The sequence below is a fragment of the Larus michahellis genome, chromosome 10 (assembly GCF_964199755.1).
Source record: "Larus michahellis chromosome 10, bLarMic1.1, whole genome shotgun sequence".
In the NCBI taxonomy this organism is placed as follows: Eukaryota; Metazoa; Chordata; class Aves; order Charadriiformes; family Laridae; genus Larus; species Larus michahellis.
In genome coordinates this window covers 5,048,705-5,536,291 of record NC_133905.1, presented here as the reverse complement: position 1 = coordinate 5,536,291, position 487,587 = coordinate 5,048,705, and the positions used below count along the sequence as shown (strand labels likewise).

General features: G+C 46.0%; 4 protein-coding genes and 1 long non-coding RNA gene across 16 annotated transcripts; 3 read left to right on the top strand and 2 right to left on the bottom strand.

The window, feature by feature from the left end:
* Positions 1-2,500: 2,500 nt before the first annotated feature.
* GRIP2 (glutamate receptor interacting protein 2) lies at positions 2,501-298,120 on the top strand. 3 transcript variants are annotated; one of them, XR_012589345.1, is made up of 24 exons: positions 2,501-2,660; positions 236,676-236,756; positions 240,005-240,140; positions 240,978-241,123; positions 243,967-244,053; positions 244,348-244,423; positions 245,017-245,162; positions 250,874-251,021; positions 251,741-251,910; positions 255,929-256,054; positions 256,950-257,102; positions 257,333-257,519; positions 263,235-263,380; positions 264,044-264,124; positions 272,521-272,587; positions 273,398-273,543; positions 273,837-273,981; positions 278,462-278,601; positions 280,951-281,127; positions 284,251-284,404; positions 287,358-287,478; positions 291,088-291,324; positions 293,082-294,467; positions 295,698-295,815. XR_012589345.1 is itself a non-coding variant. In XM_074602775.1 (24 exons), the coding sequence occupies exons 1-24, from the start codon at positions 2,606-2,608 to the stop codon at positions 295,893-295,895; spliced, it is 3,270 nt and encodes a 1,089-aa protein (XP_074458876.1). In that variant the 5' UTR covers positions 2,501-2,605; the 3' UTR covers positions 295,896-298,120. The 3 variants fall into 3 exon arrangements, 2 of the variants coding, with proteins under 2 accessions (XP_074458876.1, XP_074458877.1); XM_074602775.1 differs by having other exon boundaries at positions 293,082-293,228; positions 295,698-298,120; XM_074602776.1 differs by lacking the exon at positions 2,501-2,660 and adding an exon at positions 211,180-212,145 and having other exon boundaries at positions 293,082-293,228; positions 295,698-298,120.
* LOC141749451 (tubulin polymerization-promoting protein family member 2-like) lies at positions 71,105-71,927 on the bottom strand. The gene is made up of 3 exons (XM_074602930.1): positions 71,749-71,927; positions 71,445-71,598; positions 71,105-71,287 (listed from the first exon to the last, which is right to left on the bottom strand). The coding sequence occupies exons 1-3, from the start codon at positions 71,916-71,918 to the stop codon at positions 71,105-71,107; spliced, it is 507 nt and encodes a 168-aa protein (XP_074459031.1). The 5' UTR covers positions 71,919-71,927.
* Positions 298,121-300,902: 2,782 nt separating the features above from the next.
* On the bottom strand, positions 300,903-418,944 carry SLC6A6 (solute carrier family 6 member 6). 9 transcript variants are annotated; one of them, XM_074602896.1, is made up of 18 exons: positions 414,155-418,944; positions 403,956-404,039; positions 355,213-355,248; positions 352,505-352,570; positions 348,044-348,100; positions 335,351-335,590; positions 334,611-334,745; positions 332,092-332,326; positions 326,158-326,290; positions 322,618-322,752; positions 320,567-320,670; positions 320,329-320,453; positions 315,421-315,533; positions 312,613-312,750; positions 311,466-311,568; positions 310,433-310,533; positions 309,615-309,785; positions 300,903-308,111 (listed from the first exon to the last, which is right to left on the bottom strand). In XM_074602896.1, exons 4-18 carry the CDS (start codon positions 352,557-352,559, stop codon positions 307,971-307,973), a joined length of 1,986 nt encoding a protein of 661 aa, XP_074458997.1. In that variant the 5' UTR covers positions 352,560-352,570; positions 355,213-355,248; positions 403,956-404,039; positions 414,155-418,944; the 3' UTR covers positions 300,903-307,970. The 9 variants fall into 9 exon arrangements, with proteins under 9 accessions (XP_074458997.1, XP_074458990.1, XP_074458996.1 ...); XM_074602889.1 differs by lacking the exon at positions 403,956-404,039 and having other exon boundaries at positions 300,903-303,978; positions 307,975-308,111; XM_074602895.1 differs by lacking the exon at positions 414,155-418,944 and adding an exon at positions 406,178-406,244.
* LOC141749489 (uncharacterized) lies at positions 359,343-369,179 on the top strand. The gene is made up of 4 exons (XM_074603056.1): positions 359,343-359,365; positions 359,646-360,527; positions 361,484-362,910; positions 364,053-369,179. The coding sequence occupies exons 1-3, from the start codon at positions 359,343-359,345 to the stop codon at positions 361,509-361,511; spliced, it is 933 nt and encodes a 310-aa protein (XP_074459157.1). The 3' UTR covers positions 361,512-362,910; positions 364,053-369,179.
* On the top strand, positions 418,944-436,148 carry LOC141749438 (uncharacterized). Of its 2 annotated transcripts, none has more exons than XR_012589352.1 (3): positions 418,944-419,501; positions 425,134-425,401; positions 430,060-436,148. It is a non-coding gene; the product is annotated as an uncharacterized LOC141749438 (long non-coding RNA). The 2 variants fall into 2 exon arrangements; XR_012589353.1 differs by lacking the exon at positions 418,944-419,501 and adding an exon at positions 423,577-424,288.
* The last annotated feature ends 51,439 nt before the right edge of the window (positions 436,149-487,587 follow it).

Genomic DNA, 487,587 nt, shown 5'->3' with positions numbered 1-487,587 from the left:
GAGATCAGCCACTGTAAATGGCAAAAAGAGATGAGTTTTTAGATACAAAAAGTGTGCATTTGATCTTACTTTAAAAGACCCTTCCCATGTCATGTTTTCCTCAGAATCTCATTACTTTTCCTGAGAGCAATTTTAGATCAATAATGATCACTTTTCTGGGAATCCTTTTCTAATACCCAGAATCTGAATATCATCAAGCAATTATAAATTACAGCTGAGGAAACTAAGGCACAGAAAGGGCAGGTGATTTGCCTGTGTGGGTGGTTGAGTCAGTCATAACTCAACAGCACTTGTCTCCGTGAGCTGGGTTTTAACTACGAACAAGCATCATCTCCTTCCACCAGGATGTATGCTGGCTTCAATTTAGTCCTTCTCTAAAAAGATTCTGAGTCTTGCTGTCAGCTAGAATATTTGGTGCGTATCACAAACTTCCTATAAGTTAGCGTGACATGTCCTGATCCAGTCCAGCTATGGAGTTGTGGTTTGTTGTGAGTCCCAAAGGTACCAGGTTTGCAATGAGATTGTGGAGGGCTGTGTTTTCCCCTGAGGAGCAAGCTGCAGAAATGTGCCATATTTAGTGTAAAGAAAGGAGCTCTTCAGGAAGCTGTAGTTGGGCGGGGAGTCAATCCTTACTTATGTTTCTACTCTGACGGCAAAAGTGGGAAAAAATACCTTTTTGTTTCTGTGATTTTTTTCTGTGCAAGTGACTTCTTGTTTCTGTGCTGGTAGTAGGGGATCGCAGGGTCTGAGCCGCAGCACTGACAGTCCTCAGGGAATCTCTCTTAGAAACAATAGCTCCAGCTGGCTGGAATAAGTCTTCGGGTGCCATCACTCCAATCGCTGTCCCTTAAACTGATGGTTAACAGCCTGGTTAGAAAGATGGAAGGGAGTCAGCTGTATGGCGCTGCTCTGCTTTGATGGGAACCTCTCACGCAGTTCTCACTGCAGGCACTGTCTGTCCTCTGCAGTTGTTGCAAATGCTTAGTCTTAAATGAAGAGGGCTGTTCTCATGGGTTTGTGACTATCCCAGCCAAACGCCCTGGGAAAACACGCTGCTGATTGTAACTTCAGAACAGCCCCTCTCCAGCCCAGCACACACATTGCTCTTTGGGAACTTGTGAGTAGGGAATAAAAAAAAATATTTAGCTAATTCAACCATAGGTATTTAACTCAAGTACCTCATTTAGGATCCTCATCCCTTCAGACTCCCCCAAAGTAAAGGACTTTGAGAGGTTTCTGCTTTCATCCCCTTTCTGCAGAAAATGATTTTTCCCTGGACATGCACAGAGTTGTAGGAGGTTGTTTTAAGCAGACACTCTCCAAAGGGCCTTTGGGTTGAGCTACTTCAGTTTTCACCAGGCAGTGGAGAGGTTTCCAGACTCCCGCTGCCCAGCTTGGCACATGCCGTATCACACTTGGCTGCCCTGTAAACCTGGCTGCCAGCACCCAAAATGGCAAATGCCTCTCAGGCGTGAGCTGCGGGCAGAGTATGGAGGGTGAGGTGAGGCTGCTGTCCCTTAGCAACTGCTTTTTAACTGCTTTTCATTCACACGGGGACAGAAAAGTTGGTCTGAAAATTAAGCTGAAGTCCATATGAATGTATCTAGATGGATGCATTCCTTTGGCATTGCAGCTGCCCTGTGCAAGCCAGGTGGTGTCAGACTCCAGCCTTCTGAAACTGGAATTAGCTCATGCTATCCCAAGGAGAGCTCGGTCCATAATATTTTAGATTATAGCAGACGTTGCACATAATATTATCACTCTCACAAAGGGAGGCAGAGATGTGGAGTGAGGCCGACCAGCCAGCTAATAAAAGGCCTAATGAAGAACAAAAAAAGCTGCTCATCATTACAGAGATATGTTGCCCCCAGGAAATTAAAACCATGAATACCCTGGCATATGCAATAAACATCTCCTTTGTGTCCACGTAAAAGCACTGAAACCTCTGGGATATTAAGAAAGGACAAAGATGCTTTTTAGTTCCCCCTGCACTTCAGCTGCTTGCAAGTGGTTGAGAAAAACCTGAACGAGATCCACCTGATTGTTGTGCAACTTTATTTACTGAGAACCCAACTTCAGAATAAATACATGCCTCAGTGAGCACACCTGTGTTAGGACTGCGAGGCAGCTGCTGCTCATTAAAGGGAAGAGGTGCCAGGTTCAAGCTGTAAAGGGAATGTAGAATAGGGATCGGGTGTTTTCCATACCTTTTCTGTGTATGCGTTTGTTCAGCATCAGCTGGTGCTTTGGGGCCCGCAGAAACGCCAGGGTCAGACCCCGCTGCTTAAGAGCAGGCGGGGGGGCCGCGCTATCTAAGCAGACCCCTCCAGGGGGAAAATTTATGAGGTATATATGAACGTAGCTAATTTTTTTTCCGAACGCCCCCCCACCCCCGGTTTGGGCTGGCTCCCTCCACCGGCGGCTGGGCGGGCGGGCGCCCCGCGGGGCTGTGCGCAGGCGGGGGCGGGCAGCGCCGCTCCCCCCGCCCGGCCCCGCCGCCGCCGCATGCACCGCCCGGCAATAAAGCGCCGGGGAGCCCGGCCCCGCTCGGCAGCGCCGCTCCCGCCGGCCCCCCCGGGCCCCTTAGAGCCCTGCCCCTGCCGCGATGCCGGGCTGGAGGAAGAGCCTCGCCCTGTGCCTGCAGCGGATGCAAGAGGACGGTGAGCACGGCCGGGGTGGAAAGGAGAGATGGAGATGCTCGGATTTACCCTCCACCTCGGTTTTTCCTTTTGTTTGAGGTGGGGGGGGGGGGGGTCTCCTTGGGAGGGGGGCAGTTCTCTGCCGGCATGGAGCTCCGCGAATAAAGGGGCTGGAGCAGGGATGCTCTTCGTGCTGGTAAACTTTGCTGCAGCAAATCTGTCCTTCCATCGCTGGGCTTGCTTGGTCTCTACCTTTTTTTTTTTTTTTTTTAATTCTTCTTTAAGTGGTGGGGGCAAGCCTGAGCGAGAGCTGGTTGCGCGGTCCTCTCTGGATATTTAGAGGGGCTTGCAGCATCTGAGCTCTAACTTTGTAAAGCTACTGGTGCTGCTGTTTTCAACTGGTAATTCTTCCCAGTGCCCAACTCCAATTGGGGATTAAAGGGTTTGTGAATTGCACGGAGGATGTGTCGCGGTAATCTGATTCCTATTGTTCTGCTTACTGTTGCTCACAGTGACTGTGAATTATTTTGTTTACATGCTCAAGAATGTGGTGTTAAATAAATGCTGGACCTGCAGCTCATAAAAGTCGGGAGAAGACATCCACAAGGTGGCACAGCATAAGGGAGGTTTAAGTCTTGCACTCTGTCTCCTGGGTTTATAGATGAACAGGGGTGAAAGTGGTGGGGAAAGTTTATGTCTCAGAAATGAAATGTAGGTCTCGTGTGCTCTCATAAGACTCAGGTGGAGAACTTGATCTGGGATGGGCAGAAGCAAGCAGGAATGTGTCTTGTTAACCTCAGCTGCACCACTCAGGTGCAAGTGGTTAAGGGCAGGTTTTTCTTTTACATCCCTTCCCCTGACTGCCTCTCTAGATCACGCACTGGAAAGCAGACTTACCAAATGCTTGAAGCGGCACTGTTGCATCATTTGGTGTGAACGATGCAAAAATTAGGGAATTCTCTGGTTCTGATGGTTAATAAGCATGGAAAGAAATTGTGCTGTTAGATGCCCTGTAAGGTGTTAAGGCAGGGTTGTTAAGCTGCTGAGTCTTTCTGATGCTGCTTCCTTGCTCCCACTGCTTTGGGTGAACCCCATATATTTCTGGTATTTGACCCCTGTGGGACCATGGCTTCCACTCAGAGACTCCAGCCACCTGAGACAGCGCTGTGAAAAATCTTGTCCTGTAGAAGAGTAAATCAATCCTCTGTTAGACACACTGAGACCTGTCAGCGTGAATTCAGCCCTGCTATGGTGCAGTGCTCTGTAACGCTGCCCTGCTGCAGCTGACGGGGATGCTCTTGCACTGCTGGACCAGGGACAGCTTTAGGGGCCTTACAAAACGCTTACAGCAGTAAGCTCTTGATGTACAGCTGTACTGGGTTAGTGTGTTTGCCAGGTTACTTTCTCTGTGACTTCATATGTATGTAGTGGCTCTTGTCTCTGGGGTCTATGTAATGCCTTTGCTCCTCATCTTTGCTCCCTCTGACTTCACTCCAAGCACTGCAGTGAGCCCGTGACTGGTGTGCATCCCTTCAAGTATGTTGGGCATTTTCCCTAGTGGCATTGCATTTATTTCTATGGGTGGCTCAAAGTAGTTGGTCTTCGGAAGTTACCATTTAGTTAATCACAGAATGGTTTATCTGGAGGAATAAATCTTGCAGGCTCGAGCTGATGTGCTGTGCAGAGGAGGAGGTATCTGACTGCTAAAGAATGTGCTGAGTTTGTAGGGAACTTCTTTTCCCGTTCCCCAAGGCGACCAGTTTGATGGTTGTATTACAGTATGTAACTCTGCAGGGGTAGCAGAGAAGGTATTAGGTAATGTTTTTGTAGCACTGTAGTCTTAATAGGTATAGTATGGGATTTAGCTGGATGCTAGGGAAGGTTTCATGTCACATAGTGTATAACTGCCAGGAAATCTCTGCAGGTTTCAGTTCAGATTTCAATTTTGCTAACCAGCCTCCAACCAGTGTATGAAGAAATATGGACTTCTGGTTTTTCTTATTCAAAACAAGTTAGGTCTGCCTTGTTGGCATATCCATGGCTATGCAGATGTGGTAGTTTAGTTTCAAATACCTAAGCTGGGGAGCTTCTCCCCAGTCATGTGTGCTCTGGCCCATCGGCATGTTAACTTCCTTTGAGGACCGCAGTACTCAAGTTTCCAGAGGAAATGTCCTGGCATTCAGCAGGAGCACATTTGTGATTAGAAGAGTGGTATATTTTGGTTACTGAATATTAATGTGATGAGCATCTCTTGCAATTTGCCGCCATTCAGTGCTGGGTTGGAAGCTTCATCAATCGCGGTTGATATTCAAAAGGTCAGCCGTGGTAAGTCACATAGGAAAATACAAGATGTACGTGAACTCTGATGAAGTATGATTGCCATTTCAAAACACCACCCACAATGATTTTCCTTGTGCATGTTTTGCCTTAAAATTTTTCTCCCTTGGAGGATGAAGTGACTCCTGACCAGTGTGCAGAAATGCTCCATTCTTAATGTATTGTTGTTCCCCACCACAAGAGGGTTGTACACGGGATGTGCTACTCCTGTTTCCTGCAGGAAAAAAAGAATTGATGTTAATGACTTGGAAATTCTTGATGGAAAATGTGTTCGCTCCAGCCTGTATTGATAACAGCCCTGTTGCTCCCAAGTGAGGGGGTTGATTTGCTTCTCTCTGTGTAACTGTGGGGTTGTCTCTGACCTGGGAGCTGAGATTAGAGCGTACGGCCTGGCCGTTCTGTCCAGAGCTGTGTGGCCAGATCCTATGCTGATTTATCTCCCTGATAGCTGGTCCTCTCTTGGGGCAGTGGAGAGAACTATTTGGCCATGCCATACCCTTTCCCACCCTGATTTTTTTCCCCCTCGTGCTGCCGTCCATTGTGAGGACGGCAGGATTTGGACTGTATCCTTGCTGCTCACAGGCTTTCAGTAGCAAAAGAAGCAAAGGCTAATTTCTGCTTTGGGAGCATAAATGTATGTGGGCAGGTGGGAAAGTCTCTGGGGATTTTCGCATATCTGAGTGGATGTGGAAACTGGATGCCTAGAAAGGATAAACTGTATCTACAGACAGAGCAGTGGAGATGCTTTTATCCTATGAAAATAAATGTTATCTAGAGGCATATGACTTGTATAACATGGGTCGCAGCAGTGGGCAGACACCCTTTGCGAAACCCGAGATGTTTTTCTGCTTCTACTGGGAGGGAATACAGGGTTTGAGTGTAAATTTAGGTTGTTGATGTAATTCCCCTTCATCCCCCAGATGGTTTTCCTTCAATAAAACCAGAAAACTTGACTCTCACCTTACGACTCCAATAAGATGCCTTAAAAAAAAAAAAACAAACCCAAAAAACAAAACAAACAAAAAAAAGAATAACAGCAACCAGAACCCAAAAAACAATGCCTGAACCTTAAGAAAGACTGATGTAATGGGATTATAAAATGTGAAGTGAGTTACCTACCCCTTGCATGAATCACGGGGCAGCTGGAAAGGAGGGGAGGTGGGAAAGGGGCAACTCCGATCTGCTCCAAAAAGTGACAATATTGCAGGATCGCATTGCTGCTGTTTGCTTCCTTCCCTTGTATACAGCTCCGTGCTGGTTACCTTGGAAACAGCTGTAGGAGCATATAGGGGCATTTGGCTGCTGTGCAGCCATGGGCAGAGGTGTCCTGTGGTGTGTGGGGAAAGGGGAATCTGTCGTGGCGTAGGTTGATTTGCAGGATGAGGGCAACAAAGTGAAAATCCCATGGCGAGATCTCCCTTTCTTGCCTGCCTGCCTTTGCTGTGGGTGCAATTTGGCAGTAGTCGGGATCCTGGGGAAAATTTAGCGGGAGGATGGTTTTTTCATGGTTTTGGCAGAGCTATTTAAATTTTTATAATGGGAAGGTGAAAATATGACAGCAGTCTATCTTGAGGGGGTTTATAACGGCTGGGCTACAAACATCAGCTTTTTATTCTGTCCTCAGAACAGTGTGCCGGGATGTTTTGCTCCAGAGCTATGTAACTATGATTGACTGGAAATGGGATTCTTCTTTACTTAATCACACACATCAAGGAGAAATATCCCAATAAGGTGGAAATTTGCCGGTTTTGCATGATTAGCAGGAAATTAGAAAATCTTTAATTGAGTTCCATGTTTGTGATATGCACATGTAATGTGTAGAATAACTAAAATAGAGTAACTGTAAAAAAAAAAGTGAATTATCTTTTGTTCACTTATCCATAAACGTTTTGATTTTGCAAACTGTGCGGTGAGCAGTTTGAAATCAGTTGAACTATTCTGCTGCCTAAAATTAAGTCTTTGCTCTTGTGCTTGCCGCATCAGAAATAATGCAGTCATTCAGAAAGGAGGTTTTTGTATTTATCAAGTTGTCTTGGAACCATCTTTCGGTGTCAGGTTGAGTCTGTTCAGTTTTAATACGTTGCCTTACAGAGTCATTTTGTCCAAACCTACAGTAACATGATCTATTGTGCTGGCACTTTCTTTCAGTAAAGAAATTCAACTGGATAGCTGTCACTTAAATACTGTGCAACTGAACTGCTCTGGAGTTATGTCTGCCTGCTGAATGCAGTGTATTAATGTATTCCTGCATGTGATGCCCTTACTTTACAGTGCATCCAAGCTTTGGTGGAGATGAGGACTTGCACACGCAGTGCTCAGGAATTTATGGGCTGCTGTTTGTCGATAATAATCATTATACAGGCCACTGCTTTTAAACAAAATGTAAAAATAGAGGTTCTGACCCTCCAGTGAAGTGTGGTGGGGAATTAGGATTGCTTGAAGGCTGTGGTGCTAATGCTTAAGGGATAATGTTCATTCATCAAACTGATGGGACCGCCAGAGCAAATCCTGCTAGACTTTGATGGGGTCTTTTTCGTTCATTAATATGTTGATGTGGATTTGGCACCCATCAAGTGAGGGAGTAATAGCTGCACCCGAGCGGTGCTTGCCGGCTCCCCTTCTCGCTGGCTGTCACACTGTCATGCTGCGCTGAGTTTGAGCTGCTGCTTTTGATCCTCTGCTTCTCAATCAGAGCTAAATTTTACGATTGCCAAAGACCTTCACAACTTAGGGATGAAGCCACAAGGGTTTTACAGAATGACTTTAAAGTTTTGTTGGAATTTGATTAAAGACAGAGATTGATCATTGTTTTGATTTTGGAAGTGGTCTGCCAGATTTTACATCCTGAATGTGATCCTGTGTTCACAGAACTTGACTGTATGGAACTGTACAGACATCGCGCAGTTCTGCTTTCTCTCTTAAGCTGTTACACTCTGTAGGACTTCTTGCAATGGAATTTTTATTAGCAGTACTGAGTGATGATGCTCAGTGCTGAGTAAATGTATCAGCTGCAGTGGTTTGGCATGTTTTCCCTTTAGAGGTGCCAAGGCTGGAAAGCATGGGGGGAACCTTTAAGGAAGCTGAAGACCTTGGTGGAAACCATGAATTGTGGGAGCCAGGAGAATTTCAGAATGAGAAGAATTGCCAGATCTGTCTGGATTCAGGCCATGCCTCTTGTTCTCCAAACCTGTTGGTGTTGCTATAGGCTCATGCCAAGTGTAGTGGAAAAACATGTGGGCAATTCCCAGGAAGTGGACACGATATTTGAAACTGTTCCAGTCTTGAGATGTAATTGCAGCTGCTGACCCAGAGGTCCTCTGATACTCTGCGTTGCAGAAAAATGAAGATTGCTCAGGTTAAACCAAGCTGTGTGGCAAGTCTAAGAGGTGGATGACTTGCTCTGCCTTTTTTTGTTTGCTGTTTGGATCTTTTAAGCAGACACAAGTGCAGGGGAGCTGTTTAGTTATACCCACAGCCAGACCCTTGCTGGGGGGATAGCCAAAGGAGGCCGCTCCACCAGGGCATGTGCTCTATGCTAGATAATCTCCTTCTGTGGTTAAAACTGTGTAGAACTTCCTATGGGTGTCCCGTTTTTGAATAAAAATTACTATTTTGTTGATTACTTGACTTCTATATATAATAGAATAAAATCAGTTATTTTGAAACAAAAGTGAATGTACAGAGGTGTGATTAGAGTAGAATAACTATCAGCATATAGGTCTGAAATTATCGCTTTGTAGATGAGCCCTAAGACTGCATTGGGCATTTTTGGAGCTCTACATCATGTAAATGGAGCAATCTCTTTTAAAAGCCAGTCCTAGCTCTTGAAGTTCAGAGCAGTGATCTATGCCTGAACAGCTTGTGTAATGTCTAGAGCAAGCTGAAAACTTGCTGTGTTTTTCCTGCAATTTTCCCAGGGGAGCCGCATGTCTCCTGCTCCAGGGGATACTGGTGACGACCCCACGTGTACGGGCACTGCTCTTGAATGCCTGTCTTAGCCCGAATGCAGTTATGCTTTTAAATGTCTCTTTGTGTTCCTGAAACCAGTATAGTTACTGTGGATTGACGCTGGTGTGACTGCGGTTGGAGCATGGGCAGTGTTTGGGCTAGAAAATAAATGATGGCCTCCATTGGAAGCGGTAGCTTCTCTTCTGCAGTGCTTGGCCTGAGTGAACCACGCACTGGGATAAAACATTTCCTCTTGGAAGGGTCTGCTTTTTGTCCAGTTATACTTGATCTTCCTGTGGACTCCTTCCAGTGAGAAGAAAAGTAATGAAGCTTTCCATTTTAAAACTCAACTAGGATTGTTTTTTGGTTTTTTTAGCCCTCTTGTTTTGCCAAGAGAACAGATTACCTTTTTTTCCTCCATTTTTCCTTCCTCTCTTTGTCTTTGAAAGATGAAGGAATTCAAATAAGATAACTAAAACAAATAAATTCTACAATTATGGTGATTTCCCCGTTTCTGACTTTCCCCCTCATTAATGTTAGATGAACTTGGCATCTAGTAATTACAGCCTTTAGTTTTTGAGCCAGAACTGTTTTCTGGCTCCAGCAAAATTTGCTGATTCCACTGATAGCATTGGGAGAGCAGTTTTCCACTGGGAAATTAATTCAATCAAACATATTTTCCTCTGACAGCTTCAGGTGTTTTGCATCAGGACCACTCTGCATTTAAGGAGAAGGGGGCTACCATGTGCTGTTTGGGAACAAGGAAATGCTGTGCATGGAGATGTGGCTAGATCCATCTCTTTTCTGTGTGTTTAAGTAGAGGTGGCAGTGACCCTGCCAGCTAAACTGCTGCGTCTTGATGAGTAGAAGCCTCTTGCTGAGGCTGCAAAATAAATTCAATTCTAAACTCTTCAAGTTGTCTAAAAGAAACATGCTTTTTTGCTTAACAACTTTATTTCCACTGTGAACAAGGCATTACAGAGCTTTCGTTTTAGCAGTTATATCAACCTTGGCTTCTGCTTTGTTGCCAGAGTCAGAGGCTATTCCAAGTATTTATTTGGATTATAGGTATTGTCACCTTTTCTTGTATGGGTGATGCTGTTAGTCATCTTGGTGGCACTTCACTCATCTGTGCAGAGAAATAAAGTTCCTGGTTCACATTTGACTATTGCCTTACACAGCCTGAGAGGGTAGCTGCTACTAAAGGCATGGATTACATCAAGCTTGAGATCTCCCTTGGGTCCTGTGGGATGGAGCTGAGATTGGCCTCTGGATATTTTTTTTTCCTCCTGTCTTCCATTTAAAAAAATAAAAATAAAAACCTTTTCCTCTCTGTTCTTAGGGCAAAGTTTAGGTGATCCTACAGTGTTCAGGCACAGAGGGACTCTGTCGTACCTCTGGTCCCAGTGTGACAAGAGCAGTCTCCACAGACGCAGTGTGTAGACTTGTGGAAGGGTGGTGGGGGGTGTCTTCATTTGCATCCCCTTGCAGCAGAGGCCTTGAAACTTTAGCAGTAAATGAGATGCAAAGAAACAAGGAGAAAAATAAGAGAATAAGGCGAACTGTCAGGCAGCGTGACAGTCTTACAGAAATTAACGATGCTAACTTGCTCTTTTCTTGCTTGGTACCAGTGTGCTTTCCTGATGGTGCTTCTGTCTTTTCTATGTGTGTTCCAGGAAATGATGATGGTTCCAGGAGTGGGGGCTCCCTCATTAAAGCCGTCTTTCCCAGATCCGTTGCTTCTGACTAACTGGAATCTGGGAAAATTCCCTGGGGCTGTCACAATGGGATGAGCTTAGCAAAGAGCTGGGAGAATGGGTTAGTAAATACTCATAGCAGCTTGTCTTTGGGCTATGTGTTAATCCTGAGCAGAGGGCACTATTGGGAATGAACGTTTTGTTTCTAAAGTAAATGTTCTTTTACTTAATTTCATCTTGGAATAGGAGGCAGTCAGTTTCTTTATTGTACATGCAGCCATGCCCATAAAAAAAGAGCAAACAAACAATAAAACAGCCTTGTGAACCTTCTTTTTGTGATGGGAGGGCTGATAGATCTGTGTGAGGCAGGGAGCAGCGCTGTGCTGCTGCCTCTCAGTCTTCCTCCCCTTTGGGAGCATCATCTCTTTATCCTTCTTACACCCCTAGTTTTCCCCTTCAAGCTGGGCATGTATGTGGTCTCTTTGGCTGTCAGTCTTCAGTGGCTTAGAAAAAACCCTCTTGCGGCTAGCATGCTGTGAGGTCTTGTTTCCTGCAGCACGCATCCCTCCAGGTCTCGGGAGACGAGCAGCTCTCAGTGTTTGGTGAAGGACATGGCTGCTCAGAGCTGGTATGTGGCTGACCTGCACACCTTATATGTAGGATCTGGACATAATCAACAGCTCCTTGCCTCTTCCTTACTGCATTATCCGGAGATGATGTGCTCTTGTGGGTACTGTCACTGCAATTGTCAGTGCTTTCTTTTGCCTCCTTAGTCCCGTTGGTGGCTGAGGCCCTTTAAACTGCCTATTTTTTTTTTTCCTTAAATAAGGAAGTCTTTCTAGACCAGTAAGAAGGAATGGGGAGTGGAGGAACAAATATTAAAGCTAATGCTCAGTCCCAGGAAAAGTGAGTGAATGACCAGAGGCAGAACTGTTAGTGGCACCAGAGGAGATGAAAGACGAGAGCTGCTTTAACTCTGTAGTGCAGAAATCAATACAAGTTGCTGGAAAGTGAATGAAGATGAAAGAGAAATAACTTGGTGTTCCTGGCCTTTTTTTATATTTTCTTAACTAACATTTACAAACAGCTTTTGGCTAACTGGGTTAAATTGATATTTAACACAGAAGCCACAAGTTGTGGAGGCTCCTTCTCAGTGGGTTGGAAGGTAGCTGCAGATGGCATGTTTGGGCTCTGTCCCCAGTTGGAGCTGGAGGCGGGTGTGTTGCCTCTAGGTTGTTTCAAACAAAAGTAAAGTTCAGGCATGCCGCAAATCCCGTAGCATGCGTTTAGATGTGATGTTGTTGTGGTTTCGGTTGGGATAGAGTTACCTATTTTACAAGCAGCTGGTATAGTGCTATGGATTTGGGATGAGAGATACTTTTGATAGTGCGCTGGTGTTTTTAGTTGTTTCTAGGCAGTCAAAGCCTCTTCTGCTTTTCATACTGCCCTGCTGGCAAGCAGGCTGGGGGCGCACAAGAAGTTGGGAGGGGGGAATACAGCTGGGACAGCTGACCCCAACTGGCCAAAGGACTGTGCCATACCATGTAATGTCATACTCAGTATATAAAGCTGGGGGAAGAAGGAGGAAGGGGCAGGAATGTTTGGAGTGATGGTGTTTGTCTTCCCAAGCAACTGTTACGTGTGGTGGAGCCCTGCTTTCCTGGAGATGGCTGAATGCCTGCCTGACAATAGGAAGCAGTGAATGAATTTCTTGTTTTGCTCTGCTTGCGTGCGTGCCTTTTGCTCTACTTATTAAACTGTCTTTTTATCATCCCACAAGTCTTTTCTCACTTTTACTCTTCTGATTCTCTCCCCCATCCACACTGGGGGGAGTGAGTGAACAGCTGCATGGTTGTAGCTGCTGGCTGGAGTTAAACCATGACAGATATTGATGCTGGGAGCATGCTCCAACTTACTAGTCATATTTTGCTACTCTAACATATTTCCATGGGCTTTGTGTTGTCCTTCTTTACATCCTATCCAAACGCCTTGTGCAGTAGTACCTAGTTGTGTTAAATTGCTGCTCCAACAGGTCAGGTTGTAGTCCAGTGATAACTGCAGCACTTCCAGTGTGGTTGGCACTTAGTAATTAGTCAGTATTGGGGCTTGAGCCGCGGGCCTCTTGGTCCTGTGCCTAGCTCTGTTCCTGACTGAGCGTAGGGCTTTGAACAAAATAAAATTATCGTTTAGTTTCTCAGAGTGGTGGCGAATTCTCTTTGTCAGTTGAAATTAACAGGACTGAAGAGTTCTGTGCCTCTCAGAAAACCAGCCTGCAGACCTCTGTGTGCCTCAGTCTTCACATCGGCAGAACGTGGGTAATGACTGCACTTTAAAAGGTCTTGATGCTCAGATCAAAACGTACATGAAAGTGCAGTTATTGAGCACTTTCATGACTCTGCTTAACGTTTTCATACTCAGAATTATGCCAACTGTGCCAAATACTTGGAAAAAATGACCAAAATGTGGTAGAAAATATCTTTGTGGCACAGGGTTGCAAATTTATTGCAGTACGCAGCTAGGCAGAACAAAAAGTTCTGTTTAAGTGGGTAAAAATTTCCCTCTGCGGTAATGATCTGTGTTGCGAGTTTACCAGCTATCTAATCTAGTTTCCATCCCTTACATCAAGTGATAATCCTCTAGCAAATTAGGTGCTGTTAGCAGCGTTTCTGTCAGCCTGGGTCTGGCTGCACATCTAGGCAACTTGCCTTTGAGGAATTTCAAAATTCACCCTAGTCAGTCATGCTGCTTCCTCAGCCTCTGGAGACTGCATTTCAAATGTAACATAAAGCTGAGCTGTCTGTCTTGCTTGTTTAATTGTGTTTATTCTGCTTTCCCTCTCCCCCCACCACCTGCCAAGGGTGTTTGGCTGTGCATAGGATGGCTCCTGGGTTGTTTTTTTGGAATAGCCATTGTAATTGGCTTTTTGGCATATCCTGTCCTATTTTAATATAACTTCTTCATTGTCACTGTGCTTACGCAGGGGCTTGTAAGTGGGCTGGGGATCAGAAAGCAAAAAAAAAAAATAAAATTGCAAACCAGGCTGTGATGCTCCATTTCTCCGGGGCTTGCTCTAAGGTGAGGCTTGCTGGCTGCAATGTGTGGTCGCCTGGGGGTGGGCTGTGCAGCCACCGTGTGCCTCCAGCTTGCAGAGCCAGACTCGCTCTGTGATGGACCCTGTGCTGGTCTGGCAGCCAGCACTACCTCTGCACTTTGGGGCTGCCCCTTGCCAAGGGTCATGCACCGCCCGGGAGTAATTCAGTGACAGGCAACGCTGCAATGAATGCCATCCAGTTTCTGCCTCCGAATAATTAGGAGGGAGTGTGGCTTTTGGCCAGGGAGTTTTGTCCTCTGTCACCCATCTGCTTCCCTGACTGTTGTTCGAAGCAGCTGCTCCTCTCCAGGGGCTTCCCAGCAGGGCACGGGGGCACCGATTCCTGTCCACCCTTTATTGCTTTGCCACTGACTTATCCAGTGAGTTTAAAGTCCTCAGGGTGGCATTTTTCTGTGCTGCTTTTCTCTCCTGCAAAATCATGTCATGATGTTCAATTGCAAGCTGCAACGTTGGTGCTTGGTTTCCTTGCAGTGGTGGAGAGCGTGGGGGTGGCAGCGAGGATTGGGAGCTGGAGAAGTGCAGAGCGAGGGGTCTTGTTTCCCTGTTATCTCCTGCCACAGCTGTGAGTTTCTTATGGAAATCCTGGTCTTACTCTCCTGGCTATAGGCTCGGGATGCCATTCAGTAGTGTGCAGGGAGAGCAGTGTTTAATTATACCCCAGGGAGATCCCTTGCACTCAGATCTTGGTGTGATGGGCATCCTGTCAAAGCCTCTGCATAGAAGTGGGGGATCCTTTCAGCAGAGTGTAAGGAAAAACCACTAACAAAGTAGCCCTGGTGTTCCAGGGGCAGGTGGTGATGGCCGCCTCTGCAGTGTTTCAAAACAGTTGAGGAAATTCCTCTGCATGTGAACACACACAGGTTTTTTCTGTGTGAATCTAACTCTAGGGTGAGTTGGCTCTCGAGGCTTTTCATAGCCCCTCAGTAGTGCAATATCACTTTTAGCTGTGCCCCTGTGCAGTGGGGTTGTCCAGCGTTTGAGCTGTTGAACCTGGACACCAAGTCACTGAAAGGCAGGAAAACACCCTAGAGTTGTGATGGCTTCCAGGTTTGCAAACTCATCTCTGGATGCTGTGCCCCACTGTAAATGCTGCTTCTTCCCTATCTGCAGCTTTCCTTGTTCAGAGTTTCCTGCTGGAGCCCAGCAGATTCCCTGTGATGAACCACCACTCTGAGCCAATGTGACAGTCAGTGTGCGAGTCCTGTTTCCCATCTACCTGTCACATCCTCAGCCTGCTGCTAACCGGCCAGGTTGGTTAGCCATTGGCAAGCTATTAAACTCTTAAACAGTATTGACACAGTGAGTTAGTCAGGCTCGCGAGTCAGGGGTGAAACAGACCCTGTCATACAACAGAAGTACTTTGATCTGTGCTGTCAGAGGAGAGTGGTGTTTATGGTGTTTTAGGGAACATCACGTGAGTAAAGCTGCAGAACTCTTTGAAGAGATATTTTTTTGGAGATATTTCCCTCTATTTTTCCTGCATAGGAACTTGGAGTAGAGTGGAGAATATAAATTTGGGGGGAGGGGGGAGGTGTAAGAAAAACTTATTTATGCAGCCAAGTTAAGTGAGAGAATGGAGGTGATGTGTTGGACTGTGCCATGGCTGGATGGGTTTATTAGACAGTGCAGCTCTCTTCTAGAGTACAGCATTCCCATTTCACTGCAAGAGAAGACAGGCACAGGTCTGCCCAACATCCACAAAAACTCCTTTGTGGAAAGGTGTCCTCTTCCTAGGAGCTGGTTGCTTCCCACCAAGAGAGCAAGTCCATCTTCGTGACCGACTGTGGTGACCCAGCTTTGGAAGGGGCCTCTGGGGTCTACTTTCCCTGTAAGTGAGACGTTAAAACACCAATCATCCAGGATAATACTGTTTCAGGAGCTCATTGATTTTTAGCGGAGGGAAGTGAGTTAAAATGATGAGGTACTGACCTATTCGAAAATGAACAACCTCCTCAGTGTCGTTAGGAGCTGGTAATAGATCATCCTGGACAAGAGCTGGTGAAAGGGGATTAAGGGGTCCCCTCATGCCTGGCATTGCTCTATGTTGTGTGTGACTGCTGTTGCACTTACAATTTTCTTTACGTGTGAAGAAGCAGCACGCGTTATATATAAAAAGCCAACAATTTCTTGTGAGTGTAATTGAAACTGTAAGAGTCTAATCCTTGCTGGTCCAGCTATCATTGTTACAGAAAAAGAAGGAATAATAATGCAGTTGAAACTGTTATACATGTATGTTACTCACCATGGGGGTTATGATGTTCATATTGATGATTTCTTCTTCCCCAGTTGGGACCTGCTTGGGGTCATTTTTGTGTGCTAAGATGCTTTTCCACCTTTGCTCATCATTCTGCAGCTCCAGGTTACGTTACAGTTTGTGTGCTGGATGCTATTTGTTCTCTTTGTTATCCCTACAAAACAGCTTAGTCTGCTTCCACGTGTGCATTTCTTTTAAGTGATCACGGGCAAGTTGTTTATAGCTGTGGGTTCTCCAGTGCCAAGTCTGTGCCCCATCGCTTGCCATCTTGTGCTAGTGTTTCCCTCTGGTGCATTGTATATATCTGCTTCTTGAGCGCACTGTTTCTCTGCACTGTGGCATCGTGTTGGTCATAAATACCTAATTTTTCACAGAATAACTGCTTATGAATGCCCATACAAAACTATGGTTGTACCATACAGAGCTGTACAACAAAGCCATAGATAGCTGGTCAATTTGAGAAACTGCTGCCACAGATGAATCGAGTAGAACAAAGCTGTGGGCAGGTCAAGAAAAGCTCAGACAGAGCAAGCCTGGTGGGCCTTAGCGCTGAGGCCTTGCAAACTCAATACAGAGCTTATGACCAGTTACTGGCCACGGCAATGCCATATAACAGGGATGCATGATTACACTGCTGTAAGGAGAGAAGATGCACTGAGGAGTCATCGGCAATAAGGAAAGAGGCTGACACTGTTTTGTGCTGGGAGGCAAAAATCAGGGGTACGTGCTCGGTGTTTAGGGGCAGCTGGGGTCTTTCTATTGACCTGCTGGTCTTGGATGTTGTGCCCTTGCTGAGGAGATGTGACAGTGATGAACGTCTGGTGGCTGGAGCTGGTGTAAAGCACCTCTCCTGTTACAGAGCTCCTATGTGGGGGCGTCTGATTTATCTTGCAGGCAAATTCCCTGCAGCTTTTCTCTGCAAAGTTGTACCTGCCCTCTTCGCTCCTCCCTTCCTGGACTGAGGAGCTGCTTGCTTGTGTTGGGCTTTAGGTAGCCCCGGGAGGCATGGAGAAATGAGTGACTGCAGGTCTGCCCTCCTTATTAATTTGTAAAATACGCTGGGATCCTTCTTTATAAGAGGTGATGAACAAACGTAAAACTTTGATTTTTTAAAATTGAATAATACTGCAATGATTCTTTTGCTGCTTGTAATTAACATTGAGCCCATGCTTATTTGCTCTTTTGATATTAAAATTTCAGTCCCTGAGTCTTGATTGCTTCTTCTCTGTCTCTGGTACCTGCACAGGACTTTGGGATAATAGAGTGGAAGTCTGCTACTGAAGTATCTCTTATAGGTTTTATGCCAAGCCATGACTTTGGGAGTTCAGTCAGTGTTGTATGCAGATATGATCGATAAAGCTCCTAGTTATGTACTTTGCTATTAAGTCTTAGTTCATTGATTTAAGGAGTTACCAGGAACTAGGGAAATAACATGGTTAATTAAGTTAATTGGATTGTAAGGTCTACAGGGATTGTACCTTCCTGTCTGCTCTCTGAAGCACCTCAGACACCTCTGATCACTACAAAATAATGACTTTTTCGTTCAACACACTGGCAGTTTAAACTATTTAGTTGCTTTAAAACTATTTGCATTTCAAGGTAACTAATTTCTCCATGAGCCATGGAGTTACGGCTTTGTAGTCCTTGGCTTTAGAGGTCCAGGTGGAGACGGAGAAGGGGATTCTTAATAGGGCCCAGCTAAACTATCACCAGGAATCTGGATCATTGTATTTGCCAAGATGTCTTGCTAGAGTGGTTACCTGTGCTCTTAGCAAAAAGACTGTGGGACGCCTTCTAGTGTGTTGGTGTTTCATATCTTGGCCTTGGAGTTAATTTTAATGACATTCCTCTTGCCATCCAGCAAGACACAAAAAGAAATAATATATCAGGCTCTACTTAGGTCTATTCTGTGGCATCCATTTTTCAGGGAAATAAGTAAACAGATCTCCCCCTGTCTAAAATGGAAATTTATTCTGGGTATATAAAGTGAAATCTAGCACAGAGGTATTCATCTGGAGCTTGTATTTCTTCTAATTTATAGCTCTTCTTCTTTTCCAAGTGAATTGGAGACTTAAACCTCCCGTTATGGGTCTGTAATTCACGTTTTCAAAATTTTACGATTGTTATCTTTCAGTGTTTTTATGAAGCTCTGCTGTTGAGGTGCTCAGATAAGGTTGTATATTAAGTATTGGCCAATTCACTGGGAGCAAAACTGGGATTATAAATTACCAGAAACATTATCCCTCTGTGTGAGTTTGTTCTCATGTTAGTTTCTTTGTCCTCTTTTGAAGAATCAGGGAAGACAAACTATGGCAAGATGGACTGGATGAAGCTATTATGCAGCAGCTGGAAAACTGTGCTGGGGCTTACCTGCACAGTGATTTGTTGTCACTGTGAGCAAACAGATTGAGTGAGGTTCCCCTGGCATCTTTGAGGGTCTGGTAAAAGTCAACCCTTTAATGACCTATTGAAGGAAAAGAGAAAATGCTCGTTCCATTTTTGAGATGCCACCAAGTTGTAAGCTGTCACAAAAATATTAGTGAGGAAAGCATGGACTTGGTCATCTTTTTTGACGCCTTCAGGCATGTTTTCTGATTCCTGTGACTTTATGGGAAAAGCAGGGAGTAAATGATACTGAAGATGCTCGAGTACTGCATTTGGCCCTTGTATGAATTCGGGCTTCTTGTTTTCTCCCTAGTACTCACTTACAAAAAAAGGGGGAAAAGGGAGAAAGCACTTCTGTGCTGCTTGGCAATGCATCAATCAAGCGAAGAAAAGTCTTGAAATTTGTATTTATCTAGTAATTTATCTTGAACCTATCCTTAAAGTTTTAAATTTAGACCTGAGCAATCTGTGCCTCCTGTGTCACCCTTTCTGGGTGTCCTGGGACTCCAGGACTTCCTGTGTTTCCAGTCCCACGGGAACCAAGGAATAATCCAAATCTGGAAGTTAAACAAGTTGGGTTTTTCTTGGCCAAAAGCTCAATACGTTTTAATTTAGGAACATATCTGCTGCTGCAAATCCAGATGTGGGGGCAACTTGGCATTTTTCTTTTTGGCTGGACTGCTGTGTTTTTCCTACTGTTGCTTTTAAAAGTGAAACAAATATTTGTAGAAAACTTTACTATTTCTGTAGTTCTGTCTGTGATGGTATAAACGATGTATTCCCCCTCTTGCCCCACCAATTATTTTGTCAGGAAAATACTTAATCCTAAAGCTTTCTAGCCAAACTTCTGCATACTATTCTGTTGCATGTTGATATGAAGCGGTGCTTTTAAAATTAATTTCTCTGGGAGGAACTTTGGTTTTCAGTTTTGTTTTTTTTTTTTTTTTTAAATTACCAAATAGAGAGCAAAGATTGTTTTGTGTGTAGCTGCCCCCCCCCCCCCGCCCCCTCCAGGAGAGGAGATATTTATTTACAAAAACGCTTTCCTTGGAAAAAGTGAACTTGCTTCGTCCTGGGAGGATGCAGTAACTGCTGCACGTGGTACAAAATCAGAGGTATGGAAGAAATGCCTACCTGAACAGTAACCGAACTGCATGGGGACAGGTTTCCTGAAGCATCTAAGTACTGCACGGTTGGAATTAGGAACTGGGGTGGGATGTTTTTTGTGTTGTGTGCAGTTTGTTGCTTTTTGTCATTGTTGTTACCCCCCCCCCATTCCCCAAGCGGATGTGTATTTTAAAATCTTGCCAGCATTTGTGGAAGCTGGCTGTCACTTGAATGAAAGACTGTCTCCTTGTCCGTCATGCCTGATGTTTGTGTAATCTTACTGTGGTCAGTGGCAAGTTTATTTGCTGCACTGTGATTAGGTGGAGGGCAATGGAGTTGTGGAAGCAGTACAGTGTACCTTGCTCTCTGTTGCGTTGCCATCCCCATGGACAGGAGGAGAAGGAGAGAAGAGAGTGTTGAGGCAATCTGCCACTGGTTCATTGTGGTTTTTGGCAGCAAGCATCTGTTGCTCTTCACCAGTCTCATGCAAAGCTGCTATGAGAGATGCAAGACCAGATATATAAGGCTTGCCCTCCTCAGTATTTAAAGCCTCCTAGGTGTTTCTGCAAATGCCTCTCCAGTTTCTCCCCCAACTCACCCCTAAGTCCCATTATGCAGGGTTATTCCAGCTGCTGCAAGAAGCTCCTCTAACAAGCTAGGACAGCCTGTCTGCTTTGTCGGCTTTTCCCAATGTTAGCAAAACCCTTTTTCTCTCTAGTTTCCACTGCCTGAATATTACAGGGTCATCTCAAATAAATTATGAGAGCTTGCGGTTATGTTTGGAGCTGAAGCAGGGCAGGGGCAGCGATGCTCCTGGAGGGTAGGGTGAGGGCTTGCCCAGAGCTCCTCTGTTTTGCCTGCCTCCACTAGAAAGCTGTGGACAACGTTAGTTTCCACTGCTGTATAAACCCAGTGGAATACAAATCTCTATGGTATGGAACAAGGAGCTTTTAGCTTAGTCTTTCAGCATAAGTATTTTAGATCTAAAAAATTGCGTTATTCAGGCTACAGTCTTGCAAATCATGTGCAGCGCTGAGTAGGTCTGTCCCTTCTTCCCAGGATACTTGAGTCATCTGGGAAGCTGCTGCTTTTTTGTCTCTCAGTAACTGATAGGGGGGTACAAACTGTTTGGTCACGTTAAAGTACTGCTGTGGGCAGCATAAGGGTTCTGCCAGCTTTATTCCAATGGTGCAGTGCTGGTGTGGGCACCGCATTACCTGTTTGGGTACAAGCAGCTTTCAAATGGCAATCCTGAAATCCTCTCTTCTGGCAACAGTGATGGCTGTCACCGCAATCTTTATCCCAAGGGACATAGCAAGCATAAATCTATCTCTGTTTTAATCCCCTGTGCACGCAGAAATGCCTTTGCTCCTAGATATCTCTCTGCATGGAACTGCTGCTTAAACTACAGCTGCATCTTGGGCTGTGAGATGTCCTGGACTTCCCCAGTCTGCAGGAGGAGGGGTCACTGGTAACCTCACAGTGGGATTCCTGTAGGGATGACAGTGCTTGCTTGGGTGTTGAAAATGTTTGTGAGAAGGATAAACACCAGTGCTGGAGAAGGGGAAGAGGCCACAGGAAAGGAGATGAGCAGAAGAGCTCTCATTGATCCTCTTGCCCAGAACAGGGAGCTGCACTAAGCAAAATGCCGTTGTTGGTGAGCTGTGATGGAAATCCCATGACATCTGGAGGAGGAATGCTAAAATGCTTCTGGAGGAGAAAGATTGCTGTTCAGAACTGAGAGCTCTTGCAAGTGCATTGCTCTTGAGCAAAGAGGAACTCAAAACTTGAACCCAGTGAAGGGATGTGAGGTCAGGTAGGTGCATTTGTTCTGTGAGCACCCAACTCCCCTTACCTCTATCCTGAACACCTACAGCAGGGAGCCTTTTGAAGCAGTCATTTTACTTTATCTATATGCGTAGGCTGTCTCAGGCAAAACACCAGAAATCCCTCCAAAAAGACAAGAAGAAAGAGAATAGTAAAGCACCTCCAGACTACTCCCCAGTGCTGCCTCTGCAGTGGATACAGCTTCCAGCAGCACAAATCACTGCATTGCAAACAAGCAAGACAAACAGAGGAGCTTGCACCTGAGTACTGAAATAAGCTCCGGAACTCAAAATAAATCCTTGCAAGCAGCTCAGCAACAGCTTGTTTAGTTCTCAGGGTTGTTTTTTTGGGGGGGAGATTCAAACAAGATTTAAGCACTAAAAAAACCTTCAAGTAGTCTTTCCCCACTGTGAGAGTTAGCTTGCAGCAAACTGCTTATGTCTGGTAGTAAGATTTGGGCGTAGAGAGAGGGAATAACAGTTTGAGGCTGTTTTGAATTGGTTTGGGAAACTGAGCCGTGCAACGTGTCTCTCCTCACTTGGAGCTTCAAATAGATCTCAGGGTCCCTCTTGTGCCCTCGCACCACCTTGGTCGAACCTTCCAGTGGCTGTTTCAATCCTCCACGTCCACAGAGTCTCCTTTGCAGTAGCATTTGTCATCTCTCTGTGGTGAGCACCAGAGACACTATTGCTGCACAGTAGCCCCCTCTGCCTGTCCAGGGCCACTGTGACTCGAGCAACTTGTCAGCCAGATTGTCTCGCTGCTCTGCCTGTGCACTTACACAAGGTACTTTGCAGTCCATGATGGATTTGAGAGACAGGTAAGCTTTTGATACTGATGATGCTAAAGTGTCTGATGTGGCTCACTCCACGTTACCAAGGTTGTTATGAACCTCTTCTGCGCAGTTTTCCCATTTTTATGGCTTCTTGTCTGCTAAGACCTTAAGTCATCTTTATCAGTGTCCCAAACCCCTGAAGGACTGGAAGGAAGAGGCTATCTAGCTTTCTCAAGAGCTTCAAGGTTGGGACTTGAAGAATTAAGGCAATAGAAGACACAAAGGCTGGGAAGAATGCAAGAAGGTACACAAGTGTTTAAATACAAGCTGCTGGCTTTATCTCATGATGGAAAGATGGTGGGGTTTTAGAAGTCTTTGTTACAGCTTGATAAAGTTTAATTTTGTAAAAGTGATGATTCAGTTATTCAGTCCTCCAAGATGGACTGCCCTTTCCTGCTTCCTTGCCCAAATAAGAATTGTAAAATTCTTAAGCCAATGTTGAGAACTACAATTATAGCTCAGATCAGAGGCAAAGAGATGGGAATGTGTGAGGATTGCTTGCCCCCTTCCTTCCCAGTGTGCTACCTGCTGGATCCTAGTCCTCTGCTAGGCCTCCAGTAACACTTTCCATCTTTGTGGGTTTTTTTTGTGCAAGGTTTTGAGGCATTACACACACCAACATCCTTTTGGCTTATCAGATGCATGATAGCTACAGCACTGGCAGTTTTCATTCACTGTCAGCAACACTTACTCCTCGGGTTCCTTTTTTTATTTTTCCCCAACACTTCGTTTTAAGCAGATGGTTGGAGGTGCTCCCTGTTGGCAACCTCCAAATGAAGATGCTGTAGGACGGGATTTGTTTGCTCAACTTAGCCTGTCTGCCTCCCTGTCTTCCTTCCCTCATTGCAGGAGGGAAACGAGTGGTTTGACTCTTTTCACCCCAATTTGGATACCCAACATAACCATATGAAGCACATCTGCGGGGGCTGCTTCTCCCTTTGGCTGTAAAGGGGAGATGAGGTGACTGCCTGGAGTGGAGACACCCATGCTGCAGAGTCTAGCTCTCTGGCCAGGCGTGGTGGGTAGTAAGCGATTGGTGTAATAAATAGGGCCCAAAGCTTCTGTTAAGACTAGGGGTGTTTTTAATGAGGCAGGTGTAGACATCTGGGTAGGCTGGGTGTCCCTGGCCAGGAAGCCCCTTTTGCTGACTTCGAGGAGGAGGAAACAGAAGTGGAGATTCAATAAAAGCGAAATTTGAGTTATTCTTCAGTGGAGGCTGTGGTTAGTGATATAGACGTGCCAGTCAGTCCATTAAATCCTAACCTCACCAAGTCCTCAGAGACCTCAGTTTCAAAGCAGAAGGCCTGTGAAGGTGACTAAGAGCAGGAAGAAATGAATGAGGGAAAGATTTGGTGTCCCAAGTTGAAGTGGTGTCTTGGCTGCCTGGCAGATTGCCCCTTTCATCCTGTTGGCCCACCCAAAAGACCAACCACTTGGTGTAAATCCCCCACCCTGCTCCCTCCTAAAGATCTTCGTTTAGGGTAGTCCCTTTTGCCCATGTTTCCTCCAGCATACTGCAGGCAACAGTTTAATTAGAAATAGAAATTGATTACTGTGGTCCCTAGTGGATCTTTCAGAGGTTTGGCAGCAACTGCAAATAATGTGTGTGCAGCTGTTCAGTGAGGGGGTGAGGTGGCCATTATTCCTCTTAAAAATTGATCAGTGCTATTCGTGGATATTGATCTGAGCCTTCTGGACAGAAGATGGCTCATGAGCCAGCCCTGTCCAAGGGCAGATCTGTGGCAACTTCTTGAGGAGACTGGGAGAACAGCCCACTATCCGGGAGAAGGAAGTTTACTCTTCTTGGTCCTGTTTTGTATTTTAACCCTTTTTTTTTTTCCTCTAAGAACTTCCTGTACAGTTGTGCTTACAATTTTTGGATATGGAAGTCACCAGTGTTTAGCACCTAGTGGAAGCTGTAAATGGCACTCCAGCTGTACAGATCTAGCACATGTCAATGTTATCTATTTGCTTGGGGAAAATATACATTGCATCTCCCAGGCATAACTCACCATTGTGGATGCAGGCAGGATGCCACCACACCAAGAAGCTTTGCTTTAGCTCATTCCGGTATTGTATTTATTGGTTTGTGACAGTAAATTAATTGATCTAAATCTGTATCGGCACAGTGGGAAAAGCAGTCTTGTCTGCTGGTGACTCCAGTGCTTGTTGTCCTTTCCTATTGCTCTTCATTCACAAAAGTCCGTGTGCTTTGCTGGGCTCCCCCCAGAGATACCTGTGTATCTTGGCTCTGTTAAAAGGGAAGGGCAGGCAAGGTATGGTGAGGCGAGGACCTTGCCTAAAGAAGAAACATGCCTGCAAACCAGAACTGGGAGTCCCTCTGCACTGCTAGATGGGATTAAATGCTGCTGTACAGCTCATCTTGTCAGCAGGAGGTCAGAAGTGATGTCTAGTAAACAACCACCCCTGTGACATGTATTCCCCTTCCTCGTCACCCCTGTCCCCTCCTGAAAGCTGAGCTTGGCTTTTCCTTTGTAATAAAAGCTGATTAAGGGAACACGATATCAGGGAGAGTTTTCAAGTCCAGATGGCTTGATATCTGGCTAGGTACCCACAGGTTAGTGTTTGCTATGTGGTACATCCCTTTTGCTGAGCCTGCGCTGGCTGTGGAGTTTCTTTGTTCAGGTGATGCTGGTTTTGCAGGAGCTGTTAGCTGAATGCTTTACCCAGGCAGTGCTTGGCTCAGTCAGAGCTGTGCCAGGGCCTGACCCTAAACCACTGCATACAACAACAGCTTGATCTCTATGTTGTTGGAAATCCCCATCCAAGCCCTGGAAGCTAGCAGGGTGGGTTTTCTTAGCTTGTGATCCACCTTGAAATGAAGATTGAATACGTTTCCGTTGTCTCTATGCCCCAGGGAAGTCTGTGTGTGAAAAGAGAAGGTTAGAGAGAGTTCAGGAGTTCATTGCATGGGATTAGCTGGGAGGCAGACGGGGACCTTTTTTATTCTATTGGTAGTATACTGAGTCTCTATAAGGGTAGTAGATTTGATTGTGTTAGTATCTTTTCATGGAAATCTATCTGAAAGTGGACCCATCCATCAAGCGAAACAAGTGCTGTTGTGCACTTGGCTGCTCCTGTGTGGTCAGTAGGAACTGAGCAGCTCAGGCGCGTCAGTAGGAGGAGGACCATAATGTTTGCTTCTGCACCAGCTTTAACAAAGTTCACAGTGTCTCTTCTGTAGAGGGATGCCATCATCAGACTCCCAGGCTGCTGTGGGGCTGGATGAGTTGCCTAATTTAGTGCTGCTCCTGAATCCTATGAAGTGAGGTTACAAATGGACTGGGTTGTAGTGTTTCTAAGCATGGGTGTCACTGGTGGAGGTGTCCAGCTCAGCGTGAGTGGTGGGCGATGCTGTGGGGCAGTGCCTAGAGCCTGGGTTTGAGCATGCAGAGTGCCAGCACCTGCACCCAGCCCTGGGGCTAGCTTGCCCTGCTCTGTGCTTGGTGCAGTGTGTTCATGCCTGACTCTTACTATGTGCTTGTTCTCCAGCCCTGTGCTCCTGAAGCCCCCTTGAAGGCATTAATGGACGGTGGGGCGGCGGGGGGAAGGGGTGCCTTAGGGCTTGCTGTTTGAGATTTGCTGTTGCTCTGAGCCAACAGCAAAAACCTCATTGGACTTGGAAGAAGCAGGACTGGGTGAGAACTTGTGTCCCCAGAGCGTTCACTTTACAGCCAACATTAGCCACTGAGGGCAGGAAAGTGCAAGCCAAATGTTCCAGGATAAATTTCCCAGTAATGGAGGTTGCCGGAGGGGCAGCAGCCTTGCAGGGGCAGTCAGCGCTGGTGCCTCCCATCCTCAGCACAGCATGAGAGCAGCACAGGGAACTGTTTTCCATTGCGGCTTGGTACCTTCTGCAGGAGACTGCAGCAAACTCTTCCTTGCCTCCCTCTTGTGGGCTGTTAATGATTCATTTCCCTCTTCTCAGGATTTTTGGGTGTATGGGTCGCTGTGTGTGCAAATCTCAGTTTCTCACCACCTTCACATCCTGTCTAATATTATTTAATAACTTACAAATATCTGTGTAGAGCAGGGCTGCTGGCTTTTGGGTGATGACTGTGTTAGCAGTGCTACTGACAGCTCCTTACATTTCCTGCTAGAGGGTTGCTTAAAGAATGAAATTAGCCCCTGGGGATAGAGGTAGGAAGGCCACGCGTTGATATTTAACACTTGACTGCACAAGGAGGGCATGGAGGAAATCAAGCCCCTTGGGAAGGTGCCAGGCATGAGGCCCATGCAGAAAAGGGTGTTGGAGCTGCCTGGGTCATGGTGGGTCATGGCCTGGCCACCCCCATCGCTCTGTCAGGCAGCTTTGCCGTGACGGTGAGCACAACCCCCGGGCAATGCTGTGGGAGTGCAATAGCTATTAATCGCAGCAGTCTGGTGCTCTGGTTCTGACTTGCCAGGGTTTCCTGAGGGATTTGCTTTACCAGATCAGGCTTCTGGGGGGTGAAGCACGACATCCCACGGTGGGCAGTATCTGAAATGGCTAATCTTGTTATTGTTACGGTGTAATCTGTTAGACAACTTCTGTGGACAGTGGGTGGTTGTTAACTCCATGCTAGAAAATATTGCAGAATTAAGGAGTACCCGGAGCGTAGGAGAAGAATAATTAATGAAATGGAAAAACTTTCTTGGGAGTAAAGACTGTGAGTCTACCCCAAAAAGGAGGTATCTAAGAAAGGATATCAATAAAATGTATACTGTAATGACCAGTCTAGGGAAGGCCAAATGGGAGTGTTCACTCTTTCTGTTTTGGCACCAGAGGAACAGCAAAAGGGCTGTAAAATGTAACAGAAAAGTGATGTTTGAGGCTGGTGAAGGGAAATATGTTATTAGCCACGCTACCCTGTGAAATGACATCAAAGGCAAGACTTTTTTTAAAGATTCAAAGAGGGGCTGGCTGTTGTATGAGTAGTGAGAGCTCCTTCTAGTTTGTCATGTAAATCAATCAGTTGAAGGGGGGAGAGGGAAACCCCCCGAGAAACCCTCTGCAAGGTTTTAGTCTAGAAAATGCCTCAGTCTAGAAGCACTGAAGCATCTCTTAAGGATTAGGACAAGACCTCCCAGGTGGCAGAGTATCTCAAAATGGAGTCTTTTCCCTACAAGCTAGATTTGCCTAAATTTCCCTAAATGCTAGATTTGCCTGATTTCTGTGGTGGTGTGCTAAGGAGTCAGTGGCTTCTCTTCCCAAGTGATATCAGCTTGCATCCTGAAGTGAGAGACATGCCCTGAACGTGTACCGCAAACACAGGATACCTACTGAGAGTACCTGAGTTGCATGGGGAAATGCAATCCCATGGAGCCAACCAGCCTGAATTTCTTAATGGCAGTGGGTCCAACACAAGGATACGTATTTCTGCACCATCTACTGGCGTGCTTTCTGTTAATGACTAACCTGGAAGCAGAGCTGATGTGCCCTCCTGCAGGTTTGTTGGGTTGGCTACTAGGTACCTAAAAACCTGGAGGGGTGCTCTGAAGTGGTGTTGTTATCTGGGATTTTTGAAGTTGTGTACTTGGTTCCTTGTTCCAGTTTTTGGTGCCCGTGAGCTGAGGTGTGACACCACACAGAGCTGCCACCGGCCCGTTTGGTTCAGTGCATTGTCCCCTGCTACTTTGGGGGTGGAGCTGTTTGCAGTGACAGGGATGCTAAGAAATGGCATTGCTATATATGGCAACAGGGCATTTCTGTCTACGGCATCTTGTCTGTTTGTTGGTTGTTTTTTTCCCCTCCTTTTTATGATGTCTGTGATAAGGAAGGAGGATAGAACTTTTTGCTTCAAATAGAGAAGAAAGCCTGGATGGGCCCCTCCATTAGCAGCATGAAAGACACGATGGCTTTCATCCTTCAGAGCCTGGTAAATCTCCCATGAAAATCAACAAAGTGGCTTCAGGTGATGGACACGCAGCAGCAGGTCAAACCTGATATGGCTGAGAGGTTCACAACAGTGTTCAGTCCATTAGCTGATCCATGCCTGGGTCCATGTTTTGTAGATCCCTTGTATCACCCGCTGGCAGAAAGCAACTGCTGTGCTCTTTGCTTTCCCTGCTTACCTAGTTCTCTTTCAGCATTGTGGTAAATGAATCTCTTTCTAGAATAGGAAAAGAGCCTAGACATCAGGAAAGTGAGGAGGGCGCTGCAAACCAAGCAATGCTACTGGAACTACCTTCATTAAGGTCAGAGCAGCCAGCTATTGAGCTGTGCTGTGTGTGGTTAAAAAGTGCAGAGCTGCTGCTGTCTTTCTGCACACCTGATCTTACCTACTGTTGGGCAGAGTCAGAAATTACATTTTTATGGTAAACTCATGTCAAAATTTCCAGGTATTTGTTTTACTTTAATTATAAATTTAAAAACTCCTGTGAAAGTAAATACGGAAGCATTTGGAAATAGGACTTCAATGTAAATGTGTGTGTAGGTATGAAAGAATTCAGGCATTCATCATGTTTAAACCGAATTAAATCTAACCAGCATGCTGAGTCTAATTCTAACATTGCTTGCTTCCCAGCATTTCTGCTGTGCCCTGTTACCAACAAATTTTACAAAGTGGTGGGATGCTTCTCACAGGTAGGGTGTGGAGAGCTGGAGAGGTTTGTTCAGGGTGCAGAGCTGTAACAGGACCTGGTTTCTGATGGTTTAGCAGACCATAGAGCCTACCTTGCAGGGATGGCAGACAAACACACACACACACCCCCCGTTTTTGCAGCCTCTGGGGTTTTAGTGCAAGGAGGTTTTGTGGCTCTTATGATCTGGTGGCAGGTTTTGGCTGGAGCAGTAGGAGGTGGTGTAGAAACCCGTTCTTTCCCAGACTACTGTTGTCAGGCTGTGGGGTTTCTCTCCTTTCTTCCCTTTTACAGCGCTTTGACTTCGAAATGACTCCTCACTGAAATAAAAGGTGATCTTGAAACTTCATGGCATCCACATCGTTGCTTAGAGTACTACTATAATGGTCACTCTAGCACTGAGGAAACTGTGGCAGCTTTACTCTTGCTAGTCACCAAACTGTAAACCTAATTTATAGCAGTATAAAACGTGGCATTAAACTAGTCATAAATAACTTGGTTTGCTGGGAAAGCTGTTAGGACCATCCCTGTCCCCCAGAAGAGGTGCTTGGTTTGTGAGACCAAGTCTAATGCAGCTATAGGGGGGGAAAAAAAAAAAAATCCGGTTGTGTAGCGCAAGCAAAAGGTTGGTGTTGTCTGGAAGGGGTTAGTACTAGCAAATCTAGAGCTGAAATAAGCTTTGCCAGAGCATCTCTGGGTTGGAGGCTGGGATGGCTTCTGCCAGGAGCGGTGTAACCCACCCAGTGCTGCCTGCACAGTGCAGAGTGCTCCTGTAGCCACTTGATCTTCTGCATACAAACCTGGAACTGTGTTTCTACCCTCCTATCGCTCTTAGTACAGAATAAGATGTTTCAGACACGTGCTGAAGGCGTCGTATGAGTTCACTGCGTCTGCTGGAGCTGCTGCTGCACGAAGGAGCAGCGCAGTGCGACCTGCCTACAACAATTCCCTGCAAAAGGCCGGTCTTGTTATCTGCCACCTGTCTGTGTCCTATTTTGTACTGAAAATTTCAGTGCTAAAAGCTTCCAATTAGACTAACGTGTGCATTCAGAGCTGGGAGTTAATTTGAGGTAGACTATTTAATGTTCACAAATCCACAGCCTTTTTTAATCGTCCTAACAAACACCAGTGCTCTTCCCATTCATGCTGCAGCTGTACAACGTATGCCTTGTGACCTCCAGCTCACATGCCTGGGCCGGGAACTGGCAACTACTTGCCGAGTACTGTTGGACAAACGTTTCTGAAGACTATGAATAACATAAATTATACGTGGATAAAAACAAAATGGAGAAAAAGGAGGGGGCTTATCTTACAGCTCAGGCCTACTAGACAGGGCTGCTGAAATGCTAGACGCTTTTATTTCATTCCAAAAGTTCATCTTTCTCTGTGCCTGGGTTACTCTGCTTCATTTAAAATGGGTCTTCAAATCGGTTTTGTTAAATTGCTGCAAAATCTTGTGTGGATGCTCTTCAGTTGATTTAATCTTGGTTTATGTTGATTTAGTTTCTTGCCAACTTTTGCTAAATCCATTTGAGACAGAGTTAAATCAACTTATGAGTGTCCTTGCAATTTAATTAAATCGACTGATGTAGCTAATGTAACTGATTGTAATTAAACGCAAGCAGCTTTTATATAAAGACAAGCCCTGAGGGTGTTCAGGAAATCCCAGCTCATGTTCCCATTAGCCCCTAAAAGGAGTTTGCTCACAATTTACCACCTCTGCCTCTGATCCTTGTCCGAGAGCAGAGCTCTGCAATGTTGGGCCATGCTTTGCATTTATGATAAACCTGGTGCCTCTGCCCCACTCCTCACCATCCCTTCCACAAACGTGCTTGTGTGGCCACATGTCAACAGCCCCGTGGGGGACGGCACTGGGTTACTTGCTGCCCTAGATAAATAATAAGCATGCCCAGAGGAAAAAAAGGTGGTGGTTGGTTTGTTGTTTTTTTTTTTTTCTTCCCTACAATGCCTGTGGCATCCGGAGTCACCCTGTGAAAAGCAGTGATGTGCAGGGACTGGGAGTATGTGTATAGGGGCTGGAACAAGGTACCTTATGAAGGATGCTCATATTCAGTGTGAGTTCACACAGGTTCACTGACAGAGGATTTTGCTGTCATGTTACTTATTTCCAGGTGTTTAAAACATCACGTTTCGTATTAGGTCAGTCGTTCTGAATATTGGCTTTTGCTTAGAAGAATGTTGCTTTTTCTTGTTCTAACTCTCAAAGCGGAGGCAGAGGTCTGTAATGATGTAATCTTCCCTACAACAGCCAGATCCCACACCCCAAAGGCTGCTTTTTGATGTCCAGCAGGTAGCCTTGCTATTTGAGAGAGCAAAGATCCTATGTTAACATGAATTTCCATGGCTCTGAGTGATAGGAGAAGAGAGGATCAGATGGGAGAGCAGCCGAAGCAGGCTGTAGCATCCTGCTCTTTTTTTTTTTCCAGCATTGCATGGACTCTCTGCAGTGATAGCATCAAAGGGAAAGCCAAGGAGGATCCTCCTTCTCCCACCCCATGCTACAAATGTCCCTGAAAGTCTGGGTAGCAGGGGATGGGCAGGGTAGGCACCATCCGCATCCATGCAAGCTTTTAATTTTCTTTCTCCTGCTCTCTGTTTCCAGCTCACTTCACACATTAAGAAAACATTAATAGCCTCTGATGATAGTTTCACGCTCTGTTTGCATCCCTCATAATAAGACCCTCTCACATCTGTGGGCGCGCTCCCTCTGTGAGTGGAGATGCCGTGTGTGGATGGGCCACAAAGTGACAGCCCCGTGGACAAAGAGAAACCCACAGGGATTTGGTGGGGCCATTTGTGCCTGTGTGCTCAAGGCTGCTCCTTCTTAGGGTCTTCAAAGGTCAGTGTTGGGCCCTGGGGTTCTGCGTCAGGCTCTTGTGCTGCCTCTGCTGCTAGATATTTGGATGGAGGTGACTCTTTTCCAGGGGCATCAGCCCCCTATGCGTCCACCTGGGCCAAGGGGTGCTAGGTTCTCTTTTCCCTCTCATCCATCCACTGCTTCCAGCCTGGGGCAGCTATGAATTGCTCTTGTGTCCTATTATCTCTCTTTCCAGTTGTGCCATGCCTGCAGGAGCACTGGGAGAGTAGCAGTTGGGGCTTAGTGAGCTGAGCAAAGTCATTAGCTCAAGAGAGGGTGCCTGTAGGGAAATGAAAGGGGGAAAGTGGCTGAGGAGAAAGTGTGTACGAGGGATGCTAAGGTGCATCTGCGGCTGAGGGATATGAGTGCTGCTAATCAGGAGGTGAGGTGGGAGCTAACAGAGCTTGAAGAGCATCAACTGGAAGGGATTTGTGGACAGAAGGGGAAGTAACGGGCTTCAAAAAGCAAACAAAATAAAAAAAAAAAAACCCAAACCAAAATCAAATGGTTTCTTTGCATGATTATTCATAGAGGGGAGTGGGGGACATGCCAGAAACAGCTTTTCTAGGATGGAGTTACTGGTGGAAATTAGGGTCATCTTAGAACAGCTGATTGTGAAACCCAACTGTTTGAAGGCTGGTAAGTCCTAGATCTCAGAGCAGTGTGTCAAAAGAGATAGGGCAGCCTTCGACAGATGTATTTCAAGAGAGTGTTGGAAATGGGCCAGGCTGGATGGCTGAAGTGAAGCTGACATCTTGCAGAATAGCTGAGGAAAGCTGAGCAAGGAAGAGGTGAATCTTCTGAACCAGCTGGCACGAGGCTATTGAAAGCCTTGATGGACAGACAAAGCGTGCTCTGGAAGGCACTGAGCACAAAAACGAACATGATGTAACTTTTCTCCATCTGTGGAAGTTGAGAGGGGGAAAAAACCTTAAAGAAGGGACAGCACAGACATTTGTTTGGATGTTAAGCAGAGCAGATCAAACCATTTACACCTAAAAATAGCGTTTTCAAAAAGAAAAATCTATCTCAAAGCGTGAGTTCAAAACACTTTATTTTGTTCCTTTATTCAAAATCCTTTTTGGCATGTTCTGCTCACCCATAAAGGTGCATTTAGGTTTTTAATGAGTGGAAAAAGTGTGGAAAGTGATTTTGGCTATTTTTGATGTTGTTGAAAGAGAAGTACTTGAGGAAAAGTTAATGAAGGAGGGGGGAAAAAAGGGTTTACAACATTTCTCATCCTTCTCTAGTACTCTTGTACAGCAGGATCACAACTGTCCTGCTAACCAACATCAAGGTGGAGAAAAGAAGCTGTTGGCAGAGGTGCTGCGGAGCAGAGATGGTGGGGCACAAGATGTGCAGTATGTATCTGTGTGATGTGTGTGTAGCACTTAGACAGCAAGTCAAGAGTACAGTTAAATGATGAAAGTAGCACGTAAATGCTGTGAACATCAAAAAAGCCACGGGGCTACCGGTGCAGGGATGTGCCAGGAGAGTTTTGGAGCGTTTAGGGCAAAACCCCCCCATAAGAATTTCATTCTGGAGAAAGACTGGAGGGGGAAGGGGATTAAAACCCTCCTGCAGCAAGTGCAGAGCCTGTCGAGTGACAGCATAACACATTTGAGGGTTATCTTAAATAATTTTTATTGAAACTCTTTTCCCTTGTTTTGAAGATTTTCCTCCCTGAATGTTTTGAATTTACTTTTTTTTTGTAGCAAAAATCTACAAAACCCTATAAAACCAATAGGATGAATTTGCCAGAAAAAACCCAAACCAGTTTCCTTGGAGTGTTGGGCCAAGATGTTCCAATTGAAGGAAAAAAAAAAAAGAAATTTTATAATTTGATGCAAAAAAACCCCCTATGATCTTGCACGAGAAAGCAATCATTTGGGGGTTTATTTAGTTTAAAAAAAACCAAAAAACCAGACCAACAACGACAAAACTCACCCTCTTGTCACTGTGAGTGTACCTTTAATTATCTGAAAAACATGGCCCCATCCTGTGGAGGAAAAGATCAGGGAAATCAGTGATTGCATTTTAAGGAGTGCACTCAATAGATATTTCCTATTTTAGCTGTGGAGATGTGGAGCAGGAGGGAGAAAAGGATAGAGAAGGACTGAAGAAAAAAAAAAAGAAATAAAGGGGAAAAATAAGGCATAAAGTAATCTCTGCTGGTGTGCTGGTAGATAGTATTTCATTTATTTATTTTTCTTATTCTATTGTATTTAGCAGCAGGAGTTCTCTGATGCTAGAATGGTTTTGAGGCGAGGGATAGGATGTGAGCTCTGAATACTGATATTAATGTAGCTAGCAACTTCAGTTTTCATAAAGAAATGACTGAATAAAAGAAGTGGATAAAATCACTAACGTTGTCCTGGCTGTGTATGAACCCCTCATCTGCTGCCTGGTAACAAATATTTAGCGTGAACCTGAGCTTATTTGTAAAAATTGTCCCTTGGGGTATTTTTTCAGAGGTTCAATATGGTGTTTGAGAACAGTTTCCGTTTCAGCAGATGTGGCTGATAATGTTGGGGAGTCTCCGCTTTTTATGTATTTATTTATTTTTTTTTTAATTGTGGATGAATCTGCTTGGTTTGGGGAGGAGAGAGGCTGCTCGGTAGTCTGGAGATGGGATCCTGAGAGGGATGAGGCCCATCCCCCTGTTGTAATGTGCGGGTTGCTAATGGCAGGAAGGAAGGGGAATGTCAAGTGTTAATAAGTATGTTATTCAGGGATCTGCAAAACAATACAAAGGAGTCTCAAAATGGGAAGGAGATGGAAAACAAATCACGTACATGTACAAAGCAAGCGTACCCTGCACAAGAAGGGAGCACGCAGTCATGCAAGAGCAACTGGGTAGGCTTTGAAATGTCGTTTTATTCCATTAAACTTAAGCGTTTTCCAGGATACCTTCCTCAGCCACGCAGAGCCTGTGTGACAGGCGTCTTCATGTTTTGCTGCTTGGTAGACTATGAAATGTACTTAGTCACACTGCTCTGTCCCTGATCACAGAATAACTCTGATCTCCCACTAATAATATTTTTCTATTTTTTTTTTTAGCGTGACATCTTCATTCCCTGTGGAACAGGAGCAAATACATATTCCCAGCACAATTCTGACATTCCTGGGCAGTAATTTCTTTCCTCTCTCTGTGCTCCTAAGACTCATAAGACTGGTTTTAAAACTGAACCAAAAGGGAAGGCAGATTTGTGCAGAGTGTCTTTACGGGGAAGGTCCTGCTCCTCCCTGGAGTGCTCGCTGCAGGATGCTGTCACGTTTGGTGGGGAATGAGTGCTATAGAAAATGAGGCACAGGCACTGTGTGACTGCTGGTGGGTGGCTGTTTTGTGTGTTCTCCACTGCCAGGGCTGAGTTTGTGGGATTTCTTCTCAGAACATGCTTAGAGTAAGGCTGGTAAGTACAAGATGATTTGTTACGCTGTCTTTGCCTTGGGTCCTCCTAGAGCTGTGGAAGTCCCATCTGCTCTATGCACAGAGCCTGCTCTTTAAAGCTGTCTTTTTGTGTTCAGCGTAGACCGTGTTTTTATAATATTCAGGTAGTTTTTCTTCTAGATTTCCAAGCAGGGAGATTTTTCCCTGACTCGGAGAACCCGTATTACCCTGATGTTATACTAGGGTGTCTTGCAGAGCAGGTCTGATTAATGCAGTCCACTGATACAGCCTTAGTAAGGACAAGGTTTATTTTATGAAGCTGTCCAGAATCCCCCTCCCAGACTGTGCAGTTCAAGAGGGAAACTGGTTTGACTTAGCCATTGCAGAATGACTGCAGTATATCTCTGGAGAGATACAGGTTTCTTGCAGCAGTACTGCTATAGCAATATGATTTGGCCAAATCCAGAGCCTTATGTATTGTGCTCACTCTGGTATCCAGACCTGCATTGGGGAAATCATGGTATAGCATGAAAACGCTGCTGGGAAAAAGGTGTTCCCGTGGTCTTGGAGTCGTTTGATTACATTACATTTGCAAAACCAAGAGGACTGAGAGGTTTGAATATCTTACGGACTCTGGCGCTGGAGCTGGACTGCAGCCTGGCCCTGGGGGAGTGTGTCTGTTGTTAGGAGCTGGGGAGTGGTCCCTTGGCAAGGCGTGTGGTGGACTCGTCTGGAGTGGCTTGCCCTGTGGCAGGATGCTGTGAGGATCCCGCTGCCTGCATTAACCAGAGTCTCCTGCCTCCTTGGCCCTGGGGTGGGAGGTGGGTGGCTGTGGCAGCCTTTCTCACCTCCCTCTTGGAATATGAATCGCCAGCAGCTGCAGCAGCAGCTGCTTAACCTTCAGTCCCGAAGCTCAGCCATGAAGGATGGCTTCCCCTGACTGGGGCTGATGCCAAGGGCTTGTAATTTAGCATCCCACGGGGGTCATGGAACTGGTGAGATCGTATCAGTGGGGATGCAATTGCTTTGGGGAGAGGTGACCGGGTGGGAGAGGAAATGCAGCAAAGCAGCAGGCAGAGGTGCCGTGTTGGCTTTAAAGCAGAGGTGAGGGCTGCCAGGGTTGTATTCCTCCCCAGGGTATCAGTCTGTGTTGGTGATGGGCAGCCTCGCTCAGCCGCATGCCTGAGCACCAGGTAACATTGGGGAGTCGGTAGGTGCTTTATGTCGTCTGGCTTCTTATTTTGCAAAGTAGGTGTTTTCCATGTCAATCACCAGCTGCTGGTGTAAAGTAAAAATGAAGCACCGTACTTTTTTGTTGCTAGTGTTACCTCTTAGAAAAAAAGAGCAAAAAGTGATTCGGTAGCACTGGACGTTTTATATTTACATGCCAGTAACGGGAGGAAAGTGAACCCAGGGCAGTGCTGTCCCTGAGTCTTTCCCTCTGTGATGGCAGGTCCCTGCTGTGCTGACCCACGGAGAAAACAAAACCACTGAGTTGCTTCAGGGGCTGCTGCATTTGGCTTGTGGGGTGGTTTTTTAGGCACCTGACATACCTGGGTTTAGCAGCTGTTTTGGGAATGTGCTTCTACTTCTCCCCACCCTTCAAACACTGCTGTTGCATGGAATTTTATATCAGTTCTCCAAAAGGCTGAAACAAAGCAAAGCTAAGCAGGAATATGCATGGGAATTAGCTGTGGTAACCTAATAGCTGTTTGGTGAAATAGGAACCCCCTTGTGCCCTCAAATTAGAAATTAAATAAAACCGACTTTACAGGTGTGCTTTCTTTCCACTTTCCTCTGCTCCTCTGGTAGTTGAAATCAGAGAGGATATGACAAAATATTGAGCCTCCAGCCTGTTTTCCTGCTGAGTCTGGCCCTGCTGTAATCCTAACTGCTTGTGACTGAGCAGTATTTGAAGGATCATAGGCAAGGGGTTTTTTGATGTGCTCTCCAAAGAGATTCACGTGTGAATGAAGCCTCCCTGGCTGTATGACTCTCAGCTGCTCTTTTGTGAAACTCTGATTTGGCTGTGTGGTGTCTCCTGCTGTATGTATAAACTGTAGCTCAGCCTGCAGCTTTCCAATATGGATAACTTAATGAAGCTGCCTGGATTTTCTACCACCTCTGTGCAAATTTCTACTTGGAGCTGTTGTACACTGGTGTGTTATCCATTGCTGTGGCCAAGAATACCTAAGCCTCTAACTAGCACAGCTGTGTTTCCCTGTACAACCGCATTTGTCCTACCTGCACAAATGAGGAGAAGGGAGCTGAGGTCAGGATAAAACTGAACTAACAGCTAGGGGAAGATCTGAATAAACCTGTCTGATGGAAGGAGACCGGAGGAATGAGTGATGCGGAAACCTTATAGATGCTCGTGCAGGGGTGAATGCTCCCTCCTGCATCTACATATCATTGAGGAGCATTGAACTGTTGCCCCAGGCCCATGAACTCACTCTGGTTGTCTCTCCTTGTCTCTTGGTACCAGCCATACAGCAGTGGCTTGTCTGCAGCGGGGCTGTGTAATTGCCTGTGTGTGTGTTAGCCCCTGTGCTGCTAGGAGAAAGGGGGGTTGCCAGCTCCAGTAGTACACTCAGAATATATGGGCATACAGTATCCTAAAGCTCTGCAGAGAAATAACAGGTAGCTGTGAAATCCTCCACAGCTGTAGAGATCTTCCTTAAAACTTTCCTGGTCAGTCATGGAACAGTTCTGTGAACAACCTGATGATACCATCTTTGCTATGGTTTATCTTAAAGTTTGGTTCTGCTGTACCCCCTCAGGGGCTTGTTCTTCTGCAGCCTTGTCCGTGCAAAGGCACAGGATGTCTCGTCTCTGTTCTGCGTCTTGTTGGACCTGTTCATCTCTCTCCTCTATCCAGTGTGTCTGGAGCTGGCCATGGCTAAGAGGTTATGGGGGTGGTGGTGTAGGAGGCACTGATACAGATGTACAACCTTTGTAAAAAGGGAGACAAGTAGGAGCTGTTGGCATTTGGTTCATGGCCCACTTCCTATCTGCCAGTGTTTGTGCAGACATTTGCTCATTTGATTTAATAGTGGCTGCTCAGCTGGACATCCTCTCCTGCCATTTATACTGGAGCTGTGTCTGTCTGGCCATGCCCATGCTATAAAACTTGGTTTCCTTAGGAAAAGAGGCCAAAAATTGCCTTTTGTTACCTGGTAGACAACAGCACTGAGAGTTTTGTTTGGAGCAGACCCACAGTACCTTTGTAAACACTGTGTTTTCCTGATTCCTTTCCATCACACCCATGCAAGATGGATATGCTCTGCAGAGTATGCTCCAGCAGCCTTTTTATAACAAGTTAAAAATACTTCCAACTCTCCATCTCACTGAAAGCATTTGAATGGTATCAACCAGTGGGCCAGTAGTCCTGGGAGCCCATCTTTTCTGTGCTGATTCATAAGCTCTATCAGGGTTTTTCTTAATCTTTGGGCAGCACCTTCCAATGACTTTTTTGCGGACTCAGAATGTTACTAAAGAGATTAGTATTGAGACCCAAATTGTCATCAAGTTATTTTCATCATCTCTGAGAATTCATTTTCAGCCAAATGCCGAATCCCCAAGATGCGTTAAAAAATTTAGTACTTTGTCATATGAAGTATTACAGTTTGTCAAAACTGTCCTTGCTTCAGGCACAACATGTGTTTCCTATCTACTGTGAGAATGAATTGTGAAGGCACAAAACTCCTCGCTACCCAAATATTCAGTGCACTGTTTTTCCTTGTAACTCGGAACAATGTCTGTCTTGGGTCTGTACTGCAGGGGGGTTTAAAAGACAAAAAACTCCCAAAACCTAAACAGAAACCCCAAATACTCAGGGAAATAAGCTTTGTGAACTTTCCTCATGGATTTTGAGCAGGATTCTCATATTCCTAGTCCATTCTTGGATCCAAAAATCCTTTTTTTTTTTTTTCTGAATTAACAGACAGATCTTTTTGGCATGACTGGGTTTTGCTGCGTGAGCAGTTCTTAAAGTCCTTGCCTGCAAAAGGCCTTTAGCCATCATGGCTCTGACACGGGGTGGCATCTTGGGTCTGGGTTGCATGTAGCCACCAGAGATGGTGACGAACCCTCCAAATAAAACACTTGTCTGCTTATAGTTGGAAGATTTCTTCAAAGCACCCTCTCCTTTTTTGAGGGTAATGAGCTTCAGCCCTTGCTGACTAACAAGTTGTTTCTAAGCCCCCTTGGGGATGTCTTATGCAAGGACTTATCCCTCTTGAGATATACAGTGAAATGGAGGATGTTCCCAGGCAACACCATCCTCTGGAGAAGGCTTCCAAGGACCAGCCTCGCTAGTTCATTGGACACTGCTTTTCTCCTAAGGTGGGCCTTGCAACATGCTCTATCACACAGGCAGTGTTCTGATTTTAATTTTATTACTATTTTATTGACCCCAGAGACGAGCAAATGGAACTTCTGCAGGTCATTAGGAAGAGTGGAGGTGGTTTGGCCACAAAAAGTTCTCAATGTGGTGTGGAGAAGTTACTGCACAGAACCACCTGTTTTTAATTAATCTTTTGAACCATTTTGGGCCTAGCAAACCAATTCCATTAATGAGCTAAGCAGAATAATGACAGGCACAGCTGCTATAATTCCTTGTTATGCTTCTAGTTAAAACAAAATCCTTTTTGCATCGGGAAACACTAATCTAATGTCATGACTGTGTTCATTATGAAATCTTTGGTAGCTGAGCGCATCCAAATGCTTCACATGTGTTTTCATAATTTTTCTCCTCCCTACTTGTATGACCAAAATATGTAAATTATACGGTGACTTCTCCCCAGAGAAACAGAGCTAATCCGTGTATTAATGTTCCTGAGATAAATCAAATTGAAGTTCCCTCCTATGCTTAGCTTAGCTATAGGGTAGACTCGCATACTAGCTCTAATGTTCTTTGCGATGATTTAAATTTGATTTCAGTGAGTCTTGTAGCTGACTTAGCAACCAGATGTGGGTTCAAATGTTCAGTTGCTGTCTTCAGTTCAGAGAACTGGAGTGTGCTGGGTTAGGCTTGAATTAGCAAATGGTCTGACCTGATACAAAAAAGATACTTGCCAGGGCTAGCTCAGACCGTCTATCCCAGTTATCCCATCCCTGATGGTATTAAAGGATGCCCAGAGAAGAGGGACAGGGTCAGTGTGCGCACTGGGTGCTTGTTCCCTGCATGCAGCCTTCCCCCTGCTCTTGCCTCCCAGTCCTGGCTGGGTGTCCAGCTCCTTGAGAACTGGCTGCAAGTTGGGTGATGTCCTTCTGAAACCCACCTGTGCTTTTGGCCTCTCTCCCATCCTTCAGCTGGGAGTTTCCCAGGGCAGCTGTAAACTGTGCAGGAACAACAGCCCCCCTTTATTTGGTTTAAATGACATGTCTTTGTGTGCCCTGAATCACTAGGGTACCTGTGTCTCCAGCTAAAAGGTCAAACTCCTCAAGGAGGAGGGAAATATTGTAATAATGGGGCATGAATGATCAGGTTCTGGAGTAGGCAAAATGTGAAACCCAAGGAGGCAAGAGGGGAATGTGGGTTTAAATCTGACTTGTGATCCAACACCCAGCTTCTTGAATGAATGCTTGCTGCTTGTTATACTTACCGTGTGCCTGCGCGTGTATGCAATGCGTGCTGCTGCCCTTCGGAGACCTACAGCTTACCCTCAAGATCTGACGTTGCTAATTTCTAAAGTGCTAGTTTTCCAAACCAGATTTATCGGTAACAAACAGATGAGGTTTTGGGGATTAGAGTCAAACCATCCACCCTGAGAGACAGTGCGGAAAGTGGGGTCCTGGCACGGGCTGCATTTCCTCCTTCCCTGGAGCAAGTGTGAAGCAGGAGCCGGGAGGGAGCCCAGGTCCTTGCCTGTGCCTGAGGCTGGGCACTGCCTCTTATCCATGCTGCAGTGTTACTGCCCAGCTCCTCGCCTGTAAGTGGCCTTCTCCTGGGAGATGGTATCTCGCTGCATCACTGCAAGGAACTTGTGTAAAGCTTTCTGATCTTGTTAGCAGCTGCAGCATCTCTTGGTGCACTGAATTCAGGTCTAGCTGGTGAAACATCCTGGCTGCTAGCTGTGAGGGTTTGCTGGCTGAAGGCAAGCAGTGAGGGTTTCGTGTTTGAAAGCTGTAATTTAACATCAGATGGGATACTCTTTTAAACTGCTGCAGTTCCCCTGTGTATTTTTACAATGCATACCCCATTAGAGCCCTGTGCATCTGGGGTCTCTTACCCTACAAACGTGTAGTAAGAAGGGCATTGTTGAACCCTTTGGAGAGGTGCTGGTTTGCTGTGCTGGGCTTACAACTCCTTGTATGCCCTTAGGGACGTGATACAGCTCTGCATATATGGCTGCTATTCCCTGCTGCTGCGTGTGTGGGGTAGTTTTTGCAGCCAGTGGCCAGGCTGGCATTCCTGTTCGGCTTGCATTGTGCATGAACTGGAGAAATGTGCTCTCGATTTTTGTGCAAATGATGTTTTCAATGAAACCATACAAGGGAAGGGAAGAGGAAAATCTAAGTCAGTGAGATAATTTTGAAACTGTCTTGCTCCACTGTTGAGACTTTGCTGAGTGATTTGAGAAGTGATGTTCAGCACAGCTTATCAGCTTAGCTTAGTTAGCAGGAATGAGAAATTAAAGGAGTGATGGAGGCCAACCTTCAGAGACCAGCTTTGCCAGAGAAGGCAGCTGCCAAGTAGAGCTTTACATGACTTGTGTGCAATAGAGCAAGACTGTGGAAATCCTTATGGCTCCAACGTTAAGTAGCTTGCTGCAGATCAACAAATACAGAACCCTCTGCTGACTATGTCCATCCTCTCGCATAGGTGCAGGCACGTGTCTGCAGACACGTACGCGCACCCTCTTGGTAAGCACGTCCATATCTCAGCTTTCCCACCTGAGGTAGCTCCAAACCTGCTCCAGAAAGATAAATGCAGGAGGGTGATTGCTCCCCATCCAGGCTTTGTCTCTGCTGTGTTGACTGGGGAGATGCAGGCGTCTGAGCAGAAAGCTGCCAGGCATGTGCGATGGCAGCATCAGGAGGTGAGTACAAGCAGCCGCAGCACCCCTGCGAAGGGAATATGTCCAGCTTGATGAGTCCTCAAGTTACAGGACTGTGTTGTTTCCACAGGACGTGCCTGTCGCCCTTTCCCACTGCTCTCATTCTATCCGTGTGGCTTGTGAAACATGTGGGTGTTCAACAGGTATCGCAGATGATAATGAATTTGCTTTTTTTATGGTGAAAAATCTATGGCCACTCTCCTCTAGAAAAAATCCGGGGTAGCCAACGTAGTTATGCGTGCAGGCCAATTGTAAAATCTGTTTGCTTCTCTGTGAATAAACGCTTGACACCTCATTTCACCGAAACCTCTGGAGGGTGATGAGCAGCTTCTTCTGATAAATACTAGCTGATCAACAAGGATGCTAAAAACAGCGAGGCCATCCATTGCTAATTATACAGCTGTTTCAGCTGGGCCAGTAAAACATGGTTTATCCACTCTTTGCTATCAAAATTCACTGTATCTGATTGAATTAAAAACAGTTTCTGTCTTCTAGGCGTTTACATTGAATGTGATGGCATTTGAACTACAGCTCCCAAAGTATCCATCGTAACCATTGCTCACAAAATTAAAAAAGGGAAAAAAGAAAACACCAATAAAAAACCCACCCTAACCCTGCAGTAGCAAAGTAATAATCACTTAACATTTGGAGGCTTAATGCTTCTGCCATGGTACTTAATCGATAATTGAAATAGCAAGAGAAGTGTAATGCTTGAAATTCATGCAGTTAATTTTATTGCTAGCACTTGTAATTTGAAAGTAATTCTGAAATCAATATCAATGTGACTTTGCGTGGAACGGGAAAGCTTGGAGTTAGGTTCAACTGCAAACAGTTCAGTATTTAAGTGGGAGCCACTGTTCCGTTGAGAGATCAGGATTAATTCTACACAATTTTTTTTCCCTAGTTATAAATAAGGTCTTCCCTATACCATTTGGGTACATCTAGTGTTTCTAAATTGCATAAGGATGTATTTCTGAAAGGTTTTGGATGCTTCTTCAGATGTCCTGCGGGCTGCTCTGCGTGCCAGTGGGGCTGTGATAGAGGGGACAAGACAGGAGAAGGTTACAAAACTCCCTGCCTAAATCCTGTTCTTTCCAAGTGAAACATGCCCCTTCACAGCTTCTCGAGCTGTAGCTCCCCACGGCCGTGGGCTCCAAAGGAGGCATTAATCAAGGCAGGAGCATGCTGGGGTGATTTGTACCTCTGTGTCTTCTTGATGAGCTCATTGCAACGGGCTTCTCCTGGGCTTGACGGGGGCTGCAGTGAAGGTAAAGTACAGTTTATGCCGGAAAAGCATTGCGGTGCTCTGGCTTTGCCTCAGGTCATTAAAGCTTCTGTAATTCTGTAACCCTCTGCAGAAAAGCAAAGAGGCTGGCTGGGGTGGTCGAATCATAGAATGGTTCAAGTTGGAAGGGACCTTAAAGATCATCTAGTTCCAGCCTCCCTGCCCTGGGCAGGGACACCTCCCGCCAGACCAGGTTGCTCCAAGCCCCATCCAGCCTGGCCTTGAACGCTTCCATGGATGGGGCAACCACAGGTTCTCTGGGCAACCTGTTCCAGTGTCTCACCACCCTCACAGTAAAGAATTTCTTCCCAATATCTAGTATAAGTTTACCCTCTTTTGGTTTAAAACTGTTACCCCTTGTCCTATCACTACAATCCCTGATCAAGAGTCCCTCCCCATCCTTCCTGTAGGACCCCTTTAGGTACTGGAAGGCTGCTATAAGGTCTCCCCAGAGCCTTTTGTTCTCCAGGCTGAATAACCCCAACTCTCTCTAGCCCTCTGATCATCTCTGTGGCCTTTCTCTGGATCTGTTCCAGCAGGTCCATGTCCTTATGTTGGGGGCTCCAGAGCTGGATGCAGTACTCCAGGTGGGGTCTCACCAGAGTAGAGGGGCAGAATCACCTCCTTCGACCTGCTGGCCACACTTCTTTTGACGCAGCCCAGGATGAGGCTGGCTTTCTGGGCTGTGAGTGCACATTGTCCAACTCTTCATCCACCAGTACCCCCAAGGGCTGCTCTCAATCCCTTCGTCCCTCAGCCTATATTGATACTGGGGGTTGCCCCAACCCAGGTGCAGGACCTTGCACTTGGCCTTGTTGAACCTCATGAGGCCCACTTCTCAAGCCTGTCCAGGTCCTTCTGGATGTCATCCCTTCCCTCCAGCGTGTTGACTGTTCCACATAGCTTGGTGTCATCAACAAACTTGCTGATGGTGCACTCAATCCCAACATCCATGTCACCAACAAAGATGTTAAATAGTCCTGGTAATCATTCAGATATGTCTGTGCTTCAGGTGTCACTGTGCCCCAGAAAACTTGGCCTGAATTAATGGCTTGGGCCTCAGTGGGGTTGTGGAGGCTCGGTGAGCGGTTCTGGAGGGCTTCTGTGAAGAGACACAGGAGACCTGAAAAGGCAGCCAAGGTGCAGAGGGTGAATGGGCTGTTTTCTGTGTCTTGCACATACATATTGCTGATGTCAGTGGGATAGTGGCCTGACTCTGGCCTTAGAACTTCTCCTTTGGCAGAGTCCAGCCAATTTGATAACATCCCGTCTTCTTCTTCCCAAACTGCTGCAGCGTGGCAAAAAGGAAAAAAAAAAAAAAGCATAGGCTCCAAAGATGAGTCTTAGTGTTGCCACTGTAAATCTTGGTTTCTGTCTTATTGGCTGGAGGACCCTCAGCCCTTCCTGAAAGCAGGTCAGATGTGGTTTTGAGCCAGCTCTTGCTAGATATCATGGTGCAAGAGCTGGCAGCTTGAATACTCTCCATGGTTTGTCTGTGCTTCTCCTGTTCTAATACAACTGCATTTATGGGCGCAGCAATAGACATCACTTATTTTGCAGACTGTCTTAGTGGTACTGAGGCTCAAAAGCCTTTTGACACAAAAATCTAAAATGACGTGTGTCCTGTTCAAGAGCTCGAACCTGGTTTGTGCGCCTGCAGTGTAAGCAGACAGCAGCACGGGCCCTTTGTCTTCCTGGAGCAGGGATTGGGACCAAGCGCTGCCATCCAGGCTGTCTGGCTGCTTATTCAAACCAGCATCCTCTTGATCTCCGTGGGAGTGCTGACAAATTTAAGAGGAATGATTTCTTTATATGTAAAACAAGCAAGCAGGCTAAGTTTAGAAATAACAATGCTCTGATTGTTTTCCAAAATAGCTTTGGTGTGTAACTTCCAGTGGCTGACAGAATTTGTAGGGGGGTTATTTAAATAAGAAAATTCTTTTTTTTTTTTTTTTTTACCTTCAGTCTCATCCTTTAACTTATCAAGCTAATTAACTGATCTTACCCCGGGATTCTTTGTTCCTATGCAATGCCCTCCCCCATCCGAGTCAAGCGAAGACATCTGCACGCACAGGGTGTGTTATTCCCATCCTGTAAATTGTATGCAAGTACGCTAGCGCTTTCTCATTCATTTCGCTTCGTTTTAATCTTTCTCTCTTCACCCCGAGCTCAGCTGAAGTACATCACAGGTTCTGTAGCTAATTAGCACGATTACAGCTGTCCGCATCAGGTTGGGAGATTGAGTTAGAAGCAGTCAGGATCCCAATGTACTGGAGTCTCATTACTGAGTCTCCAGTGCAGCCCCATCTAATGAAATTCAAACAGATCAGGTTAAATTAGATTAGCTAATGGAATTCTCATCTTCTCAGTTTAATGTAATTCTGAACAGTGAATCTTTAGTTTACCTAGAAAATAAATGTTTCTTTGAGTTGGACTTGACCTAACTCTGCAGGCCTGAGCTCTCTGAGCCTCACAGAAGTTAATGTCCAGGATCTGAGCTCTGTGGGCTCAGTTTGTTGGTGGCTTTGGGGACCTTGTGTTAGGGGATATGGGAGTAACTTGGTGCTGGGAGAGAAGAGGAGACTCTGCAGTGCTCTTTCTTGGTGGCCCTGAGGGCCTTGTGTGGTGGGTCCCTCCTCCCCTAGGTGACCGTAGCTGGGACAGAAGCGCAGAGCAACTGCCTGTGCCACAGCTACTGTACCCTAATGCAAAAGCCCCGGAGTGGCCAGAAGAAACAGCCTGTGTTGCAGCACCCTTTGAAATGTTGGCTTGTGCTATTAGCAACTCAAACTTTTTGTCCTAATACTGCAGAAAGATGGAAGGATGGAGCAGGCACCTGACAGGCAACTCCAGTGGTTGCCCCACTGGGTTGGTGCTCTTGTTCCAAAGTAAGGCAGATTTCTGTAAGTATGGTAGGACCTGTTTCTTTCACAAGACTAGAGGGAAGAGGATATTGTAAAATATTCCTTTTTTTTTTTATAGAGATAGTGTCTTGCACAGTCCCTTGGCAGTCCCCAGCACAAGCAGCAAAAATAGCAGTGCCAAAGTGAGCTAGAGCAGCCTTCAAAGCTTGATGGGGGAGCTGCAGAATTGTGCAGGTCTCACCAAAGCTGCTGAAGTGTCTTCTTGCTGTGACCCCTTTTGTCATCAGCAAGGAAACAGGCAAGATATAATGAAAGGTCCCTGCCTGCCCATCTCTGTCTTGGTGACGGCCTGTGCTGGTGGAAGATGCAGAGACTTGAGACTCACTGGGGATGGCAGGGTACCGATGGCTGCTGGGCGCTGGCTGTGCTGAGTCAGGGTCCCTGGTGCGGCCGCTGCTAATCCCGGAGCGACATGTGTGCTGGTGGAGGGTCACTGTTATCTTATTCCTGGTGGAAATGGCAAAAGCTGCCTCTCTCTTTCTTTTTAAAGAGCAAATGGTGTAGTAGGAAAGGATTTGTATCCTCGTACCCTCTTGCCAGTGGAGGGCCAGAGAGGCATGCAACTGGTAGGGGCTTGGATGGAGAAAAAAGAAGAGATACTTGTTGCTTTTTTCTCTCCTTAAGCAAGCCGCTTCAATTCTTGAAGGTTGTCAGTGTGGCACCTTTTGCAAATACTAAATTCACTTAATTTGTGATGCTGTTGAGTATGGTTACTTGGTGCCACTGGCTGACAGCGTGAGGGCTTTTGAAAGGCCATTAGGGCTGCCTGCTGTGTTCGATTCGGATCCCCTTCATTTGCCTTCTTGAACACCAGGCACTTTTCCTGACTGCGTGGTGCCTGCAGCCAGCACACCATGCAGGCATCTGTACTGCACCGTCGTGATCCTGGGATTAGACGAAGCATTTGATTCTCTTCCCCATCTTCCAGCAAACTGAACAAGTTTTGGTTAGAAGAAAAGTAACCTTAGGACATCCAGGGACACTCTAAGGGCTTTGAGCTTGTGGTTTTGTTGTCGTAGTGTTGCTTTTGGTAGCATCTGCTGGTAAAAATGGAAGGTCTTGGAGCAAAGGCAGGTGGTGTCATGCCGATTTCCTTTTGTAAGGCTCTCCTTGCGGTGACATCTACGCTCTGGGGGTTTTGTGGTTTGGCAGATGTATTGTCCCTGTGTGTGTCCACCTGACTACCCAGGCTGAAGTGCCTTGTTTAAGGTACAATATATTCGTGCTGGTTATAGGGCACTGCCAGGACTGGAAGCAGTTGTTCATAGCGGCACTCCTCACTCCTTCCTTAATACACGTTTCTTCTGAGCTGCAAATCCTATTGCCAGCATGATAATTGTTTTCATTGCTTCATTGGGAGTCGTGAGGTTAACATCTTGAGCAGCAGCTAAAATAGACAAAAGCAAATAACACAATAGCTTAATCCCCTGGAAATTACTCTTTTCAGTATGGAGTTATGTTTCCTTTTTATCTCCCCCCTTTTTCTTTTAAAGGGCAGAATTACATTTTATTTACAGCTGAGCCCAGGACCTGTAGTCTGCTGCTTCTGCATACAAAGTCACTGAGTATTCCTCTGCGTATCCTTTTCCCAAAGGGAATTTCCTGGCTAGAGGGTTGTGAGACCTCAGCGATGTCGGGAGGAGCAGTTCAACCACATGGTCTCGCCTTCCCTGAACGTGGCCCATTGCAAAAGGCAAATGAGGTCCCTTGGTGGAGCAGTAGCTCTCTGGTCCCGCCTGCAGCGGAGCTGGGAGTGAGTTCAAGTTGTCATTGCAGAGATGAGCAGCTTCCAGTGTACATAAATATCCAACCCTTCTCTGTTGACTCTATTGCTTTCCTTATAAACAGACGCGCAGTCATTTTCCAAGTGAGCCATCTGGGTTTGACAGATGTCTCTGGCTTTTTCTGGGACCATTGTTAAAGGGGAAAAAGGGAGGGAATATTCTGAATTGGAGGAAATAGCTTCTGATGGCAGTTTGCAATTTCATGGGCTGGGAGATGAACTGCCCCTCTTCCCCTCAATTGCCATCAGCTCCATTGATTGTAATCTGTATTTGAAGCCTGGGAAGCATCACTTCTTGTGGGAAGTGTTGGAATTGTCACTTTCTGGGGAAGGAAGTTCAGGTGTACTTTTACCCTTGACAGAGCCAGTGGGCTTTTCGTGCTGCTGAGAGAGATGTAAGGTTGGTTTCTGAAGCCGTAGGAGTGAGGTCTTTACAGCCCTTATCTGGGACTTAATTACCACACTTTGCATGCCTTTTATCCATTCTGATCCCAAAGCTTTGCAGACGCTGGTATGAGGTAAAGTCCCCCCTCCTCTCAGTCTTAGAGAGCCGTGTGTATTTGTACACTCTTAAAGTCTATTTTGAATCATGTTATTTACTTCTTCCTAATGTAGAAAGATCCCTGTGTCTGATCATTGCTGACAAATTGCGAAGTTAGCAAAGTTGACATTATGGCTAAATACCAGCATCAAATGTCAACATTATGCTATCTATATTTTTTCACTTTTTCCTTTTGGATTTTTATTGTTGTTTTTGATGAAAGCACGTGAAATACATCAGCTTCCTGAAAGTGATGATATTAAAAATAGGAGAGGTGCGTGTGAAGTGTGCTATGCTAAAGGTCATGCATCAGAAGTGAATTTCAAAGAATATATTCAGAGGAGAGGCTGTGATGAGGCTCTTTGCTTCTCCGTTCTAATGTGCGTGGGGGGTGAAGTTTCAAGCTCTCACTTCATTGACACGCACGTACAAGTCTTGCTCTGCTTGAAGTTTTTTGCCGTCCTCACGGTGCTGCTCTTGGTGGTTGTGAAGTGTCTAGCACAGAAGACTGAATGTTTGGAATTGCCGTGCTGCAGGCGTGCTCTCATGTACTGAATGTGAACATGCACTTTATCATAATGCTTCAGTGAGAGCAAAGTCCAAAAGGCACATTTAGGACAACTTTGCTAAAAATGCAGATTTCATGTTTGCTTTTAGAGCTTATGTGATTCGCTGAAGAGGGGAGGAGAGAAGTGGGGGGGGGGCACTGTAACTATTCAATACTGCATTTGTGGCAGCGTACCAAATGGGAAATTGTCAAAGACAGACGTTCGTGTTTAAAAAAAAAAAAAAAAAAAAAGTCAATACTGGAAGCCTCACTTCCTCCTCTCCATTATCTTCCCCAAGGGAGGTAATAAAGGGTGATATTTCAAAACCCTTGTGTTTATTTGCTGTAACAACTTCCCATAGACCAGTGGTTACCAAATTCTGTTCTACAGACCATTGGTGGTCCAGAAGGTGATGGAAAATAATCCATGTGACAATGCTGCCGTTCTTAAATTTTCATTTATGAGATGGACGTTGAGATGCCTGCTCCTTGAGAAATGTGTGGTTGGACATGAGAAACATTGAGGTACCAGTCATTTGATGGTGTGGGAATCTTGGAAGCACCCCATTGCCCTAGAGGGGGGATGTCTGCTGAGATCTCCTGTAGCCCTTTGGCAACAGCACAGCTTGCCTTTGGAGCCCTCTGTGAAGTCCGTGGTTTTGGGTCGCTTTTTGAAAGCAACAAAAATGACATATCTCATGAGGTCTGCGTGTCCTCTGGATGCTTAGATGCATGTTGGAGGATGTGTGTGATAAGTCTTTGACATCTGGATTTATCTAAGGACTGCTGCCCTGTCCTTTGATCTAAGCCATCAAACCACATGTTTCTGTTCCGTATTTACGCCATGGAAGTGTTTTTCCGCTTTGTCAGCTTTATATGTGCTTTTAACACAAAGGTGCCTGCCCTGCATTGTTAACATTTCTGAAAAGATTTTGTCCCTACTGTGTATCACACAGTTCAATGTTTTCTTGCAAATTGTTCTGGAAGAGAGCTTAGGTTTATGCTTTTATGTGACTCTAGGTGAAAAATGGTAACATCTCCAGAAGGGTCTGGCTGTACAATAATAGGTAAGGGATACATGGGCAAGAAGGAATACAAATAGAAATTAAGCGGCCAGCATTTTGGATCAATGGAAGTTTTCTCGCGTTAAAAAACTGTTCAAACATCATCATTTGTGTTTAAGTAAGGTGGGATTCAGGGCATGCGCAGAGCTTCAAGTGCCCTTCCCCATCCATCTCGCAGTTCTGTGGTGTGTGGCACCAGTGGGCCTTTCTGGAGGAGCAGCAGAAACATCAGCTCACCGTGTGTGGCCACCTGGGTGAGGTAGCACAGCTCTGTTTAGCGTAGGAAAGCTCTGGCTTTTTTTTTCCCCTCCCCTCTCCCTGCTGGGCTCTGTCCTGGGACTGTGCTATCAGCAATGGGCTCTTCCTATGGTTTCTTTGCTCCTCTCGTACAGCTCCTTGTATCTAGCCCCACTGCTGTGCTGCTTTTCTATAGCTTGCTGTGGTGCATTTTCTTTGACGGTTGATGGCATGGGGATAATACTTTGTCCTACTAAGTGTTGGAGGAGACAGCTTGTAAGCCTGGGACATTTGCAGAACTGGAAGTGATGAGGAATTGATTGGATGGTCCATCCAGAGAGTAGCAGTCAACAGCTCAATGTCCAGACGGAGATTGGTGACAAGTGGTGTCCCTCAGGGGTGTGTATTGTGATGAGTACTGTTTAATATCTTTATTAATGAGAGACAGAGGGATCGAGTGCACCCTCAGCAAATTTAAAGACAACACCAAGCTGAGTGATGTGGCTGACACACCTAAGGGATGGGATGCCATCCAGAGGGACCTGGACAAGCTCAAGAAGTGGGCCCATGTGAACCTCATGAGTTTCAATAAGGCCAAGTGCAGGGTCCTGCATCTGGGTTGGGGCAACCCCGGGTATCAATACAGGCTGGGGGATGAAGGGATTGAGAGCAGCCCTGCCAAGAAGGACTTGGGGGTACTGGTGGATGATAAGCTGGATGTGAGCTGACAATGTACGCTTGCAGCCTAGAAAGCCAACTATATCCTGGGCATGAAAAGAAGCATGGTCAGCAGGACGAGAGAGGGGTGAGAATTTCCGCTGTGGTGAGAATCCCGCTGAAGTACTGCGTCCAGCTCTGGAGCCCTCAGAGCAGGAAAGACACGGACTTGTTGGAGTAGGTTCAGAGGAGGGCCACAAAAATGATCAGAGGGATGGAACACCTCTGCTATGAGGACAAGCTGAGAGAGTTGGCGTTGTTCAGCCTGGAGAAGAGAAGGCTCAGGGGAGACCTTATTGTGGCCTTTCAGTACTTAAAGGGGGCTTATAAGAAAGATGGGGGCAAACTTTTTAGCAGGGCCTGTTGCAATAAGGCAAGGGGTGTAGGTTTAGGCTAGATACAGGGAAAACACTTTTTATTATGAGAGTGGTGAGATACTGGAACAGGTTGCCCAGAGAGGTGGTAGATGCCCCATCCCTGGAAACATTCAAGGTCAGGTTGGACAGGGCTCTGAGCAACCTGATTTAGTTGAAGATGTCCCTGCTCATTGCAGGAGGGTTGGACTAGATGACCTTTAAAGACCCCTTCCAACCCAAGCTATTCTGTGATTCAAAAGGCACAGGTACTCTTCAGTACCCAAACTGGAAGGTATAGAGTCTGTAATGCTGGATAGTGTGAGTGGTTTCTTCTGCTTGATGCATTTATTTTGCCCATCAAGATCAGCTTGCTCGTGGTCCTGAAGGTCCTTCACTGGCCGTGCTGAAGACGTGAATGTTAACGCAAAGTTCGGGCTTTCCAGTGGGCTCCATGGAAATTACATATCTAAATCAGGAGTAAATGGTAGCGTTTAGCTCCCTCAGGGCATTTGGAAAACCCTATCCCACAAATGCAAATTGATCGTAGCTTTGTGAAGGGAAGTGCGATAAAGGGGTTTGAAAACCTCAGTGAGAGATGGGAGGTAGCATGAGGCCTCTGCGGAAAGGGATCTGTGTATTTAGGAGCTGAAATGCTGTCTGAATCAGCAACCGGATGAATTGGATTTGTTTCAGGGGTCAGTGCCCAAATAAATATTTGCAGTGAGACATTCACCAGCCTTCATTAAACCTAGACTGAGGCTAGCCTGTACTCGGAGGCGGTAAAGGAAAGAGACATGAGATAAAAGGTTTGCATTAGTATTGATAGTGGTGTTTGTCCAAGGATTTTTTTTTTTGTCTTACTTAAAGGGAAGACAGGTCTAAGAGGTGTTTGTGAGATGACAAAAGAGGTGCTTTGGGACATAATTTTTCCTTTTGGATGAATTTTTAGAACAACTGAAGCTAGAAAAGCTTTGCCCTCAATAGTGTCCCGTGAAACTCAGAATTTGCTTTCAAGGGAAAAGACAGCTGCAAACACACACGTGGGAAGGCATAGGGCAAAACACTGCTTTGAAGGAGTTAACAAGCGTGTGGAGTGGAGCGCTCCGTTGATAAAGCCTGTTTGGATTTTTCGAAGGCATTTATCGAGGTTCCTCACAGAAGATGTTTAAGGAAACAAAGCTGCATGGAAAAAGGAGAGGGTCTTTTACTTTAAAAAGTTGGTTAAAAGATGAGGAACAGAGTGGAAGTAAATAACAAGTTTTCCTGGTGGAGGGAAGTCACCAGCACAATACTGCAAGGTCTCATGCTGAGAACTTGGATCCTCCAAATATGTGTTAGGGACTTGAAAAAGGAACAAAAAATAAAAGAAATTAGTTTTTGGCAATGCAGCAAACTATTTGGGGTAGTAAAGATAGAGGCAACTTGTGAAGACGTGCAGAAGAATGTTCTGAAACAGAGTGGTGGGATGCTAAAATGACAGATGAATTTCAGGGTAGGAAAATGTGAAGTGATGCACATAAAAATAATTCTGCGCGTACACAAGATGATGAGCTGTGAAATGCCAACAGGCTCTGGGGGCTTGAGGTCTTGGGTTATAATGTAGAACTCTGTGGTAGTATTGGCTCAGTGCTCAGCAGTGATCAAAACCAAATTGAACATTAGGAGTTATTAGGAAAGGCAGTGGGAAGAAAACGCAATCCAGCTGTGTGAGCCTGTGGTTGCACTGCCTGCTGCTCTCTTATCTCCTGGCTCTGGAACAAACCAGGGAAACTGGAAAGATGTTCAGAGCAGGGTTAAAAATCAGAGATAAGGGGTAGGTTTTGTACCAGGAATTCTCAAGACCAGGATTCCTTAGACTGAGAAGGAGACGGCTACGAGGAAATATTGCAGAGGTCTGTAAAAACACTGAGAGACAGTGAAGGTAAATAAGAAGTTATTTCTGGTGACCCACCCCCATCCTAGTGCTGAGGGGCATCAGATGAAGGGTGAGGCTGCAAGTTGTGTTTCCAAAGGGGAGCGTAGACCATGATGTGTAGCTGTAGCAATGCATGTGAAATAAAGTGCTAATCATGGGTACTATGGCCTTTTTGTAAATGTCTAGGAAGCCTTTAATGAAAGGTTAATTGGGCAGTGGATCAGCAGAGAGGTGCCCGGGGAGAATGGGGAGTGTTGCTGAGAGAAAAGGGCGAGTGCGCAAGTGGAGACAAATTGATTTTATTTCTGTGTACCGCAGTAGGATGGTAATTCATGCTGTTGCCTAGCTGGTGTTTATTGAAACTGGAAGGCCACCATTCAGCCTGTGGCTGTCCTACCATTGTGGTGTAGGTGCAAATTGGTCTTTTGCCAGCATGTGCCATTCCTTTGGCTTGGTTCAAGGCTGACAGGGCTTCAGCCCCATGGAACACCTAGGTCTTGGGAGAAGCATGCCCTGGGAGACCTGAGTGTCCCACAGACCTGCCTTATTGTGAGAGCATGTGTGATGCTGAGCTCTGTCCCCATTAACCTTGTTGAGACCTCTTCAGAGCAGGGCTGGGAAGTTGCGGACTCCACTGGCTTTACTTCTCATCACCACCCACGTCACGGCATGCTGGTACTGAAGAAGCAAAGCTGATGAGATCCTCTTCTTGGAAGCGTATCTGGGTTTTATCTCTGCTAATAAAAAGATAAAGGTTAAAGGAAGCTCCAGAAGGGGGAACAATCTTCAAATTAATTTCATTTTCTAACTGGACAGATATCTTGAAGATTTTTGTGGTTGACCCAGCTGGGATCTTTCCCCTTGCTCAGGGGAAAGCAAGCATTACCTTGTCAGAATGAAATGTTTCTGGGATCTGAGTGCCTGCCAGCAACAGGGCTGTAGACCATGTCAGCTTTGGTTTTTTTTTTTTTTGGAGTCTCTTATTTCTAATATAATTGGCTGCATTTCATGAATTATCTCTGAGGTTGCTACTGTAGTTTTGTGTTAGTAGGCTACACCCCATGCACACTGCTATTTTCTCTGCTGCTCAATCTCTGACCTCCTAACTCCATGGGATTACTATGGAAATCTTCCTTTCACCTGACTGTGTAATTATTAATGTGACCATATGCTGTCCTGTCTGTTGGTGCCACCGACCATCTGTGTGGGTAGGTTGAGGGTCCCCTTACTGGAAGGTTGGCTTTGGCATGAGCGGCGCGCACTGTGAGGCCACGGCCAACATGATGCTTTTCATTAGGTGCCCCAGGAGCAGTTCATGGTTTGGTGTCTTGACAGTGAGGATCAAGTAGAGTTGGGTTGGGTCAAAACTGTCCAGGTAGATCCCAGGTCTTATTTAGAAAATCCTGCCTCGTGTTTTGTTGGTATTCAGGCATGGTAGAGACATATGCATTGATTCTTTTATATGCTTAGGGCATATGACTGCCCCCAAAAGAAATGAGTATCTCAATGAGCAGAGTTTGTTTGCTCACCTAAGCTTCAGACTGAATGGATGTTCAGTGCATCTGGCTTTGTACAAGGCTGAGACTGACACTGCTCTCCTATTAGGCTTACATTCCTTGGATTTACCCTTTTATTGCTGTTAACTTTCCTTCCTTCCAGAATTACTTTAGTAATGTGGAAGGGGAGGGCAAGAGGACTTGAATGGTGCTTTCGTGACACTTTTTTCAAAACATCAGCCCTTTGTTTAGATCCTAAATCACTTTTAAACGTGTGGCCTGTATTCCGACTTGGATCTACCACTTTTGCTTGTTTGGTTGCTGACGCTTTTCTGGTCTTGAAATTTTGGGTAAGCTTGAATATTGCTGCCCATTAGAAATGCACACTACACTCTCCCTATTCTTCTTGTTTATTAGCTCCTGAGAGCTGCTGCTGTTAGCTGCAGGCCTAAAAATGCCCTTTCAGTCTTGGCCAGACAGAAGAGCTTTCCCAAAGAGGAGCTGGGGTAGACAGCGGGAGCAGTGGCTACAGTACTCCCAAGGAAGGTTGAATTCTGAGAAAACCACGATATAAGCTTCCTTACCAGCCCAAATTTGTAAAACAAAAGACATTTCCCTTTACGTGTTCAAAGGCTTGTCTGCTATTGGCTTTTTCTGAATTGTGCTAGTTAAAAAAAAAAGTCAAAAAATGGAGAAAAAAAAAAAAAGCTGATGGAGAGAACTTTACTGACCAGTAACTAAATCTGAGAATGAATAAAATCCAGGATAAAAGAGTTCAGGAACATAAGATTTGCAATAGCATATGATGACCTGCTGGCCTGGTGATGTGTATGGGATACTGCAGAAGGCAGCATTTAACAATATGCTCTTGCATGCTTGATGGGGCATCTGCAGAACCAAAGTCATGTTCTCTCTGCTGTGCAGCTTGTGGACCAGCAATATTTCCTAATCCAAACCTACACACCTTAGAAAAGGTCAGAGGAATATCCTGGATTGTCTTACGTTCTGTGCTTTGAAGGAAAAGCCTTGGAAAGTTGTAAGACATCCGAAATTGTGCCTCTTATTCAGGATGCTCCACTAATTCCCTGATGAGCAACTAAGCTCAAGTCCTCCTGGCGCAGGCAGGTGGAATTGAGTGTGAAGAACCCTGATAAATGTTAACAAGGGGTTTGGGCCACCTTGTTCCTGAGGGGAACCCCATGCCCTGGGTCCTCCTGTGGCTCCTGGATTGCAGACTGGAGGGGCTCCCCCAAGCATGCGGGTGGGACTGAGTGCTGTTGTACTGGCTGCAGCGGGCCCCTCTGTGTTTTTAAAAGCATGTTTTTCTCACTGTCGACACCAGCACAGTCTCATGAGCTGGCACTATTAGCATGTGTGTTTTCCCCTCACACTGTGCAAGAATAATTACCCTCTCTCAGCAGCGCGAGTGTTTCTGTTCCCTCTGATTTATGGAGGCAAAGAACTCGTTTGGAAGGATGAGTCAGAAGTAATTGAGCTCCAGGGGGGCTGTATTTCACGGCTTTTCCTCTCTTTATTTTTGCCCTGTACTGTACCTCACAGTTACCAGTGCTTTGGCCTTCCAGGGAAACGTGCATTAAAGCTTACAAGTGAGCTTGGGCTGTGTACTCTCTTCGTGCACACTTAAAACCAACCTGATTCTGTAACTCAAGAATGTGACACAGAGATAATCTTTTAAGCTTTGTAATGTTATCATAAATATAATATGATTCGTTGTAGGCTATTCCCAAACGCTTGGCACCTTGTACAAAATGCAGGATGGGTGCGAGCGCTGCTCTGCAAGGAGCATTCACATGCAGCTGCTGCTGGGGAGGGGGTTCAGCAGCTGTCGAGTTGCCGGGAGCTGTGCTGGGTCGAGGTGCAGAGCATGAAATAAAAAGGATTGCTAGGTGTAACTGAAGTTCCTCCGAAAGACACAGAGTCATTTAGAGGCTGGGGAAAGCTTTAAGGAAGGGCTGGTGCTTGCGCAGAGAGGAAGCCAAAGGCGTGCGCGTCTGAGGAGGGGGAGATCTGCAGCAGTTTGTGCGTGAGTACGGTGCTGTTCGACGCTGCTGTTGCCAAGTGAGTCATGAAGACAGACCCCAAGCGAGCGGGGAATTGATGGCGTGGGCTAGGGCAAAGGTGACATACAGAGCCATCATTTGCTGAACTGACATACATGATAGACAGGCAGCAGATATATTTTGCACCTTGCTGGATAAGGTCTGTGGGGTTGACCTCCCCATGATGTTTTGAGAAGACATTTGAGTCCCACAGTGGCTGGGTGATCATCAGGGCAATGTGAAAGACCTGTGGTGGGGTGAGCTGCTGACTGGCTGGCAACCAGGAAAGGAGTCTTTATTATCCTCTAGAAATAATTCCTGTCCTGGCGTGATGGTGAGCCAGGCACTGGCACTCACAGGGGCCTCAATCTCCCAGGCAAGGTTTGAATTGAGGAGTACTCAGAGGGAACTGAGTAATTCCCTCTGCCTTTCTAGAAGGGCACAGCAGAAAATCAGTGTCAGCGGGCTAAGCTGGGAGCCGTGGGCAATGCAATTCAAGTTGGGATGTCTGCCTTTTTGGCTGGTGTTGGTTTCTCCTCCTTGTCCCTTGTTTGAGTTTAAAACTTTTCCTGCTGAAGCTCTCTGGTGATAGGAAACCGTGTGAGAACTCGTGTGGTGCCCTGTTCCCCTGCCGTTTTGCACGACATCTTTGCCATTAGCTGAAACGGTCGCCTGATCCAGCTGCTGGCTTCTCCCAACTTGGGGTTGACCGATAAACCTCTGTACGAGCCGCAGTGACTGATGACTCTGCTCTCGCATTTCCATTTCTATTTACAGTTTGATTTATCTCTCCCTCTGTCGAGTGCTTCTTGAGAACACTTCAGTGGCTTTTTCCTTCAAGTGTAGCAAAACTAAACAAGAGTTTGATGTTTCTTTGCTGGGCTGAATAACTCACTGTTATGATTGATAATGGTGAAACCGGTTTATAATCGGTCTGAACAGTGATGCACATCATTAAAAACCAAGCAAACTCCAAGTCCTCTACAAATCTGATTGCTTTGAACAGCAGATGATCTCTGGGGAGCTTGGAGTGGGAGCTCTAGCTCTGAGGGCGCTTTGAAGCAAGAAGCTCAATGCATTGTAAGAAGTAGTTGTGAAAACTAAGGTGATGGATCAACAGTTCATTAATTTACATGTGCCTTTGACAGGTAGAATTGTCTGTTGTAAATGGTTTTTGCTAGCTTCTAGCCAGTAATCTCTTGGTTGTCCCCCCACCTTCTTTCTTCTGAAGAGACTGCACTGTCACAGAATTAATCTTATTAGTTAATTAGAGTCTTGTTTTCTCTGTGGCTTCTTTAGTCTGTGGATCCAAACTGTGAATCGTGGCACGGATGGCATAGTATCTCTTTTCTGTGTTGTGGCCAGCTCAATTCGAGGTGTGGATGCTCGTGGGGATTAAACTGAAAACACCAGTGTTGTGGACTCTTAAACTAGATTTTCCTTGGGTGCATCCACTCATACTGTTTGTCTGCAAGAAGGGCTTTAGGAAACAAATAAAAACACAACGCAAATCTGGTTAGAGCAAAAACCTAAGAAATGTGCAAACCATCACTTGCGGAAAGTTCTCTGGTGAAGCTGCCAGCCTTCCTTGGACACGTTTTGCAAACTGAATTTTCCTAGAAAGGTACCCAAGGCTTGCCATGTACACAGGTTTCTGGCTCTGATCTGCCATTCAGGCGATGTAATGCATCCAGGTGCTTGTTGCTTAAGCCATTCTTATGAGTGAAGGTGGTGCCTGGTGCTCTTACCCCTGAGCAATCAAATGATTGATCTATCTGTCCATCTACCTGATGGCCTCCATCACTGTCTAGTCTGACCTTTAAAACTGTGCAATGTCCTGCCACGTAGAGCTTTCAGGGATGGAAGTTGTTTCTCTTTTGCAGTTAAAGGCCAGCGGTTATTTACCTCCAGACCTGTTAAATGTTGGGGAGAGACTTAAACCCAGATTCTCTGACTATTGGGCTATCCTTAATCTCTGAGCTGAATTCCTCCATGGACAATTTTGTAAATGCACTCGTTGCCCGCTCTGAAGCACCACCTCCCCCACAGGTGGAAATACATTCCCATTTCTCTCTGTCACTTTGGGAGCAGCTGGTATGCTTGAGACACCAGGATCATCCAACTATTACTGTGTTAACCAGAGGTTATTTTGTACTTTGCTACTTTGAACACAAATATCCCAAAATGGCCTGAAGATGCATGGTTGAGTAGCCATGTGAAACAACTCCAGCTTTCCAACAAATCCAAAATACAGGTGGCTGCTAAAAATTACGTTGTCTTGGAACAGCCTTGAGACCATTTGATTTACCAAGAACAGTTACTGCTGTCGGACATCTCTGTGGCTTATGTCAAGGGACTTTGAAGGTTACTAGTAGACGGCAAGTAAGAGGTTAGTTTCCTATTACAGGGCAGTAAAGTTGGTACTAAGATACGGCTAAATCATGTTGGTTACCAAGAGGAGTAGAGGAGCTGCAACAGTAGGTGTGTAAGAGGTGTTTGCTGAGTCTCAGCCTGGGAGACAATGTTGTAATTCAGATAGCAGGGCGTAAGATACCAGATTGCTTTAAATGTGTTGCAACCCTGTGGTGTCAAGAGTTTGATGCATCCCCAGGGGCTTAGCGAGGAACAGCCTCATCTTTGTGATAGACTTTGGAAACACAAGGTATGCAGAAGCCTCTCCTCCGCAAATCCCCAGAGGCAGGCTGGGTCCTTAAAGAAAATGGATTGCTGACAGCTTTCGGGGAAAGCCTTGTGCTGGTTTTGATGGTACTGCTGGATAGAAATGTTCTCACTGCTGCTGGCGCTGCCTTGTTAATATTGCGTTGCTCCCCTGGACCAGGGATTTGAGGATGACTTAAGTGTCTTGGTGTTGTTTGGAGGAGGTGTGAGGATTACAGGGGAAGCAGCGTCAGACATACAGGACCAGTGCAGGACAGGCCGGACGCCTGCTGCCCAGGGAAGGCAGGGTGGTACGGTAGGGGTCTTGCAGAGGTGGAGGGGAGTAATGAGGGACAGGTAGCATGGCCAGGGACAATCAACTGAAAGGGCTGAAGGCGGGACAGGCAGCTTCATTGCATTTGAGGTGGGTTGCTGTAGGAGATGCTGCTGGACTACGGAGAAACCCTAGTGCAAGACATCAGGTTTTGTTGACACTGAGTGGAATTTGGCTTGTCCAAATTCAGGCATCAGTGCTGGGATTGAAAAGCTGGGGTCCTTCCCCCCAGGGACGAGCAGATGTAAAGCTCAGATCTCTTTGTCCCAAGGTAGGGATAAAAGATAAGCTAAAGGGGCCTCCTTCTAGCCCGTGGAGTGAAAGTCTGCGGAAATATTTCCTCCTGTCAGGGAGGACTGCTGAGCCCTGTCGCTTTCTTAGCGGTGGAGGTGTACCCTTGTGCTTTCCCAAGAGCTGCTTTAGTCTGGACCTCCAAAAAGCACAAAAAGAATTCCCTTGTGCCTGTTGAATCGCAGTGGCTGTGAGGAAATCGAGGTTTTGTTAAGGAGGTATAGGATGAGTCAGAGGCGAGCCTGATTCCTCATTCTGCTGCCAATCTACTGCATTATGCCTCTGCCTCTCCTGTAAAATGAGGCCGATGCTGCCTGCTGCTGAAGCAGGAGAGGCAGTGAGATGCTGTCAAGGCTTATGTGCTACCAGAGACTGTCCCTAGGTGAGGCAGGTCCTAAAGAAAACAAACCTTGTTCTTTGCAATCCCATGTGAGAGTCATTTTCTCTTTGGAAAAGCTTCTTCTGAAATGAGAGTGGCCCTGTCTCTAATGAGTGCATTAAAGAACATCGGGGGGGCACACGAAACAGCGCAGTACCTCTGCTATGGTAGGGCAAAAGGTCTTTTTAATTTGATGTAAGGTCCTTTTGCTTGATAAAGATACAGAATATGGATGCAAAAAAATCTTTTGGCTGATGACATTTGGAGATGAGTGTGTTTCTTCTAGATTTTACCCGGAGGGTATGTTGTTGTGTGTTTTGATTTGTTATGCTAAGTAATTTCAAAATATCTCTGTGCCGGGCAAAGGTTTGGTGCAGTGCCACCGTGTGCATGATTACACTTCTTTCTTCTTGCTTTCCTGCCATCCTTCATCTTCCTTTCTCTCTTCTCAGTATTGTCCACGCAAAACAAATTTAAATAGGCAAGTGGGCAGCTGCTAAACCCAGGAGGCTTTGAATGCTCTCCTTCCTGGGAAGGACCTGAAAGCCACAAGTGGGGTTTTGTTTATCTCAGAATTTTAGCTGGAAAAACAAGGTTGGAAGATACAGTTGTTGCAGCTGTAGCATGAAATTATACATCCTTTGGATTAAGAATTTTCCTCTTTATGATTTATATCTTTATCTTGATATTTTATACAAAGAATGGTGGAATTTTTTTTTCTTCTATGGCTTGAAAACAGACTTTCTGTGGGCTGGGAAGAAGGGGTTTAGGACTGTTCATTCCAGTGCAACCTGAAATTGGGAGCCTTCACAGCATGTTAGGACTTGAACCGCTAAGACAGGAGATACGTGCTTCCCTCTGGGAAAGGGGGCATGGGAGCTGGGTTGGAGTGTCCCTTCTGCTGGTTCCCTCCTGCCAGCTCCAGGCCAGGCACAGAGAGGACCTGACCCTGCTCATGCCCCATCTCCAGCAAAGGTCCGACCTGTCGAATTGTAGAGGCTCTCAATTATTTTGATGAGCGGTTGCCTTTTGACCTGGGAAAATGTTCTGCAAACTTAGCAAACCTTATCAGCTTGACATGAATTGGCAGCTCCATTGGGGATCGCCGGGCAGTGTTTTGCAGCCCTGCGTTGCTTTGTGAGGACGTTGATGGTGATTTTAATGAGTCTAGCCCTGAATGAGAGGAGCACTTCTTGCAGTTGACGGGGCCCCCGCGGCTGACCTCACTGGCTACCCTGCCCCAAACCCTGCCTCAGCCTGGCCCCCCCACCAGCTTTGGAGTGGCCAGATTTCCACCCCCCGAGGCTGCTCACGTCCTCCGGGATCCACTCACCTGTCTTTCCTGCTCGCTTTCCTGCCAACCGTACCTGTTCAGAGTGGCTTTCCAGGGGGGTGCCTGTGTCTGTCCCCCGACACCCTGCTTCAAGCAGGATTGCGTTGGGTTTAGTTATTCAGCAGAGCTGATGTTTCCTGAGAAGGGTTACCCGTGGCCTGCTTCCAGCCCCCCATCTGTGCCCTTTTTATTATTCAAACTGAAATAAATAAATACATGAAAAATGTGTTCCTTTAATTGTTATTAGAATACATTTGCTTTTCTCTTAGGAATGGAAATAAACAACCAAAATGTCATCTGTATTTTTTCCATACTTTTCAGTATCTTGAGACCTAGAACAATCTTGCAGACCACCCCCCCCCACCCTCCAGCTCTTTCCAGTTGTATCAAATGAGATTTCCTCCCCCCCTTTTTTTTTTCTTCTCCTGAGGACAGTGGCTAACCTTATCTCTATATTCCAAACCAGCAGCTACTCTGGGGTAGGCCATGATGGGATATTATAGACCAGCAGTGTACGTGGACTATTGGGTGTTCTTTCATAGATAAGGCGGTGGGAAGGCAAGGTTTTCTCTGTTTTGTTGTCTATCCACTTCACTAACTATTTATCAGCCCTATCACAGCAGCGTCCAGAGGCCTCTGATCAGGTTTCCACTGTTGCTGGGCATGGTTCAGAGAATCCCTTTGGGATGTTAAATCGCAAGTTTGGGGAAGAAGAGGGTGGCTGTGGCTCTAGATGAGGATGAAGGGTCAGGCAGATGAAGTGCATGGTACCAGAGTATGGAGCTACTAAACACAGTGTTCCTGGTGGCATCAGCTTCTTTTTTGGCAGGTTTATGATAAAGATCTCTTGCTAAAAGGATCACTAAAGAGAGACTCCCAAAGTTTAATGTGATGCTGGCATCCCGATTACCTAGACTTGCACGGCTTTATTTGCAGACCAGCGTGTTCATGGCAGCGTGCACCATCTCCATGGCTGTGCGGATACCTTATCTCTGCAAAACTGTACTGCAGACTACAGCGGGTGGGTCGGGACGGCCGTCCTGCTGTTATCTATAGGCTTGGAAGGATTGGCGCAGAGGAAGAGGGGAAGATGCTTTGCTTGAATTCATATCTCAGCATCTACAGCACTTAATTTTATTTTTGCAATGTCAATTAAGTGGTGTTTTTTTGTTGTATTGCCATAACTCCCTCTGGTGGCTAATTTGACGGTTTAACCACCTGTTTTGATTGATTTATATATCTAGATACAGCATAGTTATGTCTTGGAGACTGCCTTGGATGGAGAAGGTGAGGAGCTTGTGCCCTGTTGGGGTGATGTATTTGCTGCCTGTTCTTGCCGTGCGGGTTTGCCTTTCTCTGTGGCTGAGTAAACTCATTCCCCTGATTAATTCTCCTCTGCCTCGCAGCTACAGAGTGCATCTGTAACATTTGAAATCCTCATCAGAAGGGTTTGAGTCTCTGCTGTGCTGCCAGGCTGCAGACAGTAGAGCTGTGGGCAGAGATGCCAGCTGAGGCTGGGCCTGGGAGTGAGCTGTTTCCTCCTCCGCAAGCCCCACTGCAAAAGGAAACCCCAGGTATGACAGGAGCTCTGTGCTGCTGAGATTCCCAGGAGTTATCTGACATAGCTAGCGGTTATTAGCACCACGCTGAAGCTGAGACAGGCAGCTCTGCTGTGCAGAAATCTCTCTCCCAGCTGGAAAACTCAGAGGCAGCTCAGAGTTTTGGTCTCTGCGCCGCTGGGTCACAGCTGTGCATCCTGCACCGGGAGCATCACCTGCCTGCGTTGGGCATCACTGCTCCCCGCTCAGACGGACACCTCTGCCCGCTGGCTCCTGGCCCCCCTTCCCCATGGGGGAAAGAGTTTGTCTCTTCCACAAGCTGCTCATGTCCCCAGCCATGGAGCATTTTAACACACTGGCCTTTCTGTGCTGCAGATATAAAAATACAGAATCACAGAATTGTAGGGGTTGGAAGGGACCTTTGGAGATCATCTAGTCCACCCCTCCTGCCAAAGCAGCTCACCTAGAGCAGGCTGGACAGGAACACGTCCAGGCGGGTGTGGAATATCTCCAAGTCGCCTTTACCTATGCCATACAGAAACAACAGAATAGTTGTTTAATAAATAAGTACTATTTTCTTGCAGAGGCATCAGTTGTTTTTATATATGCGCACCTTTGCAGGAATTTTGCACCAAAAAGCGTAACTAACAGGTTTCCCTTTCCCCAGCATAACAGAAAGAAAAGACAGATGCTATCTCTTTGTTCCCTGGGTATTATTCCTTGCTGCTTGGTATTGAGTTTAATTAAATTCTTGACATTTAACCCTTAAAGTTGATGGATTACGTTTAAAACTACATGCTAGCTGGAAGTATTGTGGGTGTAGTGCTGAAATGCTCAGGAGCTGTTGTGGCAGGAAAGCAGTCTTCTCCCTCTGGTTCCTATGGGCTCATCTTGATCAGTGCAGAAGCGCTGCAGTGCAATGTCCCGAACCTACGGCTGGGAAGCTGAAGAGACATGGGTGGTTTGGATCAGGTGGAAAGTCTGACCCATATCCTGATGTATTTTGCCTGTTTAAAACTAGAATTTGGTGTTTGCTTCCCTTTCCTTCTGCTTTTCTGTGTGCTGATGTAACTGCTGAACTCGGGGAACTTGTGTGTATGCCAAGCCAATATAAGGAACTGGGAAAAAAATCAGCCTTTTTGGCACTCATGAGTTACCCCAGGTTTGTTTTGGTGCAAGAAGAGAACGATGTTGGCCGTTTTCTTGCGTAACCAGTAGCTGTATCGGGCTGAACTCTGCGTTTCCTTATGTGCATTCAATACACAAGTGCAAGAAGTCTAACCCAGGAATGTGTCTGTCCCTGGGGCTAGAGGGGAGCGTGGGGATCCCCTGCCACCCCCGGACTGGGAAGCGGTGGGGTCATGTCTGGGGATGCTGAGAGCAACTTCTCTATGGACAGTTGGGACTTATTACCGTTTTTTCTGTCTAACTTTGGGCTGTTGAGGAGGCTTTTGCAAGGTGGCCAGCGTGGGAAGTAGGGGGAGCCAAGAAACGGAGATGAGGAGCAAAGTCTGAGCTGGGAAAAAGTAGGCAGTAACTGTTTTTTCTGGGCAGCGCTGAGTTTAAATCCTCCTTGAAAGATCACCGTTCCCTGGTGGGTCACATAAGGGCTAAGTTACAGGCAAGAGGTTAGGCAATGCAATTCCCTTTTAACATCTGTAAGAACGCTAAACCTGCTGGCTAAAGCTGGATCCATAAAATTACAAGAAATACCTGAATGAATCGGTGTGATCCATTACTTCTTGCAGGTCTGAGATGGCATAAGGGTACTGCAGGGGACAGCAGTGGTGAATCCTGCTGGGAGGGCTAATCCTCCCTGGAGCCTGCCGCACACAGACCCAATTTGTCAGTTCTGAGACCTGGGAAGCCAGCACGAAGCTGGGCCAGAGGAGATAAAATGCTGCAGTAGCAGCAAATCCGTGCTGCCTGTCAGGCTCCCTTCTCCGGGGGGTTACAACCACAGACGCACTGCGTCGAATGCAGGGGCTTGGGCAGCAGAGCCAGGTGCCGGAGGTGCTGCAGACCCAGCCAGAGTGCTCATGTCCCTCTGTGCTCAAGCGCTTGTCAGTGTGAGTGCCAAGAGGATGAAAATTCATCATGACCTGAGGGTGCTTCTGCCGGTGGTAGGAAAATGGTGGGCTCCTCATCTAGCCCTTGCTAGACGTGTGTCCCATGTTCCCAGCTGTGCCTGCCTCTCGCCTATGCTTTATCTGCCAGGGAGTTTCTGACTCTGGGAAAACTAGTGATGGAGGAGCTGCAGCTTCTTTGGAGAGAGCGGGAGATTTTTTTGAGGTAATGCCCCCAGTTCCATGCTTGGAGACTTTCCCAGAGGGTTTTGACGCATCTGAAAAGCTGCTGCTTAAGAACTGGACCTGGGGGAGCTGCCTGCATTGCACTTGCTGTGATTTATTTTTTTTTTTGTGACTGGAAAAAAAAAAAAATCAAACCTGTGAAACTTGGGAATGTATTACAGTAACTAATTGTGGGGTAAAGAAAATGAGGGACGTCCTGGACACAGAGGAAATTAAATGGAAAGTGGTATCGAGCTTATGTGGGATGGAATTGCAAAGAGCTCTGCTTTCAGGGTGGAAATTAATTATTGGATTTTGTCTAAAGCTGAGCTTGTGTAAGGGGCATGTCTCAGTCTTCCAAACATTGCCACCTCAACTCTTTGCTTCTCTGTTCGTTAGAGGCACAGGCAACATCACCAGGTATGGTGACAGCTCAAGCCAGCTCAGTGGGGCTGGGTTGCTAAGACTGCTGATGTTTACATTCCGGGATGTTTTAATTTCAGATTAAAATTTTAGTTAACTAAGGGCAAATCAAATCTATCTGTCACAAAAAATGCAAACCCCTGCAAGCCCTCCATGTGCTGCTTGGTAGCATGTTGCCTTGGACAGGGACGTGGCGCATCCCAACAGAAGCAGTGTGAGGAGGACAATTAGCTGACTGAGATCCCCTAGTTTCTCTAGGGATATGGAATTGCCTGTGCCCTTCTCTGGCAGCAGAGAAAAGCCGTTGCTTTGGCCAACGCTGCGCACGCATTGGCTTCTCTGACACTGCCGGACTTGAGTATGTTCAGGATGGGACATCTTGGTGGGAAGCACAGGGCATTTGTTGGTGGCAATTGACTCTTTCCACTGGTGACTTTTCATCTGTAAGAGAGATTCATAAGTAAAAGATTTTGACTGTTAGGGGAGGGATGTTATTACTTGCTGTATATTTTTGTGGGTATCCCACAGGGGCCTAGATCTTAGACCAGGACTGGTAGGCGCTTGTCAGACACAGAACAGTGTTTAATTCATTGATTGTTCTGCCAGAACCTTGACAGCTGTTGCGCTTTTTTCCTTTTTAATTTTCCCACATGCAGAGAGCAGCTCTAGTATTTTTCTCTATATGTTGACCTTTGTTTGAAATGAAAGCAAAAGAAAATCGTAGAAAGCCCCAGTGAGAAAGCCAGGAGTCGGTCTCCTTTAACGTATTGCATGGCTTGTATCTCACAGAAAGGCCATTTGTCTGGTTAAAATGTTTTCATCAAAATTCTTTTTCTAGGAGAAATGGGTTTTCAAAGGAAGCAAAACATTACTGAGAATTCTTGCTATTTCAGTTTTTCATATTTTACCAAAAGACACATTTGTTGCTGATTCTTTTTTTTTTTAGCAAATCGATGGAAAATGTCAAGCATTCGTATTTATCACAAAATCAAAAGTCTCGTCCTTCCTAGTTTTCTAATTATTCCTTATCAGTGCACAGAGAAACTCTCTCTGTGTATGACCTAGCAAAATATTAAAAAAGATGTCTTTTTTCATAGCCAATTCTCATGAAAAGCAAATCAAAGCAAGAGGAAGGAAGTGATGCTCTGCCTCAGTGCAGTATACAACGGTGCGGGTCCTACCTGTGAGCTTACTCTGTCCTCAGAAGAATATAGGAGAGAAGAAAACTAGAGCTGCCCTGAAGCTCTGCAAGAATGTATTTAAGTAGAAATAATAATGATGCAATTATTTTTTCCATAAAAATATCATTTAGTTGAAAACTTAATCCTTCCAAAAAGAAAACAATAATGACTAAAAAAAAACAAACGAACCAACCCATAAAAAAATCTTTATTACAAAATTACCTTAGGGATAATACGGTTAGTGGTGGGAGATTCCTTTAGTGCTGCCGTTCTTGTAGAAGCTTATTGTGTTTTATTTTTAACGATGAGAATATTCAAAATGTATCAGTGACAAAGACCATATTCTCCTAAAATTGTGTCTTCCGTTGGATGTGCGTAGGTCTTCTGCGGGTTTGGAGGGTGGCTGGGGTAGCTGTACAAGTAGTGTGCTGCCGACTCAGTGATCTGCTTTTACCAGTGTTTTGATTTTTTTTTTGTTGTTGTTTGTTTTGTGCCTCTAGTATTTATGGGATTATATGTTTATATCTATCTGTGGTTGATGAGACCACTGGGCTGTTCTGACAGTGTGTTTGAATATGGGGTTGTGCTGATTTTTATTCCCCCTGTGCCTCTTTTCCCCTGTACGGGAGCAACCCTGCTGCAATCTTCCTTCTCTGGACAGAGGAGTGGAACAGGACTATGTTACAGCTGTTTGGGGGATGTTATGCTCCAAGTCCCTCAGACCTATTCCACATAGAATTCAGCGGGGAGCTGAAACGTGACTTGCCGTGTAACACGCTTTCTCGGTGTCTCTGGCCCCTTGCGTTGGTTATCCCTGTACAACCTCTCACAGCCTTTTCACAGGGAGAAGTAAACAACTGGGAATAGGATGTCGGTACCTAAAAAAAGGGTTATCTTCTGTAAGATACAGACCATAGAGGCAAGTCACTTATTTAACCTTGCACTGGGTACAGCGAAGATTCAGCAGACCTCAGATAAACTGTTGGAACTGGTGGCCAGATCGTGAACTAAAATCCAACCCTGTCATTTATGAATAAATGTGCTCTGAATACAGCCTGCTTTTAAGATGCAGGTGACGGGCATTAAGAGGAGCTCCTGTGGAAGTGCAGTTGCAGTTCCCAGCTCAGCTTACTGCTTTCTGATCAAAGGGCTCTGCGCTCAGACCGCTCAAGTGCAATGTGCGAGGGAGGCAAAGCCTCACAAGCGTCACTTCAGGCTCAGCATAATTAACGATAAAGTACGGCACTCCTTAACATATTTGGAGGGAGTGGAGGAGAGGCTTGTGTCAGAATTTGACAACACCTTAATGAAACCTGTGAGCTTTCTTAATGTGCAGCATGTGCTTGTTGAGCCAGTGAGCCCTGCCACAATCTACACCAGACCGTTGCTGCCCCGCAGCAGGGTGAGAAGCCGCAGAGGTGAGAGATACCCCGGGCAGGCAGCTGGTGTCTGGCATCACCTACGGTGCTGTTCCCAAGCCACCGGGCTCTGGTGTTTGGGAGAGACCTGACAGGACTCCCCTGCGCTGCTTTGTCTCAGACCGTTTTGTTTTGGTCGTTTAAAGTGAATGATGGATGAGCTTCCCGTGTGGATTTTGAAGGGTCTGAAAAATGTGACAGGATTGCTTCCATTTCTCACTTTATTTTTCTGACATAGGAAGGGAAGATGAAGAATGTGAGGCACCTTCCTTTAAATTTGCAAGACTTCTGCCTGATGTGGTTAATAATTAGCGTTTCTGATAGAAATGGAATAAAGACCTGGGAGCACGGACCCAAGGGAGGAGTGCTGGATAGACCGCAAGTGGGAGGGGGGTGCGCAGCCGGTACAGTTGTTGTCCCATGATGGGCAGGTAGGAAGATTTACATGGAATAGTAGGGTGGGCTGACCACCCAGAGCAGAGACCCTGGTGCAGCTGAGACAGCTTATGAGCTTCCCTAAAGGTAGAACGTACATGCAGATGCTCTTCTCTTTTCCCTTTGTTAAATCAAAAGAGCGAGCCACTAATTATTTTAAATGTTTCCTTTCATTTTACTGTGTGTTTTGGTTGACCTGAGAAGTATCAAGTGGCACATCTGACCACCTTTGACTTTGCCTGAGCACTTACTAGGTTTTTCAGTCCAATCTGATGCCATCCCTCACACCACTTGATTGAAGGCCTGGGGGGATACAGAGTCGTTAAGCAAAATGATTTTTTTCATCTAATTGTGTGCCGTGCCACTGAGATAGAGGTAAACAAAGAAAAGCAGAAACTCTCTTCCGCTCTCTGGTGCGTAGAAATCCTTTTCTTCTCTCAGAAACTTCTTTCCGCCAGCATATCAGAGACTGCAGTCAGAACATGTGTGTTTTCTGCTTCTCTTCTATTAAATGGGATGTATTTCCTTACAATACGATAATCATGAAATTGGTAAGTCCTAACAATTTCCTGTAAGTCCGTAGATTTTGAAATGGTGAAGCTTTACATGAGCGAGCTGTGATACAGAAAAGTGGCCATGGCCACACTTCTTAGTTTCCCTGTTGGTTATTTGCCCTGAATGCTCAAGTTGGTGTCTTTTTGTGTGAGTAGTTGAACGTTTTATTGAAGTCTGGGGGGCAGTGGGAAGATCAGTAGCAGCTCAAAAAGAGAAAATAAGGTTCAAAGCCAGCCTGCATCTCAGTTTTATTTCTTTCATTGCCTTCTGCAGTCCATGGGAAGTCTTTATTTCAGTTTGCATGAAGCTGCCTTTTCTGTTCGCTCTTTGCATCTCTCAGTTTCTGGGTGTTTTACATTATTTTCTGACTGCTGGATATTTTTTTTTTTTCCCTAATGTAATGTCTGCTTGGACTTGATATCTTTTATGGTTGCTTTTGTCTGTTGCTGCGGCTCCTAAAATCAAGACACCAAGACTCAATAACAAACTTCATTAATCACCTCTGCACAGTGTAGGCACTGTAGTGTGTGCAGCAGGGTCGCGTGTGCGTCTAGCGAAGGAGGGTTCTATATTTGCTTTCCTCAGGCTCACAAACTCTTTCCCGGCTGCCAGCATCCTGGAGCCTGGGGAAATAGTAATGAGCGACCATGCCATGTGCTAGGATTTGGTGAGAGGGTTTAACCCTGGGGGAAGGGGAAAGCAAAAAGCAGGAAACGGTGTTAATGGTACCCCCTTCCCTCTCCGCTGCGTGGTGCATGGTGCATCCCATGCCTTGGAAGAGGCCTGGCCACTTCAAGGTGTGGTCAGGCGCTACTGGTGGTCTGTCTGCCACCAGAAACCATCAACTCCAATGTAACCTAGTCTAGATATACGGAAACGTGCACATGCTGATCCCCAAGCCAAAAATCACAGCAAAAAGTATAGTGTATTGGGAGAGGAGAATAAAAATAATGACTATTCAGAGACTAACCTACTGTTCACTTGATTGGAAATGCAAAGTAGCGTGATGGCAGTGAACTAGCTGGCCCACAGAATTTCCTCCAAAAGGTGAACTTGGACTTGGATTTAACCCTACCACACAGTAATCAAAGCATGGTCGGATGGGGAACCCGCACTGCTCCTTGGAGTCATCCATTGCCCACCCCATGCCTTCCCACACTGTTAGATTTGAGGTGCACAGACACAGAGGACTGGTTGCATGAGATGTTTATTTGCCTCTCCTCCCATGTTATAGGGGAGAAGTCCTTGTTTCCTTAAGCAGTTTTAGTCCTAGTGCGTCTGGTCATATGTGCCAGCTCCCTTGTAGGCTCCAACGTAGCCGCTGTTGTCCGTCAGATCCTGGCGGCCAGCGAGACCTTTCCCTTTGCCACTCTCATCGAAACGCTCTTTGTGGCTGCCAGTGTATTTGCTAGTGTCTGTCAGCCTCTCGACCCCACCAACCTTGGTGGCTTTCTGCAAGAAAGGAGGCCAGCAAGAGGCAGCCAGCGTTAGAAAACAGCTCAGAAACAAGCTCTTCCCTACATGTGAGGACAGCACACGTCCCTACAGCGGGGATGAATGGCCCTGTGGCAGCTCAAGGTGCACAGTGGGTGAGGAAACTCATACTCACTGTGGTGCCCACGCTGCCGGGCTCCTTCCCCTCGATGAGGCTATACACAGCCTGCAGTGCCTCCTCGGGCGATTTGCCCTTGAAGCGCTTGCTGCAGAGCTCCTTCATGGCCTGCTGGAACTCAGCGAAGGTGATGGTGCGGGCACCCTTGGTCCTATGGCGAGGGGAGACCAAGAGAAAAGTTACTGCTGGGTGACAGTGGTGTAGGAACAGGGCTGCCTCTCGCACTAGAACCTGCCGGCCTTCTGCCGTTCTCTCCTCCCGCCCGGCTGAGCTGCCCACCGTGCCTCCCTGCAACACTCACTTGACTTTGTTGAATACGATATCAACGTCAGTGCTGGTCACGGCTTTGCCATCCATCACCCCACACTCTTTGCACATCTTGGAGAAGTTTTTCCCCGTCATGTCGTTGCCACTGGCAGATGTGTCACCGTATATCGCAAACTTACGGAAAGCTTGTTCTACCTCTGACATTTTGCTGCTGTGGAGAAAATAAGTTGGCAAGGAAGGAGCTGAGGACCATCTGCAGATGCTGGGCACACACTCGTGTCCTATGCACCTTGTCTCCAGCAGAGCAAGGGGCACCAGCCATGGATACCTTTCCACCATGGAACAACCATGATGACCACACAGGTATTGACAAGAGAACACCCGGGATCCAGGCAGGATCAGGGCAGGGGCAGGTTGGGATCTGAGGCAAGGCAAAGGAGGGATGGCCGTGGGGCTCTGGAGTGAATTAATGACTGCTGCATGTGAAAGAATGTGGCATCCAAAGCTTCTGAACCTTTTTGAAACGCAAGTTTCAGTTAGACTGTCTCAATAACAAATGCCTGCATTTGTAAGCTGATTTATGCTTTGTCTGTTATTTGATGATAGGGTCCATATTTGTCTTCCAGGCCCCAGATAGGTACCTAAATCTCACAGACCTTCTTGCAAGTAGTCACCAAGGAATTTTCCCCGTCTTTCCCTATCACACTTCATCCCCTGAATTGCTCCCTGAATTAGGTTGTCCTTCTCCTGACACCAGTAAATTTTCTGCTACTGATCAACTTAGACCCTGGCAGCCAGGGATCGGGGATCTCTGAGAACATAAAAGCCATTGCTCAGGTTGTAAATCAGTCCTCCACAACTTGAGCAGCTGATTCCTGCTGCTTGTGAGACACTCTCGAACCCTTTTTAACTACCCAGCCTCTCTTACAGCCTTGTGCTTCACCCAAGGGCTCTGGGTCTCAAGGTTGTTTGCTGGCTGCCATTTAACAGAAATCTTGTGTGGGTCTGCACCTCTCTGGAGCAAAAATCAGGCAGGTTTGTACTAGGGAGGCTGTGTGCTGGAGCATGAGGAGTGCAGCAGGGAGCTCTGGGTGGTCTTGCTGGGGGCTTCCCAGGACCCTTCCCTCCCTCCCTCCCTCCTTGGGAGGTGTGGACCCAGCTCACCTGCGTGAGCCAGCAGTGATGGCGATGGCACCTTCCCTGTTGTCCTGCAGGCAGTGGGCACTCGGAGCCACTGGCTCGTGCTGGTTGTCACCTAGCACCCATGTATGTCACAGAGCTCAGAGGGCCCACCACAAAGCAGGGGGGGGTGTATGAAGGGTGGAAGAGAAGAGGAGGGGACCACCCTGTGCCACCAGAGATGTGGTGGTCCAAACCCCTGCATGTTCTGGAGTGGGCAGTGGCAAACACTGCCAGAAGCACAGGACGGTGAGGCTGGAGGAGATGCCTAGGCACTGTGTGGCCATTGATGCAGCAACGGGAGGGCAAATGTGCCCACATCTGTGCTCTGTGGTAGACATGGAGACAAGGTTTACCTGGCCCAAAGTGGAAGAGGGTTGAACTTTAATTGCTTGCATTTGCCCTTGACTAAGGCCCTGTGGTGGGTCCAGCTCATGGCTGTCCCATGGGAGCAAATGCTTTTGCACCCGGAGTGTTTCAAAGCCAAGGATTTTGATTTCCAGTCTAATCACGTCAAAAGCTATTGCCTGCTTTTTCTAATTCTTTATGCAATTTATCTTATCTCTTTTCAATATCCGTGTCTGAAGTCTGCTCCGTTCTGGCTGTGTGTGCATGGGGACAGGGTGGGTCCGGATGGCAGCAGAGAAGCGAGGTGGGAACAAATGCTTTTTTGTTAGGGCTGCAGTTTAACGTAATGAGAATAACAAACTGAGTTGGAGGTGCTGCCATGTGTCCTGGAGACCGCATGAAAGGAAAATGAGAAGGGGAATTGTGGTGTCCTGGAAAAGATTTTTAAATCCTTGTTTAAACTTCACAAAGTCGATTGAATTAACGTCAACAGCATTTGGATTCTCATCTTCTTGGTGTAATGTCCCTCAGTGAAAGATGTAAAGTTTCTGGCATGAGAACATCATTAGCAGAACACCTCCACGCTTTCAGGCATAATTGCATGTCAAATTGGACCCTTTCCCAAAGAATTGTGAACATGATCAGACTCCCGGTGGGGATCCTCCTGTGACTTGTGTGAGATGGCTATGGAAGTAATTGCTTTCCTCTTCCCAGCCTGCAAAAAGACCAAACTGTTAGATGAATGTGCACCTTGGGTCAATGATTGATAGTGTGGAAGAGAGAGTTGCTTTGATTCCACCAGTTATAATGATGATTTTTTGGGAAGCAATTATTTACGTTTTTTCAGATTCCTCACTGTTGAGAAGTTTCATTATATCTGCCTCTCCACACACCCCCTTCTCACCCCCACCAGCCATTTATTTCTAAATGGCAGTAATTTCCTGTTATTGAGCAGCAATTGAATAGTGTTCCTGTAGCAGCGGAGAGGTGCTGATGGTGCTGTCGATGGGGGCATGTGGCCGGTCGAGCTGGAAGGAAGCAGAACTTGACTCCATTATTAGCTCCTTCACAGGAGAGGACGAGACTGTGGGTTCTTTCATCTCCTTTGAGATCTCCTTGTGTGTCCCAGACTACCCTAACACATGGAAGCTCAAATGATGTTTTACAAAGTATTTTATACCTCTGCGCTGTCCTTCCTTCCCATCTTTTACAAGGATCTGTGATCTGTCACCATTATCATGCCCCAACTGTAATAGTTTCACGTTTCGGCTGGGTCATAGGGAATGACATCCGGATCCAGAGACTTTTTTTCTGCTTTCAGCTGCTGATCGAAATTAAGATCTCAATTGCACCACAAAATTTATGGCTAGGCAATAAATTATTGGGATAGGGAGAATGCTCTGCATGGACAGCATACAAAATGCAGCACTGCAGTATGTGACAGTTGGAGCCCGAAGTGACCCACAGTAAGTTGGTGCAAAATTGAAGTTGGGGATGTGTCAGAACGGGAGGCTGGAGCTGTTTGGGGCAGGAAGGACGTATGTAGGAAGTGGCTGGACTCAGCCCTCCCATCGCTAGCCTCAGAAACAGCTGAACCTGCTTCCTATGAAATCTCATCCTTCTTCCAAACTTTATATATATATATATATATATATATATATATACACACAGATATGTATGTGTAAGTGTATGTATAGCCTGAGGCAAACACCTGACATGAAAAACATCATCCCAATCCATTCAAATTTGGTGGAGATTTAAGCAACAAAAGACAGTGTCGTATAATGGAAAATAGAGCGCTCCCAGCACAGCTTACAGAGTCCAGTGAGCTGAGAAAAATGCGTCTTGAGCTGTATTGAAGGGATCGCGTATTGAACAGGTCGGGTATTGAGCCGTGCCCAATGGGTCACCGAGGGCATTGTTTCCAGGTGATGGGCATGACCAGTTGGTCCTTTCAGAGAGGCTGAGGAGGTGTAATTGTGTGGACAGGTATGTAAGCACCCGTGGCTGGATTTTACCTGGCGTAAATCAGCTTAGTTCTGGGGACTTCGGAGTGGCGTTGGTGATTTATCTGGGCTTAGGCTGCAGTCTGTGCTAATGGAGTGAACGAGGAGTGCCAGGCTCCTGCCCTTCTCGGTCTCTCTGTCCGTCATCATCCCCTGGGCTGCCAGCTCAAAACTCATGGCTGAAGCATTAAAAACTCAAGAGGCAGGATTAAAAATGAAGGGATTTAAAGAAAAAAAAAAAGTTTCTCTATCTTTTTATTTTAGAAGTCGTTTTGCAACTCTTCTATGCACTTGGGTCACGTTTTCAAGATTTTCTGTTGTTTGTTTTGCAAAACTGGAGGCTATCTTGTGTTCACATGAATTTAGGACCACAGAGAAAATGTAAATATGGTGAGACTTGGGATAAAATTAGGCTGACAATGCTGAGCTGCTGGAGTCCAGAAAAGGCTTAGCTCATGTTTTGAGCAAAGCCAGCAGTCACATCCTGCTTTCTTAATTGGTGTTTGATATGAACCATGATAATTTCCATTATGAAGCCAATTTTAATTAAGCAAACAAAACCCCTCTGCTCTTTTTTCTGGCTAGGTTTTGATGGCTTCTTCTGAGTTGTGACAGACAGGTTTCAATGTGCTCTTCAAACTCAGCAAGGTTTAGAAGCTGTAATAAAGCAGAGAACCATGTGCATGGCCTTAAGCAGTAGCCTCGCGCAGGACAGAGGCCATCAGTGCTTGCCACTGGCTAGCGAGTAGGATTTGAGCCCTCAGTAGGCAGTATGTGCTGCGTTGCTTGGGAGTCTGTAAGGTGGTATGTAGTGGAATGCAATAATTTAGGGGATCAAGGGAGCTTAAACTAGCAGGGAGGTGCTTTGTCCTGGGTGCCGCAGCTTCTGGACAAGACTGCAACCCCAATTGCATTGGAGGGAGTGCCATAAATCCCTAATTATTGTTATATTCCCTCTGATGGAGGGAGAGTCAGTCCTGGCCCTTGTTGCAGAGGAACAGTTACAAAACACCAGGCTGTGGCCAGAGTGAAGGCCAAGATTGGCAGATGTTTGAACCATTTTTGCAGGGTGTGTACACGGGTTTCTATGCTCGGAGTAGGACTCCTCGGCGTCTTCCATGGGCTTTGAACAAAAGATGTGGGGAAGCAAAGGACAGCCTGCCTCGAGGTATCTGAGTGGGCTCGTGGTGCTGCTCGTGCCGTGTGTGACCTGCACCTTCCTGAGAAAGCCCCAAAAGATGACTCCAGGAAAAGCAGGAGCCCCATCCAGGTGTCGCTTATCAGGGTGTGTAGGGAACGTGGGCTGAGAAAGTCACTGGGGGGCTGATGAATTGCAGTGGCAGCGAGGGAAAATCACTCACTGCCAAAGGGCAAAGGGATGGTTTAACATAGGCAGATAGATGTAGACAGCAGGTCATTTATTTCTCCCCACCACTAGTAAATATTAATGGTACATAAATAATGCATAACAGATAACCTGATACCTGAATAAATAATGGCCAAGGTAGAGTTTGAGCAGGGATGTGACTTGTTTCGCTTTTTGCTTCCCTTTGGACTAGCAAGAGAGTTAATGATGCACTTACTCAGACTTATTTATGCAAGTCCCTGAGCATGGCCACAGGAATCTCAAGATTTAAAAATCTTTTAGGCCTTCAGGTTGTGCCAGTGTTTTTTGGAGGGTGGATGGTGCTTTCATGAGTACAGCCTGGGGGGGACAAGGCTGGACAGGTACAAGTGGGGGAAGATTGGATCCATTTATGTTCCCCTGTTATGGTCTCACCGCATCTGTGCGAGGAGGAGGAAGATAAATGAGTGTTTGCCAAATGCTAATTCTCCTTGCGCCGACAACTAAAGCAGTATTTGATTGTTCATTTCAGATTGCGGGGCTGCTTTTCCCCCACGGTTCCCTATGAAAAATTTGAGCTAAAGACAAACTTCTAGAGATAATCCCAATTTAACCAGTTAGGATAATTTACAACTAATTATAATACTCCGCTGCTTGAGTCCTCCTCCGTCCTTTGTGTTGTCTGGTGATATTTAGCCACGAGTAGCGTTTTCCCGAATTGCTTTTACAATCCTTATAATATTAACTGGGTTCCTCCCCACGCTGGTGGTGCTAATGGCCACTTTAAATATTAATACCCATTTACTAATCATATTGGTAATACAGCTGGGGCTGCTTAGTCGTGGTCCAACTGTCCTAGTGGAATGAAACACATTAAGTACCATTCCCCAGTGAGACCGTAATTCATACAAGCATGGTGGACAGTATGTTGTGCCTGTCTGATGTGTTTTAGAGAACATCTCTGCTGATGACTATACTTTGGGAAATTGGAAGAACATTTCCCCAGGACATATAAAGTGGCTGTCTATTAGGGACACGTAGAGGATGTGTCAGGCTTTTCAGAAATGTGTACTAGAAGGAGAAATTAGGTTTGAAAAAGCTGATGCACTGAGGAAGGCAGGCAACCCCTTTTCTTTTTGTTCCAGAGGTGGACAAATCTAAATTCTGTTTAGGCACGTGTGCAATTTTAAAGCTGCATGTACAGGCTCAGGAAGGGATCAAAATAACATTTCCAAGAGGCTGGCAGAACTTGTCTGGAACAATGGTACCTCATTAGCAGATACTGATCCTATCAGAAAAAAAAGTAAATAGCATCTCTTGCTTCACTGAAGAAAATGCTGCCTTAACCCTCTCTGCCCCAGCAGGAAGAGAGGGAGTCTCTAGGCAGCTGTGGTTGAGGGTTCGAGCAGAGCAATCCTGGGAGGGGGACCAAGGGTTCAGACAAGCCTGGGAGACACTGCAGGACTGTTAATCCTGTTTGCTTCATTAGCGGGACACGTTTCAGGAAGGGGATGTGTTTGGAGTCCGTGTACCCTCAGCGCTCTGCTTGGGGAGCAAGCTGGACGTGCCTGGTACCACATGTGAAGTCTTGCTTTTAAATAGTAGTTGGGCGGCTGTGAGGGCATTCCCATGGAAGAGGGACAGCGGAGCCACTGATGCTGAGAGGGGGGTATGAAGTGCATTGGACGCAGCTTGTAAAATCATGGAGAGAAGGATCAGGCTGCAGTTTTACACCCTAAACCTTGCAGTGAAGAAACTAGCGCTGGGACTGGGAAGTTACTTTGAATTTTAATTTTCCTTTTTGCTATATGTTTAATGCAGCTTTTGGCACAGTGAAGGCAGTCAGGCAGATGGAGGAGGAAAAGAAAGACAATCAAGGTGGAAGTCAGGGTCCTGGAGTTGATCTTTTGTTCTTCAGGTGTGTGGATCAATTCAGGTCCAGGTGGTGCAAGTTGGCCTTGCTAATAATCCTTCTAGTCAGGTTTTTTTTAAAAAACAAAAAAGGCAGTGAACGTCCTTAGCTGTAAGGGTTGTGGCTCTGATTTGCAATGTTGAAGGGCTCAAGGGTGAAAATTCAGTGTAATGAAAAATTGTCTGAGCTCTGCCTGGGCTACAGAGGAATCTTTTAGCCAATCTTCCCACCACCAGCAGCCAGAAAGTGGAGAGGGAGGAGTAATAGAAAAAGCCATTATATCTAAGGAGGTTGTATTCATGATTGCCTGTTGTGTGGTATGTACCTGTGAGGGGATTCTGCTTCCATTTTCATTCCATCTCGTCTTAAAGGGTTTCATTAACATCTAATTGCTGCTTGTTTTCCTCATTCAGAGCATCCAGGTGCTGTATAATGCTCTTAATCAAGTGTGAAAAGACCATTTGTCAAGAAAGATCCTGCTCCTTCAGCAAGGTTCTTCTGAAAACTTTGGCCTTTGTCTGTGGTTGTCTAGGGGGAAAAATAAGTGGCAAGAGTCTCGAACTTGACTGAGATCTTGGCTTGATCTTACCAGCCTTGTCTCTGTGCTGACACGTCACAGTAGTGTAGCAATGAAGGCCTCACTTGAGAGAACTGGAACTAATTCAGTGGGATGATACCGATGTTGGCCGCTGTTGGTGGCTTGCTGAGCTACTCTTGGGGCAAGCAGGTTACTCATACGGGAAGGCGAGAGACAAGCAATGCGAGGTGTTACTAGAAGCCTAAATCCTTTGCACTGTAGGACTGGGAGACTGGCTGGGGCAATGCATGGTTTTGAGCCCAGGCGGGAGGTGGTAATTAGAACAAAAGCTATGTGGGTTCCCCTTGGCCTGATGCATTTTGTTTCAGTCAAAAAGGGTAAAGCGTGAAAGATGTTCTTGAACTGGCACAGCAAGGGAATAGCTCTCATCGATGCCAGGAGTCTTAGGTTCAGATCTCCCCTTTATCTTGCACCCTGTTGGTCCTGTTCAGCTGTACCTGAGATGATCAGAGTGATTATGGTGGTGGTGGACTGCTCTGCCCCTGGCAACACGCAAGGCTTGAGGAGCCAGATATGTTTGCCCACACCATAACCAGTGACACCGGGGAGCTCGAAGGGTTAGTAAGGCTATGAGAATACCATCCTTAGTGAGAAGGGACACGTGTTCTTCCCTGCCTGATTGAAACTGACTATAGAAAACACTAAAAGCATTTTTTTTCCCCCTTCCACCTTACAGAATTGATCCAGTGGAAACGGTCTGTATTTAAGCTAGCATAGATGGAATCAGAATAAATACCTTATTTTTCTGGGCTGTTAGGATATTTGCTGGCTATTGGCCAAAATCTCTGCTGATATGACTTCACTAGATTCAGTGGATCAAGGTCTCCATTGGCATATTTTTCATCCAGTTCATTAAGCAGCAAGCAGTTGGATTGGATAGGTAACAGAAAGCACAAAACACTTGCTGAGAATGTAATATCCTTCATTAGTCAACTGGGCTTGCAAAAGAGCAGGGAGAGAGTTGTACCCACATCATCAAAGTCATGTCAGCCCTCGGTGGGTGTCTCAGCGTGCATCTCCAGCCCCTGTGTGAGAGGGACTGCGGAAGAGCTGTGCAGATGCAGCTGTATCGATCAGTGGTCGGAGATGGTACGCAGCCTGCTGAACTGAAATGGCATATTGAGGAAAAACTTCTGGTGGAACAAGCAGCAAGGGAGGAAAAGAATAAAAAGAGATGAGAAAAATATATCTGTCTCCACAGAAATCCGGTTGATGCCATGTAGCTCCCAGGCGTTGCTGACGGCAAAGGGGAGCAGCTGGAATGGCTTCTGCAGAGCGGCAGCCGCAGCACCCGGCACTCAGTCTGGGACCATAACGAAATGGTTATGGTGCTTTTAAAAATTAAGACCTTTTTCTTTTTTGTTTGGTGGTTTGTTTTTTTTTTTTTTTTTGTGAGCCAATGCAGTTTATAGGGAGCTTAGCTTTCTTTGGGAGAGGTTGACAGCGAATTTAGCATGAGCTAAACATATCTGTGGGCTTGCAGTGAAGGGTTGCAAGCGTGCTGGAAAGGGTAGACATCCCATGTGCCCATCGGAGAGTGGTGTGCCAGTCTCTCCGAGCCCTTCAGCATGAGCATCTGTGACTGTGGGAGGAGCGGAAAAGGCAGGGGTGCGGGAGGGAGATTGTAGTTCCTTAGAAATGTGGAAAGGAGGATTACACGCACAGCGTTTGATACCGGAGAGCAAGGATTACTGCCTGTGTGTGACACCGTGTGGGAGAGATTCAAGTCACCCCAGGCAGGCAAGAAGTGGGTGTGAAGCAGGGGAAGAAAGACTGATTAGGCTGGGAGGGGTGTGATGCGGTTGGATGGAGAACTGAAACACAGATAGTATAAAACAACAAAACTTGGATGATGTGGGTAGCAGGTGAGATTGCAGCAGAGGTACAAGGACTGAAGGATCTGCAGGATGGACTTAGTGTCACTTCCAGACCTTGAACAACTCCTGGAGATTCCTCTCCTGCCAGCTCTCTGAAGCAGGTGGTACAAGGCTTACCAGAACAAGGCTTTTGATGTTCGTTTTAAGATTGGGGTGATGCAGGATTCTTCAGAGTTAGGGTGAAGTGCAGAATATCAGGACTCTCTTATTCTTCAGGAACTGGTGGTTGCCCTCAGCTGAGACATTAGACTTTCTGCTTTTGGGGTGAGTTCCTGGGTTTGCTGGGTGTCACTTCTTATCAGCTCTGTGGAGAGCCTGCTGCCACTGTGAAGGAATCTCTAGCCCATTCTCCGTATAGTTGAGATGTCCAGAAACTACAAACAAATTAAGTCTCCATTGTGTCAAGTGCTACATTAAATTGCAGTAAGGGATAGTTTTTGCCCTCAGGAGACTTTCTGCTGTGCCTGGAAAAGAAAAATATATGGTATGAACCAGCCCCAAAACAGAGGGATTGTTGGGCTTGTAAGTGCATCATCGCATGGATATGAACATCAGCACGTTTGGTACAAGGGACGGCTCTGGAGGTGAGCCTGGTGGGATTTAGACCTGCTTGGAGTGCTTTGCAGCTGGTGTTTATTAAGTGCAAAAGTACAGAGAAGACAATCTGCTGGGTGTCTAAGGCTGATGCTCCAGTTATGTTGCATGTAGGGGGTCTACATTTTTTACTTATGTTTAAAATCCAACCATAAAAATGTATTTGGAGCGGCTGTTACACATTTCCTGCTCCAGGAGCAGACTTTCAAAGCCCACAAGAAATACTCACTTACAATTATGTCTGATTTAAAGGGAAAAGCTCTGTAGCTTTGTAGCCTTAATAATTTGCTCAAACAGTTGTAGATTAATGAAAGTGTTGCTCAAGGCATGTTTCCACGAATAGCATCTAGCTCGGCCCTCTGAAGTCACATTGGGTTAGGAAATGTGTGTTTTTAGTGCTGGGAGTGTGCACAGGGGGTGATAAACCAGAGCACTGAGGACTCATGGTCTATCTGGTCGAGCAGTGTCTGGAAGAGCTTGAAAACAGATTCTTCATGGAGCTTTTCAGTCTATAGTGTTGGATGCTATTGAGTTCCACAGATTGAGTCTGTATTGTCTTTACTGGAAAAGAGCTCTTTGCTGTGTGGTTTTTTTTTGAGTCCATTATCTTTTAATTTCGTTGAGGACAGAATGACTAGGGACAAGAGGCTATTTGATAAGAAAACGGCAGTCATCAAGCGGAACCAATTCTCATTCCCATCATCATCCCGCTCACATGCGGAGCCACAGGGACCTCACTCCGTAATGAGCAGTGTCCTTTCCATAGAGAGAGGTACAGTCCATTAAGAGTTGCTTCAGCCTGCTATATCCCAGTCTGTGATGGAGTAATTGCAGGGATTGCTCAGGTGTGGTGGTGGCCAATGTACTGCTGTTGTTGCTCTACGTCATGGTAGTCCCTGGTGGCCTCTGTTGGGTCAGAGTCATATTGTTGGTATTGGATGTTCATATGGGTACCCGCTGGGATGGCCTTGTGGTGTGTTAGGGAAGTGCTGTGGGACCACACAGCCCTCCTGTGCAACTTGTAGTGTTATCCTTGTTTTGCTGAAGGAGAGCTGGAACACAGAGGGAGTAAACGTCCTCCTTGCTCTTGCTGAGATCTCTAGTCTTGAAGGTGCGGAGTGTTCCTCTCCTGTGAGCCATGAAAATTTCCAAGAGCTCTGGCCATACCTGGTTCAGCTGTGGATATGCTTTAGTGTGGGAGGGTGTCGTGGTTTGGCCTCAGATGGCAACAAAGAACCACATGCTGCTCTCTTGAGCTTCCCCAATACGGGAAGAACCGGAAGAAAAAAAGGCAAAACTCGTGGGTTGAGGTGAAGGCAGTTTAACAGAACAGCAAAGGGAACAAGAAAACAACAGCAATAACAGGGATAGAGGAATGTACAAACATGATTACGGAACCGCCATTCACTGACGGGACCCGGGACGCCCCTGCCCGCTCAAGCGGTGACTTCCTGCCCCCTCCCCGGCAGCTCAGAGTGGGCATGGCTCCCATGGGATGGAACACCTGTGTCCCTGCTGGAGCCTGGGGAGAACTAACCCTATCCCCGCTGGAACCAGGACAGAAGGTAAAGGTGGATTTTGTGTTGCTAGCCTGCGTGGCTGTAGATGGATGATCTCTAGTGCCTTTTGGAGGACTTCTGTTGGGACTGACCAGCTTCCCCTAGTTCAGTCAAGGGTTAGTGTAAAAGCAGAGTTAGTGTCTTGCAACAACGTGTTGCTTAAGGTCATATAATGCCCTGTTGATCAGACTCCTGTACTGGAGATAGCTGAAGTCAAGTACCTGTTTTGGTGTGCTGCCACCATTATCCCTTGGGATTGTTTCTGGCTCTGTAGAGAAGCATACAGTGACTGGTATAAATGCTGGGCTCTGCCAGGAGGGTTGGGACTGCACTGGTCCTTGCTCTGATCATGGGTTATGGACTCCAAGGTGTCCTGTAAGGTTCAGGAGCAGCACAGAATCGTCCCAAGTGGTATGAGAACAGGGCTAAATAGGATCTGATCCCCTGTAAAGATGATGATTCACTGAGTTGTGTGCAGCAGTGGGGCTGGCGAACTGTTTCTGCATTTGCGGCTGCTCATCACTGCCATGGTGGAGAGCTGAAGATCTCTCCCCACTGAGGCTGATAAGACGCCCCACTGCTCCCACTTCAATAAAGAAATGTCCACTGCTCTGCGTAAGAAGGAAGAAACCTGATAATCTGTTCAAACACTGCTGCCTTGCAATAACATACACTTATCTTCTTAGACGCTCACTTGATTGGGATTTTTCCATTGATGTCTGGCCTGATTTATCTGTTTCAAACATGACTGCAAATAAAAGTGGCGCTCATTGAGCTGATCCAATTTGACCTGACAGGGACAAAATGACTAGAGCTGGATGGAAATTCTGTTTTCCAACAGAAAATGACAGTGGAAGATGGGGGAGAGATGGGGGGAGATATGGCTTGGTTGGTATTTTCTACAGAAATGGTCCACTCTTTTTTTTTTTTTTTCATTTCTTTCATGAGCCTGAATATAAGTTTGATATCTTGTTTTTCTTTCCAATGAAAACAAATTTTTGCTCATGCGTGGTGGATATCTTTTTTTTTTGAAAACAATTTGCTTTATTTAGGGAAAAAAAAAACCCTCAATGCTGCTGGAAAATTTTTGACCAGCCTTAAAAAGGTCTAACTTTGTGATATGTGTCTGTGCTGAGTGCATTGGCTCGTGGTTGTGTATGCCTCAGAGCAGCAGGCTTCATTCCTCCAGCGTGGAAGTTTGAAAATGTCATCTGCTATAAACCGCTGGACCCAAATGCAAGAGGATCTGTGGGGGGGTGGGTGGTGGAGCTCATGCACGTTGCATTATTGTCTGTGTAAAGCAAAGTGAAGGTGACCCTTGACCCCAGAGGTGCTGAGTTGCCTCCAGATTGGATGATGTGAGAAAACCCTTGGTGATGGGGAAGAAGGGGTGCCGGGGTCAGAGAAGCAAAATGCATTCGAGCGCAGGGAAGAATTGTCTCCTGAGAAGCAGGGAGATTGTTTCATTTCTCTGCCTGCCCCTCCATTTCACTGGGATTTATTGCTATGAAGATTGCAACTGTTCTCATTAACATCCCTCTCTTCTGCGCTGCCATGGGTCACTATTAACCCCTTCACTGGTGTGTGCACGGGGAGATATGGCAGCTGTTCACACCATCTCAGCTATACTCAGTCTTCAGAAACACCAAAAGGAAAATCTCCCAAACTGCACTAAATCCACCACGTTTCTTGGAAAATGCCCTTGTTCCCCAAGGATGCTGAAGATCATGGTGTGGGGCTGCAGATGCTGGAAGGAGTGTGTCCAAGCGGCGTGTGGCTGAGCAATGGGAAGACAAAAGGCTGATGGCTTTGGGTCTGATCAAAATTGCCGTCCCGTACTTTGTGTTGGAGTAACAAAGTGATGAGACTTTTATGGGGCTGACCATTGTTCTTGGGGAAAAAAAAGCCAGTGGACTTAAATTTTTTTTTTTTAATTAAAAAAGACCCAGCCAAACAGTAGCTTCAGTCTTTCTGTTGAGAAATTGTCAACAAAATGAATTCTGGAACTTTTTCAAGAAAAGAGGGTGTTTTCCTTAGAACAAGTAGCTTTTCTGTGCTGCTGTCTGAGAGAAGACTTGTCTCCTGGGGAAGAGGAGAGGCTCCTGCTACCCACAGTCACTGCTGCCTCTGAGGATATTGCCTTTTGTAGCAGTTACCTTCTGGTGCCAGTGCTCATCTCGCAGCCCTCCCTGATCTGTCATCAGGCCTCCAGGTCACCCTTTGCAGATGTTGTGTTCTATGTGTTTGCCTCCTTTTTTTTTTTTTTTTTTTGTTTAAACGGTTTGGTGGTTAAAGCACATTGAGGACAAGTGAAGTTGTACCTTTTGGTTGGAGTCCCCTGTGCTCGGTCTCTCACGCTGAAATGAAGCTGATGGAAATCTCCTGCATCCCAGCAGGCTGGCTGCAGTTGGCAGGAACAAACACTGTAAATCAGCAAGTCTTTGGGGTTGCGTGGCAGGATCACAGCTCCTCATGTATTAATGCAATTTAGGGCCCAGAGGTACTGAGCTACCTTGTGTCCTGTGGATGTTCAGGTGCTTGGCGTCTTCTCCAGCAACTTCACATCAGCGTTGCTTTACTCCAGGCAGCCCTGCTATAACCACGGCTCTGACCGACAGTAAAAAAGCAGGGAGAGGTTACTAAGAGCCATTCAAAAATCAGATAGCCTCTTCCTTTCAGACAGCTTCATAATTTCTTGCTTGTGTCTGCAGAGAGCTCATCAGCTCTAAGGTAGCTTGGCTGCGGTGTGCAGCCACTGGGTGCCCTTGCTCTCAAATCCGTCCTCATCCCATGCCGAAAGGTCTCTGAGCACCCAGTTTTATTTCGGTGATCACAAATCATAGAAAATAACGCCTCTCTTGAAGGTGCTCCCATCCCCTCCTTCCCCTGTGCTGGCAGCACATTTTGCAAGCCCTCTCCTTGGTGGGTCTGACAGGGTGGGTGGTGTCGCTCCTGTGATATCACCTCTGTGGTACAGAGAGATGAAACCTCTCTGCTACGAAGGCATTGAAAGGAGCCTTTGACAGTGTAGGGCCTTGGTGCTTTTCTCTGTGGGGTCAGCTCGCACCGTGCTCCAGTGGAGCTGCCTGCTCTGGCAGTTCCGCTGATTTTGACTGCGGGGAGTCTGATGGCATCATTTGTCTTCCGAGGTTTTTCCCACTGTATTCTCAGGCCTGGTCCTCCCCCTTCCTGCCACGTGCCAGAGCTAGGAGATCTCTGCGCTATTAGACCTGCTCCTGGGTCTCACTGCACTCTGGAGCTTGCAAGTTGGGTTTTTTTGTTTGTTTTTTTAAAAACAATAAAAAAAATCAGTTGTATGATATCCTGAAATGTGCTTCTCTCCATTCCTAGCACTTGCTGACTCCTGATGTTATAAATATAACCACCATGTGACCTGGAAGGGTAGGGGGGATGATTTTGGGGGTGCTTCTAGGCATATCTGACTATATAAAATAGGAGAGGACACTGAACTGTATCTTCTTGTACTTAAGGTAGAGATAATTTGCCAGTTCCAGGGACTGGAAATAGTGACACGGAGTTACTTCTAATAAAATATCCTCTCGGAGAAGTCCTAGGGAACACGAAGTCTGGCAGCCACTAAAGCAGCTAGTGCAAATTTGGGAGCACTGAGGCTTGTAAGTGAGCACTAAAGGCAAGTAAGGAGTTGTTACTGCGCTAAGGTGCAGCACCAGACACTGATTTAATGACTTGAGTAATGCCTGTAGGGTGAGCAGGAGTTGGAATGAGGAAAAAATTTCCAATTTCCTCCCTTCATTTAGGCTGTTTTGCAAATAATTGAGCTAGGATGCTTGTACTGGATGGGACGGTTTGTGCCTCCACAGAGGGGACCATTCAGTACAACTTAAAGCTGTGTGTGGCAACTGTCCGTTTCCGAGGGGAGACCTGCAGGATAGCATCTCTGCTTGTTCCCAGCCAAAGGAGAAACGCCTCGGTTCCAAGGACGTTGACAACCTTGGAGAGGAGTCTACATTTTCAAGACCAGGTAGTACTTCGTTGTAGAAGTAATGCCAAAAGGACTTGCTGTTTTTTCCCACGCACAAGTCACCAGGGAGAGGAGGGGTGTGGGGATGGCAAAAAGCTTGCGGAGCTTTACGGTGTTGGACGGTTGGTTTTGCTTAATGAGAGATTTAATTGCAGGCTTCCTGCTTGCCGCTAGATGACAGCCTTACTCTGTGCACCAGGGACTTGGTTATCATTATTAGGGGGCAGGGAAATGACACTCTTAAAGGACACGTCCTACCTGTCTTGCTTCTAAATGCCTCCTCGCAAGGCAGGGAGCTGGGCGCAGAGGACCAGATGATGCAGATACAGCCACTGAATGGAGAACGTGGTACTTGAATTTTGGCCATGCTCCAAATGTGGGCAAATCAAAAGGTAAAAGCAAGAAACTACATCTCTTTCAAGAAGGGAAGAATGCATTTGTTCTTAGGAGCAGGGCCACGCTCTTTGGATTGCTTCCGCCAGCCTGACCCAGTGTGGTCTTCAGGCTGGCAAGCTCTGGGCTCTAGGCTGGCTCTCATGGGTGTTCGTGGTGAGTTTCCCTGTGCAGGGACCTGGCAGAGCCTGCTCCTTCCACTGAACAGAGGAAATGACACCAAAGACTCTTCTCTTCAAGCATATCACTAAGGAAAAGTCACGTAATCTCCTGTTGCAGTCCTTGATTGTTTCTTCTCTGCATTTTTCATGTCTTTGGTTTAAGCCATAAAGCTTGCTGACCCCTTTCCTCTTCTCCGTCTTATACACGTGCAGATGCAGGAATCCAGTTGCATAGTGTTATTTTTGGGCAGAGTGTCCCCTCCCCTTCCTTCTGCAGGCTCTTGAGAGCTGGATGCTGCACAAGTGCTGAGGAGGGGAAATGCGAATTACCCAGCTAACGTGACTTTGCATCCTTTTGTTAGGGTGGCTGTAGTATATAAAGTGATAAAGAGATCAGCAGGGCAGGTTTAATTGCATGAAAGCTTTCATACTGCCACTGTAATAGTATCAAACCTGAATGTATGCGTTGTGTCTGAATGGAATGCAAAGTGGAGGAGGTAAAAGAGAGAGTAATCAGGGAGATTTTAATGTTGGCAATATGTGACTCAGCCCTTCTCAAGGGGGGACTTTTGGAGAGGGACTGTCTCAGAGGTTTTGATTCTTTGGTCAGCCATTAAATCATATTCATGCTATACCATGCCTTGCCTCAATGGGTTTGCTTTCACTGCAGTCCCGAGAGCCTTGAGCCCACCTTGCTTGGTGGCCGGTGACACTCCTATCTGAATGTGGCTTTCTGCCTCTGCAAGACTGAAGATGTCCTGTTGGCCTGCTCCTTCTGGCCCTGCTTGAGTACAGCAGGACTGTGCTTTGGCCTATGTTTTGTCTAATGCGTTGTCTGTCCCAGGGGCCTTGTCTTCAGCCAGGGGACCTTGTCTGTCCCAGGGACCTTGTCTTCAGCTAAAGGGAATGTAGGTACCTGCTGGGAGGGATGTCTCAGTGACCAGGAGTGTGTTGCTGTCAGGCTGGTGTTGAAGAAGCTGAGGCGTGAGATCATTATTGATCAGGATCTTCTGAAAGCTCAAACCACTGAACTTATGTCTCATTGAATTCTCTTTCTCTCCCTCTCCTTTCATTTAATCTTTCCCCATTATGCCATTTGCATATGAATTTATTGCTTGTGAAAGGTGCCAGATTATGGATGTTGTAATAGGAGCTGTGATTAGAAATTTCCTTCAGGAGTGTACGGTGTGCTCTGACCTCTGGGCAGGTCACAGTGTGTGTCTGTACTTGCGGTAGGTATATGGGAGAGAATAAATATGTCTAAATTTGAATTCATTCCTTAATAGCTGGAATTTTGCTGTTAGTTTTTCATTAGCAGGGTGTGAATATTCATGTATCTTAGATCTTGTTAAGGTACCTTGCAAACATGTCAAATACCTCTTCTAATTTTTGTGCCTTGTACCAAAGTTTGTGTATTTGCATTTTTGCAAACATTCAGCACAACTTCTTGACCTGAAAATTAAGAGATTGGTGGCACTGCGCCCAGGGGGTGGTCTCCTCTAATGGAAATGTTTCTGTGTAGGTTTAATGGTTTGTGCCATTGGGAAGCTGAGGCAGCAAGCATGCAGCAGTGTTTGCAGAGCCAAGAAGAGATCCCAGGCTTCTGGGGAATTCTTCCCATGCTCCTCAGCATTTCTTGTGTGGATGCAGGATGGTTTTGTGATTAAGGCAATGAGCTGGACCTCAGGAAGCATGGGGATGTACTATGCAGAGGTTGGGTTTGCTGTTTCCTTTTGGGTAACATCCTTCCTGATCTCCGGGAACGCCTGCCTGGGAGTTGGAGCCAATGCAGACTGCAGGACTGAATTCCTATCTCTCTCTTAGGTGCCATCTCTTTATCCAACACTGTGCTGGTTGGAAAGTCTCTATTTCCTCCAGGTGGCCCTGGAAGGCTTGTGCCCAACAGTATCGCTGGCGCTACTGAGTTACTGCCTCCAGGCTGATCCTGGGCACTGGGATGTGAGCACGTGCTGATGAGGAGCAGATTTACGGGTGCTCAGTTCTGCTCTGGAAAGCCTGGTAACAGCTGGGTGCTGCTTCAGTGCACTGAAGTAGGGTTTGACGTATTAAAGCTGTGAACTAATTGAAGTAGGAGCTTAATTTAGGAGACTGGGTGCTTTAAGGCTGTAAAAAGAGCAGATGCAACAGTTGTAGTACTAAATGTCAGAACTTATCTCCTATTTTTTAAGAAAGAATGCTTTGGGACAATATAACCTTGTAGTAGAAGCTTCTCTCTCAAAACAAGGGCCCCAGGATTACTGAGGAATGCAGAGACTAGTCAAAGCTAACACTTCTGATGCACCAGCAAGAATAAAGGAGTAGGGGCCTGCAGTTCACCCAGATGGCACAATGATGAAGAGGAGTGAAGGAAGTAAACGACCACCAGATGTCTCTGAAGACCACCGAGAGACTCTAGTGCGCATGTGGGAGTGGGCAGTAACCTGTAATAATTAATGAACAAGTAATCACTTCTTGGAAAACTAGTGAATATGCGTACATGGTATGTATTTAAAGTGTACATCTAAATCAGTCGGTGCGCGTGTTAGGTGGACCAATGCCCTGTGTGTCCGGCGCTGCAATAAAGAATACCTGCTTAATAGTCACCAAGGCTATTGCATCTTAACTTCAGCGTTTCACTGCATCAGTTCTGGCACCCCAGATGGGACTCGAACCCACAATCCCTGGTTTAGGAACCCACAATCCCTGGCTCAGCCTGGAAGGAGGGTCGGAGGGATGCAGCAGAGCACAGGGAGGGAAGGACGGGCAGATACTGAGCCAGCCCATGAGGGCAGGAGCCTGGAGGTAACGCCAAGAGGCACCAACTCACTGCCGCGTCTCACTGCAGGCTCGGATGCAGCCTCTTGCCTGCAGCGCGGAGCCTGCCCCAGGCAAGACGTGCAAGGAAGAGACACAGAATAATGTAGAGTTCCTGCGTACAGTACGTTACACATGCATACAACAGCAGTGATCTTGTGGTTCCTACAGCTGCCGGATAACCCCTCTCAATCGGTCTTTTCCTGGGTGCGAGCATCGCTATTGTCTGTGTTTTGATTAGGGTGCTAATACATATTTATATTTTACTGCTTTCCACCTATCAGCTGAAGAAGGGATGTGCTTTACAAGTGCTTAGTTAGCTGGTTTTAATGGGCATAACGTATAAATAATAATAATAATGAGAGGGGAAGGAGGTAATACATGGAGTGGAACTCATTAATTACTATTTATTAGTCATTAAGGAGTGAACAAAGTGCTAATTGAAGTGTATGAGCTTGACTAGCCTAGCCATGAGTGTTTTCATACAGTTGTAAGAAAGTCACTGCTTTTCAAAACGCCATTAGAGCATTTTGAATTCTATTAAATATTTTTTCCATCCTTGATTTTTGCTGAAGGCTTGCAAGCTATGATGCACGAAGATATCGGCTAGTAATTTTCAGCAGAACTTCTAGCCTCCTAAGATTTTTTTTTTCTTTTTTGGAGACTCATCCTTACATTTGAAATACTGTTTTGTTTTGTATTTTTTTTTCACTAGATAGAACATGCCTGTCTCCACAAAACCCCCCCACCTTTTGTGTTCCCCTGAGTGTCATGTCCTTTCTGGGCCAGATTCTGATTTTGCTCCCACCTTTCTGTATTTGCAAATATACTTTATATTTATGGACAGAGCTGGGTGATGTCCCTAGGTGTTCCTGTGTGCTGCTGCCTTCATGTGTGTGCACAGGCTTGTGTGCAAACGTCTGTCTCTTCATTATGAACGGCTGTTGTAGGTGGCATGTTTTGCTGTTTATTTACAGTTTGTTACCCGTCCTCATTCTGTTTGAGGGAATTGCTCGGTAATGCTGATCACTGCTCTGCTTTGTTCTTTACAGCTGCCTTTTCTTCTCCTTCTCCTGTGTCTTTTTTTTTTCATCCTTTCCATTATTTGGATGCTGAATTGGGATTCTCCTTGCTTGTGAGAATGACTTTCTAGGCATGAGATATGTGGCAGCGCATCTTGGAGCGTAGCAGACCCGTAGGCTCGCCTGCCAGGGCTGCGCTCCCCGCCCCAAGGGGCACATTGCGAGATGCCCCTGGCCTCGATGCCCTCCTGCTCTGATGCTGCTTGACAGCTGCGATCGTGTCCAGGAGGAGCGCATCTCATCCCTTTGCTCTCGTTTCTGGGTCTGTTGTGAAGAACGAAGCTTTCCAGCACATTAAATACGCTCTCGGGAAACACGAACAGAAAGCGCTGTCTCCCAGCTGCGCATCGGATTGCAGCGGCTGAGCCTAGGGCAAGCCTTCGCCTTGTGCCGAGGGCTGCTGTGGGGCAGTCGCTCGTGGGTGCCCTTGAGGGAAGTTGTGAGTGCTGTGGGAAATGGTTTTGTTAGTCCCAGCAGTGGCTTTCCAGCTCTCTGTGCTGGTGATGCAGTGTCTCCACAGGCTGTCTCCCGGCTCCCACTGAGCCAAAGGATGGTGGCTGTTTGTCCTGGCTTTTCAAGACCTCGTCTTGTAACTGGGCTTGGAGATACACGGAGCTTTTGGCTGGGGAACCCAAAGGTGACACTGGCTGCAGCGCAAGGGAGACAGACACCGGGGACTTACTCTTCGTTTTCCAATGGAGAAGTAAGGGATTGGATGAAAAATCCTGACTATGCTAAAACAGAAGGCCTCAAATCTATGTGCTCTTCTCTTCCCCATCCTCTGGTCCCTTGCAGATGTCTAAGGGAGGAGGATGAACCTGTCTATCAGTGAAGAGCAGGGCAGGGGTGCTGTACAGACTGTAACCTTACTAGGACTGGACCATCTACTCTAGTCCATTTTACACCATTTGTAGAGTGCATGATTCTGTCGAGGACTAGGGCCCCTGGACACACTGTCAAAGTCTTATGTTGTTGTGTTTGTTGCACGCATGTTCCTCCCCTCTGGCAGAGAAGCAGGAGAACGCAGCTGGCAGGGGTGGGCACAGGTTTCACCATGTCCAGCGATGCTCCAAGCCCAGCTGGCTGCAGGCAATGAGCATGGTCATTCCCGCACTGCACCCACGGTGTGGATTCAGCAGCTCCTGTCTTTCCTTCCAGATGAACAGCATTGCCAGGATTTCTGAGCATGCACAGCCCCTCTTGGAGGAACATCTCCATCTGTATTGAAGTTTGCAGCTGGACTTTGGTTGTTCCTTTTGTTTGTTTGTTTTAATATTAGCTTGTTAATTATCCTAAAAAAGAAATCTGTGTTTGTTCTTCTAAAAATAACAAATCCTTAAATGCTTTTGTGCCTGAATAATCTCAATTTGGCGACCCACAAACCATAGGCAGAAGCATAAAAGAAATAATTTTCTTTTTCTCTTAGGAGCCAGATGGCTCAGTTCAGTCTCCGTGACATTCTCCAAATGAAATTGTGTCGTAGAGGTTCAGCGAGAAACTCATTTCAGGAGTTTGGGAGAACTCTGGAAGGGTGGAGGGACCAAAACCACAAATTATGTATCTCAACAGGGGAGAGGAGAGAAGATGTGGGAGGGAGAAAGAAAATAATTATAACACAGGATTTATTCTAAGCCTTTCTTTCCTTTTTTCCTTTGCAAAGAAATTGCAAAATTCAGCACCCACATTTAATAGCAAACTTGTCAGTCTGTAATTCTTGGCCTGAAGTTGTTAATTGAACAACTCCTTAAAGCTGTTTGCAATTCATGTTGTGGCAACCCACTACATACATCAGCTGGTGATGCTGCGCTTCCCCATATGTGACCACGGCAGCGTGAATTTGGAACAGCGCATTTGAACATAACGTTTGCAGATGGATAGCTGTATGGCTGGGAATTTGTAGCCCGCAAATATTTGAGTGGCTGAGTGTAAAATTTGCTTTTGCCTGAGTGTTCGCACCTGTAAAGCTGAAGCATTAGAACTGGTACTGTGAGAAAGACTTAAGTTTGAAGAAAGGAGAGGAAGGAGGAAGAGGATGGTTCAGTTCAGTCACTGGGAACATCTGTAGCTGAGAGCATCGCTGTACTTGAAGGCAAGAGGGGCAGAGCGAGGATTTTGTAGAGGAACTGAGAGTGTAGGAAGGGGAGAATGGACTTCAGCCTGATCAGCTGTTGCTGAGGGCTGATGGGGCAGAAGGAAATGGCTGACCCCGCGACGTAGGTAGAGGATCTGGATGTGATGGAGAGGCATGGGGTTCCTGCAGCCCTCTGGCTGGCCGGGTTATTGCGCACTACCCAAGCTGGGAGGTGGTTTTGGTGGGTGAGAAAGGTGTGTGAGATCATCAGCAGAGCCATGGGAAATTCTGGTAGCTCTAAACTATGGTAACTCTCTTACTTTTAGTCATGTGCATCGTATTTTAGCAGAGAATAAAATTGCTGTCTGGAGTAGATGAGTGCCATGGGAACAGCTTGGTTTTATCTGCTCCAGTAGTGCAGGGCTGGAAAGCAGAAGATGGAAGGAAAAGGCTGGAAAGGCCTCAAGGACTGATACATTTTAAAATGTACAAAGCCACGGAGTGGGATCTCTGGCGCTTATATCCACTCATCAGTGATAATTTCCATCCTATTTGTAAGGATGATTTCAAGCTCACTGTGATGTCTATGCTACTGCGTCATGAAAGCAGGGGCTGCCTCTGGTGTCTTGGGCATTCTTGGACGGGTCTGTTAACCATCCCATGCCTCAGTTTCCTCATGATGGACAGGAACGTTGGTTCTTCTTTTAGGATGTGTTTTGGCATCATCTACTACAATACTTGTGAAGGTAATAAATATTGTCCTGCTGCTATGGGGTCTCTGGGGGTAAAGGGGGTATATGGAGCAGGAGATGTCACTGCAGGAGGACGTCTGCTCAGAGGATACAACACGTGGCAGAACAGAAAGCTGAAGAGTAAAAGAAGGAAACGAAAGTGTGTTCTTGTTTATTCTCTAAACAAATCACTTCCCCCCCCCCCCCCCCCCCCCCCAGGGCAAAATAAAGTACAATTAATGTAACAAAGTCTGACACATTAACAGAGAGGTGCAAAGGTTTGTGAAGCTGTGGAAGTAATTGCTTTGGCTCTTGCACTGGAGCTTTAGGATAGCTGAAGAGCTGGATGATATTTTTTTTTTTTTTTCCCCTGCCTCTGTCATTGTCTCCTTGTTCTGTGCATCACCTAACACAAAACATCATCCCTGCAGGCTTTGGAAACTGCGATGAATTGTCATCTCGCCATTACTGGCTTTTCCTGTAACAGCCACTTTGCGTTTCCATGGCCTGCAGCTGCCATCACTGACTTCCCAAAGAAAGGAAGGAGTGTTCTGTCCTTTTGCCACTCAGTGCCTAGATTATTTTATGCCCTTTTCTCTGGGAGGGTGGTGGTGGTGCATTTGCTTCCATGCCAGGAGAAAGAGTTTATTGAGAGCTTTGTCACTGTCGTTACTTTGCCGTGTGCTGGAATCGGTGCTGTGCTTTATGAATTTCCCCCTTTCCCTCCTCCACTATGGGCTGTCCTTCCAGGTCACTTAGTTGGGCGGCCTCTGGAGGAGCCCCCGAGTCTTTGGCAGCACAGGGTTGAACTCCTCTGGTCTGTCTTCCCAAGTCCGTCTTCCTAAAAGTAACAAAAGCAAAAAGTTGTTATCCTCTTTTTGCCGGGGAGGGTGTCGAGGCAAGGAGGGGTTCAGTGGCATAGTGGAGGTTGAGGCAAAGAATGTATTTTAGGCTGAGGAAGGAAAATTCTTGCTATTGGCTGCCCTTTGTCATGTGGCCTTTCCTCCCTTCTGTGATGAAAGATCACAAAATGTGACCTCCTTCAGTTAAAGTTGACTCTCTTGGGAATTTTTGGATGGTAAAATGATCACAGTCCTGGAATCCCCCTGCTCACAGCTGGGAAAAAGGCACCCATGAAGGTGGTCTGTGATTAGGTATGAAAATGTAGCTCTGTGGTTAGGCCTGTTAAGCCTCGCCTGAAATGCGCCTAAAAAAAGCTGGGCTGAGGGAGTAGTATTCAAACTTGGATAGTTTTGTTAGGTGCTGTGATCAATGACACCAAAATACTGCAAGCTCTGCCGAAAGTCACAAATTTCCTAGATTTAGCTGTCCCTGTGCAACATGCAGCACACCAAGTTGAGAATTGCTATGAGATGAATCTTAACTTGAAGAGAAAGGTTTCTTTGGATTTTAAATAAAGCTTTCCACTGGGATACTAGGGCTGACCTGGAGATTTAAATCCAGCCTTTACCCCTTGAATATTGAAGTGGTTCAGATATAAAGTTATTTTTTTATGTGTGGCCACTAGAGTCATGTGTGCCAGCAGCTTCCATGACAAGAGCTGTGCCCTTGAGAAACTGCGATAATGTCCTGTAGGCCCACGACATACCGTCTTACAACCTGCTGTGACTTACGAAGAGTCATTGCTGTTTGCTCCTAGGCAGTGTTGGATTTTAACCTGCTCCAGAGGTGAGGGACCTTGCGTCTCCTTGTCCCTTCTCTGAGTGTCCTATCATCCTCAGAGAGGAGTGAAAGATGGCTTTGCTCTAATAGCCGCTGTGTTCTTTGAAGGTAGGTGAAGTATGTGAGGTCTAATTTGTTATTTTATTTAGCTCTGCCAGGAGGATTTGGACAGTTTGGTTCAATGTTATTGATTTTTTTGTGTCTGATATTTAACCTATGGCCATGGAACCTCTCTCCTTGATGACCTCTCTGAACCAGCTCTGCAGTGCCATGTGGTGGAGCTGTCTTTGGACGGATGATTGGTTTTGAGTCTTGGTGGCCAGGGAGGAAAAGTATAGTGGAAAACCGATGCTGATGAGCAGTGAAGGATTAGCTAGGGAGATTGCACGCTGTAAATTTGCATTTCTTTTCCTTGATAGTCCCAGGAAATGCAGAGAAAGAGGAAGCATAGACATCAACAATAAAACCAATAGTATAAGCTGATTTTGAACTTCAAAGAAACATCCAGCTAGTGTTTAAGGCAAAATTACAGGCCTTGTTATCCAAGCTCATCAGTGCCGTGGGTCTGGTGTCTTTGGAGCTGTGCAAGAATAGGTTAGCTTCTGTTTGCTGTATATATCATTAATGCCAAAGCCAGTGTGGTTCTGACTTTTTCAAACATAATGTTTGGCAATGACGCACGAAGCAGAAAGGAAGTTGTTTGATTTCCCCTTCCACCATCCACCCCAATAACCAGCCTTGGCTTTTTTTTTTTTTCGTGTTGTCAGCTCAGGAAAAATCATGTTGAGACTTTAAATGGAGCAAATAGGATGAGACAGTCATTAGGAGGGAAAGAATTTAGGAATGTTAAAGCTGTTTGAGTTTGTTTTTAGAGTTGTACAGTGGTGACATCTTATCAGATGTGGTCAGTACTGGATGGGAGACACTGTAGAAGCTGGAAGTGGCAACTGTAGTGATGCTGGTGGGGTTACCAGTCTCTTCAAGGTGGGACTGAACTGTTGCGGGCAGGAGCAAGGAGTCTTTTCTCCTTGGCGTAAATATCTGAGGGAGCCAATTGCAGGATAAAGACCACTTGCTGGCACTGTTCTGTCTCCGAGTGCCCCCTAAACTGGTTAAGGGGGTAGTCAGATCTCACACTGGTCTTGAGAGCTCTGTTATTATCCAAGAGAAGTAGTTCCTGAGTAGCAAGGACCCAAGCTCTTAAGGGTTTGAGGCTCATACCTAGAGCCTCTGATTGGGGAAACAGCTGGCAAAGCTCACTCAGAGCTGAAGCATCTAGAATCAGGAGTCCTGGAAGATGTCCTGGGGGATCAGTTAAACGCTTGACATATGAGATGCCATGGCTAGCAATTTTTTGCAATCTTTCCCACAGCTTTCTTGCTGCTGTGAGCAGGAGTATGCAGAAACCAGCTGGTCCTCATCCAAACTGGTAGCTCGCAGGAACACAGGGTGGCTGGTAGCATGCTAGAAGCCACAAATCCAAATAAGTCGAATTCTCATCTGTTATTTGATGATCAGTCACTGAAATGAAAGTGGCTTCTGTCCCAGCCCTACTTTACACTGTGTGTCCATTTGAAACTTGTAAGAGATGTTCAGAGTTTCTTTACTTAGTTTTTTCATGGAGGTCATACCTGTGACTGAACTGAACCTTCATTATTCAGTGCTCTATTGAAAGCCCACAGAGATCGGTGGAGAAACTCCTGCTGACTTTGAGTTGTGGCTCTTGCTCCAGTCTGTGGTCTCCGTTGCATCTTCATTTGGGATGTTTGTGCCCCAGATGCCGTGCTCGTTGCTGTGTTCTCTGGATGGCCTCACTTGCAACGTGCAGGGCACTTGCGTTGTTCATCAGACATCAAAGAGATTATGAATTTGATGAGTTCAGTCAAGTTTTTGACTTGGGAGCCTTTTTTTTTTTTAAAATGTAAAAGGATATAGGCAGCAGAGATATCAGTTCATTCTTCTACCAGTTCATTAACTTGGTTTAATTCACTATCGCTTTACTTGGCAAAGCACGTTTTGGCAGCTGAAAGGCCTAACCTATTGGAACAGTGCTTCCTGCTCCTCACCTGCATCGATTGCCCTTTCGACATTGTCACTGGGAATGGGGAATAGGGTGGTAATGCCACGTGAAATGTCAAGCACACAAATGCTCTATTAGTTTGTACAAGCAAAGCGCGGGTTGTACAGAGCACCTTTGCTTAAAGGCTACACTTGAAAGCAAAATCCACAATGAAATAACGGCAGGGCTGTGGTGTCAGCCTACGCTGGGCAAGAAGTTCAAAGCTGTTGCTGCAGTGGGTATCTCCTTTGTAGAGTGTCCAGCTTTCAGTGGCTGGACATTCAGGCTCTCCTCTCAGGAGTGAATGAGGGGTTAGGTTTTCCTTTTGAACAAGGGCTTAGCTCCTTCCCAGCTGACACCAACCTGTTTGGACATGGGGCAGTGCCAGGCAGTGGGCAGGCTGCAGGCCAGGTGGCTTCCTGGGGTGATGGAAGTCCAACCCAAGCTATTGTCTCTTACGATAGTGCTTTTACCTTCTCCTGGGGCATCTTATCCATCATGTGATGTCCAGGAGAGGTGACACGGAGACATGGGCTGCCAACACAGCATGGTCCATTAGGGAAATAGTCTCATTTTCCCAGGGACCTTTGGGGAAGATGGCAACTGACCACGGTCTGTGTTTTAGTGGGAATGGAAACAGTTATCCTCTTGTTTTGTAGGGATGCTTGACCCAAGAAGAGCCCTGCATTTTCTGATCCTCCTCTAAAATCAGTGATGGTCACTTTCTTGAGCTTTTGTAAGCTCTTTTGAGCTTTCATATGCAGCCTTATTTTTGCTCGTGTAATGCTAGTCTGGTTTTGTTTAACCAAACCTGGTTACCACAAAGGGAAAGCACAAAACTTAGTAAACTTTAAAATGTGCCTAATAATCATGTAAAATAAACTGAAAAGGCTTATTATTTTATTGAGGAGCAGTGGACCTTGTTAATTGAAGGCACTAGTAATGAGATACAAAGTCTTTCCTTCACAGGCTTTACACATTGCCAGGCTGAATTTAGTCAGACTGTGTGACAAGCGTGTCCCAAGTAACAGTTCATCTTCTCTCATTCTCACCTGAAGCCAAAATAAATCCTCTGTTGACGTCCCAGTTGTTCTGACAATAATCAGGATGCTACCGACAGTCAAGGAGGCTATCAAGAAGAATCAGCAGTAGGGGAAGAGCCCGTGACTGCTTCTGCAACGGAGACTATTTACGTAGGAACCCCTCAGGAATAAGTGAAAGGTGAAGCACTTGAGCTGATGGTGTGATGCGCCAGGGGAATTGTAGGGGCGTAGCAATGTGTAGGGGCCTCCGGTGACCTTTGGAGTTCAAAACAGTAGTGAGGGAATATGCTTTCTCTGCCTGCAGTCTTCTCTGGAAGTGATGGATGAACACCTGTGTGTAAGTTTAGATCCACGTTTCCTAGACCACGCTTAGGACTGATGCATTTATTCATGGTGGTGGAACCCCGGAGGAGCTTATGCATTTAACATTAGCCAGAATCTAATCTCCACAGACTCCACTGAAGGTCTGACCCATTTTTAACATCAGTCAGGTGGTTGTGATGCCTTCTACAAAGGTTCTTACAATTTTGCTTGAAACTAGCAATAGTTTCAGGGAAAAAGTCACTGTAAGATGAACTTTTATTTAATTTCTTTGCCATTTTAACATTCCAGCTATCGGAGCTTGAGAGTGACGACTGAGCATTTCTAAGTGTTAGGACTGGGTGCTTGTGGCTTCTGACCTGGCTGTTTTGGGCATGAATGTGAAAAGAGACTCCTTAAAGAGAGCGCAATCCCTTTGCACTGGGTAAAGACACTGCAGGAAAATTGTCTCTGCTGGAATATTCTGGCATTTGCACCTTCGTTCCTGAAGTAAAACACTTAGCGGGGGGAGAAAAGCAAAACTGAATAACCATTTCTGAACCTTTTGGAAGGACGTGCTCTGTTTTCAGCCTCAAGTTGGGCAAATACCTTATTCTCTGGCATAAATTGGAGGGCACTGGTTGAAGCTGTTACATTTTGTGAAGATATGATGAAGTTGTTGGGTTGGTTAGCTGGCTTTTTGTTTTAGCTTTTTAATTTATGGTGAAATATGGTGAAATGAAGCCATGACCACTTTGCCCTTTTAATAATTGGACACTTTAGTCACTTTATATCTCTTTCTTATATCACAGATGAGATTCCATCTTCTCCAGAAAAACAAGCATGTGTTGTTTGAGCTAAAATAGGGGAGGATATATGGCAAAGGAGCAATCCTGAATCGCTCCACTGGAGGGAAGTGTTTGACATGCAGTGTCGAAAGTATCAGCCTAATTTTTTTCCTTAAATCTAGATTTTTATTTTTTTTTCTCTCAAGTGCATATGATGGGAAACTGGGAAACTGTGCAGCAGAAAAGCAAGCACTAGCCTTGTCTGCAGACTCTTTCAGCAAATCCTGTGCCCCTGCTTTCATCTCAAAATAGATGCTCTAGTTTTCCAAGACCACTTTTGTTTGAGATGCTTAAACTTAGGGGTGAGGAAAAAGAAGTCCAAATAACAGGTTTGGGGGAACTGTTGCTTTTCAGAGCTGATTGAATTACTGTCGTTATCTCTTTTGACCTACACCTTTGACATTTGAGTGAGTCTATGATATTTTCTTTCAAGAGATGGTGAAAACATCGGTTATGTCTTCCTAATGACAGACTAATGACTTCTAGAGACTGAAAGGACATGTTTCAGCTCTTACTTGTAATTGTTCTCTGCCTGCCAATGAAGTCCTGTTCCCAAATGTTTTCTCAAGCTGTGTTAGCTGGTACTAGCATTTCTGTTACTAAAAAGCTTGAATCAGGAGAACAAAAAAATGTAGAAAGTAGCCCTGGAAAGTGTGTGTGTACTTAATGACAAATTGCAGAGTGTGGCTCAGTGGTCGTGACGGTGCTGACTGTGATTTTGGCTGAACCCTCTCAGGAATGAAACCTGTGACGGATGAACGTTGCCAATTTGACACAGGTTTTCTCAGGCAAGTGGGGCTTGAGGTGCTCTGCTCCCCATCTCCTTTGCAGGCAGGACTAAGCCCTCAGCAAAACTAACATCGCCTGACACTATAAAAACATTTCCAGGAGATCCCAGTCCCGGTACAGCTGTATCCAGTGGTGAAACAGATGTTTTCCACCAGAAGGTGTTTGATTTCTGAGTGGTAATAGACGATCAAGCCGGGCCCAGCCTCTGTTAGCACATCCTGTGGTGTCAGGAGACACGAGTACGCTAGTGGTCACTGTTACGTTAAAGCAGCATCAACTGTATGAAATATAATAAGATGGGTCGATTAGAGAGGATGCTTTGTTGGTATTTGAGAAACGTTGATTTAATTCTCTGCTTTTTCAGAAGTTCCCTCTGACCTTGGATAAATCGCCAAGGGAAGCCCCAGCCCCATCTGAGATTTTGCACCCAGAGGCGGTTCCTGGCTGGGTCTATGTCTTTGGGGATGTACAGCCCACAGAAAATCAAGATGCGGGAACGTCTAGGGCTGAATCCAGGTGTTAGCCTCTGTGTTTCAATTACCTGTTTGCAACATAAGGACGGCAGCTAATGGCACTCCCTTGGGAAGACTGTGAGGATAAATTAATTTAAGGTGGTGAGTGGAGAGAGGTGATGCTGCGGAGAATAGAGAGTTAATAGGAGTGAGCTAGAGTAATGCCTGAAACCCAGTTTTAGAATTAAGACACAGGTTAAAAATTTGGGATACATGTTAATGCAGACGTTTGGTTGTAGATTATCTCTTCTCTCTTCTGTGAGCTGACAGTCTAGCTCCCTCTTGCTCATAACTGCAGAATTATCTCCTCCAGTCACCGCACACAGAGTGTTTCAGTGGTAACTTCTGATTCTGAGGCAGGAAAGTGACTGCAGGAAAGTACTGGAGATACTTCTAGCACTGTCTGAGCAATCGGCACCGTGCGGGCTGGTGTGGCGGGTAGGGCTGGGAGCGTGGAAACCCTGGCCTGAGCATCCCATCTCTTCTTGTGTTTGAGCTCCACCAGACTTTTCTCCTTCATGCCCTCCTTTTTGTCGCTTTAAAATTCTAGTCAAGAGTACGGAGGACATAAATGCACCCAATCTGTTTGAACAGCCATCCCTTTCCACCTAGGCCGTGACTAGATGCTTTACGCCCATGGGTGTGCTTTGCATGGCTTTGTAGGGTGCTTTTAAATCACACAAGCAGAGGGCACTGTGATGGATCATGATAGTTTTCTGCTCTCGGCAGTGTCTTCTAAATGACTGCCAGTCTCTTCTGTGCTGTGGTATGAATTTGTGCCTTAGTCTTCTGTCTGAAGTGAGACCGACATTGCTTCTCTTTAGTGGGCGACTGCAGGTTTAGTAATTAAGGTGCTGTTAAGTTCCTTCCTGTAGTGAAAAGTGGTGGATCTGGGAAAATTCTTTTCTAAGTCTTACGATCTATAAATGCTTTTTTTTTTTGTTTTGCTTTTTCTTTTTAAAGAAAGAGCAATAGTTTAGGTAAATCTGGACTCTTTGCAGAGGGCAAACAGTCAAAAAGCCTGGCTGAGATTGTGCTTGTTGGGGTAGGAGGCTTTTCCGGCGAGCAGTCTGTGTTTGGCTGCGGGGCGCTGAGCTCCCCTGGGCATCGGTGAGCTTTTGAGGCGATGGAGGAGGAAGAGGCTGCAGCTTGGGTGACTTTTTCTGGCCATCCGGGCTATGTGCCACATGGGGTAGAGAGCCCAGAGGTTGTTCAATGCGTGGTTGATGCCCACGGGTGTGCCTTGCTATTGGTGCCAGTATTGCTTGGGGTAGGTTATTCTGAGTTTTCGATTTTGGTAACTGGGGAGCTCTGAGTAACAAAAAGCCCTGGGAAAGCTTCTCTAAGGGAAACTTGGTTGCCATTGTGTTGGCAACCACAGAGTATTACCATGTAGGAAATGTGCTTGTTCAGCCAGTGGGCAAGAGGCAATGTGGCCTTTCCTCTCTGAACGGTGAGGTTTTCAAGGCAGAGCTGATCCAAAAAAAAAAACCCCAAACAAACCCAGGAGAAAAACCTTGCTTTCATTTTTACCCTCCTGATGCAGCAAGGATAAAATTCTGCGCTATAATGAGCTCTGTAAGCCTGAGTGAATCTCAGATGTTACTTTAGCACCATGATGGTCCCAGATCCTTGGGATGCCGGGAGTTACCTCGGGAGTGATGTGAGTGTGCCTGAGCAGCACTTCAGCTCCCAGCCGGCTCATAGATGTTGCCTGTGCCCTGGGAACCAGCAGAAACATTTTGTGTGCTCTGCTCTTCACAAGGGGATGATTTTTTTTTCTCATTTTTGTCTCACAAAGTGGGAAGGCTTTCATCTTTCCATCAGTGACTCAAAGCTTGAGTCACTGGGAGAGAAGTCTTTACCATCTGATAGCTCCTCTGTAATCTGGGAGGAATAATTTGGTGAGTGTTGATTTAGTCCCTACTGGGACAGACGTCTGCATCACAAAAAATCAATTTGCCGTTTGAATAGAGAGGTTAAACGGACTGTGAAGACTGCTCTCTTGTCAGCTCTAGAGGCGGTGATGTCTTGTGATTTCATGATATCAAATGTAAGGCACCTTGATAGGACAGAGAGGGAAAAGATTGCATTGCCAGGGCATGGGCTGCAGCTACTTTGGGGCCAAAATGCTCTTTTTTTTTTTTTTTTTTCAGCTTGGAATAGCTGTGGAGTATGCCAAGAATACATTATACATTTGTGTAGACGTGTGCTTTGGCACACGCACCTATGCACACGCATATACACATGAAAGTGTATATAATGCATATGGGAAGAAGACAAAGAAGAGTGAGTCAGATCCAAATGTTAACAGATGACAAGAAAATTCCTATTTAGTTGAAACATCTAAGGAACCTCTGGGAAACCGACAGCTTGACTCTCAGCCTTGAAATGTTCATTGGTGACCTGAATAAAATCATTATGCAGACCTGTCTCTCTCTTTATCCCCCTTTTTTTGCAGGCTTTTATTTGCCTGCCTCATTTTCATGCCCACATCACAGTTCAAATCATTTTAGCGAGACGGCCGTGCTTAATCTGACTCCCTGTGCCATGTGTATCTCGTTGATTACAGACCCTCTTAAGATGCCATTATGAGTGACTCTTTGCGTGCCCTCCTGTCAGCAGCTTTTTCCTTCCTTAAGCCTCTTGAATGTCTTTGCTCACGGGATTATAAGCCTTTCAATAAATATGGTGTGATTACTGAATTAGTGTAAACTTTGCTCTGGTCTTGCCAGTCACTTAGTATTTGGAAAGCAACAGCAATCGGAGGCACCTGTAGATGATCTGTGCCAATGTCTGATGGAAACCAGAAAAGCAGCACAAAGATGCCTCTTTATTTCCATGCAGATCATGTCAGGAGTTGGTGTTAAAGGAGATTTTGGTCTTGGTTGATGTCCAGCTTCATACCCAAGGTAATCTGGGAATAGGTGGAGCAACACAGGTGTACAGGGGTCGCTCCTGCTCTCCAGTGCAAGCCAAGCTGGGGTGTGACGGGAGGAGCTGGGGAAGGGGGGAGCTGGGCTGGTGGACAAGAGAGGCAAATAATTCATTAAGGTCTGCTCGTTTCTGCCTCTCTTGTCGAGAGCTCAAATGTTGCAAAGCACGGCCTGCAGCAGCAGCAGGTATCAGGATATACAGAGATGTACGTAGTTTACAAAAAAAAAAAAGTGGTGGTGGAAAAAAAACGCTTTGAACATACCGAGGTACATGGTGTGACCGCTGCTTTGTCAGTAGGTACCACAGAAAAGCAGATGAGGTGCATCTGAGTGGGCATTTATCCTGTTCATTTCAGACCATGCCGAAGAAATCTCTTAATTTTTCCCTGCCTCAATTTCTTGGTTTTGGCACAGTGATGTGAGAGGACGTATTCCAGAGTTCCCTCTCTGATTTGCGCTCTAAGGCGACAGGGTTGTTTTGAAAGGCTGTACTTAGATAAATCCTATGCTGAGGTGCTTGAGCAGCTCGGTGGTTCTTCAACACCAAAGCCCAGTCTTGCTTGGTCTCTGTCTCATTTTATCTGCGGGCTGTTACTAGAGGACGTTGTATTAATTGCTAGTTCAGATCTAATGTGTTACACGTTTTGGATGATGTTTTAAAAAATACTGGTGGGTTAGGAAACAGGTCCTACTGATTCTTTGTGCCCTGTATTCCTAGGCTAGTTGGCGGCTTTTGAGAATTCTCCTAGGAGCACTAGGAGAAAAAGAAGAAAGAAGCAGGAAATTGCAAAGCAAGCACCCAGCGCGTCTGAATGAGTTGCTGCTCTCAGTCTTCCTTTTGCAGAGTACCCACAGGTAACAGCTAATGGCACGAGAGGCACGGCCTGGGGAATGTGCTTTTTTTCCCTGCTGGAAATGAAAAGTTGATTGCCTCCCTCTGCCACAAACCGTCTCGAAAATGAGTTTGATTTGATTCGAGTCAACCTTCTGAAACCAGCCTTGGCTTCAGGTTGCAGGGGGGAGGTGTTTATGGACTTGGACTAGCTCTGTGCACCCAGAAAGCGGTTGTCGAGGGTGAGGCCGTGGCACGTGTGACCCAGCTCGACGCTGTGTGTGTGTGCGTGGACTGGGGGTTGTCCCTGTGCTACAGGAGCGTGTCCTGGAGGCTTATTAGGAAGCCCCAAAGGCTCATTATCTTTGCAGACCCAAATTCCAGTGGTGCTTTGAAGGACTCGTGTTCACATCTGTTCTGGCCCAAGCATTTTGTGGACGAGGCAGGCTGCAGCAGATCGGGTTAAACCCTAGAGGAGAGGCCAAGGTTGAGTAACCCAGGAACGGTGTGGATGGAAGGCACTGGAGGCACTGAAACTGCAGATGGAAGTACTGGCGTTTGCTTTCCTTTTCATGTCAGTGATCCTGGTACGGACGAGTCTTCAGGCGCGTTGTATTTTTGACTATTACCTTGAAGTTAGTAGTATTCTGCTTGGAGCCTATACAGAGAGAAGTGTTTGCTTGGGGATGACGGTTGGTTTTATGCCTCAGGCACTGATATGATCAAAGCAACCAGTGCAACAAGAAGTGCGCTATTTTGATAGATACTAGTTTTTTGGGAAAGATAATATCATGATTTTTTTTAGAGTGGGATTCCTTAGTTTTTTGGAGTTTAATAATATTTTTTCAAAATTTGAATGGAAATTAAGTGTTTCAAAGAACTATTTTGCCCCCCCCTCCCCCCATTAATTTGTCAGAAAATTGTGAAACTTGGGGGGATTATTACTGCTTTCGTTCCACAACAGAGCAAGCACAAACTCTTGAAGCTTCCATGTGTGTGGGTAATGAGGAAAAGTGGCCATGGATGAAGCTATCTCTGTTTGAATGCTCTGACTTTGAGCAAATTTCTTACTGCTCCTTAGCCAAGTAGTAGCATGGTGCCATTCCACTTTGGTAACTTTTGGTGGTGTTAAATCACGTGTCTCCACCAATTATGAATTGGGCTTAGCCTCTTTTTTCCCCCCCCCTTCTCTTCTTTTGCTGGCTGGCTTTTGGGATGATCATGGGAGGTCAGGCCAGACAGTAGGACAGCTGAGCGGATGGAGGGTGTCAGGGAGATGTTTCCTGCAGGGCGGACAAGTGAGGTGTTCCAGAACCCGCAGGAGACACTGGCTTGATTTTGGAAATGGCAATTATCAGACATTTGACTATGTCTGATGAAATCCTTCAGCTGTGTTATATGCGCTTGTACGTGTGATGTGAGTGAAGTTGTCCAGGCATGCTCCCCGAGTGTTGTAATGATTTTGTCAACGTAGCAAATACTTTCTTTTAAGTGGTGTTTTTCACTTCTTGTTCTATATCTTACGGCATTTCACTGCTCCGTTAAATTGCCTGTGTACCTCTCCGGGTACACGCTAATGGCAGATGAATGGGTGTCCAAAGCTGCAGAGAGCAACTGAGATGAGCAGAACCCCATTTACCTGCACAATGCCTGCACATCGGCAGTGGCTACAGCTGTGCCCGTATCGTCTACATGTGAAAATATACTCTCATTTTTAGATGAAAATATGGGGGAGGTAAAAACTCTAGCGTTATGCAGTCTGATTTAGTGCAATGTGTCCATTGAGGTCCCTGCCTGCTGTAGAGAAGAAAGGGCTTGTATCTCCCCTGTGATGTTGCGGGATGCGGCTGGTGCTTCTCTCTGCAGAATCCTTCAGAGGGATTTTTCCCTGGTGCCGCAGGTTGGGTCCTGTACTTAAAGGAGACTGGTTTGGGGTCAAATGCCAGCAGTCGAGTCTGTTCTTGGGTTTTTTATCCTCTCCTTCCAGGCAGAGGAGGCTGTTCACAAGCTATATATAACCTGCCTGGTCCCTCCTTCCTGTGTCTCGCCCAGCCCCTTTGCTCTTGGTTTCCTTCAAGGCTTCCGCCAAGCCTGGGCTAACTCGATTGACTGATGTCTCTCCTGAAGTTGAAGGGAACAGCAGCACGCCTTTGCAGAGGAAAAAGCAACCCTGCTGTGGCAGTAAGAGAGGAGGTTTGAGAAAACTCCTCTTGATAGTTCTTTTTCAAGATCATCTAATGAAACAGTATACTTCAAGTGCTCCTGTGAAGCAGAGCTCAGTGGCATCCAGCTTGGTCTGAGCACAGAGCAGGAATGAGATTGAATGCACGGCTGAGCCATACTTGATTTATTTTCTCAATTATTGTTTAAGGTCAATATTGCAACAAAATAAGCTGCAGCATAACTAAGCTAGACACGGAGGAACCTGGGAGGTAGAATTTATGGTCTAGCTCTACACTCCTACACGTGGAGCAGACTTTAATGGGAACCGTGCGTGCTTAGCACCTGGAAAAAATCGAAAGCCATCTGCTAAGTGTTTATGGGAGCGGATTTTTCCTTCTGTCTAGGCAACTTGGAGTTGGACTAGGAGCCTGGAAAATGGAGCCCGTTCAGAAGCTAACCACAAATCAACTCAAGGACAACTCTGTTTCACTAACGCTTTTTTTTTTTTTTTGGTCGTCTTTGGTTAAAAGAGCCCTCTTTGGCTGGGGGGCTGATCAGGCACCTGGCACTGCTTTTTCGTTCTGTCGCTTGTTTGTTAGCTCAGCGGTAAGAGAAATAAGTTGAAAGATCTGGGCTCTGTGTTCCCTGCTTGGCCCTTCAGTTTCTCAGAGCTTCGATTCAGCTAACGGGCTGATGGTTTTGTAATTGTTGCTTGCGGGGAACGAGGCAGAAATCGTAGAACATGGACTGGGAGAATTGCAGATAATACATTTCAGTGTGGAAGGGAATAGGACAACATTGATTTTTGTTTTCTTATTGCCAACAAACTGATTACAGCATTTTTGCTTTTATCCTCCCATGATATCTGTCTCCTGGGTGTAACAGGGACACCACTTACTATCTGTGGGAACTGTACGTGGCACTTGGCAGCGGAAAAGCAACTCCTGCCTTGTAAATTACAAAGCGGTACAGCCCGGCACTGGGATGCTCAAGGGGCATCGTGCAGCTTTAAATTGTGGGCTGCGGCATCCTGGCGTAACAGACCTGCTCGTTCACACGCTCCGAAGTTGTTCCTTGAGTTCCTTGCCTACCTGTTAGTTTTCAGTGTAATTTATTCTCAAGTGCTCCCATTTCAGTGTGTGGTTTGCAAAGTCAGCGCGCAGTTAACGTGTTTCAGTCTTTGCGGGGAATTAAAGAGGTGAAAGTAGGCTGAGTTCATGGAAGGACGTGAGTAGCAGTGGACTGCCTGACTTGAAAGGCTGCTTATTTTTTCAGTGCTGCTGGTTTTTGGATAATGATAGATGTTTTCTACTTCAAGGTGAGAAGGAACAGGAGAAAAGAGATTATTAGCTGTGCAGGGGGCCAGTGTGCTTCTGCAAGGAGTTTGAGACCAAGGCATTGGGGTTCAGCTGTCTGAAATGAAAGATCTGGAACAGAAAAGAAGAAAATCCAAGCCGAACCGGCACCGGGATTTACGCAGAGCCTAGCGAGTGCTTTTGTACTGTGGCAGTTGAATTCTTTCTCTTTTCTTTAAAACTTGAAGGTAATTGCTTTCCCAATTCTTCTTGCTGTCCAACAAGCTGAAATGCTTTAAAGACACTGTTGAAGAAACACTAAGCGTCACCAGCCAGAAATTGGGAGAGATTTAAGAGGGAAACAGTATGTGCAGCTCAGCAGAGCAGTGAGCAGTTAAGGCTGTTTCCTCTCCAGAGCTGCTGGACCTCCACTGCCTGCGTGGGCAATCTTTTTGAGAATGAAGGATTTGAGCATTACAAGTTCCAGATTTTACATCCATAATAAATAAGGATTAAATGAAAGGCTCCTCATGTTTTATTCTGTCCTGTGTTAATGAGCAAGATGGTATTTATAAAGGTGCAGGTTTATGAATGTTCCCCTGGCGATGTTCGTGTTTGCTGGCATGGTTGGGGCAGGCGCTCTCGCTGACTGGGAGAGAGTCCTCATTACAGTTTGAAGGGAGCAGATATTATATTTGCTTTTCTCGGTGTATGCTTTGATGTTTTTACTTAGTAACGGATAAGACGTCTGTATTCAGTAGATGATGACGTATGCCTTTATATGCATTCTTAGAGTGGAACAGTGCTGTTATAAGCACATACAAAATTAAATTTTCCAGTTAAATTTTGAAGTTGCCTCCGCTTTGTGTCCGCATAATCTCTCAGACACATCAGGTCTGGTTTGCAGATAGCAAATGAGAGGCTCTGGACAGCCCCCGTGTCCATAGTGAATAGGTCAAGAAGGAACAGGCTTAAAATAGCAGGTGGGGAGGTGCAGGTTAGGATGAAGCTTTAGGGTTAGGAAAAAAGCCAAAGCTTTATCAATAGAGGTAGCTGGTTCTCTTTACCCCTGTGGCAGCGAGGGCAGGTTCACAAACGGCTGGGCATCCAACCTCCAGCAAGACAGGCAAAGGACAGATCCTTATTTCTGGTGTTCCTGATTAAGGTGGTGTCCCCACACCCCCCGCACACTCGCTCCTGAAAGTGCCCCACATGGCGTGAGGTTAGAGCAGGAGGAGAGTAAACATGTGCCAGCTTCCAACATCAATTATTCTGGGATTCAGCCTGCACAGAGCCAAGCAACTGTCCCTGCCAACTTCTGAGAGGTCCCTTTTCACCTAGAGACAGCTAAGGGCTAATTAAAATCGTGCCCTCCAAGACTTGGATTTAATGAGCTGTTTAGTGACAGGGAAGAATAAATAAATTAAAAAGGAAAAAAACCACAAACAACAAAACAAAACCCAAACCCTTCAGTAGGAGGACAATTAACATAATTTTCCAATGGTTTTAAGATGCATGCAAGTAGCAAGAGTTAGGATACCATCCTTCTGGGCTCGGGTGTGAAGGCGTCTCTCAGGATTCCCCCCTGCTGTTCCCCCCCCGGATGGAGGAACAGAGCGCTGGGATGAGGATGGGCTTTGCCATGGTCTTATATGCTCTGTGACAGCAATTCTAGTAAAGATGCATTCCAAATGCTGGCAGCAGCACCAGGACCCCAAGTGCTCTCATCTCCATCCCCTGTTTTCACGGTTACCTGTGTGCAGATTAGATGGTCCAACCCCTAGGTCGGAGGCTTTGCTTTGCCGTCCCTGGGTTTCAGCAGTGTGAACGGGAGAAAACACTGCATGTGGCCCAAAAGTACCTGTATTCTGTGCCTGTTCCCCTTAATGTCAAAAATGAAGGTGTTCCTCAGACTTTTCTAAGGTCAGAAGAAAGTAGAATGGCACTGCTGGGGATTGTTGATTTTGATTGAGATGCCCAAACTTTACCTTGGCAGACAAAGCTCCCTGGGGCTGCTCTCCTTTCCATGCCCTTCAGTCCTTTCCCTGTGCAATAACTAAAAACATGCATGTGTGAATTCCCCTTCTGCCTCCATCCTCTGACGCGTTAATGTCTTGCTGGGGCAAAGTTCCATTGCTTCTGGTTTTACATATAAACCAGAGCAGTTTCAGGGGTACATTTTGCTGCCGATCAAGTGAGCAATGCAGCATGTCGGTGTTGCAGTTTTGTCCAGGTCCCTCTATTGCACCCTTACTGCAGCAAGGTGCCCTGTTTTTCTTAGCAAAGACTATATTCTGTGACGTGTGGAGGGCCGTCTACTCATCCAATATGAAATGACCAAGGGCAAGGTCAAAACAGTGGTTTTTGGGAGGTGAGGGTCCGGCCTCTTGGCTTCTGGAAGGAAGGAGGTGTGGAGCAGCACCATCTGTACGGAAGAACTGCATGGGAGCCATGGGCACAATGCCACCCGCTTTGGACTAAGTCCAGGCTATTTTCCCCCAAAGAACTCCCTTTGCAGTATATATATTGCATTATGTTTATGTGATACGATTGCTTGGAGGGATGTGAGTTAAACCTTAATGAGTTTTTGTCCAAGAGGCATTGTGAAAATAAATGCAATTCTGCCTCCTTGCTCTCCTCCCCGGGCTCCAGCCCCCCCCCACCCCTCGCGTCAGCGCGATCACAGAATCGGATGTTGCTGAATAAACAAAATGGCTTGATGTTCTGAATGTGGTCTAAGCAGAGCAGTATGGCAATGACACAGGCAAATGACACAGACTTTAATTTCTTTGATAAGCAAATGTGCTCAGGGAGTTGGTTTCACACACCAAAGGGACACGGTGGCACTCTTGTCCCCATTCTGCGCCGGTAGTGGTGCGGATGGGAAGGACCAAAGCAATGGGATCAGAGGGGCTCAGCTGGCCACACAGCTCTTGTGCCAGCCGGGTTTTTGCGTTAGCATTGCTGTCCAGTTTCCTTGGGATTGTGTTTGCCATGGGCTCCTTCCCAGCTGTGCAAAGTCTCTCTCAGCAGCCGTTAATTTCCAGGATGCTGCTTTAATGTTTGTTGCCAGAAGGACGAAGAGGAGCCTGGAAAGCAGCAGCTGTCACGTGAGAGCTGTGGTAGATCAGATAGAAAGGTATTTATTTCATCATTCTCTCTGCAATTTTTTTCACAATTTCATGGTCCTGGATGGGGCAGGAGGAAAGCTGAAGTGTACCTGTCAGTCACAGCGTTTGCTGAAGGGCAATCAGGAGTGACAGAGAAAGTGAAAAAGAAGATAAAGCAACATAATCATCTGGCTTTCAGTGGGATTTTTCATGCCTCCCAGGCTTCCTTGCCCTGTTCCTGCCATTATTGCAGCCAGTGTGATCAATGGCTGGCCAAGGACCATGTGAGACCTGACCAAATTCCCACCTGGGGGCAGCTCATCTCTCTGGGCAAGTTTTTGCAGCTCAGGAGATGGTGGCTGTGCTCCCAACCACTGCTCTCACCCTGTTGTAGGGAACCTTTTACTAATTTATTAGCCTTAATTTACTTTACTCTTGGCAACCGACTCTAACATTCAGATCGGTGAGTATTGTTCCAAACACCTGCCTGGGAAAGCTGGCCCTGGAGGTCATGGAAACTCTTGGGATTTTGGGCCCTAGGGAAGCCGAAGTGCCCTCTGACTGTATTGTAGATGTTCATGTTACCACCTCGGGCTCCCTGTAAGCTCGCAGTGTGAAATGGGGGCTCGCAGGTAGAAAATGTGCTAATTATTATAGCTGGATCGAGTGTGGAAGGGCCTCAGATCTGAATGAGACTCGATACCTTAATTTTGCCCTTGACTTCTCACCTTGAAAAGTAACTAATGAAGCAGTTTTACTTCTACTAGTTTGTTCGCCTGTGTGCATTTTGAATTCTTCAGGGGAGAAAGGAGCCGGGGAGACTAAACTTTTTTTTTTTTTTTGTGACAAGTAAGCGGGCCCGGGTAATGGCTAAATGTTATGTGTGTTGAATGAACAATAAAGAAATACAGAACTTGCTTAACTACATAGAGATATAAACCCCTCAGCACCCCACTGTAAAATGGCTATCACTTGCACGGGTGCCTGCATGCATTGCATAGCTGTGGGGAACCCATATATTACGCTGTCAGGATGAGTGATACCCTGTTTTGGTAGGAACAACAGGAGTCATTCATTACTTGGAGAGCTCTTTTCAAGCTGACAAGGTGGCAGCCTGCGCTCGCAATAGCATCTCTTAAAGCTGAAAATACCCTCCTTGTGCCATCAGAAGAGGTTGGACACTTAAAGAGCTTCTTCCCTCTGATCTGGCATCGGCACTGTCTGTGGGGCGAGCGCCTTGCTGGCTCTCCCACAGGCGGCTGCAGGAGGCGGAGAAGAAATGGATGGTTTTCAGGGTTATGGCTGTGTTTGCAACCTCACCACAAATCCTGATTTAAAGGTAATATTTGCAGAAGCGACTTATGAACTTAGGTGGCGTGGAGTGGTAAAGGGCTGCAGGCACCAAAGTTAGTTTAGAGTTTTTGACATGTTTTATCCTCTGGCTTTAAGTGAAAACGTACCTGAAGATCTCAGCTGCGGCACCGTGAGCAATACTTAGGGAAGGGATGAGGACTTTTGGATGTTTAGCTTGGCAGATGCTTTTCAAAAAGTTCCGAATTGCAGGAATTGGGTCTTTGGCCTGTTGAACTGGGGATCCAGAAATAACGATGTCCAAGGTCAGTGGTGACTCTTGAAGGCTCTCCCATGCTACAGACCCGTAAGCAGGATGGAGCCATCTGCCAACCAAGAAGTGAAGCTGTTTGAGAGGCAGTGATTGAAGCTGTGTGCTCAAAAGTGAGAAAGCACCTCGTCCTCAGTCAGTGCTAATTAATCCCTTGCTTGCAAGAAGACCAAAGTAATAAATAATGAATTAGATCCCATAAATATTCTGAACGTGTAGTTGCTGAAGCCCCCAGGTAGCTTCTTCTGACTCTGGTAGCTCTTGTGTGAATGCACAAATGCTTTACAAACATATTTGCATGTTCACCTTTTCCTGGAACAACAATCCTTGTAGGTTGCGTAGTCCTGAATTAGAGTAAGAGGGATGTGGTGTGTCTCGATGTCTCTCCACTGCCTTCACTGACGTTCTGCACCGCCTCGTGTCTCCCTAATATTTGTCTGTGTTTATTATTACCTTTAGAGCTGGGGAATTGCTTTGAATTATGCTTTTTGAGGCTGTTCGCTTACGTGCAGAATTGAGTTGTCTTTGACTCTTTTTCCACCTTTCATTTTCTAGTACTGAAACGTTCTCCTGAATTAATATCTTCAGACAGATTTGCTGTCCCTAACACCTCAAAATGTGAGTTTAGATGTTGAATTATTATTTTTCTTTATAAATAATACATTTGGAGTCCTTGATGCGCATTATGGTTCCTTAGCCTTTAAGCCACAGTCAGTTTATGTTTTCAGAGCTTTTTCATTTGGTAATTGTGAAGTTTAAAAGCATGGCTTTTTCGAAAATGAAAACTGAGATTCTCCCATAATTACTTGCCTTCAGTAGTTGCAGATTTAAAAGAAACACCAAATGTTGTGAGACTTCCAGTAAAATCATAAGGCCTGGCCGCATTGGGAATACCCTCAGATTTTTAATTTGACAGGTTAAGCGCTTACAGTCTTCAGAGTGGTGCGTTTCATCCGACAGGAATGAATTTTAAGAGGCTTGTAGGGATTTTCTTTCAAAAGTGATCACTGAGGCTTGCAAATATAAACTCTCACGTGGGAAAAGCATGTCCAGTCAGCAGCAGAGAGAGAAACAAAGCCAAGCTGGGAAGCAACCTGTGAATTCACTCAGAGCTGGCCTGCAGCGTTTGAATATTGAGAAGTTCCTTGCAATAATTTTTACTTCTGGGGGCAACGGTCGTTCCATCTTAGTCAAAGTGAGAATCCCTTCGGGCATCGCGGGAGCGCAGCTGTCAGCCTTGTTTGCCTTCTCCGTGTTTCTTATGTAAGAGCGTTCAAGTTCTGCGGTCAGGAGCTGTTTTCCTTGCTGTTGAACAAAAATCAAACAAAGCCCCCTTTTCACTGGCTTCTTAAAATCACTTTGTTTAGTTCCCCCCCGCCCCGATAACAAGATTAAATCACCAGGTTTCAATAGGAAGGACCTTATTGCGGAGGCTGTGTTGATAGCTTCCCCTGTGCTTGCTTATTTTCGGTTGCCTGATGTTAGGTCATCTGTCAGCATCTGCTGCCTTCATCGCATGTGACATCACATTTCTCACTCTGTCGTGTACTATCAGAGGTGGCAGTGGCTGCACCAGGAGTGAACCAACAGCCTTGGTGCGTTTGAACTGAACATTTAGTGTGTGACCGAACTGCTGTGGTTTTGTGGTTTAAGTGAGAATCTCTTCACCACCTCTGGGAGCTCTGTGTGCTTTGGGATTTGTCCAGGACTTCTGTCCCATCCACAAAAGATGACCTTCGTGCTGCAGAGCTTGGCCCACGCTGTCACTTGAACGCATGTCAGGGCCCTTGGACCTCCATCATGGGAGCCTCATTTCGTATGAGCCATATTTTCATTCTCCTAGGCTTGAGAAGCTTTTATGACGCTCCTGTTTTTGCTCCTTAAAAGCAGTCCTTCTGTTTCATAAACGATGGTATATAGAAAATAAATCTCATTGTGTTATATTTGTGATCATTAATCCTATTGCCTGAAGTGTTGAACCATGCTGTGATAGTTTGGATCTGGAAATTTGAAAGTGAAATCTCCCCGATGCTCCAGAGAAACCCTATACCCAATGACCAGTTTTATCCCATCACTAGCATTACAACAGAGAAAAAGCATCAGCGTTAATTACTTCTTATCATCACAGTAGGAGGCAGATTGCCCAGGAGTAGAAAAACAGCTGACAGCTCATGGACAATAGAATAAAATTGCCCTAACAATTGCCATAAGTTGGGGTAGGATTTTGGGTTGCTCTTTTTTCCCCGTGTCAGCTCCCCAGTGCGACTTAAATTGAGCTGAATTGAAGGGGAAATACTGAAGAACAGAGGAAGAAATAAGAAAACTGGTATGGCAATGTAAACAAGATGAGAGGACACAAAGAAAATTGCTCTTAAACGTGTCTAGTGTGTTTGTATTATGTGCTACAATTCATGTTTCTCGTATGTGCAGCTTAACAAGAGAGAGACGTGGATTTGGGCTGAAGCTGACAGAAGATGCGTATAAACCTGAGAAACCTATGCGGGCCAGCCCACGTTAGAGCTGCACACCTGGCCAGGCTTGGGTAGCAGCAGAAGCGCCCAGAATAATTACAGAGGGGAAAAATGACCTGTAGCAAGCCAATTTCTTTCTCTTTCTAATGGGGCACGTGCAACATCTATAACAAGTTACTACAATCAGAATCAGGTTGCGTTATCACCTACTTCAAATTGCATCCAAATCTCCTCAAAGCCTATTGCTATCCAGCCAGATGGAAAGAGATCTTCTCCCCTCTTCTCTCTTCGCCCCCCTGGTCCAATTTTGCTAACTCTGCTCTCCCAGTGTCTCACTCCATGACATTTAACATCTTTGCCCAATTCAATTTGTGCAAAATCGGCCACTTAGCAGGACTGCACTCAGCACAAGTGATTTTAGCAGCGTGTGGGCACCACGGTGATTGACACTGCAAGAGGCATCCCTGGGGCGCCCGGGAGAGACTTACCGATCCTGCGTTGCGCTCTGCTGTGCTGGGCTTACGGAGCAGACCTTGCTGCGTGGCCAGAAAGGTTAAATTCTCTGTTGGCAGATAAGCATGTTTAACTGGTCAGCTGAGGGGGCTGCAGCTATTTTTCTATGGCCTGGCAGGCTGTAGGTTTTTGGTGTGTGTAGGTAGGAAGGGTACGTGACTTACATTGTGGATGGGTGTAATTGTTTTTGTCATATTTGCTGGTGCAAGTAGCAAAGAGCAGATGTGAGCTGGAGAGGGAGGAACCTGTGGTTGGCCTGAAGTTTCATACTCAATTTGCGATACCCGACTCTTCTGTGGATGATGCAAAATCATCTACTCGCCCAAAACCTGGCGGTTGAAATGCTCACTGATCTGTTGTCCTCTACCAGCCGTGCTCAACCTTTGTGCACAGCAGGGAGACTTTGTCACCTCCCTTCCCAAATGGGATGCGGAGGTGGGCACAAACTATTCTGTGCTCTTTGTGCATCTCACCGTCAGCCCATCTGTAGAAAGAGCTTCTGATGCTGCAGATCCATTGTGCTCTAATCCCTTGCCGCTTAGCCGGCCCAATGTGGTGATGCATGGCTGTTAAGTGGTTGGATAAATCAGAATGGGGAGACTCTGTAAGGAGAGCACAGACCTGAAGTGCAGCTCATTTTCAGATCTGCATATTTGCATCTGTATGTGTGCTGCCAGCTCAGATTGCGCAGAGGATGGTGATGAGCTGGAGGAGCTTACGCTGCTAACCTGGCTCATAGCTCAACCTGGGATACAGGGGTGGGCTACTGAAGTACACAGATTTCAACTGTACCCATTAGGAAAATGTATTCTATCTCCTAATTAGCATAATTATTATCTACTTTGATTCCCCTAAATAGTTGTTCTCCAGGAGAATGCTGTGGGGGATGGTGTCAAAGGCCTTACCGAAGTCCAGATAGACAACGTCCACAGCCTTCCCCGCATCCAGAAGGCGGGTCACATGGTCATAGCAAGAGATCAGGTTGGGCTTGTACCAGAAAATGGTACAAGCTATTTTTTTTTTGTCTTTTGGTACTTAAGCATGTCCTTGCAGTATCATTTGAAGTAATCTAGAGGTCTGGAGAACTTTTTTAATAATAAAAGATACATAAGTTCAATATTTTTTTTTTAAATATCTGGTCCTGCAAACATAGAAACCCAAGAAAACTATTATAGATGCATAATATGTTCTACCCATCTACAGGTGTTTTGGTATCTGGGGCTTAATCTTTGAAGTATGGCTTGAAGCTAAATATATAAACTAGGAAGGAAACTTGAAGCACATATTTTACAAAGGCCATTGAACAAGTTTTGGCTGTGAAGTCCATTGATGTATTCTATGCCTCGAAGATCAAACTAGCATTTAATACCAAAGTTCTGGTCAGTCCCTGTATTCATCGTGCCTCAAATATACAGTGAATATTTTCTGTCCTGAAGGTCATGCGTCTAGTGATTCATCAAATTGTTTAAGTGATTACCTCTGTGAGCTGCGTTGCCTTGTAAGGACAGAGACCTGGGAGAACAGTGTCTCTCAATTGCTACCGTAGCTTTTAGGCATAAGGTTGTTTTCTAAAATATACGTATTTTTTTTTCCATAATGAAGTCTTTGATTTTTGTAAGATATACAGAGAGACTGATCCAGCTGTTTACCTAAGCATCACAAGATCTATAGGCATAAAAAGCATTTATCTGATTTTTAAGATGGATGTGATCTAACATATTCGGGCAACATTCAGTTTGCGTCCCAAGGGTATTAGTCTAATGGGTCCTCTTGACAGGACAAGAGAATGTCATGTATGCCTCTGTGAAAGAAGAGAAGGTCACTTTGTATGAAGGATTCAGGACTATCTAACTCTTCGTCATATAGAGATAAATCTCTAACGTGGCCATTTGTCATGAACATGTAAGAGAGAGGAGAGATTTTAGATGGGTCATATTAGCCAGTAGCTTAGCCTGCAGCAGATGGACAAGAAGAGTCCTTCTCCCCACCCCCTGAAGATGCCTGAGCTTCAAACTTTGTTTTACCAAAGGCAGAAAAGCATCTAAACGCTTGGGTACACCTTCAAGTATTTATCTGAGTCCTTTTGTGGTTTGCTTATCAAAATGATTTTGCGGTGGCTTAGTTACAGGATATAAATAAGTACTCTTACTATGGGGAAATACTGGATATTAAAAAGCTCTGGAATTTAGCAGAGAAATGCATCACAGGAACTAATGGCTGAAAGATGGAGCCGGATGAATCTACGGCAATGAATGTTTTAAAGAGTAATTTTAAATAATCATTGAGACTAAGGAGGTAAAGAATAGAGTGGAGTTACCATCTCTCAATACCTTCAGATCATGATTGAATGCCTTTCTGAAAGATATCTTTCAGGAAATTACATGCTGCTGAGCTCAGTATAAAGATAACCCAGCAAAAAGTAACGGTCTGTGTTAGAAGAGACTTTTCACCAGTTACCAAATGGTGCCTCCTGGCCTTGGCTGTTATGAACTGAAGCAGCTGAAGAGTTGGGACAGGGTGGCTGCAGTTCAGTTTGCTGTGAAAGGCATTTCCTTGTAATGTTTCCAGGGCTTCTGTATGGGCTGAAAGTAGAGGTATAAGTTAGCTCCGAAGAGGGGGTGACTTTTTACACAGTATGTGTGTGGGGGGGAAAAAGTGGATGGAATTTCCATGCACCTTTTTCTTCTTTTTAGCTCTAACTCCTTAGTCAAATTTTGGGGTTACAGCGTTGACAGGTGAAGAGGAATACTTCAGCTGCTCCTTAAGACTTAGATACGTCTTTTCTGCCAATAACACAGTAAAACCCTGTGTTTAGTGCTTAAAATTAAATATTGGAGCTAGAGCTAACCTGAGTTGTGAATTAAACCTGATAAGCCTGGACTAATCACTTATGCTGATGTCTCACTCAAATATAAAGTATATCGTAACTTTTGACTACTTTGTAATTTGATGATGTTTTTGTGAGATGCTCTATTTTATAAAGACGTAATTTTACAATTTTATTTAATATTATAAAGGTTTGTCGCTTTGATTTGAGATCCTCTAATAGAAAATCTCATACAGGCAGAAGGTATAAGAAAGGGGAAATCCTGTGTGGTAAAAAAAAGTTAAAAATCTCATCTACTGCAGTGTGTAGTATCTGTTCCTGGGGATGTTTCAATGGAAAGATGCTGTGAAACTAGAAGAAAGAGAGTATTATATGTTTGACTAGTACCTGAATTTTACAGTTGTACCTAAGTGGTGGGATATTTTTTTTTCTCCCGTCACTGTTTGAAGGAGGATTCTTATTTCACCCTTGCGTGGGAGGGTTACAAATACTCCTCCCTGGTGCTAAGTACCCCACTGGTGGCATCACCAGGGTGCAGGTGAACCCTTTTGTAGGCTGATAGAGAGTCTCTTCCTACTTCTGCTCCAAGGGTGTCACCTCCAAACTGTTTCACATGTAAATTTTTAAGTGAACGTTGAAGTCTCTCTTTCTTCTGAGAGCTATCACATTGAACCGTATTTTTTTCACTCAGATGCTCCCTTGAGGAGCTTCCCTGTCAAACCATCAAACCTCTGCAGAGATACTGGCTTTGCTTGCTGTAGTAATCCCTTCTGCCAATTCTTGGGGCACACGTGGACCTGAACATTGTCAGAAAGGACAGTGATATGTATTAGTGGAAAACGCTTCTGACAGAGCAGCAGGTGTTCAATATAATCTTCCCCATGGAAGTCAAGAAGAGCTTGGTGCCTGTAGAAAATAATGAGATAACAGTTGCTGGTGGAGTCCAGCGCTGTCCTCCTATCCCAGACATCTATGCAAGTACAGCTCCCTCCTACAGCCTTGCAAAGAGGACGTTAATTGGGGCGGATATATGAATATATGCTGGGGAGGAGTGACTGGGACTGAAGGCAGAGATGGAGAGGACTAGTTTGTCCAGTTTTCATCTTTTTTCTCATGTAATGACGTGTGGTTGCTGTATAAAAATGGATGATGAGCTCGGTGGACCTTTGATGTATCTGCTGTGTGTTAACCTGTGACATCAACATAATCGTAATGTCTGCTGGTGAATTGTTAGTGCAGTAGCAGTGAAACTCCTCATGCGTCAGGATGGTAGCGTTGGCTGGCTGTCACACCATACCTCGTGGCCTCTAGCTAGGCCTGTGTTTGAGCGGATTTTGTCTTACGAGACCTGGCATTGAGATGGTGCAGTGATGGAAATAGTACAAGTCCTTTAGGCAGGTACCGCAGTTCACGTGGAAATTTTGTGTCTGGAAAATGAAACTTTGAGAAATTTGGAGCTCTAAAGCCAACACATCTCTTGTGGAGGTGCACGCAGAGGGTCCGGTTTTCTGCCGTCTCCCGTTTCTGCGCTGTGCTTTACTCTGCTGTAGGAGCTGTGCGATCGAGAGCCACCTTCCCACCCATTATTTATACACAGAGCAATGTAACCCAGCCTCTGCGTGAGGCCGTTATACCAGTGGGATCCTAGTGCTGTGTAAATAATTGCAGCCTTGCAAGCGTCGCCTGCTGACTGTATGCCATAACCGCGCTATTTATATGAGTCTGACAATGTAACTATAGTTGTGGAAGACGATTTAAATACAGCCGGCGAAGTAAGTATACCCTTAGGAAGGTATAACTAACTACACAGATAATAGTATCAGGTAACTATACCCACAGGAAAGCATAAACATACAAATAATAGCTACAATGTAAGTATAATATAGAAGCCAGAGGGCCTCAATATTGATATAATAACTGTAGGGTAACTTAGAGGAATGTAATTGTCTGAATAAGCGCAGCGGTGGGAGAGGGTAGCTCGGAGAGCTATAGCTGTGATACCGAACTCTCCCAGTAACAGGAGGACATCTGCACGTGCCCAGAGCAGCGCCTGAATTGGAAACTTTATGGAAGGCGGACTTGAAGGACGGGCAGTGAACTGCAGGAGGGGGTCTGTTCCCGGGAAGCCGAGTGCTGGGGAGGAGCCGTGATCTAGCAGGGGAGGATGAAGGATGGAGGAGTGTAGAGGAATTGAGCACACGAGTTGCTGCTCTTCTGGTCACTTCCCCAGGAATTCAATTGGAGAACAGTTTTTAAGGTGAAATCAGACATCCTCGAAGAGAAAAGGTTTTCCCAACGTGTGAAGTGGCGATGGGCCCATCCAGCTGCAGAGCAGCGGCATCACGTGGCGTATGCAGGGTATGGGATTAGTAACTTTTGCCAGAAAGAGGGGATGGGAGAGCAGAGAGACTCGAAAAAAGCAATTTTTGCAGTGACAAACAGCAAACATAAAGGGAAACTGTCAAAAATAATGTCTCAATTTGATATTTTTTCTTTTTCTTTCCAAGTTGATTTGACCTCCTAAATAGATGACACTATCTTTTTACTCTTGTGCCTCCTAAAGCTAAAAAGAGAAATCAAAATCATTGCTAATTACCCTTTATTTGTATACCGCTCTGCAGCAACAAACTCGTCTGAAGAGACAGCCAAAGCAATACTCTTTCCCGCTGCCTGCCATGTTAGATTGAGCCTGGTGCTGTGTTCTCCAAGCTGTGTTCAGGTGGAAATTGGATTGAGAAAAATAATATGACTGCTGTCTCCTCTAGACCTTCGCATGGGCTTTATATATTTCATAAGATGCGCGTTTGACAGCGGAAGGGGAATGACTTCATTTTAAAAATAGAATCAGTTTAACGTTTCGATGCAGTGCTGGTCTGCGTATTGTGTAAGAGAAGAAACTGGGTTTCGGAGTGGGTTTGTGTTTGGTTTTTTTTTTTTTTTTTGAGTTAATTTCTCAATGAATTGTTTGGAAGATGCTGATTATCAAAACCCAGAATTGAGTACATGGGGAGCTGTGTTGAGGACGAGCGCTGAAACACCCTCAAGTGCAGGGCGCTCTCTCTCTGAGGTTGGCAAATCACCTGGTTTTTGAAAGTTGCTCTGATCAGTTCTGGTTTTTAGAAACAGGGAGCAAAATAAATTCTTTGATATCTCTTCAGAAATGCAGTATAAATACATAATGATTAGGCTGGTTTTCCTTTGTCCTTGGTGCAATGACAGCTGTTTGAATGCTAAGACAGCGCCGTAGGAATTGCTGCCTGGAACAGACCAGTGGTCATCCAAGGGAGCGCTGTGTCTTACAAATGGCTCATTGGAAATCTAAGAATAATCTCTATTATATAGGTGAGCTGAAGTGTTTGGCCACTTTACCTCAATGTGCCAAGAATATCCTTTACTCTGCAAGCAAGATGATTAGGAAACCCTTGAGGATCAGTATGGAATTCCTACAGGGCGCAGGGATACAGGCGCAAAGTGCAAAGACCAGATGAGATAAGAGCTAGATATTCTGGTTGAAGCTTTCCACCTGCAGGAAGAAGGACGTGCACTAGTTCCTGAAGGAAGCTTCTTTGGGAGGGTGTCTCATTAACAACATGTATTACCCTTTTTAAAGTTCAGCCTGGGAGCCTTTTCTGATTTGAAGTGACTGAAAGTGATGGGGGAGCAATGCTGGTGGGCTGGGCACGTGTAGCAAGAAGCCCTACAGGTAGAAGGAAAGGCCATCGAAGAAGGGGAGGAGGGAGAAGTGATGCTGAGCACGGAGAGATGTCAGCTACATTATTCACTGATTTCCTTCAGGCTGGCTGCAAGACTCACGTTCTGCTCTGCTGCATTCAAAAATCCCCGTGGCCAGTGCTCTGCGCAATCTCCCAGACGATTTAACACCACCAATGTATAGATTTACCAGATAGCATCACACACGAGTAGCAATGTCTGATAGACCCTCATAATCACAGTTTATATTGATTGAAACCAAGGTTTCTGGAATGACACAAAGTGCTTATATATTGGTTGCACGATCTAGCTGGGTCTCGTCCTAATCAGAGTCCTAACCAGGTCAGTAGCTGCAGAAATGAGGCAGGCCTGAGGACACATCTGTTGTCAGAGCTAATAAAGGACTTTTAGGGGTCCTCTTCCTCCATCGGTGATGCAGGCATCTTAATCTCATTCTCAGTTTTGGCCCTTCCTCCAAAAGGTACCTATCTAGCTCTTGCGTTTTTGAAAGGAATAATTATCAATGATGGACAAAAGAGACTTTTCGAGAAAGGACTGATTGTTCCAAATCTCTGCGAGAATAGCAAACAATCAAACCAAAGCAAAACCAGACTGCTCCTGATAAGTAGAGACACAATTGCCATCCTGTTGGAGGGTCTCCCAGCATAGGCAACGTTCATATCATCCAGCCTCTCTTGTTTGCGTAAGCAACTTGGTGCCTTGTCCCTCTGGAATTGCTCTCAGGTTAATGAAGAGGAGTGTGATCCTCTGGAGACTGATTTAAGGCATGTGAGCAAATGCCTGATTCTGGTGTTTTGAACCTTCTGCCACTTGTTCTATTGGTTCTCGATTGGTGAAAGCATGGGAAGATTGGCCCATAATGAACACAGAACTGAGGCTGAAGAAAGTGTGAACACAAAAGGGGAATAAGTGGTGGACAGATGCTTCTTTTAGCAAGTTACCCTCTATAACTAAACCTTGCTAGGCCCGGGAACCTCTTTTTCGTTACAGACCAAACGCATCCCATTTGCCAATGAACCTTATGGTGTCACTGGGTCACTGATGACGCGCAGCTGATGGCATTGGTAAGGCTGTTCATCATGACTTGTGTTGGGACGAGTGCCTTCACCTGTAGCTCACAGGTTCCTGTCAAATGGTGGTGTCTTGGCAGCTTATCTGACAATCTCAACTCAGTAATAAGTGGATTGGGACAGTCACTAGAGCTCTTACTGACAGTCCTAGCAGGCTGAGCATGAGCGACTCGACGTAGAGTGTAAACTCCCTTCTTGTACTTAGATAAGGCTCTTCCAGGCCAGGCAGAGGTACAAAGGCAAGCTGGTGCCATGCTGCTGGGGAAATTATGCTGGCACTGCTGTGATCAGTAGATGGACTTGTCAGCTTTTCCTTGAGCACAGGTAGAAAATTAATAAAACAGTTGCTTGTCTTTCACAGGTTCTGGCACTCATGAGGAGAGTGCTCCTCTGTGTTTTTGTGGCATGAAAATAGTGCAGGGCATTGATACACGCTGGTGGTTCTTCCCATCTGGAAAGGCTGATGTGCTCAACTGCCCAGCAGTCTGCTGCTGCTAAAGATGTCCACTAACCTCGTTCACTGTAGTGGGGCTGTGCATGTGCTTCATATTCCACTTCAGTGGTTGCTACAGTCCTGAAAAAGGAAAGGAACAACATATTTTCTTTTTACTGATTTTTGAAAAGTTACTGTTCTGAGAAACTGAGATATTTTTTGTTACGGTGCTTCAGCCTTGGCCACACAACAGTGAAGTGCATTACTCTTGCCGTGATGCTGCTAAGTTGCTGGTTTCCCTTTGAATCGCAAGGTATCACAGAGGAAAACTAAAACTTCACTTGTATATTCATCGTCGCAAACGAACAGTGTACCAAAAAGATCTAGGTACCTGTGAATAGGAGTAAGCAGGTTGTGGTTTCTCTGTCTGGAGTGCTTGTTAGAAAATACATGGTTAAGATTAGGGTAGAGATGATGTAAGGAAGTTCTGAGAACGTGCTTTTTTAAAAAAAAAAATAATATTTTTTTAATAGCTTCTTTCTATGCCTGTTAAAGCGAGTGGAAGTTCTTAGCATGACCTGTGGCTCCAAGCCTTTTGCTATTCTAATATTATTTGTTTAGTTCCCCATAGTAGCTGCCACTGCAGACTTACTAGGTTCGGTTTATTGTATTTTGTTTGGATCCAACTGACAAGATCTGTTGCAATTTGTTGTCTTTATCGCACTTATTCTTAGTGATTAAGGGTTTCAATATGCTTCCATTTAGCTAATGACCTGAAATTGTGCATTATAAGGTTTCAGTCCCAAAATTCCATCATATGGTACTTTTTTCCGCAGCAGTCAGCTGCTTTGTGTCAGCCTAGCTTTCAAAGAAATGTAATAACAATTTAATGGTAATAGTAAAACAGTTGTACTTCATTAAATGCAGTCATCTTTTCCTTTAGAACTTCAGCATTGCAAATTTTACTTGACTCTAACTACTGTTTCATAACTCCTCTTGCTTAAGGCCATTTCAGAATATCCCACCTCAACCCATATCTGCTTTATGATGGTAATAGGCAAAATTCTACAAACAAAAGGAGGTGGTTCACAGTAAACCTGTAGAATTCCTTTCCAAAGGATGCTGTAAATGCAGGAGGCTTGTACAGACCTCCACAGGCTTCCTCTCCATAGACGTAGAAGTGCCTGGTAGAGAGATGTGCTGGTAAAGGTCAGGCTCAGAAGAACCCAGAGCAGAAGACATTTGAAGCCTGCTCGGGGGTGACACATACGCCTGCTCTGTTGGACTTTGCTGGATGTTCTCTTGTGCCCATTGCTGAAGACAGCATGTCAAGCTAGATGGAGCCTTAGTCTGGGTCAGTGTGGCTGACACTACATCACCTTTGTTGGCCACTGTGAAGCATGAGTTGTTTTTGGAATAGGTGACTGAGTTGAGTATTTCTTGAAACAGTTTTTTGTGTTTTGTTACTTTTGCCACTGAATAGCAATGACCCTTTCCACCGCAGCCGGCCTCCTGGCCGTGCTTCCCTCTCTCTGGTGGTGAGAGGCAATGGTAAAGTTCAGTTAATCTCAACGTGTTGAAGATTTGCTGAATTACTCAGTAGAGGATTAAGGTTAGTGTAAAGCCGTAGTTTGAATGTCAAGTCCTTCTTAGTTGATGGCTGTTCTGAGGAGGAACTGGGGAAAAGGGGGAATTTGTGTCAAGTCAATAGCAGTTTTCATCAGCACCTTAAAGAGAAAAACCTAGGCTAAGACTATCTGGAAAAAAAGCAGATGTATTTTTTCCCATATAAATTCTCTTCAACCAGTATTGTCTCTCCTTTCTGTTACAGGGTTTTCTTTCTGTTACGAGGTTTTCCAGACGGTACAAATACATCAGTGATCAGCGCAGCAGCCTTTTTTTGACTGAGACATTTCTAGCATTAATTCCCCTGTATTCTTTTCACTGGAAAGACTGCTGTTGCTATACAAAATTGCTCTAAAAATTATCTTGTGACCCAGAGGTTGTCCTTTGTGAAGGCAAACTGAAATGCTATGGATGTATCTACGCAAGGAGGGGAAATCTACATCATAAATTGGCAATGGTCTAACATGTGAAAATAATTAGATACGGTAATCGCTGTTTCAACAGATTTTCTAGGTCATTAGCTTATTTGCAGGTAAAGGTCCTCACCATTAACGTGGCTGTTGGGTGGTTTATGGGAGGTGACATGGTGGTCTCCATTTAGTCCCTTATGGACAAATCCATATGTGATGACTGGACGTACTGATAGGAGAGGAAAAGGGTGGAGTGAGAGCAGGATTTTGGTGCTGGAGACCGGTGTTGGCTATGCCAGGTGAGGCACCAAGGCTTTGTCTTGCTGCTGCCTCCGCCGCGTGTGCTGTAGAGTAAAATTTATCTGTTCGTGCTGCCAGCCCAGTAGAGTTCTCGCATGCTGAAGTTTAGTTCAGTGTTAAGAGGAAGAAAAAACAGGGTGGTTTTTGTGTAACTTAGCATGCTGTGTATGAAGGGAAAACACCACCCTCTGCACTTTGGCTTTGAGAAGCGCCAGGGGGAGCTTAGCACTACTAGGGAAGAGGAAAACTTAGCGAAGGAAAGAGGTGGGATTTAACTCACTGGTTGGTCTCCTTTTTCAGTACTTCCATGGCCTTTCAAATCCTTTGTCCTGAAGCCCTCTGCCAGGCAAGAGGCAGAAAGTTATCTTGAAACCCAGGAGGGGTGTCTTGCCTGGGCCCCTCTGGAGAAGTAGCTCACTAATAATGAACACGTCCATTACCACTTGTCACCTTAGTGGATCTCCGTGAAGTCAAAGCACTTGTCCTTCCCTCGCTGATGCTCAGTGATCTACGTGCTGCACTGTGTCCCTGCCTGAAGCCAAGGTGGGTTTTGCTGCATGCAATTTATATAATATTTTTGAGCTGCTGGGAGACAGTTCTCCAACCCAGTTTTCCTTCTAATGTTCATTTCTGCATGAAGATAAAAAGTGTTTTCAAGGATTCCCTTGAGGACCAATTTAGAGTTCAGTTTTGATTGAATTAGTTGGATGTATGTAAATAGAATCACGCATTTAACAGAAACCCAGATGAAAGACGCTTTCAGGAGGGCTTGGGGCAGACGTTGTCACTTAGCCTGCAGCAAGCACCTCAGAGCAAATCCTGCACTTCTCCCTTTTATTGTGGTTTACTCCTTTCTCCTTCACATCTCAGTCACTGGTGAATACTGTTGTTGTGAGATGCATCTCTGTTTTGGGCACTTTGTGCCTCAGATCTACCTTGGGTACGTGGCTGGCCCCTTTTATGTATTTGTGGGCCACAGAAAAATGCTTTTGTGCCGCTCCTCAAGTCCTGGTGTTTGTGGATAACTGGAATCATAAATATGGATGGCACAATTTGTTGGCGTGAGCAGGGGAGGGAGGCGAAGATTAAGGAAAACTGCTTTAATTAGCTGTCTCCATGGTGAGGGACATGCACCCCATGCGTCGGCAGCCCGGAAAGGGGGATGTGGGATGCCTCATTACCTCCCTGCTGTGGGCATGTGGCTGATGGGGAACAGCTGCCTGCAAAGCTGGCGGCCCAGGCAGGGCACAGGCAGCAGATGCAGCGAATGGAGCAAGGGCTGTGAGTACGGCTGAGGTTGTACAGGGCTGTGTGGTCCGGCATCTCCATCGCACAAGTGAGGAGCACAGGGGCTGGCAGACAACCTGCACCTTGGCTCAGTAAGCCTGGGGCACTGGGCTCTGCTCCGGACACGTCTCCTGTGAATCGCTAAGGAAGGTGACTTCCAAGGGCTCACCTCTATTCCTCATGCCAAGAGCCTTAATTGCAATCTTCTTGACTGGTAGTTATTCTTCATCTGGGTACTTCATGAGGTCATAACATGACTGTATCACTGCTTTTGCACCCAAAACCACCACGCATTCATCTTCCTGTGGGAAGCCACAATCTCTGCAAGAAGTACCTGCTGGGCTGTAGCTGGGAGAGGTTTGGGACCATTCCAGCAAACTGGCAGTGCTTGCTGCTGATGCAGCAGGGTCGGGTCCACCTGCCGAACTGAGAACATGGGGAAGGTCATGAGTTATGGAGGGGGGCAACACTCATGCTTTCCTAGGTGCCTTGGAAGCAACCAGCTTGCTTCCTTTCCATCACAGGCATGGAAGGGTCCTTAATTTGTGTTTCCATGGGTTTGCAAAGCTCAGTGCTAGATGCTGGAAAAGGTTGGGCTTTCCAGGGCAAAGAGTACTCTGCGCTTCAATATAGATGTATATAATCAGCTGTGGGACCAATTCTTTAATTTCAACCATGTCATAGAAGCACAAACATCCCCAGTAACAGAGAAAGCCTTTTTGAGCCTTTAATGTGGAATGATATTGTCAGCACTGCGTGCCCTCGTAGCCGTGCTATTTAGTCAGGGCCTAATCCAGTCCAGCTGTGGCAATACCGCGTCTCTGGTACGTCTGTACGGCACATGGTGCAATGCAACCGGATACCCTGCGTCACTTTTAAAAGCGAAGTAAATAAGATGCTGTCCATCTCCTCCCTCTCACCCCTAAACCTCCCCGCCTGCCTCCCCGAATTTGGGCTCTTGTGAGTTATTTAGCCAAAGGCTAAATCCCGTTATGTCGTACATATTCACTGGAAACAAAGCAAGTCTCAGCAGACACCTGAGCAGATGCCAAATGTCAAGTTTGATGGAAAATGCTTAATTACTTCTCCCAAACTTACTTTTTTTTTTCCCCTCCTCCCTGTGTTTCCTGAAAATTCTCTCTTGCAGTGTGAAGTGTCCTCTCAGTTTAGCTCTCCAGACTAGGGCTTCTTGTTCCCTCTGAGAAGCTGGGAAACTTGGATGAGGGAGCTTGGAAGAATGCGATCATTTCAACATGGTCTTCATAGCTTATTTTTATTTTCAGTTTCCTGATCAGTTTTCTTCTGTAGCATCTTTTCGGGTTTTGAGGTTTTCTTTCTGCTTTCTGTCCCTCAGCTCTTCTTTCCAGTGGATTTTTGCACCGTATCTCCTTGGCTGCGTTTTTACTGCTCGCTGTGTTCCACGAGAGTGAATCACAGAGTGCACGGTGGTGATGTGGTAAAACCTGGGAATGGAGCTGCTCGGATGTGTCTCTCGATCCTGGGTGAAATTACTGGTCAAAGTGAGATGGTGTGAGTCTGGAATGCTTGAAAACTTGTCATAGGAGCTGTGTATTAAGTGCATGAAATCCGCGTTCAGTTCACTGTAATAAAGCTGGTCAGGATGCAGGCTTAAAACTCACTTTCCCACAGCCAAGGTGAGTGCCCTGTCCGCAAGGCTCTTCTGGAAGGACCTCTGTTTTCTCCCCAACTATTTTATGCTGTTGGTCTAACAATGAATTCAGATAGGTTTTGTCCCTAGGGTGGGACAAATGTATGTTTATTAAATTCTAGTTGCTCTTCTAGGATAGAAAATCCCCCAATACAAGGCACAGCAGGTGGGTGAATAACCATTCAGAAAGACAGTGCTGAGGATTTGGACACGCAGCCTTGATTTGAGTACGTGGTCCTAGGCTGGTGCAGTTTCCAGGATTGCCGAATTGTAGCTATCGGAGCTTTGAGCACAAAGAGGTCGAGCAGCGCCTCACCACAGAAGCTTTGCGGATCCCAAATGTGGTGGAAGGTGAACTGCGAAAACCAGGAGGGATTTTGGGAACACTGACAGTCTTGGGGATGCTGAATAGAGCTCACGCGGTCCCGCTCCCTACGAGCGGGGCGACTGCTGTGCCTGTAACGCAGGTTCAACGCTGGGCAGCCACGGCTTTGGGCTGGCACCAGCCGTAGCAAAGACTCTCGCGCGACACAGGCAATGTGGGTGCGGTTCCTCCCTCGTGCAGACAAGAAGAAAGTTACGACTCTCCTGGAGGAAATGGGGTTTTCTCTCTTTCTAAGCAGTTGCCCTGTTTTCAGGTCTTTTTCACCCTTTCCTGATTCTTGTCCTATCCAAGCACCGAGCAGCGCAGGCGCTGCAGAGCACGGACAAGGACGTATAGCATGTACAAGGAGCCTGTTGATGATACACAGGTGTGATGAGTTGCTTTTTTCTTTCTTTTTTTTTTAATATATTTGAAATGCTTTCTGTGATAGACGAGTCTCCTGTGCTTGGATTTCACTTCTTTCCAGATCTGCCTGTGTGTCTTCCCTTAATATTTTAATCTGCTGAGTCTCCCCTGTCGCTCTGGGCCCAGCCCAGCAGCAGTAGAGCTCTTCCTTGACAGAATCCCTCAGCACACAGGGAGCCATGATTTGGGAGGAGGGGAAGGGATAGTGAGGTGTGCACTTACTCTTGCAGTATGTCTACAGAGATGGGAAACTAGACAGCATCATGGACATCTACAGGACCTGACAGATACTCTTTCACTGTATGGTAGGGCACAAGCAGCCTGTAGCGCGTGTCATTACTTGACATTATCATAAAAAAATGAACCATAAAAAGGAGAAGAGAATGAAATGGACTTATATTTGCTCTCTTTTTAATGGGTGGCTCCCAAAATGTCCCCTCTGCTCAGGATGCCCAAGAGGTTGATCTGCACCTAAGCAGCCTTTACCATCTTCAGGCGGTCATTGTCCACGTGGGTGTTCGGACTCACACCGGGGCTCAGATGCCCTGTCCCACTGGGCTCTGGCGTTTGGAGCATCTTCAGTCCCATCCAGAAACAAACCCAGAGCAATTCACTTTGATGTGTAAAGTCTGAATTAATGAAATGACTGAATTAATGTTTTGTGCCTCTTGGGGAAGAGAGCAAGGGGAACGTGTTGGCCTATATTTCATCGGAGAAAAAAACCCAACTTGTTTAGTTGCATGCGCTGAGCCAAGATTCCTTAGATCGTCTGGTCTCCGTGTTGCTCGAGTGCAAGGTCTCCAAACCCGCTCTGTTCCCCATGTGGCAGCTCTTTGCTGATTTCCAAGCTTCTGGCCAGGAGAAGGGCGAGGTTAAACTTTATTTCTTTCCTCGAATGTTGAAATGGGATGTTAAAAAGAAGCACCTCAGGCTGTTGGTGGGTTTGTGCTCTCCTCTTGGAGGAGAGCAGAAACTCCGTCCTCACTTCTGAGGCGGACTGTGAAGATCAGTTCCTTAGTAGTTGTGAAGCACTTGGATGCTGCGGTCATTAATCTTATAGAGAAGGCATGGCCATGGAGAACGTGGGACCCCGGATTTGGAGCGGGCTTTGATGGGGTAAGGAGAGCTGGGTGCTGAGAGGCCCCTGGCTGTGTGGTCTCACATCAGGCTGTGTGGAGGGGGCTGCCTGGTTGGTTATCACCATTAAACCACTGAAGGGAAAGAAGAAGAGACTCTCAGTTAAAAATAGTGCATATGCTATAATTAAAAATGTGTGCCTTCATATTTACGCACTCAGGGCCTGAATTAAGGTAATAAAACCGCTCTGAAATGTGCACTTCATAAGGCTTTCATCATGCAGTTTATAGTTTTAATATTCTCGCACTCGGTTCTGTTTTTCTATCTGGTTTTTATGTGCAGTCTGTCTGGAGTGGTCGGGGACGGGGTACAGGCAGTATTTGCCCATGGTTTTCTGAGCACAGAGAAGCGGTAGCCGGCAGCCCCGGAGCTGCTGGGGGCCAGCCTGTCTGCCGGCAGATCGGGTTCCCTGTGTCCTGGCACGGTGGTGCCTCGCTCGATTACGATCCCAGCCTGCTCCACGCAAGGCATGTTTTTCCAGCAAGTTGAGCGTATCAGTTGTTCAGCTGGATTCTCTTCACTTCGTTGGAGAGGACAGAGCACTTTACTGTCCTAATTAACCATTAATTAGGGGTGCAAGGTCTTAACATGAAACGCTTGGTGTGTCGCAGGAGCTGCTCAGCATCTTGCAGGATTGGCCCCCAACTTGTTTGCTCCACCTTAGCACTGAGCAAACTGCAAATGTGGGGTGGAGAAAAGAAGGTTTTACCTTTTTTCTTTTTTTTTTTTTTTTTTGAGAAACCGGGTCATCTTACGCCTTTCCTATACAAAATAGCTTTAAGAGAGAGAACACTTCTCTGCAATAACATTGATTATTTTTCTGTGGTGCTTTCTCACAAAAAAACTGGGATGCTGCGGTTCCTGCTCATTGTTTTGGCGGGGTATTTTTTTAATTATTATTCTCTGTGCAAAATGCTCTTGAATGGATCCAGAAATAAGTGTAAAGGAACAGGGCGGACCTGAGAGGGACAAAGCCAGAAGATGTTTTGTCCGTCTGCAAGATTTCCTGGATTCTGCATGGTCTCTTGCATTAGCTTGCTTTATTTAGCTAGAAACCCACTGAGATTAGAATCTTGTCTTCTAGGATGACTTGTCCCAGTCTCTTGGTTTTGAAAAACAATATTACGGTCTCCGAACCATCTCAGAGGTGACACTCCGGCTGTTCTCTTTTGCTGCTTGCGATCTGTTATGCTGCTATAGGAAGCCATAAACGGTTGGTTTGTTTGCTTTTTTTCTACACAGCTCCTGTAAATCTTTCCTCCCCTGCTCAGAGTGTGACTTACGACTCGTCAGAGGGTTGGTGAAAATCACCCTGAAAGGGATGGGAACTACCAATTTGCTGGTCAAACAGCCAGTAAGTCATTTATTTATAGGGGCAGGGAGAAACAGTCCTGGAAATCACAGCTCTGATCCTCTTAACAGTTGTCCCCACTGCTCGTGGCATAGCAATGGTGTTGATCATATTGCTCTCCTCTGGCATGGGATGGCCGATTGTGCGCCTGCAAAGACCTGGGCTAGCAAAAGGAGGAGCAGAGGGTACATTGCCACCCCGTGTGCAGACCCTTTCCCTCCAGATCCACTGTGAACACGGGCATGGCAAGGCTTTGACATCAGTACTGGCGTTGGTGCTCTTCCCTTGCATCTAAATAAGCCTCCTCCATGGCGCAGCTTGGTCGCAGTCCTAAAAAGGGAAATATTTTTCCAGTAGTCCACTGCACTGGCAAACCTGCACATGGGTGATGTCTTCTGGTGTTTTTCCACATGCAGCCCTGGTGAGACCTGGGGCCTGCAAGGTAGGACTTTGCCACACCAGGAGTTTCAAGGGAGATGTTTGCCCTAGCAACAAATTCTATTTAGGTTTTGCAGTGAGAAAGCTTTTAAAAGAGCAGGAGGCTGGGTCCGACCGTGCTGATGTCAGTCTGGATTTAGCTGCGTTGAAGGGAATGAGGTTAGTCTAGATAGACACCAGCACAAAAGGAGGGCAGAATTAGGTTTACAGTATCTAAAAAATGTCTTAGGTCCTGATTCATCAAAGTACTTAAGCATGGCTGAATTCTTCCTAAAGCCCATATGTTAGCATTTTGCTGACAGGGGACATTTATTTTTATTCAGAAATATCAGAAAGGACTAAAAGGAACACTTTTGAAATGGCTTCCTTCTGACTGGAAGTATAATTGGCTATAAATTTGGGGGCAAACATGAGAAAACATGTTTTAGGCTGACAATTTCTTGTATGTTAAATAGTGTATTTAACTGCAAAAAGCAGCTTCTAATGAAAATATTGTGTCAGTTGCAACTGACACGCTGACAACTTTGCTAGTACAGTGATGTAATTATTATTTTTGATAATGAAGGAACATACTATTATTTTGAGCCAAGAAACCTACGGGGAGTGGTCATCACGTCGGGAAATTTTTACTGGCAATAACCTATTTCTGTGTGATGTTATAATCATGACATAATCACAATCTCGAGATAATACAAGCACTTGTCTGCCCTTTGTGCATCAAAACCCCCCAGAGAGGCAATTATCTCATGGCTACTACATTTTCTGACAAGTCTTATTGCTTAAATACTGCAAGCCCTGAACATTGATACGTACAGAAAACATTAAATATTCATTTGCTGATACACGTATTTATAAAAACCCCATTTCTCTATTGAGTGAGCGGTGGTTTTCAGGTCACCCGATTGAATAGCTGTGAAGATATTTGAGGACTCGGGGATTCTTGCTCATTTGAAGTTCCGTAGTTTTCTTTTTCTTGGGCAAAATAAATGCGGTAACTGCTTTGCTAGGAAACAGGAATACGTTTCTTCCACAGTTTGTTCTGCTAATAGTGCCCGTGCACTGCATGTGCAACTGCCCCGGCCCGATTCATATACATCCGTATAAATTTATAGCGCTCTGTGCAAAGCTGCAGCTCCTCCCGTCTTTGGCAAGGCGCAGACCGACCTTCCACCCGCCCTGTGGTTCATAGCAGAGAGACATAGAACATAGAATCATTTAGGTTGGAAAAGACCCTTGGGATCATCGAGTCCAACCATCAACTCTGCTCTACAAAGTTCGCCCTTACACCGTATCCCTTAACACCACATCTAAACGAGTCTTAAACACATTCGGGGATGGTGGCTCCACCACCTCCCTGGGCAGCCTATTCCAGTGTCTGACCACAGACAGCCTTGGTCGGGCAGTGCAAGGGGAGTGAGGTTTCCATTTCATCTCTTCGTCTTCTCCCTGAGCTTGGTCAACAAAACTTCTTTTTTTCTGAATCATTACAAAGTGCTTGTCTTTTCTCCGGGATGAACAAATCCACCACTCCCCCTGCTAAAAGCATCTGTTATCTGTGATGAAGCAGTGTGTACCACCCCCCGTCATTTTTGGCCAAGGCAACCCCTTGCCTTGAACCTGGTTTTGGCCAGCCGCTGTCTGGGCGGCCTCAGATTCAGAAAGAAAAATGACCAATGCTAGTAGCAAGTGTTAGAAGATGCCTCAGCTTTAAAAAAAGCAAACCAGTTTGTTCCCGGTCTGTATCAGCAGAGAGTGGTCCCGTTTGTATTTCAGAGAGTGGCTATTAGTTATGTCTATACGTGGTGTCCATATTGTATACGTACGAAGGCCGTGTGTGCCCGGGACCTCTTTGGAGTCTGTATCTGTGTTGCGGTGGCTGCTGGACGTGCCAGGTTTTATCCTTTCAAGCTGCTCAGGATAAGGAAGGAACCGGGGATCTCTCCGATGAGTTGTGCTCTCAAGTTGCGCTATCAAGAGCAGTGCATTAGTGTCACCTCTGGTATCAGTAAACGACCTAGGAAAATTAGACCCAGAGAGCCAGGAGCTCTCACCAGTGATTACATGGCAGCGCAGAAATGGGTAACGAAGCTGTAAGAGCCTCCTGCGCTATTCTTACTGGAAAAAAGCAAGCAAAGCCCTGCATTTCCAGATGTTGCTGTGGCTTCAGGATGGGGTAACCTGGCTGCGGTGACTGAGAACTGTGTGGGTTTGCAGGACCAGTCCTCAGTGATGCTCTTGGGATTTCTTGTTTTATTGCAATCCTTCTGCATCCTGTCATCCTGCTGTTAGATTAACTAAAAAAGAGAAAAAAATTAAAAAAGGGTCAAAATGCCTTTTATTGTGTGTTTTTAGTTTTTTGTGTCCCCCCCCCCCCCCAGTCTGTTCAGCCGTGAGGAAGCCTTTCTGCTATCACATAGCTACATAGCTATTTACCTGTTATTTGAAGAAGGGTTTCACTTTCATGCTTCATGTACTTGAAAAGAAGTTAAATAAATAACTCCTTTTAGTTTGTCTTGGCCTCTTCATCCCTAAGAAAATGTGAAGCCAAGTGGAATCATGGAAAGCCTGTTATAGCAAGCAGTTTGTCCATGAAATGCATTTGTTTTTAATTGCCTCATTAAGTCAGGTTATGATGGATTATATGACCTTACCCAATGCGATCTGACATAATGGGATGCTGTTGGAAGTTCTGGAATAACAGAGTGATATTCACTTGACCGGGGTTTACTTGCTTGTGTTTATAGCCGTGTCGATCACTTGCAGTGGTTATATGCATTAAGAACGCCTTGGTGTGAGGGAAGGCAAGAGGTCGTTAATGCTTTTTGTCATGATTACTTGATAGGTTTGTTGTTCCACCAGGAATTAGTGCCTTGCTGGTAGCACAGGGAAGGAGGCGTGGGGCTGTTATGCCGTGGTACAACAGGGCGGGTGTCAGGCTCACAGATTGCTGATGGTGCCTTCCAGGGCTCCGTCCATCACCTTGTTAACGGGGATCGCAGCTGATAACAGCACAGCCCTTCCCTGCAACCCACGGATTAATTTTCAGCTGAGGACACCGAAGGTGTATTAAACTTTTTGACTTCTGTTTAATAAACCTGGTTTGAATAGGTTCCTCCACGCCACACATCTGTTTCAGAGAGGGCTATAGCAAATGGAGGTGCCATGTCCAAGGCAAAGCAAGCTTGCTTGGCAGCTGGGGCTGGCTCGGCTACTCCAGCCATGAGGGAACAGGAGCCCTATCTTATTTCCTGGCTTGTGTAATGGAAAGATATGAGAGTATCTTCCTTTTTCTGCAATAGATCAGTTTTCTAGGTCTCAAACTGTTTAAATAAGACTTTTGGCCACCCAGGAGCTCAAAATGTCTCCTCCAAAAAAGGAGGAGAAAAAACCCACACCCTCAGGTAAATCATTGTTATATTTGTTTTCCAAACCCTATAAAAAGAAAATAGCAATTTTGAATACAATTCCTTTTGCCTTTTCCATTTCTCCCTTAGATTCTCCCAGTTGTTAAAGTAATGTTTGGATTCAGCCCAAACCTATGAATATTTATTTGTCCCTCTTCATTTATCCCTCTCTTCCCCATCCTTTTCCAGAATAATTTCCAGTTGATGAAGTTTTTGGAAACAGTATTTCCATATTATACGTCTGACTTACCCAGCACATCTTTCCTTAAATAAGATGATACTGGTAGGGCTTTTTTTTTTTCTTTTTAACATCACAGGTGATTCTATTTAATTATGACGAGCTGGACCGTTGACTTGGATGAAGCCCCACTATGTGTAAATGCTTTTACAAACATTGATTAGGATGGCAGGTTTTGACAGCTGAGTCAGCCAGACACCTTGAAATACGCCATTTGGGGCTGTTTGTTGGTGATAATGAGTCTCAACTGACACAGGCTTTATTCTTTTTTTCAAAAGTTTAGAGCTTTCTTCTTCATCAGGACGAGGGTATTCATCAGATTCCCTTGAAATGGATGTGGCGCCGTCTCTCCTCCTGCAGCGGTCAGCGCTGTGGATATTTGTGAAAGAAATAAGTGAGATTTAGGAAGTGTTGGAGATAAGCTTATTTGCATTAAAGCTCACTGGAAAGTTGATTTCCATAATCATTTTTGAGGTTTGGGGGACAAAAATGAGTTCTGAATCGGAACACATCTAAACTTAAAAATTTTCCAAAGAAGTGAAATTTCACAGTATTCCTCATGAAAACACTGAAACGTGTTTCCAGGAGAGTAGGTTGCTGTCTGGCATTTCCGTGGGCCTTTGGCTGAACTTGCCGTTACTGTCGTCAGCTGCATTCGAGCTCCTCAGTGGGAGGCGGTGGGAGACGGGGAAAACTCCTGTCAAGTCCAGTTTGTGGTTGTTGGGGCTTGCAGCCTCAGTGGCTCCGTAGATCCCTGTGCTTCCAGGCCAGGAATGAACTCGCAAGTGTCAGACTGGGCTGAGCAGGTTGTTTAGCCCCACAATAAGTTTGGCCACCGTGGCATGTGCTTTGTAGCATACGAAGTAAAAACACAACTGCACACCCTTCTTGTTCGGCCTCCAGCATCCATCTGATCCACACTCCCTGCACAGCCTGGTCCACGAGGCAGCTGACTCCATCCCTCCTCTTCTCTCTTTTGCCTGTTGAGATCCTCCTGAAAGGCCCCAAACCCCAAATATGTTTCTGAGCATTGTCTATGTTGTGGTTATTGTGGACTTGGAAAACTTGGAGAAATGCTGCAGAGCCAGGCAGTGGCAGGGCTCCTTGGATGTCCATGAAAATGGAGCTGCTTCTATCAAAAGTGCTCTTAGAAACTGTTAGTCCTTTGGAAAAGCATGTATTTCGTCAGAAACCTCCTTTATTTCTGTTCCTCCTCTCTCTTCTCATCCATCTCCTCATTCCCATTCTTCCCACTCCCGTTCCTTTACTTCCATCCTGAAATTCTGGTACCAAGTGCTGGCATTGGGCTGCCAGCCCCTCGCAAGCAGCCAGACTTGGCATGTTTTGGGAAAATATGTGAGCCCGTGAAACAGCATGGAAACGTGAGTGCTTCTCTGGGGGCACAGAGGAAGCCACGGAGCTGAAACGTAGTCCTGATAAAATCCAGGGAGCTTCTGCTGTAATGAAGTTCTTTAGCGAGAACTGTTGTTTGTTTGGAGCTGCTGTGTGGTGATTATTTTTTCAGTAAGAGCTTCAACTTCACCTGGGTATATCTGTAGTGATTACAGGACTGAACCTAAATGTCTGGGGAGAATATGCTAAACTTCACTGCCATTGGTGACAGGCTTCAGTAATACCTACCTCTGCAAGCCTAGGGGTTTAGACATCTGCTTTATTTGGGCTTCCTGCAAATTACACCCCCAAGGAGCTTTAGGGAATGAAATAATCTGTACTGACAGTGCATGGTGTGGAAATGTCCTTCCTTAACCATCCTGCTGATGGATGACTTGAGTGTGGAAGCACAGGCAGATTGATGGCAGAGAGCGACTGGAAATCACACTGAGGTTTGAGTTTGACCTGGGGTAGACACTGGAGAAAGAAGTAAATGGAAAAGGGAAATTTGGTCCGGAAATGTCATTCTGTTTCTTAACTATCCAAGATGCTGGTGCGGTAACTCAGCTTCTTGTACCAGAAGCACTGCTGTGTATTGCTTTCCTTTGCAGTGCCATCTTTTCAGAGTATTTTGTTTCAATTCCCTTAGTACCCGACTGGGAGAGCTGAGTCTCTGAACAGCTGTAGTAAGCCCATGACTTCATTTCCAGATGGTGTCTCTTGAGAACGTTAAGAAAGCTGGTGTGGTTTAGAGCAGCGAGCTGGCTGCTTCTTACTGGGGATGGCAGCTTCAGGGGTCAGGAGACCCTGTAATTAATAGGGAGTGATGAGCCAGCTGGGAAGTTCTGGCACACAAGCTGAGATCCTGGGTGGAAGCTAAGGGAAGAGGGGCAAGGCAGTGAGAAACTTGGGAACAGCCTTCCTCTTGTAGTCCTCATCAGAGCTGAGCCCTGGCTGCAGGAATCCTTAATTTGAATCATTGAAGGAGCAAAGGAAATTGTTTTTCCTACAAAATAAGCTTAGATCCCTGTGTTGCAGCCCTGATCGCTGTGCCACCTGGGCGCTTTGAGGCCTTGAATGTATTTGCGTTCTCAGAATTATCTTGATGATGGTGGAATGTGCTCTTATCCCTGTTTTTAGCTGGGTGGATGAGGCAGAAATCCTGCTGACTGCAAGGGGTTGGCTTGGCGCCATGTGGCATGGCCTTGCACAGGTCCAGAAGCGATGCTGTTCACCTCTCACCTCACTTGGTAAGTCATGGGCTTCCTTGGAAAGAAAAGGAAGAGTGTTTTGGGGCCAGTTGGCAGCTCTGAGGTCTCTCCATGATGTGTCCAGAGGTCCTTACAGCCTGAGCCACCTGCTGCTTGCAAGACTCTGCCTCTGGCTTCCGTTTCATGCTTACAGCAAGGCAGCGAGAGCTATTTCAACTTGAAATGCTTGGGAGTAGGCTTTGAGAGGATGATTATTCATGGTCATGCCCGACACTATGGGAGAATAGGGTAGGGTTTGTTCCTCTTCAGCTTTTTGATCTGCGAAATAACAACAACGTTTGTCGGTGTGGATCCCCTGCGAGGCGGCGAGCTCGGAGCCCGTGTGTGAGGTATGGGGGTGGTAGTCTGTTTGCCTGCAGAACAGATGCAGTTCAGGAGGTGGGAGAGCAAACTGTGCCCACCTTCATCTCACTGAAACACACGGCTTTGTTAATGTCTTAAGTAAATCTCTTCCTGGTTCTCACAAAAAGCAGAATGCCCTGTCTCCATCTGAACTATCAACTGAAATGTGCGCCGTTTGAGAGAAGGGCCCTGTTTCACCAGGGTTTGGGCTGAGCCCAACACCTTGTAGTCAAACTTCTCCAGCGGGTAATGCCTCTTCTGCACGGCGTCCTCAGGCTGCGTTCAGACTGGCAGGGCAGCTTCCAGATTCATTCCGCCGATGGTTCTCCAGCCATCCTGTCTTAAAAGCCCTGCGTGTAGCTTGGCTCTGTCTGCTGTTTCTTACGGAGTGATCTCTCTCAGTACTGTTTCTTCTTTCTAGTCCTTCACTTACAAGCCTCAGGGATTCAAGCGAAAGCAGAATTTTGGACCCGTGTGTTTGTATACCTTCTGCCTCTATGAAGGGGTAGAGATCATCCTTCACTAAGAAACTCGTTACGGGATTAGTCCCTTTAGACTCAGGTACTACTGTGCCACTTGTGATACTTTATACTATTGAAAAACTCCATGTTTCTCTGAACTCGCTTCCTCCTGCAGCTGTCTGCCAGGCAGCATTTGGCACAGGATCAGAGTCATCACCTTTCCAGACTTCTTTATTGAATCAGAACAAAATTTCAGAGAGGCTATAGCATGGGAGTGCTGAGAAACGATACATGAAAGCCCGTTGTGGCATTGCGGAGCTGAAATTAAATGAGCAGTGTCTTGACACGCAGTGCTCAAACTCTCACAAAAACAAGACTTGGAGTTTCGCTTTAACAAATTTATGTTGGTCTCTCCATTCCCCCTTCCAATAGAAAAGCGTCTACCTCCGTGTTTCCGCTCTTGGCAGCGTACATTGGGGTCTCTGCTAGTCCCAGGGACGCCTAGGACGTGTGTCAGTCACCAAATGTCACTTTACCCCACTTTTCTCGGGCTGCAGCTCTCTCCCTACCCAGTGAGGCCTGACAAAGACTATTTAACAGCGCTGTTCTGATCTCGTAGCAGTTGTCAGAGGCCACTGCAGCTGCTGGAAGATCTTGTGAACTACTATCAAACAAGTGAAGGAAACTAAGGTAACTGCAGGAAAGGCCCTGGGAAAGAAAACGTGCAAGTCAGATAAGTTCATATTTTACCCAGTCCTGTTTAATCATTTCCCACGATAAATGGCTACCATCTGTTTCCTGGTCTCAGCATAGTTATTGTTACAGTGAAAATAACCGTGGCCACTGTCAGGCGCTGAAATTTATTTATGTGGCTGGTACGTTTTTTGTTGTCTCTACAGCAATTACAGACCTTTATTCATGCACAGGCATTTTTGAACAGATACGCGTTTTCTTGCCCCACAAAAACAAAGAAACGAAAAGCTAAATTTGCGGCTAGTGCTTTCAAAATTGGGAAGACTTTTAAAGCTGTTTGAGCCTTTTGGCGATTTTCATTCGGAGACCGCATTCCCTTGAAATAAGCATGAGCTTAGCGTGAGTGGTCGGAAGTGGCTGTGTGAATCCTTAATTGCTCTGCCAGGCCCGCGCTTTTCCATTGCTCGAAGATTTTTGAAATCCCCAACTTTCATTTCTGTAGCTGCAGTCAAGCTGGTAAGATGCTGCACACAGGTGGCAACCCTCCAACGTTATCCTCTTTCTCCGTTGCCTTGATTTATTGTCATGTTTATTATTTTGTAATGAAGCCGAAAGACCAAACTAATTTGCTTGAAACGCAGCAGTTGCAAGACACCGAGCTGGTTGTCTTCACAAAAGCTTCTCACGATCTTTGAAACAGCTAGAAAATATCTAAAGGAAGGGAGTAAAATGGCAGGGAGTCAGAAGAAACTTGCAGAGGGGGGTCAGTGCCACAGATTGGTGTTAAAACAGTTGAAGACTTTCATGACATGAAGCCTAACAACAGTGCTGCATGGTGTGATTAATAACTGCAGCAAGGGAGATGGTGTTTTGTGCTGTCTGTAGCCTCGCTAAGCCTGCCAGAAACTTGGACTTATGCAACAAGCAGAATATATTGTGGTAGAGGAGAATCAGTCAAGGGATTAGTGGTGAAGTAGTGCCTGGAGTAGGACGCGTCCCCTTGCTTTGGTCTCTCTGCGCTGCAGCAGCCCCCACGTGTTGCGTGGGATTACCGAGAACTGTGCTGCAGCGGCCCGTGATGCGTGGGTCGACCTATTGGCTTTGGGGACTAACTCGCAAGCACCACCTCTGGAGAACGATGCCTTCAGTTTTGGCGGAGGGCTGCCCGCGGAAAAACAGGCCAGAGTTTTGGGTATGCTTAAATCTCTCAGCTGTGACTAGGGCGCTGCAGCACAGGCAGGTGGGGATGTGTTTCTGCATCCCTTGCTCCTTAGGGTCTTCCTGCTGAAGACTTACCACCCCTTTGTGTTTGGGGCAGATGCGCCGCACCTATGTTTTATAAAAATTAAGGGCAATAGCGTTGGCTGCTTTCCTATTTGAAATCACCTGGGGTGCTCCAGTGCTGAGAAATAGCTAAAAATATTGCTGTTTTGGGAGCAGCCTCTTCCGTGGGGCGCAGGATGGCTCTGCTGTCAGGGGTGGGATTAGAGAGGAGCATGAGGGAGAGGAGGGTTACCCTGGCTGAAGCAGAGCAGGAGGCTGTTCTCAGTCTTGTTGGGCAGGAGGCAGCCGCTGCGTGCTGCTGACTCACGTAATGACCCTTGTGCTAACGCCGCTCCCTATCATTTAACGCAAAAATAAAACTGCTAAATCGAGACCAATTTGAAACATGCGTGGTTTGCTTTGGAAAACACTTAATAGCTGCTATACTTTAAGACTGTTATTGGAAAAGGAAGGAGAAGTAAATAGTTTGGATTGACTTAATATTGCTGTATTAAACTGTTATTATTGAACTTTCCTAAATTCTACCCAAATCTTGGCTCAAATTGAACAGCTTCAGATAATTTGTGAGAAATGGAAGGTGAAGCTAAGTGGGAAGAGGGCATGAAAGAGCGTGTGATTACCTGAACGGAAACCAAAGTGTTTCCGATTCTCCCAGCAGTTAGTGAGTTGCATTGAAGGATTTTCACCCCTTAAGTCCTTAGTGCTTTGAGGCAGCAGTTTTGGCCTTCAAATGAGTAGAGAGCAACTTGCTGCCCTGACTGCAGAATACATTTTGAAAGCAGTGTGAGCGCAATCTACAGGATTAGCAGCCAGGCTGGCCATAAAGCAGAAATCTTTCCAAAACATCTTATTAGGAGATGGGGGCTGACCTCTTCTCCCTGGTGACAAGTGATAGGACGAGGGGAAACGGGTTCAAGTTACGTCAGGGGAGGTTTAGGTTAGATATTAGGAGACATTTTTTCACTGAAAGGGTTATTAAACATTGGAATAGGCTGCCCAGGGAGGTGGTGGATTCACCATCCCTGGAGGTGTTTAAAAAAAGGGTAGATGGGGCACTGAGGGACATGGTTTAGAAGTGGCTCTTGTCAGGGTAGGCTAAAGGTTGGACTCGATGATCTTAAAGGTCCCTTCCAACCTCAACAATTCTATGATTCTATGATTCTATGTCATGATTATTTAATCATGAAAAAGTAGCCTACAGGGCCTGGCTGGTGGTTCACGGTGGCTTGTTGCCTTTTATAGTGCCCAGCCAGACCCTGTTTTAAGAACAGGGACACCAACCTCTCTGCTGCAGACAGCTGGAGCCGTATAGGTGTTTGCACACAAAGGCAGACAGTGACATCGCATCAAAGACTACTTCTCCTTCTCCGTTTGTACGACGGGCCACATGGTGCTGTGGCAGGTGGGAAAGTGCAGAATGGGCTGAGTGCAAGTAGCATCTGCAGTCCTGGGAGACGTGCAAGTTGTAGCTTTGGGCCCTGAGAGCTCATCTCAGCAAAATGCTTTACATTGCTCCATGCTGTCTTGCTTTCCTGCTGCTCACTGTATTGCTGCAGCTCTCTTAAAATATTAATTAGATGAGAAGGGGATCGCCCTCAGATGACCCTCTAGAGCACTGCTTGCTGGATTGAGAGCATGGGCTGCATTACAGCCCCGAATTCATGTTTTTTTTATAGAAGTGGTAATGGTGACTCAGTACGGACGGCAACTTGAATTGGTTATGTCAGCTCTAACTAATGACAATGAAGACCAATAAAGTGACTCTTGCATTGGTTTGGCGTTATTAGTCTCATTATTAATTATGTAGACATGACAGCAGCATTAGTGCTAGCATTAACCATCAAAATAAAATGGAATTGTACTCCTAAATCTCACTGATGAGGAATATGTAAGGGATTACAGACGTTCTCCATAGGATAGGAGAGGAAAATAGAGTGAGTCTGGGGTGAGAGTGCGATGGCGATTGGGGAGAGTTTGGGGAAGGATACCAGTGTGCTGATGATTGTGCAAAGAAGGAGCCTGAGCAGAAGGGAGCAGGGCTAGGGAAGTCTGGCCCTACCCTGGGTGGATAAGGTTGGGTTCTCCTGCATGTTACCAGGAGTTATGGACCCCATCACCTTTGAGCCCGGCTGCCTGCATAGCGCTTCCCGCTTCCCTTTGGGATGCTGCTGCCGGCTTGAATATCTAATCTGGGAATCACTGCAAAGGGTTTCTTTGTCGTGCGAGGCTGGGATGAGCACCCTGCCCATCTCCTAGGGTGCTTACGAAAATCCTGACGCTTGTGAAGAGCACAGGGATCGCAAATGGCAGAGACCAATGCAAACTGGGATGAGCGCTCGTCAGGAGCAGGCTCCGATTTGGGTGCTGCCCATGGACAGGAGCATGGGGAAGCAGGCACATCCATCCTGCCCTGGAGGGGAGGCAGGGAGATCCTTGCTCAGCAGAAGAGCTGCTTTTGCTCCTGGGTAGCGGAACCAGCTCTGACCATGGTAAACTGCTGAGATGAGGCAGCACAAATTACCTCCTGCCCTGCAGAAAGGCGGAAGAAGAAAAATTACGCCCCAGAGGGATGTGTAGGAACAGCGCAGTTTCCTGGGGTGGTGCAATTTGCACAGCGCTGTTTGTCTGGGGCCATGTCTCATTAAAATCTGGGCCTTAATGAGCTGAGAAGACTGCATCCGCTGAAGCTTGCTGTTGGAGTCTGCTCTGCGGCAGTGCTGACGTGTCCGTGTCTAGGTGCGAGAGTTCAGCCATGAAAGGGTTAACCGAGGCTGGTGGTGACTGTCGATGGTGGGCCATGCTCTGCCCTGTGCTGGCCTTTGCTTGAGGGTGGTGGGCGTGGGTTGCGTCTTGCTCGGTGGTGAGAGTAATGGCTCTATTTATAATGCCTTAAATGAAGTGCATGATAATTTAATTTGTACGTCCATTAATACTATCTACTGCAGGGTTTGTTCTTAATTATATCCCTCTAAATGGAGTTTTAGACGTATTAATGGGCTCCTGGTCCTACTGACAGTCCATCCCACACATGGTTGCTTGGAGAAGGATCTTTCTGTTCCACTAATGCCACTGCCCTGGCTGGAGAGGGCTCCTCCTGAGCTGACAGTCGCTGCCCCAAAACCACCTTTCCTCTCTGAAAGGGCCAGGAGACAAACACGATGGATATCTCCTTGGCATCAGTGTGGGAGATAGGACAGTGTTGACTTGCTCTTCAGGGCCTGAGGGCAAACGGGTCCTGTGTGTCCCCAGGGCTAGGACCTACCTCAGCTCCCAAAGTTTTCCGAGGGAAGCTGATCCTGCAAAGAGAAACCGGGCGCACAAATACCTTTGTAGGTTGGCCCAGGGTTGACCTGAGCATCAGTGAACTGATAACCCGCCTCTGCAGTTGATTCCTATGGGTATGAGCAGGTTAATAAGCATCTATCTCAAGTCATGTCTCATGATCTGGTTGACAGCTGAGAAGCCAGCAGCTCTGGCAAAGGTGTGTGTTTGTCATCTACCTGACTCGCGGGCAGCCTGTCCCAAGCACACAGGGTTATTTTCTACTTAGCCTCCTATCTCTGAAAACTGTCATTTACCAAACAAACAAAATGTTTCGTTTAAGGAGAGCGGTCTTCTTGCCCAGATAGGGTGCTTTGGTTTGCAGTGCCAGGATGGCAATAGTGGAAGGGAATCTGAGCTCTTCATCTTTGGAGATTGCCAGGGACGGGAGATCAGGTCAGGGCTTCCCGCACGGTTCTTGCATCTTTCTCATTGGTTTGGCTGGTGTCCGAGAGCACGTATGGCCCTGGGTGGACACTGCAGGCTGCACGTTGTTGTCCATTAAAGGCAGTTCAGAAAATATCAGAGGGTCATTTAAAGACTTTTAGAGGTTCGAAATTATTTGAAAAGTTTAGAGAGCCTAAACTTCTGAAATAGGGAGAGAAGCTATTTGCAGGGATGTATTCAGTGGTTGTCGTAAAAATGTCTTGACTAGCCGCCTCACCTCGCAGTGCCTCAGTGTCTGCGGGGAACTGGGGAAATTACTTACCTCTTTCCAAAGATGTAAGTGGGAAAGCGGTGTCTGAAAGGTGCTGGATAAATGTGAGTAATTATGCAAGTCCGGGAAAGTCAAGGATCTTTCCTACAGACTGCATAGATATTTAGCGTTTCTCATAGACGCAGATATTATTTGCTGTGTGCATTAGCTATTTCTAATCTTTGAAACGAAGCCAGAATTCTTTAAGAGTCACTGCTTTTTCTGAGCTGATGCTGGCTCTTTTGCCTGAGGAGCATTTGAAATCTGCCAGAATGCATGTATTGTCGAAAACAGAAATTGAAAACCCTCTACAGGATCTGCTGCCCCTGTGAGTTATGAGCTTTCCCAAGTGATGAAGGAGAAGAAATGCCTGCCCTCGTTGTCTGCAAGAGCTGTGGATGGACAGAGGCGAAAGAAATCCTTCTCTCTCCTTCCCCCCTCCCGCCGCCACCCAAAATTCTCTCTTTGGGTGGAAAGAAGCTTTTGACACAAAGACATGCATGCATACACACACACGAGCGCTTCCGAGCCTCCCAGTGACCTGCCTGCTTCTAGCTGTCCCTCCTTCCCGGGGAGCTGGAGCTGCTGAGACACAGGAGTCGGGGGGATCCCGTCCCCAGTGTGCGGCCGTGAGACCAAATGAATAAAGTGAACAAGGTTTTGAAGATCCTTAAGAAGTCATCGAGGAGGAGGAAGAGATGGAGAGAGGAGCTGAGGGTGGAGGAGGAAGGGGAGAGCCGGGAACTCTGTGACGCGGGCGGTTTGTGCCACCTGCACCTCTGTACTGGTGGTAAGGAAACAGGAATACTCCTGCTCGCCCGGAGATAACATGCCTGTTTGATATCCGTTGCTTACGTGACAGGAGAGCTTTGTACAGCCAGCCACTGCTGTTGTGCTTTTCAAGGGCTGAAAAATAGTGGTGGGAGAAGTGGTAAGGGCAGGGAACTGGGACTCCGTGATCTCCTTTATAAACCTTCCCTTGCTCAGGAGCGCGGCGTTTTGCACGTCTGTGGAGTGGGAACAGCAGGGAGTCTTCTTTCTGGTGGGATGGTGTTCCTAAAACTGCAGGGAGGACGTATAGCTATTTGTTTGATATGTGCTGTTCCGTTTTGAGATATTTAAGCCTCAATGTATATTATGTATATTTGTGCAATACGAAAGCAATGGGAAGTGAACAAATTTAGGTTGCTGTTTTTCTGAGGGATGTTTTTGTCTGCAAAAGTGTGCTGTGGCCAAAGTTGGTCTGGACCCAGGGTCCATTATATCCATCCTTATCTTCCAACAAAACTATGCTGTGTCTGTAATATCATTGAAAATGATTCTGGTTTTAGTCTATCTATAAAAAAGCCAAATGAGAGAAGCCCAGAATGTGAAAAAGGGGCATTTACAGCGTTCACTGACATGTCCCCAGCACACTTGAACTCTTTGCCGGTGGCTGTGACCCAGCAGAGGAAAATGTGAGGGGCTGTGGACTTGGCCGTCAGGCTCAGCTTCCTTCATTCTGCATTGCCAGCGTCCAAAGGATATGAAGTGCTTATGAAACTACGCTTAAGATGAAGCTATGCTCATGTCTAATGTAGGTCACTCTTCTTTTCACTGTCACATTTGGTAGTTTGCTTGCAATAGTATTGTTGCAGCTTTTGAACATTTTACGGGCTCGCTCTTTTTCTTTCTCACCTACCGAATTCTGCTGAGCTGCGTTTCTGACCCTGTCCTGGAGCATCTGATGACCCATTCTTACAGGACCCTGGGTGGCTGGACGGCTTCATTTATACCTGGAGACCTGGGGCACAGAGATGTAACTGGACTTGCCCAGGGTCATATAGAGCGGGGCAGGGCTCGGCACTGGCCTCCGAGCTTGAGTCCCCAGCCAGGGCTATGACAAGCAACACTGGTGACTATCCTGCTCTCGGCTTCAGCGTCTACGTGAAAAACGATTTCTGGTAAAAATCTGTGTTGCAAAGGTGGTTCAGATCAAATGGCTGAGCGGTAGAAAACCAGCAAATATTCAGCTGGTACAGCTCAGATTGTCCCTTTGTGCTTCCTTCTCAAATTACACCATGGCAAATCAGGAGACCCTACCCTAGCATGTCTCGCCGTCTTTCTCTGTGACCTGGGTCAGGCCGAAAGCCAGCCAGTCTAGAGGGTGTTCAGCTGGGCAGCCCGTATCCCCGCTGGGATTGAGCCACTGGAGGATTCTTTAGCAGCCTCTTTCTTGGGACCTTCGGAGGTGTCCCTGCTTCTTTCGGTCATAAGCTATACTAAGAACAGGATATCCTTCCTAACTGGGTCTTCTTTCCTTGTAGGATTTGATTTGATTTCATTGACTCGTCTATTCATTCATTCATTTTGCTTCCAGTTGCTGAGACTTTCTCCTGTCTGACCTCCTCAGGTAGTTCAACAATCTGAGACGTGTTTTTGCCACCATTTTTTCCAGGGAAACATACTCAAATATTTTTCCTTAATCTTTTCATTATATCTCTTACATCATCTTTAGTTAGAAATTGATCAACAGAGAAGAAAGGAAACTAAAAGCTGAAAATATTTGGGTATCAGAAAACAAGGAGGGAGTGGGAAATGTTAGCTAGCCCTAAATTGACGGTTATTATTATTGTTAACCCTGTCTGTATTTTACTTTATCTTTTTAATAGACAGTTGTCAGCTGAGAAATTTCACACCGAGCCCTGAGCTTTCCTGCTGCCTGGGAACGTGGTCCCATCGGGGTGGAGTTTTAAATTCAGTCCACATCATTCTAACCATTTGATAAGCTTTTGGGTGCTGACCTGAGAGACTGAGTGCTTCAGTTATTTTTTTTATTTATTTGGTTATTCCTTTTATCAAAAGAAGGATGCAGATCTTTTGAACCTGTATTTAATGCCAACCCGTATGGGCAATACTGGTTAGGTGGCCTGGGTCCATCTCAGCTGGATGTATGGAGTGGACCTCTCCCTCTGAGCTACGGGTCCAGGCTGCTTAGCAGGGAAAGGAGAGGAATTGGTGCCTCTCAACCCAAAATAGACATCTCAAACCCACAGGATGAATTCTCTGGAAAGCCTGTTCCTCTCTGTTGACTGTAAGGGAAGTGTAAGTGACTGGCTCAGGTGAAGATGTCTCTTGTGGGCTGACTTCTGTGTGGCTTGTAGGGTTTTTGGGGCGTGAGTATGTGACTAAGAAAGTTTTGGCCTTAACTGCCTGGATGTGCTTTAGGTGAAGAGCCCCTCTTTCACAGTCTTTGCTGCTCTGTAACAGTTTGTTAGCCTGAGGCTTTGTAAAAAGCTAAACGGATGGCTTTTTTTCCCTCAATGCAAGATAGGCAGTGGGTTGATGCCCCTTCTGCCATCTAGACAACAGCAATAGAGATGGATTGCCAGGAAAAAAAAGCATCAGTTAAGGCAAATGGGGAGAAAAATAGTGCATTCCTTCAGTCGAGTTCTCTGCCGGCAGTTATTCCAGCCAGTTATATCTCCACAATAAAATGCAAATGAATGCAATCATTTATTTTGCAGCCTGGAGGCCTAGTGGTATGAAAAGATAAGAGAGCATTTTCCATTGTTCATATGGTGGAGGTGGCTCTTCTGTGTCTGCTACTGTCTCTCTGATACCTTGGCAGCATCTAAATGTTGCCTTTATTATTAAAAACACATATAGGGGAGTCTAATATCTTAAACAGATTAGCATGGTGTTTACAGAAGCGTCAGCCAGCCCCCGCTCCCCGCAGGCTCTTGGCATTCATGTGCCGCCTTCAGGAGCGGTGCACAGAAAGCAGAAATGCCATCAGCGGGCCCAAGGACTGGTAAAAAAGCAGTTTGTGCAAAGACAGAAGGCGAGGAGCGATGGGCCTGTAACGTGTGCGGTGGCTGATGGACAGGGGGACGAGCAGGACTGAGGGATGCTGGCGAGCTGCTCCTCCGGAGGCTGGAGAAGGGGGAACAAAGGGAGGGTGGCAAAAAATAGGACACAGCGGTGGCATTGGGATAATCTCTGATCGTATTTAGGCATGTTTAATTGGCCTGTCAGTTTTTCACGTTTCATGCGTTTTCATAAGACCTCCTCCTGTAGCTCTTCAGACTTCCTCGTGGACAGTCTCTCCGGATTCCTTTGCATTGTTCCCCCCCCTCCACCCCCCATTTCAAAGCAGCGCTGAGTTGCCCGGCTTTATGGTGTCTAAGCAGAAAAACAGATTCGGGAATGGGGCTGTTTGGGAAAATCTCGCGTTATCCTCAACAGAGGGAGAGGTTTGATGCGGGAGGGAGAACTGTTGGTGAATCAAATGCTCTCTTTGCAGTGGACTCGGACTCTGGGTATAAACTCGCATCCCAGTTGTGTGTAATTCTATGGGGAATTTAAATCTATACTGGAGATTGTTTTGCGGTTTTGTGTTTTGGTTTTTTCCTACTGGTCCCTCTGAAAGCTGAGATACATTTCCTCTTCTGATTTTCCGCGCAGTATTGGCTACCTTATAAACACAGAGCTACTCAACTTCTAGGCTAAATAAATACATTCAAAGAGATGTTGCTCAGCCTTTAAGATCATCCGTGTTAAAGTCCTACCCTTCCATTGCCAAGTGATGCCAGACATAGTTACTTCATCCGCCCACAAGAAATCCCCCAGGCACATAATTAAAACCAAACCATCCTTGTAAAGCCACTGGCTGAGCTCCCCAGAACTGTTCCCTGCATTTCTCCTGGCTTTGAAGTTCATGAGAGCTGGGGCTTGGAGGGATGTGAGGACCCACAGAGACACAGCCCTGGCAGCCAAAGGAGATCAGGAGCTGTAGTGATGGCTGACAGGCTCCTCTCAGAGGTAGTCTTGTTCCACCTGATCCCTGGGGTGAAAGCAAACATCTTCAGAAAGGTGCCTGGCCCCGAGTGGGACCATGTCAACAAAAGGGCACAAGACTACGTGGCCAGGCTGTCCAAAGGGTTTGGGTGCTTTAAGTGCCTCTGAGCCTGATGAACCTCAATAGCCTTTCTGAAGTGTCTCATCAGGATTTGGGAGCTGGTGCTCTGGACACGGTGGGACAAAGCTCATGGGAAGCCGGAGTGGTCTCCCAGGGAAGGAGATGGAAGAGCTGCAGGTGGTGGTGGTGGAGGCCAGGGATGGGCATCTCCCCCTCGCCTGCTCTGAAGGAGGCACCTGTACCTCATGCCAGCACAAGAACAGCTGCCAAAAGGCCCTCTGTGTCCCATCAGCGGGGCTGTTTTCGCATGGCTTTTATGCATTTTGTGATGACAATTTGGTTTCTGCAATTTATGGTCCTGCAGGGCTGTCTCCTCTGTTTATATCCCATGGGTGTCATTGTACAGCAGTAAATCATTGCAAAGCTGATAGTTTAGTTTCCAGCAATAAATTCAGATGCTGGAAAAAGACATTTGTGTATTCCTGTGCCTCTCTTCTTTGAATGTGGCTGTTCTTAGGCCTCAGTGTAACCCCCAGTGCGAAGATGTTTTTTTGGTAAAAGCAGTGATAACGAAAATAATGTCTGGAGAAACCTTGAAATAAATGCTTGCCATTTTTATGTGGGAACGCAGGAGGTGAAGTGATCGTGACAAGGCTGTACATCAGGGAAGGAGGAGAGACAGGAAAGGGAAAAAGGCTCTTTTGGCAGAGCATCAATACCCGGCTGGGTGTACGCGTGCTGCACTGTTTGGTGCTGGTCGCGGCACTGTGCTGGGGCGCAGCAGTCGAGCAGCTGAGGTCGAAACCGCTGCAGGGTCCTGGGACAATGCTGAGAGCGGGCACCAAGGCCTGTTCTGCTAATGGGGACGGTATTGTTGCTGGTGGAAAGGGGAAATCCTGAGAGCGGGACTTAACGTGTGGCTCTGAAGAAGTCAGTGTTACGGCATCGAGGTACATATACTTGTAGATAAAGGCAAAGGATCCTGAGAAAAGGTACAGGCTGTAGACCCTAATAATCTTCTCTATGCCTGTGCCTAATGGTAGTGAGCGTACTGTAAATGAAGCAGTTATTAGCAGTTATGCTCATATCACAAGATATAAACCAGTCTACTGAGCTAGAAAGAGCTGCCCTTTTTCAACCTTTCGAAGTGATTTCCCTCGTGGTGACCAGCAGAAGGAGAAAGCTGTATTTCCGAAGAGGAGCCTGGTGCCCTTTCAAAGCCCCGGCATCTCCGATATCCCTCTTTGCTAAGGGGGTCACAAAGCTCCATTATTTATAGCTCCTCCCGGGCACCCCACTTGCACGTCCTGCAGTGGCTGTGGAAAGGGGATTGCTGGTGTACACTGGAGATTCAAAGGTGACTAAAAGCTCACAAATGGTTATGGGATCTCTAACTTCCAGCAAAGACAATCGTACAGAAAAAGCTTTTGATCAAACAGAATCAACCCATTGTAACCAAACATAAATTTTGCTGTGAAAATATTCTGTTTCAACTTTTTCAGCAGTTAAAGCCTTCTTCATCTGGACTGTTTGGTGCTAGAAATTAATTAGCTGATAATATCCTCTTTAGAATAAAGACAAATGTTTTCATGTCTTTGCTGAAGGCTAATATTTGCAAAAAGAAAAAGTAGATGAGTTCCGTAAATCTCAGTAATCTTGCCCTGATCAATAGAATTCCTTACTGTTAAACTTTCCATGAATTTCTGTGCACCTCTTTCTCATCTTTCATATAACGCGAAGTGCTGGAGAGTGGTTAAATGAAAGCTGCAGCTTTCAGAGGATTGGAGTGATCAGATTCAGTCCAGCCCTTCCATCTTGGGGTCACCTGTAACAAACGCTGTGGAAGTGGATAAGAGGGAAAATGCGTAATGGGTCAGGTGGCCTTTTTCTTCAAGGTCGAGTACATGAATGCTCCTATGGTTAGAGATGGCATCTACGCTTCACTTGCTTATCAAATGGTTGTAGAAGCTGGGTAGTTTAGACCCCCTTGCAGCTGGATCTTGAATTAGCCTGTGGATGAGACAAGCACAGGTGAGCCTGGAGGCCAACTGCTTGATTCCCTAGGGAAGCAGAGACGCGTGCTGAATTAACTTCTCAAAATACTCTGCAGCATTTGCTTTAAAAGATTTTTTTTTTGCAGTTTTGTAATAAAAATAAGTAAGTAAAGCCAGGCAGCACAGAAGTTTTGGAAAACTCCAGGCCCCATCTCTCCTCAGACGATCTGAAGCCCCACCAGTAGGTTGCATCAACACTGACTTTGGAGCAAAGTGTTTTCCTGCTCGTTCAGCTGATGATGGGACCAATCCGTTAATAAGGAAATGCAAATAGAGAGTGAGCGTTTTAGGCTCCCTGACTATAAAGTGCAACTTTGATACTGTTTTTAGAAATCAACATCGAATCAGGCATAGACTGAACTGTAGCCTTTTTGAAGGGCTGAGTTTGGCATTTGCTAGTTAGAGAAATGAACGTGGCAATTCTGGAATGAGGGAAATGTAGGGTAGTTGGGGTCGGAAAGTACTTCAGAAAAAGGGGTAATAATTGAGGTCTGAAGAGAGTAGACGCGGGAGTTGGAGTTCTCAAAGTCTCGCTTGGACGGCAAAAGTAAATATCTCCCTTAGTGGGAAGTATTAAATTGATGGTGAGTGCTTTTCAAAAAACCACCTGTCAGTGAGATTTCATCCAGTTTTAATTATGCCATCGTGATGATAATTACTATGATTTAGGCATTTCCAAACAAGTCTCCAGTTAATTATGGGGGCAGTTAGTTCTTGTAAGAGCGAGTGTTGGGTCACCTCTGCGATGGCGCAGCTCTGGGTCTGATAACCATAGTGGGCGGCAAATCTGCACCTCCCATCAAATGGGGTGAGAAAATCAGGCCTTGTGTGAATGGAGAAATGCTTAAAGTAGGAAAAATTAATGAGGAGTTTTCAGATGGATGTTTGCATTTGACTAGGACTGGGCTCAGCTCCCTACTCCGCTCTTGGCTCCCAATCCAAAACTGGGCACGCCACTGATGGGCAGGTTTTCTGCCAGAGTAAACTGGTGTGGCTGTTTTGCAGAGGAGAAAGCAGTGCCAGTTATATGCGGCAGTGGATGTGGTCATTAGATTTGATGGTGGACAAGGATAATTTAGCTTGATGTCCTGTAAAAACACAGGCCAAAACCTTCATCTGTGTATCCCTAGTAACTTGGACAAGACCAAGGTGAACCTTCCGGTTGGTTCTCTGGAAGGCAGACATCTGGTTTTGATTTAAGGAGACCAGAACATGGATAATGTGCGCTTTCCCTAAGTAATTTGTTCTTGTGAGTGAAACACCTTTACTGCAATTATTTTGGGAAAGGGATCTTGCCTATAACAGTTTAAAATGGAGAGAATTGTACTTCTCTTGGCCCGTTCGTTCTCTGTCTCCTCTACTGAAACTGCACTCAGTGTGACACGGGAACATTGGTACAATGCAGGCAAAATGAGCCCCCAGATGAGGTCTATATAAGCAACCATAATATTGGTGTAGTGTGTTTAATGATAATAATAAATTTCAATGTCATGGGTCCTTAAGACCTCTTGAGCACTTTGATTATTGATTAATAATCATGTAACTTGGTACTTTCAATCTTTTGCTTGAAAAACAAAGTAGATTTTTACTGGGTGCTAAGTATCAGTAACGGAAAGTCTGCCAGCACAAACACGCTACTTAAAAAGGTACATATATTTCCTAGCAGAAACAGTACTGATTCTGCACGATTATTTGAAATATCCTGATATAACATGTCTGAAATGGGGCTGTTTAATTTTAAAGCTAAGCTGCACGTTGCAGCGACTGCAGCTTTCCCGTTATCCTTTTTTGGGGCTGGGAAGAGTGATGGTGCTCTGTAAGTAACAGTTAGGTTTGTGTATTATCTTTTCAGTGTGCTCACAGTAGAAGACTGCAGCTGGCACTTAAACTGGGTAACCAGAACCTGCTCAAAAGGGAAATGGCTTTTGGCCTTTGGCATACTACCCCATCTCAGGCTGTTAGTAGCTAATTGCTTCATTAGCACAACAGCAATGTAAAATACAGTGAGAAGACTGTTGGGAGTACGTACATGAAGGGGTAGCGTGACCCCCGCCTAGGCTAGCGTCTGCAGTCAGCGTTTGCAAGAGGCTTTCGCTCTTCTAAGCAAATTGGCAGTCAGAGTGAGTGGCAGTACAGCACATGGAGATAAGACTGTTTTAATTTCTTGCTTCAGGAGGCTCAGCTGTCTCCTTGGAAAGACTGGTGCCTTGTCCATGGATTTGCAGATTGAGCAAACATACCGTACCGTTTAATTATTAAAGAACGGCTTCAGCATTTCGTGGCAAAATAGACGATGGTCTTAGGCTGAATCCCGGCAACAGTGTTCCACCTGTAAGACCATGCTTATTACCATGGGCAACAGGCAGTAACGCTTTGGTCACTACTCTTTGGGATAATACAGCTCTCATAACCCAATTTCCAAATGTATACAGTGTTTTCTTGCAATTAAATAGCTGCCGTTATTTACTACTATTGCAGCAGCATTTCTGAGTAGGGACCTGGCTTGTCTTATGCTCTGTTGTGCAGAAGCAGGAAAAAAAAGATGGGCTGATCACCAAGCACCTGAGCTTTTGGTTTGCTGAGGATGTTGATAAGACTGCAGCATCGCCACTGAAATGCTACCAGGGAAAAATATAAGAACTCTTTTACACGTGAATTGTTGAGATGTTCCTGTTAACTGATAAAGTAATGACAGTAGGAGGAGGGATGCGTAAGTATTACCTAGGACTCAAGTTTAGAAGCTTAAAGAAGGAACATAGATGTGAATGTTTAAATTAGTTTCCTTCTTAGCTTTGGGACGTAATCCAAATGCCATTCACCCACTTGAATTGCAGAAAAGTGCCCATAAAATCCTACACATTCAGCTTTCCTGCCAACCTGGGGTGTGAATTATGGAGAGGACAACTAGGAAGACATCATCAACACATAACTTTCACCCCTAGCCCTTTGCTTGTCTTGAAATCATCTTCCTTGAATTCCTGTCTCAGTCTACTCTAGATACAAACCATTAACGTCTCAGTGGCTTGGGCTGGAGGTGCAGTCCCAATGAGTGTTGCTTTTGAAACTGGGAGCCCGGTGCTTACACATGGCCGCATTCATGGTCTCAGCAAATGTGATGGTGAGAACTGGGCATTCCTCCAAAGAGCCTCTTGCTGGTTTCTTGCAGCTGATGCTACAGAGGGTCGAGGGTCTGGAGAAGTTCTAATTCAGGAAAATAAATGCGTATAGCTGAAAATTAAACATGGCATTTCTTAAGACGTGGCCTTCTGTGAAGCTGGTGAGTTTGTAAAAGGTTGCAGAGGATGTTCGGAGCATGTGTCAGAGAAGTCACCCGTGGATGCGGAAACTAAGAAAGGGCTTTCAGAATCCTGAGGGTGAAGGTTAATGACTGAAGCCTGTTTGTCTACTTGGCTGAACAGAGTTTCATGACAGACTGTCACCTTCATAAGTTATTGTCAGGGTAATTAGACCTAATAGTGCCACATCAAACTTGCCCCCTGATGTTACTCCATTGGAGGCTGTGGCACTGCACAGGGGAAGGCTGTAGCCATGCTAATTAGGACCAGGCAATGTACCAAGCATAATTTAGACCAGTTCCTTTGGGGAATTGTCTACTAATCGAGCATGATTTCAATGAAACCCTTCATCGTTCATGCTGTCACCGGGATCATTTATTAAGGGTAATCGGTTAAAGCCGTACAGGTGTCGGTGTGGGCAGAGCATCTTCTCTCAAACTTTTGCTATTGACAGTGTCAACAGACGAGGAGAAACGAGCTCAGCCTGGCTTTGCCGAGCTGTCAGTTTGACTCCCTGTCCCAAACTAACAGCACTTGTTAGCAGCATATTTCATTTAACAGGCACCAGGAGGCAATAAACTTGGAACCTGGGGTCTGTTCGGTCGTCCTGGGGAGGGGTGAGCACCCCCTGGCTACCCTGGTGCTGCTCCGCTTTACACAGAGGACACCGGTATTTCTGCGGGAATTCACACATCAGGAAGGAGAGCTTCATCGGTAACACACGGCATCCCAGGAGTCTATGGGATATCCGAGTTTTATAGATCAGCTCATCCTGAGTTTGGTTCAAGGCATTACTGTATTGAATTGGTTGTTTCAGCATTGATCTGAATTGCTTATCTAAGGCAGACTTTTTGTCTCCAAATGCTTTAATGCCACATTTGGCTGATGTTATTTGCTTCTGTGGCTCTCAAAGAGCTCCCAAACTCTTAGGGGGAGGTCTGTTGTCTGCTAATTGCAATGGCTTGTCTTAACATGTGCTATGGAATGAATATTTTTGAGAGAAACCTTCAATCTGTTTGTTAAAATCTCGCCCTTGGTAAACAGATTTTGTTGGATAACTCTGTCCAGTAAAAATATGACAAAGTGCTGTAGTAAAAGAAGGCAGGTTGTTTCATACCTTTTGTTACTGAAATTATTGCAATTGGAAATCACTCATATGCTGTTTATAGAGCAAAACCATCTGTAGTGAACTTTGTTTATTTTGCTTTCCTTTTAAATGGGAGACGCGCACTGGTTACCCATTTTAATGTACTCTGATCCATGGTAATGATAAAGAGCCTGTTAGCCCAGTATCTAGTAATATCTGTTTTTACCTTTTGCAGACAATGTGCAAATACAAAACGAAAAGAAAAAAAAAAAGGCTGCCTTTCCATAGAAATCTGTCCCCAGAACCCGTTTTATGGGTCTGTCCACTGACTGTACTTGTAGTCATACAGAATTGAAGCGTATGTAAAGTAAGGTTGGAATATCCTTTAAACCAGTGAAGTGAAGATGAAAATAATCTGAACAAATTCACAAAGGCAATATTATCAGTATTTGTAACATTGACGCATTCGACCATAACTGTACCTGTTAGTAAGGAAATACTGCCATTTAAAATAAATTTTAGTACAGTGTGTAGTTTTCAGGATATCTATTAGACACGCGGGATTTTGCATTATTATTCCTGAGGAAGGAAACAAACTGTATGGCAACTTCAAGGAAAAAAAAGACCTAATTTAATGTGAGCTCTGCTTCGAGTAGTTTCTCCTCCTTTAATTTTGTTCTGGTACATATTTTTAAATGTTTACATGAATAGAAGACTTTCTTCCTTACCATTTCTTCGCAGTTTGCTATTATAGAAAAAGTGTAATCATTGCCAGACAGATAAACGCAGCAGTCCATACATACATTCTGAATACTGTATATTCATTAATCACACAGCGTTTTGCTTTATTTTTCTCATACTCAGTGTATATCTATTTTCATTATCCTCTTGCATTATTAGCAATGGATTCTATGGCTTGGCAGAGCCGCTTCAAATACTAGACATGATAAATGGTAATAGATTTCCCATTATACGAATGCTTTTTTATCCTCTTAGTTTAATTGCTGCATTTCTCACTCCTCCTATTGTGCGCTCTTGATGACCGGCGTCCCCACAGCCATTTCCTTAGCTGAAATGAGGGTTAGATTTATATGGGGGAGAGCTGAAAACACACTTGTTTCAGTATCAAAGAGGAACAGCTGTGTTTTGTTTGCAACTGGAATTTCCTCTGTGGTAAAACCAATTGTCTTGGGACATCCAGGCAATTCCTCTGGCTAAAGAAGTTCTCCGAGCCTCGCAGAGGAGAGTAAACTGGATCTCAATATTCAGCTTTATGTCTGAATGTGCTTAAAATCCTAGTGATGAACCTAGACAGAAGAAATGGCACAGTTCCTCTAGTCTTAGTGTGTAGACTGGTGCTTCAGCATCGCGAAAGCAGGCAAAATCTGGCGCAAAACGATATTTTGGTTGGGAAAACTATAATTTCCTCTGCTACAGCTCCAGCAAAATTCATTGGAGATTCACGCGCTCAGTAGCGGTGAGAGGAGAAAAAGCAACCGGGACGGAGCAAGCAGCTGTGCGTGGGGAGCTGGGGATCAGCTCTCGGGCTGTCTCAGAAATTGAGCGTTTGGGGCTCTGTGATCTGATCGGGCCCCTCGGGCTCTCGCAGCTCTGGCAGAAGCAGGAGGAGAAGCCCTGTTGCCTGGCCCCATCCCTCAGCCCCACGTGCATGTTTCTGACGCAATGCAAACACGGCCGTGCTTTTCATCTTCTGTACAAGGCTTTAAATACATACGTTACATCTAAATTTATCTATACTTAATATACATGTACACACCTGTCAATGCTTTCAACTCAATATTTTAAGGAAAACAAGACGGAGTCAAGAAGAAAATCTCCAGTGCTGCTACGTGAAGATTGATCTCTAAAGCACCGAAGGTTTATTGAGTGTTGAGGGTCTGTAATTGGAAGTCTTGAATTTGAAATTCGGTGTTAGCTCCTCTGGGATCGCCGTTTGTGCTGTGCTGCTAATGCTGCCACACGCTCAGAGCAGCTCTCTTTTAGCCCTTTCCTTGCTGGAAAGCTTTCTGGGTCTGTCTGTGTTACGGTTTCCTTTGCTTCCAAACTTACACCAAACTTGAATTTACCGAACTGTGCATCCGTCCTTCCAGCCTGAACAGTGGGAGGGTGACCCTGGTAATGAAGTGCAAAGACTCAGTGACAGAGCACCCTGAGATCAGGCATCAGAGGTGAATTATTCCTTATCATGTCTCTCGGGCGCCTCCTGAAAACATGCGGCGTGCCGTGTGGCTGCCTGGAGCGGTCGGTCTGTGGAAACAATTTGCGACCTCTGAAGTCATCCGTGGCATCAGCAGAAAGGTTGGCGAGAGAAGGTGCTCAGGGATTTTGTGTTAGCAAACTCCCAAATGCCCATGTATTGTGGGCAGCCTTTAGCCCTCAGATATTGACTTGGTACCGGGGATTTCTTTTATAAATTGGGAGTTTCCCCATGAGTTCCTGGAAGGCACCTTTGAGCTGCCCTGGGAACACGCTAAGAAGCGGTTGAGAACTGCTGCTGCCATCGCCTGAATCCCCCCAGAGAGGGCAGAGCGTACGGGTCTACGACCACTAACAGGTGCGGCTCAGACCTAAAAAGCGCTGCCATGGAAGGGCCCAGTACATCCCATTAGCACTGGTGCCTCTCCGGCGGCAAACTGGGGACTACACGGTCAGAGGATGGTTTGTGGAACCAGGGATACACAAACCACAGTCCTATTTTTGTTGAACGCAGAGAAAACTACCTGTGGAGGCTCTGAAAAATTACTGTTTTGAGGCATTGTCAGGCCAAGCAAGTCCGTGTTTACCCTGGCCTAAAAAATGCAAATGAACGTGACCAAGCTTTGTGAAGACTGAATGGTAAAGCTCTGCTGTTGTTCTCTCCCAGGCATTCAAAAGTCTGGAAAATTATTCCTTTGGAAGTCTGATTTTTGGTGACAGCATGTGAGAAAAACGAGATTGATATCAGAACAGTAAGCCGAATAAAGGAACAGGTAGCGCTGTATCTCCTCAGCTAGCATCTCAAATGGCTCTTCCTTGGGCAGATTTATTACGCTGTGTATAACATATTGTATATGTATTTCACCCTCGTGTGCTGTGCACGTGTTTGACAGGGGGTAACTTGGGGACTGTAAACCGTATCTCGTCACTGTGTAACCCATAGGCTTTTGTTTTTTCATGTCCCATTAGTCACCAGACCTGGCTGGACAAAGGGACGCCTTTCTTTTAGGTGCGCCGCATCTACCCTGTCACACTGGCTTTGAGTCCTTGTACAGGTCCCTCAAACACATTTTTATCCCACAAATGAGGCCCTCTTGAGCATCACTGGTCTCTCCAGGTGGGTGCTTTGGGTCTCGCCAACACCCCAACCCGCACAGACCCTCTGGTAGTACAGCTGAAAGAAACCGCCACCGTCTCCTCCCGCAGCTCGAGCTCCTGGTGAGGGTTTGTATGGGGCTGACTTCCTGTGGGGACCCAGAGTAGTCTTGCCAAGAGTGAGGTACTCGTTTTGCCTTCCCCTAAATTCCCTGGTAATTCTGCCCAAAATAAGCCTGGTGGTTTTTATTACTCAACAACCCCTGCCAAGAACCGGCTGTATCCTGGGATGCTGCCTGGGGCTGCCCGCCGTCCTGTGCTGTATGCAACAGCTTATAAAAACAAAAGCTCTCCAGCAAGCTTTGAACGCGCAGCCCTGAACTGCCCCAAGGCTGCTCCATCCCCAGCACAAATCTCAGGGATGATCCATCATCCCACTTCTGCAAGCAGGAGGTGGGACTCGGGATACGTCACGTGTGTTGTTTGGGGAGCTGATGTTCAACAGGTGACTTGTGCGTCCCTGGGATGGTGGCTTCGCTCTCGGGTCGGCGGGATGTTGTTGATGGTTTCTGCAGACACAAAAGGTTTTTGCAGAGAAGTTTCTTGAGCAGGACTTAATGCTGCCAGGGCTGTTGCCAGCACGTAGCCCACGGCACGTGCACTGGTGCTGGGTTTTTGGTGAACTGCTCCCATAAAATCAAGGACTTTTATCTCCTTTGCGTTGGTAAGCTCTGGATTAGCTTTCTGGTGAAGTGCAAGCATGCACCCATATGTGCTAAGGAATAATGTTGCTTTGCAAATTAATATGTTAATGTAGTAATTCCCAGCCCTTAACAGCAGGAGACTGGCGATAGGTTTATAAACATCAATGAGGGATTTTACTCATCTGGACAAGAGAACAAAACAAAACAGCCCCACACTGAAAGTATCGTTGGGAAGGGTCTGTGCCTCCTCGAGCTCTGTCTTTGCCATCCTCCTCCCTGACCCTCTTCCCTCTCACTCCCTCTGTCACTACATAAAGCACAACTCCGTTTCACAGTAATCATAAATTAATTTCGAGCCGGCAGCCCCTCGCAGAGCCAGGCAGAGGTGCGGAGGGAGCAGCGGCACAGAGCCATGTGAGCGGAGCGCTGGAGGCTGCGGTCGGGGAAGATGTTTGCTGTTTCGCTCAAGTGCCGGCTCGGGGTGGTGAGACGGAGGAATAAAGGTACGGTGAGAGCGGAGCGGCTCGCTCCTGCCTGCGAGAGGGACTTGGAGGGGACTCACTTGAATGTTTACTTTTCCTTAGCTGGGCAGGAAGAAAAAAGCTACGTGGTCTGTGATTGATTTTCACCCTCGGTATGCATTGGTGGGGGGGAAGCAGGATTATTTTACTTTCTTGCGTGTTGTGTATTTTTCAGAGGTTGGATTTCTTTTTTTCTGGTTGACTCTCTGGATTTTTATTCTGTCGCTTTGCCACGGTTATTATTGCAGTAAAGCAGATTGAGGTGAGCCTCAGAATCTCACAAGGTTTCCCTCCTCCCATGCAGGAGCTGTTACTTTGCAGGGAGAGGCACTTGGGTGTTTGCCCGGACTCCACGGAACTGTTTGAGAGTCCCGATGTCTGTCCCACCCCCACGCTCCTTCCAGGAGGGGAGTGGGTTGATAGGATGAGAAACCTGTGAGGATAACAGGCAGAAAATCAACTTTGAGAAGAATTGAGAAGCAGTAGTATTTTAAGTGTATCTCAGAGTAGGTTAATCTGAGACAGGACAGAGTTTCTGAGAATCCTGCAGTGTTGCATGGGATGAGAAATAAAGATGTTTTTTGTGCCAGACGGTGATCCCCGCGTCCCTCGCCCTTGGTTTATTTGTGGGAGTGTTAGATGGGTCTCCCAACCCGCGTGGTGGAGGTTGCTGTGGCTGCAGAGCTCCCGGCTCACAGGGTGCTCTGCAGCCGGCGCTCAGTCCTGGCGCCGTTGCCTTTGATTTCTGAAAGGTTTGCATTTTAGTGGTGCCCGGAGCCCTTGCTAACCGCTGGGAGCTTTGTTCCCGTGTGCAAGCCCTTACTGCTGGCGGCACTCCTGCAGCAGATCAAAGTCTTTTGACGTAAACGAAGACGACCTGCGTTTTTATAGGAACCTCTAAAGAACAACAGCTTTTAGGGACTCAGTGTAACTTGGATATTATTGATTTCAGGCTTCGCTGAATGCATAAACTCAGCTGTTAGCCTCACTTAAGGGGAGAGAGTCTGACTTGCTGGTGCAGGGATCTGTGCATTGACGCACGGGAGCTCTGTCAGGACACTGGCAGGTATGAAACTTTGGTAGCAAAGGGAAGGGCCTGAAGACAGTGAATATGTTTCTGAGGCAGGCGAGACCTTGCATCTGGGGTGAAATTCCCGTATGTGACTTGCCTAGTAAGTAAAAAAGTATTTGCTCAGGTCAAGGTTGCAATTCGATGGGACAGACCCGGGTAAAGAGCAGGAGCCTGAGGACTGCTGCACTTGACATCGCTTGCCGGCTGCTAAGAGAGCAAGGGAGCACGTGGATTATGATTGCCTCGCCGTGCTGCTTCCTCCGGTGGGCGCGCAGGCAGCGCCGAGCACGCAGGGGCATCGGCAAGACGGTCTCCGTGCTCTTTGGTTGCGCACAAGGGCACGTTCACCCTGGGGTCACCGTCCTGCTGTGGCAGCCTTGGAGCTGAGCTTATTTCAGATGTATGAGTTTGCATGTGGCGTTATTTGCCTTTGACAGCTTATGCTGATGCTTCTTTGTTTCCTCTCCCTGGTTTGGAGGCTTCACGGGCTTCTCTCTGCACTGGAAGGAATTTCACGTTCTCAGCCTAACAGGGCGGCACAGGCAGGATTTCCACTTTCTAGAGTGATGCCTGGAAGTGCTTGCATCAAAACCAGCCCTGGGGTCCTTTTTAGTGGGGAGATGCCAGGAGAAGGTCCGGTTAGTTAGTTTTTCCAGTTCTTTTCTCCTGGCGTGTGTTTTTAGCTCAAACATCCTAAAGGAACTGATAAGTGTTGTAACATGGGGGGTTTTTTTCTCATGCAGTTTTCCAGGGAAGTTAGGAAAGACTATTCTGACCCAGGTAGAGTAAGTGCATTTGTGCCTGCAAAACACGGTGAAAACGCAGCCTGAGATTGTAATGACAGTTAAAAAAAGCTTTATCCCTGTACTACCTGATAAAGTTTCAGGGGCTTTGGTCGAAACATTTTGAATTTACTTAGATCACCTGAGTTTCTTAAGTGACAGATTTAAATGAGAGAATCACTAATCCAATGCTAAATTGTACTGCTTTGATCAAGGATTAAACTGAGCTGGAACTGGCTTTTGGGACTAGAGCTTTGAAACGAACAGCCAGAGAGAGACGCTGTTACTTGTCTTCTGTATTTTGGGAGAGCTGATGTTTAAAGTACATCCCCAAAAGACTGAGCAAAAATAAATGATGCGCTGTTATTACCAGAATGAGCCCATCGTGACTGGGCAGCAACCAAGGATGGGAGCTGGTATGAACTGCGCTAGTGAGTAACTAACTCTGCTGCATTTCCCATCTGTAAATGCTCGAAAACCAACCAGCATCCTAGGAGATGGTCAGGCCTGGGAAAGACGTGTTATTTGGCACTGAAAATCCCAACCCCCTTTGTTTCGAAGAGAGAAGGGAAGACATAGCGAAGGGGTCTGCGAGAGGGATGTGCAGAAGAGAGTGGCAGGTATCCCACCCAGGTATCCGTCTGTCCTCTGGTCCAGGCGTTTATGTGACCCTGTGTCCCAAAACCATGTTGTGCTCTGCCTGGCTCTGCAGCTGGATGCTTGCAAGGGGAGATACCCCTTCTGCTCAAAATTGATTGTAATTTAATTGTAAGGTACTGTGTTCAGATCTCAGCTATGGTGGCTGCTGTTAGGTTTATTTAGTTTTAAGTTTAAACATCCTCATGGAAATGAGGATTGATCTCCCTGTACTAATGACCACTCTCTGCTTCATAACAGACCCCTTTCCTCAGGCTGGCGTTTCTTAGGCGAGCTCTGCTCCACTCTGCTTTCGGCTCTTATTTTCTTTTCCTTCCCTCGAACGCTGGCTGCTCCTCCCCAGCTAATCCCTTCACTTCAGAGAGAAAGTCTTGCTTTTGGTCCTTTTGGATTCTTGCTTTCCTTCTCTCGCCGAGCCCTTGAGCTTTTCCTGGCGTGGGGAACGTTCACAGTTAATCCGGCAGGCATTCATTCGGCAGCGCTTCCCTGCCCACAGCTCAGCAGCTGCCTGTGGCCGGCTCCGGCTCATACAGCTGTAGGGCTCCTCAGTGCTCTTCAAGGTCCCCTCATCCCCTACGGAAGGTGCTATTGAAAACCCCAAGGAACAAACAGTCACTTGTCCAATACAATAATTAAACTTTCCTCAGTATTAGTGGGTTTTTCCATTGGAAAAGCTAAATGACATTAGCAAATGTCTGTTTTAAGGGATGTTCCCCGGCCCCCCCTGCCTGCGTTAGCTGCCGTGTATCCCATCTGCCACGATTTCTGGACGGCCGTGGCTGATGTTATCTGAGCTCAAATTGGGCTATTTGGAGAGCGGTGGTTGGCTTCCCTGCTAGCCCCCAATTCCTGCAGCAAATCAGCTGTGTGTTATAAATAAGTAAACAGAAGTGGGGGAGATCCTAAATCATTAGCCTGATACACGTGTCCTCCTCCTGAAAACCAGCAAATGGGGCAATTTAAAGGTGCCCTCATTGTTTCTTCTGCTTTCCAAAGCCTGCAGCCCAAGGGAGGGGATGCTCTGCAAGAACTGGTGAGACTGGGAGCTGCCTGAGCCGCCAGCAGGGCACGCTGAGGGGCCTGCACCCCGCTGCTGTGGTAGAAGAAAAAACTTGGCTACTTGGTTTGAGATGCTCAAGCTTAAAACGTTTTGGGTTTGTTTTGGGGTGTTTTGGTTTTTTGTTTTTTTTTTTTTTTTGTCCACTCAGATTTCTCCCAGTGTGTGGTGTGATTGATGCTAGAGTAATAAAAGTCATTTTACTGTTCCTTTGTCATTTGGAACACGCTAGGCATCAAAATTTGTAAAAGAAAGTGTATGTTCTACTTGCCTTTTACTTATCTTTGTGTTTTTCAGCCTTTTAAGCTTCACTGAATCATGTTTACTACCTTTTTTATTTTTTGTTTGGGCTAGCTGCTTCCTTTTAACATTTTGTTCTTCCTCTCTTGTCTTTGAATGGGAACTGAGAAAATAGGTAAGCAAAGAAAAAGCACCCCAAAACCTCCAGGAACATATTAGAAGAATGTATTCAGATCAACCGTCAAATAGCATGAGACTTGCAATATAGTTACCAGCTTTAGCATGGGAGCTTTCATACTGAGATCCAGATTTTCAAAGCTATCACGTTTGCGCTCGTAGCCGTCCTGACTTGTCCTTTAGACAAAAGTTACCGCGTCCTGTTTGGTGCAGAAAGGTGTTTGGTTTTATTTCCATGTTTTTGTTGTGAACAGTGTCACGGAAATCAATCCCAGGAATGGGGAACAAGCTCTCATGCGACGTTACCTTGTTAGCTGTACAGCCGTATCACGCCGTAAAGCATCCCAGCTGTGTTTGATAGCAGGGGGCACTCGTGCAACTGGGTTTCTGTCACCAAAAGATTTGCTCGCTGCGGAAATACAAGAAATGTTTTGGGTCTCTTGCTGGATTCCTTGGCAAGGAATGAAAAAAAAAAAATAAAATGGGTAAGCAGGTAAACTGTTTCCATCCTGTGATGCGGTGCCAAGACCAGGGCACCACACAGCAGAGTGTTAGAGTGAAAGGTCCTGTGAAGCCATCTCTTCCTGGAGGAGGCAGCAGCCGTTATTGGTGTATATACCAGGCCTGGAGTAGCTAGTAAAACAGAGCAGTTTTTATTTAGTAAATGGGCAACCAGCACACAGAGAAGCCAGACTTCTCCCCAAAACGCAGCCGTGGTGTGGAGGTTGAGCCCATGTTGTCAGAAACCTGAGGCTGAGCACAATGCTATAGCCCTCGCTTGGCCACCTTCTCACTAGGACGATCATTGCCGCCTAGGATTTGTCCTCACCTGCATGTTTCATAGTGGAAGACATCTCGGCAGCTGATGCGGTGAATGTTTATGGGGCTGTTCCTTCTGCAGCAATGAAAGCCGGGCAGTGGTGAACACAGGAAAGCTCCCGAAGCCCAAACCTCCGAGCCGGCCGTGGCTGTGATTCCTCTTCTGTCAGCATGGCTACACTTCAGCCCGTTCCATATCTCATTAATAACTCATGATCAGGCATGTTTTATTTATGTCTCCTAATGAAGCCCATTTTTCAGCCTGATGCCATAGCATCCCAGGTGACTGCCACCTGCTCTGAGCGCTGCCCAGCGCCTTTGGCCCCAGCTCATCCCTCATCTTCCTCCGGGCTCCAGCGGCAGAGAGGGTATTGGTCTCTTAGGGGAGTAATTGAATGAAAAAGGGCCCCTGCAGCCCAGAGGCAGGTGATAAATCCTTGCAGGGAAGCTGGTGTGCAGGACAGCGAGTCCTAGATGCCATTAACCCTTCCTGCCAGAAAGGTACTGGTATCTCGAGGGCAAATCCTGCCCAGATCCCACACGTGCTTTGGTTGCAGCAGGAATGAAAGCCCACCCTGCCTTGCTGCGAATACGTTAAACAAGTGCAGTCGCGCTGGTTCATGCGACAGGCACACCGTCCCTTTGCTGCAGTGCACAGAGTCCCAGGCTGTCTCTGGAGTGGTTTGGAAAATCTGGGCTTTGTTGTCCCCAGCTGTAAACTACTGCAAAAAAGGGGTGAATTCCTTGTGCTTCTTGTGCATGCCAAAACTTTCTGTTTTGCATATAAAACCATGTGGGGTTTTTTTTTGGGTGTGTGTTATTAAAGCTAGAAACAGGGGTTGGTGACCCTTCATTCAATACCTTCCACTTATGTTATTGCGATGAACAATTTGTGTGTGCTGGGAGTTTTAATGGGCATTTATTTTCTCTGTAACAACTACACCGGCTGCCCCAGTTGAGACTCTCGGGAAAAGCCCAGGATGGTGACAGCAGGCGCTGGGGCGCATCAGGGCTAATGCAGGCTGGCAGCGCTCGAGAGAGCCCCGGGACGGGAACAGCAAGGGGACACCGTGGGTCAGCGTTGGAGTGGCACTGGCAGAGCCAGAGAAGACTGCAAAATTAGCTTTTTCAACTGACCTGATTCCTCTTTGCATAGTGGGGGTGGGGTTTTCCAAGAGGTGGCTGGTATTCAGGTGCCTAAAGGTGCAGATAGGTGCTTATTGGAAAAAAACAAAACCAAGCAAACTAAAGAAAAAAAGCACCCAAGCTCCCTAAATATTTTCGTTGTCTGAGCCCTTTTGATTTCACAGCTTCATGGCAAGACAAACAGACTTGCAGCCTGAAGAGACAGGAGGTGGTGTTTCCAGCAGGGCTGTGTGAAGCTGGTGGAGGGGGTTCTGTGCCTCGGACAAGGACGGTTCCCACCGTGTCCTGATGACCAGCAGTTTCAAGAACTGGGAGGCAGATTTCTAAAGATAGCTAGGAATTAACACCTCCTTAATTCTAGTAGAAGTTAGGAGTCTAGACAGACTTGGAAAGCTCTTCCTTGATGCCCAAGATACTTAAAAACATCTCATCCACATATCTGTGTTTCTTGAAACATCTCTCTAAACAGGAAAATCCAATTTAGCTTTTTTCCACCCGCTTTGTCCCAACCAAGAACTTTTTGGTTGAACTGCTGGTCTCAAAAACTTTTTTTTAAGTCAACGTGAATATTTTCACCAGAAATGGCTTTTAAAGAGAGGCAATTTCTACTTTCCCCAGGGAATACATAGGTAATGGATTTTTTAATTTATTTTGTAAATCAAACTAGTCGTTGGTGTTTTGACGCTCTCTCTAGGGCTTGTGAGCTGGGGGAGTGATCTGCACGTGCTCTTGCTGTGGAGAGTAAACGGCACGAGACCGCAGCTCTTGTTGGAAAGGGGTGACCTACAGTTACCAAATGATGTGGAGAACCCCGTGCAAAGACAATTTGGCCCTTTGCTGCTGCACGATGAGACTGCCAGACCTGTCAATTGGCGGTATGTAGGAAGCAGAGAGCCTGCTTGGGAGTTGAGAGTAGCCCATTAACGAGGGTGGGGTAAATGAAGAGCAATGAGCTAATGGCAGAGTGGAGTGGTAAGAGGTGCTGGTTGACGGAGGATTGCTGCTATGGGTGATGCACTGTCTCATGGGGTGGCACAGGGAGGACAGATATACCTCCCAATTCTCACTCCATCGCCAGCTTTTGTTGTTTAATTAAGAGCCCTGTGATATTCTCAGGGTCATTGTGTGAAGGGAAGCGTTTCCATCTCTTGTGGTAGCAAGGAGGAAATTTGAAAACATGATTTTTACAGCCCCAAAAGATAAACGGTTGCCTGTGTTATGTGGGCAGAGTGTGATTTAATGCTAAGCTAAAGATGGGAGGGAGGGAGGGCAGGAAGACCTGACTCCTGAGCACTGATTTTGGCTTTATACTTGTCTTCATCTCAGCCCCTTCCACCGTTCAGGTGTCTCATAACTCACCTCCAGGAACATCCTCCCTCTGTCCTTGGGCGATGGGGTTTTTATTGATCCTGTATTAGGCATGATTGGCAGCCTTGCAAATTAAAGACAGAACTTGACAGGAGGACAAGGAGGGCGTAGAGGCCACACTGATGCCGTTGGGAGCATTTGCCATGGCTCCAGTCGATGGGCTACCTGTGAAGCGATACAGTGCTTCAGCAGAGGTCAGCCTGGACGATGGAATCAAGACCTTCAAAAGCAGTCTTGAAGAGTAATTTTAATAGTACTGACTGTAGCCTGGTCATAAATTTGTTCTTACGCTTCTCTTTTGCTGACTTAAAAATATTGATGGAGCCTGGCATGCAGGAAGTCGTTTGCCACTGTATTGTCGGGGGCTCTTGAAAGGTGTTGTAGATCCTGCTATTGATCAAGGCTTGTTTAAGCAGATGGGTTTGCCCGTCAGCTGCAGGGCCTTGAATGTCACCTGCTGCCCCATGTGTCCCCTGGCACAAGGGCATGTTGTGGTGATGCAGGGGGCGGTCCCTGGGGCTGGGAAGTGCTGCTGATCTGTATCTCTGGCCTGCAAGCTCAGCCAGGCATTTTTGGAGAATGGAGAAAAAATTCCTTGACTCAGGTGACATGTAGCCTGCTTTATTGTATAGAGAGAAATCAGGCCTTGAATTTGTAAAGCTGTAGAAGGTCCGCGAGGTTACCACTGGCCAATGGACAGAGTGTGTGAGAGAAAGAAATGCAAATTCAGATGACAGTGTGGTTTGACAATTGCTATTTAGCTATTTCTTAAATAAAACATAGTTCGCCAAAGTTTGTAAGATGCAGTTGGCTCATGGTCAATATAACCAATATTTTTAAAATATTATTTCAGAATTAGTATCTTTCTGCTTATAACGTGTGTCTGAATTTTCTCTGTTTCCATCCTATGCATGTCACCAGAGAGAGTTTGGATGTTAAAGCCGTTGATCTAAAGAAAGTTGTTTTCCTTCTTTAGTAATTGAGATACTTTGCTTCTGACTCCATTCCTTACATACAGCTATGTGAGATTTTTGTCTACTTCTTACAAGTCAGTGAGTAAGACAGAGCAGCTTGGAAGCCAGCATTTAAAACCGGCGAGGAAATACCTTGATCTCCTATTTCCCTGTGCCTGTAGAGCTTTTTATCTGTATCATTGCTTCCCTCGTGTACAGGCATCTGACTTTGCATACTCATGGGGATGTGCCAAATCACACTTCCTCATTTATTTTGGAACTGACAAGGGATCTGCAGTAGGTCCGTCTGGAGGCCAATCTGCTCCTGTGCCCCAGGGCCATGTCAAGGAAATTGGTGGGGTTTTTAACTCTATTAGCTTCTCAGTTGCTCTGCTGTCTCATTGTGGCAGGAAGTACTTTAGTTTTAATCACGAAAATCCACCCAAATTTGACAGAATTGAAAGTCTAAAATAGCCCCATGGGCACCTCCAGTAAATTTTGTATAATGCTTTTCTCCCTCCTTGTGTAAGTCTCAAAAGTGAGGGCTCCCACCAGGCTGCTCTGTGCCTCCGGTGTGACTTCTGAAGCAACCAGACAAAATTATAACCGTCCATCAGGAAAAATGAATTTTCTTCCTTAACCTCTTTCTGTTATATTCACCTACAATAATAATAACAATAAAAAAAGACCCAAAATCAGGTGCTAGGAAGGCAGGGACTGAAGTTGTCTACAGCCTGATGTAACTAGTACAAGATGTTTTTCTATCCTTGTTGTCAGATCGAAGCTTTCTGTACTGTCTCACGGTAGCTGCCTGCCAAGGAACTGGGTTTCCGTTTCGTTCTTTGATGGAATTGCTTTTAATATGATGGATAAAATGAAGTGGCTTCATTAACAAAATATTTTAACACTGTGTTGTAGAAGAGTAAGAGGACAAAAATAATGTGAAGTGAGGTTTCAGCATTCTGGCTCTGGTGGGGTCCTGAGAGGGTAACAAGGCTACGTATTAGCAAGGTATAAAGGTCTGTATTTTAATTTATATTTTTTAATCTGGCCAAAAAGTGATGTTTTTATGAGTTACAGATAGAAAGCTAAACAACTTTAGCTCTTGCTGTAGGCTAAAATTAGGGTCATTTTTCAATTAGTTCCAACAAATCTGGTGGCCACCAGCTGCTCTCCTGATGCAACCGTTAGCTAATAACAAGAAGTGCTTCTCCAAGCTTTCCGCTCCCTCCCCGAGACGTTATGCTGGCTCATTTAGCTTGGGTAAAGGGAACGATCTGTCTCCCCGCAGAGCGTGTCGGGGTGGGATCTGGACAGGCTCCCTCCATTCACTTTGGTCTCTCTTGTATGGGCTAGTTGCATCCCACTGCATTCAGGGGAAGGAAGACAGCACCATGTGCCTCATCCTCGGGTCTTAGTCCTGAAAAAAATGTTATTTCCATTGTTTTCTTTTAATGAAGCTTTATAAAAAGTTTTCTCTAAACATGCTGTGTTGTGCATTTGAGGCTCAGCGGGTCCGATGTGTTGGAGCTGGCGTTGTGTCCTTGTCCGTGCTGGCAGCCTGGTGCTGAACTTTTCTCCTCTTCTTGGTTTCACTTGGACCCTGAGGGTCATTGTAACCTAGTTTTTTGTGGGCGATTTCCTTTTCTGTCTCTCTCTCTTGCTCTTTTTGCTTTACAGCGTATAGCTGGAATAATCACACAAAGCCGTGGAAATCAACAGCAGTGTGTGATTCAGGGCTTGATAACTGATAGTGGCACAGGGGAAGGGTTGCGCTCCTTAAAAAATCGCCGCATGATTTATCAATCCCCAAGACATCTGTCTGCATTTCCTTTTTTACAATCTATTTCAGGAAGCACAAAACCAAAAGGAAACTAACTGCCTTTTCAAATAAATGGTCTGTCTTCACGGCCAATACGTCCCTTCTCATCCGAGTGCATTGGACTGTAAAGGAACAGTCATGAGATAATGTTTTGTCCTCGTACACACTCTCTTTTTTTCCACTAAGAAAATGTGCCTGAGCAGAATACGAGTGCTTTGGACATTTGTTCAGAATCTTGCAGCGGTTTGCTTCGTACTGTTGCTGTGACTGTGCTGCCTTGGATAGCTCAGCATCCATTGCACTGGGGCCAAATGCCAAATAAAAGAGTGAAAGTGATTAAAAACCAACACTTGCTGCGCGATCTGTGTGTGAGCATACTTTTCACCAAGCAGCCTAAACACAAAGTTACCAGAGACTCGGCTTTTTCTGTGAGAAAGATGCAGCCGTTTCTCTGCTGACTCGCAGGTAACAGAGGAAACATCCTCCGTTTTGGGTCCAAGGCTTTGCACAGAACTCTTAGGGTGGGGTTTTTTTTCCCCTCTCTGCTTGTTTATACCTTGTTTTGCTTGAATATGTTTGCATATCTTTAAAAGTTTTCTGAAATTAGGAATGTAACTGATAGATCCAGCAGTGAGGAAGGCAGAGTCTTTCTCCTCTTCGAATTTCTTCCCAGGTCTATTGCAACCTATGTTGAGTGGTCCAAGAAATGGAGGTAGTTGGGAGTTTTTCAGTTAAAAGGGAGAGTCAGAACCCAGAGATCCACGGGATCTGTAGGGTTTTGATGTACCTGCCATTAGAAACTCCTTCCTGATGAGTTTCTTCAGGATGAGTTCTCTAACCACAGTCAGACTAAAGAGAAAGAGATGTTTCCCTGAGAAATAAGCAATGACTGGGTGGTCGGGACATTCGCACGAGCAGCGAGCAGAGAGATCCCAGCTCAGATCCCTGGTATGCCTTATTTAGATCTGGAGCTGGAATTGGCATCTCAGGTTATTTTAGGTTATCAGCTGTGATATGTACAGCCTCTGTATCATCACAGAAAAAGAAAAAAGTTCGGGTTTTGCAAGACAAAAAAAATAATTCCCCACTCGGATCAGCTGCCAGTGCAAGAAGAAATGCACATGGAGTTGTGAATCCAGTAACGCCAGTGTCTCTTCCTGAAGTAATTCTTCCTCTGCCTGTAAGAGAGGGCTCCAAGGCTGAGCACTGCTTTATCCAATATCTCTTTAGTGATCCCAGACGAAAAATAAAATAGCGGCCAGTTAGTTTACTTATAAGCCACCATGCCCATATATTAGCAACACCTATGGTCGTATATCCCAGAGATACCAGCAAGGTCTTTTCTTTGACAAACTCATCCCAGAACAGTAAAGCAGGAAGAAATAACTCCTTTCTGTTTCTATAATATGTAGCTGAAAATTTATGAAAATGAGATGTTTTCAGAAAGCAAGGAATTTAAATAGTAATAATACACTGTCTTTGTTCCTGCCGTAAAGGAAGCATTGCTTCCCTGAGCACTTCATTTCTTATGCGTTTTCTTTCTTTGAATCCATTCTCGTGTTTTCTGATGAACTCCCTTCATGCCCTGGAAACAGCTGTTGCTTACAGTTTTGTCTTCAAGCAATGATCATAATAATAGATATTAAAATGACTCAAGAAATTCAGGTACCGGCGCACCTGCATTTATACATTCCTTTCTGTGAAGAAAACCCAAAGAAATATAGAGAGGGGATAAACCAGACTGAACAATAAAAGGCAATTCTAGCATCCCTCACAGTGCAAATTAAAATGGTTGTGGTGTTTCTGATATGTTTTTCTTGGAAAACAGTCAAGGGTTGAGCTTGTGTTGAGTAAGTTTACTGTAGACAGTAAATGATCCATGAGCCAACAATGTGCCCTTGTTGCCAAAAAGGCCAATGGAATCCTGGGCTGCATAGGGAAGAGTGTGGCCAGTAGGTCGAGGGAGGTCATTCTCCCCCTCTGCTCTGCACTGGTGAGGCCACAACTGGAATACTGTGTCCAGTTTTGGGATCCCCAGTTCAAGAGGGACAGGGAACTGCTGGAGCGGGTCCAGCGAAGGGCAGCTAAGGTGATTGAGGGACTGGGGCACCTCCCTTATGAGGAAAGGCTGAGAGAGCTGGGACTCTTTAGCCTGGAGAAGAGAAGGCTGAGGGGAGACCTTATTATGGCATACAAGTATCTAAAGGGTGGGTTTAAGGAGGATGGTGCCAGACTCTTTTCAATGGTTCCCAGTGACAGGACGAGGGGCAATGGGCACAAGTTGGAACACAGGAAGTTCCATTCAAATACACGGAAAAACTTCTTTATGGTGAGGGTGACAGAGCGCTGGAACAGGCTGCCCAGGGAGGGTGTGGAGTCCCCTTCTCTGGAGATTTTGAAGACCCGCCTGGATGCAGTCCTGCTTTAGCAGGGGAGTTGGACTAGATGATCTCTAGAGTTCCCTTCCAACTCTGAAGATTCTGTGATTCTGTGAAGTTCAGGCTTTGTCTGTGTGTCTGTCTAGCTGAGGTGGTATCATTTGGCTCAGTGGAGTAGGCTGGTTTCAGGTCACAAGCAGCGCAGGAGATAGAATCATAGAATCGTGTAGATTGGAAAAGACCTTTAAGATCATCAAGTCCAACTGTTTACCTAGCACTGCCAAGTCCACCACTAAACCGTGTCCCTAAGCATCACATCTACAGGTCTTTTAAATACCTGAAGGGATGGCGACTCAACCATCTGGGTAGCCTGTTCCAATGCTTGATAACCCTTTCAGTGAAGACATTTTTCCTAATATCCAATCTAAACCTTCCCTGACGCAAGGACATTGTGACTGTGTTGGCCAGGGATTTGCTCCAAGACCTGTTGTGTTTAGGTGCCTCTTTGCAAACCCTGTATTGGGCACCTGTAATTTGGCTCGGGCCTTTTGAAGCCTTAAAATATTGGGCTGGGTCTAAGTAAGGTTGTCCATACAGTGCTGCCTTTTCCCCAGAGGGAGCTGTGAAATCCTGTCGAAGCTGAAGGTCTCCAGAGGCAGCCTTAGGTTGTAGGGGGAAGTCTGTTCGTGCGTGTCACGCTCATGTATGGATCAGAGCCTGGATCCTCTGTGGTCACTCCTTGGGACCCCATTTCAGGTCCATGCTGAATGTCTCCCCATCATCGCCATTAGGAATGTGGTTTAGAGCCACGGTGCCTGGAGGGAGCCCAACGTGACCAGTGAGTTCGCATGATGGCTGTGCCCAGAGAGTGGTGGTAAATGGAGTTAAATCCAGTTGGTGTCCAGTCACAAGTGGTGTCCCCCAGGGTTCGGTGCTGGGGCCGGTTCTCTTTAATATCTTTATCAATGATCTGGATGAAGGGATTGAATGCACCCTCAGTAAGTTCGCAGATGACACTAAACTGGGCGGGCGTGTTGATCTGCTTGAGGGTAGGTTGGCTCTGCAGAGGGATCTGGACAGGCTGGACCGATGGGCTGAGACCAATGGTATGAGGTTCAACAAGGCTAAATGCCGGGTCCTGCACTTGGGACACAACAACCCCAAACAGCGCTACAGGATTGGGGTGGAGTGGCTTGAAAGCAGCTCGACAGAAAAGGACTTGGGAGTGTTGGTTGACAGCCGGCTGAATATGAGCCAGCAGTGTGCCCAGGTGGCCAAGAAGGCCAACAGCATCCTAGCCTGTATCGGGAATCGTGTGGTGAGCCGGACTAGGGAAGTGATCATCCCCCTGTACTCGGCACTGGTGAGGCCCCACCTCGAGTACTGCGTTCAGTTTTGGGCCCCTCGCTACAAGAGGGACATTGAGGTGTTGGAGCGTGTCCAGAGAAGGGCTACAAAGCTGGTGAGGGGTCTGGAGGACAAACCTTATGAAGAACGACTGAGGGAGCTGGGGTTGTTTAGCCTGGAGAAGAGGAGGCTGAGGGGAGACCTTATCACCCTCTACAACTCCCTGAAAGGAGGTTGTAGAGAGATGGGGGCTGACCTCTTCTCCCTGGTGACAAGTGATAGGACGAGGGGAAACGGGTTCAAGTTACGTCAGGGGAGATTTAGATTAGATATTAGGAGACATTTTTTCACTGAAAGGGTTATTAAACATTGGAATAGGTTGCCCAGGGAGGTGGTGGATTCACCATCTCTGGAGGTGTTTAAAAAAAGGGTAGATGGGGCACTGAGGGACATGGTTTAGAAGTGGCTCTTGTCAGGGTAGGCTAAAGGTTGGACTCGATGATCTTAAAGGTCCCTTCCAACCTCAACAATTCTATGATTCTATGGGATCAGTGGGACAACCTCCATCACTAGCTTTAGCCATGTTCTTGGGAGATGTTGGAGTTACCAACGCCAGTTTGCCAGAATCCTGCTGCACCCAGATTATTTGCCAAAAAAAACCCTTTATCTGCCACTTCTATTGTAGCTCGGGATAACACAATATTTTCGTTTTCCAACAGTTTCACCACTTTTTTTTCCCTGCACATAAGCATCAAATGCTGTTTGCTGAATGTTTCACTTGTTCTTATTTGGACTGAAGGCTTCTGTTACCACTGGCCCTTAGGGGACCAATTTAGCTGCACTGAACCAGTTTTGGTGTTCAATTCCTCCTTTTCAAAGAGCTGCATTTCCACATCAGTTGAACCCTTCGTATGCTGGCATCTTCCACACTTCCAGCTCAATGAATGTTTAAAAAAGATGTTTCTCCCCCCTGTCTATCCTCGCACATACATATGCCTCTGCTATCTAAATGGTGGGGGGACATGAAAGTCATGCTGAGAAGCAGGGGAGATCTTAATGTAAATGATGTACCGCAAGGGACACAACCTCATTCCGGCTGAGGGAGGTTTTATGCACAGAAATGCAAAATATCCAGCCCATGTATCTTTAAAGTGTTGCAGCAAAGCCTCTCCTAGCCAGCAAGTGTCTGTGTAAATTGTGAATTGCTGACCGTGTCTCAGCTCTCTGACCCAACCTGCGCTATGATATTGTCTTTCGCAATTGCAAACACATCCTGCAGCATCCCGTCGTTTGCAGGGCTCTTGTCCCGAGTAAACCTTCGTCCTGTTGGTTTCTTGTGGCTTTCATACCTTGATGGGGAAGGCTGCAAAATTCACTTTGTTCTCTTCTGGTCTTAGAGGTGCAGGCAGAGGAGGTAATTTCATAGTCTGGTGTATTTTTCTGATCAAATACATACAGGATTAAAGACAATTAAAGATATTATGGGTGTTTTGGTGCCCACAGTATTACAAAATAATGCTCGGAGATTGGAAATGCAGTGAGTATCGTTTTAGGTTATGACTTTCCTTAATTTAACCAATGATGCTGATGTTGTGGTGGAGGAGAGAGGGCTTTGTGTTTCGTACAGGGAACTTTCAGAAGCATCATCCTGAAAATGAGCACATGGGTCTTTTGATGAGGCTGGTGCCCTGCAATCACACAGATGCTTTAGAAAAGCCCGTATCACTGTCTTATTTGAATTATTTTCCCACACTCCGCTACGTAGGAATCAGCCTATTCAGACTTTCCAGGGTAAAGACACGAGAGCCAAAACAAACTCGTGGAGAGGATCCCTGAGAGTGGTGTGTGCATGTATCCTGCACTGAGTGTGCAAATACCTCTAAATCCTATGTATTCCTTCCGGACCATTAAGCAGGATCCTTATTTTCCTTCAGATTGTAGCATCTGAGTGATGAATTGTGGAACTCTGCCTATTGCCTGCCTATCAGTTTAACTTCTCAAAGCCCTTTTGGAAGCCATGGTGCTCTATAAGCAGAAGATTTAATCATTTAGAGGTTTGTTTGGGTTTTTTTTTGTTTGGTTGGGGTTTTTTTTGTTTTGTTTTTTTTTGTTTTTCCTGTAGCTATTGGCACAGTGGAGTCCAAATGGTCTTTTTCACCCTAGTTGGCACAACCCTTTCTCAAAGTAGGATGGAAAAAGCCTGATGAAAATAGGTAAAAGGTCTGTGATGTAAATACCGGTACCTAAGAGCTCTGTGACAAGCTGGCGTATCACAGCATCGGCACTGGGTTTGCTGGGTCTGGTGTATGGTGTGCTGTGGAGGCATGTGTTTTAGTGCTGGTACCGTGTAAATTGTATTATACTAGTTGTGTGTTAGCATTAGTAGTATATTATAGCTCTGTAGCCTCCGCAGGGATATACCGTGTGCAGGGTTATACAAAATTTGAATGAGTGAGATCTCTGTCCTCAGCATGGCTGACTCGGCAGAGCATCCAGGGGAGATGTGAGGCATGTTCATGTACTTCCCTTCCCATCAGCACAGGCTGTTGTCCCCGCCGGCTCCTGTTTACTGGATGCCGCTGCTCAATTCTGCATAGTCAGACTCTGCTATTTAGGGATGGCACCAAAGCAGCATTATTTGTTTGCTTTTTCCGTTCCATACGCATGTCCCCCCCTTCTCTTAAAGCCACAAAGCGAGCAGGGTGACACATGCAGAAGACCCCTGCCTCCATGCTTGGGCTTGCAATGGCTGCCCAAATCCCAGGACGCCTTGCTATCCCAGTTCTCCCCCGTGCAAAAACACGTCTCTGAGCTGGTTCCGCGCCTGGTGGCAAAGGAGATGTCAAGCTGATCCCCAGCACAAGCCCAAGTCATCGAGGGCTGTGATCCATTTATCTATTTGTGGCGTATCCTCTCGGCTGTGGTAGTTGGGTAATTAAAATGAGGTTTGTCAGCACACCGAAGAGGGTGTGTGGGGGGGGTGCTTCGCATCTTTCATGCGGTTTGATCCTGCTCGGCTTGTTAACACTCGGTTGCTTTTGTGATTAATTATTTAATCCTCTCCCTTGGTACTGGGGTATAATAGCGCAACCCCCATTTCTGCTGAGATTCACAGTTCTTTGCTTTTCCCTGCAAGCCCTTCGCGCCACCTCGAAGCGCAGAGCCAGGAGGTTTGGGCTGCGGCGCTTAAAGAGCCCGTCAGCCGCCCGAGCTGCTGCTCGCCCTGCAGCACCCGGGGCTCTGCCCGCCGGCAGCCATCGGTGCCAGCTCCTGCGTGTACCAAAGACAGTGGGGAGAGCTGTCCCCGAGTGGCCTGTCCCTCCAAACACGGCCTCTCACTCCAGTGGGTGCTTGCGCGATGGGGAGACATCAGACGAGGCCGGCATCTACTCCAGACACAGTCAGACACAAGTATTGCAAATTGGAGGCGAACTTGTCAGTAAAGAGACTTCATTTGGGGAGTCAGGCTTGGCAGCCCTCTTCTCGTTCCCTTTCAGATGCCTTTTGAACAGCTTTCAGCTCAAGTTTTTGTAATCACCCGGGCGTAGCATCTTCAGCCGTTTGGTTTTGGCGATGCTGCTTGTTGTCTTGATTTGTTCTCTGAGGCCGTAAGTGCAGAGAAGTTCACCAGTTCTCTGCACCCAGTGTTCAGCCACCCGCTTGCACGTAGGGGTGCCTGAACCAGGGGGTTGTGCCCATGGTGCGGCAGGTATGGGGTGCCCCCCGAGCATGCTGCTGGGGTTAGGTGCTGCCGTGTGTTCACGCACTGCACGTGTGTGGATGGGCGTAGGGTGTAGTCGTGCCCGGTGAGTGCTGCAATTGTTGTTACGGGGGTTGTGTTTCAAAGTAAGTGAGCTGAGTGCTTTAACATCCAAACCATCGCCTGTCCTCTGGGGCTGCAGGACCCATGGACTACATGCAACCGGTGGCCTAGGAGGGCTGGTAGGTCCCCTCGGCTCTGGAAGGCACCTTCCTCCTCCCCGAGCATCCTCAGCTCTGCTTCCTGCTTGAAGCCCCAACTGCTGGATAAGGCGAGGCCTTAGGTCTGAATAATTAGCAAGGAATTAGCCGTGTTTTCTTTATGAGAGAGTCTCCCCAGTTCCTCTGATGTTTGCATCCTTCTCCTTTCATCTCGTGCCTCTGTGGCAGGTGCCCTGCACAGCCGTGGGACGCGTGGGAGGCTCTGCCGAGGGGCCGGCAGTTGCATCCCCGCGCAGGAGCATCGGGAGCCGGTGCTCGTGCCTCAGCCCTGCAGACGTGACTCGGAGGGTGTGAGTCTGTCCTTCGCCCCACTGCAAACTCACTTTCTGCCGCTGGACGAGCCACCCCTCCTTCGGGTCCGTAAAATAGTAAAGTGACAGCTCCCCTCCCCACCAAAAGTGTTGGAAAAGCTGGTTACTTTATGCTTAGGAGGCTGATGAAGCATTAGTCTGGCTTTCTTCATGTTTTATTGGGGTCCATAATTGAAACGGAGACTCACAATGATGAGGAAAGGAGCCAGGGAGAGCAATTATTTTTTGGGAAGACGACATGACTAATGGTTTTGGCACATGTTAATTGAAAGTTTTAGCGAAGTAACACCCAAAGGCAGCCGGTACTGAGTGTTTAGAACAGATGACAACGGGCTGCATCACTCACAAACTTGCTGTTTAGGAAACTTGAAGTAACCAAAAGGTGTTAATCAAATAGTGTCTTTAAGACTTGGAGCCAGATGACTGAGCTACGAAGCCCCAATCATCTGAACATCCCTGTTTGTTTATTTTTAAAGCTCAGGCCTCTGCCTGCAAACTGATTTACTCTCTCCAGATATTATCTGTGCTGCAGTTTCCTCGTAGGTTCTAATTTTTGAGTCCCTGCCAGATCCGTTGGGGATGTTTTGCTTGACCTCCCAGGACTGTACTTTGGCGTAAATCTGTGCAAAATCTTCTATGGGGCTCCCTGTGCAGATGTGGAGTGCAAAGTCATGCGTGCTCATGGCCTCTGCTCACATGTCCTCACCATCGAACTTTCGACATGCAGATCCAAGACCTGGAACGCCCCCCAGGTGGGTGGCAGTGTGTCCCTGTGAGCCCCGGCTGCCCACCACGGTGCGATGGGGACCGTCAGTGTCATGGGGCAGAGTGCCACTGAGACCCTCCCTGTCCCTGGGGCCAGATCCTCCTTGCGGGAATGACGTCTCACTTCCAATCGGAGGATCACAGTGTATGCCTCCACCTCCAGTCTCTGTTAATAACACATAAATAACCCGCTTGGGTGAGAGATGCTGAGGGCGATACGTAAGCTGGAAAGAATCCAGAGCAGAGGCTGGACTCACTGCCCTAGTAGTTAGATCATAGTAAAAATAAAATCCAAGCCCAAAACACCCTTTTCTTTTTCCAACTCAACCGACTCTTGAAATTACACTAGTCTGCACTGTAAGTGTGGGTACCCCACGTGTAGATTTTTCACAACAAAACAATATTTTAAGACCCCAGTATCATAACCATGGAGCCATATTGGCCATACTGCTTATTAATAGTTAACATTTCAAGGGCTGGGTCTTGACCTATGAGCTTCACTTTATACCATTGCACAGTCTACTTAATGCCCTTTGAACTACTCACATTACAGGGAAAGTAACACACATAACAATTTGAGGGATTCAGACTGTATATAAGAACATGTTTACCTTCTCATTTTTCAAGAAATTAGCAAAAAAAGATAGTTCTGTAATATACAAGTATATGAAGTAAGGAAGTTTGAAATACAAATTATGTACAACATCCTGGTAAAGTCCCCCTTACAAAATTGTTGAATCTCTCAAATTATTATCTAAATAAATATTTTACTGCATTTTAATTTGCTTTATTATATTCTGCAGTGCCCTGAGCACCTTGACTTCATAAATAAAAGTGTTATTATGTAGAGTCTTTGCAATATGAAAATTAATGCTTAAATGCTTGGAGACCTATAAAAATTTCAGCAGGTTTTCTAAGGCTAGTGATAAGGGTTCCTAACACGCTAATTTTTCCGCTCTTAAACATTTCAGGTCAACAGAGTACAAGAGGAGTAGTTAACAAAACCTGTGCTCTTTTAATAAGAGACTGGAGTGTTTGGAGGGCAGCGCACCCAACTGTTACACTGCAGCACTCTAATAACATCTCCAGACACTGCAATGGCAATAAAGCGTGACAGCATTGTATAATAACTCTGTTAATCACTTTTTCTAGTAACATGAAGAGAGCACGTTATAGCAACCATCTAATCCTGCCCTCTTTCAGCGCCTCAGGAAATTTGGGCGATTGTTGCAGAGGACCACCGTCCCTTGTTTTAGTCTCTGCGCTCACTTTAACTCTTTTTAGGGGTGGTGCGTGTAGTGTGTTTTGCTTCTTGGAAGGAACTTAGAGCAGGACGTGCACGTGCGCCTGTCCCACCTGCCTGCTGGGAGAGGCTTTGGGAAGGGGACAAAGCCAGTCTGATGCAAAGGCACATGAAACACGCTCACCCCAGCTTCCCTCCTGATCTGATCTCGAGTCCTCACTTGCATTATTTACATGTTTTTCCCCCAGCTTTGCACCCCGGGGTATGGGGCTCTGGGGTGGGAGTGCCTTTGCACTGGGTTTACGGTAGGAGCCCATTGCAGGGCGGGCACCGATGCCCTCTCCAGCCTGGGGCTGGGTCTCCTGAGCTCTGGGCAGGGGTGGTGGTGGTGTTATCCCTCCCGCTGGTGTGTCACTGCGTTGCGCACAGGAGGATCTGCACATCACCATAGCGTGTTCCCCAGCGGGGAAATGGCTCCAAAGTCCTCAGTGGCCAAAGATTCTTCATGGGATAGTGTTGCTGGCCCGTTACCAATTAAGCACACAATGGGGAAACTGTGGGTTCTTTCCCACCTCGTGAAGATTTGCACATCTAATGACCGCTTGAGTAGCAGACACATAAAATTGGGTTGGATGAAGAGGTTTCCAAAAGGATGCTACTTGATCTCTGCCACTCACCCTTTCCAAAGCTCCTCGGTAGCCAGTAGGCTTCCCAGAAGAAGATAATTAGGCTTGCGCTATTTCAACCTCCTCTGATCCCTAAGAAAGAGTTAATTGCAGTCTTTTCCCTCTTGCTCAAAGGTGGCTGGGTATTATCATCAGAGCTGTAATTATTCATGCTAATTGCTTATTTGGAGAGGGAGAGAGAATGAGAGAGAGAGAGAGAAGCCCCAGACTCCACATCAGTGATTAGCAGAGCAGACCAGGTGCACTTCGTTAAGGCTGGACCGAGGTAGTGCACAGGGGTGGAAGGAGGTTGGGGATGCCGGAGTGTTTGTGAGCGAGTGGTGGAGCAGACCCGGTCCTGCTAATGCTGCCACCTCCTCCGGGACTGAGAAAAAAGACCATGCACTTCTTGCAGACCTTCCTCCGGTGGAGGGCACTCCGAGGTAATTGTACTCCTGACTGGAGTCTTCATTTGTTTTTTGGCTTAATTAACCTTTCATCTTTTTTTTTTTTTTTTTTTGGTTTTCGTTTTGTTTTAAACCTTCCTGTTAGAGACTAGGGTAGGTTGTGAGATGCTTGTCTGAGGTTTGTGTTTAAGCTCCTCTGCAGATCTTGCAGCTGATATTTCATTAACTGAACAAAAACTTCTGTGATCCCCTGACAGCATCGGTGTTGGTGTGTTTTTTGAGTTGGGAAGGGAATAAGGAGGTGGTGTGTCTGTCTTCTTTCCTAGTTATGGGCTATTAATAATAGGGCTGATTCCATTTGGAAGCTTATTCCTGTAACCAGATCTGGGACTTGCCCGCTAAAAGCAGTGGATTTAAGCTTTATTTGTTGGTGGCTGAGGGTATCTGAAGTGTCATGGTCCTGATAGATGCTTTGAAGGCAGCAGAATGGTAAAATTTAGCACGCCGAAGAAGCTGGGACTTGGTGGAAAAACGCTGTGGGAAGCTGTCTCCTTGGGCATACCTGCAGTGGCTTTAGGATGATGGTGTGCCATGAGTGTGATGGCACACGCTGGCTTCTTCTGAAGTGACTGAATAGTTGGTGAGGCGGGAGCTTGTTATGAGGGCTTGAGTCATCTTTAAGAAGTAATTATTTTATTTTACTTTATTTTTTTTCCTGGTATAGCAGGACCACGCGTCCTGCCTGACTAGGGTTGCAAACTACTCCTGGGATTTAATCTTTGCATGAGTCAGTGCGGTCCACCGTGGCATGGAGTGTTTTCTGTTGATCTTTCTGTTTTTCTCTTAAGCCTTTGATTCCCGCTGGTCTCAAGGCTGAGAAAAACAACCTTAAGAATCACACTTATAGGTGGCATCAACTATGCAGCTTTTAACAAAATAACTGGAAGGAGCTGCCCCCTGCTAAATACCTTTGAATGCTCCTCTATCATTTTATAAAGGTCTCTCTGCTGTCGTGCTTACAGACAGCATCCACGTGCTGTGCTGAAAGCCAACCCAGCCTGCTCTCTCTCCTGAACATCTAAAATTATTGTCCTTGTGCTTTAACTTCCTAACTGGCCATAATTGTGTTTTAACGTACTGAATAATCTTTTCATCTGGATGTTTTACTACTTACTTAAATTACACGGGCTTTCCATGCTCGTATCCTCTTCCTGACAGAGGAATTAGCTCAAGTACAGCGAGGTGCGGACCGAGGAGTGCTGCTGCAGGGACCGCAGTCGTCCCCGTCCTCTGTGGTGGGAGGCTGGGACGGGGATGGGGAGATGTTTCCTTGTGAGTATTGGGGTAGTTTGGGTTTACAGCCAGAGGCTCGGATCACTATTCTAACGGGTATTGCGTTGCGGAACCCCAGCTGAAGGTTTGCGTGTAGCTTTCTAAGCCTTTTGCATGGTGATTATTTGGAACACTAGACGCCTCCAAGAAGGCAAGAAAGGCATATTTACAGGGGTGGTACAATAGAAATAGCTTCTAGTAAGCCCACCATAGTGTATCCAAATCTGGATGCCCTGAAGATAGCAAATTTTTTACTTCTCTTGAAACCTGTGGGAGGTAAGAGCCTATGTACTTCCTAAGGCATCTGGCCAAAGTGCAGAGATTTTTCTTTCTTTTTCTTTTTTTTTCCCTTTCTTTTTTCTCCCCATATATTCTCACAATTACCACCTCATCCTTTGCTGTTCTGTTCCAAAGCTACATGTAAGTGCACATTATCCAGCTGATTGCTACTGACTGCTTTCCTGTGGACCTTAGATCTCCCAAATGCCTCCTAAATAATGCTGTTGTAAAACACTAACATACCTTTGCGTCCTCCTATAGCGAGCTTCCCGTCCACTGCCAGCAGTGCTTGCTTCCTCTCTGCCTGCAGTTCATTCTTCATGGTGGAGTTGCAGGATTATAAATCAGTGCTGACCTTCTTGTTCCTGTGTCACTCAGTAGTTCAACCCCAGGTGCAGATTGCCTGGGGAGGTCAGATATCCTTGGGCTGTAGACCTCATTTTTGCTTTGCAGGGGTTAAAGCAGCGGGTGGTGGTGCCATCGAAGAGAGCAATTTCCAAGAGTAATGTGCTCTGCGGGCTGCCAAAGCCCCTGGGAAACTGTGGGCTCTCTAACATGGATGCATGGCATGAGGGAAACGCATCCTTCTGTGGACAAACTACATAGGGCGCACAGCTCTCGTTGAGATCCCCTGATTATGGGGCTCTGCAGGAGCAGAATTTACTTGGAAAGTCCCCATGGGTCATGCCCTTTTCAAGACATAAAGGGATTCCTTGAGGGATTTTTATCTCCCCTATTTCTGCTTTGAGATCAGAGTTAGTGTGTAGGTAGGGGAGAACTCTTTGACTATTATTGGATTTTCCCATTAAGCCATTGCTGGTAGGGAGACAGTTAAGACCATTATATGCTGTGCTCAGCATGTCTCAGTGGGACTGGGTTGTTGCTGGTCAGACGGGGGCTATGCTACGGCACTGCCATGGTTTTCATTCCTGTCCCCCGGGAAGGGAAGCAACAAGGCTGCCAAGAGCAATTTGTCCACTCGGTGTTTGATATTGGGAGCTGATGCTGTTGTGCGTGTTCAGTGACTGGAGGGTGATCAACGCGCATCCTAGGGACGTTAACCACTGTTTTGGTAATAATAACAATAACATTGATAAATAAAATTATTTAAAAAGAAATAATGTCCTCTCTAAGTGACTTGGAGTGCCTTGGGCAACTAGCTGACCTTGTGCGTCATAGGAAAATGGATGTAGGATATCGAACATGGGGGAGTCTCAATCGGAGATGACACCATTGCCCGTGACCTGTTGACATCCACATTTTTGGGGTGTGAGTAAAGAGGCTGGGAGCAAGGCAGCTGCAAGTACAGGACTGTGTAAGAAGCTGGGCAGTGAGGACTCGTAGCAGTTTGGTGTGTTTGCTAAATGCTTGCCTTTCATCTGCTGTTGACCTGTGTTGGACTCGGAGCTAATCGGGAGATACACCGACAAGCCTTTCGGAAAGCAGGCATGTCTAAGCGGACTTGGTGTGCTTTGATCTGAAAGACCCTCCTGTAAGTGTCAGCCAGCCTTTCAATTGATTGCTGTGGGAGAGAGGTTTTGATGGAGTGAGATGGCACAGTTGGGTTTACTGGATTTTTTTAAACTCCAGTAGTTGAAATCAGAAAACGTAGAGGAAAGGCTTTGTAAGAGGCTGGCTTTGGGAGCGGGAGGACCGGGGAAGCTGACTCTCCAGTCTACATCAACTATTACAGTAGTTTGGGCAGCGTTATAATTTTCCTTCTTTTTCCTGACAAAATCTATTAATTAAAAGGCTACATCAGTAAGCACTCATTGAGTTTGACAGACCTGAGATTTCAATGCTAATTCATGGAGCTGCTCTGCATGGCGTGTGTGCGAGCGTCGTTAGGGGCTAGGGCAGCAGCGGGGAATCCTCTGTCAGTCCGAGTTCTTGCTCCGTCTGCCCCCACTATATCTGGGTGAGGGGAAACGGGAGAGGGGAGGAAGAATTTTAAAAAGATTAGTGAATATCCCAGAAAAAAACCCCAAACTGTATGTTAGCTATCAGAACAGCAGAGCTGAGAAAAGGTGTTTGGCCAATGACCAAATTACTCTTCGCAAAAAGTACCCTTCTCCATGGCGAGCCCCAGCGGGACTCCGGGCCAGGCCTGAACAGCGTGCGACTGTGCAGCGGTGAGAGCGGTTTTCCTAAAAATTAGCCCTGGGAAATATCCCAGGTAGAAATCACTGTCTGCCCTAAAGTGTAACCCCTGCAGCAGGTGATTTCTCTTGCAGTGGGGTTTTTCAGACAGTTTCTGTAGCCATGTTGTGAGGGGCAAGTGCTGATTTTTTTTTTTTTTTTTTTCTTCCTTGCCATACTGCTGTTTCCTTTCTTTGCCCTCACAACGTTATCCTCATCCCCGGCAGAACTTTTAAACCCTTGCTCAAATGTTTCTTTGTCATTTTGTCTGAACAGGGACGTGCAGAGGCGACATAATGTGACGGAGTTGTATGTAACAAGCTTCTGTGGAGATATGTAGGTATATATGTGTGTATATGTATTTTACTACTGCTTAAATATATTACTGTTTTTCCCCACATTCCTTTGCTGGTGCAGCAGCCTGCGGCGGGGATTTCATGGGCTACTCCCAAGCTCCCCGGCAGGCGCGTTGAAGCTATTTTTTTATATTCCCCTTTCCATGCTCAGCCAGAGTTACAAGGCCCTTTACAAGGTAGTGGTCGTTTTTCGTTTTTCAACATGTAACAACTAAATATTCTTGACAGTATTGTCTTGACGACAAATAACCTGTGCTGCTCTGGCTTTGCCCTGTGCTATTCTCTTACCCGCCCCGTTGCGCTATGCAAACGCACACATCCGTGCTCGCAAGCCCACTACGATGGATGTTTCCTGCTGAGGTCCCCACCAGCTCTGAAGCTTTGCTGCTGCCTGAGGGCCTTTCGCATATCCATCAGAAAACGACTGGGCAGTGACCTAGGAGGGATTTGGTCAAACAATGCTGGGTGCAAGGCTCAGCTGGAAGTGACGCTGTGTAATCGTAACCCTAATATAATCAATACCAGGGTGTAGGAAGCTGTTGTGGGAACTGTCTGAACCCCCCCCCATTGCCTTCTAGTTGGCTGCTCTGTATCTTCAAAAAGGCCTGACTTCAGGGGCTGTTGTATATTATTTTTTTTTTTCTTTCTTTACTCTTTGTGAGACTTAATTCAAGTTAGCACGTGAATTTTGTGGCTTGATGATTTTGCACGAGGGGAGCAGCAAAGGCAAATGTCAGAACAGAATCTCAGTCCCCGTCAAAAGGATGGGAAAGAATATAAAGGGTTTTGAGTGCTTCTGTTGGACTAATTTGGAATATCAACAAATTATTACGACGACCAAGTCTCGGGCCCTCCTGGCTTCAGTATCTGACTTGTGACTCCTGAAGAGCCTTGTACAACCAGGTTAAAATTGGGTCTGAAGTCTGATTCTCCCTGACACCTAGGTTTCTTGGGTTTTTTTTTTTTGGTTGGGTTTGGCGTGGGTTTTTTCTTTTTATTTTATTTGTTCTATTTCTTTTTGCTGTCCAGCAGCTATTTGCTCTGGTAGGTCAGCTTATGTGGACAACAAAGCAAGAAATAATCAGCTGCGTATTGCAGCAGCACCTTTTTTTTTTTTTTTTTCTTGCAGGGTGATGTTGTGACCCTGTATGAGAATTAAAAATATTAGACTGCATCCCTTTCTGTCCCTGTTGTCCTCCCCCAGCCCTGCGGTTAGCCATTTTAGAAGGAGTTGTGGAGTCCGACACTCGAATCGCAGGTACATGCTGCTCCCTGCTGGAGCACCAGGCGTTGCAGGCGGGGCCGGGACCACAGCGCTGCTTTTGCCTCGCAGCCTTGGGCGCATCGCTGTCTAGAAAGGAGCTGGTCTGGCAGCTTCTGCAGCAAGCGATGCTCATTTCAGGGTGGGAAAATGGGGGTTTGCAGGTGATGAAACGAGGGGTTTTCCTGTCTTTGTTTTTCAGGCAGCCTCTGCCTTGCCTGGGATGGAACACGTGGGAATAGCTCGTGGGGACGGCTTGGCTTTAGAGGGTAGATGAATAAGGGAAGTTGGGGACGTGGTGGTGGGCAGGGGTTTCTCCAGCCTTTTTTAGAGATGAGTTGACTCAAAGAGGCCGGTGTTGTGCATGTGGACAGCCCGAATGCCCGGGACGTTAGAGGTTTGCCTGCACACCCAGTGTGCTCCCACAGGCAGCCCTGTGTCTGCAGCGCTGCAGCCTAAGGCAAAGGCAGGGCGCTGCTGAATATGGGACTAAATCCCTCTTGCAAGAGATGGAGCAAATCTGAGATCCGTGCTGTTCCCAAAGAGGAGCAGGAATTGCCCTGAATGTCTTCTGCTCTGCTGAGGAATCTGCTAAATCCCACCATCATTCAGCAGCTTCTGACTCTTGGAGATCTCACTAAACAAACAGTTCTTATGTCTGCTAGAGGTAGGTACCTCTTTGGAGAAAAGCTCTGTTCCCTTCTGACGCGCAGGGAGGGGGGAGAGGTTTGAAGCCTGGCTGGTATCGCAAGAGGGCAGAGTTGGCTCATGGCTCCTGAGCTCCTCCAGCTCATGGACCCACCAAGGGGCAGCAGGAGCTGGCCTTGCCCTTGGCGCTGGTGGCAGCCGGAGCTGTCGGCACAAATGTGACTCCATCCCTCTGACTGTGGCCTTCAGCACCGATATTCCCTGGGGGGAATATATAAATAAGACAAGAATATCTCTTGTGACCCTTCTCTAGTTGCTTCGAAAGGTCGACTGTACCCATGATATACTTGTGGGCGTCTTGCTGTGGCATTGATAAAAACTTCATATTAATATTGATGTTAGAATTGAAAACGTAAATTGATTGTTAATTAGCAGCTGAACAGTGGCTCAAGCAGTGCAGGTAATGATGCATGGGGCTGGCTTCCCAAGCAGTGTCTGCTCTAAACTATGCAAATGGCATAAACGCAGATCACGGGTCCTGTTTGCATTTTAAATAGCAGAGGTGTCATTGCTAATGAACACATCTTCCTAGCAGATACTCAGCAGGCTACTAGTACTGGCACATTTTGAGAGTATCTCTTGTGACATTGCCTGGAAGGAGCTGGAATGATCACAGTGGGAGACTGCCTCCTGGTCACCTGTTGGTGGCTGCTCTTGGCACTTGAAGGTAGTGCAGAAATGTGGAGTTTGAGGCTTTTAAGCAAACTTTAGATTTAGAATGATGGAAGGAGACAGTCTTGCATCATGTCTTTCAATTCCAGGGGAAACTAATTACTTGGATTAGTTCAGCCACTGCCTCTGGGAACCTGCCTGGAGGCTGAAGTGTAACGCAGTGTAGGTACTTTTTGGAAGTCGTCCTTGCTGAGGAGAAACGAGCTTCTTGTCTCCATCTGAGGTGGTCTGGCTCCCTGCAGAGTGTGCTGGGATAGGGGAGACTTGTACTCTTACTTCAGCAGATCGAGAGCAGATCTGCTAATACACGTGAGTGCCCACACGTGAGACATTGAGGTCCCTGAGTTGTGGCCACTTGGATCCTAGACTGCAGCCAAAGCCAGTGCTAGGTACCTGCACTGCAAACACAGCCTATATGCTGAAACCAGTTCTTCTGAGAGTAGAAATGATTTGAAATTGAAAATTTGAAATAGCTGGAGGCTATGTCATGTCTCTGAGCACGCGCAGTGTTGTCTGGCTGAAGAAAACCCACAGGTCATCTCTCCCCGCCTGCGCTGCGGGCTCTCCCAGCCTGCGTGTATGGACGTCTGTCCCATGGAGCCGCATCCCAGGCTGCCGGGCTCCTGAGCGCTTCCCATGAGGGATCCGTGAAGGTAAGAGATACCACACAAGCTGTCTGCTGGCATCAGCCTCAAGATGAAGGAATCTGTAGACTGTCCTCAGGACAAATGAAATAACGCTGCTCACTTCTGCTGGTTTTTACTTTGCTTACGGAAACTTGTCATGGGGAAAGGTACGGCCGGCCAGTGGTCCCAGGTCCGTGCAGTGCCGAGGTGGAAGACCGTCCCTGTCTCCCAGACCGTGAGTCCAATTAAGATCAAAGTTTTAGAAGACAACTGACGCACAACAGAAACATCTCGTCCCTGTGGGAGCTTAGTGACTGAGTCACGCTGCCCGTGTCCCTCTCTAGCTTGGGAGCCTCTCTTTCTCAAGGGCTTTTTTTTTTTTCTTTTTTTTTTTTTTTCTCCTTTAAACTTGAGGATTTTTGCAGCTACGTGGCAGAGAAACAACTGGCAGAGCTGGACTGCTGTACTTCAGCTCTCCTCCCACCTGCAAGTTACAATCCAAAGATCATTTCCTTGTTGTCAACAGCTTTTCCTGTTGGCTGTTTCAGTCTCTGTGCCAAGAAAACATGGGTTTCTCAGTTGTGGATTTGGGAAGTGGACTAGCTTACTGGGAAACAACCAGTGACAACTGGTCAGGCCTAATGGGGCTTGGAGGCTTTCCTTCACTTCTTTTTTTTTCTTCTTTTTTTCTTACCAACTGGAGAATTTTGAATGTAGTGAACTATCTGGAAGCAGTGTTATCCTTCCGAAATGTAACTGAACTGTAGTGTACTCACCGAAGAGGTGCTTGCTGGCATGTGGGAGGGTGTTTGCTTTATGTTCCTCTTGATGTTCTGGATGAGCAGTTATCTGGAGAAAATCTTTAATGTGTGTTGTTGAGGCTGTGTCAAAATAGAAATCCATGGCACAACTCTACTGAATAGTCTGAAATGTAGAAATCAATGTGAGTGTGACCTGTGTGATTTTTAGGTAAGACCACGTGTAACCCTCACTAGATGGTTATTGATGCCATCATTGATGCCGTCAAGTCCAGCAGTGAAGTTATCTTGACTGGACCACTCCATATTCTGTGGGATTCCTCCTGGAGTGGGGGAATGGGGTGGCATTTTTGGTCCCCTCCACCAATTTAATTTCCCGGAAAGACAAATTGGAGTTGCAAAGCTGAAGACAGAGCCGTCCAAAGCGTGCTGGCATCTCCCGTGGCCCTCCCCCTGCTGTGTGTGGGATTGAAGAGTAGCTCTGCTGTGCGGCTTCCTTAGGGTTCGTAGTTCGCTCTGCCGCCTGTCAATCTATGAAGCATCTCTAGCGTGAGTCTGTGCTAATCAGGTGCAATGCTGGTGTTCGTGTTACGGATCCTCCTCTAATGAGGTGATAGTAGGTAGTGCACACCATTAACCTTCCAGGCTGCTCTCATTACTCAGTTTCTGATCAGACACAGCTTGTGGATTGGCACGTGGTGGCTAAACTCAGTAGAGCGTTGGAGCTGCACAGGCTCCCCGCCCTCCAGCAGACTCCTCTCTTCCCTTCCCTCGTTCCCCTGCTCCATGCACAAGCAAAGTAAGACTGAAGCACAGTCTCATCTTGGAAGAGGGGCTGCGGGAAGGAATCTGGGACAAAAATAACTAATAAAGCAAAAGCAAACTGCAAGAACCTCACAGGTTTTGTGTGTGTTTTGCACTCAGTCATTTTCTATATCTTTCTTCTCAGCCTTTGTATTCTTCCCCAGATCTTTACCTCATCAGACTTAGGAGTTGCTTAGAAATGGGACTTCCCTAATTTACTCTTCCCCTACCCATTTAATTCAAACACTGCTTTAATCCACTTCTGACGCTACCTGAGCCCATTTTCACAGGAAGAAAAGGTTATTTCACTGTTTAGCTGTGTTTGCTCTCTGGTTTGCCAACTAATTCCTTGGGTTTTGTAATCCATAAAGAGGTGGTGTCTGGTCACACACAGAAGCGGTGCTTAGGGCAGGCTGTGCTAGTGCAGGCACGCAAATGTGTCTCAATAGCTCCTGGAGGAGAGCCAGCTCCTGGCAGCATCAGCCAGGGCCAAGCGTGATGAGGTGTGCTTGTCTGAACAAGCAGACACTCTCCTCCAGAGGTGATGGCTGCTTATGGTGACACAGGAGGGACCAGTGGTGGGGCTGCTGGCTGTGGAGTCCAAGCTTGAAGCAGCTTGAGAGGGACCCCAAACCCTAGGCACTGGGGTAGCTCTTCAGGATGCTGTGCAGAAGCAGCAAGAAGTGATGCCAACTTCTCCCATCAATCCAACTTTCATTGTAAAGCCTGAAGAGAAATTTCCCAAGGTACCACGGATGAGGTGACTGAGGAGTCCTTTTCCTTCTGTGTCTTCCTGACTGAAGTAGGCACAGTGGGAGGTATTCAATTAGCAAGGGAGCTAACATTGCCCTTGCCTTGATGGGAATGTGTGGGGAACATGTGTTGGCACGCTTGGCTTAACATGACTGAAGAGCCTCGTCTAAGATGTGGAGTAATGCATCTGAAGATGCTTACATCTGAACTTGTCCCTAGGCAATGACATTTACTTCAGTGAAGAGTCATCTTGTACTGTATGTTCATTATAGCTGAATTCCATTTAAGGACGCTCATGCTAGAGCATCCCATAAAATAAAATCAATTACACTTCAACCATCTTATCTCTACTAAGTGTAAAACAGGGTTTGATTGTGCCTCTGAGAAGAAAAAGCCACGTAACACATCTCATCTATGTCTAAATATGTTCCTGGTAGACCAAAACCACTTAGAAACAGCTGTAGCAAGAGGAGGAAGATGCTGGGCCTGGATGGGAGCTGGTGCTGTATTGTCTCAAAGATGATACGGGAAGAGCCCTGTAGTACCTTAATACAGTGTCCTTTCTGCCAGTGCACTTGAACAACAGTCTTGGGAACAGCCCCAAACGTAATACTTGGTCAAGTTGTGCTCTTGGTGCGCTGGATTAGCTGCAGATGCAGTGCTAAAGCAGTCTTGTTTCATAGATTTTTATCTTCTGTACCAGTGGATTTAAAGGGATGAAAAAGATCTGGAGTGCTGGGCCACAGCGTGTGGGAGGAAAGCAGCCTCTGAGTCACTGGTGGTTATTAAATGACAGCAGAATTGAAATGCCTCGAAAGCCCCAACCGTGCACTCATGTAGGCTGCTAATTGTTGATGATCTGCAAAGGCAAAGCCCTGAACAAACTTCTAAGAGAGCCCCATTGCCCTAAAGAAAAAGAGGATTAAAAGGGCCTTTTCGATGGCGTCTCAGCTGAGCTATGAGAGCGCGTATGACGCAGAAGGCACGACCTCCCCTCGGGCTGCCGGCTGAGATGGGATGGCATCGCTGCCCCAGGCCCCTGAAAGGCATCTTCCCCCTCCTCTCCTGCGGCACCAAGCGGGGCCCGGTGTGCTGCTGCCTGGATGGTCTGTAGCTCTTGCGGCACCTTGGCAGTGGTTCATGGTACCTCCGTAGATCCAAGAACAAAGATGCAAAGGGTAGTTGTCCCCCTTTTGTTCTGGGGGTAAGTGAGTACCAGGGAGTGATGCTGGAGGGGAGAAGGACTGCTGGATGCAGAGTTGCTCCTTCTAGTGCTGAGAGCCCCTTTTCTTTCCCAAAAGGGCGAGGGTGATCTTCTAAGATACAAAGCTCCAGGCTCAATTGCCTGATTGAGAGCAGTCTTCTCCATCCTGTGGTTCCCTCATTCACCCAGTCTCTTGCTGGCACATGAGTTGATTTTAATTCCCTCCAGGCTGTGCTGGAAAGCTTTCTGGTCAAGGCTGACCAGATAGCAGCTCTCCCTGGAGGATTTTGTTGGAAAAAATTCTCACCCTGCTCAATTCTCCTGCAACCCTGGTGCCATGAGTCCAGGAGGACCTGAGCACTTGCAGCTCTGTGAATCACTCCTGGGCTGGCACTGGTGGCCCCCCAGGGTCCCGATGGAGAGGAGCTGAGTGGTGGAGGTGGCATGCAGGGCACTCCTTCACTGCAGCGTGCTGTCACCAGACTCCCCCAACAAAAATAGCTACGCGTACCTCAGGTTGAGGCACTGCATAATCCAAGCTTTGCATGATGAGAACGTATGAATTAGGAGCTTACGGCTTCACTTTACAGTCAGAAGAAGAACCAACTTGATCTTCCCTGCTGACAGCCTCGAGAGATCCTGACTCTCATATCTGTGGTTTAACGTGACTTTTTGCCCCTAAAACTGGTGCTGACTAATTCTACAAAAAGACACATTGGAGCTTTAGCTCAGTGCCTGGGGAGGTGTTGGAGGTATTAGTAGGTCACTGGTTAAAGCTATGTAAAACTCGCCAGGGCTTAGTTTGAGGTCAGAGCCTTGTCCCCAGACGTAAGACCCGCTCGCTGCATGGAGGGGCTCAGACACAAATATGTACCTGCCCCCCGGCTCCTTCGGGCTCGCAGTAGTGCTGGCTCCTTCCTGGCTGTCCTCATTGACTTGTTCATTTGTAAGCAAACACAATGCTTTCCTAAATTTAGCGGCATAAATACTGTGGGTGATGTCTCTTCTCCCCCCTTCCTCTGTTTCAAAAGCCATCTTAAAAACTGCACAGCGATTTAAATGGCAGCTTGATGGGAATCCATAGCAAATGACTCTGCAATTAGTAAATCTCTCCTATTGTGACAGCTCTATTATTAAACTGCCATAAATGCCAGGCTATTAATCTGCTGTCTCCTCAATCCCCATGCTTCCCCTTCCTTGCCCATCCTTTTCATGATTTGATTTTTTAATTTATTTTTTTTTAAAGTTTCAACTGCTTTCCAGCAAGTGTTTCCAGGGAGGGGGTGCAAGGTGGCACGCGGAGGGGCAGGATGGCTTTGTGGCACCATCCCTTAGGAGCTGTCATCTGTAAGACAAGTGAGAGAAAGCCCCGAACGGTCGCCTCTCGCTTGCTCTGAAACTTTTGCTGCTTCAAAACCGAAGAATGTGAAACTCTTGATTTGCAAAAGCCAAAGTTTAGCCTGTAAGGAAGCCCCTTTTTGCAGGAAGGCAAAGGGGTAGGGAGGGAAGCTGTGACAGCGAACGGGTGGCAATACCATCTTAGCAGAGAAGAGAACCTGGAAAAGTCACAGCTGTCCCGATGGCAGGGTGAGCTTTGCAGCCGCCGTTTCCTCCATCCCGCGATGTAGGTGTGTATCTCATTTCTAGCCCATAAAACTACCCTGTCACCCCAGGGCTCGGGCACAGGCAGTGCTATAGGCAACGTGGTGGGGTGGGAGCGCGCAGGGCTGCAAACAGCAATGAAAGCAGAGCCTCAAACCTTACCCCAGACGGTGCCTCCGTAGCGCGGGCGTGTTGTGTGTCGGCAGCACACGCTTGCACGCACTCACCCCTCCTGCCACAGCAGAAGCAGCCCAGCCGGGGGCAGAGGGAGCGGTGGCGTGCGGAGGAGCGGCTGCTGTGGCGTAGGACTGGGGTGACAGGATGGTTTTAATCTAAGCGTTGAGATTGGCCTGTTGAGGAGGCAGAGCTGGCACCTCTGTCCTGGGTTTTCCGCCAGGGAAGGAAATGGTGTCCTCCTCCTTGGAGCAGTGCGAGGATGAGCTTATCACGGGGAGGCGTGTGCGGGCTGGCAAGAAAACACTTGGGAAGGTCCCCACCAGCCTTAAATCGGTGACATCTTGGCTTACAGCCACCGCTTGGGATGGTGCTGGCCTCAGTGGAGAGGTCTGCTGCCCCTGCAGCTCCCTTGGTACCATGGTGCTCTGTAGAGGAAGAGCTGATGATGGTGCTGCCTGCTGCTGGCTGGCAGCCTTGCGGAAAATCTGCATGTGTATTTAGAGAACATGCGTGTACAGCTGTCCTGGTCTTCCCTGCTTCAGTCAGAAGTGACACTGCCCTGCAGCCACCATATTTTCACCTGCTGCTTGGAAGTATCTTGCAGGTACTGTCTAGACTAGATCATAGAACCATAGAATACCAGGTTGGAAGGCACCTCAAGAGGATCATCTGGTCCAACCTTTCATGGTAAAAGCTCAGTCTAGACAAGACAACCCAGCACCCTGCCCAGCTGAGTCCTAAAAGTGTCCAGTGATGGGGAATACACTGCTTCCCTGGGGAGGTTATTCCAATGGCTGATTGTTCTCACCGTGAAAAATTGTCCTCTTGTGTCCAATCAGAATCTCCCCAGGAATAACTTGTACCCATTACTCCTTGTCTTTTCCGTGTGACTCGTTGTAAAAAGGGAGTCTCCATCTTCTTTGTAGCCACCCTTTAAATACTGGAACATGCTGATAAGGTCGTGCCTAAGATCTTTCTAAAAGTTTGGAAATTTGGGATTATATGGACTTCTAACAGCTGGAGTATAAAGAAAGCCTCCGCCCTGCTCCTTGGCAGAGCCAACAGGAAAATGACCTATCAACCCAAAATCCGAGACTTAAAAACCGATGTGTGGATTCCTCTAATAGGGAATTGCACCTTATTTTTCAGGCTTTTCCCTCGTCCTCAATGACTTAAACATAGCCACGCTGGCGTAAATCAGCTGTGCTAGGTAAGCACCTAAATTCTCTTTGTATCCTGTTGCTACAGAAACTTCCCCGAAGCCTGGGGACCTGCACAGGTGTTTTGCTGCTTTGGGACCATCAGATGCCTCTAAGCTGGGGCATCTGGTTGAGGAGATCTGCCGTGGGCTTGGCCTGTCCTGGGAAGGACTTTTGTCCGCTGCTGATTTGGGGTTGCTGAGGTGTTAAAGATAATGAAGAAACTGCATCTACTTGGTGCCAGCTTTAGTCCCTTGTGACGAGAGATGGGCTTCTGCTGAGCACACCGCCCCTCTGTTAACCGTGAGTATTTAGGAGACTCTTAAATACAGTATTATACTCCTAATTATGCAGAAATCCTTCAGTCTGGCCTGTTTCATCTGGAATTATGCACAACCATCAAATCCTGCCAAATACCTTCTTCTTAGAGCGAGGGAGGCTGGTGCACTTGGATTGCCCTCTGCAGAGAGGCGAATCCCAGCCAGGAGGCCAAGCCGTCTGGCCCCGGGTGGGATGAGCAGATACGGGGGCTGCTGGCGCGGACGTGCCCACCTCACTCCTCCTCCCAGCGGTGCACAGCCGTGGCCGTTGGCACCCACCTTCCCAGGCCTTCACCCCACGAGGTCCCAGTAAACACTTACGTTGTCAGATACCCCCCAGTTAAGGGCAGTATTTCCGTGTTTGTCCGTGGGGTTCCTTCATGGTAGCACTTCCAGAAGAGGCTGAAGGGAGGCTTTTCACCAGAGAAGATGGGAGAGGAGAGAGTGCCTTGGGGAGAGGACTGATGTGGCAGCTACAGGAATGACCTGTGAAAAGCATTTGCACCCTCCTCCTCCGTCGCCTTTTTCCTCTGGCTAAATCACTTTTCACGGGGAATGAGTCATTCTGGGGATAACGAAGGCTACGCCATGCTTTGTATATTTAATAGCGTATTTAACGTGGCTGCAATTCAGATCACAAACATCCTTTGCGATGGTGAAACTGGTGCCTTAAAAAACCACCCCTGCAGGCCTGAGACAAATGCTATTTCTAAAGGAATCCAGTTCTTAATTACCTTGGAAGATCACCGAAAACGCAGGTAATTGTTAGCCAGTTCTGCCTGTGCCACCATCTGCCCAGCACGCCATGCTCTCCAGGAGTGTGCGGTTGCTGCAGGGGTGCACCTGAAATCTTGGAAAGAAGCTCCAATGCCCCCTTTGTGATCCGTCCCGTAGGCATCGCTTGTCGGTTCAGAGCACCTGTAGGCATCACTGCTCGCTCTGATCCTTTTGATCAAGACGTATTTTCTTGTTGTCTTCCCCCCGCCCCCCAATATATCAGCATCGGTTCTCAGCTATGTAGAGAGCAACCCCATAATTTTCACTCAAATCTCCACGTCCTATTAAGCCTTGCACTGCTTCTTAGCAACGAATGAATAGTTGAGTGAAAGGGTTTTATAGTACGACATATTTTAGAGAATAAATATTCTTAAATTACCATTCTGTAAGTAATTGGAGAGAATATGTCCGCTATGAAAAACTTTTTCTAGGGAGCTCTTTTAAACCTGTAATGCTAGTTCCTGTTCTGCAGTCGGTCTGGTTATTACTGCGTGTCAGGGATGTCAGCTAATACGAAGGTGGGAGATAGCAAAGCTGGGTTTTCATAGCTCTTCCTATAGCTCTCAGAAAATAATTTTCTCTCTGCGCTTCTTTCTTTTGTTGTTTTTTTTTTTTGCGTTGAAAAAATGGGGACAGTCAAACCGTCTTTTTGCCAAGCGTGTACGGCTTCAAAACTTGGTTCTCTTGGCAATAATTCATCCGGTGTTGATTCTGGCCTGGATTCTGTGTGTTCATCTTCGTGGAGTAATAACGTTTGCCACCGTGAGCCTTTCAGTATTGTTCCCAGTGGCCCTTGCACAGAAATACACTCTTGGAGTAGGAGGTGCAGCTCTGGAGAGTGAAATTCTGCTGCAGCTCCTGTGCCTTTGAGCAGCAGAAACAACGTCCAGGCAAGCACAGGGAAATAAGATATTGAGGGAACAACTCCGCTCTAAATATTGCTCTAAACTTTATGGCAAAAATGAATAAATCTCTAAACTTCTAATGCCTTATTGCACGTGTAACTACTGTGTTTCAGCATGCAAACGGCTGCCGAGGTGGCAGAGAGCGCGTACTTGCTGCTTCTCCTTATGTGTAATCAAAAGGTATAAATGAGAAGGCGTCTTTCTCATAAACTGGGTCACTGGGTTAATAGAGTTTTGACAATATCCTCTCCTAACCCATGCCGTTAATATCTCAGCATCCATCTAGATTTTAATACTGTCGTATGCCCGTGACACGCGTGTCTGTCATCTGCTCGCTCTGAAGGTTTTCTCCCTTAGTCGAGGAAATACGCTGCGTGATACAGATCGCTGCTGAATGCAGCGTGATGCTTTGACTGCCAACAATTCATCTTCATTTGAACACTAAATATTCCATTTCTCTAGCTAGTGAAAGGCTTGATTTAGGATAGCGGGTTAGTGACTATTCCAGGCAAGGGTTTAAAAAGGCAAATATTCAGCTGAACTTTACACAAATTTAGTTTTTAAAAACTCGCTGAGCTTTTAATGTTTCTGTGTCTGGTACCCATTCCCTGGACTCTTGTGTCTCCTTCTGCCACGGGTTTGGCCGAGACGCTCGTGTATGGGTGGTGTTCGCACTGCTTCGTTGCTGGGTGTGTTCCCTTTGATAGTGATTCAGCAGAAAATTCTAGGTTTTAGGGGGAGAAGGAGCAGGGGAAGCAGTTAATGAGCTGTATTTGCTGTTCTGGCGAGAGAGATGAATCTTGTCTCTAGTTTACAGATTGCTAAAGTTAGGAACTTAAGCCAAGGGACTGTTCTCTAGGAAAAGGTGTCTTCCTCCGGAAGCCCAGGTGATGCTCTCCTGTTCGTTAGACAGCCCGTGCAGCTGGGGATGGATCCCTTCCCTAGCGCCTTCCCGAAAGGCGCTGCTCTTGTTCTGAACAGCACTGCCGAGTTTTTTTGGTATAAAACGTTAACTTCGCTTCCCTTCCGATTCAAACGACACATGCTTCATCTTTCTCCCCATCCCTTTTGGCCCCCGGTGCCCTGTTGCTTTTCTCAGCTGCAGTCTGGGTGGGGCGGGTTAGCAGCCTGTTACTCCTAATGGTGTGGAATATGAAAAAATACCTTGCTCATGGATGTGTTACCCCTTTTGGACTGGTAGTCAGGAGCTTGCTAGGAGGGGCCAGATACCTAGCTTTCTGAGCAGCGTGGGTGCAGATTTCACGTAAAGGAGGACTCAGTCCTTCTTGCCCTGTAGCAGCAAGAGCTGAATGGCCATGACCTGACTTTATTAATTTTCACATGTCTTTGAATGCACTTTTTCTTCCCCTCCCTCCCTCTTTCTGAGAATTAGGGGTCACACTGCCTTTGCTATTAGGGATTCTCCTCTCTCTCCTCAAGCGCATCTCTCCCAGAGAGATCACACAATCAAGCCAACCCCTTTCTCTCACGTAATGCAAATCCCATCTACCCCAGGTAGTTAAGATTACCAAGTAACTTTGCTTGCAGCCTGTGAGAGCGATAGTTTGTAGTTGCATTGTGGTTAGCAAAACGAAAGCAGTTTCCCTCTGCTTAAACACAAGGCAGTTGTTCTCCCCACCAGCTCCTTTAAAGCTTCTCCTGGCCTAGAGCTTAGCAGCCAGGTCCCGGCCACCCTGAAGTTTGTGGGATCACGCTCTGGCTTCTGCGAGATAATGACTTTTCTGCCCACGTCCAAACGACATCGGCTACCAGTTACGAAAGGAGAATGGTAAATTCATCTGTTAGCTGCTTTCTCTCTTGCAAGATTTACTTCCATCAGGGACTTTTACAGGGTAATGCTGTGTCTTTCGTGATGGGGATGTGTGGTGGAGGAAATTTATTGTTCCCTTCCTAATAGATGGCTGTAATTTCATTTCGGAACCACCACTTTATGTGTGAGCAAGCGATTCCATTATGCCACCGCACAGCGCTGGGAGCATCTGTGGCAGCGGGGGCATTTGGATTAAAGAGAGTAAAGGCTGCACATCTGCTGCCCTCCACCCCTATTCACAGAACACAGTGTTAATCCTGAAGAAAAGAGAGCAATTAGCTTGTAAACCCTTCCTGAACCCACTGGAAGATTAGCCATTTTCAATTAAAGCTTTTTAGCTGGAAAGATAATGGGCTAAAATTTCCAGCTTTTAAAAAAATACTATTATTGACCATGTGGTTTTATTTCTGTCAATTTACAGTCTTTATAATTAGCTACCCTGGGATAATTAGGACTGCCTTGCGCCATACCCCTGTTCCCCACTCTTTCCCCTTCTGATGCAAATGGTGAACTGACTTTGTGGTCCATCTTCTGGCCTGTTGGAACTGGCACGAATCCACTGTTGTTGTTGTTTGGTCCCACGCTGGGGATGAGCCGTAAGTGGTGCTTTTATAGGTTACTGTAACTCACGAGTAAAAGGATAAACCTTTACATACCACTGTAAGCATGCTGGAACTGTTCCCCGGGAGCCCGGATGGGAGGAGGGAGGCTGATCCCATCTTGCAAGCCTGCATTAACAAGCAATTTGCAGTCCCTCGGGGAGTTGCACACGCTCTAAAACCAAAACACGTCTTTATATATCGCTGGTCCCAGCATTTGGGGGTTACCTGGAGCTGTGTGTGGCTCCGCTTTGTCCCAGCTTGGGAGGTAAAACTTCACAAGCCGGAGCTGGAGCCAAACCGGCAGATGGAAATGCCTCGCCCCAAAACATGCGGCTGATCGACTCTGTCCGAAGGCGTCTGCGTGTTCCAGCACTTCTGAAAGCCGCATCGCTCCTCGGAGCGTCTGGGTAGAGCCGTGAGCCTTCCTGTGGCAGCAAGGGAGTCTGACCTGGTTTCACCCCGCGTCGGAAAGCTGCATGCTGCCGACCGCCGCGGAGTCATAGTGCCTTTTGGGTCATCTCGGTTTGCTTACTGTGGTCTGCTCCCCCGGCGTGTCCTGCTGGCGTCGCTCGGCGTGGTCTGTGCTGCAGACCCAGCGTGGGCGAGAGGCTGGGGCTGGAGCTGATGCCGCTGCGGTGTCCCCCCGCAGCCGGGTATCCCTGTCTGCACCGCACGCGCGGCCTTGCATCTCGTACTGCTGCAAAATAATGTGATCAGCTGTGTTTCAGGGGACTTGCGGCTTTGGTCACTACGCGTGACTCTAAAGTGCAGCCGTGCCTGTGCTGCTGGTAGTGGCTGTGCTACATCTAACCAAAAAAAGTGAAGAAAGGCTGATCTTTCAGAAGACTGCTTGGCTATGTAGGCTGAGGTACCTGACATGGAAATTAGCCCTCTGGCCATGGCCAAGGACTTCTGAATGAGGTAAGCTCAATGAGTTATCTGAATGCAAAACCACCCAGAGCTCTGACTTGTGAGTGCAACGTGGGCTGTGCTTTTTCTGAATCACCAAAATTATTGGTGTTGCTCCTAGTTCTTGGCTGTCTCCCATGCAGACCTTGGCTGGGTCCCACCTACCTTTGCCTTGTCTCTTCTGGAAGAGTTGCACAGCGTAGATACTGCATGGCAGTGCGTAAGAGCAGATGTAAAAGCCGTTAAAGCTTTTTTTTTGCGTAAGGAATATGGCTTGGTGCTCTTGGGATCTCGCTAGCCTTATCGTGCCACTGATACTAACGTCGTCTTTCTGCAGTCAGCGCTTTCCCTGCTATTTCTTTGTTGCAATGCATATGAAAGTATGCCTTGGAAAATATTTTACATCTGAGCTAGTTAATACAGCACCTTGGAGAGAAGGTATCTGATGCAGCAGAGTACAAATGAAGCCTCATTAAGCAGGAATTCAGTGATTCTGCTGAATGCCCCAGCAATTAAATTTCATTTCGATTCATATGCAGGTCAGGAGAGTTTGGGAAGAGAACAGAGGAAGCAAAGCACTGTGGCTCTGTACTATGCAAATTAGTGTTAACATGGCATTTCATTTATTGTTAATGCATTGTTACACTGCTATTCATTGAAAAGAAACTGTGTGACAACTGCGAAGACTGATGACCCACTTGCTTATTTTTCCATCTGCGTTGGCAGCGTTGCCTCTGAAAAGACCAGTGCCAAGATAAATCTTTTAAGGGGAAGATGCGGAGGTTTTTCTGCCCGCAGAGAGAAGTGGGGTTGGATGCTGACTAAATGTTAAGAGCTGTCCTTCAGGCTGCAGTAAGCTGTAGCGTTGCCTCTCCCTCTCCTTTGGGGTGAGATGTGGCATGGCCCCGCATCCCTGCTGCTGGAAGGAGCCTTTGTTTGGGCTCAAGCGCCTGGGTCCTTTTGGAGGAAGAGGAACAAGTCTTCAGTTCCTATTATTGCAATGACTTGAGCTCTTGCGGCATAGTGAGGGGTTCAGGGATGCTGACGTGCTTTGCAGCCCCATCAGCGCTTTCACACCTCTGCTCCCATGGGGCAGCTCCCTGCTGTTGCTCGGGCCGGTTGAGCTGTGGGGCTGCTGTCCTGGTTTTGGAGGGCTGAAGTGCCAGGTCCATGTTTTCTCTCCACATCTAAAGGTCCACAGCAGGTTATGTTTCCTCTCTTCTATTTTTGATTAACGTAGGGTAAGTGATGGAGCGTTTTCATCTAAACTGCCTACCTATAGTGGGGATAGAGGGTGAGTACTGGCTGGCTGCTAATACAGACTCATTGCTATTTTCATTTGTGGTGATATTAATAAAATATAAAGAAGAAACAGTATTTCTGCTGAAGAGGCAGAAATGAAGTGACCGGGCCCTGCCAGGGCAGCACTGGTGCTGATATCGAGGTGCCAAGAGCAGCTGCCATGTACTCACTGTAAATTGGAGTGGTTTAATGACCTTAAAACTGGGAACCAGTCCCGTCACTGAAGAACTTAGATGTTTATTTTCCCTCCATTTTTTTAGCATTAATCAGCTTGCTGTCATTCTGGCGCACTGATCACTAAAAGTTGAGAAGGTGGGAGCTATTAGGCGTTTTGGTTCCCCCAGCTGCATGACGCTGCTCCTGGTTTCTGTTTCTGCATTGTTCCTCCATGCCTGCAGAGTTCTTTGCTGAGCTGGTTCAGTACGTGCTCAAGAGGATTTTACTTGTGTCCCAAGGCCGTTTGATGTGTGCTAGCTACATTGCTGTGAAGGATTTGACGGGGGGCAAAAAAGTAAAGCTAGTTATGAACATCCCCAAATGAGGGGTGTGTTTTGCCCAGAAAAAGTGCTTGTTCTGTGCGATACAGCTGCAGAGATAGAGATAAATGGGAGAAATAAGCTCCCAGAAATAAGTGATGGACCCACTTTCAGATGCTGTGCATGCAGCTTCCAGAGCTCTGCTCCTTGTGGAGCAGATCATAAACTCCCACCTTGCCCTGGCATGGCGGGTGGCTGCCGATAGATTAACCTCCTGCTGCATCGCTTATTGCTGTGTCTTGTCAAGCTCATCTCTATTTGGCTTAAAAAAACATTGGAAAGCTGAGATTCACTTTTGTTGGGATGACCTCTGCTAACAAGGTCCCTGAACGAGCTCTTTTGTATCATTAGAGCTGGCTGGGAATAAGGGATTTTGGACTTTGCTCCAGCCTATTTGTCTTCCACTGTTTCTTTCATGGTGCTGGAGTCCCCGGCCCTGTAGTGTCCTACTACCGTTACCCAGATCCAGAAATGCAAAGCCTGGGGTAAGTCGTGGGATTTCTCCTAATGTTCAGTGACTAAGAAAAAGATGGCATAGCATATATACAGCATTAAGGGAGAAAGACGTGCTCCATGCTGCTCAGAGGACCAGCTCTTGATGGCCTCAGCTAGGGCAACGGGACTGGGGCTGCTCTTTGCATAACCTGAAGTACGACCGAAGGATCTGTAAATGCGATTGCACCCCAGAGTTCAGAGCACTTTCTTCTTCCCATGCAGACTGAGCGTTACAAGTCCTTTTATCAGGGTTTTGGACCCGTTTTCACAACTTCAGATTACTGACTGAGGCATTAGCTAAAAGGGGACAGTAAGGAGGAGCTGCCTGGAGGAGGCAGGTTAACCATTGAGGTTAAACCCAGACATTCTGGAAAATGCTTTGAAGTGGTGTGAGACTGTACCTTGGTGGGGCCATGGCTTGCAGGTATCATTCTGATGATGGAACCTATTATTTATGGCTCTTGACTTCTGTTTGAAATGCCTGTTTTACCCAGTGGTATGTTGTCCTCTGGCAGATGGTTGCAGAAAGCACAGACCTGACCCTACAGTTCACTCAGAAAAGCTCCAGTAGCAAGACAGACCATGTGGGAGAGAAAGATGAGAGGTGTGCATGAAGTCACCATTGGGACCATGGTGATGAATGTTCTTGTGGATCTGAAAGGATGTTGCACCTAAAATTGTTTAAAGAAACCCCTGTGACTACTGAAAATGGGAGCATGCTCTTCTCGTTTGGGTTTTGGTTTAGAATTTTTCAATTCCGAAATCTGTGTAGCTATTTCCCCTCTGTGACAGAACCTCTCATGTAGTCCAGTCCCTTAAATTTGCAGCTGTTAGTAATGACGCTGGTACATCCCGTCTCATTTGTTAGCCTGGTGACTTGTCGAGTTTTGCTCGTGGGCATATACTCACATATTTATTCTTCTCGTTCCACAAAGGAGTTTCTGCCAGGAACACACGTGGAGAAACCATGTGTCGTGTGACCAAGCGTCAGTGAACATGTATTTGCAAGGTGAACATGCAGACCCTTAAAGTTCAGAGGACCGTGGTGTTCTGTCATCTGGCTGAGACCAGCCAGTGAAGTTTTTCAGCGGAATGAAATGTAGTTCGCTGTTCTTTTTGGTGGAGTATGGTGACCTCTTTCTAGATGAAGTTGAGAAAGATGTTTTCTCTCCTGCTTTTAGCTAAAAATCTTCTAGGTAACTCACTTGGCTTTTAGTGGCTTGCAAAAGGAACGGGCTGAGCTATTGCAGGTTATAATTTATTGCCAGGGGTCTGATGGAGAAGACTAGGCTCATTTGGAGAGAAAGGACTAGTGCTGTCCCAGACACAGACTCGCCGACTTGTTTGTAAATTTAGCAAGTGAAAATTCAAGTGCCTGGGCTTGTGTCTACATGGAACAGGGGAGGAAAGGTCCCCTGCTGTCAGGAGGGAGGGAGATCTGCTGAGGCTGGCCACAGGACGTTGGTCATTAGGAACAGGCCAGAAGTTTCAATTTTTAAAATCTGGAACTTCCAGTTCCTACGGTTTTGAGCTTTGTTTCTTTCCTGAACTAAAAGCCTATTGCTTTGGTGTGCATTTCAGCCCAGTTAAGGATGCTGGTGTACAGGCGAGATGCGCAATCGGGGAACGCCGAAGCGCCGGTGTCACACGGAGAAGGGGTCACTGCAGCCCTTCCTTCTTCCCATTAATCACAGCTCCGGGAGGCATCCTGCATTCCCCATCAGCGTCGTCCCTCTCCGCTCCCCCGCGGCGCTGTCAGGCCGTGACAGATGCGTATGTCTCTTTCTGACGTGGTTAAGCAGAAAAATGTACAGTGACTGTTTCATTGTGCTCTGGTGGCGAAGGGAATGGATGGGGGTCTTGGAAGTACCTCTAGCAGCGCTCTCCGTCTCGGTGCTCTGCGTGTGTGTGTGCAGCAAGGGCTCTAATGGCCTACTGGATGGGCCAATTTGTCTTCTGGTGTTTGCTACCCGTAATAAATTAATGTTTAGGACTGACTAGTGGAATTTGCACTTAAAGGAAAGAATAATCAAGGACTTCTTCCTCTGGCACCATTATTAAACTGTTTAAATAGCCTTTTCTTTAAAGATTTGGGTTTTTTTAAGTCCATTCTCCCTTTCCCATAAAAATATATCAATAAAATAGGGTGATGCATTTTGGGTCTGTGTGTGAAAAACCGGGCATCTGTTTAGACCAGAGATGAGCCCTGCTGCGGGCCTCAGCCTGGCACGCAGTTGTCTGGGGTTTCTAAATAAGCACAACGACGTAAAACTGGAGCAGTTGAAATGGAGCAAATGTGCAGCCAGTGGATAGGTGGGTAATCAGCTGTGAAGTCTCTTCCACCAAGAGAGTGATGGGCCTTCCTCTTGTCCCTCCTCCTCCTCCCTGTCCAGTGCAGCAAAAAAATCAATCAAGGAGGGGTGTAGGCTCTCCAAACCTCTTAATTTTGTGCAGAAATGGGTTGGAATTCCCAGTAAAAACTGACTTTCCTGGTATGACATCTGGAAGCACTGGGTTTGTGGTGCCAGAAACAAGCCTTGACAGGGTGGATGAGCAGGAAGAGGGGTCTCCAGCCCCAGGCAGACCCCTGATGTGCAGGCATGTATTTTTAGGTGCAAGAAGTAGGATGGGGAGAAGGAGATGGCAACGTAAAATCTTAATTTAAGATCTGAATTTAAAAGAAATGGGAAGCATCTGCGTCAGTCTCTTCTGAACCTTCCCTAACCCAAAGCAATTTCTGTTGCTATTAATATGATTTTTATATGCGGTTAGAACTTTGGTGTTTCTCTGTGCACTCTAAGTGCGTGTGGTTGGGTGTTTTTCCTCATCATTTTCCTGTGGCTGACTGTTCATTACGTTCATTCAGCTGTCTTCAGAGAGCCTCCTGAGACTTCCTAATGCGGAGTGATGTAAGATCCTCTCCATGTTCTCCCAGGCTCAGAGCATGTTCAATGCTAAATGGTCCATTTCAGGATCTCGCTGGAGTGTTCCACCATCCTGTGACTTCTGACGAGGATGCTTTTGGGTGTGTTTAAATAAGTAATGTTTTAAATCACAGGAACAAATGCTCGTCAAGCAGTGGACTAAATCATTGATATTCTGAATAGCCTGTGATCTTCCCTCTGCTGTCCTCCCTGTCTGGTTTGCATAAAAGTGTATTCTGTAAATGTCATCCCAACCAATTTAGGCCGTGTAAGGTTTGCAGCTTCACTCCCACCAAGGTTCTGGGAGGATTTGTACGTTAGCTCTGGGGAAAGATGTTTTAAGTTCAAGAGCAGGACAGTATGTGTTGGGTACAAGAAAAAACCAAGCGCCAGTACACGTGTATGCATGTAAGGGTAGCTACTACTTACTCACAAGAAATGAATTTTACTCAAAGGTCAGCCTGTTCCTGAGAAGAGTAAATACCCGTTTCTCTAGGCTGGTGGTCTATTGACTGGTATCGCCTCTGTAGTTGTGTGGGAGAGAACCAAGAGCCTGTGCAGATGGATATTTCCAGTAGGGACCACCCAGAAGCTGTTCTGGCCATGGACCGTCCTCAGCCAGTGCTGTCGTTCTGCTCAGCATTTTGTACTGAAGGGAAGCCCAAGAAAGCGTTCCATACACCCTCTTTACTCCTAGCAGAGTAAATATGTAATAGCAGATCCGTATATGCCAAGAAAGCAGAACAGAGGGTTTGTCTTTTGTTTTGGTTTGGGTTTTTTTCTTCTCTTCTTTTTTTTTTTTTTTTTTTTTTTCCTGTGGAAAGACTTTTTTAACATCTTCCCCAGCTCCCCCAGATTAACTTCTTTTTCCAGTGGGCACAGTGTGTGGGTAAACCCCGGACATTCTTAGGTGAGGCTCGTATGTAGTTGATATTGCCAGAGCGTTTTTGGATAGCTGCTAATTCCAAGCGCACAAGCATAAAGTTAATGCCAGGAGGTACAGGAGGACGTACAGGCTCTTCATGAAAAAATCAAAGCTTTACATACTGTTCCTTGAGTTTGTCATGACGTAGCTTAGGTTGATGTCTCACTCTCTTTTATGACACTTACGTATTTTAATGTCATAACGTGTCTTTTTGGGATGCCTAACTTTGTTGGTGTGTGTGGTGTACCTTTTTCCTTCCCCGTTAGAAACGCAAGCTGTTCGCCTCAAACCAGGACAACTGGTTTTAATATAATGCCACCTGAAACATGTAGAGAGTGTTGTGTTTATGGGTTTTGGCCAGAAACCATGGAATAAACATCTTTATTCTCTCCAGGCTCCTGGTGTGCTGGGCTCTTGCCAACCAGCTCAACAAACGTCACAAGCAATTCTGGGTTTGAAATGCCAAAAATGCCTCTTCTTTTTCCACCAGTAGCAGAGGAACGGGACGGCTCCATGCAGTTCTTGTCCACAAAACTGAGCAGCTTCAACTGTGTAACAGACCTGCCCTCTCACACCCTTTCTCAATGCAGCAGGTATTCTGGGAAGAATTTTATGGTGGTGTAAAATAAATGTAAACACAAATGATTGCTTTTAGTTTTTCTTTAAAACATCCTATTGGAGATGTCCATTTCATGGCATCCAAAAAATGGGCTATTCTCAAATTAGCAGCGCCTTCTTGTATTTGTGGTGCAACTGGAGATGTTTTTTTCCTTTAAGATGAGATTTCTCTGTAGCAAAAGCATTAATAGCTCTGTGAAAAGATTTCTAATTACAAATTTTGTCTCAGTTACTAATTAAGTCTATTGTCAGACCGAACAACTTCTTAAAAACAAATTATGGACCAAAATATCTCTTTTGTAAGTAGATTTTTTTCTTACTTAGTGATTTTATTGCTTTTGTATAAGTTGTCTGCGCATGAAACAGCTGAGTTTGAACCAAAATAGAGATGTTGCTGCATTTCAATCCAAGCAAGAACTCTGATATTAGGCTGAAACTCAGTTGTCCTTCTCCACATGGGCCACGCGGAGTTAGAGTGCCCAGGTCTGCAAAGTTTCCTGCTGGCCCATCCAGATGCGTTCAGGCCCTTTTGGTTTATCCTGATTTGTTTCCTATGGAAACAAAGACTTAATCTTGCTGCCTCCCCACGAGCTTCCTTCTAAATTTGTAACCTCTTGACCGCTTTCAGCCAAATCTAGTAGGAACCTCAAACGTGACTGCACCCTCCTACAAAAATGTAGATGGTTTTTGTGCCTTTGTGCGTTGGACCATGCTTGTCTTGCTCTCTCCTCACCATTTGTTGGGTATAATCTTGCCATTATAGTTGATACCAGTTCCCAAGGGAATACAGCGACTATAGAGAAAACTGCCTTTTGGATGTAAGCGGTGGGCTGGTTGGTACAAACGGGGTTTGTGAATCACAGCTTGGCTGAAATGGGGCCCTGCGTGGGGCTGCAGGTGGGACGCGAGCCCTGTGTTCACCATTGCTGCCTCCCCTGTCTCCCCAGGGCTGGGACGGTAGCATCACCCCCGTGCTCTGCATCTCCAACACAAGTCAGCCTACTTTGTTTTTCATTTTAATAGCAAAGGAAGCAGAGACTGGTTTATTCCAACGATTTCTTTCCAGTCCAGTACCCTATCTCCACCCACCAGCTGTTTCGGGGGAAGCCATGAAGCATCCTGTCCTGAAGGGCAGGACTCCCCGTGGCCCAGCTGGTGACCAGCATTGCCCCCGAAGCCTGCCCTCACTGCAGTCCATTGCTTGCCCGAATCCTAGCACAGGGCTTGCACGTGTTTTGCCAGCGACGTTTCCCCTGCCCTTCCTAAGAAAGGGTTAAGCCGAGTTTTCAGAAAACGCTGTAGGCAGGACATAAGACTGCAGCTTCATACTCCCCTACGCTCTGTGTGTGTGTGTGTGTGTTCGGGAGGCAGTGTAATGCTTTGACAGCAGCTTGACATTGCCTTGAAAGGTGCTGGAGGCTCTGCAAGCACTTGCCAAGAGGGGGTGGGGGAGAGGAAAGTGTGTCAGGCAATACTGCAGTCGCAGCCTCTTCTTGCGCTCAGCCCCGCTGCTGCTGCTGCAACTTGGAGGTTTGTGCGAGGCTCTGCTGCCGGCCAACTTCTGCAGCTGCCTCCGAGCACGGTGCGGAGGGCAGCGGTACCTCCGCCACAGCGCCGGCTGCCCGCGTTTCCTTTTATTTATTCTTTTTTTTTTTTTTTTTTTCTTCACCACCCCCCCCCCCCCCCCCCGCCTGAAATCCCCATGGAAGCCCCAGAAGGGCTCAGGCAGCAAAGGGCCAGCACATCTCAATGGGATGATGCCCGCTCTCGGCCGGCGGGGCGCGAGGTGGAATACCGCCGGGAATGAAGTGCACGCTTGACATTTGCTGCATCTGCTGGAGAGTCAGGGTTCAGTGGCTGCCTCCCCTTCGACCAGCTGTTCCGCTTAATCACTGCGCTTCCAACTTTTGCTTTGCAATGCCTGATGGCCAGGCGAGCCGAGAGAACTAGCACGGGATTTTTAGGACCGGCTAAAAAAACACCTATACCCTTCATTTTCCTATTTCTACACGGGACTGGCGAGTTACACTTTAAACAGCCATGTAAAGACATTTCTTTCTGAAGGATTGCCACGTTTTTGAGTCCTCACAAACTGGAGCGTCCAGGACGATTCCTTTTTTATTTTCCTGCGGTGAAGTGAGGAGCAGCGTGTGTGTTGCAGCCCCGCTCGGCTGTGGGAGGCAGCCTGAAAGTGAGCCGGAGCTTGGCTGGAAAGTGATTCCAGTGCAGGCAGGGGGAGAGAAAGGAGCGGCCGTTGCAATTAGTTGAATGATTTGATAGATAACAGCAGACATGCTTTGCGGACTGAAAAAGGATTTGCAGGCAGACTTTGGTGAGTGAGCCTGTCTGTATTTTTCCCCCCCTCTCCTCCAGTAGTTTACTTTTGCTTACCATGGTTTCCTTTAACCACCTTAAATATCATTAACAATGTCATGTGCTACTTTGACGGGGGTTTTACAAATCCGAACCTTTGCATACAAACTGTGACTTGATTGCTTTGATTTGCAAAATGTGTCTCTGCTTCTCCGGAAAGAATTTCCCCCTGTGACCACTGGAGAGTACCCTCCAGGCTGCCTCCCTCCTTCCCCTTCTCCAGCTGGAGGATCGGCAGACACGGGGGCTGCTCTTAGGGCACCCGAGATATTGCGGAGCCTTTACAGCAGTTTTTCTTTTTTTAAAAAGACCCCAAAATCTAAACGTAACTCTCTTATTTTGCAAGATCAGCGCGTGAATGGGCTGGGCATTCAGCAATGGTGAATAGAGGGCTTCGGGGGGGGGGGGGAAGACGGGGGTAAGGGACTCTGCTGAACATGGGGGGATCACTGCCATCTCCCCCACCTCCAGTGGAATCTCCTGCTACCTTGTCTAACAAATATGTCAGCTCCTGCTAGAAATCTGCCGTTTCAATGAGATGCTAACCCCTGTTTTAGAAACCTGGGGTGAGCAATTCACTATTACCGTGCAGTGTAAGAATCTGTTTCATCTCTGCAAAAGAGCGGGTAGGTGCGTGTGGAAGGGCACCTTTACAAAGGGCACAGTCACCAAATCCTGACCCTGGTCTTTCCAGGATGGACAGGCTCTGGTATTTCTGACTGGGTGCAATATGCAGGTACTTTGTTGCATGCTGTAGCTCTGCTTGTTGCAGCTAAATATACTGCATGGAGCTCGCTCTTCTGCTCTGATGCAAGCGTTTCCCTTCTGAAAGCAAAGGCGTTGGAAGTACAGAGGTAATTCATGGTTTCTGAATCATTTTACATTGCCTGAAGTGATGTAGTGGGACTGACTTTGTCCTCTCCTTGGCCTCAAGATGCCCTAAAGCATGAACCTAACTTCATAAAATTGGTTTCCCTCCCTAAATCTGAGGGGTAAAATAGACCAGGTGTAAAGCAGTTTAGCTGGGCTATATTGCCTAATCCCGTGGATGATGACTAGATGCAATGTCCGCTTACTATAGCAGTACAGCAAGGAGTGGTTTGAGGGCTGGGGCTTATTTTGAAGCTGCCTGAGACATGGCGATGAGTCCTGGTAGGCAGAGGGAGTCTGGGCGCGTGATTTAACAGGGCAGGAATGCAGCTGTTCCATGAAAAGATCAAAAGAGAACTTGGCAGGAGCTCCCATCGCTCTTGGGGCTGAGCCATAAGCTGGGCCCCTGTCTCAGAGGTGTCTGACACCGACTACTCTGGAGGAGTCTCCTGGAGGCCACCAGCTACGGAGGGGGTCATTCGTCCAGTTCCTCAAACACGTCACCAAGGCATCTGGTGCTTCATTCATGAAAGTCCCAGTGATCGCTTTGTTGCTGCACATGGTGATGTTGCCTAGGTGTTGAGTGACCAAATGAGAAATACTCCTGATCTCAGCTCCAAAACTTTCTTGGAGAACATTGAGTCAATGTGTTGTGTAGCTCTGTTGCGTACAAGGGAATGGTGCAGTCATGGAGCTGGTAAGGAAGCCTTCTTCACCTTGGTATCAGACCCTACCAGCTTGTGCTGGTGGTGCTCCTGAGGCCCAAGTACCAGGTGCTGGTTTCCTCTGCGTCCCACAGATGAGGCCATCCTTTGCACCAGCCACAGAGCAAAGACAGAGGGAGGGATGTGCAACCATCTCATTTAATGTCTGCCATCCCTTTTCTTAGTTAATTTAGTACATTGAGAAAAGCTTTGAGAAAAGCTTTGAGGGGGACTGATTACAGTAGGTTGGGTTGGCCTTTGCTGAGGCGCAGTGAAGCTCTCTTTTGGTCACTCAGCTGGGTTCTTAATGTGTTTTTTCTCATGATAACCTGGCTTTTTCATGAGACTTATCTCCTCATATGGAAATCATCTGAGATGGAAGCCATACAGTAAATTGCTATCTTATCACTCATTTTAGCATTTTAAGTGTGATGGGCAAAAATGGAAACCAGATGAATTGTTTCAGAGAGGCATCCAAATGTTTCAGAAGTGCTGGTCTCACCACCATTAGGTGTCTTTCCTCTCCACTAGTCACTCTAAAAAGTTTTCTGATGGAACATTTTAATAATACAGAGCTTTTGTCTGTCCTTCAGAGTGGAAGGGTCAGAAAATGCAAACCAGCAGTGATATTTTGTGGAAGGTGGGGGAAGCGATTATCTTCTGGTTAGAGAAGCTTGTGTGTGTGGCTTGTGTGATACCAGTGTGTGTTTCCACAAAAGACCTTGCGATCTTGCAATTGGAGGACTTCTCTGAAATGCTTTATGGCCTTTCTGAAGTCCAGGAAGACGCTGTATGTTTTGCTCTAGCAAACTTTATGTTGGATTAGTCCTTGCTGCAGGGTCCCTGCAGGGGTGGGCAGAACGACAGAGCTCGTTGAATCTCTTGTGTTGCTTCAAGTGACCAGCTGAGAATCCCGTCACAAACCAGCCCAAGTTAAATGGTTACTTCACTGCAGTGCAGGCAACTTCAGAAGAGTCTCTCTATTTCAGATGTATGAATTTGGGTGACTTCTTTATTTTTTATTTTTAAAAATATGTGGTTTGTGTAGAAGGCAAAGGGAAAATAGAGATAGCAGATGAAGATGTTCAGTGCTTTTCTGTTTGGGTTTGTTGTTTGGTTTTACGGTGGTTTTTTTTTTTTCTTGCCATTAGAAGCCATGCTTTTAGTGTGAGCTGGATGCTCTGCAGCCCACGGAGAGCAGTGTGAATTTCCTCTGCATTCTTCCTGACCAGTAAGCTGCACCCTTTATTTGCAGGGTGGGAATGGCCAGGAAAAGAGACTTGTTAATAGATCTCAGCCCTTTCCTGTTTGTTGGTTTTCATGGGATCAGCTCCCTTGTTTTGTGCTGCGTTCTCTCTGCAATAGCCCCAGATCTTCCCAGCTTGCCAAATAGACAGGGGGAGAAATAGAGAAAAAAAATATGTCTAAAAGGGATAGAAAACTAATGTGAGGAGCTAGAATAAGACAGCAGGAAATCTTCATAGATAACTCTCCTAGGAAGAAAGATTTTATCTTTCTTATTGAAGAATTTATCACAATGGTGCTATTTAATATAAATCCTGCTCATCAAGCTGTTTACGTCACTTGTCAGCTTTGCCTCAGTGGCAGCAAAATGAAAGATTAAGAGAAAAAGTAACTGGGTTGTGCATACCGAGACGCACATCTCTGGGTCTGGAGCTGAATCACAGCGATCTTAATTTCCTTGAGCCAAAATTGGGCAGAGAGAGTTTGTCTGGGCCGTTCCTCTGCCCTAAGCTAGTATCGGTCATACCTATGGTATTGCCCAACCGCCTTCTGTTTGAATACATCCATGCTGGAAACACCACATCGGCTCAAATTCATTCACTAGACTTAAGTATTAAGGAAAAACTCTGCATCTGCAATTTTGATGCCATTGCTTCCTCTCCTAAGGCAGATGACATATTACTCCTTCCCTCCGTGCATCACTCTTCCGGATGTCTGAACACAGCCATAACCCGTTCTCTCTCCTTCCTCTCTTCTCTTTAACACAGATAACTCATTTCTCTCCCCAGTCTCAGAAGTTGTGGTCTTCTAGATGTCTGACGACACCGCACTGATGCGATCTGAATGAACTCCAGCTGGACCGCATCTTTCTTGAACTGTGGTATCCAAACCTGCATTCAGGCTGAGGCTTTTATTGGTGCTGAGTTAAAATGAAGGGATGATCTAACATATCTTGCAGACTATATCCACCTTTACATGTACCAGGGCGTTAGCTTTTCTTGCGTATGACGTGCCACTGTGGAATTACATTCGGTTTGCAACCCACAGTGTCTGAAGAGTCCTTCTGCAACTGTCACTTAGATGGTTTTTCTCCATCCTTTATGCATTTGCCCAGGTCTGGTAGCTTGCATGCACCTCCACTGAGTTGTATATTTGTTTTTTCAAACGTGTATGAATCGTTCTGGATTCAAAATTTACTTTCCAGCCTACTTCCAGTCCCTCCTAGCTGGTAGCTGTCAGTAAACTTAGTAAGAGCAATCTCTCTGCAATCATCAGTGTCATTTAATGAAAACCGGGAGTCTTACCAGCCTGGGGTTGCGCCCCTACAGAACTTTGTTTAATACATCCGTCCCTTCTGATTGTGAACAACTGATGAATTTTCTCAGTGTGTGGTTTTCCAATCAGTTTTGCATACACTTCATAATCATCTGTATCCTGCTTCACAAACATACTTATAAAAATAGCATGTGTAACAGTGTCAGAAGCATTTCTAAAATTGACATATAACAACTTGCCTTTTCCATCTACCCAGAAATGTCGCTCTGTCATAGAAAGAAATTGAGTAGGAATGACTTATTTGTGGTAGATGCAGGTTTGTGGTTAGTCCTCCTCGTTTCTTTTAGCAGCTCACACACAGATGGTCAGTTCCAGGAACTGAAAAACTGAAAAAGGTGGTGATGGATTTCTCATTCTCTCGCCCCACTCTGATATCGCTTCCATTTGTTTTGTTTTGGTTTTTAATGCTGAACATTGGATTTTGCTCTTCTGCAGTCTTGTGATGTCTTACCCGACCTCCGCAAAGTCTTAAGGATACCTGCTGATGCCTTCAGGACTTCAGTTGTCAGGTCTTTAAAGTTTTGTTGACTGTGTTAAGTATAAATGAGCTGATCTACACAGTGGGAATGAGTTCTTGCTCTTTTCTAGAGATGACCCATTCTACCAAAATTGCTTCGTATCAGAGAAAAAAAGACTAAAGTAATCTCTTACAACTTTTCATGGCCTGTAGAAATGAATTATCTTTTTATTCAGTTTTTCCCCTCCTGTATAGAGGTTAAAGAGGTTTTCCTCTTGAAAGGTTGAGCTCATGCACATCTCATCAGCTAGTACACGTTTGTTAGTAGAAGGATGTTTTTCAATGCAAAGGCCAGGCAGATTTCATAAATACGTCAGTCCATAGTGTCAGCTGAACAACTGCTGTTGAGGTTTTCTCTCCAGCACTAACTGTTGGAGTCCAGTTTCCAGCCCAGGCGTTTACCTCCCTGCTTAAGAAAATCTCATTACTGCTGGAAGAGGTGCGCCCTGGCTTTGAGCAACCCGTAGTAGGGGGCTGGATTTCATGCGGTGTGTTAAGTCTTGCTTTTGGCTTTATGTCCCGGTTCATGATTCTTTATAATATTTGTTCTGTTTTGTTAATCCATATAAGCCCAGGATAACCGCACTGACCCAATGTTTGTATATGTTAGGGCAGGTAGGATTTGATTTATTTTGAAAATGGACTGTTAAAATTGATACTTACGTGTGGATGCCAGTTTGTATTGCTTGCGATTTTATCTACTTAAGGATGGAAATCATATGAAATTTTACGCAGAAGGTCAGAAAAAGGTGTTGGGCAACTTGGAGAGAAGGGTGCCTATGCTTTTGTGTTTAGGCATGTGTTAGGTGTTGCAAACAAAAGAAATATTTAAAGCTAACAAGTACTAATAATCAGAAAGAGGTGTTGGCACAGAACTGAGGAAAGTAGAGCAAAAATAAATATTTAGCAACATTCATCAATTGACAATTGAATGCTACCAGGCGTAAGTACATTTAAGGCTCTTTTCAGCTGTCAGTTCAGCTACTGCATATTTTTTTAGCATGTGAGTAATCCCATCAGGGTAGGCATGGTCTTAAGCCTTGATAGGATAGGACCCCCAGGTCATTGTACGGCTGTCTATTCAAGGTGGCAGAATGCTGTTTCAAGACAAGCGTGCTTACGTGGGAGTTAGGAAATTCTGGTTCCGTGGCAGTCTGACTGCCAGTCTGCTTCTGATTTTTTTTTAAATATTATTATTCCGTTCATAACCAAAAAAAAAATAATTACTAAGCTTGATGTTCTCAGCTGCCAAATTTATTAATCTGTGGATTTACAGATCAGTCTGGTAACTTAAGAGACGTGCAAAATCACACAGGGTGAAGAATTTCTCTCCTTCCATTCCCAACAATTGCCATCCCTGATTTTTTTTATTTCAATTAAAGTTGTGTTTTTTTTTTTTTTTTCTTTGACCGTGTGTTTTTGTTCAAGGATCTGATAATTACATGCTTGGAGATGATGGCTTTTCAAAAGCATCTTTCCCAGCAATTTTCGACTGGAGATGTGGATAAAAATATCCCCCCATTTTTTTTATCAGAAATGTTTTCAGTAATGTGCAATTATGAGCTCTGCCTTCATTCAATTCATCCTGGAAGAATTTGCTTCACAGGGAAATTCGTTTCCTAGCTGCTGTAGATGCCAGCATAGTTGGCAGCTGCAGGTTTTTGTGGGGAGGAGGGAAAAAAAGGCCGAGAAATGAAAATTGCTGTGAAGTAAATTGGTCCCAACACCTGGAAACCATGAAAGGATGGACTATCATACTTTTTTGTTAAATCACTGTTAAACTGCTTTGCATGTCAGTCCCAAAATGGCCTTGTAAATTATTTAGTAGAGCTGAGAGATGAAGAGATGATCCCACTTAATCGCGCCTCACAGCCGATCCGTTCCTTAGTGTGCAAGTTCATGAAATCGCGTTAGAAAGGTGGAAGGAGTTGTGGTTTTCTTCCCAGCAGTGCTTTAGCTTCCAGCCTCAGTGTATAATTATCACTCACTTGGTATATCCTAATGAAGCTGTAAGTTACGAGTTGGCTCAGGTTTGGGGAGAACAACGTTGGCGTTGAGACGAGAAGGGCTGTGGAGCAGTTAGAAAAAGAATAAATAGCTTTTGTCCTGCGAGGCAAGAACTTGTGCTGGTAAGAGTAAGATCTGGCTCCCTGCAGCCCTGGCGTATGGATGAAAATAGGATTTGCTGCATCCTTCTGCTTTGGTGCATTCTCCTCTTTCCCAAAGGAGGGAGGTAGGTCTCTGATCTGGTGTCTGCTGCTGTTTTGGATGTTGTGTGCCAAGTTTTTTGCAACTGTTGAGCAAACTGACTTGCTTGGTATCCCAAATAACTCTTCCCTCCTGGCTTCTGCTCCCTCCTCTGAGCCCTCTTGGTCCTCGCAGGTCCAGTGCTCCCATCCTCTGCCCAGCGGGAGCTCTCACCATAGCAAGGATGGGATGGCGCAGCTCCAGTCAGCTGCTTTCCCCAGCCGAATAGCTGAGCTAAGTCATGGATCTGCTCCTCTGTCTTCGAGCAACCGTGTGAACGACTGTACAAATGATGGTCTGAGTCAAGCCTCTAACAGGTCCTCACTGTTGAGCCACCAGCCTTAGTGGAGTTGTCCCAGCAGTAAATCTGCTTCTTCATGAGATCTCAGTGGAGATCCCCTCCTTTCTTGCTGTTGGCACGACGGGCGATCCATATGGGGTCCTTACAGCAGTGGATGGTTTAGCCTGAAATGTGAGGGATGTGGCCTGCTCCTGCCCCAGTGATTTATAGAGGATAATTTCTTTGTGGAATGCAGTGCCGTTTGGGTAGGATTAAACTCTTGGCATAAGATGAATGTACGTGTTTTGCTAAAGGTTTTTTTTCAATAATGTAATGCATTTCCCATATAACCTACTGTGTAAACAGATCGTGTTCCTTCCTGCTGTGAAATGCTGCGAGAGAGCCTTGAACCCGCAGCCCAGCAGCCCCCCGGGCACGGTCTCTGCAGGTTCATCCTCAGCCGACTCCTCCCCAGCACGGAGCAGAGCCACGCATGGGGATCAAGTGTTGGTGTGCGAGGTAGGGATGGACTAGATAAGGTCCTGGGATAGAGCCACAGAGATGTGCCTGAAATCTGGGGAGATCAGTGGGAAGCTACTCAGGTATGTATAGATCTGGATCCGACAGCCCAGGTGACTTGTAAACCTTGTACCCGTGGAGTTAAAATCAGGGTGAAGTTGGAAGAGCTCTGAGACAGAGGGCACATCGCTCATTGCTTCCTATTTTTGCTCCAAAACCAGGTTTCAGCCTGCAGTCCATTGCTCCCTCGCCTGCCCTGGCTGTGTAGCGCCTGGATCTTTTCCCTGCCGTTCCCCCCTGCCTGGCTGCTGCAGCAGGGCTCTGCGAGGTGACCACTGCCATCTGGGTGGTGGCAAATGTCACCCAGCTCCAGGCTGGCTCCAAGGCAGAGCACAGATAGCTGCCGTGATTTGTGAGGCTGGGCAAGAGGCGCAAGACAACAGAGAGAAGTTTGCTATTAATAATAACTTTAAAAAAGAATCAAAGCAACTCCCCTTCCCCCTTGTGTTTCAGTTTACCCCCTACCTTCCCACCGGAGCGAGCTTGGCAGAGGGATCCCGTCACTGAGAGGGGGGATGAGTGTTCACCTTGCAGGAACTGGAAAACAAAACGTTCCGGAGATGTGACGGAGGCGAGGGAGCGGAGCTGCGCTGGCTTTCTCTCCTTTCTAAAAGTCCCTTTATCATGCCGCAGCCGACTCAAGCAGCACCATGAGCTATAATGGGCAATTAGCTCCTAGCAGATTTATGTGACACTGCGTTTTATAAGCAAACAATCGCCTGTGTTTAATCATTAAATGGATCTGCTGTATCTAACGCTCACGGAGCTGATCTCTCCTCTCTCGTCTCCCAGTGCTCACACTCAGCTCTCTTGCACCAGTTTAGACCCGTAGACGTTCACACTTGTGCAAAACTGGTGGAAATGTATCACTTGGCAGCTGCCTTTGGTTCTGGCTGGCAGCGGCAAGAGGTAAGTACTTGGCAATATCTGCTCTCAGAGACATCCAGACCCCATCTAGAGGTTAGCACGGTGGGGACAGGAGGTGCCTGGCGCGGGGGGGCTCTCCCCCCCTAGCCCCGCCGTCCCTCAGTGCGGTGAGGGGCTGGGCAGGCACCTGCACCCCGCCAAGTGCACGCGTCCCGCGGCTGCAGCGTTCCCCAGACTTCTTGATGTTTGGAAAGCGGTCCCTTTTAGTATTCGTAGTTAATTTTAGACGTACCTGCGCGCGCTGCTCTTCCACACATCTATTACACACTTGACAGAACCTGCTGGTTTTAATTTTTATTAGCACAAGCGCCTTGTTGAATCGGAAATTAAGTGGGTATTTGGGAAGCATAATGTGAAGCATTACACTTAACGGTCTGTGTTCCTGAGTGCAGAAAGGCTATCCACATGAGTATCCTCTCTTCCCGAAACTCTGCGGTCTTTAACTGCCCCTGGATTTTTCCCCAGTTCGTTGCTACCTCCTATCCTCCGTAAGCTGTAAAACTCGCAGCTGCATCTGTTCAGGTGTCCATTGCACCTACAAAGGCGCTGGGCTGCGGGTTGCGGTGCGTGGGGGGAAGGCGGGTCTGTGGGGTGCGTGTGGGGCTGTGCTGCTGGGGGCTGCTCGACCCAGCCCCGGGGGGGCTTCCTGCGCATCTGCCTCATCTCAGCCGGGTTCAACTTCAGCCTCTGCCTTGTTCAAAGCTGGAGGAAGTATCTGCCTCAGGCAATGCAAAAATGACTTTTCCCCAGTCCTGGGTAGAGTCTGCCATGAGCCGGTCCCTCCGGCTTCGTGTGGTGCTCAGGAGAGCTCGGGCTCTCACTGGATTGCGAGTGCTGTTTCAACCAGTGTCCCTGTTCCTCAGCCTGTCTCTCCTGCAGCTGGCACCCCACTCCTGGCTAATCCTTTGGCTGGGATGATTTTGGATTTTAAACATAAAAAAATAGCCAAAATTAAGCCACACAACTGTGAGACTCGAATCCTGCACGGAACAGGATTTCTATGTGAAAATCCCAAGGGTGTCCCTGTTTGCTCACAGGTGCTCACAAGAGCAAGCATCTCTTATGAGCCTTTTGGAGGATTGCGGAGCCCAGCTTGCATCAATTTGTTCTGATTTTTGCTAGGAGTTTCCGTGTCTTTTGGGAATTCTTCTGCTGGCTTCAGTTGAGATTGGCTTCTCCACCTGCTTTGCATCACCCATGCAATGTGAAGCAACTGGAAACCAGCACAGCCATCTGCATGAAGGCAGCTACATAAAACAGCTGGAGTGCATTAATAATGTCACTGCAGCGGGGTCTTATCCATCTTTCATACTGAACAGCTGTTTGCTTTCATCGCGGTGGTGCTGTGCTGATCTTTGGACACCAGCCGGTTTGGAGGGTGGGATGTCAGCAGAGCCTGCAGCCAAGGCAAGTCTTGATGGGAAGCAAGAAGTGGGGCAAAAACAGGAGCAGAGCTTGTCGGAAGCAAGATTTAATGGACAATTCAGGCAAATTCTTAACAGCTGGTTCGATGGGGTCAGACCGCACCAGTTCCAACATCAAATAACTTTGAGCTTTGAAACTTTCATCTTCTTGTCCTGCTAAATCTGATATTCCCTCGTTCTTTGATTTCTCTCCTCCTCCCCCCTTCCTTTCATTTTAAGCAAGGCTTGAGCTTAAACTTTTAGTCTTTTAACTATAAGCTTATTCCATCTCTCTCACAGCTCCTGTGAATCCTTCTGACACAGTCAAGGATAAAAGCAGCCCAGCCGCATACACGGGCCATTGCATAATGGATGGTTTGTGTGTCAGAGTCTAAAATCTACATATGTTTAGATCAGTCATGAAGTGGGAACATCTGTATATATTCATATATAATGGCTTTTACCACATGAATGAATAATCCAACTCCCACGATTTGGTATTTACTTTTTTTGAAACATTGCTACTTAGCTAAACACTTAGGGGAGAATCACATTTATGGGAATTAAGTCTTAGTAAGGTTTAGCGGAGCTTCGTGGATAAGCTGGAAGCAAGTCTAAATAGGGTGCCGGAAATCTTTCTTTTAAAGTAGTTAATGCTGTCTGGAACTTCTTCCTCATTTCTTGACTCCCACTGGTTTTTAAGCACTTTGCATCAGAATGCAGTGCAAATCCAGGATAAAACACCTGGTTTGCAACCTACTGCACTGAATGTCTTCTCAAATGATGCCATCTTCCAGCAGTACTGGTTGTCTTTGCAGACCTCCTAAAAAGGGTTCCCAAACCTTGGGCTGGCAAACCTGGCTGTGAGATACCTTGGTGCACTGGCCCATGGGATGATGGAAAAAGCTGGTGAAGATATAGCCCCCCCTGCCTAAAAGAAGGCTGGGGACTTGGCTACACCTGCTCTCTGCTGGGTCAGGCTGGTTTATTCTCTCTCCACAGTCAGCGAAGCCTCTGAGCCTGGTGCCAGCCCTGCCCTGGCCGCGGCTGGGGCTCAGCACGTGCCCGGCTGTAGGCTACAATAAGCCAGGGCTGTCCTGGTTCACCAGACTGCTCTGATTTTTCATAGCTCCTTTTGAAGCCGTAGCCTAGTTGAAACGATAAGATCAGTGCAGTAGCAAACGAGGTCGTGGACAGCTTTGATATCTCCTTCTCGTAGCTTATTTGACTTTTTTATTCTAGCGCTGATGGCATCCTTCAGTTTTTATATAAATCTGTTTTCTCACTTCACCCCTTGATCCCTGGCTTATGCTTTTATTAAATGTAACTGCATTGAAGTGCATCTCTGCTGTTGCCTGATTTACCTGTTGGGTTTTTTTGTTTGTTTTGTTGGTTTTGTTTTCTTGTGGTTTGCATGGGTTTTCTTATTACCATTGGCACTGAGATTGACACGGGTCCATGGGTCGTGTGAATCAATCTCAGCCACCTCTTGAACCGGCACAGCAAATCTCCCAGATTTGATTCCTCATTTCATTTTCTCAGCCTTTTCCCTGAGCAAGAGCGGGCTTGTAATTGGGGCAGAGAGAGGGTGCTAACCTGGATAAGTGGTGGGATGACCTTCCTTGCAGCAGCCGTGCTGGGCTCCCCTTGCCCACCCTTTGTTCAATCTTGCTGGTGCAGGCGTTGCCCGTGTCAAACTGATGTTGCTCCTGGAGATCAGCAGGGAAGCAGGATGCGATTCACTGTAAGAAGGGGTCTGACCCAGCTCCTCATCTAAGGAGTTATATTTTCTAGCAGGTTTCCCTTAAGATTGGTTTACCACTCTTCATTGCTCTCCACATTGCATGCTGTAAGTTTAGCACAGGTGCTAAAATTTCATCTATGCTCTTGGGAGCACTTAATTTACTTGTGTAACACGGGCTCCCTTGGAAGTGCTATAGGAGTAAAACAATGTCATGGTATTCCAGCTGTAGTGAGTCCCTCTTCAAAAAGGATTACCAGCTAAACATTGGCACAGTGTCTTGTTGCCACCTCGTTGTCCCTCTGTGCTGAATCTAATGGGGTTTCCTCTGCCCTATCTACTGCCAGCTACAAGAGATTTGCGCTTGGCTATTTCCCTGATGAACTGGGAGAAGTTCTCCGGCTGTAGCAAAGCCCAGAAGAAAAAACTATTGTCTTAAACCCACTAATTCACAAACTCAAGGATATCCAATGATAGTGTTTGTTACTCCTACATTTATTTCAAAACTCATGCTCTACCTCTTTACTTCCCATCTGTGTATATGACGGGTAGCGGGTATTCCGGTTTTCCTCTGTTTGAACCTGAGCATCTTTTGGCAGAAAAAGGTAGTGCAGAGAAGCTGGACACTCATTGCTTTTTGGCTCTGTTGGAGAAATACTGATGTATCCTCCTTCGTCATGTGAGGGTGGGATCTCAAGCTTTGAACTGGCCAGAATCACAGAAAAGACTTATGGGCAAAAATGACCGTTTGACTGAACTGTGATTTTTCTTTTCAGCCAGCTTCTGCCCAAATGGCATGTTCACCTATTTTATTTTATTTTTTTTAGACTGGGTTGTTTTCAGGCCAAATGAGCCATTCACAGTCCAGTCTCACCCCCTGCATAATACAGGTCAAGGAGCTTAGCTCAATGACTGTGAATCGTGCCCCACATCCCGTGTCTGAGGGGTGCTAAGTGATTTTTAGAAAGATGCCCATCCGTCATGACCATGACAAGACATCCAGTAACACAACGTCCAGGAGGTTGATTCTTCTCATGGGGTGGAAAGAGGAGGACACAGACACATGTTCCCACATACAGTGTGAATCTCTACAGCTTTTCTTCCCAACTTCTGGCTCTCTACGTCCCCATTGAAGAGCTATGCGCTCTGCTGCCGTGCTCCTGCACCAGATCAGATTCCCTTCTCCCCTTCCCTTCAGTATGGAATTCCCTTTGCTTCTGAAGCTTCCCCCCCCCGGGAAGTTAACGGCCTCTCGGTTTGATGGTTCTTTTATAAGATCTTGGAGGGTGGAAGACAACAGGTACTGTTCTTAAAGCAAAGATCATAGGGACCAAAAGGGAGTTTGTAAAAGGCAAAGTAGGTCAAAGAATTTACTATCGCTGCCGCTGCAGCAAACTGATCAGCATTTCAAAAGGTGGAAGTCCTGACTTCTACCTGTTCCGTCCTCCCCAGACTGTTGATGTGTGCTGCATATTCACACCCAGGCTGTGCTCGAGGGTGCTCAGTTCTTGGCACTGCCAATGGCACCTGAGTCCTGTCTCCCCATCTCCTCCCTGGACCTCTGTGAGTCCAAGCCCGGTGTTAGGTAAGACAGAAAAAAACCCAACACAAAATATTTTGTAATATGGACACTGATATTTTTTTATTTATTTTTTTTTTTGCTTTAACTACCGATATGTCAAAAATAAAAGCTTTTGCCTGCTTGGGTGCGCCTTTTGACAAACCTTCCCAACTGGGAGGCAGTGAAAGCAGGCGTGATGGCTTTTCTTAAAACAAAGCTTGGTTTTGCTTTTTGACTAACGGCAGGGTTTTTAAACAAGCAGGTAATAGTGGCCATTAGGTTTAAGTTGCACCAGTGATTTGAGTGCTAAAGTCCAATAAACTGACAGTATTTAATTTCATTTGATTGAAAAGCCACAATAGAGCTCTCTTTATTTGATTTCACTCCACAGTCACTTAGCGTGGCATTTGTTGCTTGAAAGAAGGAAAGTCCCCAGCGTCTGGATTCCGCAGGCTGCGTTTCTTATCCATCTCCATATTCAAGAAAAAGTTTGGAAGCTTGTGTGGAGTTAATAGGGGGAATTGTAATCCCTTGCCAGCTAGGATTTACTGCTGCCTGCTGCATAGTTTAATAAACCCAGTTGTATCTAGAGAGGCATTCTTCCCTGGGAATGGCGTTAGACTTTATCGGTCATTTCTCACCATATTGCAATTGCTCACTTGGATAACTTTCATGAAAGATCAGTCTGAAAATGTGTCTTATTTCTCTTTAATTTTTACTCTTGAAAGGTATTTTCTTCAGATAACACGATCAGTATATCAGCAATATTTCATCTTCCTAGCTTATTGTTGGACTCTCCCCAGTACCGTCCGTCTACGCTGCTTAATAAGAGAAATTGCCAGATTGACTGGAAAATGTAACTTTAATAACATCATTTCAGGCAGTAGAACCATTGAGAAATAATAATCTTATTGAGTTGGTTTCCGCACTATTCTTGTCCCTCATGCACAAAAGTACCACACGTAATGTGTGTGCGTGTCTGTGCGTGCAAATACGACCTGCAAGGGGGTGAGAAACTGTGTAGTTTCCCCTGCCACCGGGTCCTTCATAAATATAAACTGATGAAGCTGTCTGAAAATGCCTGGGCGGGTGAGAGGGATTGCAAGAAGGGAAGTCCCTTTCTTTATTTTCAGTCTTGAACACTAGAAATTCAAATCTTGCTGGGGAGTGCTTACGAAAAACGAACTGGAGAGCACTCACTGAGTGAGAAGACCTATGGATGTTTTTAGGGGTTGCTTTGGGTTAGGTGAATAAAAGTGAAGATGTTTGGGAAAAGCTGTTTATGCTGAAGACCCAGCCTGTGCTGTCCTTCAAGAAGCTCTTAATAAGCCTAACTTAATGGACTAAAGCATACCCTCACCAGAACGGGGAAAGAGTCGTCCTTGATAATTTTAAATTAAAGAAAGGAAAGAAACCACGGGTTACTTCAGAAGAACAACGTAAGCTCCTCTGTGAGCAGAAGAGCAAAAGAACCCTTATTGTCAATGGTTTTGCATCCGTTATCCTTTGTTCTCTTCCCTACCGTGCAAAGGAAGATGTGTGGTGAAGCTGGTCCAGAGGTGGTTTGCCCAGCAGCTCTTTGCTTGGCTGAAAGCAATAATTTGTGTCTTTCCTACTCAAAACACAATTTTAATGAAAGTTTCAGGGCTATAATCCTCTTTCAGGCTGCTCTCTCTCCCCCCTAGGTTGACGGATATTGGCCACTGGGTTCCAGAGGTGCAAAAGGACAGCAGATGGATGGATGTGCAGACAGCATGCAAAGTTAATTTTCACAGAAAACCAAGCAAAAAAATGGAGCGGGGTTTAATAAAAAAAAAATCTAGTCAATTTTTCAAGTATTTTTTCTTCCATTTCTCTGTACAGCTTGAGTGGAAATTAAGACCTGCTTCCAGGTCCTCTATCGCATACTGCCTCAGATGCGCTGATTAGATAAATAAAGTTACTCTGCACTGGCTTCCAAAGCAATAACGGGTGATAGACAACGCATCGTAGCAATGTCTCTGGTATATAAAAGACGTGACTGTGATGGCGGGTTGACTGCACGTTCTTAAATTGTGTCTTTTTCATTTCTTCCCTTTTATGCTTTTTTATGGAACGCCGTGTATTTAAAGAAAACATGAGGAGTACCAGATTTTGGCATTGCAAGATGGGTCCAGCATTCATTCTTATCAGATGGGACCTGGATCAGTCCTTGGGAGGTGTTTAATATCCTGTGAAAAGTTGACGTGAGTTAAATCTTTCCAAAGTCTGGCTTCTCTGCAGAGCCAACTTAAACGGGCTTTGTGCACACACACACAAAAATTAGATCTTCTACTCGTTTACTAAATGCTGAAACTCTCTTCACACGAGCAGGAGTCGTCTTCCAGCAGTGTTATGTATGTGCTCAGAGCTCGCAGGGGGAAAGAAATATACTCTGGTATCCCTTGGAAGCCAACCTGCTTGATAACAGAGGCATTTTCTGGCTCATGTCTTGGTCTCGTAAAGGCTACTGCTATGCAAATAACTAGCTACATAATTTCTGGTTGAAAATGGTTGCTTGAAACAAATTGTTCCTTTAAAAGTAATTTTGGTTTCTTATTAAAAAGAAAAAAAAATAAAAGAACAAAGCACGGAGTTTTCTGTTGAACAATAGGCTATTGTATCTTTTCTAGATCTGCTTCCTGTGAATAAAGCAGCAGGTGGTTATGAAATTATACGTGCCTTAGAAGGGTTGGTAGATAAATGAATACAGGCTTTAGAAGAAAAGAAGGGGAGACGTGGAGGGTGTGGGGAGATGAACTTCATGCTGCCTGCGTCAGGGAGAGGAAATTAAGAAGGACAACTTCCTCTTGGAATAACCTCAAAGTTTGGACAAGTTCTGCCTGGCTCAGATGCCAGGAGCAATGGCTGCACAAATGGGTGGGGGAGATGCCACAAAACCCTCGGACGGCGCGAGAAGCTGCAGTCGGTGGAGCACGTTCCCAGCCTGGGGAAGGGAGTGCAGCTTCCTTGCGGTGGGGCTGGCACAGGTACTGGCAGCAGGTTGATAACGCTCTTGGGATGTTTTTTTTTTTTCCCCACCAAAAGTAGCTGGGAAAATGGGAGACGGTTCAGTTGTCATCTCTGGGGCAAGGACTTTGTTCCAGCAAGGGCGGTTATTGTACAGCATGGCCGTCCGCTCTGGCTGGGCTCTCAGAAAATTTGTGATAGAAGTTGAAGAGAAAACATTTCCCTAAGCCCTCATTTGTCTTCTGTGTAACTCATGGATACGTGCTGTGGAGGGGTTTGTTGCCAGCGGAGGGACAAACACGAGGCTCTTCTTCACAACAGGCAGCCTCTGCCATTGGTACCACAGATTTATTGGTGCGTGTGTTGATGAAATTAGGGAGGGGCTGCTTGCAAAATAACTTGGTCCGTTCCAGTCTGAGCTCGCCGGTTAAGGGGAATTATTTTATTTTTTTTAAAATCTTGCCGGTGCAAAGGAGGGAAGATGCATTTCAAAGCCCTGCTTGGGGCTGAGTGGCTGCCATGGGAGAGTGGCGTTGAGGGTGCCCTGTGCTGACGGAGGTGGAGAAGAGACCTGTGACGGGCACTGTGTTTTTCACCCACATACTTCCAAACACCCCACTCCACCTCCTGGAGAAGAGAAAGCCGGAAAACACTGGGCCTTTTGAAGGTTTGTGGGCTTTTTTGGATGCAGCGAGCAAAACAGTCAGTGTCATGACAATGAAATTGTGCTGCTGCAGAATCCCAAAGCAAAAGTGACATTTTTCTTCTTGTTTTTAAGCATTTCACAGGAGCACGGGCTGTCTTGCCTAAGGATTTAGTGTGTTTGTTGCTGTATGCTTGGGCCAATTTTAGGTAGGGCAGGATCATGAACTCAAGCTCAACTTTTGCAGTATTCTAGGGAGAGCAGTCTGGAGATTACCGGCAGATGCTTTCACCCGTTTGTTTGGGTTCTATTTATTTATTTTCTTTTCTGATACAGAGCTGGAGCAATGCATTTCTGGAGATGCGAAAAGAACTGAACATCTGTATTGGGCTTAATGAACTCATGTACAGGTTTTCCAAGGGCCTAAGGAGCTTTGGATTTAGTTGAGGGAAAGAAAATTCAAGCCACCTGTTGAGGAAGGTGGGATCCTGCATGGAAACAGAGACTCTTGCCTGAAGCGGAGGCATGGGAGGAGCTTGTGGGCTGTCGTGGACTCTGTAATTAAGTAGTTTCAGGAAATCATGTGATCTGTTTGTAATGGTATTCCAACTGGGCTGCTTTGTTTTCCTGTCCGAGCCTCTCTAGATCTGCTTGTCTCTTGTGTTAAAGGCCAAGTGCTTTGAAGATGGGAGGCCACCGCTGTGCTGCTGACGCAGCCATCTCTGACCTGCTCAAATAACCCAGGCTGCCCTTAGCGGGGTGTGTGGAGGTTCGGTTGTGTAGGGCCTTGCAATCAAACCCGAACTGGTGCATAAAATGCCACGGGGTGTGATGCCATGCGGAGTGCCGGCCTGGGGAGGGGTGGGAAGGGTTACGTTGCAGTCCTCTAAGAATGGTACAGCCCCTGTCCAGGCTGTAATGGAGGCTACGTAATTTAGGAGCTAAACACGAATTTGAGGTTCAGAATGGGCGTGCATGGATATATCTCTTTTTCCCTCCCCTCCTTCTAGTGATATGACAACTTTTTAAAGGTGATTATGTGCTGAAAGATACGGATCGATGATTAAAGTGTGTTTTTGAGGTACGTGTCTGCACCTTCAGGCACTCGGGTATCTTTAAAATCCCAGTTTGAATCGTCACTAGCTGCCTGACCCACCCTCGCATACCCCTACCTGCTCTTTACCTGACTACAGATAAATGCCTCCCCTGACTCGCAGAAATAACTCTCTTCAAAATGGATCAAATCGCACTTAGTTTTAGTCATTTGGGTTCCTGCTTCCAACCTCGTGCTTTTATTCCAGCAAAAAATACCGACTTGCGTTAGCGTGAACAGCTTTTGGTTCTTAACGCTGTTTTAGTATTCATTTCTCTAAACAAGGAGTGCAGTTACCCTATGGCGAAATAACTGTCTCCAACTGTCTTTTTTCCATTAAACAAATGGGAGGTTTTACCTCTTGGTCTTCCCACAAGATTAATGCACTTTCTCTGCGGGAACTGTCTTAAAGCAATCCAGGAATCTGAACAACTTGCAGACAGCAAGCCTAATTGTCACAGAATCTTATTTAGCCAATGCCGATTTTCATTAAGAGGTGATCTCTGTTAATAACATAGACTAATAACTCTTCCTAAATGAAAAAAACCTTCCTTTCTCCCCGCACAGGCAGGGCTAATGAACTCTTAAATCAGTGCTCTTTCAGGGGAACCTTTTCTTTTTTTTTCCCATTTTAACAGAGGTTGGCTTGAGACCTAACTGATGTCAGAAGATCCCGATGCCTGGCTCCTATCCTGTTGGGAATTTAACTAAGAAAAGTCGTGGTGTTATCGAGGCTGGTTTTGCTGCTGGTTGGTACAGAGAGAGAATTTGGCTCAGGACGTCCCCACTGGCTCCACGAAAGCTGGGGGCTGATGGGGTGTCTCAGAAAGGCAGCAAGTCAGCCTTGGTGAGGGTTCAACAAATGGGTCAAGCCATTCAGGAAGCCCAAGGATCCCTAATTTAGGGAAGTTGTGTATTTCCTAGGAGTTAAGATTGATTTAAGTATATGCAGCTGACCCCTACGAATCAGCCAGCTGGCTGCTAGAGGATTAATGGACAAGGCATCTTGGTTAGAGGAGAGGCTCCTGTTTGTGTCCTCAATGAGAAGGCAAGGGCAGGGAGGTAAATTCAACCTTACTATTAGACCTAAGAGAATCCACATCAGAGATAGCCATGAGAAATCAGGAAAACAAGTTCTGCTGCTTGTGGAGCAACTTGTCTTTTCTGTCAATGCCCCAGTTCTTAATCTTAAACCCAGGAAAACAACAAAACCCAACCCAAAGACACAGCTTGGGTTGGTGGCTAGCAGAAGGGCAGACGGTGGGGCTCGGCAGACAGGGAGGACCTTGCATGGATCCACTTCTCCCCATGCCCCCGTTAACTGGGTTTTTCCACTTCCTGTTTGGATTGCAATTATTAACAACTGCTATTCCCCGCTCCTTTCTTATCTTCTTCCCTAAAGTAGGGGGTAGAAGTAAATAATCCCCAAAACATTGAGTGGTGAAAAAAGCAGGGAGAAATGGTGGCAGAGCAAGTGACAGGACATTTTTATGGCCCCGTGGCCATCGCTGGAGCTGAGGTGCTGAATGGCATGGTACGAAGCGGGCAGCAGAGCTCCGGCAATACAACCCCAGGCCGATTAATCACTGAGACACTAATCCCTGGGCAGCCCTCGCTCTCCCTGCTGGCGCCGGCACCCCCCGGTACCTCCCAGTGTGATCCGGGGAGGGAGGGGAGCCTGGTTTCCCAGGCAATACATTCAGTGGTGAGATGCTAAGCCAGGGAATGGTAAAAAAAAGTGGGAAAAAACCCTGAGTAAATCAAGAGCGGACAATGCAACAGTTCAAATGTCCCCTCACCTTTCTATTTTTATTTAATTTTTTTTTCTACTCTGTCTTGGGTTCTTCTAGAAACAGATGGTTTCCTCCCAAGGGTGAGCCGCCTGCTGCGCTCCGGAGGCAGCCTTGGTCCAATCTGGACCACCTCTTTAGCAGTCACGGCGTTCCCGTGCCGGGCTCTTGCATGGCTGAGCGGTTTCGCGGGGTGGTGGCTGCTCCTCGCTGCACTGCCCCGAATCCCAGACAGGGTTTCCCTGGTGGGGGAAGCAGAGGAAGACTGAATCTGCCAATTTTCTTTTATTTGGGTGCAAGTTCCTGGAAAATACCTGTATTTTGCTGACCTCTCCCCCCGCCTCATCCTCCCTGGGAAAACTTTCTGTGCTGCCTTGCAAAACGATGGTGCTTCCAAAAGGGGTCTTTAACTCCTGGGTTGTCCTGCCTGGAAACCTAGATGCTACTGGCACAATCTCAATCAAACAGCAATTAATGGTCTAGCAGCAGGGTGGGATATTGGAGTTTGCCCTCACCTTCCCTTCTTCCTGCCCTGGTACTTCAGCTAAAGCAAGGAGATATTTTTCCTACTCCTTCATCCGTCCAGTTTGTTTTTGAGGGAATGAGATGGGATTATCTCTTCTTTTTTGTATGAGATGTATGCTACTGTAAGACGCTGTTGCTGCAGGGGAGAAGACCTCAGGGCCACGTGTGTAGGGACAGAGACTTGGGAGCTCTTGTCTCCATGGTGTTAGTAAGACATTGAAATGGCAAAAACTATTGTCAAAGAACCTACAGGAACTTTTTTATATTGTCACAGATTCACATGGGACCGACGTATGGAAGGTGTTGCGCTCGCAGTTTTGTTGAGGCTCTTCTGTACTTGGTGAGCTTTTCTGAAAGATCTAGAGCCAGCGTTAACACCGCTGCTTGAAAATCACCAATTACGTAGTTTTTTTCTTTGGAAAAATTTTGGCCCTCTTGGTGCGAGAGAAAAAGCTTGAAAAATACATCTGTAATGGCCCCAGCACTGATTGCTTGCAAAAAGAACCTGCGCAGGCTTAAAAAGAAAAAAAAAAAAAAAGAGTTATTTTCCCAATTTTAGGTAGTCAAGAGGTTCATGAATTTTCAGTGCTTGGGTTAATGCTGCGATTTGGGCCGACTGAGCAATCAGGCTGGTTACCGGCCTTGCCTCTGCATCGGTGCGGCGCTAGGCAGGAGAAATGACTAAAAGCAGAAAGAGAAGGAATTTATTTTTTTAAAAAAAAACAAAGTACACCCCCCTCCTTAAGAAAAAAAAATAAAAGCTCAGAAAAAAGTGACTCAATTAATACACCAGCTTGAGTGGCAGAGCAGGAAATTGGCTGAAAATGAACAAAGAGCCACGCGGCAGGGATGCTCATGCAAGCAAATGCCAATTCACACTTCGGCAGGCGGCGCGTGGCAGCTTCCTTTCCTGTTCAAACATTTTAGCCAGATAATGAGCGAAAAACCCAAACATTTTTCACATAATCAACTGAGTTTGGAAGGGAGAAGCAATAGAGGAAGGGGGGCCGCGGTGCTAATTATTTGCTGGCTGATACGGCTGTCAGCGAAGCAGCACGGGGCTGTGCGGGGGGTGCGTTGCTAATTGCCAGCAGCGGCTGCAGCTCGGGTCGCTCCTCTTGGCCACTTGGCTGGTGGTGGAAGCTGTTGTTGGTGCACGGGCAACTGGGTTTCTTGCTGAAATACTAGCCAAGGCACGTTTGTCAACAGCTATTGGAGTAGGGAGGGTAACCGTTTGCAAACTGGGGTTTCCTATCAGTATCGATTGGGGATGTGATGGGGAAATGACGCACAGACGGGCGCTGGTGGCAGTCTGGTCCAGGGTGGTGTGTTTATGTGAAGCAGATGGTCGACTGCTTTACTTTGCCAGCAGATTATGGAGCTGGCTTCGAACCATCTTGCGTGGTTTCCCGGGAACACAGGGATCCCATCGGCAGCAGAACATTGCTGCCTTGAGCACATTACCTGGGGTCAGAGCTGGCAGCGATGCTCTTACGTGGAAGGCAGCTGTGAGCTGGGGTGGTCCTCCCCATCCATGGTGTCCTGTGTGACCAAAGGCACGCTGATGCTCCAGTGGCATCGAAAGGCTCCAGCCCTGGATGTCCCAGGGTGTTTTGCAGGTGCCTTTTGCAGAATTACCTCCAGTGCTGAAAGAGCAACCTCGTGCTCAGGTATCCTGAGCTTCTGTTTTGGGATTCCTCCCCCAATGTGCTGCTGCATTTGGGAAAGAAATAAAAGGAGATTGTAGCTGCTGGGCTGAGTGGCGTGGGCAGGGAGTAGCTGGACCAGCATTGTCCTGCTGCTCCCCTGGGAAACTCCACCTTGCTTTATATTCCCAGACTGTCCCCATTTTCTGACTCTGCAGTTCTCCAAGGCATGGGGTGGCAGAGAGGGTAAGGCAGGATATTAGGAAAAACCTTCCGGAGAGACAAGTTAAGATGAACATGGCCAACAGTGGCAGAGATGGAAAGCTCTGAATCTTTATTGCTATCAAACAGCTACCGAAGAAGAGATGGCGTGTGGCTTTCAGTTTGGTTTTGGTTGGTTTTGGTTTTGTTGTTTGTTGTTGTTGTTTTGTTTTTTTTAATTGGATGCTGGAACTAAACTGCCTCAAGTAAATTAAAGTGCTTTCCAGAGTCATTAAACCCAGATTAACCTTGACCCTGGTCTCCCCATCACCCAAAGAACCATTGCTATGAAAAATGCAAATTGCATTTTCAAGCCTTCTGCTCTTAGAACTGATGCCGGGGTGTACCAGCACCTACCTGAAATCAGTGTCTTGCCGTGGTGCTTGCTGTAATTCTGTAGCCAAATGCTGCTGCTTTCACCGTCAGCTTTGAGTAATGCTGCAAGGTCTCCATGGTCGGGACAGTGCTGTTTTATCCTACCTGTTCTTCCCCTTATTTTTTGAAAGGCAGAGCTTCATCCCCCTGTTTCACAGGGGGCCCGGATGCTTGGGTGTCAAGGTTCAACGTGTTTTGGCAGCAATGGCTTGGCGTAGCTCGGTGGTGGTCTAGTGCCAAGTGCTAGTTCTTACTTCATTAGAAACCTTCAGTTTAGTGGTGATGGAAAAGCATTCAGAGTGATACAGGAGAAGAGTCCGGGGTCTGGATATCTACATTGTCCCTTTATGGGCTGCAAAATTTGGTCTGAAAAACAAAATGGTGTTTCTTTTTCATCTAAAACTTTTTAGGTTTGAAAGCACAGATTTGAGTCAGCCAAAACTTTTCGCTGAGTGTTGTCGCCTTGTGAAGTTACTTCAGCTCGGCGCAACAAGAATTAAAACTAGATTAGGAAAAAAAAAATTGCCTTTTTGGAAATGACTTTATTGAAACCTTGTGTCGTTTTATGTTTAAAAAACGCTCAAGCCCTTGAGCAAAATTCCCTTCCTAGAGGTTAAGTGTAACCCACGTGATTCAGTTTACACCATCGTTGTGGGCAGAGCGGGCTGCCAGCAAACTGAACAGGGGTTTTGGTTTCTCTGCCTACGGACCACTGTCCAGAATGGGGCCGAACAAAAGTGGTTGTTCCCTTCGTACGCAGCAGGACAAAAACTCTGTAACTTAAATAGAAGCTACTGAAATGAAAGACTGCGGACGGGAATAAACGGGTAAGGTTTTCAGTAACCCATATTTAAACTATCACGTACAACTTCTAAACCTTCGTAGCTATTGAAAAATTGGGAAGGGCAATCCAGGAATGTGGTCTGAGAACGGGAGTTATTTGATACTACATGGTTACTGGGAAATACTGATTGAGAAAGCTCCAGCGTTTTAGGAAATGCCATAAAAATAGACGTTTTAGATAGATGGCAATGAAATCTGTAGAAGCATGTTCCCTCTGTGCAAATAACCTTTATGCTATATAGGAGTCTTCCAATAGGAGGATACAGAGATATTTAAATACTTTAAATTTAAATTTAAACTTATGCTGGATGGTGCATTTGCAATGCATAATACTATTTTCTCTTTCTGACTTTTCTCTCTGCCTTTCTTTTTTTTTAAAATCACTTAAGAGAAGGTGCTGTCTATATTGTACAGAGGCTGGAACAGCAGCAGGAAAATGTGACTTTGAAATAATGGGATCTATAAGAATAGGCAATTTCGTTCAAGTATAGTGATTTAGTGCCCTGTTAGTGTCCTGATCTATAACTCCATTTCCAAAGACTGTAAGTTTCTTCACAAGCATAATGACAGGCTTAAAACTTGTGAGACTAATGCCACAGCTTTCTCCGTCCTCAGCTGTTCCACATAATTACAGGAGTATGGGAATTTCGTTCTCTTCTAACGGATTAGCTCCAAGAGGAATAAATCAGATAACGTTATTGCCTTCTTGTTTCTTTCCCTCCCTCTCTAAAAAGCAAGACAGCCAGCACGGCGCAGTACAAAGCCAGGGCTGGTAATGTTTTTTCTTGCCTACGGTCTGTGATATGGATGTGATCCCAATTACGGTGTCACCAGGACAAACGTTTTGTAGCGCTCTGGTTCTGCTGTTTGTTGCTTTTGGTACTAATTTCAGCTTCTGTGTTCGCTCTGCTCACAGATGATGGCCCTTACTCGAAGGGGAGCAAGGACTCCGGTGGGATGGACGCAGCCCTGGTCTCCAGGAGGCAAAGCATCCCAGGTAAAGGAGGGGATCAGCTTCTGCTCTAGAACATCAGGGCATCCATTACACTTTACCTGGCTACCCCTAAAATGGGTAAAACCCTCCAAAAAAGCCCATTTCGTTGCGTCTATCAGCAAGGCTTTTGCTGGAGGGCAGAAATGGACGGTAGTAACCGGTCTCAGTGAGTGTTACGTTACTGGTGCAATCACAGTCTGTTGATGGAGATGTTGATGGTGGTTACAGTGATCTGGGAAAGGAGCGGTTCCTGCACTGGGCTGACACCCACAAAGAGGAAAACAGCAGAAAAGAAGAGAGGGAAGAAGCACTGCCACATCCCAGCTCTCCGGGTGGGGAGGGAGACTGGCAGTGTCTGGCAAGCTTCGTATTTCCCGTGTGTGAATAAGTTTGTTTTGATATTTAGTCAGTCACAGCAGACTTCTGTGTGAGATAAACCTTCCTGTGCAGAAACGCCCCTGGGGGCTGAAGAGGGAGTGGAGAAATGGTAGTACGTTTGCCGCTGGTGGTGCTGGGCTTTGTCTACCAGCAGCACGCCAGCAGGTTTGGATGGGCTGCTCCGCACGACTCAGCTCCTTCCTAATAATAGTCCGGGGCTTCATTTTCACCTCTGACCATTAATGACCCAGTCACAGGTTTGGTTTGGTGTGCTGTAGGGGATGGGGAGGAAATGGGCCCCTTTTGCCATTCATCATTCGGCAGTTTTTCTAGGGGATATCTTCTGCATCCACTGGGGCTTCTGCAACACGTTGCCGCTGTTCCGCAGCCCTGATGGAGAGAGGCTGACTCCCCGTTCACAAGATCCAGTCTGTCCAACCACCTCAGCTCAAGGCATCTTAATGGGGAGGGCAAAACTCAGGTGTGCTCTTCCTGCCCTGGGATGCTTTGAGCAGCAAAACCCAAGCACGTATGCCAGCAGAAGAAATCCGAGACTACTCTCATATGGCACTTACAGACCATGTCTCGAAGGAACCAGACTGTGCTTGACGAACTCACTTTCACATCTGCGCGCGTCTGTCGTAGTGGCAGTAGATTTATAGCGGCATTGGTCAAAATACTTTCTTGCTTACCTTAATAGATTGATCTCAGGGACTTGCCTTTTTTCAGAGCAGCGATTTCTCCTTGAACCCATAACGATGGGTAATTGCACTCTGGGAGTTCTCATTTTAAACACTTATCAAGGATCAAAATTAAACCCCATTGAAGAGCTAATAATCCCCCCTTGCAGCACCATCTGTGTGGATCAGTCATATCTGTAGTTGAGAGGAAATTTGCAGGATAGTGCCGGATGGTGTTCCTTCCAGCGCGGCTGGGAGCCCCCACAAAGTTTTTGGCAGCCCCTGGGATCCCGGGTTGGTGAATTGAAAACTAAGTTACGGTAGTTGGCAAGGGATCAAAACTGAGTTTGAAGAGCAGAAGCATTATGGACCTGACATTTTACAAGGAGCTGCCAGCGCCACGTTAAATAGGTGCCCAGCAGTGCCTGAACGCCTTCCAGACTGGCACGAGATTGCAAAGAGGTTCCCCGCTCACGTTAATCAAGTGCGTGGATTATTCCTGGAAGTGCTTTACAGAACAGGTACACGTGGCAGGACTCGTAAGGGAGGTGCAATTTCTGGTGTCATGGTGGCGTTGCACGAGGAGCAAAGTGCTAGTGGCGATGAGGCACCACAGCGCCAAATGACACCGTGTTTTCTCCCAGCAGAGGAGGATGGAGGGGGGAAGCCCTGCGCCAGCATGGACCTTCTGTGTCAGTATGTTGTTTAAGAGACTCTGGAAATCAGAGTGCAAGAGGTTTCAGATGTTCCCTCTCCGAATAGAGCATCTCATTTAAGCCTGATGGGGTTTGCTGTGCAAATAACATCCTGGGCCATTCGCAGGGTGGGTTTGAGTCCACAGCGGTGGCTCTGCTGTTTGCCATGTGCTGCCAGTGTCCATCACCACCTTCCCCTGCATGGTCTTGGAGAAAGGTGCCCTGTGTGAGGGAGATTGTTTTCCTCCTGTAAAACTGTGGGAGATTGCAGACCACCAGAGATAGTGGAGGTGGATGGGTCACATTGTAGACAAATTCTGCAAAAGCTTCTTAGAGGAGGCTCTGGCAAGGCATGAAAGTCATCTGACTTGCCCCTGGGCTAGTCCTCCTCTGAGCAAAGAGCACGAGTGCCGTCACGTGGATTAATGCGGAGCTGCCTTTTGCCAAGTCCACAGAGCTCTTGGTCTTTCCTCAGGCCAGTGCCGGCTTTCCTCCTAATTTACTCCCCTCCTCCATGTCAAATCCAGAAGTTGGAATAGTTTAGGGACTCTGTTTTTGTGAAACCCAGACGCGAGCTGTACTAGGCTCAAAACTGGCATCAGGTTGGGCTTACATACAGGTGCTGGACAAACAAGAGCGTCATCTTGGACCTAAAGGAAAGTGAAATGTGGGCTGCCTGCAGCAAACAGAGAAGCGGTACTGGTGCAGCAGGCGTGGGGGGTGCGTCCCCTAAACCTGACCCTGCTATACAGATTATGGCTGACAATGCATGTGGAACCAGTTACGTCGTACAAGCGACTGGCGTGTTCAGTTCCCGCTGGGAATGACGTGGGTAATATGGAAGAAGTTTGCCTTAGACTTGGTGCAGACGGGTGGGGAAACTGCTGTGAATGAATGAAGGTCATGCCTCCCCCGCCCTCCCCTGCTGCTGGCAGGATCCCACCCCTCTCCACATTATGTTCTTTATCTCCCAACTGTATTGATGTCTCATGATATTTTTTTAATCACAATATTTTAAGATCCACCCTGTTCTGTCCATCCAGGCAGCTACTGCAGGTCCACAGCATCCTCGTACCTGGTAACTGTGACTGCCTGACATGAGCCCTCCTAACACCCTCCCCACTCTATAGCAAACATAGCTCCTGAGGGAATCTCCCTGGACCGTTGCGGAGATCCCATCACCCTGGGTTTGAGTCCTTCCACTGCCTCCAGCACCAACACCTTGAAACACAAGGGTTTTATCCTCTCCGAAGCCCTCACTCCTCTGCCTTGTCCTGCTTGGTCCTACCTGCCAGACCCGTGTGCGAATGCTTTCCCTCCACCAGGACACACTTCTGTTTCACAACTTAATTTTAAATAGACTGAAGCTTTCTCTTCTTGCAAATTGTACAAATCGTCCCAGGTCTGCTCTCCTGCCACCCGTAGGAAAAGGATGTCTTTGGGATTGGGAGGAATGCGCCTTCCACTGAGATGTTTATCTTTATTCCTGATCTTTCAGAGGAGTTCAGAGGGGTCACCATCGTGGAGCTGATTAAGAAGGAAGGAAGCACCCTTGGGTTAACCATTTCAGGTGGCACGGACAAAGATGGAAAGCCAAGGGTCTCCAATCTGAGGCCGGGAGGACTGGCTGCAAGGTGAGAAATGGCAATGGGGTGCAGAGAGCACAGTAAAACTAGAGAGAATAGCTGCATGTTCACGTTCTAACTACTGAATGAATATGGTTATAATTAAAATAGTTGGCACCCGACTCCCTTTTTTCAAGTGCCCCAGAATGCAAAGTTGTTGCTTCAGTAAGTGGAATATCTTCTATTTTGAGTTATTTCCCATGCTCTGTGCAATTATGCTCTGAAATTTTGTGTAGGGATGGATATTTGGGATTCTGTGAAATTAGGCAGCCTTGTCAGGAGAGCTGCATGGTACAATACATCTTGATCAAGCTAAGTGGCTTAATATTGTATCTGTTCTGAATACTGAGTGTGTCAGTAACGTTATTGGCTCAGAAAAGGAATGGGAGAAGAAAGGCTCCAAGAAGCAGAAAAAGGGAAGGAGTAATTGAACAATTTTGCAGAAAACAGGCAAAAGGAAAGATGTTTTCTTTTTCCGTGCTGGATTTTTTTTTTTTTTCCGGACAGCTCTTGATGTGCTTCTCTTTGACTGATTACTCTACATGAATGGGAACTGAGCAACAAAAAGAGAGGTTGTGAACACGTATACTGCGATTGTTGCTGTATGTACCGATCTGAACACTTGCCACTAGGAAAGACAGATGGCTTCGATTTTAGCACTCCCCTCTGCTAGCGGGCACACGCAATCAGACAGCTAAGATCAGCCCGACGCTGGTGGCTTGTTCAGAAAGTCCCCCAGTTACCAAAGGTTCATCGGGCACGTCCAGGCGGAGCGTAGCAGATTTTGTGCTACCACTGGTTTTGTTTTTTTTAATTATTATTATTATTATTATTATTTACTTGCAGAAGCGACCAACTGAACGTCGGGGATTACATCAAGTCGGTGAATGGCATTAACCTGACCAAGCTGCGGCACGACGAGATCATAAGCCTGCTGAAAAACGTGGGCGAAAGGGTAGTGCTGGAAGTAGAGTACGAGCTCCCGCCAGCCGGTGGGTGCCTCTCCGATAACGCTACTCTCTTTTCTTGGCTGCTTTTTGTCCTGGGATACAGATGGGCTCGCTCGTGCATTAGCCGTGGTGGCCAAGGCAGTATCCAGGGGCATTTTGACGTTACGCCTTCATCTGCTCGCAGCGCCGCGGTGGATGCTGCGGAGCTGTGTGCAGTCGGAGCAGAGTGCTTTTTCCGGCACAGTGGGTGCCTGTTCATGCACACCGCTGGGAGATGGCTGATTAGGTCTGTCTTGCCTTGGAGTGACTCGGTAGCACAGGCCAATCTGCCTCCTGATGCTGCCGCGGCTTGTTTTGCTTTTTGCCTTTTGGAGCATGGCTATGGGAGGTTTTGTTCAGTCTTAAACATGTATTGCCGGATCCTCTCTTCTGAATTGCGGCAAGGGCTGTTATTCCTCAAGATGCTTTGAAATGTTATGTGTTTTCCGAAGGGAAGCTGAAGCAATCTGCTTTCGGGCTAAGGAGCCCCGGCAGAAGCTGGCAAGCCCAACTGGCGCTAACAGGGCTTGTGTCCTGACATGGGAGACTATGTGCTCTTGCCCTCGTTTGTTTGTTCTGATTAAAACAAATTCCTCGATAGGAACTTGTTTCTCTAGTTTCTCATCACAGGCTTTCCATTGTGAAAATGATCTCCCCAGTTATTACTCACGCAGTTACCCAGATCAATCAGAGGATGATTGGCCAGAAGAAATAGAACAGCTAAAAATAAGATGACAGGAAAAACAAAACTAATGAAATCTAAACATTTTGCCCCAGATAGGAAGCTATCTTACGCTTCATAGCTTTGCTATAGCTGCTGTGTTTACGTGAAAAGTATCGAATATATAAATGATCGTATAAAGCCCCAAGAAGAAAAGAAAAACACAGTCTGAATTAGCTCAATCTCCATCCATCAGCCCTCTCTGTTCTGCTGTAAATGTTAGTTAGCTTTTGCATACAACCCCGGTAAAACAAACGCTGTGGTTCAAGTTTTCCGTGTTGTCATACTAGGAGAGATGACAGCTCTTAACCTTCCTCCTTAGCCGGGAGCCTGGCTCTCAGGAATCTGATAAGCTGTACTTACCAGGGAAGGAGCAGTGCCAATACCGCATGGCTCGATCAATAGCAGCGATGCGAAATGTCCCCGGCTCTGAACGGGCAGGGAGAGCATGCTGGAACAGTCACTTCTCTCCAATGAGATTATTGATGCTGTTTATGACTAATCCAAACAAAGAGGCACTGCAAAATACAGGGAATTGTCAATTATTGCCTTGCTCCAGTTCATTGTGGGCTTTTATCTGCGGCGAGGGTTTGTTATTGCTGCGTGCACCCGCCTCCCTCTCTCATTCTCATTCCCTGGGCAAAGAGCAGAAATAGAGTGCAGTTCAATCGCTTGTGCTTGTGGGTTTGAATTTTTCTCCCCACTTTGTAATTTCCGGCTTTGGAAGAGACCTTGCAAGTCCAAGTCTGGTTTTCAGGCCACTGTGTCATATCATCTCTTTCATAAATAAACCGAGCCCTGTGTTAACACTAGCTTAGGTTTCCCTGCTCCCCGCTGATCTTACGAAAGGCTGTCGCAGAGCTTCACGCTTGGATGCTTAGGACAGAAGTTGGATGGTTTCTGAACACATTTGTGGATGCTTTATACCCTTTTCTCGGTATGTGAGTATCACCCCTTAGCTGGGAGCCTTCCCGTGCCCGGAGCTTTTCCCTTCTGGAGCATTTCCAGGCTGTGTCCCTGTCAGCAGTCTGCGTGCAGCCGCAGGAGCAGAGCGGCTGTGCGAGGGACAGTGTTTTGGGGGTTTATTTGCCCTCGCTGCAGCCTGGTCCCCAGGGCCGCCTGCCTGCCCGGCAGTACCGTCCCTCCAGTGCACATCTTTTGGGTTAGTTTATCCCTAATTTGCGTGCAGGTTGCAAGCCCTCAGGGTGCTTGGCAGTGAGGACCAATGTGGTCAGTGAGGACAGTGGAGAGATTTGCTTCAAAAAAACCACCCCTCCTAAGCCAAGGGGAAACGTTAGCGCGGACATGCCTAGGAGAGCCTTCAGCTCCGATTTGCCAGGCTGAAGTCAAGCCCCTGGTCTCTTTTCTGATTATCTTTGTGGCCATTCATTGCACTTGGTTTGAAGCTTAGGAATTGATCTTTTTGGAGCGGACCAGGCTGAAACGCCTTGTGCGGTTCTGGATGGAGAAGAGTGGGAAATTGTCCCACATTCACCGCAGTAGTTCAATAAATCATTAAATAGCAGGGGATGGCAAGGGACGGAAACAGTTTCTTTCTTTTTCTCTTTACTTTTGTACATTAAATAGTACTGTGTATTTAACATAAAATTACTGATCTGCCCCTAGGATCAGTTTAAAGTATTCACTTAATCTTTTTTTAAAGTCAAAATATGAGAGGTAAGGGAAAAATAACCCAACCTTTTGCACTGAGGATTTGGGATTTTCATTTTCTTTAAGGTCAGCCGGTGACTTGATTCCTTACGTTACTGCTGGGTTTTTTTAATAAGTTTCCATCTGCGGCAGAAGCTTCTGGCTTTTGAGTAATGCTGAGCACATTAAAGCCAGTTGATAAACGAGATGGTTTTACTTGAATGTCAGAGTATTAACCAAGACAAATTTGAGGGGAGATGCACAACACCGAGCTGGTGAAATCATCCTAAAACATGATGGTTGGTTCTGATGAAGGTTCGTGGGTCCAGGTCAGGCTTTTTTTACCTCCAAACAGAGAAGATACAATATGCGTATGGGGCTGGACTTTGATTTCAATGCCCTTTGGATGCATTTTGGTATTATTTTGTAGGGTTGTGTGAAAAAGTGGCAACTGGGTCTTTCTCTCTTCCCTTAGTGCCAGAGAGCAGCGCTGGCATTATTCCCAAGACCATTGAGGTGTCCCTCTACAAGGAAGGCAACAGCTTTGGCTTCGTGCTGAGAGGTTAGTGGCTTCTCCAATGGAAAAAAAAGAGTGAACAAGTGCTGGCAGAGGTGATTTGTGAAGCGGGAAGAGAAAAGTAGGAAAATGAATGTCATAAACCTCAGCTGAAAGCGAAAGCATGTCCTGGAGAGCATCCCATGCAGCCTTCAAGGGCTGCCGGCTGCCTAATCCAGGGCAGTCTTTTTGCTTTCAGGCTGTGTCAGCCATTACGTGATAAATGTCTCTCCTTTCTCGGCACTCTCATTCAGACTTTCAAACCTCCAGTGACTTACGGCTTTCCCGGTTTGATTACAGGGGGAGCCCATGAAGACTGGCACAAGTCCAGGCCGCTGGTGCTCACCTACGTGAGGCCGGGTGGCCCAGCAGACAGGTAACGCTCGCGTTGCGCCTCCAGCGTTTGCTTTCGCATGACAGACCAGCAGCTCTCACCGTGCTCTTGGACATGTGTCCTTCTTGTCCTTCTTGCCCCAAGGCTTCTCGTTGTCGTGGTGTGGAATGACACAGATTGCGTGTGGGGAGGAGGGGTCCAGTGCTCGTAGGCTGACCCGGGTGTAGATGTTATAGTTATAAGCAGAAACTGCTCTTCCAGAGGCAGCTGCTTAATTGAACCTGTGCAGATGAAGAGCTGATGCTGTGTTAGAAACCGGGAGGCGGCCTATCTGTTCTCATGCTGCTAATTTAATATGATGGGCCTGGAACTATAAATAACCCAAACCGTTGTCCCAAGGAGTGTTCAGTTCCTACAGGATCGAAGTAATTGACTTTTTAATATATATAAACCCCCCCATATAGTAAAAAAAAAAATATATAGATATAGAATTATATGAAATATATATACACAAAATATATAGCTATATTATAAAGATGTGTAAACATATATAGAAAATACATCTGAATATAAATAAATACATATATATACAAAGACAAAAATTTTCAGTACCTTTTGCCTGTGGCTTCCTGCAGGGAAGGGTCCTTGAAAATTGGGGACAGGCTGCTGAGTGTCGATGGGATCCCTCTGCACAGCATGACCCACGCCGATGCCCTCAACATCCTGCGGCAGTGCAGCCAGGAGGCACTCTTCCAGATCGAGTATGACGTGACCATCATGGGTAAGGCAGAGATGGTTGTGGTGGCGTTTTCTCTGACTGCCTGGAAAGTATGTGAGACTAGAGACAGCAACGGGGATGCTCGCTTTCAGTGGAAAAATTGCTGAGCAGTGCGCTGCCAGCATGGGTGTAGGGCGTAGAGTTCAAAGACGGCTTAGTTAAATGCATTTGAGATGCCCGTATCCGATGATGTGCCTCGATGGGAACGATGACTGATTTTAGAGGAGGGGGGGAAAAAGGGGCTTTCTCACGTAGGCAAAGAGGGCATAGAGTTAAATCAGAGTTAAAGGGCGCTGGAATGTCGGTGCTCCTCCAGCACTGGAAACAACGCTATTAAATATGTGTAGGAGAGAGAGCTGCAAGCAGGCAGAGACTCGATGTGGCTGCAGCTTTGGTTCTGAATTTTGACCCTGCCTAATTCTAGAGATGTTCCCTTTCTTAGAAACGTTAGTTCAGATCTGCTGCCGAAATAAATGCGGGGCGATCAACTGATTGACCCCAAAGAGGACAGGATTTACTGGAGGGCAGAGGATGGGTATTTCTAAAAAATGTTCTGCACAGTAGATACTAAGTTTGAGGGTTGGGAGGGTTGGTGGGTTTTTTTAATATTTTATTTATTTGATTTTCAGTTTCAAGCTCTGGGAAAAGGTTTATTATTAGCTACTGTAAAGTCATTTTGAGCTGGGTTTGTGACACACAGCTGTTCCTGCAGGGAGCGTTGTTAATGAGTTTAAGGTTACCACAGAGTCCGAAGCTGTGTTGGCTCTGGAAACTCGTTGAGCTGTGCATTAGATTTTGATGTTCCATATACGTCTCCAGAGGGTTTCTGCCTCCACTGGAGCCGCAAGCTGGCCTAGGTTGGGGTTTTTTCCGCAAATGTTGCAAACCAGACCAGCACGCCTGAGCCTAGGATCCAGCAAGGAATAGGAATCCATGATATCAGGTTGTTCTTTGATTTGTCAGTGAGGAGGGAAATAAAAAGAATCTGCAGCTCAGAGAGTTTAATACCACGGTACCCCCAAGGAAAGAGAGCTGAGAACACCAGAACTCGCTCCATGCAATGTGCGAGAGGGTTGCACCAGGACGAGGGACCTCCTCGTGCCAGCCCTGAGGGCTTTCTGCTTCCTTTTCAGTCTCCTTTCCCCAAGCTTTCCCCTCCCTTTCGGCAGAAACTCCACAAGCGTGGACATGCCGGGTCTCCCCTGGGGCAGGAGGCTGCCAGGACCTGGGCAACCGTGTGCCACGCAGGCACGTGCTCCGCTGGGAGAGCTGGAAGGAAAAACCTGCCGTTGCCTGCAACCTGCCTGTTGTCTGCCGTGCTGCGGGAGCAGCTTCTCTTTAGAAATTGGCTGCTATTCATAAAAAAGAGGAACCACTTAAATGATGGAAAACAGAAGCTACCCAAACCCTATTTTCTACCTTTCTACGTGCTTGTGATTGTGGTAGCTCTGCCGCGGTCAGTGAGGGATGCCCGTTCCTCTCCTCGCAGCCTGGCAGCCCTACCCGGGCAGGGGACAGGTGGAGTTAAGGAGGGATTTTGCACACAGCTGTCAAGTCTGAGCAGTAGCAAGCAATTAATGGTGCGTGCAAAATGGGCTTTTGGGGGTTTTTGTTGTTTGTATGGTCCCCTGGTGCCTATGTTGCAGAAAGTTGATTGTTTTAAAACCTGACTTAGAGCAAAAATAGCCATGAAGGTGCCTGGGTATTTCTTCTTGAGTAACTCTCCCAAGTAAAAATGTTAGGGTTGAGTGAACACAGAGCCGTGGCAGGGTTTTATGCAGTGATTCTCCATCTTGTGTTGCTCTACATCGGACCACGGCCACATGCTTCCCAAGATGTAAAACCAACCCCTTTCTTAGATAATTTCTGCGTAGAAAGTTCTTCTCCCCAACCCTGTAAAGGGATATGCTTGCTCTGCTTTCTTTGAAGGCAAGATGATGTAGAACGTTTAGCTTAAAACAGTCTCTGCAGACAGTTTTGCCAGGCAACAGCTAATAACTGCAACAGGAGATGAGTGCGTCATCCCCAAATCACAACTATTGCAGACGTTCTCTTTCCCAGCCACAGCAAGATGATGAGGGAAGGGAGGAGCAGGTGCTGGAAGCCGCGTGGGGATGTTATTAGCCTGAAGGGAGCGCTCCTAATTCCCATTTTGAAAACTTGGTGAAGGGGCTGGAGGGACACGTGGCCACACAATTCACTTGACCCTTTATAAGAGCTGGGGACGTCACCATGAAGTGGTGCTTGGCCTGTTCATCCCCAGGGAAAATAAGATTTTTTTGCGTCGTGCTCGCTCTCCGCTGCCGCCGTTCGCGCTGGGGTGGTGTGGGCTGACCCTCGAGGAGGGAAAGTCGTTTTTCTGCATCTGTCCTTGGTGAGGGACCAAGGCTTCTGCGGGGGAGTGTTGCGTCACGGCGTTCCCCAGCTGGCTGCGTGGTTTCCCAGCTAAAATTGTGCGCTGAGGACGAGCTGCGTGGGGCCAGCCCTGCTCTCGGTGCGAGGGAGGCGGCAGCTGCTTGCCACCGCCACGGAGCATCCCCCGGCGGTCGGGCTTTCACCAGGGAGGCCAGTGTGGGATGGGGCCGCAGCAGGCTTTTAATCAAATTGGCTGAGATTTCTCAAGGCCACCAAAGGAATTAAATTAATCTGCCATTTCCATTTAAAAGGAGTGTGAACTGTGCGTGCACCTCCCTGGGGCATCGGGAAAATCTCCGCCCTTTGCCAGATAAACGTTGCAATAAACAGATGCTTTCCCGCTGCCACGCTCTATCTTATGTACCTTAAAAAAAAGAGGGGGGGGGAAGGGAAGGGGAAAAAACCAACACCCAAACTGATCAGCCAGAAGCTGGTGGCATTTGAATAGTCACTCTGTAAATAAGCCGCGTGTGCCATGACACGAGGCACTGGGCTGCAAGCCTTTAGGGTTGACTCATGGAGGGGGGAAGCTCTCTGCCAGAGATAACGACTGAGCAAAGGGATTTGCGGTGCCTTCTCCTCCTCTCCCTTCCCCCTGCCTGCCCGTTCGTTTTTAGGATGGAGACTTTGAGGCCCGTGGGGCTCTCCTGCGGATGGGGTGGAGGGCTGGTGGTGTCCCACAAACAGGTGACTGCTCGGCGTCTGCTGAGCGGTGGCATGAAGTAGGGCCTGAAGAAAGGGGCCCGTGAAGTCAAAAGCCTCCATGTGCCTGTGAAGCCAGAGGGATCATGAGCCGCTGGGCTGTGTCAGGAAGGGAGCAGCTCCCTGGTTTGGCTCTTCTAAAAGGTTTTCTTTTCTTTTTTTTTTTTTTTGCATCTGCAAATGGAGTGCCTTTTCCCTTTTCCCTTTCCCCTTTTCCCTTTTCCCCTTTCCCTTGTATTTTAGGACAAGTTGCGTGACAGCTGTGCCTCAGTTTCCTAATCTGTAAAATGTTACCATCCTCCTCTGGGAAGCACAATTCATTGCTTGCAAAACACTTTCATACCCTTACCTGAAAATCTACAACACCCGTGTAAGGCAGCATATGCATGTGTGGTTTTTCTGTTTCTTCATAACAAAACCCTAGAGAAACGATGCAAGCTGATGTATCCATATTAAACTCGGTGTCACTGGCCTCAGTGATACTTGCTCTGCAACGGAGTGATTTTTGGCCCTCAGTACATGCTGAGCAGCGTCTGAGTTGAGTATCTCATGAGTGCTGAGCCTCCAGAACAACTGCTTAGACTCTCTTGGCTTGCGAGAAAGGATCTTGCTTTAAGTAAGGTGAGCTTTGCTGTGAAACGCAGGAGAGACGCGGGTGTCTTTTCCACAGATGCTGGATGAGGTTGCAGCCGTGTGTGGTGTTGCAGAAACACCTCGTGGTGCCAAAGCAGCAACGCCAGTTGACTCCCTGCAGTAAGGTGATTGCATGGCCTGCCCTGGCCTCTCCGTGTTTCTTTTAAATTAGCTTGGGTGTAATAGCCCCATGTTAATCACGCCTCACAAATATTGCTAAATAGCAGACTCCTGACCTTTGATTTGAGCCAAGTCTTTCCCTAGAATAATTAATAGAGGCTTGGCTGGTATTGCCTCAACAAATGCCTCTCAAATGGATTTGGAGCAGTTCTCATCTATGTCGCTGGGGATGAGAATTAAAAGGGACGTCAGGGTGGCCTGGGTGATGGGAGGCGAGACTGTGGGCTGGAGGCAGGGCTGTGATTTCCTACAGTCTTATCGATGCCTAGATCCTGGCATGGGAGTAGGTACCCAAAGCTCTTTCTTCTCACCATTGTGCTGAGACCTCCCGGGGAAACGCTTGGTGAAGCTGAGAAGCTTGGACGCTGGGTAAAACCGAGAGGAGTAGGTATTTGCCTTGGAAAGAAAGGTCTACCACTCTGGCAAGCTTTTTTTTGCTTCATGATTCTTTTTTTTTTTCCTGTCTCCTTCCCATCAGCTGGAGGAATATAAATCTGTGTCCCTCTGCAAAAGATATGTGCTGGACACATATGGACTGCAAAAACAACGTATAGCTGATGTTTGCTGTTGGAAGAGATCCTCGGTGTCTTGTTGCGTCCTTTGCTAACAAAGGCTTAAATGCACCTTCCGCAGGCTTTAGCTGGGTGCTTTGTGCATCTTTTGATTGAATGGGGCTGTGCTTTTTGCCAGGGCCTGCGGGTCTCCCCAGTGGTCCTTTTCAACAGAGAATAATCAGTGTTTTATTTGAAGCCTGCATAACCTTTAACATGGCTCATTCCTCCTCCTCCCTCCCCTGGGAAAAAGGGCACTGTGAGTGACCAGAGCCTGAACATCTCCTGGCTGATCCCTGGGGGAAATTTCCAAGGGAAATTTCTTTCTCCAGGGGCTCAGCATCTTCGACAAATCTCAGGAAAGACCTCACTGCGGCTTAGCTTCCAAGATCTGCATGAATGCTCCTGATTATCAGAGAGCAAGGATGAGCCATGCATCAAGTTTTGGAGCCAAGTAGCATCAGCATTTTTAGTGAAGCACAGCTTTGGAAGAGAAAAGCCTTACTATGAGTAATTAAGGGCTGAGGAGGCATCAAGCTCTCAGGGGCTGTGCTGGCCTTTCCTTCAAAGCGGATGGCTGGGCTTCTATGAACTGGTTTTGTTGGGGGGTCAAACTACCCGTGGGGTGCTGGTTGTGGGTTGTGTGGTGGTGATAACACGTTTGTGAATCCAGCCTTTTTATGATGGCTTTAGGTAATCTGGAAGCAAACGTGTGTAATAGAGGTGGAGGGAATTTCTGTCTAATCAGCCAGAGACACGGCCGTTCTTCTTCCTCCCCCTTCCTCAGAAGAGATGAATAGGTATGGTGCAGGCTCGTGCTAACAAGTGCAATGTCGTAGGAGTTTCCTAGTCTCACTTACAACATCTATTAAGCTTATTGCAGAAATGCATCTTTTAAACATGAGTTACCCCTGTATTGTCTGATGGGAGAGAGGAGGCTTTTGTAAGCACGCGGGTAGGTAGCTCTGTGTCTCTGCTCCCACTGTTGCACTGGGGGAGCTGAAATGAGCAGTTGAGGCGATATTTCAAAACTGGTGCTGAAGCACGTAGGAGTTGACTGACTTGTGTGCTGGTCATCAGTTTTTTAAGTTACCGTGTGACACAGACTGTAGGATGTCCAAACTACAGGTTTGCTGATACATACGGCAAGTCATCGCTATCGGGCGACCCTCTGCATTTAGAAATGGAAAAGGCTGTATGAGAAATGTCTTCAAATACTCCCTTATTTTGCAGATACTGTGGCAAATGCTTCAGGTCCTTTACTAGTTGAAATAGCAAAGACTCCAGGGTCTACACTAGGAATCACACTGACGACAACCACGCACCGGAACAAGCAGGTCATTGTCATCGACAAGATCAAGCCGGCCAGCGTGGTGGACAGGTACAGATCTGAACAGGCTGCTCCTAGCTCTGCTTTTCCTTTCTCCACTGCTTTTTTGTCCCTTATTAGTTATATACCATTCTTCCCTGTCTTGCCTTGAAATGGCCATGTCCACGCGTTCTGAGCACTAAGCATGCTAAAAATATCTGACTCAACACCAGCGGACACTCCTCAATGGGAATGAACGTAACTCGGTGCACGTGAAAGCTGAGCTCTGTTTTTAAAAACCTCAGATCAGACTGCCCTGGAGCTGTGGAATGGCAAACACCTATTCTGGAGACTTCTGGCTAGAGCCTTTTCCAGATGGGCAAGTCAGTGAGTGGCCCTTTACACGGGGATGCAGAGTGACAGACCGTGATGCAGCCCCAGCTGTGGGTAGTTGTCGCTGAGCTGAACTGCTGGCTTGTAGGACTTAACTACATTGCTGGGTGAGCCCTCAGCCATCCAGACTCGCTATGAGTGGGCACCATTAAAAACTTAAAAGGTCTTTCCCGAGCCATCAGCAGCACTGACTCAAGCACGAACCATCTGAGTTGGTGTTTTGGGCAACCCTTGAACTTCAGGTTCAAATTGGAAGTAAAAAAAATGAGATATGAAAATAAAGTCACATGAATTCACGCGGTCGTTCACAGTTGGATTTTGTTTGTTTCTGCTCCCCACCGTAAGGACAAGTTTTTTGTCCATGTGTGTAATTACCTCTCTTGCTGTTTCCTTTCCAGATGTGGCGCGTTGCATGTTGGTGACCACATTCTCTCCATCGATGGCACGAGCACAGAGCACTGCTCCTTGTTAGAGGCAACTCAACTTTTAGCTGCCACTTCAGAAAATGTCAAGCTGGAGATATTACCTGTTCACCAAAGCAGACTGCCTTTGAAGCCTCCAGAAACAGGTGTGTCCTCTGTGCAAACGCTGTTGGTTGCCCTCAAAACTCACTTGAGGTCCCTACTGGGGTTCTTGCTGCTTTTGAATGCTGGCAGCAGACTCCAAAGAGAGACATCTGTGGAGGAACAAAAAAGATGTTTTGATGAAATGCATGTGATTAGATGACGTTCTTCAAGGATGTGAATAGGGGGGAAAAAAAAAAAAGGTAACATCTGTGCTTGAATGGGGAAATTGGAGTTGGGAATCCCAGGGTTCTGCAGTGCTGAGTGCTGTGCAAGCTGCTTCCTCAGTACCTCAGATAAGAGACGTTAATGGAGAGGGAGGAAAACAGCCTTGGTGCTGGCAAATGTATTTCCAAGCTCAGCTTTCATTCGCTGGTGCCTGGTAAGGCTTTGTAAAGGACGTGTCATTAGTTAGGCAGAATCCTGCTGGACTTCCTTAGGAAACGCAAGCGTTCATCTTCTGGACCAGCCTGAATGGCCGCTGTGTCGGAGCAGCCAAGGAAGGGTAAAGTGAATGCATCTGTAGCTGCTGCTTTCCACCACCCCCCACCAGAGAAATACTGGGAAAAAAAAATGTGTCTCCAGTGAAATCGAGGCCAAAATGCCTGTAAACGTCACTAGGAATTCACCCTGATGAGCATCCTTATTGCCCACCTTTAGTTTCTCCTTCCATGGGGAAGACTGACTCAGGCTCACGTATAAAGCTCATTGTGGTCAAAGCCTCAGTACTAGGAGATTTGCAACTCTTGCATGCAGTCTTTTTACAGCCTGTACTTCTGGTGTTGTAATTCAGGTTTTTCAGGTGTGACTGTTCAGTGCCAGCCCCTTTTGCAACCATTTTCAATCACTTGTCCCTCAGGACCATGTATTTTAATAATATCGGTGCTCCGTAGCCATGGGCACAGCTCTGCGTTCCATTCCCTTCTAGGGCAGTTTGGGGAAAGAAGGAAAATGTCTGTGTTGTCTTCTTTAACGGGATGTGATGAAACATAAAATCTAATGACATCTCCCTGTCTAGAAATAAACCTCTTACATGTCCAGTCCAATTTTTGCAAAATTAAAGCAGTTTAACAACGGGGATGGATGACTTGACCTTTGTGCCCAAGAAAAAATGGAAAGCTATAATCCTTTTTCAATGGCTGTTAAAATAAACTGTTTTCCTCCTTCCATTAGTGCCCTCGTCCTAATCTCCTTTCAGAATATATGCATTCAGCAGCAGCTCAGAGAAGGGGGATCTGTGGAAGGGCAGCTTGGTGTGTTCAGCGCCTTTTTACCCAAACCTCCATACATCAGATCAGTCTCCTGCGGTGGAAATGCAGAACACAAATTTAGGAGAACAACTGAAACACATTAACACCAAAAATAAGGGATGTAACAATTGTTCCCATTTTTGATTAAACTCTTTAGCCCGTGAAGGATCACAGGGAAGGATGCTGCTCATCCGCACGGCTGTTAGGAGGCAGAGGTGTGTGGCTGGAGACCAGTGCTTGGGCCTACACCTTCCCCAGCGCTGATGGGGATGGGAAAGGGAGGTGGTGGGGACAGAAGGGCGAGCGCTTTGGCCAACAGGAGCAGCTCGCCAAGCAGTGCTCCTCGGTGGTGTAACCAGCCACAGCGCCGTGCAGCCCATGGAGAGCAGCTGAGGAACCGCACCAAAGTTGACAAACTACATTCGGACCCGGGAGAGACGCTGCTTTCTGCTCCAGACACCAAGTGCCAAGTCCACAGGCTGTTTTTTTTGAGCTTAGGGAAACAAACAGGGGCAGGAAGGAAAAACGGGACATGCGAAAGTGAACTGTCATGGTTGGAGAGAGAGTGAAGCCCAAGGAATACAGCCAAGGAGAGGAGACCGTGCAGACACATCCCTCTTCAGCAGTTGCTGAAGTCCTTCCAGTGTGTGCCTGTGTGGGGCTTGTCATTATATTTTTTAAACGTGGCTTCTCGTGCAATCAAAATCCAGCTATTGAGGAGGTGGAGAGGGATCTGAACCTGCAGCTGCCACGCAAAAATACGGTCTGATGCTGAAGCACGGATTTGTCAAACTGAGTTTGCTTTCTCTGTGGCAAGGGGGGCATTGGAGAGTTTGGGGGAGGATTACGCCCTGCTCCCAAGATCAGTGGGAGCGGGTGGTGCCTGGGAGCGGTGCTGGGATGGATGGGTTTCCTCAAGCAGGGATGATGTACGAAAGCATGGGGAAAGCTGTTGTAGGTTTTTGTCATGGAATTGTCCAAAATCTCTTCTCTTTCCCAATGCACTGACATCTGAGTTTCAAAGGCACTTTTTTCTGTCGCGTCAGATATAAGCTAAGAATTTATAGACAAATGGGAGAGCTTTAATTACTTTAAATGGATTAAACGATTTTGTATATATGCCCATAAGCTCTGTCCCTCATGTTCAAAGTATTTAATTTTATTAAGAACTTTCCTTTTTTGTCTAGATGTGGCTACATTTATTCATTTGATTTTTGTTTTTACAAGCTGCCTGGCTCTGAATTTACTTTGGAATCCACAAAATAGAGACCCCAGAGCTGGAAGTGGATTTTTTGAGAGCTTGATAGAATACGTACTCAAGTCACTAAATGTTTAGCAAAGACTAAATATAATCATTATATTGGCTGGAAAACCTGACCTAAGTGATTTGATGCCTGTGATGCGTGCACAGGAAATAGATTTCCACTGTTAAAGGCACTAACAGATGACCTTTAGATGAGATGTCTGGGTGGACTCACTAAATAAACTGAGTCCCTGTGGCAGGTTTGCACTCTCAGAAAGCTCTGGTGGTACCAGGGCTGGCGGCGTTTCTGCCTACTTGGAGGACACAGAGCCTGGAGGAGATCTCATCCTGGAAAGGTGGTTGCCAGTCTCTGCAAGTTGGTTGCGAGGTTAAGAGCTCTGGGATAACTCGTGGCTCCAGTGATGCTCCGCTGCGGGATGTCGTTCACGCTTAGCTGAATAAAAGAGACAGTTGCAGTCTTGCTCATTAGCCAGCCTCTTGGAAGAAAAGAGATCCAGACAGCAAGGTGCAGGGACTGGGGAGAGAAACCCCAGCGCTGCTGGGCAAGGAAAACCAAAGTGACCCTGTGCTGCCCAGGGGCAAAAGGAGCGTCAGTGAGAACAGACAAGAGACCTGTGTCTGAGGGGTGTTTGAGGCATTCCAGGGTAGACCTGTGGCATCGTGACCTGGTGTCACAAAGCCGCAGTTTCTGGGACAAGGGATTTCCAGATGATGGATGTCACCCTGCAACAGATTTCTGCCAACATGTTCTGGGCTGGGGTTAGGGTTGAAGCTAAAGCAGTTGCGAGGCCTTGAATAGAGTCTGCCATGTTGGTGCCATGTTTTAATTTTGTGTTTGCTACAGCACTGGCATCTTTTCCTGTGTTGGTGGCCCTCTGTAATTGCCTTTAAGCAGTGGTGTATAAAATGCCTTTTGTTCTGGTGGGCTGGAGGTGGCCCTCTGCTGCCTCTCTCTTTCTTCCATGTGTGCACCCTGCGATGGATTCCCAGCCAACAGCAGCTGCAAAACAACCAAACACTGGAGCCAGGCAAAGTGCTCAAAGCAGTCCTTGGCATGTGCAGAAGGCGTTGCGCCTTGTCCCCGGGAGGGCAGCTCCGGCAGCAAGGTGGGAAACAGCACAAGGAGGTTTCCCCGGCGCTGTCGGATAATGCTGATGGCCTCTGCGGGGAAACTTGTGGCTGGAGGGAGCTTCTGCACGTCGCACAACAGACTGCAAATGGAAATGACATCTGTGCCCTGCCAGCATGGCTTAGTCAGGCCGTTGTCTCAGGATGTGGAGTTTTTCATGGGGAAAGGGTGAATTTCTGCCACTTCGCATCAAGTGTCATGAGGTTATGTGGGGATGCGTTTTCGCTGCTGGTGCTTGACACACTGTGGCTGGGTCCTGATTTATTCAGAGCCAGTATAGGGCTCTTTTCTACAACATCCTGGCTTATACTTCTTACCTTTTGTTTCTCTCACTTCTCCTCCCTGCCTGTGGTGATTTCTGCTCCCCTGGGTGCCATCAGTCAAGGTGCAGAAGAGTGACCACCACCACTGCTGGGATCCCTGTGTCAACTACTGTCACACCCACCACCCCGGGCACTGCAAGACACCCACTTGGAACCAGACATCTGGACAGGATTACTGCAAATGTAACCTCAGCGCACGGCATTGCCCCCGTCCCCGCGCATGCCTGTTTGTGTGGTGCCCCTCCATTTCCTTAAGACCCAACTCCGTAGCCTGGCTTGTCACTCGTTTCCTCCTCAGTCACCTGAGTCTGTTTCTACGGGTCCAGTGCTGAGGTACGAAGTCGGTACCTGCAGCCCAGCACGTACAGATCTGGTAACTGCAACGAGAGCAGAGTGCTGGGCAGACCCATGCTCCCGTCCTCTAACCCCACACCCTGCTGCCTGGTTTCATACGGCAAAAATGAGTTGCTGTGGGACAAAGAGGGCATCTCTGGTGACGTGTAGGAACCGGACACAACAACGCATGCAGCTCAGCCCTGGTGCCACACAGCATGTTAGCAGCAGGATTATGCCTGCTTCAAAATCTGTAAACCCAACTCTTGCGGGAAGCAGGCTCTGTTCAACCCCAGGTTTCTTGTCTCATGGCAGCAAGATAGGGAGGAGGAGACATTGCGCCGTGTCCGAACTGTGGGAAGTAAACAGGGCAGATCCATTGCCCAGCAGCTCAAGTTCAAGCTATGGTTTCTCTTTGTATGTATTTAAGTTTCGTTAGTGCCATCATGCTAACCTGCTGTTGGCTGCCCTGCATCCATGACGCGCTTCTTACTTGCTGGCCTGGATGCTGCAGTGACAGGCAGCCCAGTGACACCAGAGAGCAATGTCCGTCCTGAGCCCAAGCTTACCGTCACAGCTCTCCTGGAGCTGCAAGCCCAGGACAAGGTTCTCACATTGACTTGAGCCCTGGAGCTGGGAAGGAGGAGTGAGTCAGAACCCATTAGATGTTTGGTGAAGACCTGTTAGGTGAACCTACTGCTGCACTTCTCTCTGTGCATCCTTAACATGCTCTGTATTTCCCCAGCTCTGGTGGCTGCCAACTTCTCGTCTCCCACCATGAATGCGCAGGGCTTCCCCTGCCAGAACTCGAACACGCTACCTCGCAGCTCCCACCCCATGAGCCCCCGCACCACCATGCTGAGGAGGAGGCAGAAGAAGAAGGAGCACAAGAGCTCATGTAAGAGTGGCAGTGGGCTGGGGCTGGGTTGGAGGGGGTGTGCAAGCTTGACTTGCTGTCCTTATTGTCCTTATTGTTGACTGTTAGCTGGGTTAGGACCGCTCTTCTCGGTGCTGTCAGCGCCTCCCTTATCCTCGGTCACAGTCCCCACCGCTGCCAGACCGAGGTCTGTGAGCAGACCTGCTATGTTGACTGTGGCTACCCTGACCTTCTGCCTCTCTCCCTCTCAGTGTCGCTGGCCTCCAGCACGGTGGGTCCTGGCGGGCAGATAGTCCACACGGAGACGACAGAGGTGGTGCTCAGGGGAGACCCTTTGAATGGCTTCGGACTCCAGCTCCAGGGAGGCATCTTTGCTACCGAAACCCTGTCTTCCCCACCTCTCGTCCGTTTTATTGAGCCTGACAGCCCGGCAGAGAGGTTAGAGACCTTGCCCTTGGATGCTGATGGTGCTGCTGCTGAGCATTTCATGGTTTGGTTTGTTTTCTCTCCTCAGAGGCTCATTTAGATATTTACTATCATCCTTGTAATATCTCCCATTCTTCACTGGGCATGGTTTACTGTCACTGCCATTTCTGCACTCGTCGGCTGACCGCGGCCTCCCTCGCATCCCAGGTGAACGTCTTGGCACCAGGCTGCGGCTGTTCTGGGAGGAGGAGGAGGAAGGGAGCGTGTGTCTGTGTGAGAGTGCCATTCCCATTCCTTTTTTTTTTTTTTTGTCCTTTCTCTTCAAAAGATAAAGGCTTTGTCTGGGTGCAGAAAGGGGAAAGATCTAAACGAGTGGGCTCAGGGAAGTGTTTTCTGCCTGGTTTTATGTAGCAGAGCCAGCCCAGCTGTATGAATTGGCCTCAAAGCCAGGGTTTTGAGCTGCAGAGGAGGGCTCTGGTTGAGGAGCAGATAGGTGCTGCATTTAAGAAGCACTTTTGCTTTTGGCTCTATAATGCTGGGAAAAGAGCGGAACAGAGGAACGGTGTTAACTGCTGCCTGTCACCCCCTGGGGCACCGGGAGCAATGACTCCTCCGGCGGCTGAGCCTAAGCTCAGGAGCTCTGGCTGCCCTGGCTAAACTTTTCCCAATACCCTTGCTGGCTGGATTTAAAGTCTGTTCGAGTGTCTGTGTGCTACAACGTATATGTCCTCTAACAAGGTTTTTCTTACTTAATGGACCAGGTCCCAGCACGGCTTGAGCTCTTGTGGGGCAGAAAGGAGAGCTGGTCTCGTTAGGCAGATGAAATAGCGAGGGGTGAGCAAGCTGGCACTTACGCCCCCGTGCTGGTTTCTCCTCCCACACTGGTGGTCCATCCTGCCTAGGGCTGCCTGGGGTGCAACGACGTGGCAGTGCTCAGCGCCCGCTGCGGACCCTTCCTTGGGAGGAGAAGTCTCCAAGGGCCTCGTCAGCATGTGCTGATGGTTTGGTGTCCCCAGGCCAGCCTGGGAAAACAGCACACGGGGGGGTCGTACGTCAGGGAAAGCACCTGCAAAAGGAAAGGCAGGTCCTCGCCGTGCAGAGCGGTCTCTGCGTGGCAGCTCCTGCAGGCGGCCGATGCAGAGGCAGGGGGGAGCACGAGTGCCTGGTGCTTGTGCCTGTGGGAGGACGGGGACAGGAAAAAGAGTTGTCCTGAGCGATACAGTTTAAGAGAGATTTCAAAAAAGCCTTTTATGCCTTTTGATTGTTTGTTTGTTTCCGAAGCGGGTTTAAAAAGGAAATTGATGGCGTTTTGGTTTTTTTATCCTCTATTACCAGAGTGAATTTGGCTCACGTTGCAAAGCACCAAACTCCTTTTATAAATCAGGCAGCAACAAAGCCTGCTGTCCCAGGAGAGGAGGGAGAGGTGCTGAAATCCGCCTGGCTTTGTTTTATCCTCTTGCCAAGCCTGGAGCAAAAGCAAAGACTCGCGGCGCAGTCTCGCTTGGCTCTAATGTGTCGCACACGCTGCTCTCCTTGTGGGCTGCCCACCCAGCAGGATTCGCGCTCTCCTGGCCGCCGCCTTCTGCCTTCTGGCAACAGGGAGCAATGCTCTCTGCGTTTGCAGCCTGGATTTGATTTGGGGATTAAATCTCTGGGGTATATTTCTTCCTTTCCTAGACCGTGCTGCTCTTCCTAGCTGCCAGGAAAACACTATCTTTCCTCCCATCTTGAAGTGATAAGTGCGCTGGCTTTGCAGCGCGGCGAAAAAGGCAGTTTTATGTTTTCATTTCGCTTCTTGTTTCTTGCTATCCCACAGAGCTTGTTTGCTCCATCCTTCCTAGGTACCTTATTCCCTGTCCTTGAGAGGTTCTGCTGTAACCGCAGCCCAAGACATTAGAGCCATTTTTCTCCCCTTTACCAAGGCGGGCTCTTGGCTGAGCTACGCAGTTGTACTGCAATTGTGGCCCTTTGCAGAAGAGGGTGAGCGGTGGGGACACAGGGATGGGGCTCAGCAGCTGGGTCTGTCCTGCGTGTTCACACTCTCCCGTGCAAGACCTGTGAACCCGAGTGTGCTGTTGCACAAGGGCAGGATCCACAATCGCTTGGTCCACCTGGCTTGCTGCGGAGGAGCTGCCTCTTGCGTGTCTAGCAAATCTGAGTGCTACCAGGGAGGGGGATGGCATCACCCTCTTTTCAGGGAGGTTGGGCTGCCTCACGTTTATTATCTGCTTCGTCCTAGCTTGTGGCAGGCAGTTTGAAGCAAAAGCTGTCACCTCCCTGACTTGTGATTTGTTTTACAGCCAATAGCCTCTAATAGACCTCCCTCCCCACCTGTTGTTTTGTTTCCTGGGTGCAAGATGAAGCCTCTGGGCTCCAAATGAGACAATGATTCAGCCCCTGTTATCAGCAGGGAGGATGGAATAGGAAGATGCCTGACGTCCCCTCTTGGCTGCCTTGAAACACGCAGCTTTTGTGTCCTTCCTGCCCCAGCTGTCATTGACAGCAGTGGGAGAGTGTCTGGCTTCTCCATCCCGGTATCCAAAATCAATGCTTCCTGCTGAGTTACATGTTTTCTAGCTCTACTCAGACACAGTTGTTTGATCATTGTGTTTCTGGCTTTTGAGTATGAATGGTTTGCAAAAGGGAAGTTTAGCAGCTGGGTGAAGCTGTCAGCGAAGCTTTGATCTTTTGGGGGCTGGAACCCACCCACCAATGTGTGCACACAGATGTATAGACACACACAGATGTGCACGTCTGACCTGGGTAGGCCAGCTCCGGGGCATGAAAGAGCACGGCAGATTGGTTTCTGTAGCCAGCAATGTCGCCATGGTCACAGCTGCGGCCGCTCACCCCACAGCTGGAGTGACCGTGCAGATGCTGGTGATGCTGAGTAAGATCTTTAGCACATATCCTCTCCAGGGCTTGGATATGCGCTGCTCTGTGTCTAGCAAGACACCTCCACAGCTCCGTTGCTGTCTTTGAGCCCAAGGAATGAGTCATGACAAAATGCAAATCTCTGCAATCCCAGGGAGACATTCCCAACGTGGACTCCAACACATCCATAGGGCTATCATTTACTCCAGGAGATGTACTTTTGTCCTTTCTGATTTTTAAGCACTTCTCCCATGATCTCAAAGCACTTTGTAAGCTCTGATGTTAGACTGCGCATCTCTGAGACAAATGCCCTCTCTTTGCAAAAGCCGTCGAAAAGGTTTGCGTGGGATCCCACAGCAGAGCCGAGGAAAGGTCTGCAGGACCCTTGGCTCCCTGGGACCTGCTTCCAACGCCAGGGCACATGGCAGCTGGAAACGGGTGTCTCTGGAATTATTCTGAAGGGTTAACAAGGCATGTCGAGTCTCCTTGCATTTGTGGAGGGAGCCAGAAGGTTGTGGCTTCACTCCGCAAACTTTTATAAACCTGCAAGACTGGAGCGTAAACAACTGTGGTCGACCGAGGATAATAGTAAAAGAAATAAAATACTTCTGACCTAACAGAGCTATCGGCTGTAAAACACCCAGACAGATCTACCTTGAGTGACGAAGCACAAGAGGTGGTTGTTTTGTGAGAGGGCAGCTCTGGTGAGAAATGTGGCAAACGTTTGCCGTGTGAAAGTATCCGGAGATCTCCCAGCCCTCGCGGCTGCAACAGTGGTGCCAAAATGGATTGTGTCCTTGTGTGACCTTGAAATGAGAGTCATATCTGTGGGATGCACAGGTTGATCCCTCCTTTCCGAAAGGTGCATTTTGGCCATAGCAAGAGAGCCCTCGGTGCTGGAGGAGGCACCTCTGTCATAGTCTTTGCCGTCTTTGTATTTGTAAGCTGGTATTTCCAAGTGCATCTATGTGGTTGCATAGTCCAGTAAAGGACTGTAATTAAACTTGATGTAATTTATTCGCAAGGGTGGATTCATTTATACACCGTGGAGTTGTCTGTCCTAATCCAAGTCTCCTTGAACAAACAATTCTGAATTTACATCTCATAAAATAGCCAGCGTTTTTCCATGGATGGCATGGACTCAGGCAGCAGCATAAATATACTGCAAGTTTAATACCTTCCTACCAGTCTAATAACCTCCCTAGGCTCTCTCCAAACTTGCTCACATCTCAGCTTTTGATGAGCCACTGGCAAAAAATGTTGTTCTTGTGCATTCTCCTTGAATTTGGATGCGTGTCTTTTTTCTTGATAACCTGGCCTTTCGTATACATCCTGTTGGTTGGAGGTGAATAATGCAGTCAGTGTCTGTTGCCTTTGATGTTATCTTTGTGTGCCTGGAAGCTGCGGTACCATGTTTTCTTACAACTGAATCGGGTGTGAGTGATGAAGAGTGGCTGGAAGGATTAGTAAAAAAGAAGCTGTCTTCTGGGAAATATCAGTGGGAGCTGACATCCAGAAAGGAGAGGGCAAAGGATGTGCTTGATCTTTAAAGAGCAGGGGAATAAACATTCCCTGGGGAAGGCTCGAAACAGGATAGCTAATGCCTTCTGGGAAATCTTTGTGGTAACATAACTCCAAACGTAGAGGTGAACCTTAGACTTGTTCCCGTAACCCTCAACGTATATTGGAGACCGCTCTGTAGCTTATGTTGACGATGGAGGAGGAATGGTTTCCCAGGCTCTGCTAAAGCGGGTTGCCTTGTAGACAGGTGATAAGTGGAAAATCTGAAAAGATGTGGTTATAGCAAACAGCTGACGAAGGGTGTGGAGAAGAAGGAAGATGAGCAGTTGCCCATGGCCGGTCACCGGGAACACTACACTCTTTATTTTGTAGAGCTGTGAGCCAGCTCAGTAAGGTGGAGGATTGTCTTGCTGGTGTTACAGTATATTTAAAAAAAAAAAAAAAAAAAAAAAAGAAGGGAGGGCGAATATTGAATGTAGTCGTTCACGTGTGAAAAAAACCTTGCTTGTAAGTACAGAGGGGTCCCAAGAGACGAACCATGCTGTAGCAGTACATCTCCAACGTAGCCTTGCCATCATTGTTTTTCTTGCGAAGCAAAAAAAAAATCTGCTGATCCGTGCTCTTGGAGAAAGTGGGTCTAAGCCAAAAACCCCAAAGTGCCAGTTGTGGTTATATTGGTGCAATATCGCATCAGAATAATATTGGCCTTTCAAGGCAGTTAGGCAGTATCAATGTACATTTGGCTTCTAGAAATGCAATTACAAGGGATAAATGATTATCCAATTTGCTGAGACATTTCGGCGAGTTCATTGGATTGTAGCTTCAATATTAGCCATGTATTAAGCAGAGGACTCCGTGCAATTTTCAGTGCCATTAGTTTCGGTTTCAGAGGGCGCAGGCACATGGAAAGAGCCATGTACCGTTAGATAGGGTAGGAGGGCACGTGCCTTGTGTTTATCACTCTCATCTCTTGGACACGGTGTTGACTTTTAGGAAGGTGAGGGTTATTATTTTTATTTTTCTTCCTGGAAGTTGCAGGAAATATGACCAAAAATGGTTATTTAGGAGCAAACTATGTCTGAACTTAAGCAAACCACAAGGGTTTGCTGCCCTGTGGCCTTCCAAGGGCTCTTGACACTGGGATGGACATTGCAGAATGAGTTATCTTCTCTTTGGGGCCACTTCTGCAGGTTTTGTCACTACTCTGTGTCTTGTAACAGATTTGCTTGGGAAAAGTAACTCATGCCTGGTTGTGGGGTTGTTTTTTTTCTCCTTTCCTCTTTTTCCCTGCCTACTTGTTCCCTTTCCCTCCTTTCCCAATGTGGACTGCAGGTGTGGGCTGCTGCAAGTAGGAGACAGAGTCCTTTCTATTAACGGCATTGCGACTGAGGATGGAACTATGGAGGAAGCTAATCAGCTTTTGCGTGATGCTGCGCTCACGAACAAAGTGGTGCTCGAGATTGAATTTGATGTTGCAGGTATGTTGCCAAAGGAACTGCTGCTCCGCGCTACCAGCAGGACTCTGCCGGTGCCTTTGCTAACCCGTAGGAGGGAGTGTATTCACACAAATACACGAGGCTTTTGGTAGAGCTCAGAGGGAAGAGCGAGAAGACCCTGTGAGGACCTTTCCCATTTCTCATCGTTCTCTAATGTGCACCGAGGTGGTGGGTCCTTCTTCTGATCCTTTCATAAGTGCCTTGTGCTCGCCACTTGGCTGAGATAAGCCAAAGTAGTAGATGAAGAGGCCACCTGCACTTTAAATATTTGCTCATTATTACAAATAATATTAATTTATGGCTTTGAAGCAAGGAGGGACCCAAAGCTATTGGCTGGGGCTAAAGCGCAGCTTTGTATTTAAAAAAAAAAAAGAAAAAAGTTTTTTTCCTTTTACATTGACAGAGCTGCCTCTGTCTTGAACTACAGCATGATGTGAGCACTTTGCTTGACGTTCAGAGCATGTATTTTTAATGAGAATCCAAATTTTAACCTAAAGTCTGCAGGGCCTCACATAACAACCTTATTTGAACCAATAAAGCTGAGTTTTATGGGCTTGTTTTTCCTGGTTCCAAAGAAACTATCCATGCAACTGAAAACTCTCTTTTTTCTCCTATTTTCTTTTTTGTCTGTTTTTGGTTTTATAGAGTCTGTCATACCCAGCAGCGGTACTTTCCACGTTAAATTGCCCAAGAAAAGAGGTGTAGAGCTTGGAATTACAATCAGCTGTAAGTATTGCTCAGACTTGCGCTAGCAGTTGCAAAAGCCGCTGCTTTCCACCCTGGCACATCACAGGGCCCCAACGGAGAGAGATAAGATTACGTGGGGTTTCCTGGTAGCGCTCACGGTGCTTGTGATATATCCCAAACTGAATTAGATGTGTGGTTCCTGCCTCCACGAGCTGGCGGCTGCAGAGAAAAGCAGCTGCGTGAAGGGTTGGGGCAAAGGATGCGTCTCAACTGATCGGCTGGTCAGTGCTGCAGAATAATATTATGTTATATTATATTATTAATAATGCTATTTTTGTTTCCTTGCTCACAGCTGTATTGTGTTCCTTTTAAAAAAGAATTCCCTGGATCTCGTGGGATCCTTGCAGGGAGAGGTGTGGAGGGAGGAGAGTAAGTGTGGGGTGAACTCACAGCTTGAAGGGTAGAGAGGGGAAAGTGCCAGGATAAGGAGAAGGAGGATGAAGAGGATGGCAGAGGGGGGGGGAAGGCACTTTAGGGACAGGAGGGTGCTGGGCAGGGTTTGCTGGGAGTCATTGCGTTGACGAACCCCAGCCACGGAGGAGGAGACCCCCATGCCAGGACTTGGTGGGCAGGGAGAGAACGAGACATAAGCCTTTTTCTTTCTTTTCTCTCTCCTCTGCTCACTCTTGATTAATTATCTTTGTTTCTCTTCTGAAGCGTATTTTTCATTTAAAGACCTTCTGGCCTCTTTGGAGAGGATGCTGTAAGGGGATGATATAAGCAGATCCATCCCAAATTTCGGGCCAACTAGAGGTCTCATTACGCCTCGCATCAGTGAACTATTCCGTTATGGCAGATGTGAGCAGGTCTCACGTCGCTCATCCCTCTTTCACTGCTGGGTAAACCGCGTTGAATCATCTCGGATTTGCCGTGCCCAGAGGCCGCCGCCACCTCTCAGCTGAAACAAAGCAACTTGTGAAACTGCAGTAATGGGATCTTGCGCGTGAGCCCTCAGGAGCGTGGACCCAGCTGTGTCTGGGGAGCGGACTCGCTAGGGACACTTTAAAAGTAGGTTTCATTAAAATAGATAAGCAGTTTGCAATTACCTCTTGGCATTTACAGCGTTAGTCAGTGAGTTAATTGGAGGTGTTCTGGTCTAAGTGGTGATTCTCGGGAGTGATTTGAACACGGACAGGGTGATGGCTTTGCACCCTGTGTTATTTCTTCTCCCTCTTCCCCGCTTCCCCTATTTGTGCCATGAGGATAATCCTGAAGAAATAACAGCACAGTATTTAACATTTGACTTGGTAGCAATTACTGTCTGAAGACATCAAAGTGCCTTCCGAAAGCAGCGCGGGGTAGCTGTAATGACATTTCGGTGGCCGGGGAGCAGGGCCTGCACTGGGTTCCCAGCCGGCTGCCCTGACGGCCGCCTTGGCATTGCAATCCCAGGTAGCCACCCAGGACGATGGATCTGGTAGGAAAACACTTCTGTCTTGAGCATGGCCAGGGCTTCACCCCATTTAAGCTTCAAAGCGTAGTTTGTATCTGGGGCTGGAGAGTAAAACGAACCTGGGAGTTGCTGTCGAGAATATTAGTTTTTATTTCTGGAGTCTCACTTAAGTGGGATCCGCTTCAGATGGGCATTTACACTTCAAACGTATTTTTATGTTGAAAATGTTTTCATTTGAAAATTGTTTAAAAAATTGATTTCACACACTTTTTTTGAAATCAATGCTAAATAAAAAGAAACTGACCCCTGGGTTTTAAATAGTTAGGTACCCATTATCCAACTACAAAGGAGTTTTTTAACAACATAATAGATTTGATCTTTTTGATTGTTGAACGTGTTTTCAGGACACCGTTTAAGTAATGCATACGCATAAACTTAAGATATATTTCGGTCCTTTGCTGAGTCAAAGCTAAAATTATATTTACAAATGGAGCAAAAGACAGCCAGCCAGAAAACGCGGTGGCAAGGATGAAACGCTAGTTGAATTCTAATTCTGTTTTCAGATATTAGTCTGTATAAGCCTATGTCCACATGACCCTTCACAAATTAGATCATCATTTTGTCACTCTGCCTCTGACCGGGCAGATAAAGACGCCAGTTTCAAACGTTAAAACCAAAGCAAGCAGCCGTATGGTAAGTGCCTCCTGCAGAGACATGATGTGCATGCAGGAGTGTGATGCAAGCAGCAAGAGAAAAGAGGTAAAAATAACTCCGTTTTGCTCAGTTCCTCCCAGTTCCGCTGATTTGAATGCTTGTATAGATCTAGAAACAGCTTTTGTAGCTTTTCTTCTGACAAGGAAAGGCATATAACTACTGTTTTAAAGTAGGGGACTTGGTTTACTGGCCTCCCACATTGGATTCCTGTTCCCTGCTTTGTAAAGCTGGGGCGGGTTAAATAGACGACAAACCAGAGGGGTCCGTAGAAAACGCCCTGCACTGTCCTGGCCACAGAATGGGGTTTGTTCTAAAACTTTGTGATCCGGCTACCCTGTAGATGAAAGATGAGTTGCTTTCGTTGAGTTTTGCCTCTCGGCCTTGGCAGGCTCATCTGTAGTTAATTCCTCTGTCTAGGAAGGTTTGCCGCTGCCTTCTTAAGCGGGCAGAAAGTGTTACGACCTCATCAGAGGAGCAATACAGAAATAAAAGCGAGCAAGTTCTTGCTGTGCTGTGGCTCTCAGAGCTAATCGGGAGATGGGCTAAGTGAAGGAGGGGGAGAGCAGGATTCTTGATGGATGCGTTGGAAGAATTCGTGTAATGGAGCTGGCTGCAGGAGGAACCATAAATCTGCTGAAAAGCCTCATAAAAGGGCTGAACACGCGGGAGGTTTTTGTATGAGGAGGGCAGGCACTGCTGGTTCTGGGATGAACATGCAGCGGGGGTCTGTGCTTGCTCCTGGTGAGGGGCAGATGTTTGCTGAGGGTATTTCGTCTTCTCCGAGGTCTCAGGGTTTGCTAGAAAGAGAAGGGTTGGGCTGAGCGAGCCCTGGTTGTGGTCTGTGTGCCGATGGGTTCCTTCCCCCTGCGCAAACACAGTGTGGCAAAGGGATGCAGCAAATGAAGATGCGTGATGCAAATATTTGCATGTAGCATTATTTCCTCTTCCATTCCCCAGAGGATGAATAGAAAATCCAAGGGGGGAGTCTTTCACTGGCTCTGCTTTGTATTTCTGTGGCACCTCGGTGCCCTCAAGCCCCATTGCAGTCTCCTACAGCTGCTAAATGAAAATTAGCAAAGCAAAACACGGAAGCTGCGTCGTGTGCGCTGCTTCCATGCGCTTCATCCAGGGGTGAAGGGACATGGAGCCAGCAGAATCACTCCCATTTTCTCCCTCCTCCAGTGCCTTGGTTTCTGTCCCAGGGAGAACTGGTTCTGTTTGTAAAACAGCTGCTCTGCTTGAAGAGCGAAGTGTGGGCTCCTTTCTGCTCCGGGAGGCTGGGGGCGGCGCGGGCTGTGAAGCTCAGCTCTTTGCAGAGGCCTCCGAGGTCCTCTGAGTGGCGGGGACGCAAAGACCTGCAAACTGAGATTTTTGACACAGGGACGTGAAGACGTGGCTCTTGTTAGCCTGGACTACTCATCTCCATTAGCGGAACACGTGCCTTAAGTGCTCTGATCTTGCTGGCTGCATTCGGTTCTAATGATACCGTTATGCCTTCATGGGTTTTCTGTAAATCTCTTACAAATTAAAATCTCCAACAGCGAGAAGCTAATAGTCATGTATTCTTGTGTGTTCAATACCTGACCTCTTAAAATAAGATATGGATTTGTTATTAGCCTCTGGAAAATGATAGTTGATTACACAAAAGATTGGTTTTTGTGTTTTCTTTTTTTTTTTGTCGGTCTCATATATCCTCTGCAAGGGCTAGTTGTGAAATTTGCTGCAGGGTACAGGTGTGTTATTGTTGCTGTTTAAACAGATATTGAAATTACTGTTCATTTTAGCTATGCGTTAAAGCTTTCTATAGCATGTTTATCAAATTACCTTTATATATCTTAACGAATCAATTCCTGTGCCCTTGGCTTGAAGTACTGGAGATAAGGAGTGGGTAGTGTATCTGCTTGCGGGTGATAAAACTGGAATTTGGATAGATAGATAACTTCGATTAAGTCGCTTAAGCAGTGTAATCACCGTCCTAGCGAGAAGATGGATCTGTGAGCCGAGCAAATCTAGCTTTGCTGGCGCTGGATTAACCTGAGACCTGCCGCCAGCCCGGCAGAGCGCGTCTTGCACGGGGCAGCCCCGCAGCCTCCCGTCCTGCGCCCCGCTAACATTCCCCCTTCAGACGAGATTTGCAGCCGATTCGCTCTGGTGCTTTTACCGAAGTAGGATGTTCTGTCCCGCTGTTGCTACCTGGAGATTTTGAGAGGAAATAGATCTGCGGCGGGATAAATATCCTGCTGGAGGCACTGATAATTTATGCACCTGCTGCTAAAACTAACGAGTGATAGAGGAAAAAGTTGGGTACTGGGGATTTGATTTTCACTGCTGCTTTTTGTAATCGATTCTGATTTGCCTTTATTCCTGTTCTCATTCCTTAGCTATCCTGACAGTATCGGGTTTCTGATTTTGTTTGTTTTTTCCCATTTATAAATGCTTGCTTTCTTAAATATATTCTTGCGGCGTTATTACAATTTCTTTAATTTCACGTCCGCAGAGTGCTGCTTTGGCTTGGTCAATAACAACGGGCATTTGTAACGGGTTGATGGGTGCGAGATGTGTGCTCGTGCTCCTTGGAGGGGAATAATTTACCAATACGAGTCATTATGCATTCTATTAAAAACACAAACCGGACACGTGTTTCTGGCCCCATCATCCATCACAGCGTAAACGCCGAGCGAGCCAGAATCCCAGCAGAGGTGGTGAGAGACTGAAAGCAATTTATAAAAAGTAAATAACAGTATTGATCAATTCACCTTTTTATCACTGCCCTGTCACCACCGCCGAGCAGTGCTTTCGTTTGAGTTTCTCTCCCACCCCACACTTCTGCCTTCACCAGCTGTTGATTTATGGAGCTTTCTCTGGGCCACTGGAGCAGACTTAAACTACCTTTTGTACTGGTAAACCCGCCAAAAATACGAATGTATCTGAAAAAAGAGCCTACTTCCACCTGAAGCGGTTTGCCCTGGCAGATGGAGGCCACAACCAGAGCGCCTGCCGAGAGACAGCAGGGGTTTCTGCACCGCAGCTTCTGCCCCTGTGTCTCCATCCATCTCTCCCCTCGAGTCCCTTTGCTGCTGTCTCTGTTTTACGGACGGGAAAGCAAGCCCCAGAGGCAACGCTGGGCATCCGAATCGCGTTGTCCTGCAGCAAACGGAATTACCAAGGCAATGTCCTTTGAAGAGAAATAAGCACATTGACAGCAGAAATGAATGGATGAAAAGGCTTTACTCATCTGTGCAAGCATCTTAACTCCAAAGACCTCAGTCCTGATAAAATAATAATGTAGTTTAAGGGTGGGGTTTTTTTTTAATTGCAGGCAAATTGGATATGGTTTATCCAAAATCTCACCAGGGATCTACATCTCTAATGCCTCTGACCTTGGCTGAGTCACCACGTCAGTGACATTGCGGCTCTCCTGCCCGTAGACAGGGCAGCCGTTGCACAGAGACACGTTGTCACCCTGTGGGACCAGCCCAGGACTGTTAAAAACGCGGGTCCCAGGGTGGCTGGGGCGGTCGGGGGCCACCTGGTCCCAGGTGAGGGGCGGAAAGGCCAGCTGGGCGCTCTCCTGGGGTGCCAGGAAGGGCTTTGGGCTGCCAGAGGTGAATTAATGGAGTTAGTAACTACGGGTTTTTAAAATGAACAGCAAGCGTCTGTTCTGTGCTTTGAGATTTCATTATCTTAACTTTGTATCTTACGCCTCTTGAGAGAGAACAGTTATTCATTAAGTCTCTCTAACTTACCCTTCAGATTTGTAGGGGCTGACTAAAAATGATGGTTTTATAAAGCCTTTCCATTTTGTACTAAGTGATTATTTAAAACAGAGGGCTGACATTTGTTAAAGTTTGGGTACTCTGATGGTAGGGACAGTTGTATGAGTTGTACATGGCTCTTCCATTTAACCGGTCTCAAGAAAATCTGTTTGGAAAGCACAACTTCCAAAAAAACCGCAAACAAAACCCAGAATGATTTTTCCTTATAGCTTGCTCTGTTTCCCAATGGACAAAGCACTCAGTTTGTCACCCTTGCTTCTGATACGGGATGCTTGTGCTGCGTTCAGTGCTGACGCCTATTGCGGAGCTGCAGAAGGGCGAGGGCTCTCTCTCTGCTCAGAGACTGACCATGGGCAGGATCCCCCCCCCGACCCGTGTCTCAGGGCTTGTGAGGCAGATGCTGAGGTAAACACCATTTCTGCAGAGCTCGAGGCGTGTTGTCGTCTATACTTGCTTTTCTTTATTTTCTTTCTTTTTCTTTTTTTCTGTTCCTCCTCTTTGCTCTTTTGAGTGCTCATGGTCTCTGGACACATCGTTCCAGCTGTAGCTGGGTCAGGTTTAGAGTTGGCCATCCCCAACCCACCACCAGGACTGTGGAGATCCTCCCTAACCCCTTTCTGTCACGCTGCCTTTGCTTTGAAAGTAATAAACAAACCTTGCAGTGAAAAGTGTTTTTGCTCACCTGGATCGTTTTGACAGAACCGGGCTAGGGAGCGATTAAACATGCGGCGCTGCCAGCCCGACGCAGGGCTGAGGGTGTGCTCACAGGCTCGCCCATCCCTGCTGATCAGACCACCTTGTTGTGCGCCTCTCAGCAGCAAATACGCGGCCTATATTGAAAAAGAGAACAGCAAGAGTGATAACGGGGCGATACTTCTCCATCCACTGTGCTGTTAGTCCACGGTGTGCAGCCTTCTCAGTCGGGGGGGGTAGGGGGGGGGATTTCTGCATTGATTTTAGCTGCACCTCACCCTTCCCTCCCACCACTCAACTCTGTCTGGCGTGTGTCTGTCTGTCTGCTGGCTGGTTCCTGACAAGGACAGGTTGAATAGAGGTACAAGCCCTTGGGGAATCTCCACAACCCATCTGCTTCTCCTCCACCTGCGGCCGCAAGCTGAGTGTGAGTGTCCGGACCAAAATTGCCTGGCACCGTGTTCCAGTAAGAGATGGGGAAAATAATTTCTTCCAGGCTCCATATCATTTAGCAGTTGCGTTGCCGTGACTATTGTAAAATAAATCACAGTCTGCTCTTCACTGTCTGACCTAACTTTCATACTCAGCCCTGTTACGACTGAGATTGGCTGTCTTTTCTCCCTGTTCAGTACAGAAGGTTTAGTTATATCTGGGAGAGGGTATCCTTAAAGGTGATGGGTTAGCACATATGTTTTTTAAATCTCATAAATGAATGTAAACAACAGAAAAATCTAGAGCAGAGAGGTTGGTGAGAGGAAGTACTTATTCCTTTGTGTCTCACTTTCTGGGGTGCTCTCTAACTGCTGCTCAGGCAGGTGGATCTCTGTGTGGGTGATGCCACGTGCCTCACAGATATTTTAATCTCTGACCTGCACCTGGTGTGTTCAGATGCTGCGAGTTTCTTCCTTCCTACGCAGTTTTCGCTGAGAAGCTCCGTCAGCTTTAAACGAGCCGATGCGATTCCCGCAGCAAGGCAGGAGGGAGTGACATGGGGTGAAAAGGATGCTCTTGGCATATGTTTGGCGTGCAGATGGCAGAGGGGTCAGGAGGGGTTCGAGTCATAAATCTCACTTGGATTTCTCAAGAGAGCAGCAGGTCTTTGCAGGCAAATTTGAAAATGCAGATGCTCCCAGAGGTGCGTACTCACATCTCTCGTGAGCTGAAAAAGTTATCAGGGTCGGGTTGGAGAGAATAGTTGGAAACCACCCCTTCCAGCTCCAGCGCTGAGACCAGCCCCGGTTTATCTGGCTGGATGATGACGTGGCCTGGGGATCTGAACCAGCTGGAAAACAGTGTCTTACCTAGTTCCTCCCGAGTTGTTTCCCACCTGGAAAAACTCTCAGCCCACTTTACTTCAAGAGCACAGAAATGCTTATATTAACCACAGCGCTGAGCTAGGTACTCCCTAGGCAGCAGTGCCGATGTCTGACACTGCCGCAGCCGTTGACTCACTTGCTGTCTCGCGTCAGAGATGCGGGTGAGGCGGTGTTCAACGGTGCTGGGATGGGGCAATCCCACCTCTTGCTGCTGGACACCACCTGTCCTCCCCTTCAGGAGGAGATCAAAGGAAGGAGCTAGCCAACTTGGGCAAACGGCAACCAACAAACGTTTGCAGGGATTCACTTCTTTTTTATTTATTTTTTTTTTTCTGGTGTGGCTTCCAGAGTTCAAGTGTGAAGCATCATTTTGACAAAGGAATATAAATTCCCTTTCCTTCTGACTACTCCTCCCCATTAACCATCCCCGTCCTAGACAGCAGACTCAATACCAAGCCTTGTACCCATGTGTCTCTTTTGCAGCTGCGAGCAGAAAGCCTGGGGAGCCTTTGATCATCTCTGACATCAAGAAGGGGAGCGTGGCACATAGGTGAGTGCAGAGCTTCCTGTCTGCCAAACCCATTGCAAAAGATCCAGCCCGGTAAGGAGAGGTAGAATGAACCCCAAGCAGTAGCATTTGGGTCTGGATTTTACCAGCGTCCAAGGAGATCTCAACCTTAGAGGTTTGTCTTACGCCACAGTAGTGTTTGCAATAAAAACTGTCTGTATTGAAGCAAGTAGAGTTGAGCTAATGGAGAAGGTGACCAGGGCACTGATTCAGATGTTTGCTGACCGTATAGGAGATGGATGTTTAGCATTTAAGAGCGTGTGGTAAAGGGCTTCATATATCCCACAAGGTGCTATGGTTCATCAGGTAGTTTGCCACGTCCCAGCTCCTGCTCAGGTGAACAGAGTGAGTGAATTGTGGGCACTGGTGGAGAACTGTGCAAATAACTCAGCGTTTATTGATTTCACCTGTGATCCCAACACCTCGTAGCAAGGCTTTCAGAGGAATTTAGTGCTGCTGCAGGGCTCTTTTCTAAGAGTGCTCATATAGGAGTTTCCATAAAAGGTAGAATATCTGTCAGTTAAATATCGGGCATTTTTCAGCGCTGTAGGTTGCCCAGGCTGGATCTCTAACCTTCCTGCCTTGTTCTGGGTTGATGCATACCCTACACAGATTTCCTCTCTTTAAGTTACAATTGTCCTAGACTCTGTTCACGGTTGTTTCCCAGAAAAGATCAAGGACAGCGAAAAGTTAATATTGAATATTGTCATTGCCACTGCAGGACCGAATGCGTCATGAGATCTGAAAGGCAAATACAAATGTACTTTTAGTTTTCTTTTCCTTTCCACACAGAACTGGCACCTTGGAGCCGGGAGACAAGCTGTTAGCCATTGATAACATCCGACTCGACAATTGCTCAATGGAGGATGCTGTGCAGATTTTAAGGCAGTGTGAAGACCTGGTCAAATTGAAGATTAGGAAGGATGAAGATAACTCTGGTACAGAAATCCTGATGCAAACTGGTGCCTGTCCACTGTAATGACATTTCCCAGTAGGTAGTGCAAACCAACAAAGATAAGGGCTGCCATTCGTCCGGTCACCACTTTCCGATTGATTATAGTCTATTTTTGTTATTCTGCCCTTAAATGGAGTCTGGAAGGTTAAAATCCTAGTTGGTATGAGCAGGGCTGAGGGCCTTAGGCTTTTGCTTCTACTAAATGCTGCAAGTCTTTCCTATGACCTCTTTCATATGGCTAATTAAAAAATTCAGCATTCCTGTTTTCTCTTTCAGATGAACAGGAGACAACAGGAGCTATTATCTACACAGTGGAACTGAAGCGATACGGTGGACCCTTGGGAATAACCATCTCTGGAACGGAGGAACCCTTCGATCCTATCGTCATTTCGGGCTTGACTAAACGAGGGCTGGCAGAAAGGTGAGGTTTGGGGGCAGAGGAGTTGAGTTGAGGCAGGAAGAGATCTTGAAGTCTGCGAAGTTCCTCTGCTGTCATAAACTCTTCCTGTGAAGGTACCAAGCGCTGTGAAGCAGGGACAGCCCTGCCAGTCTGGCTCTGCAGACCCACATGCAGGAGATGTGGGGTGGTCGGGACTGTACTGTCAGGGCAATGAGAGAGGCTCAAAGCAGGGCACTTCTGGAAGAGTCCCATCCAGTATGTCAGTTGAATGCAGCAGCCAGGAAGATGTATTTATCTGCCCCTCTTCCACAGAGGTGCTTCCTGGTTCTGTGATTTCCCGTGCGCATCTTGCATCGGGAGAGCACCCAACCTGCCCACGAAACCACTGTAGACTCCTGTCCTGGACTCAGCTATTGCTAAACTGGGGCTTATGGCCATGGCAGCGCTGTGTCCTGCTGAAACAGCAGATCTCGGGGGTCTTCTGGCCCATCCTTGGTGGTGGTTAGACTGTTACGTACGGAGGTATCTCAGTGCAGGGCTGGCGTGCTTCGAGCAGCAGACATTTGTGCAGCATAAACAATGGTGCAGATTTACCTCCGGCAGCCGGGGAGGTTGGCTGTGTGTGTGCCTGTGTCTGAATATACGTGCATGCGTGGGATTTAAAGGATCAGGACATTGCTGAGAATATAAGGTGGAACTGAGTCATACACTGTATCTTAATTAATCCGTCTATACGGTAGCTGTGACGTGTAAATAGATCATTTCAGCAGCCCTGACTCACGCTTCTCATAGGGTTGCTTTACCCTGAGCTGCTTGACAGGCAGAACGGCAGCAAAAAAAAACCCTGAACAAATAGGTGTAAAGTGGGGTAAGGTGTAAAGTAAACCTTGGGGAGGTTTGACTGCAGATCCGGCCTTTTGGTTCTTTCTGTTTCAAGGCCACACTCCCTCTTAGCTGGAGCGTAAAACAGCTCAGTGCCTCTTTCTGCATTGGGTTCCCTGAGCTCTCAGCACACACGCTGCTGCACGTTCCCTCTGCCTGCCTTTGGTACAGAAAGCAGAACATCAGTGTCTCCCGAGAAGTGGGGAAGGACGGACTTAGTCCTTAGTGGTTCTTCTCTTCTTTATATCACTGCCTGCCATTGTAGAATTCAGTCTTTTTCCCTAGAAGATACTAGCTATAGAGTATCCGAGGGCTTTTCTGCATAGCACTTCTGCACTGTACCTGCAGCCCAACGTGAGAGAGGTTCAGGACAGAAAGCCCAAACGCTGTCAGGCTCAGAAGAGAGCCTTGTACCCGTGTTGCTCTCAGTTCCCTTTGCAATGCCATGGCTGTTCCTCCTGCGAACTCGGATACGCATCAGTGACTGCTCCACAGAGAAACGTGGTGCAGGCGAGTGCTGCGGTACTATTGAATTTTGATCAGGAGCTGGCAGGCAGTAGGGAATGAAAAGCCTTTTGCGAAGAGCGATGGAGCTGTTCGGCATGTTCACCGCAGCTGACTAACAAATAACAGTGCCTGTGCAGAGGAGCGGCGTGGGGACGGAGCAGCACAGGGATTTCTCTGGGTAACCTTGGGCAGGGAGGGCGAGGAGCGCTGGGATGAAGGCTGTCTGCAGGAAAGGTGCTTTTTCTCCTGGGAGTAACAGAGGGAGTGGCTGGACCTTGTCAAGGGGAGAGGGGTGGTCCTAGTGTTATCCTAAATTATCCCTTTCCTGCCGTCACTACCCTTCCCTGTGCCACAGGCGCCCTTAGCCAGGCTCTGAAGGGTGGGACAGGTTTCTGAAGGACAGAGATTTAAACCCAAATCTGCGCCTGGCTTTTGCTGGAGCACAGGACGTGTTCCAGCAGTGCCGGCACGGCGTGGACAAGATCCCAGCGTTTGATAACGGGAACGCACCGGCAGCTCTCGTAGAGGCATGAGTGAAGGTCTGTGCTGCAGCTTGGACTGTTTGCTTGGTGATGGGGAAGGCAGGGTGTCCTCTAGGATCTGTCACACGTCTGTCACAGCGGGTGACAGACTGTCTAAGCTGAAAAGGCTCCAGATTCAGATGACTTGGGTTTTATCTTGACCTTGAGCATTTTTCTCCTTGTACGTGTCTGATCTTACAGAAACCTACAGAGGCAGCTCAGGCTGTTGAGTTGGTGTCAAGCGGTGACACTCTCCCACATTAGTCTCTGTTTCTTCTCCTGTGGTGCCTGCAGGTGGCTTTAGCCTGGACCATGGGACCTGTTTTCCTTCTTCCTGGGGAGGGGAGTGTGCCTGAACAATACTGTTCAATTCCGGTGTAATGGTTCTCCAAGAGCAATTTTGTGCTATTGCTGGCATTTTAAAGTACCTGACCAGCCTCCTCTGGTGCCACATGGTCAAGAAGATGGGGGTGGCTGCAGGAGGGTTTTGTCTAGGAGTGCTCATCACCAACCCATGTTGGAAGGGGGAAGAAGGGATGGTGGCCCTGCCCGCGTGCCAAGTAAATCGCTACCACGTGCATGCAGCCACCTCTTCTCCAGTGCTTGCTGGAAAGTGCCTGCAGCCCCTTTTACACTTTGCAACTTACCTGTTGCTCGATTCTGCTCTTGCATGTGTCCTCTGAGCAAGAAGGGACATAGAGCACGAAGCTCCTTGGGGTGGTTTGTGTTTGAGGTGAATTAAGGACTGTTGGTGATGATGGAGAGGCACAAGGGTCATTAGCTAGAAACGGCTTTCTCTGTCGCTCCCGCGCGGCTTCTGTCTGCTTGTCCTCACAGGGGTGCCTGGAGATGGACAGATGAGAGGACTGGACTTTGATTCACTTTTCCCCCTTGAAGAAAAACGCCTGACTGAACATGACCTTTCTTTTTAATTGTTTCTGTATTTTTCCCTGCTGAGGGGCTTTCACAGTTTCGGCAGAGCAGTCGTGTTGTTCAGAGGTGGGCGGTTGGGCTGGTGTCTTGGATAGGAGATGCGTCCCCACGTTGAGTTCAGGGCTACGGCAGGAGGCCCTCAAATGCTGAACCACTGCAGCGAGCGAAGGACCGCCTTTAAACTGCCAGCAGTTAAGCTTGATTTTTTTCGACTACGTAGATGAAACTTTTAAGAAAAATACTGCGGTTCCAGTTTGATCTGTAATTTATTTGAATGCACAAGTTTTCCCTGAGGGCTTTTTCGGGCTGATGTGGATGGGACGAGACGGACATCTAGTGGCTGTCTGGGACATTGGCACATTGTCCACATATCGCAGCAGCAGCAGCAGACCGAGCAGTCCTGCCTGCTCTTTGGCTACATTTCCCAATTTGATGTACTTATAGTAGATGTTTCACAGCAGTGTGTCTACGAAAGTTTTGTATTTTGGGGAAAGACAAGTAGCTGTTTTGCCTGCGATGGTATATCAAACCCCAGCTCTGCAAATCCCAAATACTGCTGTCCAATTTGGAGATCTGACCTGAGAGAGGCATGTTGCCATGGACAAAAAGATATTGTGGTCCAGCTTTGCATCTCCTCCTGGCTGGATCACACAGGTTACCGACAGCCGGACCTCACGGAACTGCTGGAGGAGGAGAGGATTTGCTGCTCCGGCGTGCTGGCGTTAGAGAGCTGGAGCGGGAATGCGATGAGCTCGGTCCAGCCAGCGGCGAGCGCGAGCTCCTGCCTTGGCAGCCAGCTCTGGGACAGACACATCCCGTCCTGCCGGCTCTTCCCGGAGCTGCGGCAAACACCAGGAGAGGTAAAGTGAGCCCCTGTCCATGGGCAGACACAGAGGGGTAGGATGCAGGAGAAAGGGAAGAATTGTTGTGACTTGTTAGTTTGTTCCTGGCTGTTGCTGAAGGCTGAGGATTTATTTAGCTGGGAGCAGAAGCCAGTGCTGGAACGCGGCTGTGCAATAACACACAGTAACCTCTTCTAGAGTGCTGGTCCTGATGGAGAAAGTCGCAGTGGTGTAAGCTTTAAACATATCATGAACTGATCTGCAACTGGTTCAGCTCATGCTTGCACACGCAATCTGTGTGTGTTGAGCCGGTTTGGGTTTTTTTCAATGGGTGTCTAGGTTTGTCTCATCATTTCTTTCCGTCAGTGTGAACATACCCTTGGGTTCCATGTGTGACGACCGGTGGACATCGCACACTGGAAATGCTTGTGCTTTTAGCATGTAGACCCCCCCCCTTGCTTTGAAGAGGTTTAGACTGTAAACTGGTCTGCAGTCCCAGCTCCCGAGGGCCTTGGGACCTGAGGAGTGTATATGTTCCTGTGTCCCGGTTCCCGAGGGCCTTGGGACCTGAGGAGTGTATATGTTCCTGTGCTTATTGGTATTTGCACAGGTGGAAGATGGGGGGAGTGGAACCGGATTCCTGGTGGTGGTGATGAAGAGGAAATCACAGGTATACAGCGTACCTAGGGGAAACCAAGACACATTTGAAAGTGCTTGAGAGTTAATATGCTACTGCTTCAAGCGACAACTTAATGGCCTGTCTCGCAGAGGCAAATTGCTTCTCTGAAGTTTCTAACAGCGCTTTTTTCTCTCCAGAACTGGAGCCATCCACATCGGTGACCGGATATTAGCAATTAATAACGTGAGCCTCAAGGGCAAACCGCTGAGCGAAGCCATTCACCTGCTGCAGATGGCGGGAGAGACGGTCACTCTGAAGATCAAGAAGCAGACGGAGAGTGAGTTGGGGAGCCTGGTTTGGGGTGGGAGGGCGAAGGCGCACCCCAGCAGGGACCCTGGGTGCTGTGGGTTTTCCTTCACGTGTTGTGGAAGGTGAGACGAGGCAGCGTGTTCAGGGGCATGGCTGGGGACAGAGGGAAAAGGTGGGTGTTTTTCGAAATTCTGACTCACAGATGAAAAAAAAAAGGGCATCCCAGGGGCTTTCTGTGGTACTGGGAAGAGATCAGACAGCAGGTTTATTGGTAGTGATAATTTTTTTTCAGATTGACGCCATGTGCCATTGGTGCCGTTCCCTGTCTGTGTGGGTGTTTCACACAGAAGTGAAGAAGTTGCTTTGAAAAGTAGAAGAGTGCAGGATTGTGTTGGGGTTTTTTTGGTTGTTGTTTTTGTTTTTTTTTTTTTAAATATAACCCCCCAGAATGAACAAGAGGATTCTGAGCTGGTAGAATCCATGAAAAAAACCCCCACCTTTAATTCAACATTTTGAAAGTGACTGGCAATAAATCTTTTATGCCCCTTTTCCGGGCTTTGGGTCCTAAGATCATCTTTCAAAGCATCTGCTCTAGAAAAACCCTTCTCATTTCCCTGCCAAAGCTCCCTGTGGCTTTGAAGTTGTTCTTCTTGACATGGCATCAAAGAGCAGGAGCATACTTAGTACAGGCAGGCCACTTTTGGGGGGGGATAGAAAGGGGGTTGGTGAAACCAGGGAACACGCAAACTTCTCTCCCTGACTGCCTGATTACAGCCAAACGGGCTTTTTCATCAAGTACAGAAAGCAGCGGGTGCATTCTGGTTGCATTTCTCTCTCTCCCCACACCCAGCGCTTTCTGTCTTTTTTCATGCTATGCTTCTGTGGTCTCTAGATTTAGCTGGACCAACCCAGCCAGTGGCCCATGGTGCTGTGGAATTTAGAAGAAATCAAATGATAACGCTCTTCCAAGCGAGCGTGGCCCATGGGATGTCTGTCCTGCATCTGAAAAAGTAGCATCGCTCTTAAACATAGCACTTCTGTAGACCTCAAAGCAGTTCGCGAGCGTGTGACAATGCGCCTGTTTCACGAATGGAGGGAGCCCGGGCAGGGAGTGGGAACTTCACAAATAGAGGTAGAACTGGGGAACTGATTCCCTTCAAGAAACCCCTGTCTCGTTCCCTGCAGCCAAGTGTCTGGATCCTTGGTCCGAAATACTTTTCCCCTGCCCCCCTCGCCCTCCACCCTGCTGGCACTTAACATTGTCACAGCCACTTGCTGAAATAATTGACATGCAAGTGCCAGTTGGAGACTCGTTAATCATTCTGAGAGTGAAGCAGGTGTAATTGAAATTTCAAGGTAATCTTGAGTTAATCATGGTGAGCAATCTTCTGAATGCTTGGAAAATAGGGACTTTCAGGACACTGGGCTTTGTTTGGTAAAATAACCTGTCCTCATTGACAAACGCAGACTTTCAGAGGGCCTTTTATCCCGGCCTCTGCGAGCCAGCGATCCAGCGTGTGGATGGCTAACAGGATATCTAATCAACGAGGACTTTAAAATATTCAGTACAAAGAAATGTTTGTGCTGAGAAACCATTCCTTGCACAGCTATTGCCTGAAAGGGAATTTGATATAACGATAATAAGGGCCTATTATTACTAAAATAATGAAAGGGAAGGTCTGAGCTTCATCATCCACATTCAGCTTTCCACTTTCCAATCACTAATCAGGGGAAATTCAGCCTCAAAAAACCTGGCCCAGGAATTCCACTGTTGTTGTGAGACTGCATGGGAGCCTCTGGAGGGGTGGTGAGGAGCCTTGGCTTGATACGAGGTTGTGCGGTTTTGGAAGGGGGCTATAACTTCAGCTGCGGTAGTTCGGGACCAGGTTGCATTGTCATTGGAATGTCATTAAAACATCTGGTTCTAGCAGAAAGTTTGCAGCCAGCACCCGGACTAGGTGCCGCTCTGAGTCAAAAGGAGAGATCCAGAGAAGCTATGGGCTATTGCTTGCAGAGGCCAACACTTCTCTGGGCAGGGCTGTTTGGAGGAAGCTTCCAAAGGCATAAGAAGATGTGCTAGTGAATTGAGATTAGGTCCCGACTCTCTCGTATTTGGGAATCTGCAAATCCCGGTGGTTGCTCCTTATATTCCACCTGCTAAAAACTCAGAAAGTCATTTTTTCTTGATTTGGCTTGAGTTAGGAGTACTGCATTAAATTCTTTCAACTGCAGTCTATAGGCCTTTCTCAGCTACTTTTGAAGAGCTAAAGAGGTATTTCAAAAGACTTACAGTACCTGGGCTTGCTCCCATGTCAGCATTAGCCTTTCCCTGAGGCTTTCTCTTTGTGCCTGCTAAAGCAGCATGTTCTGGTTTCAGAATCCTATCCCAAGAAGTCGGGGAGTATAAATGAAGTGAGCGACCCAGAAGATGAGCTGACGGACTCCCAGAAAACTAGCAAGCTGTCTGAGATATACTCCACCACAATTCCTAGCGTGGACAGTGCCATGGAGTCCTGGGATGGCTCCGGCATTGATGCTGGGTATGGAAGCCAAGGTAAGCCAGGGCTGTCTTTTCTTAGGGGTCTCTGGGCCAAGGTGAAGACAGGCAGAGCCTCCAAACCTGTCTGGAGACTGAACGTGAGCCAAGGCCTGTGGTCTGACCGCATTTGCATGGCTTCTCACTTCCAGCAAGGAACAAAATGTATTTTAAAATGTACTCATGTGGTGCTCTGAGTTGATGTATCTGTTCTAGGTTTTTATTGCCACATTTCTTCTGGCTTATATGGCATCATAGTGTTCACAGCATTTTCAAAACCATTACAGCACTTTATAATTCACATAATCGGAGGAAGCATTCACTGGCCATATGTCTTACAGAGTATTTGGTCCATAGCTCACTTTTAATTCTCCAGAGAAGCCGTGTAGGACATATTAATCCTCTTCAGGATGTTTTAAAAATCCACAAGAATGTCTTGTGACTAGAAGCACTCACTTAACAAAATAATTAAGGTAATACTACAAGAAAGTGTCTCTAGGTCTCTAGTGAGTGATCAGATGAACACATGTCTTTGAGGCCAGGTTTATTCAGCTGTGGCTTCTGGCAGACATATGGAATTGGGATGGAGGATGCTCTAGTCATGGGAATAGATTTTTTTACTTGGAGAAAAGCACTGGAAAATAGTTATTCCAGTCCAGATTTAGTGACGTAAACTAGTTTTAGCCCGTGTTGAAACAAAACAAAACCCTGAATCACCTCTGAAAAAGGAAATTGGTGAAAAGACTGCTGTCCGGAACAGAATGTGAAAACAGGGCGGGATGCCGCAGGACGGCCGTTGCAAAGCACCTTCAATGTGCTGAGCAAGGCGCGTGCCTGTGCCCTCTGTGCTTTGACTTAGACAAGTTGAAGGGACAGCACTGCACGGGTGTCTCTTCCACCATGCCTGCATCTTCCTTCAGCCTCCGTTGGCCTGAAGTCTTAATTTAGGAGTGCAGTTGGGACTGGAGGCTTCATTAAGGAGGAATCCCCTGGCCTTCATGATACTGCAATCCTTCTCCATCTAATTGAACGTTAACACAAGTTGGACACTGGATTTAGCAAAGCGATTGCTTTTACCGGTAAATTGAGAATGAGTAATTGAGCACAGAGCCCCGGGGAGCGGGGCTGATGCCAACTTGCCCAACATCCACAGACTGCAACTTTGCTTCAGGGGCTCGCTTGTCTTCCCTGGTAATTGCATGTGGCTGCATGGTGGTGTGCTGGCGCTGGCTGGGAAGAGGGATGCTGCAGCGTAGGGAGAAGGACACGCAGGGTCACCCATGGGATGGGCAGGGAAGACAGGATGCAGGGAGACCTGAGTTGCACAGAACACGGAGATTGGGCTTTACACCCCAAATGGAGAACTACAGATTGGATTCTGCAGCCTTGTAGGTTTTAGGCTCATCCACAGCTTTAGGAAACCGCTCAAGGAAGGGTTTGGGCGAGGGAGCTGTGCTGGGCCTTGTGGGAACATGCCACCAGGTGGCTCTGAATCCCAGGAATCCAGCCCATCGCCCTGGAAGGAGGAGATGAAACCAGTGGCACGCAAGTGAGAGCTCTGCACACGTACCCCCGTGGTCCCAGGCCCCCTGCGCCCAGCCCAAACCTGCTGCCCACCCCCTGCAGAGACCTGCATGCAGGGACCTTGTTCTGCTCTGGCGGGCAGCGAACGCTCCTGACTGCCGTAAGATGTTGGCAAGGACTTTTCTGGGGCTCTCTCCAGAGCAGTCTAACCTTTAAAAACACACAGAGGAAACACTCAGCTAAGTGAAATAACAGGCCTTGGCATTTTCAAAGTGCTGGCGTTGTCTGTGGGTATTTCCAGTGCTCTTAGCTGTTTGGGAGGTCAAGTCTCCCTTAATTATGTGTTTCTCTGCTACTTCTTCCTGTTCACTTGGCACAGCATGTAATGGAAGTGTACAGTGTTTCTTGGAAAGGCTGTGAGGATTTCTCTGAAACACTGAATGGGCAGCAGGAGGTGGGCTGGGGACTTGTGAGATTTATTTCTACTTCAGATGGCGCTGACACTGCTGAGGAATGGTCTGTTTTGGAAGGTTTCTGTCCCGGCAGCTCCTCGTGAGACCTGGGGATCTTGTGTCTTGGTAGTGATGGATTTCCATCTCTGGAGTAAGACATAGCAGTACAGAAAAGCCCATGGGGGCAGACATAGTGAAACTTGCCTCATTTCATCCTAACGGTCCGTATTGATCTCCTATCAAATGTGATACAGATGAGCCTCCCCTTCTGTCAAGCGAGCAGAGTTTTTCCTCCTGTTCCTTGCCTCTCACACCCCTGTCCTTGACGCAGTTTTCTGTACCTTCACCAGCTGATCCCGAAGGCACGGGAGGGCTCTGCTGGCTGCGGTAACTGGCTGGCAGCTGTTGGGATCAGGGCTGGCTCTTCCTCATTTACCACTGCTGAGGACACTGGAGCTGGTGACCACCAGCAAGTATCTTCAGCACCATGACACTTGCTGGAGGGAGGCTGTTGCTTCTGGCTGCTCTGGATGCAATTTCTTTGCTGCATATCCTATCGCTTTATCCTTCTATATCCTATTACTTTTTTTGTGCTGTCCATTAAGTCCCTAAGACAGTTGAGAATCTAAACGAAGATATGTTGTTTGTTTTTTTCTCCTAATAGAAATCAGGCCTCCAAATCCTTCAAAACTAAAGGGGTTGGGCACGCTGAGGGAAGCTTGATAGCAATTTCTTTTTACCCTTTGAAGGACTCGCTGTATGTAAAGGTGGCTGCTTCAACAGCACAATTTCTGTTGGGTTCAGTGTGGAAACAGGAGCCATTAACCAAGGTTGGAGCTGCCTGGGGGTAGGATCTGCATCTGTGGGTATATGTAGTCCCAGGTCTGTGAATGCCGGACCCGCACCACAAAACTACTCAGAAATGGGAGAGCAAAGGAGAAATGGTGCATCTTATGACAAGCTGAGAAGCTACTTTGGTTAAAGCAAGAAGAGATGGGAAGAGGAACCCCTTTTGGATGACTGAGACGGAAGCAGTATGCAATCCATACGGGCTCAGGTTTGGGACTTGGCAAGGAGGCTCTCCTGGCTCAGCGTGACTTACTCCATTTGGATTTTCTGACCAGGTGCTACCCTCTCTCTCTCCACCCCCTCTTTCCTTCCCTAGGTACGTACATACCTCAGGCTGCGGGCATTGCCCTCCATCCACACGAATGGAGACACAGCAGGCAAAAGAGCAGCACCCCTCCGGGGGACCCCAGGAAAAACTACCCCTACATGGATGGAAGCTTCAGTGAAGATGACTGGGACAAGCCCAGCAGGTACGGAGGGGTGGGAGGAGGCAGGAAGGCACGTCTGCAAATGTGGGTGTCACTGCATAGGGGCAAGGGGGCATGGGAATGTGATGGAGCAGCAAGTGATGTCGCCATCTTGTCATTGGGCAGCCCTGGGGAGGGGTGCCGGGGTGGTGACCTGCTCTGTGAACCACCTCCACGTTGCCGGGTTACCCTGGGTGTAGCTCTGTGGCACCTCTGCCGTGGCCAGGTGACATTTGTGTCTGGAGTTAGGCCGGTCTCAGCTGCATGGACCACAGGTTCTTACCACGTCTCAAACTCCTGCCATGTAAAGGCTGCAGTATTTTCATAGGTTAGGTGTAATAAATAGATATGGCCAGGGCTGTCCCCACGTGTGTTGGCCAGACTTTTTCAAGTGAGGGTGCAGCTTTGTGACAGCTCGATGCCACGGAGTAAAAAAGGCCAACCAAAGCTCGTGGAGGACCAGTATGAGGTCGCATGCCCAAGTTAAAATCTCCTAAAGCTGTGGCTGGACGTCTCTCTCCATCACGCTTTGGCCCTTCCGACACCACAAACAAAGCCACGCTGAGTGAATGCGATCGAGTTAATCCCCCGGCTCAGCCAGCATGGGAGAAATCCTGCAACACCCCCTGACACTTTGGAGGAGGCTGCAGCTGCCCCTTGCTTTGGATGTAAATGCTGCTGGATCAGCCCTGGCCAGAGGCACTGAGCCACACATGGTGGAAAAGCCCCGTTGCTTCGTAACTAACCCTCCCCTCAACATCCTCCAGAGTCCCCATGGTTGTGTGTCTCGTGTTGTTACTGTCGGTTCTTTTATTTTTTTCTTATTTTTTTCCTTAACTTTTGTTTGTCCAAACAAAACCCTTAGAACATCTCATGGCCATTTCCACCTATTTAAAGATGATCAAACTGGCAGGAAGGCTGGCAGCGGCGGAGACTTTGTTCTTGTTTTGCCTCTCAGCGAGAGCCAGCTCACAGAGGTCGTTGATCCCTCGTGGCCCTGCCAGCGAGGCCGCCGACAGCTGAAGTTCACAAATCCGAGTGCTCGAAGCCCCGCGTGTCCCTAATGAGGGCTCCGAGCCCTGATGTCAAAGTGCAAGTGAAACGGTTCATGCCGCTGAGCCCTTTTTATTAGGGAGAAAAACAAAATGTCTCTAACCCCGACTGCCTTTAGCCTGGAAAAACCTGCTGACCCACTGGTGCGAGAGCCTGTACTGATCCATCCGCGTCCTGGATGTGTTTGTTATGTTGCTGACCTGAGAGGCAAGAAACTGGTAACTGGGACGTTTGCCTCTTTGGGAACCTGGGAGCAGAGGAAGGAAATGAGTAAGGGGAAAGAACCGAAAATTCCTTTTGGGGGGAAATTTTGGTTTGTTTTTATGAAGTCTTGCTGGGTGTTTTTTTGACCTTTCTGCTTGGTGTAAAGGCTACTGTCCTTTAAAAGCTGATGAAAGGTAGGGGGTGGATTTAAAATACAATAAGCCGTGTCAGATACTGCTCTCTCCAGGCAGGCCATGATCCCATACGGAACAAAAGCATGTGTGTGTGAGTTTATGCCTGCTACAGACTCCCATTTAAACCAGTGGATGAAAAGCAAAGCGTGTGCTAAAGGCTTTTCAGTTAACAGAGATCTGGAAAAAGCTCTATTAATAGCCCAAGGGGTCATTATATATTTAATGGAGGCCAACCTTTCTTTGTCTTGTACTCAAGTAAAATGTTTTGACTTTGCTAAGTGGCTCTGGTGGATGAGTGTCCCTTCCCATCTGCGGCGCCGATGACCATTAAGCCATGCGAGATGCTGCCAGATATTGCAGAGGTGGAGCCTTGTCCATGCAGCTCCTAATAAGATGCGTAGAAGATGCATTAGGGCTGCTCGAATGTCACTGTCCCCTTGAGGTCTCTCCCCATGACACGTTAGTGGGTTTATCATGACCTTGAGTTGACACCGCAGAGAATTTCCTTCAAGAGGTGACTGTTAAACTGAGCGCTGACGGGCTGAGTTTTGCACAGAGTCTGGTGTTCGGTAAGCAGTGTCCAGTGTCACCTACTTCTCTGGCTTGTTCAGAGGACTTCAGCATGTTGAAATGCTATTTGCTTTAGAAATCCAAGAATTGGATGGCTGAAACTGCCAAGGTGGGAAATTGCAGAAGCCCCAGCAAGACGTACACGGTGTTCACGTTAACATGCGTTTGTACCAGCTTGAGAGAAGTTCTCTCTGTCCTTACTCTCTGTTGTAGGCAGAACTGGTGGCAGTTTTTACATGGCTGTAAGTGCCATAACTGTTATATAGCAAAAAAAAAAAAAAAAAAAAAAAAAAAGAGACCTCCTGAAAGTGATGGCTCAGCTCCTTGACCATCCCAAAGCAAATGAAACTCGGTTTGTATGGGTTATGCATGACACTGTCGATATTACTGGCTGTGGTGTGCGTTTACTTGTCCAGCCCAGGGCAATCATTTTTATATACATCTTTGCATTATTTACTCTCATAGAGACCTAATGTATTTATCATTTTCTCACCATGTCTGTTACCCTCTGTGTTTTTCTCTCTCTTCTCAGGTGTTCTGTGTCTCAGATCTGAGCTCTATCCCATCAGCCTTTGTACTAACAGTCTCTGAGGCTCCTGGTTTACCCATAACGCATCCTTTTTTCTTTCACTTCTCTATTTCACCAAAACGTCTTCCTAAACCTACAATCTTCCTACAGGCACTTTTTAATTTACCCTTTGAACTTTGACATTACTACACCAACTTAATTCTTCCTTTGAAAGACACTTGCCCCGTTAGTAAATGCATGGAGGTCTCGTGTTCGGACTCTTGTCTGAAAAGTTCATATTGTTTGCTTTTGTATATGAAGACTCTTCAAGTCTCTGCTTTTACTGGTGAGACACTTGCTGTAGCCTTGCGGCTTTCATCCCGCTGCAGAAGAGTGCTGACAATGTTTGGTTCCTACGTTACAACAGATACCCCAACCGCCAAAATGGCCTTGAGACCACTCACGAGGATAGTTTTTGGCGTGTTTTTGGAGAAGCTTTGGAGGATTTGGAAACATGCGGCCAGTCTGAACTTTTGAGGGAGATTGAGGTAAAGCACTTTCTGAGTTTGCTGCCTGTCTGACTGTTTTGCTCTTGCCGTAAATGTTAAGAGTGTTTCCCCAGATCTGTTAATTGCTCGTAGCATCCCTGTGCTGCCAGTGGTGTGAAGAAGGGTTTGAGCTTAATCCATGTCAGTGTTTGTGCTAATGGATAACTGCGTCTCATTAGACAGTTGCTTGCGTGCGCTTTTTCCCTGATGACTTACCCATCAGGAACTCCACGCTCTTTTTGCAAACTGTTGCTGGCCAACAGTCTTCACGTGACTGCTGGCAAACCTTCCCTATCAAACGGTAAACCCTCTGCTTGGAAAGATGTTGTCTGTCCAAAGCACTTAAAGGCCGAGTAAAAGGAGCGCCCATAAACCCCACTGGGACTTGAAGCCTTGGCTTACTTCAAATACAGACAGGCCTGACATAGATCTTGCATTCAGCTGTCACTCTGCCGGAAACTGTTTCAGTGAAATAGGTAATTGGAAGCTTTTCAGCCAGACTTCCCCGTGGAAAAATCTGAGAAAGGAATTGCTTCCTGCAGAAATAAAGGTGTTTCCTCTCTTCACAAACCACTTTCTCTTTTCTTTATCCAAAATGCTTTGGAGGTCATGTTATTGTGTCCGGTTATAGGATGAGGAGCCTGGGTTTCTAAGCCGTGGGATGCAAATAAAGGCCTCCCTCGAGACTGTCGAGCAGGGGGAAGCCAACCTGCCCGGCAGGATGGGACCCGTGCTGCTCCCTGCCCCCCCCAACCCGGTTCAGCTCCCGCAGCCCAAAAGAAGGAGCAGGACCCCGCGAGCTCATCTCTCCCTCTGCCTTCTGGGTGCAGAGGACTGGGGAGAGCTCGCTGGGTTGTGCCCTCCATCACCCCCAGTGGGACTGTTTTTATGCCCAGTTGCGTATCGCTTAGGCTTCAGAGAAAAAAAGGCAATTTCTGAATAATTGGAAGTGGAAAAGGAAAGTCTTGTTTTGGTCTATATGGTGGCAAGGGACTTACTAATTGTTCTTTCCTCCTTGATCCTTAGCAGCTGTAAGCGGGGGAGGAAAAGTCAATTAAATTTATTGTGCTGAAGCATGAAACGGTGTATTTATTATCCTAACTGCTTAAGAAAATGCTGACTTAAAAAAAAAACAACCCCCACAAAATCTCCAAACCCCAGCCCCCACAAAATAGAACTTCTTCCCTTGGTCACTTATTTCCTGGAGCTGAAAGTATTTAGAAATGAGTTTAGGCAGCCGCTGTCAACCTTTCTGAACTGCTGAAGAAAAAGTACCCCTCTGAAATGATGCATGAACATTTCTTTTCTGCTTAATGGCTGGCATCTAAATGTAAAAGAAGGGATTTGCTGGAATACTGTGAAATGCCAGGAGAGAGAAAACGTCTTTCTGCCCAATCCTTTTCCTTTTGTAGGGATCCGCGGTGCAGAGACGCGTGGGCTTTTGATTCATGCTGTTTGAAGGCTTTGGAGCTTTGACAAGCTATAGCAATGCTTTTAAAAATGTAAAGAAATTTTACAAAAAGCTGAGCACCTCTAGGGTTTTGCTGTGTTTAGCGGACTTTTAGAATATTTTGGAAAGTTCTGGGGACAAAAGGGAAGTGTTGTGTTTTTAGCAGAATTCTGATGGGTTTCAACTCCCCTTTTGCTGAATCCGAAGTGCCACTGATGGGTTCCTCCCTCTCCGCGTGCCCATCCTTCCTGCGGTGTGCTGGGGGGATGTGCAATGCTCATTGGGCCTTTTGCTGTATCGCAGGTTTGTAAGCCCCAGCTCCTGGCCTCCTGTGATGTTATGTCAGTCACAGATTTTTTTTTATTATTATTTTTTTTTTTAAACGTTTTTATTATTTTTTAAAATATTTGACCCTTCATGATCTGCTCTTGGAAAAGAATGAGAGTCGTGCAAAATGACCAAAGGTAGCCTGGGAACAGGTTCAAACACAATAGCGATCCACTCCCAGACTACGGGGTATGGGTAGAAAGAGGCTTTTCCCAGCATGTCTAGCGGAGCATACGTCCTCACTTTGCTTCGAGGGCAGCCAAGACACGGGGAAAAATAACGTGGGGCAGCCACAGGCTGGAGAAATCTCTAATCGCTCTTTCTGCTGCTTGCGCTTAACCCAAAGCACCTAGCAAATTGCTCATGATGCTGCAAGGAGTATTTAAATGCCTTGAAGACAGAGGAGTTGTTGAACGCTGTTGGGCACTGGCCGGTTACGGTATTTGCAGCGCATGAGGGAGGACAGGAGCGCAACGTGCACAGACCTTTGTGTTCTCCTCACGGGCTCTGCAATGCTGGTGTTGGTATGGCACGGCACGGTGTCCTGGGGGGTGCTGAGGCTGCCTGAGGCCAGTGACCAAACGTGCCCTGGTTGGCTGTGCCGCCGTTTGTTAATCTGTATTCAAGTATGTGGTAAGTCAACGTCCTTCCAGCATGTAGCAGGTATTTGAGTTTTGTCCAAACTTGAGCTGATTGAGTCTTTTTTTTTTTTTTTTGTGAAGACCTGAAAAGTACAAAGCTAAAAGGTTTTCTGTATTTTTTCCATCCCTATTTGGGATAATGTGGGTGGGGCTGGCATTTTTACACCGCTACCAGAATTTGCTTTATTTGCCTTTGTTCCAGCTTGGAGCAAAGAGCTGGAGGGCCTTGATTAGAGATTTAGTCAGACGACATTTCCCCTGTGCACAGGAGCAATTGCTCTTTGACTTGCCACATTTAACATTGCAGAATTTTGTTATCTGCTCCCTACCTTTCCTTTTCTTTCTTCTACCTTTTGACATTTAATGGGACTGCAGACCCTTGGAGCCTGAACTTTGAAATGACAGTTTTCATTATGCCGTTTAAATGGACTCTGTGACCTGGAGCCAGTTGAGGTTCCACAGACTGGATTCTTGACTCCTTCGTTAGCTTTGATCAATGTAATCTCATTAGTGAAAAGCATTGCCAAATGGAGTAGAATCTACTTAGGGGCATTTTTTAATGGATGCCATCAAGGATGACCAGGCTTAAACACTACTTAATTTCATATTTTTAACTCAGTTTTGCTTGGTGACAGCTCCCATTTACTGACAGATAAAATCCTAATTTCTCTGCTGAATTGGCCTCAGTGGAGTCCCAAGTATCGACTTCTCTGGGCCATTGCCAGCACCGTGCAATGCTGATGGTGAGCTGCAGCCTGCAAGGCTAGGCTGGAGAGCCAGGCAGACGCTGGTTCCTCTGGGAACCTCCTGAAATGGGGATGTTTATCCTTCTTGACTACCAAGAAGGTTCCTGCACAAGATGAGGCCTGCCTGGCCCTGTTTGTGTAGAAGGGGTCATCAAAAAGCAAGGAGGTGCTTCACCAATGCTTCCTTCTGAGATAAAGCTTCATGTTGGGGTGGGGGTGGAGAGCACACAGCAGGTCAGCAATATATCTGGCAGCAGGCTCCTGAGATCTGGAAATGGCTTTTATAGCTCACTGGAAAAGCGTCTTGGTACTTATTTTCTGATTAATGAGAACAAGGGTGCCCCTCTGTTGTTTGTGCCGCTTGCGTGCTCCCCTGTTGCTGCCGTGTGATCCATCTCCTCCTGCTGCTGGCTCAGCAGAGTGACTTTGTGCCCTTGCCCTACAGGCATCCATCATGACAGGGAGCGTGCACAACCTGGGCCTGGAGGGCAGCAAGCTGCTCCTGGACTCTGTCAACCCATCGGGACTGAGCCCATTGAGGAAAGCAAACTCCAGCTGTGGTGACGGACAGACTGAGGGCAACAGCTCCCCTGCTAAGAAGAACGAGAGGAACCTGGACATGAAGAAGATTGAGAAGGAGATGCAGGAAATCATGTCTCCTACCCCTCTCGAATTTCACAAGGTCTGTGCTGCCAAGAGTCGGTCTGGCTGCGGCACTGTGGTACCTCAGTGGTTAAAGCTGTAGAAGCTTTGCGATCTTGTAGAAAATCTCCTTTGTTCAGAGGGACCCCCAGAAAATGTTCCTTGTTAAAGCTGGCCCCCACCAAGGGCTGCAGCAAAGGTTTCCAGAGGGTCCGATTAAGACCAAGGGGCCTCCTCAGAAGAGTAACGGGATTTAGCTGCCACACTTCAGCAGGGTTCAAACCTGCGCTTTGCTGTTTTCCTTTATTGTGTGAGATTTCCAGGTCCCAGTGTTCTTTAGCTCATTAATTGGTGCTACGGATACAAGTGAGAGAACTCGAAGTATGGCCCCATGGAGACCCATCAACCCTTTTCCAGTGGCACACTCCATTCAGTAGGCCACTTTTCATATAAAAAATAACTTGTAAAAACTTATAAAGAACTTCTTTTCCCACCCCTTCCACTCCACCCCCAGACTTTCCTGAAGGGGTGCAAATGGTAGGACACAGCGATGGGATACTTGTTTGAATTCAGTGCCCAGCTGAATGTAGCCAGTTTAAGCATGATGCAAGGCAACAGTAATTAGAAAAAGTAATTAACTGTAGAAGCTGCTGATGCAGAATGCAAGCAGGGAAGAGAGCTGGAGAGGTTTCAAAAAATTTGATTGCCTTTTTCTTTCCTAGTGTGACATTAGAATGAAACCTGCAGTTATGGTAGCTGGAAAAAACAACTTTTTCACGTTTGATCTGCTCTTGTCCTTCAGGGCATGGCAAATGTCTCTTTAAATAAAACTCCTTTGTACCTGAAGGAGGAGAGATGTGTGATTAGGCATGGTACAGGGTGACTCTTCATTCCGCTGGAGCATCTGGTGTTGGCTGTGTTTGGAGCTGAGCTTGAGGCCAGGCGGGCTGCTCCTGTGCATCATCCCGGGCACTGTCCTTCCCAAGGGCCGCACATCCATGAGGCTCATCCAGCTGAGAGCACAGTGATGGAGTAAGAGCCTCATGGTAGAGATGCACTCACAGTTCATAGGAGGCAAACGGGAGATTGTGGTGTTGGGGAATCAGTTGTCCCTGGCTCCCAGTGTTACCCCGTGGCAAGAGACACTTCCAGCCGTGCACTCCTCCTTTAGACGAGGCCAAAGTGTGATGTGCTCAAGGGAAGGGCGATGAGGTTACCCATTTCTTGTCCTCAGTATGTCAGCACTTCCTGATATGAATTTTCTGAAAAGAACTTGCGAATAGTATGGAGAAGTCGAGATGTTCCTGCTGAGTGATGTATTAAAAACGAGCTGTCTTCACATTTGACACACTACATTGAAAATTCCGTGTGAACATGTTGATTTTTCATGTGCGGTCTGGCACATGCAGAGGATGCACAGCGTAATCTGGGCCGGGGAAGGGGACGCTCCATTATTAACACTCGCTTCGTTGCTCTTTGGGTGAAATACGGCAGCTGCCTGTATTGCACTGCTGGTGTTTCCTTCCACACCCAAGGGAGAGGGACTGTGGTGTGGCTGGTTGTATGCCTGTCACCAAAGCACTTCTCCATGCGATCTACCTGAGATGGTGGTCTCTGGTAAATAAGGCACAATCTGTTTTAGCTGCCCAGGCTAAGAAAAATCTGCCCAGGAGACCGAGAGCAGAATTGCTGTAGGTCCACACACATTACCTATGCTATTCCTATCCTGCCAACCCTGTACATCTCTGCCTTCCTCTGCTGCATTAAAACGTGTGTTTTCTGTTTCTGCCTCTCCAGATGACACTCCACAAAGACCCGGAGAGTGAAGACTTTGGATTCAGTGTGTCGGATGGCCTGTTAGAAAAAGGTGTCTATGTAAATATGGTCCGTCCGGATGGGCCAGCAGATCAGTGTGGCCTCAAGCCATATGACAGAGTGCTTCAGGTAATAAATGCAAAATGCAGTTCTGGAGGCTGGGACGGAGTGAATGAGTGGCTGAGAGGAAGAGAGAAGTGAGACCCATCCATGGCAGCACTAACTTTGATGAAAGGTAATAGTTAGCCAACTAGGTGAGCTCTTAGCCACCGAGCATTGAACGAGACCTGTGTTTTATAATGAGAAATCACTAGGTAGTACCCCCAGGTGGTACCCCTAGGTTACACCAGTTCCAGTACACAGCTTGTCCTGGCACTGGCCTTTTTGATCTTGGGCAGCTCAAAACAACCAAAAAGCTGTGTTGCTTCCTCTCCTCCCCCTCAGTCCTTTTCCTACTACGTGAGAGGGTGATTTTTGGATGAACTAGACTGTGTTGACCACTATGTGTTCCTGCGAAGCCCCGTGTGGAGTCAAGTAGTGTTCATGAAGTTCTGTGCATGCCTTTGACAACTAAAAGTTTTCTAGGAAACACATCCTTCAAGCAAAGTGTTCTTCATGGATTTTTTTTTTTTTGAAAGATACTTGATCTGAAATAGCTGTTGCAGAAACAGAATAAAAACTGTGGTCAAAAGCGCAGTCTGTAACAAGTGTGACCTGGGCATATCTGCCTACCAGAAGGACAGTAAGAGCGTGGTGAGTTTTGGAGATTGGAGAGGAGCTTTATGTGGATGAAAACCAACTATTTTAGCTTTGGGGCAACTCAAACAGCAACTGAGAAAGTGCAACCCTGATGGAGAAATTGCCACCATTTGGAAATGCAGATATTGTGACCATATTTGGAAACACCCAGAAAGATGTTTAGTTTTACTAATTTTTAGGCGGGGGTTGTTAGCAGTAGGATTAGAGCCAATATATTATGTACATCAGGTAACTGGAGAACTGGCAGCGCTGTGAGGAGCCTTGTTTAAGCTTGTTATGGTCTCTAGCCAGTTGGCTGCTATACAATTATTCCTTCTCGGCTTCAAATAAAAGATGGTGCAAGAATGAACAAGAAGCTAATTAGGCTCTGGGCTGCCTTTCTGTTGAATGTTGGATGTGTCGCTTTTTGCAAGTGCCAAGTGCTCTGGGAGGTGTGCCCAAAATCCTAAACAGAGTGGCGTGGAGACTTTCGACACCCTTCTTCCCCATGCTGTGCTGCGCGGCTTACACCTACAAGAAGACGAGGCGATTGCCGTCGCGTTGACATATGGAGTTGTGAGTGAGGGATTGCAGACCTGCGACAGGCAACTCCCCTCAAGAAGTGCAGAGGTGCGTTGCTGAGGATGCGTCGCAGTGCTGCTGATTATGGGCACGGTGATGTGCCCGAAGGCCAGCAAAACACCTCGTCCCTGCTGTAACAGACCCTCTCGGCTGGATGGATTAGCTGGGGCACGGCATCGCAGGAGTGGCATTTCGGCAGTGGAACTGCCTGGCTGGCATAGAGGAAAGGCAGAGCAAGCTCCTGGCTTGTCTCTTCTTGTCCACGTGTGGTCTAGAAATTGTCCTTAGTTACTGTGCTCTAAGGCGCAGTATTGGGGTCAACTGTGTGGACCAGCTAGGGCAGGGGGACGCTGCTACCATCACAGAGCCCAGCTCCATGAGCATGTATTAATGCTGGGAAAGGGGTTTGGATGGAAGGGTTGCATGGACTCATCCAGCCCTTACCCAGAGAAGAAAGCAACGCTTGGCCCCAGGGGTTATTTTTGCTCCAGAGGTGGGTGGGAAATTCCTTTCTCCCTTCCCTGCTTTCCCCTCCCTGTGCCGTTTGCCAGCCCCCCTCCATCCCGGACCTGTCGCGGCATCAAGCCCAGGTGCTCTGGTAGCTGTAGGCGAGAGAGGTGGGGTGGTTCTTGCAGGTGACCCAGCCTAGAAATGTGCTTGAAGGTCTGCAAGAGACAGCAGTAAAAGTGCTTTCACTGCTGAATCCTGCAGAGAGAATTTGCCTTCTGAGCCCACGTGAAATGCATCCAGACTCCTCTGAAATGAAGGATGTAAATGGGGAGAGAAGAAGCCGAAATTGTTCAGTATAGTCTCAATTTACTGCTGTCTGAGCTGGAAAACGGTTGGCAGAAGCCTCAGGGTCTGAGCGGTATTTGTTTTCTAGGCGCTGAATACTCCATGTCACAAATTTAAGGCCAGTAAAAGCCATGATGGCAAAAATATAATGGAAAATGGCAACCTTTCTCCTACAGGCTTGAACTGGAGAACGGGTGTTGGCCCCTGCAGTGTTTAGTACTTGTAATACTGCCCCAGACACCGGGGGTCAGGGGGTTATCCAGACTTTTTTTACCTTCCTCTGCCATTTTACTGTGTCATTTCTCAGCTAGGCAAGGACGTGCTCAGCCCGCTCTGCTCCGCTCCGAACCCGGAATCAGGGACCCCCAAGAGTTGTGTGTTTTCACAGGTGTGGGTTTAGCACCGACCTTGCCTTTTCTGACTAACAAACATGGTCTTTCTGTCGTCCCTCCCCATGGCATGTCCTAAATTCCATCCCGGCAGGTAAACCGCATCCGAACGAGAGACTTTGACTGCTGTCTGGCTGTTCCCCTGATTTCGGAGGCTGGAGATAAGCTGGACCTGGTGATTAGCCGAAACCCCTTGGCACCGGCTGCCAACGCTCCCCCGGAGGGGAACAGAGAGCTGCCGGCGCAGGCGGCCCACGGCGCCGAGGTCAAGGCGAGCGTCCAGACCCTCTGAGCAGCGGGAGTAGAGCAGGCAGTGCCCGGGGCCTCTGCTGAGCCGTTGTGGTATTTGGGGTGTTTTTCCTGTTTTTTGCACTGGTTATTTGTAAACGCTGTGTGTACCATAACCTGCAAGTGGGGAGGTGGGTCTTCAGTGAGCCTGGAGACTGCCAAATATTGCTGGGAAGGTTCGGAGATGGATGCGCATCTCGGGCCACCGGCAGTGCCGGAGATGGGGCGAGCTGCCGACGGGAGGAAGGAGCATCCACAGCCATCCCCCATGGCAGGGCATCCCCCTGCGCCCCGGCCCTCGGGGTGCGCGGGGTCCTGCTTCCGACATCCTCCTCACCCTGACGGCCTTGGCCATCCTATAAATACACATGGTGCTATTATGTTACTCGTTTGCTCGATTAATTGCATACAGCGAGACTGAAACTCCTTTCCTTTTCTGTTGTGCCCAGCTCCGTCCTTCAGACACTCCTGATAAGTCGATTTCCGCAGCCCCTTGCGCTCCCAGTGCAGGGCTGTGGAGAGCCCTGTTTAAAAGACATTTCAAACTGTGCTTGAGCGTGGGTAGATGCAATTCCTGCTCAAAAAATCGGTGTTTGCAGCTGCCTCCTGCCAGCTCCGTCCGCGCTCCCGGCCAGGCCTGGCTCTCGCCCTGCGGTGGGATGAGGCGCCGCGTCTCGCCATGGATTCCGTGAGCAATGCCGTTGCCTGTGCTGGAGTAGTTACTACAGAGCAGAAGGCTGGACCCAAGGCTAAAGGCCTTGAATACCTGCCCAAATCCCCAGCCACCTTGTTTGTCTGGGCTTTACGGAGATCTCGTGCTTGCAAACCTGGCCTGTGCCCGCAAGTAAATAGCAGAATAGCGAATCTTCCCAGGGCTGTCCCTGACGTTTTGAGTTAATAAAACCTTGTCGTCTCCCGTCAGGCAGTGGCGTGAGAAGCCCTTCGTTAGATGGAGGTTGTGTCCCCTGTGTCCCGCCCGGGCTGAGCGCTGTGTGTGTGCCCGGGCGGGTTCGGCTGCTCGCCCCCGGCCCCCCGCCTTCGCCTGTCGCTGGCCTTCCCGTGGCTTTGCAAGCATGGCGCCCCGTGTCGCTCCCCTCCCTCCGAGAGCCCCCGGCCCCGCGGGGAAGAGGGGCTGTGGTGTTCGCGTCGGTTTCCTCGTCCGCCTGCCACGTTTCACGTATTAGCACTTTATGATGATGTCCATGTCCCAGCGGTGGCGTGAGCCTGGCATCGCTTTCCCCGGGAGGGCTCGGGCACGGCGGAGACGAGGAGGTGGCTCGGTCGGACACCGCAGCCCCGGCGCCCACCGCTCCGGTTCCTCCATCACCGCCTGCGTGCGGTGATGCGCGTAGGGGGTCGGGTGCGCGTACCGCTCCTGTTTGTTGCTTTGCTGAGCCGGGACTCGTCCCCCCACCGTCTGTCCCCGAGCCGCTTTGCGCCTCTGTCGCTCTGCGATAGCGCAGTGTACCAGGGTGTTCCTTCCAGACGCGTGCCCGGCCCCATCCAGCTCTTTTGTCGTTGTAGCCATTTTCTCTTCGAGTATGCAATACCCCATACCATTGCTGCCACAACTAGGTAATGTGCCATAATTGATACTGTGGAGCATCGACAGTGCAGCCGAAAGTGTTTTTATATGCAATATTCTGAGCAGCGGAAGCTCACTGGGGCTTCTCCTAGGGTTTTTAATGAAGACTTTTATTAAAGGCTTTAAAAATAAAAAAAAAAAAATTAAAAAAAGAGGGAAGAAAAATTTGGTCCTCGTATCCCTTCCTATGCATTTTGAATGAGATGAAGATGAAATGCATTACTTAAATGTGTATTTTTATCCATATATTAGAGTGTATTCCTTGTAAAGTATTTTTATATGCTAATTTTCTTATGTATCTATGAAAGCACAATATTTAAAAGTACAGCATTTCAAAGAATATTTTAGTCCTGTTTTGGACCTATTTGTAAATCTCTGTATTTAAATGGGATTGCAATGACTTTGACTTCTTTTTTTTTTTTTTTTAATTAAATAAAAGCAAATGAAATGCGTTTGATTTGGTTCGTGTCTCTTTCTGCTGGAGGACAATAGTGATGCAACACTCTGCTTCCAGCCCTATTTTAACTTGCCAGAGGACCCCCCAGTTAGGAGACACCTCAAAGGTCAAGGCGGGAGGGCACACAGGGGGTTTTGCTGGGAGGGCCACTGCTTGTAGGGCTACCAGTGTCGGGCTGGGGTTGCCCCTTGCCAGCGTCTGGCAGGGGGAGTGGGGTCGCTTCTCTCCCTGTGGACATGGAGGCGCTTTTGCCGTAGCTCTGTGCAGTAAGAGCTGGAGATGCCCGTGCCCGTGGTTACAGCATCCTTTACAGCTTCGCTTGGCCACACTGGAAATCCTCTTGGGTTAAACCTGGGCTACCGCGTGACCAAACACTGGTTCAGCAAATCACATGGCGGCCGCGCCGTGGCTGTGGCAGCGTTTGCAAAGCTGCGGTTAATCCCTGGGGATGGGTTAGGAAGCTGCTGTAGGATGATGAGGCAGGAGGTGTCCCGTCTGGTGCTCAGCACCCCGCGGCTGTAGTGGGGTTCCTTGGGGAGCTGCACTGTGGTCCCCAAATTATCCCACCTCTGAAACCAGACATCCAAAGAGATGACTGCTGCGAGCCCAGAACGGAGTTCCTTGTCTCCCTACGGTGAGGATTTCTTTCCTTTGCTCCTCCAAAGGGGTTTGGGGCACCCCTACACTCCCAGTGTGGGAGGCACAGCTGGGATGCTCCCTGGATAAGGCCATAGGGAATCTCTGCTCACCAGCAAGGAAAGGGTGAGCTGGGTTTTGCAACCCTTCGTGATCAAGTGGGTAACGCAGGAATTTTCGGAGACCGAGCGTGGTATGGAAATGCTCCTGGTTAGGCCTGGGGAATCATTGCCACGTAAACAAGCCTTATCTGCCATCTCTGGCCACCCTCCTGGGGTGCAGACTTCAGAACAAGGCCCTTCACACATTTGGCACCGGGGACTTGCCGAAGCCGCGCGGAGCCAGCCGAGGCGCTGGGGCGACGGCAGGTTGAACGAGCGCCGGAGCAACGTGACCGACGGGGTTTCGGTGCGTACACCAGGGAAAAGGTTAGCACAGTGCTGCTCCCCTGGTATGCGGCGCCTCGGTGGGCAGCGTGTCCTCCCGCTAGTGTCACCTTGCGTCCCGTGGACCTCGGCTGAGGGAGGTGGCTGCTGCCACAGGCCGGTGGTGGCCGCCCATGGCAGGTACACGAAGCCCCATGGCAGCAGCTTGTGGCACGTAGTGGCTTTTAAAATTACATATTTTATTTTAACCTGAGACACGTTGCAGTTGCTGTCTGTGCCGGTATCAGGCTGCTCGGCGCAGGCATTGCAGGCTTCACCGATGGGAGGAGAAATCCCTGCCAAAGTCCTCAAATCTTGCCCAGCAAAACAACAAACCAAGCCAAAAAAAACCCAAAAAACCCCAAAACATACGAAAACACCCAAATGAAGCCAGCTGTGGGGCAAATCCTGGGTGTGGGGCGCTGGAGCCTCAGCAGTGATCAGGACCTGATGCACAAATGCTGAGCAGCTTTACTTTTCACAAGTGGCAGCCACCCACGTGCAGGTTTTTTTTTCTTTCTGTGCCTCAACTCAGGACTTAAGGAAAGGCCATCGGTGAGCCTTAAATGTCCCATACACCAGGAAATGTCCCATACACCAGGCAAATAAATGTTTGGGTTTTTGTTTCGTTTTGTTTTGTTTTTCCCATTTGTTTATTTTTCTTCCTATTGGACTTTTCTGGTGTATTTGAACCCCCATGGTAGTGATGCACCGAAGCAAAGACGGCGCAGGCAACAGTGGGCAATGCCCTGGGATGGGCCGAGTTGGGGTGACTCAGGCCAAGGGCAAGAGCTCCCCAGCAGTCACTCGTAAAGCTGCGCTCATCTCCCCGTGCCCCGGCGAAGGGGCCAAGGAAAGCCTGCGTCTGCAAGGAGAAAGAAAAGAAAAAAGAGGGGAAACGGAGGGCACAGCAAAAAAAGAAAAAACAAAAGCCCCCCAAAATAAAAGTCTACTTTCTAATGGCTTTGGAAGGCTCAGCACATGCCCAGCTGACCTTGGTGAAGAGTCAAAATGAGGAAAAAAAGCACCAGTGAAGTAAGATTAAACCAATGTGGGTTTGCACCCCACTGACCCTTCTTCATGCTCAGCCAAAGTCATTGCTGAAGGAGGAAAAAAAAAAACAAAAAAACCCACCAAAACCCCAAAACCCACCAACCACACAGCCCAGCAATCCGACCTGCGGCTGCTGACCCAGGGATGGTTCAGCTCTTGCTGAGCAGCGCTTACGCAGCATCAACGGCTTTGCTGCTGCTCACGGCGCCCTCCAGCAAAAGGCTGGCGATACACAGGATACTGGGGGGGGACACAGCCTGGACTGCTGGCCCCCCAGTGACCAAAGGGACATCCCACAGTTATACGATGGGGGTGCGCCAAAATACAGCCCGGGAGGGTGGAGGTGTGGAGGTGGGCAGGGGCGGCCCCTGCTCAGGGACTGGCTGGGCATCGGTCTGGGCCTGGTGAGAAATTGTTTTCTTTTACATGACTTTTTTGTTTTTGTTTTTGTTTTTTTTTTTCCTTTTCCCTCTTTGCTGTGTGGTTTGGTTTTTTTTCTTTCTTTCCTCCTTTTTTTTTTTTTTTTTTTTTTTTAAATTATTAAATTGTCTGTATCCCAACCCACGAATTTTTGCTCTTTTACCCTTCCGATTCTCTCCCCATCTCACTGGGCGAGGGGGTGAATGGGCGGCTGCAAGGGCCTGAGCTGCCAACCAGGGCGAAACCACGACAGACATGAGGTCGGACAGTGAGCGGGCTCAAGCAGCTCAGCGAGCTGGGCATATGTATAAATGGAATATTTTATAAGGACAAAAAAAACCCAAAACACCAAAGCAACAACCTCAGAATAAATAATAGGTTTAAAGGAAGAACCGAACTACTCAAAGACCCCAAAAAAGCATCCAAAAGCATAGCTGGTTTATAAAGGAAAGTTTTATTTTCAGTTATAAGGTGATTACAAACTCATCTAAAAAAGCAAAGATGACTTAAAAATATCCATATACATTTTATTTATCTAAAAAGCAAAACAGAAACTGCAAAATACAAACATTTACCATATACACAAAGGCTAGGGTTTTTAGGATTAAATTACACTCCAGGATATTTTTTTTTTTTCCAAATACAAATATTCCGTTTTTGGAACACACAAAAAATGTTTTAAAATGTTTTAAAAATATTTTTAAGGTTTTTTTTTTTAAAAAAAGTTCAGATGACATTTTTAAGGAGGCCGTTGTCGACGCCGCCTCCTTGCTGTATGTGCTACTCATCACGTTACTGTAGTCACAGTTGATAGGAATTTAAATAATAATAATAAAAAAAAACCACCACTGTTTTTTAGCCAAATACATCAAACAAGATGGACCACCTCTTATACCGTGAAGTCCCTGGCAACGTTATCAGGTAACAATCACAACATTACACTGGAGAAAAAACAACACCCTATTGAACGACGAGCACTTCAGAACAGTACTGGGATGCTGCAATGCTGAGAGGCCATCGCTGGCTTCCAGGACAGGAGCAGATGACAATCAAACTCAATTTGCCCCCTCAGGATTTTTTTTTTTTTTTTTTTCCAGCCTCTCAACATGATTTTGCCACTGTTCTCTTTTTTTTTTTTATTTTTCTTTAGATATTGAGAAAAAAAATTTTTCAAATCTTTTTAACATCTCAACTGCAGAAAGAGATAGATTTAGAAAAAAATATGTAGCATGCGAACATGTACTACGCTACAGGACCAAAGCCTTCCCCCACATATGCAGGCACACAAAAGCACACACGTATACTTCCTTAGCATAATCAAGTTTCACTTTTTTTTTTTAAAACTCTATTTTTCCCCATTATTTCTTTCGCTTTTTCAAGTCGGGCCACATTCTCCCTGTGCTGCAAACGGGACCGCGAGCAGCACTGTCCTGCTGCGCGCCTCCGAGCCCAAGCCCCAGGGAGGAAGCTTCCAGAAACTCGCTCCTTTCTAAAAATGTCTTCTATTTGCTTTGCTCCTAGAGCTCGGAGCTGTGTAAAGCTCGCGGCAATTCAATTCTGACACAGTTACTGATTATTTCAAATTAAGACGCCGCAGGGATACAAAAAGGCCACGTCTGCGCTACCATTCAACGGTCCAGCAAGGTTGTTGGCACTTTTCCAGTTGCAAGCCCTCTCACTAAAGTTTTCCACCTTCGATGGGGATGGGGGGAAAGGGGGCGATTAGTTTTCTTAAGGCTTTCAATCTGCAAAATTTCAAGCTTGCCTTTTTTTTTTTTTTTTTTTTTTTTTGGTCAAATGGCGTCCGAAGCTTTTTCTGCTCGTGTAAATTAAAAATCACCATTTCGCAATGACAACTGGAAAGAAACACGCAAAAATGGACCGTTTCTGTTTATTTTTTAATAGAAACAAACAAATTCAGATTTATTTATTTTTTAAAGCGGAGAGGCATTGTCCGTGTACAGGTTTATTTTGGGCTGGCAGAAAGAGCCATGATCTGGTGGAGGGTGCAGGGCCGGACCGGGCAGTTTTTCCAGCTGGGGCCAATGCTGGTTATACACAAGTCTTGCTTGATCAAACTTTCTTGTAAACTCAAATTGGCCATTGATACCGACAGAAAATTTTTGTGACCAAAGTGTGGAGCTCGGGGAGCCTTTCTTGCACCGGTTCATGGGGGTTTTTTTGGGCTTCATATGTCACCAAATCAACTGAATACTTTTTTCGTTAAGTTTATCTTTGATTTACAAGAGCTACAAGGGTCTGACAGTTCCTGACCTTGGCTCATGCAAATACACAAATACACAACTACATGTCAATCCCAACCACAAGGCTTTGGATGCTGATTTTGGAGAAAACAAGTCCAAGGCAGCTACCTGAAGCCACACCACACCCAGCCTCCCATACCAGGAGCCATGTGGCGCCTACAAGGAGCCAGGAGAGTTTTCAAGTCCAACCTCAAGGCTTCCTTGGAGGGGCCACAGTCCAGGATTTTGTCATTACTTTCCCTCTTTCACCACCCCCAATTTAGGACTGGCCTTCTCACTCCTCATCCTAAACAGCACCATAGGACTTACATACACGATTTGCAGCCGAGGAATAAAAGCAATGTCCCCACAATATTGTGTGCATGCATACGAGGGTGAAAGATTTCATCTACTAGTCTATTTAACCACAGGTAGGGTTTTTTTTTTTTCCTACTGAAAGTGAGCAACTTCCATTGAATCTCCTGGAAATGATGTCAAGGTCATCTTTCTTCCAAGTGTACTTGAGCTGCTTAACTAACTTGTCCACTCCATTCAATACACAGCTTATTAACATTTTATATACATTATGCCTCCATGAGTGATCCTGCAGTGACCACAAGACATGGAAGCTCATAATCAGTTACTCAAAAACGTTCAAATCCTTCTCCCACAGGTGGAGTTTCGCCACTGATGCAACAAGTGGGAGCTTTGAACCCAAGTGTGACAAGCCCAACCTCACCAAAACTGTAGGTCTCCTTAGCAAATACAAGCAGGCTGGGAGGAGACTTGTACAAGGCCTTTCGAATGGAAATGTCCATGTGTCTTCAGATCTACTCGACTTGTCTAATGCTGAGACAGAGAAGAGGAACCAGGAGTATCTGCAGTCGAGAAAGGAGGATGCGCACAGGACCGAAAACATCTGTAGAAGATGCTACGTTGATGGTGATAGTTGTTGGGGTGGGGTTTTTTTTGTGTTACAGCAACCATAAGGCTGCACCCTTGTTGTTTTTTTTTAAAATTTTTCCTTTTTTCCTCCTCTCCCCAAGAACAGCAGCGAAAATCAGTTTTGCTGAGCTGTTTCAGCAGACCATTCCTAACTCCCCTCCGCTCCAGGAGCTGCACTGCTGCTGCAGGGTGACCACCAGCGTTCTTCCAGATGGCAAAAAGGCAGCCGCCAGGCTTTTGTATTTTCATTTACAACACAAGAACAAATCCATTGCGGACCTACTATCTCACATTTTAAAAAGGACTTTTCTAAATGTGTGGATCTGTTTGGACCAGACGAAAAGGAAAGCTATGAATGAGAAGGAAAATGAGAACAATAACAACAACAACAACAATAAAAACCAGTTCTATTTATGAAATCATACTGTTTAAATACTGAAATACAGACTACTGGTAAAGTCCCTTACGATAGATGCCCATTCGGTGAGATCATAACTAGTGACAGGTGAACTGAAAAAGTTTGGAAAATTGAGAAAAACAAGAAACAGGCTGGAGAACCTCGTGGGGTAAATATTCCCCTTTACATTTCTAGTTATCTCTTGATTTCAGTTCAGCTGGAAATAAATACTGCTAAAAATCTGCCGTTTTCAAGCCCAGAAGAACCCATGAATACAAAGGTACATGAAATACGAAAAGGTGGGGGGTGTTTGTCTTGTTTTATTCTGGTTTTAAAATCAGAGACCTGGTTCTAAAGATCTCGTGCCAAAACTGCACTAAGTTTCCCCTGGATCCAAACCAGTTCATCTATGACTAGTCATGATATTTTTAATGAGTTCCTCATTTACATAAAACAGGTAAAACAGGTCACAAGCGTTTAAACAATTAAATTAGGAAAAACAAAATCAGTTGTATTTGCAGTCAGGAATAGGTAGAAAACACAGACTTTTTTAAAAGTTACTTTTTAATAAATTTGGCAGAGGATCATGTTGAAACACAAATTTATCACCAAGAAAATTTCAGAAATCTGATAAAAGTGTCAGGGAAAAAAACCCCAAACTGTAAAAATGTGAGTGTGCTCATTGGAACTCAAACCCCAGCTAAAACGAGAAGAATTAATTGCACATATTTTTTGGAGGGGAGGGAAGAGGGCAACTGTTTTCCAGAAACAATAATTTCTTAGCTCTTCGCGAGCCCCAGCCCTCCCTCGCAGTCACGCTGAAGAGCACGGCGGGGCCGGAGAAGTTGACAGAGAGAACGCTTCAACGAGGTTGTTGCATATGTGCGAGACACTTTCACTTGGTACATGGAAGCGACTGATTTGAATGGCACAGTTTATATCGAAATGGGGCTGGGTTCTAGTTCTCTAGTAGTTGTACTTCAAAAGGTGTAGTATTAACCCTCTGGTTCCCCGCGCAAAGACGCTCTCCGCAAGGTGGGAGCCGGCTGAACACCCAGCTGACTCGCTGGAGACGTCTCTGATGTACCCAAACCATTTTTATCCCTAACTAAAGCTTGTCTCAGCTCTAGAGCACGGAAGTGACGTGCAAACTACATCTCAAACGCAGTTGTATGACAATGTATATAATTAAAAAAAAAAAAAAATATAAACCAAGCATCAGTGTTTCATCTGCACTCACAGAAACCATTAATTCAGGTGACCCCCCCCCCCAACCTGCTACTCCCTCTTCACCCAGGCAAGCGCGCCTGCTTACTGCAGACACTAACTGTAACTCAAAAATGAGGGTCCAAGCTGAAGCCTGCCAAGAGAGTTATTGTTGATTACATTTCCTTGCCTCTTATGGTTAAAGGCTATTAAAAAAAAAATAATCAGCTGTATGCACGTTTCTTTGTTTTAGGCACATTTGATGACACCCACTGGCTCACAGAATTCCTCCAGTGACCTTCGGATGGCCGTTGCCACTGGCCCAGCAGGTGTCATTAAATGTTTGCCATCTCTGGCTGTGGAAAAGTTTCATTTATAACTCTCGTAATACAGCAACCAGAAAAAGAAAACAAAAGCAATTCTGCTGTGGCTGGTTTTGTTGCTGCAACTCAGCTATCTGATGTCAAAAATACGTATAAATTCAAACTAGAAAGATTTAGAAAGCTATAGATGCAGCCACTTTTTCCTTTTTTTTTTTTTTTTTTTTTTTTAAAATTATTTTGGTCCATCTCTTAGTTTTAAATCACCCCTTTTCTGTTACAGGAAAACCAACAAGCTAATCAACAAGTGTTTGTGCTGCCGCGGCCAGTTAACCCATGGGACAAGAAAAAATAAAATAAAGCTACTGTGTAGGAATGTTAAGAACTGGATATGTTCCTGTTCAAATGACAAACTCTGCCCTGACAGACTAAGCTGACAGCAGAATAAGCAGATACAAACTCTGCTTTTATCAAGCATTTCCTCTAAATTCCTTTGAATAGCCTAACTGTGGTATCACAAGAAGAAAAAACCCTCTCCCTCTAACACAATGCCCAAAAGAAAAGGCTGAGTTTCGCCAGAGAACCTGTTCCCAGCACAACCTGCTCAAGTTGTTTTCTACGAGAGAAGAAAAAAAAAAAAAAAAAAAAAAAAAAAAGGCTTTTGCCCATGTTCTCAACAGTCTTCAGGGAGCGATTCCCCATGGAAACACCCACCCGGCCCCCACGAAGCGGAACGCCATTGCTTACACTCCTTGTAGTGGTTTCTCTTCGCTCCCCAGTCTAACCTGGAACGGTACGCAATTCCTTCCGACCAAACACCAAACATTTCAGTGTTACATGTTCCCTTTGTCTCAACTTAAAATTCCAAAAGCCCTGTTTCTTCAGCAGATAGGATTCATGAGCCTCATAAATATGTCTGCTACCCTCTACTTCCCCTAAAAAAAAATATAAAAATTGTGGTTTAACACAACGATGGGCAAGGAGACCAGGGGCCTGAGGTCCACTGCTGCGATTTAGTAACACGGGACAAGGGAAGTAATCCTTTCGTCTGTTCCCCCAACAGTAACCAACCCCCCCACACCCCCCCAAATAAATAAGTAAAGCAAATCCTGTTTATCGAGCTTGTCAAAGCATTTTTGAGATACACGGATGAAAAGCACCTGTTTGCTGAGTGATATTATTATCTTCGTTACTATTATTATTAACAACGTGACTGTTATAACCACCAGCTACCTCAGGTGTAGGTGAGCGGTTTTGTTCCTCCTGTCGGGGATGACCCGGTTTGTGTTCACCTTTGGATGGTCAGAGTCCACAAGGGATTCTTTTATTTTTCTGCCCGAAAGCAAAGTCCAATGATCAGCAGGCAAACAAATGAGCAAGCCCAAGTCGCCAGCCCCAAGAGCTGTGGGCAGCTGCTGCTCTTCCCCTCTCAGCCCCTGGGCGCCCGGCCCCGCTGCCCCAGGGACGGGCTGCCTCTCCCCGTTTGCAGAATTCAAGCTTACACCAGTGCCACCACGCTAAAATATGCTTTGCTGGAAAACTCAGGAGCAGGTACTCAACCTCCCCGCTCACGGACAAACAGTAGGCATTTCACGTAAATTAAAAAAAAACCAGAATCCAAAAAACTAAAAAAAAAAAAAAAAGAAAAAAAGAAAAAAAGGAAAAAAAAAAAAGCGAACCATGCCAAATCCTGCAAACGCCTTCCTAAAGTCCTCCTCTCCTCTGTGTGACAGGGTCCCAGCGCCGTGCTCGGGAGGGACGGCCGCAAGGCTTTTCACACCCAACCTCTCTGCCTCCCTCGCAAACTCTCTGCTCCAGCTGCCCGGCTGTATCTTTATTCAGGGGCTGTGCTAAACATAACTGTACCCTTTCCCTAATGTGACCCTGAAGCCTGTCGTTTACCACAATCGAACCAGAGGGTGGAAATACTACACCTTTGAAAATTCTCTTGAAACAGCGTCTTTTTTTTTTTTTTTTAATCATCTCTCTCAACAGAGCTCCTTTTGTGTGTTCTGTAGGTCACCCTGCTCCCAACCATACCAGCACCTAAAATTGCTTTCTGAGACTTGAATATATTGCTGGCAAGACAATCAATTCAAGTGGTAAGGTGTATAATATTTAGAGATAAAGATATATATATTTAAAAAAACCCAATAATAGTAAATTCCTGTAATATGTCTAGTCTGATATGAAAGCTCTCCCTCTACAGAGAGACATCTGCTGTGATTACCTTACAAAATATTAAAAAAAAAACACACACAAAAAATAACTTTCTCTGTGAGAAATAAAAATAAATCCTAGTGCAAATATAAAGCTCTGTAAACCTGGTCCTATGAGAATCTATGGTTAGTAAACGGCAGTTAAAGCAGGTTTATCCTCTCACAGAGAGAGCTCACATCATGGTTTCCACAATGATATGAGTTGGCTTGATCAATCCGCCATTCGAAGTTCCATTGGGGCAGAAGGGGGTGCCGCTCTCCGTTTCTTTGGACCACCGATTCACTTCCTTAGGGGCAGCCACCGCTTTTATCCTCTGGAAGAAAGAAGAAAAGCAAAGGTGAGAAGACCAAGCGGCCCCTGCATCGCCATGTGCAGGATGGAGGACGTGGCAACCCGAACGTGGGGATGGTGGCCGTCAAAGACAAGCATGTGCCACGTGGCTCTGCAAGGACACGGGGACCCGGGCTGAGGAGCACCGTGTTCAACTTCTGCTCAGCTGCAGAGCCCGACTTGACGCAAGCAAGTCAGACATGAGAGGGCATTCACGGCATTATCCAGCATCCTGCACGCTGGGCTGTCAGCGCTGCAGCTGCTGCTCAAATTATGTGCATTCTCCTGCCTCATTTAGAAACAACTCTGCCTTTCAGCCCAGCCGTTCATTGCCAAGTGGCAACTTCTCTCCTACGTTTCAGTTCACAAAGGAAGAACTAAATGGCATCTGACCAGTGTTTACTCTCTTTCCTTTCCTAACATGGTCTTTGAGGAGTGTTTTGGCTACTTTTAGACTTGTCTCTCAATAGATGGTGACAATGAGGCAGGAAAATAAACACTCATGAAAATGCTCTGGCCACGGCTGAAAAAGACCATTAACACTTGGAGGAAAACAAATGCAAGCGTTTGTGCTCTGGGAAATGTTCTTTTTTTTATTCTATTCTCTCTTTTTTCCTAACCCGAAGTGTCCCACTTTCTCCTCCAAGAATACCCAGGCTGCATTTAAGACCGTCTCATTAGGCAAAAACAAAACTAATCTGAAACCTTAGAAGAGAATTGCTAAGTTTCATGCTTGCCCAGTCTCTGAAAACTTTCCACTGGAAGAAAAACAAACCAGGGGAGCCTGCGCTGAAGTGCAAAGGGCAAGAGGTTGCCTGTAAATCCAAACCCCAGTGAATCCGCACTGTCAAGTCTGAATCCGACCCAAAGCTTTCCAAAGATCCAGTGTTTTGATTTGATTCCTTAGGAATAGAAAAAAAAAATTAAAAAGCTAAAAAGCGAAGCCCACTTGTAGGAGGGTTTGACTTTTTTAGAGTCTCTCAGAGTGAACGCCAGGGCCTAGAGCCACACAATCCACAGGTGGATCTGAATTTCCCTGAAATTCAACGAGCTCTTAGACAGCTGGGTTTGACCCAGATATCTCTCTCTCTCTTTCTTGTTTTCTCCGTGATTTGTAGGATGGTGCTTCCTTGTCTCTGTGGGCTGGAGAAGAGAGCTCTGGCACTCGGAAGCACTCCAGTCCTTGAGCGCTTGTCTGCACGTGGAGGCAACGATTTGCCAAGCTGGAAATGGCACTAGTGGGAGGCAAATAAAACCACCTGGTGTTTGTCTGAGGACAGAAGGCTTCGTGTTCGTTCTCCTTCTACTGTTTGTCCAAAGGACAGGTGATCTTTAACAGTCTTATTTGCATTCGCTGCAGGAGAGGCACCCAACTTTGCCCTACCTGGACAAGGCGGCAGTTTTCCAAGCACTGTGCTTATTTTGTATAAAACACAGCAAGTTAAAGCTCCCTTTCTCCTCTAGACAGACAACCGGTTGTTCTTACCTCAATGAGCGACCCATCTGACTGTATGATGCGGATGACCATCACCATAGGGATGCAGATCATGGAGGAAAGGGCAAGAACCCAGCCCAGGCCGATTGCCCAGTCTGGGTATGTGTAGACCTTGTTGTAGGTCAGTGGTTTGTACTTGGCCAAAGAAAAGATAAAGCACCCCTGCAGATGAGAAAAGAAAACAAAGTGAGGCTCAAATATGCTGAAAGCAGTATAGCTCTGGTTCTACCACTGGCCCTAAGGAAGACAGGCAGTGAAAGGCAGAGCTGGTGGAAACCATATGTATTTTAAACCAACTGGGGGAATCGTTCTTCCATTTAAACCATTGAAAGAGCAGGTAAACTCTTGCTTGACAACAGAATGTTAAGCGATGGCGCTGAAGAGCTGCGGTACGCTGCCTGTTCTTTTTCAGGGCTCAAATATTTGCTGTACTTTGCAAAGAGTGTACCGGGATGTTCTTCCCAGCCCATGAAGTACTTCATGCTGAGTGCCTGCCTCAGACTGCTCAAGTCTTTTTGTTAAAACGGCCTGATAGTCCTATCGCTTAAAGTAGGGCCTGCTCTTTGGAGAAGGATTTTTCTGTCATGAATGCAATATTTTGTGAACCCTAAGAAAAATCCACTTAAATGTAGCCAACTGCAATTTGCACAGCAGAGAGCTGTCACATTAACAGCTAACATCTGAGAAGACGATGTCTTTGAGGGGTACGTTCAAGCCTCCGGCATCTCTTTGCAAATTGGTCTCTAAGAGTAAGAGGCGGCTCAGAGCTGCCACGTGGAAGCCTTGGAAGAGCGCGGGTCAGTACTCACCACGCAAAGAACTGGTGTGATCACAATCCAGCTCCATTTCATCCAGGGACCAGGTCTGTATCCAATCATATCCTCAATGGCATCATAAATATTATCAGCGCCTGTAACGGATAGTGAGCGCATTCATCAGAATCGAGCATATAAAAGCCATGTAAGGACTGTAGGATTACAGCTGCTTTCCTAGCCCCCAAGGCGTATTTGAAGAGAAGATGAGGGTGTCACATGAATTGTTCGAATGCTTCCCACGGCTGTGAAGTTCAAGACAATTTTCTCCTTGAGAAGCTCAAAGGTTGGGGGACTCCCTCATCCTACAACAGCCCTCATTGCTGGGATGCAGGAGCGCGGTGCTAATTCCTCCTGCCCCCACCACGCACCCGCTCCTCTCCCCAGCCTGTCATTGAACTCGCCATGGGAAGGACACAACAGCAAACGGTACACCCTGCTTCTACAGAAATCTGACTGCTGCAAAATGAAGGCTTTGTTTGGTTTGCTTTCCTAAGGAGATGGGGTACATGAAGAATCAGGGAAACGACCAGTCCTGAGCAGCAGACATCTTCTGATTATTCCTCAGCTGCCATCTCAGGCAGCTACAGAGGCTGCTGTCAGACCTGGGTTACTCAACGTTGCCTAAAAATAATGGGCCAGAATACACTTCTCTTTTTGTATTTCCTATGTGCTTGGCTTGCCCCTTGCAGACATTGCAGCTTTGAAAGGAAATCCTCTGAGAGACAAACGGAAATTTTCACGGCTGGCCAAACTTTCAACTCTCATCTCTAAACTTAAAACATGTAAATGCTTAATTGTGCCTTTGTTAATGAGCACTGGAGAAATACTCATTTTTGTGTGGAAAAACACTGGAGGTTGGCTTCATCCCAGATGCAAATCTGTCTCCAAGAGGTCAGTGCAAATTTATATTAATGGCATGTGCCTGCTGCTGGGAAGAAGATTCTGGAGTGGCTGATGATTAAATGTTTGGCTAGCAGAATTGTCACTGACTCATCAAAAGGTATCAGATGAAAGGACTCTCACGTACCATAAACCCAGGCTACAGCAATACATTCAAAGAATGCAACCCACAAAAGGCATACACCACTAGCTGCATAGTAGTCAAAGAGTTGAAAAACATACATGCCACCCTGTAAAAGAGAGAGACACAACGGATTAGGATCCAACAGGAAAAAAACCCCGAATACTTGAGGCCCAGCTCCCAGTAACATTTACTGACATACCGTCACGATTGCTGTCTAACAAGAAGAAATATCACGCAAGTAGGTAAGGTAAATATTTGGCATTACCTTCCCCAGGGAATATGCATGTTTACTACAGGAAGCATTCCAAACAAGACGACGATTAAACAAAATTAAGCCACTTAGGATAATCTACCGAGACACTTAAATCTTTCCTTCTTAAAAGTATTTTAGGATGAGCATTTATAGAAAGAAATGATGTAAAGAAATAATTGGTTGCCTCCTAACATTAACACCTCCAAAATACTAAAAATGGAAGTCAGTTCATCAGGAGGGTCTGCATTTATGAATTCCGTGGAAGAACGTTTTTCATGAGAATACTACATACATTGTTAGGCTTTTTGCTCTCACCCCATTGAACTGTATATACCTGCACTTTTACTTGAAAAACTGTGTTTTTCACCTCTATTACAGGTGCTATTTTAATTCCTGCAATTGTGCTCTTCCAGTTGTTTTTAAAACGTGGTTTGGATTTTATTTTGGAGATAAATATCACAGCAGTGCAGCCACTGGAACATATTCCCGTCTTGTTTATACTAGAACAAATCTAGGGGTATTTAATTGATTCAAATCTATGCAACTAAGATAAAAATCTCTTTCCCTGAATGCACTGGATGGATTCTTAATCTGCCCTGCTGAAGGTTCCCAATGTGTTTCATCATTTAGAGCCAGATGTTAATATTCATAGTCATGTTGATTAGTACCTGACATCAGATTGAATTTAATGAGATTTCATTTCTCTGTTCCTCTGACTGAAAAGGGGGGAAATATGTCGCTCCCTTTCAAAATGCTTTCAGACCTAGGGATGAAAGATGCTCTGTAGCTCTAAAGAGCGACACTCCTCTGAGTGGCTACTTCCATGCAGTCTCATTCATAGCTAAAATTGGCCTAAAAATCGGTGAAAAAAAATTTTGCAGCACTGGTGCTACTTACCTCAGTCACCATAGTTAGTCCCAGAAGATAGCTAAGGAAACATACTATAGCGATGAAGATTTCCCGTCGGTAACCCTTCCTTAGGAAGGATGGGTGCAGATCAACTAATGACGTGATCTGTCCTTCAACTTCAACAAACTAAAGGGGAAAAACAACAAAGAAACGTGACTTGAAAATTACCCGCCATGCGTTTTATCCAGGCTCACACTTGAACAAAGGCTCCGCAGCAACACCCTAACCGTACTCTGTGGCAAAATGCTGCTCTGAATAAATAAATCGGAAGCTGTTCCGTTGTAACCCCGAGGTTGAAGCGTGGGGGGAGTTTTCAGGTCGGAACAAGCTCTCAGAACTGCCGTTCGTTTCCTAGCAGCCTTATGAACTCCAAAGAGGCTCTGTAAATGCAAGCCGCAAGGGTAAAGGAACACAGGCTGATGACAGGAAGGTACTTATGTGGCTTTTATATTGTAGCTGTTCCAGGTGAATACAAGATGTATGCTAGAAAAGAGGCAGAGAGCAAACACTCAAAAAAGCCCAAGCTAAAAGAGTACCTCCCAGCCTTTTTTTTGATGTGCCAGAAAACCTCACACGTAACAGACTAATTCCAGAATTGGATATAATTCTACTCTTGGGTTTGCTAGTGAAAATCCAGCCAAGGGAAAGCAGACTTTGATGTGAAATAGCAGCACTTCTTGACTGAACTTGTCTTTTCCGACCCTGTGAGCAGAGTACCTCTGTGTGAGGCTCTAGGGTGCTTCTGCAGCAATAACGGAGCTATTCATACAGTCCTTATACAAAGACTTGGTAAACTATTTGCACTTGTAAACCACAAACGAAGATCTGAATAGAATGAGCTAAAAATATTACTTTATCTAGTTTCATGGTAACTGTATTTGTACTTACTTGCCATTAGAAGAACTACATGTAAGATGTGTAACTTGAGTTAACCAAATAACCCAAACTGGATTTGAGTAAAAGTTTAAAGTTAATTGACAACCAGATGCGTTTCACCCACGGAGAAATGTGACTGCTGAACTCCCCCAACAAACCCAAAGAAGGGATCATTCAGCTGATCTGCACTGGCAGCCCGGCAAGGTACAAAAGCACCAAGTTCACTGAAGACATGAGGATACCATGGGGAACGAAGGCTGCCTCCGTAGAAATGATCTTCGCTTTAATGGATACATTGTCTTACAACCAACGGTTTATCGCAGGGAGTCTATCAAATAGCATCATTTCAAGAAAAGCTACCTTTTCCTACCCAGCACCTATATTGCTCTTACAGTGCCCAGAAGTGCCCCGTAACAACTCTATCCTCTCGGACCATAAGCAGATGCTCCATTTTGGAAACGCAGCCCCTCCTGCAAACACTCCACCAGATTTTGTTGCCTCCTGTTTGACTTCTGTAAAACTGGTTTTCTTTTTAAATGCAACCCTTTCCTTTGGGCTGATTTGATCTTAAACTGCTCCGGCATTCCAGAAACCTGCTTGACTGCACTCCAAAAAACCAGAGGGGTGGAGGAGAAAAATTAAGCGCTCCAATTAGTTTTAATCATTCTACGCAGTGAGGAGCTTTTTAAAATTACTCGACAGCTTCCAATTTGCATAAGCACAGGGTTGTTGAACCATGGCATCGGGCACTTTCGCATTTACTTTGGAACGATTGAAAGTTGCTCACTAGAGTTCAAAGATTAAGCTGTCAAGAGGAATTTAGGGTAAATGCAATATCAAAAATGTAAGAGATTAAGTACACAACAACTGGCTAAAACATCCATTTACGGATCCCTCTTCGTACAAGAGAGCATTTAGGCTAAATGAACATTTCATCCTTACCAACGGGGTTTTTATAATGTTAGTGACTTTTCATTTGAGTGCAGAAAGCTGCCTGTTGCCCTGAAAACTTCAGCAATTTTGAATGTGTAGTTACTGCATAATCCCTCATCACCCACATTTCCTTCTAAGTGGACTATCTAGAAATGATTTACAGGTTCTTTTGGGGTATTTCGTCCAACATTCCTATAAGCAACCACTGGGAAAAGTAACCTAACTTCTTGGACTGAACTTTTTGATTTTTTATCGCTAATTAATAGCAGCTTGTGCTATATAATTAGTACAGCTGGAACCCGAGATGCTTTCTGGCCCTTTCGGAGGTCCTAAATGTGTGCTGGTGACGTGCAAGTCAGCAGGATCCCACACTGCTCAGCAGCTCTGAGCCCAAGGACACCGAGAAAGGCTGTGGCTTTCGGGCTGTTCACGAAGCCACCCCGGCTACACCGTACAAAACATTTCGTGCTTTTTGTGCCTCGTGATGGCTTCGCTTTTCTTTTTTGGCACTTAGCGACTATCAGTGCCTGTATATTCCTGGTAGTATTAATTCTTACTACTGTTTTAATTATGGTGTATGCACACTGCAGGTGATCCCAATAGCACAAAGTACTCTGTGGAGCAGATTGCTGCAGTCTTTTGTGTTTTAAAATGATTAAGTTCTTCTCCAAAATAGGAAAATACTGCACCACAAACAAAATGGTGGTATTTCCCCGCCAGACTCAGACTGATATTTAAGTTAGGGAGAACTGCCCTGCTCTTGTGGACTCCATTAACTCCTGATGACAAAGACTTATCGAGCGACATCATACTATGAAGTGACAGTCATAGATTCATCAAATGCAGCCCCTGCACTAAAAAGCAAGCCAGATGAATTCCTCTTAAGCAGCATTAGAGGTATTCCCTTCTTAACTCATGCCTGTAAAACCAGCTTTTCTCAGCAGCGCTGAGACAGTAAGCAATGTATCTCTTACCCACGGTACTAACCTGGCTATCCAGTCCAAGCAACAGAAGCATAATAAAAAAAAGGATTGCCCAGAAGGTGGGCAGCGGCATCATGGACACAGCTTTTGGGTAGGCAATGAAGGCCAGGCCTGGACCTAGAGAAAGAGAAAATAGGAAAGGGGGAAGGGAAGGGAAGAGAAATAGTAAGTACCAGCTCTTTGGTAAAGGTAGCCACACTCAAATGCAGGAATGCCTGGTTCCGTTCAGATAAATCCAAACGCGGCTGGAAATACCAGAAGTGAAACAGTTTGGCTCTTTTATCTGAAATCGAAGCACGCATGACTACAGCAGAAATCACAGGCAAACCCCTGAGGCCATTGCTAACAGATCACCAGTTTTAACATCTGTCTCAAACATGCCAATAATGGACGTGGTCCTACACCTGCCCCGCTCGGACACAGGACAGTACTGGGGCCAGGGGGAGAGGGGTGACCCAGGAGAATGGCAGAATCCCACTGCTAGCCCACATGGTCACGATGAAGATGAGGATGATGAAACTCTTTTGCATGCAGGGAAGGGACGCTGCTCCTAACACTCCCCAGTATCTTTGCTAATGCAACAACTGCCTCCCTCTGTATGCAACCTCCAAACCCAGCATGGCTTTTCTAGAGCGGGGTTTGCACTCTAGGAGTCTGCTCCTTCACTTCCGCAAAGCCTCACCGCTGCACTGAAGTGATCAGGCTACTCCTAGTTGTATCAGCTGTGGTCCCTTAAAAAAAAAAAAAAAAAAAAAAGCCTCCTGCTGTTAGGAATTGCTGGTGTGTAAAATCACTCTGTGTAAAATCGCTTCCCCATGCTGTCACATCATCTACCCCTATTTGGCCAGCCTAGGTAGACCTGCCACGGTGACACTGACTATGACCAACATCAGCCCCAAGCGCAGGACAGATTGCGACAGTCCGGGAGCACCAGCGGGGCTGGGACTAAGTGCCCGGCTTCTCTGCTCTGGAAAGCAAAGCCTTGTGTGCGAGGGCTCGTCCCTAGATTGGGTCTCGTCTGCGCCGTGGACCAGATGGCATCTCACTCATACCCACACACCGAGCATACGCGCAGTGCTCTCGCACGCTGATCTCCAAAGGCGCTCTCACCTGGAGCCAGGCGCTACTAGCTATCGCTTATGAGAGCTTTTGTGGAGCGAGAAAGAGCCCTCTCCAAGTGGGAGACAGGAACACTGGCAACCCAGCACTTACGGCAGGCTCTCAAAGTGGCTGGAGAAATTTGGTGAAGCCGACAAAAAACTCAGAGGGCAGATTTAAATTCAGCTTAAAACCAGGAATACCTGGCTCATCTGCTTGTTTGTTTTAGGGAGCCTTGAAGACCGGCATTTTCCAGGATTTTGAAGTGGTTTGAAGTAACTTTCAACGGGAAAAGGAATTTTTTAAAACTGCTGCAGTGCGGGGAGAGAAATCTTATCTCTGATCTGTACAGAAAAATCTCTAATGCTGCTCTTCCTACCTCCCACTTTTCCTTTCCAACAAGAAAGATGGAAAAAGAAGCAAGAGAGAGGTAAAAAAAAAAAAGACTTTTTTTCAAACTAAGGAAAACTTTAAGTCACTGAAAATACTTGAACAGAAATAAATACAAATTAGCCAACAATCGAGCAACTAATTTTATTTAAATGAAACACAACTAAGATTTTATACGACAGAAGATACCAAAAAATTGGTGAATGTCTCAAATTTGGGGGGGGCTTTGCTTTTTTTCCCCCTGATTCAGTGGATACAGTAGATCCTCCCTGAGGGAGAACTGCTCCCAGATGGCATTTGCAGCTGATCTGTGCAATTGATGAGACAGATGTAAAACTGCTCTGCTCAAAACTTGCTGCAATTCTGTATGCTTTGGCCAGTGAGACTGTCCTTGCACTGTGGCACCGTCTAATACCGAGTGCCCTAAGCCCTGTGCTAGCTTTGATTTTCCTTTGAAACTAAGTGTTGAAATATAAAGAGAAAAGTCCATGTGAAAGAAAATGTTCTTGGCATCCCCTCGACTGAATATAAATAATCTAAAATGGTATTTAATTTGAAACTCTGTTGCTCTGAAGGGTGTTTTGCAAAAGTGAAGCACTTGTGGCTGCTATTAAGAGCTAATTAGGACTGCCACAATAATCCCAGCCCACTCGCTGGCCGCTTGCCGGCGCAGTGCCGCGGCTCGGCTGGAGACGCGCTCCAGGAGCAGAGCGCTGCGGAGGCAGAGACCAGGCAGGCATCAGGGAGACCAAGGCACTATAGTCAGGCCTGCTTAATCTGCATTTGTTTGCAATTAGATTGAGAAAAAAAAAAAAAGAAAAAAAAAAAAGGCACCTCTTGTGCTGTTTTAACACTGCTACAAATTGCACAGGCGGTAACGTGTTTCTTCCAGCCAGAAACGCAGCACAGATTAGACAGGACTCACTACGGCCTTGTTGAGCCTCCACTGCTTTCCTCTCTCCCTTTAAAAGTATTGCTGAAAAAAATCAGGTGCTATCCATTAAAAGCCTCCTTTCACTGAGAAGCCAAAGGGGTCTAATGAAACTGTCGTGTAAGTCTAAGGCAGTGAAGGCCGGCAGCAGCCACCGGGGCTTTAAGCAGGAGCCACCCCTCGCTGATGAGGGTGTCCCAGGAACATTGCACCAAGGCTGAATTTGGCACAGGTGGAAAACATGGCCATGAGATTCTGCTGTCAGCAAATTTGTTGATGTTCCCCTGGCTTGCAGGAGGGCAAACAAGGAAACAAGTGCTGTCAGGCATAGGGCAGGAGAGATTTAACTCGCTGGGCAGAGATGGGGGGGGTCTTGGCCCCGTGGACACGTCCTCTCCCTGGTGCTACGGCCAAGTGGCAGCGCTTCTGCTCACCTTTTTCCTGACCCAGGGGAGTGAGTGGTTCTGACCTTGCGTCATAAGAAACCAAAAAAGGCAAGGCCGAAAAAAGAGGCTGAAGCATCTGCTGAATGCCGCTGTGCTGAGAAGTCAGCAGCGGGGCAGCAGTGTCAGCAAGAGCCTCCCCCACGGCCCTGCGCGGGCCCCGGGATGCTCGTCCCTGCGGGACCAAGCGGTCTCCAGGGGCTCTGTGCTTGATCTCTGCCAAGAAGGGCAGCAAGGAAAACCATGAAAAGTGGTTTGGATAATTTTGGTAAAGTTTACTGTCATGTAAAAATGTCCCTTAGGATTTAGCTGAAGACTGGCCAGTGGTGACGGGCAACGCACTGAACAGTGAGACGGTTGCAATCTCTGGCCATTAGTGACTAGGGCTGAATTAAGTAAAGCAGAAAATCTGAAGGAATTGACAGCAAGATATGCAAGAAACCGAAAGCCAAGTTCGGAAGCTAATCAATGCCCTCGTTGTCCCTATAATAAGCCATAAAATCCCTCCTTTAAAAAATGCTTTTTGAGCTGTTGATGAAAACATGCTATGTGAACACTAAGTCTGTTAGTTAATTTGGATTTAAACATTACCCTAACAACCCAGTGTCACTACAAAATTATTTAATTCTAAAAATGTGAAGCAACAGGAATGTAACTGCCTGTTTATCAGAGATTTAATAATAAAAATTAGAGTAAATATTGACCAGATAAAAACCTAATGTGGAAATACTTAAAAATGCTACTCTTGGAATTGATCCACCTACATATTAAAAAAAATGGGGCTATTTATGATTCACTCAATAGGATTATTCCCTTGCTTCCTGTTTTCAAACAAAGCAATCAATCTCTGATCAAAATAAGCATTATGGCCAAGACTGTTAACTAACTTGCGAGAGGTATGCCAATTGCAGCCACCCACGAGTCCAGCGGTGCCACCAATGTCATTAGTTTCTCATTAGCCCTTGTGAAGTGAGATATCTGTCTTAAAAATGGAACTCCCAGAGCCGTGTGATTAGAAGATATATTGTCTTTTTCTTTTTAATAGCATGTTTGCAGAGGAGAGCTTTCAAATACTATGCAGGTGAATTAAAATTGCCCAAAAAAATCAGAAAGAAATGCCAAAAGTGCACTCAGGTGCCATTGTTACTACTTGAATCTGATTAGCTTTAAGCATCATGGCTGTAGAGGCCTGACTCATTATTTTTGAATGGTAATTCCCATCTAATCTATCTGTTCTACATGAAAACACATGGTTACACCTGCCCTCATGGACGAGACATGCACAGAGCTAAAAATGTCGTATCTGGTTTGCCTGAGATACATTCCCATGCTATGAGGATTTAGCTGCCTTCAGCTGCAAGTGCGTAGCTGAACCTTAATGGGAAGAACACTTCTGAAGTAAGGGAAGAACCCAAGTGCACATCCAGTTTCAAAATGGACTTCTCACAGTTCTGTCAACCTCACCCTGAAGCTACAGAGGACAAATGCAGGACTGCAACAACTAGAGTTCCTGTGGATGAAATGGTCCACGGAACCCAGGAGATGGAGTTCTCCAACTTCTCTTGCCTTTCAGTGAGACCTGGGAATAGATGCGCCTATGCCCCTCCAAAAGGCCAAGGTAATATTCCCACTGCAGCGCTGCGAGCAAGCAAAACTAAGCTATGAAAAATACATAAATACTGGCTATTTACATTTGAATGAAAATAAAGGTAGTCTGAAAAGAAAGATGGAATAAATTTTTGAATCAATGACATTCTGGACTCTAGGTAATGGTGTGGTTATCTTAACTCTAATCTCAGCTCAAGTGGATTAGCACACTCTAGGAAATTAATTTGCTGCCCTGTTAATCAAGACAGAGTAAACAATACAACCCCAGCTAACCCTCGCTGCTCTAGATGAAAGCCCAAATCAACAATATGCTTATTGTTCTGGAGATTATAGGAAATCTTGTTCTGTTTTTATTGCTTAATGTTAGCTGATTGAGTCTGCAGAACTTTGCTCACACGCTAGGCGGCAGTGCCCACCACCACTGCCACCAATACCATCGTACCTGACTCTGCCACATCAGCAATGTTCACCCCTTGCTCTTGTGCCATGAAGCCCAGGACGGAAAAAATTGCGAAGCCAGACACAAAACTGGTACCACTGTTCAGGCATCCCAGCAGCAAACAGTCCCTAAGTCACACATATGTCATGGAGCAAGTTAATTAAAAAAAAATTAACCCATTGTCCCTACTTTATTTACATCATTTAGCTAAAACACTAAACCCCCTTGGATGGAAACTTGCCTATAGCAGTTGTATTTGTACTTGTTGTAGCTCCCCAGGGAAGTCATTGCTCCTAAGCAGATTGCATATGAGAAGAAGATTTGTGTCCCTGCATCTATCCAGACCTAAAGGGAAAGACGGAAAGACTGTTATTACCGGCATCGTTGCACTGCAACACTCAACGCAAACACACAGTTCAAACTATGCAAAATCAACAAAATAATTGCTTCCACTGAGGGTGATAGCTAAAGGGTTGGGGAGAGAGGGAAAGAGAACATCACATTTGCAACTTTGGCTTTTAAGGCGAAAAGAAAGTTGTTAGCGTCAGAGCCCACAAGAACATCATCCCTGTAACAGTTCCTGTATCCCCTCCCCAGAGATGCTCAGTATTTCTAGTTTCTTAGTCATTCAGCTGATCCTTCCTGTTGGCGCAACAATAAACGCGTTTCAGCGCAATAGGAAATGCACAAGTATTTATAACATTGCTCATTTCTGTTGTAACTCATTTCAGTTAGCATCAGCCGACAGAGTCACTAAACTGAGGATGCAAAAAGCTTGAGAAACAGGCTTGTGTATTCGGTTTGTTTATTTTTCTAGCTTTCTGGTTGCTTTTGTAACTGTTCAAATGCAAGATAAAAAGCCATAGGGGTGGGGGGAAAACACAAAAAATACAATGCACTTTATAAGATACGTATCTGATCTTGGTCTCATGATTCTTTCTCCTGATTACATTAAAAAAAATACACACACTGAAATAACAGTACACTATCAACTTCTCAGTTAGTAAATACGTAGCAAGCTATCAAAATGCACCCACTGAAACCGTATGTTCACTTCTTTCTGCTAATGCACGTCTGCTAACACCAGTAGAAACCACCAAGGAGTCTGAGTAAGTGAGAATTAAGACTGTAGACCATTACCTCCTCCCTCCCACCATCACTTCCCAGCACCTTGCTGGCTGGTGTCTCCTTGGAGATGATGCTTTTGCTAGACCATGGAAGGGGGCCTGCCAACTCGCATGAATCTCTTCTACGTTATTGGCTCTGGACTTCGGGCTAATAGCAGATCGTAAAAATGATAAGAGTCCCATAAAAGCTGATTCATTCATAAAACATAATGTCTCCTATAAAGAGGGTGTGTTGTATAAAGAGGGCAAGACTAGAGAATGAACCACATTTCCGCAAGGTTTCTTTCAATTATACTTTTCCTACTACAGTTATTCAGCTACCGTTGGAGTTTTATTTTAACCACCTATGCATTAGAAAGAAACAGCAAAGAAAGACACCATTCCCTCTCACTGTGACCATCATTTCGTTATTTTCAAAGACCCCTTGTTTTCTTTTTTTCGGGGGTGGGGGGTGGGGTGGGGCGTGGAGGGGTGTATTGCATTTTTTTGGCGTTTCTCACATGATCACTATTGGCTGGAACGATGCTGGTCTGCACTAGCGTCACGTATTCATGAGCACAGAATGGAATCTTTATCTAATCACAGCCCATACAGAAAGAGTAAGCCTAGCTCCCACTAGCCAGGGCTAAGCAAGTAATAGCTCCTGTGCCTCAGAAAGCATTTTCTCTACCTTTACATGGGTTTTCTTTCTTCTCTTATTTCATTCACTTCTTTCCCAGTCTCCTCCTATTGAGCAGTGGGAGCTAGGTGACACTGGTACTCACAGTTGTCGCTGCTTGTTCCATCTGTGAAGCTCACGTGTCTCTCCTTTGAAACTAAAGACTATCCTCATTAAAAAATGCATCTCCCTTACCTTACCAACAAGAAAGCTGAGATTGTATAACGGGACAGAGTCTACAGCCTCAGAGTCCTTTGACACAAAAAAAATACACACGCATACACACACATACATACACATGGAAAGATGCATTAACACATATAACAGTGACCTTCTTAAGCTGATCTCTGGAAAATATAACCCAGCATTAATGTTCATGCTATATTTGGACCTCTAAAGACTATGGAAAAGAAAAAAAAAATCTATTGCCATTACATCACCACCATCACCCTCCACCATCCCCCTTTGTGTAGGAAATCATCCCGCTCCCCACTCCTGGTTCTGTACCTGTGGGTCAGCTAACCGTGAGATATCAGGATAAAGATAAAACTTGATGCCTTCTGCAGCTCCAGGCAGGGTCACACCACGGATGAGTAGAACAAGGAGCATGATGAATGGGAACGTGGCAGTGATGTACACTACCTGGCAATAAAAAAAAAAAAGAGGTATGTTTAGTCTGTGGCCGTCAACGGTACACCTCCGGAGTCAGGAGAGACCTAACGATGGGAATTCAAAGCCCCCCTCATACCTAGAAAGGACCCAACCTGAGTTTCTGTGTCTACTTTTAGTTTAATGGTCTTTACCACCTTATTGCTTTAGGCCTGAGGCAATGCAGGTTCATGAATCCCCCCAGAGGGAGGTCACGTCACTCAGGCAGAGAACACAGGATTTAATACAACTCATGACTTTGGTTAGAAATTCTGCCTTTGCCCTGTTTGTCCTCCTCACATGACAAGTGCACCTCTGCCAGGGAAGCTGAAGAGATTTCCTCACTGAGCGTGCCTGAAGCATTACCTCATTCTTTATTTGAACTTAAAAACTGCAAACTGTTTTGCAAGCTCTGCTGCTATCTCCGATTTTGCTGTGCAGCCTCACTACTGCTCCTACAGGCAATTTTACGAGGCACTTCTTTCAGAGATAAAGATAATTTGGCCCGTGCTCCTGTGTCTCCCTTCCCATCGCCTTGAACACATGAAGCCCTTCAGGTTGGCATCAGACTCAACAGCGGTAATTTCCAGTCCCATAACTTCATTCTTGCCCTTGCTGCCTATTCAGCAACATCATTATTGGAAACTAAGGCTCTATTCATCCAGTTCGAGAACATGTCTTCATTATCTTTAACCTCTATTCCCACCCTTTTTTGAATAACAGCCTACTTCTTCTCTTCTTGTTATCTTATCATTCATTTGATGAAAGAGCCCTTTGCTTTAATCTCCAGCGCGAGGGTTAATTGAGCTTGCATTTGGACAGTTCTATCTTTAGACCCACGCTTTTTGATCTCTAACATTTTGTTTTCTTTGCTCATCAGTGCTTTCCCTCATTTTTTATATAATCGCTGTGTTACAGTCAAGAACCCCTACTGTCCAAGAAAGGGCGTTTTTCATGGAGTCAGATGATCCCCCCAGGTAATTACAGTTTGCTGCCATGGGTTAAAATGTATTTTTGTTTTCCAGAATTTGTTTAGCTACAGTAAAGCTCACGGGATGCACCGTTTTTCTTCTTAAGTGTGTCCTCTGAGAATAACGAGGAGAACTCAAAGCCTGCATTGCCGTAATAATTCACAGAACAGGACTGATTTCAGAAAACGAAAGGAAGTCTTTTCACACACGTCCCTAATGCTCTCCATGAATTTTCTGTATATTTTCCACTGACAAATAACATATATTACACATTAGCCCAGTTTCACCAAAACCAAAAGGGGGATTTCTGTGCTTTCTAATGTTTTTTAATATAAGCCCGCCCTATGAAAAATCTAAGTTTTCTTACAAAAAAAAATATATGCCTTGATGTATTTGCAGGAACTGAGTAAACGACACTCAGAAAGTGGCCTTTGCGCTGCAGGTAACGATTCTCTCGTAACGCCGGAGGAATTTTTAAGATCAAGCACGTTATCCAAAGCATAAGCACAACTATTATTTTTACTCATGATTTCATGTTTATTTGTCCAATGCGCTACTACGAGATTTAAAAACTATGTCTGTCTTTTTTTTTTTTTTCGCTCTCCAAAGAGCCATTAACACGCTGGAAAGCAGGGAAGTGCTATAAACAACCATCTACTAAAGTAAACTAGACTTCTCAAATAATTCAAGTCCTCCATTAGAGTTTACAGTTTACTTTTGTTTGACCCCAATGTTAATGGAGTCAACCGGAGCCTTTCCAATGGTTTTGTTGGGCGGAGAAGAGGCAGCGAATTCCTACCAACTGCCTTGTCTTAGAAATGAGACCATTTTGCTGGATTTCCACAAACTTTTAAGAGAACTGATTTTAACAGACCCGTTTTCAACCTGTTACCTTCACAGGGGCTTTGAAATAGTGTACCATCAGGAGCTCACTGCTATCATAACCTTTACCGAGCAGACACCAGGCTCGCCAAAGGTACTGCAGAAACGTGGGCTTCCACTCGGCTACTGCGGGAGATTTACTGCGTTCACCTTTACTATAAAACTTACACAACCACCTTATCGGGTCACATCAGTCAGGGGGAACGGAGAAGCAAACATTTTTGTCAACGTATGCTTTAGAGGTGTGGAAGCTGTTCTTTAGGACAAAGCTGGCAGGAATCCAGGCTAAGGCACCAGCATGATTTTAATGAGGCTCCATGATAAATATCACAGAAAGCAAGACAGAAACGACAGTAAAGCAAGTAGTTTAGTCAACACTGGAACTAATGAGGTCTGGTTTCCTATGGAGTTTTGTCTCCTGGTTGATTCTGCAGCGTATAACAAGGTAAAACTGCTAAATGATGCTTTTTCTGCAGCTGAGGCACTTGCAATTGCTCACTCACTCCTCCTGACTTCTCTGGAGGCTGATAAAAGGTGGGTTCACGCTGTGGCATCTCAGGTGGGACACTAATGGGGTCGCTCCCTTCCACCTAGCTGACAAGAAACGTGTGGGACCTTAGTGTCTTGAGACCTCTCTACCTCTGATGAGGTACAGAATGAAATGCTGCCTCAACCAACAGGTTTGAAAGCTGAGCCTCACGCATATGCAATGGCTTCAAAAGCCTTTTGTCATTAAACTAGGTTTAAAAACACTACTGTATGCGAGGGGCAATAATATCATGCTTCATGTTGTTAAGTGATTGGCCAAGATTTGCTGTTATTTGTTTCTTGCATTGGGGCAGGATGCGGTTCAGGAATGATTCAACTATCATCCTTTAGAAACAAACATGATTCTAAAGAGCACACGAGGAGACTGAAAACACAAACTCTCCAGGACCTCTGTTAAGGAGAGTGCTTCTAAACACGATTCTAAAGAGCACACGAGGAGACTGAAAACACAAACTCTCCAGGATCTCTGTTAAGGAGAGTGCTTCTAAACACGTACCTAAGTTTAGTCTCCTGTGTCTGCACACAGCTTTTCTGTAAGTGAGCGGCATTTCAAAAATGCTGTGCATCCAGCAGTTTCCACAGACTTAAAACATCCCTACCACAGCTATGTTAACATCCACCCCGCTGCACTGAGAGTGAACTTGGCCGGTGTGAGAGCGCGGACAGGGAGCACAGAGCACCACACATCGCAAGCATAAGACCTTCCATGCTCACGACACGCAGCAGTGGGATGCTCGTCCTCACAGCGGCAAAGTGGTACCCGAACCGTGCCCGTGTCTGCTTCTTGATGCCATTCCAGTACCGGCTACTTGACTCACAGGCATTTTGGGCACTGGCAACGACTTTCCAAAGTCAGCTGAATCCAAGTCCCTCTTTTATCCAGGGCAAAAATATGTATTTTTCAAGGAAATGGTGAATATCTTTAAGAACAGCATTACTTAGAATTCCTAACATCTGCTAACTGCAATTGTTATAAAAAGGGTAAAAGAGCACTTACTTTCCCAGTGGATTTGACTCCTTTCCAAATGCAGAAGAAACATATCACCCAGACGAGGAGAAGACACAGTGCTAGATCCCACTTGATAATACCAATATCTTCGATTCCCGATGACAAGCTCAGTACATTCCGCCTGAATATTTGAAAGGAAACAAAACAAGAGAGAGATGCAGGAGCTCAGTGGATGCAGGGTCTGGTTGCATTTTATTTTTATTTTAAGCTCTTTTTAGCAGGCGTGACCATGTCAGTATGAGATAAGGAAGTATGCTCAAAGCACTGTGGCTTTCCCATTTGCTGCCTCGAAGATGCAAGACCAGCTCACCCTGGCATTGCCATGAACGCTGGCTTTGAAGCCACATGGCAGCACTGCACATGGTGTCTCCATCACGGACACTTGCAACTGGCCCACATCCACGTGTTTCTCCTCCTCTTTAGTTCATTAGCAAGACTGCCGCAAGGAGGAAAGGGAAAAAGCAATGCAGGGAACCATCACGCCGTGCGGCTTTGCAGGGTGAAGGCTGGAGCCGGGATCTGTTCTCCCCCCACACACAAACACTGCCTGGGCCCACTGCCGTCCACCCTCAGCACCGCCCCACCAGGGTTTCTTTGGCTAACTTGAGGCAGTTGGTAAACTTTATTCTGTCACTTAGGTTAAATAAAAAGAAATTCCTAAGCTGCGTCTTAAGGGAGCAACATCTGACCATCAAAATACTCTGTTCCTGAGGGGAAAAATTCATTAAGCCTTCTCTCTTTTGGTAATGGCCATGGGTCATCGTTAAACACTGATTTAAAACTTTTTTTTTGTTACTTTCGTGCAACATACACTGACCTCACACATTGTTCATTGGACAATATCACATATTGTCATACCTGATACTCACTCGTTTGCCAATGTGTATGAAAGAACTGACTGCTCCTTCCTGTTCACTTGGCTAAAACTCCTCTGCAAACGAACCTATTAAACCCTGAAGACTTTCTGCAAGTTTTTTTAAGTCAAGGAGAATTTTGACCTCAGTGACAACAAAAATGCTTTGCCCTGAGACTGGAGAAATGAACTTGCTACCTAACTAATTCTTAATCACATTTTGTTTTCGGACAGCTATAAAAATCAGCCACTTTCCTTCCCCTAAGTAAGTCGTGCAGAGCCACGACGACAGCATTCCGGGCTGCCGGACCAGCGTCAGGCCCACACGTGTGATGTGCGCAGCTTTGCCTGTGGATCCAGAACAAGACAAACCACTGTGGTTTGTTTTTCCCCTGAACTAATTAAACTTCCCCCCACCCCCCCCTTTTTTTTTTTTTTTTTCTCTATTGCCATGGAAATAATAGCAAATGAAGTCACTGATGGAAAATTTGCAATTAGTTTTTGGAAAAAAACAAACCTGGCTTGACCAGTTTAATCGGACTCAAACGCTCACCCATCTGTTTTCGTGTCTCTGTTTGCCAAATTCACTCAGATTACCTGTGTGAATGTGCTCTCACACCAAATGCTTTATTCTCTCCGAACGTGTGTGCATTTTGTTATGGAAAAGGACTAATGGCACCGGGCAGGGTAAGTCTGCCCTAATAAGCACAGCTATTCCATAGTTACGAGAACCCCCTCGGTAATGAATATTTGGCATAAAGTTGCAGTCCTGGTTCACCTGAGCCTAAAGAAACCAAGAAAAACCTGCTGTGCGTATACAAAAGAAGAAAATACATTTATAAGATGACAAACTTGACCTGCAACCTTCTGTGGCTTTTTAAAAAATAAATGGCAATTTTCCAATCTAAGGGTTAGTTCATATTAAAAAGCAGCCTATAGAGCTAGCCCTCGGGGAGCCATGAATAATGAACTGAAAATGCGTTTTAGAATAGGGAGCTCTAGCAATGCATTCAGCTAAGACTTCTTTGCTTTTTATTAGGGAACTAAAAGCAAACGGTCATCTCACCTGGAGTTTGCCCCAGCAACCCTTTCAAGCTTTTTTGGAGGGCACCCAGTGGGTCTCTGAGAGGCAGGTATGTAACTTTTCTACGGTGAGGCTGCATGTGCCGTTAGCAATGTGCTGGCTTTCTCCGTCCCGGACTACCTCGTCTCACAAAGACCAACTACCTCAAGGAATCCACTCAGAATTAGCAGGGGAGCCTCAGCATTAAAACAGTTTCATGAAATCTAACCCAACGTATTTCTGCAGCCGAGGCACTCACCCTGGATTTGCGATACCCTGAAAATTCAAGTTTTGGGAAGGAGCAGGAGCCGGGCTATGCTGACAGCTCTTCAATCTTGTTACACAACCCACTGCTGCTTAGATTCAGCCAAGCCCGCTCAACTTCACGCCGTTTATGCATGAAGGTGTTACTAATACTAATTTATATTCTTGATGCTGTCATTAACTGCCACTCATAAATAATCAATGGGACAACAGGCTGGGGCTGAGTTTGTTGTAAACATGAGTTCTTCAACCTTGTTCATACACTAGTATGTTCTAGTGATGTGTAATATGGAAATGTAATAGGAGCTGTAACTGGCTTTAGAACATAAACAGAAATAAAATCAGGAGAGTTATGCAATCCTTGAAGGATATTCCAGCTCGTTAATCAACTGAATGCAGACAGGACCCTTCGTACCAGGAAAGACGAAGCACGCTTTCATGTTGGATGGACAAGAATAACTAACACTGAAGCTGTTGTACCAGAAGACCATTAGTAGGAGAATATGAAACAATTTTAAAAACTCTCAAGTTTGCCCCCAAAGGCAGAGACAGCTGCCCTAGATTATGTTTCGTTTTTGTGTTGCTCCCTTCAGGATTACATGCCATTAGCATGTGATGGTCTTTCTTGGGATTTGGACGAATAAAGTCTGCTGATTACCAAATATTTATAAACACTTGGCCAGCACCAGACAATCAGAGGTTTTGTTCAACCATAATTACCCCATAACACTTATCCCTTATGTATTAATACATGTGTAAGCCTTTAAGGTTTTGGACTTTAAAATAAAATCTTCAGAAATAAGACCTGGAGCATGTGATACCAAGAGGTAAGTCTCCTGATACAAAGCTAGATTTGCTTAACCCCCTTTTATTGCTGCTCAAGCAAGCATGTGATCTGCACAGAACATTAATTCAAATGAACTGAAATGTCAGGCTGTACTATATGTCCAGCCACGCTGAGAAGGACACATGTTATTCAACGCAAAGAGGTTAATGCATCAATGTGGTCAATTATATCTGGTCAGCGTTACTTTTCCAAAGCAATACTGATGAGGACACTACACAAATGTCCCACAATAAAACTGGCATTGGGTTTCAGAAACCAAATACTCACAAACCCCTAAATTAAATCAGAATTAATTGTGCCACAAAACAGATGGATGTCTTCAGTTAAAGGCTATTTATTGACCTGTCCTTTCGATGTGGTTAGCTGGCTGCCTGGCAGCTGGCATTGTCTACGATGACAAAGTACCTGAACGTTCTTGAAATTATTTTAATTTCAGAACTATAAAGAACAGTAGCATGGCTGGGGAAAAACTGGGGATACTAAATGCCTGCACCACGTAAAAGCTACGTTACTTTAACTACAACAGTGCTGAGTGATCTCTGTCCTTACTTTAAGGCACCAATAGTTGTTTGTGAAGAGGGAACAGCTATTTTTAATACTTCTGTAAGTGCCATGAGTCCCAAAGGCAGCTTGGTCTGTTAAGGGCAGTTTCACTCATGATGAAACAGCGAGCAATGGACAGTACGTCTGTATTAGTGGGATTACAGAGCCAAACTCCTCCCCAGCACGGCTCCAGGGAAGAGTTCAGTTCATGATGTTTAAAACTGTTATTTCAGGACAGAAGTTAAAGTGGCTGCAAAGTGCAAGGACAGTTGTCTTCGTGACCACTAACTGCTGAGCAACCTTTGCTCTGGCCGTGCTACAGAAACAGTGAGGGCAAGCTGGAGGGAAGGGGAAAGCGCTGTGAGGATCAAGGATTTGTCCTCCGGCCCCGGGCACCGCCAGCCTGACTACATCTGTTAGGCTGTGTCTACAGCAGGATTTGGTTCAGCTTGCAGGGGAGTCTTGAGGACAGAAACTTGGTTTCTTTTAGAGGAAACCTAACTAAAACCTCCACCTCTAATGTGCTCCCATGGGGACATTGTTACCCCAACCCATGCCCTGCCATAAGGCCCTTCACCGTGTACCTGCTGCATCGTTACCCATGGAAAGCTCTCGTGTCCCCTGAGGTCCTGGAGCCCTTACTCTTCCTTTTACAATCCGGTTTCCAACTCTCATCCCTGTTTCCTTCTGCTATGGTACCTTCAGTGTCCTGAAATGGGCATGCCACCTGGGGCCCCAGTTAGACAATCTGGCCCATAAATCTGGGCATTATGGGAGTAGAAGCTTCTGGAGCAGCAGGACAACCTCGTGGCCACAGCAGGAGGCTGCTAAGCTCATGGCTGCCCCAAGGTACAAGAGGACCTGTGAGCAAAATTACTGCACAAAACTGAAGATGAACACACTGGTTTTTTAAGTCCTGGGAGAGTAATTCTACTGCAGGGGCAGCACTGTGGACCTCTGCTTCTTAGGGAGGCCTTGAGGAGACCTTCGAACACCCTACCAAGCCAGAAGCTCATTGGGGTTCAAGGCCCTCAGTCCCAAAGTCATTGTGGGAGAGTCCAAAGGCGTGAGAGTTGCTTCCTCTTCTCCTGCATCCTGCCTCTAAGTTCCCCTAAAATATCCAAATGCACCATTTAACAATACTTTTCCAACTCCCTCCATATTTATAAGGGATGAAGTCACCTGGGAAAGTGTCTGTTGCTCAACATGGAAACGCAGTGCTTGTGGCACAGTGAAAACAACTGCCCTTACAGCCTGTACCTCTCACACGGGGCACCGGTACCTCTTGACAAACTGCTCATCCACGATACAGTCTGCCCTTTTAGTTCTTGTGTTACAAATTTCAGCACAGTTCATAAGAGTATTTTTTTCTAAACCTAACGCATGCCAAATATCTTTGGTATGAACATCATTCCTGACGGGCTGACGCTTCTTTTTAAAAATAGAGAAGTAGGTACAAGTTGATCAGGGACAAAACTGGACTTTAAGCATTCTGCAAAAGCCAAGCTGGGTCAGAAGATAATTCTACTCATACGTGACCATCTGAGCAAGCCAAGAAAAAAAAAAAGTCTTCCTAAGCTATTTGTAGATCCTTTGGATTTAAGTTTCCCTACAGGTGTCTTCCTCTGCTGCTATGTTTTGACGCCTATATAAACACACAGAGATTTGAGGTCATGCCCATTCAGAAACCAGGTTATGCAATATAATTTAAAAGTTGAAAAATAAGAGAGAAATGGGAATAAGAAGCTTAGGCTTGATGAAATCCAGGCATCTGGCAAAACAGAGTCTCCTCAGAGACCGCCGAGAAAAATGATGTAACAAAGATGACCTGAGAAACCTACAGTACGGGACAACATTCCTCACCTCTGTCAGTTTTATTGCTGAGGTCAATGCCTTGCTTCATTGTCAGACTGATAAGAGATGTGTCACAGCTTCACAAAGTGTACTGCAAGCGCTAACAGCTGGCAAGTGGGAAAGGCAACCACAACGGGGATGATTTGTCACTGTTTCCATTGTAAATCCATGCTATCAGGGAATCTGAAGTGACATGTTTCTGTTCTCACGCTGCATTTAGAGAATCCCAACCAAGAAGGAAACAAGTTTTCTTCCAAAACAGAAGCTGCACTGGGCTTTTAGGGCTCCCCGTACGCTCTGACGATGAACACAGTTATGCATCTAACACCTTCCTCCACTGCCAGTCCGTCTGAGGATGGGCAAACACTGATCAACCAACTGGCACCCAGTTTTCTTTTATTATCTAATGTTCCCCACAGGGCTTCCATAAGATATCAGGTCTGACCTCTGGCATGCCACTGAAGCATCCTGAAGGCGCCACGAAAAGGGGATACTTACTCCCAAAACTCCGTGACAGGAGAGGTGAAGTTAGTGGCATTCAGTGATATCCAGAGCGTTTTGTTCTTCCTGAGAGTGTCTTCCACGCAGGTTGGCGTGTTCCACTTCTGGTGGCAGTGTGCCCACGGCAGGACGCTCTGGAACGACTGGAACAGGTAGTAGAGTCCCCAGGCCAGGATCACGATGTAGTACACGTTCAGAAGGGACACAATCACTATGGAAGCATAACCAATTCCTGGCGAGAGGGGGAGAGAAAAGAAATACGTGCAGACATGACAGCCGCTTCTTGTTAGGGCACCTTGTCATCTCATGGAGCTGCTGCTACTTCCCGCTGTGTTATGGACTTGTATCTCGCGCTACCACTCCGCTGTTGGAAGCTCAACTCAACTTGATCACGGATAAGCACAGACCTGCCACCATCTCTGACTAGCACGGGCACTCAGGGTTGAGTTTCTGGCTGTGGTTTGCTGACATCGGAGGGGAGGTCTGCAGGACGTCTACCCAATGTAACACTAACCCGCCCATTTCAAGTTTTAATAAATAGAAATCAAGGCACCATGCTTTGCTTATTTGAGAGCTACACCATCTCACATCTTAGGTACCTACTTGGGCAACATCATTCTCACCACACTGTCCCCTAAGCCAGCTTCCTTGGAGGCAGCTCGGCTGGGCAGCCCCTGCACCACCCACACTTATCAACTGGCTCGGCTCAGCCTACGTGCAAAAAAAAAAAAAAAAAAGAGACAGTTCTTGAATAAGTTAAAAGGAAAATTCCAAAGCTATCAATGTGAAAGCTGGTGTTTCTGCCCCAATTCCAGTTGTGCAAAGGAAACATTGTATTTGTAGCTGTTACGGTTAATTAGATCAATGTTTAACTCTGCTATCAATATTTGACGATAAAAAAATGTTCCCTGTTTGTTTTTATAAGCAGGGTCATGGGCAGATACGGGCGAGTCCTACACAAGCTCAGGAGGTGGCGGAATGCTGTTCTGGTGCAGGCTTTAATTAAACATCACAACTGTTCTCCTGAGCCTGGTATCTCTCTCCCAGCTCGGCAGTTTAGCTCCACTGGCAGATTCATACTACATCGTAAATCAGAAGTAGTCACTATTTTTTAAAATACAAAATAAAAGGACTGAAAAAGTCCCATTTTCTGAGAATCTTTTAGTATACCGAATGTTAATTTCCAAAAAGCTTACAATGTTTGCCATTTAGGAATAACAAGGGGAAAAAAAAAAGAAATTTCCTTTAAAAACTTAGAGCAATCTCTTACAAGAGGACGAAAAGCCTCTGAGGTTCCCTTCAACATCACTGTGATAGCTACCCCGGCACCTGGGATACCTGCCTCATATTTTACAGTTTCAAACCTTATTGCAACAGGAGTCTTTACCATCAGAGACTATTTTTATGCCAGGTACAAAGAACCAAAGCTAGTGCTCTTTATTCTGTACAGCTGCATCTCATTCAGGATATACAGCTAGTCACATTATTAGAGCTACAGTTTTTCTTTATGGATGCCTGGGAGATTGCTATTTAAACAAGGAACATTCCTTCCTCCTCAAAAAAAAAAAAAAAAAAAAAAAGGCTTCATAAAAGTGTGAGGAGGAGGAAGAAAATGGAGCTAAAGCAGCACAATTACATCAAATTCAGCAGCGTTCTGAGTACTAGGTGGGAGTGTGAACCGTGGAGAAAGCCCTCGCTTCTGCCTGGGGTGACATAAGGGGAGGGAGATGCCTGGAACAGCGACGGTGGCAGAGCCAGGGACACATCAGAGTGAAGTGCCCACTCCTTCCAAGCGGGATTTGAAGAGTGCCCCTCCGTTTAGTGTTGTGGTTCCAAATGATTCTGCCTGTGCTGTCCAGCTGTGAAGTGTAATCTATACATAAGACAGGCATCCTCAGCAATTTTTCTAACCTGTCTTTCATCTTTCATTCTAGTTAACTTCCATAGCAGCATTCATGTAATTCCTGTGAGCAGTGAGTGGTTCTTCGTGCGCTGGCAAAGGCCCTCGAACACCAACACGCCTGGCTGCCGGGACCTCCTCAGTTAAGATGAAAGTCCCGTTCCTGAATCCTACCACAAAACGCTGCCCAGGTTTTGGCTGTATCAGTAACAGAGGGATGACGCCAATGATGCCCACGTGGCAGAGGGAGTTTGATTTCCAGACCAGAATAATATTTTGAAGTTGCTTTCGCTAAGGACGTGTAACAGTCTCTGGCCTTCCAAAACAACACTTTCTCTGATACCTGTGAATAAAATGTGCAACTGCCTTTTTAAAGGCATAATATGCAATTTCTTCCTTGTTTATCGGCAGTTCTGCCAGTTAACAAAATGATAGCATCAGAATCAATACCTTACTTTGTCCTTCAGACTCTCTGACTTCTACCTTTCCAGGAAACCAATATCGTACCCTCAACTACTACAGTAAATAGCTGAATTAATGGACGTGGGGGGAGCAGTGTTGCTGCATATGGTTCACAGGTGTCTTGAAGCAGTAAAGCACAACAAGATGTACTAACCAGTGAATATAGGGCAGATCTTCTCCCAGCATGTAATTCCACCTTCAGAGGTATACTGTCCTAGCACCACCTCCAGGAAAAACACGGGAAGACCTCCCCCAAACAGGAAAATGAAATAAGGTATAAGAAATGCACCTGTTGAGAAAATGTAAGAGTACAAAATTGAGATTAGTTGAGTGACTTTACACAAGATAGTCTAAAAAGTGTTAACGGATATATATAAACTGAGAAACATATTTGATATTTTAATATCAGTATACAATAATCTTATTCTGGGGTATTTTTGCTCATATTCAAACTCCGCAAGTGGAATGGGTGTATGAAGCTGGAAAGGGCATTTTCTTACCTTTTTGAAGTGAAAATCTGCAATAACAATGGGGTTAGGCACACAACAGTTTCATGTGTCTCAGAATGCTCTTATTCTGAAATCCACAGGTCTGAAATTCTACTGGTCTATATTCATGGAGTATCTTTTGGTTAAAACTCAGACTCAGTTGTAGCAGAAGTAAAAGAACAGAAAAGGTTCAGTTGCATACAATTTTAAATTACTGTTGTTTTTTTCAAAATTAAGTTTTGAGAAAGACTATTAAGTAATAGAACAATCTCTCCCAAAGACTGGTGAAGAAGGCAGAAAACAGATGTGTCATTATTCTTTTTAAAAAAGAGGATGAAGGCGCTGAAAAATAGCAAGCATGAGGCAGACAGATGGACTCCTGAGAATGAAATAAAGAAATACTCACCTCCGCCATTTTTGTAGCAGAGATACGGAAACCGCCAGACATTGCCTAAACCAATAAATCCACCAGCCACGGACAGCAGAAAGTCAATCTTGCTCGCCCACTTCTCCCGCTGGGGCGGCTTTCCTTCCGCCTCATCCTCAGGCCGCGTCCCCGGGCTCTTGCCGGGGGAAGGTTTGAGGATGTCCTTGTGGAAATCTTTCAAGCACTGAAGCTTTTCCTTTGTTGCCATATTTTTGCTTTCTACATAGAAAAAAAAGAAAAAAATGCCCTGCCTTTATTAAACAGTCTTTACTGGTAGAGCTCTCTAACACTGCGAGAACTGTTTAGCCAAACTCAGCTCCATAAAAACCAGTGCCGTTTATCAGGCTGAGATCCGAAAATACATCTGCTGCCTTCACTGACCAGGAGAGACAAACCACTCGCGGACTCTGGGGCCACCTCTTCGCGGCCAATGCAGTGTAGGGGACAGCAAAGGTTTGACACTGCTGCCTCCCTGCTGGCTGCAGACCAAGGGTGTGCAACGACTGCACACTGCACCAGCAAACGGTGTTACCGAGCAAGTGTCTCACACTGTTTTCATGCCCATAAAAAGGTACAAATCACTGCATCTGATTCCTTCTCAAACATTTAAGTGAAATACAGCAGAACAGTAAATCTCACCTTTCCAGATAAAACCCATTCCTCTGTTTCCCAATAACTTGAACCATCCCGTACCATTTATTGCCTGCAATTTCCTTTCCCTGAAGTATTATAAAGCTTTCAGAAAACTATACATTCATAAAAACTGGAATGGAAAGTCATTTGTTCTAATCAACCTGCAGGAACTGAAGGAATCTTTTCAGTTTATTCCATTTTCATAACTGCACTCTTTTCCCTTGACATCAATAAAGGGACAAAAATAAACCTTTATATTCAATTACTGTCGTATACGCACCTATGCAATTGAATAGTTTGCCAAGAATGATGGCTCCTTAGTTAATTAAAAAGTCAGCAGCATGAGTCACCTGATGCAAAACCCAAAGCATATTAAATCATAGCTGGTTTTATAATTTATAGACATAATTTATGATGTTCAAAAATCATAGATTGTGTAAAAGTAATAACAGAAAGAATTACTCTAACAAATGCCTTTTTATCCAGGATTTTCTAATGAAAACAATTTAGGCATAACATGTAGCTTTTATGTTAACTCAGATCTCAGGCATATGAGGCCAGTTCGCTCCCCACACAACTCAAGTGACTTTAGCTGGATCTGACCAGTTATTTTTGCATAGTGTTTTGATACTGAAAAGCATGTGAAATTTTCACCAGAACTGGGCAAACCAGCAAGTTTATTCCAGACCACAACCATTCCCTGCCTGTACATGTCATTATGGGTGCACACTCATAAAAAAATCATGCTACAGATTATCCCGTTTGATAGCTGCAAGCCTCCCTTGTACCCGCTTACTGGTTTTGATCTCTAACCTGATTTAGCTTGTGGCAGTGACCTGAAACCCGAGTTGACATTAGCTCTGCAGGAAGTTTTTAATCCGAACATGATTTTGAGATAGATATGCATCACTGTACCCGTAAATCTTTCCATCCACTACGGAAAGTCTCAGAAGACTAACATTTTTGCAAACGACAGCAGCTCCGTATTCGCCCCATTGACATATTGGTGGCCTTTGCAATACAGTTATTGCGACAGCAGTTGTCTATCAGGCCACGATCTAAAAAAGGACTTTAATCTTCACAATGCTAATCATTATGACTTTCTACTGCTTTTTACAAAAGGCCACTGCTGACTGCAGAGGTGATATGAGCAACTGCAATACCTTCTTGCCAACAGCAGAGAGAGCTCATAGAAGGAGAAAGCTAATCACAGGGTGATGCATCATCACCACCCACTGCAGGGGTATGAGGGCAGGGCACGTATTCCTCTAAAATATCTCCTATTGGTTACTGTTAGAGACACGGTATTATGAGATAAAGTAGCATAGTAACTGAATAAAAATGGTAGGGCCAGCTCTATAACAGCCTTTAGACACTTAGTTGCTTCAGGGAATTAATTCACAGTAGTTGCGTTCCTAGTATCATGCATGGAGACAAATGGAGGTGCCTCCAAGAGGGATTCACAGTAGCCTTAACCTCCCCGGGACATCAGCATCTCACTCCAAGCCCCAAACAGGTACCACCCGGCATCATCCCCTGGAGTCATCTCTTGGGGGAGGAAAAAAAACAAGTAGGTGTAATCGCTTTTCTTCAAAGAGGTACCTACAAGGCGGCTGATGTCCTGCTCTCACTGCAACAGCAACTGAGCATGGAGACAGCCCAATTTCACTTTCTTTTTGCCATTTGTGCTGCTTGAATCCCTGTCTTTCATTTTGCGGGAGAATGTCATAGCCATCAGGCAACAGGCTATTCTGGGCTGAGGAATGGAGGGCATTCGGACTGTCTCTCACGGAAGTTGTTCTTCACAGGGGTTACTGAAATACTCATAAACAGAGGAAGAAAGCGTGCAAAAGAGAGAGCGACTCACACCTAGTGTTTCGGGTACGCTCTTTTTTCCCAACAATTTTTCAATGAACTGCTGGGACAGTCATAAACCTGCTTAACAGGGCACAGAGATATATACATTTATAGATCCTTGCAGGATTAAGGTTTGAAATAGGAGCTTAACTGCTCCCCATGGGGACTGATACTGGAAATACTCCGAAACAGAACACTGGGCATGTGGGGAATATTTACGTAAAAAAAAAAAAAAGAGGGGTCGTACAGACATCAGCCACCTCTGAAATGAAACACTCTTCCAGGATTGCAATTTTTTGCAATCTACTTTTACCTTGCGACACAGAGTTCTTTATTTTCCTGCCAGCTCTAATCTTCTTGCCTGCGGATTTACGTTGACCCAGGTGTTACTCAGTTCTACCCAGAATTTGCACGCCTGACCAATTGATTGCATTCTGTAAACCCTAATTCTCCCTCAGACAAGGAGATCACCCTGTGGTTTGTCCTAATTAACCCACACACAAAGTGTGAAACGGTGCCTTTTCAGACTCCTACTTGGTAACTGCATGGGACTGCATTTTAAAAAGGGATTTCTAATTTGTCTTAAGACACCCCAAATTAATGTCCGCACTTGAAAACCTAATTACTGAGTGTAAATTTTGTTTCAGCCTTAGCGGGCGTGTGAAGATGGATCGTGATCTTTCCCTTAGCCCACAAATGACAAATCCTCAAGGTCACGCTTGCTTTTGGGGTGGCCGTTTCACCGTACGGGTGCCAGGAGGTGGGCCACCATGACTCTGTTGCAAGTCACCAGCTCTCGCTAGCGGGGCACGGTACAGTACCTGTCCAATGCTTCCACAAAATTAGTAACAGCCCAGTATTGCTGTGTATCTCTTATCTAGTCTTGCGAAAATCCCGATTGTGTTTCGAGGGCCAGCAGCTGTGGCTGGCAGGCACGTACCGTCGACCAATACCATAGGAATTGACGCTAAGTGGCCGCCTGGGACTGCGGTCCCAGCCCATGTCACGTTCAAGGGATGTCGGATTTATCCCCCTTTGCTGCCAACCATTGGTGTCCACCCAGCCATTCCCAATTACAGGAACTGTCTACAAAGGCTGCAAGGGTGGGGGGTACGGGCGATTCTCCTTGGCGAAGAAAAGCCAAGAAAATCAAGTTTGTTTAGTGAAAGGCATTGTCTTTTTCCTTAATGGGGTTGGAGTTTCATTTCCTTTAGTTATGTCCCACTGGGTGAGGTTAAAATGGCTCTTAAGGGAAATAGTCTGACAGAGATGCTGAAACAATATGTTGTCACCGCCCAGGTCAGAACCAGAGAATAATAGGTTATTTTTACTGTATCACTTAGTGGGGATGGTATCCGAGATCTAAGTCCATCTGATTCCCCCAAGGAAATATACTGTACGAAAACGCTCTTAGAACCACACAGTCCAAAAGGAGCGATCCAAGTCTGGGGCATATGTCTGCCTCCCAGAGCCACACGTCTGCCTTCCAGGAGCCACATCTGCCTGTGAGAGTACCCCCACCAGGAAGCTCCGGGTGGCCCCAGGAAGCTCTGGCTTCATCTGATGAACATAATACGGATAAATAAAAAGCAGCAGGCACGACTGCCATTTACAGTGTGCTACTAGGCCGAGTCCAGCCAAAACAGCTAGAGCCTGATCCGAAAGCAAGGGGAGAAAGGATCCAGCCTGGGCCAGGCCCAGGATCTGGTCTCACGTACACTGGTACAAACCCTGGTTAACTGAAGATGAAGTTATCAATTGTCAAACCGATGCTGGTAAAATGTGGAAAAACAGAACCAGGGAGCAAGCATGGCTGCTTGGCGCTTCGCAAGCACCTGCTCCCTGGTGGGGCCAGGAGCACCTCAAGGGCTCCTCTCCCGCAGGAGAATCTGCCCCTCGCGCCTGGTGCACAGATTGCCCGATGCGGAACACCCCTGCGATAACCCAGGCTCTCTTGCTGTCCCCCCGTGACTGATTAGTCTTTGGTGCACAGCTGAAAATACCAAAAGCTTAGCCAGAAGCAGAGAGCTTTCGCAGCCCATCTGGCCTGGGCCATCTACTGTGCTACGGCTATCATATCTTTGCACGTACAGCCTGCACCTCAAATAACCCATACCCTTTAAAAAACACTGGCATTGAAATGTTATCCTTCATAACATGAGGAGCAGGGGAAGGTGGAGGCACTGGGCAGACGGATGAGAGATGCAGACGGGGGAAGGCCACCAGGGCGGACAGGAGCTGCTGGTTGTCAGAACTGACACAACTCACATTACTGCTGAACCACTGACTTTTTTTGACAGACAACCCACGGATTACACATCTGAAAATACACTGTTCAATTTCTGCTTTGGGATTACAGTAATGATCCGCTCCAAGCTTCTTATAGCCAGAGACAGGCGACCAACGCAGGGTAACACCTTCCAGGAGGAGCCCTAAGGACAAATTCATCGTGGACGTTACCTCACTTAATAATCTTTAAAAATGAAGTCTTCAAAACAATAGTTTCCCAAATGCTGAGGGAAACACGGAAATCAAAGTCTGCCTGTACACACAGACATGTATTTGTAAATATTTACGCATGCCAAAATGCATGCCCTGTCTTGTGTCTGAAGATCAGAAACCACAGAAAAGGAGCTACTTCTTTTTTGGTCAACGCATGTAAACTTTGAATAGGGATTCAACATACTGAATTGGTGACTAGAATCGCAAATGAACATTTGTTTTCTAGCTCCTTCTTCCGTTAGAAAACTAAAAGTAAAGTACATAGTCGGACTGTCTCTGACCTTGATGGGAATGCTGCCTGAGGAATGCCTGTATGGCTGCACTGCTGATTTTCTGGACTATTTTTGCAGCGTGATGTGTACCACCACTACTTTTGCTTTCAAGGATCCTTTTCTACTAAGTTCGGCCTGTGCAGGCTGTATGTCTTGGGCTTCCCAGTGCTCCCTCCTTCTCTTCGATCTCAATGGCTTTTGAAAGACATCTGTTTATCACATTATAATTAATTTTTCTAACTCTACTTAAGCTCACTGCCTCTTTAGATATTACCATCTCACTTATTCTTCTGCCTTTTATTTCCCTTTGTATCTTGGAAACCCAAGTCAGCCTTGCTTAAAAAATAGCTTTTCTATATCTGTCAAACTATTTGTGGGTTGTTTTTTTTTTTAATTATTATTATTATTTTATATTCATACTCATGAATATTTCAAAATTAGCTGCCCTGATTGCTGGATCAGAGCTGCTCTTCAAATAAACAGCTTCCACTCTCGTTGAGAGCAATGGAAAAGCTGCTATTGATTTCAACAGTAGTAGGATCAGGTCCCGAATAAAACTGCATTTATTATGTTTGGCTCATTTCCTAGGATTACTTGGAACTTTGAAAGCTGCAATTCTTGATGTTGACAGCTTTCCCTCCCTCCCGGAGCAGTGTGGTTAAGCCAATCAATACATGATTAAAAGAAACAGCCCCTTGATCAAACTTATGGCTTTACTGCAAGTCTTTCTGATCTGCAGAAGAAAAAGCCTTTATGTTTGGCAGCCCTCAAGGCCACACCACTATCCAAAGAGCACCTGACTTCATTTATCATCTTTAACTCATATCCAAGTTCTTTCTGCTTCATTGAACAAGATACCTACATTTTCTGAAAAATAAAACCGCTCCCTTTATTGCACACATTGCCTGCCCTCTTCTTAAAAACACCTCTAAAATTCCCTGAACTACATCTCACTATTGTCTTTGTCTTTAATACACTCCTCTTTTTCCCATTACTTTTCCCTGGGTATGGCTATTTATTTAAACATCTATCCATTTGTCCTTTCTTTCTTCTCAGTTTTCCCTCCAGCTTTCGCCATCTCTCTTCTTACTTCTTCATTGGTGCCTTTTCTTTCACTATGATACTTTTTTCAGTCTTCTAAGATTGACTGGAAAATCTGCTACTAAAAATTTTCTAGGAGCAAAACGTACTCCTTTATAAAGCTGAAGTCTATTATGAAAGGAAAGCCCAGGGCTTAATGCAATTTCTTTTTCATCAGTTGTGGTCTGGACAAAAGGTATCTTTTTTTCCCCTGCATACTTTTTTTCTTGCTGGTGTTTCCATTCATGCTCATGAAATGCTTCAAATAGGTACTGTGTCACAGCGCAGAGCTGTTATAAAATCCTGCATCTTCACTCGCATTTCAGCGGCAGAAAATCTGCAGTCACATAATACTCTAGATGCTCATTTTGTTCTGCTTATTTATGTGAAAGAACAAAGCTGTTACAACTAAACCCAGAACAGGAGGAAATTAAAAACTCCCTTCCCGTCGTGTGGGGTGGAAAGGAGGAGAACAAATATCCACAAATCCCAGTGGGATTCAGAGGGAACATGACCCTGACCCTAAACACAGGGGCCGAAGTGAAGATGATGCTTCCCAGCCTCAGAGGAAGAGCATGGGAAGCATCGACGCAGAGAACTGGCACACTGCATCACACTGGTTACGACTCCATCCTGCTGAAACCCTCTGTGGGCACAGTGTCTCCTGTATGCCAGTGAGAAGCCACGTGTCCTGCGTGGTCCTCCTGTACTTTCCCCTCCTCAAAGAAGAAAGCCCAAGGGCAACAGGAGGAGACCACAGGGAAGGAGAGCGTGAAAGCAAAGGTCGGCAGAGGCAGGGAGAGCGAAGGGAAACTTCGATCCCTAGTACACCGTACTGGTAATCACGTGCAGGAAAACATCCAGTTAACACACGGTTTTGTTCACGTGAAGCCAACTGCTGACCTAATTTAATGCCTCCGGCTGTGCCAGCCAACAGTCTCCTGACTGTCAATAGGCTGGAAAGAAGCACCAGCTCCTGCTGGCTCCCCTGCCTGCTGCCTCCCCTGCCCGCTCCCTCTGCTCTACCAGCTCTCCTACCGTGAAAGGGAAAAAATATTAATCTAGTGGGTGACACCACCTCTCGAGGTCCTCATCTTTAAGAGAGGGCCCTTAACAAAATGAAGGAGTATATCCAAGTGGTGTGGCAAGGTGATGGCTTTCCAAGCGAGATGGGCACATCCTCGACTCTTCAACCACCTCGTATCCTGCAGTTGTACCGCTTTTGACTAAAGGAACAAGCGTTTTCGTGTTTTGTTTTTGATTCTGAAGGTCTGCTGTTGAGTGGATTGCAATTCTCTTGCAAGTCTAGGTGTCAATTAAACTAGTGCTACTGCCACAAATAAACCACACCAAAATCTATGAGGAATGTCCCTCATCCTGCTATAAAAAAAGCAAAGACCTTTAGGCCCACAAAGCTTATGAACTTGAATAGTCAGTGGTGTGCACTGTGCCTATCGAAGTTTTTGCATGTGATTAATAACATATTGATTCTACATGACACATCTGCAAGGCACTTACAATCCACGTTGATGTCAGACAGCAATCCCTGTGCTACCATAACCGAGCAGCGCCCCATTGCAGGGAAGAGAAACAATACAGCAGCCATTTAGTGAAGCAAACGTGCAATAAAATGTATGAATTCATTATTTCAAAGTAATTTTTTTCTTGGGGATAAATCATTCCCCCCTCACCTGTTTTTCCAACTAATTCTAAATTTAGCCTTAAATTTACTGAGTTTAGCAATGCTGGTGTTCAGGGCTTTCTCTTAATTGAAGATTACTGTACTTTTTCACCATGTTTTCCAACTAGGTAAAAAACAGACATATGTGTAAGATTACGTGTTTTTGGAAAAACAAGCGGAGTTTTCCATACCCACTAATGACTTTGATCAGCTTTGTAGCCAGGCTGTTGCCATACCTGCCTAGGCCACCTCCACACAAAGCTGGAGTTGTGTTTTTATTGCTTCTATCCCTTCATCTTAATTTAAACAATAACTGAGGGCAGATTTCTATCCCACCTGTGGCAGCTGTTTAAACATGTCGTACAGTACCTTATTCCCACAAATCTAGATCCCAACACCATTGGTGGAGGAGAACAATCCTCTTTCTTCTTCTTTGTTCCCGTGCCCCATCTGCACAACACCTGATTATTTTTTTTCTAGAATGCATTAGTGGAAGGAAGAGTTGTGCAACACGGCACTGTGGGTGGAAAACGGCCAGCCAGCTTGTACCAGGAACACGGCTATTACACGCACGCGATCAGCAGGGTTAGGCTCATTACAGGGCTATAAAGTCCGAGAAGGTTACAAAGCCCCGAGGCCAGAGCCGTGAGCTCTAAAACTTAATGGTAAGAGCGAGCTACTTTTGATTCCAGTCCTGACTTCTCCTTCGTGCTGACAGTAATCATCAGTGAAAATATGAAGCGGTGATGGAAATGAGTTGTACGCTTTTAAGATGTGGAGCTCCGGTGGAGCAACGACCCCCACCGCTGCCCCGCGGTGCTCGGCCGGGCACTGCTGCTCACAGGCCTTCGGCCATCAGAGGTTTCCTAAGCACCCTGAGGTTCAATTTACTGTTTTTGTTTTCTTTCCTTCAAAAAAAAAAAAAAAAAAAAAGGAACAGAAACTTTAAGCATATGAAGTTTCACACAGGAAATGAAATCGAAACTACTGATACGGCAGAGCAAAACAGAGCACGGGGGGTTCTGCAGAAGAGACGCCAAAAGAAGAAGTGGTGAAGCTGACGAACAAGCTCACAGAGAGCGCAACTTTGCAAAACAGGTCGGTGAACTGGATGGAGACTTTCACACATACACACACGAAAAAGCGAAGCTGTGTAGACACTATGGTATTTATTTGCTTTCATGCAGCTGGTGCCAGGTGCTGGCTTGCACGGCTGGACGCTGACATGTTTTGTTCAAACCCAGAACAGCCTTGGCTCGGTCTCCTGCTGCAGCTCTGTCCGCTGAGCTTCCATGGCCCGCCGGAGCCACTCACCCTGCTCCCGGAGGGCATTTCAGAAGGAATCCTGCTATGTCCTACAGGCCTCTCAGTGGGCATTATTTGATCAAAAATCACAAATTTTTGATCACTGCCCATCCGTTTTGAAGGTCTGAGTTGGAAGTAAAACCTTTGGTATTGACCACTAAATCTATAGGCTTTTAAACGTCCCATGATTCAGGCCGATTCCCGACCAGAGGTGTGTTTTCAGTTCACTTTTGCCACGGATCTCTGACATCAGCTTTCCTATACAGAGAGCTACGCTCGTTTTTATGTCAAGAGATATGAAAACCAAATAGCACCAGAGCAAATACTTCACTTCTCCAAGGAAACTAACGTCTAAACCACTTCTGCATACCATGGCCTGCAAAGTGCAGAGCACACACCAAGCACAAACAAAACCCTGATCCCACACACTACTTGGACAAAAGCCCCACCGAATTCACCCTGGAATTGCTGCCTCCGAAGGGAATTTCCCAAGAGCAATACAAGAAAGAAGTATCTGCAGCCCTACCTTTACCCCAGTGTCAATCCCACAGGCTACAGGTACTTGCTTTTCTGTTGGCTTTTGCAGGTAAGCGTCCCCAAATCCAGCATGACAATGTATGAACAGCCTAAGTATTTTTCCTCCACCTCTTATCTTTTCAAACAAACACCAGCTGATGGTGTTCATTGCAGGTTGCTTTTATAGTCCTAGCTTGACTACTGTAAACTTAACCTACTCCTGTTGACCAGTTCAGAGACATCGTTCATAAAGCCGAACACTTGAGGACAAATTCTTTCTTAGTGCCATTTCATCTAAGCGAACATGCTTACACTAGATACAGATGTGGCACATTAACCTTTAATATCCAAAGCTGTTTTCATCATGACTGCGATTGTTTTTCATGATTTTTTTTTTTCATGTGCAAAAGTTAATTACAGACAGGTGGGAAACTGTTTGCAGTTCCACCATAAATGATGGGTACGTGACAAAGAGCTGAGACAGCCATAAAAACACTCCGTATGTAAACTAATGGTAGAAAGCGAGAGAACTTCCTTTGGTTTACTTGTCTGGATTTTTGTAAGGAGGTGACATGCATACAAGAGCTACGTGAACTTCTGGTACTTTTGCAGAAGCAGAAACCCAGAGGATTCAAAGTCATATATATCGTTTTAAATTCGTCATGTGACTATTATCCTGTCCATTTAATTTGACTTGTAATCTATAGTTTGTGTACCACAGGAAGAGTGGTGGAGAAAGGACCTTCAACCCTACTAAGCAAGAGTATCTTCGGCTACTATATTGCCTTGAAAGAGCAACCCTCTGCATCATTTCAGGAGGATTTGTGTGGGGAGAGAGAACTGATATGGTTACAGAAGAGGGAGGGCAGCAGTCGCTAGAAAAAGTACATGAAAGCAAGTCTGCCCCGTTAAATCTGGGTTTTTAGAATCATGCCTTGCGTAAGATGGGACAAAACTGGCTTTTGGCTGCTCATTTTTAGTTTTTCCTCCATCCAGTATGGTAGCCCCATTTGTAAACTTTATTTCTGACACACCCTGCTGGGAACTAAGGTGTTTGCATAAGCAGTATACTCCTTGCTGACAATGGAGAGATATGGAGAAACATCACCTTATCTTGGCAGACTTGAAAGAGCAACCCTATAAAACTATTCCCGTATTTCTTCTTCCTACTAATTGGGAGTTTCTTTTTTTTTTTTTTTCCTTCTCTATAATAGCTAGATCATCGTTGGAAATTCCCTAGACTTATATGGTGAATCTGAGCGTGGTTTTGCTTTCTTTCGGCGCAATTAAAATAATTTGGACAAAGGGCGGTTTTTGGCTAGCATATGGGCCAACCCATGAAAATTCACTACCCTGTAGAGCTTGCAGACACCCTTCTGCACGTCAGAAGCTTTTTGGCAGACAGCTGCAGGGCTGGGAAGATGTTTAGCTGAGGAGCAGATGCTCTGGGCAGCGTTAACTCCCTCACATGGTTACAGCCGCATGAGGAAACCAGCACGTAACGGCAGAGCGAGGGCAGTTGGTGACTGGCTAAATCCTAAATACCCCAAAGCCCTCTTCACAGCTGCTAGAGAATGGGATTTGTCACTGAAAGGGGAAAAATGGTGATCTTTACTTTTTAAATACTTATCGTCCTGATACAATTATGCATCGAACTCTTCAACTGATAACTTCAGTTGGCACTTAATGAAGATTTGAAGAGATCAAGTGAAATCCTGGTAAAAATTCTAACTAATTTCAGTGGTACCCAGATTTCACCTCCTATCCCATCTGAGGTTACCATTTACATCTTGATTTTGAGCCCACGTGAGTCAAACCACTGTAACTTCATTGCCCTTCAGGAGGTCGCTCCTGTTCTATGCTGGTGTGAATGAGTGACTCCAACGGGGAGTGAGGAGTTAACGACACTCACAGCACCATGGCTGAATCAGAATGGAAACTGGCTATTAAACCGAATCATAAAATAATTTAGTTTAGAAGGGACTTCCGTAGGTCACGTAGGCCAGCCTCTTGCTCAAAGAAGGGCCACCATCAAAATCAGACTGGGTTGCTGATGGTCTTATCTGGTCAATCTCTGAAAGCCTCCAACAGTGGTGACCGTACCGTCTCTGTGCCACCCGTCCCACTGCTTCGCTCCTCTCAGGGTGAACATTTTTGCCTTATAACCAATCTGAATTTCCCTATCGGACAAAGAATGAAGATGAGGAGGAAAAGGGAGAGGAGGATTAGCACAAAATGACAAGACAATACCAAATGGAAGGCTCGATCTTCATATTCTGCACGCACACAATACAAGCGGTTGGAAAGAAAAAGGTACAGAGGGTACGTGCGGTGAGTGACAAATGGGTAAACTCCAGGTTAAGTACAAAGTAAGCAACAGTCCCTGGTGGCAGCATATCAGATGATACTCATTTTACTGTCAGGCTAAAAACATATTCCTTTAAGAAAACCAAACAAAACCCCCTATTGAATGTTACAACGCATGCCAAGCAATTATTGCTCTCCACAATGCGTCCTGTGACTCACTGTGCCACAATAAATTGGCATATGGTGCTCATTCAGGGTATATAACTCACACACTTGCAATAGCTCTGAAGAGCTAATAGTTATTTGGACTGTAGTTAATTTTGGGGGGTTTTAATTTCCCCATGGCAATGCAATAAATGTCATGCTTATTATTGTATTATTATTATTTAAAAAAAAAATAAAATAATGTTTTTAGTGGCAGGCAAGTGTCATTAACGCCTGAAGTCTCTTGCATGCTAGGGAAATCAATTCAGACAACCTCTGGCATGCGAAAGCACATAAATAATTGGTAAATACTACCTGTGGTCTTCTGGGTCCAGATTTGCCCGATGCCAAGAGCAATCAACTCCTTTTTGGCTGCGAAGGATAGGAGGGCACTCAATACCTTGCAGAAGGCACTCAGTAGCTGGCAAAAATCAAGCTTTCTGTGTGCCAGCACCCCATGAAAGAGCAAACCCTGAAGCGAGTATGACAGAAATGGTTCCCTTGTCTTGCGAGGGAAGGCAACCTCCTAGAGAGACACAGAGCCAGCCCTCCATAAGGTGCTGAATACCCTCCCTGCCTGGGAAAGGCGCCCCTCCTACGGTTACCCTGCTTAAAAACCAGCTCTAACTCTCTTACCAAAGGAGACCAAAAAACTAACAAAGCATCTGTCTTTCAGTGAGTCTGCCCAAGAGCAAGACTAGACTGGAAATCCAGTTGTTATCATTAATAAGACATCAGAGATGCTTAAAAACAGGGATCAAGCAGTGGCAGAAGAAACTGTGTGCGACTACAAGAAAATACTTCTCCCGTAATCAAGATTACTCAAATGACCCTACCTACGCCATGACTTGTGAGTACCACCAAGACAGTGTGGCTTCAGAGTGCGAATGGAGCCTTCCATCACACCAAGATGACTTAATGGGGGAAAAAGTCCTACGTAGGCAAAGTCTACCTAACACTTGTATACATTTGACACGAGTCCACCGAAGCCAGTGCTGTTCATTAGCACAAGTGGATCAGTAAGATAGACGCGGACCACTGGGATTTTGCCCACGCAGGGACTCAGAGCTACAGCAGAAGCACCACGGGTTTCAAGGTCGGCAGGACTCACTCCTGAAAAAGGAGGTCTGAGTTTGATGCCGTTTACACAACGATAAAGCAATAGCAATGCTACTGGAATCAACAAAGCTATGCTGGAACGAATCAGTTGAGAATTAGATCCTGAATTTGTATGTCTTTGCAGCTAATTTCACAGGTATTAAACGACACTAACGTCTCAAAATGTGACTTGGAAGGAAAAACATAAACAAACATCTCAGCCTACAGCTCTACGGCTCCCTGATCCCCAATGAGGCAATTATTCCCTCGGTGGTGTTCTGTATGGGCCAAATACAATGATTGCCAATACAAATATTTCGCTACTGGGGTTTTGCTTTATAAAATGTCAATTTGGACTGTGTGTCCTCAGATGTTTTCTTCAGTGCTTAACACAACAGGTTCCAAATGGTGATCGGGGAACATGGCCATGACCTTAGCATGAACAGCAAGGGTAAATAATGACCTGCTCTGCCTCTTTCCTCAACTTCAATCTCCTGAACTGTTTAATTGTGTGGAAGACGGCTGAAATTATGCCTGAACCAAGACTGCCAGGGTCTGACCTGCGGTCTTTTATTGTTATTCTGTAGATTCTTTGCTAGTGTTCACAAAATGTTCTCCATCTCCTCAGAAGTATCTTTGATTTAGTAACAGGTTTGTTGTATCTCACTTACCTACCTTCTTCCAGGAGCGTACTCGAGAAAGTGCAAAAATACATAAAAATTAAGTTGAGCTCAGACCTTTTTCCAATCAAAAGTCATATCCCTCTATGCAGAAATGTCAAAGTCTTCATTTCACCCAAGGAGATAAAACCAGCATTTAGGTAATAACCCCCTTCTCCTCAACACAAAGACTCTCCCTCCAGAGAAGGAAACGCTGCTTTGTCCAGATCCCATACGCTCGTTCTCTTGTTGCTTAGATCATGACAGTGTTAGCTAGATTTTCATTATAGGGTATTATTTGTAGCTGCTGTTTTCATGAATCAGCTGTAATAAACACACGAGATTTATCATCCTTTTTAAATTGCTTGAAATAATTAGTGCTGTTAAATTTAGACTCCGAAAGAACTGATTTCTCTATTTTTTTAAATAAATACAGAAGCTACAAAGTGACCTGCTAGCACCAGTCAGGCTTGGGCCAGAACAGTATGCGCTCCGTATGCTATCCAAAATGTGAGGAAATAATCTAAGTTCTCCAAACAACCTTTTAAAAGTAAATGATGGTTGTGCTGAATTGTTTTAACAACTGCACTGTTTGTTGTTTGCCTCCAACCTAAACTCAAAGAGGACTTCTTTTAATTCCTATTCTGTTCTACACAGGTGCAACTGGGCACCCCGGATCTGGACCATGCTGGTAAGCTCAATGGAAAGTAGGACCAACGCTGAGACCCAGATCAGAATTTTGCTGCTGACTTCTTAGCTTGACGATTTATACCGCATCCAACTATTATAAAAGCGCTGACCCATGTCAGGCATTCAGATACCAAACTCGAAGCTTGTGGTTTGCTCTCATCTCTGCATCATTTACTTTATCCACTCATTTTCCCTCAATCACTGCCTGCTGTATTGACAGTCCAGATACTTATTTAAAATAAGTAAACACAATGCCCTCCCCAAGCCAGTTTGGCCATTTCACATCTACTGCTGCTGGATTTCAGAGCCTGATCCAACAAACCTGATTCATGGCAGCACCCAAACAAACATCCTCTAAAAAGCTTTTCACTCAGAGTTGTTCTTGGGTTTTTTTGGTCAGTTTTGTGATTCATCAGCCTTACAGTATTCTTCTTGTTGCGGATGCCACTATCCCAGCAGTCCAGGTTTCCTCAGTGCAATGGGAAAGACAAGACGAAATAGCAGGGGCCAGGACAGAACTCAGCCTTAACGGCTCTACAAGAGGGGACTGATGTCGAGCAGATGTTCAGCCGACTACGACCCCAGAAGAGGTGAGGACAAGATGATCTGCTGTGGGAAAGACCACACCGTGCCATGCATAGAAGAGACATAGCAACAATACACTAATTGTACAACGAGAAGAGGTACAAAACGAAGACAAGGAGAAGGCTGAACCTGAGAGTTTTTACATTATGAACTCTTGTAACTAGAGGAAGGAAAAGTTAGGGAAGGTATGCAAACAAGAATGATGGAGCTCGGAAAGGAGTCTGGAATAACATGTAGAAGACAGTTGTAATAGGTATCGTAATATAAAACTGTAAGTACTTCTTTGCTCTATATACGATAAAACAGTAACAACTTCTACGTACACGATAAAATCCCAGGGGATTAAAATAAATATATAGGCATAGTGTCTTAAATCATTCCTGGGTAAAAGTAAGTGGCATGCAATGGGATGGGGATTTAGTGCTAGGAAGTATAAAGCCCCACATCTCAGGAGAGCAGTGACGTTGCCTGAGGAGCAGCTAGCCGCAAATCCAAGAAAGTCCTAAAGGTGATTACAGGCAAGATCAATCAAGCAATAGAGTTTCTCTGTGTGATGCTACCGAGTGATGCAGGAGAAGGGTCAAAGGCTAAGCTATTTCTGGATGTGTACATATGAAGGGATGATATGGAAATCTAAAGCATAATGCTATGTCAAAACAACCACAGCAGATACAGCACAAGGTGTTCAAGTCTCCACAGATTAGAAAGCAGATAGAAAAATTAAAGGAAATACAAATAAGTACAATAAAAATGATCTAAGGAGAGCGTAAGAGAGCTAAATTAATACAGTCTATAAATGAGAAGACTCCTGGGCTGAGATCCAGCTATAAATACCTTCAAGGTACTGTGTGTAGAGGAAGGTAATTAATCTAGCTCAAAAGAGAGCAGGACAAGAAGCAATTGCTTGAATTTAGGAATGGAAAAATTCAGGATATACAAAAAGAAAAAGTTATTGGAAGAGACACATCAGCTCAACAGGGCAGAGTCCCAAGGTGGTAGCCAAGGCACACTGAACTGCATGCAACCGAGGACACATTGAATAAGGAAGGGGCTCTGGGGAACGCTGCAGCCACAGCTTTCTACAGTCTAAAGAGATCACCACAGTCCAACTTATTGATCTTTTGGTCTCTTTCTTTATGGTTGATCTGAAAGACTGGTCCTCTATTTAAAAAATAAAAAACAAACAACCCAAACCCACCCAAACCTATATATACACGTGGTGACAATGCATCCACACCAGAGCTCAGAAATGGGGTGTGCAGCACCCCGATGTGCGCCGCAGGTAACGGCAATCCTCTCTAACTCTTCTGGCTACTCAGTGGTGTGTGTGATGTGAGTGCCGGGCAGGACAGCGTCAGCTAGACAAAAACTGCTGGCCCAGCTGGCAGATTATTCTGAGCATCTCAACACCAAGGTCAAAGGCTGAAGTGGGAACTACCTCTTGTGATACTTGAGGTCTTCCCCAGCCTTGTGTTAAGAGATCCTGCATGGAAGCTTTCAATGTCACTGCATAAATTATGTACTTTGATTTATAATTAGCTGAAAAATCAACACTACCAGTATCTAAAAATCCTCAGGAGCTCTAAAATACACTTGCATTAAGAAAATAAAATAAAAATCCCAAAACATTTGCAATAGGCCTTACAATTTTCCATGACAAATGGGTATACACAAACGTGAGGAATATAAAACCCAAGTAACGTTATTCCCCCCCTTAAACATATCCCATCCCAACTGCACTCACCAATCGGGACTTCTGTCCCCTCCTCAATGTAGATGGGCAGTGGTGATTCCTCCATAGGATGAGGCACTGATGGAAAGTAATGAATTGTGGTAGTATTTGTCGCAAAGTGACTACAATAAGACGGTCCCTTTCTTATCATTACAACTACATATGGCTGGTTATTGTCACAAAGAGACCTTACTCAAAGTGGTCACCTCCTGTCACGGTGACCGGTCCAAGTCACAGTCCTGAGGGGTTAATCCCCACCGAGCGTTCACCGCCACAGGAGACAACCCCCTCTGACGGGGGTCCTGGGAGAGGTCCCTGTCCTGGATGCACCACCACCCTGCCATTTCACTATAGCCTCGCTATTCCTGTCCCTGGAGTTTAACTTTGGAAACTCACACGGTTGAAGAAGCCAAGGGGAGCCAACGCACAGACAGGCACAAATAGAGTTATAGAGTCAAAGTCGTAATATTTCATGCACAGAACCAGCAGAGAGAGGCTCTGATGCTCAAAGCTTGCCATTAGCTGTTGAAAAGCCACAGCAGGTGATGGAAGGCTGCACCGCAAATGGCCTCTGGACCACAAACTTCTCATTACTCATTCATTTTGGAGTATATGTATTTGACTTCGGAAGCTCCCAACTACTTGTTTGTGACACTGAAATCTCCAGACAAAACTCTTCAGATCTGCGCTGCACAATTATTCTGCAGTTTCCAGACCCCATACAGTCACTGCTGTGGGGTTCGTCTGTTTGGGTTCTTCTCTATTTGGGAGCTTCCGCCCTTAAAGGTGGCTTTGTTGCACTATTTCCCATTTAAAATCTCTGGGAAGCATGTGCTTTGCAGGCTTTCCAAGAGGTTTGAATTCCCTACACTAGAATGAAATAATTATGAGCTACAGATGTTGCAAATGGCCATAACCAAAAGCCTTCTGGATTTTTTCCTTCTCCATTACGTTTTAAAAATGATGATGTACCTTCTCAAAGATACAAACTCTTAAACTAGTCTTAATCCTAGTTAGTCTCAGATAGGATTCCAGCTGCAGCGAAGGAGGATTCTTTAATCCTTTGTGGGGTATCCTTCACTTACTTGGCTTTTTCTTTTCTTTTTTTTTTTTTTTTTTTTATAAAGATTGTCTTACGATATCCATAAAACCAGCCAAAGAACACTCGTGGTTTAAAGCTATTAAATAAAGCGCCTTATGACGTTTCTGCTAGCAACACAACCGGCATAAAGAGCGTTTTCAACGGATGCTCGACTAGCAACGGGCTTTGTGCCAACCCCACGCCGGCGCTTGGCGGGGTGCGAAGGGCGGCCCGTCCCCTGCCCTTACCTAAGCCCCCCCTCGCTCAGGTGGGAGATGAAGGGAAGCACAGGGGCGAGGAAGAGCAGATCACGGTTGCCTACAGAACTACTGAACAAGCCACAGAAATCATGGTCTACCGGGGCGCCTTGCGCAAGCCACTTTTATCTAGAAGCTGAACTAACATTCCAGCTCAACAATAGCAATTAAAAAAAAAAAAAAAACAAAAAAAAAACCAAAAAAAACCCCCCCACATTTGTTACCACACCGCGTTTTGCTACATATTAACCAGCAGTTGCTACGCAAGCATAATGGAGTGCTGCAATTCTGAGATATATGTTATTTTAAAAGAAACAAACAAAAAAACAAACAAACAAAAAAAACCCCCAAAACCCAAATAAAAAATAAACGTTGACTTATGGGAAATCAGCCTGAGGTGAGCGCTCCTGGGCTTGCCATGCCACTGGACGCAGTACATGCGCGGAAGTTATGCAAAGCGGGCCCTGCATTGGGAACAATGCAGTTGTTTTCCTCGCTATGCTAATTTTGCATTAAGGCAATGAGAGCCTTCATCTATGCAGCCACTTAAAACGTTTAATCAGGTTTATATACTAGGAAGAAATACCGGAGCAGAGCTTCCTATGTTACTCAAGAATTTTCAAACCTGAGATCTGCAAGCAAACCAGGTCACTAGCTGGTGTGGAAAAAAACCTTATATTTTTCTGACATGCTGCTTTCCTTATCCCATGAAGAATACTGTACCGGGCTCACCCAGACCGAGCAGTCGGTCCGGAGCCAAATGCTTTCACAAAAACATTTGCAAGAGTATTCACCAATGGCTGGTGGCATTTACTCTTATTTTAATGGGTATCACCATAGGTTGTAGAAAAGGCCCGAAATACCTATAGACTATTTGAGGCCAAATATGCACACACACGCTCTCTTACCCACACGTATACACACACACTAGTACACGTGCACGCAAACGAATGGCTCTATAGGCAGAACTTGGATTTTGTAGGATCCAAGGCAGAGAAGCTGACTCTTGCCACAGGGTTTGGGAATCGGGGATTCTGGGGTGCTAAAATGAGCTCTCGCTTACGGCTCTCCTCCGCTTCGGGCAAACGACTTTTTAACGCTATGCCTCTGGGATTTACACACCGACTTTATGGGCATGCTGCTTAAACGTCTGCAAAGTGCTTTGCAATGGTTTCTAAGTTCTGCAGTGATATGCACAGAAGAACTGCACAGATAGATTTAAGGTAACAGTTGCTGAGCATTATTACTGTATAACTGCAGCCTATTTTTACATGCTCTATACTTAGTTTCTAGAAACAGATGGTAAATGTTCAGTATTTGAATGTTTTAATGGGATTTATAACCCTTTTGTAATTTCATAAACAAGCATAAATAACACTTACATGAAGAAGAGTCTCTCTTGAATGGATTTTCGCTTCCTGTTTGGAAAAGGAGAGAGAAAAAGAAAAGGCAAAAAAAATATTTTAAAAGAAAAAAAATGGGTCTCGCAAGATAAGTCAAACATGTTTCAATGTTATCATGCATAGTGTTTTCTGCATTTCATCAGTGTGAACTTATATTTGAAGAACGTCACGACACTGCACGTAGTACCAGCGCCAAAACCAGAGATCATTTCTCACTTGTTTTATCCTATGTAAAACACGGCAGAAAATTTGACTGTATCTGTCTCCAGAGCAAGGAAGTTGCACTCCAGCAGTGAAATAAAATGCAAATGCCTTGTGATCGGAAGCAAAAAAGGAAGAACTTTTAACTACATTCCAGCTCACTGATAACCCCGTGCCTTGACGTATGGGTTGCTCTCCTACCTAGGGACAGCCTGCCTCCACCAACGCCCCACGGCATGGCACTCCTGCTGCGTTTTGGCACAGTGTAATCATTTTTCCACGCCAGCGCTCAAGCACCGACTGCATTCAAACCCAGTTTGGGCAGCCACGGCAGCGAAGGCGTTCTTCGAGGCTGTGACCATTCTGGGCGACAGAGAACCACAACAGGAAACCCAGCAACTGCTAAAATGCACGAACCTTCCCGACAGCCCACGGGGTCTTAACAGCCACCCTCCTGTGGCCCCCCTGCCACCCACCCTGCTGCCTCCCGCCTAAAGCTCGCTGGCAGGACCTGGATTTGATTCACGCTCCCCTTCCACCAACCCAGCTGGTGGGTTTGGTGGATGCTCTTGGAGCAGGGTTTAGGGTCAGCGCTACGCGCTGGTGTACATCTGGACGCATGGGGAAAAAAGGAGAGAGAGAGTGATATAAATCCAGAAGATGCTGCAGGACAACAGTCACAGTTTCAGTCAGAGACTGGTTGCACGGTAGCCCTTCCAATGGCAGTTTTGGGGAGAAAAAAGGACAATGAAGAGTGGCAGTTTCTCTCAATTTCTACCACATTATCTTAGATCAATATTAGCTACCCTGTAAGCAATTTAGAGTACTGCCTACATCTACATGCCTGGAGATGATACTCAGCTAGCACAAATCAATTAAATCCATGGCACTACAACAGCTGAGGATTCAAGTAAATACACATGTATGGAAGAAATTCAACAAATATTAAGTGACTGCATTTTCCTCCTCACGTTTTCCTTCCAAATGCCAAGGACCCAGTCCTGCAAGCAGCCCCCCCAGAATGGCATTCGAATAAACTTGAGTTCTGTGCACGGAGCACTTAGAGGACTGGACTCAGGATTACTTTAAAAAACATAACCCTGATCCATGCTGGTCACGTAAATTAAGTTAGTGATGAGAAGCAGTCGAAGGCACTAATCCTACTGGGTAATCTATTCAAAGCCGCGCTTCTTAAACGATCTACAATTTATTAGTATGACCAATCAAATACGCATTACTTGAAAAAAGGCTTTAACTACCATGGCTTTCCCATCCATTTTTATGTGTTGTAATATGGTTAAGTTTAAAAGAAACAAATCAGCATAATCTTTTCAGAGCCATTTGCCAGCATGATTAAAAGCCTGGGTAAGGCACCACTGTAGAGACTGCCCTTACTGGTAGAACTGGCAACACTGCCGTCGGGGCACTGGGGCAACGTTGCCCCATTGCCTGTCGGGGCAAAACTATGGGGCATTTGAAAACCTAGATGGGGCAAAATTAAAATAATTGGGATTTGCTGCAGAATCTTGAGGCGCATCGATGAAAATCCTGGGAGCATCACTGCCCAGGAAACATGGCAGCCTGCTGAAAGGTTTGTGCCCAGGAGTCTCTTTGGAAACACCCAGCCCACAGGACTCACCTAGAAGCCACTAAGATGTAGCTCAGTCTTGGTTAGGCAGAGAACCGATTTTAAGGAAAACTCACTGAAATATTTGCAGTGATTCGCTGCAAGACAAGATCCTCCCCGAGGCTTTACAAACAGAGCTGCACCCAGGCACGGGGGGTTTCCCAAGGACTGTGCAGCAAGTGTAAGCCAATCTGAACTGTCTCCCTGTTTTTCCATGACAACGTCGCACCTCTTTTCATACGGCATTGCACACAGACAGAAGCCTCCTACCACAGCCCCCACATGTCACCTCTGACATTTAAGAAACCTCCAGGCAACCCACCCAAAAGCTACAGACTGGGGACCACCAACAAAGAGCAGTATGCCAAATTTTGCTCCTGGCTACAGCAAAGCAAAATAAAATAAAAACTGGTAGCATTTGAAGGATTCCAAATGCCTACTGGATTCTAGACCAATACCCTTAAACAAACAAAACCCCCCAGGATTTTGATCTAGCACCCCCAAGCACGCAACCACCTTCTCGGTACCTCCAAGTATCACAGTGCCATCTGCAACCTCCTGCTTTTGGCCAAGTATGACAGAAAACAACCCTCCCGCCGCACAGTAAAAGCTGCGGGTTAATAAATGACAGCCAGAAGCGGGCTCTCCTCCCTCGGCCCGCCCGCAGGCTGGGGGTCTGCGGCCCGCCCCCCCCCCCCCCCGCCCTCCGCCGCCTCCGCGGGGCAGCGCCGGGACCCCACCGGGAGGGAAAGGTGTCTGTCGCCCTCCAGTGGGTGCAGGCTCCGAGCAGCCCAAACCGGGAGAGAGGTGGGAAGGGCAAGGAAGAGAGAAGGTGAGATGCAGGCAAATAAAGAGAAGAGAGGAAAAAAAAAAAACCAAAAAAAACTCCGCAAAGCAGAGAAGAGACAGTTGAAGAGGAAACACGAAGATGCTATCTCTGAAAGTGCCCAAAATAAAGTTTCCAGTGTCAGTCTCAGCAGGGCAACAAAGACATCCTCCCGCCACACTCGGGCTCCGGGCGAGGGACGCCGTCCTGCCGCTGGCTGCCTCCACCGCTCACACGTTTTGCTTTAAAAAAAAAAGCAAAACCCAACCACCTTCAGGGGAATCTTTCCTTAATACTCTGGCAAACGTGGGCAATGCCAAAAAGCAGTCAGCTCGCCCAAATGCGGACCCAGAAGTAAACACCCGGCTGTCAAAAACCGTCAGGGTTTTCAGCAAAGCCTCTCCCCTCCAAATTCCACAGCAGCAGCTTTTAATGGGCTGATTTACCCTCAAACCCAAAGCCGTAAAATCTAAACCGGTAGCAACTGTCACCCGAATTACACAGCCGATGACATGTAGGGCTGCCTCACTTTTTTGCTAGTCCAAAACTCCAAACATTTTGACATGCAAGTAATAAAAAAAAAAATTGCAGTTACCAAAATAGCACTATCAACGTAACCAGCTCCTCTCGGCACATTTTCTTAATGCCTTTCCCAATACGGTTAAAAAAATGGGAACTAACCAAAAAACTCCATCTTTACACCTTGGCACAAGCTGTGCTGGAATATGTGTGGGGTTGTATTTCTTCATGTTTATCTGGATCCTCTCCCGCTACTTTTTTTTCATTGGTGCTTTCCTTTAAAAGTAGCTCTTATTGAACAGCAGAAATCAGCTTTTACAATTTCCAAATACAAAGTTTTGCCACCCTCGGAGCTGCCTAAGGAAAAGACAGCTTGCCTTCCACTTCCTAAATAACACATACTCTGCATGTTTCTTCGCCTGTGTGAAATAAATTCTCCCATGTTCTTATATGGAAACCTTGCGAGTCCTCCCACATGCCGCCTGTTACAATATCAGGCAGAGATGGGCATTCATTATCTTAAAGCCAGAGGGTGAATTTTGGATCCAAGCTGCCCCAAGACGAACCCAGCATTATCGTCCCTTCGCACCAAGCCGAGCTCGGTTAACCTGCCCTGCGCAGCCCCTGCGTTTTAATTTCAAGCCCCAATCACAACTTTGATTTCAGCACACCAAGGATGAACAAAATACAAGGAAAAAGAGCGAAAAAAAAAAAAAAAAAGGGAAGGAGCAGGCAGTGGTATTACCCACCTGGTAGGCCCATTAGCATCAGATGTAGCATTGCCTGTACCAGCCTCTTCGCTTGAGGTTAGCCCACGGCAAGCAGGAAAAAATACAGCGGGGAGGGGGTGGGAAGGCGAGAGAAAAAAAAAAAAAAAAAGAAAAAAAAGGAAAAAAAAAAGGCAAAAATAGCCGGGGAGAGCAGCGTGCTCCGTGGATGTGCTGGAGGGCCGCCAGCAAGTGGGGAATTGCTGCAAACTGTTATCGCGAAAAAAGTTAACGCAAGGTGTGGGGAGGGGTGAAGGGGGGGGGGGGATGAAAATAACCGCTGGGGAGAAGGAACCCGCAGGGGTACCGAGACGGCTGGGGAGGAGCGGGGGTTGAAAGAAGAAGAATGAATAAATAAATAAATAAATGGAGGGGGGGAAGGGAATGGAGGGCACCCCGAGGCGGCGCGGACAAAGGGAGGGCGCCACCGCCGCCCCCGGCCCGGTTCGGTTCGGCTCCGCTGAACGCGGAGCGGCCGCCCTTTGTTCGCCGCGGCAGCCGGCGCCTCTCCGCGCCTCTCCGCGCCTCTCCGCGCCGGCCCCGCTGCCCGCCCGCCCGGGAGGCGCCGGTACCTGCGTCCGCTGGCCGCGGTGTCTGCGCGCCGCTGCGCCCCTGCGGCGGGTCCGGCGGAGCGGTGCGGCGCGACTAGCAGCGCCGAGCGGGAGGAAACGGTAATTTATAAGCGCTTTCTTCCTGACCTCTCGTGTCTGTTGTCTAATGAGGGAGCTTTGAGCATCACCCATCCTGCTGAGTGGAAAAACACCGGCACGGCCTCTTCTTTGCTGGGGAGGGGGGAGCCTAAAGGAAGGGGTGTGGGGGAGGAGGGGCCATGCCGCAGACACGGCGGCGGAGCCCGGGCTGGCAGGCGGCCGCGGGGCGGCGGGGAGGGGCGGGCGGGTGCGGGGCAGCGGCCGCCGCCGCCGGGGGGGGCCGCCCCGGGCCGCCCGCCCTCCCCCGCGGGGAGCGGGGCCGCCCCCGAGCCGGCCCGGCGGGAGCCGGCGCTCGTCCCGCGGCTGCCGGGGCGGGGAGGGGAGCGGAGGGCTGCCAGCCGCGGCTCTGCTCTCTCTAGTCTTCATTTTTGTATATTTTTTAAAAAAATCTTTTTTTTTTTTTTTTTTAATCTTTACACAAAGAGCGCCCTTCTCACAGACAAAGCATCCCGCGGCATTGTCACCAGCGCTGCTCCTCCCTGCTCCCGGGCCCTGGCTCTGCTCCTCCGCGGCCGCTTTTCCCCCCGGGAAGGTTGGCGAGGGCTCGGACTCCGGACCCGGTGTCGCCCAGCCAGGCTTTTGGGGCATTTGGGCTCGGCAACAGGCTCCTGCTGGAGGAAACCCAAGGGAGCGTGGCCTGGCAGGTACCTGGGAGACCCGGGATCTCTCTGCTCTTCTCTGTCTTCCCCCAAAAGAGCAGTCCCGGCACGGGGCAGCCCCCTCACAGCTGGAGGACAAAGTACGGCCAGGGCGATGGGCAGGAGAAATGAACAGGGCAACGTTTCCTCCTGCTTTGGGTTTCATTGCACTGAAAGCTGGTGCTTTTTCTCCTGCCGGCGAACGGGTACATGACTCAAATATGTCTTTGCTCTCCCACCCGCATCTCCTCTAGTTCTGTTAATGGAAGGATACAGCAGCATGCAGACTCGCTAGGCATTTTCATATAACCCCTGCTGAAGACTTGCTAAGATCCTCTTTACTGCAAAATACGGTTTGCATTGTGAGGGCAGAACAGCAGGGAAAAGGAGATTTTGGGCCATCTGTGTTTCACAGAAGTCCCGTGGTGCTAACCTTGCACTGGGAACAGTGGAGATGGACCAAAGAAGAGTGAACAGTCCCCACAGCCCTGCGCTCCCAGGTGTTCCCAGGTACGAGACCCAACCTTCCTACACCACAAACTAGGGTGGCAGTCACTGGGCGAGGCACCTTTGGAGCCCATCACCGATGCATAGGCTGCCGGGAGGATCAAATTCCATCACCGCAGCCTCCAGGGAGGTCTCTAGAAAAGGCTGGTTCATGCAAAAACACAGAGCACTGCACCCCTTCTGCACGCTCCTTGCTGGCAGCACAGTGTGCCAAACACAGCGTGCCACAGTCACGCAAGCGGTTTTCCCTGACTCCAGTCCACTCTGTGATTTTCCAGTATCTGAGCTCATGTGCAAAGTGAATAGGTTTTTAACTGTAAAATAGAGACAGGCATAGGATATATGCAGCTAGTTGATGACATATCTCCACTAAACAGCCTGGTTTAAACTAATAACATGATGTAGCGCATCCTGCCGCCTACGTCTTCTGATTCAGGTTTCTCGCCTTACTGCAGCTTTGTATTCGTGGGCATCCTGTGCTGAAAGCAGCCAGCATTTTGTGAGACCCCACCAGGGACCACAAACGCAGGTGGCTCTTGGCCGCACTAGGGAACGAAGCGCAACGTTTCTCTACCGGCGCAGCCACTTGTTCAGTTGCAGCGAGGATGCCTTGCTGCAGATTAGGAACCAGCGCTCACATCGGTGAAATGTAAGTGGCGGCTGGAGCCTCATCTGTGCTAAGGATCCTGCCAGCACAGCTGTACCACTGACAGCAGTGGAATATTTTGCTCAAGTTCTCTAGAGGAATCAAAGCCTGTATTTTCTGTCTCTGGCTCTCTCTTGTTCTGTTGCTCCTCGCTCATTAAAAGAAAAGTCAGCCACACAAAGCACATGGTTGCTCTCTGTGTTTAAAAAAAAAAAAAAGTTTGGGGTAACAAACTGTCAGCCAAAGCTGTTTTGAAGTTAGAGGCGTGTAAACAGTACCTGGAACTAAGTGGAATAATAACAATAATAATTAGTCCTTTTGTGTCATAAATGTGCGTGTTGCTGTCTGCTGTTTCGTTATGAGGCAGCACAACTCCTGAGAATGTGCCTGACGAATATTTGGGGGACCTCAGCCTCCAGCCGCCGCAGCGTACGGCAGCACTGCTGCCCCTGGCTCCTCCGGCTCGCTTACGTAACCCAAATCGCAAGTTGGAGCCCAAATTACAAAGCGTAAGCATGTGTATAATATTAAGCATGTAAATGGGGCCTGAAATTACTATCCTTTTCCTGTAGGTCTGGCTTTAATCTGTTAGTATTTTTACTCCCGCAGTTCTATCGATTTCACTGTGCGCTGGTGCCATTCATAGCGTAACCAAGCCTAACCCCTTGAAAACCCCACCATCGAGGCATGAACCCAGAGTTAACTAAGCCAGGCCAAAATCATTCCTGTTGCAGGCAGGTGTAGTTCAAATGGCTTGACTACCGGATCTCGAGTGTATGCAGTATTAAGAAACGTACAGAAAGCAGAATATAATGTTGCTGTGGCTGCTTTGCAGAGCAGGCGGAGCGGCAGGGTTTTGCACCCCAGGCCAAGGCACAGGTCAGCAATCACCTTCCTTCGCGTTTTCCCTCTTTCTTAGAGACTATTTTCGCCATTAGCATGCTGAGCCGCTTTCTGGAGTTTTAAGGTGTCGGGTGCTGATACAGTCAGCGCCTCTGGTATCTGTTTAATCCAATAACATAACTCTTTTTTAATCTCCATGTCTGGGTCACAGGGTTTAAAAAAGACGCTGGGCCAAATCCCCAGCTTGGCTACAACGTGTGGAAATCTACCGAGAAGGCACGAAAGTCCGAAGAGATTCGCTGTGTTTGCACCCTGTAAAAGAGGGCTCGAGGGGCAGGGATGCGAGTGCCTGATTTCGCAGATGGATGCATACTAACGCGAGCGTGCGGCAGGGTTAGATCACATTTCCATCAGGTGGGGCGGATGGAGGGAGGGATGTCGCACCGAGATCTAAAATGTGCTCATCAGCAAATTCTCATTCATTCTGAAATCAAAATGGATTTAATATTTCTTGCATTTTCAGGAGAAAAACCTGTTTCTTTTCAATGTGTGGCAGCTAAAAGGAACATGATGGTGGACTAGATGATCGGAAAGGTCCCTTCCAACATAGTCACTTCTATGATTCTATGGTGTTTCACAGACTCAAGACCAAGGCAGGGCAAGAACAAGGAGAAGGTTTTGCAGGGATTAGGAAGACTTCGCACATAAACGTTAAAACAAAACCAGCAAAATCTATCCAGGCACAAAGTCCAGCAGAAATCCAGGGCCCAAGGAGACAGCGCTGCCTGTAAAGAAGGGTATAAGCAAGAAGGGCAAAAAGATGGTCTGAAAAAGTCCATCGCATTAATGATTCCCCAAACACCGATTTCCTACGCAAAGCTATGTGGGGGCAACCTTTGGGGTTCCCCTGTATGGCAGAGGATCCTGAGCTTGAAAAAGGGAGGCAGATTTTGTGAGGGATTTACACATCGTGCAGTGACTCTGGTTTGCAGATTTTAAGCATCGCTAAACCAGGGAACAGAACTGTTGCTATTGCTGTTACGTACCAGGATGTCTCGCTAATCCACACAATCCACTAAGTTGCTGCAATTTTAGTCTGTGTTTATTTTAGATGAAATTATGGCCTGGACAGTTAATTTTTCTTAGTTTATCCATTTAAATCATGTATAAATAAGATATCAAACAGAAATCAAAACATGCCCCGTGTTTTTGGTACACTCCCCATCACGTGAACCTGCCGGTGATGGGGTCCCACACCCAGTTTCCAAACCAAACACAAAGACAACTAAAAACCACAGGTCTTTGCTAAGTAGCCCCATTGGTTTTAAATTCTATGAAGAACGTGATTTTAATGCTACAGGTGGCATATTTTGCTTATATTTGAGAGTGCCTAGCCATTATGGGATTGTCTCCACTGGTCCTTTCCTTACCTCAAGCTAGTTACATATTCACTTGAGGCGTTCGGCAAGTCTGAAAGGCTGGAGCGGGTCTTGTCCCGACACCAGTCGAACTTAGAAATGTCTGTTCCTTCACAGGGGCCGATTCCTGAAGTGAGGAGCAAGCCCAGAGGAACCAAACAGCCTGGAACCAAAGTGAAGTGTCCCGAGTTATTGACAGTCAGCTACCTGGAAATAAAAAACTCTCGTATATCCAAAGGTTTTCACTGGGGTTTTCCAGAGCTCCTGAGCAATTTAAAGTCCTTGAAAGGAATGTACTATAGAATGAAAAATATAGGTAGTATTAAAGAATGTCTCCAAACTGAATGCCAGACAGTTTCATAAAAATGAGCTAAAAAGCAATAACAGGTACTCTGTCTCCCGCTGGATGCTGTACGAACCGTATGTTTTGCATTTCTGAAGTCGCTTCTAAACCCGTGTTTTTTTTTCTTCATCGTTGCTGTTGGGAAAAACAGTAAAAGAACTATGCATAAATGAGGTTAAAGTAATCTAATTCAAAAAATAAACAGCGTGCTTTCATCTTCAATTCGTATCCAGCCATTTGGGATCGAACTTTAAAAAAAAAAAAAAAAAGATAAAAATTCAGAAAGGATTTTGAAGGACGACTGTTTCCCTTTAAGATTAATGATAAACATACTTGTGTGTTCAAGGGAGAATAGATCCAGTGTTATGTAACAGGATAAAGAAACAAAATCCTTTTTCCTTAAATTAAAATAACCAGTGTGTGTGTGGATTTTAGTCAATCACCGAAAATTCAGGAAACCCGTTTTCTTTCTACAACTGCATTCCACATGCTAAAATTGACGTCTTCTAGCTTTTAAACAGAATCACAACAACTAAAGACGAAAAGGATTTGTTTGTCCTCTTCGACCACGGTTTGCCAGTAGAGGATTGTTCCCCGAGGAAAATTCTGCAGCACTTGCCTTGTGCAAAATTCCAAAGTTGTGCTCATCTTTTTATTCTACGTGGCATTAGTAAATCCAGTTATTGCACTTGCCAGTTTTTTTCTCTATAATCCGCTTACCTGGTACTAGATGTATGGTAACTTATCTCTTTTAATCATTTTTTGCCTGAACTAAGATTACATAAGAGTTCTTATCAAATCTTGCAATGCCTGCCTGAATTTGCCGAAAATGGGACAAGATCAACAGGTAGCGGATTTTTTTTTTTAACGTTGGCATTGTTCTTTGCTGGCTCAATCATATAAAATTTGCAAAAAAAAGCCCCACAAAAGAAAATAATTTTCTGCTACATAACCTGCGTTTTCCACTTCTGTATTTTACAAGAGCGCTCGTAGCAGAACCTCTGCCTCAGAATTTGATACATACAGTTCCTCTTTATCACATGAATTCAATTTTCCAAAAGAAGGCAAACGATACTATTAATAACCAAGATACAAGCCCTGAAAAGGCTAAGTCTCTGAATGTACTTGCTGGGGAAAAAAAAAAAAAAAAAGTCATCTTGTTGGATCTAATTCTGGAGTCATTATTTGACACAACGCAGAACAGTTTGAGATTTGCACAGAAAGGCACTGCTGAGTTAAGGTGATGCTCACTCTCGCGTGAAAGAAGCACCTTTGTGCTCCACTGAGCTACTCGGAGCTTTGCCTGCAGACCAAAGCAAATCCTGCTGATGTTGGCATGTCCTTGCACATGTCCACGCTTAATGTTTTCAGTCCTAAGTAAAGCTTCGAGTTTGGGCAGTTGAAGTGACGTTCCCTCAGTGGAGTAAGTCCTCTGTTAGCGCTACTCCGGTAGCACGAGGTGTGCTTGGAGACGATGTGCTTCTGGAACGTGCCTCTTTCCCTGCTAATAACATACATAACATCCCTGCAGCTAAATATTCTGTTCTGCTGCTGCCTGGCCTGTAGAGCAAATCCCGTGGCCTCACAAGCAGAAGAGCTCCTGCAAAGCCGAGAAGGTTACACGGCTGCTGCAAAGGTGATCTGAAGGCTGGGAAGCCAGAGGAGGTGTAGGCGAGAAGGTGCGCGTGAGGCTGTGGCAGACCCGCTCTGGAAGCAGTAAAAGGTCAGCAGGGTCCGAGGCTGCTGTGCAGAACCACTTCCATTCCCTTTGGAGCCGGGCAGGCTTGGCCTGACCACATCCCTGGTGGCAGCGGGCATCGCAGTGGAAAATAGTCCAGAAATTTATGGTGGTGAGCTCACTGACGCAGCCGAGCCCTCTCGACTTACGGGACTGATCCAGACAAGCCGACGGATTAAACTCACCGAAGAGGAAGAAGAGTGAATTCATACATGCTCATATTTCTTTTTATTTGCTTATGAGTCCCTCTGCTCCCTTTCCTCTCAAAGTGACAGCGAAACACTTACGAAGAGCGTGTAAAAAATGATTTTAAAGTACCTGGTTTATTCTGACAAATTACACTGGCAGGTGTAGGCAAACACGAAGAGAAAATACTGTAAGAAACAAAACCATTCCCAAATGCATGCTTTTACTGGCTCAGACAGATAGAGTTTCTAGCTAGGTGAATTAATGCACTGCAAGCAGAGAGAGAAAGGGCATCAAATGCTTGAGCGTCCAGAAAAAAATAGAAAATTTCAAATAAACCCTGCAAGCTATCCAGTAACTGCTCATCCAGTTACATGATTTTAATTAACAAAAACTGGAAAGCAAACATGTAATATAAACTTAAACACACAGCGCTTCGGTTTTCCGGACTACCATTCCAAAATGCAAAACAAATTGCTTGCATCTGGTGGCCGGGGAGGCAGCGCTCCGGGAGCTTTTCTTTCCACCGGCAGAGCGGCATCCTCTCCGCTTCCCCGCTATGGCGGTTCGGACCGCCCCGGGGACGTCCATGCCTGCCGTCCTCTGGCACAGCCCGGGCACAAACACATCCCGCATTGCCCACGTGCTCCAAGGAGGATGCCTGGGCTTTCACCTCTGCGGCAGCACGTCGCTGCGGAGGGCAGCGATGTCAGGCCGGTGGCTTGCAGGCTTGGGTGACCTTGAGCCTCCCTGAGCAGTTACCTTTTCTGGGCCTTTGGCATGCTCTCAAGTGATCTTTCAGCCAGAACCTCCGCTGCCTAAAATAAATTCGGCAATATTCACTGCGGCATCCCTGCGCTTCTCTTTCGGGATACCTGACTCTTATCTCCCAACCTGGGCAGATGCAGGTTTTGGAAAGTTTGGCCGGGTGCTTCCTGGGCAGCGCGCTCCCGACTGGCCCGAGGCCAGGGTGACTCACTCGCTGTTGTTATGAGGAAAGGCAGAATTTTAGGGAGTTTTCTTGCCTGTCCTTATATGCTAATGGTGTGTGTATCTGCTGTGTTCTTTAGAAGCGGCCTTGACAACGGTATTTTTACGAGGCGTTTCCCCCCCACCTGCTGAGAGACTGACCCACTGAGGAAGAAGAGAAGCTGGAGTGAGGGGTTCTTCTTCCCTGACCTTTCTCAAGAAGGCTTTCGGAGTGGCGCCTGTGGCAGAAGGGGCTGGTGGCGAGGGACAGAGCTGCCGAGGCCCCGGCAGCCACATGGCTCCGGATCAAGCAAACACAAATGCTAAGGAGAAAAAAAAAATGCCCAAATACCCATGCACTGGCAGCCTCACCCTGCCCGGCCAACGCATGCTGCATTCCCAGCCTTCCTCGCGACGGCCCAGCATGTCGCCATCGAGTCTCTCCTCCGCATAAGCCCAGCCAGAAATAAGGAGAGTCGACAAGACTGAGGGACACGACCAGGGATTCAGAAGCAGCCACCACTTTGTGTTTTGGCTCCTTACTGGTTTTAGAAACGCTTCTCTTTCTGAAAATTGCGTGTTATTTACTGTTCCTTAAAAAAAAAACAATGACATCAGATCTTCCCTTCACATGCGGTTAATAAAATTTGCTAGCAGTTGATTTAAAATGCCGATCTAAGCAAAGCAGCGTGTAATCACAAAGCCGCGTTAACATAGAGCAATACACACCGTGAGCTCATAAGGCTGCCCTCAAGCCACCCGGGACCCTCTCGATTACCTCGGGCTCAGGTTTGTGAGGAGCACAGGAGCCCCTTGGCCCTGCAGCTGCTGTGTCAGAGACACCATGCAGGTCTTTGCCTCCCGGAGACCCACCGACACAGGAGATCACACTGGGATCCTTCCAGTCCGGCAACTACGCACTCAGCTAGGACTGTCCCCGGAACAGGCATGTTTTACCTGCCGGGTGCCCCGTCCTGGTCCCGGCACAATTTTTTCTTACTGTCTTTGTCACCCAAAGACCTGAAGTTTTCTTACTTTTACTCCTTCATGTTTGCCTGTCGGGCTTGTTAGGTTCATGGAGGGAAGTGTGAAAACTTGTCCCCAGGCTCCCACATTTCCTTGGGAAGCACGTCCCAGCGACCTGCGGAGCAGCCAAAGCGGGTTGGGGATGCCCTCGGTGCTCACAAGGACACCCTTGGTCCGTGTCACCCCGCAGATAGAGCCGGCGGGGGGCTGTGGAGGGGGAGCTGATGGCGGGGCTGTGTGGCCGGGCTGGGTTGCAGCAGAAACCGGGTGTCATCTGGGTCGTCATCCGAGGCCCCGGGGTCACCCGGTGATGGAGCCGAGTAAATCACTGAGCAGAGGCTCACACTGGAGGGTGTGGTGGGCCCCTGGGAGCTTTTCCATCCAATGCCCCCAGAGGTCCTGTGAAGCTGTGCCGAGGCTGGGATGGTGTTTATGGAGGCTGGGATGGTGTTTATGGAGGCCTAGGTGGTGTTTACAGAGGCACATCCACTGGCCTGCCGGAGCTAGGGGCACAGACACCATCTCCAGCCGGAGCAGCGGACGCTGCCACATGCCCCCTCCACCTGGCTTAAACTCAGGTTTTCCCCTCAAGCTGAATTCATGCCACCCCGGAGCTCCTGGCAGCTTTGCAAATGTTGCCTGAATTTCACTTCCCTACTGGGAGACTAAGCTCCCAGTTCTCCCAGTAAGACACGGGTTAGAATCCGGGTGACATTTCTGCTGTTCTCCACCAGCATCACAGCTGTTTGCTCCAAACATCAAGATATTTCTGTGAGAGCAAAAGCATGAATTATTTCAAACTTGCCTCAGGATGAATTTTCAAGGGTACTGCGGAGACTGTTTCCACAACAAAACGGGAGCTCTTCTCCTGCTGAACTGTTCATGTTACTTTCACGAACGCTAGAAAAGAGGCTGGCTTTTTAAAAATGTCTGCAGATATCTGGAATGGGAATTTGTTTCCATTAAATCCTTTGGAAGCCCTTGTTGTTGTTGTTGTTGATGATGTTGTTGTCTAATCTGACCGAAAGTTCAATTTGGCAATTTTTATTAGACCTTGCTTTTAGGTATAGGCAATTAGCTTAACAAAACAGCAGATAGGATCTCTGCTGTGTTTGCAATGCCTGTTGCTCTGATTCTTACCTGGTGGGAAATAGCTTTGGAGGAGCAGAGCCACGTCTTTGTAGCTGTTTACATTACATTTCTGACGGAGCTCCACCCTGCTTTCCCCATTCGTACTTTGTTTTTCATGAATAAAGGTCATGGCATTGGCATCACAAAAAATATTGTTGCTGTAGAAGGAATTCAGCTGTCCCCTCTGGGTTATAAAACAAATCGCATGACAGGACAGTAATGCACTGAAACCCCGGCAGGGCAGAAATCAGAGACGGGAGAGAAGCCTAAGACCCATGGAGATGTCTGCAGACCTCCAGCATCCCACAAGTGCTGGGCTGCTGCATACTGCACAGTCTAATATTTCGCACAACCTGGTTTTAAACGTACCCCAGCTGCTAGCAGAGGGTCTGTGGTGGGTACCTGCCTCCCAGCCTCACAGGTCACGCTGCTGGAACTTATTTTCTAATAGTCAAAGGGCATTTTCTTTGCATCGATGTCTTACCATTAGTCCAACACCTTCCTGCCGCCGTTGCTGGGACAGGGGACGTGGTTACGAGACACCTGCCCCGCTTTGGGGAGCTGCACAAGGGAGTGCCGTGGCGAGGGCTCCCTGGTGACAGCAACTAGTGTAAGTCACCGGCTTGCGTGGGACTCTGACACGGTTGTATCCCAGCTACGCTCTACATCTTTTTGGCCATGTTGTGTCTAGATCAGGGGATAAATATATAGTAACGACATGCCTTGACTCAGCTATAAAGCAAATAACATCTTTCCCATGTTCCTGTATAAAAATCCACGCTGACCTCCGTGTTTGTGCTCATGCCAAATCACCACTTGCCTTTTGGTTCAAGAGCCATTCTTCTAACCTTTCGTTATGGGTGAGTCTCTCAAGCTCTCTGATGTTTTTTATTCCTTTCGGTCTGCTGGTATTTTCTAGCAAGGTGATACTTTAACTAGCTGCAATATTCCAGGACCATTTTCATTACCAATGCTCGCAGAAACACGGACCCAAATTTACGGTCCATATTTTTATGATTCTCTTGGCATATACCAAAATCTGAATTATTCTGAGAATATGAGGGGAAACTAGCAGAAGTTGCTGTATTACTGTTACAGCCAAGGACACGCGACAGCCAAAGAGCAAAAGCTCAACATCAAAAGCACTGGGGACGCTTTTATCAGGAGCACTACTCAAGTAACCTCCAATTCACAGAATTCGGTAGGAAATGTATTGGAAGAGAAACCCCAGGTTAAGCAGATCCTGAACTTTCCTTCTCAGGATCGCACCAATACAACTGTGTAGTAAACCAAATTCTACAGAAATAGTTAGGGATTTCATTAGTAAACAGCCTAGATGTGAATTCCTTGTTTTCTTCTTGGCTGAAGTCTCATGGAAGATATGTTTGAAACCGAGAACTGTCTGAATAATAATGAATACTAGTTTTTACACCGTGTTTTAGCATAATCCCAGAAATTATAATTTAAGGAGTGCAGATCTTCCTTGTTGGAAAGCCCTCGGGATTCGTGTGTCAATAGCCAGTCATCAGATAAAATCGAAGCAATTAATAAAGTATTTCATCGTTAGAAAAATTTCCAAGACCGGAAGATTTTGCAAATCACCCAGCAGGTTTTGCACATCCTCTGTCATTTGAGATTTTGTCAGTAATGAAAGCTAAATGAATGGTAAATAGAAGTATAAGGCTTAAAACAATGTCACACAGGCTCAGCGTGCACAGAAATAGTATTTTAAGGGAACTGTTAAAATTTAAACAAAATTGTTTTATTCTCTTTATAAAGCAGTCTCCTCTTGATTACTAACAGAATGAAAGCTGCCTCAAAAATAAAGAGGTTTTTAAATATAAGACCGTCACGCTCCTATTTTCCCGTAGCATTGACTAAGAAGTGGTTGCAGTTACATCCCCATTTAAGGTTTCCACACCTCTTAGTACTTTGCATTGTATTTCCTCCATGAAGTTTCACAACTTCTGCTAACCATGTTGGCCGGGGAGGCCTGCAGAGCACATCTCTGCTCTATAGGAAGTGGTTTTGGGGTTGCTCTAGCAACCTTAAATCAGTACTGAGTAAGCAGAGGTGCTGCTCAGGAGAGAAGTAACACCAAACTCAATTATTAAGAATGGAGGCAGCAGTTGCGACGACAAAGGCTAATACCCTCCAAAGAAATTGCAATTCTGTCTCTTTTACTCCTCCCCTACATTTTAATTTGGTATAATTTCTAGTCCTGGCGCTCCTTGTTGCAGCGCACTCTCCACAACTGAGGAACCGTCCTTTCCTTTGCTCACAGTGTCCCCAGATAGGAACAAAGAGCGGATAACAAATCCTCTGTGACTCTGTGGTAACGTAAAGGGAGAAGGATCTCACCCCACTGCAGAATCCAGGTCCTCTTTTGCTTTAATAAATTAGTCCTCTTTTTTTTTTTTTAAGGTTTTTAATGTGAAGCTCCTTTAATTCACACTTGTAAAGCATTCGGGGATCATCTGATGAAAAGTCCTAAAGAAACACAAGGTATCCCTGCTGCTCGGGTTGCAAAGCTAGGGCTCAAGCTCTGAAAAGAGAAGCGTGCTTAGGACAAAGTGGCTTTGAACACAGAACCAAATCACAGCAATGCACGCTGACAAACACTTCATCTGCCTGCTGCCGTTTACATTTTTCAAATACGCACGGAGCATTGTCGAGGACCTTGGCTACCTTTGTCTGTCACTGAGCCAAGTCTATTTAAGCTTTCTCCAAAACCAGTCCCCGCTGCCGCTCAGGTATTTCTTGCTGTTGCTTCTGTTGCCTTTCGTCTTTGAATTGTTTCCAGTTTGCAAGCATCTTTCTGGTACCAAAACTGAACGGAGCATTTCAGGCAGTTGTCCAAGGGCCCTGAAAGAAAGTCTAAAACTCCGTCCTCCGTGACTTTTACATAGTCAACCCATACTTCAGACCTTGTTTTAGGCCCACACAAGAAAGGCTTTGCCATCTCTGATCAGGTTTGGTTCTTTCTTTCCCCTTTGGTTTTGATTTTTCCCAGTTTTCTGGATAGATTTCACACAGCTTGCCACCACAGTTCTAGTGGACAATAAAAAAATGTATGGGAACTCCTCCAAAGTACGTGTTTGCAAGGAGTGCTATGCCAGGAACATCATTACCAGAGTCCCAGTAACAAATCCAGAACTGATGCCATAACTTTTATGTGTACCAGGGGCACTGAAACCCATGCTGAAATACTTGGCAAGTCTGCCCTTAAATTAGGATATATTCTATTGATATTGGCTACGATCGACCACAACATTCCTTGGTTTTGAGGTAGTATTTCTGAAGGGGGAGGGTTTGCGATGCCAGTTCTTGTCATGTTTTCCTGTCTCACCCTATCTCCAAGCCCAGCTAATCTGATGATATCCAACTGTCCTAATGAGCTGCATCTACTTCTAGACTGAAGCGTTGACAGCTGCCTGTCCTATTGCCAACAAAAACTTCTGAGACAACTGTATCTCATTCCTGCAAGTACGCAAATTGCTTAGTTTCCAGCCCAAATATGAGACATAACGATACTCCTTTTCATTGATCCAGGTCTAAAAAAAGGTGTGTCAAGAATGCACTCAATCATTTCCTCACGTGCAGTTTAATCCCTCAGCTGGAAATGAGGTTTCTGTATACTGGTTACAGAGGAGAAATCAAGGGCTCGTGTCCCTTACAGTCACACGGGCTAAGGTCAGTGAGAAGGACATGTTCCTCCAATTAATGTTGGCATGTGTTTACTTATATTTTTATACATTGCTAATTCCCCCATTTGCTGCTCTTGGATTCAGAGCACATGGCAAGAGCTTCAGCTTGTTCTTACTCAGGTAGGATTTAACACCCTCCAATCTTCACCGAGACCCAGCCCATCTCACGCACACGGGACTCACTTTCTTCCCCTCAGATAAAGCCCAAAGCTGATGGACCCGAAGGCTCGTGGAGGTTTCCTTCCATGGGACTCCCCAGGTCCGGAGCCCCGAAACCGGGTAATAGGTGAGCAGATAAGACCAGGCTCCCAACAAGCCACTAAAAACTAGTCACAGCCTTCTAGAGAGCAGGCTAACTAAAACAGAGAACGAATTTGCAGGGTAAGTTTTGTCTTGGGTGACTTCAGTGACCACAGGAACACGATACAGCGATCCCCAGACAAAGACAGAGAAGAGACACACAGGGACACTGCTCTTGATCCAAATGTGGTCAGAATAAATAGAAGCAACACCTCCACTGACAGCCCATCAGGGCAACTCGTCTCCAGGCAGAAATAATAGTTCTCCTTGTCAAAAGAAAAACCCACGTCTACCCTCTGCCCCTCATAACTTTTACGACTTGCCAGATTCCAGGAATCATGGAAAATGCTACTGAGCCGGGGGCCAAGGAGTAGAAAAACTAGGGGAAGCACGTCTAGCCCTGGCAGACTCCTGTAGCAGCCCGGGTCACTGGGGTGGCCTCTCCCATGCCAGCCTTTCCCACTCTCATTTTCACAGCTGAAGGTAGGACCTGTTGCTCCAATTCCGCTTTTCCTCAGTTAAGTTCCTCACACACATACAAGCACAAAAACTCAAGACGCTTACTAAGATCAGGCTGGGAAGAAAGAAAGAGAGAGTTTGTTATTGTTCGATGGTTTTTCTTTTTTTTTTCTTTTTTTTTTTTTTAATTCTTGGGATGTGCTCAAACATTACGACGGTGGAGACCATATAAGTAGCTAGATTAGAGCAACAGACATAACAGTGGTATTGGATACAGAAATTGCCGCCATTGCCAGTTCCATGGAAAGAGAGGACAAACGAATAAACATTGATGATAACATCTGAAACCACCAGGCTTGGAAAAGCCTCTTTATTTTAGGAATAATCCACTGAAAGATGCCAGGGCTAGACCTGACCAGCTCTGACTTTTTCTCAGGAGTATAATTCCCATTGAGGAAGAAAAGGATGTTGAGGGTGGATAAATCCAGGAACCTTCTGTGCCATCATCTTTTAGTCACTAAGCTCCAGGGACAAATCCAAGGGTTTGGTTGGTTGGTTGGGCTTATCTTTGTTTTTATTTTAAATCTGTAGTTTTTCCTAGGCATTTTTTTTCCAGATGTTTTTCATGCTGAAAAACTGCATGCAGTCCCAGGATGACATACAAATTGAATGCAAAGGCAAGCAAAAAATCCAAATAGGTCTATCTCTCAATATCTCTTAAGTAAAAGATGGTCTCACCTCTACAGGACCTCCTCCCCTGTTAGCAGATCTAACACACCATCAAGAATAAGGCAAGGAAGAATCCAGAAGGAAATGGTAAGCACGTTGACTGAATGTCAGTGCAACTATACTGTAAGTCCTACCCCAGCCTATGGGGCTGGAAAGGTATTTTCGGTGTCTGATATAATTTAGGAAGATGTTTCTGACAGAACACAGGCTGCGCCTTTCCAGGGAGGGAGGAACTGGCTTCTTTAGGATTACTGAAAACTTACTAAATAAGAAGCTTTCTGTATTTCTTCACAGCTGGAGAGCAATCATTGCAACACAATTAGAAAAGCTGGAGGCTGAAAGAACAGAAATTCTCTGATTTGACCCAAATTCTTTACCTTATAGCTGGTGCGTTCAAAACACATCTGGGTTCTGTGAAGCGCAAGACACTGTGTATCTCTGTCTGCCTCGGCAATATTTTGAGCTTTACATTGAGCTGAGTGCTCAAATCCAGGGAGGCGGCATTGGGAGGCCAATCCCTTGGGACATCCTTGGTGTCAAATTCTTTGAGGATACTTGGGTAGACTATGCAAAGGGATCACTTAACGTGTCTCGGGGAGGTGACATTTACCTTCTGTAGGGCACCAGGAAGACCATACATTGTAAAACTGTGCCCAATTTTGGTCTCCTCAGCAAAACAGAAGTACTAAAAAATAAATCCAAGCATGACTGCAATGCAGTTTTAAGAGGCTTGAGATTCTGGTTCAAGATGGGGATGCCTAAAATACACATTAAGGGTGAAATGCCGGCACCATGAAAATCAGCAAGAAAATCTCCTGGTGACTGCGTTGGGACTGTATCCATACAGTTTATCCAGACAAAGACAGTATAAACACCAGAGGCTCAATTGTCCCTGAGCTAACAGTGCTCAGTTGTTTAAGCGCAGGAAACGGCCCACCCTTTTCCCACCTTTGTACACCCAGGCAGGGGTCAGACGCAGTGTAGCTGCCGTAAGGGCAAGGCTGATCCAAGTTAATGTCTGGCATAGGGCGACCAAGGCAGGGAGATGGCAGAACCGCTGCCCTGGTGCTCTCCGAATGACTGCAGAGTCGGCCGCAAATGGGGCAAACGTACGGTAAATCTGTGGAAATGCCCTGTGGCCAAGCAGGTACGCTCCACCAGTTGTCTTGGAGAAACTGGCTTAAACCACTGCTCAAGACACAGGTTTCTTTCTTAGAGTATAAAGTCAATACTCAGGTGAAAGAAAGGTTTCAACACTTGCCTTATAAGGGGCAGAAGTCCAAGGAAGCAAAAGTACCACTGCCATCGACACAACACATCCCGCTTCCTTCCCGTATCTTTTGCCATCACAACAGGATCCTCAAGTAATTGTTTTTAATTCACGATTGAGGTGATTTCATCCTTCGCGTTCATTACCTGAGTAAGCAAGTACATACTTCTCTCATTCTTCATATTTGTCCTGATTATTCACCTTTGGTAATGGAACATATAACAGGAGAGGGAAGGCGTGAGTTCACTGCCAGGAAGTGCCTCCGCAGGCAAAACGAAATGCAGGTACGAAAGTCAAAAACATGATGGAAGAGAAAACTATCTTTTCATTTTTTCTTAACTTAAAAACTCAAAGCAAAATAGTTGCCCAGTCCTCTACAGGGGCTCTGCGCAGATGAAGTGTTGTGAAGCCCTCATCTTAGGAGTAGCGAGAGGAGGCGTCAGAGCTGAATTTCCATGCTGCACAGACGCGCACACATTTAATCCGGTTGTGGTTTTCTTAACATGCAAAGATCCCAAAGTCAGCTCTGATTCGACTCGTCAGTTCCAGCTAATTTTCAAGCTAAGGGCTCTAATAAGCAGACTCAAGAGCATCTGGGCGAATTTAGCTCCAACCAATTTGCCTCTAGAACATCCTTTGAATACATTTGCATAGTCTGTGTTCACAAAGCTACATAAAACATGCCTTGCCAGCTGCTGGCTGGGCCTCTCAGCCTGGCATGCTGCTGTCGACGACGAATATCTGCAAAAGCCTTGAAAAAGCCCTTACAGTCATTCACCTTTCCTTTAGTTGATATTAAATGTACCCCTGCATAATGGTGTGTGACGGATGTCTGGAATAACGGTGATTGAACCACTGGGCAGGCAGCGTGCAGGCAGGGGGCTCATTGCCCCACATCGCTGTGCCGCAACCTCGGCCTGATGATAAGATAGCTGAGGGTAAGAATGTAGAGCCATCGCTGCCACCCGGACTTGGCTTTCCCACCGCAGCACAGTGCCAAATTTGATAGTCTCTTTGGTGATCCAGGCACGTACCCATTAAGACAAGTTTATTTTAAAGAGGTCAGGTAGCAGCTGATGGGCGCTGGGAATCTTTTAGCATTCCCAAAACAGGCAGTGTTTGAATGAACAATCTACAGATGCAAACCTCAGCAGAGGTATTGGCAACACCCTGTGCTAGAGCCTTCCTGAACTTCGCGTACTGGCTGTTTGGTGCCTAATTATAGTCCCTATAGCAGTTCGTTATTTACAGCCCGTTGGGATGTAGGGATCCTGGTCAGCTTCGGAGTCCCTTTGTGCCAGGTGGTGCACAAAGACAAATGCCAGCTGGGGTAGATCATACGAGCTAAGGCCCTGCAAACTCTTACCCATGTGCTGAACTCTCTGTACGGCCGTAACTTCGCTTGGTTCAGCCTGATCCGTGCAGATATGCAGTTCTATTGTGTTCTAGTTCATTATCTATTTAACACCTATTGAACTCTCTGCAACTGCTTAAAAGCATAAAGTAAATCATGCGCATAAATGTTTGTAGAATGTGGGGCTTAATAAAGACCAGCAGCGATACGGGCAGAGGAAAGCTTGAGAGAGAGGGAAGATAAAAGTAACCGTAAAGGGAACTTGTGATTACATAGACCAGCTATATACATAATTTGTGGGCTTCGTGGTTTGGGAATTCTGTTTGTTTGCTTAATGTAAATGAGCAAGAGAATTTAAAGAATCTCTGCCACCTACTGAAGCCGAGAACTGAAATGTTCTAGGCCTCACCCAGTGCATTTATGAGTCTTTCCTTGTTCAGGAAAACACTTGGCCATGTTTCGCACTCTAAGAGGAGAATACCAAACAGCGCGTTTTCTGCAAGAACTGGGGGCCGCTTGCCCGCAAAGTGCAAGCCCAAATCAACATGCTGTCCCTCAAATACTCCTGCACAACGAGCCTAAGGAGGGGGGACTCCTGTGAGGCCTGGGGGTGTTTTTTATTTCAGTATTTGTGAACTCCTTTCTGCATTACTTGACTAGCTCTAACCAAAAGCCACCTTTGGGAATGTTCTGTATTTAGCCTCTAATTTAGACGTACCCAATTTAGATGCAAGTTCTCACCATGCATCACTTTTAGAACAAGTTTCTTTGTAAGCTGTTGACAGAAAATGTTTATAGTCCTATTATAATCGAGTAAAAAATGTGAACTGAGTAATGGATGTAATATCTTTTACTTCAGTTTACTGGAGTTTATTTCCCTGTTGTGCAAAGTTTTGTCCAGATTTTTTAAACAAATTCACTTTGTCTTGACTCATGCTTTTTATTCTCCGCAAAGAGTTTAACAAGCTGAAGTTTGGAGAGTTTGCAGACTGCGTCTGTTTTGGAGTGACAATATTTCCAGGGAACCAGGATTCCTAAAACCAATTATGTTAATCAGAAATGTGTTGTAACTCCTCTGCTTTGGGAACACTGAGATAACAGGTCACCTTTAACTTACTGACACACTTTGAATTTTGACTACTGAATACTTGCAACAATCTACACATCGAGTATCAGCTATTTGTAGCAGTTGGCAAATAGAATAAAAAAGGTGAAACTGAAGGATTTTTTATCAGCTCTCCGCAGGTCTAAAAGTCGTATTTAACAAAGGGTTTCTATACTTGCTGAAGTTAAGCATACACTGAAGATAAGCATAAGCCTGGAAGCTTTGCTGAATTCATACTCGGTTAGGTACGTCTTCGCAGTTTTTGCTTAATCTGGGCCACAGCTAACAGCTGAGTAGCGATACTGAGCGTAACAACCGGGACTCCGGGGAGGGTGTGGATGCTAGTTTTTACCCACTTAAATTGATCGCTATTCAAGTTTTGTGTCAGTTACAACACGTTACAAAGATAGACTCCACAACCAGGCCCAAGTTATCTTCTTGATTTAATGACACCTCACTTTCTTATAGGTCTCCGGAGCCCTTTAGCTTTTTACCTTGCTGGGTGGCTTTCTTTTCAGCCCAGGGTGCCAAGTTGGCCGATCTCATTGAATATTGATAAGTGAAACGAACAAGCCTTCCCTTTATTTAACATGGGTCTTGTTTGCTCTTCCTGGCATTGGATCATTATTACGTCTGCAGGGAGGGTTAGCTTTTAATCTGCGTGTTATTGTAACGTGTCTCCATCAAGATAGAGGCATGCCCCAGCAGGACAAGGTGCTGTGAAAGTTCAGGTTGTTGCTGCTAGCTTCCAGCAAAGGAAATTATTTTTCAGCCACCCATGTTGAATTGCCAGTGGCCAACACAGAAACCTTTTGTCGAACAAAAGCTACCGGACCACAGATATTTACAACACCTAAGATGCAGCCCAGCCAGACCAGCAAATCAAAAGCCACATCTTGAATTTCCTACTGAAGGCTTGATCTTGTTAAGCTTGACTTGCCTAAGAAATCTTCCTTCATGATATTAATGCTATTGATTCGAACATGAACCCGATCCTTTTCCTACAGAAATTCCCTCTGAATAGAGTACTGAGAAGCCAAAACTTGTGGATTACACCGGTGAAAGAATATGCTATGAGCGGGCCTTATGGGCTTTAGGAGGAACAGAACAGAACACAGCACACAATTATAAATCACAGGATCGTGCTCTTATACCAAACACAGGATCCTTCCAAACCTCCCTCTGACATGAGCAGGAGGGAGGTGATCAAGGCTTCAGTCAATGCTGTACTGCAACACACCTTTGCCATAACTTCGGTTGACAGTTCTCCCAGTGTACTTGCCTGTGGACAAACCACACTTTCTGAAGGCTTCTATGACCTTCACATACAGACCTCGCTCTTTCCAACAAAAGCAAACAAAGCTCCCTGTTCACGAGGAAAGACATTTAGATTATGACAACCTGCTGACATACGTGATAAAAGTGTTTTTTTCAACTCAAAATAGCCAGAATACCCCTATGAAATATTCTTTCTCACACAACATGCTGTTTTCTCATTATGTGTGTTGACATTTTTCAGACTGACCTCAGCTAGATATTTTGTTCCGGAGTCCCCATTTAGTGGAACATTTAAACAATAACACTTTGAAGCATGCTCAGTCTCTCTTTTGAAGTCCATTCAGGCTCTGCCCTAGGGTCAGCAGGCGCATTCCAGCAATGATGCACGGACCATCTGCTGTACAAGTTTAAATCCCACTGGTCCTATACCTAGAGGTACTAACGTGTTGCATAACTCGCACTGAAAAACAGCCCGTCAGTTCAGACGGGGTTTGGATTTATTCCTATAGTTCTCTTATCCTCCCGCTGGAGGGCCTGTGCACAGTAACCTTTGAGTGTGGTTTCTGGGGACTACAAATTAATGAGATAAATAATAAGAAATGACATTAAGTTCTTGCATCCAAAGCCTTTATTTTCCTTTCCCCACCTACACCCTGGCTCTGTGATTCCCAGAGCCCGCTGTCTGGCATCTCATTTAGGTGCCTTCCTATTCCTGACTTCTCACTTAGGTGGGCTCTGTCTAAGTGACCCTAAATAGTGGTCCATAGCTTAAGGTCAATTGCTGAACAGGGCAAAACCAGGATGGTGCAATATGAAGGGTGAATTTTCCCAGACAATGTCGATGATTCAGATGACCAATGACCATTTACTTGGGTAGGAATCTGGCATCAAAAACATGACAAAAATCTCTGCCAAAATATGTCTTTGTCTATATATTTTATCCATTGTGCTTTAATGTTAACTAGTCATTATTAAACTTAACAATGCATTGGCTAAGGTTAATGTATTTCAGACCCAAGCACTGTTGGTCTTATTGATGCTATGTAAACACAGAGGAAGGAGTGGTCCCTGCCCTTGGGAGTTTAAAATCTAAACTTGGACAATACACTTCAAACATATGGTATATCCTGCAGGCTGAATTACCAAACTTCAATCAGCATTAGCCTTAACAATTAATTTATGTTGCACATATGTTCTGCATTTGGGGGCATTAGCCCTGATGGGCCCCTTGAAGGAAATGTGAGTGTATGTACGTGCTGACCTTTTAATGATGGCAGAAGGACTCAGCCACAAGCAGGAGGCGGCCAGTCAAGACCCGTGGGATGGAGCATGGCATGAGGACAAGCATGGGAGAGGGCCGTACATAGGGTACAAAAGAGGGAGACTTGGAAGTCGTGTGGCGTGAGCAAAGAACAGCCGTAGGGGAGCAAGTTTTTCAAAGCAGCTCTAGCACTAGTTGAGCACCAAAATAAGTGGGAGCATTTCCACTTTTGAGTATCTGTCACTTATTTAGATGCCTCCTTGGAAACTGAGCTCTCCAGAAAATCTGTCCTCAACGGTGGGTGCTGAGCACTAGACAATCTGGCCCGTTCATTCTCTCGGTATGTGGTTCATCTGTTCTAAGGAACAAATCCTTCTGGAAAAGTAAAAAAAAAAAAACAGGCAGAAAGAAGTGTTGGATACAGAAAAGCACACAAGCTGCCTTGTGGGCTAATGATCAAGAAAGGCAGATCAAGCAAAATTTCATAAAACAGATGAAGTCAAGAGTCTAGCCACCAGGACCCCTTGCAAACATTGCATTAGTCCAGGAAGGAGGGTGGACGTGGGTTAAAGCACCGAGTAGGAGTCAGAAGATAAAAATTGGCTGATTTGCTTCATCTTCCTCCTCAAAATGTTCTTATCTGTCCAAAAAAAGAAGTGGAATGAGGATATCTGCCCCACTACCCTACAGGGGAAAACTGTAAACATTAGTTAGGATCAAAATATGGCCTCAGATGGAAGAAGCGGCCCATGGGTTTGAAGGGAGATCCTCTGAGGCTTTCTGCCTCCACAAACAGGGTTGAAAACGGCATAACAGAGCACGAAGGGACGTAAAACCAAAGAGCATGATGTGGGACACACTCCCATGTATGCAGAAACCCAGCCCCCAGCTGTGGAGGGACATAAATCCCCCATTCATTAGCCATGCCTCATGATGGATTGTAACGTAGCGCTAGTGGTGGCCAGTCAACCTTTTAGTTAGACCTTCTCAGACCTTGCTGTCACTTTTGATCCACATGAACCACAGTGGTCGCCTTTTGCATAATGCAACTCTCTCTTTGCGTCACCTCTAAACTTGTCCTTGAGTCTCCCTGGTGGGATCCCGTAAGAGGATTGGGTGGGCCAGGAGGGAGAAACTCCATTGTTTGAGCACAAAAAGCCACGTTCATTAGTAAGCAGCATCTTAGAACCAGTCATGGAAAAAAAAGAGTGGATTTGCCATTAAATCGGATATTCTTGGAGGTTTTCCTCAGCACAACTCCCTCTTTAAGCTAACAGAAGCAATTGAGAGACCTGCCCAGTAATTTCTAAGCTCCAGTCCCAGGTCTGACATTAACTCTGAAGCCAATATAATCCTCTTGTTCCCCACAATAAGGCCTCAATCCTCCACTGCCATAAATCAGCCTAACTCTTTTCGTGTAAGTTAGTGTTACCCCATTTGAAGATTTGATTCAGAAATTAGGGCACCGTGGGGCAGGGTCCTGCAGAAATACCCAGGGAAATCTGGTCCCCAGAGAAGTTCACACTCCAAAATAGCAAGATGTGTAGTTGTCAGTTGTTCTCATGACATTTTAGGCCCACGGAGCGGTTACCTCCTGACAGGACATGTTCCTCTCAGATCCAGGCTTACGAGTGATGGATATCTCTCAGGATAATTAACCGTCTTCAGTTGCTGCTGCCAGAGAAAGGAGGGAGCTTTGCAGTGCCCACCGCACAGCCATAGAATAACTCTACGGAGGAGCTGCCAGAGACTTGCTTGCTTCCTGATCCAGTTCAAAGGGGCCAGGTCAGGAGCTGGTGATTACCCAAAATTTAAACAAGGTTCCTAGTTCACATCCATTGCCATTTTCCAGTTACATTTGCCCTCCTCTTGGTAAACAGCAAACATTTTCTTGGAAACCGTCTCATTTCTTATGCCAGTGGCAAAATAAACCCCAGCTCATCGTGGATGTGTCCTTTCCAAAGAATTACCACAAAAATGTCTGAAACCCTATAAAGGCTGTTAATGACTCTAAATCTCCATAGGGCTTTTTTTCCCCCCTTCCTCTTCCCTCTTTTCTCCTTGCTCTGACGAGCTGGTGAGTTGGGAATGGTTTAAAATACCACAATAGCCATGGCAGGACATCAAGAAAGAAAAAGGAACGGGGTTTTGAAATACTTTCTGTAAGGCTCCAAGCACTTGAGTTGGTGCTTAGCTGACTGGACTTCACCACACAGCAGTCAGATGATCTCTGCAGCTTTGGGAAATAGGAGAAACTCTAGAGAAGGGTGGGGGGGAAACGGTCTCTGCCACATTGGTCTTTATTGTCTTATGGATTTTATCACAGTATTGTTCTTTATTTCCTGCTATTTATAGGCTCTCATGTTTTGTGCTGCTTTCATGTTTGTGTTATCTGCCTTCCCACGACATGTTTCACCCCAGCCCTTGCCTACAGCTGGATCCATAAAGGCCAGGCAAATGGTTTTGAATGGCACATCAGGGCTCATCTTCTTTCTCTGGGCGATGCGCGCAAACCGCCCTTTTCTGAAGCACTAAGCAACCCAAGATGGGCGATTTACATGATGACGGTTGCTCTGCACGCTCTTGCGTAAAGGAGTGGAGGAGTTTGCCACTGGGCTTTTGGGTATTAAGCGATGACATTCTTTAAGAGCCCCAGCCAGTGATGCTGGGGCTGTTTCCTCTGAAATCCACGCTTTACAACAGATCTAAACCATCAGCCCGTGAGGGCGTGACTTCATGATAACCACTCCGGAAACTTCACCTTTTTGTAACTCCTGTCTTTGCGCAAGGTACTGCAGAGAGAACGAGGTACGGCGGCTGCTCTTGTCCTCGTTCCCCATGATTTAGGGATGTGACTCCACTGAGCTGAACCAGCCAATGTGAAGTTAGTTCTGGTTTGAAACAAACAATGAGGTTTGTAAAACTCAGCTCCCTGCCCTAGTAAACATACTGCCTAAACTAAAAGGTGGCTCCAACAGGCCGTGGGGCTAGGAATAAAAATGGGAGAGGCGCAAAATAATGCTGAAATCACTGAAGTCAGTGATTTAATCCTAATAACGTCCTTGTTGCCTCACCCCACAGCAGTTTCCAGGCAGCCAAAACACCAACTCGAGGCACAAAGCAGAAACCAGGCTGCTGGTTAGGTGAGCTGGAATGGAGGGATTTACCCTCAACAACGGTCCCGAGTGACAGCGAGCCTCTCGCATCCATCCACAGCTTGCATCACTTCTCCTCGCGTACGGAGCAGCCTGCCTTGGAAGCGACCACACAGCTCGGTGCCAGTACCAACAGGGAAAAACCCTTCACCTAAACAGAGGGGAACAGCAAGCCCTGCTTCGGGACCCTTTCACAATACGCATCCAGCAGCAGCGCCTGCTACGGGCTGCTGGAGAATTACAAAGAAAATTAAACACTTGCTTAAAGATGGAGCTAGTCTTGGCCAGCTTTTGCTTATGGGATTTTTGGGGAAGTTACTCCCACTGTTTTACCCGTGAATACGTGCAAAAGGGCCTCAGGACGTCGTTCTTCAGCGCTGCAGAGCAGCATGAAGGCACCTGTTTGGCAATGAGAGTCATTCTGTTTTGCCTCAAATTGTGCCTATTCTGGAAACATCCCCTGAAAGAAGAAGCAGAACTTTCCTGTAAGCAGCGTGAAGTGCAGGTTTCTTATTCAGACAGTTTGACACCGGTTTCTGTAGTTATCCTTGACTCTCTGTAGCAGCCAGACTGAAAGAGGAGACATGATGGAAATAGAAAGCGTTTTGATGCATCAGAGTAAGTAAAAATAAAGTGCGGTGCAAGGAGAATTAAGAGGTGGCAAAGCACATGCTCACTTCGGTGAGTCCCGGGATTCTTTCTAAGGTGATGCTAAGCAGAAAATTTATATCAAGCCATGAACACTGCTAAAGCAAATGCCTTGTCTCTCAGGCCCCAGCGAGTCCCGAAAGCTGCCATTTGAAATTTCTAGTGCCCATTACAGCGAAATCATCCATTTTGCCACATGCGAACAATGTAGGAAAAGCCGTGTGGCAATCCTTTTTCAGGGTGGCAGAAAAAAATTCACCACTAGGAACTCCACAACACTGGAAACCAAAGACCAGACCAACTCTCGTCCTGTCGGAGAAGCAATTAAAAGTGTGAAACCAAAGATTTCCAGCAGAGACTGCTGCAGAGGCTTAAAAGATAGTGGCTCTGGAGCAACTGCTGTAAAAATAGCCCCAGCCCCCCCCCAAAAGGGCCGAGTGCCTTGGTGTCCATGGGGAACAGCGTGGACTGGGGGCGTCACCTCTCCCAAGCCCAGCAGTTACATTTTTCTTCTGTCCTTTGTTTCAGTTGATGAAAATCCAACTGTTTTCAGCTCAGCGTCTGGTACAAGCCAACTCCTGTTTATCCCCTGGGACGTGCTTTTCAGCGTGTCATCAGATGCCCTCTCGGCCACCATCTAAGGCGCATTGACAGGTTGCGGTAGTTTTCCAGTCAGACTCTGAAATGGTTATTCACACTTTTATCACGGCAAGATTAGATTATTGTAATTCTTTATTGGCCAGCTTCCCAAAGCGGGCTCTGCACAAACTCCAGATGGTGTGAAACGTGGCCGTCAGGATTTGAGTTAAGAAGGGACAATATCATCCATTCTGTTAAAACCTCTACCTTGGCAACTGGTTAGACCGCAAGTTCATTTCAAACCCCAAAACCATCCTTTTCCTCTCTGCGTCCAGCTGAGGTCGGGTCTCTGTCAGCAATCTTGTGATTCGTTATGGTCCAGAGTACATTACTGGGGCTCATGCTACCTGGTAAATAATTATCTGAGGAGTGATTTCAAGGAGGTGAGGGTAGTTTAAACCTGATTTCCATCTGCTTGGTCTCCTCTAAAGCCTGTGCAAAAGCTGGGCGGGATATCGCAATTACACCCTGTGCAAACATTAGAGGCGGGTGTCAGGGAGCGATGGGCACTCCTGCTCTTATTGCACCAAAACTGCAGCCTGAAGACAGCCCCCTCCATGAGAAAGTGCCTCCAGGGCTAAGGCAGCAAACCACAGCCCTCCTCCAGGCATGGCCGGGGAGCGACGGCGATGCCAGCCCGATCCCACCGAGGCAGCCATCTAAACGCATCCCTGAAGCTCTTCTAAATTGCAGGTGGCTTATCTCGTCCCTTCTAACGCCAGCGTGAGCTGCCAAGGGGACACCCAGACAGCATCCAGCCTCCCCGCTCCCGCTTTTAGCACTGCGGGGCCTCACCAGAAAACACAGACCGCTGGTACGTGTTCTCGTGTGCCATCTTCCACTTGTGTAAACAGTGGCTACACAAACAATTGATAGGATAATAACTGGCTTCATACAGACCAGTACAAATAAAACCTTCCGGTGTTTTGGGCTTTTGTCTTCTTAGAACTTTCTTTTTCTGGAAGAGCACGATATGAAAGGTGTACTCCTTCGTATTTGATTTGTTTTTATACTGAGCCCAAGAGTTAAGACCTTCCCTGATTTAGCTCACGGTGGCTAAATTCCTACAGGCCTTTCGTGCAAGGGAAAAGTCTTGGGCAGGGCCTAGTAAAGAACGATCGTTTGGCTTGTTTTTATTAACTGCTATTTACAAAGCGGTATGTGATTTGCTGCCTAAGAGGGAGAAAGGCCGGGCACAGCTTTTGCTGTGCAGCGGAATGGCAAACACGGCGTGCTCGGAGCTGTTTACCTTCCCCGGCACTTCTGCAGGGAACCTGTGACCTGCCACTCACGGCCGTGGATATAAAAGCTCATACTGTTTTGGTGGTTTGGGTTTTCTTTTTTTTTTTTTTTGTTAGTGCAAGACAGCTGACACAGACTGTTTGCTTTGGGAAAACAACCAAACCCTTTTGTTTTGCATGAAGGGGGTGAAAAAACCCTGTATATAAAGAATTGTACTGACTCTGCAAACAGCTACCGCATAAGGAAGAGAGAGAGCGGTGGTCAGCGCTGGGGTCACGCTGACTGTCATTTTAAACCTACAGTGCCATCGTCATTTTAGAAATTCAGAAGCCTGGGTAAGCTGTTGAAGACACAGAATATTTCCCCATACGGATATAATTATGTTATTAAGAAGAAACAGCCATGTGAGAGAACAGGCAAAGTCAGAATGGTTTACCTGAAATTATGAGAATTTGGAGTTTAGATAAAATAAGATACAGGTGGGCGTCTCATCCTTGAGCTTAGATGATCTCCACTTGACATGGGACCGGGAAGTGTACAGGGACCTCTGGTATCACTTTTATACACCCACCATGTCATGCTGGACCAGACGTCTGGCCATCTTAACCCAAGACAGCTAGTGGGAACGGCTTCCGGATTACTGTGGCTTGTACCACCCCAAGAACAGCATCCAGGGCAGGAGTTACTGCAGTCTAAAGCCAGCACTTGAATACACACCTGCCTCAGTGCTGCCTCGGGCATGGTGCCACCTGTGAGAGGTGCTGACACATACCCATCAGTCACAGGTATCCATCCATCCATCCATCCCATTTCCAAGTTTCCCCAAACCAGGAGACTACTACAGCTGCTGAGTGAAGGTCCCAGCCCATCTCCCACCAGTACTGAGGCTACAGCCTGAGCTTTAATCTGGAATGAAAACGCTACTAATTTTACAAAGGATCTTTTGATTTCCCAACATCTCATTTTAAAAACAAATTTTATCAGTATTTGTTCAGCCGAATCACTTTATCAGTGAGTGGGCAGGCTGGAGGCTGTAGGCACCTAGAGCTATTTTTAAAAGCTTGTGATCACCTAAGGCACCTGCATGGGGCTGGCAGGTAAAATGCAGGACCTACAGGAGACCCCCATCCTCTCACATGACAGAGCTCATGTGGGACACATGGAGGAACCGTAGTATATCACAGTATCTTATACAGTGCCAGACGCATACGGGTAGGCAACTTGACTGCCTCCTATGTGAATCTATCAGATGTTTGCAGAGAATCTGCTCCCGGCTTCTTTTGCTGCTGAGAACTGAGCCACCAATGCATTTTATGCATTTCAGAAAACTGTCCAATGGGAGTACTGGGGAAGGTAATGCCTGCTTATTTTACGTATAAAATCACAGACAAACTACTTGTATCTCTGCACGTGGGCCTTATTCTGGTGGGAGGTCACTAGAAAGGTCTCCGTGACTCCAGCTACCATTGCCTTGAGCAGCTGAGCAGCCTGAGCCACGATCTGCCCAAGTCTCCATGCACCAAGCATCAATCCATTCAGCACATGTATGTGATGGTGGTAACCAGCTGATGGGCCACATGATAGAGTGGAGAATCAGACAGCAAACCTCACCCCCTGTGTGTCGCATCGCCCACCAGCCCAAACACATGCCACTTCAAGCCAAGACCTGTACCAGATGAAAGGAAGGCTCTCTTGATCAGATAAACAGCACAGTAAGTACTGAGGCCCTTATCTGTGAACAGTAATGATCAATATGCCGGGTGGCTTAGTCTGCAACCATGTAATCTCCGGTTGCTGTGAGACTTGAGGCATCCTTCCATGTTCTTTATTCTCCTGATAAACTTGGGGAGATTTGTTTCCAGCAATTCATAATGTAAACCATCACACATTATGAACTGTATCTACCTGACAACAGCCAAGAGTGAAAGAGCTCAGATATCCCTATAGAGCTGCTTTTGAATAGCTGGGGAAAAGCACATTAAAAAGTTGCAGGCTGTATTCTCTATATACCACCACTGTGACCATAAGAGTAAATGACTACTCAAACCTCAGGTTATTTGCAAACCTAGCTGAAGAGCGAGTAGAGAAATAAATAGATCATGAGCATTCATACAGAGCCTTTAATTAGAGAGAAGAACATGGCGCTCTGCGTAGGAAGGCCATATCTTCACACGGTGCAAATCAACGCAGCTCCATTATGGAATTACATCAGTTCGTGCCAATGAGGATTGGGTCCAGGTATGCATAGGAGGATGTCTGCCTTTACCATGGAAACACACCACCTAAGCGAGGGACCACACGAGCAGCTTAACAGCAACTGCATTAATACTTGACAGGGCAGGAAAGAAAAATGAAAACAATTGCTCTAATTGAAACTACGGGGGGTGTGTAAGTAGGGCAGAATGCACAGTAATTACCTGAGTTGGAGTTGAGCCAGAACACCAACACTAACGCTCCTGCTCTATGGGACTGCGAAGGAGCCTAAGTAAACAGGATTTCAGTTTTCCATGGTGCACGCTCAAGTCTGCGGAACGAAGCGGGGCTGCAAGCTGAGGAGCTGAATTTCCACCCACACTTGCACCAAACGGCAAAGAGATGTGGTGCTCCCTGGGAGAAATCCTTCCTGCCTGGACAGTGGATCTGTGCATGGGCGCAGCTTTGTCCAGCTACGGAAAGGAAACGCCAGGTTACTGCAGGTGAAATCAAGGTTCTGTTTACGCGCGTGTTAACATGAACCTTCTGGATGTCCTCAGGCTAGAGGTGCTACCAGCTCCCTCTCCCGCAGCTCTGCAGGACTCCTGTTCCCTGCTACCTCCGCCTCGCACACCTCCCGGCAGTCCACTTGCCACGTGGCCACCTCTATACCTCCCTCACAGCCCTCACCAGCAGCCCCTGGGCCTTGCTCCTCACTCTCCAGCACATCCTCTCCGTATCACCTACAAAGAGAGGCGAGCCTGCATGGAAAGCTGTCCAGAGACCAGTTTCCAGAAAGGTCACTTCCACGCTGCGGTGGGTTCCCAGGCACGGGGCGCGTGAGAAGCATGAAGACAACGGTTAATAGCAAAACAAGGCTCCACTGGTAGCAGGGGTGGGGGATAACTTGGCCTGGAGTCAGTTTGAAGCATCAGTTGAGAAGCAGCTATAGTGCCTATGGAAAAGATTAGATGAAGTCCTGGAGGAACGAAGCTCCTTTTCTGAGGAAAAGCCGATGGGCTTGCCCAGCGATCCCCATTCGTGGTCCAACAAGGGCGTCTTAGTCATACAACAGAGGAAAAACTTCAAGCATCTGCCCCGTCACCCGTCGTTGCTCCGTGACCGTGCCAGCTCTGCCAGCAAGTAGCAACTGCAGCCAGCGGCCAAGCTGGCGTGAGAGAGCTGCAAGTCCCCCACGCTCCCAACGCACGCGTCTGAACCTGTGACCCACAGGTTCTGCAGACCATCACAAATCCCCCGAGACATACAGTACCCCACAGCCTCGCAGGTTGTTTCTCGTTAGACAAATTCAAATGGCTGCCACAAAAGCTTAAGCTCTTTCCAGCCACACTCACGCTGAGTGTCAATAGGAAAAAGTCCCATGAATACGCTTGATAATTAGAGAGCCGCGGCTGTAGCAAAGAACAAAGTATAATGCAGGCTTGAATACTCAGGAAATTGACTGCTGATATGTTTCCATTCATTGTTTTGTTCTCTGTTCTCAGTGTTATATTAAAATCTCCTACTAAGAATGAGCTTTCTTGTTTAATGGAACTTGTCAGTTAGAGGAAATCTGCTCGAGCTGTTTGATCTATTCTTTAAAATAATATTAATTGCAAATTTAGCACACGTCCCTATCTTAGTTAGCAAATCATTTGAAAACTACGGCTGATATTTTTAAAACTTTATTTATTGCCCGTAAAAAGTCGTGGCCCATCACTTTTGAACTCTAAGGCATTCACCACCGCTTTGCTCCGACTATTCAGTCCTGGCTATTCAGGAGATGTGTTGATCGATCGTCCCCGTCACCTGATGTTGTTTTCTGGACTCTATGAGTGAAAAGCGATAGGAGTGAATAGCAAACAGTAAACACGGTGTGAATCTCCGGTCGTGAGAAAATTCATGAAACTTTGCAGTTTGTGAGCGTTTTCATAAAATCCTGACAACCCTATCAACTTATTCAAGTGTGACCTCACGTCTATAGGAAATCACGCTCAGTGCTTCTGTCTGCCTCTCTGTTAATGGAACTAGCTGTCTATTTTGATTCCATGTGACTCCTAATTAAATACTGAATTTGCATGTTTGCTACTCATCCTGATTCCCAGCATGTGCACTCACAATAACAAATCTTAACTTCAGGCTCTGAAGCTGACGTACAGCTGAACCTGGATTTCCAAAGTCCCACAGTTCGATGATACTGAAGCCTGGAGGTTTCATTTGGTTCCTTGCAGACATAAAAGAACCATTTAGAAAAATGAGATGCAGCGGCCAGTAAACTGGCTCTCTGTAGGATTATTTCAATTTGCTGGTTCTGAACCTTCAGCAAAAATCTGCAAAATGGGTTGTGTTGGGTGGCTCACAGAAACAATATTTCTTTTGTGAATATCTTCCTGTTTCCAATTATATCAGAATGACGGAATAGAGGGGAAATAGCCGATTCCAGGGTTCATATAATTAGATATAATACACTCTATCATCATCAGTACTTGATGCTTTTCTTTAGGCAAGCTCAAAGACATTCAGAAATGCTCAGAAACCACTGTTCATGTCAGCATCATCACAAGTGCTGTCGCTTTTAGGAATTTGCCTTTACAGACAGAGAAGGGGTGGCGTGAGCCCCCTCCCCAAGAGGCAGCGGCATCAGCTCCGCATGCAGACCCCGAGCATCCTCCCTTCCCCTCCGTCTTAATAACCCTGGCAGGCACCGGGAGATGCCTCCCTTCTCTGGTGACAGCGGGTTTGGTTATACTTGTGCTCATTCACGGAATTTGCTTCACCTTGGCCTTGCTAAAAACGCTCCCCTGGTGCTGCACAGCTCCGTCGGTCCTGCAACACTGTTTGCTGACACAGAACAGCCGACCGTGGATCAGGGGCGCCGAGACGCCCCTACAAAGGTACCTTACTGACGGGAGGTGCCGCAGCCACCACAGTTCATGCGGTCGGGGCAGCCTGAGCTCCCTGCCTACGGACCGTTTCTGGACGTGTACCACCACCCTCTGCTCCATCTCCCCTGCTCCTGACCAATTCAGGCAGCTCGAGTCACAGGTAATTCCTCTAAAATAAAACCGTTCCTCCCCCGCCCGGATTCTTTTTTAAAACAAGGGCAGAATTGTTCAAAACAACCCAAGGGAAGAAATCCAAATAGGAGGTGACCTCCTTCCAACCCTCTGTGCTGGGGGCCGAGGTGTGGCCCCCCGCTCCAGGCTCCCGGGGTCATTCCAGCACCTCTGTCTCATTCCCTCCCGGAGCGATGCCCTCCCACGGCCCATGAAGAGCGCTCTGTTCCCAGGCGTGAGTCATGGCCCCGGGCTGCGGGACGCTGACATCAGCCCCTGCGCAGCCCTCGGCAGGGCCAAGCGCGCCGGCTGCCCCTCGGCATTTCTTTGGAGCTTTGTGCCGAGTATAACAGCTGGGACTGTTCGTCGGGCAGAGCGAGGGGCCGAGAGCGCGGCTGGGCACAGGCTGGCGGGCACAGATCGGCTGTGGGGGATGCCACTCGGCCAGCCAGAGGAGGAGCAGCCGCAGCAGCTCTGGTTTTCACGTCTGCTCGCAGACGAACCCTCTCCCGGCATCCCCGGCGCGGTGCCGCACGCTCGAGCCTTGCCGGCTGTTGCTACCTGTGCCAGGCACCCCGGGACACCGGCATATGCTGCAAACACCTCTTTATTTGACGGTGTTGGCACTTCATCTGAGAGCGGGACAGAGAGGGCGCGGCTGGTTTTCAAGACTGCTTTAAGACTCCAATAAGAGCTCTTTATGGGTTTAAAATTACCATTCTGCAATACTGGCAAACCGCTTCCCTTTTCCAGGAAAGCTGCTTTGTAGTACCGCAGGAAAGTCATCCCTGCGGTGTTGCAAGTTACACCAGCAGCAGTGCAGTCCTGTAGCTCTGACCAGAGGAATCAGGTAGGTATTTTGGTCAAGGGATTGAATGACTTTATGACCTTGATGGATGCACAGAGTCGGCTCAGGAGCGCTCAGCTGTACAAACAAAATGTTGCCACCTCAGTGATAAGAGGGGAGGGTGCCCGTGCCAGGGCAGAGGAGGGGAGACGGGAGGATGCAGCAGATAATGATGACCTGGGGACACTGCTCCAGCTCTGGGCTTGCCGTTTCGGGGAGATAGGCACCCACGTGCTTCAAGCCAGTCCCTTTCCCTCTGCCGCAGGAGCAGCCAGCCCGGTTTGCCGGGGTTTTGCTATAAACAAAATGTGTAATGAAGCATTTTTTCTACCTGTTTGCTAGCATTGCTAGAGATTAAAGCCATCCTGGAGCGCTTTGCTCACCTATGGACTTAAGCTACACCAGCAAAGCCCTCTCCATGTCTAGTGAGGAAGGGTGCCAGGTGACCTCCCTCAATCTTTCCACATTGCTGTTAAACGTCAATAAGGCAATAAAACAATTACACTTAGAGAGGCACAAACCAAACTTCTCAGATCCAGTGCAAGTAGAGTTCTGCTTTTGCTCTGAATCATCGATCTGAGCTCACCATTTTGGTCCCGTTATGAGGGTTAGACTACAACTGTGACCTGCAGTTCCGCTTTAGATTTGACTGAACCTCCATGAAAAGGTCAACTACATTTATGAGATTCCAGCACAAGAGATGGGAAACACCCGATGGCTGCTTTTGCTTTCTGAGGCCTTTTTCGTCCATGAGACTTCAGTACCCCGAACCCAAATCCTTCCCCGAGTTTGTCCTTCAACCCTGGCTACACGCTCTGTAGCTAAATAACATCCCTCCCTCTTTTTTTTTTTTCCCCTTTTGGAGGCACAGCAGCTGTTGTGTTTTGCTGATGAATGAAGTAATGTTTTACCGGCTACAGCTTACTGATTTGCAGGTTTTGGTGGCAACGCTGACACAGAATTCCCACCATCAGCCTCTGCCAGCGTTTCCCCCCGGCCACACAACACTCGGACCTCTCAGCTGGGCCGGTGCAGTCGTTCCCAGGGGCCATGGCGATCAGGGAACTGATCTAGTTGAAATAAATTGCAAAAACGAAAATCAAAACAAACAAAACAAAAAAAAAAAAAGAAGAAGATGAAGATCCTTCCTATTTTACAGGCCATTTTGTTCACGGTTTCTAACCTCCAGCAGTTCCTCATGCGACTCCCTGCAGAGTCACGCGAGGAGTTATTTGGGCACAAGAGGGAGCGGGCTACGGTGGAGCAAAACGGTGGGAAAAAAAAGTCTGTGATGGGAACACCTCAAGGTAACATTACTACTAAAGCTTGCTTGTCCTTAAACCATGGCCAGGGTTTCTTATCTTGGACTGACATTATCCACGAGATCACCACAACTGTCCAGTAAACAGTCAATTCATTTCACAATTTATACATCGTTACGCATCCCCCACGTACCAGAGAATTATCTCTACAGACCCCTTTAGGGCCTTAAAAGGATCCTCAGGCTTCAGTTTTCATTTTTAAATGAATACAAGCATTCAACCGAGCTGTAAACTATTAAAGCGAGACGCCGCTTCAGTGATAAACAAAATATTTTCCTAATAATTCACTTAATTGTCCCATTCATGGACCTATGCCTTTGGAATGGGACGTGCTTTGTGATTCCAAATAACACAAATAATAACAACAACAATAACAAGAGCACATTCCATTTTACTGAACGAAACAGTGATATACCAAAGGGCTCGTGATACATTATCACTGGCTGTGCAGGAGCGTGGGTGGGAAGCAAGAGGCTGCAAGAAGAGACAGATAGAACGGCTCCTACACGCGACTTTTCCCTCTGTGCTGCTATTTTCCTTTTGCTCGAGAAGCGCAGCAAATATATTAACACCCGCATGAAAAATGAGCTGAGGTAATTCCATCTATGAGCATGTGATGGGTCCCGCTGCCACAAACGTTTTCCCTCTAGGTCCGTATCTGAATCTCACACAGCCTGACTCACGCTGCAGCCGCGCACGTCACTACGACCCGGCAGCGTCAGACTGTCATTTGTTTCCTTTTGGAACGGGATGTTCTATAATAGCTCCAACTCCCACTCGACAGTTTATGAAATTGCAGTTCTTTCACATACCTCCTTTGTTCCCCAGCAGCAAGAAGTTTTCAATTTGTTTGTAAGGTGCTAAAACAGGAGCAGAGCGCGCCCTGAGCTCAGGGATGCCTCACCCGGAACTCTAACAGGACGTGTCTTTTAACGGGATGGCGGCGCGATGGTTCTCAGCGCGCCGTAGAGTTTGTTCTTCAGGGAGACAAAGGAGGCACAGTGCAGAACTGCTGCTTCTAGGGTTGCTGCTTGGAGTACAGCCCCACGTCTCATTCACAAGGCTCCTTCTCCAGCTGTCAGGGAGAGGCTGGCACGTAAATGGAAGCTGAAGTTCTGGACATGCCGGTGGAGCCATCAAAGCAGAACCAGCTCTGCTTCAGAACGCCTCGCCACGACGGTCGAACACGCAACCCACTTTTCAGCAGTGGCAAGTTTGATCCTCTGCTCTTAAAATGCTAATCTACATCTGTGTCTTAGTCTGGGTTGGGAGCGGGCTTCAGAAGGGAATCCCTGACTTGCTGCGCTCCAGATCATACTGCGGCAGTTTCAAACCTCAGTCTATAGGACTAAGCTAGTGCTAGTGACAGGTTAAAAACCCCAAGTGTCAACAGTATAGGCACGGAGTCCTCAGCACCAACTGGTTTGTTCTGCTGGTTTGGTGCTCCTGTGACACCAAACTACCAGCTACTGCTGCTTGCTTTTTGGAGCTAAAAGTCCTGGAGTTGTTGGATCCCAGCACACAATCGCAAAAGGAGGAACGTGATGTGGTTCCAGGGGTGCAGCAGAAGGGAGGAGGCTACGGTTCTCCCGGGATCCTTGCCCATGTAAAGACCAAGATCATCAAGATATACTCATAATGCTGCCAAGTTTCCTGCTGGGAACATCCTGGCAGGCAGCTGATACAAAAGGACAGAACCAAGGGAGTGGAGATCCAAAGAGCAAAAGGGTGCAAAAGATGATCTCATTTCCCCTGCTTACTTTTGGGATGCTGCTATGACTCGAGGCAGGCTAAAATGGATTTGTCTTCACACTGGTTGCACAGTAAAGTGGACACATCGCTATGCAGAGTCCAGTGTCCCCTGTTCCAGCTGCTGCTCCCCTATTTATTGAAGAGCTTTAACCAAACGGAGAACTTAAACTACTTCCTACAGGTGCAGCCATTCCAAATGGGGAGGTAAACGCCAGCTTCAAGTGTGGTAAAACCAGTGTTCCTAGCATTCTCCAGAGAAAAATTATCACTTATTATCTGCCACTTGGAATAAAATGGGAAGCTTGAAGACGATCTAGAGAGAATTTGGAAAAGCGAGGCTTGTATTTGCAAACTGCGCATAGCCTTTCTCTGAGACACAGAGAAGTTCCTGAGGCTAGCCTCTGCAAGAGGATGCCCTAAGAGTCTCTGAAGATGTTTATTTTGACCTTGTGGACCTTTGTCCAGCGTACATTCATTGGGGTTAAATAAATAAGCATTAACAACCCAAAAGCTCCAGACCTTCCACTGCCCCGCACTGAGCCAAGACCTTAAGTAAAGAGGCTTAAGTCACATTTATATTTCCTTTGACCTAAAGACCAAGTGCAGCTCAGCCCATCCCAATTACTGCGTGAAAAGATCTTTATGGCTGCGCTACCTTGCATTCAGCTGCCCGAGAAATCTTTAGAAACCACTGCAAAGGCAGATCACCACAGCCTGGCGTTCCCTGCTCGCTGCAGCCACCTCCACACGCGGCACAGGCTGGGGAGAGCAGTCAGCGCCCCAGCCCCGACTCATTTTCATGACAGCCCTCAGGAATCCTCCTGGCGCTGCCTGGGCAGCTCTGGGTAACGCTGCACGGCAGGAATAACATCGCTCGGGCTCTCAGCGCCGGCCCTCGAGCTTTGGCAGCCATCAGGACAAAAGACAATCCATAAATGCAAGTCATTATAATCTCACAGACATCACCTCTACCTTTACCTGGACTTACCTGGATTGACGTGGAGGGCAGCGTTTCTCTTGACATTCAAAACGAACGCGTGCGCTAAAGAATACGAGGCTTCTTGTACACAGGGTATTGTTCTGGATTTCGTATTTCTTCGGGGTTGTCTTGGCAACGCAGAGGGTTTGCCGCTAGAGGTGTGTGAAACACTGGGCAACAAAAAGCAAAACGACTCCCACTCGTTTCATTCCATCACCCAGTTAAACCAGGCTCTTGATCAACCCGCTGGGACATCGTTAGTGTGCTGTGTGTCGGGAGGGGCAGCGCTAATCAGCACGGACTCCTCCACCCCCCCTCAGCACCGTGATTTCGAAACTAGCAAAAAATTGTACCTTTCATTGGGAAATGATGCCTATGCAGACGCGCTGATCCACTCCGATCACTTTCTCCCTTCAACTACCCCTTTCACTAGTTCCCTGGAAGGCAATGGATCCGATTAGGGATGGTTTTAAGCAAAACTAGTTTGGGGGGGTGGGGGTGGGGTTGTCGGTTGGTTTTTTTTAGTTTCAATTATGGAAGTTTTAAGTGACTTCAGTGAAGTCAGTGGGGTTACTGTGGACTGATACCAATATAACCCAGTTTGCCCCCACGTGAGTCTTTCCTGTGCAAAGAGAAGAGATGCTACGGCTACACCTGGTCGGCAAGTGAGTGGAAATGCCCCACTTGCCTTCCTGGCTCAGCTCCTTCCACGGACAGCAGACCTTTAGTCACTGTGGATGAGGTCCAGGAATTATTCTGCAAAGTTTTTAAAGCATCTTTGGAGTCAGTTTCACATCGCTTATTCATGTCATTTGCCTTCATTTTTACTTACGGAAGGCATTAAAAAAATTAACCCAAACAGCTGTTCAGATTCCTCTATTTTTTATGTAGCAAAGGGAAAAAAAAGTCTGAACAGCTGTGTCAGTAAAACACAAGCCAGGTGGCCTCCCTAAGGCAAAGTTTGTATGAAATCTATAAGATAATATTTTTATTATCTGAGTTACTGTATTTCTTTTTTATTACTTTGCTCTTGTGGATTCTTAAAGAGGTATTGGCCACTTATTTCTTATCTTCATCCTCTTCCCTCAGTGTTTGAGCTGTACCGTAACTCAACACAGATGTTAACGGTGATTCAGCCATCAAGGGTGAAAATCGCCCTTTCAGCACAATCCTCCTCAATCTATTCTGGGGACCTGAATGGGATTTAAGGCTGGGTAAGGAGCAGTTTTACAGATCTGGCCTTTCTATGGGGAGAAACTCATGCCGTGGTACCAAACATCTTCCCAGAGATGTGCAAGGGATTGCCTACAAAATGCTGGCGGAGGGAATTTGTTTTCCATGTTGTGTAACTAAGTCACCTGAGATGCACGGTTTTGTTCCAGTTCCTTGACAAGGTAGCTGGATCGTCCTCAAGCAGAGGCTAATGACTCACGATTACACAATAGTCTGAAAGAACAGTTGTTTTGCACTCCAATGTGTGAAACATTGGGGATTTGTAAGCTGCTAGCCAAATTCTCAGCCGGGCGGCGCTGAAATCTATACAGCCAGATGGATTTACACCACAGTTGCCCCACCGCTGTCATCTCGGAGCATATCCCTACTGACAAAGGCTCACGAAGAACTTCCCCTACTGAGGTTTGGAATTCCTCAGCCGGCCTCCCATCCTGCACAGAGCAAACTTTAGCCTTCGCGGCTCTGGTGCTCCTTCCGTGCACTTGCTAACACGGTCTCGCCATGAGAGGCTTCCAGCTGCCTGCTCCGAGCCCCGTGTCTCATGGCACCACGCTCCACCTGTGCTCCAGGCCATCACACCACGGTCCAAGCCCTAAGCCCTGTTCAGCCACCCAGGGCTCATCCGCTAAGCCCCTGCCACACAAACCCTCCTAAAAGCGTGCTCCTATTGCTGTAAGGCAGCTTGCTGATTTGTGGATACCTTTTCCATAAATGGCTTACTGATTATTTTCTTCCCTGACTTCTGTCCTTGGATTATGAACTCTGGAGAACCAAGTGAAAGCACTGAAGTGTCTGAAAATCACCAGCCACGTGCAGGTGTTAAAGCAAGTGATAGCCATAACAGCAGCAATGATAACCATAGAAATAATTAAATCATTTGTTGCTGCTGTCATTCCTTCTGCTATTCCTACAATATTTGATGAATACGTGCTCCAAACAGTTCCTGAGCCTGAAGAAACATTTTCAGATGACACAGAGTGCAAAGAAAAGAGAAAACAGCTTGATAGTATTACAAACACAAACATACCTAAGATTGTTACTTATTATTATGTGGTGATTTTATATTAAATTATTTTGCTGAACTTTATAATTTTTAAAGTCGCTTATCAGCTTATAGCATAATAATAGTATATAGTTAGACACCTGAAAGTTGTTTATATACCAACACGATTTTTTTCTTCCTTTTTTTTTTTTAGCTTGAGAAAGAAAGTATGTAAAATTGTATATACGTGAGAAGGACCATCTTCCAGGGGAAAACACAGCAGAATCATCACTAAGGCAAAAAGAGAATTTAATTCTCCCCTAAATCATTCCCTTTTGGTACGTTTTCTTCATATTTAGTAGCTGGATGAAATTCCCTCTGTAGGTACTAAGCCCGTGTTATTACAATTCCAGCATGATATATGTTTATTTTGGCGTCTAACAAGATCATGAATCAGGAAATAACATTGCACTTTATATTACGTATTTATTTATTGTGTTAGGATGAAATTTACCTGGGTCCAGAGAACGAAATTAGGCTGTTACAGCCCTTGGTTTCATATAAGTTATTTTCCTCTCAATGCCTATGCCCTGTGGGCAGAAATTTATTTCACTGGTGCTGAATGAGAATTCTCCCATTCCCCCACCGCCTCCAGGTATGATTTCTATACCTTGCCCTCCTGCTTCCAATTTTGTATCCATTACTGGAATGCTTGAAAACATGAAATATAATACCAACAGTCACAGAGCGAGAAAGTCTGCAGTGTGTTGGGAATATTTTTTGTTCCTATTCAATCCTTTTGTAATCAGAGAAATCCTGCTCAGTAATTTGAAGTCTTCAGTGATGTTATCATACTTCTGATCTTAACCTTTCGGCTGAATTTTAGGGGCTGGTTGGCCATTGGAAAGAAGGACTATTTTACAGGCGGTTTATACGATGCAGATTTGGAAGATCTCAGTTCTTCTCTGAAGTACGTCACACACTGGGCAATGAAAGGCAACTCGAAATGGAATGTGTACTAATAAATGGAAATACCAAAGTGGAAAATTACGTCACAGAATATAAAAGAGCACAATGTATTTAATAATACAACAGTAATTACCTTTAATAATACTAAAAAATCAGTGAAAAACATGACGAGAACTTTGTGAAGTGTCCAAACGTGTTCTGATTGCTATATTTGATAACTTTGCAAGAACTTAAGTCTTAAAGATTTGAAGTCTCCACGAGATTAGATAGTATTTGTACACAAAATGCAGGAGAGAAGTTAAATGAACAAATGACAAGTTTATCTCGCATAGGAGAATTATAAAATCATTAAGCAAGTAAAAATTTATTCAGTTACTTGGCTAAGGCCCAGCAAGGATTTCACAACACTATCAGCAGGGTGTTGAAATGTTTAAAAAAAACAACCAACAACCCAGCAACCAAATGCTCAGTTTCAGAGAAGCACTCTCATTTAAGAAACCCTCTCCTAAGTATTTCTCAGATAAGGAGCTCTTTATCAGCATGTGTATATGTTCTTCCTGGAATCAAGGTTCGTGCAAGTTTTTTCACATACACCAACATTCTCGCAGCGCTTTATGATTTCTTCTACCTCAAGCACCAGGAAAAGTGGAAGTAACAAGCATATACAGTTATGAAGAGGTATGACATATAAATATTATTTATATTTACTTAGTGATTTGAGCTAAGACAAAGAGCATCAGAGTATAATGAGTTAACCAACAGTAACTTCTGTCACTTTTGCTTGTGCATAGAGAAAAAAATAATCTCTTAAAAGCATGGATGGATAGGAATATGTCAAAGCAGGAGCACAAGAAGAGGTAGCTCATGCAACTGCAGATACAACAGAAAATTGTAAAGCTCTGAAACAAACGAAATTGAGGGGTAACTTATGTAAAGGCAATAAAAAATGTGCTCTGGACACCCAGCAAAACCCCGGTGTAATTGTATTGATCACGTAGCATCCTTTGAAACAGTGTGTTTCTGAATTTCTGCTCTGTGATGTATCTTTTCTTTGGAATAGTCTGGCCATCTAGGAAATATTTCACCCTACCTTCCAGCACAAGCAGAAGTTTAAAAACAATGTAAATGTAAATACTTGCTGATGCCAAACACTTCATTTGCCAAGAAATGATGCATTTTGTATCAGGATTACATCGTAACCAAGATTAATTTTTGTATTGTCTCTGGCAATTCTTTAACAAAAACACCGCCTGATGAAATACAACCTGTAACTCACAGGTTTTGTATGTTCAAGGAAACTTCTCTCAACAGCTGACTTACAAATGTCCATACAAACCAAGCTGCACCGTACCCTGCTTTTAATCTAACTGCCAGATACTGCAGAGGTAATGTCTTGGGAGATGGCACTGGGTTCTTGAAGAAGGAGCTACCCACTGATGAAGATCTTACGGAAAACTAGAAATTTTTAACAAAACCAATCAATGAAGGCACCCTAAATTCTCTTAAGAGAAGGAAAACATCTCAGCATCATAATGTTAGGCAACCATCATCCAGTAAGAACTGAGGTCAAGTCTCAAGTGGTGCTTCACAGCATGAATTATAAGGTCGCTTGGTGCAACTGTACAGATCGACTGATCACAAACAAGCCTCTGATTTCTGTACCCAAGTCTGCTCTCTTGCTTAGTTAAAGAAATCAACCTCCACAAAAAAGCAACCACTTTATATACCTACATTTGTATATGTAGATTCATCAATATTCAAAACCATCTACTATAAATTCAAAGATTAGTTCTGGGAACAAAACCGGCACCATCAAAACACAAACCTAAGAAGAAAAAAAAGGAAATAGAAGAAAAGAAGGAACCGCTGACAAGTGGTAGAGAAACAGTGAGAAAATATTTGTGAATATGTCGGGTCATTATCAGATAGATCTTCCCTTGCATCCAGTTTTAGTTACTTTTGAGACTAGCCACATGACTACAAATTTGCTCACGGCTGCCGTTCTTAAGACACATTATGTGCAAGATTCAGCCCTGGAAAGCAAACAAGCAGGAGTATCATGCACTGTTTGAGTCTTGTTGACTCCTACCATGGCAAAACTTTTTGATTAGAAGTAAATTTCACTGAATTTCAGTAATGTGGCGCTCTCCTTCCAACAACCAAATGATACTTTTGTGAGTCAAATGTAGAGTTTATAAGGCTTAAGTCATTAAGCATGACTGAGCTGACCAATCACGCCATGCAAACACAGACTCATCACCACTAAGCGATGTCAAAAAAATAACCACATCAAGAAAACCAGAAGCTTAAAATTTGGAACAGCACAGAGACTGAAAAACTTCAGCTTCTACCCAAGCAATTTGTCAAAAGAAAAACACTAAACTTGACAAGGAAATTCTTTTGCTGAAAATAACACGCTCAGTTATACTATTACGTTGCTGGTGTTCCCCTGCTCCTCTTCTTCCTCCTGAGTTTATATCTAGGAAATATTTCCAGAACTTGCTGGTTCAGTTACCTCTTTCAGAGTCTTGGCATTCAGAGGTTCTAGCAACAAAGCCCTATTATTATAAATACTTCAGCTATAACATTTCTAAGGAAATTAGACTGAGTATCATTATCTCCTGCTGACTCGCACCTAGCAATTTTAAATCATCTACTGTGGGAGAAGGCTCTGAGGTCAAAAAACACTTATTTTGTTATTTCATTAAAATCAAAAGGGGAAAAATAGCATAGAAATTGCAAAGCCTGGGAAGGGAAGTCAGGAAACAGCAAGACGAGAGAGGATAAAAATTAGCACTATGTCGATGACTCTGGAAAATCACGAGTACATCACAAATTTTATTTTGGTACAACAGGATGATAAACAGTACGTTTGGATTGCACAGACTTTTTTTTAAAAAAAAAAAAAGTTTTTCCTCACATTTATCATTCATCCTTGTACTTGAATAACAGCCCATTCTTGAGCTTACAGTCATGCAAATTCTCCTCACTCACACGTAAAGTTACATTGACTTCCAGATTACTTTTTTGTTTTGAGTATGGACACCAACCCTGAACATTACCTTCTGGCCTTCAAACTTGTCACATAATACGTAGTATTTACATATTAGCTACTATCTAGAAATGGGCAGTTTTGACATGACCACAGTATTTCCTCATCTCACAGAAGCACATGCGATGAATCAACAGTAGCACGAGAGATGCTCTGTCACCGTCTCTTGCACTCAGCATTGCTTTACAGATGACATGGTATCAAAGGTAACATCCAACATCTGGAACAAGCAAATCATGGACTAACAGAAAACATTAAAGCCAAAAGTAATTTTCCCAGCACCCCTAGAGAACTATAGAAAAGGCTGAATGAAATCTTGCTGAGTCCTGTGTGGAGCCCAGTTGCAAACCAAGAGTGATACAAGATTTGCCTGGAGTTTGAACTGAGCCCTCTGCATTGTTCTGGGAGCTCACCATTAAAAGACGAATAAATGTTAGCAATGAAAAGTCTGAGAGAATGAACATCTGAAAGCCTAGCCTAAAGATCTGCAAGGGGTCTCATAAATATACAGTAAACATCCTCACTGATGGATTCCCCAGAGGAGAAAAATTCTACATTACCCACAAAGCACATTTTTTACAAACCATTTCTTTCTGTCTGGATACAAAGAAGCGAAGCAGAGCATTTAACATATAACTTGTAAAATTCAAAGTTTAAAGCCAAGGAAAACAACCAAGATTAGAGCTGCTCAACAAAATCTTATCTCTCCTCACATAGTTTCTTTTTATTCTTAAAATTTGTTGATGAACCAGCAAATGAGACTCTTAACCGTCAATACTGTTAGATATCACGGCTTTGGGTGCACGAAGACAAATTAAGCAGTATGGGCTTGAATCACGTCAACACTACAGGCGACTGCTGTGGGTTTTGCCACCCGATGTGTTGGTAAGGGATTAGGGCGTTTGCTTTTGATTCGTATTCTGCTGCCCTAAGCTTTGAAGAACGCAGTAGGTCCTGGCAATTTTTGTTGGCCCAGGTCCCTCATACACGGGCCATGTGTGACCAAGAGTGCCTTCTCATGAAGAACACAGCAGAAAGTCGAGCACGCTCTGCCAAAAAGCCCCTGGGAAGCAGGGTTTGTTGGCACGGCCCTACCTCCAAGCAAGCAGCCAGCGGGGGTGCACCTTAGAGTTATTCAGCTCCAAGCAAAAACGGCACCGGTCTCTTCCAAGGCAGACTCTGAAAGCCAAATTACAGAGGATATGACTGGTAAATAACTACAAAAGGGGAAGACAGGAGAAACTCATACCAAAGTATCTGCGCAAACAGAACAGGACTATTGCTCTGTTACCAACAGCATTTACACATACAGGATACACGCAGAGAGGATTCTGTTTCTCCTCCTGGCATTCAGCCCTGAGTAGTGAAACAGCTGATGCTCTAGGCTACAGTGGTCCCTCCTTTTTCCAGCTGGTCAGATACCAGCTGAGGGACCCCCGTAAGCACCACATAAACTCTGGCAACAAGGACTTGCAAGTCGAGTTTATGCCTGCACACACAGAGGTGCTCCAGGTGGCCTTTAGCTGCTGAAATTCCTGCCGTCCTCACATCTACTTCTTGTCCTCTTCTAGCTCGCAGCTGAAAAGGATGTGGGCGAAACACAGCTAGTCTGGTCATGGACTGCTCCTTGGGGTCCATCATGTTAAGACCCTATAGTCTGGAGCTGAAGTGAGATAATATTTGAGAAAAGGAAAAGAAAACGCGCATCTAGAGAAAAAAAATCTGGCATAAACCACATAGAACAGCTAAAGAAAAAGAAGTGACAACAAACAAGCTCCGCAGTCAAGGAAAGGGTAAAATCTTGGCCCTACCGAAGTCAGTGGGATGTTTGCCAGAAAGCTGTAGACAGCTTGTTTTATCCAGGATTTTTAATTAGTGATTAAGTGATTCAATGGCAAGTTGGCTGTTTTAAGAAGGAAAGAAAAATCACAGAATAGCTCCAGCATGCCTCTCCCTGCCCTGCCTACCCCTTGGGAGGTAGATCATACACAGCTTTCTTCTGGGAGACTTGACAGGTATTTCATTGAACCTTAGTGGAAATCTGTAGTTTCCCAGGCCCTGCCTCCTTCCCCAGTCTGGGGATGAAGATAGGAAACACCTGCTAACGACACCAGAGACACAGCAAACAGCAGAAGTCATGTGTCAGCAGAAAGCACACAGGGAAGCCCGGCCCCTCCAGTGCAGATACAGTCTATCCGATGGCAAATGGTGTATGGGAAGAAACGGGATGCGGCATTCATTTAATTGACATACATTTGAGCGGATTTGAATTATTCTGGAGTGACACACGCACAAATAAACAAGGTCTCTCCCTGCTTTAAGGCATAAGTCAATTTGTTAAAAGCCCCACAACCCAAACGATCTATTCACACTGCACACTTCTCTTATTCTGCTTGATTTTTCTGATTTTCCCAGTCTCCTTCTGCTTTTCCCTCTCTAAAGTACATGGGTTTCCATGGAAACAAAACACGTCATCGGAATGGACAGAACTTGGTGACATCCCCATGCGCAGCACGAAATCGCAATTTAAATAAGCATTTTTTGCAATTTCTAACATGAGCCGAGGAAGGCGATGGGCGATTACGCTGGGCACGTGTGTGTACATGTGTTTGCGTGGGCGGCCGCCCGTGCGCGCACGCACTCCCTCTCGCCACGCCGCTTACACACATGCAAGGCCACCACCCGCTTCCCAGGAGAGCACGCAGCAGAAGGCTCGGCAGAATCCGTCCCATCCTATTCTGTTTTAATATAGCTGAAAATTGCTTTGACAGCTGAATAGCTGCTTTGTTTATAACTCGTTCTTAGCTGACTCCGCTGCATTATGTAGCTTTGTAAAGAGATTACTTTGTCAAGAACTGAACATATATGGTCTGAGCGTGAACAATTCAGAACGATGAACTGCATTCATTTTATATGACATACGGGGCTGCAATCTTGCTGCCTTTAAAATGTGTCTGCTTTTCTCCGCGGGTTTCGTTTTCTGATCTTAAGTGTTTTTAAAACGTTCTTTGAGTCTTCGGGATTATCTTGTTTACCTGTTCCTGGACAGATCCAGAGAACTGTCAATATGTCAAATCTCAGTAAGTTGTCTCTCCCCCTAAATGCTGGACGGAACTAAGTTTTTGGCTGCGCATAACAGGAGATCATCATTATCCAGTTAGCCAGTTACCCACCTGCAAATATCCTATTCCTGCCCTAAATAGCTACAGTTCTGGTAGTATTTGAATCAGTATTTCAAGACAGCAGTGCCCCAGCAAAGGCGTGGAACACGGACCCCACTATAGGGAACACCGTATGGAACATATACAGCTTCTTACCCCATCCCTTCATCTCCAGCCCCAAAAGCGGTCCTAAGCAGGCAGATCTCCTGGGCTGCGTGACTCCAGTACAGCTGCAAGTAAGCCAGTCCCTAGTCTTTACAAAGCCTTATCAAAAATATTAAAGCAAAACCAGCCTGCGCAGCATTCCTGGCACTATCAGGGCCTCGCAGAGAGCACTGAAGGCGCTTTGCAGGCTCTGCTGGCGATCGCCTTTAATAGTGCCTGAGTTGACTGCACTGGTGGTCTCATCACAATTTCTACTTCTAGCCAGGGCTTGTTTAGAAATTACATTATTTCAGATTCACTTTGTGCCCTGCCTGGAGGCACAACACAGACTCAGGGCATTTTTCTCTGGTTCCTCCTGGCTTTTTCCTCTCTTTCTGCCTCCCTTAATTTTTTAAATAAACACCATTAATTCCGATGGGTAGATGATATGGTCCAGTATAAAGATGACTAAGAACACTAATTGTCCTAACGGCAAAATTCCCATTGACTTTGTAGTAGGCATTACATTGATCTTTTGTGGCCTGGAGACTGAGAGCTTTACTTAAAGACATCACTGGAGGCTTTTCTTCTGCGGGACACAGAGTTGGGCCTTGAAACATCTTGCATTTCAACAGTTTTTGTTCGGCCCATGAACTGGCAGAACCCCAATTTACCCTGCGCCCTGCATTTTGCACTCAGTGGTATTTTACCACTTCTGAAAATATCAACCTTCTCGAAAAAAAGAGGGGAAGTTTGTCAGACAGACAAATCCCTCCTTATCTCTTAGTCATAACCACGATCCACTTCGGATGATTTAAAGAGCTTCGTACATATTTACCTTAAAAAAAAAAAGACAAGAAAAAGACTTCTTTGCATATCACTGTTTGAAAACAGGAGTCACAGAAAGATTCCTCACAACCTTGTTTGCTCGCACTCATACTCCTAATGTGCACGTATTTCACAAGAGTTGGCACACTATGTGCTAATTTATTGGAGATATATATATATATTTTAAATTCACCATCTGCGTGGAAGTTCTTTGTACTAGAAACTAGTGTCTTGACTAATGAATTCCTTATCTTCCACCCCTTTGGCAAACGATGGACTGTTGTCTATTACTGACAAAAAAACCCCCTGCCACTGACCATGCAACATTCAGGTAAATGATGAAAGGCCGCACGGGCGGTTTAGAAACTATTATTCTTGTTGCACTGGGAATTTTCAGATTTAGCAAGAAGTCATGAGATCTTCAGAGAGTCAGTAAATTTCCACAGATGGTTTCTGTGCTTCACCCCCCCTTGTGGCAAACCTGGCTGAACCACCAAACATGTCTCAATCGGTCTGCAACCTGCTCCGCCGCAGGAGCCTTCGGAAAATCCCAGGCCCGCAGACACCAGCTGTACCGGGTTATGGTTGGTGCCAACAAAGGCAGCAGCGATTTGCACCGTCACTGTTTGTGTGTGTTGGCGGGAGGGGGTTGAAGTCAACTGGATGAAATGCACCAAAAGCATTGTGCAAAAAAGAGCACGACTGAGGGAAAAGGAGAGTCAAGGTTTGCAGAGGAGACGTAAATAATTTCCAAGATCGGAGGGCCTCGATACAGAGAGAAAATGAGAAGTAGGAAGGGGAAGGAAGGTGCGTCATCAACTTGCAGCATGATCTTTCTGGAGTAAATAATACAGCTTTGCACATGCTAAATGCGCCTCACACTTTCCTTCAAGGAGAGCTCCATACTGTTAATATCCGAGATGCCGTATGTCAATGTTCATACATCTTCTCATTGCAGTGCCGCTCGCACCTAGAAATCTGAATTTAAGTCTCCAAAAACATCTAAAATCACTGCCCCTGACGCAAGTCTTAGTTGTTGCCTGCCACTGCATGAACTATCCCTCTGTAAGGTAATAGCTATTAACAAGCTCGGTACGTCCACCCAGACAGGCATCCATAAGTCATTGAGTGTCAGACTATGATGATACAAGAAAACATGAGAGCTTGTTAAAGACCACTTTTCCAAAAAGCATCTTAAATTTTGGGCCCTGACAATGGGTCAGTACATAACTCCTTTTTGACCAGAGGCATATAACTCAGATTAGGTGCCTCAATCTGGGGAGAAACACAAATGTTTTGAGCACAATATCAGTCAACAAATGATAAATAAAATGCAGAGGAAGGTGCTGCAATTTAAGGAGGCAAGTAGTGATAGAAGAGAATCAGGCAAATCCAGCCATCAGTGGAATGATGAATTTACTCCATTGGGTGTATGGCCTTTTTGTGCTTTCTCTCCAGGACTGGGCCAGGGAATACGTTAGACAGTGGACTCCCCACTGGCTCACCAAGGCTCAGGTGGCTGACTTGCAACAAGCAACAAACTCCTTATTTGCACAGAAAGGAGATCTGGTGCATTCTGGTTTCCAGAAAGATGACTAAAAATGCAAGGGCTGATGCTATTAGCAAATAGATACATTCCTTGTTCACGGTGCCTTCAGCCTTTCATATTTCTTGGACAAGTGGGCATGGTGGGAGCAGAACAACAAGCCCAGCTCTCAGTGCCCACATGCTGATAAAGGCAACAGTGCTGGGCATGAGCTCATAATTGGGTTAGCAGGTCACACCACTATGGATCAAAGCATTTAAGACTGCATCTAGAGAGCTGAATAACTCAAGGAAGTCTGGGGCTATTTCAAATGGATCTTTACTGTCAATGACAAATTTTTCAGAAGTATCGACAACCTTTCTGTGGATCTCAGCCCAGCAGTTTCTAAAAAAAACTTTGGAAGTCCCAGAACAGAAAGAATCACCCCAAAGAAGCTGTGATATGGTTTCCTTTTATGAGAAGGGATAAGGGTAGGTACGAGAATTTCCTCATCCTCTCATCTCAGAGACAGGCAGCATGATTTTGCACAGCCGCAACAGCCAGGCTTGGCCATCCACGGGGCATTTCAACTTTTCCCTCAGCAGGGCAAAAGTCCACCTGAAAAAGAAGTGATTGGAGAAGGAATCCCCGACAGCCGCTGCCCTAGCCTGAATGCTATGAGGCTCTTACAGTCCCGCTCTGTAAACAGGAATTGCCTTTGGACCCTTAAAAAACATGCACTATATCATTCTGGAATGGTGTTAATCTCTCTGTCGTGGAGGTCAAAGCAAGCTTTCTATTATAAGCTCTGTGAAACACACCTACTTCCCAGCCACTCGCTTGCAGGGAACAAAATCCAGCCGGCCAAAATGATCCGTGTGTAACAGGACACTGGAGTGGGCACTTGAGGCAACGTGGGCAAGGCTTTCTGGAGCTGTGAGACCTCCGAGCTGGAGGCCGAGCCCCCGGTGAGGCAATACCGGCTCAGTGACACAGTCACAGAAGAGACAGTTTTCTCTTTGCTTCCTTGCAAAGGACGATGGTCTACTCACCGGCAATACCAGCTGGAGAGGCCACTGCCTCACCTCCCACCCGAGGTCCAGCAGGGCCTTGCCACGGTGCCCCCCACCAGCAACCGCGCTCCTTGCCTGCCCCTGCCATGCTTTCGTCTTCCCTAGCACCTTTGCAACAGTCCTTTTTCATCCATCTCGATAGCATTTATGACAGCTACAGCCCAGGTGAGACTGGGCCTTGTGGTAAGGAAGGACAACATCCCAACCTTGGAGTCACGTTGGCTGGAGCGATGACTGACACATCCCAAAGCACAAGCAGTGATACCCAGGGCGTGGCAAGATGGGGGTTAGCTGAGGACCCTCAACTTCATTCTTTAACACATTTTCTGTGTATTTTCCTAGTGGCGCAGAGTATACATTGGCTTTGCTGATAAACTTATCAGTAGCAGAATGAAACATCCGTTTCACTTGTACTGTTTACACAGAGCCTGTTTCTCCAGTTGGCAAGTTGGGATTCAGCGATCAGGGTGATGCTGTGCTTTTTTCCTTACCCCATGAACATCGCTCCTAACGGTGCATGCCACGCATCAGAAGATTGGGGAGAGATGCTGCGTCAGGGGCCAGCCCTCCCCCATGCCTATCCTGGAGGTCTTCACCTCCACTCTGGAGGTCGTCTACATCATTCCCAGCCCCAATCCAACCCCTAGAGACTGAGGAAGGCTGTGGCACAGTACATGTATGCCGATTACATCTCCAAACAGGAGGAACACACAATCGGTGGGATCCGCCTGCTTTCTAGCCCCTTTGTGCTCAGGGGCAGAAATACAAATAAGCCTCAACGTCTTTTTCCTGCTTATGTGAACTGAGATCCGTTTTTCAATAGCAGGCCCTGGCAGATAAGGATTCCCTTTTCTTGGTATTTATTTTTTGGGAGGGAAGGCCTTTCACTGGCTCCCAGCACTCTGGAGGTGCAATGGGCAGGCAGGTAGAGCTGTGATTGAGGGATGCTCCTACAGCCCTGGAAGGTGGTGTTGCCATGCCACCCCCCATAGCCCAGGGCACAGCCGGCTGCTACGGGTCTGTGCTTTTGCAGATAGATTAGTCCCAGGACCCTCCAGCAGAGGATTTGGTTGAAGTTTCTTGCCATGACCGTAGGACACGGTGTCCCTGTGCATTCTCAGCTCAGCTGCTCATCTCCCCCCCCTGCATCGGGCCCATTTGCTTGGGTTGCCTCAGGGACAATAGGATCATAAACTTTATGAGTGAGTTTTCCTCCTAAATGAATTACATAACGCAACCATTGCCAACAGCTGGTGTTGTTTTAGGAGGACCACAGAGACAGAAGTGGGTAGGAATGGCAACAATCCTCCCAACAAGCCTGGGCACCCGCTGGCAGGAGCCGCACCCGCCCTTCACCCCCTCAGCGTGTAACGTCACGCACCACCCGAGACGGCAACCCAGAGCCCATCCAAAGCAGAACACGCAGGACACGAACAATTACCTTTCATCTGCTTAAACTCACCAAAAGAGTGCTTTTTGGGAAGAACAGTTTTTAAAATATCTAAGTGACAAATCCAGCTCTGGGCAAAGCCAGCAGAGGTGGAGGGCCCTGCAGACAGCTCACAGGGTGAAGATTCAGGTTTGAACTTTATTGTCTTATTACGCTTGGAGAATCTCCTAGGTAATTTCCTGGGTATTTTTGAGGTTACTTCCTCATTGCTTTCTGGGTAAACTAGGTCAAAATGCTCGCCTTGTCTAAACCTCAGTTTGTCAATATATAAAATGAAGGCAATGAGACAAGTTGTTGCCTGCTTTTTCTCCATGGAGTTTGACCTTAGGAAAAGGCCATACAATGCCCCTCTCCATTAGAGCCAGGAAGGCCTTTGAAATCCCCAAATTCACAACAGCTGAGAAGTGCTGCCTGTTGCTATAGGCAGCTCAGGAGGAGCACAAGCGAAATGTGGACAACAACTAGACTGATTAGAAGAGACGTGCTTGGGGTTGGGTAGCTTTTTGTCCCTAAGAGAAATAAAATAAAAATGGTGTATCATCTATAATTGTTTTCTCTTGATCAGCCTGCCAGCTAAAGCAGGCATACCTTTACAGATCACAATATCTGACATCTCACAAAGCACTACAGGAACAAAGAGATTCCACCACCCACTGTGCTGCACCCCAGATCCGGCTGTTGCCTACTGAGATACCACGGTACATCCCAGCCACGTCTGTTGCCACTCTGCGCACAACATTTGTTCACCTACGCCGACCCTCTCAATCAAAAACTGAACATTTAAAATCACTGCAACGTTTGGGGGTCCTGCAGCGTATATAATGGGATATGATAAAGGGAAAGCTACTGTGAACAGACAACAAAGACAGATAGAGAGGTTGGTTGTCAAGTGTCTTTGAGTCTGAATTGATACAGGTGGTTATCAGATTTCCCTTAGCAAAAAGGGGTAGTCTACAGCACCACAGATAGGAAATACGAAGTTTTTTGGAAAAAGATAGGCATTTTTTTTTTTAACGTCTGCCAGCGACAATGTTTTACTGCTTTGTTAACGTGCAGGGTAAAATCTACCAACTAACAGCACCCAAGACATGAGGCTGGTTCTTCACAGAGCCTCTGTATTTCAGCATTTGCATTAAATATGGCCATAAGCCTGGACCGATTTCAGTGTATGTTACACCGCATCAGCACTCTCATACTATCTATAGCTTCCCGTCCTTTCTCATGTAATAAGATCCAGCAATCTGGATAGATTTGTTACTTGAGTGACTCCTTACTCCTTTAGTGTTTCAGAATTTGGGGGTAATACTTTCACCAGGTCTTTGAAAACGTACCCACAGTCTTTTCAGGGGCAGAGATAACCAAATTAAGAATTATGACTTAGCAAGACCACTACAGGGAGACAGGAATGCTGTTCTCACAGCAGTATTGCCGTGACTGGTGTTTCCTATAGCATCCTTTGGCTGCCTTCCACTCTCTAAGTGCCCTTTATCTGGCTCCTCCTTCTCAGTCGTCCCAACTATGAGTGGCATATCTTCTGTTTCATGGCCCTGCACGGGCTGTCTCCATGTTGCGGTATCTTCACAAGTCATTCCTATGACTTATGTAGCCAGGCTTCGTACACAGGTTCAATAGCGCGAGTCCTTTGAACCACATTCCTCAAGTCCACTTTTCATCCCATTATCAGACTGGTACTGAATAGAGGCCAAGTGGAAAATCCCAGTATGAAATGCACTCCCGCGGCTGACATTCACATGATGGCTAAACTCAGAAAAGGTTTGGTAAGAGACCTCACCACGTAACTGGACTATGTGACTTGTTTGTGTTTAGTCTAGTTTGAACAATTTCTGGTATCTCAGGGTCAAAGTCTCACTTTTTCATAGGTAAACATTTTAGAGGACTCATGTATTAATGACATATCACTAGCCAGAATCGAAACTACTTCTGCCTAGGCAGTTACCTTGGGCAGAAAAACATTCAACCAGTGACTCTGACACACAAACCGGCTCCAGGCCTTAAAACGAGGACCATTTGCTACACTGTCTTACGACAGCAATTATACAGCCAAGGCTGGGGATTCAAGACAACAAATCTTCTTGAATACATTAGGAAGGTCCCTCACTGCCTGTTGAGAAAAAAAAAAAAGCGCTAATTTGTGACAGTTTCAAAGCATATTTGTTGCTTAAGTAGCATAAAAGAAATTGATGGCTGTAGTCATCTGATGATGATGAGCTTTGGCCACACCAGGTCCTTCAACGCACATGTGTGTCTTGTGCTGCACTGAACAGAGCCTACAGATACACACGTCCAGGAGCACCCCAGCACACACGGCCCCCAGAGGGGTTTTGCAAACTGCTCATATGAACTGTGGCATTAAATTACACTTAGCTTGAGCGATCAGTAGCTCATCAGTTGACCTCTGGCTCCGATTCCTAATAACTAGGAGCATCTGACATAAAGCCCTCAGCGAAGGCGCGGGGAAAGAAATAACTGCGCTAATTAAGCTATGCAAAGTGCCTTGGAGGAGAGTGCTCCACTTCAAGGATACCCTGACATTTCTGATCCGTTACAAGTAGCGGCAGAAAAATTTCAGGAATTTAATGTGGAGTACTTAATTGAGACATAGAGGAAAAGAAATCAGTAGAATTTAAAATTGATTTCTTCCTTAGAGCTAAACCATATCGGCTTGGAAGACTTAGTAAATATTCTTAGCCATTATCGTGTCTTTATTTTGATTGTACAGAAGGTAAATCATCCGCATAAACATGATAGAAAACCACGTTGGCCTGGCACATTTATGATGAATTTTTTGCTCACAGCGCAAATGTAAATGCAATAGTCCTATTGCCATATCCTGCTTAGCACTTACATATCATTTTTTTAAATTTATTTCCATCATTTGAACCTAAAGACACAGAGGAATGTTTAGAATTTTACATGTGATAAACATTTCTTTCCGAGAGTGAACCTGTAAAAACGAAGCCCATTTAATAATACACTAAGCATCTTTCACATCCAAAAAACCTAACTTCTACAGTATCCTCATAGGAAACATACATTGGCTTATCCATTTTAATAGCATGGTTAAATCGAGGCTTGAAAAAAAAGGGACTTACCAAGGTCAAAACGCATGTTAGATACAGAGCCGGGGAGAGAAATCCTGATTCAGATTCCCAGTTGTCTGCTCTACCGGTTTGATGGTATTCCTTTCCTTTCCTATATTTAGGAACAGGTTATCTGGAGGTCCCATTTAAATAAAGGGTGTTGAATGGGAGACAACTCTTCTTACTAGCATGGTTTGGAGCCCCCCAGAAGAATTCCTAGTTGTTCTTCAAATGAAAATGTGTGAATTGTTACCCAATTTGGGTAATAATTTCACTAGTAGCCAAAATTCAAGGCTCCTGTATTGTAAAACAGCTCTCCTTTTTAATTTACCCTATAATCTGCTCCCTGGCATGTCTTCATCCAGATTCACCACGTCACTGGAGAGTGTCAGAGTACCCTTTTTATAGCTGCAAAGATGAGCTCAGCGCACAGCCCACGCTCTGAATATTCGGGAATTTCAAGTTTAGTTCATACTCATCACAGGTGTCAAACTGGGATGGCCCTTCTGTACTTCTCCATGTTGCTGCAGATTAAATGAACTGGTTACGATTAATACAGGAAGGTCACAACTAATAAAAGTCCTTTCCATCCAGGTGTTTTTATTCAGTGTCTGGAAGCAGACGCGAATACTTAGATCAAGTCTCTCTGGACACATTTCTCAGTTTTTCCTTCCTGTTGGTGGGAACGCAGAGGACTGGATATGCAATCTCCAAACACTCTGGTTTGTGGCTCCGGCTATATTTAATCTATATACCTGGGCAACAGCTTGCTATTACGACTAGCTGAAAGAATTACAGTGGAAGTGACCGGTGAACCTGAGAAGAATCAGAATAAAGACAGCCTACAGTTACAGCATTTTCTTCTTCTGACCTCCTAACCAAAGCAGCATCCTGCAGAGAGAGAGAAATCTAGATCCCACTGAATGTAAGAAAGTTGACCGGGAAAGGCAGCAGCATCCCTTTGATGGCAGAGCCAAAGAAGAAAACTATCTAACTTTCCATTGCAAAGTTTCCACTGGACCAAAAACAAAACAAGCATTCAGTTTGGTTACGCTTGAGCCTGGCTTTTTAAATACTTATCTGGGCCTACTATTCTATCTCCGGTTCTGGACGCCGCGTGCTGCGCCCTCGTGCCTTCACTCCTCTCCTGCGGCCACGCAGCCTGGCTTGGGAACATCCCTGTGCTCTGCATTTCCCAACGGTCTCCTGTGCCAGCCTGAGCCGCCTTGTAGGGTAATAAGCTATTTGCGGGTTTAATACGATAAGGAACACAGAAAGAATATATTTCTGTTGTTTTATTTACATAAAGAGCAATGTAACTGGCTCTCCCGGTCTCAGTCGTGTGCTATTAATAAAGTCCATGTGAGGAATATACAAATTTACACCACGTGTGGAACCTGTCGACATAACTAGTCTCTAGCTAGAATACTTTCCATGCCTCGTATCTCCATATAGCCCATCTTCCTGGGACATGTGACGCAGAAATGTGTCATGGGGACACATGTAGTCACTGGACTGATGAAAGGAATTCAAGGGAAACAGAAGCAACGATACGGCTTCTTCCAAACTCTCCTCAGCTTGTTGCTACTGCTCTCTGAAAAAATAATTGAGACATGAAAAAGATGATGTTGTCCCGGCTTGGCCCTCGTTTTACCTTTCATAGAGCAGGCTTTTATGTAAGGCCATATTTTTCCAGAGATTATTAAGAAAAAGGAACTAAAAATCCACAGCTGTCAGTTTTTAAAAGCAAATAATCACTCCCACGCAATGGCTGAAAGGCAAACTTGTACCTAAAGACTTGCAACCGGCATCGCTGACATGTTTCATTGTCCAATCAAAGTGTTAAAAATAAAAATAAACAGAGCCCACAAAGAGAAAAAATGCACTGGATTTTAACATTCTTTCACAATTCATAATCAAAGCTGCGGTCAGCAACATGGAGCGAGAAAGACGCTTGGTTATAAGTCATGACTTTAATCAGACAGTCTCACTGGCGTCTCATGGAAACCTTCCAAATTAAATGGACATACAAATCAGAGACATTCAGACTAAAGATGAAACATCACAAATAAGCTCTTTTGTCTAGAATAAATAGAACCAAAACAGTCAAATGCTCAGGAAGATAACTGATACAACATTGTTCCCTTGGGCATCTTTGGTAGCAATTAACCCAGTGTGTTTTAAATGCCTAAAACAATGAAAGTTAGTGGACAAGCTATTCTAGTCCTCTGGGCATGAACTGTCCTCCTAATCCCCGCTCACCAGGTCTCCCCCACAGCCACATCCTTCTAACGCCCCGCTTCTTCCTTCCAGCCTCCAGCTGCTGACTCGCTCTATTTAATCAGGGCAGCCACCAGGAGATTCACCTACCAAATCCCAGCAACCCTCGATCTCGCTGCCGTGGCCTCTGCCGAGCTTATTCCCAACTTTTGTTTGTTACTTTCATTCATTGCGCCAAATCTAAACTCGGGCTTGTCAGCACTTCGGGGCAAAGCCCCCATCACGTGTGGCACGAATTCCGTCCCCCCAGCCCCGTCGCATAGTCAATGCACACCTTATGTAAGCCTAAGTGTCTTAACTGCCCAAAGGGACGAAGGAAAGAATGAACCACAGTCCTCAGGCCTGATTAGATTTGAAATCAAGGGTAAAACTTCCACTGGCGTCGACAGTGCTGGATCAGCCGGGAAAGGACTGATCCTGAAGGTACTGCTAAGGGCCTCTTGAAGGGCTTGCATCTTCCCTGTGGTGAAGGATTTCACCTTAGAGATTAAAGTCTTAAAGCCAACAAACCATTTTAACGAGAACCATGAAACTCCTCCAGCAACACTTGTTAGAAAGTTACCTGTCATAAAAGACATACGGCATCAAGGACTCTTGAGACTGGGGGTCACCAGAGGGTATTTTATCTTCCTCTGTATTTTCTCCAGAAAGAATAAAGGAGACGGAAGACAAAAAGTGAGATTATGTCACAGCAGAGGAATGTCTCTATTTATAGGAAGATAAGCCTTTTCCACCAAAGTCAAGTAATCTTCAAAAGATGACTATAAACTGCATTGCCATGCACTCTAGAGAGTTTTGTAGTCTCTCCACTTCCTCGTCAATGTTACCCTTGTACCTTATGTAAAGAAACCTACATTATATATTACGTTATATAGCTCAGCTGATCTTAACATGCCTTCCAAGTCCAGTTGCTAATTAGAATAAGGAAGAACATCAGCGTAAGTGGCAGGACTTCTGATTATGTCAGACCGACAACGGATACCTTAACAAAGAAAACAGTCAAATCACATCTCAGACATAGTGTTCCATTACCTATGGATGGATTATCTGGGCCACAGATTGACCCACTCTGTCCTCCCCCTACAGCTTCGGCTGCGTCACAGCCAGGACACAGACGCATACCTGCTGACAGTTTCCTGGTGCCTAAGGTTACCCCTGTGCTCTAAGGAGCTGCACTTACCACATTTTAAAAGATGAACACACTGAATAGTCACTGTCTCACTGGCACATGTTTTGTATTAGCCGTGGGCAATCTCCCCCCTGTCTCTCCCTGCCCTTCTTCATTATCTGGATAACTGGCTGCAGACCTTCTCCGAAGGAGTGGTTTTGGTAGTCATCACAGGGGTGTATTATGAAAGAAGGAGCTCAATCCTACTTGATATCTGAATTATAAAAACAGAAAGGCCACATAACACAAAGTTTCTGCCTTGCAGACCCCTCTATTTCAGATCTCGTTCTGCGTCCAGCAGTCAACGCTGACACTTCTACACAGGCCAGGCTCCCTCCTCTGCAGAGTTCATCAGCCCAAGGTTTGTCTGGAGGAAATCCCCACTTCAAACATGGATTTTTCTGAAGTTTGATGATGAAGAAATGTATCAAAGAAGTGATCTGCAGAAAAGGAGGGTACAGGCAGCAGTGACCTCCAGTTCTCTTTATAAACATCCTGTTGCGAAGGTGCTCTATTTGTATTTATGTTGATAAGCGACAGAGGGGCCCCAGGGTGCTAAGGCACTTTTTGGGCTCTATAGCAGCAGGAACTCCTTACTCAGTGGGGTGGAGCTGGGAGCCTTGGGCCAAAAAAAACTGGCTGGTCACTATCCAGACCGCAAGGATTTCAAAACATATGGGTACCCATGGGCTGGATCTACCCACTTGCAACACACTGCTTTCTCCCTATGCCATCTACTCCCTTCCAAAAATCCCACAATTGCTTTTATTGTGATTAGCTCAGCTCCCTTCTCTGAAGGGAAAACACATGGCACTTTTGGACTATATCTGATATAATGATTCTGTTCCCAGTTTCCAAACTCCCCTTTAACCATAGCCCAGGAAGTCAGCAAAGAGATAAATCCCACTGAGCTGCACAAACACCTTCCCCACACTGTATTCACAGGTATCCAGAGAGAAAGAGAGCAGACACACCTCAGGACGCAGGATCTGACTCAGAGATACCTAGGAAGAGTCAAGATATGGCACCAGGAACAACTCAGACCTAAGGAATTAACCTGTTTCATTGGAACTTAACAAGGACCTCCGCCCATACAAGCAAGATTAACAACAAAAGCATATTTTTGCATTATTTATCCAGCAACATAAAGAAATATCACATTATTTCAGAACATCTATTCTTAGCTATACCATCCTCCATGGGAGATGGAAGAAGCAAGGCTTGTAGTCATTTGGGAATAATAGGAGGTGAAGAGTTGGTAGAAAATGCACATCTAAGAGTTATTAGTTAACAGCAGAGCCTTCCTTTCCTAGATTCTACTTTTCCGCCTTTGATAAAGTTGTTTCCTCTGTTACACCGTTATTTACCTGAGATTTGCTTATTTACTTAGCTATTAACAGTCAGGTACACAAGGGGTTGTACTTATCTTTCTACTGGATACAGTCGCTGCAAGCTTCCAAAGAAAAGTCCCCCCTGTATCAGCTACCACACATTCTGGCCAGGACTGCGACTTCTCTGAAATATCTGGTGATATAAATTCTTGGAACCAAGCGGGAAGGAGCCTTATGCCATACACGTGGGAGCGTGGCTACGCAGAGATAATACGTCAGCTTCAGGAGACTTATAACGGCAAGTTTTTTTCTTTGCTTTCAACATCTAAATATCTATAGATGGGGTGTTACTGGAAATCATGTGACTTCCTGAAGTTTAGCTTCCCCTGCTTGTAAACACATGTAGGAATTTCACTTTCTGATCGCTGGAAACTAAAAGTGAGATACTTCTCAGTAAACTTTTGCTCTACAAAAAAATTATGTTCATGAAAATAATTTCCTCAACTTACGCTAATCTTCTTAAAACTGCAAGATTCAGCCATAACCTTCTTTTACAAAGCTCGGACGTGTCGGCACAAAGGTATGAAATTTTATGAATTTCATTATTTCTGGTGACATTGTCATCGACAACAACAACAACAAAAAAATACCTAAATGAAATGATAATAATTAACCGCACTCAGCTGCATTTTCTCTGAGAATTTCCGCATGCTCAGAGTGTGAGAGAACTGACTCATTCTTTATGAGGAGAGCGCAGTATAAATCCTGCTCATTATTTGTGCTGCGAGTGGTATCTACAATTCATTTATTATATGAGCTACAGGGCTCTGGTGCTTTTTCAGTAAAGTGCCATTAATATCACAGCTGGCTACGCTACACACGCCCTGCAAGATCTTGAGAAATCACGTTGCAGATTGGGTGGAAATACTTTAAATGTATTTTTGTTCAATGCATTTTAGTATTTCTTCTTTGAACATGCTCCCCCGTCAAATGAGACCATCTCAGCAACTCCAGCAAGACAAAAAAAGAAAGCCGCAGCTGGAATTCAGAAATAGATATTATGCAGCACCACGAAATATTGTGCTTTGTTAAATCCTTTGTTAAAGGATTCTTTGAAGGAGCACAGGACTGGAAGTGACTCCCCTGCCGTTTATCAATCCTCCATTATCAAGGGCCGTGTTCCAGGATAACTCTCAGAACTAGCTAACAGGTTATTAATTAGTAGTCATTATTATATAAAAACAGAAACAAAGGAATAACAAAGCAACAGAAACCACGACACACGGTAGACCCCACCCAGAGCATTTCACAGATGGTCTCTGTGTTGGGAATACTGCCCATGCCTGGATCTGCCATCAGTCTGCCCCGTTCCACCACTGGACCATCCGCAGCAGAAAAATCTCTATGTAGCAGTATGTGTTTGTATAAACAAAGAAAAAGATGGCAATATACAGGGAAGACGAAAGGAGAAGGGAGGTGAGGAAAGGAACAAATGAGTTGACACGTAGTACATCAAGCTTGAAAGAACTTGTCAAGGCCTTATCCTGCTACTGATCAGTTGCTGTAGTTAGCTGAGCTGCTCCGCCTTTCCGATAAACTAAAACGAATCCCATTTCATTTCAGTGCCATTCGTATCCAGACTTATGTGCGTGTCTGGCTGTCTCTAGGATATACATTAGGAAACTGATGGAAAGCACCTGATAGCATCAGTCAGATAAGATGGCTGATGTTCCCTCTACAGTCCAAAAGGCTGTAAAAATATAAAAATAATATTTTGGGCTGAGATGACTCAGAAATCAGCATCAACTTGCCAACTTGGAAGGCCCTAGGATGTTTGCTTCAAATAGTATCTTGGTAACAAATTCGTATGTCACATTCACATACACAAATCCATACATAATGAGATTAAAGGTCACAGCTCCTTAGGAGAAGCCCTGTTAATACTGAAATACAAAAAAAGTCTGCTGCCTACAAACAGAAAACTTATAATCCAAAGGCACTTCATTAAGTGAATTGATCTGTTTCTACAGCTACGCTCCATAGCAGCCTGTAGCAAAAAGAACCCCCCCTTTCTTTTCTTTTCATGCTTTTTATCTGGCATTTTTATCATGCCTGGCTTTCAACTGGGAGCATTACATTCTGGGTCAAAGACTTATTCTGAAGACTTACACGTTTTGGATAGGCCAAAAACAGGGGTGGTTTTTGTCCAGGAAAAGTTCCCTTTGGTATCTAGGAGCTCCATTAGGAGGACAGGAACGAGCCCTTACATTACGTATCGTCAACCAACGTGTGAACCTGATAACAGTTTATTTTAAGGGTGCCATCACAGAGACGAGCTCTACAATCAGCAGTAACAGGAAGAATTAAGAATAGGAGTAGTCAGACTGCATGTGAGAATCAAAAATTCCTGCCAGTCCTCTAGAAAAATTTCCCTGCAAGGAGGATGCCATCTACCTTGAGATGTTTATAGATAGCATCAAAGAAGAAACCAAACAAATTTACTAACAGAAGTAAATTGGAGATTAAGTGTACCTAAAGAGATGGTCAGCTACAGGGCCGGATTATTGCTGGGCTAAAGGCACCAATCGCTTGAGCCATGACACAAGCTGGCCATGAACATCCTGTAAAATGCCCCTAGCCCTTTTCTTCACCTTGCATAGTCACGACTTGCATGTGAAAACTATGACAATTTCAAGCTTCACGATGAGATCTGTACTTTTTTCCCATGGGTTATTTTGCAGACTGGAAAAAGGTATTTGGGGAAGTGTTTGGGAAACTAAAGTCACATGCTTTGAGGTGAAAAACCAGCCTGCCTGAATCCATATATTCTGAGCTCAGCATTAACAGAAGTTATCAGTTTCTTACAAGAAAACACAAAATGCTTTGGAAGTGAAAACAAACTTCCACACGATTGGAGCAGAAACCTCGTACTTAATTTCTGTGCATTTGACACGAAATACAGAAACCTCTGATTTAGAGTTCAGTGTGTTTCAATGCATTCCAAATAGCCTCAAGGGCAGCTTCAAAACTAAAGGTAATTATGAAAATAAAACCTCAAATTTCTCAAACAAACCAAACGCTTGGTTTAACCCTGAAAAGAAACTTGTGGAGGCTGGTCCATGCTGGATCAACAGAACTGGAGATATGGGCTGGTTCTGCACCAATCTGATCATGTCTGAAGCACGTCTGGGAACAATCTCTATGGCTTGCACTTAAGAAGTATGCACGTAAAAGCTTTAACTGAGTCTTACCTACAAATTCAGTCTGGACCATCCTACAAAATTAGACACCTTCAAGAGCAAAGCTCCCAGGGCCCTTGCCACAGAGGTCTGAAGATTAGGTGTCACTTGCTTGACCAATTAGCTGCTATTTGAAACTGTACAGGCTTGGCATAGGTTAATTTAGTCATTAAAAAAGTTCACAGAGTCTTTATCTGTCTAGAAACAAGCAGCAGCAGACAGTTTCCTTGCTCAGAAGTCTCTAGGTTTGCCTCACCGGTGGGTTTAAGACTCAAGACACGCCACCCTCTCCCTTGCTCTCAGGGTCTCGCTCACAACACTGTCTCCTGACTTCCTCCCTCTCTACCATCTGTGGCTCTGGGACAATATTTTAGTCCCTGTAACAGTAACTGGGGCAAACAGGCAACTTGGTTCTTCCTTGCCCTGTGGCCAGCACTGGGTCGTGGCACCTAGCTCAGCGCTGGAGCAGGACCAGTCCCTCCATCTTTGAGCCTGAAACACAACACCCAGGAAGCCCACTGGCTGCAAAAAGCTCCCTGTCCGTGAATACCCCCCAACACAAAACTTTTAAATAAATACCATACAATAGTGTTGACTTTACCTCTGCATTGTACTTAGCACATAGACACCATTAGATATTGCACCACACAGACCTAATGTTTGCTTTTCTGTGATGGTCCGTGTTGGCTTATCAACCTCCAGGCCCATTTTCCACTCCTGACTTGCACCTGTGCTATTGCTGTACTCCCTCCTAATTGCCCCAAATCTATTGCTTGTCTCTTCCACACCCTGGGATTTTTCAAGATATCCATTTCGTGGTGCTGATACTCCTCTTGTACCGACACTAGTTTGGTAGTATAAAAGCCCACCTGAATTACCAGCACTGTTTATTTCCTGTGGTTTCCAGAGGAGAGTTCAGCAGATTTCCAAACCTCAGAGGCTTGGCTGCGTAAAGACTCATACTGTAGAGTCCCAGACACAGGAGGTGACACAGCAATCTGATGCTTACAAGGTGGTTCTGCGGGGATTTCCAAGGAATAAGGCTCCCATCAGCAACTAAGGCACTGCAAGTCCCTGGTCTGGGCTGAACATTTACACCAGTAATAAACCCTTATTACTGCTGACACGAAAAACCTCCAATATTCAACATTTAGAGATCTTTACCAAACAGTCCTAAAATTTAAAATGTTTTTTCTTAATGACAATATACAAAATTAGTATCATAAGTTACACTAATTTTCTGGTCTGCTTGTATTTTCCACTTTTTTTCATAGTATGAGTAAGCCACCAAAGTTCCAAACAACAGTGGTTTACTCTTAACACATGTAAATTCAGGGCCTAGCTTTAGTAGCTTTTGAAACACAAGGACACTAAAGGAGGCCATTTGGAGACTTACTCAAAGACAACTACCTTATTTCTGTGCACACCGTAGCTGTATAGACATTACTCTGGCCACACATGAATTCCACCAACACCTAGGTTAGCTTCCACACCAAGGTATCCAGCTCAGCGGCAGGGGCTTCTCACAGAAGAGAAGTGCAAGCATGTTCCTCAAACCTCTCGGGAGAAGAATTTGACCTTCCAAGTTAAGACTCAAAAATATCACTACAACCTTAAAAAGCCTCCATCTCTTCCCATCGACACTGTTGAATCTTATTTTTGGTTAGCAGATCCTGTTTCCCACAGACCTGCCTCTCCTCCCCTTCTCCTTGTCCCACATCCCTCCCTCCAGAGCTTTCCTTGCTCCCATCTCCCTAATCATCTCGGGCTCGTTTCCAGAGATCTGCTTTTAAAAATACAGCAGCGTGCTATAAACACATTAGGCTTGTCAGCTTTAAAACTTGCTCGAGTTACTGTTTCCGAGGCAGGAGAGGGGAAAAAGGGTATTCCAAGGGGACCCCCTTGACGTGACCATTCATCTGCCTACATCAGCAGTTCCCAAGCTTGTCAGCTTGCAACCTCATTTCCGGGCTCGTGACCTCTCTTCCATCAGCGCTCCTCAGGGTCGCGACCCTAACTTTGGAAACTTCTCGGCTGGATCAGTCAAAAGTGACGCCTCAAGAATAATTCTCCAGTCGGTGCCATGTTTGTTTACGCTCCTGAGCGGCGTGATTACCCTGAAGTTCAGGTTCAAACTTGTCTCTTTGCTTGTTTGTAAGTCTGGAAAGAATTTCTGGGTGTCACTCAGCCAGCAGATAGTGAACTCTGTAACTTTTGACTGTTCTGGTTAGAGGCAATTACATCCCAACTGACCTGGTATGGCATTAAGCACTTGGCTGCAAAGTTCAGCTGTGCCTGGATGAAGCGGGGATTTTGCTTCTCTGCGGAGTCTGGAAACATCATTGTTTTCTCTACTTGCATGTCACGATCATTCAGTTACTGTCCCCAAATCACTCCTTTTACAGTAACGTGGTTTCATCTACCACACCGTGCATCCTCACTGCCTCACACACGCACGCAACTGGATGAGCTCTCACAGCTGCTTTGCTGCACATCAGTTTGCCTTTCTCTTTACAGTCATTGAGAACGTGCGGTTAGGGAAAATTTTAATATTCAGGTTTCTGACTCTGCTTTGCCATCTTTGCTCACTGGTAAAAAAGGTGTGGGGGAAAAGAAGAAAATGGTAAAGTGCTTTGAATGGATCTTGAAAATATTACAAAAACGGCTAAAGTCTCAGAACATTCACAGTCTGGATGTGCTACAGCTAGTCCTGCTTTGGAGTTTCCCTGGAATTAAAATAATTGGGAACTTTTCAACTACCTGTTTTCTCTTATTTTCACATCATATCCTTACTCAGCCTACGTGTCCTTGTAGGGGTGATTCTGGCTCTTGCATTAAAGGCCAGATCCTTTGGCTTTGCTGCCCACAGAATGTCTCTCACATGCTGCTCTCTTACTCTAAGCCCAAAGCAATTGTTTAACTTTCTATTTGACCTCAGTGTATTTTGGTGTTACTGTTTTTCAATTTAAACAGCCAAGAGATATCTGCCTAGACACACCAGGCTGGAATTTGGGGAATGTAAAGTGGAAGCTTAGTCGTAGTGGCAGCACCTGGGAGCAGCCAGCCTTCATACCCACCTTTGGAAAACACAGAATATAAGTCTCAAGTCCAGGGGGAACCAGTTCATACGAATCTCTGAAAGGACCTACCACCATCCGTGCAGTTGAAGGGATCAAGTTACTGAAGAGCAGTAGAGGAGAAAGACATTTGGGGTCTGTGCTTTTGCACCACTCAGGCACGCGTGAGTACACGAGGCAGTCGGGTACAACCCCTTTTTGCAATTATTCAGTCCCCATATGAGGTTTAAACATCTGACTTTGGTTGCTGCCAATAAAAGAGATTAGGCTGAAAAGGTTTCAGCATGAAAGGCAACCACTGAAGCCAACATCAGGGCTTCTCTTTCCCTCAAGTATGAGGGCAAAGCCCCACGGCTTGGTAGTACAGGCCAGCAAATGAGGAAAACGAAGTCATGCCTTGTTAGAATGAAGCTTGCTGAGTGCCAGAGCACATCAGCAACAAGGAGAAGTTTCTGTTTGGGCCTGTAATGATTTGCATGAGACCATCACTTGTTTGCTACTATAGAGCACTTTCAGAAGGGCTGCTGATCCCTACTGAATTGCAGATGGTTTTCTCTTTCTTCCTGTCTTTTGTTGACACACTGTGCTTATAAGAGTGCACCAAGGTCAGGTTTGCCTTCCGCCTTTCTCTTGGGCCATTATGAAATGGAAAACTGGTGGAAATGTCAAAGCGATCAGGCTTGAGGAGCTGGTGTGGTTACTGCTACAGAGTTGAGTATACTCTGAAAAATCTGCCCAAGACTTCTCCAATTTCAGCCGGGGGGTTCAGATGGACAGGAGATTTCAGGTTTGTGGGGAGTTGTCTGGTCGTGCTTGGATTTTTGCCTTAAAAAAAAAAAATAAACTGGATTTGCTTCAACTAGAATGGAATTTAAATTTTTGCCGGAGAGAGGAGGACAGATCCCAAATCTGCAACACTAATTCAACCTCATGATAAGAACACGTGCATCTTCATGAGTAATGTTCTACAAAAAGGAAAAACTGCACTGTTAAATGGAAAAGAGATAGCAAAATCAAAATAATCTTATTCATCCTGGTAATGCACAACTCTGCGTAGACCAGATGGAATTTAGTAAAACAAAGCAGGTAGACAACTGAGAAGACCTTGACCAGTATAGGAAATTAACCCTCCTTTTGAAGAAAAGACCCACTATCAAAGGTTCATGGCTGAAAAACTAATTGCACCATAGCCATTGTAGCTACGTAGCATCTGTATAATCAGGTTAGACTCCCATTTGATTTATCAAACGCGCAAGCTCTTGTTTCAGTAGAGTATGGAAGCACACTTTGAAGTGCATATTTCATATCTGGATGAAGTTCTCATGTACAGGTGCAACATTTGTAAAGCATCCAAGAAAATACAAAGGGGCCTTTTAAGAGAGAGACTCCCCCCAGCTTGGAACAGAGGTTCTTCTCTTGAAGATTACAAGACCATTCAGCTAATGTTTGGTCTCTTCCTGCTGATCAAAAGAATCCAAACAGCACATAGAAGTGTTGGAAGGTGGTAGATTCAATCTTGTCAAAGATACATTCAGGACTTTTTTCTAGTAGCAAGGTCAAACGCTTTAGCGATCCACTAGAATATGACACCGGCAAATATTTTTTAGAAAAGGTGGACGTCAAAGGATAAGGAAGTGGAGTTCAGCTAGATCTCCACCACAGCTTTCGAAGACATAGCGGTTCGTGTAACTAAACATCCAGAGGTCTCTCCTGCCACTGCCAGCACAGACAAGACTCCAGCAGATATCTTCAATATATGCGTTTGAGACTTCGGGGTACCAGAAGGCCTACCCTTAAAAAAGAATAATTTGGGGAAGATATGTAAAAGATGAAAGTGCTTTTTTTTTAAAAAAAAAAAAAAAAAAAAGAGAGAGAGAGAGAGAAACCTTGCATGAAATCACATAGCAGCCGCAAAGCAAGGGATGAAGAGAAAGTCTAAAGTGAGCTCTGCTGACCACTCTGACAGCCCTCCCAGAGGAATGAGAGTTGAGCTGGCACATCTTGGTAAGGCTCCCGCTGCCAAGGGCTGTACACAAAATGATGCTAAAGGACCCATTCTGCTCAATTTATTACAGGAAAAATAGTCAATGTTGGCTCATTTTACTCATCTATCAGTTGTGAATCTGTGCCCATTAACCATATAAACTATATATGGAGAAAAAACAGCTGGTGAAAGGATCTTGCAGAGAGGCATGGGAATTCACTAAAAATGTGTAATTCTGAGTAAGAATGACTGTCAGAAAGTTCACAGGGCCTCTTGTGTGATCCTCCACCTGTCAATGGGAAAGGAGCTATACAAAATAAGATCTTATTTGTGAAACTGAAAAATCCATGTAGTCCTTGAAAGGAGGAGATGAACTCTTTGAAATAACAAGGATGTAAAAGGAATAATCCGGCACAGTTTGTTACTTCTTGCCCTTCATCGGCATATTATTCCCTAAACCAGCCCAGCAGAAAACAAAGAGAGAGACATGGAAAATGAGTGCAACTAGGCATCAGCATAAGAGCAGCGAGTCTTACTCCACCAGTTCTCCACTTAAGAGCCTTAACTGTATTACACGATGACAGCAGATCGCATCAGAGACACCAAATCTTCAGTCCCAAAGACAGAAACATTTTATCCACATCTGGGAAGTGACTGTGATCCTGCAGACCTGGAGGCTGATGAAATTGAGACAACTTTCTTTGGAGGTGCTGAAAGGCACAAATACCAAAAGACAACCAGGGAACCTGAAACTTGTAGTGCACGAGACTATATGAATCAACAGAACAGCCCAGTGATACTGGCGTGAAGCAGCCAGGAGGGGAAAAAAAAAAAAAGAAAAAAGAGACGAGAGGCCATGGGTATCTGAACATGTTTACATTCAGCGTAGCATTATCCACGTCTCATGCACAAAAGCAGGACCTATTTCTGTGCACTACCCTTGAAGAACATTGCAACATTGCCTTATGACATGATACTCACTCACGAGACGGGCACTTCTCTAAATTAAGTGCTTTCTAACACTGGATAGTCTTTCTGACTTGCTTTTTTAGTGGACGCTTTTTTAAATAGCTTGCTGTCCAGTGACTTGGAGTCACATGCTTGTGCCATTGATCATTCAGAGAGTATTTCACAAATTCTTTGGGAAAATACTCAGACTTGCCTAGATAAATAACAGAGCTACGCCTGTCACAAACTCCCTTCTCTGCCTGGAACAAACTGAAGACAGGGGGAGATGTTTCCACAGTCAGCACCAGAGCTAAGACTAAGGAGTGAAAGGTGCTCACCTGTAAGTTTGAGCTCCAGGGCTATTGCTAACAAGCAGAACAGCCAGAATAAATGGTCAGTGGATTGCCAAAGACATCCACAAAAGGAGGGTGCCGAATTGGAAGGGAGTGCTGGGATTATATCTGCCCAGCTCCTTTTGTATCAAGAAATGCATCTCTGCAGAAGAGGCCACAGAGACGGGTCAAGGGACGCAGATTGATCAGACAGACGTGGACAGACAGAGCCAGAGCTAAACCCGAGAGGGTGGCAGAGGCTGCTGGGTGGGCTAGGCCACCGTTTGGGAAGAGCAGCGGGGACTCCTCTGGCTAATGTCTGGCTGTGTCCAGTGGGTGTGAAAGGAGCTCAGAGCGATGGGATCTGAGTGAGCTGCACCGGTGTGCTTTTAGATCTCAGACTATTAATTTCCAGATTTACATGTCACTGGTCTGGCAGCATCCACGTACCTATGGAAAGGCAGTTCCCTGTTCCCAGCTCTCCCGGTTGCATATACATAGCAAGGATAGAAAGGGGGACACAGCAGTTTTAGAGGAACGAAGTGATTTTGGGATCCTTGGAGGTCCCCTTCCTTTTCTCTGGCATGAACTACAGCACCTCGAAGAGAGCTCTGAGATGCGGTCTGTTTCCCAGCGCCCACGATGGGCCCCACTGTGGTGTCTTTCAATATGGCCCATTTGCAGCGTCCCCGTGCAGTGTTTCACGAGCTGGAAGGAGTACACAGGGTGGGTTGTTCTCGCCTCTCCTGTCCCTTGTCTACAACATATGGACAGCATATGAGAGACTAAGTGCAAGGAGGAGTCAGGTCCTGCCCCAAGAGTGACTGAGAAGTTAGTGAAATAAACTGGCTGGTAAAGGCGACTGGAAAGTCTGATGCCTGGAAGTGCAAATCTTGCAGGAGAAATCATCCCCGGAAGGAAGCTACGTGCCTTTGGGTATGTCCGACACTGCCACAGGCCTCAAGCAAATACTCCAGAAGGCAGCAGGCACTCACTAGCATGAACGAAAGTGGTTCCGCGGAATCCTGCAGTCCTGCACAGCAAGTCGCCACAGAGCTAAACCCCAAAATGCTTTGGCAGGGCTGACCACACGGCCATCTGCTGTGTACCACCGAGGCCTGGCAGCCTTCATCTCCTCCACCCCAGGCATCACTGCGTAGGTGGCCTGACTCATTCTCTTAGGTGTACCTGATGGACTTAAAAGAGGATTTAGGCACCCAGAATTAAGCCTCAAAACTGTACTGAAGTTACAGGGCACAGGGAAATGGTGCAAACAGCCCATTTCCTTGCTGTCCAAACGCGAGAGGATGCAACAGAGGGCCGCGAGTTCTAAGGCATAATCAGAAGCCGCTGTAAAATTCCTTGCGGAAACAAGAGATCTATTTTATTTATCACAAATTTGCTAAGTAAGGTTAATACCCTGGCATTGACCCTGCCTCGTATGCCCTTAGTAATACTAGTGTGCTTTGTCCCATTAAGATTTTACAGCAGAAGAGATAACACGCGGTCGATAACCCATTATAAACAGGTACTTTTCTTCTTCTCCCCCTCCCCACAGCCCCCGCCCCATTGTAGCAGAGAAGATAACGCTCCAGCCAGAGAACTTGTTTCCAATGTCAGCCTGTAACCAGCTTACGCCTGAAGAAAAAGAGACTGATCAGCCATTGTGGTCTTTATCCTGGCAGTTGAATAGCCTGCGTGAATATCAACATTATCATAAATCACTCAATTGCTGAAAGTCATCTTCCCCTCAGAAGGAGCTGAATAGCAACCGTTTCTAAATCCTTATGTACATCCATTTACAGCAGCTGAGCTGTGGGAGTATATAGACCTATTTTTCAGCTAGCATGGTAATCAAGCCATTCCTCATTTAAGAGTGGATTCATTTGCCTCGGTATTAGTCCCAAATAATAGTTCCAGAAATTGATATGTAATCTCCAACTAAAACTAAGTTTAAGCTGAGGCCACCAGACTCCTTTATTCCTCAAAACACATTTAAAGTCCCCAGCCAGACTCTCATCTCGGTGTGAATCTGAACATACTGCATCACAATTTGAAAGCCACCGCTTTAAACGGGTGTTTCTCAGTAGCCCCAGTCTAGCCATAAAGATCAGAATCTGTCCTTAATATCTCTGCACACTGGTACTGTGCAGAACTAGCTCCAGACTATTTATAGCTCACACTATATATACACACTGCAGCTTCTAAAAGCATATTTTATCTTTTGGGAGGACAATGCTTTCAGAAACGTAATAAAAGGCAAAGTTTTGTTAAAAAAAAAAAAAAAATCTGCTCAAACCCTTAACCTGGAAGAGTGGCCCCATGCTGCCAATCAGATAATAAGCTTAATTATTACATCACACTTTATTTGTAGCTCACTGTGTAGTTAATGGTTGCAGCTTATCTAACAGGAGAAATGTGAAACCAGAGTTTTAGAACAATAGAAACAAGGCTGTCACCAGCAGGCTGCCAATGAATCACGGCCCCGCAGTCAAGTTCCCCCAGAAGGTCATCTGTAACAGAAATACATCTCCGCCTGGAGCTGGCAAAACGCTGAAAAGTGTTTCTCAGATTTACCCTAATAAAATATCCAGCAGATCCATTACCAGAACAACTTCACCTGGTTGTATTTTTAAGTTCTGTTGATTGCAAGACTTAATAGTAAAGGTTACCAAGTGAGCAGGACGCTTGCTTCTGTGCCTGGGATTCTAGAGCGGGTTTTACCTTAACCCTAAATTCAAGACCTCTAAACCTCAAGCTTTTACAAACCTTACGGGAAAAGTGATTTACTGTTCTCTTTTACATTTTCAAAAAAAAGAAAAAATTATTTTTAAACACTAAGTAACTTTCTTCCATACCATTCAGAACTGAAACCCTGAAACCACGAGAGACAGCGAGGTCTGTGAAAAGGATTCGCCAAGAAACAGAAAGCAGCGCTGACGCTTTCGTGTCCAGAGAGATATGCAGAAAAAGAACAAGGAAGTACAAAAAAAAAAAAAATCGGGTACTACCTGTGCCATAAATATGGAAACTGGTTTTGCTCATACATAATTATTTTGAAGTAACTGCTCTGTCTGCAGCTTAAAGACAAAAAAAAAAATTTCTTCTGCTGCACTCGCAAAAGAGCTCCAGATTTTCTGCAAGAGGGAAAAGAACAGATGATGGGGGGAGCTGTTCTTTTAAGACGAATGTCATTGGCACAAACAGCTGGCAGTTGGTAGCATATTATTTATACGTGCAGTTGCTCATGTTTTTTAACAGATAAGAAAGCAATATCTCATTTGCAATTCAGGTGAGGCACATGAGTGGCTCTACAGCGCCACTGGCCCCTGGGCCATGTTTCTTATCGTATCAGAAACATCTGTCACGGTGCGAATGAGTTCATTATGAAAGCATATCAAATATGCAGTTTCAGGATGAGACAGCAGCCTGCAAAGGAACCAGAAAACCAGCCTCCCCCTGCAAAAGCTGGGATGGTGTGTCCCATAGTCACCAGCTGGGAGGAGGGCAAGCACTGGGAGGGGTACGAGGGAGAAAAAGAGAGAGAAACCTTGGAAGTGTCACGATTATAAATTATCCCTTCTGTAGGAGCCGACTGCGTCTGAGAATGGGCTTGCTCACGAGGGCCTGGCGGTTCACACAGAGCGTGCAGACACGCTGCAAAATGATTGTCACATCGCTCCACACCAAGTCCTCTGCTCCTCCAGGCTGCAACGGACCTCACTAATGCTGGCCTTTGCGGTCCAGAGGACTTTCCTTGACAAAATACCAATAGGCTGGGCTACAAAAGATACATGGGGAGGTGGTCAGCGCGGGGGTTACAATTAGAAGTGCACTTGCGGGGGCTCCGTGGTCAGAGATGGAAATGAATCCATTTTAAGGGCAGCAGACTGTAAGATGACAGGAGCTTCCACTTCCAGGGAAGTCAAGGTGCATCTTTGATCCCGGCTGAGAAGAAAAACAGGATGCATTGGAAACCGCTCACACCCCCACGTTCATCTCCGCTGTAATGCTGCACCTGGCACAAATTTAGAATGCAATGATTTGTAATATGGGCCGTGTTTGTCTCTAGTGGTGTTCTCCAGGGCTGGGTCTAATACCCCTGTGAGTACAACAACGTTTTTGTCCTCTCTTTAGCAGGGACGAAGTCAGCTCAAGGTGACTTCAGAATCCCTTGTGCCTAGAAGAGGCCTAGAAATGCCTGTGTAGCTCTGGAAGCAGGCGGCTGGATTGAGACCCCCATCTGTGTCGCGCTGAGTCACCGCTACCTGCTGTGCCTTTGGGCTTTTATTGAAAAATACAAGAGAAAAACGACCGTGTCTTTTGCTCTTGCTGAGAAACCCCTCTGAACTTCAGCTGATGCACAGGGGAGAGCTGCGGACAGACCCTGGGCTGGACCATTACCTTCTTTAGCCCCTGCACAGCAGCCAGGCACACACTGCCTTTTCTGTCCCATCAGAGACCGCTTTGGTGAGCCTGTAATGGCGGCTGCTGCTGCACTTGTGGATAAAATGTGAAACATCCTCATTTTCCCCCCCAAAGGAGTACTAAAACCAGGCACGCGGCTTAAGGAAAATAGAGAAAAATACCTATTTTAACTTTGCTTCTAATCACAAAACATATATTCTTAAATATGCATACATCGGCAGAAACAGTGGGTAAGGGCTCCCGCTCTAAAACAAACAGAAACATGCACTTTGAGCCCTCATATGAAATGGCAGTAAAAGCCCAACCCAATAATTATTTTCCTTGATTTTGAGCCAGACGAGGCACAAGACAAATAAGTCATCAAGGACAAATAAAAGGAGGTTCATTCATCGCATTCAGGGCTGGAATCTTTAATGGTCACCAAATGAACTAAGATAACTAAGTAACCATTGTAAATATTAATCTTTAAAGGAAAACAATACTCCCAACAACAGGAAGCCTGATAAGACATTGGATGTTGCCATCAGTGTTATGGAGTCTCTCTAATTTCCTTAGTTTTTTCTTATGCCTGTAGAGGGATCAGGAAGGGGAACATATGGTATCTCTCAAAGGAAGTAAATTAACATTATTAATAGCTAATGTGGGAGAGGTGAAACAATGATTGTTCGTGGTGGTTGTTATTGTGCTTTTGTTGGGGGGGGGGGAAGCCTGCCTGCTAGTGAGTTTAAGCGCTCAAGCCAAATTCAAAATCTTGTATTTATAAACAGAGATCCGATAACAGTTGCCTAAGCATCCATGATGCTTTGCCAGCGCACGCACGTCAAGCTGATCTGAAAGGGACTGTGTCTTGGGGTTTGTCCTAGGAGTTAGCTAACGCAGATGAGAACTTATGGCACGGTGCCTGCTCCCGGATGACTCCTCACATGGACCCTCATGTTCTTCTTCGCATTAGTTTAGTTTGAAGCAGAAGGAACGAGGATGGGTAGACCGGCACTTCTGAGGAAGAGCTGTCCTCTGGCATCCACCGAGGCAGCTGGTCAAGGGGCCATTGAGGAGGTGGGTTCTCACAGGCAGCGGTCACTGACGTGGGACATCTACTTTCAAGTGCACAGTGATGGCATCAGCGGGTTTCTGAGGGCCATGCAGCAGTGTGATATGCAAGTGGGAGAATTATTTTGTGGGAAGAGATGATAACAAAGTGCTGTATTAGGATGGATTGAACTGGTGACCTGGAAGGGTCTCTCAGAGTCCTGGGACCGCTTGCAATTTCCCTGCACTAAGAGAATAATTTCCCTTTCTCAGGCCTCTGCTTTCATCTCTCTCCCAGAGTATGTAGAGTATTTATTTACCCTAAATAACATTGACACTTAAAGAATATACGTTGTAAGCCGTTGCTACTCAAGAGAACGGGACCCTGATCCCAGCCTCAGCTCTGTTTGTCCCAGAGCACCTGAAAACATAAAATGCATTTCTCATTTTCTCAAGATATCCTATACTTCCTGCTTTCTTCTCAATCATGAAAGCCTGAGACAATTCCTAGCTGTCCTGGCAGAGGTGGACTTCGTGACACCTTTCATGCTGAGATGATCTGCAAAATTGGCAGATCTCAGTAAAAACAAGAGGACTTGATTAAAATTACCCAGTGAGCTCAGTAGATACAAGCAATTTCTGGGGAAATTTTTCAATAAACTCTTTAGAAAGAAAACAGTGAATTTTTGGTATAATTAATTCACTGAATCTTAATAAAAATTGAGTAGCCCAGTAAGAAAACCTCATGCTTCAGGGCACGTGGTGATTGCTTTATACAGACAAAGGAATTCTCTCTGCCCTTGAAAGCTTATACTTCAACTGCAAGTTGACAGCTGGATTTTGGTTTCTAGGCCTGAAGAGGACAACTTGAATACCTTAAGACAGTATAGACTTCAGTTAAACTTAGACAGGTGCAACTGCTCCGTAAGGAAACCATACAACTCTCCTTGAAGAGAGAACTCAGTAAACTCTGATTATGTTTGTGTCTTAAAGCTGGTCTAAAATACCTCTTCCTGGGTGATGATGGGATATTTTATTTCTTAAGAAACTCATCACATTGACCAAAAAGTTCATGAAAGGCTGACAGGGCTGTGCATTGTTTGCTGGCGCTGTAGAGTTATATGACAAGGATAAATTGTTCTCTGTGCTGAAGCCTGGGTGGTTTATAACATCGTGAAGTTTTCCACACTGCCAATTTTAGGGCCCTTTAGTATTTCAAGTTATGTAAACTTATAATAAAACTGTTCCTCCTTGGCTCTGAAGAATGGGACTTTCTGCTCAATCAGGACAGGGCTGAATTCCAGACACGAAAGGGAGGATGCTTTCGTGATGGCTTAAGAGAGGACATTTCCAAAACATCTATAGCAGTATGAGAAGACAGATGTTTAGCCAGGACAGTTCTACAGTCAGGTGAGATACTACCTCAAAGTTAAGTGCGTCAAACCAGACTCTTTAGTGACTGAAATACTTTCTGAGAAACGTAACAAATCTGCATATCTTCATAATCTTCACTACCAATACAATGACATCACCCTGATGATTACAACTCATTACGTTGTGGTCACCCATTCCCTACTTTTTGCCTGTCCCCACCTTCCATCCATGTTGGGCACCAAGTGTGGTTGGTTGGTGGTGGCAGATGAAAACAATTCTACTCTAAAACCACCACAACCTCGGCAAGAAAAGCAAGTTACAGTGTGCTTCCAGGGAATTACAACACCAAGTCGAAAAGCCTAGAGATCTCAAAAGACAGGTAAGGCCTTGTCTCACCCTGATATCAGTGGGATCTTGGAGGGTGTGAGTCTGTGGCAGCTGGAGACCGTGAGCAGCACTGGGCCATGCAAAGGGCACACACAGAGTTAACCCCTGCACAAAGCTATTGCTCACTTCTGACCCATTTTCTCTCCTTATCATGTAATTAATCACACTTTGCAAGAGCTTCTTCATGGAAGGAGTGAGTTGTCTGGGGGTGGCTGTGATTACTCAGTTGTAACTTGTACTCTCCACCTAAGGCAGGGGAGTATGGGGAAATACAGCACTCCTCCGTCCCCACGCACCCCCCTTGGACCTTGGGCCCGGGTGCAGGAGCCATCCCTCTTTCCCCGTGGCACATGAGAGCAAAGAGCAGAGTTGTCTTCTGCCCTGCTCTTGACCGGAGCAGTGGCACCCGGAGCAAGACATCAGATGACGGTAACAGGTTATTTGTGGTAAAGCTCAGCAACTTGATTACTAATCTCTGGAAACGAGGGGGAAGCTAAGGAAGGATTTTGACCCTGCGGATGCGTCTCAGCAGCGCGGGCACACAGTGCCTCCCAGGGCCACCCTAGGGAAGTGTGCCTCCAGGGCACTCCTCCCGCACCCCAAGTCAGGGCATGGCTGTAATGCCACAGGCCAATTTATAGGACAAATATTGAGGATAATTAAGGATAATCTCTGCTTTAGGTGTCTTGCAAAGAAGGTCAGGTACTCTCTTTCCTTGCCAGATGCGATGCAGTTAGGCAGCTCCTCTTAATAGCAGGTACTTGTTTCTCATAACAAATAACAATAAAAACCCCTATCTAGATCCTAAGGGTTTCCTAGATTTAATCTTCTCAAAACTCAGGCAAGATCATTACGGTGAGTTCTGCCTCTAAAGAGCCATAACAGTGAATTGCATTACCAGCACCAGTCTTCTGCTGGTATATGTTTTCCTTACTGTACCCACGCTAGCAAATACAGAGAGGTGCTATACTATTTATGTCCTGAGCTCAGACAATAACATCCTTTCAAATAACTTGGCAGGTCAGGGTAGACTAGATAGTCACATGAAAGCAAAGGAGGAATCTGCCCCAGCAACTTCTGCTATTTTTTTTTTTTTTGCAGTCTGCTGATTTCATAATATTTGGTCATAAGATGTTGTTTTCGATACTCACTTACTATCATGACGGGCTTCTTCCTAAATAGCCTTTGGGTAACAGACATTTGCATTGCTGGCAAAGTGGAGAAGCTGAGACTAACCAATTCCTGCTCTTGAAAGATCCCACCCAAGGGGGCTTGAGAGGGCATGTGTTGCATGATCTCTTCTGCCTATGGATGTGACAGCTGACACAGGAGGAGGTCTGGTAAAATGGCATGTTCCACCCTCTGTTTCACAATCCTTGTGCACGTGAAAGCCCAATTTCCAAGAAATCAGAGCAACAGCAGTTCCCATCCCTGTGAAGAAGGGATGTTCCTTGGAAACATCTGTCTTGTGCCATCAGAGGCAGGATGCTGAAGGTGAAGGACCAGCAGTCAGAGGAGGCCAGCTGATCCATGGTCAAAATTAGACTGCGCTCAGGCGAGAGGCCTGATTCAGTGATTTCTATGGAAAGGTTGATTCAAAACATAGGCAAAACACATGGCAACACGGACACCAAGAGATTGCTGTTACAGTCCAGCCATTTGTAGCACTCCTGGCCTAGCAGTCCCCTTTATTGTGCCTTCATGTGTCAAACTCTCCTTTTACATCTAGGCAGACTGATGCAGTACTTGAGAAACTTCAGCAGCATTTTTAACATATCAATCTAACTAGATTTTAATTAACGTTATGGGATTGAGAGCAGAATTTGATCCTGAAGGCTGGTTATTTGTAAAAGCCCAATTGCTGTACGCATTCTCACGTAGTTACGAACATAGGAACTGAAAGAAGCCTTTCCATGCAATCCAGGTAACTCTGCAGTTCTACATACCCCGTAATGTTATTTTCGCTCTGTGCCGCTCTGTACTGCACTTTCATGATCCTTTGAAGGCTCAAAGATAAACAAGAGTCTCCTGAAATGACCTGTCTACACTAGATCAAAGAATAAGCAAGGGGAACACACTTGCAGTGTTAGGCCAATCAAACTGTCCACGGCTGCAAGAAACTTCTCCCTAAAGCAAGTTCACCCCCACTTATCCTCTTCATGGGACACTTTGGCTCAGGCAGACTAGCCCTAGTTTCCTCATTGTATGTTTTCATTAAGCCCTAGACAGCTTTTTAAGTGAATGTACCCATACAAGCACCAACATCTGGCCACTGTCAGGTTAACAGATTAAACGGGCTATTGATCCAGCCTGGCATCCGCCACCTTCCCCGTGACCTTACAGTCTGGTACAGACAGAACTGAGCAGAAATGGCATCCAGCTCCAAACTCCTCTCTTCACCTGGGGGAAGGGAGGAGGGAAGGAGCCTGGATCTCTGATCTAATCCTGTAGCGAAGTCAGGTGTAGCAACACCCGGGACCTAGAGCATGCATAGGCAGAGCAAACCAAGAAGCTAAGGGGTAAGCTCACCACTGCACTAGATACAACAGCAAGGCCATCGCATACAAAGCAGAGAGAACAGCGTCAACGTCACTATTTGCAATAACACAAACTTTCTCTGCTTTGTGATGCTTACTTTTTTTTTTTGTTTGTTTTTAAATACAAGCCAGGCAGCGTTCCTCAGCTCTGTCTCAGCTGATCTTGTCACCCATGACCAACTTCTGCAGAAAGCCAGGTGGCGAGTTCACAAGGATGTTCCTAGCAATGAAATGCATCTCACAAATAAAGCCCAAGGAGCAAAGCTGACTTGGTCCATGCTAGTCTCCAGGTTTGTGGTCTTTGTTTTGGTGGATGGTGGGGCTTGCTGGAACGGGGCATGATCCATTACAGAACGCTAGCCAAGAACTCCAATCGAAGTCTCACCAGCGTCCCATTAAAAGCCTCTACCACTCATCATGTATTTTGCTGCCTCCCAACAGAGCGCAATGACAGGGCAGGGGGCTGGCACTATTTTTAAACTCTAGGACACTGATCTAAGGCTTGCCAGATTTACACTCCAGCGTTTTAATTCAACTTGATGAGCACTGAGTCTTCACGCCAGCTGTGCCTCATGGAACAGATGCTTGCGTTCAACAGGCTGCTGTGCCAGACTCGCCTCCATTCTGTATCTCTTGTGTACCAACTACATGACCACAACTTAAACCTGCAAGCAAAAAGGCAGAGAAAGACTAGATCTGACACCCTGTTCCCCTCTCAGGAGCCCAATAATTCAGCTCTGTTTACAATGAATCTGTGTACAGACAATAAAAGGTCTTGAGCTGGAGAGCAAGAGAGTACGACTAATTTACTTCTAAACAACAGTACCACTAACTGACTTGCAGTTAGCCCTGTTGTTTGGCCAGTAATAGTTACAGATCCCCCCCAGTACGTATGCAGAGCTTTCAACTCCTAGACCTTAGAAGAACTACTTATAAAAATATAGATACCATCATATCATTACTTCACAGATTGGAAAACACAGGCTTGAGAAAAGTATCAGATAACTTGTCCAGAATCCCATGACAGTAGTAGAGCCCAGAATCACACCTACAGCTTTCCATTATCTAACTAATGTCCATGGATCTGTCAAGTCTGACTTTTGCTCCTCACCCCATATCCACGACGAACCAGGGAAGTACTTTGTGTTGCACCTCTTCCGTACAGGGCACTAGAGATCGCTAGTAACCCAATGCCAGCGAATAAGCCAAGTGCCTAAGCCTGCAAAAACCATGTGTACCTGCTTGGAAGCACTACTGGAAAATTTGGCTTCTATCATGTTTCATGACTGTGATTCTTTAAAGAGGGTCTAAGAGCTGAACACCCAGTGAACATCAACGCACAATGACTGCTGATTGCATTTTCTGAACTCCTGAGAAAATACCAGAGTACAATTAATTTAAAATAGCAGCCAAGAAGAATAGTTCAATCTGTAATACAATCAGGTAGTTATATTAATTAAGGATAATTTCATACCATTCATCCCAGACTGTCAGGGACAGTGCAGCAGCCTAGGAATGCCATGCCTTGGGTGCAATGCAGCCGTACAGCAGAAGCGCATTCCTACCATAGGTGCCGTACACACAAAGCTGCATCAGAATTGGTGCTCTTTGAATAATCTCTCAGCACCATCCTATCTGAAATTCTGGGTTGGAGCTCTGCTTATTCATCCATAATGAGAAAGTCAGACCGATCTCTGTTATTCTATCCTGAGCCCAGCTTAACTCCATTAACTATCAGAACAAGGTCATGCTCTGTTAAGTTTGTACTTTCACATCCCTTAGTAGCTTTGAATCATCCTAGCTGTCAATGCACTGACATTTATGGTCTTCTACTATCACTCCTTTGTTTATGTTCAAAGTTCATTCATTGCCTTCTTCCATTAGGGCTCTGTAACACATTCTCAGCCCTAGTACCTCCTGCTACCTTCTTCTTACTCTAACCATCAAAAGTTTCTGTCTGTCACCGAAGAAGTGGTAGTTTCCATGGAAACTCTGAAGAACAGGCTAAGTTAACGAGGCATAAACTGAAGACAGTGTCCTCAAGCTCACCCATTTTGAAAATCTAGGTCAGCAGTGTTTGCTTAAAACATTCCACTCTTCTAAAACCATGTTCACTTGACTGTTAAGGATGTAATAAAAGAGAGGCTCTAGCTTCCCCCAAACTTAGCACGTTTAATAGAATACTGTATGTTCATGTGAAAAAAAAACATTCTTACAATTTCTCCCGTCCTGTTTTCCCTCCTCAGTTTCCTTGGATAACCAATGGGCATTTAGTTTTATCATCCAGTTACTTATCTTCACCAAACATTTACTCTGGCCATCATAATCCCACTTTCAGGTAGTGTTTGAGTAACCTGCTGTGATCTCACCGAGGGCAGGAGGTATTAGCTATGTCATGCATTATAATCTCATTTAGAGGATCTACAGGAACGAAAGGACTATGCGCATGAAAGTCAAATTCAGTCTCAACTTGAACAACACACAGGCAGAAGCCAAGGAATGAAACCAACGCTAAAATTCTGAAATTGAGTTTGCTTCCAGGTGATGCTGACTGATCTCAGCCACTAACTACAAGTAGCAAACGCTGATCTGTTGAAGTGTAATGGACTGTTCTATGGTAAATGAATTAATTGCATTCAGTGGGTTTCCTTAGTGAGAATCACAGTTCCTCCAAGGAGAAGAAACAGCCATACGAAGTGTTAGTGCTAAAATATGCTGTCAAGTATGTAAGGTTATGGAAGGCTGCCTCAAAAAAAACTGTTGTGGAAGGAAATAACACCGATGATTTGCTAGTTATTTCCTCTGCTAATTGAAAGCAGATGTAATCAGTTGCAGTCAAATACCTTTTGAGATACAACTGTTTCACCACCAAAGATACCCAACTTTTCAGGCATATCTCAATCTGATATCCACTATTTAGCCCTATAATTTATGATGACTGAGGGCCTTCGGTGCTTTGGGTAGCTGATTGAAGGCCTGTTCCCATTAAAAGGTACGGTCCTGTAAAACGGGGGGCTTTGCGTTTTCTGTCCACCGTTGATGGTGATGGGATTTCAGCTTTTGACGACAAGCAAGAAACAAAGGTTAAGATAATACCTATAACCTTATGACTTCCTGAGAATGCAAAGTGCACATGATGACAGCTTACAAAAAACAATTTGCTGTCCCAGTAAAAACCTATAGCAACCCATACTACATTCCTTGTATTATTAAATACCAAATCTGAAATAAATCAAACATTTTTCTGGCCAATGCCCTTTTCCCTGCCTAAACCCCTACATAATGTGTTGGTTTAGGAGTGACATATAGCCAGGACAGTTTGAACAACTCATCTGAAGCAGAACAGCAGTCCCCAAAAACACTTTGGTGTAATCCAATTATACTAATTAAAATAATTATTTCCACTTAGCTTATTACTGAACTGCTTGCTTGGCACCTCTTGAGTCAGCACATACAAAGGTCAGGTGCAGCCTCTCTAAAATCTAGGGAGGACAAAAAGGAGTGACACAGAACACAAGTCTCTAGCTGTTGGTGGTGGTTTAGTTTTGCTCAAGTGTGTAAGTTAACAACAGGCAGGTGAAGAGACTCTGACTTGTTTCATCTTGTCTACACACATCAGACTTTCGCTCCTCAGCTCTTACTCCACTCCTCGGTTGTCCTGCAACTTCCCAGCCTGGGAAGTTTTCTCCAATGGTAAGTTAGGAAACAAGATGTGCTGAAACCTTACAATTTCTCTGCAAACGGGTGCTTTGTGCTGCTGATTCTAGAGTAAGAATCATAAGGTAGACAGCTTGCTCTCTAAATTTGCAATTGACACGTCTGCTACTCATGTTTATATCTGTTGCAGAATCTCTGGAGGAAAAAAGCAATCAATTTTAGAGAAGAAACAAATAGAGACGTAACTGTCAAACTTATTTTCTAGTTTTTCAGTGAGCCTAAAGGAAAGTTTCCTTCAACTCACTCCATGTTCCCAGTATAACTTTGTCTCCATCACTTCACAGTTTTCTAGCATGCCTGTCTGCTGCCAAATCCTTCTCTTGACACAACCACAGAATAAAAAAATCCCTTGCTTGCCTCACTTGAATCTCCAACAAGCCACAATGGCTTTGTTAACTGCAGCCTTCTACAAAGAAGGACAGCAAGCAGTCCTCCGTCATTCCCACTGGACAACCATACAAACCAGCCTGATTTAATTTTTTTTTCCTTGTATCAGCACTGCAGACCTCTGATATTACCTTGAATAATGCTTCTAACTGGCTACCTCAGCAAGGCACTAGGTCTTTCAAAGGGCCACCATTCCTCTTCCCCACACAAGATAACAAGCTATTTTCCCCCTTCGCTAACCCAGGACCATGGGATTGCTGCCTCACCATCGGCATTTGGCCAAAACCAGCATAAGCAAAAATGGAGTTTTGGAGTTCCCCAGACAACAGTGACTTTGGTATAGCAGACACCACTGTAAAGGAAGCTGGTCCCTACAAAAGTTGGAGCACTGGGGTTTTTCCTCACACGACCTCATGTTCCCAATTACCGCTCTCGTCTATATCAAAAGGACAAGGCCACAATGTGCACACTATCAACATTCCCCTGTGCCTTCGATTTTTATAGTCTACTGACATCTGAGTCTTTATGCTGTGCTCGTGAGATAACCTCATGTGCCTCTCGATGCCTACAGTAAGTGTCAGCTGTCGGGGTACGTGTCTTCATTCACAAAATATATGCCCAGACTTCCAGATGAAAAACAAATGAGCTTGGATTAGCTACTGTTTTAACTCTTGGGTGAAGTTAAAGAAGTTAAGAGCATAACACAGCAAAACAAAGTAATACAGCCATCAGTCAGCTCTCTGATTATTATGACGGGGAGAAAAAAATTAGCCTGTTCAGTAAGTCAATAGATCTATTGATCTATCTGGGGAGAACATAAATAATGGAACATGTGCCAAGCACACGTGGCTAGAAGGCACAGAGTTATCCATCTCCAAAGAGCACCTGCTGATTTGCTGAGCATATAAAATATGTCCTTGCAATCTATTGATTGTCATGGAATTGGATCAAAACGTTGATCTCTTAGCACTGGCAGTGGTCTGGCCAGGGCCCAAAAGACAAAAATACATGACAAATCCCAGCTAAGAATCCTTTAGGTTCCATCTTTTCTGCCATTCTCAGTCAGAGGGGTTTTGGTGCATTCGTTTATGCTGCTCCAGAACCTCTGGGTTATCTTTAATCGAGGCTCATGCTTTGATGCCAAACTGCATTCTGTCATTCAGATGTCCTAGTTCTATCCCAGGAACGCAGCTAGATTAGAGTTTGCATTATCCCAGGGAGATTGCGAGACACTAATCCATTCTTGTGTTACATCTTGGCTGGGCTCCTCGCACCCTTTGCTGACAGCTTTAACAGGCAGGGCCATGAATTTATTGCAGCTTAATCCAAACTTATCTGCAAAAGATGCCACCTGAGACTAAACATTCATGTATCATTTCTCCTGGCTTTAGATCACATCAACACTCTCCTTATGAAAGAAGTGTATCGATATTAACAATTTCTCTGTTAATGCTTATTGCTGCTCATTTGTCTGATTCTCTGCCTAGGCATACATTGCTCCAGGCTCATCCTTTCGCTTTGCTCCTGGTGGACTGATTTAATGATCTGAATGAAAGTCGGGACCATACTAATTAAATTCAGATATTGAATCTAGATCACGAGGTGCTGCAAACACCAGGGAAAGCAGAGAAAACACAATTCAAAAGGAGTTCATAAACCTACGGACTGAATGGAAAAACCTGTGAGATGTATGAGAATGCAAACAGAAATGTTTGGGAAAAGGGGAACAACATGAGAGGCAATTTCATAGCAGAATCACTGCAAAAATGTTAATGTTATATGGACTGTAGAAAATAAATCTGATCAAAACTTGGAGTAAAATATGGCATTAATGAAAACAACATGTGACTAAAGAAACTTCCTTGATCAGAGGCTGGACACATCTCTATGTTCAATTTACTCAGGATGCTACGGGCCAGAAATACAGCCAAAAAAGCCAAAGGGTGAGAGGAAAACCAAAAGTGATTTATAAGGATAGATATAGAGGACTAAGTGTGAGTGGCACAGCCAGATGGATGGGGGAGGAGTAGAAAGGCTGGCAAGAGCTTGCTAAGAAAACTACCATGGAAGAGAAGAATTTGCAAAAGCTCAGGGAGCTCAGCTAGAAAGTAAAATAAATGGAGTCAAGCTTCGGGGCGGGGGGGGAAAGGAGGGTCGGAGGGTCTAGGGTTACTGTCCAGAAAATGTTGAAGTCCAGAAATCTGTTGGCCTGAAATGCATTCCGCAGGGAGGTAAAACTGATGGCTAATATAAGTCAAGAATGGGCGATTCTGTGATTCAGTGTAAAGGGCAATAAAAAAATTATGAGGTTTTTTTGTGCATAAAACTTTTTAAGCACCAAGGGGCAAACCCTCAGCTGAACTAGACCACTGCAGCTTCACCAAAGCCTGTGCCAGTTTACACCAGCCAAGGTCTGGCAAAACTATCGTAACTCACATGTCGAGTTACAAACTGTAATTTACCCTGCCTCCACCCAGCAGAGTTCTCGTGCCCTTTATCTTTGTTACTCAATACATGTTTTCGGAATTTGGGGCTGGAAGGACCTTCTGGATTGTCCGATCCTGTCTTTCGCTACTCCAGGGAGCAATACCCCCTCCAGCTGACAAACTGTAAAATGACCTTGGTTGCTTGCTCCCACTGCTCTTCGTAAAAAAGACCCCTCTATACCTCGTATCAGACGGTTAGAAAACCTAACTTTATGCCCAAAATGACTAAATCCAGTTTAAAAGCTCCCTCTTTCCTTTGCTAACAAGATTCTCTGCTTACCCTTGCATTTACCTCTCCATAGTGAGAGAGGGGTAAACACCTCCTCTAATTACAGCTGATAAATTGAGGGAAGGTGAATCTTGCTAGACAACTATAGATGTTACTACGTGCCTTCTTCACGATCATTTCCATAGGTGGTGCTTTGAGCTAGACAATACTCATATGGCCCCAGAATGGCCATGGTTGCCAGGACCAGTCATGACAACATTTTCTTTGCATTTTTCAGAAAGTCAACAGTATGGAGTGGCTGGGTATACTAGACTGAAACCCTGATCCAGATGAAGTCGGCATCAGTTCTGCCGCTGGCAATGATTTTTCTGCACCTACACGCCTCAAATGCTTGCACCATCTGCCACTGCTCCTCTGCACCAAAAATCCCTCCCCATCTGAGGTTCACGCGAGCAAAGAACTGTTGTCCCGCTCCATTCCAGCCTTCCCACATAATTTCTGAAGGCAAAAACGAATGACCTTTCACCAGGCCAGAATACCGTCCTCTGCATTCACTGGTGCCTGACTTGCCCCGAGTCTTCACCAATGGTTTTTTCACAGGGTTAATGATTTTGGGAAGCTCTGGAAAGCGTTAGCACAGAGAGAGCAATGCAGAACTAAGTTCATGCCAGTGGGAGTCAGAAGCCTCATGAGACTGGCCTGACAACAGCTGTCCCAGGAAAAGGGCATTCATCCCACCCCAGAGAAGGGAAAAACCCAACCACCAAACACCAGACCCCTTCTTATGAAAGGTAACAGAAATTTAATTAGAAGAAACATTTTACTTTATATGCAAAGAATTGCATAGACCAAAAAAATCTGTGCATGGCAGGGCAGAGGTTGACTGTGGTGAGAGCCGGGGAGCAAATTCACCCTTTGACACTGCATCCTGCTATATACGAGGAAATAAAAAGGCCTGTTGAAAACCATTTTCCCTGCCAGGTATCTTCAATGACCCAGTTTCAATAAGATTATCAAAACAGGTATTTCACAAGATACTGGAAATCAAACAGATTTATGGGGAATTATAATAGCAGATCAATTGATACATCTGGAAAAACTACCAAGCTTCCAAATGAGCCCTTCGACCCTGAAGCAGAAGGCACTAACTGAACACTAAGCAGAGGCTAGAGAAGCCACTCCAAGCTTACATTTATGCTCAGAAATCCACCTTTTTGAAAGGCCGGTATTCGTTTTCTTTTGTAGGGCAGCTTTCTGCTCATTTCAAGGCTTAAACAGCATCGCATGCTTTCTTCTGCACAGGCTTCCCCTTCCCCCCTCTTCTAAAAGGGCAAATCAGTGCGACAAGTGGAGTTCAGGCTTTGCTGTTCCTGTCCAACAGCTGAAGATAGGAGAAGCCAAACAGGAGAAGGTTGCTGTGTTATGAGATGTAGATTAGAGAGGAAAACCAGCATCCTTTATCAGGTCACGCGAGTTAAATAGGAAGGAACTGGTTCACGATACTTAATATGCTGCATGCCCATGAGTGCTTTGCAAATATTAACTAATCCTCACAAAACCCTTGTGAGATAGGTTAATATAAACCGTTTATACGTATGCAAGCAAACAGCGAGAACGTCCTGAGCCTGCCTGTGTGCTTTATTAGTGATACAGGAACTGACGTAGTTCAGCAAATACATCTAACACTTTCCAGTCCAGCTGGCTTCGGTGCCAGCAGAAAACACGACCCATATCATTTGAAGGTTCAAGCATGACCCAACCCTGTCAAACAAGCGGGGACCTAGAATTCCATGGAAATTTGTGCTGGGATTATGGGAGGATTGCGGTTTTAAAAGGCCGGGATGAGAAGTTAAGAAAAAGGCTGGCCATTTCAGCTCAGCTTTGGAAATTTTGGGGTTGGTCCAGGTGTGACTCAGTAAAATTTGGGGGTGTGGCATTCACATTCACACAGACACCAACGAAATTGTCCATTTAGAGAATTCTCACCACCAAGGCTGACAGGCTAAAAGGCATTTTCCCATGAAAGGCATGTCCTCCTTATGTCTCTAATCCAGGAATTCAATCAAGCACTTAAATAACTAAATTTACACCCTTGTGTTCTGTCTCCTCAGCTTTATTTAATTTCCCTGATTACTAAGGAATGAATTCCACTCCTTATTTAAGCTGATGAGCCCAGAAAAAATGGCGCTTTTTTCTTCCTTTTTGATAGAAAAGGCTTTCATTGGCAACAAGAACCTGGCCAGATGCATCCTATTTTCCTGCCTGAACTATGAGACTGAGGGAAAGTGGCAAGAGAAGTTTAGCCTCCCACCCTACGAAATCCAGTCTCTTGTGACTAGGAGCGAAGTGGGACAGCTGTGACAGTGGGGACGGTCCAGAGCAGCAGAACTAAGGAACCCCTCAGCCAGTTGAGATAAACCGGAAAAAAAAAAAAAAAAAATTGATCCACACTTGACTTTTATCTGACAATTCAAATACTTTAAAAGAAGTTACCTTAGCAAGGGAAACTATTGCTCAAAGCAAGGGAGGCATATCTAGCAAATTTGATACGGGGGTGCGATCCAGGATTCCCAGGGTCTGTTTGCAGCCTTGCCACTGGCCTCTTGCGTAACTGCAGGCTAGGAGTCATTCAACACTCCCCCCCACGCCCCAGTTTATTCTTCTTTATAGCGTGTTATAAGGCTTAAATGCAGAACTTCAGAGAGGATGCGTTCCTACGATTCCTTATGTGGGGTGCAACGAACTAGCTTGCTGTTTTGGCATCATAGACTGAATAGTAACTGCAGTATTCTGTGCCTTAGGTTTCCACTGACATAAAGGGAATATTCATATGCTTTGAGATCTTGGACGGAAAAGAGATGCAAAAGTGCTACTTTTCTATTGAGAGAAAGAGACAGGTTAAATTCTACCCTTTGGTTCCCCACTCCATTGGAACTGGCATGAAAACGCAAAGATGACAGGCTGGGCCCCGTTCTATTAAGATTTAAATTTAGCAAGGAACTGGAAAATTACTGGGAGACTTATGCCTAACCTCTGCCTCAGTTAGAAGCAAATATGCATAATTCTTGTCCCATAGCTAAATTTGAGTGAATTATCAAATGCCAGGCCAATAAAAGAACTTTCCAATGCAAACCTTATCTGCCCTAGATGCATGTATCTGCTTACAATATCCTTTGTTAGTTAAACAAAACAGAATAATTGTTGCTAAGAAGTTAATATTGTTTAAGATTCACTGGCTAACACACAGAACACTTTCCTGAGTTCCCCCAAACACATTCCTTTTCCATCCTCTTAGTTTCTTCCCTCTTTCTTCCTTCTGACTTGGCTAAGGCTGAAGTTTTCTTTAGGTGAACTTGCTTACAAGGCGATATGAGCCTTGAGGCAGGCAAACATTTCAGTTGATACGGTGAAGAGTAAATAGCTGTTCAGATCAGAGCAAACAATTAATTCGAAGAGAAGAATATAACTGAAGTAATTCCCCAAGCATTACAGAGGAGCCTATTTGCTCTATTTCCTACCACCTCACCTTTTTCTTGATTATTTCCCTAACCTGCTTGTAGCCTTTTAAAATTCCTTGGTCCAAACAGCGCGTTACTGTAGAATAAAAACAACCATAGCCTTCCAATGTCCCTATGAATAAACACCCTGTAATGCTTTCTGTGATATATTTTTTTAATTTGATCATCTTTTCTAGTGATGCGACAGTACATGACGCAAATATCCGCATAGAAATGAAAACAAAAAGAAACACTTTATTATCAGAGCAATCTCAGCCAAGATGCCAGATGTAAAACATGTCCCTGGTACAAGGATATCGCTGTGCCGCAGGAGCAGAGTGCCGCTAACGTCCATCTGGTGATATCAAAGCTGCTCTTTGTATTGATCTGCTAAAACCATCCCATCCTCTCCCTACGTTTCCGTGCCCTGCACCATTATACGGCCCACCATTAAAAATACACTTTTGTCAGGGTAATTTCACCTGCCCTGTAGGTGTCTGCCGACAGAACACTGCCCACCGGCGGAGGTTCCCACTTCACATCTCTGACTGATGTAGCGTACACCAGAGAGTCAACCGGTTTGCAAGCTGTGATAGCCCTCCGGGATCCTTGCGGGCAGCTATCTCGCGGAGAGCCGCGCAGGGTAAATGAGGCCACGGCCAACTCCGCGTCACTGTGGCTTGACATCCCGAGCATCTCCACGCCAGGCTGCAGCCTGCAGCGGAGGCAGGCACAGATGGTGAAGGTACGTAGGCGAGATACACTTACAAAACCCAAGAACACCTTTCTGCTTTCACAAAGAAAGCATTGATGAGAGTCACTTTTTACAGGGCGTGCTTCCCTATCAGAGGTAAATATCTCAAATATTTGGCTTTCACTAACCACCGATTTGTCTAGCCTAAGGATTGATGAAAAACATTTTTGACAGTCCAAAAAATGAAGCCTTTCATTTTACACACAAAACAGGCAGAGAAATGGAGGCAGCAGTGGAAGCTGCGTGGTCTAGGGATCAGCGTGAGAGCCCGTGACAGACCTTTAAAGGATTTAATTCCAACAGGCTGGCAGCGAGAAGCCCCTTAAGCCGTGCGTAGTCCTTATAACCATACAGACAGCAAACTCCTCTTCAGCAAGCACGAGGGGACCGAAATCCAACTAAAACTTGTGGCTCATGCACAAATTCACTCTGAATTTCTGCGGGCATCAAGTAGGCCTCGTGACGAGACTACTGTTCAGACCTAAATGCGTGGTGACAGGCCAAGCGGTGACAGGTAAAGCGGTGACAGGTAGAGCGGGCTGCCTCTCTGCACTGAATGCATTCGACACCATTTGCTAACTCTACAAGGCAGAAAGGTATGAGAGATGCCCGAGCACATTAGAAATGACTGTCAAAATTAAAATACGATCGTGAAACGTGTTGACTGAGTTTGTCTTGCAAAGTCTGGCTTGCCTGGGGGCTACTGAAAGAGCATTTCCCAGAGATTTACCAAAAACTGCAATAAAGTAGTCAGTGAGGATGCATCATTGCCCCATACTGGGTAGAATTAGAATTTTTCACCACATCATCAACCGCTACAGGAAAAAAGCTCACAGTGAGTCATTCTGGCTGAGGTGGTAGGGATCTGCGGCTTCGGAGCACGAGGAATTCATCTGCTGCACGGTTCTGTCCACTGTGAAATCACACATGGCTGTGACATACAGCACAGACCAATCGTGATGCTTCCACATGACCCTGTTTTGATGGGGTTTTTTGTTTGCTTCTGTGGTGGTTTTGTTTTTTTTTTAGGTTTATCAATTGTGATATCAAGCGTGAATTTAAGAGATAGATGGAAGAACATGTTTCTTTTCAGATGGGGGAAGATCAGGCAACAAAATCAGATGAAACAGAACATTAAGTGGAAGAGTTCCCAGCCCAAGAAAAGCGATGCCAAGATCAAAAAGAGTATCTCACCTCAGAAATACCTCCCTACCCCTCCATGGTTAGATACAATCATGGAGCAGAACATAACTGAAAGATTCAAAGCATCCATCAAGAAAAGAGAACAGTGCCCTAGATCTAAATTGTGGGGTATTCCTTCCTGCCTTCAAAACATTTCATAATCTGCATTCCTGATTGATTGGGATATCCTTTTTCAAAGCTGCAGAGCACTCACACTCTCTAGAGCCAGAAACCAAGATAAACCTCCCAGGAACTAAGGACTGTCACAAACCTCCCACTTGCTGATCCAGAACATAACTCTTCCAGCAGCTTTCACAGCCATAGGCACAGAGGATTATGGAAATACCCATCACACGCACACATCTAAAATCTTACAATGACAGGACACTTCAGGGCACAGACAGCCCATCCCTGCAAGGAGCACAAAAGGAGAGAGGGTGACACACAACAGATGTTTCTCGTGTCACATCACTGCAAGGCACCGCGCTATGCTGGTTCTTGAGGCAGAGAGAATGGCCAAGCAGGGTCAGATAGGAGGTTTCCAACTCCCAGGCCAGGGACTACGTACTTCCATGAGACCAGGAGTCTTCCTTTACAAGTCCCTTCCTGCCTTCCTTCACCTGATGCTGCACTCATCCACCTCTGCTCGGCACGCAGGTTCACCTGCCACGGACCTTTCCATGCACATCTAGGCTAGATCTACAGTAGCCCCTATAAGTTTCCCCTTTCCTCCACCTCAGCTTATACAAGCTACTACCTACCTACTATTTTAGGTTATACATAGCAACATGCTCGGGAAAACAGCAACGATGAGTTTGGGGACAATTTCCCTCCCTCCCCTCTTTGTTTGGTTTTCTGGAACTACTTCATCCCAAACATTTGTAAATAGTGCCTGCAGTTACATTCCAAGTTCCAGCAGTAAACACTAAACTAGCTAATATATATATAGAAGGATCCCTGTTCTTCCAGTGTATCCAGGCAACCTTGCAATACAAAGTTAAAGCACAGCTATTTGTTCAAAAAGTGTTTTCACAGCTATTTCCTCTTCCCGCCCCCCCCCGACTTTTTCCACTAGGCACTACTTGTATTTTGTTCCCTTTTTCCTTTTTAAAGCTTTTATAACATCTTGTTTTAAGAGTAATAACATCTTGTTTTAAGATTAGAAAAGCAGGGACACTCAGCTTATAATAAAGTTTGATTTAGTTTATGAAGAATGAAAGAAAAAGAGCAAAAGTTTCACAAGAGCACCTGAACATAACTCCTTCATAACATACCGCAGTAACTCTGGAAACATTTTCAAATGCTAAGGAAACCAGAATGCTGTAGGAAGACAAAAAAAAAAAAAAGCACTAAAAGCAAGCTGAAGAGGTGGTTTACTATATCCTACCTAATACTAGTTGAAATTTTCAGAATAAAACAAGTTCCCTCAGAGAACATAGGTCAGGCTGAACTAATATTTTTCCAAAGGAAAATATCAATTTTTATTAAATTTTCCAATTGAGAGCGCTTTGGAGTAAAGCCAACATCTCAATAGGAAGTGTTTTTCATTTCAAAATGCCAATTCAAAATGAAAACTGTTACTTTGACATATTGGGCACCTTTATTTTGCTAGGCAATGTTGACATTTCATGTTGACGTTTCTTATTTGAAGACCTCTTCAGAACATTTTTCTACTATATGGCTCAAAATTTCAACTTTTGCTTCCTATTCTGATTAGAAACCATTTTTCCTACTATTAAAGCTTTCTGCTGGGCTAAAGAAGTCTCTTTGCTGAGCATTCCCCGCTCTCAGTACCATTCTTTTCTCATGAAGTGCTCTACAGTACATAGTTGAAATTTTTTGGTCTGAATAATAGCCGATTAAATACTGTTCCTTTTACAAAAATATAGAAATGTTTATTGTTTGCAGCCTTTGGGGTGAGGGTAGCGGGAGAAATAAGGAAAAAGCTCTGAAGATGGAACGACAGATTTTGGCAATAGCATTCTTGTGCCATTTTTTGCAAAGCAGCCTTAGTGTTTTCCAGATGTCTTCACGTGTCCACCAAGCTAAACAGTGGGTAACACCGAAGTTATGAAATCGACTCTTACTTCCTCTACAGAAGCAAAACCCACTTCCTAAATGATAGTTTTTGCCTTTAGAGGATCTGCAGATCTGGGGTCAGGTAGATGAACTAGGAAAACTAGCCTGACATGAGGAAGAGCCGAAAATTAATTTGCCACATTTATTAAGTACAGAGTAGTTTACACATCTCCAGTGTCCAGAATGAACCCCCAGTGCCTTTTCCAGGCAACTCAGCTTCCAGCAAAGTGTCTTTTTCAGAGTGCTTTGTTCCTCAATTTACCAAAAAGGAAGCAATGGGTGCAAGGGCAGATGCTGATGTAGTAAACGCACAGATTCCTATTGGGCAAGTTGCTTTTCCTGAAGTTGTTTATGCTGAGAGCCGACGTTGAGAAGCTGAGGTCAGCAAGGGAATACAGTTTATGGTTTGGCCTCAGAGCTGCCGTGTAATTTGTCTTCCAAGTCCTGGTGTTCAGAGGAAACTATCTTCAGTCACAGCATTTTTCCTCACCTCAGTCCTAAATCTTGGCTTGTTCTTGAGCAGGTGAAGATCTTAGATGATTACTTACTGCTTGAGCCCATAGGGTGATATCTAGGGATAAAGGCAAGGCCCACTATAAATTTCTTCTCCTTTTGAAGAATTCCTTAATTCTAGCAGCTTCACTAAATATAGGGGATTCCGCTAAGAGTGATGGGACTGGTGAAACAAAACTGTTAATCAGTGATTTTACTTTGTCAGTGGTACCTCATAAAAATTAACCCCTAGGTCTTGAATGCTACATTATAATTATTTAGTTCCAATGGTAACACTAGGAGAACACTAGGTAACACCAGGAGAACATCACAAACTTCAGTTGTGAAGCACCAGGCAAATAAAACAGTGGTACAGCTAATGAAAATACAAGAAAGATGCTGCTACAACACATCAATTTTCAGGGTTACAGTGATGATTAAATGCTAAAAAAGCAATAAGAATACCCATAATCATGCATGGGTCCCATTTTCCCATTGTTTTCCAATAAAAAAAAAGAAATATAACCCAAATAGAGCAAAATATTTCTAAGAAATAAGTTTCCAAAAGTCTCTGAAAGACGTAAACAGCTGTTCAGCCACTGCAACATATTTCCTATTTCATTGCTCCCATACATCAAGGAAAACAGTGGTTAAGAGGAACAATGTTCTCATAGTTTTAAAACACAGGACTAAGCCAGAAAGTCAACAGGCCTGTTCATGCTTCCGGTACAACTTCTACATAGTACTTTTCTTTTTGTTTTGATTTCTCTTTTTTTTCTTTTAAACAAAAACAGTCATACGGAACTAGCCAGAATGGAAGGGAAAGAGTTCAAAAGGTGTTTTTAAATCACTTTTCCATCTCAGCTGGACAGCACGACAGAAATTCATAGTATTGCTTGCAGCAACAAGGCTGGGTGAGCACAGACTGCCTTGTGTGCTCCCAGGCACATCAGGATGGCAAGAAATATTGGTTTTGTTGGTGATGAGCTTTTGTCTCGATAGGATCAGAGCTGAAACATTTGCCACCTTCCTTCTAATGTAAGGTAGTTGCTCAAGCTTTGGGCACACACAAACATCACCTCCCTTAAGCTTTGTGTAAACAAACGTCTTGGCAGGAGCTCACATTTCTGGATTACCTCTGCACATAAATATGACTTCATTTCCTTAAAAGCAAAAACCAGCTAGATGGGGGTTGGTGCTTGTTTGGTGATTAACTCTGCCTCTTCCCTTCTCACCCCCTAAAAGTTGGATATAAACAGAAAGATAATTCAGACCCAAAGCCAATATAATAGCTTGGAAAGGCAAACTTTTCCAAAAGGAAATGGAGATTCATCACCGAAGAAAGGTGTGGTGCTGTTGCGGGACAGGGCAGTGTGTTACGATGCTCTTCCAGTTATCTGAACTCGGCCAGTGTTACTGTCCTACGCCCCAGGAGTTACACTGCATCACCCAGATGGGTAAGGGAGGGCAGACCCACCACGTAGGCTGTGGGAATCATTCCTCCGCTCCCCACAGGCCGGCACTTCAGCACCCAAACCCCTCTTCCAGCAGGGGTTCCAGGTACTACTCTGGAGCCAAGTGTCTCCCCATTCTCCAGTACCCCTTTCCGCAGACAGCCTGGCCTGGTTTCTCAAAATAGGATCTGGTCCTCAAGCAAGGGCTTGTTCCAAAGACCTGTGAAATAATGGATGACCTTCAATTATTTTTGGTCATACCTACTACCGAAGGCCAGCTAGAAATGAAATCCTGAAAACATAGAAAAGCCCTGCATCCAGCAAAAGTGAAAGTGTGGGAAAGATGATCTGGAGTTTTTGGCAGAGGGACTGACTCCTTCCCCACTCTGATGTTTACAGCTGTTGCTGTTAGATGCTCCTAAGAGGGTGTCAACTTGGTAGGTTCACAGAGCAACAAGTTTTCCCAGTCATGGAAAAACAACTGCTGCTATTGTAAGATGATGGTGAAATCAAAGCCCTCCAACTCCTGAAAGTCAAGAGTAAAATCCACAGACCACTTGTAAATCAAGGAGACAAACCCAAGGGGCAACCACTTAAAACAGATGGACCAGATCCACAGTGTGACTTGGATACCACCATGTCAATTTATACCATGTGAGGGATCCATCCTGCATATTTTAAAGCGGCAAACTTTGACTAGATTAGGCTGGCCTTAATCACGAAAACGTTCTCTTTAGGGAATGGCTGTCACCCAAAAGAGAATTAACAGAGCACAGCCATTGTTAGCAGGAGAATGGAGGCCAAATGCTTTTCTGGCCAGCCCCAGTGGAAGGGTTGTGAGGTCAGAAGTGAGAAAGAAGTCTCCTTGCTAGCTCTACTGGTACTCCAGCAGGACTCCAACAGGTTGCAGAGCTACTCTTCCTCTGGACAGGACTGCACACGCTCCTTCAAAATACATACTTGGCAGATGGAAGAAAACTTGGAGAGGAAGCAAGAGAGATTCAGAGAATTGAAACTCGGACTAGGCGCCGTCTTCGCACACTCAGCCAGCAATCTGGAACTAACTTATCTGCTAGGAAAATGTAATTGCTGTCATCAGCAATCCTCATTATACACTTCAACTGCCCCAAACTAGCACATAATTTCATATTCCTTCCTTCCTTTCACATACCAAGTAGCTGGCAGGTGCGCGCCCACCCAGCTCTCCCCATGTGAAGTGACAGCATGATTCCTCCAACAGCCATCACTCCCTTTCCACCAAATCTTGTCTCCAGGATTCTCAGGTGTACATAACATACACCCTCAATGGTGACATAAGCCTTTTCCACCCTCCTCCGTTAAAAACCAAGTAGGATCCAGCAATGTGGTTTGAGAGGGACAAAGCAAACATGCAAGACAAATAGAGATATCTTGCCAACTGCAGAGCAGAGTAGTCTGGATCAAGACATGAGAGTAATCCAAGGCACAACTTTGTTGCCTTCATTTGGATTACGCAAAGAATAGATTTGGCCTGGAGAACAAATTGATCCATCTGGATATAAGCTGATAGCAGTAATTAGAGCTGGTATGAACTACTGCAACTGCTGGCATCTCTCCTTCGTTCTTTGCTGCCCAGCAGTCTAGTTCAATTCATCACTGTATTAAATAATGAAGCTTCAATTCTTAGCAATAGTTTATCCTGCCCAAAATATCACATTCTAACCCTGTGGCAAACCTAGAAAAAGTCTAGAAATAGGCAATGAGAGCGTGAGACAGATTCCTACGCACGAAGGCATGAAGGAAAGGCCCACGCAGTTCAAGGTGAAGACAAATCACAGGGGACGTGACAGAGCTATACAGACTAGACAATAGCACAGGGAAAGCTGGCAACGACATGTACCCATGGGGGAAGCAAGAGCAATCAGAGTCTTCACTTATACCACAAGTATTTAGCTGCAGTCAAAAATAAAATTATCTTCCTCTTCTCCAAAACCGTAAGTTAGACACACAGATACTAACTCAGAAACAAGCAATAACTGTTGGAAAAAGTTAGAAAGGGTCATAGGTTTGGGTACTTTAGATCCTATGAATAAGAACTTGATTTAGAAAGAAAATTCAGCCTTTAGCCTGGTTGTTCTATTATCATCTACAGGATTTCTTGGGTCTGTCTCAAAAAATTTGTGCTTTGGAGAAGGAAAGCTGGTCTCCTGGTCATTAGCCTGTCTTGTTTAGGACTTCCTGTGCTACCCCCATGCTTGATTGGTTGCATGGAGATGGAAGGTGGGTCTAGAAGTTTAATAAAGTGAAATCTTCAGTCAGAGTATCTGAAACTTCAGGCATATTCTGACCTGGGGCTGACTGAAGCACACTTTAACCTAAGTCCTCAGTGAAGCAAGTATGCCTATTGACTTTTATGGGATTTGAATCAAGCCCTTTATGTGACTGTCTCAACTAGATTTCCCTCTCGTTCAACAGTACTCTACGCTCCATCACATCGTATAGTTACATTTTGGCTTCGAGAACTGCTGTTTATCACAGTCCTTAAGCAGCTTTCAAAACGTTCCAGATTTCAGTAATTAGAGGTCCTTCCTGTGACGAGGCCTGGAATTTATTCTGCTCCTTCTTGTTAAAATTCTAAACCAGTTCTTCTGGTATCTTAAAAGATGGGAGACCTCTTTGCTCCTTCTCATCAGATGCATGGGGTTATTTCAGCCACAACAGGAGAAAATTCAAGAAGACTGCTTTATGAACGACAGCACTTATAAAAATGTTGCTTATTAACTTATAATTTTAGTCTTCATTCTAGTTTTAGGCAAAACTCAATCTGCCTCCTGCAAGCACTGGCCTGCCTGAAAACCAGACCTAGTTCAAGGATCCCCAAACCATACCATTTCCAGGAGGGGGGGAAAAAAAACCCCAAACAACACTGAGAATTTTAAAATATGAACATTTTGTAAAAGAAAGAGGGAATGGGTGAGGCAAGGCTACTGACTGGAAGATAAAAAACCAGGTCATGCATTGGCTTTGTTGTCCCATTTGACATGCACGGTAACACAGAGGGAACGGTTGAGTTCAAGTTGGAACAAATTTCCTTTGGAACACCTCCCTTCAGGAGGGAGATGAGCTGCCACCTGCTCAGCCCCCGCAACGACGCTGTCTCTCAGAGAGCAGTTGGCATGCTGAGACCTGGCGTGATCCTCACACACATGGAGGTGGCAGTGCTCATCAGAAGCGAAGCACTGAGTATGCTCTTGCCAGCAGCAGCCTGCTGAGGAGGGACATCCAGGAAGACCTCTACACAAAGCCCTTTGTGCTTTTGCCTTCCTCAGCCCACAAAGCCAGCAGTCCCTGGCAGACCAAGGATGTGCTCCAGGTGCTTCCAGGTGGAGAGCATCCACTGCAGGTAGGCAAAGCAGGAGCCCCAGAGCCTTTGGTTTCTGTAATTCCCAAGAGCTATGCAAGGGGTGGCCTGGCCATGCATTTGTGGTCTCCTGATGGGTTCAGCTCTGACCACAAGCACTTCTAAGGAAAGGCTCAGAGTTACCAACTGGTCAAATTGCATTTACTGAGGAACTGCCCTCTCCTCATTGTCACTTTACAGTCAGGCTTCATGCCTGCCTGAAGCCTCCTTAGTCCTTGGAGAACTGCTCACTGGGGTCAGTCAACTTAGCAGTTTGCATCAACACTGGGACACTGGCATCAAGCTGTTGCTGCCCATTAGCATTATGTCCACAGGATATTTGGATAGCACTGAAATGAAGTGACTTATGGCAGGTTTCAGATTAAGAGGATGGCTCTGAACACTTCAACTTCTGTTTCCAAAACATTTTTGGGCTCAAGTAGTAAAGTTCTCTGGAAAATACTGTTTATGCTGGTGTTGTATAAATACATCATGATGCTTCTTTCTAGCAAGAGTAGAGGCCAAGGATCCTACTATCATTAGGAAGGTGCACCTAGTCCATTTTATTTATATTGATAAAGTACATATCAAGGTCTTCAAAACATTTTCATCAATTTAGGACCAGAGTTCATGAAGAACCCATCATGTCCTTATGACTAAGTAGAGAAGATACTTTGAAGGGATCCTTAGAAGAGATCCATTTCTAGCAGGACTCAATAGTTCTGTGCTTATCACCCTGGGATTCCTTTCTCTGCTTAACATAAACAAGAGCACGTAGAGGACATACGTCCAACTCACTTTGCACACACACTGCAGGAGTAAACCACAGGTGTCTGAAAAGCTTAGCTTCTATCTAGCAGAACCACATCCCCTGATGTGGTTAATTGGGTTTGCAATTTCTTTTTGGGGGAGTACCGAAGGGTCCCAAGGCCCTACACGTTATGAGCACTGTACCTGCTAACAGCTGAAATTCAGCTTGCTTGGCATCTTTCAATACAAGCAAGCCACTAAACCCTTCTTTTTTTCCCCACTTTCCACTGACCGCTATAGAATCTGGAAGGCCATGCATGGGCGTCTGCATACATGGGCATGCATGTGAGTGTGTGTGTGTGTACACATGTATTTGTGTGACCAATGCCCTCTAGAGGGAATCAATGTCCCAGCAAGGCAGTCGTTCTGAAGCCAAGGGTGCCAGAACTGAGTACTGCTGGCCGCACCTGCTGAGACCACTCTCATCACTGAGTAGGCTAAGGGCCTACTGAGAAAGGTGTTCCATGAAAAAAAAAAAACAAACCAAAAAACATGAAAAGTGGGTTGGGGTTTAAAAAAAATAAAAACCTAGAAAGTGGCGTTCTCCAGCAATTACTAAGGGCCCCTTTGGAGGATATTTGACAGAGCTGACTGGACGCTGTACGAGTTTCCTCCCCAAACATTATGGTGAATACTGGCGCCAGAGAGGCAGAAAAAATGAATCGGAAGCTAATCCTCATTTGATGGGCCTTTTGCCTTTGCAAAAAGGGCTGCTTTAAGAACACCAACTGCCTTAAGGTCCTTTCCTACCATCAGAGCATCTTTAAAGAAGCTGGTCCACCACTCAGGACGTGTCTGCATTTGGAGGAACATGTATCAGCTAGCCAGAGAGATAGGGAAACATGGGGTGAAACTTAAGTCAACTCCTTTCCTCTACCAATGGACCTTTCAGCCAGGTCAGAGCAGGCACACTTGTAGAAGAGATCACTGCTTTTAGTGTTGCTATCCTTCTCTGCCAATCCAACGCACGCATACAACATACCTCTCTCCAGGTATTTCTGAACACTAAAGAGAGGGAGCCTTTATCTGATTTGGCCTTTCTGAAAGTGTCCGCATAGGGAACTTTCTCTCCAAATACAACCTTGATCTAACCTTTCTATGTATGACTTTGATCTATAGACCCTGACATGAACACAGCTTTCATCAGGGAGCTGTCATTTTGGAGGAAGGACCCAATGGAATGAATATATTTATATCTCAAACACTCTGTAAAGCTGTTACATACAGTACAGTCTATTCTCTTCCATTGCATATGTATAAATAGTCTCCTCTTCATCTAGGGGGGTCAGTTGAGCTTGTATCTCAGTGCCTGCTCCAAACTCAGAAGCTCATCAGCGTGTCTGCTTGTGCCTATCAACTGCTCTAGGTACACAAGGTTCTGCTATCACACATGCTTTAAATCCCGACACGACAGATCCACCAAGGAGCCTCCAAGACTCTTTTAAAATGTAAAATAGCAGGTGCTTGCATGAAAATCCCACCTGTAAAACCTCGCTGCCAGATACTGTGAAGACATCCTGATTTGGGCCTGCCGCAAAAACCCCAGCTTGGGGGACAACAGTCAGAGCACTAATTTGGTTCTGTTCCCATTTCAGACAGTAATTTTGTGGCCAAGAGCATATTACAGGATGTGGGAAAGCAGAATTCATCCCTGGGCTTCCCAGTTCAGGGCCAGGGCTTGATTCCAGCTTTCCAGTGTCTGTGCATCTGCTTGGCACAGTGCAGTCTAGGTCCCGCTGCAAACCCAGCCCTTCTGGTACCAACCAACAGAAAACACTGAAGTATGTTCCTTGACTTTCTGGTCTATTCTGTTTATGGCTGCCGACACAGGATCCTTTTTATTTAGAGAGCACTTCACTAGCTCCTAAACACCAGTATCCCTGTTGAGGTAGAATCTACAATCCCGCAAGTTGAGAGGGATTCAAGAGCCTAATGCACTCAAAGGACCTTTATTTCATCAGGTAGGACAAAAGGCCTCCTGGCTGGTGAACAGCCCCCTCGCCCCCAGCCTTTTCTGAGATTGAGAAAAGCTGTACCAAGGAGTTGGTCCAAGGGTGATGCTAGCTTAAAAGTGAGGGAACCTCTACTGGGGTTCCTGCAGTGTTTACCCTCCTTCTAAACCCTGTGCAGTATTTATCTGCTCTCCAATGCTTTGTGCAGCCTGGCTTTAAATGCCTCGAGCATTGGAGCTCCTTGAGTTTAGACAGACCAACAAGGCAGCAATTAGGAAACTCTTTGCCAAAAGCCATCTTACATATTGCTCTTGCCTCGTTTTTATCATCTTGCTGCTCTTGTTCAAATGTTTATCCCTCAAGGATTTTTTGGTTTATGCTTACTTTTCTTCCTCCTCAGAGTGGGACTTGGTTTCCCAATGACTACTGGACCTTAGCTTAGCATTTGCGAAACTTAACAGAAAAATCACCCAATAATATTTTACAGATATCAATAAAACTTCTGATGCTTAATTTTAGTCGTTCTTCAAAAGAAGTGCAAGAAATTATCTTTCCAAACCTCTGGCCAAGTCTGCTGGCCAGATTTATTTATACATGATCCCAAAATCCTGAAATCATAATAGTTCCAGGAAAAGAGAAAAAAAAAGGAAAGAAATGCACTTTATGGGATCTTCGGATGGTTAAGTGCACATCTATTTCTGCTCGATATCCAAAGCCAATCTGAGCTCCCTGACCACCATCATTCCCCATTTATTAGACTTATTTGTGTAATTTCTAAAAATAGAGAGGAACTATATTTTTGTTACATTAGAACACGAGTTTTTCTTAAAGACTGGGATGTTAAGGAAAGAAGCCACTAGGGGAAAAGGCAGGAAAAAGTTAAGAACATTTCCTTCAGCCAGCTTCTAAAACACACTGTGCATTTCCTCTCTGCATGAGTTGGAGAACAGTTTTGGAAAACCGTTGTTTCTCACACGCTTTCATCTCATGTCTGGTTTCAGAGACAAGTATTCACAGCTGCATGAAACAACTGAGAATCTGCTATTTGCAATTATTATTCTTTTCTTGATCTATAAGAATCTGGAGTGCTTACATATGGCCGGCTCCTTTTGTCCTTCCAGTCCCGTTCCTGTCACCAGCCTGCTGGCTTTGTGCAGGGCTGCCCACATCTCACCCATAGGACTCCCCCCCGCCGCCAGATACAAAGCTGGTGGGCAACCACATCCCTGCCATTCACTCTTTGCAGAAGGGTCCTGAAGACTTTGTAGTTATAGCCAAGCCATCCTGCTCTCAGTCAGCTCACGGGCAGTATTAGCAGCTCAGAGTCTACAGCGCGAAGATGCATCGGTACCAAAATTGCCTCCCTTTTCCACTCCTCTATGTGCTGGACACAACAGGCTACTTGTAATTATGTTTGCTTTAAATCTAAGCAGAACCAAACATTTCACACACACACTCCTACCAAGGTACTCTGTATTTAGTAATGTACGTGGTGGTTTCCCTTCTGAGGATTTTTAGGAGCTTTGAAAATATAATTAAGCTTCATCATTCCTGAAGCTGGTAAACATTAGAACATTTTTTTCAAGATGTGCAAGCTGAGGTTCATCAGCTGGTTCAATATTCTTCATTTCCATGGCACAGGTGAGCAAACTGCCGAGACTGAGTGTAGACCCTCACTTCTGCTGCTGTGAGCCATAAGGCACTTGTGACCTGCCCCACTTTTCTCCCCACCTCTCTCCCAGCAGGACTCGGTGAAAAAATATCATCTTATCTTTCCTGGCCTCGTCTCTCTCACATCTGCAGATGCCACAAATTATACCTATCAACCTTTGGAAATACAAGTTAATTCTATTTCGGGAGCATGTTCTTCTCCTGATGACTGTTCAACTGGGGCTGTCAGTGATGTCCCCTGCTGGGTACTATGCGCAGGTGGGAGGTTTGGCCGTGTCAGACACCAACTGCCGCATCCTGACCACTTGCACATGCAGAACAGGCCCCTGCCATTGTACCAAGAGAAGGCACTAACCAGTATTCACAAGAGTATCCGAATTTGGCCCTGAATGAGCGCCAAACACCCGAGACCTGAATAGGAATGGATTAACCTCAAGGAAAACTCATGTGTTAAACTTAGCTGTGTGTCCCATAACAAACGTGAACTCACAGGTCCTCCAGCAGGTCAGATGAGGTACCCATATCATGGGGACAGGTGGCACTAAGATGAACTACCTCACCCTTCAAACACACAGCTCCCAGCAAGAAACTGCACAACTTGACACACCACTGGTGACATCCCAGCAGGGTGTTCTGAACGTGGCGCTTACAGGCAGGAGGGGTAAAAATCCACTGCTAACACTAGTCAAAATTGCCATGCGTCATTCGCCCCACAGATCGCTTTTCTGTATAACACCAACCTTCATGATCTTCACAACATTCCCACCCACCCCAGACTCCTGAAAGCTGGGTGATGGGAGCACAGAACCAGATTAAGTGAAACAGCCTGACTTACTCGAGCACACAATAGCTGCTGCTTCTCATCTGGGTAATTTATCCTATCCTCCACCTAAAGCACCTCCAGGAGCCTACAAGTGCACACGTGCAAGAGAATAAAGGTATCTGTCACAAAATCTGCAGGCACAGCATTTACCAGGTGGGACGTGAACAATCGCCAGACAACAGCGGAGACCTTTATTTGTCTTCTGGAGAAGTACCTTCCGAGTGCCAGCAAAAGGGCACGTAGTTGATCTAAGTTTGCCAGGTCAGTTTTTAGCACAAGCGGCTCCCATCGGACTCCTTCTCCCTTGTTCAGCGCGTCTTCCCTTCCTGGCACGCAGCAGCCTTGAGAGGAAAGTTACTGTGCCCAGGGAGGGCTTGGCACCACACTAATGTACGTTGACAGTGTGTTTTCTTCCCTGGCTCCCGGCCACGCACAAATCCCCTTTCTGAGTCGCTCCCAGCGAGAAAACCAACACCGGCATTCTGCTCTGTTGAAATGGTAAGGCTGAGAGAGCAAACATAAAAGGAGCTGCCTCTCAGAAGGGGCCGGGGATGAGCCGATGTCTGGAAGCATTGGAGGAAAGGGGAGGGAATTCCTATAAACGCAGTGTAATACTGATCAGGGGGAAGAAAACAAAGTAGTAAAGGATGCTGGGAAAATACCACTTGGCAGAGCAGATGATACACACTTCCATCAGTGACCTATAGCAAAAGTCAAGCCTCACAGGCCAGATTCTCACTTTCTCCCTTTCCTCTTATTATTTTTATTGCCATAACATTTCTCGCAGACAACGGGGCCAGTTCTGCCCTGCTCTGTACAGACGTGACAAGTACCAGGGTTGAAACAGGGACCAGCAGAGCAATAAAAGCAGGATTCTCTGCAGTCTGAGGTGGAAAGCCAGGCCAGCCAGCTGGGAGCTATAACAGACCAATATCCTCTGCAGATCGGGCACAGATGTGGACATGAAACCACAGGCCAGTGTGTTACACAAACGCATCATGAGGACAAACCATGCCTTGAATTCTTACAGCCTAAATAGGCAACAGAGGAAGGACGGGACAAACAAAAGATTGCTAGCTAAGGTGAAAAATGAGTCTCTAGTTTTCTCGAGAGTGAGATCAGAGCATGGAAGTGAATCTCGATCTCTCAATTACTAGAGAAGTTATTCACAAACCCGTGCTTCTTCTAACAGAGTCTTTGCATTTGTACATGCAGGATCCAGAAAAGGATCCAGAAAAGGAGGGGAACCCGAGGTGACGTTTTCTCAGTAACCCAGCTCCCCTCGGGCTGCTTAGCCAGAAGTTACTAATTACTTTCGCCTGAAGTGAAACAGGTGGAAGGGAACAAGTCAGAGACTTGCTTGGCTAAAGATAACCTGTCTTCTGCCTTGGAAAAAAAGCAGAACAACTGTCAGCAGGGCTCCATTCAAGCACTCCAATGACTAAGTCCTCTCGGAAACCTTTAGATGCAGCCTCCAATACTCGTCTCTGAAGGCAGAAACATGGCAGAGCATGAGTCATAGGTCACTGTGCGAAGCCACCTCACTTCGAGCCAGATACTAATAACAGGAACATCTCAGGCACGTTTGGGACCATCTACAGAATCACTAGCTGGCAATTCCTTCACGACCTTTCCTTGCAGCAAAGGCATAAAAAGCAAATATATAACCATGTAACTGATTACACTTACGGCATACTTGAAAGCAATCCTATGCTCCAGGTTGCTAAAAGCTCGGTTGAAGTGCAGATTTCTGTTTTCAAAGCCCTCTCTGACCAAGTAGTAATTAGATGCTACAGAGGGTCCTCGCTCATGACTGTGAGCCATTTCATTCAGCCCCTTCTCAAACTTCTGTAGCCCCCAGAGTTGCTTCTAGCAGCCCCGGTTGCCTTCTTCCTCTAGAGATGCCTTGCTTTCCCCCTCATCCTAACTCCAACAGCTCCTGAGCCTCCTCTTCTGCATATCACCAATATTTGACCAGTGTTGGATGTGTCAGCATTAGCACACTAACATTCTTCTAAGAGGATGTCCAGAGGCGTTGATACCATAGAAGCATCAGGACGTGTTATAGCGGGAAGCAGGAGGAACAACTGCCTGCGGAATCATCACAGCCTCCTACAGCACTTGTACCATCAAGTAGTTGCTTGATAAACAGGTAAACGTTGAGGTGCTTGAAACCATGGCTGTACTAAAACGTGACAGTCTGGATGAATTCCTCTTTCTTCCGTTTCAGATACTCTAAATCAAAAGGTACCTTTTTTTTTTTTTAAGACTTAAAATACACCCTGAAACTTTGGATTTGAACAGATGTAGCCATCCAAAGTTATTGCATTAGAGATGGAGGAAGAACTGCTAGCCTTGCAAGGAGAAAAGGCAGACGAACTAATCTATTTCCATAACTACACAGTGTTGTGTGCTATACACCAAACAATACACAACCCCTATACCAAGTTATATACAATCTCATACGCAACAGACCAGGATGCCCATAGGATTAAGTATAATTTGGTGGGTTTAGGCAGATAACTCAAGTCCACACAATTCTGAGAAGCACTAATCAGTGGGGTAAGTAAAAATATGAGCGGACACTGAAGGACTTCAAACACCCAGGAACAGCACAGGAGACTAAACCTTTATCATGTGGCAGCCACCATAGAACAGGATGTATAAATAAAACTAAGTGAAAACGAAGATCGCACATTAGGCACAAACTTAGTGGAGCTCAGCATCTCCCAAGATCAGGTCTCATACTGGGCATTGGTGATATGACCACAATATCACTAGTAGCTGTCCTCAAAGCACTCAGCCTGTCTCCTGACACTATTTCATGGCAAGAGCATCTCCCCTCGCGCACATTCACGCTCATGTTTAAATGCCTCTGTACAGCACAAGTGCACAGCACCAAATCACGCAGGCCCTCACAACCAGTTTGTTAACAGCTGCACCCACAGAATTTCTTCTGGAAGGGGAACGAAGCAGAAAGAGTCAGCGCTCACTAAATCAGGATTAAACAAAACTATCCAGTCTATATAAAAGTGCAAGGGGAAAGCGTACTTTTCATGCACAGTATGAGGCTTCACAGCACTTCAAGCTGTGCAAGAGCCTTCTATACCCAAGCTACATGAAGGAGTCATTAGTTGCTCTTAGAAGCAGAGCTGGGGTGCAGAAAGATGAAGTTGGAGTTATCTCCAAATCTTATGGCTGAGGACCCTCACTTGAGCTCTGCAACGTGTGGGTATTTTCTTGGCTTCCCCTCCTTCCCCCAGCATACACAGACCAGCTTAGACTACCCTGTGTGATTGCTCTGGGACAAGGCCTTTGGTTTCTCCAAAACATGGCGTCAGACTTAAAAGATGTTTATACACACACGTGTGTGTCTGTACATAAATGCCTACAAGCGTGAGCACGCACACACACACACAACGCTCGGGACCAGGCCTGTCGAGTTAGTGCAGAAACACCACCAGAGTCAGGTCAGGGCTTCTGCAAAGCCCGAACCATGGACTGGGGCACGTCTATAGCTGAGATAAATCAGCAAAGATATGATTTTTATTTATTTTTTTTTTTCCACCGCCTGAGGATCTAACACTAAATGCCTCTTTGTGCTCATTTAAAACAAACTGAAAAGACAAATTACACCTCCTAGGGAAAAAACACATGCTTGTTTAAAGACACAGCAATCACCTCCTCGTGCTAACAGCAGCACCAGGTGCTGGAGTGATAGCGCTACCCTTGAACTTATCCTTGCGTGAGTCATCTCCGAGATTGTTGAAGCTGACAGATTATTTAAAAGTCACTGCCCGTGGATTACATTCAAAGGGAGCTTTAAAATATTTTCTAATTATTTTTGCTTCCACTCCACCGAACATTGTTAATCAAGAGCTATTTCCAAAACACGCTATACTGTAGCAGTGCTCTACTCCACAGGAGATGCACCAATTGGGTTGGACACCTTCCAGCTCAAACTGTCAGATGACCAAGCTGTCCTCATTCTTAGAATAAGGTGCTCTTTAAGGGCAGGGGATGTATTTTTTTTTCCCTTATTTACACAAAAGCCAAAGGGCAGTGTATGGCTGGGGTGAAATCAAGCTGCCTAGCTTTATTTTGCATTTTGACGACCATTCACTACCAGTGATACAGGTAAGACTTTTCTTTGTTTATTCCTTGTTTCATTTCCCAGGGTGTTATTTCTTCATGCTGCACGTAAAGGCCTGGCCTGGACTCTGCCCATGTGGGCATGACGACATGCAACACTCAGGCCCTTCCTGCGAGCGCAATAGGAGCAAACTGGATCCAATTTTACATCTCCAAGGTCTTGGGATCCAGCTCTACATCTTGCGTTGACTGTCGGGCTTGGCTAGCGCTGCGCAATACACGGCAGCTTCTGTTTGCAGAGATTTCATGCTTCTCCTGGTCTTCCTCTACTTTGCATTCCTATTTTACATCCAAAGCTCAGTACGAGGCGGGGGGCGTGGGGGGGAGAACACAAATACAACATAGAACAAACCTCAGTGCTTCCAACAGAGTTCCCTGAAAAATATCCCAGCAAGTGCAAAAATCAGTACAGGCGCTAAAAAAACCCAAAACAATCCATTTCAAATTTGTCTAAAAAGTGACCCTTTTCTCTTTGGCAGTTTTCTGAGCTTCAGAATCCTTTTCCTGACGTCCCTAATTTAGAATTGGTAAAACACATAAAGTTATCCATGTTTCATTGTTTTGAAATTTCATCCTAAAGAAACGTTGGGAAATTTTTTGAAAAAAGCTTTATGTTACATTGCTAGTTTATGTTAGAATTATTATCAATGGGTAGAGACTGTATATAAATAAATAGACCAAAAGCACTCATTAAAATAATTGCAGCTAAAATGGCACAAGATTAATTTATCCAAGACAGTCTAAAAATTAATCAGTTTTAAAATAATTTGTTTTCTAAGCCTCTAAACTGCTTTTACCCAAATAAAAGCTTTAAAATTAATCTTTTCTCAGAAGCTTTGAAAATTTCTGTTAAGAATTTCCAAAGCCCTAAGTTTGGAAAAAAATAAAAATAGTAATACTTCTGTTAGTTAACTAACACATGAAGCAGCATCTCTGAATCTGATGAAAACAGGTCCAAGAGACTAACCGTATTCTTAGATCTGGATTCTTCCCGAGCTCAGTTTTCCCTCCGTAGCCATGCATACTTGCCTGATCACCAAATTAGGTGCAGAGATCCACACGCCACCAAAAAAAATTCACATTTTGATCCTGAAGCTCATGAACTGTTCCAATCTGGAGTGTTTGTTCAGTTTTACAACTATTTTTATTGATTTAAGGAGTGTTTTCACACTGCCTCTCCTCCCAGGCACGTTTAAACAAGCAGCAGTGTGCAGTGCCAGAATTCAACAGAAACATGTTCTATAGACAAGTAAACAAAATACCCGATGGCTTTAGCTACCCACGCCACGAAGGGATTTTGAGCAAGTCACTTCAAATTATCTTTTGGTCTCTGGACACAAAGCAGAGTTGGTTTAGAGTTCTTCGGCTGTGTTTGGGGTTGTGTTTTTTTTATTGTTTTGTTTTTTAAGCCATTGGCTGGCCCGTATTCCCCAAAGATGTGGTCTATTCATTCTGTTCCAGCTTAAAGACTCAAACTGGACTGGATTTCAGCAAGAGCTGCATGGTATGTAACGTGGTTATAATTTAGCCTGAAAACACAGGGAGTCATCTCTACCATGCACGGCTTGTGTGCCCTGTGACTGCAGGCTGGATCAGCCAGCCATCTGAACAACCAGTCTAAATAGACTGGTTTTGATAGGCCTTAATTAACCACACCACTGGTCGGAGAGCTGTGTCACAGCCAAGGAAGTGGGAATTGCAGCCCTAGGGATGGCGATCCGTCCAGTCACACTGTAGTCAGGTTAAAAAAGAAAACTCAGAAAGAAAAACTGAGACCCAAGGTTAGTCTTCACCATAAATCTGTTGGCAGTGGCACGGAGTGACACATCACCTCCTCCCGTGCAGGGCCGGGGCCAGCCTGTGGGAAGCAGCCGCCACTGCGGCAGGACCAGGCAGCTCCCGCTGCCATGTTTATCCATCCCTGGGACACTCCGGCAGTAAATTTCCCTGTTGTGAGACAGTGCAGGCAGGAGGGAGGAGAGCAACCCACATGTGGCTGTAGTGGAGATCACAGCTTCGTCAGCAAGAGCTGAAAATACCAGCTAGCTGGCACTGCTTCGGAGATACGGCCTCCCCGCTTCGCCCTTCCCTCCACAAACACCTCTCCTGAGTCAGATGTTAGCACTAGGGGCTCCACCATATCCATCTATAAACTCTTCCTGGAAGACCAGCACATCTTGACTTGCAATCAGCTATTTCCCCCATCACTGGTGTTTCTCCTTGCTTTTCGTTGATGTTAGAATGAGCCTTTCAAAATTTCTTTTCTTAAAAATTGGATTGCGAGTCTTGAAACGACTCAGTTGAAGTCCACTGTCTTCTGCACCACCAGCACCCCAAAGAGCATGTTCACAGTCCAGTTCTAATAACCCAGCGCAAGAGATGACAGGAGACGTCATTCCACTACCTGCCAGCCCAGCCGATGAAGTAGCTCTACCCTGGCACAACCGTGATTCAGGGCTCCCCAAGGCTGAAGGTCTCGGCTGCTGCTGAATCCGCTCCAGGACTGAGCAATCGCAATCTCAGCTCCGTGGTGGAACACGCTGGCAAGGAAGGAGATGAAACTACAACAACCTGTATCTAGTTCTCCAGCACAACTACTGGTAACACCACGATAGAATGTTCTGGACACCTTCCTACTGCTTCTGTCCAAATTTTTTGCCAGCAGGTGCTGCCTGCATTTCATGTTGGAAAAAAAACCATGCCTGCTCCAAACCTGGAGGACCTTCCCCCCACCACCCCTTTCATTCTTTCCTCTGTGCTCACATCTCCCTTCTGCAGGAATATTTACTGTTGCAACATCAACTTGCATCAAGAGCCAGGAGGCATCTGACAGCATTTCGTCAGTGAGACAGCACATCCTTCTCATCTGGTCCCTATTTTGTGAAACACAACTCTCTTCTTGAAGCAGAACACCACAAGTTCAGCATTTAGAGCCTAAGCGCCGCATTAGATTGGAACATTAGGATCTTCTGCTGTGTAAGATTTTGGCATTTCCTCACTTTTATGATTAAGAACTGTTGACATCATAAAATAAAACCTAGAGCTGAGGTTCAAGATGTTTATTATTCTGAAGAAGAGAATTGCATGCTGTGGGAAGTTTCCAATACAAATAATTATGACCATCGTTATGAGCCGTGGCCACGCTGTGTTCCATATTTGCAGTTTGGGCTTGGGTAGATTTTGTTACATGAGAGCACGTCCATCAAAGCCCACTGCACTGTGCACAGCAGTGATATTGAGAGGACTCACATCGAGTACACCGGCATCAGAGTCCTGTGGTGAGCTCACGAGTGTCACTGGAGCTAATACGATAGAAGAAAAGGTGCTACAGCACCACCACAGAGCGTTTGAGGAGCTGGGCATTCATTAAAGGAGGACAGAGATGACTGGAAAATAAGAAATCATTGAAGGACAGCATTTCAGTGGGCTTTCCCTGCACCCCTTCAGGCTTTTTTGGTATTTTTCAAGCAGCACCAAAACATAGTAAAGTTATTTGAAAGAGTATTACTACTTAAAATAGTTTCTTTATGGACAAAACCAATAACATATTTGCCTCCTTCCTAAGGTGTTTGGACTTCATCACTGCACTGACACTTTTCAGATGAACTGCCTTTTTTTATTGTGGAGCTATTCTACGGCACACAGTATTTTGTCGACTAACAGTTGCTGCACACAGAGGTTTATTACTGTAGCATTGTTCATAAGTACCTGGTTTTAATAAAAGTGGGTGGGTTATACTTCGAAGGGAGGTAAAGATATTATTAGAGCTTGGAAGTTCAAAATAAACCAGATAAAGAATGGTTTGTATATGGGCACCAGATATTTACTTTTTAGTTGCTTCAGCATGGCGCTTTTATTCCAGCCAACAGATAGGAAAACAAGATCTTTGGAGCCTAACTAACCTTCTACGTGTCTCTAAATGAAAGCAATACACTGACATGAAATGCCGAATTTGAGGTCTTTTGTAAATAATCCCATTGAAGCCTCCTCTCTAGTCTACCAACTCGTGCCTCCATCTACCTGAAAGTAGAAAAGTTCCTCAGGTTTAACGGTGCCACTCGCCAGTGGTAGAGTTGCACGGTGTTCGTTTCAAATCCTGCAAGGATTTTTACTGATGTGTTTCACTTCCACCTGAAAATGACCACAGCTGGGCAAATAGTCAAGTTTTTCAGGCCAGTGCAAAACTGAAAAATCCAGGAAATGCACATTGCATTGACTCAAAAGATTTTATTTAAAAAAAAAAACAATCAGTCAAACAAAAATAAATTGTTTAACAACTTTTTAAAGCCAGAAATATCCAATTGCTCCTAAAGCTCTGTCCTCAGGCTATTTAACCATATTGAAAGCTTGCTGGATTTTTTCAAAAGTGTCAAGATGTTTCGGCATTTCTGTAATATTTTGTTCTGAAAACACTGAAGCAGAACATTTAGACTTTTTAAAGTAATGACACTTTTCAGCGGAAAACAATTTGTTTCAGTCACAGGGAATGGAAAAGTGGAACTGAGACTTTCCTATTCCCTGGAAGACTGTGACCCCTCCCAAAACAAAAGCCCAGCATTTAAGCAGGTGAATATGCATATGTTACACCTTTAAAAATTTGAAGCCTAAGGACTTGTAGAGTCAAGCTATATGTGAGTCCAACCTGTAGATTAATTGTTATTGACATCCAAGCACCTCACAGTACAGGATTCCCAGATAATTATTGCATCCGTGGTGTCATTTGAGATGTCTGTGAAAAAATAAATCCCTTCTTGATGAAAGACAAAGCAGTACAGCTTCACCTCATGAGTTTCATGCAAATAAAAGCAGAAAACAAACATTTTTTTCACATGTCAACCATTTGAAAGCATCTATTCGCACTATCAAAATGGTGCCATTCTGTAGGCAAAAAACACCCCCAGGTTTTTGCCATCCATCATCTTTTCTCTTGTAATTTTACAGATATGACCAAATAAGCAGCTTTCTAACCTCACAACTCTGCGGTTCTCTATGGTAGAAACCCCTAGACCAAAGATCCAAACAGACCGTACACATCATCTGCTACATCCAGTTACCAGAACATTTTAAATTTAATTAGTGGTGCATACGGCATTTGCATACATGCAACTTGCTGACAAGTCCTGGTAACCCCATGTGCAAACGGAGCGTGCGATTGCACTAAACCTGCACTGCATCGGTCTTTGCAGAGAATGGAGTGTTTCACTAAGCTAAGGACGTGGGGGAAACGGATGGGCTGTGGAGCCTACTGGGAGTTCTCCCACATTTACCATCATCCATCTTTTAACAAACTGACCTGAGCATACCTGTGGTTTACATCTATAACCAAAGCCCACCACTCCCCTATAAAATAAGAGAAAGTGACCCCCCTCTGTGTTTCGGGACCCCAGTGTTTCACTTACTTTGCTCCAGGTATTTACTTATTTCACTCCCCAGGAAGAAGATACAGAAGACATCAACCAAGCCGCCTACCTACATCTCATCGTCCAGCAAACAAGACACTCTCCAGAGGCACAAGAGCCACAACACAGGAACATGCCCACTTCTCTCTACAGAAATAACTGCGGCAAAGGAAGCAACTCTAACCTTCTGCCACACCATCCTGCCAGCACACCTGAACTTTAGCCTTCGAGGTTTCCCTCATCCATGGCCATTCTGCTGAGGCTGCCAATAAGGGCAACAATTAGTGTCAGTTATGAGGGGAGGATCTGCGGCGCTGACATATGACCCCACGGAAACTGGGCCGTGCCCAACATTTCTATTTCCACAAGCCATTAAACAGCTGTCAAAGAGTGCTGACCTATAATTCCTCCTATCCCATCCCATGCAAATTCCGAGTTGGTGACAAAATGCGAAAGGCTCTAGGTACCCGCAGTCGCCCAGGCGTCTAGAATGGGGAACCATCTAATCCACAGTGTCGCCTGTTCAATGGTCGAAAGGATTTTATAGCCAGAGATAACCACACCTCTCCAGTTTCCAGCCAGCTACAGCCTCAAGCACAGGCAGTCTTCTCTCTTGCTTTATACTATGAGGAAGGAACTGGTTGCTCTTCCGGAAAGATGTCGGAGATCCAGCTGCCACCACCTACCGAAACAGATCGGTCACCTTCAATTCTGGCAGAAATCTCCCCTACCAACAGCATGTTCACAGGGCTTTCCATCCCTTGAATATCAGCCTGCCCCAGCAAATTCTTTCAGGCTGGGTGGTACTGTCATTTTAATGTTGATGTTCATAAATGAAAAGGAAAAAAAGTCTGTAGTCATTTGGCAGTAATAAAATCCCTTTTAGATCACTAGTTTCAGCAGCAATTTTTTCCCCAGCAAAATTCACACCGACAGTGTAGGATTAGAGGTACAGCATCTTAAGTAACAAGCTCTCTTCATCTCCCACAGATTAATTTTTTTTTCATTTATTTGTTTATACCCAGACCTCTTCCTTCCTCCCCCTCCTTCCATTCCCACCCTTTACTATACATACAATATGTATGTATTAAGGAGGATCATGATATCATCCAGCACGCAGATGAAGTAAGACCTGCTCTCAGAGCACACATTAAGATTGAAATTTGCACAAAAAATTCACCTCATAACCCCTCCCTTTAAATCACTACTAATTCTGCCCTATTCCCTTTACTTCTCGTCTCCCCACCTCTGCTACATGTAATAGGTGTTCCCCATGCGGGCGGATACAGCAGTGGCTGGGACAGAGCTCCTCACTGAGCTTGGAGATGAAAGCCTGTTATGCATTTTTTATTTATGTCCTGTAAAATGCAACGTGCGGCATTACATATGAGGGACCCTGTAAACAAGCCGAGGGCCAGTTGCTTTATACAGCATGGAAAGTTTCTGTTTCTTGGAACAGACGGGTCAGCTTGGAAGGAAGTCAACCCTCAAGGTCTTTCTCCCTCTTTGGGGGCTGATCTGAAACACCAGCTAACCCCAAGGGCACTGCCCAGGCGTTAGGAAAGCCAAACAAACAAACAGATCAGTGTAAGGCACAGCCTCAGCTGCGGCGATGTTTCCATTTCTTGATGGGCCAGGCACTCGGAGGTGGGGTCGTGTCGTCAGCCCACTAGTATTTCCTCAGCTGAGAGGGTCAGCAGTACGGAGATTTCTGCTAACGAGGTGCACAGCTGGGACTGGCAAGCAGCAGTTGTCCCAGGGTTAATACATGTCTGTGTGCCTCGCCTGGCAGACTTGGGAAACCAAGGGGAGAAAACCTGAGACCTGTTCCAGAATTAGATCAGGTGGCCCCAAGCCAGCTTCCCAGCACTGGGTGCCCAGAGGACGGGGGCAGAGGCTCAGATAAGAGTGTCATGCTGATGGGCAGGACCAGCACCAGTGAGGGTGAAGAGGAAAGTTCATTTGCGCCTCTGCTCCCCTCTTGCACCAGCTGAGCCTGCTTCTTTCTGCTTTGTTTCCCCTCCTACACACAGCAGTGCTCTGAATTTCCTCCCCCCCAGCTCCCCGTACCTAGTTCTGCTCCAAGCTGTCACTCAAAAGGATGACACTTCTGAAAAATGTCCAGGTGCTTCAGCTATTTCTATTCTGCCTGGCATAAGGTGAATATCTGAGTCAGCTGGCTGTGCTCTGTCAGGTCCTGCCCCTCAAAAACACCCACCTAATTTTGGAAACACCAGTCCTAACTTCGGTGCTCCTGATGAGAAGCAGAAAAACACACTCGGCTTAATCCCAGCTGCAGAAAAGGATCCAGAGAAAGGAAGATGCCTGAATAGGAAAAAAATACTAGCTCCTGCCCACTTAGAAACATTTTATGTAGTTGTTATGGGAGAAAGACAGAAGCCTCTTGCCAAACACATTGTCTTGGCATAATTATTCCTCTCTCCTCCTCCCTCCGCCAAGCTAACCTCCCTCTGAATCAGGCCATAAGGAAGGAACGGAGCCAGACGGGACTTCTACACATCTTGGCTCAACATACTGCAAGTGTAAGCTGTCAGGCAGCACTGTAGCAGCAGAAACGTGTTACGGAATAGTATGGGAATATTAATGAGGGAGAGATGAATGCTAACATCTGTCACAAAGAATCCTTCAGAACCACAAAAAGAATAAGAAAGGAAGAAGGGAAGAGAAGAAAACAAACTTCTCTGTCGTTCAGGGCAGTACTGCCTTGTTCCAGAGGGAACACAGTTACCCCAGGCCAAAAGGTTCGGCATCACAGTGGTCACGTGAAGCGACTGGTAAGGCTGAGACTTGCAAAATTGGTTTAACTCTGCTCCCACTGACATCAAGAGTGAGATACAGATAGATTTCAGTGGAAACGGATATAAACCAACAAGAAGCACTTTTGAAATGGTGACCTTTATGTTCCAAGCCCAAAAGCAATCAAAAAAACGCACAAAACCCCAAACCCCAGCTCAGCTCATTTCTATGCCTCAGGATCAGCTCCACCTTTGTCTCACCTTCCCAGCTCTTCCCCCATCGCCCTCAGAACTTTGCAGCGCTGGAGGCCCTGTGCGTTCCCAAGGACTGTCCCAGGACTTCACTACCTTGAAAACCCATCAGACCCTCTTCTCCAGCAACGTAAACCCATTCCTTCTTGGCCAGTTGGCCACAAAATACAGTTCGTTCCCTCTCTTTTTGCAAGGATTTCATTAGGAAGCTTTGTTTTTTACTACCCGAAGGCTGTGATCAGTTATCACTTAAAACAATTGCGTGCAGCAATAGTATAGTCTCACATTAATATCCCCTAGCAAAATACAAGCAGCAACGAACATAAACCTGAAGTCAGACCACAACACCTCTGATGCTCACGCGTAAGAGAGCTGCTGTAGGGTGCAATAGTAAAGAAAACCAACTTTTAGAGGCCTCACCGTAACCATCAGTTTCTAGGCAATTAACCTCTTACTAGTGACATACAGTCAGCCACCAGGCTCAGCTCAGACTCTGAGACATCTTTCCCTTTTAAGACATAGCTTATAGTTGCCTCTTTTCTAATAAAATAAAAAAATGATTAAAAATCCCCATAGCAAAGCCTCAATATCACTCACCCTTCACAACAAGGCCACCTCTCGTTGTTTAGTGGTGTGTCTGCCTTCAAGCCAAGTCTACGAATGAAAATTTCACAGACCTGATTGGAGAAACAGAAGCTTCCCTGGGCAGGGCTTTTTAGAGCTGCACCTCATCAGGTTAACGAGGTTGCCAAGGTGTCTGTCTCCTGGGCTGATGAGGTGTGCTCTGACCTTTCCCCAGAAGTAGTGTGGGGACTGCAGAGGTGGATTTCATTACACCTCTTCATCCCCAACTAACTATTCTGTGGGGCTTTGTGGTTTACAATTACGGTTGAAACCAGGAGGAGCCTGTATGCTATTTCCAGTTTGGTTGTGGATCGTCTGGTGGAAAAGTGCTGTGTATTTCTTATCTTTGAAACCCTGGCTTTAACTCTGAATCAGCTGTGAACCCTAATTCAGATCTGAATTGTGGATCTTTGTCTTTTTCTAACTAGTAATATCACCTGTCTGTTATTACCATGTCAAACAGACGTCACCTGCCGTTAAAAGCGGCTCCTGCTTTGTAGTTTCATCAAAGTAGTCAGGAGAGCCTGCCCTGTATTAGTGAGGGAAAAATCAGGAAAAAACTCAGAACGTATGGTCTAAGCACAATGCTGGGGATGAAGTACCGCTATGATGGTCTTCATTGTGTTCTGCTAAGGCACTGTTTTGGTGTGAGAAAATCATTTAATGTCTCTGCACCTTCTCCTCTTGAAGATCATCTTCTCCATGTGGAACATAAAGCCATTGCCTTCAGTTATCCATCCCTGCAGGGGGTGGAGGAGGAACCGTATTTGCACAGTGCCTTGTAAACCTATGTTTTTAAGAATTATCTGCTGGCACCAGAGTCAGAAGCCATAAGTCATTCAACACCCTCCAACTAGGAAATTAGATTCTACTGACATCCCTGGGAATGTTCTCTCTGGCTTGAAGCTGTTCTTATTTAGGTATCATCGTAACTGTGTCTTGTAGCCAGTATTGTTTTGTGGCCAATACTATTGCTATAGCTCTATAAATCTGCAGACACCCTGCAGTAGGAGTGTAGCGCCAAAAAATGCAGAGTTCCCTGCTCTGTTTCCAGTTTGGGAACTCACACTGGAGCAATCCAGCTAGACAGATGTGGCATACTGAACACCTGACAAAGCCACTCAGTAACCGGAGGGGGACTTCTGCATGTCTCTCAACTGAAATGATTTTTCCCGCTCAAAAGTTAGAGCAAATGACTGAAAAATAAACAGGACACATTGTATATTAGTATTCCTAGGACCTATACTCAGAAGAGGTATAGTTGGCAGTCACCGGGGGTGTCTGTGTGTTCTCAGTCTTTCTTTCCTCCCCTGCCAAAATCAGCTACCAGTCTTACTTTCCTTCATAACATGAAGAGGGTAGCAGCATGCTTGAAGACTGCTGACTGCAGGAAAAACAGCCCCTTTACAGACCAGAATGAGAGAACAAGGAACATCAATCCAAGTCGATGGGCCCAAAGGGGACTTCACCGTGCTGCGAGAGCCACCTTCCCATCTGTGCAACCACTGCAGCAGAGAGCTGGGAACCCCGGGGATGCTCTTTCTTGGCACCCTCCCAGGTTCTCAGCTGGCTGCTCTGCTCCTGCTTGGTGTGAATGAGAGAAACTCTGGCTTGAGATGCGATCCTGACTTTCCAAAACCCCGCAGTCTGGCAGGAAGGGAGGTGCTTTAGCAAGGGGAACTCAAATTTATTCAGTGCAATTCAGCCTGCCGAGGAGGACAGCTCTTGTAGAGCAGGTGGCAGCATTACGGGGATAGAAACACCTATAATAGCTCTGTAGCAATAATTACCATTATGCCAAAACCATAATGTGCCACCTCCTGGGCCTGGCCACTCCACTAACCAGTGCTGCCACCCACAGCAGCCACTGCACCCCTTCTACCACCCGCTGTGGTCCAGCTCCAGGATTGCTACCAGGTGAGTAAGTTTGTGCCTGTCACAGCCTGCGACCATCCTGTCTTCTCCAGCACACCATCTGCCAGGCAGGACAGCGTTCCTCCCCCGGCTCAGGTATCCATTAATCGCTGGATGGCGGCAGTCCTGTCCTTGGAGCAGCTACCTGCTTGAGAAGATGGAAAGACAAGAGGATGGAGAGTTGCCAGAGCTGTGCTGACACCAACTCTCCATGTCATGTGCTGTAGCCATGGGATTTTGACCTTCGGCTGGCTCTTAAATGACTGCTCAGCTGGAGTGGGCTACTGTCTGGCCTTGCAGCTCACAGCGCAGGAGGGAATCTGAAGAAAGCGGCTGTTCCGCTGCTGAGATGGGGACAGTGGGTTGTTATTATTTATATTGTGGTGCTGCCTAATATGTTCTGGGCGCTTTCCAAAGGCATAGAGAAACACGGGCCCTGCCCTGGAGAGCCGTGTATAATTGAAAGAGCAGTCAGTGCGTTATCCAAGCTGCGGGCTCTACGAACTAGCCATTCCTCCCATTCAGAGAATTGTTTGAGGCTGAAGGGAGTGCCAGGGATCACGCAGACCACCCCAACTACTGCCACGGACTGGGATTTATTTAATCTTCCCAGAGCAACGGCTGGAAGCTTAGAAGAGATTCCACAGTGTCCCCAGATAGTTTGTTCCAATTGCTGTAACTCTTCTTGGAATTATGCGTTTTTTTCCTAATATTTATACTAAATGTTCCCTGCTGCTGCCCCAAGCCATAACAGCATTTTCTGTCATTTTAGTAATGAGTGTATTTGATGTGTGCTCTCCCTCAGAACATCCCTTAATGTAGCTGAGCACAGCCAGCCTGTCTCCTCCGCGGTACGAACCAGCCCAGGGCTCCCAGCATTTCCTCCCAGCGCTTTCGTGGGTCAGTGCGCAGCTCCAGTCAGCTTGCCTGTCTTCGTCTCAGCTTGTACAAATGAACATTAAACACAGGAATCTCTTTCTCTGCCTTTCTTAATCCATACCACATGGCCGATGCTCTCAACGCCTCCAGCATTCAGGCCCTCTGAGCTCTATGCAAACCATCATTTATGAGGCTTCGCGACCATTGACACAATGTAGGACTCTTTAGTTGTAACTGAACTCTTTTGTTACAGAAGCAGAGAGATTAAGTGGGGTTTCATAAGGTGTTTCAGCAAAACCGTGGCGGAACTAAGACTGCGATCCAGAAGTGCTGTGCATGGACCTCTAGGTAACACTCCCTCCATTCTGTTGCACACATTTCTACACATACAGCTGAAGAAACATACTGGTGTGACGTCCTGCTCACACAGACCTCTCAAAGCCAAATAATCCCTGAAGGAGATTCACGTGGTTATTCATAAACCGGGGAAAGATATTTTCTTTCACTTTCTCCTTTTCTTATGTAGATTACTGGTAAAAGCATACATGTTGTGGTGTCAGCTGTGAAAAGCAGACTACTTATTTATTGCAAGCCTTCCTGGGCAAAGCCTCTCAGAATCATTTTCTAATCGCTGGTGCCCCAGCTGAAGTCCCTGGCAAAGGAAGTCAATTTCTGGGAGCATTGTGTAGCTGTGCGAGGCTTTTTATGGGTGTCTGGGCACCCAGAATCCTAGTCCCCTCTGAAAATATTGGTCATGGTTAGCAAACAACTGGTTAAAGTTTGTAGCAGTGGCCTGAGTCCTCTGCTCTGGATACAGCTACATAATTGTGATTTCACCAGCAGGAGTCATGAATGGAGAAGGCTAGACGGATGAAACCAAGACTGCACTTGCTGGTGATTTATCTCGATAGACATAAATCTATGAGGAAATAAAAAAGAAAGGAGGGGAAAAAAAAAAAAGAAAAAAGAAAAGAAGAGAATCCAGGACACAAGATCTATAAAAAGGGACGTTTTGCAGAGTTTGCTATGAGGTTTTGGGTGGCCTTCCTTAATCCTGACTCAGAAAATGCATAAATATTCCTGGCTCTAGGAGGAGAGAATTATGTTGCACAATGTTATTCTCTCTGAATTTGCTCTCTGAAATGCACGCATGGGCTTCATTGATGGTTCACCCTTGCTGCAGTGTTTAGTATACATATAAAAAAGTATTTGCTTTTGTCAGTTCTACCTGTCTTCTCTTGGGGTCCTGAATCACACCTTAGGCAAGCTTATAGGCACTCAAGCAGAAATAATCAGTGACTTTAACTGGCCATTAGGCTTAAGTATTTAGGAAGAGCAGTCAATTAATAATCAAGATCTAGAGGATATTCTCTCAATTTATTTCTAGGGCTTGCAGAGTAGCCTAACGGTTAGAGAAGCATGAGTGGTATCATAAAGCCTGATATTTCTTCTCAGCTTAGTACCAGCATGTCCATGTAAACATTTTACACTGTACTTGGCTGAGCACCCGAGATGAATCCCATTGTGGTCTTGCTGTTCCCCAGCTACAGAAGCAGGTTAACATATCACACGGCTGCTGGGAGCCTTTGCCAGCTACCACGCACATCACCATTTGCAAATCTGAGTGTTTATACTGTGCAATGTTTCATAAAGGAAACTAGACCTCAGCACATAATCCCAAATAACCGGGTTGAGCTGAAAGAGGCTGGAAGCCTTTAAAGTGGGGTAGCAAGCTGCTTGGTGACCAGCCACAATGGTAATGATGACCATCATGATGACACTGATCAAAGGACAAATGAAAGAAGCAACTATGGGCACTCACTGGATGTCCAGGATGGGCAGATAAGGATCTGAGGATGGGGAGATAAGGAAATGCACTGCCTGTGGAGCCTTGCAGGGACCATATGCGCTGCAGCACGGCAGGACTCTCAAAATGCCAAGGCAAATCGGACAGGTTGTGCAGTCAGTGCAACCAGCGGAGCCAATGCAAGCCTTCCACTTTGGAAGAGGAAAGGATGCTGGGGTTTGGGTAGCCCCAGGACCAAGAGGTTGCAGCTGCCTCCCTGTCATTTGCTCCGGGTTAAAGCTGACAGCTGCGAAAACACTCCACAAACTTGCTGTTCTTTGCGGGGTTTGTCGCTCAAAGCCAGCGTTTGGCTGGACTCGGAGGAAATCACAGACTCTGTTTCCAGCACGGGGAGCAAAATGAAAAGCCACAGCTAGAACAGCTGCTTCCTTCAGCCTCCCTGACCCCTCGGGTGGAGACCAAAGCAAGTTGCTTGCCCTGTTTTACTCACTGGCTCGGAGGGCAGCCCTCACACATGCTATTAATTCTTAGTAGGGAGGATCATCTCCTAGGGGACCTCAGGTAAAGTTGGGGGAAATCCAAAAAATCAAAAAAGTGAGGTTTCAGCAACTGTTTTTGTTCTGCACGAGAATGAAATGAGACATGTGTAAATCTTCCCTGGAAAACGAGTTTATCCTTTGCAGAGAAGAGACCCTATCCCAGGTGAGTGCCTTCATGGCTGGGCAGAGACCCAAGATGCTGGAGCTTTTCCAAATCAGGTTGTAGCATTATTCTTTCAGTTTCTTGCAAGGAAGATGACCCCACTGGCTTAAAGCAGGGAGCACCCACCCCACTGTGGTGTCCAGTGCTGGGGGCTCTTCTCTTTTTTCCTCCCCTCCAGCTTGTAAATAAGAAACTTTCCCAACAGCATGTTAGCTGGAACGCCCCTGGGAGAGCTGGTGAAAGAAGACTGACAAATACTTAATGTGTGAGAGGGAAAATGGGCAGAGATGGAAAACGGGCACCAAGGTGTTCTGATGGGAGCATGTTTAGAAGGAGCGTTGGGTATCTCAGGTACTTTCAGATCAAATGAGAAAGGTTTAACTGGTTCCTTGTGTTAGATGAGCACTCGCTGAGGGCAGCAGGTTCAGAAGTGAGCCTTCAGTTCACTAAAACTCTTATTTTAGAGTTTTCCCTATGTCCCAGGGCTCTGTTTACCAGATTGCCATTCCTCACGGATACATTGCATGTGACTCATATCTACAGTGTCAGAAGTGAACTAACACACACCAGTAAATGGAGGAATGCTTCCAGACCCACTGTGACCTAAAGTTCCCCAGAATTTCAGTCTCCCTAGCAGGGGAGGCAAGGACAGGAAATATGGACAACTGAACAGGGGCAGTCCTCATGCATCAGAGTAAATCCTTTCATAAAATCATCAAGTGTCATCTCAGAAACAGATGACCTACTGAATAGTCACTCCAGAACTGCGCTCTCCTGAAAGCTTGAAAACTTCTCTAATTCCCGGGCTAAACATATATTTTCAGTAAAATATAACAATATTCTTGGCCAGTTCATGCCCTTCTACTTCTGTGCCAAAGTTGATTTTCAACTTAAATAGGTTTTAACACCCTGGTTCAACGTGCCAGAACAACTGTATCCCCTTTTGGCCGCATCTTCTTAGGCATAATGAGAAAAGGTTATTTTAACAATTTAAATGATAGCTTCTCTACAGGGACCAGCTTAATAGACCACTTCATTCCCATTTGATTTCCTTTTTCTCCTCTGCATTGACAATTTTTCCAAGCTTTGTGTTAGCAATGGATTTCACTGCGATACTTTTACACACATCATTCATTAAACTATTAAGATAAGCGTCGAGCTTTTCTTTGAAGAATTGTACTGGTAACTTCCCTCTCTCCCTTTTTAATATTGCCCTCTGTCACCTCCCCTCTGCTCCTTTTCCATTTTTTCACTCTCGTGGTAATTCCCAACTTCTCCAGCTCTGCTAAAAATTCCCCATTGTGACCTTATACCTTTATTGTTTCACTGACATCTAGACAGATGTGATCTACCACATCTCCTTTGTCCAGATCAGTTATTTTATCAAAGAAAAACATGAGTTTAGTCAGACATGATTTATCCTTGGTAAACACTTGTATTTTATCCCATTTTTTCATAATTTCCTTGCCTTTAATTATTGTTTCCTTCAAAAATTGTTCTGATAGCCTTACATGCTATTGTGGTCTGACTGATAGGTCTGTAATTTTCCAGGTTGCTTCCTCCCTCCACCTTAAGTATATTCTCTAATACACTTTTTTTCTAATATACTCATTTCTATTCTCTAATCCTATAGTGCTGCCTTTAGCTTGATGGATTAATTAAAGTATTTTCTAACAAACTTGCAATTTCATGTAGCAGGTCTCTTAAAAATTTGAGTGTGAAGATCATTTGGTCCCCCGGCACAGGTCAATTAAGCACCCTGTGTTTTCCTTGCCAAAAAATGCCACCCTGCATTTTTTCCACATTCGGTTTCATTAAAAGGTACCAATTACATGTTTGGGTCATCCCTGGACTCTAAGTTGTAGTGACCCCCATCACACCTCGTGCACACGTAGATTGTGTCAGGCATCCACCCACCGCTTTCCGCATCAAATCATTGCTGCTGTGTCTGCAAACATTTGACTCGCCTTCCCTCCGCAGCTGCCACCCTTGTATTTTCTTCCTCCTCTCTGCTTTTAAAATAAGAAGGGAGAAAAAACTCTTTATGTCTCCAACAAACTTCCTGTGCTGTCTATTGGCTCATATGTGCTCAGCTCACCCGAAACAGCTTATACGAAGAGAGAACAGGGTAACTCCTAGAGCAAACAGGAGAAACTGATTCTTATTATCCACTCTGAAAGGAAAGAAATATTCTGTCTGCTGGCAGTGCCTTCCCAGAACGCTTCCGGACTGTCCTCAGGCAGTTCATTTTTAGCTTTTTAAGTTGAAACCAGCGTTAAATGAGATGACTGTTTGATTTCGGCTATCTGTGAAGTAACATCCAGAAAGGGTCCTAAAGTGAGACATGCAAATCGTACAGATAAACTCAATCTCCCCGTTTTAATTCCAGCTACAGGATCTTTGAGAACACCCTGTCCCTTTCCCTACTTAGAAACCTTATTAGTAAGTGGCGTCCACTCAGCTCAGATGGGTTTGTTGCCAGATGTCTCTACAGGCAAGACTGCTTGTTAACCTCATTCTAATAATAAATACGAACACTGCTTACACAATACCTTTCAGCAGGGGAATTCAAAGTGTTTTAAATATGTTGAGCATTTTAACAGCAATGAAGAAAAGATTTTGTAAGTTTTGTTTAACCTTGTAGCAGCAGATGAAAATTAATGCTGGGAAGAGTATAAATACAATGGGATAGCTTTGCCTTTGCAACAGATGACAACATACATAATATCTTAGGATAAACTTCATCTTTAATAGCCTTTTCCAAGGCTGTGGCAATGCTAATGAGATCCCATGCAGCCAACGGTATGGCTCCCAGAGAGCAGTTTGTATAAATGTGCTCTATGCAACCACTGAAGAGCACGCCTCCACCAAAACAAGGGAAAACATTCCCTTGGACTCTATTATAGCAGTTTCATTGCTTTCCTGCTATGTTTTACTTAACACACAGTGAATCCATTAAATTGGTGTTTGCTCCTCAGGTATGTCCAAGAGCTTCGGGGAAGATCAAGAGTAGGCGATCATCCTGCCTAAGAGTCTTCTTGCTCAGTGCCAGGCTCTTGTCCAGGTAAACATCCTATCATCAGCAATGCTGCCCTGCTTCTGTAAGCTAGATCTAGTGATCTGGCTCTGAGTTCAACTGCCCTCAACATCCTTAAGTAAAGTAGTGAAAGCTTAGATTCTTCAGATTTTCCTTATCCTAAGGAAAATATGATAAGAGTGCCTTGGGACTGTCATAGCCCTCCTAAGACCTTGGGCTGCCTGGGAGGATAGGTTATCTAGGTGCTGCCAATCGCAGTACTACTCCTTCTCTAAAGGAGACGTTCTGCACCTGGAGCTGAGCCATCCATGCGATTAGGTCCATCTTTGCAAAGCGCCTGTGCCTAGTACATCCTGGTGAAGTAAAGAATTTTTTCCAAGCGAGATGTGATGGCTCAAATCAACCAGCCAAATTCTCATTGCTGGAGGACAATGTGTGAACAAGGGGCAATCCAACACCCATGACACCCCAAGATTTTCACACTGAACCAACACTTTGGAAAGACTGCAAGTTACTTTTTGGGCACCACAGCATTTGGTATCAGTGAGCTGTCTTTCCTGCAGAAGGGAAGGTTGGAGCCCATGCTAGGAGCTGCAGGACTCCCAAATCTGCTTGGTCTCCTGGATGTGCAGCTGGGAGCACGGAAGCTCTGGGAGCCGCAGTTCAGCATGGCAGAGCTACTTGGGAGCTGCAGACCCTCAGTGCCTGCCCGGCTTTCTGACAGTCACACTAGCAACCAGGCACAGATCCAGGGGAATTTAGCCTGTATTTCAGTGGGAATTTATTGATTTAGATGAAAGAGAGTTTGTTTGTTTTCAGTTAATCATTGCTTTCCAATGAAGAAAACATTTTGTCAGAGAATTCCCAGCAAACTCTAGTCATGATTCACTTTCTGGACTTCAGCAGTGAAACTCCAAATCAGCTGGGATGCCCTCTCCCACCTCTGCACACAAAAGCTCTTTAACAGCCTTTGCCTCTGGGAAGGGCCCCCCAGGGCACGCTGACCTTGCTGCAGTTCAGTGGCGCTGGAGAACACAGCACCCATAGAGAGGGGGCATGCTTTGAAATTTGGTTGTGGTTTAGCTTCTCTAGCTCATTCCCTCACTTTTCCTTCTTCAGCATTTATTACAAAGCACTAAACCACTCTTTTCTCTTCCATCTCCCTCCAGCTTCGTTTTCAGTCCCACAAGTACGCTGGCATGGCTGCTCTACCCTGTTCTGAGATAGCAAATTGGTTGGAGGCCTCAAAAGTCCAAAAGTGTTGGCAGCTGCCACTGTTTTGTCACAAGATTCTGAAATCTACTGGTTTTCATACAGCTCCAGCAACCAGACCCATGTGATAAATATACACTTTAAATACACTTTCACTTTTTTTCCTCTCGTGGTAGTAGAAAAAAGATGTGATAATTGAATGGCAAAAATGAGAGAAGAGAAAGCAGAAAGAACTCCAGGTCTTGAGCCTGCTAGTCCAAAGTAGCAAGGCTTGCAAAGATCTCAAATATAGGAATTTCTTACACAATTTGTGCAAATAAGCAGCTGGTGAGGGTTAGAGACCCTGTTAGTTATCTCTGAGAGGAAGCTGTGGCAGGGTTCAAACCGTATTAGACATGAGAGAATCCACACTGACACTTAACCACAGGTGCAAATACGCCGGGCTCCGTCAGTTCTTGTGCTTATGGAAACACTTGTTTTCTGTTTCATTACTTGGAAGTCAGTCTTCCCATGTTAAGGAAGGCAGATTCTCAGTCTTTTAAGCAGGGCCAGCAGTAGAGACGGAAAGGGCTCACTTTCTTTTTACAATGGCAGATTGCTGAATTCTTTAATTAGCAAAGATTTTTCCTCAGCTGTTCATAAGATGCTTAACAAAGGGAGATGTTAATATAAACAGAAAATAAGAACTGAATACAACTCGCTTCCTCTCTCAGGGCTCGTAGTTTTCTCTACCTACAGGTTCTCCAGCTGCCCTCAGTCTTTCATGAAATATAAGACAGGCAGGGCATGAGCTGCTAGTATATGCTTAAAAACCTTAAAAAAAAAATCAAAACCCAATATACTTTTAGCTTCTTTTCAATCCATAACGAAGAAGAGGAAAAGGAGTCTGAAGCCTGTCTTTTTCTTTAACACCATCCTATGGAAATACCTGCAGCCCTGCGGCACTTGCCAGCGCCCTTGCTTTACCCTAGGCAAAGATCCGGTGCTGTGCGTTTTGCCATTTGAGTGTGGGAAAACACCACGGGGGGGGAAAAAAAAAGTGCTAGTGCTTTCCACTTCTTGCATTAATCCTCTCAGCTTGCAGAGTTATCATTATCATTCAAATAAAATGATAACAAACCCAGCCATCTGCTTGAAAAGCCCAGGCTGGTCATAAATCCATCGGGTCCCCTAGGTTTAAAAGAGGGGAAAATGCTTGGAAGCAAAGAGGCTCTTACGCAATGCCGGCCCCCTCCCTGGGGGTGCTGAAACCTTTAATCACCTACGGAGGGGGAGACGCACCGAGGCCAGGGAGCCCCGTGTCAATGTTATTCCTCTTACATAACGTCCTGCTTTATTTGCTGATTGAATTTTTTTTTATTTTTTTTTTTTTAAACTGAACTTGTCCCTCAGATGCCAAAAGAGCTTAGTGGTAAACTGCAACCCTCCCCAGAAGAAAAGCAAACCTCACCCACAAGCAAAAACAAAGCACCATCACAGATTGAGATTTGCTATCTAAAAATAAACAATCATTAACAACAAATAATCCAGCAAAGAAGGTACAGCAAGCAATGGGCACCTTGCTAACAGAAAATCAGAGCCAGCTTGGCAGGACAGAAGGACAGAGCTCCCCCTCTCTCCCACAAACCTGAATCACCTGCTACATATTTTCTTTACCCTCCTGCAGGGAAAATGTTTTATTGATA

What these genes read in the sequence shown, in the direction of transcription:
- GRIP2 (XM_074602775.1), top strand. Translation starts at nt 2,606, where the DNA reads ATGCCGGGCTGGAGGAAGAGCCTCGCCCTGTGCCTGCAGCGGATGCAA. An exon ending in GCAGCGGATGCAAGAGGACG is followed by an intron (nt 2,661 to 236,675) that starts GTGAGCACGGCC and finishes CTCTGCTCACAG; the next exon opens with ATGATGGCCCTTACTCGAAG. An exon ending in GATCAAGAAGCAGACGGAGA is followed by an intron (nt 278,602 to 280,950) that starts GTGAGTTGGGGA and finishes TTCTGGTTTCAG; the next exon opens with AATCCTATCCCAAGAAGTCG.
- LOC141749451 (XM_074602930.1), bottom strand. Translation starts at nt 71,918, where the DNA reads ATGTCAGAGGTAGAACAAGCTTTCCGTAAGTTTGCGATATACGGTGAC. An exon ending in ATCGTATTCAACAAAGTCAA is followed by an intron (nt 71,599 to 71,748) that starts GTGAGTGTTGCA and finishes CCCTCGCCATAG; the next exon opens with GACCAAGGGTGCCCGCACCA. An exon ending in CCGGCAGCGTGGGCACCACA is followed by an intron (nt 71,288 to 71,444) that starts GTGAGTATGAGT and finishes CCTTTCTTGCAG; the next exon opens with AAAGCCACCAAGGTTGGTGG.
- LOC141749489 (XM_074603056.1), top strand. Translation starts at nt 359,343, where the DNA reads ATGTGCTGGAGGGCCGCCAGCAA. An exon ending in TGCTGGAGGGCCGCCAGCAA is followed by an intron (nt 359,366 to 359,645) that starts GTGGGGAATTGC and finishes CTGAACGCGGAG; the next exon opens with CGGCCGCCCTTTGTTCGCCG. An exon ending in AAGGGAGCGTGGCCTGGCAG is followed by an intron (nt 360,528 to 361,483) that starts GTACCTGGGAGA and finishes GCCTTACTGCAG; the next exon opens with CTTTGTATTCGTGGGCATCC.
- SLC6A6 (XM_074602889.1), bottom strand. An exon ending in GAGTCAAATCCACTGGGAAA is followed by an intron (nt 322,753 to 326,157) that starts GTAAGTGCTCTT and finishes TTTTATTGCCAG; the next exon opens with GTAGTGTACATCACTGCCAC. An exon ending in CACGGTTAGCTGACCCACAG is followed by an intron (nt 320,671 to 322,617) that starts GTACAGAACCAG and finishes CTTTCCCTTTAG; the next exon opens with GTCTGGATAGATGCAGGGAC.